Source organism: Cupressus sempervirens, chromosome 5 (genome assembly GCF_028749045.1).
Source record: "Cupressus sempervirens isolate cs-2001-9-10 chromosome 5, ASM2874904v1, whole genome shotgun sequence".
Classification (NCBI taxonomy): Eukaryota; Viridiplantae; Streptophyta; class Pinopsida; order Cupressales; family Cupressaceae; genus Cupressus; species Cupressus sempervirens.
The window spans coordinates 944,114,436-944,691,151 of NC_143122.1; the positions used below are offsets into that span (position 1 = coordinate 944,114,436).

General features: G+C 37.2%; 2 protein-coding genes across 4 annotated transcripts in view; both read left to right on the forward strand.

Annotated features, from left to right (window-relative positions):
• The first annotated feature begins 39,416 nt into the window (after positions 1-39,416).
• NOF1 (U3 small nucleolar RNA-associated protein) lies at positions 39,417-380,707 on the forward strand. Of its 2 annotated transcripts, none has more exons than XM_089833039.1 (25): positions 39,417-39,986; positions 47,987-48,116; positions 61,907-62,039; positions 65,570-65,667; positions 90,248-90,404; positions 128,029-128,173; positions 170,079-170,202; positions 185,182-185,282; positions 185,478-185,609; positions 185,711-185,791; positions 201,484-201,683; positions 212,219-212,291; positions 232,914-232,973; positions 233,166-233,204; positions 233,315-233,403; positions 233,523-233,587; positions 263,263-263,309; positions 263,413-263,472; positions 295,937-296,008; positions 329,000-329,029; positions 329,422-329,516; positions 379,497-379,602; positions 379,686-379,748; positions 379,980-380,051; positions 380,155-380,707. In XM_089833039.1, the coding sequence occupies exons 2-25, from the start codon at positions 47,993-47,995 to the stop codon at positions 380,227-380,229; spliced, it is 2,241 nt and encodes a 746-aa protein (XP_089689165.1). In that variant the 5' UTR covers positions 39,417-39,986; positions 47,987-47,992; the 3' UTR covers positions 380,230-380,707. The 2 variants fall into 2 exon arrangements, with proteins under 2 accessions (XP_089689165.1, XP_089689166.1); XM_089833040.1 differs by having other exon boundaries at positions 39,425-39,981.
• A 38,867-nt stretch (positions 380,708-419,574) lies between these two features.
• The window catches only part of FTSHI1 (FtsH extracellular protease family), a 189,419-nt gene continuing 32,277 nt past the window's right edge, over positions 419,575-576,716 (forward strand). The window contains exons 1-15 of one of the 2 annotated variants that reach the window (XM_089833041.1): positions 419,651-420,061; positions 427,879-428,818; positions 428,961-429,045; positions 502,340-502,765; positions 502,899-502,952; positions 503,094-503,159; positions 542,264-542,359; positions 542,514-542,642; positions 543,022-543,074; positions 543,824-544,019; positions 544,244-544,358; positions 571,793-572,055; positions 572,298-572,384; positions 572,520-572,632; positions 572,745-572,994. In XM_089833041.1, the coding sequence (XP_089689167.1) occupies positions 419,983-420,061; positions 427,879-428,818; positions 428,961-429,045; positions 502,340-502,765; positions 502,899-502,952; positions 503,094-503,159; positions 542,264-542,359; positions 542,514-542,642; positions 543,022-543,074; positions 543,824-544,019; positions 544,244-544,358; positions 571,793-572,055; positions 572,298-572,384; positions 572,520-572,632; positions 572,745-572,994 (2,952 nt within the window). In that variant the 5' untranslated portion in view covers positions 419,651-419,982. Of the gene's footprint in view, positions 420,062-427,878; positions 428,819-428,960; positions 429,046-502,339; positions 502,766-502,898; positions 502,953-503,093; positions 503,160-542,263; positions 542,360-542,513; positions 542,643-543,021; positions 543,075-543,823; positions 544,020-544,243; positions 544,359-571,792; positions 572,056-572,297; positions 572,385-572,519; positions 572,633-572,744; positions 572,995-576,716 lie in introns of both variants that reach the window. The other variant, XM_089833042.1, reaches the window with a different exon arrangement.

Below are 576,716 nucleotides of genomic sequence, written 5' to 3' on the forward strand. Positions count from 1 at the left end.
ATGACATTTTCATATTTAATTAATTGAAAAATTCATTAAATAAAAGAATTAAATTTGGAGATAAAAGTTTTAAGTATAAATTTAGAACGTGATAATATTTATTTAATTTAATAATAATATATCTAGAGTTCATTTTTAAATAAATGCTAAATATTATTATTAATTGAATTAATAAATATTTCATCAATTAAAGTTTCTAAAATAAATTGATAGTGGAAAAGATATTAAATTATTAAAGGTTTCTAGATCGCATGATCTAAGCATGAGTTTAAATATGAGAAATTAATTAAAAGATAAAATAATAGAAAATAATAATGTTATTTTAATTTCATAAAGTGCACATAAGATTAAAGTAATTAATTAATTTAAAATATAAGTCAAGTGGAATATTAAATAAAGTTATTTAATAATTCAACTTAATGTGCATTAAAAAGATAAAGCAAAGATTAATACAAGTTATTTTAGAGTTAACTCAGTGGAGCAAGGAGTCCTCTCGGGTGAACGCACAATTAGTGCCCCAATTTGAGGAGAAAACTCCTTATCACAACTTTGGGGTTCATTTTTGAGGGACAGCGAATTTGGGAAAGAATTTTGGGGAAGACAGGAATTTTGGAGACATCTTTTGGCAGGGAATTTCAGAAGGAGAATTCTAGGAAAGTTTTCAAAAGAAAGTTATTGAGAGGAGCAAACTCTCTCACAGTTTTTCAGAGTTTTCGAATTAGCATCAGGATCAGGTAGGGTCTTGTGATCACTGATTAAATTACACAATTTTTCTACTTCCTGTCTTCTTCGTGACTGTAGATTCTCTGTAATGAAAGTTTATACATTCCAATATTGAAAATTAATAGATGCTTGTCAATTAACCTTCTGTACACGTAGGGATTAGAAAAGAAAAATGGAGAGACCCTCGTTTCTGGATTAAGGAATTATTGTATTTATTTGGGTGGGGCCTGAAATTAAAAAGAAAATTCGTAGGGTTGGAATTATTTTCTCTATCAGATTAAAGAAAGAAACAATTTCAAAGAATAATAATAATAATAATAATTTGTTTATTTATAAATTTTATAACATAAATAAATAAATTTCAAAAAAAAAAAGAAATTAATTAATATTAGAAGAAAACTTTTAAATATTAAAAAATATATATATTTAAAAAATTATTATTATTATTATTATTATTGGGCGGGGGTATACCCCCACCCGTGCCTTTTAAAGGCAGGTCAACTGCGATAGCAGTTGTGTACTACAGTTTATTAGCTTCAGGTAGCGATTTAATAAATCGTTGTTTTATATATATGTTTTAAAAAAAACTTTTAAATATGATGCCGATTCACAGTTTGGTATTCGATTTTTTTATATTTAAATTGGAATTAGGTTTTTTTTTAAATAAGTTGTAAATTAATTTCATTGATAGAATTAAATGTTAAATTTTATTAATATTTATATAATGATTATACAAATATAATTTTTATTTAAATAAAACATTAAGTAATTTAATTAAGAATGATGTTTAATAATAATAGGAGTTATTATTATTAAAGGTTAAATAATGGTTTTTAATAAAATAGTAGTTATTTTATTTAAATCATTATTGATTATTATTTTTAAAAATAAATTAAAATTAAAATTAATTAATTAAAGATTTTTAGATCATTTTTTTTTAAAGGGAAAATTGGCTTTTAATCTGAGAGTAATCTTATATTTATAATCGGGTTAAAGCATAAGGGTAATAATGAGAAACTTCTATACTAGAAACGTACATTGAAATGTGAATTGAACGTTAACTTAAACCCTAGTGTGTTTTCTGAAAACGTATCGAACTATGATACTGAACTATTGTTTTTATGCTATCTGTATTTGGATGTTGGGAGTCACTAGATTGTTGGCCAGTTATAGGACGTTTACCAGAGGCTCGGGGGTTATATGAATGTGATGTTATGTTGATTTGGGCTCGATCTTTTAAACCCAACTGTGGTGATGTGATCAGTATGCTCTATGACATATTTGGATTTACTGTATGTTTTTGCTTTCCAGTCTCCTTGTGTGAAACTGAGGTGTATGGTTATGAGATACCTGACTTAACCATTTTCGAGTTTCGATCAGTATTGTGGTTTATTATTGGGATACTTTTTGGTTACTTGTTGGAGAACCTTTGGATATTGTGATTTATCATGGATGCCTTCAGTTGCTGATAGAGAACTGTTGTGATCATCATGATTATTATTTGATGCTTATCAGTTGCTCGTGGAGAACTGATGTGATTATTGTGGATTATATTTATGATGCTTTCAGTCGCTTGTATTGGACTGAGATGATTTTTATTTTGTGTTGTCATGAGCCTAGGGTAGGTTATCTATGTGTAGTGTCGAGAAGTGGCTTGCAATGAGGGACAGGAAACCCGAAGTGGCTCTGGGCATGACTCATTGTAAGTTGTTTTTTTTAATAAGTGAAAACGTCTCACCTAAATACTGACTTAAATGAACCTAATAAGATAACTGTATGTTCTCTCCCATGCCTTGAGTGCTAGTACAGACTAGGATGGGGTAGAGCGAACACTTGGTTACGACCTTGCATTCCGTAGTATGCCTCGTCAGTACGAGAGGATACTAGTGGCCGCAGGATCACAGGGGACCCGAGATTCCTAAGGGATTGCTCGGGCAACTTCCAACGTGACTTTTGCGATGACACTTTCCCGCTTGCATAGCAGGTTTCCTACGTGTGTCTTTGTGGTGCCTCTGGGTCTAGATGTTGATCTATGTGTTGGAACCCTTGAGTTAGTATACTTTTAGGATTTTCCAGACTTAGAGAGTACTTGTGTTTTGTGTTTTGATACCTTGTTTGGGACTTGAGACTATCTCCTTAACGCAGTGGGAGTGGACCATTTAGGTTCCACGTGGTCAGGTGGTAGTGCTTTTACTCTTACCATTGAGATCCATCTGTAGTCGCCATGGCCGGAGCTTTCTTGGTTGGCATTTACCTTCACTATGTTCTTGGATTATTATGATGGATGGTTGGATTTTATGATAGATGTTTTATCATTATGGATGTATGGATGTATCATGTATGGTGAATGGTTTCATTTATTTTTACTGTACTTTGTATCGTGGATTCATGGAGGTTGACGCATTTCTATTTTTACATATGTATATTCTTTTAAGCCTTTCATACCCTGTGACATGTACAGTGGATGATTGAGCATTCTAAATTAATTTGCCAAGAGGCATTCAGAACAAATGTATATTGTGGACATTGGACTTTATTATTATTCTTTCATGTGGATGTGGTAGTGGTCAAACATAGAATTAATTAAATTTAAATGTGACTCAACGTCTTGGGATCCTTAAGGAATGTAACTTGTTATGTATGTTTGTTGATGATTACATGTTATTGCTTCCGCTACTATGTGTTTGATGTGTATGTTATACTTTCTTTAATAAAAAAAAAATGTTTAGCAAACTTAGTAAAACTTTAGGTTAATTCTTTTGGATCCCTTGGCAGGGCATTACAATATGGTCCTATGAATAGAGGCCATGTCCAACATGGTCTGTGTTGTTTCTCGACTCTGTCATACACAAACTCAATCTGTCAAGCAATCTCCAAAAGAACAAGTCTATCACTAGGATACCTTGGGAGCTTCTTTGGATTAATAGTGGCACTAGCTACCTTAGATATGTAAACATTTTAAATTGAGTGTAATTGGCCCCAAGTGTTGTTATCTGTGCTACTACATCATCAGATAAACTTTTGGCATAATCACCCTCTATGAATCAGATGATAGCAAATATGAATGCATCATTCACGATTTTGTATTCCTTGCTTTGGCCTGAAAGCTTCTTCCTTACCAATTGGGGATAGACAATATATGGCCAAGCTTTGGATCCTGCATGTTGCCTCTTCTATACAAATTAGGATAATCTGTTGCCCTAACAGCCAATAGATAGACCAAATATGAAGTCATATAGAACTTATTTTTATCCTTCATTGCCTCCAATTGTTTGCATAGATTTTCACTCAACATGGTGGCCTAATCAAGTGTCATCCTATTGTTTTGATAGTCTCGATGAATTTTATCATGAAGACATTCAGGTGTCCAACCACTAACAGACCCATTACTCTACTCAAAAGAATGATGGAGTATCCAATATCTTCTTTCATGTATCCTCTTGTCATATCCACCTTTCCTGTTACCTTTCCTAGAGGAGTCTTCTCAATAAGATAAGAGGACTAGATGATCTCAGTAGCCTAATTTAGGTGTTCTTTGTACCACCTTTCTACTACCTCATAGGTTAATCTAATTAATTGATCTGCCTGAGGGAGATGGAATACCCTTTCAATGTTATTGGCTCAGAAGTCCAGGACAACTTCTCCAGTCACACTCTTCACCACCCTTTCCTTGGGAATAAAATGTTGTACAAGTGTCATTATGAGCTCTGAGGATTATACTGATGTTGGGTGCAAAGCTTTGTTTACCAACCCCAATCAGATTAATGTGGATACCATAGTCAATCTTTCAATGGGTTTGTTGCAAGTCCTTAGGAAATCCCCCAAACCAGTGTGTCCCAAATCTCTATCCTTAAACTGAGAGTATTCATCTTGAAACCTCAATTTTGATGGGATGCCGTGGAATTTGAACACAACAGATTTTGGTGTCATTTTCTCACCTGATGAGGATGCCATTATATCTGCACAATAGAGGAAAAAATCAATTAGTCTGAGGTAGGAGAAAAATGAAACGATAATGGAATTATATTGACTCACATATTTCAAAAAGCTAGATGCTTGAAAACACATAGAAAAAACCTATTTAAGCCTTTAAACACTCTATTAAAAAATATATGGTGCACACTAGTGCACCAGATTAGGTGCGCGAGTGTGCACCAGATTTGGAATTTTCTTCAATTTAAATTTGGTGCGCACTTGTGCACCATGCTAGGTGCACAACTACGCACCAAAATTCAAATGCTTTCTTTTCTTTTCTTTTTTAATTTTTTCTTTTTAAACATTCTTGGGTGCGCATCAGTACACCCAAGGAGGTGTGCTGATGCGCACCATCTCAGGTTTACTATTTTCTAAAGTTTGAGCACACAAGGTTTGGTGCACACTTGCACACCAAATTAGGTGTGCTAGTGTGCACCAACCCTCATGTCAATGTGTGGTGTGATGGAAAGAGACTACACCTAAGTATGTGCAAAGCTGCAGAATATTATGGAGTCAAAGTGTAGAGAGAGCATAATGCGCAAATCAACTCGAACAAGTCTCTTGGCAAGGAGGAAACAAAACAAAGTGAGGAGGAAATGAGGGGTGGAGGCTTATATAGCCTCACCCCATCTTTAGTGATGCACTAATGTGCATTTGTGCAGCTATGCAAGTGTGCATCTACGCATCACCAAAGGGTGATGTGCTTTCGCCTTGTTTATGGCACACTAGCGCACCCAGACAAGTGTGCAGGTGCGCAATTTTAAATTTTACCTTTTTAAACTTGTCCCCTCTTAATAATTTGATTTTTATTGACAGGATTTCTCCACCAAGACCTGGAATGTGAACTTAGGAGGTGGTAGGACCTTGAAATTAGGTCAAATCCCAGACTAAAAGCCCAAAATAAAGTAGGGGTCCCCATTTCAATTAGGAAATGGGTGTGCATTATGGAACCACAACAAATAGCCCTAATAAAAGGAAGAAATGACAAAGACATTTCTTCATCAACAAAAATTCTTTCAATGTGTGTCAAACACTAACTAAATTTTGAACGTTCCAAGAAAATTTTGAACGACTTCATAGTAAAAACTTCAAGATCAAAAGCCTTCAAGCTTAGTGTGTGATTCGTGTATTCATTCCCTTCAACATCTCAGGATGCTGTCTATCAAATTTTTTCGACAACTTGGAAACAATCTTCCACACCTCCCGGCTCATTCATAAAGAATCTTTCACGAAGGTTATTTATAGATCATTTGCTTGACCAGATGAGAGAATTAGTTTGAGGGCTCTTAGCGGGGTGTCACTTTTCTTTTAAATTTCCTGGAAAATCCTTTTGAATAATTGCTCCATGTAATTCATAATGTCACTATATCATGAAGCAATGTTTTGGTACAAGATTATTCATTTTGAAAGTGTATCCTTTTGCCATTTCAGATCTTTTAGAATTCTTCAACCTTAACACCTCTCCTTCTTTTTATTTATTTTTTGTTTTGTTTTCTTTTTTTTTTCTTTTCTTTTTCCTTCTGTATCCTGACTACACTTAGACAGTGTAGCCAGGATATCAATGTTATTTCTTGGATTCGATCTTTTTGTGAACATCCCTTTTGTTTCTCTTTTAGAACTTTTTAGAAACTCTCACGCTAAACAATAATCTTAACAATCCTTCAAGAAGAATCCTTCTATTTGAACCAGTAGGGTTTGGATCATCCCTTGCTATCTTCAATCTTAATTGGACAACACCTAAGACAATTGATTTTTCAAGTTCACAAAGTGTTGAGAACTTGTTGATCTAGAATCCTAAACTCAAGATTGAAAGTCCCCCTATTCCTGCAAGCAACATTTGTTGTTCAATTGGTATAAGACACACCATCATCCAAATGTTTTGACAAAGAAATACCTCTTCCCAAAATCAGAACAAAAGGAGTAGTTAGTAAGATATCTCAAGATAAAATCCCAAGTGCACCGTACCCCCTAGACTAACACAACTTTGAAAACAAACATGCAACTCAAAGCAAACACACAACTGGAAATAAAACACACTTGCAGAAATGAAATCTAACTATTTTATTTTACTTTTTTTTTTGTGTCTTCTAGGCTTCAAAATAATGTTTTAAAAATTTCCCATTTACTGGCAACAAAACTAATTCCCCCCGTAAGGAACTGAGCCTAAAAGTATTTTCTCCAAGAATTTTCACTATTTGGTAAGGGTTGATCCACAAGCATTGAAACTTGGTATGGCTGCCCAGCTTTTCTTTTGCCTTATCCCAAAGCAGAACAAGGTCAGAAATCCTGAAGGACTTTGTCGTGGACCTCTTATCAAACCATCTCTTCATGACAACTTGATGTTTAGCCATGTGCTCCAATACAACTATCTATTTCTCGTCCATCTCTAAAAGATTCATCAATTTGATTTGGACTTTATTAGCATCTTTAGTGTATCCACTCATGAATTTCAAAATAGGAATCCTAAGGTTGTCTGTAGACAAGAAAATATAGAGAAGTCCCTAAAGTGTTCTTGACCCTTACTTGATCTATCCATAAACCATATTTGAGTTGTTTATTCCAATCTCTATGATTCTCCTTCAATAATCATCTTATTATTGTGATCAAGTTTTTATTTGCAGATTCAACTACCCAATTCCCTTGTGGGTAATAATTTGAAGAGAACTTGATGATAACTTAATTTTCAAATGCCCATTGAGTCAAAAATATTGCTGCAAAAGCAGACCCGTTATCACACACAAGGGTGAATGGCATCCCAAATCTAGTAACAATGTGTTCCTTAAGAAGTCCGTTACTACCTTAACAATACAATTTCTAAAAGTTTTTGTTTTTGTCCATCTCGTACAATAATCAATGGCTATAAGAATTTAGGTGTGTTCAGTAGATGATGGTGGATTGAATGGACCAATGAAATCCAACCCCCACTTTGCAAAAGGGCATACCTCGTATATGGGTTGTAGTTGCATTGCCGAGAGTCTTTCTCTGTTAGCACTAGTTTGGCAAGCATGACAATAACGCACGTGCTCAAAAGTGTCCTTGAATGTGGTTGGCCAAAAATAACCCGATCTTAAAATCATATGAGCAGTTGCTTCTGCTAAACCATGCCCTGTACCATACCTATCATGAAATTGTTCTAAGACTTCTTTCACTTCTTCATGTCCTAAGAATTTTAAGTAGATCCCTTCATAGTTCCTTTTGTACAACTTGTTATCTTGCAACATATAGGACTAGCACTTCATTTTAAGTCCTCTATGTTATGAACTATTCACCCAACTGGGGCACCAATTCTGTAGGAGATAGTAAACAATATCTTGGTACTAGACATCTGTTACTACACCTTGACCAATGTCAACTTGAGATACTATCATTTTCTTCTAATCTTCAGTATCTGTTTCTTTCTCAAACTTCAATTTTTTTCATCGCCAATCTAGTTATCAGCTATCATTCTTTATAATCCCTGACCCCTGACTAATATCATGGGTTGGAACTCTAGATCAAATTCTTGCAATATTGTCATCCATTTACCTCATCTTTCACCAAGTTCATTTTGCATCAACAATGTCTTTATTGCTGGATCAGGAACGATAGCATATACCTTATTCCTTAGTATGTAATGGTAGAACTTCTTTACTGCTTTAACCAAGGCAAAAGATTGTTTTTCGAGGTTAGAATAATTCAACTTGACATTTCTTAAGGGGCAGCTCATAAAAGCAATAGGTCTTTCATCTTCCTTCTCCTTCTTTTGGGTTAAGATCCTTGCATATGAATGCTCTAAAGCAAAGGAATATATCTTGAAGGGAAGGTTGTATTTAGGACTTATCAATATTGGAGCCATGGAAATGGCTACCTTAATATCCTTGAATGATTTCTTTACCTCAGGAATCCATTCTACTTTAGTTCCCTTTTTGAGTAAATCATTAAGGGGACACACTATCTCAGCAAATCCGCTTATGAATTTTTGAACAAAATTTAACTTCCCAAAGAAAGACTTGAGTTCCTTCCAAATGTTGGGGGGTGATAACTTCAAAATGGCTTCAATTCTATTAGGATCAATAGAGATACCAACTTTGGAAATGACATTCCCTAGGATTTTTCTCTTAGTAGCCCCAAATGAACACTTCTTGGGATTGAAAGATATGCCATACTTACAACACTTATTGAATACCTGTCTCAGATTGACAATGTGGGTAGTTGGATCCTTTGAAAAGATAGTCAAGTCATCCATATAGATAACTATACATCTATTAATCAACCCCTTAAAAGCTTCATCCATGGCCCCTGAAATGTAGCCCCTGCATTAATCAATCCAAATGGCATTCTCCTGTAGGTGAAGGCTCCCCATTTAGTCGTAAAGGTAGTCTTTAGCCTATCTTCTTCTTCTACCATTACCTAATTATAGCCTAAATATCCATCCAAGAAAGACATCATTTTTGAACCATTCATAATTTGTAAGACTTCGTCCAATGAGGGCAATGGGTAATTATCCTTCTAAGATGTCAACTTCAAATTGTGAAAATCTATGCAAAGTCAAATCTCTCTAGTCTTCTTTCATACAAGAACTAAACTAACCACCCATGTAGAGTGACGCATAAGGAAAATAATTTTTGCATCTAGCAACTTCTTGACTTCCTCCATTATCAGAGGCTCGAGGATGGGGTTGATGGGTCTTTACCTTTGTCAGAAAGGTTTGGCATCAAGTTTTGAGTGGGATATCATGCGTAATAATCTAAGGATCATACATCTTTAGTTCTTCATAGCTCCAGGTGATGACATCCTTATATTCTATCAGCAATTTGAGCATGTCTTCCCTTTCCTGTAAACTGCATGCTTTCCCAATCCTTACCATCTTGGGATCATCTTCCGTTCCTAAATTGTATGAATCACATTCTTCGGTACCCTTTTCTTTGGTGGTTCTTTTATTAAATGTAGATTCATTATGACCAAAAGTGTACTCCAACTCAATCATCCCCTTAGAAATAGTATTAGTTTTCAAATTCAACATTCCATCTTCATCTTGAGTTGCAATATCCTCAAGTGTGTTGTCTGGGGTGTCATCTATTTCTTGTCCTTTAGAGTGGTTGTTACACATAATAAATTCAAGAATATGTTGATCATCTTGAAAAACTTAGAAGTTTTTGATATTGTCAAGGATAGACGGAGCAGCAACCAATTCAACTAAGAATCATTTTAGCTTTGTTCCTTCGACTAGCTGTAATGCACTTCCTAAAATAGCAAGGGCATCTACTACCATATTTTTCCTTCTTGGAATAAATTTTATGTTTAAAGCTTCAAAATCATCTAGTAAATCTCGTACTCTTTTTCTATAAGCAAGCAACCTCTTACCATTACAAGAATATAGTGATTTCACTTGTCGAATAACCAACTGAGAATCTCCTTTAACTATGAGAGCTATGACTCCTTTCTCGAGTGCAAAAAGAAGTCCTCGAATCAATGCCTCGTATTCTACAACATTGTTAGTACATCTAAATTGCAATCAATATGCTACATAGAAAGACTTACCTTTTGGATTGATTAACTCAATACCTACACCAGCTCCTGATTTGCATTTGGAACCATCAAAATGAAGCGTCCAAATTGGGCTTTCCTTGGGTTTTCTAATCTTATGCTTATTTGTCCTCAATTTTTCTTTTACTTGAGCTTGGAAGGATTGTCTCTTGGGTACCCACTATAATCTTTTGCGAGGTGGGCTTATTGATTTTCCATCATCATTCTTCAAAACTAGGAGCATTGTTTTTCTTGTTTGTCTTGAATTTCATCTATCAATTCTTTGACTTCATCCACTTTGAGTTTAGGATGGACAATTACCGAAGTCCATCCCTAGCCTTTTATGTACCATCTTCTTCTTTGTACTTTGATCATTCCAGGTGGAGGAGAAGACAAACCTCTATCATTTGAAGAGGTATCATTATATGATGCATTCAGATCTTTAGTTTTCTCTTCAATCTTTTCAACAACATTGGATGTGTTTGTACGACTTTGGATTTCTATAGGTTCATTTTGTGGGTCATCGACTTTCTTTACTCCCACCATAACACCTTAGCAGTTACTTCTTGACATGATGAACATTCAAATTTTGAATGGCTAACTTTATGTAATCGACAAAATCTTGGAAGGAGGAGAATATTGGGGTCAACTTCTTCCCCTAGACAATGTAAATTAGCCATCATAAGGTTTATGAATTACATTACGACATCATCTTTCAGGGTTAAAATCATGGAGTTCATATCTTGATCATCTGGTGTTTTGGTTAAAGTTGTATCAAAAACCATCACCTTGTAGGAGTCTAAATCTATTTGTAAGAAGGCTACCTCATTAGGGGCATTGTATTCTATGATCATCATTTTTAACTTTGGCTTCACATCTATTTTGATTTGATTGTTCAGACCTTTCCATGGTAACCAAAGTTAAGTGAAATCCATGGAAAACCATCCCCTTAGACACTTTGTCCATTCTCCACTGAGGAGTAATCCATACGTCTATGGGATGTCAACCACATGTATATCAATGACATTTTGAATTCGTGGGTCGACTATTAACTATATCTGCACATCCTTTAGTACGCTGATGACTTTCACCTCTATTTTGTCCAACTATATCACTATTTGGTTGGTAGGTTGAGGACTTACTCCTAACTTTTGCGCTATGGAGAATGGCATGACATTGCATGAAGCTCCTGAATCGATAAGGCAATTGTGAAGATTCTTTCTATAAATTTTGATGCTAAGCAAAAACGAGGGCACCTCTACCTTGTCTTTAAACATAGTGGGCAATACATGTGCATCATTAGCTTGTTGCAATACCATCTTTTGAGGGGTAGTATTCACATTGTGGGAGGTCTTTGTATGATCCAGAATCTTCATGAGTGCCTCTCGTTGTTGTGGACAATTTTGCAACATGTCAAACATGGACATGTTGGCCTTTGTTCATTTTGAGTCCTCTACCGCACTATACTTTTTAGTAGACCAAGCAATATTTTTCAATATTGTTGGTACATTCACCTGGTTCTGATTTTGTTCTCCTCCATATGGTGGTTTAACTGGTGTCATATTATTGCTCTCCCTTGGATTATGAGGAGTTGATTGTAATGCTGGGGGAATTCCATCTGTCAGGGGTTCTTTTCTACTTCTCAAGTTGTATGTATTTTGATTGTCATTGTGAAAAGAAAACATCTCTTCATGTAGAAGGTCAAGTTTGTGGCTAAATGGAAATGAGAATTCTTCATTGACTGGTTGCTCAACCTATGTACTTTGTGCAGAATCATAGGATTCTAATAACATAGCATTAAACTACACAGGAGGAACATTGTTTTTTACCTGCAAATTTTGAGTCATTTCTTGATTTCCATCATAGTATGAACCATCGTTGTTAGGTCCATTTTGACCATCGTTGTATTATTGTATATCTATGCACTCAACATTACTATTGTTATTGTCTACATGAATGCTTCCATTGTTCGGACAAGTATTCCACTATTGGTTATATCTTTGGAAGCCATTATTATGTAGGAGGATTGTAGTTGTTCCCTCCACTATAATTTGTTGTATTGTTGTTCCCGCTATTATTGTTCCCATTGAAGTTCCTATTATAATTTTGACCATAATTGTTGTTGTAGGGGCCAACATTGTTCCTTTAAAAATGTTATTATGTCCTTGTGACAACCTTAGATGAGTCAACTCGTTGTTCATTTGTAACATAGTCCTTTTCATCTGACCAAATTTAGAAATAAAGTTATTTTCTACTTCAGCAAGTACTATTGCCTTTTGCTTGAAGAAGGCAACATTTAGAGGTTCATACCCTAGATATGTTAGAGCAGGGTTTTGTAGAGCAGGTGCCTATTGTAATGGGACTGGATTCATAGGTATGAATTGACTAGGCATGGTGGGTACTCCAATAGGGTATGTTGGCATTGTCTTAATAGCTTGGGCTAGAATCATTAATCCTCCTCCATTACGATTGGCTTGCTTAGTAAAAGTTATTGCTTCTGTAAAGACCTTTTCCAATGTATCGATATTTTATGCAAGAAGCCTTCTCAGAAAGATAGCAATAAGAGGATCCATAGTAAGATAAATTTGAATAGACGCTTCAACTGGTATAGTATATGGTGTTTCCAACTTGTGATACGCCATACAAAAGCAATGATTGAAGCACGAAACTATCTCAGCTGGATCCCTTTTAATCAATATGAACTATTGATGTATCATTGTTGGGTTGACAAAAGTTTTAAATTGTTCTAAGAATAATTTTTTGAAGGCATCCCAATCTCCAATACATCCAGGTGGCAAATTGACGTACCAATTGTAGGCAACTTCCCCCAAAGAGTAGGAGAATAAACAAAGGACCACATCCATGTTCACAATCTATTTTCGGTTGCAAATTTCTTTAAATACTTTAATGTGGTCTTTTGTAGTTTGTGTTTCTCTGTAAATGAACCTTGGGCAAAACTTCTCAAGATTTTTGGGGAGGTCATGGAGTGCACCTCTCAAGTTTATTGGTGAGTCTACAACGTTCACAAAGAAGACCATCAGAGGATTTGGTGGACCTAAAGGTGGTTGTTAAGGTGGAACTATTGAAATATATGGTGGTCCACCAGATGGTTGGAGTGGAGGTGGAGTTGAAGAAGAAGATGAAAGTTCAAAAGGAAGTGGTTGAATTTGAGGTATTCCTTTATCACTGTGTGGTTTGTGGAAGTGAGTAAGCTCAAGAAACTCGTGTGCACTTGGTGAAGATCTTAACGTGTGCTAAAATGGGGATTCTAGATTAAAACCCTCCAGTTTGATCAACTCTAGAAAAGGTGCACCTCTAAAGAAGTACACTTTCTCATAAAAATGAAATGCACTACAAAATTTTACGCACCTACGGACCTGCGGACCTATGCAGCTAAATTTTTGAAAAAACTTAGAAAAAATTTTGAACTCATAAAAAATGTAGAATTTTGAAACTTTGGTAGATTTTTCTTCTATTCCAAGAATCAAAATATCAACCTTCCTTCTAGCACCACTCCTATTGAGTTGTCGTTATGCACGATGCTAAACGGCATAAATTCTTTTGAACTCTTCTCTTGAAAAGCTAATCCTAGGATCAACTCCAAGGTTCTGGGTGATCTCATGACCTACTAGAATCTGTTTAGTTGAAGATAAATATGATTTTTCATGAGGAGGCCTTTGCTGGTTCATTCGATTTTCGATGACATGTAGAATCTGCACACTACTTCAAAATAAACACGCAAAAAAAGAACTATGTTTTTGTATTTTTTATGTTTTCCAATGAATGCAATCTAACAATGCAACTAATATGAATTCCTAATTTAACAAGATGTTAGTAAAGCAAATAACAATACTTTAAAGCAAATAACATGAAAGTAAAATCCTAATGGACATAAGCTACGAAAATAACACATTTGTGAGTTAAGCTTTCAAAGAAATCGATAGGTAACCAATGAAAATAGGATCAGTGCTTCCTCTATTCTATTGATGCAATCGTCAATGGGAAACTTTAATAATCGTATGATATTTCACTCTTCATCAAATTGCAAGGCCACGAAAAGTGCGCTTATGCAAGACAAGGAGTTATGTAGACACAATTTAATGATTTCTTCTCGAGCTAGATACATCATCGAAATTTGTTAAAACCGTAGCAAAAATTAGAACTAAAAGATCACACAACCAAAAACAAAGCAATTAACTTTTGGTTCAATCACAATTCCATGAACATAAATTCACAAAACAATGACACATTTAGGCAAGAATCACTACACTCCAAATGTGAGCACCAAAAGCATAAGATTATTGCAAAATAATGGCGGCCCCAATTACATATTACAATAGAGTATTTATAAGAAATTGTCTCCTCAAATTGTGTTGAGAGTGAGAGATATCTTCAGGAAATAATATGCTTTTAAATTAATAAAACAAACTAATTATATACAAACTAAGAATCTAATTGGTTCTCAGTAGAACTCCATCCATTTTATATTCATTAATTGGATGCATGAGCCTTTACATGTCATAGGACAAAGAATTTATGAGAGAAAAAGAATAAGAAAGCCCTTAGTCGAAGTAGAAGTGTCTGGAAGTGTCAAAAATAGAAGTTGATCCTTCACTAGGTGTTTGTCAGAGTTAAACTGTCATTAGAAAGGGTTTTCAATGCATGGAAAGCTCTATTTTTGGAACTGGCAGTTAACTATCGACGCACCTCTGGAAAAGCACACCAGCTCACTTGTGCACTTGGGCACTTGCATACTTGCATACCTACACAACTCAAAAGGTCCAAAATCTCAAAATTTTACTAAGTTTCAAAAGTGAAATTTCGGCTTCTAGGTTTTGTCACCCTTCATACTAGAGCTATGTCTAGATATTTGCCCTTGAATTTCTCAATAATCTCAGTAATATTAGCTGCATCTGGTAGATCTAAAACATCATATTTATCTTTGACCTTTTATCTGTAGTTGTCTACTTCAATTTGGGTATCAACAAAATCCTCAAGTTTTGTATCCATCTCTAGCAAGGCTTCTTCTGTTTTGAAGGCCTACCAAATGTCATAATCATTAGAAGATTCTTCAAAAATCTTCCATAATTTCTCTACCACTACCTCTATGGGCTTTAATTTATCCCACTCTTCATCCTCAAAAATTTCCAAACATGCATCACTATAATGTTTCTCTACCTCTGAAATTCGCTCTCGGGCTTGGTCCTTGAGTCGATGGGTCTTCGTGTGTAATGTTTCCATTACTTTATTACTATCTGCTATTTTCTCAATCCAATCATCAATTAAATCTAATTCTTTTTCTGTATATACACCTCTCAAAATCCTATGCCTCTGCCATTCTATGGCTTGCAAGACCTGTAAATCTTTACTCCATGCCCGCACTTCATCCATGATGCTGAAATCCTACTTCAAAATTGCTACCATCTTGTTTATATTTGCTTGCGTAAGATGCAGTAACTTCAAATTCCCTCAGATGATTAAGACACCTTTTTCCTCAAAACTTTCCTGCCTTTGCTAACAAGCTTTCAAAAATGGATCTAGATGTACACCTCCCCTTCTCTGAGTACATCATTTAGAGTCTCCTCGAGGTGATTAGGTTCTAGGGGACCAACAACTTCGACTAAATATCCTCGTAGGATTTAATTTTGCCTATGAAGTGTTTTGAGTTCGGCCCCTTCTTCCTCTAAGCTTTTGAAGACTTCCTTTATTCCCATTGTAACCATCAATCTGGTGGTATCCAATGTAGGCTTCCCAAGTGTGACCTCTCTAATCTAATAGTCTTATGGGCCTAATTCTTCTACATTTGTATCCTAAGGAGGGATAGCCACTTGAGAAAATAAATCTTGTTTCCAAGTACTATTGATGAAAGTAAAAGCTCTTGCTTCCTCTAATGTTGACTCGGGTTTGGTTAGAACCTCAGCCAACTCAATCATACCCTCTTCATTGGCACAAAATTGTGGCTTCCTATTTCTCATCATTTCATTCCTCAACAACCTTGGAACTCTTTCTACTGAAGGCTCGCCTCTTCAAGATGAAGGAGTGTGTTCAACTACTACTTTCCCCTTGTCACTCCTCTCTGGGGTTCTTTCTTTCTATGATGGCTCCCCCTCAATGGTCTCTATTTCCTTGGCAGGCTTGCTAAGGATATTCAACCATTCATCCCTCTTTAGACACTTCATTGGTTGCCATTTGTTATGGTTCCTCCTCTTGTGAAGGCTCCTTTTGAACCTATTCTTCTTCAAAACTTGGAGGCGGAGGAGTAATAGAGCCTTCATCCACTACTGCGACTTGTACTGGGGATGAAGGAGTAAGATTAGGACCCTGTGATTCTGGTGGCATCTGCATCCAATCCTCCTGTTGGGACTCACCTGTTGAGGCATCCTTGATCTTATCCCTAACCAACTCTATTCCTACAGTCATGAAGTCAAAATCTAACATTTTGAATACATCATCACCCCATACATCCTGCTCATCCACCCATTGTTGTACTTCATCCTTCGAAGTGGTTATTTCCAAAGGTTCTTCTAGAGTTGATGGCGGTGTCACAGTGGAGCTTCTTGTCCTTTCTTGTTTTGTGGCTCTTGCTAGCCATGTTCTTCTTTGTAAGGGCATATATTCCTCTTCATCTTCCTCTTCTTCTTCTTCTTCCTCAAGAATAGGTTCTGAGACAAATGGGAAAGGAACCATCCTTCTAATCACCCTTTGCCTTTTCTTCATGGGGGTCTTGATCCTTTTCTATTTCTTAGAGGTGAAAGGGGATGCTTGTTTAGCCTTAGAAGGAGGAGAGACTTCTTGAGTTTCACCCTCTATTTGGCTAGGTACAACAGGTGGCAATAGAAGGTCTTCCTGTTGTACCCTAGTATCCTCTGGCCCTTGCACATTTTCTTGTTGCTACGAAGGCACCAGAATTTCACCCTCCTCTGGTTCAGCTCTTTGAGGAGAACTCCTCTTTCTTTTTCCCTTTCCTTTTTTCTCTAGAGAGTGATAGTATCCAACTGGTTTGTTTAGATGGTATACTATTTAGGGCCTGATGGGCGATTGAGCTAAAAAGGTAGGGATAGTGACCTTCTTCCCTCTACCTTTGGCTGGGTGGGCCTACGCATGAAAGACCGCTATCTTAGGTATTTGATCAAGTTTGAAGGGTATCCTAATCCAATCCTATATCATCTTGATAACGTGCCTCGTCTAATGATTAATATCATCATTCTCTTCACTGTCAACTTTTGCATTCATAATGGGTTGTTCCCTAATTTTATCCTTGTTGAACAAAGGGTCAAGCAGCTCCCCAAAATCTTGTTGTAGTATCTCCAATGAAATCTTTATATTCAAAGCCTATTCTGCTAAATACAAAGTCATCCTAGAATAATCCCTAATATGGACATTATAGTCATTTGTCACATTCATCCAATGACCCTCAATGGCTTCTTCATGCTAGAATTCCCTACCTGCCATACTTTGGACCTTCCCAATATTATCAAAATAGGGCCTTAGGGAATTGTACTCGTCAAGGGGATATTGGTCCCATTCCCATTCAAAAGAAGGAATATCTTACTTCCTCTTAACTTGATATGGTCCTATGACTAGGGGCCATGTCCAACACGGTGTGTGTTGTTTCCTGACTTTGTCATATGTAGACTCAATCTGTCGAGCAATCTCCAAAAGAACAAGTCTATCACTAGGGTACCTTGTGAGCTTCCTCAAATTGATAGTGGCACCAACTACCCTTAGATATGTAAATGTTCTAAACTAAATGTAATAGGCCCCGAGTGTTGTTATCTACGCTACTACATCATCAGATAATCTTTTGACATGATCATTCTCTATGAATCAGATGATAGCAAATATGAATGCATCATTCACAATTCTATATTCCTTGCTTTGGTTCGAAAGCTTCTTCCTTACCAATTGGGGATAGACAATATATGGCCAAGCATTCAAATCCTGCATGCTGCCTCTTCTATACAAACCAGAATAATTTGTCGCCCTTGCAACCAATAGATAGACCAAATATGAAGTCATATAGAACTTATTTTTTTCCTTCACTACTTCCAACTGTTCACATAGATTTTCACTCAATGTGGTGGCCCAATCAATTGGCATCCTTGTTGTTTTGATAGTCTCGATGAAGTTTATCATGAAGACATTTAGGTGTCCAACCACTGGTAGACCCATTACTCTACTTAAAAGAATGATGGAGTATCTAATGTCTTCTTTCATGTATCCTCTTGTCATATCCACCTTTCTTGTTACCTTCCCTAGAGGAGTCTTCTCAATAAGATAAGAGGACTTGATGATCTCAGTGGCCTCATTCAGGTGTTCTCTATACCACCTTTATGTTGCCTCATAGGTTAAGCTGATGAAATAATCATCCCTAGGGAGATGGAATACCCTTTCAATGTTATTGGGTCAAAGGTCTAGGACAACTTCTCCAGTCACACTCTTCACCACCCTTTCCTCGAGAACAAAATGTTGTGCAAGTGTCATTATGAGCTTCGAGGATTGTACTAATGGTGGATGTGAAGCTACGTTTACCAACCTCGATCAAATTAATGTGAATACCATAGTTGATCTTTTAGTGGGTTTGTTGCAAGTCCTTAGGAAATCCCCCAAATCAGTGTGTCCCAAATCTATATCCTTAATCTCAGAGTAGTCATCTTGAAACCTCGATTTTGATGGGATGCTCTAAAATTTGAACACAATAGGTTTTGGTGCCATTTTCTCACCTGATGAGGATGCCATTATATTTGTACAAAAGAGGAAAAATCCATTAGTTTGAAGTAGGAGAAAAATCAAATGATAATGGAATTATACTGACTCACATATTTCAAAAACTTAGATGCTTGAAAACACACAGAAAAAACCTATTTAAGCCTTTAAAAACTCTATTAAAAAATATATGGTGCACACTAGCACACCAAATTAGGTACACGAGTGCATGCCATATTTGGAATTTGCTTTAGTTTAAATTTGGTGCACACTTGCGCACCAAACTTCAAATGCTTTCTTTTCTTTTCTTTTTTAGTTTTTGCTTTTTAAACATTTTGGGATGCGCATCAGTGTACTTGAGGAGGTGCGCTGATGTGCACCATCTCAGGTTTATTATTTTCTAAAGTTTGAGCACACAAGGTTTGGTGTGCATTTGCGCACCAACCCTCATGTCGATGTGTGGTGCGACAAAAAGAGACTACACCTAAGTATGTGTGAAGCTGTGGAGTATTATGGAGTTAAAGTTTGGAGGGAGCGTAATGCACAAATCAACTCAAACAAGTCTCTTGGCGAGGAGGAAACAAAACAAAGTGAGGAGGAAATGAGGGGGTGGAGACTTATATAGCGTCAACCCACCTTTGGTGGTGCACCAATGCACATTTGCATAGCTATGCAGGTGCCAATCTACACATCACCAAAGGGTGATGTGCTTTTGCCTTGTTTATGGTGCACTGGCGCACCCACACAAGTGCGTAGGTGAGCAATTTTAAATTTTGCATTTTAAAACTTGTCCCCTCTTAATAATTTGAATTTTATTTACAAGATTTCTCCACCAGGACCTAGAATGTGAACTTAGGAGGCAGTAGGAACTCGAAATTAGCTCAAATCCTAGACTAAAAGCCCAAAATAAAGTAGGGGGTCTCCATTTCGATTAGGAAATGGGGCCTGTATTATGGAACCACAACAGGTCATACCAGGACATGCCAAGATTAGATCCTAATTTGGTTGTACATCATTTGGTAGTAGATTCAAAAGTCAAGCCAGTCAAGCAGAAACTCCAAAAATGCATCCCAAGGACACCTTGCTGGTAAAAGCAGAATTGGAAAAGATGCTGGAAGCATAGATCATCCATCCAATCAACTACTCAAAGTGAATTTCCAGCATCGTACTAGTCACAAATCCTCTGGGGATATTAGGATCTATATAGATTTCAAAGACCTTTATAAGGCTTGTCCCAAAGATGATATCCCTTTGCCAAATATCGACATGATTGTGGATCTCATAGCTAGCCACAAACTATTATCCCTCCTATACAAATTCTTTGAGTATAATCAAATATAGATAGTAGAAGAGGATCAACATAAGACAAAATTCACCAGCCCTTGGAGAACCTTTTGCTACAACATGATGCCTTTTGGGTTAAAGAATGCATGAGCAACCTATCAACAAGTTATGACGATCATCTTCCATGACCTCATCCATAAAACCCTTGAAGATTATGTAGATGACATCTTGGTCAAATATATTGATTTCATGGATCACTTATCTCACCTTCAAGAAGAGTTTGATAGGTTAGAAAAGTACCACCTCATGCTTAACTCCAAGAAATATATTTTTGGCATTACATCCGAGAAGCTCCTAGGATTTATTGTATCACAATGTGGCATTGAGATCGATCCCTAAAAGGTCAAAGCCATCATGGACATGCCTCCTCCAAAGACATTATGATAGCTTTGTTCCCTCTAGGGTAAATTGCAATTAGTAAGATGGTTCATCTCACAGCTAGCAAATAAATGCCAGCCATTCACACATCTGCTCAAGAAAGACTAGAACTTCAAATGGGACCCTATATATCAAAACAACTTTGAAAATATAAAGCAACACCTAGCCAATCCACAGATCTTAGTTTCACCAATTATAGAGTAACCATTGATATAATATATAACAACTACTCCAACAATGTTAGGTGCCCTTCTTGCACAACATGATGACAAAGGAAAAGAAAGAGCCATCAACTACATTAGTCACACTCTAGTTGGCTACAAGCTTAATTACACACCCATGGAAAAATCTTGTTTGGATGTGGTTTTTGCCACTCAAAAGCTCCACCATTACATGCTGAGTCATAATATGCAACCCATCTTTAAGATTGACCCTTTAAAATACATGTTATCATGCACAACACTCATAGACTGCCTAGCAAAGTGGGTAATGCTCCTTAATGAGTTTGACATCCAATATGTTGATAGAAAGGTAATCAAGGGACAAGCTATAGTAGATAACTTGGTTGATGCACCAATAGTTGACACTTATCCCCTGATTATGGAGTTTCCAGATGAACATCACTACATGATAGAAGAACAACCATCATGGAAGCTATACTTTGATGGATCATATACCTCCCATAGGTCAGGAGTAGGAATATTATTGGTTACCCCTCAAGATGACTACATTCCCAAAGCATTCAAGCTATAATTTTATTGCACCAATAACATATTGGAGTATGAATCTCTAATTGCAAGGCTCAAGACAACAATTGAATTGAACATAACATAGGTACAAGTCTTTGGAGACTCAGAATTAATTATCAAGAAAGTACTTGATGAATACCAAACAAAGGATGACAAGTTGCTACCCTACAAAGAATTGGTCAATCAATTAAAGCAAAATTTCACCAAGATCCAATTCACGTAAGTACCAAGGTTATAAAACACGATTGTAGATGTAATGGACACCATCATTTCACTCTTTAAAATTCCTCATCAAGCTACATAATATGAGTTCTTAGTCGAGCAGCTACATGAGCCCGCATACAAGAATGATGAATCAACACGAGTATGCATCTTGGTTGGTCTCCAATCCCCTTAGTACCACAAAATTCATGCTTATCTAAAAAATGGTATCATATCCCCTCACCTCACATGAATCCAATGCCAAAACCTCATTCGTAGAGCATCCCAATACATTATTGTAGCCAATACCCTATATCATTAAGGTTATCATGATACTCTCTCTAGGTGTTTAGACCAAAGTGAGGCTACCATGGTATTAAAAGAGGTACATTATGGACTATGTAGGGCTCACACAAGCAATATAGTCCTAGCACAACAAATACCTAGAGCAGGATACCGTTGACCTACTATTGAACATGATGCTTGTGAATTTTTCAAAAGGTGTCTACCATGTCAGCAACATGCAAATTTGATATGAGCTCTGACATAAGATCTCCAACCTATCGCACCACTAATGCCATTTTTATGTTGGGGGTTTGACCTTGTCGATATCATTACACCCCTATCTTTGGAAGGCCACAAATGGATCATCACTGCTACAAATTATTTCACCAAGTTGATTGAGGCAATCCCACTTGTCACCACCATAGGAGTTAAGGTATCTAAATTCATCCTTTGTCATAGTATATGTGGCTTTGGTATCCCTACTACCATTTTTACAAACCACAAAGGTAACTTTGAAAACCTCAATATGGAAGATTTGTGCAGCTCCCTCCACATTCATCACCATTTCTCCAACCCATACTTTCCACAAGGTAATGGTCAACCTGAGGCAACTAAAAAAACCCTACTCAAAATCCTCAAGAAAGTTGTCAATTATTCCAATTGCAATTGGCATCTGTAAATCAACCCAGCCTTATGGGCTTACCAAAACCTCATTTCACACATCCATAAGCACGAATCCATACTCCCTAGTCTATGGTGTCGAAGCAATCCTTTCTATTGAATAAAGGCTACATACAAATATTTAATGGAACATAAGTTTATGTAATGATCCTACCGAGTTGGAAAAATGGTTTACATAGATGGAGGCAAAGATTTAGAAACATTTCTTGGTAAATATGAATTTACTATGCATGATTACAAGGCAAAGAAGGCCAATGACAATGCAAAGAGGAATAGTATGAAGTAAGGACTATTGTAGATCATTGATTTTGATCTATGATACATTCTAGAAGATTCATAAACCCTAATTAGGTCAAAGATTGTAAGAGACAAAAGTAAACTATTTAAATACCTACACATAATACTTTATAGTTGTTTCTTAGACGAGACTTGTTGTCGTAGTTGTGTTGTGATGAGAAGAGTTTAACACCAAAGGAAGAGAAAAGATTTAAGAAGCATAAGGATGAATATGATTTATCAGTCACATGAGGTGATATATTTGTTATTAGAAGAGGGATCTAAACCATCAAAGTAAGTTTCATTATATAGATCAATTTATTGATATTCTCTAGTTATTGTAGTAGATTAAATCGTTTCACAAGGTAGATGTAATAGTCTTTTGAAAAATTTCTTTATAGAGTACACACTAGTACAATTTTGTAAAATCCTTGAAGAAGGTAGATCCTAATAGATATGTTTGTATTACTCTCGATAGAGTAAAGTCACCAAAAGAGACACCAAATTGTAAGCCCTAACAAGGCACCTCTTACTTCACCAGTGATGGATTTGTGGGTACCATCCCCACTGCAATTTTCCCTCTAACTGTAGTGCCTGCCCCTAGTCTACATTTTCGAGCTACATTTATGATATGATTGCCAAACTCTTTTAGGCCAATTTATGTTTGATGAGTAGTATTATTATTTTAGAGATTATCAGATGATGTTTACACTTAGTTTATTATATGATGAGATTACTTGGTACTCTATATTTCATGCATGTATGATGATTATTCAATGGTTTCAGTTATCGATGATGATTAGTTAGATGGTTTATTATTTCATGTGCTTCTTATGGATACTTACCCCATACTGCATGTGTATGGTGTGCGTGTTGTTTTATTTATGTATGGTGTTTCTGATATGGTTAAGGAAGGGAGTCGTAGTCACCTGCTAGTCGGGATCTACACGATGCACCACTTCCTGCCATTGTCTGTTTAGCTTAGAATATTGTGTTTGTACATGCGTGGATTTTATGCAGGTTGCAGGTACCGGGTATCGACTTCCCTAAATTGTCAGGATGAGCGTACCCTATCGCACTGTCTCAATGGTAAGAGAGGGGAGATAAACTCTTAAGTCCAAATCCTAAACCCTTTAGCCAATTGTCCTAATTGATAATTAGGACAAGTATCTGAGTTAAGTACCCTCTGAATGCATCAAATGATGTAATTTCGTGATTATAACCCTTTTTGTTGATTTGGTATGTATTTTTCTATGATGGGTTTTCGTATGTTGCTTTATGAGTCCTTGGTGTATTTTCTATTAATTAAGTCTAATTAAAAAAAAAGATTAATTAATGATTTAATTTAATAGAGAATTATTATGATATCTTTATATTTAATTAATTAATTAATTAAATAAAAGAATTAAAGTTGGAGATTAAAGTTCAAAGATAAATTTAGAACAGGATAATATTTATTTAATTTAATAATAATATATTTGGAGTCATTTTTAAATAAATGCTAAATATTATTGTTATTTAAATTAATTAAATATGATATCAATTAAGTTCTAAAATAAATTAAAAGTTGAAAGATATTAATTTATTAAGAATTCTAGATCGCATGATCTAAACATGAGTTTAAATATAAGAATTAAATTAAAAGATTAAATTATAAAAAATAATAATGTTATTTTAATTTCTTAAAAGTGCACATAAGATTAAAGTAATAAATTAATTCAAAATAGAAGTCAAGTGGAATTTTAAATAAAGTTATTTAATAATTCAACTTAATGTGCATGAAAATTGAATGCAAAAGAATAAGAAAAGATAATAAAAGTTAATTTGGAGTTAACTGAGTTGTGCAAAGAGTCTTCTCGGGTAAACGCACAATTAGTGCCCCGATTTGAGGAGAAATTTGCTTATCACAACTTTGGGGGTTCATTCTTGAGATATACGAAGTTGGACGGGAATTTTTGGGGGAGACAATTTTTGGAAGCGAATTTCAGAAAGCTGAAACCAAGAAAGTTTTCCAGAGGAAGGTTATTGAGAGGAGCGAATTCTTTAGATTGCATAATAGCATCAGGATCAGGTAGGGTCTTGTGTTTTCGATTATCGATTTATTACGCAATTATCCTTTCCTGTCTTCTTCATGTCTGGGGTTTGTAAATCTGAAATTCTCTGTGAAGAATACTTAAACATTACGATATTGGTATTTATCAGATGCTTGTTTATAAACTTCTGTATACATGAGATTTAAATGGGAAGTGTTGAATCTAATACCGAGATTCTAGATTAAACGTTTGGATGATTGACTATATTTTTCTATATCAAGATAGAGAAGGAAACAATCTTTCAATGCATATATTTATATATATATATATATATTAAAAGAAATTATTTTAATATATATATAGTTAAAAAATTATATATATATATATATATATATATATATTATATCCAAACAAATTCAAATTTTATTTTAAAAATATATATATATATATTGATAAACACAAATTGTACTCCATTTATAAAAAAAAAATTAAATTAAATTAAATTAATTTATATAAAGTTTGTGGGGGGGGGAGGGAATTACCCCGTGCCCACCCCCCACGGTCGGCATGGCCGACAGACCTGCGTCGCAGGTACTGCGACCGTAGGTACGACGTACCTGCTGTCGCAGGCCCTACGTCCGCAGGACTGCGACAGGCCGTCGGCTTATATAAGCCGACGGTTATATTAAATATGTTTTTTTTTTTTTTTTTTTTTTTTTTGTAAGAAAAAAAAACGTAGTTTGTTAATTCATTTTTTTCTTTTAATATATTATTTGCAAAACGATTTTATTGTTAATTAAAAATTTTAATTAATAAAATTATAATATATTTTATTTAATAAAAGTTTTATTTTTATTAATACTTAATAAATAAATATTAAATGTATTTCACATAATTGGTAAATATTAATTTATTGATAATTTTGGTTAAATATTAATAAATTAACAATTAATGGATAGATTAAAATAAGTAATTAGATCAAATGATTATTGATTAATTTAATTAAAATTAGTTTAATTAAAGTTAATTAATAATGAATATTATCTTATTAAATAGTAGATTTGGAAGATTGACTTAATGGAAGTTATTATAGAAATGGGTTAATCGTAAAGGGGATAAATATGAAAACCTTGTTACTTGAAATTCGACATTAAACTGAAACATAAACCTTACCTTAACTCAAATAATATACTTTCAGATCCAATTTCTGAGACTTTGATGTTGTCTTTGTACGTTGAATGTTTTGGGGTTGGTTTAGCGTTGACGAGTTCAGGTTGTTACCAGAGGCTCGGGGTTGTGAATGTGATGTCATGATGATTTGGTCTCGATCTTTCTTAACCTGACCATGGGAATGTGATGAAGTGCTCTATGACATGATTGTGTTACTGTTTGTTATTGCTTTCCAGTTTCCTTGTGTGAAGCTGAGGTGTATGTATTTGAGAATACCTAACTTAACCATTTTTGAGTCTCGATCAGTTATATTTGATAACCAGTTCTGAGTCTCGATCAGTTATACTTGTATTACTTTCTGGTTGCTCATTAGAGAACCATTGGATTTTGTGACTTATCATTGATGCCTTCAGTTGCTGATAGAGAACTGTCGTGATTACATGATTACTATTTGATGTTATCTGTTGCTCATGAAGAACTGATGTAATTTTGTGGTTTATCTTTTTTATGATGTTTTTCAGTTGCTCGTATAGGACTAAGATGGTTTTATTATGATTCTTTGATTTACGAGTTCATGAGCTAGGGTAGGTTATCTATGTGTAGAGTCGGGAAGTGGCTTGCAATGGGGGTCGGAGCCCTAAGAGGCTGCCTTGAGAAACCCATTGTAAGTCGTTTTTAATAAGTGAAAACATTTTACACTAAATGAGAGAAAATGAACCTAACAAGATAATTGTATGTTCTCTCCCATGCCTTGAGTGCTAGTACATACTAGGATGGGGTAGAGAGAACGCTTGGTTATGACCTTGCATTCCATAGTAGGCCTCGTCAGTACGAGAGGATACTAGTGGCCGCAGGATCAGTAGGGACCCGGGATTGCTCGGGTAACTTCTACATGACTTTTGCGATGACACTTTCCCGCTTGCATATTAGGTTTCCTACGTGTCTTGTGGTACCTTTGGGATTTAGATGTCGATCTTTTTAGGAACCCTTGAGTTAGCATACTTATAGGATTTCCTAAACTTAGAGAGTATTTTTGATTATAGGTTTTGTTATCCTATTTGGGACTTGAGACTATCTCCTCAGCGCGGTGGGAGTGGACCATTTAGGTTCCACGCGGTCGGGTGGTAGTGCTTTTACTCTTACCATTGAGATTCGTTCCGTGGTCACCGTGGCTGGAGTTTTCGTGATTGGCATTTACCTTCACTATGTTCTTGGATTATTATGATGGATGGTTAGATTTGATGATAGATGTTTTATCATTATGGATGTATGGATGTATCATGTATGGTGAATAGTTTCATATATATTTTTACTGTACTTTGTATCATGGATTTGAGGATGTTGTATCTTGATCTTTACATATGTATATTCTTTTAAGCCTTTCATAGCCTGTGACTTGTATAGTGGATGATTGAGCATTCCGAATTAATTTGCCGAGAGGCATTCGGGACAAATGTATATTATGGACATGGGACTTTCTGATTATTCTTTCATATGTATGTGATAGTTGTTAGACTTAGATTTAATTAAATTTAAACGTGACTCAACGTCTTGGGATCTTTAAGAAATGTAACTTGCAATGTATGTTTGTCGATGATTACATGTTATTGCTTCCGCTACTATGTGTTTGATGTGTATGTCATACTTTCTTATTTAAAAAAAAAATGTTTAGCAAACTTAGTGAAACTTTAGGTTAATTCTTTTGGATCCCTTGGCAGGGCGTTACACTAACCAAGGGTTTATATGTGACCAAATACTTATGTTATGTGTGATGATCTTATGGTGTATGTTTATGGTTTCATGCAAATTAGATTAGAAAAAGTTACTTTCATTTACAAGTATTGTGGTTAATGTCATATCGACTCCCCCCCCCCCCCCTTAGCATCCTACCTTTCCATAATATTCAAACAGCTGCATCATGGATACTTGCAAGTACAACATACAATATTGTTTCGTACAGAGAAGAAAAGTAGCTGACAAAAAATACATAATACAAAGATTTTTTGTGCAACAATTATGTGGATAATTTCCTTCTCATGCTACAAATCCCTACAATAGGATTGCAAAGTGTGATGTACAACTTTGATGTTTGATTGGAAAGATCATTGCACATACATAAGATGCCTAACTATACTATAAGCTACATGTTGAGTAGGAAATGCACAATTTGACGATGCTGATAGCAATCAATCTATCACTAAATGCAAATAAATGGATCTTCAATTTTTCAAGCTTTGCTCCAATTTGGAAGCATCCATCACAATGTCTTTGTCATATTTTTCTAGATAATTTACCTCTACTATTCAAGAAATAAATGTTACTATATGGGTTGCAAATTGTAACATTGTCATTGCAGTGCAAGAAATTAGGTGCACTACCACTTTATAATGTTGAGCCAACTACATTCCTTGTCATTTGTGCAGAGATAGATTTAGTGGTGATAACACGAGGTTCTCAACTTGATTCAACAACCTTCAAACAATCAACAGGCCTTACTACCCCATTGCCACTACTTTACAACATCTTGTAGATTGTGCTACTGGGCACAACACAATGAGTTGCACTCCTTGTCAACTATACATAGTCTAGTTCACTGGTAATAATAAGAGATTCTAAGGCATTGAGGCCTTCTCTTTTATAAGTTTCCCAATATTTATTTCCATATAGTGGAGACACTGATATTGATGTTCTTTGATGCACTTTGGGTATTTTGAAGTGTTGAATAACAACTAAGGTTATATGTGTTATTCTCATTAGATAGTACACAATGAATAAGCCTTTGCAATGACAATTATCTATTGACAATGTCATTCAATGAACCCTGTTGTGAAAGAATTTGTATGAGGTGATCTGGAGAATCAGACCCTGGATTTCCATTATCATTCAACAATGTTTTATTGACTCCACCCTCTATCAAATTTGAATCCAAATAAGTATCAACAATGGAAATGGAATAGTTCTTGGATAATAGTTTAGGGATTGTATTGCAAGGTGCCTCTACTATTGTTAAGGATTTGCAATCAAGGTCAACTAAAATATCAAGGTTTGATTTGAAATAAGAACTTGTGTAACTTTAAAAAAAAATCATTGTAGAGAATTTAATTGTTGAAGATGGAGTCACACTATCCATGATTACCTTTTGTACTTTCAATGTATCATTATGGAAAAATGGGTTTACTTTAATAGCTTTCATGGAAATTATTTTGTTTTTATATGCCATTGCGGGCTCCTCTGTTGTATCAAATTTTACAAGCCAATGATGACACTTAGTACTAGGGTCTCTTATTTCTGCACTAAATATACCCCATGGTCATTTTCTTACACCTTTATATCGATTTTTGTTTCAAGTTTCATTAAATAAATATAAAACAAATAGGATATAACAATTGAAAAGTTTTGAGTTACTGATAAAAAATACATATCGATAGTTTGTTGACATGTCCATGTACTACATATTGATTTATACAATACAATAAATTGTATAACTTGAAAATGAATGAATAAATATGTATTCGAAGGCTCCAATGGACTATATTATTATAGGGCCAATTGATTTGACTACAATGTGACAAGTTTTCTTATCTGTTTGTTCATGTGTTGAGCAATCTCTAAGGTTGCTGATGGGTGAATAATTTCTAACAAATGATTTTGGAACAATCTTCTATGCTGATATTGTTCCACATTTCTTGTCAAATCATATGGACTTGGTACAACAACCAAGAGTCATTTAGAAACTAGCAAATGCTCATGTACAAGAGTAGGTTGTACCACTAGTTGGGTATCATGAAGCAATTTGTGCATATCGAGGAACTCAATGTGCAACTCTTGTTGATGGCCTACTATTCTATGAGACACTTGAACAGTGTGAGGTAACATTATGTGTTTATAGTTCTTTGCAAATAGCTATTAGGAATGAATGTGATATTTTCTTTGCACATGCACTAGATGCACATGGTGCTCACTTGGGTGAATGTCTTTTCATAAGAGTGTCAAATATATAAATGCATTCATGTCTTTGTACATGCATCTAGCCCAGGGAACTAGTGTTCCATGTGAAAAAATAATCCAATTGTATAACCTCTCTCAACTAAAGCATATCTGACTATTCCAACTCCTTTCTTTGCAAGCTTCTCCTAATTTATATGACTCTTTTGTTGTCTTTTGAGGCTATATGTTGACTATTGTCCTCATAGATCTAAAGTATGATTCTTTAGCTATTGTTTATAGTACAATATTATTGGATACAATTGATTAATTGTGTGTTGTCTTTGATGTTACACAAATGTCATATCAGTTGGCAGATAGTGCTTATTGAGCTCACTTGGTTAGTGAAGATAGCTTTCCTTGTCTACCAAGCATTTACAAGTTTACTCTGAACAGATGACAGTGTCTACTGAGCTCACTTGAGCATCAAAGTAGGTAGAAAAGAGTGTTGATCGAGCTCACTTGGTTAACGAAGGGAAAGTTGGATAGAGTCAGTGTTCACCGAGTTCACTCGGTTGTCGAAGGATTTCTACAAGTTTCTAGTGTTAACTAAGCTTCTTTTGGTTAACACGGGAAATCATTCTAAAGTTAGTTTCTACCGAGTATGGTCGGCTTACGAAGGATTTTTCTTATTTTGGCATATGATGCTTAATTATTTTATGTATTGATTCCAGCCGACTATGATGATGAATATTGGTTATTGTAATTTGAATTTGGGTTGACTTGACAATCTGGAAGGTATAAATAAAAGTTCAAGATGAGATTTCTAGTGTGTGTGCAAGTGTATTGGTTGAATTGAAAAGAAAAGAAACGGAGCGAACTTGAAGGATAAGCAAGTATCCTTGTGGAGTAGAAAAGTAATATTCAATTAGGAAGAATCAAGTTTAAGTAGAAAAGAGATATGGATTCAGTAATTCAGTTGCATCACAATTAGATCATTTCATTATTACTCTTTAACCATTGTATTAGTGATCTAAAATATCTCAATAGAGTTGGTTTAATAGCTAGTTGTAAATCCTCTAACAAGGTGGCAATTCCATTGAATTGTTTTAAGACCTCTTGCAAGGCCACTCCTAACAGGGTGATTAAATCTTCTAACAGGGTCACACCTAATAGTGTGTTTTGTAACCTTTAATAGGGTTGGGTCCTAACAGGGCTTACTTTAGAAGAGTGAAAACAATAACTAGTTACATTAGTGGTTTTTCCCAAATTGGGTTTCCACGTTAAATCCTTGTGTCTCCTGTGTTCATGTTATTTCTCTTATGCTTGCAAGATTAATTAATGTTAATGTTTTAAGATCTGCTAAAAGTAATTCACACTCTGCATTGACCAAGTTACATCATTTTCTATGTGTTTACTGAGTAACAACAACAATCAATTTTCTCAGTCTAAATTTATTGTTGACATCTAAGGGGTTTGGGATTTATTTTAGTGGCAACTGATTCACCCCCCCTCTCAGTTACTTCTTCTATATTTCCAACAAATATATCCTAGTTTGATTATTGGATTGCCCTTTTTCTATTGTTGCATATATGTACAAGGTCTGAAAGCTAGCATAAAGAGAGAAATGCGCTCTATTGGGGCCATGTTATTTTGCATCTAAACAAATATGGAAAAATAACATATGATTACTAAATTCTTATATGAACAAATAATATTAAAAATACTTTATTGTCTACCTTCATAAAGCTCACTCTTTGTAAACCTAGGATACTATAATTACTATAGTGGACTTCGAGTTAGAACATTCCGATGCTAACTATATCATTACCCTACACTGAATATGCCCTTACAAAATTATTTCTTTGAGCTTTAACTTCCATAATTTTAATGAGAAATTGTAAAAGTCTATTGATCTATGAAGGTTATAGTGGAGATGATGATAACTATTAGCAACCAATAACAACCTTCAAGCCATAGATTTCCATAATAACGATTCCTACTTTTTGGCCAACTTTGACACTAAAACATATAGTTTTCAAAAAATATTCGCTTCTAGAGGCATATAAGTAAAAAATCATAAAGAATTTGAAGATGATGTGAACTAGTGATTTGTAGCATTTTATTTCTAGTTTCTAATAATATTTCTAATTTTTATTTTTTTCTAAAGTGATTGAAGTCCATTTTTCTTTCTCATTAAGAAGTGGTATATATGAAAAATCAAAATTTTTAAAGAATGATGGTTTTTTTGATCAACGTAAATTTTTTTGAAAATTTATCATAATGACAAAATTCTTTCAAGGCTAGAATGATAACATCAATACCTAGCAACTTTAGTCGGTTTCAGTCAATTTTGTTTAAAATTTTGGATTCTATTTAATGGTAAAGTGACATTGACCATAAATTAGACATAGGTTGATGTTGATCAATATAATTTCTTTTGCATAAATTAAAATGGATTTTTTCTTATTTTTATAGAAAGGTAACACACATACCTTTATACCACATATTTTTTGAAAATTATTTTCTCTCATTTTCTATTTTTCACGAAGCTTCAAACAGTGACTTGTGAAATGGCCAAACAACCTATATTTAATAAAATTATAAATAAAACATCACAATAAACACAATGTATATTAAAAGTATAGTCATCGAAAAGCTTATTCAAAGTACAACAATCTAGTATATTTAGTTTTTAAAAATGGACCTATTTAGCCCTTGTTTGAGTCCTTAGAAGGGCAAAATTTCATTGAAAATTTAAGAAGTTTGTAAAAATTTTTATTTTGGGTGCTTTGAATGAAAGGGGCTTCAAACGAAGCCCTTGTAGAGGCTTAAAATAAAGGGGGCTTCGAATGAAGCCCCCCGGGGTTACGCAGGTGGACCCATGGGGGCTTCAAATGAAACCCCCTAAGCACTTTTTGGTAGCAATAGGGGAAATAGGGGCTTTGAATGAAGCCCTAGGCCTTCATTCGAAGCCCCCCAGAAACCTCCATGCTAGGCTTCAAATGAAGCCTAGGTATTCATTGAAAGCCCCTAGTCTCAAGGCTTTGAATGAAGCCCTAGGGGACCTTCATTTGAAGGTTAGGCTTCACTCAAAGCCTCTTAAAAATGGAATTCATAGTTTCCATCTAATTTCTTCGTGATGCAAAGTGGGAACCATTATTGTGGCCTCATATTCTATTTTAAAATTTCTAAGATGAGAAAATATATACAATTGATGTTACTAGAAAAAATGGAACCAGTCCTTACTCTTTCCTTTTTGCCTTCTTTCAGTTCAGATATCAAGGATATTATTAAAGAAATCAAGCATTAGTTGGAGTTTACTTGCCAAAGGTACTTTGTTTACTTTACTTACACAATTTAATAGTTCTATAAATTACAATAAATTTTTATTGAAGTTTCACATATGAAAAATACATTAATATGCATGCTAATAATTTGTCCTAAGTTTTTGGAGCCTTAATAGGAGTGATTTCAGAATGTTATGAATTCCTTTATTGTAAGATCTATACAACAAATTATAAGTGTCAAGATGAAATGCAAGTAAGGATTAAGGGATTCTCCCATACTATCCTGCATAAATTGGTCTTTTTTTTTTTTTTTTTGAGTTGAAGAATACACTAGAGGAAGTGTGATTTTTTTAAGTTTGTACAAGAAATGATATGATGTTTAGTCTGATGGTTTTCTCGTCCTTTCTATAGTCTCCATGATTAATTAACAATTATATTAGTTCTTCCTAAAATTCATCTTAATTTTGCTTTTGTAAGTCATCATGGATTTGTTGACTTATAGAGTTATTGAGGAGGCGAGAATGCCAAATTTTTCAAGAACTTTATTTGAAACCACCTCAGGGTAGCCTTGAGAAAGAAAGTGTAGTACTCTTTGGAGATAGAGAAAGTTTGTCCAAGATAACTCAAACAATATGTTAGCAAAGATTGGTAATTTGGTATGTGAAGCAATTACTATGGAAAAGGAACCTTTCCCCTAAGAGAGGAAGAAAATGACATTATATCCAAGCAAGCTAGTGATGGGCAACCGGTTTATAGGTAAACCACACAATAATGATGTGCTTAGATTGGGAACTTCATAAAGTTTCATAATGTAGGAGTAATGAAACTAGAGAAGTCCAATTTCTGCCTCTCTGCTAATAAGATTTTTACTAGCTCACTTGGCAACTAATTTTTTAACATTTCAGAGTGCTAGAGTTGTGAAATATGGGGCAAGATATTGAAGTAATTAGATAAGAATAATATGATAAATTGGTTAAGGGAAAAAGAGGGCAAGGAGAAAAAATAGGCTTGTTCCTACAATGGGGTATCTTCAAAGAGGTCGCCTGACAGTTGTAGAAGAGGAACAAATGAGGGCTATGAAGTTGTAGCTTTAATTTACATCAATCCTGCTCAATTTGCAGTTGGAGAGGATTTTTCTACACACCCTTCCAATTTTGAGGGCAACTTGGCTAAGCTAAAGGAAATGGGTGTAGATACTGTATTCCCCTCCTATGATCTCTATGTAAGGGAATATAACAAAAAAAGTGTGCAAAAATGCCATCAATTATGCCCTAAGAACATTGTAACCCTTGTTGCATTTGAGAAGCACAATTTATGGGACCAAACTTTTTTGGATGACTTCCTGTCAGTACTAAGTATATTCTATTCAATAAATCTAAAACATTTAGAAGAGTATATACTTGTTTGATTCCTTCAATGAGAGATATGAGGAAATTTTAAAGGATTCCTTTGCACTAATAAGATTTCTAGAAAATCGTAGAAGAGAATTGATAAAAGAATGTCAACCAATCCTAATAATGCATTAAAGAGAATCCAGATAAGGCCAAATATGGCCATCTCCCTCAAAATCTAAAATTCAAATGGTTGTTTGAAACTCCCTTGCCTCAATACACTAATTAAGACAAGCAAAATCCTTTCCCATTAATATAAAACTATGGAGCACCTTTAATAATATTTACCCAATTTACTTTGGAGCTCTACAATCTAAATAAAATAGTCTACATAAATCTATTAGTTCGAAAGAAGCATCATGAAATTAAGTGTTATACCATAATTAATATCTTCAACACGAAAAATGGATCTGCAACTGAAAAAACTCTTCAACCATCCATTGCTCTTTATCATTTGACATTTAGACGTTGAAAAGTGCTCTTAATAATAAAACTTTGTGCAAACATTTTATATCTAGGGGATGAATAATAGTCAGAGAAATTCTACTAGTAGATTTTGATCTTAAGTTACTAACAAATAAGACAATAGAACCCTAAATCATGCAAGGATGTTTATTTATTAATTCTCATAGGTATTGATTTGCAAATTGGAAATAAGAAACACTGAATGAAAAGATCCCCAAGCAAGAGCCTATACGATTAACAACACTTCCCAATGACTTGAAGTGCATTATAGGAAAACCCAAAACCTAGCACACTCAGAGGGTGTAAAACAAAAACCCTTATAAAAATATCCAAACCATATGATAGTAAAAACATTATAAAATAAAAAATAATTATCTAAAACCCATATTCATTCCCTTTGTGTTTCTTACAACATCCCTCGAATTAAAGTCATGTCCATTACTTCTTAAATTCATTGCTAGTATGAACTATTTGACAAAAAGAAATGACATGCAAAAGAATGAGATTTTTTTACATGCCTGTACAATTTTAGGAAAATATGGTAGACTTGAGTAGATATGATTAAAAGATGGGAAACCTAATGCTATAAATAGACGATAGAATCTTAGAGTAATCAATGATGTTTGTCCTATGCAAAGATGTTAAATTCTATAGGACAAAAAATCAATTGACTTCTAGAATCATGAATTTCCACCACTATATGAAATATCCACATATGATAGGGGATAATGTATTCCAAGAGAGGAAGATAGTAGAGAAGGACGAAACAAATGGAAGTTGACATATTGGACAACACTTATGCCCTTTCCAATAATATGAGATAGTAGGAAGATCTTTAGAATTAGTTTTTTTATCAATGAAACACATAAAGTTTGAAAAAAAATTTGATTGAACTTTTTTGACAAAGAAGTCAAAATCCTCACATATGAATGACAATTATTTATTAAATTATAAAAATATAAAATATATCAAAACTATATAATTCCAAAAAGATGTTGATTGAAAAATTTAGCTTCCTCTAATGTAGGGAACTAATCATTACACTAAATTACGCCCCTATACTGGAGTTTGAAAACTTCATTGAACAATCAACGATTGAGAATGCTACTTCAACAATGCAAGATGATTGAAACTTTCTTAGCCCTCAATTTTGATTCATTGCTAGCTGTCCATTTTTCCTCAATGGTGTAATCCAGATCGTTCAAAAAATACCACCTTTGCCCGAGACTATCGGATGTGCATTTGAAATCATTCTCCTATTTGGGAAATTAGGGTTTCAAATTTTTATTTTTGTTGCTCAGAATCATAAATATTTTGAAGGCAATGGCATTGTAATAATATGGTTATGATTGCATTAATTATTTCTTTGACACCAGTAATAAAATCTATTTTATTTTCCATTTCTTTTTGAATTGGTCACCTTTTTCTATTAAGTAGTGAAACCTAAAATTATTTACCTCATTTCATTAATGATGAATCATGTAGTATGATCTTGAATGTGGACACAAAACGTATGTAAAAGTCAAATCTATAAGTTTTCAACATTCAATAACTTGAACTATGAAAACTTAATTTTTAAACTAAAAGTATAGTTGAACAGTCTTCACATGAGAAGAAGAATGACCAAAGTTAATAATTTTTTATTTTTATTTTCTTTTTTTTCATCTTTAGCTTTTAAATTTCAATAGTCAAAGCATATTTAATAGCTTTATTTAAATCCTAATAGCAAATTAATCAACAATAATTTTATATTATATAGATTAAAAATATTAATAACTATTATATCAAAAAGTATTCTATAATAGATACATAATATAAATTTCATATAATTATATGCATTCAAATTATTATTTCTATTTGAAATTTATAAATTGTTTACACCTTAAAAAATATATAATACAAATCATGATATTAAATTATTAAATAGAATATAAAATATGCACTTTAGTTTTATTTAAAGACAATAAAATTAAATTATTAATAAATAAAAAAGACAAATAAAATGATATCTCTATATGCATTTAATCTAAAATAACTAGATTAGATATTGCATTTTATAATAATGAAAAAACAAGAAAAATCTAAAAGCTTAAATATGTTTCATTCATTTTTTTTTAAGAAGGACCTTATTCAATGCAACCTCTTCTAAAAACTGTTTTGACAATCCTTTATTCCAAAAAGATGTTGATTGAAAATTTTATTTTCCTCTAATGTAAGGAGCTAATCATTACGCCGAATTACGCCCCTATAGTGGAGTTTGAAAACTTCATTGAACAATCAGCCGTTTCGAAAGACCATTGAAACTTTCTCGATGCTCAATTTCGATTCATTGCCAACCGTCCATTTTTCCTCAATCGTGTGATCTAGATCGTTCAAAAAGTACCACCTTTGCCTGAGGGTGTCAAATGCGCATTTGAAATCGTTCCATTCCAACTATTTAAAGATGTATTTTATTTGGGAAATTAGGGTTTTTTTTTTTTTTTTTTTTTTAAATTTTAAAAAGTTGTTGCTTAGAATCATAAATGTTTTTATTTGGCAAGAGCTGGGCATGAGTATACATACAGTATTTCTCGGGCTCTCAAATTGGATATACGAGGATACGATAGTACAGAAATGGGAAGATAGGGAAAACCAACTGTGCATGGTCCTGCATCAACATCCTATTGTGTAATTTCTTTTCCATGTTCCTTTTTATCTATTCGTATCAATTTAGTTTCTTTTAAAATTAGAAAGAGATGATCTTTTATAATTTTGATGGAAAACGATTGGTTGGTGGTCTGTTAAAAACTTTGTTTTGGAATTATGGAGTGCTTGTGATTGTGTTTTGAATATGGAATTGTTCCTCTTTAATTGGATTGGTTTGTCAGAATAAAAGTAGTTTCTAAATATGTTTCAGCTGTGTGAAGTTTTATTTTCATATAGTAGTAAGAACTTTACTCTTACTTATAGTTGGCTTCATGTAAAATGCCCTCCCTGTTTTTGTTGAAAATTAGAAAACAATTATGCTTTTCCTTAAACCCCGTGTTCTAGCGGCTCTGTGGAGGCATGTCTAATCATGTTTTCACTTAAAATTTGCTTCCACTTTAGCATTAGGATATAATTATCGTCGTTAATGGAGAACGTAGAAACCTTGTAAACAACAACCAACCACATTAAGCCTTCTACAGTTTCAACAACATTTGTAAGTTTACCTTACAAAGAATGTGGAAATACAAACCTTGTACATTGAATTTTGTGAATTGAATCTACTTCGTCATTGCCCTATTATCGCAAGCTATGATTGGATCATGAAAACTCTCTACCATCGACGCCTTTTCTTTTCTTATTTTCATGTGGTTGCTGGAGATTTTAGATAGTCACGAGAGGGAACATCAAGAGCAAACATTTTAATCATGAAGGAAACTCCGTAGTTAACCGTGTTTGAGTTGTAGTACTAGAATGACCTCGTAGGGAAGTCTTTTCATTAGAGATGGATTCATGTGTGAATCACTATACATGATACATGGCTCAATGAGGTTGACCAAAAAACTACACAGTTAATATCATAATTTGACTTGCTGTGGAAAATATCTCCTACTTATCAGTTTTCCTAGATTTGGGAAATAAAGATTAGGTAAATAGTTTTTAAACTCAATACCATGAACAATAGCAAATAAATTGGTTGAGCTATAGACGACCATGCACATAATCCTTCCCAAAACACACACAAATAACAAGACATACAAAGAACTCAATAATATATAGTCTATAGTCACTCAAGCCAAATCTAAATGTTTCAAACAAATAAAAACAAACAATGAAAAGTGTGAAAGTTGCATTTGTTTATTTATGAGTTTATTTGAGCATGTGTTGTATTATATCATTTTTTAAGCCATTGTTTTTATATATATAATTTCAAAATAATACTAATGTCATGGTTAGGGTTATGATTAGATCTAGAGTTTGAGTTATGATTTTGTTTTGGATTAGAGATTACTACTTGCGTTACAATAGGGGTTTAGAATTAAGATTGGGGTTAGTGCTGTCAATACGGTTTAAGAGTTACAATTAAAGGATTAATCATAATTAGTATTATAATTAGGATTACAATTTTGATTAAGAATAGTGTTAAAGGAAGGGTGACGATTAATTCGTGTTTACAATTTAGATTATGATATTCTATTAAAAAATAAACCTGCCTTATTTTCCTAAATATCCCTTGGTGTGACTATTGCACCTTACTAAGGTGTGCGATTGCTAGTATTTAACTATATGCTTTAAACCCTAGCACTGCAACTTAAAAAATATAAGATAAAAAGTTAAACATTGTTCTTTCATTTCGTTTTTTTAAGAGCAAAACGTGGAAATAGCGGCAACTCGTCTTGGCACAAGACACTACGCTTACCTCGTCTCCGTTTTCTCAAGGGAGTATTTCCTCGACAGTTGGCTGTATCTGCGCGTCTTGCAGGAATGTTAAAGTCCGAATCCATTTCTCCACTCTTAAATTTCCAGTGAATCTCGACCTATGCTCTATAATCTCTTCTCCATCGCAGCTACCATCACTCAAAATGATAAAGGAGGGAACACAGATTTATTAGCTGATAGGCTTGGACATTTTTTTGGAAACAAGACATTCTCACGTTGAAAATTTTCCGACTTACACTAAATAATTTCATTTAGAATGTTGAAAAATAGATAGCTGTCAAATCTTCGGAATAATTCAGAATTCAGTAGCCGTCAAAACCGAATAGCTCGAAGCAGCAACTGCAAGGAGAGTGGTTTTGGCGTGTCTCTTTTTGAGAAAAAGTTCGGCTGAGACAGAGATTTGTAAAATTTTCCTGGAAACTCCGTTCTTTTTTACATCGGTATCGTAGACAGCGTGACACAATTTGTGGAGAATCTAAAGGTTAGGTAAGTCACTTGCTAGCTGTGGACAAATTCTTTGCCCCACACCTGAAAACAACTTATTTGTTTAGTAGGCTACGAAAATCTTTGTTTCGAGTTCAAGTGTTGGATAGCTTTGTTTTGAACGTGATGACAAATGAAATAAAATGTAGCTTGATGAAATTGTAATACGTGCTTTCTGATTCTTACTCCATTTTTTGAATTTCTTAAAGAAATAGTGCCTATAAGGTTTAGGTTTTCCGTGGAAGGCTGTATTTAAACTGCGGTCACTCGATTCCTCTGTAAGGTTTTTGGTGGAGTTTGCAGTGATGCACATAGATTCCTCCACATAAGAGAAGAGTGCCTGAATCTAGTTTAATTGAATTCTTTTTCAAATTTGAATATTGTTCTGAAATAAATGAAATCTCCGGCGATCTCTTGTTGTGAGAACATTTTTCTCTCTCTTCTATCGAGCTTATTCTGGTTTTCCTATGTTTTGAGTTTTTTTTGGCTTTTCTCTTCAATGTTTTTTAAGGGTTTCAATGATATCAAAATTGTTGTCGGTTTGGGTAATTTAAGGTTATTAAATAAAATTACTTGATTGTAGAATTATCATATATGCAAAGTTCAAACCCCTCTACTTGTGCTAACACTTTGTATTTGTTTTAAGCTGGGTGTATAACTCTTATCTAGCTCATACCATTTTGAAGACATAACTTGGGTGCCATACATTCTTTTAGTGTTGGCAGTTGATTATTAATGATGTAATGACCCGTACCAATAGGCCACTAAACAAACCCTAATTTTAACACACTGCTAAAATATATAGCTGAAATAAAAGAAATAATAGTGCCAATGTATTCATTCAATGAAAATCAAATGTTTTTACAAATGATATGGCAAATTTCAGCACCAAAACATTATGACATAGCACATTACAAAGAAACCCTAACTGGCTGTATACAATTGAGAACTTGTTCCAACTACAGAGTGAAATAAAGAACCTGGATTGATCAAATGGTGGAGACTGAATGCTGTAGATGATATGGTGAAAGTGCAATTCCACTGGAAACTCTAAATCAGCAATTAAGCACAAATGAAAGGACTGAAATATCCTTCCCCCAGCTACAATAATTCAGGTGATCTCTCACACCCTCAAAATTGCGTACCAATTGAGAGTTTTCGTTCTCAATGGCCAATTGTGACTATTTGCAGAAACCCTAGGCTCCACAATGCACATAAGCAAAAATCAATAATAAATCTTGATGATAGGCAATGAGCCCTCAATGCCTATTTATTCTTTTCTTTGATAGGTCGGCCTCCCTCTTTTTAATTTTTTCTCCACTTCTTCCAGCAACCTCTAGAAGATTTTAAAATTTTTTTTTTTTTTAATAAAGTTACCTTGTAATCGATAACTTTATAATTAACTCCTCCAAAAAAAATGGGACATTACAAGTCCGCCCCTCCTAAAATTGCTTGGCCTCAAGCAATCTTAATGCTGGATGCTGCAAAATCACTTCTCCCTCCCAAGTAGCATCTTCAATAGGTAAATCTTTCCACTTAACTAGATATTCTCTGATTACTCTCCTGCGAAGCTGCTTCTCTCCACTATCCAGAATGAATTCTGGCACTAAGATCAATTTCCCCTCATCATCCAAGGGAGGTAATATTGCAGAAGGCATCACATTCTGACCCAACACCTTTTTGAGGCGTGATACATGAAACACATTGTGCACTCGACTATCTGTGGGAAGCTCCAACTCATAAGCCACCTCACCAACTCGTTTGATGATCTTGAATGGTCCATAATAGCGTGGCTTGAGTTTCTCTGTACCACTCTTCTTGAGAGTGGATTGCTTATATGGCTGCAACATGAGGTAAACCATATCATTTACCTCAAAACTATGCTCAATCCTCTTCTTGTCTGCATACTGTTTTTGCTGGTTTTGAGCTCTAGCAATGTTGTCTCTGAGAGTAGCAACTATATCCTTACTTTCCTGTAATAGTTCACCTGCACGAGGTACTTGACTGTCTCCCAACAACAAATCTAAGAAACTAGGTGCCTCATAACCGTAAAGTGCCATGAAGGGTGTCATTTGTATAGTCATATGATATGTAGTATTGTAATAATATTCACAGAGATATATCCATCTGACCCAAGCTCGCTGTTGATCTGCCACATAATTCCTCAAATACCCTTACACCCATTTGTTTACAATCTCTGTTTGACCATCAATCTGTGGGTGATAATTGGTACTAGGTGTAAGCTCAGTGCCACACAACCGAAATATCTCCTGCCAAAAGTGACTCATGAAGCGGCTGTCCCTGTCACTCACAATGCTCCGAGACAACCCGTGTAATCTAAAAATCTCCCTGAAGAAGACCTCTGCCACTTGAGTTGCTGAGTATGTAGTAGCGATAGGGAAGAAGTGAGCATATTTTGTCAGCCTATCCACCACCACATAGATACAATCACGCCCCTGGGTCCTAGGCAGGCCCATAATAAAATTCATAGAGATGCACTCCCACTTCCTGTCAAGAATAGGAAGTGGCTGTAGGAGCCCTGCTGGATAAGTGTGCTCTTATTTGTTCTGTTGGCAAACATGACACTCACGCACATACTACAAAACATCAGCCTTAAGTCCCTTCCAAGTGAATCGTTCCCGTACTAACCTGTAAGTCTTGAAATATCCAGGATGGCCTGCTGTAGGTGAATTATGGAATGCTCTAAAAATCAATTGCTTCACTTTCGATCCTGGGACTAAGTAAATCCTGTTCTTGTAAATGATCAAATCATCTATGAGAGTGTATCTGGTGTCAATTGTTGTCCCCTCCACTATAGAAGAGGCCCACTTGTCTTTGGCATATTCTGCTACAATCAAGTGTCGCCAATCCTCTGATATCTGAATCATAGAAGTGAGGTGTGGCCTACGGGATAAAGCATCTGCAACAATATTCTGTGTCCCCTTAACATATGTGATATCAAAATCATATGCCTGTAACTTACTCACCCACTTCTGCTGACAATCATTCAGGTCTCGCTGTCCCAAAAAGTGCTTCAAACTATTATGATCAGTTTTAATACAAAATTTGCTGCCCACAAGATACTGTCTGAATTTGGCCTTGGCATGCATGATGGCCAACATCTCCTTATCATATATACTGAATGATCTCTCAGCCCCTCTGAGTTTCCTACTCTCATAGGCTATAGGATGCTTGTCCTGCGTGAGTACATCACCAACTCCCTCTCCAGAAGCATCACATTGAAGCTCAAATGGCTTCGTGAAATCAGGCAATGCTAATACTGGGCATGTAGTCATTATTTCCTTGAACCGCATAAAACACTCCTGTGCCTCCCGAGTCCACACAAATGCCCCTTTCTTCAGCAAATCTGTCATGGGCGCTGCATGTCGTGAGTAGCCACTAACAAACTTGCGATAGAATCCACATAGACCAAGGAACCCTCTTAACTGTGTAAGGTTCTCTGGTGGTGGCCAATCAACAATAGCAAGGATCTTTTTAGGATCCATTCGCACTCTTTCTGCACTAATGATGTGTCCAAGATACAACAATTCTGTCATCCCCAAATCACATTTGGACTCCTTGGCATACAAGGACTCCCTCTGTAAAATGCTTAATACTGTCTCCAAGTGCTCTAAATGTTCCTGCCATGTCCTACTATAGATCAAAATATCATCAAAGAACACTAGCACAAATTTCCTCAACTGATGGTGGAAGACCTTGTTCATAGTGGACTGAAAAGTGGCAGGTGCATTAGTCAAACCAAAAGGCATGACTACAAACTCGAAATGACCGTAATGACATCTAAAAGCAGTTTTTTCAGTATCCTGCTCTTGAACTCTGATCTGGTGATAGCCTGATCTCAAATCAATTTTTGTGAAATAACAAGCCCCATGCAATTCGTCTATCAGCTCATCGATGCGTGGAATGGGATACTTGTTCTTTATAGTTCTCTTATTCAACACTTTATAATCAATACACTTTCGTAGAGTTCCATCCTTCTTTTTTACCAAAACAACAAAAGATGCAAAAGGTGACTTACTTGGTCTGATGTGTCCCATTGCTAGCAACTCGTTGATGGTCCTCTCGATCTCATCTTTGAGTCGTTTTGGGTGTCGGTATGGTGTGATCATGACAGGCTTAGCACCTTCCTCCAACTTGATAATGTGCTCAATACCTCTGTCTGGTGGCTTGCCTGGTGGAATCTTGCTGAATACCTTCCCATACTTGATTCTCAATTTTTGAATATCTGGATGATATTCAGTCTTATGTTGCTCCCCCTGGGTAGGCATCAAGGCACATATTGCTGCCCACTCTATATTATTATGCTTGGCTAATCTCTCCAACCGCCTAAATGAGATAGTCCTAACATCACCATTACGGATAGCCTTCAGCACATGAGTCCTACCATCCACCACGAATCGTATCTCCATATCCTCCAATCTTAGGGTAACCTCCTTCAAAGAATGTAGCCATTGCATCCCAAGTACTATGTCCATGCCACCCATGTTGACCACATGATAGTCTGCCTTAAACTCATAGTTGTTTAGGCGCAAAGGTAGATCTCGTACCATCCTATCACAATGAAGAGTATATCCATCAGTTACCTTAACTCTCAGTCCCTCGAACTCCTCAGTAATGAGTCCACGCCTCTCCACAAATCATGCATCAATGAAATTATGCGTGGCACCTGTATCCAACAGAGTAATAATCTTTTGTCCTGCCAAGACTCCTCGAAATCTGAAAGATCCCTCTCTTTGAATACTAGACAAACGTGCCTCTTGTAAATGTATCTCTGGAGGCTCTTTTTTCTCAGCACTATCTACTTCTTGTTCACCCTCTACCTCATCAGGATCCTCATCATGGTGCTTTGAGATGTCTGAATCTGAACCTTCATAATAAGCCCACATCACCCGGTTAGCCTTCCCCTTAGGCTTCATAGGACAATCATGACCAAACTCATAGGGACCTTTGCAAAAGAAGCATAGCTTCTTCCTACGCAAGTCATTAAGTGTTTCCTTATCCCAAGGTGCAGCTAGCTTGTCTTTTGAGTCACTAACCTTCTCTTTACCCTTGCTGAATTCCCCTTTGTTATCTCTAAATGATGAAGAACCCTTTGAACTAAACCGGTTTGCTGGAGCTGCAAGTTCCATACTGCGGGCTTTCTTCATGGCTTCCTGTAATGTAGGAGGATCAAAGGCCTTTACCCACCCCTTGAGTGGTTCAGTTAATCCCTTTGTGAATAAAATGACTAGCCTCTTTTTGAAATGTCAGGCACCATCATTGCAAGCTTTTGGAAGTCATTGATAAATTGTTCTAAGCCTCCTAACTGTCTCAACTAGGCTAACTCCTGGAAATAAACTTCAGGATTTTTTTTATCAAACCTTTCTATCAATCTATCCACAAACTTTTGATAAGTGGTTACCTGATTGTGTTGCAATGTGATCATCCCATGTGTCCACCAATCATGTGCTGCCCCATCTAAGTGTAAAGTGGCATACTTGAGTGCTTCAATTTCTGTCATAGTCTTCAGAGATAGGAAAGTATCCACCTTATGAATCCAAGCACGAGCAGTCATTTTCCCACTGCCATCAAATGTGGGTAATACCAACTTGTTGGTGACCTGTTGCAACTCATTGTGTTTATCTACTTGCTTCTTCCTGGCAGCTCTATAATTCAGGTACCTGTCAAATGTCCATCCATCCTGTACATATTCTGGTAATGAATCCTACTCATTCCTTGCTTGTCGGAGTTCATCTACAATATCTGTTACCATAGCATCAGGTGTGCGTGCTGGAGTTTCTTCTCTGAATGTAGGACGTGTGGGTCTGTCAGCTGTTCTAGTTCGTGTCCTATGTTGTGATCCTGCTATGTTCCTGTCATCCTGGTCATTATTATGATTATTCCTCCTATTTTCCCCAATCAAATGTTGCATCATAACCATCATTGCTTGTGTACTTGCCTCTATTGACTGTAGAAGCCTCTCCTGTTGCTGTAAAGTCTCATCATTTCGCACACTTCTGGATGGACTTTGAGAATGTCTCTCAGCCATATTCTTAGTTATGCTGGTTCTTTTGTAAACTAAATTAAATGGTGGTTGGGTAACCCTATCAGGCTGGCAAGAAACCGCTTTGATACCACTGTAATGACCTGTATCAATAGGCCACTAAACAAACCCTAATTTTAACACACTGCTAAAATATATAGCTGAAATAAAAGAAATAATAGTGCCAATGTATTCATTCAATAAAAATCAAATGTTTTTACAAATGATATGGCAAATTTCAGCACCAAAACATTATGACATAGCACATTACAAAGAAACCCTAACTGGCTGTATACAATTGAGAACTTGTTCCAACTACAGAGTGAAATAAAGAACTTGGATTGATCAAATGGTGGAAATTGAATGTTGTAGATGATATGGTGAAAGTGCAACTCCACTGGAAACTCTAAATCAGCAATTAAGCACAAATGAAAGGACTGAAATATCCTTCCCCCAGCTGCAATAAGTCAGGTGATCTCTCACACCCTCAAAATTGCGTACCAATTGAGAGTTTTCGTTCTCAATGGCCAATTGTGACTATTTGCAGAAACCCTAGGCTCCACAATGCACATAAGCAAAAATCAATAATAAATCTCAATGATAGGCAATGAGCCCTCAATGCCTATTTATTCTTTTCTTTGATAGGTCGGCCTCCCTCTTTTTAATTTTTTCTCCACTTCTTCCAGCAACCTCTAGAAGATTTTTATTTTTATTTATTTTTTAATAAAGTTACCTTGCAATCGATAACTTTATAATTAACTCCTCCAAAAAAAATGGGACATTACAAATGATGGTTTTTGTTGGTAGTATAGTTCATCAGTAGTAGATTGGATTTTTTTGAGGTAGCCGTATATGTTTTATTGCTGACCCATGCTTGTTAGTTGGGTGTGAGTTTTGGACATAACCCCAAATCTTGATCAGCCAAGGAGGTGGACCCTAGGAGTTTTAAGGGTGGAAATCCTTAAATACTCTTTGCAAGTTAATGACAAAAACCCTTATTCTTCACCGAGGGATGAAAACCTTTATTTTAGTAGATTTGAAAGCGCTTTTAAAGAATTTCAGTAGATGATTTATTTTCACAATCATTCAATGAACTATTAATCTGGATATTACAATAGATTCATAATATTTTTATACAATTTAACATGAATAAAATAATACTATCTTTTTGTCAACATCAATTATAAAAATATGAAATTCATTTTAAAATATTTTGAGAATATGGAAAACCTAGAAAATTTAGAAAAATGAAACTACTATTAATTTGCTATGGTCTACTCGGGGCGGACTGCAACAATGTGCAATTTTTATGTTGATTGTGACCCATGGTTGCGTGGCTTGTTCTGCAAAGCAACTTCTTTCATCTGCTGTTTCTCTTTTGTAATGCCTTGAAGAAATGTGTTGTGCTGTAGGTGCTTGTGGAATAAATTACGTGCTAAGAAACCCTGATAAAAAATGCTTTGTGATAAAATAAAATCTCCCTTTACCTAACAAATCTAGTCACGATCGTTATGAGTTCTATACATTTTTTAACTGTTTGTGGGAATTTGAGCTTCAACTATGAAATTTGGTGAACCTTGTGAAATAGATTGTGACCATCAATTTTTTTGGAATAACGTAAAGGAACATTTCAAATATTACACAAAGATTTGTTACATATTTCTCTTGGAATTATTCAATTGATTTATGGACATGTAGGGCATTTTTATACGTTATAATGGGAATTCCAAATTTTGTATATTAAATAAAGGACATATTTTATAGATTAATCATTATGATGCTTTATTCCTATAAGTAACAATGAGAAACTTCATACCGATAAAAAAAAACAATGAGAAACTTCATGAAACTTTATCTCAGGTAATGCAAATAGTTGCATTTTTTAAATTTCAAGAGACTGTTCTTACATACACAGACATTCCTTGACTCTGATTTATAATAAAATTGAACTTTTTTGCAGGTGAACATGGGAAAGCTTCAGAAAATTGAGAGGAAGGACTCAAAATCAATTATGGAGTCAAAGCACAAGCTTAAGCCCAAGAATAATGATTTCAAACACAAACAATCTGATACCAGGGCATCTTTAGTTGGTAACTCTTATAATTTTTCTTACTATGTGCTTGTTTCTTTCATGTCTGTCCTTTGGAGCTGTCTATTTGAATTTTTATCATTGTCATATTTCTCAAACTGTTATTCGTTTATCATTTATGAAGTTCAACTGCATACATTATACAGTCCTTTAAATAATGACATGCTTTCCAAAAGTCTGTTTGCCTTGGATAGTATTTGTCAACTAAGGATTAGTTTTTCAATTCTTTTGGATGTGGCATATCTTTTTTAATATACTTGTGGATCTGGAATTGTAAGTGGATTGGAGCTTTATAATTGATTGCTTACAGTCACAGCTTAGAAATTGTTAAATTATGTGACAACCATGAGTGTTGATGTCACATTCAAGTATAAATATTTTTTGGTAGTAAGTGTTTTTCATTGATGCACAAATACAACTCAGCTGAAGATTGCACTGAGATTACATTGTTTCAGTTATATTTCTTGATCCAGAACCTTGGCTAGCCTAATACCATAAGGCAAGGAAAAGATGAAGCATATGGCAAGGCAGGTGATGCTGCACCAACATACACATGGAAAGGAACTTCCGTTGTGTTGCTAGAGCACATGCCCACTGATTGAGGGTGGATTCAGTTTGCATCTGCCAAAACAAGCCTGCTAAAAAATAGAAATTAAACATAACACAAAACAAAAAGTGAGGAGGCAAAGACTTAAAGAAACCTCTAAGAACTTGCTTGACTGCTTCAGATAAAGAGTTTAGTAGCTGGAAGACCTACATTTTGATTAGCTTGATTATCAGCAATACTGTTTTTCACCCATGGAATACTTATATAGTTCTTGCCGATATAGTTTACAATTTCAAAGTAAAGTTCTTGCTGATATAGTTTATAATTTTGTAAATTTAAATATGTGCAATACTTATACGATGAGATAGTTTGATTGCAGCGACTGTCAGCTGAGAGCTTGTATTCCTTGTTTCACTGATATAGACTGTTATCTTTGCCCTGGGTATTTGGGTAACTAGAACTTTTTTGATATTTTTTTGACCTTGGGAACATGATGGACTGTGCTTGAAGGAGAGAGATGTTAAGGCAGTGGACAAAGGTGTGACCAATTTTCTTGAAGATTTGATGAATCCTAGCTTTCCATACCAAAAATTTTCTGGGGAGAAGAGATCCATCTGAAGTGATCCAGGTGACTTCTTGGGAATATGTGGAGGCTATGATGGATGCCAAATGCTTTTTGGAACGTGTTAGGAATGCTGTCTTTGAGAAAATTGTTAATACTGGCTTCCACACTTGCCTGGCGTAACTACTTCCACAATTTTTTGTGATTTGCACATGAACTTTTAAAGAAGTCTGTCTTCCTCTTCTAATCTACTTCCTAAACTACATGTAGAATAAAAGGCAAGTCTAAAACTAATGTACCTCTATTTTTAAAAGTTTTGGAGGAAAATGGTTTGAGATATGTAGGAAAATAAAAGGGGAGAGAGAGTTAGAGACAATTAGAGAGACAAGTGATAAATTAACTCTCCCTTCAATACACAATCAACCATCTATTGTAGTGACACTACTACATACAATGTTTGTTCAACTAACTTTCATAGAGCTACAAATTTGTAGAACCCTGGATGACCATGGACAAAGGCTTGTTGCTTCCAAATGCATACCAATAATGTGCTTCCACTTGAGGACCATAAGCAGACAGCTATTGCATGCACACTATCAAGGAACAAAAGGGAACACGTTTATATTCATCAAAGAGATGAGATATTTATATAGGGCATATCCAATATTTATATATACAATGTGGTAATCTAGAAATCTATGGTCGGGGATTTAACATACTAAAATTTCAGAAACTAATTAATTCTTAATTGAGGAAAACATATCACAATTCTTAACCGAATGAAAGGAGATACCGTTAATTGAGTCATTCAACTCTTTCAAATGAAATGGAAATACGGACTAACTATAACCACATATAAAATATTTTGGAACTAACATCCATCTAACTACCATATTCATATGACATTCAATTTTAACTACTATTCCGTTTGCAAAATCAATTCTGAAATATTATGATGGAAGCAATATGTATAGCAAATAAAGTACGAGCAAAACATAAAAAGGGTTACCAAAACAAAAGCAGTTGATGTCATTGAGTTGTACAAGCCTTGGCATTTGGAAGAGAGGAGAAGCATTGCCATGGGCTTAACCTCCCAACCGCGGACCCTTAGTATCCCTACACAATCTCCAACGAGAAAGGCCCTCCCTACCTTGAGAGTTCGCTTAGGACACTCTTTTCCAACCACTGAGCATCTTGGTGTTAGAGTGTCGACTAGTCAATTGTTGAGACTGTGGACACATTCCAATCATTGTGATATTGCTATCAGGATTTAACTGTGTGATTTTGAGTCAAACTCATTGACCCATGTTTCATGAGTGATGATTCAACATGAATCCATCTCTCATGATAATAAATGGAACACTTGGCACTCATTGGATCTAGGTGATGCTCACAGGGGTGAAGCACTGAGACTTCTTGGGAGGTCACCCATCCCAGTACTACTCTAGCCTGAGCGCACTTACCTATGGAGTTTCCTCCATGGATAAACTCAAAGCTTGCAACCCCATTTGCAAAACCTTCACCAAATGTTGTGCCTTATGAACCATTCATTAGAAAGCCCCTTAAGCTCATCAATTGATAAGTAGGAGATAATTTCCACAACAAGTCAAATTGTGATATTGCTATCAGGATTTAACAATGTGATTTTGAGTCAAACTCATTGATCCATGTTTCAAGAGTAGTGATTCAACATGAATCCATCTCTCATGAGAATAAATGGAACACTTAGCACTCATTGGATCTAGGTGATGCTCACAGAGGTGAAGCACCAAGACTTCTCGGGAGGTCACCCATCCTAGTACTACTCCAACTTGAGCGCGCTTAACTACGGAGTTTCCTCCATGGTTAAACCCAAAGTTTGCAACCCCATTTGCAAAGCCTTCACCAAGTGTTGTGCCTTATGAACCATTCATTAGAAAGCCCCTTAAGCTCATCAATTGATAAGTAGGAGATAATTTCCACAGCAAGTCAAATTGTGATATTGCTATCAGGATTTAACTGTGTGATTTTGAGTCAAACTCATTGACCCATGTTTCATGAGTAGTGATTCAACATGAATCCATCTCTCATGAGAATAAATGGGACATTCCAATCAGCCTATCTTACAATTGCTAGCACCTTGACCTCTGGTGATCATGGTGGCAAACATGCCATTCACTAACTACCTTGGCCAAGGATTTCAGATAGGCAACTTATGTGCCCGATCACCCAGCTCTCGACTTGACAACAAGAAAATACAAGGATTTCGATGAGCTATCTTTATATTTGATTTAGATGTTAATGCTGATCATATTCTTTCTTTCATTGCAGGAAATCTTCCCACTCTTTTCTCCCCTCAACTCGATCATAAAGGTCCTCATTACTTGTGAAATTCATAATATAAATGGTGGATTCATGAACACATATTCCTTTGCCACGCTTCATACCATAGTTTAAAAATTCGATATTGGCAATATCTCAACCGGCCCAAAATTTTTGAAAAACTCGGAATCGACAAAAAACTTGATGAAAAATTCGGCAATAAATCAACACTTTTAGCAAACATTTGAAAAATAGTCTAAAAAATGCGTACATACACACCAATTTTGTAGAATATATAATAGTTTGAGATATTCACCATATATCAATCAAAGTTTTTAGTTAAAGAATAATTCATAGCAAGTATAACTTAGTAGATTAACATAGTGCTAGAATCATATACCAAAAAAGTTTAAAACAAGTACATTATCTGAATATAAATAAGTTCAATACATATAGAAGTCGAACTCCATGAAACTACTACTTTTGAATATAAATAAGTTCAATACATATAAAAGTCAAACTCCATGAAATTACTACTTTTGAATGCATATTAAGTTCAAGTTTTAGAATCAATGAAAACTAAAAGTAGATCTACGAATAAAACTCAAAAGAGATTGTTGTTGCTAGGTGGGTGGTGTTGAAGTAGTTGCTGTGGCAATATCCTCAACAAGTGCCCTAATAGGTGCATCATGCTCGACATAAGCCTCTGATGGATGACTAAGCTCATGTTCCTCCTCACATGCTGCCACATCCGCATCCGAATCATCTGCTTCTCTTTCAAACTCAACTAACTGCTCATCTGTCAATAAAGGTTCACCCATGTCCGTATCTGCATCGTCACCATCATTAGGAGCAATCCAAATGATATGGATCAGTGTCATCCAAGTCTATTCCTTTATATGAAGCTTGCTCTTTCACCTTCGTCTCGTACAAGAGAAGGTTGTACTTCACATAAACCAAATCATTTAGGTGCTTTTGAGTCAACCTATTACATTTCTTTGTGTGTGTGTTCTGAAAGTACTCCAATTTCTCTTGCAGCCAGAAGTACTACGAGGCTGCGATAAGATTTGGATGGCAAGCTGTTGAAGATTAAGCGTTGTGGCGCCATAATCTTCCCACCACAGATCTCCAAGGATCAAAAAAACCATTTATGATTTGGTAAAACTTCCAATAAACTTCACGAGTGAAATAAATGGTATGATAAAACTAAACGAATGTTCTTTTTTACCTAATGGCAAGGTGTATCTCCTATGTTTGCAATCAAGAGAAGAAAACAATGTTTCCCCTTTCCTCTTGTAGCTCTGCAACTCATCAAGTATGAGGACTTGGAGGTCCGTATCAACAACCAATCTTCGAATACATGTGTCCAAGCCAATTAGAACCTCTGCATCCGCTTTAAAAGTGTTGGAAAAATAGTACTTGGTGTTCAAGAAGTAGGTAGCTGCATGAATGTGTTGCTGGAGTTGTCAGTTCCACCTACGATTAATGATGTTCTATATGGGTGTATATTTGGTCTCATTTGACCTATACAAGTGCTGAATGGCCTCTTTTGCCCTATCAATGGCCTCATATAGAAACCCCATGGGGTTTTTATCCCCATCCACAATTCATAGAACCTTCACCAATGGTTTTGACACCTGAACATAATAAAACATACAAAAATCAGCCAATGAAAATATTTCAAAATTAAATACTAAATCATCAATGAAGACGATGGTCAACAACACTCTCATGAAAAGAGATACATGCTTATAGCCTTGAAAATATATACCATTGACATTGCTTTTGATTTTGCTGCTATTGGTGGAATCTACCCAACTTTATGCTATCCCACCTACCCTTCCTTGCCATGCACAAGTGGTTTTGATAACCAATCATCAAAGAAAGAAATGTGAAGACCTCATACAATTAGTCTTTCTTGTTCCTATGTGGCTTCAAGTTGGAAATGCTCTTGATGCTTACCCATAGTGAGTAAATAAATCTCCTTGCTTGTTCTAGAAGTGGAATTTGCATCTTGAACATAACTTGATTCATAGGAAATGCTTGTAGTCCTACAAAAATTCTCTCACAAATAAAAACATCCAACCTTTTATTGTTTGTAAATCAAGCAAATGCTCTTTGGCTTCGTAGGGGTGGTAGGGGTTTCCCTGTTGGATCCCACTTTTGCTTTCTTGGATTTGCTTCTTTTGGTTGGTTAGTTTGTTTCTTGCTTCTTCCACTTTCTTTCTAGTTGCACTGTTTGGTGCCCCTATTATGGCCTGGTCCACTTTTTTGTTCTTGGCGGAGCCTTTGATCCCTTCTATGGTGATTTATTGGACATTAATAAATTTATACTATCTTATCTACCCATGTGTTGGTGTAATTTAGTATTCACTAATTACACTTTACTTAAGTTTGGGATAATGCAAAGATAGTAGTTTGCATTTGAGACACTTAGGAGTTTGTAATTTAGTTGCACATGGTGGAGAAGAAATTCCACTTTAGGTGGTGATAGTTGTTATCGCATCACACTTTACATTTAGTGCACTTATTGTCCTCCACATGTTTCACATACTTTATTGCACAATTGGAAGATGGTCCAGCTTTGGTGAACATGTGATTTCCCCTTGTGTGGGTGATAACTTATCGTCGCATTATGGTCCCTTATTGCCTTGCCTATATAAGCAGACACTTCTAGACTGTACACATCTATTGAGTTCTGTTGCTCATTGATTATACATTGCAGTTCAATTATTGCATATTTGTGAAAACTTAATTGTTGCAGTCACTGATTAATAATCTCCTATCATAAACGATTATTAAACTGCTGAAAACAAATTCCTAGCTAATATCGAAAAATAACACAACTGCAACTTCACTTACAAAATACAGAAAGAAATGCGCAAGACAATGAATGCAATATTTTCGGAGAAATTGTCCCTAGAAAAACCCCTAAGGGAAAACCAGTTCTACAGATGAGGAATTATATTAAACTTCAGCAAATCAAGAGATACAGAATTCCTTGCCTCTCACTGGTAGAACTCTGACAACCTCCTAATTTCTCTCGCTGATATTCCCCACTGCTATTCCCACGCTAACACCGCGCCCTTGCTAACACTGCAAGACTGTATGCTAACACTGCAAACTTACAAACTCATTTGCCAACACTGCAAATGTTTCTCCAAACTTCTTGTTCTCCAAATGCCCCTCTGACCTTCTTTTACACTACTCCTGTTGGTAAACCAACGGTCGAGATTAAAACAACTTAACAACCCTAACCAAGTCGGTTTCTAGTTGTTTCCAAAAGTGGTTAATTAATTAACAAATATTTGTCTCTAATCTAACCAATTAGTTAGCAAAACAATTACTTGTTAAATAATAACATATGGACAAACAACTGTCCAAAGCTAACTAAACTAACACTCCCTCTTAGCGAGGAAGTTGTTCTGCATGACACTTAACTTATCTCTGAAGAAGATAAATTTTGCCTTCCCCAATGCCTTAGTTAGAATGTCTACTACTTGCTCCTCTGTAGGTATGTACTGTAGTTGAACAACTCCCCATTGTACACAATCTCTGATGAAGTGATATTTGATATCTATATGTTTAGACCTATCATGAAACATTGGATTCTTAGACAACTTGATGCAACTTTGATTATCACAATGTATCACAGTAGTCTCAACCTTCTGACCAAACAAAACTACTAACAACTTCCGAAGCCATATAGCTTCACAGGTCGCCATGCTAGCTATTATGTATTCTACTTCTGTTGAACATAGAGCCACAGACTTTTGCTTCCTATTGAACCAAGAAACAACTCCTAATCCCAAGCTAAAACAACACCCTGAAGTGCTCCTTTTGTCTGTTGTACTTCCTGCCCAATTTGCATCAGTATAACCTATCAACCTAATACCTCGAATGTATATGATCACATACTTAACTGTACCACGCAAGTAATGCAGCACATGCTTAGCCACTGTCCAATGCATTCTCTTTGGTTCAACCATGAACTAACTAAGAGAGTTAACTGCAAATGCTATATCTGGCCTAGTGTTGACCAAATACATAAGCAAACCAATCAACTATTTGTATAAAGTGGGATCTACATCCTTCTCCCTGGATGTATCTACCTTCCTCCAATTTGTGATCATGGGTGTAGACATGGCTTTGCAATCCTCCATCTTGCTTCAAGATTTCAATGCAGTATTTCCCTTGACCAAGGAAAATCTCCCCATCTGTTTGCCACACTTCCATGCCTAGAAAGTAGTGCATAAGTCCCAAATCCTTCATCTCGAACTCTTCTGCAAGATTTCTCTTGCAGTCCACTATGAGCCTTAGTGAACCTAAGGAACAGGTCGTCCACATAAAGAACAAGAATGAGAATCTCACCCCCAACCACCAAGTAGTAGAGGTTAGCATCCGCTTCACTTTTCACAAAGTCCATTTTCTGCAAGTATGTATCAATGCGCTCATACCATGCTCTAGGAGCCTGCTTGAGTCCGTACAATGCTTTCTTCAATCTGCACACGTGGGTCTCTTTGCTATGTGCTACAAAGCCTTCTGGTTGTTCTATGTATACCTCCTCCTTCAACTTACCATTAAGGAATGCTGTCTTGACATCCATTTGATGGATTTTCCATCCCATCTGTGCTGCAAGTGAGATTACAGCTCGTACAAAAGTATACCTGACAACTGGAGCAAATGTCTCCTCATAGTCTATTCCCTCCTTCTGAGAGAACCCCTTTGCCACAAACCTCCCCTTGTATTTCTCGCTGCTACCATCTGCACCATACTTTATCTTATAGATCCAACGTGATCCAACTACTGCCCTATCTGTTGGTCTGGACAGTACCTACCACACATCATTTTTGCATTATTGAGGAATATTCCTCAACCATAGCATCTCGCCATACCTGATGTTCTGTAGCTTCCTGATAGCTAGAAGGCTCACTATCTACCAACTGACTAACTAATGTCACATAGTCATTGAACTTGGTTGGTTGTCTCCGTAGTCTAGTACTCTTCCTAGGAGCTCCCACAAACTCCTAAGTATCCCTTTGTGTATTTGGAACCTCATGGTTCCTGCTACCAACTGTAGAGGATGAAATGTCAACCTCTAAGTCCTCTAGATGCATTTCCTGTTGCACCTGTTGCTCCATACTCTGTGAATCTTCACTACCCGAGCATACACTCGTACTGGTAACTGTACTTGAGCTTTGCTGCCCTTGACTTGGTCTTGGAGCTTTTGTTGGCTGCTCACTTTGATCATCTGCTGGCAAATCTCTGGATCTCCTGAATGCCTTGTCCTCTATGAACTTGACATCACGTTTGACAATAATTCTTTGAGTCGCTGGAATGAAAATCCTATATGCTTTTGAGGTCTCGCTGTACCCAACAAAGTACCCCCTCTCTGCAGGCTGATCTAATTTTGTACGTGTATCTCCAGGAATATGACAATATGCCAGACTCCCGAATATCCTGAAGTGACCAACATCTGGCTTCTTCCTTGTGAAAGCCTCATCTGGTGTCGTCTTCTCTAGCACCTTGTGTAGAACTCTATTTTGAATGTAGATTGTTGTATTACACGCCTTTGCCCATAAGTAACAGGGCATGTCCTGGTCATGTAGCATAGCTCTTGCTGCCTCCGATATAGAACGGTTCTTCCTCTTAGCAACTCCATTCTGCTATGGATTGTAAGGAACAGTCCATTCTCTCTTGATTCCTTCTCTGGTACAGAACTTCAAGAAGACATTTCCTTTGTACTCGCCTCCATTGTCTGACCGAAGAACCTTTATCTTCCTTCCTGTCGAATTCTCCACAAGAGCCTTGAACTCTTGGAATCGACTGAAAACTTCATCCTTAGTCTTCAAGAAGTATATCTAGGTCTTTCTAGAGAAATCATCAATAAAAGTAATATAGTACTCATATCCTCTAAGAGATTTTGTCGACATCGGTCCACAAACATCTGAATGTACTAGATTAAGAACACCCTTAGCTCTGGTGTCACTCCTTGGAAAAGATGCTTTCACGAACTTCCCCAACACACATCCCTTACATACATCGTCATGCTCTGTGCTCACCTCTGGAACACCTGTCACCATCTCACGAAGCAATCTAAGTGCTCCATGATGAATATGGCCCATCCTTCTATGCCATAGCTCACCAAGATCTCTAGGATTACTGCTGCTCATGAGTGCCTTAGGAGTATCAAACTGCAATCTATAAAGGCGACCACTCCTAACTCCAATAGTTATAGGTGATTTCCAATCCTTGTGCTTAATCAACACATTTGTCCCTCTAAAGAGTACATTATACCCCCCATCCTGAAGGATAGATATATAAATCAAATTCATACCTAAACGTGGCACATGTAACACATCATTAAGTGGAATTATTTTTTCATTCTCCCTCTGAAATTGAACAGTCCCTTTCCCAACTGGGTTGAGTTTGGACAAGTTTCCCATAGAAATTTGGATGTTGGTGTCCTCCTCCTTGTAACTGGAGAAGTCCTCTCTAACTCCTGTCATATGAAATTACGCCCCACTATCTATATACCAAACACACTGTGAGGTTGAGCTAACCATACAAGCTATGAGTGCAAACTCATCTTCCGTTCTATTGGAGAGTTCTTCCGCACTTGTTGAAGTTGCCACCTATTTCTTACCCTTCTTCCTCTTTGGGCAATCACTAACATAGTGGCCAAACTCGTGACATCCAAAGCACTTGACCTTGAAAAGGTTCTTCTTCTTCTTCTCACTTTGTGAATTCGATCCTTTGCTAGATCCCTTCTTTGCTTTCCCTTTACCCGCTAGGGCAACGTTCTCTTGTTCCACCTCATTTTTTTGACTCTTGTTGGCCCCATGGACAAGACTTAGTCTAAACTCCTCCTGAGTGAAATCAATCCATAGTCGATATGAACTCGGTAAAGTATCTCGTCCACTGACAACTTGAACAAATACACTCCATTGTTTAGTAAACCCATTTAGGGCTATTCTCAGTAGCTCGTCATCACTAGGGCTATCTCCAATAGTTGCTAACTCATCCTTGACAAGTCTGAGCTTGGTGAGGTAACTTGTGATGTCTTCTCCCTGGTTCATCCGGGTATTCTTTAGCTTCTCTCTAAGAATCAACTTCTTGTTGGTGGTAGCATTCTGATATAGATTTAGAATGGCGTCCCACATCTTCTTCGCTGTATTTAGCTCTGCGATATGTGGAACAATATGATCCTTGACACCATCAAGGATAATCCTCCTCGCCTTGGCATCGTCGTTCTTATATGTTGCAAGTTGTGTTGCATCTGTTGGTATAGGTACATCACTGGTAGCATAATTCTTGATACCATTCTTTTCCAACAATAAAGAAATTTTGGCCTTCCAGACACCAAAATTCGAGGCAGCATCCAATCTATCTTGATCTCTCAAACCAGCTGAAGCCATCTCAAGGGATTAAAGTAATAATAAATCGAAAGAGATCAAAATTTCTTTCCTAGGGCAAAACTCTTCTACCCTTAACAATGTTCTGATACTATGTGAAAACTTAACTATTGCAGTCACTGATTATAATCTCCTATCATAAATGATTATTAAACTGCTGGAAACTAATTCACAACTAATATCAGAAAACAACATAACTGCAACTTCACTTACAAAATATGGAAAGAAATGCGCAACACAATGAACACAATATTTTTGGACAAATTCTCTCTAGAAAAATCCCTAAGGGAAAACCAGTTCTACAGATGAGGAATTATATTAAACTTCAGCAAATCAAGAGATACAAAATTCCTTGTCTCTCACTGGCAAAACTCCAACAACCTCCTAATTTCTCTCGCTGATATTCCCCACTGCTATTCTCACGCTAGCACCGCGCCCTTGCTAACACTGCAAACTTACAAACTCATTTGCTAGCATTGCAAATGTTTCTCCAAACTTCTTGTTCTTCAAATGCCCCCTTGACCTCCTTTTATACTACTCTTGTTGGTAAACCAACAGCCGAGACTGATTCTCAATCGACAGTCGAGATTAAAACAACTTAACAACCCTAACCAAGTCGGTTTCTAGTTGTTTCCAAAAGTGGTCAATTAATTAACAAATATTGTCTCTAAAGTCTAATCTAACCAATTAGTTAGCAAAACAATTACTTTCTAAATAATAGCATATGGACAAACAGTTGTCCAAAGCTAACTAAACTAACAATATTGATGATAATTCAGTTTATTCTTGTCCACTCCCTCTCTCCCTCCCCCCCGTGTGTGTGTTGCTCTCTCTCTCTCTCTCTCTCTATATATATATATATATATATATATATATATATATATATATATATATATATATATATATATATATATATATATATATATGTAATTCATTGGCCTCTAGATCTTGGTTGTATGTTGCTATTGGCAATTCTTACACCATGAATGAGATGACAACTCTTTACCATTGAATGATGCCGAAGATTCTTGGGAGAGCTTTTTTTTCCCATTATCTTGGTACTTTTCCATGCTTCCTTTCCTCTTTTCTTGGTGGTTGCTCAATCTTGCCCGGTGAAGCTTTGGGTGGAGTCTCTAGTACTTCGTATCCCAGTGCCATTCCCTTGTATTTTTCAATGAGACGATAATTGTGAGGTTTAGAGATACACAAATTCTTTGTGCGTATCTTAACGTTTTTTTCCTTTGACTTGGATAGGGTCTCCTCCTTTCATCCTTTCTATGGAAGAAAACCTGCTTAGCAGTGCTTGTCTTGCATATTATCTTGCAATGGCACTTTTCTAACAATAAGTACAAGGAAAATGATACCTACATTCTTGTGCAACATATTCTTTGTTGCATTTGGTTTTATCTTTTTTTTCATTAAATGCTAAGATCAGTTTTAAATGATATTTTTCAGGACTCAAAATCATCTCCTCAATAAACATGTGTAAATGTCAATAATGTTGGACTTTAAAGCTGTTAAACATTTAAATACATGTATATTTGAATCTTTTAACAAATAGTTGGTGTCTCGAGGTTCCGTCTTCTATATTTATGTCGCTAGGTAGCTTTCTATCTAGAACAAGTAATGCTCAATTGAATGATTATAATTGCTGCCATGTAGAGTTAGGTATCACACTTACAGAAAATAATTTTATAGTTTCCTGTGCTCCTTATTGAAGAAAGTTATCACATATTGTAGATTTTAAGCATGCTGAATAACCTATGTTGCAGGGTTTGTACCCACAGGCCTCATCCCTTGTGCAGGTGCACACCTGGTTTGGGTGGGTCTGTGGGTACATGCTGGGGCATGCAGGGTGCATGCCCAGCACTGTGGGTGTGCCAGGGAGTGCACACCTGCACACCCGCAGTACTTGGTGTGCACCCATGGGCCTCATTTAGAAAGTGGGCCCAAAACTTAATAAAAAAGCGTTTTTATTTTTATTTTATTTGCTACAGATAACACTAAGTAGAAATAGAACTTAACACAGTATTCACATACCAAAATGTTCATTCAAAGCACATTCTTCAAAAATACAGATGCTCTTTCAACTCAAGAGAATACTAAGGGGAGCCCTGCAATGCGGCAAATCGTAACATGCACGGATATCCACGACGAAGATGCGTCAATTCAACAAATGGCTGGTAACCACTTATAACAAACACGGTGATGACCATGACCAATCTCAAAGCTTAAATATCACTTGGACAGACAAACAGACATGCTTGGAAACACAACATATCACAATACTTAAGTGACTAGAGCATGCCAAGGCAATACCTAACAAAGCTCTGTTTATTCAGAATAAGAAATGTAATGCCTAAAAAAGCTGATAGATGGTAATTGATGATATATAACTGGCAACATAAGAACTGGAGGAAGCCACCTTCAATCGTTTTTGCATCAGAGGACTCTGAGTCAAAGTTAAGATTAAGAAATAAATTATTATTTTGAATTATATTTTTGAACTATTGTTTGTCATTTAATATTTATCTGTGGCACTAGGCATTGATCAATAAGTATCATACTATGAAATGATTTAGTTTTAGAATTCTGTATATTTCTCTTATTTTTTGTAGATATAATACATATACATATGCACACCCGCATACTCACACACCCAAACCCCCAATATTTTTTTCTAGGCACCCACGTATTGGGTTTGTGTCCCTACACTGATCCCCACATCTGAACCGGTAATTTAGTGAATAACTTACTATTATCTGTTATGATATCTTTAGTATTTACTGTTTGTTAAATTCTGTCACTACTGTATGTGTTTTCATTTGAAGACACTATTTAATGGAGAGCTTACTCTAGTGGTTAGACAAATTTTAGGTCCAATTGTAATTTTTATTATCTGTGAAGTGCACATTGTGATTATAATCAGCTGATCTTTCTGAAACATTTCAAATTAATATCTGCAGAGACTCTGGATGATGTAGTTGAGGGAAGTGAATCAGACCCTGAAGAAGTTCAGATGGACTCTTCTATATATGATACATTATTATCATCTCTTAAATCAAGTTCTGGATCTTTTGCCCATGTCTATAATAAGAGGTGAATGTTTATACGTATTGCATCCTTCTTGTTTTGATTCAAGGTCTTTTAATTTGATAGCTTATCTGCTTTGTAAATTAGGCATTCATTTGTCTAGCTTATATATCTTGTACTTCTACAAGGCAGTTCCAATTCACATAATGTTATTGTTTTTGGTAAACCGATGTTGCTGTAGTTGCATTAAACAAAGGAGTTGAAAGCTCCTTATGTAGATTTACAAAGACGATGTTTCTAAAAGAAACAATCATGAACTAAAGATGGAAATAGAAACTATCTAATAAACTAAAGACTAACTAAGATGACCATTAAGGGCCCGTTTGGTTGGTGGAATACAATTTAAGAATTGGCATTCAGAATGCTGTATTTGGGATTCTGGAACTTGAAATCCAGCTTATAGTTTTGGGAATTTGATTTGGCACCATTTGGTTGACCAAGAATTCATTATAGAAAACACGTTTCCTTTGTTTGGTTGCACAACTGGAATTGGAATACCAATCAAATAATCCCCTACTGTTGCTCCCATCTAAGAACTTAAAACTATTTGTCTTGCAAAAATTTGCCTCTATTATGTGGGTAACTGAACTCTAGTCTGTCGCTCCCATCCTGTCACAGATCTAAAGAATGATAGTAGAATAAATGGAAAGGGATTTAAAGTCACCATTTGTTTTAATTTCAAGCTCTATTATCATTATTGATACAGATGTATGAACAAGAAAATCAAACAATCTCCAAACTCTTCTTGAAGAAAAGCAATGACAAACTATCCTACATGTGTGTGACTGTTAGGTGAAGGAAAGAGAATGAAGCCCTGTATATGCAAACCAAAACAAAAGTCTCCACTTACAGCAACAAGAAATGATGGAGAACATATTTTCGAGGGTTTCATTACCTTTCAATAGGTAGCAAAAATTGAGCTTGCAGAAAGACCACTTCAGAGCCAAAAGAAAATTCGGCTTCAATCTCCCTAAATTGCAGGAAAAAATAAATTCTTTCAAGCCCTAAGACATGCACAGCCCAAACCGCAGGGCAAAAATCCCAAAATGCATACCTCTGCAAACTAGAAAATGAAAAGCCCTAAATGCATACGTAATAACCAGAGGCAAGAAAAATATATGAGCAAAGTAATGATCCACGAAGAGTAATAATGGAAAACGAGCGGGAAAAAATATACGTCAGTCGGACCTGAAAACAGATTTCATTCTAATCATTTTGTAATGCTCGTTTTGAGGCAAATTGGAATTAAAATGAGAATTAGACCAATTCCACCTATTTAGGTGGAATACCAAATCTAGATTTTGGGGGATAAATGGGCATACCAGATTCTTATTTTTTTCAATCCCAATTCCGATTTGGCGGACCCAAATAGTGGATTACAAATTTTTAAGAATTCCGTATACCAATTCCCTTCTAATTCCGGCAACCAAACGGGCCCTAAAGAAACATTATAATATTCTAAAACCCTCCCTTAATGGTCAATGTCTAATTGATGTTTATTAGTCACAACTTCTTCAAAACATCTTCTTATTGCTACTGAGACCCTCCCTGGATCTGCAAAATGTAAATGACCAGGAAGCCAAAATCTGCCCAAAAACGAACAAAAAAGGGTGTCTCCTTCAGTATGCTTTGCAACAAAAGACAAGAGCCTGCTACGGACTCTGCCACTGAGATAAGTCTTCCACTAACCCTCCCAGAATCAGCAAAACATCTGACCAAAAATCATCACAAATGCAACCATCTTGATGTTGGACACCAAAGCTGGTCTTCTCTAGAGACAAAGATAGACACCAAAAATAACAGCACAATCTTGAGGAGATATCATCAAACCTTCCAAACTTTGTAGGTGAGCATGATGCTCTGAAACAAATTGCAAAAAGCCATGCTTTTTAAGGAGGAAAATTGACAAAAACCCAACACAATTTTTGAGGTAAAAGATTGTTCAAAACTCAACATGATTTTTGAGGTGAAAAATCAATCAAAACCAAACTACAGAATTCAACACACAGATCAGAGAATAAAAAGCTTTGTATTTTAGGAAAAACAGTAAAACCCAACAAATTACTTTTGAGGAAAAATTACAAACCCACCTGATAATTTTTGAGGAAAAATTATAAAGCCACACATCAATCCCACACAACTTTACAAATTACAGAATCAAAATTTTGAGGGAAAAATTATAGTAACCCATTAGAAATATCTTCATGTGGCAAAACATGAGGCTTTGCATGGTAAGACAACACATGCAAGTGCTGCAAATACATGCAACAAACGTGCAAGTACATGCAACTCTCGAAAATCAGAAACTTTAGTTGCGACTGAGAGATGACGGGATCCAAACCCTCAACTAGGCTTGCAATTTCCAACACAAATCTTCGAAGATGAACCACAAAAGTTTCATTAAAAAACCTCCAATGATTTTTATTTCAAATTCTCGAAAAAACAATTTTCTGGAAAACAATTCCAGATCAAAAGGGGCTCGAATATTTCTTTAAAAAATTGCCAAATTTTATGAATTCCCATCGACTTTCTCTGATACCATGTTCTGGTAAATCGATGGTGGTATAGTTGTATTAAACAATCGTTAGCTAATAACGGAAATAGAAACTACCTAATAAACTAAAGACTAACTAAGATGACCGTTAAAGAAACATTATAATATTGTACTAGTTAGCTGGAGAAGCATATTAAACAACAACACATGCAAGTTACATGCAAGTGATGCAAGTACATGCAACAAACGAGCAAGTACATGCAACTCTAAAAAATCAGAAACTTTAGCTGCGACTGAGAAATCATGAGATCAAAACCCTCAACCAGGCTTGCGATTTCCAACACAAATCTTCGAAGATGAACCACAAAAGTCTCATAAAAAAACCTCCAATGATTTTTATTTTAAAATATCGAAAAACAATTTTCTGGAAAACTATTCTAGATCAAAAGGGGCTCGAATATTTTTTTAAAAAATTGCCTAATTTTATGAAATCTCATCAACCTGCTTTGATACCATGTTGTGGTAAATCGATGTTGGTGTAGTTGTATTAAATAATCGTTAACTAAGGACAGAAATAGAAACTACCTAATAAATTAAAGGCTAACTAAGATGACCGTTAAAGAAACATTATAATGTTCTAGTAGTTAGCTAGAGAAGCATATTAACCAACCTGTAGTTTTTAATATTGCAGTTTTTTATCTTTATTTGTTTTACAGGTTGCTTGCTCGTATAAATTAGCTGATTCTTATATGACTTGTATGACTTGGGATATTATTTTATATTTTTGGATTTCCGACATTTACTAGAAGAAACATTAACGCTCAATGTTGTATAGCAGTAATTACTTATGGCTCTGATTAGAAAATTCTTTTATCATATTTATTATTTGTTGGTTGGCTTGTATTCAATTATGAACCCTAGAAGATATTTGGAGCACTTGGGCCACAATTTTATTTGAAACATGGAATATCTCTGTAACATAATATGTTTAACCATTCAGCTTTTGGATAAGAAACATTTGATTGTATTTTGTTAAATGTAGGCAGAGAGAACAAGAAGGTGTTAGCAGTGGGGAGGAAGAAGAAAGTGAGCGAGAGGTTGGAAGTGATGATACGAGTGATTATGAAGTAGCAGATGTTGGTAAGAGGCTATCAATTTTGAGGCGTTGGTTTACCCTTTATTTTTCTTTGAATTTGTTGTATTGGGCATTTGACTATTACATTTTGATGCTGTGTTAGTGTCCTAAATTAAAAAAACCCAATATTTTAAATCTTGATACTAAAAATTAACGTCCCTTTTGATGTTTATGGTTTTTGTAGTGATTGACTAAATTCTAGTCTTTTGATTTTAAGGTGCGTGGTTTGGCAGATGGTAACATTCATAGCCTCCAGGGAAAATTCCTTATGACTAGAGAAAGTTGTCAGAATAAGCTTCAATTTACTTTCTCAAATTATTTTTATAAAAATTTGTTACTAAAAATCTTCGCAAGAACAAAAAGTACAATTGGCTATAAATAGCCCACTTAAAATGTAATTAGGTTTGGAAAGCAGACTACCCAAGAGTGTTGTATTTGAAAGATTGTAGAATAAGGTTTATAGACTTCAAGCATGATTTATACGAGACTGACCTGCTATGAGATACATCTTATTGGTGGATGAGGCTTTCTTCAAAGAAAAACCACTTAAGGAGCTTGCAGTGAACAAATCTTCTAGCTTGGAAATCAGACCTTTAGTATCATCTTGGTCTTGCTGAGAAAATTGGTCTTAGGTCTAGTGCTAGAAAACCTTATAGTTGATACTCCAATTGTGTAATTGTCCACTGTTTTTGAGAATGCATGCACATCTTATGTAATTGATGCAATACAAGGCAGGAGAGTCCTCAATGGAGATGTCCTAGCCCCCAACAAACAACCTTATAGTGGAAATACAACAAAAAAACAATGATGCAAGATCTGATACCAAATCATAACTCTTTATTCATAGATATAACTGATTACATGCAATATGCCTGGCTGTAAGGCCTTCTATAATATCCCTGTCCAAAGCTGATTGAAACTTGCTATATTTGCATTTAGAAATTTTGTCAAACGCTTGTACAGTAGAGGGATATATGACTGATTTTATTTTCAGTTTGTTTTCAGAATAAGAAAGATGACTGCTAATATCATAGGATGACTGAAAAAATGACTTCTCTTCCGCTTAGTCTACACCTAACATGAAATGCAACTCTTTTTGTTTTTTTCTTGATGCAATATATGACATCTATTCAATGCAAATTAACACTTACAGCCAATTGACATTATGTCAAACAGTTGGTATGCAAACTAACATTATATTTCAAACTTCAAAATTGATATTATGCTGATATAAAAATTCTGATATAAAATCAGGTTAAAGTGCCTTCAACAATCTAACTAGACTATCCATACAGAACCATGTAGATGTATTTTCAGTTAATGCATAAACATGAAGATAAAATGAAGGGAACCTGAGATTGGTAGGAAACTTTTAAACTGATTAGAATCTATCATGCACTGTAGTGTTATCGTTGACAACATTGTAGCAATACTATTCCCGACCACTGTAGCGATAACACTATTCACGATTCTTGTAGCAATGACATTGTCCACGATTCCTGTAGCGAAAATTTGAAGTGAATCTTCTTCATGAATTGCGGCAAAAACTCAATAAGCTTCAATGAGATGACTGAAATATCACCTCCAGCAAATGCAACAATATCAGTTGATAGTTTCACAGCCTCAAAGTTGTCAATCAAAGAGAATTGTCGTTCTCAATGACTGAAATGTCTTGTAGAAACCCTTGGTTTCACAAGTGCACAAGCGAATGTCAATATCAAATCTGGATGCCCTACAATGAGGCTCTCTCCTCTATTTATTCTATTCCTTCACCCCTTCTAGAAGAACATAAAATATTATTTTATTGCACTTTTCTAGAAGCTTCCTCTTTTCCAACAATAATTAGTTGTGCTTCTAGAAGATTCCCTTTTCCATATAATATAATATTATTTTAGTGACTTATGATTTAATATTTATTTTAGTCACTTCTTAATTAAATTAATTAAATATAAAGTCACCTTTTAATTTTTAAATTATTTAATGACTTTATAAGAAATTAATTTAATTATTTCACCTTATTTTTCCACTTAGCCTTCAAAGAATGAAAGGCTAAGAACTCCATTGAGAGGCTAAAAAGATGGGGACATTACACCTTTTGGGTTAGGGCCAAATACAAACAACAATTACAATACCAGTTTTGCAAGATCCAATTACCACACACCAATTCGAGCTAGTCTAGATCCACAACTAGAGAAGAACACCAAGAAGAATTGACACTTGTACCCTCAAGTCCACCAAGCAATTCTCTGGTTCCTAAGCCGCAACCCTAGCTATTCAAAATTTGCATCTACCCTTCATCGCCCTCTCCAAGCTAGAATGAATCATAATACCAAAGGACTTTACAAGACCCCTTCTTATACCCAACTCAGCCACAAGTCGGCCCAACTCATTACAATTTAAATTAGATCCCTTACATTAAATATAGGTTGAGCCACAAGTTGGCTGCAACACTAAATTAAATACCCATACAGAAATTAAATGCCAAAAGTCGGCTCACAGACAACTCGGCACCAACAGAAATCAAGACCAAGCTGAGTGTCAGCAAAACCAAGCCGAGCACCAGTAAATTCCCAAGCATAGCCGAGTTCCAGAGACTATGACGAGTTCTAGAGACCATGCCGAGTTCCACAGACAATGTCGAGTTGCACAGATCGTGTCGAGTTCCCAGACCATGCCGTGTTCCCAGACCATGTTGAGCACCAGTATCTGCCGAACTCCACAACTTTAAGCCAAAGTCCCTCCAAACATGCAAGATTGCAAACAAGGCTAGGATGCTCTTGCATCAGACACCCTAGGTTCAAAAAGATGTTCTCAGTAGCTGGAAGAACATCTTCTGGGATTGAAACACATAAATCCCAAATTGGTTCTTCACATACATATCCTCCAAGTCTTCAACTTTACACTCTTTCCTTTGTTCTTTTGTCTCTTCACATCCATCTTAGGTGTGCTACAGGTCTGCTTTACACATTGGTCTCCAACCTTCTCAAAATTTGCCAACTCAATCTGCCAATACTCAGGTTCCTCCTACCGAGTTATTCATTTTGTAAAGGAATCATTTTAAACCTCCTGCGACCTTTCTCAACAGTAAACACATTCTTGACACAATCATGCACAACCCTACAATCATACTGCCAAGGTCTACCAAGTAACACAACAACTCTTCATGTCTACAATCTCACACAACACTTGATCCTTATACTGCTCAATCTGAAAATTAACAAGACATTGCTCCCTCACTTCCAAAGCATGCTCACCTTGCAACCGGCCAATCCTATAAGGATAAGGATGTCTCATTCTCTTCAAACCAAGTTTCTGAACCATCTCCTTAGCCACAAGGTTATCAGTACTACTACCATCCACAATCACCTTGCAAACTTTACCACTAGACTTACAAGAAGTCCTGAACAAATTAGTCCTCTGACAAGAATCCAATGTCCTCTAACCAACGAGTACTCACCAAGCCATCAAACTCTCTCATTGCTTAGGCTTACTGTCTTGGATTGCAATGTCATCACAACAGCAGTTGTCCTACCAATCAGACATTCAAAAGATCTATGCCCTTCTTGACCATACCTAAAACAATTACCTTTGAATCCACCTCCACTTGTTCTTCTTTTCTGAGGTTCACCTTCATCACTCGGTTTAGCTTGTGCCAAGCTATCTTGCTTCTCCTTCCCTCTAGCATTACCTTGACTTTTCTTTTTCAACTTATCTTCTGCCTTTATAGCATTAGCATATCGACCTCTTGAATGTTGAATCTCTAACCATTAATGTATTGAGCTACCTTTTCCTTTGACAATTCTCTTTGACCAGACCAAATAGTCAACTTGTAGAATTCCTCGATATAATCTTTCACAAACATATGTTTCTGTTTCAGATTCTACAACCTTTTAAACAACTCAAGTTCATAATCAATAGGAATGAACTTAGCCTTCAACTTAGTCACCATCAACCTCCATCTAGTGATCTTCATTTCACCTTCCTCCTCTCTGTCTTTTTGCAGTTCTTTCCACCAAAGAGCAGCTTGTCCTTTCAATTTAGTTTATGCCAACCTCACTCTGAGTGGATCCTCAATATCCTCAAGCTCAAAGTAGTCTTCCAATTCACGAATCCAATCAGTCAGGTCTTCAGGAGTTAAAGTACTTGAGAAATTAGAACCTCCATCTTATGCTTCAGCTTTAACTGAGATTCAAGTCTAGCAAACTGACCAACTCTAGTTCCAATAGGTCTCTTCACATGATCACTTCTGTCCTCCCCACTAGATCCAACAACTTCAAAGTCTTCAACAACTTCCTCATAACTAGCTTCGATACCCATATGCCTAGGTACACCACCTAAAGCAGTTACAATTTCAGCAATCATGTCACTTTTCATCAATGCAATCTCAGATTTGAACTCAGCTTTTATCTTCTCTGAGATCCTTTCTTCCACAACATCACTAAGATCCTCAATTGCCTTAGGGTCGAATTTTCTTGGAGGCATCTTCCAAAATTTTAGCAAACCCTAAGCAACAGATCCACCAATCCAGAAGATCAATCAGTCACAAGATCAACCTTCTTTGCAAGTCTTGGTGTAAACGGCCACAACTTCGGCGATTTGTCCACACACTCAGGAGCAACCTTGGCTTTGATACCACCTTATGTAGTGCGAGGCAGGAGAATCCCCAATGGAAATGTCCTAGCCCCCAACAAACAACCTCACAGTGGAAATACAACAATGAAACAACAATGATGCAAGATCTGATACCAAATCACATCTCTTTATTCATAGATATAACTGATTACATGCAATATGCCCGACTGTAAAGCCTTCCGGGTTAGGGCCAAATACAAACAACAATTACAATACCAGTTTTGCAAGATCCCACAAGATCCAATTACCACACACCAATTCCAGCTAGTCCAAATCCACAATTGGATAAGAACACCAAGAAGAGTTCACACTTGTACCCTTAGGTCCACCAAGCAATCTTTTGGTTCCTAAGCTGCAACCCTAGCTCTTCAAAATTCACATCTACCCTTCATCCCCTTCTCCAAGCTGGAATTAATCATAATACCAAAAGACTCTACAAGACCCTTTCTTATACCCAACTAAGCCACAAGTCAACCTAGCTCATTACAAACTAAATTAAATCCCTTACATTAAATATAGGTTGAGCCACAAGTCGGTTACAACACTGAATTAAATACCCATACAAAAATTAAATGCCAAAAGTCAGCTCACAAACAATTTGGCACCAACATAAACCAAGACCAAGCTGAGTGTTAGCAAAACCAAGCCGAGCACTAGTAAATTCCCAAGCATAGCCAAGCTCTAGAGACCATGCCGAGTTCCAGAGACCATGCTGAGCAACCAAAGACCATGCCGAGTTCCCAGGCCATGCCGAGCACCAATATCTGCCGAACTCCACAACGTTGAAGCCAAAGTCCCTCCAAACATGTAGGATTGCAAACAAGCTTAGGATGCTCTTGCATCAGTAATTATTGGGACTGTTGAATCCTAGACAACTATTTGAATGTTTGATGGTATTTTTTTTGGGATATTTATATGGATTGTAAAACAAGGCCAGCTTTAACAATACCAATTAAAACATTGGCGAATAATAGAATATGTATGTAAAAATTAGTGACAATGCAGAAAAGACTATAAAACAACTAATCTAATCTAATTATGCACACCCAATGAAGGATTACAAATCAAAGTGACTTTAACCTTTACTCACCTGTGCCTCCATTGTTCTCCAAAACTTTGAGTTGTTAGTTTTGTGAGCTCCCAAACTTGAATCAGCTCCTTCCTTCAAGATGCTTCAAGGTGTTGGAGAATTATGAATTTTAAAGCAATTCTATCAACGTAGAATGCTCTACGAACTAGATGAAATGATGGATTGTGATGGATGAACTAAGAACCTAATGGAGCCATGATATGATTATGAAAATGCTATGATTTGCTTGATAATTGCTTGAATGCTAAAGGATGCTAGAATGCTAATTGCTTGAATACTAAGAGTGCTAATTAGCTTGTGTGAGGAAATGTGGGTTCCTTTTATAGACTTTTGGAGGACCCTAGCCTAGGTGGTGACATCCGATGGTAGAGGGAACCTAGAACAAGTGGACGGATGAGATTGACTCGGTTAAGGAGGTTGAGAGAAAAGACTTAGTTAGAATGTGAGAGAAACACTAGGGAAGATGTTCTTCTCACATGGACATGAAGATGTTTAATAGGAGAAGGAGAGACACATGGCGCATATATTCACTGAAACTCTTGAGAAGACCCTTCCCTAAAGGAGGACTCTTGGACAAGTGTCTCATCAGTCATCTTTGATCCTATGAGGTGGATTGACTAACTCCTATAGTATAGGAAAGATGGGGAGGACTTTGTCACCCAAAGACATGTCTCCTAAACACCAAGTCACGTGAAGACAAGTGTTCGTGTGACTCATTCTTTGAGGACACATACCTATTTCTCACCCCATAAAAATAGGACACATGGTGATGGTAAATGGAGTTAATTAATAATTTATTAAAATTAATTATTTGTGCATAGGTGATGTGTCACATGACATGGACTAGGAAACTTACTCACTTAGGTGAGTGTGTAATTAAGTATTTTTAATAAATCACTTAATATGACTATTTAATGGACTTAGGATAATGCAAATAACCTAGGTGAATTAACTTAACAAATTGAATAATTTATTAAAGCTAATAGAAGAATAATAGTAATTAAATATAAAATATTTAATTAATTGACAAAAATGAATTAACTTAATAAATTAAATGACTTATTCAGATTAATGGAAGAAAGACATTAATTAAATATTAAAATATTTAATTAATTTACTTGACAATTCTTAAGTGTATACAAAATTATATCCAATAAAATTATAGGAAAATAGATAATCAAAACAAGATAACCAACAAAGAAAATACACAATATTTGTCCTTTGTAACATGATTATTAAAATAATGTAATGTTTCTTTAATGGTTATCTTAGTTTGGGTACTCTGTAATTCTAGCTTTTGTTTACATTTGTCTTTTTTGAAACATTGTAATGTAATTGGTAACTCCATTTTTATTATTATTCAATATCCAATTACCATTACATTGTATCGGAGCAAATCAATGGGCTTTTTTAGTTTGGCAATTTTTTAATTAAAAACTTGGTCATGTAAATCCTAAGTTTTTTATTGAAATGTTTATAAATTTTTTCGGCTCAATTTTTTATTTTTGTTTTTGATAGGTAATGAGCCAATGCTTAGATTAATTATTATTATTTGTTGAGATTAATTATTATTATGTGTTAAGCTCGAGTAGACTCAAATACAAGACCTCCTAGATAAGATGCTCACAATTAACTGTTGTCCTATAGGCTCTTGCCTTTTTTGGCTCAATATTTTTAGTTTTTACAACAAAAATTGAAGGTTGTTTATTTGTTGCAAATTGCGAAGCTTGTTGTCTGAAATTTTGAAAGGTTTCTGAGTGTTTCTTCTGGTAGACTGTGTTTGTTATCTGCTGGAGCTGTTTCCAGTGCTAATGAGAGAGATTTTTTTTGGTTCGGGTTTTTTCGTGTTTTACAATCTTCATTCTGACATTTTTCTTCTGTTTGGAACCTATTTCTCCGTAATTCATTTCTGTTCGTGTGTGTTCAAACCTGCATTTGGGCAGTTTTTTTTGTCGGGAGCCCACGTTTCTCCAATGTGACCTCTTTCTTTTTGTGTTTTGTGTTGCCCTGATTTTCTTGGTGTTCATGTGTGCATTTGTGCTTAGGTTTTACATTTTTTTCCATCAAAAATCATGGGTCTGCTTTTGAATAGGTAGGGTTTTTGGAGCAATTAGTTTTTTGACGCTTTTATGAAAAAATGTGGTGTTTTAACATGGCTTTTGTGTTCCCCACCGCCACCCCCACCCACTCAAAAAAAATAAAAAAATAAAAAAATAAGGTTTTATATTTTTTTCCCTATTAAACTATTGTAAAGTTTCTTATTCTTTCCCCAAAAAATTACTATTGGATTTTCTGAATTATCTCCTAAAAAAAGTTGGTCTCAGCATCACATCAAGGCTTTGGTGATTTTCTCCGCAAAAAATGTGGTTACTTGTATTCTGTTTTGGACTGTAATACTCATTTGCAAAAGCTTTTTCCAATTTTCTGAGCCAAACTGTGTCTGTTTTTCTCAAGCCTTGGAAGGTTTAATGATTTTCTTCTTGAAATCATGATTTCAATTTTGGAAGCTGAACTTTGTGTCTCTAGCTACGGGAAGAGACAATTTTGTTTCCCAACATCAGGTTGGAAGGATTTTGGGTAGAAGTTTTGCAGCTTCAGGTATGGTATCAGCTGCCCACTCATGTGACAAATCATTTTGAAGAGAAAGGTGTAGCCTTTTATGCATATGTGACCAAATGACTTGCAGATTGTCTTCTGTCGGGTAGTTAGAACAATGACCATTAAGGGAGGGTATTAAAATTATGTAATGTTTCTTTAATGGTCATCTTAGTTTATTAATTTTGGCTTCTGCTTACATTTATTTATGTTAGAAACATCGTAATCTAATTGTCTATATAATGTAACTTTGTTTTCATTATTTAACATCCAATTACCATTATAATGATTAGTTGTAAATGCTACCATTAGTAATTGAAAAACTATTATTTGCCTTATAACAATGCTGCATATATAAATGAAGCAAAGATTGTTGTAAGAAAAGAAGAACCTCCTTAGTTATAGGTGCTTGTGGCCTTATCAAGGTGTTAGTGTGGGTTATTATTTTACCTTATGGTAGGGAATATATACATTCGTACACATTATTAGGTTTTTTAGGTTATATTAGAATATTAAAATGGTTAGGAGGTGTACACATGGCATGATCCTACAATTACAAGTGTCTTTCACACCTACTTTTGGTTAGTTAAACGTTGCACCCTCTCTTGGGCTTATTTGCCACCTCCCATAACCATTTCCTTGTCTTTACCTAAGTTGGCATAACCTTGTTTTTGACATTTACAAAGTAGGTAAAATCTTCTCAAATTTTGGTTTGATCGGAGTTATTTTTATCTCTTGGAATTATATGCCTCTATGTTTTTATATAAGCAACCCTCACCTTTCCCTATGCTAAGTTGACTAGCTCAGTTATTCATGAGTGCTAGTTCAATGTTAAGGTAGTTTTGAGCCTATTCATATTTGGATTCTCATCTTGCTTCCCTTTGGTCATTTTGAATTTTGTGGCTTCACAACTCAACCTAATATCTAAGTAGCTGATTCAGATGTGGATGCAAATGTGAGAATTGAGAGCGTGAATTTTTTTTTGTTTGATTTTGGCTGTGTTTATATGTGTGCGTGTGTGTGTGTGGATGCAAATGCGAGAATTGGGTGCATGAATTTTTTTTGTTGGATTTTGACTGCATTTATATATACACACACACACACACACACACATACACACACCAAGAAATGCAAGAAATATACAACAATAAATCAATTCATAGTATGATGCTTCACCATTGATCAAGATTCAAGATATTTCATATTTGATTGTTTAACTTCAAACTTCACAAACACAAATATACAAATTGAAATAAGTTCAATAACTAATTACTATATTACTCATGTTCAAGATTCCAATGCAATTTGACTAACAAAATCAAAACTTAGTTCATGATTCAATGTTGATCAATCAAGAAGCAAGAATCAAGATTCACTAATCAGATTTAGAATCATAGGGATTCTCAAGAAAACCCACATTCTTATCATCTCCAACTATTGGAAGTTCAAGATCATTTGAAGCAAAAATGGTTCCACTTGTGCTCAATGCACCTTGTGCTATGATGCTATCATCATCGTCCACGATCGTAGTAAGATCTTGAAACGTTGCATCCAAATTTGCACATTCAATGGCTACATCCCAAAGCTTGGCCGACCCTTCCTTGTATTCATCCTCTTTACATTACAAAAGATGCAAGTTGGTATGAATGTAAATCAAGTCAACCTTTTTTGAGCCCAACTGGTTACACTTCATTGAATGGATATAGGTACTCTAATTCTGTTCAACAACAGAAGAACTTGCAACATGGATAGTGTTCATAAAATTAAACATACAAATGAAAATCAAATTAAAGAATGTTAAACACTAAATTGTAGAATACAAGTGGTAAACTAAATTGAATAAATAGAAAGATCTTACTTGTGAGAGTGTAATGTTCCCACTATTAGGGTTAGTTTGGGACAAGTAATAGCTACAAAATAATGATTGGAATGATAACAATAACAGAATAATGAGGATATTCTAACTTTCTTTGCCGACTTGGACCTAATTTCTCGGGCAGTGTGGCTGATGATTGAGTGTCTTTTACTGCACTTTGGGCCCTTTATTTGACCGGAATGGAAGCCTACACAGCGCCAACTGTTGCACATGGTTCTTGGACTGAGTGTGAAGGCTAGATATTGCTAGTGTCCATATTGTTAGCAGCTGCAGTTGGAGTTTGTTATGAATTAAGGGCAGCGTTTGGGAATTGCAGCACTAATAACAGGTTCCTATCCATTTAGTTTATGCACAATAAGTTCCACTCGATTTGTAATCTGAGCATGGAGTTTAAATTCTGATCGGTGTAATTTATCAGCAAATTGTTATTCACCATTTCAGTATTTAGTGAACAGGGCATTTTGATTAAATAACAATTCCGCTTATTTTGGATAATCTACAAAATCCTTCTTGCAATGTAATAATTGCCTTGATCTTTTGAACACTTAAGCGTTGCATTTCAGTGATTCATAAATTTGCAATTAGTAAACATCTGAGTTTTCATTTTACTAGTATTGTTAAGATGTGAACCAACTGTGGGTCATTACAGTGGTATCAGAGCGGTTTCCTACCAGCTTGCAGGAATTGGGCTCAGTTATTATTTTGGTCGGTGCTTACTTCTGAGATTGTTAGATTAATTATTGTGATTGGTATAGTGACATGGATGAAGATAGGAGATTCATTCCAGGTAGATATTATACTCGCAGTAGATGTACTTCTCTGCTTAGGGATGGAAAATCTGAGATACAGGATATTGTAAAACAGTTGGATGATGCAGTTGTTGGCATGAGTCCTCGAAATTATGCATTCGATGGTGATGCAATGATAATGGAGTAGGAGCATGCGATGATACAGTGATATTGGTGTTGGTGGCTACTTCTGCGCCGGTTGAGCCATCTACAAAGGAGTTTAGCGATATGCATTCAGTTGTTGATGTGTGTTTTGATGATGGCGGACATGTTGATGAATATGAGTTTTCATCAACAACAGATTCAATTCAGTTTTTTGTTGCGGTAGTTAGTGTTGTTCGTGTGTCCACATATTTTGATGTGGCTACGCCTATTGTTGATACAATTGGCATGAATGGTTCGCCTGTAGATACATCTTTTTCAGCGATTATTGGTGATGATCAGGATTCCCCTCTAATATATATTATGTGGGTGGATATAGGGAAGACAAGGATGCATTGATCTTCTATGGAGTTGCCTTCTAGTGAAATTCTGACTTCTACATCATTTGCACAAGTTTTGGGTGTTAGGCTGCAGGACATGTGGTTGGTCGTGATGATGTCGGTTTGCAGTTGGTTTAGTGTCCACAGAGATGTCATGCACTTCTTCATTTGGGATCTAGGTGAAGGTTGGAATTCACTGTATTGCTGGATTCCTTGAGGACAAGCAATCTCGGGGAGAGAGGACTGTAATGTCCCCAATTTTGTCGGCATCTGAGTTTTAGGGATTAGCCTATTATTGTGATCCTCGTAGGCTAATTATTGTGGACAGAGGGTCTTCTGTGGTAGAGGGTTGGCTTGGGAGGGTCCTATCTTCTCCACATTGTAGTAAGCTACAGGGTGGCCTTCGTTTGGCTCAGATCAGGCTTTGTTTGGGCTTAGTTTTGTGTACTTACTATTTGTGGTAAGTTGGTGTTGATTGAGATGGACCCTTTCTGTTTTTGGAAAGTGCATTTGGTCACATGGAGAAATAATAGGTATGACTCTTATTTTAGACAACATATTTAAATGATGAGTATTTTGGGAGTTATTATATTTCTAGTGGCCAAATTATAATTAATTATTAAATGACCTATCATAAAGTTATAATTTAACTTTATAATTTCTATTAATTTGGGAGTTGAGTTATTATTGGAAAGTGCCATTTGTTAATTAGTTAAGCCAAGTCAAGTGAGAGAATTTAGAGGAAGCTTCTAATTAATGTTGTGTAGTGAAGCTTCTTGAGTGAAGTTACATTTTGGCAACAAAAGAGAATTTGGAGATTATAAATACAAGCTCATTTGTTGAGAAAAGCAGGCTTGATTATTTTATTTTCTTTTGTTGCCTTTGTAGCTTTTTCGAGTTCTTATATTCTGTGGCCCTTGCTGAAGTGTAAGGGTTTTGAAAGCTGGGTTGTGCTTTTAATCCACGGTTGAGGTTATTGTGGATTAAAGTTATGAAATTATTATTAATATCTCTTGCTATATATACTGTGGTTGGGAGATACTGAGTTTCCTTTTGAGTTTCTCTTGCAATTTGCTGCTGAAGTATAGCAAATTGCCATTACTTCTCTACTGTTTCAGACTGTGGCTGAGAAGTTTTGCGTTGAGTAGCTGATTGTTCATTGAAGAATTTGGAGTCTTCTTTTACTATTACTCATTGTAGCTAAGAAGAAGGGTTATTGTGAAGGGCATTGGTAATTCAATCCTTTGTTTTCCTCTACAATTATCTGAGTTTTGGAATACCTGGATAAGGGAATTTATATCCCTGTGGATTATTGTCACTGAATTTGTAATCAACCATATTGGCGTTGAGGGTTTATGGCATTTGTATGCCCAGTTTTGGGTCTGTTGTAGCATGAGGTATTCTCTGCACTTTCTTTGCCGACTTGGACCTAATTTCTGGGGTAGTGTGGCTGATGATTGAGTGTCTTTTATTGCACTTCGGGCCCTTTGTTTGACCAGAACGAAAACCTACATAGCGCCAACTGTTGCACGTGGTTCTTGGACTGAGTGTGAAGGCTGGATATTGCCAGCGTCCGTACCGTTAGCAGCTGCAGTTGGAGTTTGTTACGAACTAAGGGCTACATTTGGGAATTGCAGCACTAATAACAGGTTCCTATCCATTTAATTTATGCACAATAAGTTCCACTCGATTTGTAATCTGAGCATGGAGTTTAAATTCTGATTGGTGTAATTTAGCAGCAAATTGTTATTCACCATTTCAGCATTTAGTGAACAGGGCATTCTGATTAAATAACAGTTCCACTTATTTTTGGATAATCTACAAAATCTTTCTTGCAATGTGATAATTGCCTTGATCTTTTGAACACTTAAGCATGGCATTTGAATAATTGGTAAATTTGCAATTAGTAAACATTTGGGTTTTCATTTTACTTAGTATTGTTAAGGTGTGAACCAGTTGTGGGTCATTACATAGGGCCACATGAAAGTGAGAACAAGTGTTGCAGGAAGGAGAGGAGAGCAGACTGGCAAAGCACAGTGGCAAGGTGGACAAATATACTGGAGGCACACTCTATATCCAAGGATGGGTTGGGATGAAGGACCCGTTAGAGGTGTAGGGTGAAAAAGGTTTTGTTGCTATCGACAAAGAAAATGTAAGTGCAAGTGGGGGGTAGCTTTAGGGTGTAGGAGGGAGGGTTTGGAAGGAGTGGGGAGGGGGAGTAGGGCTGAAGGGAGTGGGAGGTCTAGAGGGTGTGTCGGAGGATAGCATGGTCAACCAAATAGATTCGGGAGATGGTGAATTGCCTGATGGAGGGAAAGAAAGGCATAGGAGAGCACGTAATCCACAACACACACTGTTACAATGAGGCCAACAAGTGAAAATCCCATAGCTAGAAAGACATGAAAGGCCATTCAAGATCACCAAGCCCAACAACTGGCACAATTAGTCGTATCTTGTAAGGGGGCCCTCCCTGTCCTCAGAGGAGCGCTGCAAACCAAAATTGTATGGATTTGACTCAAAGTTACAAACTGAATCTGTTGTTTGGTCATGAAGGGGGATTTGGTGGTCTCTGGTATGTGCATTAAAGTCCCCCATATTAATGATGTCCCCCAAGGCCAAGATTCAGGTGATGAAATCATGCAAAACTCCAAAAGGATCTCCTTTAAGATCACTGTGCATAGCATAAGATGAAGAGGTCGTAGGAAAGTAGCAAATGACAATAAAGATATCCTTGTTATGCATAGTTGTCTGGTCAATCCGGATGCACAAAAATTGGGTTGACTATCATAATATACCACTAAAGTCGAGCTCAACAAACAATCACCGACCAAGCAGGCAACCCCCCAACCTTTGACCCCACCAAACCACTTGATGTTATCCCTAAAAGTTGACAACCACTGGAAATTGGTAACACTCGAGAGAGGACGAATAGGGGCTCTCGTGTGTCCTTGTCACCAAGAGAATGTTCGCTGAATCCATGGCATCGTGAAGAAGTGTAATATACCCATTTTAGCTGGTTCCTGTAGTTGACTTGGTCAGTTCACCATTGCGACCCTCGTGAGCTAAAAGTGGGATTTGAGGGTCTCAGTTGTGGGGTTATAGGCTTTCCAACAACCTATGGTGTGTTTTGGCTCCATTTGAGGGACTTACTATTTAAAGTAAGTCAATTATTGGTTCCAATGAGCTCAGCTGAGTTAGAGGATTTGAGCAATGCTCTCAGTTTTTATTTCAGGCTTCTGGTTTGGGCTCCGAGAATTTTATGGGGAGCATCTACATATAGTAAGTCACCTCGTCAAGTTCATTTATCATCTTTCTTCATCAGTATCACTCTAGTGTAGTCAGATTTTGATTTTGATGCTTGTATAGTTGTTTTCGCAAGATAGGTGTTTTATTATTATTCATCTAAAATATGTTGAGGTTGCTATTTTTGTTGGTGTTGTATGTTGCTCACCTCGGTGTCATAGCTCATTGGGACCGGGTTGAAAAGTTTTAAATCCTGGGCGCAAGAAACAATGGCCTTGTGTGTTAGAATATTATGTTAGGGTGGAAAAGGTCATTTTGGGAGCCAAAAGCAATTAATAAATTATATTATAATGACAAACTTTATTATATTTAATGTTGTGGAGTTTATTTGGGAAACTTGTGCCATTTGGAGATTATAAATATGAGTACATTTGATGAGAAAAGCATTCGATAATTTGATTATCTTATTTTCTTCTATTGTCTTAGTGACACTTCTGAGGCTTTGATTTTGTGCCCTTGCTGAAGTATAAGGGTTTGGGATCTACAACTAAAGTATTGTAGATTCAATTATCAGAATTATTTCGAGATTGCTTGGAAATTGTGCTCGAGTATATAGTTTTTCATTTCTCCTACTGTATTAATTGTTGCTAAGGAGAAGTTTAATTTTTCTTGCCACTGGAGGTTGTACTGGAATTTGTGAAGGGATTCACCGGAATTGATATATCAAATTGTGTGCTAGTTTATTTGGAGTTGGTTGAGCGCCCATTTATATATGCTGCTGGGTGTTATTGTAACATACGAATTTTCTTAACCAAATTATACAATCTCAAATTAAACGAATTCCACAAAGTAACTAAATTCATTTCACATGACATTGATTTAATTATAACTGAAAGAAACTCTTTTAAATCAATCTTACACATTTACGAGAAACAAAAGATATATTTAAGTATTGCTAACATTTTAACTACTTCTAAATATTCGATTGAAAATAAAGTAATGGCTAATTATATCAATTGAAAAACTTATTAACATAAAGTAAATGTTTTTCTCTATCTTGAAGTGAAAATAACCATCTGTTCATTCAGGGGTTAAAAGTGAAAGAAACATACAGTATAAATGAAAGAATTCCTTTAACTCGTTGTCCAAGCCTCGACATTGGTGAGAGGAGAAACATTGACATAGGCTTAACCTCCCAATTGCAGACCATTACTTATCCCCACATATTCTAAATTAATAGAACGACCCTCCCTACCTAGGGATCGGGCTTGGAATGTTCATAAGCTCAGCCATCAGAGTAATCAGGTAGGTTGATGTCCCAACAGTTATTCTCCAAAATAATTGAAGCGTTTGGACAATCAACAAAGATCACATGTTCGACAGATCTGCCTAATCTCTACCCTGGCCAAGGATTTCAAGTTGGGTCTACAAACTCGATCTCCACCACTCGATTGACAACATTTTGCATAACTGGGACGTGCATGAGCTATTATAGTTTTAGTATTTTATTTACTTGATCTGATTCCATTCTAATTTGTGTAGACTCTCTACACCTCACCATTTTTCAGGCTATCATGCCAATGATTCCTAGGTGCTCGCAAGTTTATATTCACAAATTGATTTACACCTCTTCACCGATAATGGCATCATCGCCTAGTGAATTCCTCGGTGTCATGATATCATTTTCATTTCTGAATGCAATAAATCCTGAGTTGAGATATGCATGATTGATACACAATCTTGATTTAATAATATCAATGACATATAAATGATAGAGACCATAGTTGATAATATGTTTATCATTCCCTTGAGTTCGGTCAGTAATGTATTTTATATCAAAACAAGGGATTTATCATTCATAGAATATGCGACTGGTGTATTAACAAGGAAGATTACATTCATGGTTGACGGCTACAGAACTTGGTCTTTATGCTCTTTTTAATCCACGACAGACTTGGCAATTAGAAAGATTACATTAAAAAAAAATACAGGGAAGCAGACTCGGGAGTTTCTTACGGGACTGCCTGTGCGGATTCTTTTTGGCCGAAAGAAGTGAGCTCCGCTCCTTGCTTGGTAAACCGCAGGTGTGTGTGTGTGTGTGAAGGTTGTATGGGAATAGACGGATAATGATGGTTTCAATCGGATTTGTTATACAGTCTTTCTACTCTCAGAATTCACAACCAGTCCGAATGGCTAAGAAGGATGAAAGGTAAAAGATATCTTGAAACTCGATCGAGAGACTATAAAAAAGATTGTGTTTGGCTCTTCAGCTGCCATTGGTTACAAAGAGACTTTTCGAATGCAAAAACAATTCGAATTTTTAAAAAGGAGGAAAAGTGAGGAAAAGAATAAGTTGGAAAGTTTGATTTTATTATTTTATTATTATTGTTTATTTTAAATAAGTTCATGTGTACATATTGGTAAAGTGGCATCATTAAATTATAGCTTATAATTTATTGGTGTCACCTTATTTTTATGTACATATGTTCGAATTTAAGTATGAATAATAATAATTAAATAATGAATTCATTAACAATTTCTTCAAAAGTATGAATTATACTTTTAAATTTTTAATTGATTATTGTATTGTTCTTTTAATAGCTCATGCGTGTTCCATAATGCATCATGTTATCAAATCTAGTATCCTTACTAGAGTGGTCTTAGGTCAAACCTGTCGATTCAGATGATTGGACTATTTGACCATCCCTTTTGATGATCCCGTTTAGCAATGCTTCCCCTCTCTTCAGTCTTCTTCCTGTAATCATTCAAAACAACATCCTCGCCAAGACATCAATTCAAGGTTTATTAATTGTTAATTCAAAATCATCTAGTGATTGTTAGAGATTTCATCAACGTCAGAATAACCAACTCATTTCACATGTTCATGAAAATATCTCATTATTAGTTAATACAACATATATATTTCGACTAACTCATTTCACATGATTAGGAAGAAATAAAATGATACAACGGCTATAATTAACTAACTCACTTCACATGATCAAGAAGAAATAAAGTGATACAATAGCTATAATTAATTAACTCACTTCACATGATCAGGAAGAAATAAAATGATACAACAGCTATAATTAGCTCACTTCCCATGATCAGGAAGAAGTAAAATGATACGACGGCTATAATTAACTAACTCACTTCACATGATATTGATTTGTTAAATCAACGGCTAAGTTAAATTTAAAATTTAGGGCAAAATTTGGGATGTAGCAGTTATTTTTATCTACACTTTGGGAACAACTTTTACCATATCTGCAATTGCATTTGTTTGTTGAAGAATTCTTTTGCTGCTGATAGTCCTCATTTCAGAGGGTTTCAAGTATGTTTTACCTATAAGTTTATGGATTATAACTTCTAATTTTTCTATGTATTGATGGTTTAGATAATAGGGGATATTTTATGAACTGGGTTGTTGGTATTTTGTGAAAATACTCAGTATGTAAGTTGATATTGAAATCTGGAACTTTTAATGTATATTCTCTATGTAATATCCAAATATTTGAGTTAAAAATATTATTGCAATACCTTCTATTTTGCTGCTATATTGTTGTATCAAAAATTCCAAAACGTCAAAACCTCAAAAAGAAATCAATTCGTCAGCCTAGATTGTCTGAGAGCCAGTAGGGTTTATTACAAGAAGGCCCAACATGGATCACAAGGTACCATTGTTGATTCAACAATTGACATGTAGGGAGCAGCCCAATGGCTCCCTCACGTCCGGCCGTCTCTGTGAATGTCATTTGGCCTTGGTGGCCAACTTTGAATCTCATCCTAGAGGGCGAGAATCCCTAAGGACGGCTCTGAGATTCCTAATGACAACCCACTTTCCGTTGCGTCTAGCCTTTGCCACCAAACCCTTGGAATGTTCCAGTTTTGCAACCTGTGACTTCGTGAGGTCTTCGTCAAGGTTGATCTTTGTAGGTAGAGGAAAGAGCTTCCTCCTTGCTTAGAGAACCTGAAGGTGGTCAGCCAATGAGAGGAACCTAAGGAATAAGGTGTTGTCCTGCCCAATCTACGCTCTATAAAGTGCAATATTTGAGATGACGAGCTGATCACAAAGGAAAGAATGGCTTGGTTGAGAGGAGGACGGAGGAAGGCCCTATACTTTAAATTGAGTTCCCACTCCCGCCTAATATGTTCATCTGCCATCTTGGCATGATCCAGTTCTTCCATACTAGAAAGTGGGGCCAGGTTGGTATTGTTACAGATTGAAGCCGAAAACTTCAACTGCTGTTCTATATCAGAAATGAGAGAGCTTTTCTTGTTGTTCAGTTTGGACTGTTACTCCCTTAACTTGTTAATTGTGATGCCCCGCTCGGAGATCCTTGGAAACAAGGATAAAATAATTCAAGATAATTTTTTTTTTTTGAACAAGTATGAAAGTGCAAGACAACCATCATACGTGGATCATGTAGATCGCAACGGAAGACTAACCAAACAACCAAACACCAAAGATCTCCAAGCGTCACCACTGACCAAAACATAATCAAGAAAACAACAGAGACCAACCGTGGTCTCACACACACCGAGGACACAAATGGAGCACAACTCAACTACTAAACAACAAGTTGAAAGACAAAAGCTGATTTCACAAAATTGGCTAAGTTTGAAATCTTGAAGCCCTGAAATTTCCTAGAATCTTTATCTTAGCTTGTAGAGGTCTGGAACCTATCTCAAAAGACTCCTCACATATATTGAAATATATCTTAAGTATAAGTTGATATACGTCAACTTGTACTTAAACGATATATTTTTAACCCCATAGGAAATCTGTTTTGAACTAGGAAGGTGTAAAACATAACAGGGTTGACAAGCCTAGATAGCTCCTGTTTTTCATGTGAGGAAAACAGATTGACAGATTCTTGCGTGAGGAAGTGCAACACGCCACGCGAGAAATTGCCATCCGCACGAGGAAGTGCACCAAACGGCGTGAGAAAGTACTTGGCCCAACAACTGGTGTTGGGTTTCGCACGAGAAAGTGCCAACAGCCGCCCGAGAATCCAAAACAACAAGCCAGAAAATAATAAGGGAAGAAAGCTAGAAAATGAATTCCTCCACACCAGGGAGTACCGGATCCACATATCAAGGAAAAGTCACTTGAACGAATAATTGAAAGACGGAAGCTAAATCTAACCATCTATCAAACAGTGAAGGGGAAAATAATTGAAAACAACATCGCAATGTACAGAATTAACATCGCAATAAACTGAACAACCAAACTAAATATGCGGTTCCTCCCAACCATAATAGCATCATAAGACCATCATGGGCCCTAGCCATCCCCCGCGTGTAACATCCCAAGCAACCGATCAGATCGTCGGTACTATCATATAAGGACGTCACCACTAAAACGTGCTACAACATAAGCATAAGGAAATATAACATGTTAGAAGTAAAGCATAAAATAATCCTACAAATCCGGATAACATCATCTATCATATGCTAACTATCACAATAAGGAAATGTGTCAATAACTAACACCATCTAAACATGATATATAAACATTCCAATGAAAGCATAAATCACAAAAAAGCATACTCCGGGACCCAAAGTACCAAGTGAAAACATCCAACAATGGTCACACTGGGATATTAGATCGTCTCTGTACACTGGTCGCTAGCAGTGGTATAGGTAACTATGCCTCCCAACCACATGGAACCCGTAGGTCCACTCCCGTTGTACTGATGGAGATAATTATCCAACCACAAACACACCAAAGTAAACAACCATGGCTATCACTCATGCTAGACAATAATGATGATAGAATCCAAGATCATGCAATAACGCAAGTACAATAGGTCCTAGTCTGACAATCTATAGGTAACTATGTAGGAACTTTGGTGGAGAGTTGGTAACTAGGAATTACCCAAGCTGTAGCACATAGACAACCGTTCCCCTCGGTCCACCCTCGGGAGGCTAACGTGCTGAAATAAATAACTATTCCCCTCGGCACCACCCTCGGGAGGCTGACCATAATTTCTTATCTTATTTAATTATCTAACAATTAATTAAGTTATCACTTATTATAAAATTTTACATGTACACCACGTTGGGGACACCACACAGGTTACGAGAGAAGCCCCTCCACCGCCTTACCCTAGATACCCATGCTCATCACACGATGAGTGCTTGTAGGCATGCATATTCCCAACCCAACCCCACATGAACATAACTCCATTGAAATACAAATAGGAGGTCGGGCCTCGCAAGTCACCTGATAAACGCACGCACACATGCTCGTGTGTGGCGTGCCACCATCACGAAGATCAAACACAAGAGTTGGATGAGAACACAAGCAAAAATAACACTCAACCAAATAAAAACTTGGGAGGACGGATGTGACACACATCCAATGCACCATAAAAGCGCAACAATGGTCTGACTATCCAAACAAACGATCTAGTGACCAAACTCATGCCAAGAAAATCCGAATAAATAGGGTGGCACACAAAACGAGGTAAAAACCCCCAAAATTGGAAAATTTCGAAAATAAAACCCATTTGGTCTTTGGGCACAAAAACCTTGAAAATCCAATAATATTTGGTTTTGGACATTGTATGCAAAACGACTAGTATAATGGTGCGAAACCCCAGATCCCCATCTCAAAAATAGGGAAAATGTTCATACTCGGCCAATCAGGCAGAACCAACAAACAGAAATCGAGGGGAACACTAGTTCTTAGTCTCCTAACAAACAACTATCGAAAACACTCCCTGAAACGGAGCTGAAACAAGAAAACGGGAAAGCCCTACCTGACAACAAATGGGGCAGAAATTGAAACCCGCACAATAAAATAAAATGCTCGCTGAAACTGCCGAAAATCACGGTAAAGCAAGGTCTACCTAAGCCAAATCCAACGAGACTGACCTCACGAAGATTGCATGCTCACAGCTCCCACAACGAACAGAAACACGATCCTCCAGAAGAGGATTCTCAAAAAAGATCTCAAATTTTTATTTTTCAAAAGTGAGAAGTGAGAAAACAGATCCCTTTTTCAATACTTATTCACTTTTCGGGTGAATAATCGATTAGGGCACATAGCGAGTTAGACTAGCTAGACTCTGAATTGACCCAAACGAAAACAATTTATTCCTCGTAACGGGAATTCACCTAAGGTAAAGCTGCCAAAAATTAAATTCAATAAGATTTAAAGCCCGAAAATCCAAAATCATAGAAAATCCCTTAACAACTTACATGACAAAGCGAACCTCTAAATGCATAGACACGCTCACTGGTCTAATCACATAATGTAGATTAGTTCGGATTTAATAATCATCGAAAGGTTTTAATTTAAACAATTAAAATAAGGATACGTCCACCATACAGGGACGACATTGGTAAAATATAAATAGATGAATCACTAACTCCATAGGCCACTGCCAGGAATATAAATCTTGCACACTAAAACACACGATCAAGTGCAATTGCATATAAGAACATAGCTGAAGCAATAAATGCATTAAGTAACTAATTTAACCATTTATTCAATTATACCTAAATAATCCATTTACATCACTCACATTTGCATAAAGTATAAAGAGACAAGAATGAAGTAAATAACCATAGCATAAAATCCATCACATAACATAATCAGAGAATATGTTCAAATACCAAAAAATTAGATATCATCATAGACCTACTGTCATCTCAAAATGGCATCAACATGTAAATATGATAAACAGAACAGCATAGCAGTAAAGTATCTATGGTACTGAAATCAAAGTAAAACCTCCAACCCTCAGCTCATCTCTAAGTACATATAATAAGAGTATCAAGTATCTCTCAAATCAAAATAGACAGGGTACAGACTGCAAAACACGAGAGGTACTACATTAATACCCAACAGTTATGTTTTCTTGCTGTCTGTATGTAATCGCAAATCAACGATATCAGTAAGGGCTGTGTTCAATTTAGCAGTGATATTGAGGACTTATTGAGCATTGGAATCAAGTTGTTTTCTCATTCCTGTTAGCATGTCAGAGAAGGGATGTACTGTATCTCACAGGTAGATGTTTTCAGATTCCTACTTCGTGATCCTATTGACCATCCTTTGATAGGTGACAGGAGTGGAAGGAGGTTGTGAGACACTGGAATTGTTATCCCCATCCAGGAAACAGCTGTCAGAAAACTGCCCACTTACGATGATCCAAGAGAAGCACACTGAACCGCAGGCAACACAGAGCAATGTGATTTCGGCTGAGGAACTGTCATCTAGCAGGAATTGTCGTCTAGAACAATTGGCAAAATTATTACATTATGAATTAAAGAAACTACACTCTGCTTGTTCAAAATTTATTCTGGATGTGGCTATACCTTTTCTGGCATGTTTCCAGGGGCATGACAATTGCTAAAAGCTTGGCAGTATTACTAAATATACTATATAAATGGCTGTACTGATTTTTCTAAATATTAATCATTTATCTGTATTATTTTCTCTATTGTTTCGCCAGACTTTGTGAGTAATCTCCGAGTTTCATTACCATGCTTCAAAATTAAAGCTCTCTGCCTCTTTAATATCAAGATTTGGGTTGAGTATTACACCAACTGGCATTCCATTTGGCTTTTTACTTTTCAGGTTTTTGTTAAAGAGGAAGTGTTTTGTCGGTTGCTCTCTTGCAAAGACATGTCAAATCACTTTTTAGGCTTTGATTTTTAACTTTAGCCATTTATGTAATGAAATTGGTTTATAGTTTGCAACTTTTCCTGCCATGAAATATAGTAGTGTTGAACGATTTCTGTGGTTTCTGTAAAATGGTCCTTATTTCCTATCTGTTTTCAAATGTTGTCTAGAAATATTACTTGGACTTTTTCTTCTGGATGTTTTACGACATGGTTTTTGCCTAGGTGATATGATTACTTGTTGCTAGGTGCTATTAATTTTCTTATTTTGGGAAGCCAGTACCATTTTGGTACTTTATTAAGACATGTTAATAACTGTTATATTTTTTTTGGGTCCTCTTCAATCCTATACATTGTGGAATTCCTTAATCCTAGTTGCTATCTGCAGATGTTTTTGATATTAATATATAGAAAAAATTCTTTATTCCATTGTATTCTCGAGTGTGCCCCACGTACTAGTGGGTTTGTCATTGGATATTGGTTTGGTTTGAAGATTACAGAGCTGTCTAGTGTGAATCCAAGCCATAGTATGAGTTCTTATTCTTCTATAACTTTAAAAAATATGAGAATAAATTTCTTCTGATCCAAGCCACACTTGATATATCCTGTTTCTTTTGGGGTATTAGTCTTTTGCATGTGTCTTTTCTGATTTTTTGCAGCTTGTGTGGTTTGGAAGTTATCTCAATTTATATGCCTGTAACCTCTTCTGTATCTTTTGAGTTACTTCATTCCCATTTTCATTTCTTGTGGTTTTTTTGATCTACTTTTGTATGATTTTCCCATCCTTTCTCATGGCATTTATGATTTAATGGATGTTTTGTTGGATTTGTGGGGCGACTTCTTATCAATTTTCCATCTGTGAGCGAATGAAACAAAAGCCATGCTCTAGTAGCATTGCTACAGTCTCTTGTTTAATTATTTTTTGTAGAAGATAAATGTATGATTTCCTTTTATTATTATCAAACTGCTGCGCTATTCAAATTTAGACTTTAATTAATTTAAAAAAAAATGTGATTATGCTTTTTATTTGTGAAGCATGATTTTGTGTCTCATAGACTTTCACTTGTCAAAATGAATACTCTCTTTTTGCATATTTGGTTCAAGCTATATGGATATTTTTCTTGGCTCCCACCTATCTTTTTTTTGTGTCTCAACTCTTGAACAATAAACATGTACATTGCTATGTAAAAGTACTATCTACAGTAAATTGTCTCAACATCTTTTTTGTTGGCATCCTTGTGTCAGAAATGGAAACAGAAAAAGCTAATGAGATAGAGATTGCAGAAGGTAAAGAGGCTGAAGATGTTAATAATGTAAATAATGAATTTGGAAGTGATGAAGAAGATGACCTAGAAGACGATGAAGAGGATAAAGTAAATAATGATGCTTCTATGAATATTAGGTGGGTTATCATATTCCTTGTCAGAGCAAAAAGACAATGATCTCATATAAAATGAGGGAACAATGAACTTTCTGTTGATCTTAACACTCTTCTTGATAAGCATCTATTTTTCTAATCTTTATTTAATCAGCCTTTGCTTGGATTGTATTTTGAATATATATTTTTAATACATTGTATTGTCAAAATGTTGAATCAAGTCTTTACAGTGTTGGAGCCCAATAGATGGAGATGATTAAGAAGCTTAGCTACTGTCTTAACCATATGCCACTTTTGCAAAGATACATTAAAAGACTATTTAATTTATTCTGGCATGATAGCTTCTTTTGGGGAAGGATTTTAAGGTCAATTAACTCATAAAGTTCATCTCATGGGAAATGAGACAGATATATGCTGCTAAGTCAAGTTGTTGTTGTTGGCTGCATATAGATTTTCTATTTTTCAGTCCAAACAGTTCGTATGCTTCTGCTGGATGGAGGGTTTTCTAATACATATTCTTCTCATATGTCTCTGCCCTGTCTCTAAATAGTCTGTTCCTCACCTGTATGTTAATTGTTGTCTACTAATCTGTGTTGTAGACCATTTCCCCAAGCTTCTCTTGGATGTCAGTGATATTTTTCAGTGACTCATTTTCATGGATACCTCTTGATTATGTTTTGCTGAAGATATTTTCTATTCTGTGTAATAATATGCAATAAAATAGCATAAAATTTTCTGGTTGAATTTGTTTACATATACCATTCATTTTATTTTTCATGGCCATTTGAAAATAACAAGGAAAATGAAATGTATAAACTAATAAACAGTAACAAGCATGCCGACATTAATATTTTCTGTTCTCATTATGTAATACTGACATATTTAATGAAGTAAAACTTGATATACATGTAGCAATGCAAAGATTGAAAATTTCAGTCAATGATGATCTACAATAACACTACTTAATGCATCCCACATGGAACAGAACTGGCTAAAAACTTTATTCCTTTCACAAGACCAATCATGCCTTGGGACACCAAAATGAGATTAAGGAGACGCTAGGAATACTTGGGTATATTGGAAACAAATAGTTTAAATTCTCTCTTCTCCCGTCTGCAAACAACACCCCTATCACCCCTGTACACACCAAGACATCTCATTCAGATGATTTTGCAGCCTCCCGACGGTAGGTTTTGACTCCATGATGCCCATGTGCCTCTAGAGGAAGTGTACAACCTGCTACTTGGGTGATTATCATTAAAAATTCTAATACTTTAAAAACCGTGCGAGTGTCTTATCAATCTTGGTCTCCCACCTAGAGGAAGAACAAAGAACCTATCTAGAAGCAACAAATCTGTACTCTTGAAGGTAGAACCAATTGTGGCAAATCTTATGGTTAGAAGTGTACAGCTAACACTAGTTCAACCACAACTTATAAATGAACAACACTCATCATCAAATTGCATCAAAATCCTGAAGACCAGATCAGAAAACTTCACGAATCTTTATTAAACCAAAACTCAAGTAACCAGTGTATTCTCTGATTCAAAACCAAAAATCATTAGATGGATCTTTCGCCACTGAAACTAGTTTGTTTGTGGAGTGTTTTTGTCCCCAATAATCCTAATAAGAACAACGCCGAAGTTCATTTTAACAGCATCTCTGTGTGTTCAGAATGCTAAAATGAGAGTTAGACCCCAATATGTAGAGCTTGGAACAAAAAATAGGGCTTTTCAAATTCTTAAATATTTTATTCTTGAGAAAAATGCCCCCATATAACCTTTCACCTAGGCTACCAATTCGTCCCCCTATTAGGTGGGGATGTGGAGGCAGATACGTATGGATTCTGGACGTGTCCAAATTCCTTACGGATGCTGGTCGGAAGCCAGCCACAATACCCATAGCTTGCTTCTGGCCAGAATCCACAGGGAATCCGGACGCAACCAGAGGAATCCACAGGCCCAGCGCCCAGAAAACTAATTAAAAACTAATAATATACTGAACTTGCTATAAGCAACAACCGCATTAGTAGGGCAATTGGAGAGCTTGTTTATTAGAAGCAATTCTACCAGTCTAAATTTTGTATATGTTCCTGGTGGCTCTCAAGTTACAGTACACGCTTTACAGACTCAATCCATAATGTATGTGTACCTGGTCAGTATGCTTATCTTGAAATAGTTTTCTGCCTTACAGTTTGTATCGGTTGGAGTTTAGATTGCATTGCACAAGGCATCCAAGCATACTGATTTGTTCTATCGGTATTATTTCAAATCTTTTTTGTGTAGTGAAGACAATACAAGTACTGGTTTATAATGTAGCACTTGTATACTAGAGAGCTAATATTTAATATGAATTCTTTCGTCATTATTACAAGAACTATATGTTTATTTGGTTATAATATTGTATTACAATTACATGTATCTATGCTCTATATTCTTACATTGGATAGTTTTCATAATGTTTTGAATTGCTTTGTTCTGTAGTATTCATTATTAAGAATTTGTGAGGAACAGAAGGAGATACAGCAAAGAATCCTTACGATTCAGACTCTGATACATATTCATGAACTAAGTTTTTATTTTGTTGGAATCTTGAACATGACCTATTGGAACTTATAACTTATTTTCTAAGACTAAACTCTAATGTTGAACAAGCACATATTGATATATCATATGAATTTTGAAATATGTTGAATTTTGATAAAGGGTGAAGTATCATAGTCATACTATCAAATGATTTGTTTTGGTGTATATATATATATATAGACACACACACATACATGCTTCCTCCTGCATCCGCATCCAATTTTTTTTCCCTGTGTTCCGTATCCGCATCCGAATCGGTAACTTAGCCTTTCACAAACAACTAACATCTCCCTTAGTGTAGGCACTCTGTTGAAAAGTTGTAATTGATGCTAGAGATGTATTGTAAGATATACAAAGAATAGCCATCCAGCAATTATGATAGTAGATGTCACTGCTGCAATTAGTTAATCAAGCAGATAAATAGTTACAATGACAGCGCCGGGCATGAATAAGACAGAGAAAAAAGCCAAGAGAATAAAACAAATGAGACATACGACACAGAAGACAAAGTTGCACGTAAAATAAATTTGCAAATATAACAAAATTGCAAATAAGACAAGTTGTGAAAAGGTGCTATTGAAAACAATGTCAACATCGATTCCTAAAGGGTTCAACTTTGATAAGAGAAGTGATTTGAATGAGTATTTACAATATGATAATCATCCACACATCCTTAGAAGATATCACCCTCCTTTGTATAGTTTTTTGGGCAAAGCAAGGGCTGGTTTAGTCTCACCTCACCTTCAGTAGTTTCCAACATGGTTAGAGTTAGATTAGATTTCTTAAATGCAAATCTATATGCAATTTGTTTCGTTAGAAGTAATTGAAGAGTCTACATTGTTAAATCATTTGCATTTACAAAGTTGATATGCATTGAATGAATAATGTAGGTCCCTTTGTGATACCTCGCATATCACATCATACAACTGAGACAAGTCCACGATTAGAGAGAACCTCGGGGTTGTCTAGAAGCTTGTTTCCCTTATCCTTTTCTTTATTTGCAAATTCAATGAACATATACATGATATGGTTGAGCTCCTCCATTGTTAAACTTGGCATATTCTTGACCTTCCATTCAGCAACATCCAAGTCTGCTTACACATGGCAAAAGTATTTTCCCATTCAATTCTTTTGTTCGACAAGTAGTAATCATGGTCCTAGATGATGCAACACCTTTCAAATGTATCCTCTTGATGGGATTGGTGGCCTTGGAGTAGATGGCCTTCATCTTTCTTTTCATTGTTTTTACATTCATGTCTTTGCTTGTGCATTAAATAAACATGAACATCTCTGTCACTACCTCAAAGATTTCATCTTGGTTTTCTTGGACTGATAACATTAATTCTTGCATTCACACTTCACATACTCAAGGTTATGTTGTTTCATTAATAATGCACAATACCATCCACCAAGATCAACCACCTAGTCCACTGTCGTCACCTTCCCTTTTACCGACATCTATCTGGTGACATCTTTAAACATGAACTGGTTTGCATCTTTGAAGACCTCCTCAATCCATCCATTTGCCTCTTCAATTTTCTTCTTCACAGCCTCTAAATTATCAACTAATTCCCTTGGAAGTGTTATGGGAGGAGCAAATGCTTGATTGTTTAGTTATATTGGTTTCATCGAGTGTTGGATATATTCCTTCAATTGTTTCTTCTCTTCATTGTATTGACTTTTTTTCTCAGCTTTATTTCCATCCCTCTTTAAGGACTTGGATAACTCCATTAGCATCCTCAATCTCTTGCTTTGTAGTTGACCCCAAGTCATGTTCTACGCTGTCTTAGTCTTGTGGAAGTGTATCTTCCCTTGCCTTGTTGACTCTTGGATTGACAATCTGTACGGTATGAGGGCCTGAACAATCCCTTGTGATTTTTGAAAATTTCCTTGATGTCCTTTTGTCCTTTTTTTCCGAATCTTTTCTAAATTTTTTTTAATGTTCTCAATTGGCTGTTTCACTGTCACTTCCTTTTTTCTTAACATGTGTTGTAACCATGCAAGTGCAGTGCATTCTCCTAGTTCATCATTTCGATCCCCTTCTTGATTTTCACATCCTTGATTATCATCTTCTTCACTCTCTTCTTCTTGACTTTCTTGGGATGCCACAATCATGTCCTCATTGAAGTTCTCATTGAGGAAACCCCTCACATCAATATTGATCACATTATCATGTTCATCTAAAAGATCTTCTATCCTTTGAGGATAATCTACCTCTTGTGCTTCTTGATCCTTGAGAGACTTGCTGAAACTTGGGCTTCTTCTTCCCTTTGATTCTATTACAACTTCGAGTGATGCTTCATTGTTTGCAGCAGTTGTGATCTTTTCATGTTCGGAAGAGGTACTAACCTTTGATTGACCAACATTTGATTTATGCTTCTTTGGTGGTGGTTCTTGACTTGATATTTCTTTCCTTTTCATGCTTGTAGTTTGTGAAGCTTCAACACTGTCTTTGCCTTCTTGCTATTTTCACCCTTTCACTTATTCCCAACTTCTTATAATTGTATGAATGAGTCCTCTTGGGTTCTTCCACATCTCTCATCAAATAATAAGTCAAAGGGATTTTGCTACCTTTTACTTTCACCATCTGCCACTCAACCCAATAATTAGTGAAGATTGTCATTGGTTTCATTAAAGTTTTCAAATCAATATCACGATCTCTGAATGAATTGATGGGATCCGGCTCATGATTAGTTACTTTCTCAAAGTCACTTTTCATATGTCTTCCATCATCGCCGAGGTGATCCAAGACTTGCATGTATTTTTGTATTCTAATCTTTTCAATGGTTAACTTGGAAAACATCCTTTTCATCTCTTCAATCCAATTGACTTCTAAGCCACATGTTTATACATGTTTCCACAAGCCTTTCTAATTTGCTTGTTTGGATCAAAATTCTTCCTTGGACCATAGGATCCCAATGGACAATACTCAAATTCTTTTTTAGTTGTGTCAGCTATTTAAAGTGGTGGACAAGTCTCATGCGAATTTCCAAGATGAAGTGGAAATTTAACTCTCTTTATTTGTGGTTATGCTTTTGAAATTCGTCATTGGCGTTCAATTTTCTTGATGCTTCCATCACCATAAGTAAGTTTGTTGGATATCTCATAAGCCTTTTGGTATAGAAGGCATTCACCAACACCCTTATGGATGTGAACTTTGGAAATCAAATGTACCACAAACCATACTTCTTGATCAACTTTTTAGCCTCATTCAATAGTCTTTTGTGGGGCGTTTCTTGCAGTGTTCTCACAGTGCGCATGGGGAATGCATTCTTCAATTTCTAGAAATGCTTATTTTTGTGAGAACTTTGGATAACACTAATGCATTATGAGTTGTCCCGTTTTACTCCCGAGGGGCCATAAGCATCTCAATCTAGGATACTTGTGCATCATTGATAGCGAATATATCATATATGAGCTTATGTAACATTTCTTCATCTTTTCCAACTTACTTAATTTAAGATCGAGATTGTTGCTGATTATCGTTGCCCATTTCAACATTATCTCACCAGTAGATTTAACCATGAAGTAGAAGTTCCAAGGTTCAAAGACTGCACTTTGCGGGCTTCACATAGCTATATTCAACATGATGATGAGATCATCATAATTGTCTAGAAAATTAGGGATAGCTTCTTCAATTTGGAGTGATGCTTCCTAGGTTCAAGTTTTTAACCATTGTTGATCATGGTGGTGCAAAGCTTGGGTTTTCTATTGTAGTACTTAAAGGCTTGTTCCTTTGTTGTATAAACTTGTGGAGTGGAATATTGAATGTTTCTCTTATTGCTCGCTCCATAAGTGATATCAGCAATTTCCTTTTTGGACCACAACGATTTGTTCTTGCTTGTGGATCATAATGCTTGGTGCATTCAATTATTAACTCTATGCAGTGTGTCGTTGGAGGGGAGGCTATTACTTGAACAATTCCATTCCTTACCATTTGCCTCACCAATTTTGAAGGATTGACTCTAAACGTTCAATCTTTGACTCGTTCCATGGTAACTTGTACAAGGTTTGTGTTGCTAATCTTCTTCCACTCTAAGGTGAAATTAGTTTTTGGCATCATCTCATTCACATCCGGCCTTATTTGGGCTTTCCTATCTGTTGTGAGGTTTTAACACCATCATCCCATTACATATGGGCACGCTATTCTTTTGCTTTAGCAAGTAGGAGTCGTTGTCTTAAAAGGGTTTAGTTGGTAACACTTTCAAGTCATTATCAGAGGGTGAGTTTGAGCAATTTAGGCCTACTAGGAAGTAATATTTGTCTAGGGTTTGCGCGATGATTTTGATGTCCTTTTGAGGTATTTACTATTTTCATAGCTTAACTCTTGGTGGAGTGCTAGAGTTTTAGTTTGTGTGAAAGGTTTACATGCTTGGGAGATGGGAGAAGGATTATGAGCAAATTTCAAAAGCGGTGGTAGTCCTCTGATCAGAGGATTTCCAAGGATTTACACGGTTTCCACCATGGAAATCCTCTAACTCTAGGATTTCCACCAGCTATTCTTTCTCCTAAAATTCTCAAGATTTCGCATTGGGACAAAGGGATGTGATGTAAACTTGGTTGTGAGGGATTCTTAGTAAGGTAGCAAATTGATTGATGCAATCTTAAAATGATGAAGGGAAGGAAGAGTGATAATTTGGCTAAGGATAACCGTTGCAATTATGATCTTGGTGGAAATCCTTTGACTAGAGAGTTCCCACCCTGGAAATCCTAGATCCTTAGGATTTCCACTCTGCTCCTCATTAACTCAAAATTGATCCAAAATCATGCCAAGGCATTGCAACTAAAAAATGAATAGCACGAGGGGTGTGAGATAGCAAGTTTTTGGGAGTCTAAGTGACAAAATCATGTTTGGTGGAAATCCTCTAACAAGCATCAAAAAATAAAAAATAAAAAATGATTATAAAGACATCCAAGAAAATAATGAAGGGGTGGAAGACCAATATAATTTTGAGGAGTTGGAGCTCTAGCAATGACTATATAATTTAATTCCCTAAGTTTAAATTTTGTAAAATTACTTCTTACATTCATATGCATATTTGTGTTTGAAATACATGCTCTTTTCTAGTTCTAAGGATACAATAATAAAAAAAAATGTAAAATTGATGTAGAGGAGATGTAGGTAAGAGGGTTAAGATTACCATCTACATAGACCACTTTGACGTATGCCAAACTTCTGCAATCGAGGCAAAGAAGGTCAAAGTCCTGCTCTTGGGCTTAGAATGGACATGCTTAGATTGCCACCCTATGTTACAAGTATTGAAATCCTCTATAAGCTTTATCATTCCAAGAGAATTTTTCCTTACCTCCCCCTTTTATGGTCTGCTAGATTGGGAAACAAATCTCACTGAACTTTCTAATGAATTTTCTGTAAAATGTTGCTAGCCCATGAAAACTCCTTACTTCACCAGTAGTCCTAGTTGTATGCTAGTTTAGGATAGCCTCTACCTTGGATGGATCCATCTTCAAGTTACCTTGAGAAATCTCAAAGACTAAATAAACAAGTTCCTGCTTCATAGAATCATATTTTTTTGAGATTTATTAGTAACTTTTCATCATGAAGTTTCTTCGAAACAATATCTTGGTGTTTGAGGTGTTCTTCCTTGGTTTTGCTAAAGATCAATATTTCATCAAGATATACAACTATAAACTTGCCAATGCAGCTTTAACAGCTCATTCATAGGCCTCATAAATGTACTAAGGGTGTTTGAGCGCCCAAAAGACATCACAAGCCACTCATACAACCCTTCATTAGTTTTGAAAGTTGTCTTCCACTCATCCCCCTTTCTAATCCTAATCTGATGCTCTCCATTTTTAAGACCTATTTTTGAAAATTATCCTGCCTCTCCTAAACAGTCCATGAGATCCTCCATCCTTGGTATGAGAAACCCATATCTTATGGTGATTCTAGTAATCGCCCTAGAATCAATGCACAATTTCCATTTTCCCCTTTCTTGGGAGCTAACATTGTGGGCATTGCACAAGGGCTAATACTTTTCCAAATCAGTCCGCTGTTCAAGAATTCATGTACTTGATTTGCTATATCCTCATTTGGTTGAGGAGACATCTTGTAGGCAACCTTGTTTGGGAGGGAGACTCTTGGCATAAGGTCAATTTGGTGGCTTACACTTCTCTTAGGTGGTAAAGACCATGGTGTCCCATCAATGACTATGTCATTGTATTTGTTCAACAACTCTCGTACCTCTATAGGGATTTTGTTCTCCTTGCTATCCTCTTCAGGTCAATTTTGGGTTTTATTACCAAGGCATACCTTATACCTCCTTCCTTCATGTAGTTCAAAAATTCTTTCTGCCCAACCATTAGTACATTAGGGCCTATTTGCCCAAAAATTATAACAAAAAGAGAGACTCTTCACAGTCTAACTGAAAGTCTCATTAATTTCCCAAAACATAATTCTTTATTTTCAAATACAACTCTTCGTATATCTATGCCTCAATGCATGTTGAATGACACATGTCTATATATTTAGTATTACAATTTAATCACAAGTGTCTTGTTCCGTTGAAGGTGACCAAAATGATAATAACATCCTGATTTCTAGAGATAAAGATCTCTATTGCAGCTACAATCTTCAACAAATCTTGTCCCAAGAATTAATCTTGTTCTTCCTGTGTTTCTCTCTTTCCTCTTGTACATGATTCCAACAAGAGAGGGAAAGTCCCCTCAATCTTGCCTTTGCCAACTTTACTCTTTTGTCCTCAGGGACCTCCTTGAGTTCAAAATGATTGGTTAGGGCATCAATCCACTCCATTATTTCCTTTGCATCCATGCTTCCACTGTACAATCTGTCATTGACTTCTGGTCTACAATCAACTCTACTAGTTGGGGAGGGGTTTCTTCTTCTCCATCTTCCCTTGTTCCTCTTCTCTCTCTTTATCCTTTGCCATGGATTTATTAAATTCCCCTAAAACGTTGCTTCAAGCATTTCTTCCACCAACCTCTTGATTGTCTCTTGAGACATTTTGGGAGGCATTGTGTTAGACTCAAGCTCCCCTTGTGTCTCTTCTTCTAACATACACTTCCACGCCCAACTATTTAGCTCTAATACCAATATGATGAGGAGACCATAGGCTAGGATGTTCTTTCACCTTACATTAACCATTATAAGGTTCATCTACAAACTCTTCACCAAACCAAGCCTTGTAACCTTTTCACAAAGTCTCAACTCCGCATACTTCTTCAATTAGGGTCCACTCTCCTTATTCACTCTTCATACTCCCAATCTATAATTTAATTCTCTATAGTAGGCATTTTGAAAGTGTTTATAAAAGACAAATGTCATACCTTGATTCAACCTTAGTATTGCATGCTATAGAATGCGAATTTTCAAGGTTTTTTTCGACAATTTCCTATATGTTTTTTTTTAACTTTTGGTTTTATTTCCCTTGATTGTAAGTGCTCGATTTTGAAAATCGTAAGTTTTTTTGATTGATTTTTATTGTTTAAAATTTAAATTGATTGTTTTACTTTTTCTTTGTCTTAGGTCTTTTGCCTTTGAAAATATAATCATTTTGAGCAATTGCTGGTTTAAATACATGCTTAATTTAAAGAGAGAATGAAGAATACATAACTTGCAATTGGGGTTTTTAAATCTTGACTGCAAGTGGTATTCTTTGAAGTTTATAAAACCATGAGCTTGTAACGTTAATTGGAAAGTCCAATTTAGTCAATTGGATTCATTTTTGAACCACTTACAAGTTAATTCTATTTGCAATTGGGTCTTAAAATCCTGATTACAATTTGTCTATATAAATCTTTTGTTTTTACTACTTGCACTTGGGTTACTAAAGCCCTATTACAAGTAAAAGTGTTTGGCTTTTGACTTGCACATTACGATGAAAAGTCTAATGAGTGTTATGACCCAAAGGTCATTTCTTTTTGTTCTAAAGGTAAATGCAAGTTATTCTTACTTGCAATGTCATTGTAAAAAAAGAAAACCCAACTAAGCTTTTATAGCACAGAATGATGATAGTTATAGTTTAAATTGAAACTTGCCATTGAGCTTTTAAAGCCCGTTTACAAGTTTTCATTACTTATTCATCTTTAAAATGCTTGTCATTTGTTTTTTAAAACGTGAATCCTGACTATGAGTTGCAAGTTGACGTTTTATGAAGATCATTTGTAAAATATTTTCACTTGGAGTCAGGGTTTTAGAGCTCGACTACAAGTTATTTCTTTCACTTCAAAAATAAAAGAAAACTTGCAATGCCAAACAGGGAACCCAACCATGCCATTTAGGTTGTTTTTGATGGAAACACACAAGAAGACTTGTATTTGCATTTGCAAGACCCAACTATGCCCTAAAAGCTATGTTTTTGATAAAAATGTTTCTTGTTGAAACACTGAAGTTTGCAACACATTTTCTAAAGCCCGATATTAGGATTTTAATCCATATTTTGCCATCATGGTGATCGTTTTGTTTTCCAACTAGTGATTGTGGAGCTCAAAAGTTCACCATTTGTGAAGAAATACTTCCGGAATCACAAAACACATCAATGGTGGAAAAGTCTTAGTTTTGTTTGACTTGTGATGCCCTTAATGTCTATAAAGCATCGTTTATGAGGTTTTCATTTAAGTTTTTTCAGTGCTTTCCTTCCCAACGATATTCCTTGCTTCATTGTTGGTGTTTTACTTGCAATTTCAGATCAGGTAGGCCCCTTTTTCACTGCAAATCTTTTTACATTCTCTTCATTCATTTCATGAAATTCTTCTTCTCCATTTCCAGCGCCTAGCATTTTGATTTATTGTTTTGTTTTGGTTATCTTCTTTTTGTCTTCATGAATTTACATGGACATTCTTTTGCATATATATATGTAAGGTTTTTGCCAGCAAAAGATTGAATGTATTGTTCCAATTACACAAGTTCTTCCAAGAAGTTGCATGCAAAATCTTCCCAAAAGACAATGCATGTTTTTTCAACAGTTCATATTCTTCCACACTTACAATTGGATTTCAAAACCTCAATTTCTAGTCTATTTTTCTGAGAAAAAGTTAGGTTATTCTCTTAGTTGTAATTAGTAGTTTAAATCCCGAACCTAAGCAAAATATCTTCCCAAATGAAGTTATAATCAAATTTCAAAACCTTGATTACAAGTAAAAGTGACCTTCCATTATATGTGTGTTTGCGTGCAAAAGTTTTTCATTTTGACACCAAGTGAATATGTTCCATCCACTTGCAAAGGTCACCTCGAAATTCATCATTTCCCCAATTTTAAAAGTTGGTTTCATTCATTTTGCTCTAGTTTCCAATTCCTAAAATCCTTCTTTTCATATCCTACATATACACCCTTCTAGATGTACAAGTGTCTTATGGATTCTTTAGTGGCTCATGAAGATGTTTTTACTTGGTAGAACTTTAATAATACAACTTCATCTTTGAGAGGTTCATTTGCTATGTTAGAAGAGCCAATCTCTTTAGGCAACAAGAAAATGATGAAGTATAAAAATCTCAAATACGAAAACTCCATATTAGCTTTACATATTACTTCTTCATTTGATGAGATGAGGAATACAAAGATAGGTCATGTTGATAGGTCTGATTTTATCAAGAGGGTCAACACATTTGAAAAGACCAAGATGACCATTCTTATTCAGAGTAACATTCACTTTATCTCTACATTCCCAATGGCTGGCCTAGAGCCAAAATTTTTGTTAGCTTGTGCGAAACACGTTGACTACAAATCTAGAACCATTAGAGATGATGATGGAATTGTTAGCATTAGATTGGAAAAGGAAAAAGCTTTGAATTGGTGGAATGACAATAAAAAAGATTGCATTGATTTTATAGAGTATCTGTATATCTAGATGGCTGAGGATGTTCAAAACTGACTTTCATTAGGATTTCAATGATTTGATCACTCTTGTCAGCAGGATCACAGGCTTAAGGGAATCCAACTTGTTTGAACTTTGGATGTATAAATTCATTTCCCTTATTGTGAGATCCAAACAAAAAATCTTTTTGGGAGAGATCATCATTAACACTCTCACCTTCTACATGAATTTTTACTTGGTATTTATTGTAGCTTCTCTTAGATCCTTTTGTTGTGTTTTAACTAAGGGCGAGAAATCATTGGTTCCATTTTGTGAATACTATGAGCAACTAGCTTTAAAGCCCAACATGGTACATTGCAAGAAAGTGTAGGATGCATTCTTTGGATACCGCTTGTGCCTTTTCAATAAAACACTTTAAAAAAGAAGAGTATTCAATGCAACTTAGAATAATGCGAATGAATATAGATGTTTCTGCAATTTCCAACCTTTACCTACACTAGAGTTGGTTGCTACGAGGATGAATCCAACAAAATCCCATGATATTCCATAGACGTAATCATCTCGATGGAGCTTGCAAGACAAGTCATTGTTGTTTAGGCTTATTAATCAATTCAACATAAATATGGGCTTGGTATCTCTACGCAGAATCCACTTCAGATTGGAAAATATGCACTGATAACCACACCTAAGCAAGGTGCATGGAAACATAATTATAGGGGATTACACTTGAGAAGTTCAAATTTAGGAAACACTTTTGACTATTAGGGGATGAATGATAAGATCAAGAGAAGTTTTACACATGTGCATTGCTTCGAGGATACCTAGATTGACTTGCGACCAAAGGAGAACATAAGGAAACTAGATCACATTAGGTTGACTCTAAAGTAGAGTGTTGATTTTAATCTAACCTAGATCCCAAAAGGTTTGGAGGATGACAATGATATTCTTGATCCTAAATATCATGGGCAATAGGCTAAAAAGCTCCCTATTGCTCATCTTTTATGGTCACATAAACAAAGCATATCTATTTTTCACAGGTTCCAGTCCATTCTAGCCAATGCTTGTGCATGGCTGAACAAAAGGGGCACAAGAACTATCATGATTTACACTGGGGTCGAGTTGGGTGTAAATATTAAATCAGAGCTAAGAATAAAGAGGGCACTTCTATTACGATGATAGATAATCGTCTACTATTAGTTAATGGTAATCTATTGTAAATATTAGAGTGTTTCTAATATTTAGTTAGCTATAGTTAGCTGTAGCTTTTTTAGCTTTCTTTCAGCTAGAATAGAATGTTTCTATTCTTTACAATCGCGTTTCCCAAGGAAACATCGTTCCATTCTTTTGTATATAATGACCTCTCGGTCTCTCTTAATAACAAATACACATTTTACCAATTACTTCGTAATATGGTATCAGAGCCAATACTTATACTTTTTTTTGAAAAATTTATGATTTCTTTCAAAATTATTTGCTCAAATTTTTCAAATTTATTTTTGAGATTATCTCAATAACCCATCTAGGGTTTTCATTTTTATGAGAAATTCATAGCTAATCGCACTGAAAATCATTTTTCTATACAACCGACTAGGGTCTTTTCAAAGATAAGTCTGCACTCCAAATCACGACTTCTAAAATCGCTCATGCTATTGCTCGCATTTTTTTGCTGGCTGGGGGGCTTGGTTTAGCTACCACTGTTCAAGATCAAAGTAAGCAATACCTTGGTTTAGTGATCAAAGGAGGTTGTTTTAGTGGATAAAGATGTGGCAGTATAGGAAAGAATATAGGTTGCAGACTATGAGGATGAACATGAAGATCCTGTTCCATAAATATCTGTCGTTGAAAGCACATAATTGATTGTTGTGATTCTTGCATCAATGTACACACTTGTTGAGGCCCCTATGTCTCCTCTTACATTGATGTAGATTCATTTTCTATAGTTTGTGTTACTCTAGTGAACTCATCCAGAGTGCCTATTTCCTCATCTGTTCCACATCCGCTTTTGAGGAACAATATGATAGTTTGGTGAATGTATTTGAAGTGTACATATTCCCTAATCTACCAAATGCCTCTGTGACTCTTTTGGATACCTCGATTGCACATTTTGATTTGTTAATGGTTGATGCTTCTCAAGGCAATCAAGTGCTTGTAGGCTTGTAACCATTCAGAATGAGGCATCAACTATTCTGATAGTTGTTATACAGTTCGGAGCAATGTTTCTAGTGGTCGCTATCACTCCTACTTAGAATGCCTCTTTTAGCCTATGTCCTTGGCTTAGCATAATTACTTTGAAGAGGAAGAGGCAAGAGATCTACTGAGATGACTTTGACTTAAAGCAATTTAAGAAGACCAAACCTCCAATGAGTGAAAGGTCGAAGATAGTTTGTAAGGTGATATTTGATTGGAATAAGATAAAGTATGCTGAAATTTTAGAACCTCTTCTAGAAAAAGTGTAGGATGAGTTGCAAACCTTTGACTACCGGTTCATGAGATCGGAACTTGGTAAGCACACAGGTTGGATACCAAAAGGATACGCAAGATATAGTTGCAATACATTCTCAAAGCAATGATCAACAATGGGCTAAGAAAAATCAGCTGAAGGAGGAGAATATTTGGTTACTAAAAGTGTTGACCCATGGTAGATTCATGCGGCTAAACTGAATGAAGTCCTTGCATTGTTCAATCAAGATCTAAAGGTCTTGGAAGATGACTTGGAGGTATGGAATGCATTTCCATAGATTGATTTGGATGTTTATGTGAGCGTTTTCATTTCTTTTTCAGAAATGTTTATCGAGTATTAGGAACCAATGGTCTACAGGGGTCAAGTGATTGAAGGGTCAGTCACAGATGTAAAGCCAACCATTGGTATTTGTGGAGAGAAAGAACATGCCATAATGAGGTTTTGGGGAGCTGATATGCAGGTTAATGGATGAGAGTGACGAGTTGATTCTGGAAGATGTTGCAATATCAGAGCTCATGAAAGTGATTCACATAGAGCTTGGGGCAGATCACTTCACTCTCTGTTCCATGAACAAACACACAAGCTTTGAATTTCACTGGGTCCTCTTTAGGCAATACTTGAGGAGAGCGACAAAGCCATTTCCAAGCGTGCCGACACAATCATCAAAATGACTATAGTAGCACGATATAGAGGTGCACTAGAGCTTGGAGCGATGCAAGAATCTATATGTAGATTCAAGGCTTTCATTGATGGTCTATGAGGAATCTAGAAGTGTCTCAGACACTTAATGTAATAACCCCAGCTAGTAATAGCCTTGTCTAACTTCAATTTCTTGACTATTCAAACGTTTGACATTTTGTCAAACACCTGGCAAGCAAACATAATAACATTGAAATAAACCCAACCCAGTTCCACAGTCTATGTTGTTGGATGACCAAACATATATGTCTTCTTTCTTCTTGCGTTTAATCCTTTTTGAATTTTTGGATAATAACAGTAATAGAGATAATGCAATGCAAAAGAAATAATAAGAAATAACAATCACTCCATTCTGCTCAATTCTGTTTTTTGCACAATTCAAGCCAATTTAATTACATCTTGCTAAGCAACTTAAACACTGGAAATTAAAATTGCACAAGTTAAATCTATACACACAAATGGAACCTGGATAAGTGCAGCAAATTCCCTAACAGCTGCTACCCACTCCAACAAGGCATACTAGTTTGTGATAATTTTTTTAGCAGCCACACTAGGATTGTTTTTATGTATGATTCCCTCACAAAACTGTGCGCAACCTTCTGTGTATAGGCGTATGTCATTTAAGAACAGTGTGGGCCTACAAACAGTTACTGTAGGGCCTGAAACTTCCCACACACCCTCTCTATGTTTGATTGTAGGCCTTCAAACTTGGACGCAGGGCTTTCCTGGGACATGCAGGCCAACCTAGCACGTTTGCAGCTCACAACAGGTCAAACCATTGCCTTGTGAAGTGATGGCGACTCTCCTGCAACACAAAATCAAACTCTCAACAGGAACGTTGGAACCACTAATGCAATCACAACCTCTCTAATCAGATCAAACCTTCAACAATGAATCAAAGAAATCATCAACCACTCTAGATTTGCTACCCAATCAACTTCAAAATGCCAACCACCATAACAAAGAACTCCAACTTCTGATAAACAGTATGCCACAGTAGGGAAGTAACAATTGCAATACCTAAGCTGCAATTGCATAGATAAATCAAGGAGAACCATTCTCCAAGCAAGATTACCAAACCCTTATACCTCAACAAGGGTAAAGGAAAACAACTCATAACTTCTTCACAGGAAACAAAAGAAAAATAATTAATCGGATGTTTCCATCAACATGAGCTCATAATTATATTCCCCATTGGCACAAAGTTTCCCAAAGGCAGTTTCACTTAAGAATCTTCCTCAACACAACATCATTTTGTAATGGACCATAAAATATGATTTATTAATTTCTTTTGCTCCCAAAAACGACCTTTTCAACCATATCATAACATTATCACACGCAAGGCTACTTTTTTTGTGCCCAAGACTTAAAACTTTCCAACGCGGTTCCAACGAGCTATGACACTAAGGTAACCAAAATACAAACGCAACAAAAATAGCAACCTTGACATATTTAGATGAATAATAATAATAATTCACCCGTCTTGTGAAAATGACTAAAAAAGCATCAGAATAGAAATCTAACAACACTAGAGTGATCTCGATGAAGAAAGACCATGAATGAGCCGGACGGGGTAACCTACTATAAATGGACATTCCTCCAAGATTCTTGGAGCTCAAACTAGAAGCCCAAAATAAAAAATAAGAGCATCACTGAACTCCTCTTACTCAATTGAGCTCATCAGAACCAATAGTTGACTCACTATAAATAGTAAGCTCCTCAAAACATAGAACTCCGACTTCTCATATACAGTATACCACAGTAGGGAAGTAACAATTGCAATACCTAAGCTGCAATTGCACAGATAAATCAAGGAGAACCAATCTCCAGGCAAGATCACTAAACCCTTATACCTCAACAAGGGCAAAGGAAAACAACTCAGAACTTCTTCACAGGCAACAAAAGCAAAATAATTGATCATATGCTTTTCCATCAAAATGAGCTCATAATTATAACCCCTATTGGCACAAAGTTTTCCAAATGCAACTTCACTAAAGAAGCTTCCTCAAACCAACATTATTTTATAATGGACCATATAATATAATTTATTAATTTCTTTTTGGCTCCCAAAAACAGCCTTTTCAACCATATCATAACATTATCACACACAAGGCTATTGTTTTTGTGCCCAAGATTTAAAACTCTCCAACCTAGTTCCAACGAGCTATGGCACTAAGGTAGCCAAAGTACAATAGCAGCAAAAATAGCAACCTCGACATATTTAGATGAATACTAATAATTCACCCGTCTTGCGAAAATGATTGAAGAAGCATCAAAATCGAAATCTGACAATAGCATAGTGATCTTGATGAAGAAAGACGATGAATGAATCAGATGGGTGACTTACTATAAATAGACACTCCCTCCAAGATTTTTAGAGCTCAAACAAGAAGTCCAAAAAAAAACTCAGAGCATCATTCAACTCCTCTAACTCAATTGAGCATAGTATAACAAACTGTTGACCTAACTATAACTAGTAAATTCCTCAAAATTGAGCTAAAACTCAACATTGGTTGTTGGAAAGCCTATAACCTCCACAATTGAGACCCTCAAATCCCACTATCAGCTCACTAGGGTTGTGATGATGAGTTGATGAAGCCAATTGCAGTAGCTTGGTAAAAATGGGGACATTACACTTAACCTCTTTAAATGATTTTATATAGTTGTTATGTTGTTGATATATAGTTGTTATGTTGTTGATATCTTGTATGGAATCAAAGCACAAGTTGTAGTTGTAAGTGACCTTTCACTTTTAGTGCTACTACATGTAATTAAATTGCAACTCAAAATACATTAGGCCTAAAATGCATGTAATCGAATTGCAGTTCAAAATACATTAGGACTAAAATACACGTAATGGAATTGCAAGTCAAAATGCATTAGGACTTATAGTTTGAAAAAGTCAAAATTAGTTGTAGAATAGATTAAGATTGTTATGATTCTCCCAGCTATATTCTCCCAATTCCTCACCTATATAAAGGAGTAGGCTTGATTGTAAAGATGGTCTTTTGTTTATGCAACTAGATTATGCTCAAAATTCTTGTAATGTTAAAACTTGAGTTTCATTGTGCAAAAGTTTCCAAGTGAATAAAAATAACAAGTTTTCTCAAACTTTGTGTTTTGTGTTGAAAGACTAGTGATTTTTTTATTTTTATGTATTCTTACTTTGCATAGATAATTCAACTTTAAGTTCATCGAGTTGCACATTTTCTGTTATCATAATCTTTTGAATAATTAATTTGCTTCTTTGTAGATTTTATGCTGCAATAGAGACAAGTATCATTTAGAGTGGCTTTTCGATACTAGGAGCTGAGTGACTTTGTGCCTCGGTTTTCAGTAATCTTATAGAATGTAGAAGGTGATCTGCTAAAGACTTTGAACTTTATCGTGTACCCAAAATTGTTAGTTTATCTCTCTGAATAAGTATATAATTTTTGGGTTACTATAACTGTTCCACTAGAAAGTAAATTGGTATATTCTTGGTTGCTCTTATATCAACCAAGAGGCTTTTGATATTATCATAGCGGTAAGTCCTTTTTTGATGTTGTTTTAGCATTGTTCGAAAGATATTTGTGCATTGTTCTTGAAAAACAAGGAATCTATTTTAAGAAATGGAACTGCCCTTTCTTGCAAGTATTAGTCAAGTCCTTGTTGAAGGCACCTGTGGTAAGGAGGGAGCCTTCCTTGCTGCTGAGAGGAGAGAGTAATCTCATTTAATGTTGTCTAAAATTACAATTTTGTAAGTTGTGGTCATTATGACTTTAAATTCCCTTTTGCCAACATGACTAAAGGTTGTGACTTAAGGTGAAGTTGCAATCCTTCACCTATCACGCAAGAGTATAAGGTCTTGACTAGGAAATGATTTGGGTCATATGGCATCGATCCAAACATCCTAGGAATAAAAAGGAAAACATAGGTAACCAATCCAAGTGGGTTATGTATTGCAGTCAACAACCAATCAAAATTTGTACCGTTCCAAATCATATCATATATTTACTCAGCAAAACATCTAGGCCAATCTACAGTTCAAGGAATCAAGGAGTATGCATGTCTATATTCCAGCAGTAGGAGTACCTATTTAGCACAGAGGATAAGGATAGACTTATCATAGCTATTGGATGTTATCATAGAAGAATGACATCAAGACACGAGATAGAAAAGGTAGCAAAAGATACATTACATATAAAATACCAAACAATTAGAGCGCCCGTTCCTCACATGGAATCACAAAGCAAGAAATTGAGATAAACAGTCAGTGATAACACTTTCCTACTATGCCTAAATCATATTAGTTGAAACGCATAAGCCTTGTTCAGGTTTGACATGAGTAGCATCATTATTGGCAAATCAATCACAATTCTACACAGTTGGGAGCACACAAAAACCTGGCCTGCAATATTCTTAAGTCCTTGGGGTATATACAACCATTAGTGAATTCCCTGTTAAGGTCAACAAGAATATAACTTATATCCCCTGGTCAAGGTTTCAGATATACTTGGGTCTATATTACCAATCAATAGGAACACGGTTGATGTTTGCATACCAGGTGCAAACGTTCCCTTTTATAATAATACCTTGGTTATGTATAATTCCTTGGGTACTGATATTAAGGAGTACTCATTGGAGTTTAAGCTGGTAAAAAATTAATCACTTTATGAACTGCAATAATTTTTCACTTTATGATTTACACCTTGCTACTTCTCAAATGACAACAACTATTATTCATTCCATGCAGTTTTTTTCTACCATTTCTTTGACAGGTGCCTCCTTCCTCCACTCCTAGCTTGTACAACCATTCTTCGTTGTTGTTTTTTTGTTGCAGATTACACAGGATGAGTGTTTTGCTTGTGATTTGACTATTTTCTTGTTTGTTTTGTAAACATGTATTCTTTGCAACTCAAAATGCAATTTTTGTGTCTTCTAGTTAGAAGTTCATGTTCTCTCTATCGACGGAAATGCATTTTTAAATGTTTATGTTTTCAGTCTTTGTCTATTTTGCAATTAGGGTTAAAAAGGTGATTTGCAAACAAGTGTCTTCTTAAGAAACACAAGGGTTTAATCTGCTTTCTATTTGAAGAGAGCTCTGGAATTTTCCTGCTACTTCTATCTGCATTCTTTTGCAATTTTCAACCACTATTGTGTTGAACAGGCTGAATAATTAATTGGTGGTTGAATCGGTTAATTTCCAAACAACTATTAAAAGTTTCTCTTTTGTCAGTAAACACTTAACAGTAATTAACAATAAGTTTTAATTTGTCGATCAAGAATAGGAAACATTCACAGTAAAGATAAACATGAAAGCACATAATGGAAGCCTATAATCAGAAAAACCATAGAGAAGCTAATTCTCATGAAATTAACTCCTATTAGGTTGACAATTGATAAGGTGATGTTTACAAGAGGGTCACTGTCAGTTTGCTCATTGTGGGTGGCTCACTGCCGGTCAGGCTTATTACCTTGAAATACAATGAAATTTGAATCCACCACTACACTGTCACCGATATTCAACAACACAGTCTGCACTAACTCGCAACAAATTTGCACTTACATCACATATATCTAGCATACAAGCATCATGCGTACACCTCAACAAATGAAATCTTCCACTCTATTTAAATTGGATGTTGCCCTCAAATCTGTTGGCCTAAACAGATTTGAAATAGGTCATGCCAAGGCATTACCTCAGTGGAGGAAGGAATGAGACGTGGACCACCTCGACCAAAGAATCCTCCTTGACAAGTTCCACACTCTATGCCATCTGTGCAACCTTCAGTTTCAATGGTTATGATGAATATGTTACAAGTCAATAGCTGAGACTGAAGCATAAATAACATGCTCCACTTAGGATCGACCAAAAATATGATCCACCACATGTTGCATGCCAAATAGATCTGCTAGCGCCAAGTGGATCTATGTCCAAGACAATTAAAGGTAAAGCATATAAAGCACACCTATCAGTGAACTCATCACACATCGTTCAACATACAACTGTTACATCAGATCTATTAGAGTACATTGATCAGTACATAATGGACATGTTGTGAGGTTGGAACAATGCTGATATCAATGGCAACCATTAATGACAAAATAATGAATAAGATCAACTTGACATTCTAACAAATCTCCTCCTTTGGCAATAATGACAACACTCATCAATTACAAAGCTCAAACAACCATCTCCAAAGTTCTTCTTCTTGACAACAACAACAAAGTGCCAAACAGAACTCCCCCTTTCTAACATACTCTGCTCCTCCTATGAGGAAGCCTCCAAGCATTGATCCAGAAAGTATAGACATGCAAAACACCAGACCAAACGCATGCACCGATGCATTTAGAGATACACAAGATAGGAATTGGTTCATCAAAACTAATTCCTATATCCTTCAAAGTCTGTAATCCATAATATTTGTGTACTAAAAGAGGATGCTGTAATGTATATTGTTTCAGCAGTTGATGCCATTACGGAATCTTTCTTCTTGGTTGACCAAACAATTAACCAAGAGCGAAGAAAGTTGGCCTCTCCACTGGTACTGCTTCGGTTAACCAAACAACCTGCTCAATCTGCATCTAAGTATGCTGTCAGTGAAAAATCTGATTCTCTTGGACGCTATAACCCCGTATCTTCTGTTCCTTTCAGATGTTTGAAAATTCTCTTTACAACTATAACATGCGACTCTTTCGATTCTTGCTGAATTCTGATTGCCAAACTGGATACATAATGTTTGGTCAACTAGTGGTCAATTATTGTAAACCTCCAATCATTGACCTATACTTGCATCCGCTTTCAGCAAATCCTCCTTAATCAACTTGCATCCGATAACAATAGGAGTGTATATAGGCTTTGAACTCTCCAAACCAAACTTCTTCAATAACTCTTTCACATACTTGGATTGAGAAATGAAAACTCCTTTGCTCTTCTGAACTGCTTGCATTCCAAAAAAATAAAATCAACTCACTAATCATTGACATCTCAAACTCTTTCTGCATGTCTTCAACAAACTTCTTGCATAAGTCATCTTTGCCTCTAAAGATATTTTCATCAACATATACAACAATAATCATAATCTTATCTGAATTTATTTTTCAAATATACATTGTTGTCAGTCCATCTTTTCTTGAATCCTTGACTGATCAAATACTTATCTGGTTTTCCATACTAGGCTCTAGGTGCTTGCTTTAATCCATACGGTGCCTTTTTCATTTTGCAATCTGCATCAGTGTCTTATTCTGATCTGAATCCTTCTGGTTTCTCAATGTAAACTTCCTCCATTAGTTCTCTGTTTAGAAAAGCTGAGTTGACACCCATTTGACGGACCTTGAACTTCTTGAATGTTGCAAATCCGAAGAACATCCTAATCAACTCCATCCGAGCAACAGGTGCATATGTTTCATCAAAGTCAATTCCTGCAATTTGTGAATATCCCTTGCATACCAATCTTGCTTTATTTCTTACTTTCTTTCCATTCTTATCTAGCTTGTTTCGGTACACCCACTTTGCACCTACCACATTCTTGTCTGTCGGTCTCAGCACATGTTCCCAGGTCCAATTCTTTTCAATCTCATTAAGTTCATTATGTTAATTTAACTCTGATCACTACAAAATTCTGTTACAATTTTCGTTCTACCTCTGATAATAGGCAAAAGAAAGCTTGTTTTTGTGTTGGTCTACTCCTAGTAACAACTCCTCTGTTCTTATCGCCAATAATCTGATTTTTCGAATGATGTTTCTTTACATATGTTGGTCTCTCACTGCTTGATGAAGGTGTTTGCTTTGCCACTTCTTCTTTCTTGTCTTCTGTATCATATTCAAATGCTTTTCCAGTGCCTTTTGAAAAACTTCAAGTCTCACATTCATACTTTCCACTGTCTTGTTCAACCTTTTGTTGTAACATCGATACACCTTACTTCTGGTGGAGTAACCCAAAAATATTTCTTCATCTGCTCTGCTATCAAATTTATTGTCTTCATCTCTCCGAATGTAGCACTTCCTTCCAATGATTTTGAAATATTTTATTGCAGGTGCTCTTCCATGCCATAACTCATATGAAATCTTGCCATACAGGTACAAAACTCTATTCAGGGTTTGAACAACACTGTCCACAACTTCTCTCCAGTAGATTTCCGGTAGACTTGCTTCCTTGATCATTGTCCTTGTTGTCTTCTGAACTGTTCTGTTCATTCTCTCTACAACACCATTCTGCTGTGGTGCTCTAGCTGCAAATAATTGTATTTTTATGCCATGCTTCTCACAATAACCTTTGAAACTCATCTAATGTAAATTCTCCTCCTTTGCCTGATCTGAAGCATTTAATCTTTCCACAACGTTCATTTTCAACTCTAGCCTTGAAACTTCCGACTTTTGAAATGCTTTTGACTTTTCTGTAAGAAATGTAACCCAAGTATACCTTGAATGGTCATCAATAAACAATATGAATACCTCTCACCTTGAAAACTCCTTGTTCTAGTGGGACCACAGATGTTAGTATGCACTAGTTCTAGTAAACGAGAAGACGAATGATCTTTTGCCTCAAAAGTTTCTCTTCCCTGCTTCCCTTCTTGACATCCTTTGCATATTGTATTATCTGGTTTGCTCAGCCTTGATAAATCTCTAGCAACATGGGACTTGCTTATTCTTACCAAGCTATTAAAGTTGATGTGACACATCCTCTGGTGCTAGAGCCAACTATCATCAACCTGCCATGAAACATCCTTTTGTAGCTCCTAGCTGGTACATGTTCCTATTAGTCCTCTTGAAAACAACAATTAATGCCTAGTTCTTTTTCTGATCTCACATCCTTCATTCTTGAAAATGGCATCATAACCATTCTCACACATCTGTCCAACACTAAACATATTATGGCATAAATCCTTTACATAATAAACATTGTCAGTATTATTTTTTTATATCAAATTCAATTGATCCTTTACTGACAATATATGTTGCCTTATCATCAACAAATCTTATAAGACCACTATTATAATTGTCAAGTGAAACAAATTTTCTTTTATCTCCATTCATATGATGAGAACAATCACTATCAATTAGCCATTCATTCTTATTTCTTCACATATAAAGCAGTTTTGACATCATCAATTTTAGCACATATGTTAGAAATGACAATCTTAGATTTTTGTTGTTCAGCATAAAACAAATAGTCTTATTCTGATTCATCATCTGAAATGCTATTATCTCCATTTACATAGTAAGTGTTTTTAAAAAACCTTTTAAACTCTTGTCTATGACCTCTCTCTAGTCATTTAGTAGTCAAATGACCAATCTTACCACATCTAAAATATGTTAGGGGTAACATACCCCTGTATTTGTCAGTACCTTTCTTCAATCTTCTTGCAACGTTAGCTTGTAGTTCTTTGTCATCATCACTAGGTTCATCTTTGAACTTAGTTACCTTAAAAGCGGTCTCAGATCTTCCCTTGTCTTCACCATTCTTTCTCAATTCAAATGCTGTCAAAGTGCCTGATAATTGTTCCTTGGAAAACTTCTTTGGATTATAAACCTCCTCAATAGTCGATTGCTTGTTGCTATATGTATCAAACAGTGTCATCAAGATCTTCTTCATGAATCTTCATCGATTATGGTGCCAGCTTGGTATTTGACTTCATTCATAGCACTCTCAACTCTCGAAAAGTAACTCCTAACATCTTCATCATCTTCCATTCTTAGATTCTCATAACGTGTCATAGGATTTAGCTTCGTAGATTACTTTACCCTATTATTTCCTTCATAGATCTCTTCTAACTTTTCCCAAACTTCATAAGCAATCTTCAAGGAAATAAATTTAGCTAATTCTGACTTAGATAAAGCAATAGCGATCGCTCACATTGCTTTTATGATCTCCTCATATGTTTTGATTCCCTCTATTTAAACTTTTCTTTTGTCGGTAAACAGTTAACAATCATTAACAATAACTTTTGATCTGTCTATTAAGCTTATAAAATATTCATAGTAAACATAAACATGAAAGCACTGAAAAATCGACACAATGAACATCGGTATTTAGTGGAAACCTAGAATTGAAAAAACCATGGAGAAGCTAATTCTTATGAAATGAACACCTGTTAGTGTTGTTCAACATATTGTTATTTGTAGAACTGACAATGGGGGAGAATTTTTGTTCCTCTGCGTTGTCTTATTTTTGTGAACAACATGTCATAAAATGCCAATTAACAACACCCTGCACCCCTTAGTAAAATAGTGATTTTGAGCGAAGAAACCACACAATTGCGAGAATGGCTGTGTCCATACTTGGACAGAAGAGTGTTAAAATGCAATTTTGGGCTGAAGCAGTCAACATTGCTATCTATCGTCTCATTCACTTAGCTACAATAGCTGTCAAGAAACAAACTTCGGAAGAGGTCTTGTTAGGCCATAAGCCCATAGCGAGTCATCTAATCTTCTGTTTGATAAACATGATCCTATTACACCTCTTGCTATTGATCTTGTCTCTTCTACTCTTCGACCTAAATGGTGGGCTAAGATGGTGTGCTATCTTCATGATGGCGAGCTCGTTGAGGGTAGAATTGCTCGAAAGAATAGAAAATCTTTTGATTTTGCTCTCATGGAAAACATTTACAGTGTGTATTAGCCTCACACATTTATAAAGGTGAAAGGGATACTTGAATGGGAAGAAGCTATGAAAACTAAGCATCATAGTTTGTTGAAAAATAACACTTGGGTTCTATTAAATCTTTCTTCAAGGAAGAAACCCATTGGATGCGTGGGCCTACAAAGTCAAATGTAAAGGTGATGGAATTTTAAAAAGTACAAGCCTTGTCTTGTTGCCAAAGATTTCTCTCATTGTGAGGAATTGATAATGAGACATTTGCCCTGACAAAATGATGAGCACAGTTGGATTAGTCCTCATTATGGAAACTCAATATGGTTGGAAAGTCCATCTAATTGATCTATGGTAACATGAAGAGGTTTACATGACACGACTTCCTAGATTCAAGGATGCTGGTAAAGAATACCAAGTACTTGAACTAGTGAAAGCACTCTACGACGTGAAACATGCTCCTTGAGCATGGTACATGAAAACTAAGAAGTATCTCAGAGATCAGGGTTTCCAGAAGAGTCCTTATGACTCAAATTTGTATTTCAAGATTACTAGTAGTGATACTATCCTTTTTGTTGTATATGTTGTCGATTTAATAATCATTGATAGTTTTGCATCTTTGGTTTAGGAAATGAAATATAATTTATACCCTTTTTTGACATGACCAACCTTGGGCTTCTCCACTACTATCTAGGTGTCGAGGTTTGGCGACAGTCTCATGGTATCTTCATCTCTTAGGCTATGTATGTTAGGGCTCTACTAGACAAATTTAGAATGAAAATTGTTGGCCATATTTGGTTCTATTGAGAATGAATCCGCATTCTGATAGCTAGTAGGTATTTTGATCTATCTCATCGCCATTAGACCCAATCTTAGCTTTGTAGAGAGTTACATATCTCGCTTCATGACAACTACAAATCTTTGGGTTGCAGCAAAGGACATCCTGTGCTATGTCAAGGACATTTCGGACCAAAGATCCCACACTTGTTAGTTATATAGATTGGGGTTCACAAGTCTTTTTTGATGAAAAAGATTCCATTTTGGGCATGTCTTCATTTTGGGCACATGTGTTATCACTTCTGTTAAAGTTATAGTGTCAATAGATTGATTTTATATACATTATTGTTATTGGTAAATCATCATTTCTTATATATACATATTCATGTAATAATAATATATGTTATTATATTTATTATAGTATATAATATATATATTATACAAATTATTATTATTAAATGATGATTAAACCTTAGAGACATGTCTCTTCATAAGAGATGTCTCTTTTTCTCACATTTATATGAGATCCAAATCGGCATTTGGAATGTATCTATAACACTTTATTATAGAACTATATATATATATATATATATATATATATATAACACATATATACATTATACACAGACACACATATATTATACAAATTATTATTATTAACTGATGATTAAACCTTAGAGACATGTCTCTTCATTAGAGATGTCTCCTTCTCTCATATTTATATGAGATCCAAATCTGCATTTGGAACTATTTGTAACAATGACAACATAATTACATTTGCAGAAACGATTCATGTTACTTAACATGGTATTAGAGCCAAAACTGTAAATGTACTAAGAGGAGGTGATAATAAAGAAAGAAGTACTTTACATACGTACAAAACAACCAATGGAGAAGGATATGGACAACGTAGAAATATATTTGAAAATATCTCGCATCGATTTGAGTGGAAAACAAGAAATTATGAAATAACTCTCAGCAAGTGACGAGAAAAAATAAATCATACATCTTTATTGCACAGAGAATAGGGGATTATGATCAAACCATAGTCATTGGTTTGAGTGGTATCCTCGACGTCACATTAGGGTGACAGGAAATAAGTCAAAATTAAGATCCTTATTTAGACTCTAGACAATACCTACGAAAGCTTTGATGTGCAAACTAAACCATCTATACACATCTCGATCCTCTATGAGAATTATGTATGATGAAGGAGCAATTTAAATAGCACTATCGGGTTTGCACTAAGTAGTGAATATGATATGATCGGACAAAGCGATTGTAGAGAAAGCAGAAGAGACACAACATCCATATGAGTCATGGTCTAGATAACGTGGTGATTATGGAAGCCAGTTCAACAGAATCATGGAACCTCCTATCGAATAGAATATGCAAGGGCCAATGATACATTCCATCTATAGCACACTTATTCATTACTCTCATATAAGTCAACAAAAGAATATTACAATAATCAGAGAATAAATTAGGGAAAAAATAGTGGTGCTTTTATCAAAGTTTATTGTCATGTGCAACTCCCAAATTAGATAGAAACATATTACAACTATGTGAGAAACAACAACAATGAAAGTCAACATCCCCTCAATCAGTGTGATCAAAAGACATAACACAAGACACAAAGATGATTAAAATATGAGGTAATTTTAAGTGGTAGAATTATTATACAAAAATGGGTGGTACCTTTGTCCCCTTAATGTTGCGGACAAATGATATTTTACCGAAGACATCACTTTACTTCGTTAAAGCGACATAGACAGCAATCGACCTCAACCAATTTTAATCCAGCTCAAACATATTTATCTTAAACATGAGATGTATGCTTGATCACATGCCATGCGAGTTAAAGATGAATCCCCCACAAAAATGTAATGGTGGAATCAAACTTGACACGTTGGCAGATACAAGGTGCCTAGGGTGATGCAACATTAAGCACTGAGCCCTTGAATAAAAGTTTGTTAAAGGTTGCAAGAAATGAATATCCCTTGAATGTGGAATGAGGCATGACTTGGAATAAGGGTAATTAGACCCACACCCTAACAAAGTAAGTGCCTATAGAACAAAGTCTACGAAGGATTGGCATAAGGCATTCAATGGCTCCGGTGAAATCCACAGAACCTTAGTGATGTGGCTTACATAAACTAGCGACTTACAATAAACGTGGATGTGACATTACTAGTTTGTGTGGTAACATTGGTTTAGAAGATGGCCAGTCAGTGAAAATTCTAGTTTTGAGAGTTGTATATTGATCACGTGGCCTTATGTCAATTTAAACAAAAGTGGCGTGCAATATAAAAGGATAGTGGTGTTTGGGCATAACCCAAATATCTCAAGTAATAAGGTATGCCTTATAGGTAATGTCCATTTATATTCTTTTCATTATAATAAATATTATATGAAATATTATAATTGAAAATATACAATAAATTATATATAATTGCATTTGAAATGGCATATAATGATTTAATATAATATTTGTTAAATATAAAGAGATTTACTATGGGAGTAGAAAAGGTAAGATTGAGTATTATGTTATCTTACTTCTATTATTGAAAATATAAGATTAACATACATATAAAAGATGGAATATATACATATATGTTCAAAGTATATATTAGATATTTCTCTATATTACATTGGAATGATCTTATATTGTGTTGCAAAATTATCCTTGAGTATTATGTTAGTCTAATTCATTACATACGATAAGAGCTATGTACCTTGATCTTTTCCTCTGAGAATGTTATTGCAAGAAGGAGATCGAGATGAAGAGGGAGTATGACATTTTATTAGAGGCAACCTTAAAAGAGAGGGAGCATATAGAGGATATGATTCAGTCAACTTTTGGTCCTCTTGATGATATTAATTTAGAGGGAGTAAACCATGTGGTGATGGATTCACTAATGATATAAATTTGGAATACACAGATTGCAAGATGTGCGTAATATAGGTTTAATCAAAAGATCAAACAAGTACCTTTGCATGAACAAAGGAAATTTGAGTCGTGAGACGTTAATGAAGCTTTGAAGAATTTATTTGAACCATCTATTAGTGTCTTTTTGATGAATGGAACTCGACGTATCAGTTGTAGATTCATTCATGTGGCACAATCATACTCAATCAAGATATTGGCGTGTTGTGGACGAGTTGAGAAAATGGAAGGACATGTCCGCTACTACTGTTAAGCTAAATGAATGTTTGGACCTTCACTAGATGAAAAGGGCAAGATGGAACTTAGAAAGGAGTTGTCATATTTGATACAAAATTGTTCAACTATATAAGAATGAGTGGAAATTTTACATTGTGGGGGGAATAATAGTCAATGTTCCATTCCCACTTGAACCTTATTTACAGGGGAGATGTTCCATTCTCAAATAATCTAAAAAGCAATTTCTGAATCTTCATGTGTAGATAAGTATTCTTATCTTCTACATTTATCTACTCTTTGTAGTCTCTCTTATTTGTAATTCTATACATACTATAAGGGTTATTTTCCTTCATCTTTTCCGTTATGTTTGAGGATATTCTTATAGGAAAAGAAGGTTGGTACTTTACATATGCTAGCTAATATTATACAGACTCAATCTAATGATAGTGTAGTCAGAATAGAGTGACTATTGTGTTTAGTACTTGTTAAAGCCAGTCGGGCTGGGTAGTTAGGAGGTGAGGGAATGTGTGTGTTGGTTTCCAACCAACCGACCCTTCTATAAGTACTTAGAATATTGTCAATGTACTCATGTTTTTTGTTTTAATAAAGAAACCATTTCCTCGCCTACTAGTATTGTGGTATTAATGGTTCATTCTATGTTTTACTTATGTGTATCTCAATTGTGTTATTCTGTATGATTAGCATATCTCTATGAACTTGAGTGATATTTCCACTCTACATTTTTGGCGGTGCTGCCTAAGTTTGAACCTGGAGGTCAACAGGATGGAGTAATGAGAAGCCCCTTTCTACCACTTATACAAGTAACAATTAGTGACAGAGAAGAGGAAATAACTAGCGAAGATCGTTGACACGCGATCTAGTGACAGCCTGGGAAGTTGTGGTCGAACAGTACGTACAAAGGGAAGCTTGTGAGAGAACGGTTCTTGAAGGTATGATATGTGACGAACTTTCGGTGCCACCAATGTTGTACGATCTACTGGGATAGATTTCTGGTCTATTGGCACGCAACTGGTTATGTATCGAGGAAGAAAGAGCCAAGAAAAAAAAAAGAGACTAAACCAATTCATGCCCCTGATTCCAAACATATATCTGAGGTAGGTACCAGAAGAAGAAATCGAGGAGGAAGTCACCTTGAGGACACTACGTCTCCACAGCAGGAGGAGAGACGTCATAACTTGAAGGGAGGACAAAAAAACTCTAAACCAATTCATGCCCCTGATTCCAAACATATATTTGAGGTAGGTAACAGAAGAAGAAATCGAGGAGGAAGTCACCTTGAGGACATTACGTCTCCAACAGCAGGAGGAGAGACGTCGTAACTTGAAGGGAGGACAAGGGGATTCACTAGAATCCAAGAAGGGTTGGTTTAGCATACAATCAAAGGTATAGCCAATTTGGTCATCTTGGAGACACCAGGAAGGAAGTTAGGGCACAAAAATCTAGAGACACCTCCGTGAAGAGACCTTCGACAGGACAAAGTCCTTGAGAAGAGGATACTTCCAGTAACCAAGAATCGGAATCAAACTCATTGTCGAGAGGGAACTTCCAGTTAGGAGGAGGTATTCCATTGGGAGGGAGTGTTCCATTCCGACTGGAAGTATTCCATCGGGAGGGAGTGTTCCATTCCGACTGGAAGTATTCCATCGGGAGGGAGTGTTCCATTGGGAGGAAGAGTTCCATCAGGAGGAAGTGTTCCATCGGGAGGAGGTGTTCCGTCAGGAGGAGGTGTTCTGTAGGGAGGAAGTCTTCCATTGGGAGGAAGTGTTCCATTGGGAGGAAATGTTCCATTGGGAGGAAATGTTTTGTCGGGAGGAAGTGTTCTATTGGGAGGAGGTATTCCATCGGGAGGGAGAGTTCCATCAAGAGGAACAGTTCCGTCGGGAGGAAGTGTTCCATTGGAGGGAAAAAGCCCCACATAATGACAATAGACAAACAAAAACTGCCAAGGATCACATGAGATGGCTCGAAGGACCCCGCCCGCCACTATAAAACATGCATAACAATATGGCAAGCCAATGGAGAAAAACACTAAGGGGTATAGCCATTGACTGGTATACTGATTTGGAGGCAACAAAGAAAAACACACGGGGTAATATTTTGCACAACCTTTGAGGAGGAATTCAAACTCCTGAGGGACAATGATGAAATAGTAATGGATATTTACAATACAAGACTCTCCAAAAACCTTGATGATCAAGATGGATAAAATGAGGTTTTTGAAGCAAACATCTTTAATGATTGAGATTATGAGATTCTTCTACATTAAGAGGGAGTATGCCACTTCTTCTAAAGCAACACAGGAGCTTAGAAGATTAATACTCAGAGGGACTCTAGAAATACATGTGTGTGATTGCATGATTTTGATCGGCCTACTTCTATGTATATCATGAGGAAGTGATGACTTATCTAGAAAATCAGAAAATTGATATCAGAGATACAGTGAGTTTGACAAGAATCTTTGGGGGAAGATCTCTAATGGAGTAACTACTGGACCTAACTTCCCAGGATCATTGTTTAGAGGGAGGATTTTTGAGGTACAATCCTTTGTGAATGATATCTTCTCACAGATTTACTCCTCATAGTATTATTCTTGCTGAGTTTGGTGCTCATCCCTTAAGTCTTGCGGCTATTTTTGATCTGATTTGGTTCCTTCACTGTTTGCGTGGTTTTGTGGATTCAGTTGGCGAGCGTGCTAGATATTCCTACTTGGCATATTGTTCTTCTGTTGCTATTGCACGTTCTGATACTAGCTCTCGTGCTTGTTGCTGGTATGCACATGCTTCTTCTTTATTGAGCTCGATTGGGATTGATATTGATCATCTCCCTCCTTATCAGTTCTCTTTGAATGCCCCTGCTCATCTCCTCCCTTCTAGACAGGAGTTAAATGAGCATGTTAACTTGATATTTACAGATGGTATATTACTACTACCTGGACTAACCCTCATGGTGGCTTACGTTCGACGATGGCCTTTTATGCGGAGCACTTTCTGGAGATTAGTGATGGGATTATTGTCCGTCCTAGCTACCTTTCTCGATGATGGAGTCATGTTCTTCATATTACTCTGGGGTCTTTTAGAGTTGGTTCTCTCTGTCTTCATGCTTAGATTGATCATCATATTGATAGAGGGGAACAAATTTGTAAGCTGTGTACTTTAGTTGAGGTTGAGACAGAGATGCACTATCTTTAATGAGATCAGAGAGAGATTTCATTGTTTGTTCCGAGACTACTTTTCTCTTGCAGCCTTTTTCCTGTTATTATGACCAGTGATGTCTAGTGCTCTACCTTCAGGAGGCCACTCTACTTTGTGATCATACTTTATAGTCACAACTTCCTCATCGGCGTAGCTTTGTTCAGCCTATTACTGCTTTTTTTTGCACCTTAATCTCCATTGCGGTGTGTGAAAAGGCCGACTAGTTCTATCAGTGGTCATTCCAAATCTGTTAGATCTACCAGATCTCACAATGGTTTCTTGCGTCAATGACACTCCTCCATGAGTTCTCAGAGACATCTTAGGGCTCCTGTCCATTCACAGTCTTATCCTTCAGTGACTGATTTCTTTTTGCCAAGAAAAGATTCCTAGTCTTTTTCTTGTTCTCTCTCCTCTTCTTTTTCTTGTTGTTTTGTGTTGTTCGCTTTTCTCAGACACCGTTTTGGTGATCTTACTGTTTTTAGCTTTTTGGTTGTAAACTCTCAATCCCATAGACCTTTTTTGGTCTTTTATTGGATATTAATAATTTTATCTTATCTTATTTCATCTTATCTCTATGAGGGGAAGTTTTAAGTGAAACTCCTTGAAATGCATTCTTCTTTATAAGAGAAAATTAAGGAGAAAGCCTTTGTATGACCCTCTAATCGATTTCATGGTGGTTAGTATTTCACATACGATATGTAATGAAAGATGGCGATCTTTCATTGACATATATAAACAGAAGGTAACCATTGTAAGGTGACAATCTTATAAATGATAGACCTGTTATCATGATAGACTTCATTAAGTTGTCCCAGAGTTCTGGAAGTCGTGATAACGAACATATCAACCAGAAGGTGACGATTGTAAGGTGACAACTTTATCAATCGTTGATCTATCTTGTAACACCTAAATGTGTTGGAGCAAGTGTTATCATGGTTTTTCAGACTGGATTTTTTCGGACACCTTGATAACCAACTTAGCATGGTTCTTCGGGCCGGATTTTGCTAGACACCTTGATAATCATCTCATCATGGTTCTTTAGGCCGGATTTTGCATGAAAATCAATTGTTATGGTTCTTTGAGCCGGATCTTGCCGGAGACCATAACTTAAATTTGTCATAGACCACACTTAAAGTGGTGTTCAAATCTATTATTATAAAGACTTCAATTCTTTTTGCTAAATAGTGAGTGTTGAGAAATTTAGCCTTATAGTGAATTGAATATCATACTAGGATGATATCTCTTCATATACTTGAGAACATAATGTGTTCTACAAATCCTCCCTAGCTAAGAGGGAGTGTTAAAGTTAAGCTTCAGTCGAATTGATTTGATATACATTATTGTTATTGTTAAATCATAATTTCTTATCTATACATATTCATGTAATAATAATAATACACACACACACACACACACACACACACACATATATATGTATATTATACAAATTATTATTATTAAATATATAAATTAAATGATGATTAAACCTTTTAGAGATATGTCTCTTCATACGACATGTCTCCTCTTATGTTTATATGAGATCCAAATCTGCATTTGGAACATATCTATAACAATGGCAATATAATTACATTTGCAGAAATGATACATGCTACTTAACTTTGACCAATAACAAATAGCAAGATGCATCTCTTTTCTCAATGGAAGTTGAATATCGGGAAATAGTTAAAGAAGGTTGTGAGGCTGATTGTCTTCGAAGGATGCTTTTTGACATCCACATGTTTCAAGCATGCCCTTGACCCCCCTTCTACGACAATCAAGGGGTGCTCAATCATTCCAGAAATCCAGTCTTCCATGAGAAAACTAAGCATATTAACAGTTTTTGTCACTTCGTTTGTCAGGTTGTTGAAGATGAGTTCATGTATTTGTATTATGCCTGTACATTGGACTAAGCTGCAGATATTCTCACCAATTCCCTTCTTCCAAATAAGTTTATTAAGTTTTAGGGGCTCCTTAGTGTAGTTGGTAGATTGACAATTGGGGGAGGGCATTAGAATATATCTCCCTAAGATCTTGTTTATTTTTATTTTAATCGTCAATTTTGTAAATCTTGTAAAAATTAGAATGTTTCTAATAACAATGTCTTTTTCGTATAAAAACATCATCTTCATAAACTATAAATGAGCATTTTGCTCATTCTCTAAAGCATCCAATATTATACCAGTTACCCATGTAATAGGTCAGGCCTGATTTTGTTTGTTTGGTTTCTTTCGAAGAGAAGTCCTTATCATCCCCTGCAAACTTTCCTAACATATTTCCAATAACTCTAAAATAAGAATCGAACTAAAATTGTAGTGGAAGGTTTAGGAGCCTTACCTAGATTGGAATTGTAGAGAGGGATTCAGTAGCTAAATCAAGGCAAGGGTGCTAGGTTTTTTATACAAGTAGATTTTCCTTACAATTTCATTGGTAGTCATAAACGATGGTGCAGGGATCCCAAATGTCATCAAAGATCAGCACAGAAGATCGTCACTCTCAAGGATCTATCTGTACCTCACCTCCCAAGATTGGGTGCCAAGTAGTTGAAATCCTTTGGGGAAACCAATGTGGGCTTGGCTAGAGATCTCTGAATCTGCCAAACAAATCTTGCTTTAGAAATAGGCTTCATTTTTTGATGCCTCATGTAAAATATCCTTTACAAACTCCACCTTCAGAGGGTCACCAGCAATTTAGAGTGACTTGACATGTTAAAAGCTGTAGAAGCCCTAAATTTGCACCATGAAGCCATATTGGAGCTTGCAGCCTTTCTGTTTGATCTAGAGGACCTCAAATCTACTCTCTCCTATCTTGGGATTCCAATCATTACTCTCTTCCATATTTGTTGTAGATGGAGTTTAGCATGTGAACATTGGACAATCAAGATCTCTGCACCTAGTTCCTTTTGGTAAATTCTAGCTGCGGGCACCATTTGCAGAGATGATATAGGGGAAGACATTTATCTTGCTCAAGAGAAACTTGAGCATTATTGATATCAGGCCTCTCCAGCCTGTGCAGAGTGACAACCTTGATTTCGCCTTCCATTGATGTCTAGATGAGCCCTAGTGGTCACAGTTTCGTAGCTTTGGATTGCACTAAAACCAGCTCTTTTATTTCTCTATACATATCACTTTTAAAAGTTACATGTCAATGAATGTATACAAAACTTTAAAACTGATATAAAATTTCTTTTCTATTTCTTAATTTTTTTGCTTCAATTGTGGAGGATGTGACTCACATGTTTCTCTTTGGACTTGGATTGTTAAATTCATTATAAATAAAAAATGACTGTAAACTTTGGACCTGGACCTCAAGCTGTACCAAGTGCAGATCTGTGCCCAGGTTGAAGTTGGACCCAGTTTGGTCTCCAAATGCAGAAGGCAGTAACAGAGAAAATAAATTAAAAGCGGGGCATTGTTACTCTAGAAATAGTTCATGATTTGCAATGATTGTTATAAAACTCTTTCAATAATAAATCTAAATCATGCAAACTCCTGCTAAATGATAGAGTGAATTTATTATAAATTGTATTAATGTGCACATCTCTCTCATGGAAAGAGATAAAAAATAGATGATCTAGAAGTAGTTGAGTGTGATCTAGAAATAGCTAGTGTTAAAAATAGTGTAAGGCTAAATATTTAAGGGCATGGTAATTATGTTCATCGCATGCACGATTATGACATCTGAATATATCCTTGATTTGGCGAGAGGGCTTTGGTCTGCTGGTGAAGTTGTAAGGTCTTTAATGAGCCCACTAGGGATCAAGTCTTGCTGAGTTGAAGGCTCCGACATCTAAAAGGGATCAGACCAGGATTGTGCCCTAGGCAAATTCGACAGAACTGGTAGTCCTCAGTTCTTGGCTCTTAGCTACAGGGATTAACCTAAGGCTGATCTCCTTTTATAAAACTATATCTCTGATTTTGAGTTGCAAATTTGTATATATTTGTGATTTCAATATGTTTTATTATGTATGCATCCCAAAAGTTCCTACTGCTCTTCCACCCTCATCAATTTCCGTACCAGTATTCTGTACTTGCATCTGACTACAATTCTGATCTGATAAATTGATGAGAATGCTTATTAACAAGTAATTCGGTTATGGTCTACTTGCTAATGAATTTGCTGAGTTTCAGTGTTTGTTACATGATGCTTGTAATTGGGAAAAATAATCTAGAAGGGTTATTTTGCATTCAAAAGTATTGCCATATTTCGGTTGAAATAATAGTATTGAATCTACGTCTGTGAATTTTGGAGGTGATCCAGATGCAGATATTGGTGCTGGTGCTATTTCTGTTATTTAGTTCTTCTGTTGATTGTTGAAATCACAAGTATTCCAGTATTTTTTTCAGAGGAAATTTTTAATTGCGGATTTATGTTTTTCTTTCATTCAGTTCATTTAAATTGCATATGGAGCACATTCTGAGTGAAGCAGATGTGCAAAATCTGAAGGGAGGGAAAAGAAAGTTCAAATCAGAGCTCACCGCTTATGGAATGCCAACATGTAAATGGAAAACTACCAATGATACTTTTCCAAAGGTGATCTTTTGTCTGTTGTTTCAATTTTTTTGATGAACGATTATACAAATTATTTTCGTCTTTTTGAATATGACGAGTAAAACTATCTTGTGTCTTAGATTTGCTATTTTGCTTGACTTCAGGAACACCATTTGTGGCTGTGTGGTGTTTTCTAGCTCGTCTATCTAAGATGCACACTGCAATTGCTAATAAAAGCCACAAGTGGCAATTTAGTTGAAAATGAAACAAAGAAGTCAAACAGATTAGTTTGTGCACTAGAATCAGTGACACATAATGGTGGTAGGGATGGGTAGTGTAGTCTAGTTTAAAGAGAACAATAGTCCGTTGATGTTTTAGGAGTGGAATACATTAGAAAATTCAATTGAAAGAAGGTAACTTGATTTTTTTTTATCAAAACCTTATCTAGGGCATCTTATTGAACTGTTAAATATTTTTGCAAATTAAATTTCTCAGAATCTGGGCTTACCTTATTAAATAAGCAGCATGCAGAACCCTTTACATAATATTTTATCATTTTCATCTAATTTTGTATTTGATATCTCACTCTTTTCTACTATATAAGTTCACAGAAAATATAGGATTACCATTTTGCTAAATAATTGTTATGTTGGACACAGCTATTGTATGCATACACAATTTTTATATTGTGTTAAGTTTGCAGCTTAAGTCGTTTGTTTTCATGAATAATACTTTTGGTTTAAATTTTTTCAATGACACTCAAAATACCTATAACATAGTAGGGCACTCAGAATTTCAAGCATTTGTGTGAATGGTGCGCACTGCTATGAAGGAAGACTGAGCCAAATCCTAGTCTGGTGGTTCCCTTTTGAGGTGAAAAGCCTGATTAGGGTTATGCTCAGAAAGTTAGAAAGTTTTCTGAAGATAGTTGTCAAGTGTTTCCTTTATTGAAGAAGATTAAGCGCTGAATGTAAAGTACACGTGCCCACTTCTGTGATGGAGGATCAGGTCCAAGATTACAGTCACAAGCACTTGCCTGCATGAGCAAATAGAGGGATAGGGCTGTGAGCTCATACCCAACTGAAGGAAAGTCAAATTTGAGTTAAAAAAGTTGGATCACCGATTGAGGTGTGCATCTCTATAAGTGAATATTGAAATCCAACTTGCATTTAGAGGGATGTGCTTTTAGTCAAGGAGGCTTATCAAATTAGAGTTGTATTTCAGAAGTCAGACTTGGAAGCATTGAGATTCACAGAGCATGCTTTTTGCATGGAGAGGAGATCTTTAGTGCACATGTAGATAGAAAGATTCTATGTTAATACATAGTCACTTTTTGCAAAAGTTGATCATTTCCAAACACAAATCATAATCATCATATAAGATGCATGCCTTGATAAATGCAAGGAATCCTTATTTTGACAAAACAATTCACATGCTATCAATGGTCTAGTTTACTGAAGAAAGTTCCAATTAAAAGTCTTAAAGTTGATTTCTCAAGTGCATGCTTAGGTGAAGGATGCCTTTTAAATTTGAGCCTTTAAAGTTAGTGTCCAGGCAGAGTGAGGTTTGAATCAAAGTTAAAATGCTTGAAAGAGGGCCTCGCACATCTGAAGGTAATGCCATTTTGAAGAATTAATTTTCCGAAGGGTGTGCCATAGTGAGACAATTTAGCTTACAAAAAAACATTAGTAGAGGGAGACTTGAATGAGTGAATCATAAAACGGCAGATTATATTAATAAAATTCCAGATTAGATTGATTTTCTTGGAGGTGGCATTTTGAGTAGAGGAGATTTTTTGTAGTATTATGGGCACCAAGGGATTGATGACCGACTAATATTCAATTTGCAGCATTTGGGGCTCATTTAAGAGGGGACATCTAGGGTTTCTGAGGTCAATTTTCTGGTTTTGTAATGTTTATTGTTGTTATTTCTGTTGATGCACCAGGAGCTTGTGCTGCAGACAAAACGACCTTACATCAAACAATGAGAATTAACAAACAAAGAAGCTATTTTATCGAACGGTGACTGATAAATTGTGTGAATGAGATAATATATATTATATATTATAGAAGCCTCTAAGTAAACAATGAAATGCAGAGGAAGTCCAGAAACAACTGTAACCCAACTATGTCAGCCAGAAAAATAAATATACTAAACAGTATTCTAGTAACTATTACTAAGATATAAAAATGATAGCGGTCTAAGTAAACTTGAGTCTACATCAACAACCCCCCTTAAGTGCATCTTAGGAAGATTTTTCATGCAATATGAGATGCAAGATGGGTCTCGCCAAAAAGGCACTTTAGTAGACAACTAATTCAGATCCACATGCACTTCATTAGACAACTAATTCACTCCTTGTCCACAAAAGTACAACTAATTAGCTATGGGTGTTTAGTTATTCTCACTCCTCGAACACAAAAGTACTCTAATGCTCATGTATGATTGATAATAAAATAGGAATATTACATGTTTGTTACACATTGCTTATCTTTAGAATCATTTCTGTACCCCCTTTGTCTAATGCTTTGTGGCCTAATTCCTCCAATTATTGTTTCTTCCAAAACGAATAGCTCTTCGATACTCCATATGTTATTTTGAAACATTTTGGTTAGTTCAGTTCTGTCGTGTCCTCCCTATTTTTTGTTTGACATTGATTGTTTTAATGGATTCCCTGCTAGGGTAACAAGGTCTTCATTTGTTTTGTTGGGGTGCCTATTTATGTCTTACCATTCTCTCTTTGTATATGCTTTGGTGAAAGTTTCTGTTTCTTCTCGACTATGGCTATAGTTGATGCTTCAGCTGCGACTCTATGGTAGGTTTGGACCTATTTAAATTTCTCCATTTTCCTTGGTAATTTTACTACTACATTGTTTTGGTTGCTCTCTTATCTGAAGAGATGATCTTAACATTCCTGTAGCCGGTTCACATTTTCTTGGAATATGTTTGTTGCCTTTGCTAGGTTGTACGAGCATTTGGAATGTGTTACGTTCCCCTTTCTCCCTTCACTTCCATTCTTCATAATGCTGTAGCACTTGTTGCTTGCATTGTTCCTGATCATCTGAAGGTGATGAAATGACATGCAATGAGCTTTGGTAGTTTTTGCAATAGACAATCAACATCCTCGGTCATAGTTAAATTGTTCTAGATGGCACCCCAAGGGACCTATTTATTGAGAGCTTTTGTAACATGCTAAGTTTTCCAAACTATTTTAAGGAATTAAAATAACAAAATAACACTTCCTTTCAGAGTCACAAGAAGGACAGTTATAACAACTATAGTATCATCTATGCATGAATATTGTTTCATCTCAACTTTTATATATATATATATTTGAGAAAAGGAATAACAGATTTAACTACTCCTCATTCTACTGAAAGAGAAACTAATCTTACCTATAATAACCATCTACAATACATAATTTAAAATGCAAAAAATATTAAAAAAAAAACTCGAATTGTAATCATCTTGCATGCAGATCTTATCCTTCGGTTGTGCAAGCCTTGGCTTCTAGAAGAGAGAAGCATTGCCAAGGGCTTAACCTCCCAACTGCGGACTCTTACATATTCCCACACAATCTCTACTGAGAAATACTCTCCCTACCCTGGGAGGCTTGTGACACCACTGTTTAGTCACTGAACATCCTGGTGTTAAGAGTGTTGGTTAAACAACCAGCTAGGCTTAGGATACCTTCCATACACCTATCTGTCAACTGCTAGCAACCCTGACCTCTAGTGATCACAGTAGCAAGCATGCCGCTAACCTACCATGGCCAAGGATTTGTGTTGGCACTATGTACTCGATCATCCATCGCTCCCATCACTCGAGTGACAACAAGACTTGTACAATGGACTACCATGAGCTGACTTAGTTTGTAAAACATCTTTTATTACTTGCTTATTTGTTACTGATTATTCATTCTCTTATCTTATAGGGATAACCTGTAGTTCAATGGTTATCAATTCACACCCTTCATCTCAACCACGTTGGTCTTCCTTGATGAATTTTTGGGGTGATTACATAAACATGTATAATCACAACCATTACATTCTGCCCGATCTAGGCCTTTGGCATTACTAAAGATTCATAATTCTTGCAATTTATTCTTGACTTCATAATGATGTTGTCTCTTATCTTAGAGGTTATATGGCAGATACCTTTGTATGAGTTTGCCGCTAAACTGTTTATTGCATAGATTAATTAACAAATGCACACAGACAATGAATATGAACAAGAACAACAACCAGCAGAACTCTTCTTATTATTTGCATATGCCCACAGTACATTATACTTTTGATGATATGATATTTACAATGCTTCTCGAAGGGGTTATAAATACCTTCCGAAAAACTTTCCCGAAGGAGTTTGTCGGCCAGATACCTTATGCCCGCTACAAACTGTTTACCCGTCAGCCGATGCACAATTTCTACCGACGACATCATCCCCCCCAAAAAGAAAAGTTGTCTCCTGATGACTAGCAAAATTAGGAGACAACCCACAATCAAGAAAAAGAAATATTAGAGAGAAGGAGGTGTCGCAGAAGAGTGCTGTTGACGACGCAACTTATACTCCTGGTCAGTCTGGATGCGCAGATCTGTCTGAATCTGTGGATTAACTTCTACGAATACCAAGCTTGCGGATAGTAAACCTCTTTGTACAGTCCCACGATCTCATGTGTCAACTTCATCATTGGAGTGTTACTCGGTCCCAACTCTGGCTCAGTGGCCCAATCTGCCAACATCTCTGGTGTCTCCACTGCTGGCCACCCTCTATCCACAAAACAAGTTTGAAATCGCTTAGGACAAATCCCACGAATATACGCTCGAATCAAATGCCACTCCCTTCGCCGAGTGAGAGCCTAAATCGCCACATCATGCCCCTTCTTCAATGCAGATTTCATAGTCCTGAGGTAGTCCCTGCACCTGTCCTCATCCGACCCGTAATCCTCCTTGGCGAAGTCCTCGAATGACCATTCGGGATCACTATTGTCCTCCTCATCAGCGGGAGCCATGCCCACATCTGGTGCCGCCTCCTCTGCTGTCGGTGCAATCATGGCATGTGGCATTCCCTCCTCCTGAGACTGAGGCTCTGGTATAGGTGCTACTCCGGAATAGCTGGGGGACTGAATGGATGGGCCACGCCTGTCAGGGACGAGTCAGAATTGCTGCCTCAGAAAAACACTGGCTCTATCCATGACCTCTGGTTGTTCGGGTTGCGCTGGGTCTGTACACTCCTGTACTCCTCCGTCTGATATGTTCTCTACTGGAAGTGCCTGGGCTTCTGCTGACTGTGCTACTGTAACAACTGCTGCTGGCTGACTTATGGCAGGCACCACGAGTGTTGCTACCGGAAGTGCTTAAGGAGCTGAAGAAGTTTCTCGGTTGACGGGTGCTGTCAGGTCGGCAAAGCCGATCGCAAATCCTGTCCCTGGCCGGACAGGAGAAGGCCGTACCCCGTGTTGCCATGGTGCGGCTAGTGTGACTGCCTGGTGGGATCCTCCAGTCATCAATACCGGTCGTCGAGTCTGTCCAAATCCTGGAATGTGAGCCATGTGTAGACCTCGGGGTAACAACTCAGAAGTCATAGGAACTATAGTACGCGGAAATAGCAAGGGGGTAGCCGTGACAATCTGAACCGCTTCATTATCCTCTCCCTCCCCTTCTTCTTCCTCCACACTATCCTGCTCAGAAGATGTCTCCTGTTGGTCGCTGTCAGTATCATCTGCCATGTCCATCCGGGGCCTCTTTTGACCTGCTAAACCCTTCTGCCCAGAGATTGTGTCCAAGTGCTTCCATTGCATGATAGGAGGTTCTCCTGGAGCCAGTGGTCCAGGCTGTGCCTCTATCTCCTCCGTTGGAATCAACCGTGCTACAACATCCAGGAATAGACCAATGGCGTAATGGTGCATATAGAAGGTCTTGTGCTGGAGAGTCATGAATTCATGCATCCGTTCAGCCAGCATAGATGCCCAATCATACACTTTCCCAATCATTATGCCGTTCATCATAGACACTTGCGGAAATGTGATATCCGATGCCCTAGAGGATCGCGTGAGCCTGCTTTTAACCAAGTCCATCAGACACCGCCATGGCCCTTTCGAAATGTCGGTTTTCTTTAAACCCCTTCCCTTCGATGTCTCGGCTAATGCCGCCTGTTCTGCTTTAGTCAAATCTCCACATACTAATTTGATTAAAAATAGCTTTCCGTCCTTTGGAATTTTCTTCGGTTGAATCTTTCTGCCCTGCTGCCGTAGAATGCCAAAAACCCGTGTGAAATCTGCTGCTTTGAATGATACCACTAAGTTTCGTCCCAGATACTTAAATGTGCTCCTGCGAGAAGCTCTGCCATATGTCTCAATCATGGTACGTAGATACCCTTCATAATCTCGAATGCAAAAAATCTGCATCTGAATGGCCCATTCAACTTGCGCTCATCTGATGCTTGCTTTGACTGGATGGTCATCAGGGGTTTCTTGCCACCATTTCCGGCAATCCATTCCATTTAATCCCTCAAATTGTATAGTCTGTGGTGTGACTTCAGCTGCTGTAGGTGCTACAGTCTTACACTTTTCCTTGCTGCTGCTCGAGCCTTCATACAAATTACCTGTACTCGCCATGCTCCTGCCTTCCACAAGTTTGGACTGTGCTAATTGTTTTTTCCATTGCCGTTTACCTGCAGACTCCATTAATTATATTTATCTTTTCCTAACGGTCTCCCAAATCCGTACAGTGAAGAATTCTTCGAAGTCCGTACGGTGAATTGCAACCTTTGAAATGAGAAATCCGTACGCACAGTTTGCCTTCCCCAAATCCGTACGGTAGTAATTTCAATACCCTCCACTGATCATGGTATACCGCCTTGCTTACTGGTGAACTCCGTACCTTAACCTGGAAGATCTTGCATTCAATAATCCGTACCCTACTCTTCAGAAGGAAACCGTACACTTGAAATGCTGGAAGCCTTCAATAGGGTTGGTATTTAACAAGCTGTACAATGCCCTGCAAGTTGCATATGATAACTTGACCCTTCTGTGATGAAATCCGTACGGCTTCCAACTTGACACAATATGGATTTCAATCTTCTTGGAAGGCCGTACTTGCAATATCCCACCTGTTCTTGAAAATCCATACAATGGAAATTACAACTCTTGGCTCCAAATTCCGTACGTTAATCTTCTGAGGCTTCTTAAAAAACCGTACGGTGGTCTCAGTGTTAAAGAATGCAACTTTTAAAAACCGTACAGTGCAAGGAAAACCCCTACCACAGGAAAATCGTACAGCAACTATGGAATCCGTGCATTCTTAAAAACCCGTACTACAGCCATGAAATCCGTACATTCTTTAAAAATTGTACTACGACCTAAAATTCGTACATTCTTTAAACAAATCGTACTGCAATTGTCTGGAAAACCGTACGCCTTAAGTCAAATATGGAAACCCGTACAGTGCTGTCTCCTGTTAATATGGAACCGTACGGTGCTTTACTTTTTTTTTTTTTTTAAAAATTTTTTATTTTTATTTTAGCAAAGTCAGTTTACCCTTTTTCTGACGCAGAAGTCTTCTGCTCATGATATATCTTCAACTTCGACCCATTCACCGCCTGAGGCACTTCGTGTCCATCCAAAGTCCATAATTTGATTGCTCCATTATCCCCTACTTCCCGAATCTGATACGGCCCGACCCACTTAACCTTGAACTTGCCCGGTTTGATCTCATTCCGACCGTCGTACTTTAATACCCACTGTCTGGGCTGAAACTTGTTTAGCTTTAGGTGCTTATCATGCCATGCCTTTCGCCTATTCTGCGTTACTTCAGTTGCCCACTGTGCTAATAATCGCTTCTCTAACCTGTTCAGTTTATACAACCGCTCCCTTAAGCTTTCCATGTCGCCCAACTTGGTTTTTAGTGCTATCCGCAAGCTTGGTATCATAAATTCCGCTGGTACTACAGCCTCCTCTCCAAACATCAGTTGAAACGACATGTGTCCTGTTGTGACTTTGTACGCCGTGCGGTAAGCCCACAGAGCAGAATGTAATTTCTCCTCCCAATCCTCCCCTTCGATGGTGCAGGATTTGTATATAATTGATACCAGGATTTTGTTGGTAGCTTCGGTCTGTCCGTTTGCCCTTGGGTAATACGGACTTGACAGCGAATGGTAAATTTTGAACTCCGTGGTGAGCAGTCGGATCACATGGTTTACAAAATGTCCTCTATCGCTTGTTAATTGTAATGGAATGTCGTACCTAGTAATAATTTGCTCATAAATAAACTATACTGTACTTATCGCCGAGTTGTCTGGTAGTGCACGCGCCTCGACCCATTTAGTCAAGTACTCCGTGGCAACCTCAATGTAACGACATCTTCTGGTTCGGCTCGTCTTCAGGGGTCCTATGAAATCCAAACCCCATCGTTCAAAAAGCTCCTGAGCATGAGAAGGATTCAGAGGCATGATATCTCTTTTTAAGGGTTTTCTAGCTCGCTGACATGTATCGCATGCAACAACCCATTCCCTGGCATCATTGTATAATGTTGGCCACCATAATCCTGCTAGAAGTATTTTTCGTGCAGTTGTGTCTGGCCCCATGTCTCCTCCTGCCGGTCCTTCGTGCGCTTCCTTCAGTACTCGTGGAATTTCTTCCTTCAGGATACAACGCTGCAGGATCTGATCGGGTCCCATTTTATACAACAATCCATTAATCAGCTGGAATATTCCACTCCGTATCACCAACTTCCATTTTTCATTCGGTGGCATGGTATTTGGAAGCTGTCCTGTTGACAAGTATTCGCTGATGCTTGTATACCATTCTGGTAGTGCAGCAATCTGAAATAGCTGTGCATCAGGAAAGTCATCATTTACACCGTCTGCCGGTTCTCCTGTTCTGATACGTGGTAAATGATCCGCACTTACATGTTTCTTTCCTAGCCGGACAATAATCTTGAAAGTAAACTCTTGCAACAGGAGTAACCATCGGCTGATTCTTCCTTGAATGACTGGTTTGTTGATCATATACAACAGGGCCTGATGATCAACATAGAACACAAATGGAGTGGCCAACAAGTAATGTCGAAATTTCTGCACAGCATAGACCATCCCCAATGCTTCCCGTTTAGTTGTACTATAATTTTTTTTAGCTTTTGATAGCAAACGACTGGCGAAGTAGATCGGATGATCCGACCCGTGGCTTCCTGTCTGTGCGAGAGTTGCTCCGATCGCATAGTTTGATGCATCCACATGGACATGAAACTCCTTCCAATCTGAGTATGCCAAAATAGGTGCTATAGCCAGTCGTACCTTGAGTCCTTCGAATGCTTCATCCTGTTCCTTGTCCCATCGGAACGATTCTGTCTTGGAAGTTAATCTATCCAACGGATATGCTATCTTGGCAAAATTCTTGATAAAACATCTGTAATACCCTATATGCCCAAGGAAAGATTTTACCTCTATCACATTGGTGGATGGCTGTATCTCCAATATGACCCGCACTTTGTCCGGATCTGTCTTCAGTCCTTCCTTACAGACTATGTGTCCGAGCAACCTTCCATGTGGAACCATAAATCTGCACTTCTTCGGGTTTAGGGCCAAACGCGCACGGCGGCACCTTTCCATACACTCACCTAAGGCTGCTAGATGTTTGTCCTCCACACTGAACACTGACCAATCATCCAAAAATGCCTTGAAGTTTCCGACGGACATCTTGTCAAAGATGTGTAGTATGATCCGCTGAAATGTCGCAGGCGCATTGCACAGACCGAACGACATCCGATTATAGGCATAGACCCCATCTTCTACGACAAATGTCGTCTTCAGTTTATCCTCCTCTGTGATTGAGATTTGATTGTAGTCGGAAAAACCATCCATAAATTAGTAGATCTCATGTCCTGCCACCTCCTCGAGGATGCTATCCGTGAATGGGATCGGGAATGGATCCTTGATGGTCACTGCATTCAAGCATCGGAAATCAACACATATTCGGATTTGAATGGAGTCCTTCTTCAGGGAGATCACGATCAGGGATACCCATTCACTGGTTTGTACCTTGAAAATAATTCCGACTTCTAGCATCTGATTGATTTCTTCCGTAACCCGGGCCGCATAATTTTTGTTCATTTTGTAGGGCCTTTTCTGTACGGGTATTGCTCCTTCGATCAATGGAATGCGGTGCACACATAATTCAGGTGGTACGCCCTTCAGGTCCTTGTACGTCCATGCAAAGACATCCTTATATTCTAAAAATATCTTGAATGCTGCTATCTTTAGTACTGGGTCCCAATTGACCCCTACCAGTATGTTCCGTGGTTCTGCTTCGTCTCCCAAATTCATGGTCTGCAACGCGACTTCATTGTATTTGATGGGTTCTTCTTTAGTGAACTGATGGGTCGGGGTTACATCGAGTGACGCATCCCCTTCCGTTATTTCAGTGAACTCCTTTGGAAATGCATCGGTATTGTTTTCTTCTATTGTCAGTACGTTGCAGGTTGGAAACAATTCATAATCCTCTATCTGCCAATGGTACAGACCATTTACTGAATCCAAATCTTCATCTCCTTCCAGTCGTAAAACTCCCTCCTGATCCGGTTCCATAATTTGCCCCTTTTCATCCTCTTCTCCCTCAGAATCTGACGAGAGGGCTTCGTCCCCGACCATCTGAGTGTGTAGATCAATGACATACTTCCGGCCTTTGCTTTCGAGTGATAAAGTATTTTTCTTCCAATCGTGCTTTGCTTTTGCTTGTATTAGCCACCCCCGACCCAAAATAGCATTGTACCCCTTTCGCCTGAGAGGAATCACCACGAAGTCCAACAGGAATGGTTGTGTTCCGATTGTCACTGGTTGCGTTGTGAGGATTCCCAATGGCTTGATTCCATGTTGATGGGCCGTTAGCAGTTGGAAGGTAGGTGGCCATAATGTCGGCCGTCCCAACTTTTTCCAAGTATCCTCTGGTAGCACATTGACACCGGATCCTCCGTCGACGATCGTGTCTGTTAGCACAGTCCCGAGAATGCCCATTTCAACAACCGCCGGATAGCGTCTAGAGGAAAGAGCTAACAACATCGGATCTTCTGCACTTGTACCCCCGTGTTTGTCGTTGTCTTGCTCTACGGGTTGCTTAGCACTTGGGACTATATTTGTGAGGGCCGTACGGAGTTAAGGCATCGTGAGCAACAAATCATTTATCCTGACGGGTATCTCAGCTTGTAATATTTGCCGTACAATGTTCTGTTCTGCACAGTTTCGGACTGAGGTACTTGGCGGGTCCTTCAGGTGTGCCATTTTTGCATGTGTTGCTTTCTGGATCTCTGCCCTTGCTTCCTCCAGTCTCTTTTTTTCTTCCACTGGGTCAGGGTATACCTTCGCTTGCTTCCGAGTGATTGCCAGAACTTCTTCTTCGTCTGTCCCTACGGTAATCAAGTTTACTCCGGACTTCAAACACTTAGCATCATCATGATCTCCAGGTCCACACCATCGACATAGCAACTTCGGTGTGTTCGTCGTTGTGCACTCTCGGGCAAAGTGACCCCACAGATTGCATGTGCGGCATTGAACAATTGGCCGACCATTCGCATCGTACTGAATTCGACTCCTTCCTCCATTGTTGTTGTTGCCACCATTGTTGTTATTGCTGTTGTTGTTTGGACAACGCCGGTTGTTTCTATATCCGCCTGATGTGGCACCTTCCGTACTGGTGTTCCCGTTCCCTCCTAACGGGGATGCCTCCTGTGACAGGAACACTTGTTGCGGTGTCCTTGTTTTTAAATTGAAAGGGCATTCCTTTACCGAGTGTCCAAGGATCTGGCAGATTTCACAAAATTGATCTTTCGGGCAGGATCCCTTCGTATGGCCTTCTTTCTTACACTCCGTGCACCATAGATCATTACCCTTAGTCACCTTGTTCATGTTTTTGAATTCCTTCATCATTCGCATCATGTCCTTCTGGAGGGCGCAGACCTTCTTGTTGCTGCCCTCGTCATCGTCGCTGCTATCTTCTCCTGAAGGGTCATCATTATCTGAATCTGATGAGCTGGTCTTCTTTTTTTTTTCTTTGTCTTCTGGTCACTTTCGAGGTTCATTGCCCGATTGTATGCTTCAATGTATGTTGATGGTGTCACGATCTTCATCTTTTTTCGCAGCTTCGGGTGAAGGCCTTCAATGAACCATCTTTTCTGGAGGCCATCTGCCGGCTTATTCTCCATTTTACTGATTAAGTCCTTCAATCTCCCAGCAAAGACCCGTACTGTTTCATTCTTCTTTTGCTTGGTATTGAATATCTCGGCTACAATTTCATTATTATCACGCAAAAGTTGAAATTCCGCGATGAACTCCTTAATATTATCCCAACTATTTAATTTCTGTGGATCAGCATCAGTAAACCAATCAATCGCAACACCCTGTAGGGTAGCAGGAAATTGTCGGATCCATTCGTTTGTATCTGTTATGCCATTTGCCCTTCAGATCGTTTCACATGTTTTACAATGTCGAATGGGATCAGCTGCTTCATCACCATCAAATTTAGGCAATTTTTCCTTCGGACCTGCCATTATCACTATATGTTGGGGGTTTTGTTGTGTACCTGCGCTATTTTGCACGCCCGCGCTGTTTTGAGCTCCCGCGCTATTTTGAACACCCGCGCTATTCCGCACACCCGTGCTGTTCTGGACACCCGCGTTGTTCTGCACACCCGCACCGTTTTCTACACCCGCGTTGTTTTCGGCTTTCGTGCTGTTTTCGGCTTCCGCGCTGTTTTCAACACCCACGTTGTTTTCGACTTCCGCACTGTTTGGTGAAGAAGAGAGTTCGTCAACCGAAGTTGTTCGTTCCGAAAGTATATCTCGGACGAAGAGGTCACTCCATGCTCGTGCTCCTTTAGCACTCTGAGCCGTGCGAGTCGATCTCCTTCTGTTAGGATTCTCTTCCCGTGGCGTATGCAGGTTTAGAAACTCCTCCCTCGCTTCTTCCACCAACTCAAGCCGTTGTCGAGTCTCCTTCAACAATCCTTCGGCACTCCTGTTCCCGTCGGCAATCTTCTGGAATCTCCTTCGGCGCTCTGTCTGCTGAGCCAAAATTAAATTTTCCTGCGCAATGCATATGTCATCTTTTTCCTTCAGCTTATTCTTATCTTTGTTCAACTGATTCGGCATTTAATTCATATTCGCCTGCCTGCATACCAGGTCCATCGGCGCCAAATGTTTACCGTATAGATTAATTAACAAACGCACACAGACAATGAATACGAACAAGAACAACAACCAGCAGAACTCTTCTTATTATTCGCATATGCCCACAGTACATTATACTCTTGATGATATGATATTTACAATGCTTACCAAAGGGGTTATAAATACCTTCCGAAGAAGTTTCCTGAAGGAGTCCGTCGGCCAGATACCTTATGCTCGCTACAAACTGTTTACCTGTCGGCCGATGCACAATTTCTACCGACGACATAAACTACCATGGCCAAGGATTTGTGTTGGTACCATGTACTCAATCACCATCGCTCCCATCGCTCAACTTGATAGCAAGATTTGTACAATGGACTACCATGAGCTGACATAGTTTGTAAAACATCTTTTATTACTTGCTTATTTGTTATTGATTATTCCTTCTCTTATCTTGCAGGGATAACTTGTAGTTCAATGGTTATCAATTCACACCCTTCATCTCGACCATGCTGGTCTTCCTTGATGAATTTTCTGGGTGATTGCATAAACATATATAATGACAACCATTACATTTTGCCCAATCTAGGCCTTTGGCATTACTAAAGATTCATAATTCTTGCAATTTATTCCTGACTTCATAATGATGTTGTCCCTTATCTCAGAGGGTATATGGCGAATACCTCTATATGAGCTTGCATTTTTGGTTATTACTTCAATGTAATATAAGTCTGAAAAGAAGTTGAACATATGCAGTGTACCATCGTTTTTATCGATGTGGAGCATTTAACAATTCTTATACAAATGAAATACACATTAGATCATTTCAATGCAATGCTCTATCAATGTTTGCATTGCCTTTTAATAAAACTACTAGCCTTATTATGTCAAATTTAAAAGCATAAATTAAGTAGAAATGTTTTCATGACTTGATTGTATTGTTGCTACTTGAAATGCTCAGTTGTTTTTTAAAAATGCTTGTGAATCAAGACCAAGCTGTTAATCGTAGAGCAAATAGTGTTGCGAGTAACTCTGGATGTCTGGTGTAGAAGGTCCGGCACCGTCGTTGTCGTGCGTTTTGTCACCACAAAATGTAGGTAATAGTACAAAACTTTTTCAACTTAGTTTCACATTTCTCTGAGATAATCCATTATTTAATTGGCCACCATTGATCAACAAATTGACCCCAATTTGCAATTCTTTTAGTAAATGTTTTCGTCTAGTCCTTTTCGTTTGTCATTTCATTAAGCCCATGCTTGATTTTTGAAGCCTTCAATGTCCTTTCTTGCATTTTTGTGTGAGTTTTTAGTTGCTTTTAGTCTTTTTGTTTCGTTCAATCTCTTGTTTTTGGTTTTCCCTTCGATTCTGTATATCCGAGGGCTTAATCAGACTTAGTAGTCAAAAGATATGACCATTTAAGTGCCCAAAATGTGGACTCTCCAAGTGCAATAGTTTATTTAAAATATCAACTTTCACGTTTTGAAAAATATAACTTAAATTGACTTTATGTTATGTTTTTAAGTTACTTTATTGCTTAAATATATCACGTAAGTGACTGTAGTGCTTTTATGTTATATTTTCATGTTGAGTTACTTTTTAATTTTTCACTTAAGTGCCTTTATTAACTATATAGTTTAATTTATTTCTGAGCATTACTTTATGTTCTAGGTTAAATATTACATTTTGAATAATATTTGCACATGATGTATAAATTATATTGTGTATATATTATTTTTGACCAAATTAAGTGATATTAACTCAAAAATCAATTAAGCATATGCTTAATTGGTCATTTAAGTTGTGCAAACTCAATAACATGTCTTTTACATGTTTACATGCAAATGCATTCCTAGAGTCCGTTTTTGGATTGAAAATGCATACTTTAAATATGTAATGGACTTCCAAGAGTCCATTTACATGTAAATGTTCTTCCAACCAATGGAATTTACATGTAATGTGTCTTGGAGAATCTGAGTTTGCACTTAAAACTCATCTAATCACCCTCCAAGACACAATTTTTGCACTCCGAAGCCAAAAATGTCCAAGTATGTGATATGTAATGCCTCTTCTAGAGTGCGATTTGCACTTCGGAGGGAAAATAACATATGCAATGGCCATCTAGAGTGCGATTGATGGATTATTGTCATTGATGTCAAAGACATTCATGCGATTGATAGAAATGTTATACTTGATATCTAAGATACAAAAGTGAAAGTTCACTATCATCAATGTCAAAAGTTCACAAGGAAGATTATAAGTGGTCAAACACACACCAAAGAATTATGGTGGAGAACTAATGGTAATCCTCAGCAATGACAACATGAAATACATATTCTTTTATCATACATACATATGGAATATGTATTTCATTGAAGTTGATAAATAGATCTGAAGAAATGGTTAGTTATAATTCATCCTAGCAGATTTGAACAACTCCAACTGTAAGGAATAATGACAACAATAATACTGATGATTGTTCTAAAATATATACACGGGCTAATACAAAACAATTACAATATTCACAAGTCAACGAGTGATTGAATGCAACGATCAAGGAAGGAAGTTATTTATACATTTAGTAGCAATGTCATACACATCTACAATATGCAATCTGTTATCTCAACAGCAAGGAGGATCTACAGCCTTGAAGACTGATGTTGAAATAATCATGAATTTGAAGCAATAATATGCAATGAAATGTATATATAGAAATTTCTATTAAGGAAACCATTGAACAAATGCTACAAGGCAACCATCGGCTTTGAATTGAATTCCAGTCGGTCATAAATGAATTTATATTAAAGTACATACAATGATGACCTAGACTCTATATATGATTATCGAAATGCAATGGACGGATGTGACAGTTAAGAATGAGTTGAAAAATCAAAGGTTATTGATTCGTAAAATTGAGTTTGGAGCCTCTTGTAGGTTGGAGCCTACAATTTTTGTAAAAGATCAAAGATATATTAAAAACAAAATATTTTGCCATGGTTTTTCCCACATTGTTTTACTACATAAATCTTGTGTTATTGTGTTCAAGTGCATAATTGTCTAATTCAGTTATTGTGGCAATTGTTTGGATAAAAGTTTAAAATTGTAAAATTTGTTATTATACTGATTTGGCCCCTCCTCTTAGTATAATCATGTGCTCTTCAATTGGTATCAGAGCCGGTACCTTCTATGAAGCCTAATCGGTTGAAAGTAGATCTATATGATCATAATGGGTGAAATTTTACAAAACAAAATGCCAATGTTTGAGAGGACGAACTTGTAATGTCCCTAGTTTTAGCAGGTTCCTGTAGTTGGCTAGGTTAGTTCACCATTGTGATCCTCGTGGGCTGGTAGTAAGATTTGAGGGTCTCAGTTATGTGGTTACAGGCTTTCCAGCAACCTATGGTGTGTTTTGGCTCCATTTGAGGCACATGCTATTTATCGTAAGTCAAACTGTTGGTTCCGATGAGCTGTCGCCTTCATCAGTGCCTCGGGTTAGTTTCTAGATGATTCTGATGTTGATGTTCGTTATTTGGGTGTTGGTGCTACAGGATTTGCTTGTACATAGCAGGTATAGTATGTAGTACTACCTTTGGGATCCGGGTGCATTTTGATGTCCATTTTGCTCTGCAATTGCTTGGGAACAAGCAATCTTAGGGAGGGAGGGCGGTAATGTCCCCATTTTTAGCAGGTTCTTGCAATTGGCTAGGTCAGTTCACCATCATGACCCTCGTGGGTTGGCAGTAGTATTTGAGGGTCTCAGTTATGTGGTTATAGGCTTTCCAGTAGCCTATGGTGTGTTTTGACTCCATTTGAGGGACTTACTATTTATAGTAAGTCAAACTATTGGTTTCGATGAACTTGGTTGAGTTAGAGGAGTTGTGTGATGCTCTCAGTTTCTATTTCGGGCTTCTAGTTTGAGCTCCAAGAATTGTGTAGGGAGTGTCTATTTATAGCAAGTTACTTCTTTAGAATCATTCATCGTCTTTCATCATTAGGATCACTTTGGTGTTGGCAAATTTCGATTTTGATGCTTCTTCAGTTGTTTTCGCAAGACGGGTGAATTATTATTATTATTCATCTAGATATGTTGAGGAAGCTATTTTTGTTGGTGTGATTGGTTGGTCACCTCAGTATCATAGCTCGTTGGAACTGGGACGAAAAGTTTTATATTGTGGGAACAAGAAACAGTAGCCTTGCGTGTTAAAAGATTTAGTTATGTTGGAAAAGGTTATTTTTGGAGCCATAAGCAAATTAATAAATTATATTAATGACACTTTATTATATTTTAAAGTGGTGTAAGTGAAGTTCTTTCGGGAAGCTGGTGCCATTTGAGATATAAAATATGAGGACATTTGATGAGAAAAGCATCCGATTGAGTACTTATTGTTCTTTTGTTGTCTTTGTGACGGTTCTGAATTTCTGAAATTTCGTGCCCTTGCTGAAGTATAAGGGTTTGGAATTTATAGCTGAGGTATCGTAGATTCAATTCTGAGATTGCTTGGCGAATTGAGCTGAGGTATACGATTGGTTATTTCTCCTACCGTGTTAACTGTTGCTAAGGAGAAGTTTAATTTTTATTGCTGCTAGAGGTTGTTCTGGAATTTGCGAAGTGATTCACTGGAATTGTTATATCAAATTGTGTGCTGGTTAATTTGGAGTTGGTTGAGCGCCAATTTGTATCTGTTGCTGGGTTTTATTTCCTCTCTGCTCTTTGGGAGCAACATTTTCCAAATCTGCAGTTACATTTGTTTGTCAAAGAATTCTTTCTTGCTGCTCATCTTTATTTCAGAGGATTTCAAGGCATGTCTTACCTGTAAGTTCATGGATTGTAACTTCTAATTTTTTTGGGTATTGTCGATTTAGATAATAGGGGATATTTTATCAAATGAGTTGTTGGTATTTTGTGAAAATACTTAGTATCTAAGTTGATATTGAAATTTGGAAAATTTCAGCTGTATATTCTTGATGTAATATCTAAATATTTGAGTTGAAATTATTATTGCAAAATCGTCTAGTTTGCTGCCATATTGTTGTATCAAAATTGCAAAACCTCGAGAACAAGAAAAAGAAATCAATTCTTTAGCACAGATTGTTTGAGAGCCAGTCGGGTTATTATAGTGGTATCAGAGCTTGATTGCAAAGTGTTTGACGAAATGTCAAACAATTGAATTATAAAAGAATTTGGTGTTTGTCAAAGTTATAACCTGTTGGGGGTTATTATAGAACTATGCCTTTTGGAGTATAAAAATGGAAACTTATTTGACAGCTATTGGTTTCTATATCTGGCAATTAGTTGTACATGTTTATACACATGAAAACCCACCAACATTTACAACCGAAAAGAGAAAATATGAAAAAAACAATGGCAAAGCAAAACATGCAATTTTGTGCGATCTTGTTGAATCAATATTTTCAAAAGTTATGCACTATAGATTGGCCAAGGACATTTGGGACAAGCTGAAAAATGTTTTTGAAGGAACAAAGAATGTAAAGAAATTCAAACTTCAAACTCATTGGAAAGTATTTGAAAGTCTCAACATGAAGGAAGATGAGAATATATCCACTTTTCCTAATCGTGTAGATGATGTTGTCAATTTTATGCAAGCTCTTGGTGAGGAAGTAAAATGTAGTCTTTTAGTTGAAAAGATTTTAAGATCGCTACCTATGACGTTTAATTCTAAAATATCTGCAATTGAAGAAATAAAAGATTTAGATAAATTGACAAAAGATGAATTGCGTGGAATTCTTACTGCTTATGAAATGAGAATTGGAAGCAATGAATCAAAGAAAGAAATAACATTTAAAGCATCTAAGAAAAATAATAGCAAAAAACAAATGTCAAGTGAGAGCTTGGATATTGAATGAGACAAAGAAGAAGCTTACTTCTTGAGAAAGCAAAAGGGAAAGAATGGAAAAACAAAGGAAAGTTCTAATGCTTTAAATGCAGAAAGCTAGGCCACTATGCATCTAAATGTCCTTTTAACAATAGTGACTCCAGCGAAGATGAAAATGAAGTTTTCAAAAAGAAGAACTAGAAAAGGAACAAATTTAATAAAAGGAAACAATTTCAAAAGAAGAGTAAAAAGAGTTTTTACTCCAAAGAGGAAAGTAGCTCGTTGGATGGAGATAGTGAGGATTAGCCAAGTGATGAGGAGGATGGAATTCTCTTTATGGCTGAAGCTGATTTGAGTGATAATCATGAGGATGAAGAAGACGAATCATGTGATGAGGATGATGAGGTTGATCTTGAATAACTCCATTATGCATATAAGGAAAATAAAAAACTAAAGAAGAAAATAGCCAAATGTAAAGCTAAATTAGAAGAAAAACTAGAAGCTCTCAATGAAGAAATGAAACATGTTGAAGATAAGCTGAAATCCAAAACAGAAGAATGTGTCAAATTGGAATTAGAAATTGAAAAATTGAAAAAGGAATTGGAGGAAAGCACCATCGAACCGAAGGACAGTATTAAGTTTGGGAAAAGTTCAGAAATCTTAACTGATATCATAGACCGTCAAAACACTCTTCCAGTAAAATAGAAGTACATTTCAAAAGAAATTCAAGTAGTAACAATTCTTTCAAAGGATTCATCAAAGAAGGTGATAAAGTTGCTGAAAAACAATACATCAAAAGAAGAAGACAAGCTCAAGGATGTGCGCAAACCTCATTATACGTTTCATTGTTATTGTTATTCATGTACTCTTTTTGGGCACTAAGCAATAGAATGTAGAACAACACAATATCATATGAATGATTGGAAAATGCCATATCATAGGCAATGTTTTTTCTACACCTTCAATGGATATTGTTACTCTTGCAACAAGTTTGGTCATAAAGCACCAACTTGCAGAAGAAAAGAAAAGAACACTTCAAATTTCAGGAATAACAATTCTTTTGCTCTATTGGTTGATCTTGATATCCTATGTTCAAATTGTAATAACTTTGGACATGATGTCCATCAATGTAGAACAACTTTTCCTACAAACCCAGCAAAGAAAGAAAATCACGCTAACAAGAAGGTTTGAAAAGAAATTAAAGTCTCAATTTGTTCAAAAAGCCTTATATTTGCAGAATAAGAAAGATAGATGGTATGTTGATAGTGGGTGTTCAAGACACATGACAGGGGACAAGAGCAAATTCATTTTATTTGAACCAATTAGTGATGGATCCGTAAAATTTGGTGATAGCACAAAACGAAAAATAAATGGAAGAGGAACTCAGTCTAGATCATGGAAAATCCAAAACAAAGGATGTCCTATATGTAAAAGGATTAAAAGAAAACTTACTAAGTGTAAGTCAGCTTTGTGATCAATGTCATAATGTAATATTTCATCCTAAAGGGTGTGAAATTGAGGATGGGAAATTGATAGCTAATGCAAATAGAACAACAAATAACTTATACATTCTACAAGAGATGAAAAATGAGACTTGTTTCTTGGCTCAACAAGATGAAAATTGGCTGCGGCACAAAAGATTGGGGCATTTAAACTTTGACAACCTGGTCAAAATCAGTCGTAAAGGAATTGTAAGAGACATACCAAAATTATCAGAACCTTCAAACACCATTTGCAAACATTGTCAACTAGGAAAGCAAACAAGAAGCACATTCAAAGCTAAGAAGTACTCTACATCAAAGCCACTTGAACTTATGCATTCAGATTTATGTGGACCAACTATGACAAAAGATCTTCAAGGAGAAAGATATTTTATGTTATTCATTGATGACTACTCTAGAATGACTTGGGTAGCCTTCCTAAAAGAAAAATCAGAAGTAATTGACAAGTTCAAAGCCTTCAAAGAACTAGTTGCAAATGAAATGGATACAAAAATAAAATGTTTTAGAATGGAGAGAGGAGGAGAATTTACATCACATGAATTTGATATGTATTATGAAAAGAATGGAATAAAAAGACAACTTTCATCACCTAGAACTCCCCAACAAAATGGAGTGCTTGAGAGAAAGAACACGATAGTTCAAGAAATGTCAGGGCAATGCTTAATGAATCTAATATGGCTGATACCTTTTGGAAATAAGCAATACACACAACAATCTACATTTCGAATCGTGCAAAGAAAAGAGTAAATTATGACAAAACACCTTACGAATTATGGAAAGGAAGACCAATATCAGTCGAATATTTCAAAATCTTTGGAAGTACATGCTATATAAGAAGGGATGAAGATGACTTGGGTAAATTTGAAGCTAGAGCAGATCAAGGAATCTTTCTTGGATGTTCATCTAAAAGTAAAGCATATAAATGTTACAATAAAAGACTTCACAAGATTTTTGAAAGTGCAAATGTGAAAATTGATGAAGGATTTGAAAAGATAAAAGAAAATGCAGAATATTGAAGTACATGTCAAGAAGAAGAAGATCCAAAAGATGAAGAAATTGAACAAACACCTTTGACTACACCAGCAAAAAATCCTTTAAAGACACCAACAAAAATTACTTTAAAAACACCATCAAAATTTGTCCAAAGAAATCATCCAAAAGGCTTGATAATATGAGATCTAGAAAAGGGAGGTTTAAGAAGAACAACACAATAATGAGCATGCATACCTTTGTCTTTTATAAAAAATAGAAACAAAGAACTTCAAAGAAGCCAATGAAGACCAACAGTGGGTAAACGCTATGGAGGAAGAATTGAACCAAATTGAGAAGAACACTTGGGGAATTGTTCCAAGGCGAAAAGATAAAAATATCATAGGAACCAAATGGGTGTTTCGAAATAAAATGAATGAAAATGGAGAAGTCAGTAGGAACAAAGCAAGACTTGTCTATAAAGGTTATGCTTAAGTTGAAGGAGTGGATTTTGAAGAGACTTTTGCTCCAATTGCAAGATTGGAGGAAATCCGGATGTTCCTAGCATTTGCAAGCCATAAAGCATTCAAAGTTTACCAAATGGATGTTAAATCGGCTTTCCTAAATGGAGACTTAGAAGAGGAAGTATATGTTGAATTTCTTGAAGGATTTACAGTTTCTGAGAAAGAGAATCAAGTATGTAGATTGAGAAATGAACTTTACGGACTAAAAAAAGCTCTTAGAGCTTGGTATTCTAGATTAGATAATTATCTTCAGAATCAAGGTTTCAAAAGAGGAACGATAGATAGTAATCTATACATTAAAATTGAAAATAACAAACTCTTGATAGTAGTTGTATATGTGGATGACATAATATTTGGAGGAGGAAGTGATAAAATGTGTAAAGAGATTTCCATGAACATGCAACAAGAATTTGAAATGTCCATGCTTGGAGAATTATCTTTCTTTCTTGGATTGCAAATAGAACAAGCAAGTAAAGGAATATTCGTTTGTCAAGGTAAATATATCAAAGAAATGTTGAAGAATTTCGGAATGGAAGATTGCACTCTTGTTAGCACTCCTATGATTATTGGATGCAAGTTAGTAAAGAAGATGAATCACCAAGTGTAAATCAATCCCACTATAGATCCATAATCAGAAGTTTACTATATCTAACAGCTACAAGGCCTGATATCTTGACAGCTGTTACAGTTCTAGCCTGATTCCAAGCAATGCCAAAAGGAACTCATGTTCTAGCAATTAAAAGAATTTTTAAGTACCTAAAAGGTAGTATGGATCTTGGTTTACGGTATCTAAGAGGAATTTTTTTCCACTCACAGCCTATATAGATGCAGATTTTGGAGGCAATATTGATGGCAGGAGAAGCTTAAGCAGAGGTGCATTCTTTCTTGGTAACGATCTAGTATCATGGTTAAGCAAGAAGCAAGGATCAGTAACTTTATCTACTGCAGAAGCTGAATACGTCGCAGCAGTAGCAAGTTGTACACAAGTGCTTTGGATAAAGCAATCTTTTAAAGATGTAAAGGTTGATTTCGAGCATCCTATTCCCATCTTTTATGACAACACAAGTGCAATCAGCATATCAAAGAATCCGGTCATGCACTCCAAAATGAAGCATATTTCAATCAAATGCTGTTTTCTAAGGAACAAGCATTTGAGAAACAAGTCAAGTTGGAATACATCAACACAAAGGAGCAAATTGCGGATATATTTCCGAAGCCCCTTCCAAAGGAGATGTTTGAGTAGCTAAGGGAGAAATTGGGAGTAATATCGCTCCCATCCATTCACTTAAAGTTTCATAAGAAGCATGTACTCATGTGGAGCTACTTTCTAGCCCTGGAGAGCCTTTCCCATCGATGACGAAGGGGGAGAGATTGAAGAAAAGGAGAGCAACAAACTAAGGGGGAGCCTTGCATAATCAAGATCATATTTTTTAAAGGTTGCCATCAATGACGAAGGGGAAATTGATGGATTATTGTCATTGATGTAATAGGCATTCGTGCGATTGATAGAAATGTTATCATCGATATCAAAGATACAAAATAGGAAGTTCACTATCATCTATATCAAGAGTTCATAAGGAAGATTGTAAGTGGTCTAACTAACACCAAAGAATTATGATGGAGAACTAATGGTAATCCTCAGCAATGACAGTATGAAACACATATTCTTTTAAAATACATACATATGGAACATGTACTTCATTGAAGTTGATAAATAGATCTGAAGAAATGGTTAGCTATACTTCATCCTAGTAGATTTGAACAACTGCAACTGCAAGGAATGATGACAGCAATAATACAGATGATTGTTTCAAAATATATACACGGGCTAATATAAAACAATTACAATATTCACAAGTCAACGAGTGATTGGATGCAATGATCAAGGAGGGAAGTTATTTATACATTCAGCAACAATATGACACGCATCTAAAATTTGCAGTCTGTTATCTCACCGGAAAGGAGGATCTACAGCCACGAAGACTGGTTTTGAAATAATCATGAAAATGAAGCAATAATATGCAATGAAATGTATATACAGAAATTTCTATTCAGGAAACCATTGAACTAATGCTACAAGGCAACCATCGGTTTTGAAGTGAATTCCAGTCTGCCATCATTGAATCTATATTAAAGTACATACAGTGATGACCTAGACTCTATATATGATTATTGAAATGCAATGGACAGATGTGACAGTTAACAATGAGTTGAAAAATCAAAGGTTATAAATTTGTTTGAAAGTAGAGATAAGATGAAGGTACTGATGAATGCTAGAAGCCACGTAAAACACGGAATGTCATAAAGCAATATAGAGTAGTGTTGAAAATGACAAAACACTTCATATACCTATTTCAAGTAGCGACCAGATATACAGCCTGCAAACTTTATTTTTGCTGGACAAAAAAGGGAGAGAGATCATAATTAATGAAGAGATCATTCTCAAGCATATACTGCAGTCATCATGCAACAGACAAACCAAATTTAATCATTACGAATGTGTGAACAGACAGCTAGATAAGTATGAAGTTTGAATGAGTATCTTTGCATGGTTACAGTGCGATTAAACTTGGAAGGCTTCAGCAGTCATTAAGACAAGACAAATGATGAGATGAAAATATATACAGCGAACATATAAAGGAAGCAATGATAATAAAAGATGTCATGGTTAAATAGAATGTTAATATATATTCATGCAGTGTTTGATGTTTACAAATAAGATTGTATGCGAGATAGTTAAAGGGGGAATGATGTATGCGTTTGCTCCATGTCACAGAATATAATATCCTGATAGTGCATATTTTCAGTGGCAACTTTTGGAGCCAAGGGCAATGACATCATGTATTTGTTGAAAGAAAGTTTGACAAGAATTCATGAACAAATATCAGTGATCATATGCAGCGCGATATAATAAATAGAAAGGTTAAGTTTGAAATGATTTTGAAAACAATTTACCAACAGGTGCGATTAAATCCAGATTATAATAAAAGAAAATAAATTATATTTTGATGAAGAGATATCTTTTTAAAAGACATGACCTTTTAATAAAGAAAGGAAGTATAAAAAGGAAAGAAATCATTCTTCAAAAATAAGTCAGCAGTTTGAGCAGCTTGGATGAGAGAAGAGCAGAAAAATAAATAAAAAATATTCAGATATTATAAATCTGATATATATATATAGTCAGAATTTTTAAATGAGTGCGAGGACTGCCAAATTATATGTGTGTGTGTGTGTGTGTGTTGAAAAATATTGGCTGATTTCAAGGCAAAAGAAATCACATAGTTTCCATCATCAGTTGTAAAAGCAACAAAGACAAAGGTGGAGTTTCAGATATAACATCAAAAGTGGGAGTAAGTGCTTCTAGCGGGTTAAAGCTTGTGAATTGTGGGAGTTGTAGCTTCTAGCGAGTATGTGCTCGTAAAATCGAGGTTGGAGGCTCTTGTAGGTTGGAGCCTACAATTTTTGTAAAATATCAAAGATATATATAAAATCAAGTATTTTGACGTCGTTTTTCCGCATTGGGTTTCCACGTAAATCTTGTGTTAGTGTTAAAATGCATAATTTTCTAATTCGGTTATTGTGGCAATTGTTTGGATAAAAGTTTTTAAATTGTAAAATTTGCTATTATATTGATTCACCCCCCCTCCCTTCTTTACTATAATCATTACATGCATTTTAAACTTAATGCATTAATGCAATGTCTCCTCTAGAGTGTAATTTGCATTTCCAGCTATCATGTGAATACATTTTAAACATGTAGATGCATCCATAGACCTCGATTTTGCATTCCAACACATGCAAATGCATTTTGAGGAAACCTTTTTTAAATTCCAAAGTCAAAAACATTTCAAATACATGCATTTCTAGGGCACGTTTTTACCAAAAACGCAGAGAAATTTGGACTTTTATCCATGTTTTTGCATTCCTAAGTCTAAAACGACTTGTTATATGCATTTAAAAGCCACATTTTTGTTAAAAACGCCCAGAAATCTGCATTTTGGAGCCACAAAATCCATGTTTCCAGTCACGTTTTTACATTTGGATGCCATATAAATGCATCTCCAGCTCAAACATACCAACGAAAAGGCCATGTTTTTCATTTGGTTGCTTGTTTTGACTTTGGAGAATCACGTTTTTGCCCCATTCTTGCATAAACGACCCATGCATGAACATCAAGAGGCATATGCTTTTATTAAAAATGCTTGAAGATCATTATACATCCAAAAATGTTTTGCATTTTGAAGGTTTTTGTGACTTACATTTTGCCATTACATGCAGAAACGACCAAGTGTTTGAGCATGTCGATTTGCATTTGCAACATTGAAAGGGTCAAAGGATATTAATGCAAATACACTTGAAGGGTCCGATTTTGGAGAACAGTGTCTCATTTTAGCTTCTCTTTCTTCCATATTTGGCTCTTTGAGTTCCAAGTAAGTAGAAGATTGCAACTTTGCTTGTCCATTCTTGCTTACTTTGCTATTATATTGAATGGTTTTGTTCATCTTTGTTCATTTGTTCAAAGGCATGCCATATTTTTTGCATTTTTTCTTTAAATAAGTTGAAATCTTCCTATTACAAATGTTTGAAAATCCTCCAAAATCTAAAAACAAAATTGCATGTAGAAGAATATTTTGAGGTTTTTTAAAGTTTGAGTCAAAGCAAGAGGTATGTTTTTGTTTTGCTTGTTTGTTTACTTGCTTGTTTTGGTTTCCTTTTTTTGAGGAATGTTCAAGAATCCTACTCAAGAAAGCAAGTGCATCCACATCCTTTCACCTTTCATCTTTCCATGTCAATGCATTTTCCATCCGTTTTCCAACACATGCAATTACATCTTGCGAACCTAATTACATGTGTACCTCAAGTAATTACTACATGTAATGACCTCTAGAGAACCCAAGTTTAATAAAAGGTCACTTTTAAACACCAAAGTCACCATTTGCACACATCCATATGCATCCCAACTTGCATGCCTTGCCATACCCACAAAAAACCATCTTTGGCCACATGCAATCCACCCTCGAGAGTCCAAGTTTGGCCCTTTTTGCTCAAATACATATCTTTTTCGGTTCATTTCCAGCTATCATGTGTTCCATAAGTATCTAATCCATACTTTGAACACTCATCCCTCATGGATTCGTCATTGTAACTCAAATCCCTAAGTTTTCATGGCTCCAATCTCGTTAGAAGATGTTTTCATCTTCATGATGTGGCACACTTTTCAAGATATGTCAGAACTTCTTCAAAGAATAGAGGCATCCCGTTGAGAAGATATGCTTTAAATCAAAATAAGCAATAATTCATTTGGTCTCCATTTTCCCAATATGGTTGCTCGAGAACCTGAGTTCGTGTGGGAATGCACTAAGTACTTTGCTTCAAAAAATAGAAGAGTTAAAGGTGCTGATGGAAAGTTGTTCCGAATTTACATCTCGACACCATCAACAAGGTTTTCAAAGTGGTAGAGACTCTAGAATGTGCCAATCTATAAAGGAGAATCCACGACAACCCGTATGAGAAAAAGCTTGATCACATCAAGTTTTCAAATGACAACTAGAAATCATCAAAGAGAATGTAGTGATGTAGAATACAAGAATTCCTGATCCTACGATCATTACGAAGGACAAGGCTTTTGCTGATTTGTCATTGTAACTAAAATCCAAAATTTTTTATGGATCCGATCTCATTAGAAGATTTTTTCATCTTTATGTTGTGGTGCACTTTTCAAGACATGTCAGAACTTCTTCAAAGAATAGAGGCATCCCGTTGAGAAGATATGCTTTGAATCAAAAGAAGTAGTAATTCATTTGGTCTCCATTTTCCCAATGGTTGCTTGAGAACCCGAGTTCGTGTGGGAATGCGCTAGGCACTTTGCTTCAAAAAAAAGAAGAGTTAAAGGTGGGGATGGAAAGTTGTTCCGCGTTTACATCTCGTCTATTAGAATAATCTTTATGTTTCCTTTTAATGCTCACTCTTGTATCTTTGTAAATATTAGAATGTTTCTAATATTTAGGTGTAGTCTAGAATATAATGTTTCTATTCTATTCGACTCTCCTTTTTGTATATATAGATCATTATGATCTCTGTTTAATCAATCAAGTATTCGGCCATTTACGTTTGTAATTGTTGTGAGGTTTTCACACATCGCCCCAAAATCTTGGGGACCCCCTTTTTAATCGCCTTTAGGGCCAGTGGAGAAGGTTAGATGTATTTTTCACCCGGTTTCAACTTGATTTTCCAGAGCTATCAGTTCTATCCTTAGGCCGAATAAGTTCAAAATTGATTTCAACTTGGCAGGATAAGATTGTGAATTTTGTACTTAGACGATTTCTTTAGAAAATTTGGATTTAATTGTAAATTTGAATGATTTTCAAATAAGGAAATTTTTCGTTAGACTTAGGTTCTTGGAAAATCTTATTTTTTTTGGTGAAATAGAATTTAATTTTGTAAGATGAAGTTAAATTGCAAAATCGATTTTTACTCTAGAGGCAATTTTATTTTTTGTCATAAAATTTTAATTATTTAACAAAATCGATTTAGAGGAAAATTACAAAAATTGGCTTTAATAGATTAAATTTGCCTTGAAAGCTTTTGGTATTTAATGAAATTGGTAAATTAATATTAAGAAATGGCTTTTGGTTAGCCAAAATTCAACTTCAAGGATGTATTAATTAGCAAACCCTCATTAAATAGAAATTTTTAGCATCCCCAAGGCACCATTCAATTTCGTTTTGCAATTTGTGGTTAATTAGTAAATTAAAAGTGCAGTTTTCATTTTAGAAAATTAAAATTTTGGCAAAGTATTTAAAGTGGGCCACTAACTTAGCTTTAATTTTGTTTTTTTTTTTCTCTATAGGACCAAGTCGGCCAGCCTGGGAGGAAGGTGAAAGCTGCTATAAAGGGAGTCCCCTCCCATTTCATTTTCATCAATTCATTTGCTCCTCATGCTTGGGCGAATTTGAAACAAGGGCAGATTTCCAGACTTGGGCGAAATTGGTGGAAGGCAGTTTTTTGGCGATTTTGGGCAATTTCTCCATTGCCATTGTTGGGCGATTTGTCTAAGGGCCAGATTTTTTGCGTTTTTGGGGATTTTTGCTCCACTTTGTGGGCTGCAATTTGTGCCCTAGGTGGCAGATTTTACAGATTTTGCTCCTTCTTTGCTTGGGCGAATTTTGTGGAAGGGCAGATTTTTTTTCATGCTTAGCCGAATTTTGTGGGGGCCGAAATTTGTGGAAGACAAAATTCTGATTTTCTAGAGGGGCTGCAATTTTTATATCAGATTTGGGCAATTTTGTTGGGAGAAGAGATACATATGAAAGTTTGATTTTTGCATAGAAGGCAAGTGTTGGATAAGCTTAGAGGCTTTGTTTTCTAATTTGCAAAGGGATTTGTAATTCTTTGATGTCATATCCCGGGTTCCGAAAAGTTGCTGTAAGATTATTAGTTAAGGTGAAAGTCATCATCTAGAGTTGCAAGGAGTGCTTAAGCTGACATCCATTCTTTCGCTCTTTTCTAAGAATTGCACTACTTGGTTCTTCTTGCCTTTTGGTCCACCACTCTACCATCCCGTAATAGGGCGACGAGCATGGAGGATGATAGTGCAAGTAAGAATCCCAAGCGGGCAAACGCTAAGAAAGACAAAGAGGATATGACGCCCAAAACTTCCTTCTTCTCGAAAATGAAGAAAATAACCGATACTAATAGTGCTACAGTGGACATGATACGGATGAGGGATAGACTAAAGGAAGGACAATCCCCCTTGGCAAAGAGGATATACAAGAGCGGAATTGTACATGCAGCAGCTTTTCCTCCTACTTTGCCTTGTCCGGAATTGATTATGGAGTGTGCATCCAGATTTGATCTAGACAGTAAATCCATCATTTTTGGCGAAGGGAAGAGAGTGTTGGCCAACATTGGCGAACAAGCAATTGAAGAGACATTTAATATTCCCCGGAGCAAGGGCATGACAGTTGTAATGGTGGATCAGGCGGCCAAATCATTTCAAGGTAACCAAGAGGCCTACTTCTCACATCTAAAGCGGAATTGGATACACGACGGGAGGAAAGGAGTTAACAAATCAACAAGGCTTACAGTGGCAGATTTCAAGCCGGAATATGGCGATCCCATTGTTCTTCTCAGCCGGATCATGGGCCTAGCTCAAGCTATGCAATTCGAAAACTGGATGTACTTCTTCATTGATGAAATTGAAAAGGGAAAAGGAAAATTTGATTGGGCTAGGATCATAAGTGAAAATTTAGAGTTGCAACTTAGAACAGTTCAAAACCAAAGGCAATTCTACATGGGATCCTATCTGTTTTACTTAATTGCTAGATTGTATGAGAGTCCGGGACTTAGGGCCTTAGGAGAGATTGGTAATGGGCCGGGGCAATATTTGGTGCATGAATGCTATCCGCAGCTTCATTTGCACAATAACAAGGATTACAAGATGTTTTGCGATGCATTCGCCATGAAGACAGTAAGGGTATTACAAGGGGCGCATGCTAAGAGACTTTCATCAGAAGCAGAAGCAAGGATTAAGAAGTTTGGGAGTTGGTTCATCCAATTCCCGCAATTCACATACATTAGAGTGGCAGGAAGTACAGTTTATCCCAAGAGGCTTCCAAGATACCCGCCCGACAAGGTAGTTTTGATGGAATTGGCTAGGCAGCTTGAGCACTATGATAGAGTAATGAGGAATGAGGGGAAAACAGGCGTTTCCTTCTCAATTATAATTGGCAATGATAGTTGCCCAAATCGGGCCACCTTTGAGGCTGCGGAAAAGGAATTGGAGTGGTATCATCTAGGATGGTACAGAGCAAGGCAAGGATTCGACCCTGTTGGTCTTATCAAGGCATCTCATGGAAGCGAATTTAAGCATGTTCCCACTATAGAGGACTTTTGGGCCAATGCAAAGGATGATTTTCACGTGAGAAAGCTAGCTTTCTCGAGATTGTCGGTGAACATGATGAGAGATATCAGATGGAGAGGCCTTGATATTCTCGATCAATTGGAGGATGATCGTAGTGTGTTGAGAGAAGACTATGAGACAGTAGTTGGAACAGAGTTGAATCCAGTGGATTGGGAAGATCATCAGGATCCTTCCTTGGAGGCAGTCACAAGGACAGTAGATTTGCATACCGAGTCGTGGTATAATGCCAAGTTGAGAAAGCTACAAAGACAAAAGGTTCTCCTTACTTATAAGATGATGAAACCGAAGGAAGGTCTGGTAGAATCAATCGGACAGAAGGGTGAAGGAAGTGGCCGGCAATCGGAGACAGTTAGAAATAGCAAGAAGAGGGCTTTGGAGGTAGAGAAAAGCCAAGAACGTTCGGAACCTCTAGCCAAGAGACAACGGGCAGCGCCGTCAAGGGAGAGTATAACTAGGGCTAGAAGCCAAGAGGTCAATTCGAGTGAAAAAGGGGCCGCAGTGGAGGTGAGCTCTGATTCGGAATCAAGTGGCTACAGTGAAAGTACGGAGTACTCCCCTCTCTCGGAGAACCAGCAAGGAAATATGGCAAAAACTAGTAGAGAAGAAGATGGGCCGATTGATATTGAAGAGATAAGTCAGGCGTCTAAGGCCGTTGGTGATGCTTTGTTGGTCGAACCGAATCCGGATTTGGGGAGATGCACTGCACCACTATGGTTAAGGCAAATGCTTATGCCGAGAGGCGAGGTGGTAATGGCTCACGCAGTTGATGTCCGAGCAAAGCACACACGTTGTCCTCCTATGGAAGAAGTTAACGAAAGGCTAGCTAAATTCATTGCCTTAGCTAAAAGAACAAAAGAAAAAGGAAGAATTATATTAGAAGATCATCTTATGTAAGCCCAAGTGGCAACTTTCTCTTTCTTCTAGAATAGGACAAGTGTTTGTTTCTGATTGGCCACCATTTTGGTGCCTTCTCATTGGTTGCCACTTTTGCACTTTTTTCATTGGTCCATTGATGAGGTGGCATCTTCTCATTGGCCGATGGGGTGGCAACCCTAATTAGGGTTTTTGGATCCAATCTGGATCGTCGATCTTGTTTTGATCTCTACTGTCCATTGTATTTTGGACCTCTATATAAGGCCATTGGCTCTCATTTGTAAAGGGGAGGGGGTTGGAGAAATTGTTGCGAAAATAATACCAAAGTGCTCTCTTTTTCATTGCATGTTGACTAAGAACATTGGGTGTTATTGCATGTTTTCTACTTCCACATAGTTAAATTTTCTTTTCAAGTTGAAGCAATTTCATTTCAAGTTGTTAGAGTAAGAGTAAAATAAAATGGATAGTTGCATGGTAGCTTTGGTAGATGTTTGATAGGGGTCAACACTAGGCCACTAGCATCCTAGCGGCTGGTTGGGAGGCTTTGTGTGGTGATCTAGTTTACTTTCCTTTGAAGCGTTGCATCTATGGAGGTAGGGCCGCTGGTTAGCCTTCATTAGATTCGATCCCCGTCCATCTGCTAACCTTCCATTCTTAGGAGTAGGAGTAGTTGAGCAACCAAATTTCATGCTTAGAAGAGGTTAGTTAGAGAAGTAAACCAAAACATTGGCATTCTCACCTTCCATCGCCATTCACCCTACATTGTCATCATCGCGCCATCAACATCATCTAGCATTCACACCGAACCACCATCTCCATTTTCTCACCAAGATCCAAATTTTTCTCAAACAAGAAAACGTAAGGCCGCCTACGTGATTACCAGCAAATCACATTGATAAAACTGAGCGAGTATCCAATGGTGTAAGGAACATTGGAGTTATACTCATGTCCCATGAGAGATAACTTTTCAAGAGAGGAATTGTGTATTTGATATTCTGTATCAAGCATGCAATTACTAATATGTTATGTAGTGACACGAAACTCGCATCAACAGTAATGTGGTATCAGAGCTTCGATATAGCTAGTTCAAGCTAGGGTTTGGATGACACGAATCTGCAACTCTGGACTAAAAATCATTTTTCAGGCAGAATCGCGGCACTAGAAAAATCGAAAATCGCTGACTTTTTTGTGAAAAATTGCGGGGGTTTTTCTTTGATTTGCGGCTTGCAAATTCGATGGGTATTTATCTCTTCTCTGTGACTGGTATTTACATATGTTTGTTTGGTGACCACAGTGGTATTTACCTCTACTCTGCAATGTTTTTTTTTGTTTTGGCATCCGTTTTTGGGAGATTCGTGGCAGAGTTACATACGACTCAGCGTTTTGCTATAACCACGATTTCTTGGTCCGGCCGCGTTTTTTAGACACAAGCACGACCTCATCTACTACGTCTAGGAATTTGCAGCAACGTCAAGGCATCAAATACCTTCAATCCACCTTTTTTTCTACAACTTCGACCTTTAAAGTTGTTGATTGGTATTTTGCTCAAACTTTAGTTTTTGACCTCGAAATTTTTTTTTGATCACATATTCTTGGTGGGTTTTTTGAGATCTCAAATGGGTCTTCATTAGCTTTTTGTGGGTGCCTTGTTTTCTGTGCTTCAATTTTTGAGCCAATGGATCCGAATTTCGACAGCATATTATTCTTGGGTTTACCGAGCTCCCTTTTGGGTACTCCAATTTTTTTGGGTATTTCATTTTCTCACCTCGAAGTTTGTGCTAATTGATATATTCACATATTATGAGCATTAGGAGTCAAACTCAATTAAAAAGCAAGCCAATGTTGCCCAACACTCAAAGCAGAAAGAATCTATCTACCATGCCTTTATGGCCATCATACCTATAGATCATGTGAAATCTTCTGCTTGGTACATAGATTCCGGTCCGTCACGACATTTCACTCATAGTTTAAAAAATTGGCGATATATCGCTTGACTTGCGATATATCGCATGAAAAAAAAGCCCAGGATATAAATGCTGTAAATTTCGGCAACGGTTTTAATAAAATATCGCTGCGACAGTTTCCCCAAGTCTTGCCGATAAAGTGAAAAAATTGTCCAAAAAAAAACGTTGACCAAGTCTGAGCTTTTGCATTCTAGGGTTTCACTGAATATGATAGTGGCGATTTGTCCTCATATCATCGTGATTCGCGACTATTTCTTCATGCAGATTGGTTTGTCTTCATAGAATCGCGATTTGCGACTATTTCTTCATGCAGACTTCGGCGAATATTTCTTCATATTTATGCAAAGACTTTGTTAGGCGACGTATCATTTGTCTTCTCCCAATCCCCCGACCCAACCAATTTGCACTAGTTTTTTGATTTGTTTAGTCCAAATATGTTTTAATGTAAATGTTTCATATCCCTTATATTTTGCACTTTGTAATATATTAATATATAGTAATATAAATGTAAATGTATTTTGTATTGATGCAAATGTATTTCCATCATATATTAATACAAAATAAATTAATTATCATTAGTATTTTGATTCATCAAAGAAATTTAAATTTTATGTAGATGACAAATGTATTTACTAATTATATGTGAATAAAATACAAATAAAAAATAAACTAATTGATTTAAGATAAAATAAAATACTAAATTCTAATAATGAATTTAACTCAAAACCTTGATAAATATATGATGAAAATCTCAATTAGTATATGTTCTACAAATTTGGTGTTATATGTTTGTGGTTTCTAATAATATTTTTAGAAATTATATATTATGAAATGTTCGATAAAAGTGCCAATTTATTGCCAATTTTTTCGCCGAGTTTTTGCCGATTCTAAGTTTTCCAAAAATTTTGGGCCAGCCGAGATATTGCCGATACCGAGTTTTTAAACTATGATTTCACTCACAGGCGTGATTGGTTTGTTGAATTCACTCCCTATTCTGACTCTGTAATCTTTGGAGGTGGCGAAGAATACAATATTGTCGGCAAGGGCAATGTTCAGATTCAGTTCGGAGGAAGAAGACTCATGTTCCTCAATGTATATTATGTTCCTGGCATGAAACATAATCTTCTGTCTGTTAGTTAGATTATGAAGCACTCCCCTCAGTTGGATGTCATTTTCAGTGGAAATAAGTGTTTGATTATTGATCGTACTTCTCGCACTACGCTTGCTATCGGTCTTGAGGATCATGGTATTTATAGGCTTGTAGATTTAGGCGATTCCCTTGAGCGTGCCTTTGTCGCAAAATCATCTGCTCTCAGTAGCCTCTGGCATCAGCGATACGGTCACCTGAACATTCAATATCTAGCACAACTTGCTTGGGATAATTTAGTCCTGGTCTACCTGATATCCAGACCCAGAACCATCACATTTGCGGAGCTTGCCAAGCAGGGAAGCAACATAGGACACCATTTAAGGATGGTGAATCATGGTGGGCATCTAAAGTACTCGAGCTGATCCACGTTGATGTATGTGGTCCTATGAATACTCCTTTTGTTACTGGGAACAGCTATTTCTTACTCTTTGTGGATGATTATAGTCGCAAAATGTGGGTATATTTTCTTAAACAAAAATCATATGCTTTTCTTGTATTTCAGCAGTTTAAAGCCCTAGTAGAAAAAAAGTCTGGTTCCCCCATTCTTATTCTTAGGACCGATAATGGAGGGGAATTCTGTTCTTCTGCTTTCTCTACCTTCTGTACTACTCATGGCATTAGACGTCAATTCACCACACCTCACACCCCTCAGCAAAATGGTGTTGTGGAGCATCAAAACTGTACCATCACAGAAACGGCTAGAGCTATGCTAGAACATAGAAATGTTCCCAGAAAATATTGGGCAGAAGCAGTATCCACAGCTGTCTACCTTCTTAACCGGTTACCCACCCTTGCAGTTAACCATAAGACTCTTGAGGAAGCCTGGTCTGGTTGCAAACCTAGGATCAACCATTTGAAAGTTTTTGGTTGTCTAGAATATGTATGGATTCCTGATGCCAAACGCACTAAGTTGGATTCCAAAAGCCAGAAACTCATGTTTATAGGATACAGTCACACACATAAGGCCTAAAGACTGATTGATGTAAACACTGATTGTTTAATCTTCAGTCGTGATGTTGTGTTTGATGAGGAACTCAAACCGTTTCAGCTCTCTGCCTCCCCACCGCATTCCAAGATTCAGTCTTCAGCAATCTCTGACTTGGGTCCTTCTATTTTATATGATTCATCTGATGCTACTGATACACCACCTCAGCCACTTCCAAATAATATAGCTCCTACTCCTGTTCCTCATCTAGCTATTCCGATAGTATCTGATATTGGCTCCTCTACTCTTCGGCCAAAATGGTGGGCTCAAATGATTAGTGATCTTTGTCCTGATGAACTCATTGAGGGTAGAACCTCCAAAAATAAGAGCATTTAGCACAACATAGTTAATGTTGCGCTTATGGCCAACATCCACATTATCCCTGAGCCCCAAACATATGCAGAGGCGAAAGGAATTCCAAAATGGGAACAGGCAATGGATGCTGAGCTTCAGAGTCTTCAAAAGAATCACACTTGGGTTCTTTCAAATCTCCCTCCTGGGAAGAAACCCATTAGCTGTAAATGGGTCTATAACGTCAAGTACCATGCAGATGGTACCTTGGACAAATACAAAGCCAGACTTGTTGCTCGAGGATTCACCCAGCGCGAAGGCATTGACTATGTGGAGACCTTTGCCCCGATAGCCAAGATGAGCACTATTCGGATTCTTCTTCCCATTGCAACTCAGTATGGTTGGAAAGTTCATCAGATGGATGTCAAGAGTGCTTTTCTCAATGGTGAATTACAAGAAGAAGTCTACATGACGTAGCTCCCAGGTTTCAAGGTTGTCGGTTCAGAACCAAAAGTATGTGGACTCCAAAAGGCCATATATGGTCTTAAACAGGCCCCTCGGGCTTGGTACATAAAGATTGATCAGTACTTGGTTGCTCAGGGATTTTAGTGCAGCCCGTCAAACAGTAATCTGTATATTAAACACTTTGGTAATGATATTCTTTTTCTTGTTGTCTATGTGGATGATTTGATCATTACTGGGAGTTCAGAACGTTTGATTTCAAAAATCAAACAGGAGCTATGCAACACTTTTGATATGACCGATCTCGGATTGCTTCATTATTGTTTAGGTATTGATGTTTGGCAGACTAACAACAATATTTTTTTGTCTCAATCCAAGTATGCTAGAAATTTGCTTGACAGGTTTCGAATGTAGGATTGCAAACCTACCTCCACTCCTATGGAGACTGGTCTAAAATTGTTTGCACAATCTGATTCTCCTCCTGTAGATGAAACACTCTTCAAGCAGCTAGTAGGTAGTCTCATCTACCTTACTACTACAATACCTGATCTCAGTTTTGCAGTCAGCTACATCTCACGGTGCATGACAAACCCCAAGACTGATCATTGGATTGCAACGAAACATGTGTTACGCTATGTACATGGTACTTCAGATTATGGTCTTCTTTAGACAAGGAGTACTACTCCTCAGCTTAGTGGATTTACCGATTTTGATTGGGCCGGCTTAGTTGATGACAGGAAATCTACTTCTGGCTATGTGTTTAGTATCGGATCTGCAGCAGTTACCTAGACTAGTAAGAAGCAATAGGCATATGCACTCTCCTCTACAAAAGCATAATATAGATGAGCTGTCAAGGCAGCTTGTGAAGTAGTTTGGCTCCATTAGATGCTTGCTGATATGCATATTCCTCAAGCAGGTCCAACTTCTTTGTTTTTAGACAATCAGGGAGTACTCAAACTTGCCAAGAACCCAATGTTTCATGAATGAACCAAACACATAGAGCTTCATTGCCATTATATTCGACAATTAATAGATGGATTTATTTAGTTACTCTATGCCCCTACCTCAGAGTAACCAGCATATATTTTCACAAAACCCCTTGGTCCTGACAAGTTTGTTAAATTCAGGGGATCTATTGGTGTAGTAAATAGATTGAGCATTAAGGGGGGAGGGGTATTAGAATAATCTTTATGTTTCTTTTTAACGCTCTCTTGTATGTCTGTAAATATTAGAATGTTTCTAATATTTAGGTGAAGTCTAGAATAGAATGTTTCTATTCTGTTTGACTCTCCTTTTTGTATATATAGATCATTATGATCTCTGTTTAATCAATCAAGTATTTTGCCATTTATGTTTGTAACATCGTCACCATCAAGAAGGTTTTCAAAGCGTCAGAGACTCCACAATGTGCCAATCTACAAAGGAGAATCCACGACAATCCAAATGAGAAAAAGCTTGATCACATCAAGTTTTCAAATGACAACTAGAAAGTCATCAAAGAGAATGTAGTGATGTAGAATAAAAGAATTCTTGATCCCAAGATTATCACTAAGTAGAAGTCTTTTGCTAATAGTCTACATGATTAATTCATTCAGAATAAACTGCTTCAAAATTTTCTTCAAGTGTTTTATGCTTTTGTAGATGCAAAAGATGGATTGCATGTAATCCAATCACATGTAACTCAAATGCATGTAATTCAATGACATGTCTTTCAAACATGTAATCCAATAATTCTTCTTTCCTAGTTAGACTGGGTCAAAGTGGTTGAGTTGCTCTCACTTTTTCCTCCTTTTTCTCACTTCTTTTCCTATATAAGAAGTGCCCCCGTCATTGTAAAATCATCTTTTATTGTATGCAAGAAAGCTACGAGAATTGTGCAAGCATAACTTTGATTGTGTAGTGTTATTTTGATGAAAGGTGAATGGAAGCTTTGACAATAATTTGTGTTTGTCTTCTTTGATTCATGTTATTGTTGTATGGTTTAAATATTTGAGCATAAAGAGTTAAGAAACAATTGGAGCCAAAGCTTTGACTGGGAGTGATTGTGGTAATATATAGACTAGGAGCTTTGACTGTAGCTTATATTACCTTCTCAATTCACAAAAATAGTTAGAATTCCCTACTTCTTGTAGTCTTTGCACCCCAATAGTAGAGGTTATTCTTATAGAATAGATTAAAACATGACTTAGAGCCAAACGGGTACACTTTCAATCAACCTTTGAGTTGGTGTTGGTTTATTGGTATCACAGTTTTCAGCTATCAGATAGAAGTGTAGTTAGAGATTTAATCTTGCGCATTATTTGCTCCGCGGGTAAGTGGATTCTTTCCCTTACAAAATTTCTCAACTTCTTGCTTACCTTGAGTTGATCCAAGCAACGGTGAGAAGGATGAGCCTTCCCTTAAGGTAGGAGAGACTCTGTTTCATATACCAGTGGCTGGTCTACCTATTTTGCGATTGGATTTGAACAAACTAACGGTTGTAAAATATCCACTCCACAACAGTATATCAAAATGAATAAGTGACACCTGATTAAGGGGTAAGAACTATCCATGATTAGAAGGTAACACCAGCTAGTATGCAACTGTAAGAAATGTATAGGATTTGCAGAGAATATGTGAAGCAATGTGTAAAGAAATATACAGGCCCTATGAGATGGTAAAACTCTACCAATGATGTGTACTCAATATGAGCAATCCTTTCCTTCTCGGTTGCATGCCCGGTTACAAGCAAGAAGTGCGAAGGTGGTGAGGGGTTACAATACAAAAGCCCTCGACACGTGTATGTGGCAATATTATTAAAATGACCATTGAACATTATATTGTCCGATCAAATATTATAGCGATATGTCCGCTCAAGATAAAATAATGAAACTATGGCCAGGGAGTAAAAATAACTCAAACTAATGATTCGATATAACAATATCATGCTATATCCACCTATACTTTTGTATGTATGTATACGCATATATACATATGCGTGATAATTCAACAATGTATCAAAGGTATATGTCATATATTAAGTGGACGTATATTTACTTCTCATTCGGATTTATGCATACATACATATATGTGTATATACATATGCAAGCATATGTAGGTACTATGGTATTGTTATATTAAGACATCACAAGAAGCTTTGAGATCATCCAAATTATATGGTAACACATTTTAATTTAATGCTTAGTGATCTTTTCTTTAATAATACATATTTATTGACTAGGTCGCTCATGGTAATCCACAGTATACTCTTTCTTGCCTGGCTGTTTACCCCCTTAGCCTTGGTGGTTAGAACTCATACCTATCGAACCATAGGTGGATTTGTGTCTCTTACCCAATTCCTTTTCTGACAATGCTTCCCCCCCTTTGATGTGCTCCTGCAAATGAGAATTTTCCATGATAATAACATATTCCTCAATTTAAATCAAAGTTACAATAATAAGTTATCATTTTATAAAACATTATAAGAACAATCCAGTATTTCACTTGCCATGAATTTATAACGAGTAACCAACTTTTCAAGATAACAAATAATCATAATGATATCATAACAATTAACTAACATGTCATCTTCATATGAAATTATAACAAATAACCATATTTCAATTTCACATGATCAGATTGTTTAACTAATTTTACTAGTCAACTGACTTCACATGAAATCTCAACGGTCATAAGAACATTTTTAAATTAGGCAAAATTTGGGATGTAACAGCTTCCTTCCAAATGTGTTGTTTTTAACAAATATCACATAAGTTCACAAGGTCTTGTGTAATCTGGTCTTCCCTTTCTTCCTTGGCTTGCAGTTTTTCGTTTGTGGACTGTCCCATTACATCGCCATGATATCCATTTGTAAATTTTTTTGCGACAGCCTCAAATGTTGACTTCCTAATTCTACTTGAACAAGTATTGAGAAGTAAAGAGAATAACTTAATGGTAAAAAGTAGTCATATCCACAGCATTGTTCCAAGAAAGATATGCATTTCCATTCATTTGTAAGATTTGGAATAGATACATGTTCATACATGAGGTCCCTACAGTGTACAATGAAAATTATATAAAATAGCTCAAGCTTTTTAGAACTCCAACTACCAATGACTTTTAACTAACCATAGTTTATGGGGAACTAACCTCGTAATTTCTTAGCATACTATTTTGTTATTTATGTACTACAGAATTTTGCTCAGGTTTTGCCCATGTAAAAAGACAGGATTGAGCGTCAAAAGAGCCATATTTTGCAAACAGTATATTCAAGAGGATTGCAGGTAGATGAGTAGATATCAATTGAAGGAAAAAAATGCTCAGATTCAACGCATCAAGGAGACTGTCAGGATTTTCAGAATTCTTCAATCATCAATGCATGGAACAATTTTCAAGTGTCTTTTAATATGCTCTAATTTTAACTTAAAGTAACCCACATCACTTTTAACCCTTGTCAGTTTTGGATAGAAAAGTATATTAGGTTTTTCTATTTCCATCTAGATTGCTTTATAGGCCTTATGTAGGCACTAATTTTAGAACAATGATCTCTTGTCATGCAAGAGATTTGTATCATAAGTGTGTTTTTGTAATAATTTCTGTCCATGGATTAGTAGGAGATTGCTGGAGTTCAGCTTTAAAATTAGCAGATTGAATTTGTAAAAAACTCACATTGTAAGTAAACAGTTTATTTTTGTGCAATTGCTCTCAATACTTGTAAGTGCCACTTTTCCGATATATCTTTTTATTCATGTGACTGTTCACTGAGTCCAGTGCTTTTATGATAGGTTGTTTTGTGTTAAGTACAATCTGATGATCTTTGTAAGCTTTGCATTGAAATTTTTTTCTGAAGGAAATATGCAACTGTTATGAAATCTTTTTGTGCTTAAATTGTGGTAGTTTTAGTTTATATCTGGTGCAATTCTTTGTCAAATTGAATCTCCTTCTGCAGTAGATACTTATAAAGATATCAAATCTTTCATCCAGGGCTGAATTGCCTTAGCTTTAAATTTAATTTTGTTTGTATGGCATTGTCCAAACCCTTAGATATTAGGTTCCAAGGGAAGACTTGTCAAATAATATGAAGAGCAATTTACTGTATGGAATGTGTGAATTAATACCTTAGTAAAAGTTGTGAGGTAAGCAAATAGATTACAATCCTAGGTTGGACAGTTAGGTTAGAATCTTTGTCTTGTCTTGTCTTGGAGAGTTTGTTTCCTATCTAAAAGATTGTTCCCAGGCTTTCAAGTGCATGTAACAATTAAAAGCAGACTTTTTAAATAGGATATCATTATTGATACGTCTATTACTGCACTGAAATGTTTTCTTTTGCATTTTTTGCAGAATGATGACAAACTTGCAAGCTATGGTGTGAAGTTGAGTCTACAGTCACAGTGGCAAACCATTTATAAAAGCGCCGAGGGTTGCAATTTCACTTCTGCTATGCAAAGCCAATTTTTTTCTCTTTGTAAGCTTTGGGCCTTCTTTTAAAGTATAGTTTTTACTTATGTAATATGAACCATGGTTTTTTAGTGGAAAGTTATCCCTGAAGCTTTATGTTGTCATTTTGGAGGATTGAATGTGTTAGGGATTATTAAATTGTAGGTTGTGGATAAATTTAGACATAGTTCGCAAATTTGGACCTGCGTAGTACATGTCAAGCCCAAATTTTTTGACTCGGTGAAAATTTGGCATAAATTTGACAAACAATTGGCACTTTGGAGAGCATTATATTTAATATTTAGTAAAAACATATACCTTTTGCAAAACTCAATTACGCAATCTGTTAAATAAAAAATAAACATCTCAAAAGAGAAAATTCATGGTTTTATAACCTAAAAGAGATGTTTTACCAGCATTTTGGTCACATTGGCATTTTATTCAAGTTTTGCTTGTGTCTATAAACACATGAGCATTGCACTTGTAAAAACTTGCGGGAAAAAAATAGAGTATGCGGCAACTTGGAGAATATTGACAGAGTTTGCAAATTACATAATTTACACATTCAAGTCTATTGTTACTAATTGGTATTGTTACCAAGTTAAAATAATAGCTCACCTATCTTTCTTGAGTTGTTAGGTGATTTTTAGTAGACACATGTAGAATGGGAGTGGTGATGAAAAAATGGAATTGGTTGGAATTGCACTTAGTATTTAGTAGGACCAGAACAAATGCTGTAATTGTATAAATATTTGTTGTTTTCCAGGGATAGTTGCAAATGTAACGGAACTGCCATTATGATATATGTTTTTTAATTGTAGTAATCAAATATATTTATATGGAAAACATGTTATGAATAGACATGTCTCTTCAGGGACATGTCCATTCACAATAATAATCTTTATATATATATATATATATATATATATATATATAGTCTCTTTCTCTAATATATAAATAATAATGAAATATATGTATATATATTTATGTACATCTCATATATACACACACACACATATCTTCACTAGAATTGTAACATACCATTTTTACTAAGCTGAAAATAGAGAACACATTCTATGATTATAACCAAATATCATAATGGAATGACATAAAGTAATTGAAACATATTGCATCATATAGAAATGAAACTATTAATTGAATTTGTTATACAAGATATAATTGGAATTTAAGCAACAACTATTGTGAAAGACAACTAATTTTACTTCTATAACTAACTTCTATGATTTCATTTTGAAAGAAACAAAACAATTTAGCTATACTTGCAATTATACAATTCAAGTAACATAAAGTAAGTACAAGTGAAGGATTCAAAACTCATACATGAACTGAAATAACTGTTGACATGTTGTGCAAGCCTCGACATTTGGTGAAGAGGAGAAGCATTGACACAGGCTTAACCTTCCAACCGTGGACCTTATCATATCCCCACACAACCTCTTACGAGAAAGGTCCTCCCTACCACGGGTTAGGCTTGGGGCATCATAGTGCTGCCATTTGAGCATTTTGGTGTTATGTCGGCTAATCAGCAGACAGGGCTGACGAATTTCTACGTCACCTTCACTCTATCAGCTAGCACTCTTGACCTCTAGTGATCATTTGTGGCAAGCATGCCTCTAATCTACCGTAGCCAATGATTTAGATGGGCAAATAGACAACTCGATCACCACTGCTTGACTTGACAATTGAATATACTTTGGACAATCATAAGCTGACTTGGACCATATAGTTTTCCCTTTTTCGTTAGATATTCATGCTCTTTGGTTACTGATTTTCATTTTATTTCTTGCAAGGATACCTCTCGTCTTCACCCATTTGTACCTGACCCAGCTGGTCTCGGGTGCATCTTGGGAGCTATGCCAATATCTATGTATTCTTTATCAATTAGAACTTATAAACACAAATCTAATTCATATCTCAATTGGTATATGGATAATAGCACTGTATAAGTTAGATATATTATTTGTGAAATATAAAGAAATATTCTTATACCATCTTTTAGCATTAAGCATTGTACAAAGTAATTGATCAACAGACAAAATGGAGTCTCTTCAGGTTTGGCTTTGCGAGTCTATACTAGCACCCGACATGCAAGAATGATTTTATAAAAGGGAAGGCAGAACTGATGTTCTATTAGATTTCTTCATACTCTTGAGCCTTGGTATCGACTATAATAATTATTCAAACCATCGATACATTTAACATAATGTTTTGTCATTCCTTGTGGAATGTAATTCAAAGAATGCAACATAAGAGACCTACAAAAAAATAAGAAATTAGTCTGGTCGAATGATTTCATGATTTCAATTTTGGATTTGATGCTATGGTCTGGCAATACGACTCTAGCACGTGAATACTATCAAGCATGGTCGATGCTGCTCTCGAGGCATCTAAATGTCATTCTCCAATAACGCTGTTCTTAGGAAAAACGTGCAATGGATAAAGAGGAAGTTCAGTTTAGAGGAATCGCATGATAAAAGAAATGATTTTGAATGCTTCTCTCTTGTTGCGGGGAGAGTAAATAATGTCTCCTGCGGCTTCAGCTACAAGAAAGAATTCGATCAATGCTAATATCATTTAGAGGAAGCTTTCATAAGTTACAATTTTTATTTTATTTTTAAAAAGCCGACATGAAGGTGGCAGGGCTCATCGATATGAACCAAAATTAAGACATAAAGATTATTTTTTTTTATGATTTAAATATCAATTTTATTATATATATTGTTATCATGCTATTGTATTTTTTTTAACCTATAATTGTACATACATATACATATATCTATATGTCTACGTAATTATGAGAGTACGTATAATTCTATTATATCATTATATTCTCTCTAGGTATGCACACATATATGTAAGTGCAATTCATAAATATAACTAGAATATCATGGTGACATTATATATATATATATATATATATATATATATATATATATATATATATATATATATATATATATATATATATATATATATATATATATATATAATGTTGACCACTTCAAAATAAAAGAGAGGTAAAAGTTCTTCTCATGATATTAAATGTTTTATATTTCTCTTGTTATAAAAATTGACCAAGTGGCTCATGACTGTCCATGGTATACTCTATTGCCTAGCCATTAAATCATTCACCAAAGTTGTTAGAACACATAGTTGATGGTTTGACAATGGACTAATGCCCCGTTCCTTTAATCCCGTTTAGCAATGCTTTACTCCCTTCATTTTCTACTGCAACCAAAAATGCATATTCCACATTAATAACATGATCCTCCATTTAAATTGAAATATCAAGAAAGCACAATAATTGACAACTATCACGACGACTAACCACCACTAACATTTATCTTAAAATATAAGCATTCATTTTTAGTCGAAGTAACAATAATCAACTAACAAGTCATTTACACATGAATCAGTTCGGTTAAACATAACCTCAATTTTACAAGATCATGATATCCGAGAGTTTCTAACTAACCATTACAACGACTATAAAATTGTTTTAAAAGATCAAAAATTTGAGATGTAGCAAGAATTTATATGACAGAAGCCATGAAACATCAACACTCCCTCTTAGTTAGGGAGGACAAACACATGGTTAGGTATTATCTCAATGTAATATAAGAATATTTGTAATCAAAAGATATTCAACATTTTGATATCACATATGATATCATAAGTATTGGCCTCCAAAATATCAACATATGATATTCACCAAATATTTAAAATATTCACATGGTATGTTCACATGCATTCTTACTGATGCTTACCATATGGATAACCATGGTGTTTTTAAGGAACTTAATCTGTCATGCAAGTAATCATCTATAGTGATCTTCTTAGACATCATAAGATGTCCATCACAATAGAAGGCCATGGTCTGTTTAAGGAACTTAATCCACCCTGCAAGATATCATCTATCATGATCTGCTTAGACAACATAAGATGTCCATTATAGACGACCATGGTCTGTTTAAGGAACTTAATCCACCATGCAAGTTTACAATCTACTATGATTTGTTTCAGACATCATAAATGTCTATCATAATAGAAGGTTAAGTTATTAAAAGATCGTCGCCTTTCAATAACCTCTATATATACTAGTGATAATCACTTGGATGTCATGACTTCTTCATGATGTACATAGGGGTAGGCTCATCAAAATCAAGCAATCACACACATGGATTTTCAGACTCCCTCTGAATATCAATATTTAGAACTCATCCAAAGTTGCCTTTTCTTAAGTGTCAGACTCCCTTTGAATTTGATACCTATCTCCCCTTTCTAGCAAGAACATTCTTAGAGGAAAAGATCAAGGCAAATAGCTCTTATAGTAATAAAAATCACATATAATAACTGTTCCTAATAATAATACCATTATAATAAGAACATTAGAAATTTGATGCTATACTTAGTTCATGATGAACCAATTTTATTCCAATATTAGATGTAGCTATCATAATTTATTTTCATAAACATATTATATATCCATAGATATATTCCAGTCACATATGCCTACATATAAAAATATCTCAATATACATATTTTGTTAAAATATAAATGATTTATATGTCATTTCTTACCTTGGCTATTTAATATAATTATAATTGCGTGTTAACCATAAATAGAATGTATTATTATATAAGAAAACACATATTACTCAATGTGTGTTCATTACCATTTTAAAATAAGTGTAATACAATATATACATTACCTGACCTAAGTTTATGTATGATTGGGACCCGTTGTATGCTTAGTACTTTGTCAGTTTTTCTACCACGTAGCACGAAGTCCTCTCCCAAATTTGTGGGTATGTGTTAGACTAGAGTGGGTGAAACATGTATTGCCGATGGTATTTTCCAAATAGGAAAGCAAGATAATATGTTTTATTGTGACTTATGAAGGGTCAATAGCCATGTACCATTCTAGAGTAGTAGGGTTTTCTAAAAGTGTAGTCTATTCCTTTGTATGCTTCTTATCTTTTCATGGTACTTTACATAGGGTTCATGGCACACATTCATCATGCGATCTAGGCTGTGGTTTATGGAGTGTTTTGTTGCATGTTCTACATGACTTGGTTCTGCCGGTCACTGCGTATTTACTTATTTTAATTGATATATCCTTGCACTGTGGGTTTCCACATATGATGCCAAGTATTGACCTTATGTTAGATTGGGTGGGTCTCGATGAGTACCAAGACTATGGTTCGGTTTGTACGACCATGCTTACCTTGTCCACGCGACAACTTGTTCAATTTGGTAATCCTCTCAATGTCCTTTAATTGGTTAGTACTGGGCTTGACTTCTTCGCTGTCCTCCTTTTGTCGACCAATCTATAATATATTGTTGTTTGTGTTGATCTATCTTTATGTCGACGATATTGTAACCTTCATTTACGGCAATGAAACTACGAAGATTGTAATTTATGTGCTCGATGTACAAAATATGTTAGGGTCTATCGATTGTACACTTCTTTGATTTTTCTGTCATCCTTGCCAGTATATCATTTTGATATCTCCTTTCAAACTCTTGTCTTTATTTCTTTTGGTACATTTGTAGTTTGGCTCTAATACCATGTTGTTTTCCAAGGATAGTTGCAAATGTAACGACATTTGCATTCTGGTATGTATTTTTTAATTATAGCAATCAATTATATTTATATGGAGAACGGGTTATGAATAGACACGTCTCTTCAAATACATGTCCATTGATAATAATAATCTTTATAATTATATATACACAAATTATATGTATATATAATCTCTTTCTCTAATATATAAATAATAATGAAATATATGTGTATATATATATATTTATGTACATCTCACATATGTTTAAAACTTTAATATATATACATATCTTCACTAGAATTTATCCGACAGAAGCCACAAAACGTTAACAATATTGTACTATATTTGAAACGTAAGGCCCCTCGTGATTAACAACAACTCACATTTACCATTGAGCTTTTCCATGGTCAAGGCTTGGCACAAAAAGAGCCTTCTAGACCACTGTAGGATCTTGCAGAATCTTAGCATACATGTAATTTCGATCAAGAGAGGATAAGATATCTCGATAATATGTTCTATTGTTTGTGTGTCATAAAACGCACATCAATAGAAACTACACATCCCATTTACCGTTGAGCTTATCCATTGTCAAGACCAAACAAGAAAGGAACTTTGGAGACATCTATATGATCTTCCACAATCTTAGCATGCATGGGATTTTGATCAAGAGAGGTTAAGTTATCTCAAAATTTCATTTTATTGTTGGTGGGTCATAAAATTCACATTAGTAGTTCCGAACACTTACATCATGAATGTTTCTCAATGGATGTGATCACGATCAAATGCTATAGCTTCAACTCTTTCCTTCTCATGACTTTGGGTAATTGATAGGAATTTTGGACTTCTTCAACTAATCCTTACCCATTTGTTTCTAATTTTTTGCAAGGTGATCATTCTATACGTTTGTCACAAAAGTCATCCTAGTTTCTCGTATATGTCTCCCCATGCAACAACAATTTGGAGGCTTGATAAAAGATTCCAGCCTAATAAATTACCCTACACCGTCTTTGGTTATAGTGTAGACTTTTCACTTTTTAGGATCATAATGCTTGGAACAAATAACAACCAACTCATGGATTTTACTAAAATTAAGACATGCTACAATTTAAATTAGGACACTAGTTTCAATTTGAGAAATCCTTTTTCTAGTTTCGATACTTTTGAGCTGAAATCAACTCTTCTTAATCCATACGACCTCGCAAAACATCTTTTGGTAAGATTCAACCTAGAAATAAATGATATACAACAATAAATAAAACATGATAGAAACAATATACACCAGAGGTTAGCTTGGGAAAACCCTTCCACAATGAAGGGAAAAACACAACCACCCAACAAAAGATCACTTTATTGATAATAAAATGTTCAAGTGTATAATGTTCTTTGCTTGATGCAATATTTATAATAAATAGAGAGCCTCTTCACATTACAATTGAAGGTCTGTTGAATTTCCTAAAACACGGCTCTTCATTTTCAAATACACAACTCTTCATATTCTCACGCCTCAATGCATGTCATATGACACATGTCTTTATATTTAATGTTACAATTATTATCATAAATATTCTCTTCAGTTGAAGGTGACCATAATGATATTAACGCCCATATTTCTAGAGTAAAGATCTCTATCATAGCTACAATCTTCAACTCTCTCTCATAGTAAGAGAGATCTTTAGCTAAACAGTCACTCAAGGCTGCAACCAAAAAATGTCAATGATAAATTCTAATCACCTAAATTCTCATAAACAAACATAATTCATGGAATCACTTAGCATGAAAAACCTGAAAGTATCATAACTAGCTTTCATCATGGACTCTCTCGATGTGATGTTGTCATGGACTTTCTCAATATGACATCCAACTCCCATCACGGAATCACTCAACATGAAAATTCAGTAAGGTATACGACCAACATTTTATCATGGATTCTTTCAATGTGATACAGTCATGGATTTTCTCAACATGACTTCCAACTTCTATGAGGAGTCTCTCAATGTAATGACATCGCGGACTCTCTCTACATGATGCTCACCATGAACCTCTCATAAGTAAAAGACTTATCAGGCTGACCTTATAACTATTATTAATTTCCATGGATAAGAACACATAATCAATAAGAAAAATCACAACTGAGACTTGTTTCTAACAAGAGTCTCAAATTTTACAATATCAAAAACATGAACAATATATAAGAATGGTGGGGATTCTGTAATGGCTCCCTCTCAATCAAGAACTACTTTGATCAATGCAATAAGATCATGGTAGCATCCTCCCTTTGAAGCTGAATATCTCCCTTTCAAAATGTATCATCAAGGCTACATCCTCATCTCATGCATCCTAAAACCAAGAGAGGTATTAATAAAATATTAATCACAATAGAAATCAATTTTAAGACATACACTATGCCTAGTCATGTAATAAGATCAATATTCAAAAAGATAATACTTATCTCTAATCTCAGCAGACACACAAATATTAATTAATACATAATGTTAACTTATATTATAGAACTTGCTATAGAAAAATGTAACCATATCAATCAAATCTCTATGATCTATGAAACCATGTGGGATAACCAATTTAGCAACCACAAACTCTAGCATAAAAACAGGTCAGAGCATAAATAAGAAAACTAGTGAAACTTTCTTTTTGAAAGAACCATACTCCTTAAAATACAGATATTCCTCTTTTAAATAAAATATGGTGAAACTCAGATCCAATATAATAGGATATAAATCTCTCACCGTAAAGTAAACTCTCCCATATATCAAAAAAAATTGTCTCAGAAAGAAATATTCATTGTCGATGCCATGGTTTATCAGACTTTTGAATTGGGTGCTCAAAGCGTCTAAAATGACACATGTCTGTTTAAGTCGTATCTCAAGCCTTTGTAATTCTTTTTCAGGTTCAACTTTGTTCGGATTTTGTGCGATTTTACAAGAAACGACAACTCGGTTACATATTCATAATGGCAAAGATGTTCAATGCATTTATCATAAGGATACAAACTGATTCGACCATAATATCAAACCTTCCGATAATAAAGAATCTGCCCGCCAAGTCAAACATGGCCCTCCTCATAATTTGACATGATGATCGTCACTCATGACCAACAATATCCTATATTTGAGCCTTATGATTGATTACAAGTATCCTCTTTTGAACTCTACTTCCAATGGTGGTCTTCAAATCCAAATTGAATTTGATTCTCACAAATTTGGAAAGTAGCCGAGACTTTCTTACTCCCGAATCCTAATAATTTATTTTCCGATTAAATTTGCTGAAAGAACTTATATTTGCTGTGTTTTACATTCTCCTCTCTTATTCATGGGTGCAATCTAATAGAGGATCTCCCAACAGAACCATTTGACTTGAATGACAATAATGCCATTGAAGGAGGAGCTATAAAGTATTACAATCGATGCATGCCAGCGGCCGAGGGCTCCAATCACCGGGTCAACCTTCAGGTTGTAGAAAACATTGAGTGGAACATCAAAAGACAAACAATGCACAAGTAATGTTGGAGAAAACTGTCATGTCCCCTTTCTAGTGACATAACTTCTACCAGGGATTTGCCGAAAACATTGAGTGGAACATCAAAAGACAAACAATGCACAAGTAATGTTGGAGAAAACTGTCATGTCCCCTTTCTAGCGACATAACTTCTACTAGGGATTTGCCTATCATTGACTCTTGTAGGCAAATAATTTTGGAAGAGAGAGTCATCCTGTTGACAGATGATTACATTCTTGCTCTCAGAAAGTTATTATGCAGTAAGTGGGGCCTACTTGTTTTAATGTCGAATTGAGATTGTACTTTAACTTTATAAAGTTATTTATTTAATTTTATAAAGTTAATTAATAATAAAAAATACATTATAATAAGTTATTATAATAAGTTGTTCTAGAAGCTTCCAGCAACTTCTCAAAAAGTGAATAAATAGAGGACAAGAGGCACCCATTTGGACAAGCGGTTTTGAGGATTCTACTTCTTCTTCAGTTGGAGCAATTTGTAGTCATTCGGTCTGCAAATTCTCAATTTATCTTTGGGAACGAAAACTCCCATTGATAAGCAATTTTGAGGGTGTGGAATATCACCTGAGTTATTGCACATTGGAGGTGACGCTGCAGTCATTTCATTGGGGCAGAAATCTGGGCCTAAGGCCAACCTCAAGAATCACTACATTGGAGGCAATTAGCAGTAAAGAATTGCCCGAGTAAGAAAAAAACCAGAACTTATAGAGGAAATCTCCCATAACATTCGGAACTGTCAAGGCACCCTTAGACGTATTTTAGCTGGAGCACTTATGGGTATCGATTTACCTTGAGTATGGAGATGCATTATTCCTGGATATCGGGCCGAGAGCATTAAGGAGAATCAGAGTTTGGGGAAGCAGCCGAGATTATACGAATTTCGTGGGACCGCTCATGAACTTCCGATGCTGAAATCGTCATTAGAAGACGTGAAGAATATTTTAAACCTGCTCCAAAATTATATGTGACCCAGGGCACGATTCTTCTAATGTCAGGTGGATTTAGTCACAACCGTTCGGGCTCCAATTGAAGGTTGCGAATCATATTAAAATTCGCACACAAAATCCAGCAGCAGCGATAAACAGGGACGAGGGCAGACTGGGAGATATAACTCGGGTTTATCGGTTCTGAGCATTAACATAGAAGACCGTCGGATTAATTGAAACGATTCAGTATAAACCCATACGACAGTCCAGGATAAAATTAGCAGTATCGATATTTTATGAAGGGCAGATCGGGACAGACTCGAATTCACCAGTAAATCTCGACAGTGAGATTGCAGCCAGGGAGGGAGAAGTGCCATACCAAGGATTCATGCTTAAGCGAGGAAATCCCCAAGTTTTTTAATGTTACTTTATTATTAGCAAAGTTCAGAATTGAATATATCTAGTCACTGTTATGCATTTACCTCCAAGGATTTGTTACTACCATCGAAGTTTGTAATAGATCAGTCCCTCAATGCAAAATACAATAAGATTTTTCTGAACTTGTTAGTGCCACTGTTATTCATTACATTTGTTATAACCATTTTATTTGGTGGATGGTTTGAAAACATTACATCTGTGCTCATCTAACGGTTACACACCAAGTATTTGACGAATTGCCGCAGTTCAGTTTTGGTGTAATTCAGTAGCTTTTTAAGACAGGGTCATCTCAAAAACCGAGAGAGGATGCCACCTAGGTGCAAATTCATTTCTTACATACTGCAATGATATCTGAAACAATAAAAGGACATGCTAATTTTTATAGTTTCTAATTAACTTAAATATCTAGCTGTTGGATTCCACATGTTAATGGCCACTAATCCTTGTCATCTCCTCATTGGAAGATTCAAACCAACCATCTTCTCCCTTTGTGGCATATTTTAATGCTGACTTAAGTGGAGATGAGTCAGAGGAAGAAGAAAAGGGTCTGTCATTAAAACTAGTGCTACTTGCAGGATTTTACAGAGTAGTATCCTGATTGAAATTGACGATAAATGAAAAAGGAATCTCCATGGACGGGCATAAAAACGGCTTTCTAAAAATTCCTTAACTGCCAATTGACCACCATAAAGAAGAGTAACCATAGATTCAAGGAAGTTGGCATATTGGCATTTAAAGGACGTGAAAAATGTCCAGTGTAAAAATACAAAAGAAACAAAAGACATTGTTCTTTAAGAAACATTAGAAGAATGGTTTGATAGCAAAATAGAACATGAAATGTTTTCCATGCAGACCTTGATGCAAACAGATAGATCACTATAGCTAGCTTCTGATAGAGGATCTCAAATATGCAAGTAGCAGGCATGAAGCCCCTAGCAACACATGATGTGCGATTTCCGAATTTCACAACCTGCGCTTGAATCAAGTAACAACCATGTACACACATCTACATACCTTCAAGATTTTATTAATCTCTATTTTATCTGAAGACGTCAATCAGGCAGGGTCTGCAGATATCACCGGATAGATCAAGCCGACACAAGAGTGTGATTCCTTATGGTAAAACTGAATAAGTGACAATTAATATTTTCGAGCAGAGCCTCCACCCAATTATCCATTGAACAACGTTCATCCATTGATATCAGCATATCAAATCAGTCCCATAATACATAAAACAAATTTACTGATAAGTACCAATGCATGATAAAGATCACACATGTATATACAAAAGAAGAAATCAGAAAGCTCCTTCATATTTTCCGAAGAAGAGACACGAATAATTCTCTCACAGCTACCATAATAATCATATTTTGTCTTGAACAGTTTCCTTATTGATGTTATCAAACTAGACTCTGATGCCATGTTAAGATTCAGCCCAAAAATAAATGGTAAACAACAATAATGAAAACATAATAGAAACAATATACACCAGAAGTTACCCAGGGAAAACCCTTCCAAAATGAAGGGAAAAACCCCGCCACTCAACAAAATATCACTTTGTTGATAATAAAATGTTCAAGTGTACAATGTTCTTCGCTTGATGCAATATTTATAACAAATAGAGAGACTCTTCACATTACAACCACAGTTCTCTTGAATTTCCCAAAACATGACTCTTCATTTTCAAATACACAACTCTTCATATTTTTGTGCCTCAACGCATCTTGTATGACACATGTCTTTATATTTAATATTACAATTATTATCATTAATGTCCACTCCAGCTGAAGGTGACCATAACGATAATAACGTCCATATTTCTAGAGATAAAGATCTCTATCCCAGCCACAATCTTCAACATTTTGAGCATGGTATAATCATATGCCTATGATAAATGTGATTCCACAATGTGAAAATAGTATATTGTAGTAAATGTCACTGATTTGATTTGGATCTTTCAGTGCAACACAGAAAGGAAAAAGATGTATGGTAGGATTCCTTGTCAAATTTGAAGGGAAGCGCACCAAGAAATAATAAGTAGCCTACTAGGAACAATACTTGCAATTTACGATCTTTATAATGTTTTTGTAGGGATTTCACATTCAAATTGGATAAACCATAAATGTGTCTATTTGGGTTTGCCTATTGTAAAAAGCTAAAATTCTCTTTCAATGCAAGGGAAAGGATTTAGTGCTTATTGATTCAAGATTGCAGATATTGGGCCTTTTGGCATGTTAGTGTCATTTTGGGACCGTCACCTTGTTTTGACAATCTAGTTGCTGATTGTTTTGATCTGGTACCCTCGCCGCTTTTGACAACTTTCAGATTCAATGCTTGGCTACTTATGCAATTCGGAGAGTTTGACAACTGGCTGCTCTTTTGACATAATGAATTTTTGTGAGCCTATACATATGGCTCGCTAAAGGTTTGCCAAAATTTCACCATGCTAACATTACTCTTGCACACCCTGATTCTTGTGCTGTTTTATTTGTTAGAAATCATTCATGTAAATTCTTTGGCGATGATGAGCACATGTTGTGTTAATTTCACGATGAATGAGGAAATGACTATTGTGTTCAACACAAAATAAACCAAATCTACCTGCACCGGGTGGGAGGGAACTAAACTATAGGTTGGTGTGCGAATTGAACTAAATATAGAACTTCTTGAATGGGCAGAACATACTTGTGATAACTTGGATATTGGTTACACTAAGCTTGGAACTTACTTCATGAAGTTATTTTAAAGTTATTCTTGTTCTTGAAGTGTTAGATAACATAACCTTTGTTAGTTGACATACATAATAAGCCTCTTGTGGGATGAAATGTTTATTACAACACTGGATGTCAATTTATGGCAGAGTCACCTGTAGGAACTGGCAGCTTAGCATATTGATATTTGAGCAAATTACCAGTCCTATGAAAACATTTTTCTGTGGGGTTCTTGTTCCCTCCTAATATGTGCTAGGTTTGTGTAATGTCCCCTTTCTTCAATATTCAGAAAGATAGGACTACTACTTGTAATTCTTTACTTTGTAAAATAAATAAGATTTTAAGCAAGTAATGGAAGATACGTCTGAAATCTGATTTATTTATAAATTCATATAAGAAATAATGTTCAATTATGATGCTTACTGCAATGCAGATTTATGGTGACAGTGTCAATATGATTATTACATTATCTGCTATATACAACTCTGGCAAATATAAGTTAATTGGTCTTGCAGACAATCAATGTCTTACATGTCAATGTTGTTGTTTCTGATGAAAAAATGGTTATTTGCAAAGTCTGATGTACCTTCTACAACGATCTGGCTGCTGTCTCTGATTTGTAATTACATGCTTGCAGCAAAGGGCTGGCTGTGCCTGATGTAGCAATAAATATATGAACAAAGAGATGCTTTTTTTAGGCCTGGTGTGTCAATGGAGACACTTTCTCTGAATATAACTTTATACTCTTGCATTAAGGATGCTGAAAGACAATATGCTCTAAACAGATCTGTCCATAAAGGATAAGAAAACAATATATGAACTAATCCATTGATAATCTGGAAGTGCATTTGAATGCCTTCATATATCTTTGCAAGATACGGGATTGGGATGTATCTGTCATAACAATTTCCATTCGGTTAAGGCCTTGTTAATGATGTCTCTTTGCTGGTAACTTAATCACCATCATGCATGCTTACTATCTATTGATTTTTTTAATATACAAACCATAGTTAATTGACTTAATATTCCTTACTTCCATTCACCCGTGTTTAGGAATGCATTGGCCACAGATCTGAATACTTTCTACAGCATTTATATTATATTTAGCTTTCCTATATCGATTTAGGCTTAGTCACCTAGTATTGTGTCTTGGAAATAAGGTATCTTTCAAGTCAGCCGTGACTTTTAACGTCAATAGCATACAAGTTTTCCATTGTTGTTACTGCCATTGTTTTTCGCTGTTAGGTCAGTCTGACCATTTTAACGATGTGTCTTAATTAGTCAAGGTATTAGATTCTCTTAGCGGCCACCTCCATACATAATCAGTGTTTCTGGTATGATATTTGTTAATGATGGCATATGATGACTTCCTTTGCATTGCTGGAGATAGGCGACCATTTTATTTAGTCTATAATGTTCAAGATGCTGTTTATAAGGATATCTGTTAGCAAGTTATATATTATCTGTTGATGTGTCATGTGATTGTGTTTTTGGCTGATTCCCGTATAATGACTAGCCACCATAACACTTAAGTAATATTAGTAACATGGCTGGGTATCGCTGGTATTTCATTGAGATTGATTCTTATTGAATGGGAACATTACAGTTCATTTTCCCCTTTTTGTAGTCTTTCTAAGGTTCTCTGCCAAGGACTTTCTATTGTAAAGTGCTGTACTTTTGAATCCCATGAACCTACTTTTGGTCATTATGGATTTCAATATGATTTGTTTTTCCCTCGTAGGTATAATTTGTAAATTGATTTTCTAGAGAAGAATTGGTTTTATGTTCTGAAAGTTTATGTTTCTCTTGCAGGTAACAGTTATCAAGATATACTGCATTCAAATAAAAATGCATTTGTGACTGAAAGCCAAGATGATGATTTGAATGTGACAGATGCTTGTCTTCTGCATCTTGTATGTGTTGAAACTTTGTGACTGTATTATATTTGATTTTTTTTGCTATTTTGATCAGAGTTTTGTGTCCTTAAGTTCCTATCAATTATGATTTGGGCTCTCTCATATGATCTATATTTCATTTATCAGTTCACTGATGCTATTGTTATTTATGTGATTTATAGTTTGCATGCTGAAGTGGGTTTAATATTGTAGCTTAATCATGTATATAAAACGAGGGACGTTGTTACCAAAAATAATGCAAGATTGAGTCAGCAGTCAGATAATGAAAATAAATCGATAAATGCTGCTGAGCCTCCTCGAGATCAAGGATTTACTCGTCCAAAGGTGATGTTGCTTCCTGCTTTGTTGTAAGCTGTTTGGTTTGTTTTTTTTGAAAGCAAGAAAAGGAAGGCAAATATATTTCAGACTAACATTGTTTATTACAGGTTCTAATTCTTGTGCCACTTCGAAGCATTGCACTTAAGACTGTAAAGAGGATAATTGAGATGATACCAAACTCATGCAGAGTATGAATTCTTTGGTTCCTACCAACTGATGTTTTGCTTTTACTTTAGTGTAGATTTATTCTTTATAAATTTTTGTTCACTGTAAATCAAAACCCATTGACAGATAAGTAATATGTAGTAAAGTGAAGTATCTTAGAACTGTATTCATTTTAACTATGAGAAATACAAGTTGGGCCAGAAAATTATCTATAGTAGAAGATACTTTCCACAGTTGCGATCATAAAATTATCTAATGTTTAACACTGATAAGTATTTAATCACTCCACTTAAATTGTAGTGTGGAGAGACTTGTAATTGCACAATAATACGACATGGGCTATGGTCAATATCTTTCCTAGGACTAAGTATTTAATGAGAGGGACAGCTAGAATTGTTTCTATTGATGTATATAATATTAAATATGATTGACTTCCAATTAAAAGAGATTTTTTTTTTTTGATGAGCCCTTCTACTAGGTCAACTTAGAATGATCATAGAAGGAATATGAGATTTTCTAGAAACTAAAACTTGGTATAATTTAATTAACTTGTAAGTCATATTTTGAATTGTATTAGTAATTCTAGATAACATCCATATTCCCCATATATTGGATCCTGTGATGGACGGTAGATTTACAGCTGCTCGGGTTTGGACATGCTCTATGTGAGGTTCTCTTTCCCCAACATGAATGATTTACTCCTCCCCTTGTGCATACTCCCTATCCACTAGGTAACTAATACAATGGTTCTTATAGACTCATCCATCATTACTAATAGTATTAGTCATTAAATTAGACTTCTTGAGAAAGAATCAAATTATAATCTCATTTAAAGATAATCATATTATAAATTTATGTCTTGACTCATTTTTTACACTTATAATTATATTTCATAAAAGAATTATAAATTACTACAATATTTGAAATTAGTCCTTTCCTCTTGAGAGAGTATTGGTTTGGTAATATCCCTTCCCTTTAGAACATATATCATCTAACATGTTTGAAACTATCATTACGTCCATTATAAATTCATAATACATATTGCTACTTATAAATGAAATAACAAATGATAATGAGGCATACATTATACGATATTCTTAAACATACCCTTGTAGACTTTGGTGATGTCACAAATCACAAAATATATTCACATGGTTGTGTACTTTGTTGGTGGCATGTGGGTTAGGGAATATTTCATACGAGCGCCTTTCCCTATGCTTTAGGGTATAATATCCTTCATTGTTATTGGGTGGCATATATGTGTGCTTGACCTACTAGATCATGGTTTTAGGACATCACTTCCAGATTATGGTTTTAAGAATATGAAAACAAATGTTTGCTTAAACTGTCGTTAGCCAATAACCTTTACCTCGAGTGATTCCTCTCACTAGATATATCTTTCCGCTTTTGTATTAAGCTATGTTCCTCGAGTTTCTAGGACCGGTTTCCGAGACGACAATTTTTTTGGCAATTTTGAAAACAGGGGGGATAGGGAAAAGTTAAAATCTACATTGAAATTTGCAAATATACATGTCATTCATATGAAACTAAGCACAAAGCATGTCATTTAAACATTATAGAACCTTAACATACAACATTTGAATGATATCTAGGAAATAAAATCGTACTCAATTGTCAATATGCATATCAATATGTAAACAAAAATATTTAAATATAAGTTTAGCAGTGAACAATAGCATAAAAATCTGTCTAAATACGCCCAAAGGCTAAAGGGCTGCCATAACGTATCAACGTATCATCATCATGTTCAAGTTCAACATAGAAAACAAAACATAGAAAAATGAAGCAAATTGCTGCTCTTATTCTGCCTTTGCCACCATGGCATCAAAATCAGAGTCCTCCTAACTATCATCCTCTATAGGCAGCTTAGTCTCATCTAATGGAACCCCAACCAATCTTGGTGCTATGTCATCCTCATATATATGGTGTTCATCCTTAGGCTCAACATTGCACTGCAAAGTTGGTGTCTGCCTATACTCCGGAGTTTGACGATCCACAAGTCGAAGAGCATGATGCACTGTTACTAGCTTCTTCGCTCTTTTAGAGGTAAGTTTGTTACTCTTGATGGAGTGGATTAATTAATATGTGGACCAATGCCTCTCTATAGTCGAGGAACTAGCAACTTGTGCAAGGAAGTGAGTGACAAGTATTTTTAATTCGGATGTATCTCTTCCATGCTAATTCCACCATTCAATAGGATCTTTCTATGCCAAAACACCTCTATCCAACCTTGCTTGTGGGTTACCCAAGTTTGGGCCACGAAAGTTGTTAAAGTCAAGGAACTGTGAACGAAGAGTAGAGGCCACTTGAGCTGAATACTGTTGTGAGGTTTTCACACCATCGCCCCAAATCTTGGGGACACCTTTTGGCTAGTGGGAGAGACTTAGCTTATTTTCTTTTAACTTGATTTTCCAGAGCCACCAGTTCTATCCTTAGGCCGAACAAATTTCAAGGTTAATTCTAGCTTGACAGGATAAATTTGTAAATTTTGTACTTAGACGTTTTCTTTTGAAAATTTGGATATAATTGTGTAAATTTGGATAATTTTCAAAAAATGAAAATTTTGTTAAATCTGGTCTTTTGGAAAATCTTCAATTTTTGGTGAAGAGAGATTAATTTTATGATGATGAAATCAAATTGCAAAATCAATTTTTAGGCTCTAAGAGAAATGATTTATGTGTTAAAATGCTAAAAATTGCTTAGCTAAATCGATTAGAATTAAAATTGCAAAATTTGGCTTTAAATGGATTAAAATTGCCTTCAAAACTTTTTGCCTTTAATGAAATTGGTAATTTAATATTGAAAAATGGCTTTTGGTTAGCCAAAATCCGGTTTTAATAATGTATTAATTACTAAATCCTCATTAAATAGAAGTATTTAACACCTCTAAGGCATTATTTACTTTCTTTTGCAATTTTGGTCCAATTGGCAATTTAAAAAGTTAATTTTCATCATGGCAAAATTAATTTTGATTAAGTATTTAATTGTTGGGCCAGATTTGGAATTAATAATTTGTTTTTCTTTCCTCCTAGGTCCAAGTCGGCCAACTTGGGAAGGCTTGTGGAGTTGGATATAAGAGGAAACTCCTTCCTCTTCTTTTCTCACTTCTCATCTTCTCTTCCTTCCTTTTGGGTGATTTTTATTTGAGGGCAGATTTCTCCATTTTTTGGGCTAATTTCTTCTTGGAGCACCTCCATTGTTGGGCGATTTTCTTTGGGCAACTCTAATTAGGGTTTTGAGGATCCAATCTGGATCGTTGATTTTGTTTTGATCTCCACTATCCGTTGTATTTTTGGCCCCTATATAAGGCCATTTGCTCTCATTTGTAAAGTGTTGGAGAAATTGTTGCTAAGATAATTCCAAAATTCGCTATTTCTTTCTCATTGTTGTGACTTGCATGGTGATTAAGAGCCTTTGGCGTTATTGCATGTTTTTTACTTCCAAATAGTTAGAGTTAAATTTCTTTCCAAGTTATTAAAGTTGGTTGTATTTCAAGTTTTTTAGGCAAGAGTAAAGTAGATGGATATCTGTATGGTAGCATTAGTAGATGTTTGATAGGGATCAATACTAGACCACTAGCATCCTAGTGGTTGGTTGGGAAGCCTTGTGTTGTAAACTAGTTCATTTTCCTTTGAATCATTGCATCTGTTGAGGTGGGGCTGCTGGTTATCCTTCGTTAGATTCAATCCCCGTCCATTTGCCAACCTTCCATTCATAAGAGTAGGAGTAGAATAGTGAGTAGCTGGGTAGTCGAAGTTTAGAGAAGGAAGTTAGAGAAGTAAGCCCAATATTAGAACACACCCATTCACCCTCCACCACCATTGCTTTCCCATCAACATCATCATTGGCAGACACATCCTCCATCATCACCACCATGAACATTATCTGCCACCCGTGTATTTCACAAACTGAATCACCATCATCTCCATCATCCCACCAAAGGTCCAAATTATCTTTGAATGAACAACGTAAGGCCGCCTACATGATTACCAACAAATCACATCGATAAACTGAGCGAGTATCCACAGGTGTAAGGAACATTGGAGTTATTTTCATGTCTCATGAGCAATAACTTTTCAAGAGAGGAATTGTATGTTTGATACTTTGTATCGGATATTCAATTACTAATATGTTATGTAAGTGATACAAAACTCGCATCAACAAATGCATCATATCAATGGTTCTTGTGAAGCCATCCAATACTTTGGGATCATCACATGGGAGGCCCCTTCCACCTAACTGTGCATACCATTTGGGATTTAGAGCAAAGGCTGCCATATGAAGCAGGGTATTTTTCATGTTCCACCTCCACGTCACAATAGGCCTAGTATGCTCCTCATAAAACCGCAATGTATGATCCTTTGATGCAACAGTTCTCTTCATCTTCCCCAACATGTTGTCAATAGTCTCATATTTCTCTCCCAAACTAGGAGTGTCAGTATCAACATATCTAATGACATCTACAATGGGTGCTATGACAGAACAAATATATCTGCAAGATGCAAACAAAAATTAAAATCAAAATTAGAAATTTAAATTTTTAGATTGGTAGTGTTAGCATGGAAATCTGCAAGCAAAAGACTAAAATTAAATTTAAAAATCAACAACTTACCTCATTGTAGACCAACTCTCATCAAGGACCCTTAGCGTCACTTCTTTTCCTTTAGAGGACTTAGAACTGGACTATTGTCACTACTCTGGATTCACTACTATCAATTGAAGGGCCTCATACTCCTCAATCATCCTGTCCATGAAGATGAAATATGTATAATACCTATAGCGACAATTATAAATTAAAATATTAATAAAGTTAAACATTAATGTTTAAATACATCACATTTAAGTTTGTAACAAGTATAAATAAAAATAACTTAAAAGAAACTAAAAATAAACTATAATTCAATTGACATGCCTTATCTCGGCTAGTTGGAGGAACTCCTTCTTAGAGAAGGACCCGAATAGAGCAAGTGAAGTGTGCTAGTTGCAAATAAACATTTGCAATTTTCTAACTTCTAGCACAGCCTGTTTCACCCATTCAATCTTCCGTATGTCCTTCAATGCATTGTTCAAGGCATGAACACAACAAAGGGTCCAAAACATGTGCCTATAAGCACACTCTATCATCATACCGTTAGATTTGCACACAGGTGTAGAATCTATGATAACTTGTACAACACTAGACGACCCAACCTACACTATGGCATCTCTCAAAATGTTGAATTGGAATTATGCATCCTTCTTTCCTGAGCAATCTATGACTTTCAAAAAATAAGAGCCAGTAGGGGATGTAACAATGATATCGATGAGTGGCCGATGTGTAACATCGGTTCATCCATCCATCACAATAGAGTAGCCCATCCTAACCCATGTGCATTTCATATCCTCAAATAACAAAGAAACCTTTGAGTGCTCTTCATCTAGGATGGTGTTTCGTAGCTTATGCTCACCAAGGGGTACAAATGAGGGATTCATATTCAATATATCTTTTACAATTTGTTTAAAATAAGTGGAACAGGCCACATGATATGGCATACCGTTAGCAACAAAGAATCTACCAATGAATGCCACACACTTTTCCTTTGCCTATTCATTAAACATACTTTCCACCGAGCCCTTCTCATGTAATGTCCTAGGCTATCAATGGAGTGGTTAGCAAATTTTCAACAAGGAAATAGCTACGAATATGCCCTTGGTTGAAGTCCACACGGTTTGGAAAGCTATCTAGAGTAGCCGTACGGTGGTTGAGGATGAGCTATAGTGGCCGTACAAATCAGTCTCGAGGGGAGTATGGTAGAGAAGTGAGGGGGTAGCTGTACTTGGGATGGCCGTATGGTGGGCTGAAGCAATCTGTATGGTGAGTATGGAGAATGTGGTGTACGGTGACTGGGATCAATGACACCCGTACAGTGACTAGTCGTATGTTGGGACAAATGACCATACGGTTGGCTTTCTTATTGGGCCGTACACTATGTTTGGTGGTGTCGTACGTGGGGGCAAACTCCAGGCCATATGCTCATCTAGGATAGTTGGGAGGGTGGTCATATGGAATGATAGCCAGGAAAGTCGTACAGTAGGCTATATGATGAATGGAAGGAGGAATCAATGAAGGTACGGGGTGAAGTGGAAGATTTGGGAAAGTGTGGAAGCTGCACTAGCAAAGAGGGAGCTGTACCAAATGCTTGGATAGCACAAGTTACAAATATGAATGCATAATTCGTCCATATACAACACAAGAAGATCAGATGGGATTAGAGACTTGAATATGAATAATTTCCTTCAATATTTGCCGAAAGATACACAACTAATAAGGTGAGGGTTGAATCCCACCGAAACCGCATGGGCCGAATAGGGAAGATCTTTCACTTCCGAAATGGCGAACAATTCCAGAACTCCAACAGGAATTCACAGTACAGGAAAATATAATCCAAAGCATTCCTAAGACTTCCTACAAGCCGTGCTTAAATACCCGTCGGGAAACCATTCCGAGGGTGTACAAAGATAGTTGACGGTGACAAACTTCAAACACAAAAAAAAAGAAGGTCCGAGATAAATTAAGTCAATCGACCCATTACAACGTTTAATTTATTTTATAACGGGGACATTACATCTCACCACTACTCATCTTTCTCTTCCCTCTAGACTTAGTAGGGCTGGCACTAGTAGCAATGGCAGATGACATATACCTAGATGATTGTGATGGAATAGATGGTGATGTCATTGCGAGCCCTCAATTTGATGTCATTGTCATTGATGGTGATGTGATTTTGACCGTTTGCGATAATGCGAGGGAAGGTGATCACTTGATTTTGCTTTCATAATGGCATTTGCAAGGATATGAATTCCATCATTTTGATTGCATAGTGCTGCAATATTCAGATTGCTTCGCAGCGAGAAACAGAAACCAAGCCACGGGTAACCAAGTAACGAGGAAGGAGGCATAGAGACTAACGTGGGTAACTAGGTAATGAGGAAGGAAGCAGGTCGACAGTGAAGCAAGAAGGAAGCCGCAGGCAGGTGCGGGAAACAGGGAAGCGGCAGCAACAAACAACACAGATAATCGAACCCACAGACAGCAACAGGGCATCTGGAAAAGCAAGCCAACCAAGACCATGACCGGTAACAAAACTCTTTTATCTTATTGGCATTGAGATATCAACTGAATCTATAAGAAGGCACTAGTGAGAACGATATGGTCCTCATGGAAGGAGTAAACGGGGGAATCACAGAAACACTTGTAGGGTTTTAGGTTGATGAAAAGATACTTGAACAAGTCTCATCGATTGATTAACCAAAGATAAGGGAGGCACAGTCAGAACTAGATGGGTTCACCTTGCACAACACAGGATCTGACAGTAATAGGGTGGCAAAGAATCAAATAGTTAGTGCACCCGTAACAGTAGAACAACAAACAAGTTTGGGAGAGGCTACTAAACACAATGACATCTCCGGTAACAGAGGCATGGTCCTAACACACAAGGATAGTTTAATACAAAACAACATCATCAAGTGGAATCAAGGGAGCTTCCTCATTCTTCCAGGACCCCCAACTGGACACATGAGTTCATTCAGTCTTAGAGGAACAAATGACAATTTACCCACAAACATTTTGAGCTTCCCACAAGCCAGGAGACCACCTACAGGAGGAAACTACATCTACGTGAATGCCAAATAGTATAAAAGAATAATTAGGCAGAGAAAGATATGAAAGTTTAAAAATGCAAATAGAGGAAAGCTCGCAGCTTTACTTCTGAAACCGATACCACAAACCCGAGATAGTGCAAAGGCGATGGAACAGAGTTTGAGGCTGACCGAAATCTTTGAAACAGTTAAGTGGTTTGATGATATCAGAGATATCAAAGCTAAAGGGAAGATAGGTAATTCTCATGCAATAGACACAATGGAGGATGGGCTGCCAAATAATTACAGCCCCACGAGGACACCTATGACGTGGTACCCAGACATCTTTGTTAACGACTTGGTAGTTATTGAAGGAAAGAGTGTGGGCACTTGAAGAGAGGAGCCAAATAGAAAGTATCACAATGAAAAGAGTTACTGAAGATAACTGGAAACTAGTAGTGGAGGTCAAGTCACTTAGAGAACAAATTCAAAAATTGCAATTTAATATGGAAAAAGGAGAGTATGAATTAATATTGTTAAAGAAAGAAGTAGGGGAAAAGAGGACAGTAGCAAGTATTGCGGGAGGAGGGGTTAAGGAAGGAGACAAAAACCCGTAAATGAAAAATATACAAGATGCCATGGCCAATATGGAAATAAAAGAGAATCAACTCAGAGAACAAATAGAAGAAGTTAGATCATGGGCTAACATAGTAAAGGGGCCAACAAACACTTCTATTGACAACATAGAAAAACAAGTTCGGAGGCAGATTAGAGAGGAAAAAGAAAGAAATGAGAAAGCAGCAAATATCGTCATCAAAGGGCTACGAGACTATGAAGAACAGGAAAACACAACAGATCTAGTTAAAGACTTCTTTAAAGACCAATTAGACTGGCAAATGGTTTAGAGGAGGCAAGGACAGACATGTTAGAGTGACAATGAGGAATACGGGGGACAAAAACAACATCTTCAGCAAGAGGAAGTTTCTTAGAGGTACACACATATATCTTGATGATGACCTCACCTTGACTCAGCAGGAAGAAAGAAGGAATGGGAAAAAGTGAAAAGAACAAGAGAAAATGGCAAATTGGCGTGGCTACAAAATGGCAAAGCCCAAATCAGCAACAAAATCACACACAATAAATAGGAACTCGGGCCCACCCAAGAACATATAACTATAGTCAGCTGGAACTATAGAGGTTATCCTTGGAGAAGAGGACCTGGGTTAGGGCTGATAGCTAAAGATAATGACATCATTATGCTTACCGAGACTCATGAACATGATGGTTGTAGAGTTCGAGACTCATGAACATGATGGTTGTAGAGTTCCAGATTTTGAGGGTTATAAGAAGGTATCGTTGTGGAATGAGAAGATAGAAAATGGTAAGGGGCATGGAGGCATCACCGTTCTAATTAAAGAAACTTGGAGCATATTCGTAAACTTGGAGAAAGAAGATGTAAACAAGTAGTATATATGGATAAAAATAACAGTGAATTAGATTTCTACAATGGTGGCTGTCTGCTACTTCGCCCCAAAAGGATTGGATTGAGAAGACTTGTTCGCTGCACTCAAAAAAGATATAGCAGCCTTTAGCTCTCTAGGGGAAATAATGATAATAGGTGATTTCAATGCTAGAACAGCAAACAACCAAACTCTCAATCTTAAGGAGAGTTGCAATGAAAGCAAAGACCTAGTTTGGCTCGAAGAAGAAGGGACACAAAAATGGGAAAGATCTTTAGAGGATAGCATGGGAAAGATTAATCACTTTGGGGCTGAATTACTAGGCTTATGCTGCCTATATAACATGGTCATATGTAATGGTATGGAAAAATGGCCTAAATTAGGTGGAATCATATGCAAAAGGTACAATGGGCAAAGTTTTGTAGATTATGTCATATGTTTGCAAGACTATGTCGCAAAGATAGTTAACTTTGAGATAGAGGATTACTCCATGGAGCTAAAATCTGACCATAACCCCATCTTGATAAGGGTGGCCACTCACTTTAAAGATCAACATATTGTTCCAAAACCTTCGCTGAAGAGGAAGATGATTCTGAACGGCAAAGTTTTAATGACATAAGAAAACCATAATATTTTCCAAGACTCTCTTTTGCGGCTGTCTAGGGTCCAGGGAAAGCATCTCAAGATTGATAAACAACATTTCATGGACAAGATAATCTTGTTCTTACTATCATTAAAGCACTAGAGGAGTGTAAAAGATCTAGGGCCACAAGAGAAGCCGAGAACACTTTTCCGGCCAATCTGTGGTTTGATGAGGAGTGCAAAATGGCAAAAAGGAATTGGAAAAAGAACATGAACAGAGAAAATAGAAAGGAATATGATCAGCTGTTTAAAAAGAAGAAAGAAAAGTGTGTGAACACGAGAAGAATTGAGTTGATTAATCTTGGTAAAAGCAGCTCCAAAAAGTTTTGGAAAGAACTTTAGCAGAGAAAAACACAGATAGAGAACAACATCACAGGAACCAAATGGCTGGAATATGCCAAAACCCTCTACGAGTGTGATTTAGGAGAACATAGAACGATGGTAACAGAAACTATAGGTGAGTTATTCAGCCAAAAGGATATTATTCAAGGCATAAGGAGGTTAGTTGCTGGTAAAGTGCAAGATATAGATGGGCTACAAGCTGAATACTGAAAATGGGGTGTTGAAACCCTGACACCACACATCACTAAGATTTCAACAGTGTCATTAGAGAAGGTTTCCCGGTAAAATGGACAAGTGTGGTGATCCCACTCCACAAAAGCAGAGATATAAACAATCCTTCTAATTACTGAACCATCATGATCAATCCACTATTCGGCAAGTTATTTGGCAACATGGTAGAACAAAAAATCAGCGATTGGGTTGAAACAGAAGGTAAAAGAGCAAAAGGGCAAGCAGGCTTTAGACAAAAACATTCTACTATAGATCGCGGCATCACTCTCAGATACTTGATAGAGAAACTTTGGGACATTCAGGGGGCCGAGACTTTTTGTTGTTTTGTGGACTTTAAAAAAGCATTTGACACTGTGCCATGCAACAAACTATGGGACAGAATGGAAGAGTTAGAAGTTCCTAAAGAACTTGGGTTAGCTGTTCACATATTATATGAGCATGTCAAAGCTAAAATCAGAACGATAGAAGGGCTATCAGAGTATTTTGACAGCAACTTCGGGGTTAAGCAAGGGTGTCTGCTATCTTCAACTTTATTTGGGCTCTATATTGACAAGTTAGAAGAATGGATAAACAAGACCAATGGTGAGGGGGTATAGCTGGCCCACTTTGTGATAAGATTGCTCTTATATGCAGATGATCTCATAATACTTGCTAGAATGGCTAAAGGTTTGAAAGAACACTTGAAAGCACTAGAAAGTTTTTGTCATGAAGTGGGAATGCAAGTGAACACTAGCAAAACCAAAGTTATAATCTTCTCGTTGAAGAAGAATAGGGGCATACAAGACGAATTTCTGTTTGAAGGTAACCCTCTTGAGATTGTGGAGGAGTACAAATACTTGGGCATAGATTTTCATAACAAACTCAATTGGGATACATGCAAATCAAAAAGGATCCAAGGGGGCTGGAAGGCATTATACTCTTTACAAAACAGGTGCAGGAACGCAGAATTATGGGATTGGACAACCATGAAAACTCTTTTTCGTTTGTTGGTTACTCCGGTTATTCTATACGGATGTGAAGTGTGGGGCGGTAGTATGTTTGAATAGAAATGGTGACAGGTAGAAAGAATTCAAAAACACTTCATCACATGCAATCTTAAAGTCAAGACCACGGTACCATATGAGATTCTATTGGTGGAGGTGGGTTCCTTTCCGTTAGAAGTCATCACATTGGTTCGGATGTAAGCTATTTAAAGAAAACCCAAGGTCTAGAAACACATCGCTGGCCCAAGCTGGTTGTAGAGGAAAAACTTGTTAGGCGGAAAAGCACATGGATGAAGCAAAATGACAAATGGATGTGAAAATGGGATATCATCATCCAAACTTGCCCGGATAACATTAAAGAAATAAAGAAGTTTGTCATGGAATTTTTTTGCAATATTCTATGGACAAGACACATAGGGCAAAAAAAATCTTTTTACATTAAAGAATTTAACCCCACTTCTAGTCATGATGAAAAGGCCTATATAAGAGCACCTATTAATTGGAAAGCAAAAATGGTGATGGCACAACTCAGAACTAGTTCACATCGGCTGCAATGTGAAACTAGTAGATGACAAGTTCCAAAGGAAGAGTGGATAGATAGAACGTGTTTGTTTTGTAATATGGGAACAGTAGAGACAGAGCAACACTTTGTCAAGGAGTGCTTGGCATATAGCGACATCAGATCTGGTTATACAGAGATATTGCAGAACAAGGACTTCAACTATTTATTCGAGGAAGACCAAGTGAAGAGAACATTGGATCTGATTATCAAACTTCAAAGGAGAGACAAGTTAACCAAAATTTTGCAACTGATTAGTTCCGCTCCTACCTTGGGAGGGTGATTGCGTGGGTCCCATAGGCTACTTTAGTCTCGTGGATGTCATTAAAATCTATCATATCATATCATATCATTGCTAAATTTTGCCCCTCCATCTCAGCCTCTAAGTGCAATCGTTGGCATTTTAATCTTTATTCATCAATCAAGTTAGGACAAGCTTTGACTTCATTGTATGCAACACCTAAAAAATGTGACTTCACCCTTGTATAGCTGCCCCTAAAATCATCAAGACAAACATGACAATCCCACACCCTAGTCTCTGCTAAATTCTTTTGATCTTTTGGCCTATGTGTGACATATTGGAGAAGAGGTTTTTTGCTATTGAAAGGACCCTTTGCAAAATCCTTCATAATGGTGGAAGGGCATTTCAACAAATCAGATTTAGGATCAGCTTTTTTCCTAGTTCTACTACAAGCAACATATCCCCCAAACACATTTTCTTTCTCGTCACCACCACTACTAGTACTTCCATTGCTGCTCATTGTGCTTTGTTTTGAGATTTAAATGTGCAATGGAAATATGAACTGGAACAATGAAAAAGAATAAAAAATCAGACTTTTCAAGCTGCAAATCTATTTAAAAATTGGAGAATGGAAGTATAAAGATTTCTATACTTGCTGCACAAAATGGAAGCTCAAACCCTTGGTCAGGCTCTTGGAAGCATAAAAATCACCTCCTCTTCTTGCAAAATGAAAACCTCAGCCAGCTGCAACACACTCCAACGTCACTAGCAAAACCAAACAAATGACAAAACAACCAAAATGTGGTCTCTTTTAGCCTTTTAGGGCATTTGGAGGGTGGGGCCCACCTGGGCGACCAAGTTGGGGGCTTTATACTTTTGTTTTAATTATGACTTTTTTAAATTTATGCATGCAAAAAATGTACAGTTAGTGGACGTCCAGGCGTCCCCTTTCCATACTCAAGCCGTCCCCATTTTCTTGCCTAGGCGTTCCCAAGTTTCAGAGACGTCCCTTGCCTATTTGAACATTTTGGGGACAGCTTGGGGGTGTGCCATACATGTCCCCTTGTCCTAGGGATGTCCTTGTTTCGGAAACATAGTTTTTTTGCCGGGGACGCGTCCCTAGTGTACGTAGGTATTAAGTGCCAAAAGCATCCCATGCCTAGTTGATGTGGCTCTTGTGCCTATTTATAAGATAGCACGGTCTATGTGGAAAGGACATATCCTTCCATTTGATTGTAGTAATGTGTTTTCACCAATTAAATCCTCCATTTAATATTATTTCTTGAACAGTAGTAGTTCATTAAGTTAATCTATTTATTTAAATGATGTTTTTGATTCATATTATTGATTATTCGTTTAATGTTATATTGATTGTGAAATGATATTACATCTTTAGGTCAACATTAATTAATAATAAAAATTATTTTTAATCACATTAGATCCATATATTATAGATCAACTAGCACTATGAATCATATTAGATTAGTGATTGATTGATCAATGTATTGTCTGTAATCTATAATGTCTTTAGTTTCTTAATACATTATCATTATCTATTCAATTTAATTATGGATTAACATTATGTAGTGTTCACACATTGAATTAGGGCTCATGACAGAAATATCTTGCCTGGCCTTTTGGACAAGCTTCAACGTCCTCTTTTAACTTGTTTAGCTGTGTTTTTTGATTATTGCTAATCGTTTCTTAGTCAATTTTTTTTTTGATCCTATGTTAGCACTTTTTTTGTCTTTTGTATATACATTGACCAGTTCATAGTAGATCTAAAGTGTGGCCCTTGACCACACTGATAATTGACAGGTTTTTGTATTTTGCAATGATGTATTCTTTTTATGCCTTTTTGAGAATATATTAATTGAAGATTGCATATAACAGACAACACATAAATTGAAATTGGAATGCTTGTAATTAACGAACAAAGATTTGTCTTATTTTTTCAATAGATAATAACAATGTCTTCTCTTGCAATTATTGATATAAAACAATAGAGCTGCAGCTCATAGGAAAAACCTGGAATCGAACGCAGCTTATTAAACTTGGCCAAGTCCTTACAAAATCACCATACGCTGATAATAAACCTCAAGGCACCGAAATTAGTGGTGAAATGAATCCACAATGCTGATCAATTTGTTTTAGTGGCTGAACAGCTCGCTTGGAAGACTCACATGGGCTTGTAATTCACCTTTAGCTGCCTCAAAAACACCTGACAATTTGTCACAAGAGCTGTGATTTATTTCTGCTGGCCTCCTATACTGCCAAATTCAAGCCCAATTATGGCTCCCATGTGAAGGCATCACTGAATGAACAATATAAATGGTGTTTTCACCATTTCAGGGTGCTGAAAACATTGAAGCACTGTTGCCCTCAAATGCAAATGAATTGTAGAAACCCTAGTCTCTTTACAATTCCAAGCACAATCTCCAAGTCAAAAGCAAGCATAACATAATGAATTTGATTTCCTTGAGAGGCTTATTATAATATTTCACACTCTGCTTTTCACATTAAAAATATTTGCTTTTATTATATTTCGTTGACCTTGGTTTCTGTGAATTTAATGAGCTCATTTTTGAATCAAGTCATTAAATGTCTTTAGTTATGTAACTTGGCCCCAATCACTTCTTTATTTTATAATTGGCCTTTATAATATATTATTCATAAATTATAACATAGTCCTGAACGTAGGCTATAAAATCTTCTCCAATGAATCAATTACAAATACCGATATGCACTGCAAATGCCAGACATCTAAGTGCCCTGCCAAAAGTAACAGCTCTGCGAAATTGACTTAATAAATAGTAAGTTCCCGAAGAACTGTTGAAGCCAATGATACCAAATATCAACCCTGCAACAGAATCTGTTTAGGCGCTCTGCTAAAGATAGAAATCTACTTTTCTGAAATACACACTTATTATTTGTAGTAACTGTGCCCAATTGAATTAAACAAAGAGCAATATTGAACACTCTCGTCCTTTGGAATGGGAATCTGCCTCCGGTTCTGTAATCTGAGACCCTCTACCAAGCTGACATAGTCTATGAGGGCCACTAACAGGCTAATCCAAATCACCAACTTTGGTGAGCTAAAGAGGGGACATTAGATCTGTTCTGTTTTATTACAGTTTGGTTTTAGTTTGTTTCTTGGATTTGAATAAACTGAGTGGGATTTAATTTGCATACATATTATATTTAGCCAAAATGATCTTGATACTTTCTTAATTTATCGTTTGTTTTTAATTATAATAATAATTGAAGTTATAGGAAAGCAAACCATTCGTAAGTTAATCTAATTGTTCAGGTAGGTGAACAGTGTTATGGAATTTTCCTAAAACAAAGTGATACATTAGGAGAGTTGGTTGGTGTCTGTATATGGATGCTAAATAATTGAAAACATTTGGTGGATTGAAAATTTATAGGTAAGACATCTGTTATTTTTATTGTTTGATATGTAGAAAACTTTTAAGCTTTTGTAATGCTAATTCTAAGGGATACTGCAATATCTTTGTGTGATTTGGAATGAGCTTGAAAGTTATAATACTTAATTGTTCAAGATGATATTTGGTTACATGCATGTTTGCTAATATGGACATGTTATGATATTTTTCAGGTAAATATTGAATATAGAGATAGGTTTATTGATGAATTTGGTGCTGGGGAGGAGGATGAAAATGGAGATCTTGAGAATAGAGCAATATCTGAAGGACAGAAGCAAGGGAAAAACAAAACATCTTCAAAACCTGCTGATTTTCAAGCTCTTTTTGGAGGGAATAATGATGATCATTTTCGGTTTGGTATTAAATTAACAAAGTAATACAACTGATATCAATTTTTTGAGACACAACTTACATTGGTGCAATTTTTTTGTTAGAACTAGTAGTGATGCTTTATTCAGCAAGTAGGATATACCTGCATGAGCCATGTCTCCTTTGGTGGACTATAATGCTTATTGTTTTTGCCCGAACCAATGATGATTCGATGAGTCTCTCAACCAATATAAGTGAGATAAATATGAAACTGTTTTTGCTTCCATTAGAAATTCAACCTAATGTATGAATTTTTCTTAGTGCATCGACAATTCTTTTCTTGAAAATAAAAGGCCATAGGTTACACAATCTCAGCTATTCAACTAGACTACTAAGTACTAGGCTATTGTTGAGAAACGAGAAAATCTATAACACGACCGCGTGGGAAGCTCTAGAAATGGTATACGCGGTGCAAAAGTTCAGACACTATCTATTGGCAACACTATTCACATTTTACATGGACCATTGGGCAGTGTTGTACTTGGTGAACAAACCTATCATACAGGGGCGGGTGAGCAGATGGTTACCGGTACTCGAGGAGTTCATCTTCACAATTCTTGTACAACCTGGCCATGGACCAACTCTCTCGGATCAAGTCGAGAGAGCCGTCAAAAGGAATCAATGATGACTTCCCTAGATGTACATCTATTTCGTATTGCCATCCTTCGGGAGTGGTACAAAAGTATTGGCGAATATCTATCTTCAAATTTTCGAGGAAGATGCCACCAGAAGAGCGACAAAAACTAGTAATTAGAAGGAGAACGTTTCAATTGATGAATGGAGTCATGTATAAGATTGGCTTGGATCAAGGGCTCAGACGGTGTGTAATGGAGGAGGAAGTGCACAATGTCCTATGGGAAGCCCATGAAGGTCTAGTAGGAGGACATATGGGACCGGACACAATAACATGAAAGTTTGTCTTAGCATGACTATGGTGGCTTACGTTGTGCAACAATCCTAGAGAGTGGGTGGTTAGTTGTGATACTTGTCAGTGAGCGGGAAAACCCTTGAAATGGGATTTCATGTCTCTCAACTCCTCACAAGCATAGGAATTGTTTGAGCTTTGGGGCTTGGACTTCATGGGACCTCTAAAAGCAAGTAGGGTTCAGAGGTATTGGTATGTTGTGGTAGGAACATAGTATCTGACCAAGTGGGTAGAAGCATGGGCATTGCTAGATAACTCAATAGTAAATACAATGAAATTTATTTATGAGAAGATCATTACATGTTATTCCATCCCTATCCAGTTGACTAGTGACAAGGGAAGTAACTTCGTCAACCATGTCATGCAACTGTTCACAACCAAGCTTAAAATTTTTCATTCCTTGTCAAGTCTATACTACCCATGAGCCAATGGCTAGGCAGAGGCAACAAACAAGTTCCTGGTAAGAGTGATATATAAGTTTTGTGGGGTAGAGCAAGGCGATTGGGAAGAAAAGTTGCTGTCAACACTATGGGCATATTGCACAACTTACAAGGTGACAATTAGACAAACACCATTACAACTAATGTTCAAACAAGAAGCGGTAGTGTCGATAGAACTCCAAATAGCCATTGAAACAAGCTTTGAGATATGTAAAGCCTTTGGGAAAGATTATTCAAATTGAATAAGTTAGATGAACAAAGATTGATGGCACAATGGGCCATGGAGGGAGTCCAACAGAATTGCAAGGCATGTCACGATAAACATCTTAAATACGTTCAATTCATCCTAGGTCAACTGGTATTGAAATATAATGGCAAAAATGAGATCAAACTGAGAAGGTAAAGTGGCTCAATCCATTTTGCGTGCTGGAAGTCAGAGCCAATGAAGCGATTAAGTTGTCAATTTTGAATGGAGAAGAGAGAGTGGACCCATCTAATGGTTTGAAACTAAAGATCTACCATGAGAGGCATGAGCACTAGAGAAACACCCCTCACCGGGAAAGGCCAAATGATTTAGACTTAGGAGAAATATATATATATATATATATATATATATATATATATATATATATATATTTTAAACAAGGGAACTATTTTGAAAACAAAGATGAGGAAGTGTACAACCTTCTAAAGTGCAAATTCAAATTGGAACTTAGTCGGAAATAATATCATGATCATACGGTCTTACGGAGGGCCTTGAGGGGAAAATACATTTGGCATAACAAAAAGATGGAGGCAGAAAGGAAATGAGCGTTGGCTAAGGCACAAGGAAGATCACTGTACGACCCTTAAATGTACCATACAGTCATAAAAAGCACTCAAAGTCAAAATAAAAGCACCGTATGGTAAAGCATGAAGGCTACTATGTAGTCTTAAGGGCGTTGGAAGAGCAAGGAATGTAAACATCCTAAACGGTGAAGGAAGGTGTTAAGAAAACCTACGCCCAGATAATTCATCCACACCATATGGTGTACAAGAGGCTCTGTGCAGTCAATAAAAGGCACCATCGACAAGTGAAGACACTATATGACACAATTACATTCCAAAGCTAAAAAATCTCCATCCGGTTATGAAAAGATTGCAAGGCATAACTCACTTATCGTGCATTGAAGGAGAGTTAAATTCTACCATATATTAAGCTATGAATCAAGTTGGCACCAAGGGCATGATAAAACCGCTCAAGGCACGATAGGTGCAAAATAGCAGGCAAAACACATCACAAGGACAAGTGGCGAAGGGGTAAAGGATGATATGCAATTTACATTAGTGACAAGGTATAGCAAGTGGGAAAGTGTAGAGAAGCGCCACACATAAGGGAACTTAAGCAAGAAGGAAAATCTAAGGCCATGGAAGGTGTTAATAGGCCGTGCATAAGCTACATGTAGAAGAACATACTAACTGCTTGGAACCTCAGTAAAGGAGAGTGTCTGACTTAAGAAGAGGCGAGATAGGCACACAACGTAACACAGAGGAGAGACTACGCATGGGTTGAGCAAATTGAAAAAGGGCAAATAGGAAAGGGTTGTGGATGACACCTAAGGGAAGGGCCCAACGACGTCTTCAAGGAAAATCAACAAGAAGGCATATGCCCATAGTGTAGAAGGAGGAACAAAGGAAGTGCAAGCCATAGAGAGAATGATTGGGGCAGTTAAGTTGAAGCATAGCAACCGTACATGGTAAGAAGAAAGGCAACAGGAAGAAAGAAAGATAGAACCGTACCACACAAATAAGAGTCACATCTGTATGTTGGAGAAGAAAAGGCAAAACCCTAACCATTTTCTCTTTCCTACACAAAAGACAAAAGAAAACAATTATGCAATTGACAGGAAAATACACTTGGAGGAGAAAATTAACAGACGATTCTAGTATCAATGACGTGAATACGAATAAGAGTGCATAGGCATTACCCTCGGGATAATAACCTTCGAAGGCTTGAATGGGATAGACTTCCTCAAATAATAACCTTTGAAGGCTTGATTGGGTTAGACTATAGGAAGTGGTAGGAGACACAAATGAGTGATCCTATAAAAGAAATTTTGAGAAGCGTTTAGGTACACTGAGCCATTCAAGACTTCAAGGCACCCCTCTGTGTAATGCTCGAGACATATGACAAGCACTTGAGGATCAACACCTTTCCTTGTATGGGTTGTAATCTTATAATGTCCCCTTGTCTGGATTTGGATTGAAGGTAGAAATCTTCATCAAATTGTTAGTACAATAGAAAATGTATGAAATTTATATTAGAAATATTGAACTAATAGTATAAAGACTACCCCATCTAACCCTTCCTAATCCTTTGGAAGAAGCTCCTTTGAAATCACCTAACCCTCTAGTGAGAATTGCTTCCTGATTAGGTAATCGTCATATAAAGAGCATCTTCCTAAGGCCTCTTTTGGGATCTCTGATTAATCACCTAGTGAGATCACACCTCTACCAAGTCTCTCATCTCTGACATATGCATATTTTTGACCAGTACAGTATATATATTGCCTCTAAGAGAATCTCTACAAATCTCTCTTTGGAATTCCTATTAAGAATCCCGTCATTCATTCTAGAATGCCCTCTAATCTCAGAGCTCTCTCCAAGAGAAGCTTGACATTCAAAAATGGATGCCCTCTATCAAGTGTTTTACTTGGCCTCTATGAGAACTATAAAGTTGTCCTATTATATACCATTATGATGAATGAGTTTTCTTTATTAGCATTATGGTCATATACCTTTTAGTAATAATTTTATGTTCTTGAAATAGACCATGTTCTTTTTCTACTACCATCGTTTATCCTTGATTTTCTTTGTTTGTGATTCACTATTAATTTTCTATTATGAATATCACGTCCCTCATTATCTGGTGTTTATCTGTGAGTCTTCATTAATGTTTGGTATTTTTTGTATTTGTTTACTGGTCATTATAGTTCATTGTCATGCTCCAAAGATTGACTAGTGTTGAATTAACATCCACTTATTTGGCTTAACTCTTCCTGTACTCGTCACACATGCACTGGATTCTTCCTATTAACTTCTCATTATTCCTCTCAATCAGTTCACTTTCCAGTACTTCAATATTACTTGCTAGTATCTATGTTTACTTGTCTTTTTGCTTCTGCTTACTCTGTGTAAGAAGTGATTAAAGATGATCTGCTCTCCCTCTAGTCATCTTGATAATTTTGATGTTTGTTTCGTTTTCTTGGCTTGCGTATTACTTGTGCTTGGCTTATATATATGTTGGTCTTATCCTGGTTGTTATCTGCTGTTATTGACTTCTTGATTCTTCCTTTCTACATGTCATTAGCTCTTCTTCGACTATTTTTTTATTCTTCATTGATTCGTTCTTCATGCATTCTCCTCTTGGGTGTCCACATAGAGACTGACATTGAAGTAGATGGATTGGACAGTTTGCCATCATGCGTATACCTCACATCAATGGGCGGTCTTATTTTCAGAATTACTTTGTAATTCTTTAATATATCTCTCATTTGAATGGTGATTTGCAGATGTGTTTTTGCTGCGACTGGTAATGTACAGATGTATTTTATGATCTTAGACTGATGCCTTCTGATTGGTTGATTACCACTGCTTGTAATATATTTGCCATATATCTCATCACTATCATTTCTTGATTCTTCCCCTTACCTCCCTCGATGGCCTTGCTAATATGTATCCATCCAAAAGGTATGAGTTTAAACGTTGTGAATATTTGTTAATGTGGATGTTATTTATTATTATTTGGTTTATATATCTATTAAGATAACAACTAACTAAACTAAAGATATCTAGTTTAATCGTATTTATCTAGTTATTTCATATTAGTTATTTGTTTAGATATTAATTGATGTCTATTATAAATTTATATTGAAAGTGTAATTTGCCTTGTATTATATATCAATAATTATGTATTTTATTAAATAATTAAATTATATATATATAACATATATATTTGTTTATTTAACAATCAATTAGCTATTGCATGTATATCCTTTAATTAATAACAACTCTCAATATCAATTTTGATTTAGTATTAAATTTTCTTTATTAGAGGGGTGTAAATGTGCATATTTCATTCACAATGGCTGAGTTTACAAGGGTGCACGACATGCGTGGCAAGGGGACAAAATTTTCTTGAAGCGGAAGGAAATAACTATGAAGGGGAAAGATTTTTACATCCAGTTGATATGTGGGGATGATCTTTCATTGGCAAAGAGAGACTCTCTAAGGAACTCATCAAAGAGTAGGGGGTAAAGAAGTCCGTTGTGAGAGAAGGGCATTGAAGATGTCTTATGGATGTAATCAAGAGTAGACTCATAGGTTCTAGTTGTGCGTCAGATATCTCTTTCCCGCAGATATCACTGATAAACAACTTAATAGGTTATTGGGTGTACGATTCAACATAATTATTACGACTTTGCAACACAAATCCTTCTATATGCTGCAGTACGTGATCGAGTTACTTCTGGATGCTTTGATTAGACAGAGTCCTTAGGACATCTTGTCGAGGGAGGTCAAATTGGAATTCTCGGCACTAGACAAGCCCCCCCATCATACGATTGCAACACTTAGATACACCAGGTGGACAAAAGTTAGCTGTAGGATAGAAGCGGTCTAGGCAACAGGTAGATGTAGGATTTGATCACAGGGATATAAATAGTTGACGCCAGGACACCTCTGAGAGTGAAAGTGCCATAGAGGATGAAGATAGCACTCAAGTTGACGAGGAGAATGAGGTGGAGGTAGTTATGGAGCCTTCATCATTATTTGCATGCCCTATGTTGTCCACCCTAGTGCATTTGATACCTATTACGAACATCGCCCCCATTCTTGTTTTTGGTCAACTCAAACCACACATTGATATGACTCCATCCACAGTGGTGACTACAACGATGGTGACTGAGGGAGTTCTCGTGATTCCTAAGATTGTTCCTCACATAGACACAGTGATAGTGACTTTGAAGGCGAAGACCATTCCTAAGATAGATAGAGTGATAGTGATGCCGTAAATGGAGGTAGTGTTAGAAGACACCATGGATATAGTTGAGGCAACAATGACGATATAGGCTAGTGAGACACAAGTGGAGTAGGTGAGATTGGAGGTCGTTGGATCTGATATTGTAGTGACTGCAGATGCTGCCTTATTGGCTGAGCCTATTGGAGAAGGCTCTGTGGTTGGAAGGTTGCCCAGAGGGCCACGTCAATTAGGCCGTGTGAATTCTTACTTGGCATAGCAATTCCAGCTTTTTCTAGACAAGCATGGGCCTTCATTATAGTCACCCATGAGAGATATACCTCAACCTACGATTGGGGAGTTAGCACGAGAGAAGTCTAGGGTAGTGGCTACAACTGCACTTGATGTGGGAAGATGTCTGCTAGAAGAGCAGGATGAGAGGCTTGCAAAAGAGACTTTAGAGGCTATGGTGAAGGCCATGGAGACAACACTTAGTGCACAACAACTAGTTAAGGAGCTGTCCGAAGACACCCCTGGCAAAGACATAGAGGCATACTAGGCGGATGTGGTGAGAAGGGGCCGCGAGCTGGTGGTTTTTGTATAGACTAGGGCCTTAGATGACGTGTGTTGAGAATTTAGGGATATGTTATCATTCATGAAAGTCGGGTGGCCAATGACATTTGTCACTTGTTTCGCAGCATCTAGATGGCTTGAAACAGAGACTCAACGGATGTTAGAGGATTGGCTGTGAGGGAGCTAATAAGAGAGAGTAGACTCAAGTCACTTACGTGCAAGATAGTGCAGGTATATAGAGATGCCTACTATGCTCAAAGGTGGAGTGAGGTCGATGACTCGATAGGATTGCAATGGCGAGGGCTTGAGAGGAGTCAGAGTGGGTTTGGGAGGAGTTAGCTACTAGGCTAGAAGTAGTAGTGCGTGACATGGCTAGCCAATAGTCCGCCTGGGATAGAGAGTGACCAGAGCTTATGGCACTGTTAGAAGCCACCAGGGATTAGTTGACACAAGTACAAAAGGAGTGCATGACCAAGGAAGCCGAGTTAAGAGACATGTCCGTGATGTTGAAGGAAACAGGGGAGACTTAGATATAGGTAGAGGCGAACTTGGAAGTACGGACTAGGGAGGTGTATGCATTGAGAGCCCAGTTGAACAAATCAGAAGCAAAACCTCTAGGGATGCTTCCTCAGCCCCCTCCTTCATCCAAGTTGTTCTATTTTATGTTATGTATTGAGCATTGTCTCCATTTCTTGTTCGTCGTCCAGAGGCGATTTTCTTTTTTGGGGGGGATGATTTTGCCGGTAATATTTGTAGTGTCTTTCGAGATTAGTTAATAATTGATTGTGTTAAGAATTGTCTGTTATTGAAGGAAGTTAGAATTAACAGTTGAGTTGTGACCCTTCGGATACTATACGTACATTCTCCTGAACGGGAAATGATATCAGAAATCTTTAGAGTGTTGTAATATGGTGCATTTGAACAAATATCAATGAAATTGGCAGTAAGGTTTCCTGAAACACTTTGTCATCTTTTTTTTTGTGTTATGCTTTCATTACTTTCATAATATGCACTAAACTAGTTTACCCGTGGTGGTAAAACAGTCACAAACAAGTTGAAGGTGAAGCTTGACCTTTTAGCTCTTCTTAACTATCTTTTATTCAAAACACAGTCCTGCTTTACATAGCTGTATGAAATGTAAAATCTTGGTCCTCAGGTGAGACATCATCAAACTTATCATGTACCACACTTGTCTGTTATAGTCGATCAGTAGTAGGAGTGGTGCGAGTACTTTCTTTATAAATATTAGTGATGATGTTATGAGGAAGGTGGATAATAGTGGTGCTTCCAAACTGAAAGTTAACATTGATTTCAACCTTTGTCTCTTTGACTATTAGATTTTCCTTTGTGTGTTCAACTTGTATACATTCTCCCCTGTAAAGTAGGTTTCCCTCTGTTGTCTTGTCTGCTCAATGAATTTGTTGCAATTTCTGACTTCTTGCAATTGTTGCTTTTCTTGGGCAACAATTGCCTTAGCTTTACTCGCTCTGTCTCCACTTACTGTACATTTCTTGTGTCTTTCCCACCTCGCTGATGTTAAGGTACAGAGAATCAGATCTTAGGTGGCTTATCCTCATCAATAGGGTATATTTTGCTGCTGTCACCATTATGGGTGAAGGAAGACTCCAACCTACATTTTGGAATTACCATTGACCCACCATCTGAGAGTGCTTTCAACACAACCTTCTTACCATCAGCCACAAACTCCAACTCAATCCTCTTGAAATCTTGCACATACCTGCCAAGAGACTGTAGCCACCAGATGGCCAATACTGTATCAATCTCACCAAGTGCTACATCACAGAAGTCATTTGTCAAGGTCTAATCCCTCATCTGTACACAAAACTGATAAACCGCCTGTTGCATCTCATAGAAAATCCATCTACAACTTTCAAACTGAAACCTGGAAAATCCTATTAGCAATCCATGCTTAGTGCCCAATCCCTCATCAATGAAATTGTGCATGGCACCACTGTCCACTGCAGGCAAGATGACCTAGTCATTTGACAAACTCTCAATGCGCATCAATCTTATACATCATAATTCCCTATCATCTGAAGTAACCTCACTAATGATCTGCCTGTAATTCTGATCTGAAAAGATCACTGCACAAATCCCAATGCTCAATCCAAGGTGTATTGCTGCAGGAGAGTAAAAATGGCCTTAGCAAAGGGTATGACTGGGGTAGAGGAATGTACGGGTGGTAGATATGATTCCAGGCTTCAAAATCTACCCAAAAACTGTCATGTGACTGCTGCAAACTGAATCAATACCTGGCATTGCTTTCAATTTCCTCACTGTAAATTCTCGGTGAATTCACTCTTTAGTAAAGCTGGGTCTTTTGTCCAATATTTTGATGTAGAGATAAATTTTGTTTCCGGAAGCTTCAACCTTCTGCTCAAACCCCTTAGAGCTCAAACACAATGTCCAGATTTTTCTATTGTTCCAATATTCAAAATTCAAGGTTTCCAAATCTCTTTCATCATCTTTTTTCCTGAATAATCAGGTCATGGGTATAACTATAACTTATGAAAATCCCTGGGAAAATCAAGAGGAGGCTTTGATTCCAAGGTGATTTGTAAATGTACAAGATGTCCCAGATACAATTTATCTTTACAGAACTTTTAACAAGATTGCTTCTTATGTTACCTTCCATTGGTGTATATCAAGAAACTATAGATTGCAGAAAACAAACTGAGAGTCTGAACCGATGCTCACAAATCATATACACATGAATGGATGTTGAGCATACGCGATTCATGAAATGGCCACAATATCATATACATGTGTGCTAATGTTAAATATACCTTTCTGAAAGCCTGAAAATTAATATGAGTAAATTCTATTGAGAAAATCTTTGTGCCTTTTCACTTTAATTTTTTGGCATATACATTTGAAATACAAAAATGTGCCTGTAAATAGAGCTATACTATTGTGGCCCCTTAATAAGGGGCTTCTACATCAATGCTGCTATATCCTTCTGTACTACTATTTTTTTGTTGAAACCCTTCAAGGCCAGAATAGGTCCGAAACCAATGAAGAGGCAATGCTTTGTCTTTCTTGACACTTCAATACAGGTTTGAAGTTGTCATGCTGGAGCTCAATGAAGAGCCCGTGCTTTCTCACTTGTGAGACTTCATTTTTGGGTTGAAGTCGTCATGCTGGACCTAAGTTGGAATTTGTCTGGTTACCTTATTTGAGTCAGCTCTAGTTACGTTTTTGACAGCCTTCTAGCATTAAGTAAATTGCCTGAGAGGGGTAAAGCCAAGAGGATTGATATATTTTGTGCCATTGCTAATATTTTATTCAGCATCCTGATTTTTCCAACCAAATGGAGTTTAATGGTTCTTCTCCATTATCATTTTTTTTCATGTTTAGTCCATTTCTAGTTTTGTTTTCCTGAAGGTTAAAAGTTTAGATCATCTTGCATTATTTAGTTTGCTTACAAATTGGAGTATTTTGGAGACATTGCATAATATATTAGTGCTGTTTTTTACACAGGTTGAAGAAAGAGAATCTGGCAATGCGTTAGATGCACTTCTAGCAAAACTATCAATAAAATGAGATGAGATATATTCTTAATGTTTTTATTTGTTATTGTACAGGAAAACTGTCAAGCTTTACAGTGATTTCTATTCTTCAGACATCATTATCGCTTCTCCAATCGGATTGATTACTGTAAGCAATACTTTTACCTATGTATGATATAGCAACTGCATACAAAACTTTAGTGTTAACTAGTTAGTGTTTGTTTGTTACTTTGCTGTGGAAATTGCCTTGAAAAGGAATTACACGGTTATTAAGTTTAAAGGCATCCAATTTTTTGTTGTTTGGGGAATTAGGAAATTGTAATTACAAACTGAATTTTCCAAGTGTCTTGAATGTATTTATTCTTGCTGTATGTGCAAACTAATAGCAGATACTGATATCAAGTACGCAATTACTTTATTCGAATGGTTTTCAAATTTATCACTAAGGTGACATCTTAGTTACTGATTCAGATGTGGATCCGGAAGCAGATGCGGGATGCGAGAATTTTTTTTTTTTTTTTTCGGAGGGAGTTTGGATGCGCGCGTGTCACAGTTATACTATGTATATGAAAAGAAATGAAAGAAATATACAAAATTAAAACATTTGATAGCTTGTAACTTTGCCAATACATTTTCAAATACTCAATAAGATTATAGATTGTAAAATATGAACCATATCAATGATATGAATATCATATGTGTCTATATTCATGATTTCAGTGCAAATCAGCAAATTATCACACCTACAATATCAAAATATAGTTTTTCATCAACTAGAAAATCAAAATATGGTTCATCATGAAGAGCACACAATTATACTGAGGGGGGGGGGGGGGTGATGAATCAGTATGATAAAAACTTTTTATCCAAATAACTATAAATGCTGAAATGAACAATTATGCACATGAACAGAATGACAATGATTTACGTGGAAATCCAATGCAGGAGAAAACCACAACAAATAATTGCTTTTATTTAAACTTGTTCTTTTACATAGATTTGTAGGCTATGACCTCCTAGAGGTTCCAACCCCTATGTTTATAAGCACCGACTCACTGGAAGCTCCAACTCCCTACACTTCATAGGCTCCAAGCTACTGGAAGCACCAAGTCCCACCAAGTGCACACAAACTATTTTTCCACCTGATGATGTTGCTTTCTCATCTGATGATGGATACTTTTATTTAACAACTTATTTTCTTATCCCTGTATAAATCTTTCAACTTCAGCACACATTTCTTATACTTTATTTCCTTGAAGTCAGTCTCTTAAACTGATATATATATATATATATATATATATATATATATATATATTATATATATATATCACAAATTCTTAATATATATATTTCTTTTATTATTAAAAATATTATTTATCTTGCTTTGGATACATTCTTTCTCTCTCTGATAAATATATATAAATCAGATTATATATTCTTTATTTTATTTTTCCCTATCTATTTTTCTTTTATTGTATTTTCTGACTCCTCTTCACTGCATACCCATATGTAATCAATCTTTCATGTTCTGTATGTCTTCTGCACATCTCCTGCTTCTTACTTCCTTTCTTCACTTATCCACTTGCTTATTCATTATTAATCTCTACAATCTGCTATACTCTGCACTTTTATACTTTATATTCTTTTGTTATTTCCTACCACTCTCCTTTTTCTCACTCTCTCTTCATTCACCGCTGACTTTGTCTTCTCATATATCTGACTTCTCTTTTTCTTATATTCTTTTCTTTATACATGCTGCATATTTCACACTTCTATTTTTCCAACTTTCTTCAAACTGAATTATTTATAAATATATCTTTTATTCTGAACATTATGTCTTTCTATTCAAAAGTCATATCTTCTGAAGTAAAACATGGTTCATGATTCTTCACATGATTTATTATTTCTTAACAAAATAAGCCAACACTTTAATCACACCTTTTGGAAATAATTGATTTTACTTAGAAAATGGTTTAGCCTTTTGAAAATTGAATTTGCCATAGATCTTTTCTGAGACTGCAAACATATACCATAGTTTGTATATTAAATCTGCCTGTGCGTCAGCATCCAAATGTTCACTGAATCAATATCCAAACTTTCACTTCGATGCCTGGCTTCATCATTTTGAATATTCTGAGATTGCTGTTGTTTGGGAAAATATCATTGTTGCCAATGAATGTTCCTTTTTGAAGTCATTAAATATTTTTATCCGCCCCTGCCTTAATAATTATCGTTGTCATTTCTGAATAATCTTAATATTCCTCCTACAGGTTTCTGTGCAGATTCGCATATAATCACTTTTATCCTTAACATAGATGTCTTCCGTATTCACTTCCATAATAATTATTGCCTCCTCACAAAATATGCTGCCATCTTCTTGTTGATGGTAAAGAATGATTCTGTGATGACTTGGAAACTACTGTCATTTGTTTGTATATTTAATTATTTCAGTGGCCAATATTATTATAACTTTTTCTCTTACACATATCGCTGATGTATATTACCGATGTTATTAAATATATTGCTGCTCTTAAATCTGGTCTTTATTGCTATTTCTTCATACTGACGTCTTTATTCATATTCCTGTGGCTTCACTCATATCTTGTCTGCACATTCATGCCTTCATAGGCAACAACTTTGACTACCATATAAATTAATATAATATCGATGCTTATCTTGTATCAATAATAAGCTTATCTGATGCTAAACGGCACTATAAGTTTCTGCTGTCGGTTTTTGTTTCTTGTGGTATTCATCTCTTGTTCAGACATGGTCTTGTTTGTTTTCCAATATATCTGACACCTGTCTGACAGCCTAAACACTTCCAAACTTCTCCATTGTATTCATATATTCTTGTTAGATGATGTGGCAATATGACTTTTTATCCTTTAAAACATTATCGTGGAATTCTTCTTTGGATGAACCAGGTGAATAAGATGAAATAGAGATAAATACAAGGTTTCTTTTTCTGAAGTTTTGTTTTATACGCTTATTGTTTTTCTTTATTATTATATCTTCACCTCTGTAGTTTGCTTTTGATAATCACTGCTATAAATTGCCAGTTTATATAATTGCTTCTTTTTATACTTAATTTTTGTCTATGAAATTCATAAGCCCACAATGATCACTCATACTTTGAAACATTTTAATAAAAAAATGAATCCAATCAAATGTTGGCTTGGAAACCCGCAATGAATTTTACTTGTTTTCATATGATACAATTGCATGTTGCAAGTCCATACATGTGTTCAATATATTCATATTTCCAAATCTGTTGTTATTTCAAACTATATATTGTTGACTTGGATTATAGATGAAGTAAATACTTTACTTCATATATCTATTTCTTTCATACTTCATATTTATGATTGTTGCTTATGCCCATGATGTCCATTTAGTCTTATTACTTCATGCCTTTATTGACTTCAAATGATCCCTCTTGATTTCCTTCTTGACTTTGTGAGACATTCCAAGATACATATCATTATTCCTTTGACATTGATATATTTATAGTTTTGTTCATGCTGATGAATTCCTTTGACATCAGTGACAATATTTCCATCACATCGTTCAATGTTTATCAATCCGAATCCGTATCATATGGACTCGCAAAAAATCATCATCATTTCAGACATTTCTTGGTTCCATCTCCTCAAACTGCTGCAAGTTCAAGATCATTTGAACCCAAAACAGCTCCACTTGTGGTATATACACCATGTGTCATGATGCTATCAGCATCATCATCCATGATTGTGGTGATGGTGGAATGAGAACCATTTCCTTCTAATATGGTGATCTCACCAAATTGAAAGGTAGACCATTGGCACAGAGACATCGTGCAATGGCTTGGTAAGCAAGCTTTCTTGCCTCTCTTGTGGTATGTCTCTGTAAAGGAGATTCCACATCAACTTTAAAATTGTCAGCTGCTTGGCCCATTGAACTTTGACTACCGGTTGCGGCCATCTATAAGAAATTAAATAAAAATAAATTTTTAAAATTATAAACATAAAGCATATAAGTGCAGAAAAATGATACAAACTACTTAAATAGATTGCTAAACTTCTTTCTTTACTTTGTTTTAAAAAAAATGTTAATAAAAACTTGAACAAAAATCATGAAAGAACACAAGAATGAGATTAAATGCTTAGCTTAGTTGCTTAAAAATCGTTTGTGGAAGCTAACCCTTGCTCTAGGAATGATCCTCTTCGAAAATAATCAACTTTTCTTAAAAATGCAAATATGGAGAGCAAATGAGAAAAGAGAGGAAGTATAAACAAAATGGAGGTAGTTTTGGTCGAATGGCCTCTTTTAGGGCCGTTGTTGGGTTTGCAAGGAAACAACAAATTAAAAAATCTAGTTCCCCGTGTGTGTTTTAAGTGAAGAAATATATCAAGAAATGCATTTACCGCGTTTCTGGGTACTTGTCTTGTTTGGAAGCCCGTGGAGGCTCTCAGATGCGTTCGAAATCTGGCCGGAAGCCATTCCCAGCCAGCTGGATGCGGCAGGTGGCTTTCTACCTCATTTGGCTGGCCTGGAATGGCTTCCGGCCAGCTTCCAGGCGCATCAGCTCTTGCCTTCGCATCCACTCACTTTGGCTTCTAATTCCAGCTTCCAGGGTGCCGAATTGGCTTCTAAGGTTGACATGCACGTCCTACTGAATATTTTATAGCTTGACATAAAAATAGATTGGCTGACCAACAGTAGTCTCCACTAGAAAATGAGAGCTATTGGCCTGCCCGTAAAAACTAAAAATTACCACCTAGAGCATTTTAGTCGGGCAGTGTAATGTTCTCGAAAGTTTCGGAAATTTCCTGAACGGTTTTGAAGATGCTCCCGTGCTGTGTGGCCTTAGTGGCCCATGCTACGCGACTACTGTTTGTGCTGTGCGACCACTTTCCCAAACAGTTTCGGAGATGCTCCAATGCTATGCGGCCACTGCCTATGCTGCTCGACCTTAGTTGCCCCTGTTGCGTGGCCACTTTCCTGAACGGTTTCAGAGATGCTCCCGTGCTGCGCGGGTACTACTCGTGTTGCGCGGCCACTGCCTGTGTTGCACGACCACTTTCTCGAATGGTTTCGGAGATGCTCCTGATGGTTTCTGCTCTAATACCACTGTTATGTTCCCAAGTACAGAGGACTGCGTAACTGGCAGAGATGAAGCTTGAATAATCCGTACGCGAATGGAAAGATCAACCGTAGACGCAATGGGGTCCGTACGGTGGAGGAAAGTGGAGAAAGTACAAAGTTGTTGTCAAGAAGTCCGTATGGTGTTGGAGCAAAATGCAAGTTAGGCCGTAGTAGGAGCTGTACAATGGGGGTGTCAAGGTGACTCGTATAGTAAAAATCAAAAGGTCGTACGGTAGAGATCAGGGCCATACGGTAAAGGTGTTTTAGGCCGTACGATGGAATTAGCACATCATACGATGCAAATGAAGGGCAGTACAAAAGTTTGGAGGAGGGATAATCGTCAGTGAGTATTCGTGTTAGAAGTGATACAACCACAACAATGATTGCGATTTTGCTCATACAAAAATAACAACAAATTTAGATGAACTCCAGACAATAATAGAGACTTGAATACACATAATCCTTCAATTAATATTTGCCAAAGATGATACTCTGGTTTGCCAGATCCGAGCGAAGTAATACATGCAACAACGGAATAGGGTTAGGGTCAAATCCCATCGAAACTGCACGAGCCAAATAGGGAAGATCTTTCACTTCTGAATGGCAAGCTATCCAGAAATTTAATAGGAATTTGCAGTACATAGAAAATAATCCAAAAGCATACCCAAAGACTACCTACAAGCCATGCTTAAATACTTGTCAGGAAACTTTCCGAGGGTGTACAAAGATAGCCGACGGCGACACAAACTATGGAAACAAAATAAAAATGGGTCCGAGATATTAAATCAATCGGAACCACAAATACAAATTTTAACTTGGTCTCCATCTTAATTAATTAAAGTAACTAATTAAAGGTCCTTATATTATTTAAATTTTGGGACCAATTAATTAATTAATTAAATTTAATTATTACATTAAAATTTGGGGACATGACAGGTAGTTCAACTGTCAGATGGATTTTCTAGCCAAAACCCCTGGTCATTGGAACAACGAGGGGAAGTTTAAAAGTGGTAATAATCTTCCAGAACTGCCAAGTGCTATAGAATAAAAGGAGATTCAAGGAAAGGACATCTGTAGTTCACAAAATGACACAAAAAATCGTAACATCTACAACTTTGCTGTGTGTTTAATTAGTGACGTTGTGCTTCTCAGTGTCTTGTACTTTAATCACTAAATCATTGAAAACACGATTTGTTTACACTCTTTTTTATTCCTCTAAGTTGATGCAAATGTCCACAAGATCAAATGTAAAGTTGCCCTCGCTTTAGACAAGTACAAGAACCGCCTTGTTACCAAAGCCTATTTAGACTAAGGGAGGATAGACTACAAGGAAAAGTTTGCTTCTTTGACAAATGGGTCACATTTTGATCGCAACTCCTCACAGCAACTAAGTTTTGTTGAAAGCTTGAGATGTATGTGAAATGCCTTAGTGAATGAGGATTTTAACAAGGAGGTTTGCATGGTGAAGTATGATTTTTTTAAAGATATTTGACGACTTTTATTTTGTTTGTTGAGTTTTTAAGTGTTTGCATGTATGCAAGTTAAGCTTGACAAGACTAGCATATATCTTAGTTACCGGATTCGTGCCCTAGAGGCCGGATCCGGATTCGTGCCTGGATTCGTGCAGATCCGGGCAGGATCCTTGTTTTACACAGTGGATTCGTCCGGATTCGTGGGCCATGAATCCTGACGAATCCACTGTGTAAAACAAGGATCCTGCCCAGATCTACGTGAATCCAGACACGAATCCTCAAGGATCCAGCATGAATCCTCAAGGATCGACAGGTTCAAGTGAGTCTAAATTATTTAATATGACTTTTTTAAATATATTTTTTGGCTTTCTAGTGCTAAAATGACCTTTTTATGCATTATATATACTAATAAATGAGAGAAATAAATAAATAAATAAATAAATATATATATATATATATATATATATATCTGTTACTAGTTGGGGCTTGGGCAAGATCAGTAATATATATATATATATATTCACGAATCCTCCACGAATCCTAATCGGGAAAAAAAAAAAATCACGAATCCACGGATCCGATTCACGTGCCCGAATCGGATTCGTATCCCGAATCGGTAACTAAGGCATATATCAATCAACATCTTCAATTCTCAAGATTTATAGAAAGTCTATCTAATATAAATCTCTATGTCAATAGCGATAGTGATGACATTGTGATTTCTTTTTTCTAGGATGATGATCTTGCCATTGATCGCAACTCCTCACAGCAACTAAGTTTTGTTGAAAGCTTGAGATGTATGTGAAATGCCTTAGTGAATGAGGATTTTAACAAGGAGGTTTGCATGGTGAAGTATGATTTTTTTAAAGATATTTGACGACTTTTATTTTGTTTGTTGAGTTTTTAAGTGTTTGCATGTATGCAAGTTAAGCTTGACAAGACTAGCATATATCAATCAACATCTTCAATTCTCAAGATTTATAGAAAGTCTATCTAATATAAATCTCTATGTCAATAGCGATAGTGATGACATTGTGATTTCTTTTTTCTAGGATGATGATCTTGCCATTGCTGATAATGGAGCCACTGTATTGCACTGTCTAAAATCTAAATTAAATTTCATTTATGATGACTAACATATGCCTTCTATGCTATTGCTAAATGTTGTCTCCTATGGCATTGCTGAATGTTGAATTTTAATGATATCATTTTTTTATCTTCATTTCTCATGTTTAGCATGGGCTTTTTTTTCCTTCTTGAAAATGGTTATGTATGATTGATTGCAGTCTTGCCACTACAATGATGGTGATTGAGGTAAAGTTGTCAGCCAATGATAATTCATCATCAATTGATGAGGCATTGTACAAACAATTTGTTGGAGAATTGTCATTGATGACAAGAAAACCAAGTATACAGAAGAGTCATGTATGAAGTAAAGGTGGAAGAGTATAAAGAAGCTTTTAATCAAGCAGCAATTTTGTACAGATGATGAGTCAGTGATAACATATGATATTATGATGTGTCATAATGGTGTCACCTGTTAATCAATACAACAGCGATTTAATATTGGGCGAGTTCATATTAAAATAATACGCTATCATCGAAAGGACCTTTGACTGGAGAATACAAATCAGATGGCATGTATTTGTTGAGTTAGATATTAGTTCGCGTGCGGCTTAATGATCAGCCTCTGAACAATAAAGATTGCAGGTTGAAGACAGCGATCTGATGGTACTAACCATAGTTTAAAAAAACGGCGATATAACGCCAAAAGCGCGATATATCGCGGGTCAGATGGTCGGCCGAATAAAACGCAACATATATCGGTGACGTATTTTTTAAAATATCGCTGCGTTTTTTTCCACAAAATCTCGCGAAACATTGCGCATTTGACTGTTAAAATTCGGCGAACAGAAACTACAAACAAGTTCTAGGTTTTGTTGCCATCATTTGATTGACAAGTCCGATGTTATTATTTTTCCCTGCCGATGACAGTGACTACAAGGCAGAAGACTTCCCTGGTCGACGCCATTACTTTATGGAGATTGGGAATCGTACCCGACAATATTGCTTCCTTCAGCATTAAGGGTTTCAAATTTTAAAATATAGTTTTAATAATTTTTTTTCATTGACATTATAAATGAGGGAATTTAGATTTTTTTTAATTGTATTTGTGAAAGTTACGTTTAGTTCGTTTTTGTTTAGGAACGATTTTATAAATTATGGTAAAATTAGAAATTCTTTGTAAATTTCTTTATTATAAACTCGTTTAGTTTTTGTTAAATTATTTGCAAACTCTTATACTAAAGAGTTTTATAATAAGCTTTACAAGGGCTTTTGTTTTACCAATAGACTTCCAATATATATATATATATATATATTTGTCTAACACAAATTCATATAGTTAGCTCTTATTTGAAATATATTTACGTGAATATTAAATATATATTCATAAAATAAATATTTGTATATAAAATTAAAATATATTTATTATTTAGATTTAAAATGTAAATAATAAGTAGCTAACATTAGGACTACCAGTATTAATTTGCTAAGTTCCACTTGCTATGTATTAAGTTAAACAGTAATTAACCACATGGTGGATATCTCAAATTATTATATATTCTACAAATATATATTTTAAGAAATTTTATATTTTCAAATGTTCGATAAAAGTGCCGATATACTGCCGAATTTTTCACCGAGTTTTTGCCGATTCCGAGTTTTCCAAAAAAATTAGGTTGGCCGAGATATTGCCGATACCGAGTTTTTAAACTATGGTACTAACCAAGCCAGTGATGTGTGATTTAGATTCATATTCAAATCTGGCCAACTCCTTTTATCATAATGTTGAGATTAAATGAATTATTAGCAGCAACTGTATACACATCAATCAATAAAACAGATCTGTAGGAAGCAATTCATGACAAAAATAAAAAACTAAAAAAAACTGCATAATACACAAATAGAAAAAGCCAAAATAAGATTAAGACAAGATTTGTCTTATCCAATTCGTTTGAGAAACAAAATGTAGTGATTAATTTTTGCAAAAGGAAAGGACACAATTCTTATGACAGTTAATATATTCTTTTTGAAGTGATGGGATTACGAAAAGTGAAGTAATCTGCTTTGAAGTGATTTTTTGTCCCAAGGATGTGATTTACTAAACTCATGAAAAGACATTAAATAAACAACTGTTGTGTGGAGGAGTCAGTTCAATGTTAATTGAAAGAGAGTGATTGAGTAAAAGATAAGTCATGTCTCTTCAAAGAAATAAAGGCAAAACATTTAATGGATAAAGGTATGATAGAAAAAGTTGAGTTAAAAGAATGTGCGTAGAGTTCAGTTAAAGGATGTAACAAGTTTTCTATCTATGTATGATAGAAAATCTTTTGAGTTACAAGATTTTGGCACACATTCGTGTCCCTGACAATGGTGCAGCTCCAACATGCAGTACACCTCACATCAGCAAGATACAAATGGTATGAATTGGAAATCCTTCACATATCTTCACATTTAACCATCAATATCATAGATCTTTAATTAACCTTGGAGAACAGAAATTATGCATAGATTGAAAGAATACATGAAAGATACCATAACTTCAGTGTTTTCCCTTATGTTAATATTAAATGTCATTTACATTAATTTCTGGTCCTTAGATCTTGCGACTACAACAATAACCTCTACTCCTGCTACTAACTGCTATCTTTCTACTAACTTTACAAAAGAAAAAGGTCATGCCTTCTATAGAGAAGGCTTACATGATCAACAGTGGAAATTATCTCAATCTCAAGGCCTCAAATTTGTCTTCTAGAAGCATTTGGGTATAAAATGTAATATCCTCTACCAAGTTCCACTAGATATGTTAAGTTTATTAATGTCCAACGAAAGGCCAACAAATGGGTCTAAAGGACTACAGCAGCGTGGCAAAGGAAAAGCCAGTAGCAGGTTCACCAAATGGCGACTGGGAAAAGGAACAAAACGAAAACCAATAAAAACAACAACATAGATAGGAACCCAAACGAGGAACTTAAAAGGGATGCTGAACCACCCCACTAGCTGTCTCTGTACAGTTCTGCAAATTCTGAGTCTGAATCAGAGTTTAAAATCAGAACCCAGATTGGCTGAGAGTGAACTTCTTTAATATACTAAATATTCAGTGTGTTGACTAAAAGTATAAATTAACTTGAGTATAAATCCACTGTATTATTCTGATCTGAAAATATATATATTGCAGACTTATCAAATGCTGGAAATGAAATGCATAGAGGAGCAGACTATTGTATTTCTGTGTGTCCTCTAATTCTACATCCACAACCGATCATATACCTTGCTAAAGGGGTGTCTCCTTCAAGGAGTATAACCCTTAAAAAGACATTAATAACACCTTTTCCTAAGTCGGCGACTTCTAGTAACTTTAGTTTAGAACTTAACTAACTAATCAATAGTTTAGTCAAATACTAACAAAGGCACCTCTAAGAAGATAGCTGACACCTATAGGATAGAGAGGTATAAATAACAAATGCCATTCTTAAGATATATTATCATTTAGGAGAGGTACGGTCTGTACTGTCAAACCTGTAGGATTATTTAGGTTAGGATTTAACTCTCCCTCTTAACCTAATAATCCTATAGAGAGATTTATATCTAGCTATCATCAATACAGATGAGTAAGCAAGTATTAATACTCTATATCTGTCTGTCTCCTATGTGGTATCATGGAACACATGATACAAAGTCATATTACTTAGCCTGTAATATGACAAACCACTGCTACTAGTGATAAAACGCATGTTGTGACTCATAGAAACTGGTATTTCTAAATCACAACTAGACCCTGAATTTAAGATCTACTAGAATACAGGATAAACCTGAAGAATTTCTAGAATTCTTTCTTTATCCAATTTGTGACCCATGAACATAGCAATGCCAATATCACAAGACGATCTAAAAATTCACTTGGATCTTACAGTAAAATCTACTGTTAGGGCATTATCTAAGAGATCGTCACCTCTCATAATGCCTTTGCACAAGTATTCATTATTTCAGAGATCGTCACCTCTAAATAATGATTACACATGGTGGAGCCCATAACTGTCAATAGCCTGACAAATAAAATTTAACTTTATTAATAACTAAAGAGTACAAATGAATTACAACTCAACCATACCAAGTCTCTTTCTGAAATGTTCTATCTTTACCCTAGATAGAGGTTTGGTGAGTATATCTGTTGTCTGATCTGCAGTACAAATGTATTCCAATTTAACAGAATTCCTGTCTACCATATCTCTTACATAATGGTAAGGAATTTCAATATGCTTGGATCTATCATGGAAAACTGGATTCATTGAGAGCTTGATGGAACTCTGATTATCACAATGAATGATTGTAGGATTCATGGCTTGCCCAAATAATCCCACAAGTAACTTCCTTAGCCATACTGCTTCTCGAGAGGCCATTGCTATTGCAATGTATTCAGCTTCTTTGGAGCTTTGAGCTACTGAAGACTGCTTTCTGCATATCCATGAAATCATAGCTGATCCTAAACTGAAACAGCATCCTGAAGTGCTTTTCCTATCTTTAACACTTCCACCCAATCTGAATCGGTGAATCCATGCAAATCTAAAGCAACTCTCTCATATTTGAGTCCATAGTTAAGAGTACCTTGAAGGTATCTCATAATGTGTTTAATAGCAACTAGGTGAATCTCCTTAGGTTCACACATAAACTGACTTAATGCATGAACCGCATAGCAAATATCAGGTCTTGTATTTACTAGGTACATCAAAGACCCAATTATTTGCATGTAGAGAGTAGAATCTATTGGAGGTGATTCTGGAGCTGCTTCTCTAAGTTTATGTAAATTGGTCTCCATTGGAGAAGACATGGACATGCAGTTCCACATTTCAAATTTCTTCAAGATATTTGAAGTGTACTTCCTTTGATTCAGTATGATACTATCGACATTCTGTCGCACTTCCAATCCTAAGAAGTAATGGAGAAGACCCAAGTCTTTCATCTCGAATTCTCTGATAAGATCTTTCTTGCATTGATCTATAAGATGATCATCACTTGTGATTAATAAATCATCAACATACAATATCAAGATTACCATACCATCTTTATCTCTTTTATAATACAAGTTCGGATCAGCTTCATTCTTAGAGAATCCTAAGCTAGTGAGATATTTATCAATCCTTTCATACTAGGCCTTAGGAGCTTGTTTAAGCCCATAAAGAGCTCTCTTGAGTCTGCAAACAAAGGCATTTGGATCATGAGTTTCAAAACCTTCTGGTTGCTCTATATAGACTTCTTCTGAAATCTTTCCATTGAGAAATGCTGTCTTTACATCCATCTGATGTATCTTCCATCCCTTAGATGTGGCAATTGCTAAGACAACTCTAACGGTAGTATATCTAGCAACAGGAGCAAAAGTTTCTTCATAATCAATTCCTTCTTTCTGAGAAAAACCTCTGGCTACAAATCTGGCTTTATATTTCTCAATACTTCCATCAGGAGCATGCTTTATTTTGAATATCCATTTTGAAGACACAATGGATTTTCCTTTTGGCCTAGGAACTATTTCCCAAACATCATTTTTCATAATTGATTGATATTCTTCTATCATAGCTTCTTTCCAGGCTGGATGTTTAATAGCATCAGAAGGATTGGTTGGCTCTGTTTTGGATAGATCAATCATATTTGCTGTATAACCAGAGAATCTTTTAGGTCTTTTACTTTCTCTAACAGATCCTGAAGGGGCAGCAAAATCTTGAGCTGCTCCAACTGTTTTTATGGCCCAAAGTCGCCTTTTCTTTGAACTTTCTTCAAGGTTTATTTCATCTTCGACCTCTTCGAAGTTCTCCCTCTGAGATTCAGATTCACTTATTTTTTCAGAATTTGATAAAGGAGAGGGTTCATGGGAATTTATTGCTCTTTTAAATGCAAGATCTTCCTCAAAGATTACATCTCTACTAAGTTCAATAGTTTTCTCTCTATGTATGAAAATTCTATATGCTTTAGAAGTTTCACTATACCCTACAAAGATACCCTTTCTTCTAGATGGTTCTAATTTGGTCCTCTTTTCTTTTGGCACATGAATGTATACAGGACATCCAAAGATTTTGAGATGACTTATATTAGGTTTTATTTTAGTAAATACTTCAGGGGTCTTATCTTTAAGATAGGAGTGAGGGCTTCTGTTTTGGATGTATATAGTAGTACAAGACACTTCTGCCCAAAGATAGTATTCTAGATATTGATAAAAAATCATAGCTCTAGCAGCTTCTATAATTGTCCTGTTTTTCTTTTCAGCTACCCCGTTTTGTTCAGGGTTATAAGGAACAATATACTCCCTCTTGATCCTTGATTCTTTACAAAAAGTTTTAAACAAATCTGAGGTATATTCTCCTCCATTATCTATTCTAAGCAAGGTCATCGGGAGACGGGGAGACTTCAAGGTCTCTGGTACTGGTACTGGTACCGGTACAACAATTTTTCAAATAGGAGACGGGGGTACTTGGAGACGGCAATTTTTTTAATTTTTAATTTTTAATTGAATGTGCTGAGTTATCACCATTAGTAACTTCACCGTTAATTTTCTCGGTCAAGAAATCTAGAGTTTCCTTGTATCCCGTTATATGCTTGGAGGATCCACTATCTATCAGCCATGCCTTATTTGAGATTTCATTTGATAAGGAGGAATACAATTCATGATTCTCTGGATCATAAGTTTCTTCTTCTCTAACAACATTTGTGCAATTTGCTTGTTTCTTGGAGTTTTCTGGACTATAATAGGAGTTTTCTGGACAATTAGTTTTCTTGGGCTTGCCATTCTTCTGATTTCCTTTATTTTTCTTGAAATGCTTTTTCTTGCCTTTATAAGAATTGGCATTAAGAACGTGAAGTTCTTCATCTTCCACTTTAGTTTTTCCTCCTTTCTTTAGTTTTCTTGATTCTTCCTGAAGACAATCATTCTTAAGTCTGTTAAAATCGGAAAGCTGATCTCTAGCAATTATTCCTTGTGCAAATGTTTCCCATGATTTTGGCAGTCCATCTATGGCCATGAGTGTTAATTCGGTATCATTTATGATGGTTCCTATGCTGGACAATTCATCTCTAATACTAGCGACTCTTAGAAAGTAAGATTTTATTGATTCTCCTTTCTTTATTTGGTTGTGATTTAGTTGTCTCTTTAGTGCAAGGACCCTCATTGCATTATTTATTTCAAATGCATTCATCATATCGTAGGCAGTCTGGTGTTTTGTAAGCATAGGTACAATGTCATTTTAACTCCATCCAATATGATTTGAATGGCTTTCCTGTTTCCATTGATCCATATAGATTTGTGAGGTTCAACAGGTGGCTGTTTGGATGCTCCATCAACAAACTGTCTAACATTATTTTCTTCGAGAATCATCAAGATTCTAAATTTACATGCTTCAAAATGTTCCTTTCCATTGAATCTATCTTCAGGTCTAATTGAATATGCCATTGGAAATGGAAGACAATTACTGAATGTAAAAGGTCTGATCACTGAAAATTTGCAGAGCCCTAGATCTGATAACCTGGCTTTGATACCATGTACAGTTCTGCAAATTCTGAGTCTGAATCAGAGTTTAAAATCAGAACCCAGATTGGCTGAGAGGGAACTTCTTTAATATACTAAATATTCAGTGTGTTGACTGAAAGTATAATTTAACTTGAGTATAAATCCACTGTATTATTCTGATCTGAAAATATATATATTGCAGACTTATCAAATGCTGGAAATGAAATGCAAAGAGGAGCAGACTATTGTATTTCTGTGTGTCCTCTAATTCTACATCCACAACCAATCATATACCTTGCTAAAGGGGTGTCTCCTTCAAGGAGTATAACCCTTCAAAAGACATTAATAACACCTTTTCCTAAGTCGGTGACTTCTAGTAACTTTAGTTTAGAACTTAACTAACTAATCAATAGTTTAGTCAAATACTAACAAAGGCACCTCTAAGAAGATAGCCAGCACCAATAGGATAGATAGGTATAAATAACAAATGCCATTCTTAAGATATATTATCATTTAGGAGAGGTACGGTCTGTACTGTCAGACCTGTAGGATTATTTAGGTTAGGATTTAACGGTCTTGAATATTTGGGAAGAAGTCTAGAATCGAAGGATAGGCCTTAGGAAAGAAAGAGACCCTAAGCTGAGAATCTATGGGGGCGGTTGTGAAGGGCCACAACCATAATGAGGATGCACAGGATGCACAACTCAGAGATTTCTAGAAGAAGATTTGAGAGGCCACTTGGTTCCTTGGATTAGGGAAACCATAGTATAGAAAGCTGTGATTAGCTGATCCTGATCCTACTTCCATAGTATAGAAGACAAAATAGATTTACCTACTTCCATTACAGGACAATATTTACACAATTCTTGAGGAAAATAAGAGAAAGCAGGAGGGTAGGAAATACTTCGTAACTTTTCCACTTTACATTTGCTTTGATTTCTCTGGCTTTCCTATTCCTTTTACAATACACTTTTAAAATATTACTTCTTTGAATATTCCATTCCTTTACTGACATTCTGTGACGTTTTCTTGGTTTTGCAGAAATTCTGAATTTTGGCCCTTGAGTCTGTATGATATCCGTCGGTGATTAGGGAATGTTGGAATGTCTTTGTATTCATGCTTTTTTTGAATGATCTTGTAGCTGTCTCCCATTCATGAGCAGCTCTGATAGACTATCTCCTTTGGTTCTTCGTTTCTTCCTATGGCATCTTTAGCATTTGCATGTGAACACCTGCATAGCAACATCATACAACCAGGTTTGATCAAAGCACTCATGGCATTATTGTTATGACCAAGAATATTAATATTGAATTTCATCATTACACTAGATGCTCCTCATCAATCATCATTGTAATTGTTCGCTTCAAATTATCGCCACCCAGAAATCATGACAATGCTATGTATCAACCTCCCAGGACAGGCCATGACTTAAAATGTCAGAGGATCAGATTTCATGTCCTGGGATGGATTTGGAATTTAAGTTCTGAATCTTGGATTTGGATTAGGATTCCTGGAAATTGGAAACTTTGATTGATACTTGAATCCTGAATTTTAGGAATCCTATAGTCTGCCTGAAAACTGGAACCTGGACAACCTCTGACTTCTGTATTTGAAACCCTAAATCAGGAATTGGAATTGGAAATGAGCAGAGAATTTTGGCAACTTTCTGATTTGTGATTTAGTTTTAGGATTCTTATTCTGAGAATGCAAACTTGGAGAAGGAATTTGAAGACTGATTTTGTAATTCAAAACTTGAATTTTGGGAATTACTGTAATTTAATCTTTTTCATTCTTATTTCAACCCTCTGCTTTAGGAGTTGGAAATTCTCAGTATTAAATTATAAATCTAAGTCCTGATTTTGAAAGTAGGAATTGGAATTCCAGAATTTGAAGTCTGATCCTAGATTATAATTCTGGAAATCTCTGTTGTCTGATCTTGAAATTGAACAGGAGATGTTTTTGAAACCTGATCTTGGAGTTGTAGAATCTGCATTTTGGGATTTTGATTTAGGAACTGTTACTTTTGACATTCTGATCTGTAGGATTTAGACTTGCAATTCCTAACTTGTGGTCTTCGCATTGCAAGAGATCAGATTTTGCATTCTAATTATATTTGGAGCTTCAGAATTCCCTGATCTTGGATTTGGGATGCGGAATTGGAAACTCTGAATCTGCCGTCCTTGGAAGTGAAATGCACTTTTGGAAATCAGACTCTAGGAATGGGAATCATGAATCTGATTTTGAAGTCTGAGAACTAGGAGTTGGAAGTTAGAATTTTGGGACTTGGAAAACCACTTTAGGAAAGTAGGAAACCAGCATTATCTGGGGATGCATCCCCGGTTTAATTTCCACCATCCCAGTACCAGGGATGTTTCAGAGAGTTGGGGATGGCCAGGCGACATCTCTCCCCCCCATTCCGGAATTTTGAAAATCAGGTAAGGCCATCTTGGGTCTCTTAGAAATTCAGGGGTGTTGTCTAAAAAACTTGGGGACATATGGCAGTCACGGGGATGGCCGTCCGTGCTCAAAATTTAAGACAAGAAACTGTCAAAGAATATATTGAAAAAGGCATTTCATTTTGGCTTATTGGGGGTCGGTTTTTGGGGCCCACATCCTTACTTGCCCTTTAAGGCCAAAACCTTGGCTTATAGTTGCGTCTACCATCTCTGACAGCAGAAGATAGGGTTTGAATTTTTGAGTTGAAGGAGCAGCAGCAAGGGTCTTATGGAGTGAATTTATCATTTTAGGAAGCAAGAGCTTGGAAGAGGTTAGTTAAATCCTCATTGCATGACACAGATATTTATAATGAATTGGTGGATACAAGTCACTGAGATGTATTCAGAACTTCAAGGATGAAGGGTCTAAGATCAAAGCCAGGCTCATTTATTTTTGCCTCTTCATAATAGGTTCTTTTGTTTTTTTGATTGGTTGTTCAGTTGGTCGTGCAACTGAGTGGGTGATTTTTGATTCTCCCATCTACATGGACTTCCTCATGCCTATTTTCTTCCATATATTGTCTTCAAGATTAATTTGGCCATTACTGCCTACAATTAGTTTGTTCACATTCTTTGTGACAGTTGACTTCCCAGCCAACATTTGCCACTTTGCTTTATCTTTGCTGGCCTGCCTCATGTAATCATGATGTCCTTAGTTAGGAATAGTGTCTTGTGAAACATAGAATCCCACCTTACACTTGGTTTGGCCTTGTCCAGGTTAATGCCTTTTGCAGACTCAATTTTGTTACAGGATTTTTTTTCCTTAGAAGGATTCTGAGATACATATCATGATTTAAACTTAATCTAAACACAAAGTTATTTCAAACATTGTTCCAAAACCATAATATCATGGCTATGATTCTAAATATTTTCAATACATCTCTATTAATTAAATCACCTTTTTTGGTTATTAGCAAATCATTTCCAAAATCTTAAGCTTTTTGTGAACATTATTCTGCACAAGTGTGACCCTTAATACCTTAATCAACTAGTATTTGTTTACCATATAGGGTAAAGAAACTTAACGCATGTAGTGTAGCACAATACGATACAGAACAGATACTTTATTCATATACGCAATATCCTTATTAGAATAACTCCAATGATGATTACAACGAACATCCAAAGTCCATTTCGGATGGTATACATATACCTTCCCAAAGGGGTGACTCAAGCGTCACGCGCCCGTTCGGATACTATTCTACCCGTCGGCTACAATAGATTTTACTGACAACATCATCCCCCCCAAAAAGTAAAGTCGTCTTTGGACGGCAATTACAAAATATTCGAGATAGATTATTAAAATAGAATACATTAACTGTGACTAACTATAATAGGATAGATCTTTTTCCGTCACACCACTTTCACATTTGCCCATGCCTGCACCAAACTGTTCTCCAAAAACATAGTTGCATCTATAGCCTCTACTAACACAATACTATCTCCTTAGCCAAGCTAACCTTGATAGCCACCTGTACCGGCTTCTTTGCTTCCAACTCCTGGGTACATTGAGCCAAGTGTCACTCTACTGTCTCCAACTAGATGATCAACTCCTACCGAGCTCTTTATGCATCCACCAAGACAGCCTCACGTCCAACACCTACTCTGAGTGCCTCAAAGCGTAGCACCCTTCTCGAAAGGCCTGCTCTAGTGCTTTCTCCACCTCTAGGGCACAAACACTCTATGCCCACAACAGCTCCATATCTCATCAACTAGTCATGCTTCTCATGATTGATAACTGCATTGATTGGGGGTCTAGGGGGCATCGCCTCCTGCGAGGTCGAGGGGCAGCACCCCCATGGGGTCCTGGGGCCAAGAGCAAATTAGCGCATGTAGCACCCCTGCGGGGTTCTGAGGCCAAGACCAAATGTTTATCGTACAAGGTGAAGAAATTTAAAGCATGTAGTATAGCACGATAGAACACATAATAGATACTTTATTCATATACACAATATCCTTATTACAATAACTCCAATGATGTTTACAACGAACATCCAAAGTCCATTTCAGATGGTGTACATATACCTTCCCGAAGGCGTGACTCAAGCGTCACGCGCTCATTCGGATACTATTCTACCTGTCGGCTACAATAGATTTTACCGACAACAGTATTGATGCCATTGAGAATCATTGTAGGGTATGACAAAGTGATGACTATAATTTTTTAAAGCCTAATCAAGAATATATTAATTTTACCACAATTAGTTAATGATTTGAAAATCTTCATCTAAGTTAGTTGTTCTGATGCAAACTAAATCAAATTACTTATTCAGGCATTTGTTTTCTTGCATCATTGATTTAAAAATATGTATGGGATTTAATTATTATTGTGAGGTATCTTATCATAGACCATGGATCAGAAATTTTTCTTAGTTGTAGTCTTTATAATTAATAGCTCATTTCCTTAGGATGTAATAAACATTACATTTATGTGAGTAACAACACCTTAGTTATTGTATAATAGTTGCCTTTCAGTTCATATAGTACAGTCAAACCAAAGCTTATAATGTCCTGATTGATGTCTACTATTTTCATAGCATCTAGATGGGAAATCTGGGTCATTATTTTGGAACCATTTAGAGCTTTACTTTAATTGAGGACTTGTGACGAATTACATTATCACAGATAATAAAAGTGAATGGTTTTGATAGAAGGTTTTGTATCATATTGGTCCACTATGTTTTTTTTTAGTTGGACACATGTCTATTCTTTGGTACCTATTGAAAATAATCTGTGAGATGATTGTCAGGTGAACCCAAGGATTTTTATGTCTCATAAGAGCATGGTTTGGGCACAAGCTGGGTGTAGTATCTTGTAATAGGAATTCATGAGTATTTTGTCTATATAATTTTTTGCTTTTAGTTCATTATCAGTGAATGGTGACTTATTGATTTGGAGTTGGACAATTGACTTAACTGTGTAGTTTTTGACTCCAAACAATCAATTAAAGCAATCATATGCTCCTAGGAAACCTTAAAATCTAATCATGTACCATAAGTGGGAAGGTGACTCCAAAAACTTTAAATGTATAGGAATTCTAGATTTTGATATGTTTTACAGCTTAGGCCTTAAGGTGAGGTCTTCTTGAGGGTTAGCTCCTGAAAGTACTTCTTTCTGTACAGAGGATTGGAGAAGCAGAGACTGAGAAGAATAAAGATGTTGATTTCTTATCGTCCATAGAGGTAGAGATTGAATGCTACTTTTTATTGTATGTATTCTCTCTTGGTTCATTTCGGGAACATTTTAATGCATAAACATTATCAAATTCCATCTATGTTGCTATGTTGCTTTGTATTAACTAAACTTTCTTGTTTTTCCCTGTGTTATTGAGATTGAGCAATTTAATATTAACTCCAGTTTTTTATATTGTGCAGATTTTAGTAATTGACAATGCTGATGTCATTTTGATGCAGGTATTGTTTATGTTTTCATTTCCTTGTTTTACAGTATGGATAACAAAATATAAGCTCTTTTGTTATATAATATTTGTAATGTAAATTATACAACTCTCTTTCTTTTGCAGAATTGGTCCCATGTTGTTTCTGTTGTTGACCAATTAAATCGACTGCCAACCAAGCAGCATGGCACCAATTTCATGCGTATTAGAGAATGGTGAGTTTTTAAAGATTTTTGAACTGTTAATACTTAGTTTTAATACTTTTCTCCCATAATTTTGGACAATTTTAGGATTTCAGGATAATAATTGTCATACTTTATCATTGTTTAATTAGGTATTTGAATGGACAAGCACGCTATTATCGGCAGACAATTATACTATCAAATTTTGTAAATGCAGGTATAGATTCTGTCATCAGATTCTGAATCACTGGGAAGCTCTTTCCTTTACATAAGCAATCATTCTTATTCTGTATTTCCTTGGTGATTTTTTTGCAGCATTTTACAGGTTGTGAATATACTGAAAATCAATTACAAATGCTTCAATCTTTGTGAATGCTACATAATACAAAGCAAATGATTTTTCTTAAATCAAGCACACTAATTGTAATTGAACGAGTCCCAATATAATTGGATAACCTTGTTGTTTTTATAATCAGAGATGTTTAAGCAGAAAATTAACAAATTTAACACAATAAGACACAGAGAATTACCCTAGTAAAACCCCCCTATATGAGGCAGAAAAATTCAGCATCAATAGTAATATTTTTTCAATATGAATGACAAAAGTCTGGTAACAAGTAGTCAATACTGGAATAATGGTCTGAGTAGATGCAAGACATAAGAATATAATAAACTGCCTCTAATATATATCCATTTGTGATTGTATATTGAACTGTCTGCATGTGTGTGTGTGTATAGATATATGGTTGATGTTTGGTAGCTTCTGTCAGATAAATCTATATGTAATTATATATGAGATATAACTAATATATATATGTTTTCATCATATATATATGAAAAACTATGACTAAGTTTTTATTATATTAATTATCTAATTAATGAATAGACATGTCCCCGTATAAGAGGTCACTGCTATTTGGAAAACACACATACCAGATATTATGGCAGTTATATTATATTTGCAGTGATCCTCCATGAAACTCAACATGGTATTAGAGCCAAAGTGCAAATGTATTGGTTAAGAATTCAAATTATTTGGTGGTCTATGCATGAAGATGGTTTGCCAACATTATATTGAAAAATTATAGACATGAGGTCCTCCTTCCAAGTGGTGGAGAAAGACAGTTTGACTGAGGTAATAATCTGCAGGGCCTAAAAACCCTGAAAATCGCACCTAGTTTGTTACGAATGGGTGGCAATTTAATAATAAACAAAATATTATCTCCTGAGGTAATTAGAGTGGAGTAGCATCTTCTTTCATTCAGTTTACAATTCAGTCAGTACAATCAGGGAAATATCAATTACGAATAATATATCAAAGAAACTGTTATTCAAAATAGTGATTTGTTCAGCAAGCGATGATTGATTCATCACAACAAAAAATGATTAACACAACATATAAGTAGGAGCAGCCAGATTTATTTGACAGGGATGACAATACACAATGAATATTATAGAAGACACTTATGACAGATAGGAGATCCAACTAGGCATTTGATAACCAGAGGCAGAGAAAATCGCAAAACATAATAAGCGACCAGGTCAGAGTCGTCAGACAAATACACAAATTGAGGGAATGGAAAGAACCCAATCAAAGGCGTATATAAGGTGTAAGGTTCTAGTCAGCTGTGGATATAAAATCATGAGCCATATCTTACTCCTTTTGAACCATCTAATACCAAGTTATAGCACGTCATATTTTTTTCCATTTCAAGATAGAAGAATTGTGAAGGACAGAAGCAATGAAATGCATTTCTTCATAGGCGGTCGTTGCATTAGATTAGAATAGCAGAATCTATGACAAATATCAATTGGAAATTATGAGCCTTCATCCTAGTGTATAATTTGCGACAGAGCACTATCCTTGAGGAGATGAAGAGCATTATGAGAAGAATTTAGGACAAAGATGTCGTCGGTAGAAATTGTGTATCAGCCGACAGGTCCCTTCGGAAAGGAAATTGTGTATCAGCCAACGGGTCCCTTCGGGAAAGTTCTTGTTATGTAGCCGACGGGTAAATAGTTTGTACTGGACATAATGTATCTGGCCGACAGAAACCTTTGGGAAGGTTCCTCGGAAAGTATTTATAACCAATTCGGGAAGCATTGTAATCAGGAGATCTTATCAATCGAGCATAATGTACTGTTTGGCATATGCACATAATAATAATAAGAGTTCTGCTGTTCGTGTTCATTACCTGTGTGCGTTTCTTAATTAATCTATGCGGTAAACAAAAGAGCATGCCCTGGTTGCTGACCCAATCGAATAAGGAATGGGAATATATATCCGCAACTATGTTTTATTGAGTTTTTGGGAGGGGGACAGCGAGGGAAGGCGGGACGACAAACGGGGACGGATATATATATATATATATGAAAATTTGCAAATATACATGTCATTCATATGAAATTAGGCACAAAACATGTCATTTAAACATTACAGAACCTTAACATACAACTTTTGAATGTTATCTAGGAAATAATAACCGATTTTAGTACTCAATTGTCAATATGCATATCAATATGTGAACAAAAATCGTTAAATATAAGTTTAGCAGTGAATGATATCATAAAATTCTGAAAATCTAAATATGCCCAAAGCCTAGAGGGCTGCCATAAAGTATCAATGTATCATCATCATCATGTTCAAGTTCAACATAGAAGACAAAGCATAGAAAATTAAAGCAGACTGTTGCTGCTATTCTACCTATGCTGCCATGGCAACAAAATCAGTGTCCTCACTATCATCTTCCATAGGAAACGTAGTCTCATCTAATTGAACCCCAACCAATCCTAGTGCTATGTCATCCTCATATATATGGTCTTCATTCTCGGGCTCAACATCCCACTGCAAAGCTGGTGTCTACCTATACTTCGAAGTCTAATGATCCGCAAGTCGGAGAGCATGATGCACTGTTACTAGCTTCTTCGCTCTTTTAGAGGTAAGTTTGTTCTTCTTGATGGAGTGGATTAATTAATATGTGGACCAATTTCTCTCTGTAATTAAGGAACTAGCAACTTGTGCAAGGAAGCGAGTGTCAAGTGTTTCTAACTCAGGTGTATCTCTCCCATGACAGGTCTACCATTAAATAGGATCTCTCTGTGCCAAACCACTCTATCCAACTTTGCTAGTGGCTTACCCATGTTTTGGCCACAAAGGTTGGTGAAGTCAAGGAACTGTGAACGAAGAGTAGAGGTCTCCTAAGTTGATTACATCTTATCATGGCTCTTGTGAAGGCATCCAATGCTTCGGGATCATCACATGGGAGGCCCCTTCCACCCAACTGTGCATACCATTTGCGATTTAGAGCAAAGCTTGACATATGAAGCAAGGTATTCATCATGTTCCACCTCTGTGTCATAATAGGCCTAATATGCTTCTCATAAAACCCCAATGTAGGATCTTTTGCTGTAACAAGTCTCTTCATCTTCCCCAACATACTGTTAATAGTCTCATATATCTCTCCCAAACTAGGAGCGTCAATATCAACATATGTAATGACATCTACAATGGGTGCTATGACAGAGTAAATATATCTACAAGATGCAAACAAAAAATAAAATAAAAATTAGTATTTTAATTTTTTAAAGATTGTTAGTATGAAAATCAGCAAAGAAAAGACTAACATTAAATTTAAAAATGACAACTTACCTTATTGTGGACCACCAGCTCTCATGAAGGATCCTTTGCTTTACTGCTTTTCCTTCAGAGGACTTAGAATTGGACCATCATCTCCACTCTAGATTCACCACCATCAATTCAAGGGCCTCATACACCTCAATCATCCTCTCTATCATGTGCAATACCTATAGAGACAATTATAAATTAAAATAAAAAACATTAATGATTAAAAACATCACATGTAAGTTTGTAACAATTATAAATAAAAATAAACTTAAAAAAAACTAAAAGTAAACTATAATTAAAATTGACATACCTTGTCTCGGCTGGGTTGAGGAACTTCTTGGAGAAGGACCTAAATAGAGCAAGTGAATTGTAGTTGTTGCATACAAACATTTGCACATCTCTAGCTTCTACCACTGCCTGTTTGACCCAGTCAATTTTCACCATGTCCTTCAATGCTTTATACAAGGCATGAACACAAAAAGGGTCCAAAAGATGTGCCTAGAAGCACCCTCTATCATCAATCCTACTGATTTGCACACGGGTGCAGAATCTGTGATAAGTTGTACTACACTAGTCGACCCAACCTCCTCTATGGTATCTCTCAAAATGGTGAATTGAAATTTTGCATCCTTCTTCTTTCTTGAGCAATCTATGGCTTTCAAAAAATAAGAGTTAGCAAGGGATGTAACAATGATATTGATGAGTGACCGATGTCTAACACTGGTCCATGCATTGATCACAATAGAGTAGCCTATCCTAACCCAAGTGTGTTTCATATCCTCAAAGAACAAAGCAACCCTTGAGTATTCTTTATCTAGGATGGTGGTTCGTAGCTTATGCTCACCAGGGGGTACAAATGAAGGAGTTAGATTCAATATATCTTTCACCATTTGTTTAAAATAAATGGAACGGGCTATGTGATATGGGATACCATTAGTAACAAAGAATCTACCAATGGATGCCTTACACTTTTCCTTTGCCTGTGCATTAAACATACTTTTCACTGAGCCCTTCTTACCACTACTCATCCTTCTCTTCCCTCTAGATTCAGTAGGGCTGCCAAATACTACCAATGGCAGATGACATATGCCTAGATGATTGTGACAGAATAGATGGTGATATCACTATGACATTTTGCCCCTCCATTTCAGCCTCTAAGAGCAATCTTTGACATTCTAATCTCTGTTCATCAATCAAGTTAGGACAAGCTTTGACTCAATGACATGCAACACCTGAAATGTATATTTGTCGTTAAAATCATCAAGACACATGACAATCCCACACCCTAGTCCCTCCCGAGTCCTTTTTATCTTTTGGCCTAGGTGTGACATATTGGAGAAGAGAGTTTTTCCTATTGAAAGGAACCTTTGTGAAATTTTTCATGATAGTGGAAGGGCATTTAAATAAATCAGATTTAGGATCAACTCTTTTCCTAGTCCCACTACTAGCAAAATCACCCCCAACCACATTTGCTTCCTCATCACCACTATTATTAGCACTCCCACTGTTGCTCATTGTGCTTTGTTTTGAGATTTAAATATGCAATGAAAACATGAGTTGAAACAATAAAAAAAATCAACAAAATCAAGACTGTTCAAGTTGGAAATCTATTAAAAAAATGGACAATGTAAGCATAAAGATTTTCATATTTGGTGCACAAAATGGAAGCTCAAACCCTTGCTCAAGATCTTGGAAGCAAAAAAATCACGTCCTTTTCTTGCAAAATGAAACCTCAGCTAGCTGCAACACACCCCAACTTCACTAGTAAAACCAAACAAATGACAAAACAACTAAAATGTGGTCTCTTTGAATCTTTTAGGGCATTTGGAGGGGTGGGGCCCACTTGGGCGACCAAGTAGGAAGAATTGTTTTTGGTTGACTTTTTAAAATTGTTTGCATGAAACAAATAGGGCACGACCGATTATCCTTGGTACAGTTTGGGGACGTTTGGACGTCTCCTTTTCCTACGGAGGATCGCTAGCAGTCCCCCTTTTTTTGCCAAGGAGTCCCGGAGTATAGGAAACGTCCCCCGTGATTCTTGGCATTTTGGGGATGGCAGGGGGATGTCCCATACCCATCCCCTCGTTGCAAGGATGTCCTCGTTTGGTAAACTTGATGATTTTGCTAGGGACGTGTCCTTGGGGTACATAGATCTGCAATGAACGTGTTGCAGAAGATATAAATTGAACAAGCAAGTCACTACAAAGCTTCTTGGGATTTAACAATCCATTTGGGAATGTAGATTGTTTAACAAGGATAAATCATCCAACTACCAAGAATGAAAGTAGAGGAAATGATGGAGTTGGAAAACAAATATGAAGACTTTGAGAGAACTAAACAATATCCCTGAGAAAATAGATCTAACGATTATGTCTCATGAGTTACATGAAGGTAGTGGGTGGCATGACAATGGAAAATGTGTTGAATCGATCCTCCTGGCATTTCGGTGCTAGAAATGCAATGTATATTTATTCAATAGAATTCATACTCCTCTATTAAGCAGTTAGAAGATGAAACCAACACATAGGTAGCAACCAAAATGAATTTCATAGGACCAATAATATACTACAAATGCAAGGTACGATTCATCAATATTATTTAATTAGAATATAGATTATTATAAGATTTATAGTAGTTCAAATATAGAAGGGATATGAACGAATTGAGATTATAATATAGGTAAGGTATTCTCCACATAACTGATAAAGGAAAGCCATTAAATCAAATGTGGATTTTATCAAAGAATTACGCCTAGAACATAGTGAGCCATATACCTATAGATAAGATAAGATGAAAATATTAATGTCCAGCAAGAGACCAACTAGGGTCTAAGGGACTAGAGGATACAATAGTATAAGAAAGAATAAAACAACTGGCACACCAAACGGTGTCCGAGAAAGCGCTTAACATGAAACCAACAAAAGGGGGAACAAAAGACGAGAAGGACTAGGGATCCTTGCTCGGTGTAAAGAAGTCAAGCACTGAAGGATAAGGCTCAATACAAAAAAAGGTCCAAGCCCATCTCAGCGAAGCACTAGAAGTAGGGTGCTGTCATCCGTGAAAACTATGTCAAGATCTAACTGATTTGGTATGTCTGGAGATGGGTGTAGTTAGTTGTCGCTTCTTACCTCACCAAGGAGACAAGGATGGAAAATAAGCTATGATGAACTGATTAGAGGCCTGACTCTGAGGAAGCATGAGCTATAAAGTATGGTCTCGTAGCTGGGAGCTCTCTTGGAGATAAAGAGCTAAACATTGCTGGTCAAAATAGCTGAAGAAGGCTGAAAGGGATTTGTAGTCTCTTAAGAGGCAATATAACCTACCTCTGATCTCATAGTAGATAGGGCACTTGAAAATGAAATGGGTCTTAGTGTTAGCCTCGGATAAAGTATAGAGTCGGCAAATCCGATCTTGACGGGGTAGGTGGTGATCCTTCTGGCACCGAAGATGGTGGGAATCAAATCTGAACGACCCCAGGGAGATGCGTAGGGCGTGACTTCATCGTCGGCTCAAGTATGAGGGACATACAATAATCCCCTCCTGTATATCCAGGAAGTGCTTCGAATAAAAGGCCATTTGCGGGCGCAAACCCCTAGGAGGGTTAGTCCAGGTTATGGTGTTGTACTGTTTGTATATGTCAAGTCCGACATGCCTATTCAACTCCTACTGTGAGGGGTGGAGATGGGCAAGAGCATCTAGGGTGAACTGATACAGCGGAAGATGATCAATGTAAGTCCCAACTGAACTCAATATCAAATGAGGAGCAATAAGCGAGGTAGGAGTATCTGTGATGACCATCAACGGAGTCAGCAAAGCCTCTGAGGCAGTGGATGAACTGGATCAGATCAAAGATCAGGACGAAATGCGTGTGCCCCAAATTAGGCCAGAATAATACTGTTCAGGGTGTAGCAGTGACAATAGATAATCCGGTGAAGGAGAAGGGTTTGAACCTGCTCGATGTAGTCCCAATCAAAATCCAAAAGAGAAGGTCCCCAAATCATTGAGCCATATAAAACTGTCGGTTTGATGAAGGAGTCTAGGAGAGATAACATGGACTTGGTGTCCTGAAAGTGATGTTGGAAACATTGTCTCTCAATAAGGGCGAGGGAGCCTATACCCTTGGCCACCCGAGGTAGATGAGCAGGTCTCATGGTGAAGCGGGGGCCAGAGATGTAATGCAAATTGATGTTCTGGAGGCCATTATATGGAGTACTTGGTGAATATCATGCAACTTGATGTTCAGGAGACCATTACTCACAATACTTGGTGAATATCATGTATTTCAACATTTTGAAGGCCATTACTCAGAGAATATATGGTGAATATCATATATTATTATTCTGGAGACCAATACTCAAATGTGATATCAAAATGGTGAATAGCATATGTTGATATTCTATAGACCATTACCTTATTCTGTACATGGTGAGTATCAAGTGTTGATATTTTGGAGACCATTACTTAGAGTATTCGGTGAATATCATAAAGTCTGAAGGCCAATACTCATGATATCAAAATGGTGGATATCTTCTGATCAAAGATATGCTTAAAGTTTGTGATGCCTAATTTTACCAATGGTGTAATATCTGTCTTGTGTTTATCCTCCCTAGCTAAGAGGGAGAGTTGATGTTTGGTAGCTTCTGTCAGATAAATCTATATATAATTATATATGAGATATAATTTATATACACGTTTTCATCATATATATATAATTAAATCATTGTTATATTAAATATATAATTAATGAATACACATGTCTGTGTAAAGGGGCATATCCCTTCATCACTTATTCTCAATTTAAATAAGAGGTCGCTACCATTTGGAAAATGCATACCAGACAATATGACAATGCTATTACATCTACAGTGGTCCTAAGATATATATATATATATATATATATATATATATATATATATATATATATATATATATATATATATATATATATATATATATATGTATATATCTCGATATTAATTGATCTGCAGTATATGTGTAACTACCCGTACTATGATCTGCTAGTAGATGAGAATATGTCAGTCGGCTGTGCAATATGTACCTCTGACTACCGTCCCCCTTGCAATATTGATCCCTGTGTAGTGTTGAATCTATTGATTGTATATATTATATTTGCCTCCTTTGTATTTTACGTATAACATTCAATGAGAAGAAAGATGATGAAATATATACCCTAATTGGAGAGAATCATGCCTCATCCTAACAAATGCAACTTATCCAATCAAGGGCAATGGTTAGTAGTCCTTAATTCAATCGTGTATTCATTTAATAATTCACTACCACTGAATGGATTAGCAGTGGTTCCATAATGATATTGACAAGTCATCTCTCCTTGTCGATACACATTAATCTTAATTACTAGTGTTCACATATCTTATATCGTTTTCACCAATAATGATGATGTCACGTAAGGCCAAAGGCCAATTACATATTTGACGTAATTGTTTGCCAAGGAGACTATCACAGATACATATGTCACCAATCCCTCTTATCTTGTGAGGACTCTTTGCTCATATCCGAGTCATGGAGTAACATCCATCGTGGCTACTCCTAGAAGGTGTATCCATAATGGCTACTCACATGAATGGAAATGCAAATGAATGCAAGTGCTGATCATGGTATTACCAAATGTGATTTCGCCATCTTATCGTGATGTTCACCATAGAGGGTGAATAAACACGAGTCTCTCACATGACATCCACCATGGCTACTCCCAGAGGGTGGAAATAATAAGTGCACAAGTACCTATCATGAAATCATTGAAGAAGATGTTGACGTCTCATCATGACGTTCACCATGGCTACTTTTAGAGGGTGAATAAACACAAGTACAAAGTCATGTATTATCCCTCATGAAATTCACCATGGCTATTCCTAGTGGGTAGAACAAGGGTTTTCACCTCAAACTTTTCTCTTATAGAGAAGAATGTATTGAGGGCTTGCACCTCAAACTTCTTCCTCACAAAGAAGAATGTATTAACAAGGTCTTACACCTCAACCTTCTACCACATAGAGAAGAATGCATTATAATACATCTCTCAAAATCCTTGATGCTGAGACTCCCTCTCAGTTATGGGCACTAACATTAACCTCTCGACCTTCTTATCCAAGGTTGCCTCTGCAGGTTTGTCAGACTATCTCTAAATGTTGATACTTCCTCTTCAAAGAAGTATATGAGTCTTATAATAGAAAACCTTATGAATGAACTTTAGAGCTTGGCTCGTTGTGAGATGACCCCATGGCAAGTTCTGCAGTAGTAACAAGTTGTGTAGATCTAAATTTGCCATCTCGAGTAAAGTAACAATACTTGTCGCACCTGAAACACTGAATGTGAGGGAGATCTTCTTCTTCGGTTCAGGGACAGAATTTGATTCTCTTTCCGTTTCTCTTGCATTTTCTTATTTCTATATAAGTACATGTAGTAAGAACTTTATTCTCTACATCTTGATTGTTTTGCCCAATTCCTCTTGCTGTCAACCTGGACTCTTCTTGAATACAATCCACTCGAAATAATCAAACTTGGGCAACTTAGATCTTGCACTAATGTCTTGCATAAAAGGCTCCCATTTGACAAAGGCCATCAGGGCCAACATTATAAGATCTCTGTCTGCACCTATGTCTCAAATAGTGCTCAGCTGATCTCTCAAATCAGCAATCTTCATAAAGAAGTAGATGCCATTTTGATTTTCTTCTTTATCCACTCTTACATGGTGAAGCTGGCAAGGGTTTTGCTGGTATTGGTGATCTCATACATTCCTTTCAGAGTATCAATCATTTCTTTAGCTGACTTCCAGTTGGAGATGATCGGTACTAGGTGATTCACAAGAGTCTATCAAGATTTTCCTAGTCTTATTATCATTCTTCTTCCATTGGATATTCTTAGTATCATCTGAAGGCTTGGCCATATTACACTTCACAAATTCAAGAAGATTGTTCTCCTCTAGTGCAATGAGTACCCTGGGTTTCCAAGAGTTCAAGTTTGAGGCTCCATCAAGCCTATCTTCTACTTTGACACCATCCACGATCTTCTTTTTCACACAAGTTCTCCTTCAAAGTTATGCTCTAGATTGCTCGATTGCTCAAACAAATTTGATTAGATCTTTATCTGATACCATGTTTTTATAATCAGAGATCTTTTAGCAGAAAATTAACAAATTTGAAACAGTAAGACACCGAGAATTACCCTGGGAAAACCCTCCTCAAGGAGAGAAAAACTCAGCAACAATAGTATAATTATATTTAATATGAATGACAAAAGTCTGATAATAATTAATCAACACTAGACTAATGACCTGAGTGGATGCAAGACACAAAATATAATAAACTGCCTTTATTATATATCCGCTTGTGAGTATATATCAAACTGTCTTTATATATATATATATATATCAACATGAATCGATATGCAGTATATGTGTATCTGCCTGTAATACAATCTACTAGTAGATGAGAATGTATTAGCGGAGTGTGTAATATAACCCTTTGATTATCCATTCTCCTTGCATTATCGATCTCCTTGCTGTGTTTTATATCTGTTTGCTGATTGTATATATTATATTCGCCTCTTTGTATATTTCATATATCATTCAAGGAAGAGGATCAAATATATATCGTCATTGGAGAGGATCATGCCTCTTCCTAACAGACACTACTTATCCAACCAAAGATAATGGGATGTAGTTCTTAATCCAATTGTATCCATTTAATAACTAATTGCTACTTAATGGATTAAGATGGTTCTGTTATGCTATCGGCAAGTCATCTCTCCTTGTCGATACATATTAATCTTAATTACCACCGTTCGCAGCATTGCATATCTTTTAAATCAATAACAATGATTTCGGTTATTTATTAAACCAAATATGCAAGGCCAAAGGTCAGTTATGTATTTGATGTAATCGTCGACCAAGGAGACTCCTGCAGATACATACGTCAACAAACCAAACATAATAACTGGTTTTAAATAGGAAATTAAATAAACAGAAGAAAAATAATTGAGAATATATGGATTTATATGATAGAGCAAGACATAAAGTTTGATATGGAAGACCTGTAGTACTCTTTGTATGAGCATTTGATGGTGAATTTGAAGATATTTTGAACATCTAGCACAAAGAAGATGCTGTCTATTTGCTATATGCACAGTTAAGTGTAATATCCAAAATATCCTGATTTTGTGAGAAGTTGTTTGTATTGTTCATGTATTTCAGTTTTACATGATGCTTTTGTTGCTTTACCATAAACATGTATCTGTTACGAATGAATGAAATAAATCAGTTCATTATTGCAAGTATTTATATGTGTTGGCAGTTTTCATGAATCAACAAGTTACTATACTTTGTCAGTAGTTGTATTCAAATTGTTGGATGAAATTACTCTAAAGTAAAAGTGCAAAAAAAATAATCAATACCAAGCAAGGCAGCATTACTACAGACCAGCTGTCTTTAAAGGATTTATTGCTTTATGTAGGAACTTTTTAACCAACACAAGGTGAACACACTAGAAATTTCTCAATTCCAGCTGAGAACTGTTAGTATAGTGATAGAACTGTCAGTACTTACCTCTAGCAAATGGGAGTTACATGTATTACATGGACAAGCATTCATATGACATTTATTGCTGTCCATGTTTCACTGGAGGTTGTGCAATTGTTGTTAGCTATCATGCTGTAACAAACAACATTTCCTCTGTGCTAGCACTGAACAATAATGACTACAATTTGATGTATAAAATACACAAGGAAATAGAAATAAGTTGACAATCTAACCTCATTTGTGCAATTTCTTTTCCAAACCCCCTAATTATAATCAAATTTCCCTAGTTACTGGATTCGTGACCGGGAGGCCGGATTTAGATTCGGTTTTTTGCCGATCGAGGCAGGATCCTTGTTTTACACAGTGGATTCGCGGGTCCACGAATCCGAACGAATCCACAGTGTAAAACAAGGATCTTGACCAAATCAGCATGAATCTCATGTGAGTCCTTGAGGATCCACAGGTAGATCATGGTTTTAAGTGGGTCTAACATATATATATATATACACGAATCCTTACGAAACATGATAGGAATTTATTTTTTCCACAAATCCACTATTCCAATTTGCATGCCGAATTGGATTCGTATCTCAAATTGGTAACTATTTTTGAAATTTCTTATATATAACAGGAAATCCCAATAAATAATGGGGGTTTTGAAAGTGGAGACCCTAAGGAGTTTGAAGGGTAGCAATGATAAGCATTGAAAGGTGTTATTTATAAATTAAAAAAATTCCAACCATAAAAGGGATGCAAATTTTATGACATTTTCTACTGGTTTTTACACGTTTTATTTGGCCGGATGCCCTTTTATTGCTGCTGAAATGCTTGTCTTCTTCTCTCCTAACCTGTCTATTTTGCTGCTTAGAAGCAAAATCGACTAGTTTGAGCCAAAATACAAAGAAAAAATCTCATTTTTTGCTGTTTCAAAATGCCCATAAAACACAAGAGTCCACATCTAAAACTTGAAAGTTCAAGTCTGGGACTCTGAGAGATATAGGGTGAGACTCGGAATGTTCCTCAGAACTTGTCTGGACTCACTCTACAAGTTCATGACTAATTGACTCATCCAGTGATAGTGTTAAGTATGTAACTTGATAATCTACAGGTTTGAATGTGCAGACCGCACTTGATCTTCTCACCTTAAATATCATATGTATGGCATTAAGTTATATACTCCTCTTGTGAGCCGGTGACTTCTTAAGGAGTTGTTTAATATTCATTACTAATCTAACACATTGTGTGTGTTAGTAATTAATATAATTTATCTTGCAGATCGCCGATTTCTGGAGAGGTTATAAATGCCGTCTTAGGAAGGGACATGTCCCTTTGAGGGACGTGACCTTTAGCGATGATATTTAGGGTGGTTATTGTTGTAGGTTTGAGAACACACAATTACATTTTCAGTCTGCTCTCTCAAGCAACAATATCCAACGAATATATTGCATAGATACAACTATTTCAGATCAGAATAAAGGTTGATCATTCCTCCATACATTAGAGTTTAAGAAGTTCATTATTCCCCACAGACTGTTTACAAGTTTGATCAAAAGCACAGAATTAGTAGAATATTTACATGGTATCAAAGCTCTCGTAGTCGAACCTAGGCTCCGCAAAATTCAGTAATCAGACTTTATATATATCTAGCAACTATCTCCTATCTTCAATGGCATACACAATCAGACCCAAGGACAAGTTTGATGGGAAAGAACACTTTGATGCTTGGAAATTCAGAATCATGATGATTCTTGAAGAGAATGATGTAAAACAATTTGTTGATAAAGCATCCAAACAACCACCAATTGAACATCATAAATCCATCTGGAGCAAAAGGAAAAAGGAAGGCAATTCAAATCATATTAGATGGAGTAAAAAATGATATTGTACCCATGCTTACAAAACATCAAACTGCATTTGATATGATGAATACCTTACAAAATGCATATGAGGTCAACAATGCAACAAGATTTCTTGCACTGAAAAGGCAACTACATCACATTCAAATAAAAAAAGGAGAATCAATGAATTCTTACTTCGTAAAGGTTGCCAGCATTAGAGATGAACTGTCAAGTATAGGAACCATTATTAGTGACACATAATTAACACTAATGGCTATAGATGGATTACCAGATTTGTGGGAGACTTTTGCAAAAGGAATAAGTGCTAGAGATAATCTTATGGACTTCAATAGACTTAAGAACGATTGTCTGCAAGAGGAGTCTAGAAAACTAAAGAAAGGAGGGAAACTAAAAACAAAAGATGAAGAACTTCATGTTCTTAATACAAACTCCTACAAGGGCAAGAAGAAGCATTTCAAGAAGAAAAAGGGAAATCAAAAGAATGGAAAACCCAAGAAAGATATATCCAAAATAAAGTGTTTCAAATGTGAAAAATTTGGACACTACAGATCTAATTGTCCTAAAAATTCTAAACAAGCAGCAAAGTGAACAAATTTACTAGGGAAGAAGATACTTATGATCCTAAGAATCATGTATTGTACTCATCACTATCAAATGAAATTTCAAGTAAAGCATGGGTAATTGATAGTGGATCTTCTAGACATATAACAAAGAAGCATAAGACTCTATTTCAGAAAAAGTCAACGACAAAGTTACCATTGGAGATAATTCAATACATCCCGCCGAAGGAATTGGAAATTGTACCTTAAAACTAAAATTTGGAAGTTCTTTTCTTCTCAAAGGTGTACGCTACGTACTAGGAATTAAAAGAAATCTAATTTCAATAACAACACTTCAAGATGATGGGCATAATGTTGCATTTGTGGACGACAAAGTCATAATTTAGGCAAAGAACTCCTCAATCAAGAGAGCAAAGTTGATTGGTCAGAGAGAAGGATATTTGTATGAACTGAATTAAAAATCTAGTCGACCTATTCAAGCCTTAATTGGTGAAGTTGAAGACAAATGAAATTTGGGACAGAAGATTAGGGCATCTAAACTTCAAAACTTTATCAACTATGGAGAAGATGGTTAGTGAGATTTACCTAACCTCAATAAAGACCACTCAAGTAGATGCAAAGGGTGTGCAATGGGTAAGAACACCAAAAGTCCATTTCATGACAGCACTAGAAAAACAAATAATGTTCTGGAATTAATTCATTCAAATTTATGTGGACCTATGTCTGTTGCTTCTCTTGGAGGATTCAGGTACTATATTTTGTTCATAGATGACTTCTCTAGGAAAACAGGGATTTACTTAAAATACAAAGAATCAGAAGAAATCCTAAAGAGATTTAAAGAATTCAAAACATTAATTCAAAACTTATCAAGACATAAAATTAAAACTCTTAGAACTAATAACGGAGGGGAATACATCTCAAATTTGTTTAAAAGGTTTTGTAATGAATCAAGAATTAAGAGGGAGTACACCGTTCTTTATAATCCAGAACAAAACGGGGTAGCAGAAAGAAAGACTAAAACAATTATAGAAGCTGCTAGAGCTATGATTTTTGATCAAAATCTAGAATATTACCTTTGGGCAGAAGCCTTTTGTACTGCTGTTTATATTCAAAATAGAAGCCTACATTCTTACCTTAGAGATAAAACTCCTGAAGAAGTATTTGCTAAGGTCAAACCTAATATAAGTCATTTTAATATTTTTGGGTGCCCTGTATATATCCATGTTCCAAAAGAAAAGAGAACCAAGTTAGAACCCTCTAGGAGGAAAGGTATTTTTGTAGGGTATAACGAAACATCTAAGGCGTACAGGATTTTCATACCTGGACAAAAATTTATTGAACTTAGTGGAGATGTAATTTTTGAAGAAGATCTAGCATTCAAAAGAGCCCTAAATTTTGAAGAACCTTCTCTTTTATCTAGTTCTGAAAGAAACAATGAATCTGGGTCCTGGAGGGAGAACATAGAAGAAATTGAAGATGAACTTCAAAATCTAAATCTTGAAGAAAAGATCACTTTGGGCCATTAAAACAATCGAGGCAACTCAAAACTTTGCTGCACCTTTTGGAACAGTCGGTGAAAGTAAAAGACGTAAAAGATTCTTTAGCTATACAGGAAACATGAGTGATTTATCCAAAATAGAACCAAGCAATCCTTTTGATGCTATTAAACGTACAGCTTGGAAATAAGCTATGACAGAAGAACACCAATCTATTATGAAGAATGATGTTTGGGAAATTTCTCCAAGACCTAAAGGAAAATCTGTTGTTTCTTTCAGGTGCATATTTAAAATAAAGCATGCTGCTGACGGTAGCATTGAGAAGTATAAAGCTAGATTTGTAACCAGAGGATTTTCTCAGAAAGAAGGGATTGATTATGAAAAAACCTTTGCTCTTATTGCCATATATACCTTCATAAGAGCAGTCTTAGCAATTGCAGCATCGAAGGGATGGAAAGTAAATCAGATGGATGTAAAAACAACATTCTTAAATGGAAAGATTACAGAAGAAGTATATCTAGAGAAACTTGAAGGATTTGAAACTCATGATCCTAACACTTTTGTTTGCAGGCTCAAGAAAGCTCTCTATGGGCTTAAATAGGCTCCTAGAGCTTGATATGAAAGAATTGATAAGTATCTCACCCGCTTAGGATTCTCCAAGAATGAAGCCGATCCAAATTTATATTATAAAAGAGATAAATATGATACGGTAATTCTGATATTGTATGTTGATGATTTACTAATAACAGGTGATGATCATCTTATAGATCAAGGCAAGAAAGATTTAACTAGAGAATTCGAGATGAAAAACTTGGGGCTCCTTCATTACTTCCTAGGACTAGAAGTACGATAAAATTCTGACAATATTATACTAAATCAAGGGAAGTATACATTAGACATTTTGAAGAGATTTGCATTGTGGAATTGCAAGTCCATGTCTTCTCCAATGGAGACGAATCTACATAAACTTAAGGAAGCAGTGGCAGAATCACCTTCCATAGATTCTACTCTCTACAGACAGAGGATTGCGTCCCTTATGTACTTAGTAAATACAAGACTTGATATTTGCTATGTTGTTAATGCCTTGAGCCAATTTATGTGTTAGCCAAAGGAGATTCACCTAGTTGCAATTAAACACATTATGAGATACTTACAAGGCACTCTTAATTTTGAACTCAAATACGAGAAGGTTGGCTTAGACTTACATGGATTCACAAATTTAGATTGGGGTGGAAGTGTTAAAGACAGGAAAAGTACTTCAGGATGTTGTTTCAGTTTAGGATCAGCAATGATATCTTGGATATGCAGAAAATAGTCTTCAATAGCTCAGAGCTCCACAAAAGCCGAATATATTGCAGCCGTAATGACCACTCGAGAAGCAGTCTGGCTAAGGAAGTTACTAGTGGGATTATTTGGGCAAGCCGTGAATCCTACGATTATTCATTGTGATAATCAGAGTTCCATTAAGCTTTCAGTGAATCCAGCTTTTGATGACAGGTTTGTGATGACCCTCCTCAAATCTGCTCTCAAAAATGCTGATGAAAGTTCAAGGAATTTCATCAAACAATTCACATGCAAGGGACGTATGACTGATATAGTATTTCAGCTAGCTTTAAATGACTCTTTCTTCAATTTGCATCAATGAGAATTTTGTGCTAGAAGACTCCAAATGGACTACACAATGACCTAACATGAATGTGTTACTAATTTTGACAATATTCAGTGCATATATATGATCTAAACATGAGAAATGAACACCTACAGCCAACTGACATTTTTACAAACAATTGTTATGCAAACTAACTAGCTGATAAATAAGGATATTAAATTGCTTAAATGACATCAGCAACAATTATCTTTTTAATTGCAATGAAAAAAACAATGCTCATGAAATATGGCCAAGACTTTTGGCATTTACATGGATTACAAAATGATAATGCTGGTATAATGCACACTTACAGCTGAAACTTATAACACCTAAAAAAGAAATACTAACAAAAGAACCTGGTTGTAGATGGCTGTAATAATTTCCTTCAATGCTGCCCCTTCTGCTTTGCTTTTCCGTTTTGCTTTTTCGAACTGCTTTTTCGGATCTGCTTTTTGAACTACTTTTTCGGTTTCGCTTTTTCGGATTGCTTTTTCGTATCTGCTTTTTCGAATTGCTACCATGTTGAATCTCAAAACCATATCTTTCAATGGCGTCAAGATTTCTAGCTTGAAGGGATTTCGTCCTTCAAACTATTGAGACATAATCTACAGAAAATTTTCCAATTTCTTTGATATCTCCAAGCCCCCTTAAAAGAAGCTCTTCCATTTCTTTTATAGTGTTCTCACAAGGGCTCCATCCTTCGTTTTCTCAATGTGGGATAAAACATAACTCCCTTTATGTAACTTATGTCTCCAATGTGTTATAAAATAAAGGGGATTTTTTTAATTTAAATATTTTCCACAAACTATTGTCTATGCATTAATAAAGTTAAATATTTAAATTTAACTTTATAAAATAGCTTTGTCAATGCATAACAAATCTTATCAGTGATAAACAAGTTTTCTTGTCGATTTTAAACAATTACCATCGACATACCGTTGCCACTGGATGTCCGCCCATGCCCAAGATAACTTACTATAAATAGTAAGTATGCCCAAAGTTGCCTCAAAACCCCTCAGAAAGACCTGCAACTGAAACTATCTAGGCCAAATGGCCTCTAAGTCCCTTAATGTCTTGGTTAGCCTACGGGACCGTGGGGAAATAGGCTAACGACAACATCATGCTATGAATGCTAAAAAGCGGACATTACAGTCCACCCTTCCCAAAATTGCTTGTCCCCAAGCAATGGTCGAACAACAACCCAATCAATCCACCTGGATCCCAAATGTAGTCATGAACTATACTGCTGTCAGTCAACAAAGGCTCCTGCAACAACCTCTGAAAATTAACCAAGAGGAATCCATAATCAAATTGGCGAATACAACTCACCCAAACTCCAAAGTCAGGAACCCGTGAGAAACAAGCTCTCGAAATATCAGAACCCAAGTAGAGTAGATAACCCAAACTGCCAACATAGTAAATACCATCAACACATCCCACTAGCCTATGTGGAATGTACAATACAATTTTGCAACAACAATGAATACTCCTGCATGAAATTGCACCGAATACAGAGAATCCACACACTGCACACCTACTGCAATTATCACAACTTTGTTGATCACCGGTCACTGTCCCATAACCATAACACCCATGCACTGCTGATGGTGAATAGTCATTACATGGTAGATAGCAAAAACGAGAGCCCAGACCAAACCTGTCTGCCATCAACTCCTCAACACATGGATCAAAAGCAAACCGATGAACATATCCTACAGTATAATGCCGGTAAAAAGAACCATTCCCAGTCAAAGACTCATCTTGTAGACATGATACAACCAACTATGACTAATCGTCAGCTAAGTCAGAGGATGATATAGCCAAGAGTGCAGAATCAACAACATCACTAGTCTCTGTGCCCTCCAAGTCAAACATATCACAATGCTCAGCTGCAGCGCCCAACTCAGTTGAACCTATCTCCAGTGGAAACGAACCAAATATGCCAATACTAGTTTCGTGGACAGAGATATCCTCATGTCCACTACCTCTATCAACCTCGATCATGGACATCCTCGGATCACCAGACACCACGGTCTGTGATTGTACAAAATCTGATAAAGATTGAAGTCGTTCTAACTCCATGGTCACCTTAGCTAAATGAAATTGTGACTCCTCGAAAGCCAACTGTGTGCTCTCAAGAAACTCAGAAGTTACCTCGAGCTGCTGAGTAAGCTCACTCACCTCATCTTCCTTGACCAATAATGCGTCATGTGCTGTACTATAAGATAATCTCTGTCGGCTGCCAATTGCATATAATTCTGTTTTAGAATCCGGATAGCCTCCCATAAAGAGTGGATCTCTGTCAAGGAAAGATAACTGCTTCCTTGCTCATCACTAGTAGGAGAACCCCATCCATAAATTGCTAACAACTGACGAGCAGCATCGAAATGCTCGCAAGTGATAGAAATGTCTCGCTCGCCAACTCTCAGTTGACTAGACACATGATTGTGCCGACTAGTCGAACTCATATACTCTATCCTTGGTACACTATCCAAAGGAGTAACCTCAGAATAGCTATCATTTGTAATACTCAGATCCTGGGACTCTTCTGTAAACTCTGTCATATCTGAGAGATCATCAACCCATTCCAACAAGAATGGTCGACTGGATATATGAACAATGCCCAACACAGGTGTGTAAAAACTAATTCCAGCATCAAACAAGCTGCTGGCATGGATGAGAACTACACCTGACAAACTACCAATCAAGTCCATGATGGTACTACAGATACTACTACCAAGGAATGATAGATATCTCCGATCAAAATGATCCCAAGTACTAAGATAAGGATCCCAACATCTAATCCATGAACGAAAACTAGCTGGCAATTCAAGTAAACTTCTCACCTGAGTAATGTGAACAATACCAACTGACTTCACGCACCTGTCTACAATCTTTGAATCCGTAGTGTGAATGCTAGACATACTCATATCATCATCAACATGTGACCCGACTGTAAAAGAAAACTGAGTCCTTGGTATATGCGCTAACTCTCGATCTGAACTCACCTCAAGACAAAGCTTGTCCATGTGTCTCTCAGAATCCTGGAGAGCCAATTGAGTACACACCAAGGAATTTTGAGTATCCTCTAGCTCATGAAAGAACCGGTCAACCTCTTTCTCCTCCTTCTTCACTGCATCTAAATAGATCCTTGCAAGATTAAGGATATGATCGCGATCTGAAAGTAGGTGTATGTAACTTAACTTCATTGCCTCCATGCCTTCCTTGATCTGTTGTAAGTCGTCACAAGAAGAACCTGTTGTGACTCCTTTTTGTCTCTCTTGCAGTTGAATCATCCAAATGTGATTCTCAATCAATCCATGTATCCTGTCATGATGAGATAATGCCATGACAATATTCTTGTCCCTTGTCTTCAGCTGGCTTGCCAAACCATGTAAAGAGTTACTAGCCTCTACCTCATGTGAAGGAGCATCCAACTGTGCCTGATACTCATTTTTTGCAAAGTCCTGAATGCTCACTTTCTAATCAGCTGTACTATCCTCAAACATGACAGTATCCTCAACTGCTATAACTTCGTCTAGCCCAACTGTACTAGAATCACTATCTGTCTCAATCGCACAATCCGGTGTCCCTGTGATATCACCTTCTGGCTCAACCTGCACAATGTCTATAACCCCTTCTACCTGTGAAGATGATGCAGATAAACCATTACCTGAAGATGTGCTAATGTCTCCTTGTATCGAATCAGCATGTCTGTTAAATTCCTCATACAAGTTTCTGCCTGTCATAGGGAAGGTACGATCCTTAGGCCTGTCAAAACGTTCAATCAGTCTCTCCTTAAACTCCACATATGAGGTAATGTGTGCATGACCCATAGTGACCATACCATGATGCCACCACTCGTGTGCTAACCCATCTAGGTGAATTGTTGCATACTTAATAGCTTCTTCCTCAAGCATAGGGTTCATTTGAAAGTATGTGTCAAGCCTTTGAACCCAAGCTCTTGCTGTAGACTTCCCCGAGCCATCATAATATGGTAACTAAAGTTTCCCTACTTTCTTCCGTAGCTCATAGCTCTGGTTCCTGTCATGTCCACGTGGCATATGCTTCATCCGCACATCTATATATTCCCTAAAGGTAATTGCAGCAGTAAAATCTGGACCTCTGGCTTCCCAATCTCTCCTCAACTGGTCCTGTATATTAGTGATCTGGGGCTCTGGTACAGGCTGCTCTAGAGCTCTAGGAGGAAATGTTGGAATAATGGGCCTCGAACTCACTGTCCTAGTTTGCTGGGGTGCATGACCGAAATTGTTCCTAACTTGTTCGCCTCCATTATGTGTCCCATCCCGATTATTACCACTCTAGTTATTACCATTCTGATTATTTCCTCCACCCACATTAGCATTCAACTCCATTTGACGAGCCATCATCTGCATCATAAGCTCCAATCTCTGACTCTATTACTGTGCTCTCTGCTCTTCTGATCGTTGTCCCTGTGCTAAGGTGTCTAATAACTATAAGAATCTTTCATTTCCCTGATCTGGACTGGCATTCCCGCCTCTGCCTAATCCTGTATTCCTGTCATCTCGATCACCCATATTGATGTCTTGATCAAAGAATACCTCCTCTGTGTCTGTATGATTGGATTCTATGTCCACCTGCACGGATGAACTAGACTGTTCGCTCTGCAGGTCTGAAATCCTATTTTGTCTTGCTTTGGTATTGCGAAAATTATAAGGCCCCTGTCGCATGCTCAAACATAGATGCTTTGATTTTAGTGTTTTGACATTTCGTCAAACACTTTCCCCTCTATCTGGCTGTTTCAAATTCCCTATAAGACTTCCACAGGATGGTAGGACTTATAGCTCTGATACCACTGTGATGATCCTCCTCAAATCTGCTCTCAAAAATGCTGATGAAAGTTCAAGGAATTTCATCAAACAATTTGCATGCAAGGGACGTATGACTGATATAGTATTTCAGCTGGCTTTAAATGACTCTTTTTTCAATTTGCATCAATGAGAGTCTTGTGCTAGAAGACTCTAAATGAACTACACAATGACCTAACATGAATGTGTTACTAATTTTGACAATATTCAGTGCATATATATGATCTAAGCATGAGAAATGAACACCTACAGCCAACTGGCATTTTTACAAACAGTTGGTATGCAAACTAACTAGCTGATAAATAATGATATTAAATTGCTTAAATGACACCAGCAACAATTATCTTCTTAATTGCAATGAAAAAAAAATGCTCATGAAATATGGCCAAGACTTTTAGCATTTACATGGATTACAAAATGATAATGCTAGTATAATACACACTTACAGCTGAAACTTATAACACCTAAAAAAGCAATACTGACAAAAGAACCTGGTTGTAGATGGCTGTAATAATTTCCTTCAATGCTGCCCCTTCTGCTTTGCTTTTCCATTTTGCTTTTTCGAACTGCTTTTTTGGATCTGCTTTCTGAACTGCTTTTTCAGCCTGCTTTTTCGGTTCCGCTTTTTCGGACTGCTTTTTCGTATTTGCTTTTCCGGATTGCTACCATGTTGAATCTCAAGACCATATCTTTTAATGGCATCAAGATTTCCAACTTGAAGGGATTTCGTCCTTCAAACTATTGAGACATAATCTCCAGAAAAATTTTCCAATTTCTTTGATATCTCCAAGCCCCCTTAAAAGAAGCTCTTCCATTTCTTTTATAGCGTTCTAACAAGGGCTCCATCTTTCGTTTTCTCAATGTGGGATAAAGCATAACTCCCTTTATGTAACTTATGTCTCCAATGTGTTATAAAATAAAGGGGACTCTTTTAATTTAAATATTTTCCACAAACTATAGTCTATGCATTGATAAAGTTAAATATTTAAATTTAACTTTATAAAATAGCTTTGTCAATGCATAACAAATCTTATTAGTGATAAACAAGTCTTCTTGTCGATTTTAAACAATTACCATCGACATACCGTTGCCACTGGATGTCCACCCATGCCCAAGATGACTTACTATAAATAGTAAGTATGCCCAAAGTTGCCTCAAAACCCCTTAGAAAGACCTGCAACTGAAACTATCTAGGCCAAATGGCCTCTAAGTCCCTTAATGTCCTAATTAGCCTACGGGACCGTGGGGAAATAGGCTAACGACAACATCATGCTATGAATGCTAAAAAGGGGACATTACAAGGTCCAAGCATATTGAAATTCGTTACCATTATGCAAGAGATATGGTGTTTACCGTACAGGTAAAGAAGTCAACACATACAGACAATAATAGCAGAATAGCAAAATTTTATTTGCAATAGTAGATGAATGATGAATGATGCTTTACAATGATCCCAGACGGGATATAAATACTACTGCCGAACCTTTCCGAAGGAGTCCGTCGGCCACAATTATTCTATCCGTTACAAACTATTTACCGCCGGACCGTCGGCTACAGAATACAAAATACCACCGGAACCATCCAGTCGGCTAACATATGGTAGACTGGAATTCTATAAAATTAGAATACATTTGCATTGCATATTAGAGAACATACATTCTCACCAAAGCTCTATCTAGAGTAAAGATAGAGCACTTCAGGAGAAGATTTGGTATGGTTGAATTGTAATCCATTTGTATTCTTCAAATTATTAATAAAATAATTTTAATTGTCAGGCTATTGATTCTTATGGGCTCCACCATTTGTATTCATTATTTACGAGGTGACAATCTCTGATATAATGAACACTTGTATAAAAGACATTATGAGAGATGATGATCTCTTAGATAATGTGCTAAGCAGTAGAGTTCTATTGTAAGATCTAGATGAGTTCAAGATCATATTGTGATGTAGACATTGCTATGTCTATGAGTCACAATTTGGATAAGAGAAGAATTTTAGTATTCTCCAGGTTTATCCAGTTTTCTGGTACATCTTAAACTCAGGATCATGTTGTGATATAGAAATACCAGTACCTATGAGTCACAACTTGGATAAATGAAGAAATTAAATTACTCGTCAGATTTATCCTGTATCTTATCAGTAGTAACAGTGATTTGTCATATCACATGTTTAGTAATATGACATTGTATCATGTGTTTTATGATACCACATACTAAGAAGATTCAGACAGATATAGAGTATTAATTCTTGCTTATTCATCTTTATTGATGTTGCTAGATATGATATCTCTCTGTATGATTATCAAGTTAAGAGGGAGTGTTAAGTATGTAACTTGATAATCTACAGGTCTGAATGTCCAGACTGCACTTGATCTTCTCACCTTAAATATCATATGTATGGCATTAAGTTATATACTCGTCTTGTTAGCCAGCGACTTCTTAAGGAGTTGTTTAATAATCATTACAAATCTAACACATTGTGTTAGTAATAAATATAATTTATCTTGCAGATCACCGATTTCTAGAGAGGTTATAAATGCCGACTTAGGAAGGGACATGTCCCGTTGAGGGACATGCCCTTTAATGATGATATTTGGGGAGTTTATTGTTGTAGGTTTGAGTACACACAATTACATTTTCAGTCTGCTCTCTCAAGCGACAATATTCAGCGAATATATTGCAGAGATACAACTATTTCAGATCAGAATAAAGGTTGATCATTCCTCCATACATCAGAATTTAAGAAGTTTATCATTCACCAAGGGTTGTTTACAAGGCTGATCAAAAGCACAGAATTAGCAGAATATTTACAGATAGTACTTGGGAATTTGGTGAGTTCTCGAAAGTGCTTGCAGATGCTCAATCTATGCTAGTCTTTAGTATTATAGAGCTCAATTCCAAGAAAAGTTAGCACAAGTTGAGAGAATGTAGTTAGAAGTATATTGGTAGTTAATTCTCTATATGTGTTTTTCTTAAGTTGCCCAATTGATGAAGCAAGAGGTTGTGTTCAGTTGAAACTACTAAGTTGGTTTTCCCCAGATTGGGGCTTATAATTTGTAATGTCCCCATTTTAAGTTCTAAAGCTACCAATTATAAAATTAGCTACAATTAAACTTATTTAGAACAATTAAATACAAGCACTAAACTGTCCACCTTGTCAAGCAGCCAAGGAGAAATAATAGGTAGTGATATTAGATATTAAGTGAGGAAGAATAAATATTATAGTATATAGTGAGATGGCATCATCATTCAGCATTGTAATAATCTTTAACCCAGGCGAAGCAACAATAAAACACCAGATTGATGGAATTTTGTTAAACATTTGTCATGAAAACTCAGTCCTTCAATATGTATGCAAACTGTGAAAATATTACAACTCTACTATATGAAGTAAACGTTATGAAGCAATAAAGACAATCAGTAACCTTCCGGATTTCCACCAAATATAGTCAAACAGAGCTAAGCTCAGCATTCATACCAAAATGTCTACTTTAATAAGGAGATATTGCCTCAGTATGTACTCAGAATACAACTGATAATAACAACAACAAAGGCTAATAATGTGGAAAGAGATAGATACAGACCCGTGACCTTGCTGCCATGAGTTGAAATAATGGTCGGTTTTTCAATGTGGATGTGATACGTCTTCCTCCAGAGGCTCAGCTAGCTGCCGCTATCACTGGTATCTTTATCTTGCAATTCACCGTACTAAGCTTACTTTCAGAACCTTCCAGACGTCCTGAGATTGCCATCACCCTACTGCTGTGGTCTGGGAATGATGGAAATCACTCCTCCAATGCTGGATGAATCCCGTGTACCACTGTTATCTCTTGGCGACTGAAAGTATATTGGTGGATATCCTCAATAACCTGTGGCTCCCATAAAACCTTATACCAATCACTGATTCCACTGACATCCTTCCAACAATGCTGTTGATCTAACTGCAGGCAGGTGGAAGCAGATGCTAGGATCTCAGTCAAGTCTCTTCCAAACTGTTAACATGTCCTCCCAAACTATTGAATGATGCTCATGCAAGAAGAGGAAACACATTCACGTCCTTCACCAAATACTGTTTCTTGCGGCCAAACTAACCGTTATTCTCAACTGAAAATCAGAAAGTATATTTAACACATACTCAGCCAGGTATTTCGACTGCACATACCTCTGACTGACCCAGCTATGACCCCTACTCAACTTGCCGATTTCTGCCTGTATTGTGTGCTAAATTCAAAGAGGAAAGATTGGGGTGATGTCCAATCTACCTCGGAAAACTAAATGCGAGGGATTTCGTCCTCAGTTTTCTGACCAGTCACATTAAAGCAACCAGAAAGTTCGATATATTTAGTTCATAAGTTCTTGTGTGTAAATCCCAAGGTGAGGTCCCTTATTTATAACCTTGAAGTGAGGGAAAGACGTTGAAATAAGGGGTGTGGGATAAAACATCAATTTCGTCGTGTAGTCACTTTATAAACATAAAGTAACTTTATCCACACACTTTAATATAATAACTGGTGTACTTAAGATAAAATTTCTGATGTGACTGGTAGGCACCCTGACAGATAATGCCGTTAGTCTATCTAGATGTGGAGATAGATTAACCTGGCGTCGTAACACTAGTGCGGAGAAGGGGACATGACAAGCATATTATTAGTGTCATATCAGACACAGCTTCCTGCAATATTCAGAGCATACATATAAAGTCATATCAGGGCTGGCCTGCATATTTTGCGCATTCATAATTAGTATTGAGTTTTTCTTGATTAAACTGCATGTATTTTTTTCACCATCAATGTTTCGGATCATACTACATGAATCACATTCAGAATTGTATATCAAACAAAGCAAGCAGTACAAGGTACTGAGATTTCTTTCAATTGTTTCATGTAATTATCTACATATCAGAAACAGCAAATATAAGTTATCTTGATTGTTATGCAATCATCATTAATTATTTTTGAACCATATTGCTTATGCATTTGGAATTAATCATTGTTTAAATATTATTCTAATAGCAGACGTCGTGTTTACATTTCTTGAATTGTAAGAATTCAAGTAGTGTCTCAGAATTAGAAAAAAATGGGAGATTACATTATTCCCATCCAAAGAAAATTTTGCGTGGCAATTCTTATTGCCTTGGAACATCCCTTTTGCTTATTCTTTTGTAGGATACATATTGAGGGCATCTAGAATCCCACCGAGTTACATAAATTTACTCAGCACATACAAGATTCAACATTGTGTGATGAAAACTAATTTTCTAGTAAAACGAAATGGTTGGACCATTCATATGCTGCATTGGCTTTGCATGAATTAGCTGAATAATCAGAATACATATAGTGAAACTTCATTGTATTTAATTGTAAATCACCTTTTCTTTTGGTTGGTTCCCATTGGAAACTGTTGTCATTGATGTCAATGGCATTCGAAAACTAGAAATTAGAGGTGCATGCAAAAAAACAAAAACAAATATTAGAGTTAAAGGTCAACCCTCAAACACTCAGTGCCCTAGTTAAAGTAAATTAAAATTGCAAATAAATGTCTGTATCATAGGGCCAACCCCTCTCATTATGGCGCCTTATTTTGAAGGTTTTAAGTTTCGAAAATTAATTAAAACAAAATGGGTCGGCCAGTATGTGCTAGACACACGTTGGGGAAGAGAATAAAAAATAAATAAAATTATTTTCCTGTTACGTTGTCCAACCAGTGTGAAGGGATACAATCATTGGATGTAGAGGCGCATTACGACGTTTATAAGGAAGATCATTTGAGATTCTTTTGTACAATCATTTGTTGAATAATATTCCCATCTTAGATCTAATTCAGAGCAGATTTTAAAGCAAATTGAAGTTACATGTATGAGTAGTTTTAAGGTGAATTTTTACAGACTTTTGAGCATAAAATAATGAAGATTATTAACAGCTGTCAAGGTGGATTTTTGGAGACTTATAAGAAGAAAACATTAAAGATTAGAAACAGATTTAAAAACTCAGTTTTAGAGATGATTTGTGGAGGATATTTAAGATCATTTTCAAGAAGATCAAGTACACATCACATTATTTTTTTTTGGAGGTTGGTGCCTCATATTCAAGGAGATTGGTGTCTCCTGCTGGGTGTGTGCTCAGTTGTGGGGCCAGTGGTTTGGTGCCTATTAAGAGTGTAAGGAGTTTTAAAACTAAGCAATTTTTTCTCATCATTTTCGTCCGTAAGGTGTTGAATTTTTATTTCCATGTTCATTATTATTGTTTTTTTCTCAGTTACCCAGTTCTCCCCCTAGCCCTTTGAACTAGGTGAATTTCGAACTGGTACTTGGTTCTGATCCCAATTACCTTTTGGGTTCCACTTGGGTTTGAGCCTAGGTAGGCCGGTTCCTCCAAGCTGAACATAGGTCGAGCCGTGGTCAAAGCAAGGTAGACCCAAGGAAACCGAGTGCAAACTAGGTACAGTTCCACTGACAAACATTCTGTAATTTAGTGCAGAAAATAATTATTACAGAATTTGAATAAAAATCTTTAATATTTCAAAACAAAATTTGCCGAAGTTCAGAAATTTGTTACATCAAATTAAACTAGCACTCAAGATATCTCCTAGTGAAATTTTTATATCCAATTGCTGATAATGAGCCCTATCCACTTAATTGGAAGCTCTGTATCGTGACAAAATCATAAATCATATTTTAAACATTGAACATCTTCAATAGGTGAAGGGATTTGCAAGCTACTTATATGACATTTTTCAAGTAGGATGTTAATTACAAACTAACGGGCTCCTTTTACAATGAAAAAGTAATAAGCATTCCGCAACTTAGAAAGAAGGGATGCCATTAGTGCAACTGATCTCATTGACATTGGCACTGTTTGTGAATTGACTAATGCCTTTTTTTGATCTCAATATGTATATGTATGTATACACATGTTTTTATACTAACGAGCCCAAGCCCCATTTCAAAATTCTGCCATTCCAGCAAACCGGTTCTTCAAACCTGAACTTGAACCTGAACTCGAATTAGTAACATAGGTTTTTTTCCATTTGTAAATAGAAATCATGACAGCTTAAAACTAAAATGCAGCATTTAAAAGATATGACAATCTTAGGGCTCAGTTACTATTTTTGTTATACCACATTACAACTTGCACAATTTTTTCAACTTTGTTTACAAACAAATAACAAATTTTTAAGCTTTGTTATGAATTGTACTTTTTGTCTAAGAGCTAATAGATTGGACTTTTAAAGTATTGCATTCTTATATGACCTAAAAGTTTTCTATGTTATGACATGTGATAGTATGTTGTTTTTGATTGCAGACATAAATGCATTGTTCAATCGTTTTTGTGTTAACTATCGGGGAAAGGTACAATCTCCTAACGACACTTGTGTTATGGTTTCACCTCCTTTTGACATCTATTATACTCAAGAATCTTGACATAGTTTCTGAATAAATCATTTTTTTGCAGGTAAAGTTGTTGTCTGTTTACAATGGTGTTCTCCCAAAGGTGTTGCTTCAAGTACGCCAGGTATGAATTTAATCGTGTCTTCTATAGCACATTGAGATTTAAGTTGCAATTGCAAGAGTTGGCTTTTTTTGTTCTTAGAACTTTGTACTTAGCTTGTAAGTCAACGTTGTACAAAGAAGGCTAATTGAAAATTTATGAACTACTAGCATCTAGTAATTATTTATGCATCATGAAGTATGTATTGTAGAATATAATATAATCAGCGATATGAACATTGATGAACAAAATCTGTAGTTCACAGTTTGTGGTCTAAACTCTTAATTTATTTACTCTTTATAGTTTTTTCGGCTTTATTTAACATATTTTAATGTTTCTTTTTCTAGAGTTGTTTTTCTTGACTTAAAAAATCTTGTACTTTTGGTTAAATGGGATTTTCTTCAAAAGACTAGTTCTGTGGTTTGTTTATTTTTAATGTTAAAAAATTAGAGAAAAGAAGGTAAAAACAATAAATTAATTATTAGTAGACTAATATGGGAGAACAATTCCATAAATAAATGGAAAATACAGCTTTGGTATGAATCTTCTTTTTCTTCTTATAATCCCATGCTTGTACTTCTATGTTTGTATGATATTCATAATAGTGCCCTTGTGTTCATTAGTTGTAACGTTATAAATTATAGAAATGCTTCTAATATGTCGTATATAAGCATGGGGAGCATTATAATGATTATAGAAATCATTCTTTAGCCGTGCAATGGAAATAAATCAATATTTCTATATCCTAGGATGGATCAAGGAGTTTGAACCCAAATGTTGATGGAAAAAGGGTCAGAGTCAAATTTAGAAACATTCAAGACATAATATTATGTATTGTGGGAATTTATTGTCCTGCATAACATTATTGTCTCAAAGAAATTTGAACTCTTTCTCAAAAGCCTTTGATAAAGCCAAAAACTCGCCAAGGCGTGATTTTTTTTCCTTCAGTCTATAGTGTTTAGGGAAGGTGGGCAACTCGCAAGAGGAGCAACATCAAGCACAATAGATGGAACAATAGCTAGATTCAAACAAAGACCTTGTTGGACCATGCTATGAAGATAGGTCACAGTATTCGTTTGTTACTTAAGAGTGATACAATAACTGTTGCGAAAGCATAATTGGTAAATCACGATTAATGTCAATAGTCTCATACATGTCATCAAAATCACTACCATGAATATCATTGTTAGCATTAGGAATATCATCATCAAGAGTATTTGCTTCATCTAAATTAATTGTAATAAATTTTAAGATATGAATAACACTGTCTTGTTTATTCATTTTAATTTCTTTGTTTTTGATTTCCTCCTATCCTTAGGCATGGGTTGGTCAGAGGGAAGTGAAGTATGAGGAGATGTAGGAGGTGAAGAAATGTTTTGAAAAGCACTTTCACAAGTTCTAGCACGACGCTTTTGATGATAGCCACGAGCATGTCGATTATGTTTGGTCTTGTTAGATAGTTGAGTTGGGATCAGGTCAGTCAACATTGGGTCTTTTTCTTCTTTAGGAGGGAGAACAGAAGGATCCACACTAGGTTGAGAGATCATAGGGGAAGGATCTGTATAAGCAAGAGGAGGTGAAACATATGCATATAAGGGACAAATAGATGGGGTCGACAGAAGATGTAATGTCCCTTGATGTAACTACCTTAATTTTGCCTTTGAATGAAAAATTCCATCAACTAAGGATTGTAAGATGGATTGAATTATAATTGAATACGTTGATTTTTTTTTACTAGATAAATCTTTCTAATATGAGTAACTAATAATCTTTGTTCTTTTCATCCATTTTGTTAACACCTTATTTCCATACGAATTATATCTAATTAGTGCTCCATCTTTTTCAAAATGAATAAGCGATAACTTGTGTTCAGAACTAGATATATCATGATTTGGTTTTCTCTCTATCCAATATAATTCTTCCTTCTCCCTTATTACTGAATGGATATATAAAAGCTAATCTAGTTATGTTAATCCGATATCTATTCCTTTATCTTCACTTTAGACTTGTTCACTACTATATAGTAGGATTCCTTATTCCCTTATAAATCTATGTTGCATATGTATGTATACTGATCTTTCCATTCCAAGATGTGTAAAGCTCTCTTATTGATAACTCACAGCTGACTGGATTTGAATTGTGTGCTGATTAAGTTCATAACTGTTAACTTGGCCTTGGCCTTTAGTAATTGATTAACCATTCATTGGTGGTTGGTCTCAGATTTATTGGATGTTAAAGATTTTTCTTTGATACTAATCATTAGATATAATGTTCACCATCTGTTCTATTTGATGTTTTATCCGTTATATCATTCTTTCTTCTTCCGGTATCTCCCTCTTTCCCAAATTGCCTTCTGATGATGGGTCTATTAGGTCTCCATCTTGTATACCACAATGGATCTGGATTAGAGAGAATTGGAGTGCCTTCTTCCTTGCTATTCCTGTCTGAAGTGTCGGATGCTTGACCTTGATCGATGATAGTTTATTCCATAACATCCGCCTTGTTTCTGGTAAGCTGGATTGATCCTTCCTTTAAATGCTCTGGTGTTTTCTCTTAGATGCGATATTGAGCCACTGTTGTCTCCAACTTGGTGGAAATCTGTTATAATTCAAACTCGCATGACTAAGTACTTGGTTGAGGTATTAAATGGACTCTCGTCATTGTCTTTCACGACTAGCCATGGTCTATGACAAGGATGGATTGATCGATTCCTGGCACACATGGCTCACAGCGGCGGTTTCTATCTGCTTCCTTCAGCAACGTGTTCAGACTAGAGTGATTTCTCTTGGATGATGTAGTTTGTAACCTATGCAAACATTCTTGTTTGTTTTCTCTTCCCGCCTATTGCTTTGTCGCTGATCTCTCCTTTCCTGTTGATTATTCAATCCGCCTTGTAATAGTTGCATATATCTTTTTTGTGTTCCTCGAAAGTCTTCCTCCCGCCCCTATCTTATACCCGTTGAGTATGAGAGGTCGTGTGTGGAAGAGACGTGTTTGTTCCAGAAACACTTAATTATTTATTTGATCAATTTATTACTTATAATATTTAGTAATTTCATTTATTAATCGTATTTTCAATTAAAATGTACATATCTTCTTGTTCAAGCATTGGATATTATTATTATAATAATAACTAGATGATATATTATCATTATATATTTTATTATATTCATAATAATAATTTATATTATAATTTATTATGAATGTTTCAATTATCAATTTGGTAAACCATATTTTGCCTTGAAAATTATTTATATATTATATTATATCTTATTATTAAATTCTACTAGAGGAAAGTAGGGGACATGACAGAAGACCACGAGTAGGACCATCATTAGGTTTACTAAGTTCAAATTTCCTTTTTATCTTTAAGGCTTGGTATGTTTGGATGAGATAATCAAGACAAGGTTGAGATGATTGAGGTATAGAAGGACAAAAGAAATCAAGGTCAATTGAGTCTCAAGGCATTGAAGGATGATAAAGACTATGGTAAATGGTCATGATCTTGCCATCATGAGGAAATTTAAGACATTTGTAAATAGGAGAGGCTACAACTTGCGTGGGGGTAAGGCAAGGAAGACCATGTTTAACTTGAAATCAATTAGAAGTAGGAATGACCGTAAAGGTAGTACCCAAAGTTTTACCTCAAACTTCCATAGGAAAAGATATGGAATCCTGGGAAGGATAAAGGAAACAACTGCAAGTTTAAATGAAAACATTAGTTCATCATAGACATTGTTTTGTAAGTATTTACTAAAAAGGTTCTCTTCAATTATCACATTCTTCGCACAAATATGATCAACAAGGATATCGAAGGAAGGAATACCAACAAACCTAGTGATACTCTAAAGAGAACTTTTTCTTTCTCATCATAATTAATGTTTGTAGGAGAAGAAGGTTGTTCAATAATGTTAGTTGAATGAGATGGAAAAGGATTAGTGTAGATTTGCAAATTGATTTGTTGGTGCACCAGATTTGTTCTCTTGATTAATATCAACATCAACAAATATAGCATTAAAATCAATAAGGTCATGTACCATAATTTTCAATATCATGATCAATTTGACGATGATATCAACAAAGAGCTTGAGGATCAAAGAGTCAAGGAGGCTTGGTTGGGTGAATTGGTTTAGTAGGAGGAAGTTTATTCAAATTTGTCTTTAACTTCAACATCTCATAAGGCAAAGATTCATAAAGTGGAGCAAAATTTACGAGAAGGTTTAAAAATAGAGGACAAAGGACCTACACCTTTGGATGTTGCCACTTATGCATATGAAATGTTGGACGATTTGTTTATTTTTATAAAGTTGTCAGGTTTATGAAACTTGATGAAATTGGAGGTGGCATCACTTTTGTCAATGGAAACAATAGCCTTTGGATTGTTCCTCTCAAGTTGACTGACTTGAAGTTTATAATGATGAAGCACTAGTGGCACACAATTGTGAGAAGGAAGAAGATTTAGGAAGCAGAATCTTATCTTTAATTTCCTTTTGTAAATTAGAAACACATATGCATTGTACATCAACATCAAGCACAAGATAAAAAATTTGAGCATGCAAATGCTTAAACTTACCAATGAAGTCACTAACTTTTTCTTTAACACCTTGTTTACAATGCATCGAATTAGTCAAAGAATTTGAAGACCAATATTGTTTTGAAATTGTTGAATGATGCCATTAGCAATCTTTTGAAAAGAATCAATGGAATTAGGAGAGTGAGAACATGCTTATGGAAAGAATCAATGGAATAAAGAGGTTGAGTGTTGTTGGTAAAGTTATAAATTAGCCAACAGGTAGATTAGCATGTTGTCAGTAATTATTATGTAGCCGACAAATAGAATTAATTATATCCAAATGGGCACAATGATTGAGTCACCCCTTCGGAATGGTATATGTAAACCGTCCAGAATGGATTTTGGATCATTATTGTAATGATCATTGGAAGCACTATGTAATCTCTTTGGCATATATGCGAATAATAAAAGGAGTACTGCTGCATACATGTTGTTGTCTGTTGCCTGTATGCATTAATTTATTTACCCCATACGGTAAACGTTTGGCGTCGTCGCCCAATGGACATGGAATGAAGGCAGAGGAATGAAGACTAATGCCGACTCAGCTTAACAAGGATAGAAATAAGATAAAGGGAAAAGATGAAATACACACAGCACAAGAAATTTTAATTTTGGCACAACAGGCCAAGCGCAGACAGAGGTTTCAGCAGATTGTTGATGGCCACCGAAGCACCAAGGAATTATTGGTAGAGACTCGATAGTGGTTGAATTTGGTGGAAGAAACAAGGTAGGAATTTTTGAACTTGTATACGTCGAGGGAAGAGAATCTAGACGGAAGGGAATTAACTCGCATGACTCAGAGTGCCAAGGTAGCACGAGCATGGAGTGAACTCTTCGTCTGCGATACACTTCCGGAACAAACAACTTCGCTTGAGGAAAACCCTTTTTCACCAAGTAACGTAGTTGTTGGAAATAAGACGACTGTTTGAAACAAAGTGAGTTTGCAGAACAACGCCAATGTGCAGAACAACACGGGTGTACAGAACAACACAGGTATACAACAAGCACCTCCAACTCGAATAGTAATGGCTGAACCAAAGGAAAAATTGCCAAAGTTTGATGGTGATGGAATGGCCGATCCAATTAGACACTGTAAGACATGCGAAACAATTTGGACAGCAAATGGCGTAACCGACACAGATGAATGGGTTTTACAATTTCCAGCAACCCTTAGGGGTGTAGTAGTTGATTGGTTTGGTGACGCCGATCCCCAAAAATTAACTACATGGGCAGGAGTTAAAAAGGATTTTATCACAGAGTTTCAATTGCTGCGAGACGACAATGAGATCGTAGTAGAAATATACACCACAAAGCAAGGGAAAAATGAGACAGTCCGTATATATGCCAAAAAACTAAAAGAATTAATAAATAAAATGGAAAGTAAGCCAGCAGATGGGTTGAAAAAGTGATGGTTCATTGAAGGACTACACTTGGAGTTAAGGAAGAAAATGAAGATTGTGCCACCATCATCATACACCGAAGCATACAATCGGGTGATGGACTTAGAGAATGATCAGAAAATGAAAAAGAAGAAAAGCAGCTCATCCGACTCAGACAACTCGTCTTCAGAAGGAGATAGCAGTGTTGATGAAAAGGACAATAAGAAGGTCCGAGCCCTCCAAAGGGATTCTGTCTGAAAAACCAGTTCTGCAATATCTGTCAATTTATGGGACATTCCACAAAAGAATGCCCCTTCAATATGAAAACAAGAGGGCATCAACAAGTGCTCCTGACACAGGAGGTTTTCGTGTTAGGAGGGAGCAAAAACACCAACAATGATGGTGCCACTTCGGGTGGGTACATAAATAATAGAAGAGGGCAAAACAACAATACCAACAATAATAATGGGAGCCGCAGCTGATTTCAGTACGATGCAAACGACCACCCGATGGTTCAATGCCAAGCATGCAATTTGTGGGGCCACTTTGCACGAAACTGTACATCAACGAATACACCAAAGTTGTTATGCAAATGGTGCGGTCCTGGAGATCATGAAGATGCCAAGTGCCTGAAATCAGAAGTGAATCTGATCAACATTGGTAGGACGAAGAAGTCTTAGCAATCACTCGTAAACAAGCAAAATTGTACCCCGACCCGACGGAAGAAAAGAAGAGATTGGAAGAAGCGCGGGCGAAAATTGAGAAAGCAATGCAGCAGAGAAATCATAGTTGAAGGACACTACCGGCACCTCAACGAGGAACTGTGCAAAACAAAACATCAAACGACAGATATTACAAACAAAAATACCAATCAAGTTAAATGATCTGATCCTCACAATACCTCAACTACAAACAACACTCACAAACATAGCCCCGATTACTAAACTACTAGGAGAACATGGAAGGGAAAAGGAAAGCAGAGCAAGTGCAGCGGACCTAATGCTGCTAGATCTCACATCCAGACGACATCCAATGGTCGTAGAGATGGGTATACTAGGAACGGTCCTTTCAGACACAGTTGTGGACGGAGGTTCCGGGGTAAATGTCCTACCAGAAGATACCTGGAAGAAGTTAGGACAGCTGACGTTGTGACATTCGAATTACTAATCGTGGACCAACACGGCATTAAACCTCTTAGGATCCTGATGGCGCAACCAGTGACTATTGGAACACAGTCGTTCCTACTTGATTTTGTCGTCATCCCGTTGAAGAGGGGAGGATATGACGCCATTTTGGGCTGAGGATGACTCATACAAGCAAAGGCTAAGCATGATTGGAAGAAGAATATACTATGAATGGAAAGCAAAGGACGAAAATTCATTATTGATTTACACACAAATGGTTGGTGAAGAAGTTGTATCATCTGATTCTAAAGAAGAGGGTGAAGGAAAGCAGTGATTGGAACCCAACGAGGAAGGATTCCTATGGTTGGAAGGTGGATCGACGAACGATGCTTTGGATTTGGTGATCGGCCTTTTCCACTGGTAGATGGAGGATTACGAGCTCTTTCCGAGCTATAATATGTTAAGGGTCGACGAAGGTGAGAAAGAAGAGGGAAATGAATGTCCGAAGGAATACTGAGAAGCAAAAGAAGGAAATGCGGTTACGAAAAACATTGAAGGGAGGAACATACAGTACGAACCCAAAAAAAGGAAAGATTCCACCGTACGATATACGGACTGTGCAAAAAGAAAATGTTACGTCGAACGACGGATATAGTAGAAAGGTGCTGGCAGCAAGAAAAACACATCATACGGTCTGCATAGGAAACAAAGAAGGGCTTAATAAAAGCTTCAATAGTATGAAGTGAAGGTTTTAAAATCAAGAATACAGTTATTGACGGCAAGGAGCGGCAGCCGACAGAATTCATGGTACCAAGTTTCGAAAACAAACTGGGCGATATGGAAAACCTGAGGGAGAGATCGCGTAACTTAAATAAACTTGATGAGCGACGATTGCAGACACAATGGGCCACAAAGGTGACATAGAACAGACACAAAGTGTGGCATGATAAACACCTAAAGTTAAACAAGTTTCAACCAGGACAGATGGTGTTGAAGTATGGTGGACGGAACGAAATTAAATCGTGGAAGTTTAAAGTCAAATGGGTCAGGCCATACCAAATCCGGGAAGTAGCTGATAACAGAGCAATAAAGCTATGGACATTGAATGGGCAAGAAATTCTAGAAACAGTGAACGGTTCCAATTTAAAAATATACCATGCCAGAGTTGTTCCCCTGTCGACGAACAATAAGGAGCAATAGTTACAAAAAAGAAGAAGAAAACAAAAAAATAAAACAAAAAAAGTTGAAAAAAGAGAGTTTTAAAGTCATCGTACTATTACCATACAGCACTGTACAAAAACTCCAGCAAAGCTGAAAGCCAGCGTACGGCTGGGCAGAACAATTAAAACTTATGGCGTATGCAGACAAGGAGTGGAGATGCAAATAAAGGTCGTACGACTAGTAGCAGCAAGACAAGCATATTAAAGTCAGTCCTTATGGAAGAAAGGGAAAAAAAACATGTAAAATGAAAGGTCCGTACGGTGTACGATGAAGAAGAAATAGAGGGAAAACGGGAAAAGCATGGTGAAAAGGAGAGACAAGACTTGGCCGTACGGTGAACAAAAGAAGGTGCCAGTGAAAGAACTGTACGGTGGATCGGAAGGAAGGCAAAGCTCATATGGTGTATGGTATAAGAAGGCGAAGGAAGAAAAGTCCGTACGGTGATTTGGGAAAAATAGGAGGCAAAGCATAGACCGTACTATGTACGATAGAAAAAGAAGCAAAGCATAGACTCTATGCTAAGAGCACACAAGCCATACGGTGTACAGTAGGCGAGTTAAAGCAAAAAATTAAAACCCGTGCAACTTTGCATTTGTACGGAGAAGTCAGTAAAACTGAAGGAGAGGTAAAAGATCCGTACGGTCTAAGAATATAAAGGGAGAAGAAGGATCGTACGGTATGTGTTAGTAGAAAAGAGAACAAACCGTATGGCCATAAAGAAGAATTCAAAAGGAGAAAAAGGGAAGTGTATGACCAATGCATGAAATAAAAAAAGAGCCATTTTTGTACACCAAGCAAGTAGTCACTTTATTGGATGGCTAAGACAATCACAGAAGGAGATCATCCAGCAAGGAAATGTTGTAGCCGTACAATAGAAAGAAATAGAGGAAGAAGGAATTGTTGTAGCCGTACATAAGTATTTGTCAGAAAGAGTGTGGCATCGGAAGAAAATCACAAAAAAGGTGTGTTCCATGGATTTTTGTGTGGGTTTGAGAGTGCTAATTTGGTCTTGGCGATGGGGCCTTGCTCCTTGACCTTGCCCTATATCATGATAGGGAGCGCACTTGGGGCTCTGCCCCAGGACCCCACGGGGGCGATGCCCCCTAGATCCCCAGTCGGTGTAGTTATTAGTCATGGGAAGTGTGACCAGTTGATGAGACCTGGAGCTGCTGCAAGCATAGAGTGTCTGTTTACCAGAGGTAGAGAGAGCACTAGAGCAAGCCTTTCAAGAGGGGTGATACGCTTTAAGGCACTTGGAGTAGGTGTTGGATGTGAAGCTATCTTAGTGGATGCATAAAGAGCTCGGGAGGAGCTGATCATCCAGTTGAAGGCAATTTAGCAACACTTGGCTCAGTGTACCAAGGAGTTGGAAGCAAAGAAAGTGGCATGGGTGGATATTTTGTAATTGTCGTTCGGAGAGGACTTTTCTTTTTGGGTGGGATGATGTTGTCGATAAAGTTATAAATTAGTCGACAGGTAGATTAGCATGTTGTCGGTAATTGTTATGTAGCTGACAAATAAAATTAATTATATCCGAATGGGCGCAATGGTTAAGTCACCCCTTCAGAATGGCATATGTACACCGTCTGATATGAACTTTGGATCATTATTGTAATCATCATTGGAAGCACTATGTAATCTCTTTGACATATATGTGAATAATAAAAGGAGTACTGTTGTGTACATGTTCTTATCTGTTTTCTGTATGCATTAATCTATTTACCCCATACGGTAAACACTGAGAACATTACCATTGAAAAGCTTTGTCTCTAAAGGTCTTAGTGAGCAACTTTATTACGAGTCTATAGTCGTGAGAGAAATCACTACTCAAGGCCTTGAAAGTTTTCACACGAGTCACATAATCACCATTACTATTATATGTCTCAAGATGGGGAATTTCAATACTTTGTGGGATAATAAGCAGTGTAACACGGGGACTCGTACCCCCTCCCAAACCTTGAAGTACCTATCTCTGTGACATCCCTGCATTGGGTACTTTGAGTACCCAAGCACCCACCTCCACCATTCCGCAACCATGCTGCCACTAAGACGAGTATTGGAATTTCTATTTGAATTTTGATTTTTAAATGTTACTATTGGATAGTAATATGAATGTTCAATGGTTCTAGTTCATGTTGCAATTTTTCTATGTTCAAGTATTTTAATTTGGTATGTTCTACTAAAACATCATTTTGTAACTAGCATTTCAAGTTCTATATGTATACTATTCAACACCCCTCCCTATGTCATCCTCCCCTTGTTGTCCCCTCGCCATCCCAAAAATGAAGCCCATTTTTCCCCACATCGCAAAAACTCATCCCATTGTCGTACCATCTTGACGTACCCTAGTACTGGGATTACACTGATAATAAGATAAGAAAGATAAGATAAATTTATTAATGTCCAACAAGAGACAACCGATAGGGTCTAATGGATTGAAAGGTTACAAACAAGGCGACAACCAACAACAGGAGCACCAAACGGTGCTTGAGGAAAAGCAAACAAGAAAGCAAGGGAAGAAGAGACACCAAGGCAACGACTAGGGGTGCTTCCTTGGTTTGAAGAAGTTTAGCACCGAAGAGTACTGTCTAGGGTGAGAATGAGCCCTGGGCCATCGCTGACTATCACTGGACTGACGTGGCCAAGTAAACCTACTGAGGGGCCTCCCAGATCTAGATTGGCCAAAGATAGGACTACTGGATGGTTGCTTCACACCTCAAGCCAAAGACAAGGGTATGAAAAAGGTGGTAATAAGTTGTTCCAGCTCCTATCTTTGGGGGGATAAGCGCTGCAAGTGTACTTGCGAAGCTGGTTGGCTTGCTTGAGGTTAAGCATAAGCCATTGCTGATCCATGTATCTGAAGAAGGCTGAGAGGGACCTACAATCTAAGAACAAGTAGTAGAGTCTCCATTTGATCTCGTAGTAGGTGGGTGATCGAAAGGTGAAGTGGGTCTTAGTTTTCACCTCCGCCATGCCACATAGCTTGTCCTCTCTGTCAATATGTTGGTCAATTTGAATCTGAAGTAGATGGGAGCCAATGCTAAAGGACCCCAGAGAGATATGTAGGGTGTGGCTCCATTAATAAAGGACTAGCAATATCATGAGAATGAATCAAAGAAGACATGGTTTCTTAACCTATTATTGGTAGAATGGGTGGAAGAAAGGATAGGAGGAGAAACATTAGAAATGTATGGAAAGTTGTTTGAAGTGGAAGGAATGTTTGTAGAGGCAATAATCAAATTAGAAGCATTCTTAGAAGGGAGATTGGAATATGAAAAAGGAACATGATAGTACGAAGGCATAGATGAAGGTGGTGGAACACATTGAACAATCGTAGGAGATGCAAGAATAGGATTAAGAATCACATGTAAAATTGGAAGCGTGAATTGAAGTAGTGATGAGAGGTGGAGCTTAAGTAGAGATAGAAGGAATAGAAGTGGATAGAGGCAAAGAAGTGTCAACACTTGTAGAAGGTGGAATATATCCTAACTTTTGAGCACATTCCGTCATGGGTTTAACATTTGAATTAATAAGATTGGCAATGCTACACAAAAGGTTAAGACATTGTTCACCATTATGGAGTTTCCTTAAGCCTTCTAAAGCATATATAGCCGCTCGATTGTGATTTTCTTGTGCTATCTAATATTACGAATATTCAAACTCATGAATAAGCTTTTGTAGTTGAGTTGGAGGAATCCTTAATGCTTCATTCTCATCATGGGAATAATGGGAAGAGTTGATCTCCGTGAGAGGATTAGGATCATTAAGGATCATGTTGGTTTCATCAAGATTCCTAGGAAATGAGGATTTGGGAAAAAAAGTATCCATGAGCCTACAACTTCTAACCAAAATACTATAGGTTGGACCCAATGTGATAAAGCTCATAGACAAAGGAATGAAAGGAAAAGAAGATGTAATGCAATCGATAAATAGAAGGTATTACATGCATACAAAGCAAAGACACAAAGAAGATGTAAATAAATGATATAATAATTAACACACAAAGAGGATCTAACTACCGAATCAAGAAGTTGTAATGAAGAAATGTAAAAAGTCGGCTTCACCAAAATATATATGGAGATGAACCTACTAGTATGCAATGGAATTCTAACACCAAGATCAAAAGAGGAAGTCTAATGCATTACATTCACCAAAATATAAATGAGGAAATGGTTATCAATGATAGAGTCCCACTTCACCACAATGCATTGGAAAGATGATCCTAAAATATGACCCCCTAAAAGGCTTAAATTTGATTAGCACAACCCAAATGAGTAAAGCAACTAATGCAAGATCTAGGTCCTTTTGAGATGTTAATTCTAGCATATCTTTCGGGGGCCTTTTTGTTGAATGTATACATTTGTAGAAAGAGATATGATGAATATGCAAGAAATGTAAAGTGCATACTCATAATGAAAAACACCAAGATAACATATCTAGTGTATCAAAGTAAGTGTAATGAAAGGAGATGAAAGATTTACTCACCTTGAGGGTTAGTAGAGGAAGCTGCTTCACATTTGTGGAAACCTCATCAGACTGTACTGAAACCTGCAATGGACTGAGGTCTGGAAACTTGAGAGCTGAATGTTTCTACTGTGTAAATCTAAAAGTTGCAAGAACAAGTCGGTCATGGTTCAACCTATACCCATATAGGTCGATCTTGAGGTGAGCTATACCCTAAAGGGAAAAAACCGAGGGTTTTGGGACTGTAACTACAACTGCACCTTAAGATTTGCACTCTTGGATCAGAATCTGTACCTAGACACAAGAAAGGACGAAATTGTTGGGGTGGAGGGGCTTACCTCAGTTAAGCCTCCCATTGTAGAATTAACTTTGTAATAAAGTAAGGTATGTAAAAAAAGATAAATGTAAGTATCACCTTGCTTGTCAAACCTTTGTGGACAAATCTGGATCGCTTACAACCACAAAGATGTATACTTGCTTGAATTGTATGTTGAATTTGGTAAAATTATGGATCAGATCATAAACAGAGGTATTTTAATTATTTTCAATATAAAATATGTCTTGAAATAACATTGTTATGATCTCTTTTCAGTCTGGTATAATTCTTTTTTTCTTTGCAGAGACATACAAGAAGTTAAGAATCTAGATCTGTAAGTATATTTTGTAACAGTCATTAATAATACATGCCCATAACGTAGAGACATGCCCATACATATAATACCATCATTGCATAACAGTTATTAATTATAACCTTTGATCGGCTAATATGCCACTAAAGACAATGAAACACATATTGGGATATATATGATGTGCGATCAGAATATGTGTCATCAATAGCAATGCAATATGTTCAAACAACAATGAAATATGTTCGATCATATATAATCCACTTCTAGAACAATCTATCATAATATTTATTTGGATTGGTACTCATTCAATATGATTTGGTTGATCTCATCATTAATGATATTATCATATAATTAATATCTATTTGATTAATAAAAACACATGATTATGACATATATATATATGCTATGTCATAAGATTCAAATTTGATTTCATGTTTGTCATCTATAAAATTCGGATGAAGTTTGGCAAGGAAAAAAATTTGACACTAAGTTCGTCTTATATGTTTATTTTCAATACATAAATAATGTATCTAATAAATTACCAAAGTAATTTTACATTGCTAAATGGATTTGAAATAATTATAACAAGATTGGCTCATTTATTAAATTTGAACTATATTTAAATATATGTTAATAATTTGTTCACAATAATATTGTTAAATATTATTAACATAAAATTTATGATAGTTTAAATAATCTGAAAAAAAAAAAAAAAAACCAGAAACATAATAATACATACATACATACACAAAAATGTATATTTAAATTTTTAATAATATGCATTTAATATTAAATGTAAAATAAACCAAAAACATAATGATAATAATATGCATATGAAACGAGAATGATACGAAAAAAAACCTAAAACGGGACCTAATAGCACAAATGAAGAGTCGTGAGTAGAAAAGATGAAACTGTGCTTTTGACGATTGCAAAAACCCGAATGAAATGGAGTCGTGCAAATAATGGAGTCACTCAGCGTAAAGTAAAGGAAGACTTGTAGGACCTGGCTCAGCTTGACTTGTGCCTCCCTAAACGATCAACTCCCACATATTTGGTAGCCAAACCCATTACAATGAGTTTTGCAGTGAAGTCGAGCAATATTTTATACAATAAAATAGTCGAAAACCTTTAAATGTGTTTAGAAACTATGAATGAATGTTTATGATTTAAATAAAAAGCTAGTCTCAAAGGCCATGCAAATATAAACTCGAATTTCAACGAATTTTATAAAAATGTTTGTGTTAGCCGACTGGATGGTTCCGGCGGTGTTTCTGTAGCTGACGGTCCGGCAGTGTTCCTGTAGCCGACGGTCCAGCAGTGTTCCTGTAGCCGACGGTCCGACGGTGTTTCTGTAGCCGACGGTCCGGCGGTGTTCCTGTAGCCGACGGTCTGGCGGTGTTTCGGTATTCCGTAGCCGACGGTCCGGCGGTAAATAATTTGTAGCGGATAGAATATTTGTGGCCGACGGACTCCTTCGGGAAGGTTCGGCGGTAGTATTTATATCCCGTCTGGGATCATTGTAAATCATCATTCACTTACTATTGCGAATATTATGCTACTGTTCTGCTGTTACTTTCTGTATGCGTTCATTTACTTTACCTGTACGGTAAACATTTGGCGCCGTTGCCTTATGAATCTGGAAGGTGGGAGGAATGAAGATTAATGCCAAATCAGCTTAACAAGGATCAAAATAAGGCGAAGGGAAAAGATGGAATCCGTATTGCACAAGAGAATTTAATTCTAGCACAGCAAGCCGAACGCCGACGAAGATTTCAGAGGATCGTAGACGGAAACCGAAGTGCGGAAGAATTGTTGGAGAAGACTCGTCAACGGGTGGAATTGGTGGAAGAAGCACGGGAGGAGTTCTTGAATTTGTGTTCGCCGAGGGAAGAAAATTCAAACGGGAGAGCATCAACTCGCACGGCTCGCAGTGCCGACAGAGCAGCACGAGCGTGGAGTGACCTCTTTGTCCAGGATAGACTTCCGCGGGAAACAATTTCGGAGGATCCTCCGTCTTCACCAAGGGTTGCAGCTGTCGACACCTCCGGTGTGGGAGTGCAGACTGTCGGTGTGGGAGTGCCGACTGCCGGTGTGGGAGTTCAGCCTGCCGGTGTGGGAGTGCCGACCACTGTAGGAGTGCAGACCTCCAGGGTTATGGCAGGACCCAAAGAAAAATTACCAAAATTTGAAGGCGATGGTATAGCCGACCCCCTCCAACATTGTAAGACATGTGAGACGATCTGGCGGGCAAATGGAATCATAGATGCCGACGAATGGGCCAGGCAATTTTCGGCAACCCTACGGGGTGTCGCGATTGATTGGTTTTCGGATATGGATCCGCAGAAGCTAGATACATGGGATAACATTAAAAAGGAGTTCTTGGTGGAATTTAAACTCTTGCGGGATGATAATGAAATTGTAGCGGAAATTTTCAATACCAAGCAAGGGAAGCACGAAACTGTTCGTGTCTATGCCAGGAGATTGAAAGACTTAATAAAAAAAATGGAAAGCAAGCCAGCGGACGGATTGCAGAAAAGGTGGTTTGTGGACGGCCTACGCTCGAAACTACAGAGGAAAATGAAAATTGTGCCACCGTCATCATATGCCGATGCTTACAACAGAGCCCTCGATCTTGAAAGTGAACAAAAGACAAAGAAGAAGAAAACTAGCTCATCTGATTCTGATGACGACAAGCCTGTCGGAGATGATAGTAGCGACGATGAAGGCAGCAGCAAGAAGGTTCGTGCCCTACAGAAGGATATGGTTCGCATGATGAAGGAATTTAAAAACATGCAGAAGGAGCCAAAAGGCAGTGAGCTGTGGTGCACGGAGTGTAAGACAGACGGGCATACTAAAGGATCGTGTCCGAAGAACCAATTATGCGACATCTGTAAGATTATGGGACACTCGACAAAGGACTGCCCCTTTAACATGAAGACAAGAGGATCTCCGCAGGTGTTTCTCACACAGGAGGCTTCCCTGTCGGGTAGTAGCGGAAACGCGAATACTGCCGGTGCTACATCTGGAGGATACAGGAATAATAACAACAATGCAACCAATAACAATAATAATGGGAGCCGAAGTCGAACTGAGTATGATGCAAACAGACGGCCGCTCGTTCAATGCCGGGCATGTAATTTATGGGGTCATTTTGCGCGGGATTGTACAGCGCCAAACACACCAAAATTATTATGCAGATGGTGCGGACCCGGCGATCACGAAGATTCCAAGTGCCCAAAGGCTGGAGTAAACTTGATCACTGTTGGCACGGATGTAGAGGAGGTTCTGGCAATTACACGGAGGCAAGCGGAGGAAAAGAGAAAAGTGGGGGAAGCACAGGCGGACATTGCAAAGGCATCGTCGGCGGGGACATCTCAGTTGAAGGATATCACCGACACCTTGGCAAGGAACTTTGCAGAACAAAACATTGTACGACAGATCTTACAAACGGAGATACCGGTCAAGATAAGTGACCTCCTCACAATGCCCCAGTTACGGACGGCCATTCTGAATCATACACCGTTTCCGAAAGCAACGGAGGACATAGGAAGGGACAGTAGGGAAGCGACGGCAACAGACCCAATGCTGTTGGCACTCACCTCCGGACGGCATCCAGCGGTCGTCGAGATGGGGATTTTGGGAAATGTTTTGACAGAGACAATTGTTGACGGAGGGTCCGGCGTGAATGTCTTGCCGGAGGATACTTGGAAGAAGTTGGGAAAGCCGACGCTGTGGCCACCTGCATTTCAGTTGCTCACAGCAGACCAACATGGAATCAAACCGTTGGGAATTCTGAAAGCGCAACCGGTAACAATTGGTACGCAACCATTTTTATTGGATTTTGTGGTCATTCCATTAAAAAAAAAAGGCTATGATGCTATTCTGGGACGGGATTGGTTGGTGCAAGCAAAAGTACAACATGATTGGAAACGCAATACCCTATCAATGGAGCGCGGAGGCAAAAGATTCATAATTGACCTGCATACGCAAATGGTCGGCGAGGAGGCAGCATTGTCAGATTCTGATAGTGAAGGCGAAAGTGATGACGAAGGTCAGAGGAGAACGGAACCGGATGACGGAGGAGTATTGAGACTTGACGGAGGATCGAATGATGACGACCTGGATTCGGTGAATGGCCTTTACCATTGGCAGATAGAAGACTACGAACTCTTTCCGAGTAGCAATATGTTAACGGTCGACGAAGATGAGAAAAAGGAGAAAAAGGAATGTCTGGAGGAATGCAGGGAAGCGGAAGAAGGAAAAGCTGCCGTGGCTGAAGCTGAGGGGAAGAACATACAGTCTGAACACAGAAAAACGAAAGATCCCACTGTCCGGTACATGGTGAAGGGACCGCGCGGAAAGAAAAGGTTACACCGCAGCATAAAATTAGTGGAAGGGCACCGACAGCAAAGAAATAATCTAGTTGCGCGACGACCGCAGGCACTGTGGGCGACGGGGGTGACACAGAACAAACGTAAGCCGTACGACGGTCAGAATGAAATCAAAGTGGAAAAGTTTAAGGGCAAATGGGGTGGACCATATCAGATTTGGAAGGTCGGCGACAATGGAGCAATCAAACTGACGACCTTGGACGGACAGGAGATGGCTCAGTCAGTTAACGAACCGAAGTTAAAACCATATCGTGCAAGGAAGTTCTTGTCGTCATTGCATCCTCCCTCGTCGTCAGTACAACACTCTTTGGCGGCGGCGTCGTCCAAAGGTGCCCCAGGTACCCCTGTTATTTGAAAAAAAAAAAAAAAAATCAAAAAATTTGCCCCGCGGGGAGAGTCTGTCCGCGGGTGGAAAAAAATCCTCGAGGGCAAAGTCTGTCCACGGGTAAGAAAAAGTCCCGTGGACAGAAAACAAACAAATCCTGCGCACTTGAACCTCCGAATCAGTAGCCGCGGAGTTTAAACTTTTTTTTCTTTTCCTTTCGTTGTTGATGATTTTTATGCAGTCCGCGGGTGATTGTCCTGTCCGCGAAAGCAATCTGCGGGGTTGAAAGAAACTCTCCGCGGGTGATTGTCCTGTCCGCGGGGTTGTAAAACAAAAGCTCGCTGCGTGTTTTGTAACCTTCCTCCAGTATATTTGCCATGGATGGAACAGAATTCGCTGCCAGCTAACTTCGCAGGGAAGACATTTGAATAGCATAGGGGAAAGACTCCGACTGGCCTTCTAGTGTTTGATTATTTTCATTGCTGAAAGACTTATTGAGCTTCTCATTGCCAGAGTGTTTCAGCCAAAGATTGTTGGAGTGAGGAGAGATTGTTGAGTTTGTGTAGAAGATGGGTCTGAGGGGTTTTTCTATAAAAAATAATTGCTAACACAAAAAAAAAGAAAAAAGAAAAAAAAACAACGACAGATTCAAGTTGTTCGGAATGAGTAACAGACAATGCCGAACGGAAGGGGAAGGAGCAGTGGTTACTAGAAAGAGTGCAGAATCGGCAGATAATGACAGAAATGGTGTGTTCCGTGCATTTTTGTGTAGGTTTCGAAGCGTTGCCCCTCGACCCCGCCGGGGGCGTTGCCCCCTAGACCCCCAGTCGTGGCGGATATCAGTCGTGGGAGTCTGAACAGTTGAGAAGAGTTGAAGTCGCTGCAGGCATGGACTTTCTGTGTGCCAGATGTAGTGGGAGCAGGTGTTGGCTGTGAGGCTGTCTTGGTGGATGCGTAGAGAGCTCGGGAGGAGCTGATCATCCAGTTGGAGGCAGTGCAGCGACATTGGGCTCAGGGTACCGAGGAATTGGAAACAGAGAAAGCAGCAAAGATGGCTATCAAGGTCAGCTTAAGGAGACAGTATTGTGTTAGCAGAGGCTACAGATGTAGCGGGACGAAGTCGTCAGGAGACGACTTTTCTTTTTGGGGGGGATGGTGTTAGCCGACTGGATGGTTCCGGCAGTGTTTCTGTAGCCGACGGTTCGGCGGTGTTTCTGTAGCCGACGGTCCGGCGGTGTTCCTGTAGCCGACGGTCCGGCGGTGTTTCTGTAGCCGACGGTCCGGCGATGTTTCTATATTCTGTAGCCGACGGTCCGGCGATGTTTCGGTATTCCATAGCCGACGGTCCGGCGGTAAATAATTTGTAGCGGATAGAATATTTGTGGCCGACGGACTCCTTCGGGAAGGTTCGGCGGTAGTATTTATATCCCGTCTAGGATCATTGTAAATCATCATTCACTTACTATTGCGAATATTATGCTACTGTTCTGCTGTTACTTTCTGTATGCGTTCATTTACTTTACCTGTACGGTAAACAGTTTGATGTTCGCCCAAATTTGAATTTCATGCATGAAATCCGGCGAGCTGTGTGACATAGTATATATATATGTATGTATGTATGTATGTATGTATATCATTATATATGTATATATTTCTCATTATGTGCGTGTGTGAGTCTAATAATCATTAATTATTAATAATATACATAACAATATCATAGAGAATGGATAGACTTCAAATGTATAAGTGTAATAGATCATGTAATGATTTGGTTTTGTCAATTGGACTTATCCAATCGAAGCTATAAATTTTAACATGACATTCATTATAATAGATGTTACCTCATGATATCATCAGGAGTATGGTATGACCCTGAATACCAATCATATGATATTCACCTTATTCATATTTTTTCTGGTATGTGCACTGACATCAAGTCTCATGATGCCTAGTGAAGAAGATATTTGTTCAAGGCATATCCATGAATTTTATATCTCAAAGCATCCACCATGACATATCTCAATAATATGTGTTGTAGTTTCATGTAATAACCCCTATCAGTTATGGCTCAAACAATCATCAATTTCCACACTAATCAGTGGTTTGACATTTCGTCAATCAATTGGCGAGAAATTCAGCTATGATTTTTTAAAATCTGCAACTACTCAAATCTTAGATTATGCAAGTAAAACTATTAGTGTAGAAAGTCCATTACCAAGTCAGATTGGTTTTAGCAAATTGGTCGTGAAATGAAATAATGTAATTTAAATACTATAACTCCCACCATAAAAATATCGGAACTGTCTTGCAACTTAGCAAAATATAAATCTCACAATTGAATGCCAAATGATAACGTTTGTTGCCACCAAAACTACTGTAGGAACAAACTGAAATTCCAATGCATTAAGAAACCTGGAAGTTCTTATGCCTGAACAGATCATATACACTATGTGAATGAATTTTGTCCTTCGAATTGCTCACATGCCTATCCAAGAAAAAACTGCAATTTTTGCAGAACTAATTGTCCACACTCGAACTTGCTGAGACTGGGTAATGATGCCCGATATTGGTGTTTCCAATGGGCAGAGGTGTAGATGCCAAAGCTAGCCTCAATTGCAGACTGAAACACCCTATTGTTCTGTTCCAATACATAGCAAAAACCACACCCTGGGTGCAGAGTTGACACACCAAATGTAGCTGCCCAGATTTTTGAAGTAACATCCAGCTATGAGAAATATCAATCGCTCAAGTATGCACAGATCTGTGACGGCAGAATCAGGGACCAGACATTGTAAAAATGTAAATTAAAATGCTCACCAATCATTCAGTAGATAAATTGCAGCTACAGGCAGAAATACGGTGCAATCGATTTCTAGAATTGTCACTCACCAATTAATCTCCCAGACACAGGCAGAACAGTAAAGGAGTTGTCAATTGTGCAGATAATTGTGAAGGATAAAACACAAGTAATAAATTACCAATTCCCTTGGAGAATTATCACTCCTCAGCTACAATGAACACAGTTTGAGGTAGAGAAAAAACTCAGATGAAAAAACCCGTCACAATTCACTGTACTTCAATATTGAATTGGAATAACAATTCAGATTTCAAACCCTCCGACAATACCAAAAGCAAATGTCAATAATCAGATAATAAATCTTCAAATTCTGAAACCCCAGAAATGTAATCTCCTCCATGGTAATAATCCTCCCTGCCACAGACAATAACAGTAAGGGAGATAAAATTGAATTATTTTACCTCAGCACTGATTCGGAAGTACTTCTTAGCTTCGCTTATACCTCAGCAAGGGCAACAAAATTCAAAGCCTCAAAACAAAGCCACAAAGGCACCAAAAACAAATATATATTCAAGTGTGCTTTTCCCAATGAAATGAGCTCTCATTTATAATCCTTCATTGGCCAATGTTTCTCAAAAAAATCCACTTCAGAAATTGTGGAAGTTTCCCAAAAGAACTCAACACTAGAAACTTTCCAACACACTTTTTAAAAATAACACTTAATGTCATTATTATAATAATATAAACATTATTATAATAATGCAACTTAATAATTAATGAATAAATAAGAGCTCATGCAATTATTAACTTTATTAACTATAGGTGACAACCAACTGTTGAGGCTACCTACTGTCTTGCCAAAAATAGCAACTACCAAAAATAGACATACTAAAAATAGTAAATCCACAGCTGGGACCCCCAAAACACCCTTTCAGCTCATGAGGGTCGCTATAGTGAGCTAACTCCATCAACTGCACAAACTTGCCAAAAACGGGGACATTACATTTCACACTACTTAGTTAATATTAAATAAGAGATATGAACTATCATAATATATGCATAGATATCAACCATATTATATCTATCATGATAGTAGCTTAAGCTATTGTTAAAGACATTACTTTACAATATTAACCAAAAATAAACATCAATCAAAGATCGTCACTTTTCATAACGTTTCTATAAGATCATGCAATAACACACATGATAAAAGTGCTTATTAATATAAAACATCTTTTAAATATTTGTACAATAGATTTATTGAGACTTCAAATAAAATTTACAATTTTACCATTTATCTTAGAGAGAGGCTTGGTTAGAATACCTGTAGTTTTCCCATCAGTGCTAATGTATCTCAACTGTATAACATTATCTCCACCATATCTCTAATATAATGGTAGGGAATTTGAATGTGCTTGGATCTATTATAAAATTCTAGCTTCATAGATTTGTACAACTCTGGTTATTGTAGTGTATGATTGTGGCATCCATAGTTTGTCCAAACAAACCATCTAATAGTTTTCTCAACCAGATGGCTTCTCGAGCTCCCACGGATGTTGCAATGTACTTTGTTTCAGTAGAGCGTTGTGCAACTAAGGTTTGCTTCTTGCTAAACGAGGAGATCATGACTTATCCCAAGCTAAAACGACATCCGGAGGAACTTTTGCTATCAACAACATTTCCAACCCAATTTGAGTCTGAATATCCATGTAGAGTTAGATCTACATTATCATATTTTAGTCCATATCCAATAGCCTCTCATAGGTATCTCATAATATCTTTATCTGCAATAAGGTGTATTTTTCTAGGCTCAAACATGAACTGGCTGAGGGCATTTATTGCATAGGAAATGCTTGGTTTGGTGTTTACCAAATACATCAAGGATCCAATTATTTGTTAGTAGAGAGTGGGATCAACAATTTCTAATTTTGATGCTGCTTCTTTTAGCTTATATAGATTTGTTTCGATTGGTGTAGACATAGCTTGCAATCCATCATTCTGAATTTGTTTAAAACATTAATGGTATATTTACCTTGATTTAGAATAATGCAATTTTCTTCTTGCCATACTAATAAGCCAAGAAAATAAGTTAGGATACTCAAATCCTTCACGTTGAATTGAGAAGCAAGTTCTTAATTCCATTTGGTGATAAGACGATCTTCTCCTGTAATTAGTAAATCATTAATATAAAGATTGAGAATTAACATCTCACTATATACTACTTTGAAGTAAAGATTAGGATCTCCATCTTTTTTTGGGGAATACTAAATTGGAGAGGTAATTGTCTCTTATCTCATACCAGATTTGAGGGGCTTGTTTGAGACCACAAAGTGCCTTCTTTAATTTACAAACATGAGAGACACTATCAAGAATAATGAATCCTTTTGGTTGTTTTAAGTATACTTATTACTTCCTCTTCTACGATGCCATTGAGAAATGTGGTCTTTACATCCATCTATTGAATTTTCCACCCTTTCGATGCAGCAATAGCAATTACTACCTTGGTTGAGGTGTAATGAGCAACTAGGGCGACTGTCTCTTCATAGTCAATCCGTTCCTTTTGTGAGAATCCTCTGGCAACAAATGTTGCCTTATGTTTTTTAATACTATCATCGGCTACATGCTTGATTTTGAAGAGCCATTCAGATGATACAACCAATTTCCTTCAGGTCTAGGTATGATGTCTCAAATATTGTTCTTTAGAATAGATTGATATTCTTTGATCAGGAATAATGAATCCTTTTAGTTGTTCTAAGTATACTTCCTCTTTTATGATGCCACTGAGAAATGCGGTCTTTACATCCATCTGTTGAATTTCCCACCCTTTTGACGCAACAATAGCAATTACTATCTTGATTGAGGTGTAACGAGCAACTAGGGCGAATGTCTCTTCATAGTGAATTCCTTCCTTTTGTGAGAATCCTCTAGCAACAAATCTCGCCTTATGTTTTTAATACTTCCATCTACTGCATGCTTGATTTTGAAGAGCCGTTTGGATGATACAACTGAATTTTCTTTAGGTCTAGGTACGATGTCCTAGATATCATTCTTTAGATTAGATTGATATTCTTCGATCAGGAATAATGAATCCTTTTGGTTGTTCGAGGTAAACTTCCTCTTCTATGATTCCATCGAGAAATGCGGTCTTTACATCCATCTGTTGAATTTTCCTCCCTTTCAATGCAACAAGCAACTGGGGCGAATGTCTCTTCATAGTCAATTCCTTCGTTTTGTGAGAATCTTGTGGCAACAAATCTTGCCTTATGTTTTTTAATACTTGCATTTTGAAGAGGCTTTTGGATGATACACCCGATTTTCCTTTAGGTCTCGGTATGATGTCCCATAATCATTCTTTAAAATAGATTGATATTCTTCGATCATGCCATCCTTCCAAACTTGATGTTGCAATGCTTCCTCAACATTAGAAGGTTTAGACTTAATAAGTTTACTCATGAGAGCAACATTTGTTTGAGAAGCCTCTAGTTTTCTTGCTTTCTCTAAATGTACCCTTTGGGGTTGCGTAGTTTTGTGGTTCTTCAATTATTTCCCTTGCCCAAAGAGGCCTTTTTTGAGTAACAATAGTATCAATAGGTTCAGGAGTAGGGTTTAAAGGTTCACTATCCTCTATAGGTATCTCCCTCTCAATCGTAGGGCTAAGATCCTCTTCTATATTATGTGGAGACTCATTATCTCTTTCATTTATGTCTTTGGACCTTTTGAATGCAATATCTTCTTGCCTTTGCTGCCATGCCTAACTTATCAGAAATTATACGATAGATTGCTCAATGTTGAGGTTGAGAACCTTTGCTTGAGAACCTCAGCCTCATTATCCACTTTGTCCCCTGCCCCCACCTTCCTTGCTCCGCCCCTGTCATAATTCTCAATCCCTTGCACCACTTTCCGCTTCTCCGAGTGCAACTGCCACCTCTTCACCCTCCACCTTAGACGACTTCTCCCCCCTTAGACTGCTTTTCTGATTCCTCCCAAGCTTTGTACATTTTCGATCCTTTGGCTGCCGGAATTCGAGAGTCCACCCTCCTCTCCATCCCCCAGCACACTTCCCCCTCCCGACTCACCTCACTAGCCGAAAATCCTAAACTAGTGGTATGATAATAACTGCAAGTCTTCCCACCAATCCCTGCATACTTCCTTTGTTGCTCATTCCCCCTCCGATACTCAGTTCCATTCCTCGTATTACTGCCTTCTTCGTCACAAGAAGCAGTGATCCTTCTATGTCACGCTCGCCCATGACCTGAAAAACTTCTGGCATACCTTACTCCCGGACACCGTTCCCCAGCCTTCACCCTTGACAACACTCTCTAGTATCCCATGCCTGCACTTTTTACAATATCCCTGTCCATACATATACATATATATTTATGTGTGTGTGTATATATATATATATATATATATATATATATATATACATATATATGTATGTATGCATATATATACTTATATGTATATATTTATACATACATACATATATAAATATACATATATATACAAACATATATATATGTATATATGTATGTATATATATCTATATGTACAGAATATATACACATGCATATATATATATATATATATATATATGCAATGGCAGCAAATACTCAACAACATATAGAAGCCTCTTACCAAAGAAATTCTGATTGTTTACATGACAATGACAACTGGAAATTGAGATGCATGAATTCTATACATTTACAAAGAGAACCTGGATTGTTATGCAGAGTATGAAAGTTAGGAGAACCAACAATCTGCCTCAATAGCCACTGCAAAATTCCAGTGTGCCTCACAACAAACATTGATAATTCTCTTTAGCAGCCACAGTTGACCAAATTAGTAGATGTGTAGCATCCCAGTCTGATCGTAGCTTCCACTAATAACTGCGTAGGCTCCTTACCATGCACGGTGACCATTAAAACCAAATGCATGCCGTCATGGTTAAAAGTTAAAACGCAGGTCTGCAGACTTGGAAGCAGCCCCTGCACAACATTATATTATTACTAATTCTTATTGGGATTTAGATTGGATTTTGATTGATAAGATCTATATAGTCCATACTATTTGCTCCTTTATTTACCAGTTCATCTGCCATTTTGTTACCTTCGTGGTATGTGTTTAAATTCATATTCTTAAAAAGATTTTAGTATTTCTAAAGTAAACTCAAGGATTGAAGTTGTAGTCTTGCTTTCTTGAAGACGGTAGCCTCGCTACTTTGGATTTAAATCCCAAGCCAAGATCGCAGGTGTATAATGATGCAGAAAAAAAATTGGATCTATAGCTGATTAACTGGGTGCTTGCCCAAAATCATACTTTCTACAACAGATGTTGGGACAATGCTTTATCGGGTCAATTGCTGCTACAAACTGGTAGATACTACTTCCTTAAACACATATAAATTCGCCTTCCAAATTGCAGATATGAATCAAGCATTCAATTCAGCCCTGGTCGATTCAGATGTAACTCCTCAGTTGCAAGAAACCACTTTCCCAGAAACAGAAGTAAACAGTAGGGAAACTTAATAATTCGACTTGACACTTCTTAGCAAACAAAGAAATGCTTCCAACCACAGTAATCACAGCTTTAGGAAGATGAGTAATTCACAGAATTTAATCCACGGTACCCAGCAATGGATTAAATGCACCACTCAACTTCAAACCCTTATACCTCAACAAGGGAATTGAAAACACCAAACTCGGAAACCCTCACAAAGTCCATAAAAGAAAATAGACAATTGGATACTTTTCACACACAATAGGATCATATTTACAACACCAAATAACACTTAGCTTCTTGCTTCTTCTTCACTCCTTTCACTTAAGAAGCTTCATCTTCACAATTTTATTTTATAACATCAAATAACATAAAATGCCTTTGTAATAAAAGCACACCATTAATTAATTGATAAATATAAACCCCATCAATAAATAACTGCATCCAATGCAAATGAAGACCAACTACCAGTGCCACCAATTGGACTACCAAATATGCCAACTGCCCAAATAGACTTGCTAAAAATAGCAGTTCCACAAGTGAGACCTTCAAAACTTACCTAGCCAATTGTAGAAACCTGCTAAAAATGGGGACATTACAGTCCTCCCTCCCTAAGATTGCTTGTCCGCAAGCAATCCCACAACAAAATGAACACCACATTCCACCTAGATCCCAAGGGTCAAATTGTATAATATCTCTGTCACACACAACTGACTCTTGTAGCATCACACCCAAATAATTGATATCAATAATAGAATCATTTGGAAACTAATTGTAGCCATTGATGAAGTAAACAACACATTGAAACTCAACCCAACTCAAACACCAACTTTCTCAACACCTAAGTCCCCATCTAATTGACACTCGCACCCAACTACCTTGTGGAGATGGTAACAACCATAGATACCTTAAAAAGTGCCTCTAACTCCAACCTCTGCTAAGATTTCCTAGGTATGTAGATGCTGCAAGTGGTCTAACTAGCAGTTGCCAATCCCATTTGCAAAAGATGGTGCTAACCCATTCCATAATGGATGGTATCAAATTGGAGCCAACCCATACCGACGTGAAAGAAAATCCTCTACTAGTGGGTCAAAAGCGAAATGATTAGCACTCGTCATTGTGTAATGCTGGTAAAAAGCCCCAATCTTGTCAATCAAGAGATGACTTCGGACTACTAGTTGAGCAGAATCCTAGGCAACCCTTTCAAAAAAGCTGATCACAATCCTTGTAGGGAAGCATCATAGTCAAGATCTTTACAATCTTTCTCACCAACCTCCAAATACCATGAGAGACCTAAATAAGATTACCTTTATACGCACGGTATGGTCCCTCTTGTGAATCCACACTCACCAATAGATACTCCTTGAAAGATTTTGTACATTAAAAATTATGGGAAGCATTAGTCTGCTTCCTTGGAATCCATAATTGATCCCTCTGAAATTGTGGCATTGCCAATTGTCCAATGCTATCAGTTGTATCAGATAAAATAATAGATATGCTTCTAGTAGAAGCAAACAAATTTCCTTGAGAGCATGTCTCCACATTAAGTGATCCCCTACCTAAACTCTGAGAAGAGGGAGTAGTGTCAAGAACTGGCACACATCACTCCGAAGAGTTCACCACTGTCATGTAAACTACTCAATAACCTAGCACAATAGGAATCACTCTGTAGTCCCACACTGATACTCTCATCTCCCTATGACTACTGCACTCATATCTTGGATAGACGTATCTGCTTCATCACCTCCATCCATCATCCCCACCCGTGAAAGTAAATTCACCACCGACCACCACTATGTGTAATTGAACTGGATCTGGGGCCGATGTGGATTGAAGTTGCTCCAACTCCACGATAACTTCATCCAAACGTGACTGGGAGTCCTGGAGAGCCAACTGAGTATACTAGAGAGAGTCTACAATCACCTCAAGCTTGTGGGTGAGCTCAACAACCTTCTCTTTCCCTAACAACGTCTCATAACTGGTGCTACCCCACTCTAGAAGGTAATCCTTGTCAGCTACCAACTGAGAATTATTATGCTTCAAGATCGTGATAGCCTCTCGAAGTGGGTGAACCTTTGCCAGGGAAAGACAACTATCATCGTTCTCATCTACCATATGAGACCCCAATGAGATTCAATTAACATCATAATGCTCAAGAGTTGAGAGGATATCACTATCGCTAACCTTCAACTAACTGGTCACATGATGTCTCTGAAACTCCTGACTCCTATGTAAGCTCTTTGTCTTGCTAACTTCATTTTGATAGGAATCTGAATTTGAACAGCTCATCACAAGATCGAAATTGTCATGTGTGCTACCACTCTCGCACACATCAATAACTGACATACAACTACTCAATATCTCATCCAACACCACCTAAACAAGTGAAAGCTCTCGCTATATCGAACTCCTTGCATGTCTCTAATCCCCCCTCAACAGTAAGACCATGTAAATCTCAATCCTGGGACCCATTCAAAGGCTCCTTAAATTCATCACCAAGCATCTAGTAAGGAATACCAGACCTGCTGCAGCTCATAACATCCTCAAACGAATCATCAGAGGTATCCATAATGCCTGTATCCACATCTCCTAATAGAGCCCCCATTGCTATCACCTTGCTTTGCATAGATGACTCAATGTCATGCTGAGAATCAATAATGCTTAAGCATAAACCAACATCCACTGACTCCGTTGTAACATCCATGTCACAAGTATCATAGCAGGATAGCTCGATGTCCTCATCCGACCCATTTGAGAAGCCTGCTACCTCCACATTGTGACAATTGTTATATAAATCTGAGCTCGCCCTCTTTGGACAGTCTCCAATAACAATCCCTTCCTCAAGAGAGTCCAAACAATTAGTGGTAACAATTGCCTCATTTGCCTCTACACTATCCACAACATCAACTCTAGAATCCTCAATCTATTAATGCTCAATGCTGCTCTCCTTTGTAGGCACTGATCCATCCACTTGTCCTTGTGTAGAAACTCCATCATCATGAGTATGTATAGGATTGGTGACCGCTGTACTAAACATAAGCTCGTCCACATCATGAACACCTGCCGGGCAAAAATCAAGCCTTCTTGCTTGCATCCTCGGTGCTGATCTACTAAAAACTTTATCTCACAGCCCTATCAACAATCACTGGATCTGATAATATTTGCCTCCAACCTTTTCTGATCTAGCTTAAGTATTTCCGTACTCTCCCTGAAAACATTTGTTTTCTCGCTATTTTCCCCTCTACTCCGTCGGCTCTCGAAACTACTTGTTTTCCTATGTCTATCCATAGCTGGAAAATGCGAGAGTGCTCTTCCCTCCCAATACAACAATAGATCTGAAATAATAAGGAATTTCCTACCCCACAGGATAGTAGGAAACCGTTCTAATACCATTGTAATAATCCCAACTAGATATAGCTTAGACAATCACCAATTTTCTTTACTACTCAGTTGTTTGACATTTCATCAAACTGAGCAACCATTGTAAGGAGCCTGGCTGGCTCTACTGGCTATGCTAAAGAAATGTAAAAATGCTGACTAGCTTCTAGTTTAAACGCTGATGCACAACTTATATTTTTTGAGATTTTATGAAATTTAATAATTTTTGAATTCAAGCTTTTTAAAAGCATCAATAACTTCAAAGAATTTATAATGCCAATATGGACAATCAGACTATAACTGGAAGTTAAACCACATTGCACTTTATTCTCTTAAGCATTAATCAGATTTACAAATACTAATAAGCACCTGGATTGTAATTGGTTGGCAAGTCGTCCATCCATTACCTTGCTCTGAGAGGAATTACAACTCCTAACAATGCATACCTCACAACAATGATTTAGAATTCAGCCCCAAACACAAGTTGCAGATCCTCACCAATTTGCTACGGCCTTCTTCAGGTTGTCGACCACACCCCAAACCAAACTGCAACTCCTTGAATGATTCAGTGGTCTCCACATAATAAATCGCAGACAATTAATTGTTTCCCAGCCACCTGCAGTAGTCCTCGAATCACCAAACGCAATGAGCTGGATGAGTTGTGCGAGCCACAATTGTCTCAATACAACCCAACAATTTAGACATGTGCCCTATACCTAGCCGTAAATTATAAAATGTGAAGTGGCTTGTGTATATTGCAAACGCAGGTTGACAAATGGAAAACATACACCCTCAATTGAATGACACTCTGGTCTCTTGTAACTCCCAGGCGTTACTCTCACAATTACACTACCAGACTTTGACTCCTTGCAAAGTCAGCCCTCAAATCGATCCCTATTGATTTTCAGCAATAGCATTAATTTTCCTAAACTCACCCAAACAATAACCTTAGTACTTAATCCCACTTAGACACAGTAAGACAGTTGGAGGAATTCGAACACTTGCATACTTCAGCACCAGTTGCGATACCTTAGCTATAGAATTCACAGTAGGACATGTTGGCCAATTGTATACTTTAGCACAATTGCCAAAAACTTCTTAGATGAGACCCTTATACTTCAGCAAGGGCTTACAGGTCAAAAATGAGGAAAAAGCCACAAAGGCACAAAAAACAAATATATTTTTCAAGTATGTTTTTCCCAATGAAATGAGCTCTCATTTATAAGCTTTCGTTGGGCAAAGTTTCCTTAAAACTACACTTCAGAAATTGTGGAAGTTTCCCAAAACAACTCAACACTAGAAACTTTCCAACACGCTTTTTAAGAAATATCTCTTAAAGTCATTATTATAATAATATAAACATTATCATAATAATGCACTCAATGATTAATAAATAAATAGGAGCTTATGCAATTTATTACTTTATTAACTGCAGGTGACGACCAACTGCTGAAGCCACCCATTGCATTGCCAAAAATAGCAATTGCTGAAATAAACCTACTAAAAAATAGTAAGTCCACAGCTAAGACGTCCAAAACACCCTGTCAGCTCGTGAGGGTCGCTATGATAACTCCATCAACTACGTAGACATACCAAAAATAGACATTAAAAGAAATGCTAAGACGCATGTGTTTTGAATTCTTGTGTTTTCTGATTTTCGATATATATGCTTTGTATTTATTGGAAACACACACATACACACAGATATATATACATAACAATGACACCTGGAGTGCAGAATAGGAGTGCAAGTCTGATTACCCATCCATACTATATAACCATATATTTATATCTGGATACAAAACCAGATGCCTCATACTAGCCATAGGCCACTATTTTCAGATCAGAACAAAAAAAAAGTTATTAACTGTTATTGGCTATACCTTAGCCATACTTTAAAACAGTCCAACTATTTACTAAAACAAGAGTGTTAGAATGCACACAACAGTCTTCAGCCAGATGAGGAGTTGTCACTGTTTTCTTTATGATCACAAAGAATCCTGTTTCACACTAACACCCAAATTAGTTCCAACTTAATAGGTGAAATGCTTAGCGAGTTTGTATTTCTTTCACTCGTATAATTACTAACCCTTTCATAATAATTATAATCACTAATAGGACAGAAGAGCATAATTTGAACCAAAATTGTCATGAAACTGGGCTGACTTATGGGATAATGTAAGATATGTTTCTCTTATCAGTTTATATGTTTTGTGATTTGTTGTTATGTCAGTTCCCGAGGTTGATTCCCTTATGATTGATAAACTAAAATGCAAAGAATGTTTTGAATCTATGCAACAGTAAAAATGAGGCAAGTGGAAATACTTTTTTCATGCCATTTTATGTCCTGTCAGTATTATGCTATAACATTTTTAAAAATATGTTTCTACATCTTTGAATGATTCAATGAGTAACAAGGTTGCTGTTTACAATTACAAATTAAGTGTTCCTTTTGTTCTATGAGGATCTTGTGGGAGTAATAGTTATTTCATTGTATGGTAGATATGAAATCTTTGCCTTTAGTTATGCTACTTTACACAGTTTTTATTTATATGAAAACCATGATTCAGTTATCTTGTAACCAAACATCTAGTTTATTTGCTTTTTACAGTGCAAAATCCATGGAAGAGTGAAATGCAGAGTTTTAATCTCTAGTTGAGGTCTCGGAATTTCTTAATTGGTTATGTTTGTCTGTTATGTTGCAGGTTTATGAGCATTTTGATTCCAGTTCAGTGTTAGATGTTGATGATAGGCGATTTGAATTTTTCACTAAAAGGGTTAGTACCTGTACAATCACCATAAAATGTTTAAGTTGTGGAAACACTACATGGAAACCATATATTTAGTGTAGGTCAATATTCTTTTCATTATTAAGAGGAGAATAATGTCTCTGAGGTGCCGTGTCTTGTTGTGACAAAAGAATTATCTTTTATTGTTGGTGACTTTTAATGTCCCTGTTTGGTATCACCTATTACTTTGACCTGCTCTCAATATTTGAATAATAATCTTGTATTGTTGTTCGTCCTTTTTGGCATAGAATGAAATCTCATTTATATTTTATTGAAAAGGTCACCACTTCCACATTTTAATGTTCCCCAAATCTCTTTCTCTTCCTTGTCCCTCAAGTGAAACATCCTCCCTTTATATCTTCCAATGGGGAGGAGTTACACCTCTTCATTATCTCTCCTTTTGCAATGGTCACACCCTTTTTACAATTACCATTCTTTTGAAGAGTCACAACCTTTCATTATTTTTGCCCTTTCGAAGAGTCACAACCTTTTGTAATTACCACCCTTTTAAAGAATCACAACCCTTTATCATTCTTACCTATCGGAAGAGACAATATTTCGTCATTGCTGCCACTTTTAAACCATCACAACTTTCCAGACTACTGCCCTTTGGAAGAGAGACAACCTTTTGGAATTACTACCTCTTTTAAGCGTCCGGGCCCTTCACATCATGTTTGCCCTTCAAAAGAGTTACAACCTTCCATCATTGTTGCCCCTTTGAAAGAGTCACAACCTTTTATGAAATCCTATACTCTTTTATTCCTTTCTCATCCCCCAAATGAAGTTTTCATCTTTCTTATTATATCTCATGTTTAAGGGAGTCACAACTTTTCCTTTTATTTCTTTTGACCTGTCATTAACTTTACCAAGATTTTATATATTAATTTTTGTTTTCTTTATTTATATTTATATTTTATTTTTATCTTGTATATATATATATATATATTTTATCAGTAAACGATTGAAGCCTAGATTCATTATTGTTATGTGGTGTAATTATTTATTTTATGTGTTGATTGTATTCGAACCCAAAGCCTCTCACGTGAGAGGCTCACAAATTACCATTGTGTTGTAGGCTCTTGCCTTATATATATATATCACATTAATGATATATTATATTTTTATTTCTTTATTTGGTAGATTTATCTTTATGATTATGTATTTTAATATTATTATTTATTTGGTAGGTTTTCTTTCATTGTATATGATTAATATAGTTAATTGAATAATAAGTTACATTATAGCTTATTATCATTAATTCGTTAGTCTTTTTACTTTTATTATTTATTAAATCCTATTTTAGAAAGGGGACATTACAGTGCACCATTCCCCAAAATTGCTTGTCCTTATGAATTGCAAACCTTTGGTTTGAGTGCTCTCATACCATGTAACTCCGATATCCAATCGAACGACCCTGAAATGATAATTTCCACTTGACTTTAGAAATGCAATATACTTACAGTATAAACTTGTCAAATCTGAAGGTTGTAATATTCTATTAAAAATACTAGGAATAATTCAAACTATACAACATTTCTGGTTTAGTGTAGGGTTTCCCTTTATAAGTATTGGCTTGTTCTACTATGAGCCTTGATGAATAGTTGATAATCAAGTTCCATGATCTTAAGGAGGACCTCTTGGGGCTCTTGTTGCCTTATATGCCTATTGTAGAATGGTCCTCAAGCTATATCAATGTCTTATTTTGACTTTTTTCTTACTAAGAACTTATGGTTATCCTTTACTTGGTATATCCATCCTTACAATCCTTGGGAGACTTTATCTCTTTGCAATCCTTATGGGAGAGTCCGTGATTGGGTTCCTAGCCCTTGTGGGAGGACTTTTTGGGGTTCTTGTTATCTCATTATTAACCTAGAGCGATCCTTCAAATACGGTACCATCTCCTCATGTCTTCTCTCTCATTAAGGTCTTATGGATATCCAATAATTGACATATCCATCCTTGTAATCCTTGGGAGAGACTTTATTTCTTCCCTAGCCTTATGGATACCCTATACTTTAGTGTAATCATCCTTATAATCATTGGAAGAGATTATATCTCTTCCCAACCGTTATGGATATCCTTTAGGACGTATCCATCCTTATAAACCTTTCGAGAGACTTTATCTCTTCCTAGGCCTTATGGATACCCTTATAGGACATATCCATCCTTGTAAGTAATCCTTGGTAGAGATTTTATCACTTCTCAAGCCTTTTGGATACCCCTTTAGGACATAACTATAGTTATAATCCTTGGTAGTGACTTTTTCTCTTCCTAACCCTTAATTTGTTCTTTGAATTGCAGCACTCAATTGAATGTTCTTGATATAGTCTCATTACTCTTTAAGAATACTCCTGATCTACTCTCTTGACTCTTACGAAGAATGTCCTAATTGAATTTGCTAGGATCTTCTTTTCCATTTACACAACTTCCCTTGAAACTTTCGTAGGTCTGACCAGTTTGATAGAAGGACTTCAAATATGCCTGTGAACTCTTCCTTCGCATTAGGTTAACTATTTACCATTTTGTGTATAACCAACATTTGAACTTATGTTGATAGCAATTTCTCGATTTATTTTCATTTTCAAATTTGCTTGTTGCACTATAATATTCTAGTTTTCTTCTTGCATTTTGTTTCCTATGAATTTGAAGAATACTTGGGAAGGGATAACCCATATGCATATGTATATGCTGACAGTTTTAGAAAGCTTTCTAGTATAAGCTGTTGTAGCTGCTTGTTTTATTGTTTTCAAATTATTCTTTTGGAAAGGTCTTGTGATTCCATGTTTTAGTTACTGTCTTTTGTTTTCCAAGATACACCATATATTAAATATCTGCTCCTCTTACCCTTCTTTGAATAATATTTTCTGAAAAGTATTGGTAGCTTCATTGATATTTCTTTCTAGCTATGATAGCTATGCATTCTGAACTATCAACAAGTGTTAGTTTTTAGGAGTTTGACAACATGGCTTAGTTTCTATCACATCTTTAGCTGTCTTTATACAATTCTTTCTTCCTTGAAAACTATTCCTTATTGATTATTCTTCATAACTTATATCATGAAAAGATTATCTATATTGACCTTTCTTGGCAATTTCTTGATATTGTCTTGTATGTGTTATATTGTATCCTTATTGATCAGAAAAATTCTCGTTCCATATTTTACCCTGTAGGATGGTAGGATCATGCTTTGATATCCCTGTAATGCCCCCTATTGGGATCGCCTTCTACATTTCCTTTTTTCCTTAAAAAATGAATAATAATCTTTTTTTGTTGCTCCGTTTTGGCTTGGAATGAAATATACTTTATTGAAAAGGTCACCACCTTTCATTAGAGTCGAGTCACCACTTTTCATTGTTGCTTGTGAGAGTAATATATTATCCTCCAAATTTCCCTCGCTTCCCCGTCCCTAAAATGAAACATCCTCCCTTTATATCTTCCAATGTGGAGAAGAGTTGCACCTCTTCATCATGTCTTCCCTTTGCAATGGTGACACCCTTTTTACAATTATTATTCTTTTGAAGAGTCACAACTTTTCATGATTTGCCTTGTGCAAGAATCACAACCTTTCATAATTAGCACCTTTTAAAATAATCACAACTCTTCAACATTTTTACTCTTTGGAAGACTCACAATAGTTCATCATTGGTGCCCCTTTGGAAGCATCACAAATTTTCAGATTAGTATCCTTTGGAAGAGTCATCTTTGCGAATTATCACCTTTTAAAAGAGTCACAACTCTTCATCATGGCTGTCCTTCGGAAGAGTCACAACCTTTCATCATTGTTGCCCTTGAGTCACAACCATTTATTAATTCTCACTGAGTTATTGATTCGGGAAATGAATCCGAGTCGGTACGTGAATCAGATTCATGGATTCACGATTTTTTATTTTTCCTATTAGGATTCGTTAGTATATATATAACTTCTTTAAACACCAAAAATCTTTATATTTCAGTTGTTTGACATTTTGTCAAACACTTTGCAAGCAAGGGTCCTCTGACTGATATAACTTTTCAGATTGCTGCAGTGATTTTTGTTTGGATTTGCCTCAAAGAGAATGCTTACAAAAGACTCCAAATTGTCTAAACAATGACCTAACATAAATATGCAACTAATTTTGGCAATAGTGAATGCATATATGAGTTCTAATCATGAAAATGATCACCTACAGCCAACTGGTATTTTAACAAATAGTTGGTATGCAAGCTAACTGGCTGATAAAAAAAATGATATATTAACGCTCAAGGACAACTATTAATGACCAGCAATTGTATCTCCTTGATTGAGAATGAGTATCCAATACAATATTCATACTAAGTTAGCCAAGACTCTTGGCATTTACAAAGATATCAAAATATGATGATTGCTGGTAAAGTAATATGCACCTACAGCTGCCAATGAAAACTAATGCAACACTAAATATCTAACTTCAATACTCCCCTACAGCAATACGCTAATCACATGCATGATTAAATACAACTAAAGCCATGGATTGCTGATACCATTGTGAGGAATGTAAAAATGAATGATGTATCTATTAATGAATGATAGCTCTGATACGAAATGACAATTACAACAGCACTCTATAGTGAAAGGCAACTATGAAAATACACATCAGACCTGGCATATGAAGTCGCCTTAGAGAATAGATGTATTGCAATACCACTGAACAGAAAATAACCTCCTCAAGTGCCCAAGTCGTGCCTCTTTAGCTGTCGCCCCTGATTGTAGATGGCTATAATAATTTTCTTTGCTTTTTCGAGTTTGCTTTTTCGGATTGCTTTTTTTTTTTGGATTGCTTTTCCGGACCTTCTTTTTCGGCCTGCTTTTTTCGAACTGCTTTTTCGGCTTGCTTTTTCGAACTGCTTTTTCGGCCTGCTTTTTCGAACAGCTTTTTCAACTTGCTTTTTGTACTCAAATATTTTTTCTCAATGTAGCACAAATAGAAGACTGAAGTATCTTCCTCCCAGCTGCAATAATTCAAGCGATATTTCACACCCTCAAAATCGCGTACCAATTGAGAGTTTTCGTTCTCAATGGCCACAAATATTTTTTCTCAATGTAGCACAAATAGAAGACTGAAGTATCTTCCTCCTAGCTGCAATAATTCAAGTGATATTTCACAACCTCAAAATTGCGTACCAATTGAGAGTTTTCGTTCTCAATGGCCAGTTGTGACTATTGCAGAAACCCTAGGCTCCACAATGCACATCAACAAACATCAACATCAACAACAACAAATCTGGATGATTAGAATGAAGCCCAGGGTGCCTATTTATTCTTTTTCCTCCACTTTCTCCAGAAGCTTCTAGAACATTATTTTATTTTATCTATTAATTGACTTTATAAAATATTTTATAATTCAAGTCACTTTATTAAATTAATTAAATATAAAGTTACCTTTTAATATTTATTTATTTGATAACTTTATAAATAATTAACTTAATACCATTTATTTATTTAATTAAAATAATTAATTAGTCATCCTCATAAAATATTCATTATTTTGGACAACCTAATTAATTAAATTAATTAAATCAAATTGCCTCCAAAATGGGGACATGACAATATATATATATAGACATTATATATATTTATTCCAAGTTTGGCTTGTGGGTCCTTGGGGATTCATGACAGATTCGTGTGGATTTGTGACGGATTCATGTTGTTTATTGTAAGGATCTGCGTGGATTTGTGATGGATTCGTGCAGGATCCTTGTTTTTGACTGTGGATTCATCCGTATTTGTAGTCCGCAGATCCATACGGACCTACAGGAAAAAAAATGGATCCTGCCCAGAGCCTCTTGGGCACAAATCTAGTAACTAGGAATTCCCATGCTCTTTTATTGCTTTCTCTTCCCAAATGAAGTTTTCTTCTCCCTTTTTTATTTCTCATGTTGTAGGGAGTCAATTTTTCCTTTCATGTCTTTTGACCGTTCATTAACTTAACTAAGTCTAATTGCGTTATATTCAAATTTTATTCTTATTATATCTATTATATATTATATTATATCATTTAGCTTTTTTAATTTTGTATTTCTTAATTTATTTCTATATTTTTTCGTTTTATTATTAAAATCTTATATTTAATTTTATTGATTAATATATTTTATTTAAATATTACTATTACTACGAGACAAGATTTTTTAGAATTAAATATATATTTTAATACGTAAGTTATCGATTTAGATACGAATGTGGATGCGGGTATGAGAATCTAGTAAGTGAATGCATGAATCTTTTTTAGGAGTTTTGGATGCATTTACATTAGTGTTACAGGACTCGTCAGACTCTGTGAGTCCCAAGATGAGTTAGACTCCAGAGTTTTTTGGCCTTTGGACTTTTACTCTATCGAGTCTTGGCAAAGTTTTGCAAGACTCGCATAGTAGATGGACTCTCCTGGCTCAAAGAATCTATTGGCCAAGACTCCACCATGATCAACTGAGCAATAAAGTAAAAAATAAACATTTTAAATTTTTTTAAATGTTTTGTTTTATTTTATACTATCGTATTGCGATATCAATTTCCAAAAATTTATAACTGTGATTCCCAAGAAGGCAATCAATATGAAGTAGTAAACAATGTTTTGCATGTAGCCGGTACAAAATATAACAAATTGTCTATAAAGCAGATTCAAAGAGTTTCACTATTTTTTTTGCCAAAGAAGTAGTGCCATATCACAAAGTGTAATCATAAAGTTCTGAAACCAGGTATTAAAAATTTAAAACAACACTATCAAATTTGAAAGCATTGCAACAAATAGAGTGGTTTTCTTTTATAGAATTGGACATCTCCAAAACAATAAAAGAACAATTTTATGGTTTGTGAAAGATCAAAAAATAAATATCTGTTACCTCATTTGTCAAAGTAAAAAGATGATGAAATTTGAGCAATTATATACTTAATATTAATTCAGAAATTTATAATGATCTTTCTAATCTACTAAGAACAACAAATTTAAGTGAAGCAATTATGAAATAACTTGCATGGTCTAAGAATATGATATGAAAATTTCTGTAAGCACTTGATTATAATATGCCACTTCAGGGAGCAGTCTCCTAGTCCGCTTTATGGGAGATACCACCAGTAGTTTTCAACATGAAGACAATACTCAACATGATGATAATAATTAACCTATACCTTCTATAATTTTAGTTAACTTGTTACTTCAAAAATTTGCATTGATTCTTATATGATCAATATAAACTTTTGCATGTCTCCAAAAGCAATGTTACAAGACTTTGTGAGTCTCGAAGTGAGGCAACCTTCTAGAGGCTAGTGGCCTCTTGCCTAAGAGTTGACCGAGTCTTTGACAAGTTTCCATGAACCTGGTGAGTGTTGTTGGTTTAACATAGCCATCAGCGAAAAATAAAAAAGAAAGAAAAATTAAACATTTTTTGTTTGACTTTTATAGTATGTATGCCATATCTAAGACCTAAAAATGCCAGCCTATTACTTGCAAACACAATTAAGAGGGGAAAATGTATTGATAGATGAGTATTGGGGTTTTAGGAAATGAATCAGCAAATTGGATGGCTCTCATATATCGATTGCTGATTGTTTGGGTCACTTTTTAGCTTGGATCTAAGCATTGAGAGGAGTTAAAATAAACATTTGGAGGAGGCTTCTACAAACTTGAGTTGTTTTTTGATTTTGAGTAAATTTGAGGAGGTAATTTACATTTATTTTTTGTTTTGTAAATTTTTCAATTCATGATTCTTTTTTTTGTTTCCAGTTTGTTTACATTTGCTCTAGTGTTTAGATTTGTTCCGTTTAATGTTGATGAAAAACTTGAAAAGTAAGCAGCCCAAGTGTTTCTAAGTTTGATTTTCTATATTGTAGATGTCTATTTTATTTATTTATGATATATGGCAGCAGCAATAACATAATGTCTTAGATTGAGGGTCGTGGATTTAGGCCTAAATGTAATTGTGATATAGATCTTGTTGTAGTATCTGTTACAAATGTAAATGGCGGAATATTTTATTGATTAAACAGAGATCAAAATGATCAATATATACAAAAGGAGATTAGAATAGAATAGAAACATTCTATTCTACACTACACCTAAATATTAGAAACATTCTAATATTTACAATAAACTACAACAGTGAGCATTAAAAATTATTCTAATACCCCCCTATAATGCTCAATCTATTTACTACACCAATAGATCCCCTGAATTTAACAAACTTGTCAAGACCAAGGGGTTTTGTGAAAATATCTGCTGGTTTCTCTGAGGTAGGGACATAGAGTAACTGAATAGATCCATCTTCTACTAACTGTCGGATATAATGGCAATGAAGCTCTATGTGCTTGGTTCATTCATGAAACACTGGGTTTTTGGCAAGTTTGAGTACTGCCTGATTGTCTGCAAACAAAGAAGTTGGACCTGCTTGAGAAATATGCATATCTGCAAGCATCTGATGGAGCCAAACTGCTTCACAAGCTGCCTTGACAACTCCTCTATATTCTGCTTCTGTAGAGGAGAGTGCATGTGCCTGTTGCTTCTTACTGGTCCAGGTAATTGTTGCAGATCCGATACTGAACACATAACCAGAAGTAGATTTCCTGTCATCAACTGAGCCGGCCCAATCAGAATCGGTGAATCCACTGAGCTGAGGAGTAGTACTCCCTGTGTAAAGAAGACCATAATCTGAAGTACCCTGTACATAGTGTAACACACATTTTGCTGCAATCCAATGATCAGTCTCGGGGTTGGTCATGAACCGAGAGATGTAGCTGACTGCAAAACTGAGATCAGGTCTAGTAGTAGTAAGATAGATGAGACTACCTACTAGCTGCCTAAAGAGTGTTTCATCTACAAGAGGAGAATCAGATTGTGCGAATAATTTCAGACTAGTCTCCATAGGAGTGGTGGCAGGTTTGCAATCCTGCATTCAAAACTTGTCAAGCAAATTTTTGGCATACTTGGACTGAGACAAAAAAATACTGTTGTCAGTTTGCCAAACTTCAATACCTAAACAATAATGAAGCAATCCAAGATCAGTCATATCAAAAGTTTTGCATAGATCCTGTTTGATATCTGAAATCAAATGTTCTGAACTCATGATTAGATCATCTATGTAGACAACAAGAAAAAGAATTTCATTACCAGAGTGTTTAATATATAGATTACTATCTGACGGGTTGCGCTAAAATCCCTGAGTAACCAAGTACTGATCAATCTTTATGTACCAAGCCCTAAGAGCCTATTTAAGACCATAGATGGCCTTCTGGAGTTCACATACTTTTGGTTCTGAACCGGCAACCTTAAAACCTAGGGGCTGCGTCATGTAGACTTCTTCCTGTAATTCACCATTGAGAAAAGCACTCTTCACATCCATCTGATGAACTTTCCAACCATACTGAGCTGCAATGGCAAGAAGAATGTGAATAGTGCTCATCTTGGCTGTTGGAGCAAATGTCTCCTCATAGTCAATGCCTTCACGCTGGGTGAATCCTCGAGCAACAAGTCTGGCTTTGTATTTGTCCAGGGTACCATCTGCATGGTACTTGACCTTATAGACCCATTTACAGCTGATGGGTTTCTTCCCAAGAGGACGATCTGAAAGAACCCAGGTATGGTTCTTTTGAAGACTTTGGAGCTCAGCATCGATTGCATGTTCCCATTCTAGAATTCCTTTGGCCTCTGCATATGTTTGGGGCTCAGGGATACTATGGATGTTGGCCATAAGAGCTATATTGACTGTGTTGTGCTGAATGCTCTTATGTCTGGAGGTTCTACCCTCAATGAGTTCATCAGGACGAAGATCACTAATCGTTTTAACCCACCATTCTGGCCGAAGAGTCGAGGAGCCAATATCAAATGCTGTCAGAATAGCTGGATGAGGAGCAGGAGCAGGGGCTATATTATCAGGAGGTGGCTGAGGTGGTGTATCAGTAGCATCAGATGACTCATGTAAAATAGAAGAACCCAAGTTAGAGATTGCTGAAGACTGAATCTCAAAATGCGGTGGAGAGTCAGAGAGCGGAAATGGTCCGAGTTCCTCATCAAACACAACATCACGACTGAAGATTAAACAATCAGTATTTACATCAATCAGCCTGTAGGCCTTATGTGTGTGACTATATCCTGTAAACATAAGTTTTTGGCTTTTGGAATCCAACTTAGTGCGTTTGGCATCAGGAATCCATACATGCTAGAGAGCCAAAAACTTTCAAATGGTTGATCCTAGGTTTGCGACCAGACTAGGCTTCCTCAGAAGTTATGATTAACGGCAAGGGTGGGTGAACGGTTAAGAAGATAGACTATTGTGGATACTGCTTCTGCCCAATATTTTCTGGGAACATTTCTATGTTCTAGGATAGCCCTAGCCATTTCTGTGATGGTACGGTTTCAACGCTCTACAACACTGTTTTGCTGAGGAGTGTGAGGTGTGGTGAACTGACGTCTAATGCCATGAGTAGTACAGAAGGCAGAGAGAGCAGAAAAACAAAATTCCCCCCCATTATCGTTCCTAAGAGTACGGATGGAGGAACCAGACTCTTTTTCTACTAGAGCTTTAAATTGCTGAAATACAGGAAAAGCATCTGATTTTTGCTTAAGAAAATATACCCACATTTTGCGACTGAAATCATCCACAAAGAGTAAGAAGTACCTATTCCCGGAAATAGAAGAAGTATTCGTAGGACCACATACATCAGCGTGGACCAACTGTAGCACTCTAGATGCCAGCCATGATTCGCCCTTCTTAAATGGTGTCCTATGTTGCTTCCCTGCTTGGTAAGCTCCGCAAACGCAATGGTTCTGGGTCTGGATGTTAGGTAGGCCATGGACTAAATTATCCCGAGCAAGTTGTGCTAGATATTGCATGTTCAGATGACCATATCGCTGATGCCAGACGCTGCTGAGAGCGGATGATTCAGCGATGAAGGCATGCTCAAGAGAATCTCTTGAATCTATAAGTCTATAAATACCATGATCCTCAAGATCGATAGCAAGGGTAGTGCGAGAAGCACGATCAATAATCGAACACTTATTTCAACTGAAGATGACATCCAACTAAGGAGAGTGCTTCATAATTTGACTAACAAACAGAAGATTATGTTTCATGCCAAGAACATAACATACATTGAGAAACATGAGTTTTCTTCCTCAAGATTGAATCTGAACATTGCCTTTGCCGACAATATTGTATTCTTCACCGCCTCCAAAGATTACTGAATCAGAATAGGGAGTGAATTCAACAAACCAATCACGCCTATGAGTAAAATGTCAGGAGGCACAAGAATCGATGTACCAGGCAGAAGATTTCGCATGATTTGTAGGTATGTTGTCCATAAAGGCATGATAGATAGATTCTTTCTGCTTTGAGTGCTGGGCAGCATTGGCTTGTTATTGAATTGAGTCTAACTTCTGATGTTGCTGATACAGATGTTCATAACGTGTGAATATCTCAAATGGCACAAACTTCGAGGTGAGAAAATTAAAAACCCAAAAAAAATTGGAGAACCCAGAAAAGAGCTCGAAAAACCCAAAAATAAAATGTCGAAATCTGGATGCGTTGGCTCGAAAATCGAGGCACAAAAAAAAAAGACACCCATAAAATATTGATGAAGACCCATTTGAGATCTCGAGAAACCCACCAAGAATATGAGATCAGAAAATTTATCTGAGGTTAAAAGCTAGGGTTTCGAAGAAAACCGTAGTTGGCAGTTATGGAGGACGAATTAGCAGAGAAAATGGCCGATTTTAGTTGCAGAATGGGGGCATTTTTTTATTACTGAGACAACAAAGGTAACATATAAAAAAACAATGACTTTACCTCAAAACCGCGAGTTTTTCGACTTAAAAATCGTGTTTTAGGAGCTCGCAATTTGCAGTCGAACTGAGAAAACGGCAGATTTATATTTCAGACACTCATAGCAGAGGATGAGACGCGATTTGGAGCCAAAAACAGAGGTAGTTCCAACGTATTTCAGATGCTCAGAAGAAGAGACATGATTTGGCAGATTTGAAATAAAACACAGACGTTTTTCCACGAATTCACAAACTTTTTATTCTGAAACCCTAGTGCTGTGATGCCATGTTACAAATGTAAATGGCGGAATATTTTATTGATTAAACAGAGATCAAAACGATGAATATATACAAAAGGAGATTAGAATAAAATAGAAACATTCTATTCTACACTACACCTAAATATTAGAGACATTCTAATATTTACAATAAACTACAACAGTGAGCATTAAAGACTACTCTAATAGTATCAAGGGATAGGGCTTGGAAATATGCCATCCTTGGACAAAAATTAGTTGTTACATGTTGGCATTACATGGTAACATGTAATGGAGGAGGCATTAAGAGATTGAAATATCACCATGGACATATACTAATGCATGATGCTAAACCATGCAAAGTAGCAACACAAGATGTCATACATGATATGCAAGCTATTTTAGAGGCATCTCAAGAGAAAGAATAATTAGGAAAGAAGCAACATGAAGAAATCAGATACTTAGCCAAAGAGGGCTCTTTAAGTTATGAATCTTCAGTTACACCTACTAGTACTATTGCTTCTACGAGTGTGAGCATTGGGCCTCGGGTTTGTTAGCAAAAATCCACACTAGATTCCATCTTTGTTCCATGCACAACTCCAGGTGCACATCCATTGTTTGTGGGCATGGGTTGAAATAAGGAGAAGCATGAACAAACAAAAACGACGCTTGGAGATTTCTTTCTCTACAACCACCTTCCATTTAATGCAATAAGGTACTTATTATTGTAGTTATAAATTTGTATGTCTTACTTATTTTGCTTTCAAGACTCAAGAATATGCTTATTTTGATTTTTTAATTTGTTTAAAAACTTTATAGTAATATACTAATAAGTATACTTATTTGTTTATTTAATTTCTTTTAGGTCTCCTTATTGACAAATTGTGATAGATTTTGTTACTGTTTGTGGTTTGGGGTTCAAAGCCCCTAATAACAAGAAGCTAAAAGGTCCTATTTTGACTCAACAAGTGACTGATATAAAAGTTGAAATTGAGTAGTGTAAAGTATGGAGGATGAAGGGTTGCACTATCACGATTGAGTGTTGGACTAATAGATGAAATAGAATACTACGTTATTTTCCTTCCTCCTCATTAGGTTTTTGTACTTAGAAAGTTAGAACTTAGAAGTTAGTTGTAAATTGATTATTGTACTAAATTGATTGATCATTGTACTAAATTGCTTTGTTTTTCCTTAGGTACCATAGTGTTTTTGAAATCAATTCATGCCTCAAGGAAACCAAAAAATGCAGAGTATCTTTGTGAAGTAATGGACGAAGTGTTGAAGGAGGTGGGTGAGGAGAATGTGGTACAATAAGTCATAGATAATGCAACAAATCTGTTTCTATAGGAAAACTTCTTATGGAGAGGCACTGCCACATGTTTTGGACTCCTTGTACTGCTTATGCATTAACCTCATGTTGGAGGATTTTGGTAAGCTTCCTTGGATAAAAACATATGTAGAGCAAGGAAGGAATATTTGTAAATTCATATATAATCATACTTGGGTTCTTAACCTTATGAAGCAACACACCAAGCAAAAAGAGTTGTCTCATCCAGGATTAATTAGATTTGCAACAAATTCTCTCTTAAGTCAAAGGATTGTTTGAAAGGCATGTTTCTATGTCAGTAGTGGACATGATTGTCATATGCGAAGGCCAATGCAGGGCTGAGATGGCTGATCGGGTTTTTGATGTGAGTGGCTTTTGGCAACTGACCAAGGGGATTGCGGTGGCAATTTTTCTTTTTGTCCTCATTTCCATTTCATTTCATCATTTTTGTTGAACACTTTTTTTTTTTTGTGGTTTATTTTTAAAAACAAAACTTAAAACATAAAGCTTAATCTTTTCACCTTTCACAATGATTGCAATTCATAGAGCTTCATATTATTTTTGTATGCATTGTTGATGGAGAGAAGTCCTCAATGGGATACATTTATGAGGGCACGGTTAAGGTGAAAGAAGTCATTCAATCTTTTTATGCAGGAAATTGGGATAAATATGCTCTCATATGAGATGTTATTGATAGGTGATGGCACAATCTACTTCATAGATCTATACATGCAGTTGCCCACTTCCTTAATCCGGCATACCAATTCAGCCCATGTTTTAAGGTGAATGACGAGTTGTGGAGTAATCTCTATGATGTTATAGAGAGAATGTTACCTGATGAAATAGTTTGAACAATTATAGCCTGTGAGATAGAAATGTATAAGAGAGAACAAGGAGACCTATTTGTACGAGACTTATGCAAGAAAACCTGAACCATAACTCATGCCTGGTAAAAAATTTAAGGTTCCAAATTCTAATTTCTAACTTTGACCAATTTAGATTGATGTAGTCAAAATTATCGAATTGATTTAAAATTTTCTTGTTTGAGATGTATGGTGGGAGGTGTTTAGTACTAAGGTGCAAAAATTACAGAAGATTACAATTCGTATCTTGAGCCAGCCATCTAGTGCTTTAGGATGCAAATGCAATTGGAGTTTGTTTGAGCATATACACTCGAAGAAGCACAATAGCTTGGCAGTGAAAACGTTTTGTGATATTGTGTTTGTTCACTACAACCTTTGTATTCGTCACAAACAGTTCTTGGGCACTAATACATCTCTTATTGTATTAGAGAACGTTGATCCACTAGCAGAGTGGAACATGTAATGTCCCCTACTTAATGTGACCATCAGGGTCAATAGATTAGCCTATGACAGGAGCTTCCGTAGGCTAATGAAGTGGTTAGGGAGCTTATTTGGCAATATTTTCAGGAGTTACTAACTTTAGTATGTCAATGAGAGTCAAGTGATATGGAAATTTTAGGTGTTTGGCTTGGTAGATTTGGTTGAGCTCTTTCTGATGAGCTATCATACATGGTATTCTAAGTTCAACTCTTATGTGATTTTAATGCCAAAATTAATTTTACTTTATTATAAAGTGATAATTAAATAAAAGACTTATCAATTCAGTCACTTTATTATAAAGTTGTCTTAAAAAGGTATTTCCCATTTATCCCACATTGCTTATGCAAATGAAGTCGACTTCTTGGGGGGCTTTACACTCTCTTGGTTGCAATGAGTTGGGGCATGCTTGGATGATATTATTATTATGCTATTGGATTTTTTGGGAAATCTAATTGTTGAGCTTGGAGGACGAAACTCCTCTTTGCTAGCATTCTCTTTGTTGTTGAAAGACACAGTTAGGAGGATTATCGAGTGTTTTCATTTAAGAAACACATTGGGATTTATTGGTGGTTTTACACATGATTTAAGAGCTTTGATGTTTAGGTCATGCAACCATGAATAGTGATTTTGCTATAGTGCGCGTGAATAGTGCTTTTGCTATAGTGCCCGTGAATAGTGATTTTGCTACAGTGTGAGTGAATAGTGTTTCACTACAGTGCGCGTGAATAGTGAAATTGCTACAGTGTCATGTATAGTGTTGCTACAATGCGTGAACAATGTTGCATTGAGTTTTCTTGCCCACCCTTGCTGGTTAAAAATTGGGACACTTTCATTTCATCTATAGATCACTACTTATAGGTTCCTTCCATTGTACTGTTCATTTTAGGCATTGTAATTGTTAAATACCAGTCTGACTATTTGTTGTAGCCTATAAGGAAGTTGTATGTAAACATTTCTATTGCAAAATCAATATTTTATTAGCAAATATGGAGCTTCTAGACTTTGCATACTTATTGTTGTATGTTGAGAAGTGTTTGTCAAAATGCCATGTTGAAAATAACACTCTAACTGATAATACTTAGTAGTTTGCAAGTATCCTCAAAAAACAAAAAAAGGGGTGGTTATTACAATGGTATCAGAGCTTTAAGTCCTGCCATCCTGTGGAAGCCTTACAGGGAATTTGGAACAGCCAGATAGAGGGAAAAGTGTTTGACGAAATGTCAAAACACTAAAGTCAGAAATAAAATAGGTTAAGAATGTATGTTTGAGCATGCGACAGAGTCCATTAACTTCTGCCATACCAGAGCAAGGCAACAAAGATTCGGACTTACAGAGTGAGTAGTCTAGTTCATCTATGCAGGTGGACATAGAATCCGATCATACAGACACAAAAGAGATATTCTTTGAATAAGAAAGCAGTATGGGTGACTGAGATGACAAGAATACAGGACTAGGCGGAGGTAGGAATGCCAGACCAGATCAGGAGGAGGTAATGTTCAAACGGTTACTAGGTACGTTAGAGGAGGGGCAATGTATGCAACATTAGCAGAATAGGAGAATGGATATGATGTTGCAACTTATGGCTAGACAGAGGGGCGTAAATATTAATCCGAGTGATGCAAACAATGGTAATGGGGGCAATGATAATAATGGAGGCCAAGGCAACAACAATGGTCTTGAGAATAACATTAATGGTAATAATAATGTATATGGCAACAATGGGAATGAGGCTGATAATTTTAGACATGTTGCACACCCAACTTGGATAGCATGCTCAAGACCTCTTTTACCCACCTTTCCACCCAGAGATCTGGTTCAACCAGTAAATGAACCGCAGATTACCGAGTTATAAGATTAGTTCAAGAGGGACTGGAAGGCTAGTGGACTAGAGTTTTAGGCAGATATTTCCCTCAGATATAATATGGACTTGAGGATGAGACACATGCCTAGAGCAGGAGGAAGAAATCAAAACTTTGAGTTGAGAAAGAAAGTTGAGAAACTTTCTTTGCCTTATTATGATGCCTCAGGGAAGATGACTACACAAGCTTGGGTGCAAAAGGTAGATACATACTTCTAGCTGAATTTGATGCCTGAGGAGGAGGCTATCAAGTATGTGGCTATTCATTTGGATGACTCAGCACATGAGTGGTGGCACCATGGCATGGTAAACTTGGGGCATAATCAAATCACATCTTACAAGGAGTTCACTTAGATACGCATAAAGAGATTTGATACCAAAGATCCTGAGTCACAGTTAAAAGAATTGGCATAGCTCAAGCAGTGGGGATCAGTTGAGACATATATCAGTGAATTTCAGAGGTTAGTTGTGTTGGTTACAGACATATTAGAGAGGAGATTAGTAGTGCTATTTATGGATAGACTTTCAAATCCCTTGAGGGGTTGGGTCAAGGGGCATGACCCAACTACATTACAAGAGGCCACTAAGAAGACTCGTGACTTAACACCTTCTTTTAGGAGCAGATTTCAGCATAGGGATTCACATATGAAGATGGATAAGGAGAAGGACAAAAAATCTTTTCATAAGGATGCTCAGCCAAAAAGGGATAATAAGTTGGACAATGACATCTTAAATGAGTTGAGGAGGAAGAAGGTATGATTTCTTTGTAGAGAGCCTTGGGATTTATCTCATAATTGCCCTTTCAAGGCTAAGGCAAATCAAATGGAATATTTTTGAGCAGAGGAGTCACAGTCAGAGGGGGAGGATCAACACTCTAACTTGGATGAGAGTAGCACTCCAGAGGAGAACGACATTCCTAAGGATGATAGGTCATTGGCACGATTGACGGGGGCTCAAAAGGCAATCACATTTAGGTTCAAGGGTACTATCTACGGGCTGAAAGTGATCTCTCTTATTGACATCGGAGCTACACATAACTTCATAGATGCACAACTGGTAGCCACGAGAGGCTTACAAACTGACGAGCATGCTAGATTTAAAGTCATGGTAGCTAATAGCCACAAATTATTATGCACTTGGAAGATATCTAATCTTCACATAAGATTTGGAGATGGCTATAAGTTGGAAGATGAGTTCTATGTAGTAGACATGGGAGACTATGATATCATCCTCGACATGACATGGATGGCCTCGCTAGTTGAGTTCACACTCAACCTAGCAAATTGGAGATGAGATTCTAGCATGAGGGAAGAACTGTTGTACTTAGAGGACTTTTGGATGGGAGTTGCAGAGTAGTCTCCCTAAGGAGAATGCATAGACTTTTTAAGCATAACGACATAGAGTGGGCAGTAGAATGTTTCATTATGTCAGATCCACAGGAGCCACAAATAAAGAGTCATCCACCAGATATTCGGGAGATACTCGATAGGCCTGCCAAAGTATTTGGCAATATTCCACATGGGGTCCCTCTTGACAAGGGAATAGAGCATGTTATTGAGCTCGAGGAAGGAGCCAAACCGGTCATGATTACCCCCTATTGTCATCCTAAGAAACACAAGGATGAGATAGAGAAGGCAATTAAGGAGCTACTGGAGATGGGGCACATTAGGTCTAGCAAAAGCCCTTTTGCTTTAGCAGTAGTTCTAGTGAAGAAGGATGGCACGATGTGCATGTGCATCGATTACAGGGCACTAAATAAGAAAACAATTAAAAAGAGATATCCGATTCCTAGGATTGATGAGATGCAGAGGCGTGCTTCACCAAAATTGATCTATGATCTGGATAGCATCAGATTCAGATGAGATTAGAGGACATCAAGAAGACAACCTTCTGATGTCACTATGGCCACTTTGAGTTTATGGTAATGCCATTTGGGCTAACCAATGCTCCCGCTACATTTTAGAGTTATATGGACTAGGTATTCAGGAGGCAGTTGAGGAGATTCGTTTTGATCTTCTTTGATGGCATCTTGGTCTTCAATAAGACCTAGGAGGAGCACTTACAACATCTAGAAGAGGTCTTATCTATTCTGGACAGAGTCATTGTATGCCAAGGAATCTAAATGCGAGTTTGGCATGACCAAGCTCCTTTACCTTGGGATACCATTAGTGCAAATGGTGTTTGGGTTGATCTCGAAAAGATTAGAGGTATTGTGGATTGGCCTACTCCCACAAACCTCACACAGCTCAAGGAGTTCTTTGGTCTATGTGGCTTTTACAGGAGGTTTGTTATGGGATTCTCACAAATTGTTGCACCTTTGACGAATCTCACCAAGAAGGGGGCCTTCACATGGACAAAGGCAGCATAGAGATGTTTTGACCACTTCAAATAGGTAATGTCATCTTGTCCAGTTGTAGCTCTACCTGAGTTTGTGAAACTATTTGAGCTTCAGTGTGATGCTTCAGGAGATGGGATAGGGGCAGTATTGATGTAGGAGAGACTCCATTGCATTCGAGAGTAGGAAGCTCCAAGGAGTTGAGAGGAGCTATTCTATCTACGACAGGGAATTGTTGGCCATAATGCATGTGTTGGCCAAATTCAAATCTTATTTGGTAGGTGGGCATTGTGTGATCAAGACCAATCACAACAGAATTAAATACTTCATTTGCCAGCACAATCTTATTGGCCAGCAACAGAAATGAGTTACTAAATTGCAAGCTTATGACTTTGATATAGAGTTTGTCGAAGGTAAGAAAAACATGGTGGCTATTGCTTTATCTCAGAGACTTCGCTTACGTGCTCTGGTAGAGGTTTCAGGAGATTGGAGAGATCGGATTGCAACGGAGTATGCAGGAGATGATTGAGCTTCTAGGATAGTTGTGGGCACCATTTAAGATGGCAGGTATGCGATGTTGGATGGGTTGATCAGACTTCAGGACAAGGTTTATTTGATCCCTACATCACAGTCTCGAGAGAAGATTTTGAGGGCATTTCATGATGCACCTACAGCTGGGCATCTAGGGGTCTTCAAGACCTACAGGAAAATTCGAGAGCAGTTCTCATGGAGAGGGCTCAAGGATGATGTTCAGAGGTATGTCAGGGAGTGTGTTGTTTGTCATCAAAATAAGGGAGAGCACACGTTTCCTGCAGGTTTACTACAACCCTTACCCATTCCGGATGGGAAATGGGAAAGCATTTCTACGGACTTCATCACTGATTTACTACAAGTGCAGGGCAGAGATTGCATCTATGTGGTGGTAGACCGCTTGACGAAATTTTCTCACTTCTTTGCTATTCCATCCACTTACACAACAACACAAGTGGAAGATCTTTTCTTTAGAGAGATATTCAGGTTATATGGGCTGCCTAGATTCATAGTTAGTGATTGGGATGGTAAATTTATGAGTGTTTTTGGCAAGAACTGTTTAGGTTGTGTGGTATAGATCTTACACCCAACACTAGTTACCATCCACAGACAAATGGGTAGACAGAGATTGTGAATAAATGGGTGGAGGGATATTTGAGAAACTATGTGAGTGCTCAACAAAGAGCTTGGGTCAGATGGTTGCATATGGGAGAGTACTGTTATAATACGACGTATTAGATGTCCATCAAGATGACTCCTTTCATGGCATTGTATGGTTATGAAGCACCTAGCTTCATCGATTTAGTTTTGGGGGACAACAAAATGCCCAAAGCTAAAGACTTATTGCAGGATAGTCAAGATACTCTGAGAGTGCTCAGGGAAAACATACAGTAGGCTCAGAATCCACAGAAGTTGTATGCTGATCAGCACAGGGTAGAGCGTAGTTTTGAGGTAGGGGAAATGGTTTACTTGAGGCTACAACCATACAGACAGTCAACGCTCAAGAAGAATGGAGCCAAGAAGCTGAACCCTTGGTTTAATGGCCCCTATAGAGTGATTTGCAAAGTGGGCGATGTTGCCTATGAGATTGAGCTTCCGGAGGGCAGTCGAGTACATAATGTGTTTCATGTGTCGAGACTTAAGAAGGCCATTGGTCAATGAATAATGCCTTCTATAGATTTGCCGCCGTTGGATAAGGAGGGGAAGCTTGTGTTGGTTCCTAAAATTATTCTGGATACTTGATAGAGGACTCTTAGGAACGGGGTAGTTAAGGAATACTTGTTTAAGTGGAGAAGCCTGTCAAAGGAGGATGCTACTTGGGAAAAAGAGCAAGTATTGCAGCATCTAGAACTAAGATTGCTTGAGGGCAAACAATTTCAAGGGGGCGGACTGTAATGTCCCCTACTTAATGTGACCATCGAGGTCAATAGATTAGCCTATGACAGGAGCTTCCGCAAGCTAATGAAGTGGTTAGGGAGCTCATTTGGCAATATTTTCAGGAGTTACTAACTTTAGTAAGTCAATGGGAGTCAAGTGATACGGAAATTTTAGGTTTTCGGCTTGGTAGATTTCGTTGAGCTCTTTTCGATGAGCTATCATACATGGTATTCTGAGTTCGACTCATGCGGTTTTAATGCCGAAGTTAATTTTACTTTATTATAAAGTGATAATTAAATAAAAGACTTATCAATTAAGTCACTTTATTATAAAGTTGTTTTAAAAAGGTTTATACCATTTATCCCACATTGCTTATGCAAATGAAGTCGACTATTTGGGGGGGCTTTATATTCTCTTGGCTGGAATGAGTTGGGGCATGCTTGGATGGTATTATTATTATGCTAATGGATTTTTTGGGAAATCTAATTGTTGAGCTTGGAGGACAAAACCCCTCTTTGCTAGCATTCTATTTGCTATTGAAAGACATAGTCAGGAGGATTATCAGGTGTTTTCATTTAGGAAACATAGTGGGATTTATTGATGATTTTACACATGATATAAGAGCTTTGAAGTTTAGGTTATGCAGCCATGAATAGTGTTTTGCTATAGTGTGTGTGAACAATGTTTTTGCTACAATGCGTGTGAATAGTGGTTTTGCTATAGTGCACGTGAATAGTGCTTTTGCTACAGTGCGTGTGAACAGTGTTTTGCTACAGTGTACGTGAATAGTGAAATTGCTACAGTGCCGTGAATAGTGTTGCTACGGTGCATGAACAGTGTTGCATAGAATTTTTTTGCCCACCCTTGCCGGTTAAAAATTGGGATGCTGTCATTTCATCTATAGATCTCTACTTTCATGTTCCTTCTGTCATACTGTTCATTTTAGGCCTTGTAATTGTTAAATACAAGTTTTAATATTTGGTGCAGCCTATAAGGCCAATGTATGTAAACATTTCTATTGCAAAATCAATATTTTATTAGCAAATATGGAGCTTCTAGACTTTGCATACTTATTGTTGTATGTTGAGAAGTGTTTGTCAAAATGCCATGTTGAAAATAACACTCTATTGATAATACTTAGTAGTTTGCAAGTCTCCTCAAAAAACAAAAAAGGGGTGGTTATGACAGAACACAAATATTGATGATCTCGTCTTCAATGATGAAGACTTGAATTGAGTTGATCAAGTGGATCAAGAGGTAGAGGTAGTAGTGATGGTAGTGCAAGAGGCTAGAGTACAAGGAAACCCAATGTAGGATCCTGAGGCTGAGAGTGATGGATCCAACCTTGATGATGAGGATTAGGAGGATGTGTATGACGATGAGGAGGATGAACATGTCCCTGAGGTTCAAACTGAGATATAGGAAAAAATGATGTCTCTAGAGTCTTCCATGACCTATCTTAGGTATACTCGTAGGAGGATATAGTCTATTATGAGCCTTTATTTTGATGTGTTTTGAATTTTTGATTCCATGGATTTTATAGTCCATGATATTTGAAAATTGCAGACATTTGATAGTGACACTATATTTCTATTATGTTATTTAGTTTAACTCTAACTAATTGCCTTCTGAAACTCTCATTGAACCTTATGTGATCCATTCAAAATTGTGTATGTGTGCAAAGTAGCTTTTTTATATCTCAATTATTGTGTTTTATGTTAATTGACTAAATGATGCATGAAAAAATCACGTCCTTAAATATCTTTGAAATTCTTGGGTTGTTTTATTTACTTAGTCTGGACACAAATTTGGGTCGTGTTGGGTGGATATTTTGCAACCAACAGTTTTGGGTAAAATCTAATTGCAAAATAGGATGACCAACCACAACATGTGAGATAGAGTCTCTCCTACCTTAAAGGAAAGGCTCCCCCTTTTCACCATTGCTTGGATCAACTTAAGGTAAGCAAGAAGTTGAGAGATTTTGGAAAAGGGTGTTACCAATATTCTTTCCTCTTAACTTTTAGGAAAGAAGCCACTTACCCATGGACCAAGTAATGGGCAGGTTGAAATCTCTAACTACGCTTATATCTAAAAGCTGAAAATGGTGATACTGATAAACCAACACTAACTCAAAGGCTAGCTAAAAGTGTACCGATTTGGCTCTAAGTTCGGTCATAATTCTATATGAATAAGCTTTACTAATAGGGCATAAAGACTTCCAAAAGTAAACATATCCTAATTATTTGGTGAATCAAGAAAGAGATATAAGCTATAGATAAAGCTTCTAGTCTATATATCTCTACAATTGTTCCGAGTCAAAGCTCCGGTTCCAATTGCTTCTTATCTCATTTTATACTCAATTATCAAGAATATGATATATTATAAACCAAAGATAACATATGCAAATCACAGACCAAGCTTCCAATTAGCACAAGTTACAATTGCATTTAATTAAATTTTAGTTTCAATTGTTCCTTTGTATTCACTTTTCTATCAAAATAGTGCTACACAATCAAAGTTTTGCTGGCACAATTTCTCCCGAGCTCTCTTGCATACAATAAAAGATAATATTTACAATGAGGGGGGTACTCCTTATATAAGCAAAGGAGTTGAGAAAAAGATGGAGGAAAAAGAGGGAGCAACTCAACCAACTTTGACCTGGTCTAACTAAAAAGAGAAATTATTAGATTGCATGTCATTACACATGTAAATCGTATTACATGTAATTACACATTTGCATATACATCCTCTTCAATTACAAACATAAAAGAAGAAGAAGAAAGACAAAAGAGAAAAGAAACAATCCTAGGGATTGTTTTAAAGGGCCTTGTACCTAGCGATGCTATCCTGGATGATCATAGGATTGGGAGTTCTTGTATTTTGTGTCACTACATTCACCTTGATAACCATGGTGTTGCATCTTTTGATAGCCTTTGACTCTCTTTGATGAATTGTCCATTGTTATTTGAAAACTTGATGTGATTAAGTTTTTCCTATTGAGTTGTCATGAATTCTCCATTGTAGATTGGCACATTATAGAGTCTCTGACACTATAAAGATCTTTTCGACGATATTTGGATGTAAACTCAAAATAACTTTCTGTCAACACCTTTATTTATTTATTTTTTATGAAGCAAAGTGCTTGGTCCATTCCCATACAAACTCAGATTCTCGGACAATCATTGGGAAAGTGGAGACCAAATGAATTACCATTTCTTTGATTCAAAGCACGCCTTCTTTATGGGATGTCTTCATTCTTGATAAAAATTCTAACATATCTCGACTTTTTACAACATGAAAGTTTCAATGGAATTGAATCCATCATTGGAAGATATGAATTATGACTCCATGAGAATATTGGCAAAATGGATCTCTGAGGATCAATATATTTAGACTATTGATTAGATACTCATTGAGCATATGCAATGAATTGGATGTGATACGGAAAGTACTTGCATAGGGCTAAAATGGGACCTAAGAGATGGATGACATGTAAATACGTATGGGAAAAGGATGAGTTCTTATAAAGATGCTTTAAGGAATGAAGGATAGGTGCATGGGAATGCGTGCAAATGATAAATTTTGACTTTAAAAGTGTGATCTTCAGTCAAAAATGGGTGCTCTGGATGTCATTGCACTTAAAGTGAGTTACATGTAAAATGAACATGCATTTAGGTTCGAAAGATGGAAATGAATGTGGAGAATGAGATGCAGTGTTCCTTGGCATGTAATGGCGAATATGATATGCAATGATGTAGGTGGAATGAAATGATGCACATACATGAAGAGGTGGAAGGTTAAGTGAAGTGAAACGTGCTCAAGTTCTTGGGAAAGAACTTGAAATTTCTTCCAGAAGAAGAAAATCGAGAAAGCAAGGAAACAAACAATGAAAACAAACACATGCCTCTGGTTTTAGAGTCTAGACTTAAACATGTCACGAAGCAAGTTGCTTTTAAGTGCAATTTGGAATTTGGGAAAATTCCAAATACTTAAAAATGAATCTTTTTGTCCTATTTAAAGAGAATTTGCACTTTACATGGTATACATTTGGACAAATGTGCAATAACAAGCCATAATATGCATGGAAATAGCATCATAAGCAAGAATTGATGAGCAAACTTGAAGATGTTCACTTAGAGGTTTTGAGCCAAAATAGAAAGATTTGTAGATTTTGAAAACTAATTCTCCCTCATATCCGGATTTGCATGTAATGGACATTCAATGGTCGAATTTGACATGAGAATGCCAAAAACATAGTCTCCAAAGGCAATAGCATGCATTAAAACTTGAAAACGTCCCCTCTTGATCTAAATGTATGGGCTGAAATGCCATTTTTTGAGTTTTTTTAACAAAAAAATGTGGCTTTTCAATGCAAAAATCTAGGTCGTGTTTGCAAAACACATGGTTAAAAAATGCATGTAAATTGACGGTTTTTGACTCGTGAATGCAAAAACAACTTCCCCAAATGGTAATACATGGATTCAAATGAAAAAATGTGGCTTCAAAATGCAAAAGTTGGATAAAATCCCCAATTTTCTAGGCATTTTTAACAAAAACGTGATTCATAAAAAGCATGAAATGAAGCTTTTTTTACATCTAAAGGCAAAAACATGTTCTTCAATAGTATATATATGGATTAAAATCTGAAAACAACTTATATTTGAGCCAAAAAGTGATCAAAACTGCCCCAAATTTGGGCGTTTTTAGCAAAAATGTGTCTAAAAAATGCATGTATTTGAGTCATATTTGTCTTGAATATGCAAAATCATGACCCCCAAATGCATACATATGCATTAAAACTCAAAATGCCCATTATATGGGCAGATCTAAGCATTGTTGATGAAAGATGTGTTTTTGGAGGAGGAAAACATCAAAATTTTCACTCTTGAATCTTCAAAAACGGGTTTTGGGGATAAACATGCATGTGTTATAAGCAAAACACACTCTAGAGATGCATATTCATGTTTTAAAAACATGTCTTGAGCTTCCTTTTACCCAAACGCACCTTTTGAGTGCATTGACATGTTTTATAAATACGCATTTTGGTCAAAAACGGGTTTTCAAGATGCATATGCATGTGTTCTTAGCAAAACACACCTTTTTGATGCCTTTGCATATTTTCGCAATATGCATGTCTCACCATTTTGGTGTGATTGCATGCTTTTTATGGGGTTGCATGCATTTTCATTCAAAATCGCATATTTTGGGTACATTTGAATACTTTTGATGAAATGTGCTTGTAGACATGTGCACAACTTAAGTGATGAATTAAGCACATGTCAATTTAATTTTTGATGAAATATTACTTAAATGGGTCATAAATAACATTTACACTATCATATTTAAAATATAATGTGCAGATATCATTTTAGTAATATTAACTAGAACATTTGATTTAAAAATAAAAAATTAAATCAAACTATATAGTTAATATAGTCACTTAAGTGAAAACTCAAAAAGCAACTCAATTTAAAAATATAACATAAAGTGCACTATAATTACTTTAAGTGAAAAATTAAAATGAAAAAAGTAACTTAAAAACATAACATAAAGTTAACTTATGTGATATTTTTCAAAAAGTGAATGTCAACTTAAAACTATAACATGATATTTTTAATTCGTGCAGTTGCATCGAAAATGTCCACTTTTTGGGCACTAAATTGGTCATATCTTTTTACTGCCAACTTCGATTAAGTCCTAGGATAGATCAAATCGAAGGAAAAACTGAAAGCAATGACTTGAGCAAAACTAAAAGACTAAAGGCCAACAAACACACACTTAAAAATGAAGAAAAGGATGATGAAGGCCTAAAAAATCAAACATAGGCTCGACAAACAAAAAAACAAAAAGGACTTGATGAAAGCCTTCAGTAAAAGGATCCCCTATATCGATTGATTGATCAATACTAACCAATTAAATAATGAACTAAACTCGGAGAAATGTGAAACTAATTTGAAAAAGTTTCATATTGTTACCTACATTTTGTGGTGACAAAATGCGGGACAACAGGTCGGAACCTGATCTCGGCTTGCTGAGTCCGAGGCTTGTAACACTAGTTTTTTTGTTGATCAAATATCAGTGGTATATATATATGATATTTGAACTCTAATATTTAATATATTAATATATATTTTTATTTTTATCAGTAATTGATCTGTTATATATTTCTACTCATGAAACATGAGTCAATGAGTTTGACTCAAAAACTACATAGTTAAATCCTAATAGCAATATCACAAATCAATACAAGTTAATGTTCTATAAAAATTAGTGTATATGTATGTTTGAAAAATTTTGTGGGTTAATGTTGATTTTTTCCCTTTTCTCATCCCATTTTTGGAAATTTTGGTCTTGTATATTGCTTCTTTAATTTTTTTTGTATGTATAACACACACACACACATAGATATATGCACACATACTCGAACGCATGTAAACCCCCCAAAATAACTTCACACATCTATTTACGAGATTCATGTATCCACAACCATCCTTGCACCCTAACTAGTAAGATTATATTATACTCATTGATTTTCCTCCAATATAGTCCTCTCAAAGAGTTGTTGTAACCTCCACTTGATTTTGGACTCATCTTTAGGCAATAAAGACGCTCTTCTTTTACTCTCTCATAACTAACATGAATAAGTATGAGATACTTCTAAAAATATTTATAAGTTGCCAATTGTAAAATAAAATAAAATACTTTTTTCTAGTCACAGTAGTTGGAAACTCTTTTATCACTCCTCCAGTGTATGCGTCCCTATATCCTAAGTTGCCGGTTTGGATTCCCGTATGTTTGTGGGTTCAAAATTCTTCGAATTTTTTTTGGGTTGGGTTCGGATTCATTTTGGGTTCATCCATACAAAAACATATGTTTTTAAAAATATGTATGTGTGTGTATATATATGCAACAACAAATAAGCCGATACATCACTTTCCTCATAGTAAAGCAACATAGCAAAATACACCTTGATTGCTATGTTTCAGTTCAATAGGATATTAATTGCATCATTTAGCCATACATACAACATGATATACTTGCTTGGTTATATGCATGGAACATATTTTCATATCAAGGGGATAGTTTGAGAATGAAAGGAATTATCAAAGGATACATGCAGTTATCTGAATTTTCATTTTGTATTAATTAGAGAATTTCTAACTAGGCTAGATCAGAAGTTGAGATTCAAAATTTAAGCCTCGGATTTAAAGATATCATATCATTTTAAAAGAAATTCCTCTATAATCGTCAATTTGGATTTCCTCTATAAGGAAGTTTTCGTTTTCATTCAAAAATGCATAAAGGACATATAATCCATCTTTTTTGGTCTTTTTAGTGGTCACTTTACGGTTGGTAGGATCAAATTGACCAAATTAGGCAAAAAAAACTTAATAAAAGTCTAAAAAGTATTGAGACCAAATTCAGCCCAAGTTTGGCTTTTGGGCAGCAAATTCTTCAAAATTTGCTCCAAATTTTCTCTGAATTCTGCTTGTGTTCCTTTGACAGAATTCGTATTCTATAGGAGAATTCGGGGAGAATTCGACAAGGACTAGACATTGTATAGTATCAAAGTAGACTTTGAGGGTTGCTAGAGAGAATCTGATAACTTAGCTTGTATCCAATGCAACTTGGATGCACATCAAACTTGTACCCATGTGTGCCCAAAAGGACTTGATTTTCCAACGGTGCCAAATACTATGTGATTTAAGTTTTTAAAAAAAATCATGTAAATCTTCCCTAATTTAATTTTAAAAAACTTCATTAAGGCAATTTTTAAAAAACCAGTGTAAGGAAAACCTACACCAAATGAGAAAGACAAATGAAATGTTTTCTATTTCACTGAACAGTTTTTTGCATTGGCTTCCAATGCAACTCTACCATTTTTACATATTGTAAAGTGTTAAATTAATTTATAATTATTTATGTGTCTATATCTGTAAAAACCCGAACTGTCTTCCAACTTGGATATTGATCACAACTTGTTGTTTTTGCAACTTTAACAGTTTTATAATGTATTTGCTTAATTTTCTATGAAAACTAGAATCAACAAGTTCAAGAAATTTGAAATGATAACAGATGAAAAATGGATAGCTCCCTTAACTCTTTATTTATGCAAGTTTTTTTTGGAGAACATAAATGTAAATCATATAAAATGAACATGGCACCCGAACTGCAATTAATTGTGTCAAGCCGTGCAATGCAACAACTTCCTATAATTTCACAGTGACTCCATAATGCTCAATCCACTGCAAATGGTAGCCGTCCTTGGATTGTTCAAGGTAATGCAAAAGGTTGTGTACAATGCGGCAAGCAGGGAGCTAGATTATCCACGTGGCTTCCAAAATTCCTTGGTATGACTAAAAACTTTGACGCCAGCTCCAACTGTAATGCCTCACGACTTGCTTGACAACCGTTCCACTTCAAGCACAGGTTGTGAATGAAATCCATGCTAACACCTAACCTCTTGAGAATAATCAACTTCATTTCACACCTAGCCGCTAGCATCAATTAATATGTAAATTCCCAATATCAAGTTCGATCTCTAGTACAAGCTCCCAATAGAAACTTTCACACTTCTAGAATACACTTTCAGCTATCACAATAACCAGCTCGATCCCTCCTTAATTGCCAAACAACAACAATTAGTCAATCTCCAGGATGTTTGTCTCCTTAGCCACAGTGAACACAATAGGAGAATCCAACAAATATCAATCCACTATGCTTCCGCAGTGGAATGAAAACACTTCTCAGATACAGTGATGAATAGTATAGAAGTTGGGAAAACTTAGTTATACCTCAGCAGCTAAATTGAAAAATGAATTTCCACCCTTATACATCAGCAAGGGCATACAATTAAGAACCCAGGAAAAAATCACAAAGGCACAAAATCAAATATATATTCAAGCCGGGTTTCCCAATGAAATGAGCTCTCATTTATAAGCTTTTATTAGCCAAAGTTTCCTTAAAACTCCACTTCAAAAATTGTGGAAGTTTCCCAAAAGAACACAACTCTAGAAACTTTCCAACTTGCTTTTTGGAAATATCTCTTGAAGTCATTATTATAATAATATAAACCTTATTATAATAATGCAACTCAATGATTAATAAATAAATAAGAGCTCATGCAATTTATTACTTTATTAACTGCAGGTGACGACCAATTGCTGAAGCCACCCACTGCACTACCAAAAATAGCAACTGCAAAAAATAGACTTACTAAAAATAGTAAGTCCACAACTAAGACCCCCAAAACACCTTGTCAACTCATGACGGTCACTATGATGAGCTAACTCCATCAACTGCGTGGACCTGCCAAAATTGGGGACATTACAAGATCGCTTTTGAAGTAGTGTGTTAATATGTGTATACGTTTATTATCAATGTTGTATCTCGTTGTGTCCATAGCCCAAGTATTAAAAAATAATCATATCTGTTCTGATACCCTATAAGTACCCATGTTTATGCAAATTTGTTTTTAGCACTTCAAATCAAAACTGCTCACTTGGAATTCTTTTATAGCCATTACCTACTTCCTAGCTAAAAATAGGCAAACTGATATGAAATCAGCTATAATGAAGTGCCACATGCTCTTGGTAGTTTTTAGTGTCCTTGAGAGGAATCCAACACCCTGTTGGTTGTCATAACAAAATAATATACATATATTTAACATTTAATTGACCTATAGCAGTCTTAGAGATATAATTCATCATGGATCCAAGATAAAATGCCAGTGTCCTTCCTTGACCCATAAGAAATGTTGCAGTAGAGAACATTTCCATTAATTTATCTATAAAAAGTGGGAAATGACATTCTAGTCTTATGGCAGTGCTAGTTATTCTTATCTATGTCTTTGGGCCTTATCTTAGTGTTCACTTGATTTCTTAGTGTTTTGGGTTTTGTGACAATGTTCATAAGTTTAATTTTGCCCTTTGGGTCATGTCTTGTGACAAATTTCATTTGTTTTGTTTATCTTGTTGGACCTTATGACGACATTTGTCATGTCATTGGGAAATATGGTATTGAATCAAGGATGACTTATTATTCACCCACTTTTCTAATGTTGAGTTTTATTTTGATTTTGATAATGTTGTGAGCTTGCATGGAATGCAAATACTGCAACCATTGCCAGTGTTCCTATGGTCAGCATTCAAACTTTCCCTACTGCATGGGCGACAAGTCACAGCAACTGCTGAATAAATTAAGAAACTGCATTGAATACAGGATACACTGGGTTAATCATGTTGCTTTTGAGAATTTGGTGTTTGAAATAGTGCGAGCCAACTTGTTTTGGGTCTCATGGCCTTTTGTGTACTCATTTATATTTAAAGGGTCTTTTTTGTTGATTCGTTGCACTACAAGTTCATGCAGCAAATTTAAATTCACTTTTTTTACCTTGCCATCTCAAGTTTTTATATTCTCTTTACCCTAATCATCAACTACTGTTTTTGTTCACTTTATCTGCACAATATTTGTCTTTTAGGGTTTTGTTTGCCTTTCTTATCTGATGAACACATTTTATCGGACTTTCTTTAGACTATTATCCACCAGGAACCAATTGGACTTGTAGGATGCACAGTGAGAGGCTATAATATTCTCGGGCTTGTCATGAATCTATAATATTTTGCAATGTAAATTTCAGTAAGTAGCCATCCTATATACCTGCTTACAGCTACCAGGACATTAGTTGGTAACCAGCCATAGTGATTTTTGGGCAATGCAGTTTACATATAAGATGTATCCATGTCAATCTAACACAATAATAAGTGTATACACTCTGTGAAATTGAGGACTTATTGTGTCATGAACTGTAACAATCAGTTTCTGTCATATCACAAGTTAACAATTGTATTATGTGATTTATTTGGGTAACTGTGATCTTCACTACTTTTCACATGGAGGGGGAGATTCAAAATAATGAGCATATTGCATTCTACTTCTGAATGTTTGTTTGTAATTTTTATGCCAATTCCTCATTGATGAATCTGTACTTGGCTATCCATGAGAGAGTGACCTGCATCAATGCCTTTTTGTTCATTTTGTGCTAGACTTTGGTTGATTTACAGAGACTTTTTGGCTTTCTGACGTGACAACCTCCCAAAATTCCTTCGCTTGATGATGGTCTTCATTTTTCCTTTCCTTGTTGACGAGTTGAAGGCATTTGACAATTGCTTGTTTGTGAACAATACTTCTGGTCCTGTTGTTATTTTGATGTCTCTACCTTCTACCATTTTACTAGGACTTAATTTCTTGCTGTACTCAACTAATAAGGTTCTTAAGTAGGGATGGGAACAAAGCCTTTTTTTAACCTTGGGACAATATTGTTTATTATAAATAATGACAGTAAAATGCACTTCTGCAGTATAGAGCAACATTTGTAGTATTTGCTAACGTTGATATATCACTACTAATAATTCATGTGGGCAGTAGCTTTCTAGCAGAGCTTTTTCTTTTTGAATAGGGAGGATGAAACATCTAAAATACAAGGTTTCCCAGTAACTTTACCATCTAACATTTTGTAAAGTGGAGTTTAAAAAGAGAAGGCAAAACTGTATGTTATGATGGGTGTATCTTGAGTTGGAGACAGGTAGAAATAAAACATGTGTTGGATCTTTCTTTCTTTGTTAAAAATAGAAATAGAATAATAGTAAGGTGAGAATGATAAATGACAATTGGGTATTTATATGTGGTCTAAGGGCTACAGCTGATAGGACTTCTCATGTCTTGTTGATAGGTTGTGTTACAATACATCTTGAAGTGGTGTCTATTGATAACTAATTTTATTTTAATTAAATAAGTAAGAGACTAGTAAAGAATGAATAAGGTAAAAAATGAATATTTTGGATGACAAACAGATTTCTAAACTGGTGGGGAAAGCAGATATGGAATTCTATCAAGGAAGCCATCTTTGAGGAAAATGACTATTAAAGTAGCTGGCCTACTTATAAAAAAGAATGGTTGACTAAATGATTAACTGGAAAATTTTCCTTTTCCCTTGTTTTAGATTCTAGCATTCAAAAATGTCATGGAATTATATGAACCCTTGGTGCAAATTCTCTTGGTTGTCTAGCAGTCATGGTCTATTCTTGTATTCTATTTGTTAATATTGATCTAATATTTGTTTTGCAATAAAATGAGGAAGAAAGAGAGATAAGAAACTTTTGGTTATAATGCATTCTGGTCTTTGTGCAGATATTCCCAAAAATCAAGGATTCACTGCAGGTAGAATTATCGCATGCTTCTTTTCCCAAAAATTGCATCCTCAAATTTTAATCAAAATTTATTTTAATGCTGAAATAGAATTCTATATCCTTAAATGCTTGTAACTTTCCACTCCTTTATTTTCTAAATTGGTAGAGAATGGTTCATTTTATGTCGATGGCTTCTAACAGCCTAATTATTTTTGAAGTCAATTGAAGGAGAACACCATATGTTCTAAGTTCAATGTTCTTTTCTGACATTTTAAGTGTACTGAAAAAATTTCATGCTCCCAATTGAGTCTATGCTTTATTCATATAAATTTGCTATCAAATTCTTAGATATCTTTAAAGAATTGTGCTTGTATTTTCTGATGTGAACAAGACCCAATTAACAGTTTGATTTTAACTATGCAGGGTGGAATCATGTTATTTATAAGCTCATACTTTGACTTTGTCCGTCTTCGGAACTTCTTAAAAGAGCAAAATGCTTCTTTTTGCTTGCTTGGCGAGTAAGTACATTCATAGATAACATTTGTTTTGATTTCTTCAATGTTTGTCTTCGAAACTTCTTATATGGGAACATTATGCTTTCTGTTTGGTTGGCAAGTGAAGTACACTTAGAGATATTTTCTTTATTTATTTATTATCAGAATTTCGTTAAAAAAATGGCTGCTCTAAACTAATTCATCCTTTATTCATGTTTATTGAATGCATAGCTGAAAAAGAGGTATCGTATGTGTTAGACATATTATTATTAAATATTTGTTTTGAAAAGTATGCCTTCCTAGTAAAGAGTTGTACACAGATCACATTTTCCTGTACTAGCAAACCAAGTAAATTTGACTTTGCCTTCGACAATTTAAGGGCCCACAACTTCTAAGAACCTAATGTTTATGAATTTTATGTTTGTGAAGGTTACTAATTATCATTTTGTGACCTTGCTTCAGTATTCAATTGTTATATGTCTTTGATATGAATCAGCAGCAAAAGATGAGGTACTAACCCTTTCAAGATCACTGCTTGAGGGCGTACAAAAAGAAATATCAACAGCTTCCTAAAACATAACCGGTAAAATAGATAAACATAGGCTATAGTTCAACAGCCTATGCCCATGATAGTTGGCAGCACAGGATGGAGTATTACAAATAATAAGGAACAAACTAAAAGCCTATCCAAAATCCTACTAGTACAGCTGAAGTTGTAGCACAACCAACAAAAGTTCAAAAAACCACATTAGCTGAAAGCAAAAATACATAGAAAAGTCCTAGAGGGGTACGGGTCCAAATCCCAATTAAATCTTGTGTAAAGATTTAGTAACACAACTAGATTGTGCAGTACATGAGACCAATCATAAATGAGGAATTTGAAAAAATCCTCATAATTTCCTTCCTCTTGTTCATCATCCCCAAGAATCTTGCATTGCACCAAGCAGATAGAGCTGGCGAAGTTGTGCATAATACGAAGACTGAATTTGGAAATTCTTCCAAGTTTTCTTTCCACCTTGCCCACTCTATTCTTAAGACTTTCCACCTCACTTTGTAAGCTTTCCAAATTCAAGAAGGAAGCTGCATTAAAGCTGGATAGAATAGGGTTCTCCTTAGTTAGCGTCATGCATTACCAAGTTCAGCAGGTCCCTCCCCCACTTTATCAAAAGAACGAGTTGAGCTCTTGGTGGTAAATTTTTTCAAGCTACCATCAACATCGGTCCCCAAATGATTATCCTCCGTGTTCTTATTTTTCTTAGTCCCCATATTAGCTACCCAATTCTCCAGCTCTGTCTCTTCCTCAAAATCATTGCCCACAAATAGCTCTTTTCCTTTTTTAGCAAATTATTTTTCTAGTTTGTTGAATCTTCAAGGATGCTATGCTCCTTCACCTCATCGTTATAAGTGCTAACCTCCCAAACAAAGAATTTGGCTTTTTTTTTGGTATAATGTCCCTAATTTTAATAAAGTGAATTAAGTTAATAAACTAAATGGTCCTAGAATTCAAATAATATCATAAGCATTTATTTATTTAATTAATTTAATTTAAATAAAGCTGCCCAAAATAATAAAATAATGTCACTATGACCTATTGTAACTTTCCAAAAACTTCTTGGAGGCTTTTATAAGGCATTGGTTGACACCATAGGTAATCATTGTGGAGTTTATATTTTTGTGTATTTGCAATTCCAGTTGAAATTCAGTGTTTCTTGTTGTTTTGGAGGTAGAAGATCCTTCCTATTATGGCATTTGTAATTCAATGGGAGTTAATCTTCAACCCATTATGCCTATGGTTTAAATCTATGAAGTCTTCAATTGAACACACATTTGATGCACTCTGAGCTATATTCTTATCTCTAAAATAAAAATATCTAGTTCTTGGCCATTTAATGTTGTTGATAGTGCATACCCTATATTGATGATTCATCCTGTATCCACAATAATATAATGGACACTAGAGTTATCTATTATCGGATCCTTCATTGTGTTTTAATTGAAGTAACAACCTACATTGTCGGACGAAGTGTCTGGAAGTGTGTGGGCCAACTTTTTTGTATAGGAAAAACATACTCTATGGTTGAAAGTCTTATTGACCGTACAGGTACTTGATTGTATAAATGTGACATTGTTTGGGAGCTAAAGGGTGTCGAGTGCCAAATGGAGTCCATGATTAAGGGTTGAAGGTGTTGAAGGGATTCCCCTCAAGTAATTCCCCTAGGGTACTTCCCCTCAAGTACATTCCCCTTAGATATTTTCCTTCAAGTAGTATATTGCCCTCAGGTAGTTTCCCTTGAGTACATTCCCTCAGGTACTTTCCCTTAGGTACATTGTCATCGAATATTTTCCCTTGGGTAACTTGCCATCAAGTGACTTTAATCATTTTGTACACTTTGTGGTATCAGATCTAGTGATCCTGCGAACTTGTTGGAAAAAACATGGCACCAAGTGATGGAATGGAAGATGCACATGTGGATATGATAACCTTGTTGACGGAGTAATCTAGAATTCAACAACTCTTTAGTGAGACATTAGCAAGATGACAACAATAGATAGCAGAGATGCTTAATCACTCGAGAAAAGAATAGACAAATGAAGCTAAGGGAAGTTCTCAATAGTTCAATACAAGGCTGATTATTTCAACTTTCCCATCAAGGATCCAACATCAACCCTCTTTGGTTGAGTCCTCGAAGAAATTTAAGCATGATTCAGTTAATGGTGGATGACAGATGGACATATCTCTCAAGGATTACATAGAAATGAGGATGATGTATAGGGTATAATAATCTACAACAACGATCTAAGATTGGAGACCAACAATGTGCTACATAACATCATGTGCCCTGTGGAAGATGAAGGTATGCTCACAATTTCAATTCAGCCACAAGAAGATATATACAAGCAAGAATGAACAATGGTCCCTTCAAATGGATAAAATCCAAATCATCAAGAGAACCACAAAGGTGAAGAAGGTGCTTGCACAAATTTCTGCAAGCGAACATTTGTGAATTAACTTTATAGAAATATGGACTCTACTAGTGATCTTTCAAACGAGCAAGCACTACTATTGGTTGAAGCAAAGAACACATTCAAAACATAGATTAGAAATGTTGTGGCATCTAATGAGTCTCAATGTGGTGAACCAATACTTGTTGAAGATGACAAAGACACTTAAGGGATCATGGCAAGGCATTGTTTTTGTCAGAGTAGAGCATTGCAAGCTTATTGGAGATTCACACAACATTGGATCAAGAAATTGTAAGTAGGGTATAAGTGCAATCATCATGTGGCATGTAGATTTCGGTAGATATGGTTGCCGCCATCAATGTATGGTTTGTGATCGAGGAGCCTGTCGGACAACAAACCATTTTTTTATTGCTTGAGGGCAAGCAGTCTTTGGGTCGAGAGGTCTCTAAGTTAATTATTTAAGCAGTCCTAAAATTCAAACTATAAGAACTTATTTATTTAATTGATTAATTTGTTAAATGAGGGGGCCCAAATAAGAAAATAATGTCGGCATGTGAGCTATTGTAACTTCCAAAAAATTATTGGGGTCCTTTATATGGCATTGGTTGTCACCCTAGGTAATCATCGTGGAGATTTTTTCGAATTTGCAATGCTAGTTGGAATTCAATATTGTTTGTCATTTCGAAGGTGCAAGATCATTCTTAGTTTGGCATTCACACTTTCAATGCGGATTATTCCTCAGCTTATTGTACCTATTATTGAAAATGACGAAGTTTTCTAGTGAAGACAAATTTGATGTATTCTGAGTTATAATCTATCACCCATAAAAATATCTAGTTCTTGGCCATTCAATGCTATTGACGATACTTTATGTTAGATGATTCATCCTCTATCTACAATAATAAAATTGGCAGAGGAATTATCTACAGTTGGATCCTTATAATGTTTTAATTAAAATAGCAACATACATTATTGTCTGAAGTGTTTGCAAGTGTGTGGACCTACTTATCTGTACAAGTAAAACATAGGTAGTAGGGGAGAGTCTTAATCACTATACTGATACCTTGTTATATAGGTAATACCTAGTTGCCATACGATGAAGCCTAATTACCGTATGGGTGCTTGATTTTACAAGTGGAATATTGGTGTTGGGAGTCAAAGCATGCTGAGTGCAGTTTACGATTGAAGGTTTAAGGTGTCGAATGGAATTCCCCACAAGCACATTTCCCTTAGGTACCCCCCCCCCCCCCCACCACCAGATACTTTTTCTCAAGTGCACTATCCTCGAGTATTTACCCACGCGTACTTGTCATCAGGTACTTTCCCTTAGGAACATTGTAGTCAAATACTTTCCATCAAGTGACTTTCATTGTTTGTTGCATTTTAGTGTTGTGGGGCTGCCTTTTCTCTTGCAAGTGGACAACAAAGAGTCTTTCCTTTTGGGATGGACTTAAGGACATCATCATTAGAGTTCATAATTTCTAGGGTGCCTGGACATGATGCAATTTTTCTTTCCCTTGGGTATTAAATACCTACCTTCTTGTTTCACTTGGAATGTGAATGATGTGGATTGTGACATATAGGCGTCATAGACATTAAACAGTTTAGAAGGCTAGAGGGCCAAATAAAAATTATTGCAACTCTAAAACTAAGGCCATGGTGTAAGTAAATTAGTTTTTCTTACCCTGATTGGACATTATTCTTACAATGAAACATAGAATTCTCAAGACAATTCAACAACAAAACAGAAATGGGATGATTTCATGATTCGTTAATTTATTAAGAAGCAAAATATGGTAATAGTAGTAAATTTTAAAATAGCCTTCCAGTGTAAAGTATCTCATGATCATAAAATTGGTTTGGTCCGAAGGGGGAGGTAGCTTAACCCTATCATATTCGCCCCGCTTCTTTATTGGAACCTAGCTGTGCTTGAAGCTACTTAAACTATCATTGTCTACCATTTGGCTAGTCTTCTTTAATTTTATGCCCATGGTAGGAAGCCCAATGGCTTCGACGATGACCTATTTTCTTATTTCAAAAGAAATATCACCAACCAAAACCCATTTATTAATCCAGGAGCCAGCAAACTGGATAGAGTTCCTCATCAAACCCATTAATAGATTGAATAAAACTGACCTCGCCCTCCTTGTAAATGTGCCAAATTGTGAGGTCATTCTTGAGCTCCACTTTTTTCAGCTCGACCTTGCTGTGATTGCCCCCCATATTTGTAATAGAACATGTAGTACAATCCTCTTTGAAATGAGAACTGCAACTCTTGATACAACAAGGGAAAGTTGTTAACACCAATTGATTAAAAGACATGAAAAATGTTGCATGTCTAGTTGCGTGAAATTATTTAGCCATCCTCCCAAAAAATACTCATGTGAGCTACAGTTTCCCACAAGCAAGAGTCTTTTCATTATAACGCATGTAGGGTACCTTTCATTATGTGAGGGGTAATGCTAATGCGAATGTTGCTGGTCACATTAGTTGTATGATTTTATCTTATTATTGTAACTACTCTGAGATCAATGTAATCAATATGAATACATAGAAGTCGCTTGGGAAAACAGTAATCAATGCCTCTCCAATAAGTTACACTAGCTATCCACATCATTAGTCCTGAATTCAAATTCCAAATACTTTGATGCATTCACCATTCCTGTTCAGAATTTAACAGGTAAGGGTATTAGGGTTGTTGGTAGTGCACCAGCATCCCTCACGAGATTCATGACATGGTTAAACCTATATGTGGATTCTATAAGTCTGGTGGTTGTATCAAGCATCGACAAGTCAATCTTTTGGTGCAACAATCACCATTTGTAACAAGTGGCATCAGAGCTTGGTGATAGTTTCAAATCTCTTTTGTAAATGATGCTAGGGGCATTTTTGTTTGTGTGTCAACATCCCTTGTGTTATTTGTGGCATGGCTTAACCTCCTCCTATGGATTCTTTCAATTTAGCAATAGTAGCGTAATTGACACGTCAATCTTTTGACACAACTGCACTTGAATAGTGGTACCCAATACCTTAAAGTACAATGGAGACAATATTTCCAATGTAGTGTGTCACATGTTATCTCCCTTAGGTATTGAACACTATTCAAGAGAGTTTACATATCAGTTGGTAGGGAAACAAGGTTTTACCAACACCTCAAACCCTCTAGATTGTATCTATTCATAGAAAGAGAGTATGTAACAACACTGCCCTCCTTGTAAACATGGTTGATGGTAAAAGAATCAAATCCTTGCAAGAGCCTATTAACATCACTTCGAATGCATTCTACAGACTCGTTGGTCTTCAATCCTTTAGCAACATCAATCATGAGCTTAGAGCTCCTCTTGATTGAAAGTGCTCTAGTTGCAATGGACAGTACAATCTTGTGCCCCTAGAGGAAGCCTATTTCCTCTATTTGATTTTCAGTATGTCTAGGCAATGCACCAATAAAAGTTGTTGCTAACATCGTGGAATCATCTCTAATTTCACCTCCCACAAAAACCAGACCTTGAGATTGTTTTATCATTTTGTCAAAATTTTATTTGGACCAACTTGAACAAGGGGGTGGTGTCCGTTTTGTGCTCATCATCTTTAAGGTTTTTAGACCTGTGAAACTTCCTAAAGGAGTCTTGTAAAGCCCAATTCCTTGCAATTTGGAAACCATCGAGAGGAGGAATGTGTGGCAAGGCCACTTGGTGACACTTCAATTTTCTAACAACAACTTGTGGAAGATGCCAAAAACCACCTTCAATGGACTTTCCTTTTCATACAAGATCTTATTGTTCCTTTTCTTTTTAATTCCCCAACCTAGGTGTGGAGGGGTTAAACACCACAATTATTTGATATTTGCATTAAAGGAGGTCCCTTTCCAATTGAAGGAGAGATTTTGAAAATCACTAGTCATCACCTAATTGATTTGAAGTAATTGCAAAATTGTCTTCCACAACTCACACAAAGGGGTGATGTATGAATTGATGGGTAATCAACTTCTCATTCTACTTGTAGTGGACACAATGGTTTTCCAACTTGAACCCTCATCATATGAGATTGTCTTGAGTAAGTATTGTGGCGTGCATAACCCCCACCAAAATAAGTTAGTCTTAGGGATTGATTGGGAGTTCAAAATGTTTCTCCAAAGGTCATTCTGGTGATTACCACAAATAAGCATATTACAAGTAGATCTCATTGTAAGTTCTTTACGGACATTATATTTCCTTCCAAAACTATCTACTCTCTGGAACATCAAGATTCTCTCCTGTCCAAGTCTCCTTTGTAAATTTAATGCTAGAGACATTTATAAATCTAATTCCAGAGCCATCAACTATTGAAGGAATTGGCAGCAAAGTTGGATGTCTTTATGGGATCTAGATTGGTCTGTATAGCTCTCAAGGCAATGCCCAAAGTGTTTGAGATATTGTCATTGATGTCAAAGTAAGGAGATATCTACTTTTAGAATATGCTATAAAGAAACAAAGACAAACAATTTGTACAAGATATGTCAGATAGTTTTAAAACAGAGGAGCCACATAAGATACAATCGAATACAAGGAATGATACATAAGAAGATCGTGTGTACAGATATAGCCCAGAGTCCAAATACAAATGAATGGAAAGCATACAGACCAAAGAAACAAAAATCGGAATAGGAAAGGCCTACTCGAATTATGAATCGCCCATGAATTGGCAAGGTGAAAAAAGCCTTGAAATTCAAAGATTTTAAAATTGGTGACTTTTGGCAATTTTTTACCAACTTGCCGATTTTGCCGATCGCGTGAATCGCGGCAATTCATGTTACTCTGATAGACTCAATAAGAAGATAGTAATAAGATGAGGGAAATTATTTTCGACTTGTCAAGAGTGTGTCAGATAAATAAGTTTCGAAGACACAACAGATATATATTGGACCAGTTACAATCAAAAATATAAGAATAATAAAAAGGATATATATACAAATAAACACCAATTTGGGAAAGATGGTTAATAGATGATAAATATATATATCAGAGTTTGATACATATAAATTCATATTGATTATAACAGTTGACTCATAGTAGCAATATATATGGGGTCAACAGAACAGTGATGTCAAATGCAACTCAACATTAGACAACGATGGAGTATAGAAAATAATATGCATCGCAGTGATAAAAATGACTAGATACTTTAGAAGCATCTGAGCAGATATAAAAATATATATGCTATGAATAAAGTGGGAAAGACAACAGCTTGCCACAATGATGAATGTGGTGTCTAATCATCAACTAAAGTCAGTGATTAGTTTGTACAGGAGAATGACCAAGATTTGAACTGTAATAAAAATAATTATCAGTAGCATCTCAACTTCAAGCGACATCTACAGTAACTGCTCATGTTGGGAGTCATGCTGTATGTTATGATAGTTTTTGAAATGAAAGAATGACAGTAAAAATCAGAGATACAACGATAAGACAGAAAAAGACCACAAAGATATAAAAATGATTCAGAGGCAAACACATAGAAGCAACATCGAACAAGTATTCAATGTAAAATTTGGGCTTGCAGCAGTCATAAAATATTCAAAAGTATCATGAATGGAATAGCGGCAGGATATAATGGAATAACAGCCAACATATATCGCAGAGATATTAAAATGGGTGAGGTTAGCAATATCGATGAGTATTTTATTATATTAAGAAACAAATAGAATGCGCTGACCATTATCGAACATGGCAAAGTTAAAAATAAAAGACAATGATCTGGGAAATTAAGTAATTCTTGCAAAGAACGAGTTCCATATAGCGCATTCGCTGGTGAGAATCCAATCATATCATTGTGGAAAGAGATCATAAGTTAGCGATGAAGACTTATGGAAACTACAGTCATCAAGAAGATATGGTCATTTGCAAGGAGCCATGGGAATGGTCAAAACCAGAATTAATAAAAGGAAGTTTCTGCAGTGATAGATGTAGCGAAGAGGTTGAAAACAACTGGAGCGAATTGGATAAGTCTTAGCAGCAGCTTAATTTTTGAAAGCAGCATTGGGGAAGAGAGATTATATTGGGGAAAGAGAAGAACATCAGGAATTCAAATGAAATCATCAGAGACATCTATTGTACATCATTGGGAGGTGCCTTCCTGTGCATCTACCAAGCACGGTTATAATCAAGTTATCAAAGTGGAATTGTGGTCAAAGAAATAAAAGGTGTGATTAAGGCTAAAATGATTAAATTTTTTAATAGTTGTGATTAGATTAGAAAAAAATGTTTTAATGAATAAGTGTGATTATAAAAAGAGAGGTGTTATTCAATGTAACCTTTCACCTTGAATGATCACATTCCTTTGTCATTAAAATATGAATAATAGATGTGTCATTGGCCAAGAAGCAATAGAAAAGTGAGATGTGCAGAAGAAAAGTAAAGTGTGCCAAGGAGAAGAATTCAGAGAAATGTATAGCAAAGAAAACATCAACAAATAAGAGAGAGAAAAGAGTATGTGGCAGATAAAAGAGGTGCGAGCAGTTTTGGAAAGAAAAAATAATTAGTGGAGTGTAGCACAGGTCAGACAAAGAATACATACATTCAGATTTATTAAATCTGATATGATATAAATGTAAATATGTTAGAATAATATAAGAGAATTATTATGTAGTTGAAAGCTATATGTACAAAGGGCTATTGATTAAAATAAAGATTATAATATATAAGAATTCAGAGAAATGTATAGCAAAGAAAAATCAACAAATAAGAGAGAGAAAAGAGTATGTGGCGGATAAAAGAGGTGCGAGCAGTTTTCGAAAGAAAAAATAATTAGTGGAGTGTAGCACAGGTCAGACAAAGAATACATATGTTCAGATTTATTAAATCTGATATGATATAAATGTAAATATGTTAGAATAATATAAGAGAGTTATTATGTAGCTGAAAGCTATGTGTACAAAGGGCTATTGATTAAAATAAAGATTATAATATTGAAGAGAATAGAAGAAGAATATATACAAATATAAAGAAGGATTTATGCAGAACTAAACAGTAGATTGAAGAACAAATATTTGTGGAAAGATAATGTCCATTATCAGTTGAATAAGCAATTGTTTACCGTACAAGATAAAAGAATACTTATCGCATGTAGTATAGCAAGATATAACAACCAAAACAGATACTTTATTCATATACGCAATATGTTTCATTACAATGACTATAATGATTCTGATGCTTCCAAAGTCCATTCCGTATGGTATACATATACTTTCCTGAAGGGGTGACTCAACTGTCACGCGCCTATTCGAATACAATTCTACCGGTTATCTACAATATAGAATTTACTGACAACATCATCCCCCCCAAAAAATAAAGTCGTCTCCGGACGACAGCTTCAAAATATCCGAGACAGATTAACAAAATAGAATACACTAACTGTGACTAACTATAATGGGATAGATCTTTTTCCGTCAAACCACTTTCACATTCCTCCTATGCCTGCACCAAACTGGTCTCCAAAACACGTTGCATCTGTAACCTCTGCTAGCACAATATTGTCACCTTAGCCAAGCTGGCCTTGATAGCCACCCATGCCGCCTTCTCTGCTTCCAACGCTTCGGTACACTGAGCCAAGTGTCGCTCTACTGCCTCCAATTGAATGATTAGCTCCTCCCGAGCTCTCTATGCATCCACCAAGATAGCCTCACGTCAAACACCTACTCCGAGTGCCTCAAAGCGTAGCACCCCTCTCCAAAGGCTTCTCTAGTGCCCTCTCCACCTCTGGCATATAACCACACCATGCCTGCAGTAGCTCCAACTCTCATCAACTGGTCACACTTCCCACAGTTGATAACTGAACTGACTGGGGGTCTAGGGGGCATCGCCCCCAGCAGGGTCGAGGCGCAGCACCCTCATGGGGTCCTAGGTCAAGACCACATTAGCACTCTAAAACCCACACAAAAATCCATGAAACACACCATTTTTGTGATTTTCTTCCAATCCTATACTCTATCTACCAACCGCTTATATTTTCTACACCACCTGTTTATGTCTTTTCCTTTGGCACCATACGTTATTCATTATGAATTGTTTTGATTTGTCATCATTTTTTTATTTATGGCTCCTGCTTCTTGGAGAGTACGGCTACTTTTTCGTTCCTATGGCCATACGGATGGAATAATGTTCTCCCAGGGCTCTATGGTAACTCTCCTTCTGTAATCTTCTTGGCTGTACGGCATACGGCAAAACCAAGATGTGCTTGCTGATGGTCATATGGCTTTTCCTTCTCCAAATTCCTGCCGTACGAAATGGCTTCTTGTCTCTGTTCCTTGTTATGTTCTAAGTTGTTAATTTGCTGATGCTATATACCCATGGTTCTTCCACGCCATACAATCTTACGTTCTCCTTGTTACCATATGGTCCTCTCACTCTTATTGTTGCTTCTATACGGACCGTAAAATATGGTTTTTGCTATTGATGTTCGTATGAGTTCACCGTATTGTCTCTCTCCTTCGCCGTATGGTCACCCAACCTCTAACAATCTGGCTATGCGGCCGTACGGTGCACTTTCGGGCCTCTTACTGCATCTTCCTCAGCTGTACAGTGCCTAGCAATGTCTCTGTGTTCTTTCATACGGACCGTACGTCAATGGTTCCAACTTACTATATGGTGTTTAAATGTCTTCCTCGTTTTCTCTTCTGTACGGGCCGTGCATCACGCTTCTGTGCTCCCAATTCCATATGGCCATACGGTGGCTGTTTGTGTGTGCAATTCTTGTTTCTTCCCAAATTCGTTGTGGTTTCGCTTTTCTCTCTTTATGCTACTGTACGGTTCTCCACGGTCATACGATCCTTTAATACTCTTTTAATTTGTTAATCTCATTTTTTATTACTTTCATACTTCCAAGTTCGTACTCAGAAAATATGCTCAACTTTATATATTATCTACATTTACATATATACATTAATAATTACTACTTTTATACTTCAACACTAGTTGTCCCGATTGAAATCTGTTCAACTTGTAGTGCTTGTCATGCCATGCCTTATGCCTATTTTGTGTAACCTTCGTGGCCTATTGTGCCTGCAATCGTCGCTCATCAAGTTTATTTAAATTTTACAATCTCTCCCTCAGATTTTCCATATCTCCAAGCTTGTTCTCAATTGCAATCCTTGAACTTGGTACCATGAATTTTGTCAGCTGCCACTCCTTGCTGTCAATAATTGTATTTTTTGTTTTAGAACCTTCACTCCGTACTGCTAAAGTTTTTATTAAGCCCTTCCTCTTTGTTTCCTATGCAAATTGTACAATGTGTTTTCTTTGCTGCCAGTACCTTTCTACTAAATTCGTGGTGTAGCGTAACATTTTCTTTTTGTGCGGTCCTTTCATCGTGTACAGTACGTTGGAAACTTCTTTTTTTTGGGTTCGTACTGTATGTTCTTCCCTTAAGCTTCAGCCATAATTGCTTTTCCTTTTGCTTCTCTATATTCCTTCAGACATTCATTTTCCTTTGCTTTCTCACCTTCGTCGACTCTTAACATATTACAACTCGGAAAGAGCTCATAATCTTCCATTTGCCAGTGGAATGGGCCGTTCACCAAGTCTAGGTCATCATCATTCAACCCTCCTAATCTCAACACTCCTTTGTCCGGTTCCATTCTCTTCTTTCCTTCATCGTCACCTTCACCTTCAGAATTCGACGACGTTGCCTTCTCACCTATCATCTGTGTGTGCAGGTCAATTATGAATCTTCTCCCTCCACATTCTATGGATAGGGTATTTCGTTTCCAATCATTTTTCACTTTTGCTTGTACCAACCAACTCCATCCAAGGATAGTGCCATACCCTCTTCTTTTCAGTGGAATGGCCACAAAATCTAATAAAAATGGTTGTATTCCGATAGTTATCGGCGGTGCCATCAAGGTTCCCAACGGTTTGATTCCGTATTGATCCACTGTGAGTAACTGGAATATAGGTGGCCACAACGTAGGTTGTCCTAACTTTTTCCATATATCTTCTAGTAACACATTCACGCTTAATCTCTGTCCACAATTGTGTCTGTCAATATAGTTCCCAAAATGCCCATCTCGACTACTGTCGAATGCCCTCTCGTCGTGAGTGCCAGTAGCATTGGGTTTGCTGTCGTCCCTTCCTGTTTCCTTTGTCGCTTTCAGAAGCAGTGTCATATTCAGAATGGTCGTCCACAACTAGGGCATTGTAAGAAGGTCATTTAATTTAATAGGGACTTCTATTTGCATTACCTGCCTTATCATGTTTTGTTCAACTAAGTTCCTTTTCGAGGTATCGGCAATGTGTTTTACTTGCAACTTTCTTATTTCCATATGTTTCTCCAACTGCATTTGTGCTTGCTGCAACCTCTTCTTTTCTTCCTCTGAGCTTGCTCATGTGTAATGGCTAGTACCTTTTCATCACATGCTTTGATCCCCAATAGATTTACCCCCTGCTTTAGGCATTTTGAATCTCCGTGATCTCCCAGACCACACCATTTGCATAATAGTTGCGATGTCTCCTTCGTGGTACAGTCTCTGGCGAAGTGCCCCCAGAGGTTGCACGCACGGCACTATATCATCGGTCATCCACTTGCGTTGTATTGTATCCGACTTCAGCCTCCATTGGTATTGTTATTATTATTACCACCCCTTCGGCGTCGGTTATTGTTGCAATATCCTCGTGAAGTTGCATCGTTGTTAATGTTGTTTCCGATGGACACTTCTTGCGCTAGTAACACTTGCTGGTGTCCTTTTGACTTCATATTAAACAGGCATTCCTTTATGGAATGTCTCGCAACCTAGCAAATATCACAGAATTGTTTTCTCAAGGAGCCCTCTGTGTGGCCTTTCTCTTTACAGTCCGTACAACACAATTCTCTCTTCACCGAGTCCAGATTGTTTTTCAAATTTTTGAATTCTTTCATCATTCATAGCATATCCTTCTGTAACGCTTGAACTTTCTTGCTTGATTCTTCATCACTACTGCTATTTTCGGATGATGAATCGTTTGAATCCAACGATTTGTGCTTCTTCTTCTTACTTGTTTTCTGTTCGCTTTCTAGATCCATCGCCCTATTATACGAATCTATTTAGGATGTTGGAGACGCAATCTTCATTTTCTTCTTCAAAGCGATTGTAGCTCGTCCACAAACCATCTTTTTTTTAATCCCACTTTCCCACCAACTCTTTCAGCCGTCTTGCATAGGCACGGATTATTTTGTTCTTTCCTCACTTTGTGCTGTATATTTCTGCTACAATTTTGTTATCGTCGTGTAGCAGTCGGAACTCTGCTATAAACTCCTTTCTGACTTTTCCCATGTAGTCAATTTCTAAGGATCCGCATCTGCAAACCAATCAATTGCCACACCTCACAAGGTCACTGGAAACTGCCGGACCGAATTATCCTCGTCTGTTACACCATTTGTTGTCCATATTGTTTTACACGTCTTGCAGTGTCTGATTGGAATTGTCATTCCATTACCATTAAACTTCGGCAATTTCTCCTTTGGTCATGCCATTGCTATTTTCTTTTGATTCTGTGGTACTTATTGTGTACCCGTGCTCTTCTGCACACCCGCGCTACTTCGAACAACCGTCCTACTTCCAACAACTGCGTTACTTGGTGAGAAAAGATCTTCCTCAAGTGAAGTTGTTCAATTCTCTCCCTATATTCGTTCGTCAGGTGTATCGAGAACGAAGAGTTCACTCCACACTAGTGCTCCCTCGGCACTTTGAGCTGTACAAGTTGCTTCCCTTCCGTTCGAATGCTTTACCCTCGGCGTATACAAGTTAAGGAACTCCTCACTTATTTCTTCCACCAAATTCGATCGCTGTCGAGTCTCTTCTAGCAATTCCTTGGCACTCCTCGACCTACTAGGTGAATGCACTCCCTCCGTCTATGCCCCTTCATCCCCTCAGTGTCTATCGGCAATTTGCTAAAGCTTATGTCTGGACTCCGCCTGGTGTGCTAAAATTAAAACTTCTTGTGTTGTACATATTTCATCCTTATCTTTTATCTTGTTCCTATCCTTCTTAAGAAAATATGGCATTAATTTTCATAACATTTCTTTAGTCATCGGTAGATATTGTGTAGTCGATAGGTTGATGTCATCGATAGATATTGTGTAGCCGACGGGTACATTAGCATTGTCATGTAACCGACGGACCCCTTCGGGAAGGTTCAATGGGAAGTATAAGTACCCCATCCGAGATCATTGTAATAATCATTGTAAGCATTATCTAATCCCTTTGTCATGTGCGAATAATAAAAGGAGTATTGCTGCGTTACATGTTCTTGTCTGTTGTTTGTATGCATTAATCTATTTACCCCATACGGTAAACATGTGGCGTTGTTGCCTAATGAACCTGGAACAAAGCAAGAAATGAAGACTAATGCCAAATCAGGTTAACAAGGATAAGAATAAGATAAAGGGAAAAGATGGAATATGCACCGCACAAGAAAATTTAATTTTGGCACAACATACTGAGCGTAGACAAAGGTTTCAACAGATTGCCAACGGACACAAAAGCACCGAGGAGTTGTTGGAAGAGATTCGACAGTGGTTGGATTTGGTGGAAGAAGCAAGAGAGGAATTTCTGAACCTATACACGCCAAGGGAAGAGAATCCATATGGAAGGGAATTAACCCGCATGGCTCGGAGTGCTAAGGGAGCACGAGCGTGGAGTGAACTCTTCGTCCGTGATACACTTCTCGAATGGTCGACTACGCTTAACATTGACCCTTCACCAAAGAATGCCATTGTTGGAAAAAGCGCCAGTGTGGGAGTGCAAAGCCTTAGTGTTGTAGTACTGAACAACGCCCATACACAAAACCAAGTAATAATGGTAGGACCATTTGAGAAGTTGCCAAAGTTTGATGGTGATGGAACGGCTGATCCAATCAGACACTATAAGACATTGAAAACAATTTGGACGGCGAATGGCGTAACTGACACAGATGAATGCGTCCAACAATTCCTAGCAACTCTGAGGGGTGTAGTAGTTGATTGATTTGCTGATGCGGATCCCTAGAAATTAACTAGATGGGCGAACATTAAAAAGGAGTTTATCACCAAGTTTCAATTGCTACGCGATGACAATAAAATTGTAGCAGAAATCTACACCACAAAGCAAGGGAAAAATGAAACCGTTCGTGTCTATGGCAGAAAGTTAAAAGAATTAATAAGTAAAATGAAAAGTAAGCTGGCAGATGGGCTGAAGAAAAGATGGTTCATTGAAGGACTACGTCTGGAGTTGAGGAAGAAAATAAAAATGAAAATTGTGCCGCCATCATCATACACTGAAGCATACAATCGGGTGATGGACTTAGAGAGAACAGAAAATGAAAAAGAAGAAAAGTAGCTCATTCGACTTAGATGACGCGTCTTCGAAAGAAGATAGTAGTGATGAAGAAAAGGGCAGCAAGAAGGTCCGAGCTCTTCAGAAGGATATGATCAGAATGATGAAGGAATTCAAGAATATGCAAAAAGAGACAAAGGGAAACGAGTTGTGGTGCATAGAATGTAAGACAAAAGGTCACATGAAAGGATCCTGTTCGAAGAGTCAGTTCTGTGAGATCTGCCAAATTATGGGACATTCCTTAAAAGAATGCCCCTTCAATATGAAAACAAGAGGACCTCAACAAGTACTTCTAACATAGGAGGCTTCCACGTCAAGAGGGAGTGGAAACACCAGCAACGGGGGTGCCACGTCAAGAGGGTACAAAAATAATAGAAGAGGACAAAACAATACCAATAGCAATGGCAACAATAATAATGGGAGCCGTAGCCGAATTTAGTATGATGCAAACAGCCGCCTAATAGTTCAATGCCGAGCATGCAATTTGTGGGGCTACTTTGCCCGAAACTGTACATCGGCAAATGCACCAAAGCTGTTATGCACATGGTGCGGTCCGAGAGATCATGAAGATGCCAAGTGCCCAAAATCAGGAGTGAATTTGATCACCATCAAGACGAACGAAGAGGAGGTTCTAGCAATCACACAAGCAAAACTGTACCTTGACCCGATGGAAGAACAGAAGAGATTGGAAGAAGCGCGGGCGGAAATTGATAAAGCAACGTAGGCAGAGAAAGCACACTTGAAGGACACTACTGGTACCTCAACAAGGAACTACATGGAACAGAACATCATACGACAGATATTACAAACTGAAGTACCAATCAAAATAAACAGTCTGCTGCTGACAATGCCTCAGCTCTGATCGGCACTTACAAACCTCGCTCCAACTACTAAATTACTAGGAGAGCAAGAAAAGGAGAAGGAAAGTAGAGCAAGTGCAGAGGACCCAATACTGCTAGCCCTTACATTTGGACGGCATCCGGCGGTCGTCGAGATGGGAATTCTGGGAACTATTCTAACAGACACAATTGTGAACAGAGGGTCTAGCATGAATGTGTTACCGGAGGATACCTGGAAGAGGTTGGGACAGCCAATGTTGTGGCCACTTACATTCTAGTTGCTAACGGCAGACCAACACGACATTAATCCTCTCGGCGACTTGATGGCACAACCAATGACGATTGGAACACAACCATTCCTACTTGACTTCGTCGTCATCCCGTTGAAAAGGAGAGGATATGATGCCATTTTGGTAAGCAAATGACGAAAATTCATCATTGATTTACACATGCAAATGGTGGACGAAGAAACTTTGTTATCAGATTCTGAAGAAGAGGATGAAGGGAAGCAATGAATGGAAGCAGATCAAGAAGGAGTCCTACGGTTGGAAGGAGGGTCAACAGACAATGATTTGGACTCAGTAAACGGCCTTTTCGACTGGCAGATGGAGGACTATGAGCTATTCCAGAGCTGCAACATACTAACGATAGAGGAAGGACACAACGGAGACGAATTTCCAAAAGAATTTAGGGAAATAAAATAGGGAGACGCACCGCTGGATGAAACACCTACACATGTATTCGGTGAAGGGAAGCAGATAAAATATGATGAAGTCACGGTACAAACCATGAATTTGGGGGATAAGACAGAACCAAAAAACATATCGGTGGGGGATAACTGGGATCCAATACTAAAAGCAGCAGCATTTAAAATATTCCTAGAATACAAAGATGTATTCGCCTGGATATATAAGGATTTGAAAGGAGTTTTGTCGGAGCTGTGTGTTCACCACATCCCGGTGGTCGAAGGTGCAATGCTAGTACAGAAGCGACCTTACAGGATGAATAAGAATTACGCGGCACGGGTCACAGAAGAAATCAACCGAATGCTGGAGGCAGGTATTATCTTTAAGGTTCAAACAAGTGAATGGGTATCACCCATAGTCATATCTCTAAAGAAGGATACCACCCAAATCAGGATATGTGTCGATTTCAAATGCCTCAATGCAGTAACAATCAAGGACCCCTTTTCAGTACCGTTCACAGATAGCATATTGGAGGAGATAGTGGGAATGAGATTTATTCCTTTATGGACGGGTTTTCGGGATATAATCAAATTTGCATAGCAGAAGACGAAAAGCTAAAAACGACATTTGTGATAGAAGATGGAGTGTACACATACAACTAGATGCCATTCGGCCTGTGCAATGCGTCGGCTACATTCCAATGGATCATACTGCACATATTCGACAAAATGTCTATCGAAAACTTCAAGGTGTTCCTATATGACTAGTCTGTATTCAGCACCGAGGACAAACATTTGGCAGCATTGAGCGAATGCATGGAAAGATGTCGAAGGGCGCGACTAGCCTTAAATCCAAAGAAATGCAGATTCATGGTTCCGTAGGAAAGATTGTTAAGACATAGTCTGTAAGGAGGGATTGAAAACAAATTCAGACAATCAAAGTCATAATGGAAATGCAGCCATCCACGAATGTAACGGAGGTAAAGTCATTCCTTGGACACAGGCTATTATAGAAGATTCATCAAAAACTTTACCAAAGTATCATACCCACTGGACAGGTTAACATGCAAAGGGGAATCGTTCAAAGGGGACAAAAAACAGGATGAGTCATTTGAAGGGTTGAAGGTACGGTTGGTCACAGCAATTATATTGGTGTACCCAGATTGGAACAAGGAATTTCATGTTCACGTGGACGGATCCAACTATGCAATCAGAGCAACTTTGGCACAGACAGGTAGCCATGGGTTAGATCATCCGGTATATTTTACCAATCGACTACTGTCTAAGGCAGAGAAAAGTTACAATACAATGGAGTGGGAGGCATTAGGAATGGTCTACGCAGTGCAGAAGTTCCAACATTACTTGCTGGCGACATTGTTCTTGTTCTATGTAGACCATAAGGCTCTATTGTACCTGGTGAATAAACCTGTCATCTAAGGAAGAATCAGCTAGTGGCTACTTTTGCTATAGGAATTCACCTTCAAAATCATTGTGCGGGCCGGGAAGAAACATGTGAGCGCAAACCATCTGTCGCGAATTAAAACAGGTGAACTAGTGGATGACAGCGTGAATGACGATTTTCCTGATGCACAGTTATTTTAAATTGCAGTACTGCCAAAATGGTACACGAGTATTGGGGAGTACCTGTCAACGAGACAGCCACCGAGGGAGATGCCAGAGAATGAAAGGCGGAAATTGGTATTAAGGAGCCATATATTTCAATTGATTAATGGATAACTATACAAAATAGGGCCAGATCACATCCTGCAACGATGTGTTGGAGGAAGAAATACCAAAAGTATTGAAGGAAGCACATGAGAGACTAGGAGGAGGACATATGGGACTTGACACCACGGCAAGGAAGATATTACTGGCAGGACTGTGGTGGCCAACACTGTACAATGACCTACAGGAATGGGTCGTCGGTTGTGACAATTGCCTAAGGGCTGGGAAGTTGCTAAAGAGAGACTTTATGCCACTTAACCCCTCACACGTGCAGGAACTCTTTGAAAGATGGGGATTGGACTTTATCGGACCTCTAAAGGTGAGCAAAACTAGAAGGTGCCGATACATTGTCGTAGCAACGAAGTATCTAATCAAGTGGGTGGAGGCACGCACACTACCGAATAACTCGGCAGTAAGCACAACGAGATTTATTTATGAGCAAATTATTACTAGGTACGAGATTCCACTATAGTTGACAAGTGATAGGGGAGGACACTTCGTTAACCATGTTATCCATCTGCTTACTACTGAATTTAAGATCTATCATTCATTATTGAGCCCATACTACCCAAGAGCAAACAGACAGGCCGAGGCTACGAACAAGACCCTGGTGGCAATCATCTACAAGTCATGTGCAGTCGAAAGTGAAGACTTGGAGGAAAAACTGTCATCTGCCCTTTGGGCATACTGCACAACGTACAAGGTGACAACAAGACACACCGTTCCAGTTGATGTTCGAACAGGAGGCAGTGGTACTAGTAGAATTCATGATATCGAGTCTGAGGATCGCGCTGGAGAATAAGCTAGGCGACATAGAAAGCCTAAGGGAAAGATTGCATAATTTGAAAAAACTCGAGGAGAAGCGGCTATTGGCACAATGGGCCACGGAGGTGACACAGAACAGGTGAAAGGCATGGCATGATAAATGATAAACACCTGAAACTAAACAAGTTCCAACCAAGACAGCTCGTGTTCAAGTATGATGGACGAAATGAAATCAACAAGCGAAGTTTAAAGTCAAATGGGTCGGGCCATAGCTAATATCGGAAGTAGGTGACAACGGAGCAATAAAGTTGTGGACATTAGCCGGACAAGAAATACCAAAGGCAGTCAAAGGTTCAAAGCTAAAGATGTATCGTGTCAGAACAACCTCCTCGTAGTCGAAGAATGACGAAACTCGGAGGGAGAATTAGGTTTAAAAAAAAGGAAAAAAAATTGAAAAGAAAAAAGAGAATGTGTGCGAGTGTCCCACAGACACTACATCTTCCACGAACGGCGTGATATTCCCGTGGATGTTCACCTTATGTCAGCCTGCGATGTAAACCTTATACCTCTCACGCACGGCGTTATATCCCCGCAATTGTTAACTTTATGTCACCGCGGATGTAAGTTTCAGCGACTTGTGTGATGTTCTAAATCTCTCGTGGATGGAACAAATTGCACGTTTACGATTGTAGCATGCTGATTAAGACCAGAACATCCATGTGCAAGAGGAAGGGCCAGCTTTAGTTGCAGTGGCAGGCCAAGAGTTCAGAGACAGCTTTGCTCCTCCCATGCGGCCTAACAAGAAAATGATAGTTGTTTTCATTCGTTGGGTTCATAAGGGCACTTCAACGGACTAGTAATCCTCCAACCGAGTTAAAGGATAGTCGCAGGGAAAAGTAAGAAGCAACAGAAAAAATATATATTGAGGCATATTATCCGTGGGAAGGCAAAAGCAATAGGAGGAGAAACCCTACATTATAAAGGTATAAAGGTAAAGCAAGAAGCCGTTATGGAATTTGCAGGGAAAAGGAAGCAGTGGAAGAACTAGTTGAAGACAAATATGGAGAAGAATGCCAGAGTCTTGGCTTCCGGAATTCGAGTTGCAAGGCCATCAGCATCCAACAGTAAGGGCTGAACGCTCACACCTTAGGGTTCAGTTTGAGGGACTCAATGGTAGCGAGTGTCGGAATGGTGGCAAGAAACTTCGGACATAGAGGTAATCAAACAAATTCTGGTGCGAGCACAAGTGCATTGGGCCGTACAGCTTCCAGTATTCTCCATTCAATTGTTTGAATCGGTTTTGCGAACCATGATAGAATCATACAATAGGCACAGCAGAACTAATACATTTTTGTGCAAGAAGCATCAAATGACAGTTTCTTTCAAACCGAAGGATTTCACTAGGGTTTTTGGCATCCTTGGCCATGGAGGACGGAAAGTGGAAATCAAGAACCACAAGCTGTCACAGGAACGAAAAGAATATTGGGTGAAATTAGTAGGCCGCAATCTTACGCGAGAAGAGATGGAATCAATGGTCAAGGGTGCCAAGTGCAGAGGGCTTCAGCAAGATTTTATTCAGGAGGGGCACTAGGGATGCATCATGGATGTCATCAAAAGCAAGTTGACAGGGGCAAGTCGGGCTTCGGATATAGCTTTGCCACAGATTGTATTCATGAACGATATCATGAATGGCACAGTGTATGATTGGGCCACAGTCCTTACCGACAGGATGGAGGAGTTCATGACACTCGAGCACCGGACGTTCTTTATGCCACAACATGTCATTGGCTTGTTTCTGGAGCCAACCGTTAATCAGATACCACTTGATGATTTTGAGGTTCCACCAAAGGGAAATTTGGCGCCAGGAGAGCCTCCAATATTCTATTGGAGACATTTGGACACGGGTGGAACAACAGCTGGGCAGAAGAAGGTATTCCAAGGATTAGAGGCATAGGGAGACACGGACAATGGATAGGAGGACACTTCAGAGAGCAGCAAGGTTGAGTCCGAGGAAGAAAGTACTTCTACGGAAGTTGGCAGCAACCCAGCAATTAGTGAGTCCACATTCTTCACCCCGCCTGAGTTGCCAACTTCGGCGCACTTGACCACCACCGCTTCACTCATTCCTTCGTTTGGTCAACGTCATGTACTAGTCATTATGACTCCACTGACAGTGGCACATGGGCGATGGCTGATGTTGTCCCACGGATGACGACAAATGTTGTTTTCCCAATGGTCGTGGCGGATGTTGTTTCTCCTGTGGCCACGACCGAGGGCACGTCTTCCCAGGGTTGTTTGCCAGACCCTGTTGCACCAGCAGAGCCAACCCCAAAGATGGCTGGGTTGCCGGCGTAAGAGCCCGAACCTCAGGTTCGATTAGATGTGATTAGCTCTAATGCTGTGGTCACTATTTCTTCCTCCTTGTTGGCAGAGGCGCAACCAGCACAATCAGTATAGCCAGCACAGCAAGATTAGAGCATCGAGCCAGCACAGACAGTACAGCCAACACAACAAGATGAGAGCATCAAGCTAGAACAGACAGAGCAGCCCGAGAAGATGGAGGTGATGGACAGAGCGAGCGCATTCCTGCGGGAGCAGTTCCCACTCATCCTGCAGAAATCCGTCCATCCATTCAGTCCCCGAGGCATGGAGGGGTCTCCCCAAGACCAGTTGTCGTATCGGAGCCACAGGATGTGGCAGTTCCACAGTCCGAGGATGCGCCTAGGGAGGAGGCAACACCAGATGTGGACATGGTTACCGCAGGAGTGGTAGAGATGGGTAATGATGGGGAATGGACAATGGACAATGTGGCGAAGGAGGATTATGGGTCAGATGAGGATAGATGCAGGGACTACCTCAGAGCCATGCGGGTTGCATTGAAGAAAGGACACACCATTGCATTACAGGCTTTGACTCGTCGGAAAGAGTTGTATTTGGTCCGGGCTTATGTCCAGGGGGTTTGTCCTGAGCGGTTCCACTTGTGCTTTGAGTACAGGGGATGGCCAGTAGTTGAGACTTTCAAGATGTTGGCGGATTGGGCCACCAAGCTTGAGCTGGGGCCATGCACCACTCTAATGGAGAAGCTAGCGCATGAGATAGTGGGGTTGTATAAAGAAGTCTATTATGCTCGCAAGCGTGCAGAGGCGGATAGGGCAGCAGACAAGGTCACAGCTGAGAGGTCTCTGACAATAGAGAGGGAGGCTAGAGAAAAGTTAAATGTGGACTTGGCCAACCAGCAAGTAGCGTGGGCAGCTAAGTGTGTAACACTTTTGCGCGACAAGGAAGCGACCAAACAGGAATCGCAATTAACTAAGGCCCAGCCTATGGACATAGTGCTTCTTTTGAAGGAAGTCGTAGAGGTTAATACGCGGACTCAAAAGAATTTGCGCATTTGGACAGATCAAGTGTATGAATTGTGTCGGCAATAGCATTCTTTAGGATCACAACCTCCTCTCTAGTATATATTCTTTCTATATTGTATGTTGTTGTCTCCTATTTTGTTAGTTATGAAGTCGCTAGGAGATGACTTTTCTTTTGGGGGGGATGATGTCGTCGGTAGATATTGTGTAGCCAATAGGTAGATTAGCATTGTCATGTAGCCGACGGACCCCTTCGGGAAGGTTCGGTGGGAAGTGTAAGTACCCCATCCGAGATCACTGTAATCATCATTGTAAGAATTATGTAATCCCTTTGGCATATGCAAATAATAAAAGGAGTACTGCTGCATTACATGTTCTTGTCTGTATGCATTAATCTATTTACCCCATACGGTGAACATCCTTCGTCCCTGCTTCGACTGGGAACGACACCAAATGTTTACCATACAAGGTAAAAGAATACTTCGCATGTAGTATAGCAAGATATAAAATAGAACAGATACTTTATTTATATACACAATATGCTCATTACAATGACTATAATGATTATGATGCTTCCAAAGTCCATTCCGAACAGTATACATATACTTTCCCGAAGGGGTGACTCAGTCGTCACGCGCTCATTCGGATACAATTCTACCTATTAGCTGCAGTATAGAATTTACCGACAATAGCAACTTTGTCAGGGAGAAGTTCAAGTGTCGTGGGTTGGTACTCATAGTGATATTAAAGGGATTTGGAGCTTCCTGTAGGTCGGAGCTTGCAAAGTGTGGGAGTTGGAGCTTCCAATGAGTCAGTGCTCATAAAGAAGGGGTCAGAGCCTCTGGCCTCCAGTAGGTTGAAGCCTACAAAATATTGTAAAAGATCAATTTTATATAAAAAGCATTTATTTGTCGTGGTTTTCTTCCGTATTGGGTTTCTTCGTAAATCTTCGTGTTATTGTGGTCATGTGCATAACTATTCATTTCAACATTCCAAGTTAATAATTTCGATAAAAGTTTTTAATTGGCAAATTGTTTTTATACTGATTCACACCCCCCCCCCCCCACTATTAGTATAATCATGTGGTCTTCACAAAGAACCATTTAGCTAATCCTCAAAGGATACAAAAGATATGAAGTAAGGACATAGGTTCGTCGTCCAACTAATTATGCCCAAAAATTGGATTGTTACACTGTTATCAATCTTGCATTTTAAGCCTTGAAGGAGCATCAACCTACAATTAAGGATACTCTTCCATACTTTGGACCTTGTGGGATTCCTTGCATATTCAAAAAGCAATGAAATTTCTCCTTTTCAAGTACTTAGTAGACTTAATATCACACTATTTTGCTTTATGTCAAGCAATATTCCATCCAACCATAACAAGAAGAGCCTTGTTGAGGTGAGAGATTAATCTAACATCGAAACCTTCCATAGGTTTTGGCTGGCTAACCAAGAATCCTATTTAACCAAAACCATCCACTTCTATTCCATTCTAGACAAAAGGAAGTTTCTGCGAATTCTCTTCATTTTATTAACCCAATTATTAGATATTCTAAAAGGTTATAGCAAATAGACAAGGATCCCTTGAAAGGATTGATTGATGAATTGCAGCTTACCCTTGTTAGTCAAGAGTTTTATTTTGCATCCAACCAAGTTGCGTTCTTTCCAAAATTGTGTTCCAAAAATAGTTTGACGCCTCCTTCATTGTGAGTGGCAACTCAAGGTAAGTATTTAGGAGATTACTACATTGACATCCAAGAATATTCTTAACTGTTTTTTTGTAGGGAGTGATGAGAATATATAAAGAATTTTCTTTTAACATAATTGATACTTCACCCCAATCTCGAGGGATACTAGTCGAGGAGGCATTTTTGACATCTAGCTTTGAGGACTATTGTATTACAAAAAAATGATTGTGCCATCTATAAACTATTGTAAGACCATTAGGGGCAGGTTAGAAGCAAGGTACACACCCAAAATCTATGCCAAAATAATAAGCAAGGGGACAAAGGGTTTCCTTGGCTGATATCTCTAGAAGTGCCAAAAAAATCCTGTAGCCATCATTGACTAGGACAATGTAAAAGATAGTTGTCACGCATTCCTTGATCAAAGAAATCACCTTCTTATTAAACCCTAATCTTAAAAGGAAATTCCATTTGACTCTATCATTAGCTTTGGATATGTCCAATTTGTGAGCTACCTTAGAAGCGTGCATTTCTCCATTAGATTGAAAGACTTCATGGATAGTAATGACAACATCAAGGATTTGTCACCCATGGACGGACCTATTCTTGTTGTAGTTAATAAGATTGGCAAGAAATGGTTTGATTCTATTGACTAGGACTTTGGAAAAGATTTTATAAGCTACATTACTTAGGCTTATTGTCTGAAGTAATGGAGAGTGATTCCTGAATTTTTAGGAATCAAGGCTATAAAAGAGCAATTTAATTTTTGAAGAATTTCGCTTACTCTAAAGAAGTCTCTTATAGTTGCAATTACATCAGGCCCACTCTATCCTAGATTATTTGAAGAGAAAGGAGGGAAACCAGCCGAACCTAGGTTCCTGAAGGCACCGAAAGAAGGTAGCACTTTGTTGTTCCTTGAGCATGATCATGGCCATAAAAGCTCATTATGAATCTTAGAAATAGTTTTTGGGGGGTAGTCCAACCTCTTCACTTCTAACGCACTATCAACAATACAATAATCATCCTTGAAGGCTTTGCAGAAGAATCATGAGCCCATAATACCCAGTTGCATGTCCTCTATAACGAGTCTAACATGTTTACCTCTGAGGCCAAGGACGGTGTTTCTTTTCTATTGGTTAGAAGTTGAGCGGTGAAATGTTGAGTTTTAACCCCCTTCCTATTACCATTGAACTTTGGATCTGTGTTTCTAGAAAATTTCCTCCGTATACAAGATATTTTTCAAATTAGTCCTCAAAACCTCTTCTTTAGCATGTGTTGTTACTAAGAGGTTACCCCTAGCCATCTACTCCTAGATAGAAGTCAAACGTGCACTATTTCTTTTTTTGATAAGTAATATTCTGAGCATGTTCCATTCCTTGACTTTTCTTCTAATAATATTTTAATTTTTGAGTCACTCAAACCATGTGAATTCCTATCACGAGTGAGGCCCACCATGCTTTGACACAAGAATGGAAATCGAGTGCCCGACATGATTGCATAGAGAAAGGGACTGTGCCCTTATGTAGGTGATTTTTCCAATCCAATAAGAGTGGATTATGATCAGACATTGTTGTGGGGAGAGTAGTAGGGAAGGAATTAAATCCTATATTGTACTTGGAAGAGAAAATGAATCTATGAAGTCTCAACTAAAGGATAGAGTGATGAAGCAAAACATTGTATAAGCTCTGATAGGTATGCCATGAAGAGCACGTGATTATACTGAGAGGGAGGTGGGGAGTTGGTGGCGGGGGATGTTGAATCAGTTTTCTCTCATTGCCACTAATTTGGTAGACAGAGCGGGCAACACTCGTTGCCACTAATCTAGTAGTTGTCTCCTCCCGAGCCCTCTTTGTTGCTACCTGATCTACCTGACTCTTCTGTAGAGCATAGTATGCATCTCGATACACCTGTACTATCTCTAGCGTTAGGTTCTCCACTCAGCTCTCTACTACAGGCTCTCTAGCAGTCCACTCCTGTGTCATTTCAAGAGTCTCTGTGCTAGGCCACCTTCATGCCTTGAAGCATATTGTAAAGGCAGCCAGGCAACCAACTTGCATGAAAGATAGAACTTGCTCCAGATCTCCAGTCCACGTGTCTGTGCAAAAATCACTACTTGGCGAGTTTGAGTCACCATGTTAGCCAAGTATGCCTCAACATCCTCCCCTATAGCTGTGGATGGGCCTAACGCGAGCTGCTCCTGTGTGGCCACCACTACCTCTAACATTCTCTGAGTAGTGTTGTTCTTCCAGTGTGGACGTGGTGACTCAACTGTTGTACAACCTTTCAGACACTAACCAATCCCGTCGATTGTGTTTGGACTTAGTTGAGAACAAAAATTCCATGTCCTTTCATTATTTTTGGGAATTGGGTAATTCATTTTGATGTTATGAAGGAAAAGGGGAGATGAAAGCCTGATTGCAAGATCACAAAATGGAGAGAAAATTGAGAGAACTCGTTTCATCTTCTAAATACTTTCGCAGCCGTAGAATGCTCTCTTCATTTGGCTCAATCCCATTGCCATCCTCTCCCTCGACTTCTGTATCAAAGGCGAGTTCATGACTTACCGACTAGCTCCTCAGGTCAATTGTGTATTTTCAATCATTAGTTTCAATGGAAATGATATTTTTCTTCCAGTTGTAGTTCGCCTTTGCTGAGATTAACCATCCTCTCCCCAAGAATGCCTCGAGACCATTTGATTTGCACCGTGATGCCTCAAGAGAGGATATTGGTGCAATCTTGCCCTAGGATCGTCATCCTATAGCTTTTGAGAGTAGGAAGCTACATGGAACTAAGAGATTGTTCAACCTCTACGATAAGGAGATGTTGGCATGCTTTGGCCAAGTTCAGGCCATACTTAGTGGGCAGCAAATTTTGCATTAAGACAGATTATAACAGCTTAAAACATTTATTAGGACCGAGAGATTTAAATGAGAGGCAAAAGAAGTGGGTTAACAAGTTACAACCATATGATTTAACATCTCCTATATTATGGGGACTTTGCCCATGATTGTTAGAATGGAGGACAAAATGGGAGGATACTCTGCAAATGGTGTGGGCCCGAAAATCATGAGGATGCTAACTGCCCCAAACAGAAGAGTGTGAACATGAAGCAGGAGCATCTTGGGTTTCCTTGCAATCCTGCACATTTGCTCTTTCTGCCAGTGACTTTGGAGTTCTTAGTTGCTGCCGAGTTCCTTTGGTTTCCGAGTGAACTCTTTGGATGCCGAGTCATTCTTAGTTGTTGCCGAGTTCCTTTGGTTGCTGAGTGAATCCTTTGGTTGTCGAGCATTGGAGGATGTCGAGTTTGTAGTTGTTGCCAAGTGATTCCTTTGGATGCTGAGCTTGTGTGGATGTGGAGTGCTAGTTTTTATTTGCCAAGTTGTCTGCGTCCAGTTCCAATTTGGGCTGACTCTGCTTGCATTTAATTTCTGTTAGGTAGCTAATATTTGTAAAGAGCCAACTTGTGGCCTTTCTATGTTCTAGAATCTTTTGTAAGCCGTTTTGGCAAGTATTTAAGGAAGTCTAAGGTTCGGTTTTAGAGAGGAAGAGAGAGGGAGGAAGACGAGACAGAAGCTAGAGGTGAGATTGCGAAAAGAAGATATGCATTTGGAAGTGAGAATTTGAAGATTGTAATTTGTATTGGCCATAACCCAGAAGGCCTTACAATTGGGCATGTATGCTGATTACTTATTGAATCAATAATGATAACTTGTTCCCTTTCCTTGGTACTGTATTTGTGTTCTGTTTTCCACTGTGTTAACTCTCACAGGGTGGATTTGGATAGCTGGGTGTGCCTAAGGCCCTAGTTATTCTTATCTCCTTGCGTTAGGTGGTATTAGAGCTTGAGGTTCGTCCTTGTGTAGATTGGATCGTGTAGAACTCTGATTTGATTTGGTTGTAGGGTGGTAGATCTGCGAATTTGACCTACAACTTGCAGAGGGTTACGATTTTGCAAAAACCTAATTTGTAAAGATGGTTCATGGTAGAGGAAATAATGTTGATAATGCTATATTGGATCAGTTGAGACAAATTGCAGCTAGATTAGATGCTTTGGAGACAGCCCAGAGGAGAGGAGCACATCTTGATGATGTAAGTGATGATGAAGCAGTAGCACCAAACCATAATCTAGAACCTGAAGAAGATCAAGATGAGGAAAGATTGTTGCGAGTGTTGTCTAGGGAAAATTCAAAGCCTGTTGTAGAAGTTGTTCCTTATGATGGAAAATGGGATACCAATGTTGTGCTAGATTGGATCTCAAATATGGAGAAGTTCTTTGAGTATGAAAAACACCCCTGATAATAGAAAGGTGAAGATTGCACTTACTAGGCTGAAAGGTCATGCATCACTATGGTGGGAGCACTTGCAAATTGGTAGACAAAGGAGAGGAAAGGAGAAGATTAGAACTTGGCCAAAGATGGTGAACAAGGTAAAGAATAAATTTCTTCCTGTTGATACCAAGTTAGCTTGTGGAAAAAGATGCAAAATTTGAGGCAAAGAGACATGATTGTGAAAGAGTATACTGAGGAATTCTATAGATTGGACATCAGATCTGGACATGTGGATGATAATTTCAAGGTACATAAATAGATTAAGATCTGGAATTCAAGATGAAATAAGTTTTGTAAAGTTGGAAAGTGTGAAAGAAGCTTATCAATATGCCTTGAACGCTGAGGAGATCTTGACAAAGAAGCATGAACAAAGACAAAGAGGTAGAGGTGGTAGATTCCAGAGAGGCAGAGGTAGATCTTATAGTGAAGGTAGCAGATCTGACAATTTTGTACAGGATAAAAGCAAATCTAAATGGAAGAATGATGACAAGGGCAAGACTAAATGGAGAAGTGGTAATTCTTACTAAGGAAGAGGTAATTCTTATTCTAGAGGTGGATTTCATGGTAACTGTTTTAGATGTGGTAAAGAGGGACATAGATCTTTTGAATGTAGTTCCTCTAAAAGTGGGCAAGGTAACAAAAATGCTGTGATTCAAGGAGATGACGAGTGTTCACCAAGTGGACTTGAGGCTGGAGAAAATCTGATGGTGAGAAGAACCTTATGTAATAAGGGAAGTGATGAGGAACCTGTTTTAAGAAGTCTTCCCGAGACAAGATGTAAGATGGCTGGAAAATGTTGCAAAGTGATCATTCACAATGGAAGTTCTACAAATTTGGCATAAGAAGAGTTGGTTACAAAGTTGTAGTTACAGAGGCTGAAGCATCCTAAACCTTATCACATTTCATGGATCAAAGATGAGCATAAGATATTGGTAAGTGAGGAATGCCTTGTGAAGTTCAAGATTGGACATTACTTTGACGAAGTTTTGTGTGATATTATGCCTATGGATTATTGTCATATTTTGGTGGGTAGACCTTGACAATATGATAAATATGCTGTACATGATGGAAGATTGAATCAATATACTCTTTGGATGAATGGGAAGAAGCAAATATTGTTGCCTTTAATTGAAAGTTTAGATGAGGTCAATTGTATTGCAATAAAAGTGTGCATGGTTAATGGAAAGCAATTTGAAAAGGAAGTGAAGAAGAATCAAGTCTGTTTTGCCATAGTTCCTAGAGGACCAAGTGTTGGTAGTAATGACCGAGCAGCAGAAGCTAGTAATAACCGAGTGACAGCAGATAGTGATAGCCGAGTACCAGTAGAAATTATAGAATTGTTAAATGAGTATAAGGATATTGTTGTTGATGATATTTCTGATGGTTTATCTCTAGTAAGAAGCATAAGTCATTGTATGGATCTGATTCCTAGAGCTAGTTTGCCAAACAAAGCACCATATAGATTGACACCTACAAAGAATGAAGAACTTAACAGACAAGTGCATGAGTTGTTGCAAAAAGGTTTGATCAGAGAAAGCTTGAGTCCATGTGTTGGACCTATTGTATTAGCATCTAAAAAGAATAGAGAATGGAGAATGTGTATTGATTCCAAAGCTATTAAAAAGATAACAGTGAAATATAGGTTTTCTATGCCGAGGATGGATGACATAATGGATTGTTTGAGTGGAGCAAAGTATTTTACCAAGATTGATTTGAAGAGTGGCTATCATCAGATCAGAATTAGATAAGGTGATGAATAGAAGACTGCATTCAAGAGAAAAGATGGTTTGTATGAATGGTTGGTTATGCCTTTTGGTTTGACTAATGCACCTAGTACTTTCATGAGGTTGATGAATGAAGTTCTGAAAAGATTTTTGGGTAAGTTTGTGATTGTTTATTTGGATGATATTTTGATATTTAGTAAGACTTAAGGAAGAACATCTTGAGCATACTAGACAAGTATTGCAGAGGTTGAAAGAGGAGAAGTTGTTGATTAATCTAAAAAAGTGTTCTTCTATGCAAGAGGAGTTGTGTATTTGGGATTTGTGATTTCAGCTAATGGATTGAAGATGGATTCTGAGAAGGTTAAAGCAATTTTGGAGTGGCCTACACCTGAGAATGTGAGTGAGGTAAGATCATTTCATGGTTTGGCTAGTTTTTACAGGAAGTTTATAAGGAATTTCAGTTCTATTTGTAATGCTATGGCTTAGACAATGAGGGGAGATAAAAAGGAATTCAAGTGGACACATGGAACTAATAAGAGCTTTGAGACTTTGAAACAAAAGGTTGTTGAATTACCTGTATTGGCTTTGCTTGATTTCAACAAAGTATTTCAAGTTGAATGTAATGCAAGTGGTAATGCAATTGGAGCTGTATTAAGTCAAGAAGGTAAGCCTGTTGCTTTCTTTAGTGAGAAGTTGAATGATGTTAAAAGGAAGTATTTTGTGTATGATCAAGAATTTTATGCTATTGTTCAAGCATTGAAGAAGTGGAGACATTATTTGATTCTTAAGGAGTTTGTGATGTATACTGATCATAAAGCTTTACAATACTTGAGAAGTCAACATAAATTGAATCAGAGACATATGAAGTGGGTTGAGTAATTACAAAGTTTCACATTTGTTATTAAGCATAAGAGTGGAGTTACTAACAGAGTTGTTGATGCATTGAGTAGAAGACGTTCTCTGTTGATTGAAATGAAAGTTGAAGTTCTTGGTTTTGATGAAATGAAAGAGTTGTATGATGCTGATTCTGATTTTTCTGAGGCGTGGAGAGAGTGCAGAGCACCAAATCTGACAGACCACATAAGTAAGTATGATGAGTAATTCATTCAAGAAGGTATGTTGTTCAAAGGTATTCAGTTGTGTATTCCTAGAAGTTCTATGAGGTTGAATCTGATTAAGGAAAGGCATAGTGGTGGATTAGCTGGACATTTTGGAATTGATAAGACATTGAGTTTGTTGAAAGAGAAATATTATTGGCCACAAATGTATAAGGATGTTCAAAAATTTGTGAAGAGTTGTGGAGTTTGTCAAGTTGCAAAAGGAGGAAGTCAAAATACTGGTTTGTATACACCTATTACTGTTCCTGAGAAACCTTGGAGTGACATTAGTATGGATTTTGTTCTTGGATTACCTAAGACGATGAAGGGGTATGATTCCATATTTGTTGTAGTGGACAGATTTTCTAAGATGGGTCAGTTCATACCATTTAAGAAGACATCAGATGCTGAGCATGTTGCTAAACTTTTTTTTAAGGAGATTGTGAGATTGCATGGATTACCAAGAAGCATTATTTCTGACAGAGATAGTAAGTTTGTTGGTTATTTTTGAAAGACTTTGTGGAAGAAGATGGGTACTGAGTTGAAGTTTAGTTCTACATTACATGCACAAACAAATGGACAAATAGAGGTTGTGAATAGAAGCTTGGGTAATTTGCTGAGATGTTTAGTTGGGAATAAGCCAAGTAATTGGAAGATGGTATTGGTACAAACTAAGTTTGCATATATTAATGTTGTGAATAGGAGTACAGGTAAGACACCTTTTGAGATTGTTACTGGAATGCAGCCTAGAGGAGTGTCAAATTTGAGAGATGTTGTTGGTGAAGGCAAGAGAAGTGCTGCAGGGGAAGCATTTGCAGATTTTATGGAGTCTTTGCATAAAGAAGTGAAGTTGAGGTTCGAACAAAGTAATTAGAAGTATAAAGAGAATGCTGATAAGTCTAGAAGACATCATGATTTTGAAGTTGGTGATGAGGTGATGGTTCATTTGAAGAAAGGAAGATTCTCAGTTCGAACATACAGTAAGTTGAAGACGAAAAAGTTTGGACCTTGTAAGATCTTAAGGAAGTTTGATAGTGGTAATGCTTATGAAGTTGAGTTACATGATGACATGGATATATCTCCTATATTCAATGTTGCTGATGTATACAAGTATCATGAGTCAGATGATGAAGTTGTTGTACCTGATGGTTACCCAAAGAAACAGATTGAAGTTGAACAGATATTGAGTCAAAGAATTTGTAAGAGCACAAGAGGAAAAGATTACTATGAGTATTTGGTGAAGTGGAAGAATAGACCTATTGAAGATGCTACATGGATTTTTCAATCTAAGTTGGATTCAGCTCAGGTTGTGACACTTGCATGATTCAGGAGAATCATTTTCTCCAACCTTTGTTGTCTAATGCAGGAGCATCTTGGGTTTCCTTGCAATCCTGTACTTTTGCTCTTTCTGTCAGTGACTTCCGAGTTCTTAGTTGTTGCCGAGTGAACTCTTTGGATGCTGAGTCATTTTTAGTTGCTGCCGAGTTCCTTTGGTTGCCGAGTGAATTCTTTGAATGTCGAGTGAATCCTTTGGTTGCCAAGCATTGGAGGATGCCAAGTTCGTAGTTGCTGTGGAGTGAGTGTCTGCATCCGGTTCCAGTTTGGGCCTACTCTGCTTGTATTTAATTTATGTTAGGTAGCTAATATTTGTAAAGAGCTAACTTGTGGCCTTTCTATGTTCTAGAATCTTCTGTAAGTCGTTTTGGCAAATATTTAAGAAAGTCTAAGGTTAGGTTTTAGAGAGGAAGAGAGAGGGAGGAAGACGAGACAGAAGCTAGAGGTGAGATTGCGAAAAGAAGATATGCATTTGGAAGTGAGAATTTGAAGATTGTAATTTGTATTGGCCATAACCCAGAAGGCCTTACAGCTGGGCATATATGCTGATTACTTGTTGAATCAATAACGATAGCTTGTTCCCTTTCCTTGTTACTGTATTTGTGTTCTGTTTTCCACTGTGTTAACTCTCACAGGGTGGATTTGGAGAGCTGGGTGTGCCTTAGGCCTTGGTTATTCTTATCTCCTTGTGTCAGAACATGCTGCAGGTGGCAGAATCAAAAGAGGAAGTCTTAGCTATCACTCCGATGCAAGTACGAAAAAGGAGAGGTTAGACGAAGCTAGGAGGGAGATCCACATGATGATGGAAAAGGAAGGGAAGGTAAGTACCCCTAAAACCTCCTCCACCAAGTCCTTTTTGAAAATTAACATCATGAAATAAGTCCTCGAGACATAGTACTAGTAAACATTGGGGACTTGTTAGAGACCCTACCGCAATTAAGGGTGGCAATAGCACATGACTGAAGGAGCTAGAAATAATAGGTAAAGACATTAACTCTATATTTCTCATAGGAATAGGAAGAACTCTGGCAATGGTGGAGATGGAGATCATGGGGTGCAAATTGACCAATATTATTGTAGATGGAGGCTTGGGTGTTAATGCCCTCCCTGAAGAAACTTGGAAGGCTCTTGGGAAGCCAACCCTGTGGCCACCCTTAATGGGACAAAAAATGGTGATTAGGGCTCTGCAGTTCTTCCTTGACCTTGTAGTAACGGCCCTCAAGAAGACAAGGCATGAAGTCATGATAATCTTGGACTTCTTTAAGGACTCCCGTGCTCAAGGAGTCCATTGAAAAACACCCTTACGAGTTAAATCTGTAAGGGGAGTTGTGTGTCTGGAGAAACTTATGGTTGAAAGCACAAAGTCTACTGAATGCTCTCAACTATGTTAGGTTCTCTTGTGTAGGCCACTCTAGGATAGCACAAATCCTTTCAGGATCCATGCAAACAACCTCCATGATAATAATATGTCCCAAATAAAGTAGCTTTGTCATGCCAAGAGAACACTTGGACTCCTTAGAGTACAAGGAAGCCCTATCCAAGATATCCTGCACTGTATCATGATGAGCAGCATGGTCATCCCAAGTCTCACTATAAATTAGAATGTCGTCAAAGAATAATAACACAAATCACCAAAGCAGATTGTGGAACACTATTCATAGTAGGCTGAAAAGTGGCCAAAGCATTCATCAAGCCAAACAGAATGACTAACTCAAATGTCCATGGTAGCACTTCAACACAGTCTTTTCTATATCCTACTCTCTCATACAGATCTGATTATATTCCTATATGAAATCAATCTTAGAGAAGCGCATCGCTCCATGCAACTCATCAATGAGCTCATCAATTCGAGGGATCGGATATCGATTCTCAATAGTCCTCTTATTAAGCATCCGATAATCTATACACATCCGCAATGTATCCTCCTTCACCAAAACAACTGAAGAAGCAATTGGGGACTTACTAGGTTTGATGTTTCCCATGTCAAACAACTCCTGTTTAGCCTTCTCGGTCTTATGCTTAAGCCGCTTTGGGTGCCTCAATGATATGCTCAATCCCTTTGTCAGTTGGTTTGCTAGGAGGCAAGTCACTAAATGCTTCAGAGTGTTTAGTCCTGAAATGCTGAATATTTGGATGATATGCTAGCTTATTTGACTCCTCTAAGGTAGGCATCAACCTACACTAAATTTCCCAATCAATAGCATTCTCATGGCATACCACGTGCTGCATACATCTAAGAGAGATCTACTTAAGCTCTTTGTTCCTGATAGCCTTAAGGGTCTACGGCTGCCCATCCCTGATGAACCTCATCTCCATCTTCTTAGTGCTATTTTTATTGCCCCTTTAGGGTACGCAACCATTACATGCCAAGGACTATGCCAACCCTTCCCATATCTACCGCATAGAAATCTTCCCTAAAGGCATATGTATTCGGTTTCACTGGAAGATCTGAAATCATCTTGTTACAGCTCAAGGTGTAACCATCAGCTGCCTGGACCTGTAAGCCCTCAAAATCCTTTGTTTGAAACTTTGAATACCCATCCTAGTAATCAAATGGGCATCAATAAAATTATGGGTGGCACTTGTGTCAAACAAAGCAATTACATGATGTCCCGCTATAAGCTCGTGCATCCTTAAAGCTCCTTCCTTCCCCATACTAGAAAGGAAGGAAATCTAGAGGTTGGAATCATCCACATCATCATCATCAACAACTCTATGTGCATATGATCATAATCAGCTAGCTGCCCTATAGGATCATAACTGTCCTCATCATCCTAAAATCACTCCATCATCCTATTTTTGCCCTTAGGCTTCATCGGACAGTCATGAGTGCCATCATACGGTCCCCTACAATAGAAACATAGCTTCTTCGTTGTCAAATCATTAATAGTAGCCTGATCCAAAGGTGCTGCCATAGGCCGCTTGGAATATGATTTCTTCTCTCCTACTAGCTGTCCTATCATAAGCTGAACTAGAAGACTTTGAGGAAAACTTTTGTCTAGGTGTAATTTCTAGCCTTCTTCATAGCCTCTTGTAATGAAGGACAGTCTAGTGTTGTAAACCACTCTCTAAGTGGCTCAGCTAGGCCCTCTATAAAGAGCATGACTCTCCTCTCTGATATGTCATATACCATCATGAAAAGTCTCTAAAACTCACTGATGAATGCTTTGAAACTAGTTGTCTAGTCGTAATTGAGCCAACTGTCTAAAGTAGTCCGTAGGATCCTTTTTATCGAAGCACTCTATCAACCTGCCAACAAACTCCTCGTATGATGTGATATGATCATGATGGAGAGTTACCAAACTATGATACCACCTATCATGTGCAACTCCATTAAGGTACAAAATTGCAAACATAATGGCGTTCTCTTCACTCATAGGATGCAAAGTGAGGTAGGTGTTGAACTTGTGAACCCAAGCTCTACTAGTCACTCTACCACTCCCATCAAAATGAGCTAGTGTCATCTAACTGGCCACTCGTTGCAACTCTATTTGCCTAGGCCTTTGTCTATAAAGAGCAGACCTAGCTCTGGAATGTTCACGCTTCTGAGTCAAATATCTATCAAAATTCAAGTTCTCCAACGAGTGGGGACACTTTGTGCATGAATGCCAAAACCAAAAAAGTGGTGGGAATAAATTATGTTGATGGTGTGGACCAAGGAATCATGAGGATGTTGATTGTCCTAAGGGAAATGCGATGAACATGTTATAAGTAACAAAGTCTAAAGAAAACATAATGGCGGTGACAAGAACGCAAGCGAAGAAGGCTTAGTATCCAGATCTAGGAATTGAGAAAGAAAGACTGAAGGAGGCACATATGGCATTGGAGAAAGAACAAAATTGTCAGAAGGAAACATCAAATAGTCTGGCACAATTTGCATCCGAAAACAATATAATAAAATAGATGTTGCAAGCCGCTATTCCAGTAACAGTCCCCGACTTACTGGAAACGCTACCTCAGCTAAGGGTGGCAATTTTGGGGATAGAAGAAAACACTAGCCATGGAGGAAACAAGCCATGAGAAGAAGAGGGCAATGGAAAAATATTACCAAATGAACAACTAGTGGTGGAACCAACACTATTCATGATGGGAATAGGGAGGGCTCCCGCCATTTTGGAGATAGAAAACTTGGGACACAAACTTATAAATACCATTGTAGATGGCAGATCGGGAGTCAACATACTTCCTGAGGAGAGATGGCGAGCCCTGTGCAAACACACGTTTTGGTGTCCCACATTCCACCTGGTAGGAGCAGACCAACACAACATAAAACCACTTGGCACCCTTGCGAGTCAAAAAGTGACTGTGGGGACACGACACTTCATTATGGACTTCGTGGTCATCTCTCTGAAGAAAAAAGGGTAGGAAGTCTTACTTGGCAGAGAATGGTTAGTGCTAGCCAGAGCCAACCATAACTAGAAAAGGAACACCCTGCCAATTAAAAGTGAAGGGAAAAATATACCATTGACTTTAGGAACCAAACCGTGAGCCAGGAATTGGCATCGGATTTAGAATTGGAAGGGGATGGCTATAGTGAGAATGAAGAATTTGAGCCCAGTGAGGAGGTATTCTAAGACATGGCAGCTGCTCGGAAGACAAGACAAATTGCTAAAGGGATTGTTCCATTGGCAGATGGAGGTGAAGCATTCTAACCAAGTTCCAATATGCTTGAAGTTGCTCGGATGAATAGAAAATTTAAAAAATGTTGAAATGTACCTCGAGGAGTACAAGGAATACAAGGAAGGGACTGCCATGGTGGATGATACACAAGCCCATCCATTCCAAGAACATGAGGAGGGATTCTCAAGGAATCAAGAAAGGAGGCACAAGCTTGAAGGACAAGGCATAAAAAGGTATCATAATTGAAGAATAAGAATATTTTTGGAAAAAGTTAATAAAAGTAATAAAGAAGAGAACAATCACAAAAGACAATCAAAGATCAAGGGGCACGAAAGTTGGAATCAAGAAGACTAGAACTCACAACTCCCCTGACAAAGAGAAGATGACAGAGTTAGTACACACATGTACAACAAGAAGGAACAAGCCAGCAATACACGCACAAACAATTGGTGTACGAAGAACCCCATCCATCGATGCATCCTATACAAACAAACCACATACAGAAGGAAGGCTGAACATAAAAGCTAAGAGTTGTATGACGTACATACAAGGAAAAGGACATACGAAGGAGAGTGGAAGTGGTTGTACGACATACGATGTACGAAGGAGTAAGGGGGATAAGCATACTCTCAAGCTTGAAATATTTCCATGTCCCATGTAAATTTGGTGGTGATAACTTGCAAAAGAAATTTTGCCTCCTTGCCTCCATCTACCTTTGATGCAAACCTTGTGTATCATTGGAAAAGGTAAGCTCCTCGAGATGGACATCAATGTCATGAGAAATTCTACACGTATGGTCCTTGGTGCTTCATCTTCTGATAAGAACATGCGATTAAGTTATTGTTGCCCTGCCACTTCTACTTCCACCATATCTTGCGACAAATAAATCCATTAATTACCTCAACGTTTGGAAGATGAAGTGCCATTGAAGGGAACGGTTGAGAAGTACCAACAATCCATCATGCAAGCTTGTTGTAATTCGGAAGGTTGGTTATTAGTTTTGTATCAATCTAAGACCTAATGTTGATTTTTTGATTAAGAAGACCACTATAAGAACACCCTCATATTGGGATAAATGTGATTGTAGGTACATCTAAAACGAGATTGAACCTAGCTCTGATACCACTGATTTGAATCATTTTGTCAATTCAGAGGACAATACCAAAGGAAGAAATAATGGTATTGTAAACACATAATAAACAATACCAAGAATTCAATTTTTTCATAATATTAAATAAAATTTAATACAATTGTGGACAATCTCATAAGTGAGATGTATGCCTGCAAATCAATCAAATTTTGACAAACTTGTGGAGGAGTTGTGTGTCCGAGCTCATAAAAGTTGGGCTATCCCATGAATGAGATGTATGCCCATGAACTCTATAGGAGTTGGGCTATCTCGTGGTTGAGATGTATGCCCATGAACTCTATAAGAATTGGGCAATCCCATGGTTGAGATGCATGCCTATGAACTCCATATATAAGATCTGATATAAATTGCAATCTCAACAAACGAGATGTATGTCCATATCCTTCTCTTGTTCAATTCATCTTGAGCCTCTTTATACATCTTCATGGAAGTTGAAAGGTCACTTCATCTACATATTCATTAGAAATTGAATGGACAATTCAAAAGAATTGAATTCTTTGTAATTGAATAGAGATAATAATTAATTAAAAGAACTAATTTAATCTAATATGCCAATCAATTCTGATTAGGATGTGTGTAGTGGACTTAATGGAAGGCAAATTAACAGGGGGAAGTCGAACATCGAATATTGCTATCTCTATACTTCTGCAGGTGAAAGGGTTATACCAAGATAAGGTATACAACTAGGCACAATTATTCTTAGATAGAATAAAGGAATTTCTACTATTAAAACACAAGAAATTTATATGCCTCGTCATGCTATAGCCCTATTTCTAGAGGCTCTACGCACATAGGTTGCCTTGGAATACTACGGAAAGTTTTACCAACCAACAGAGTAGAGCCCTATAAACCTACCATATTCTACTAGTTGCATTTGGATGCCATGGTAGAGGGAAGCAAGAGCCACAGAGGAAAAGAGGAAGATAGGGCAAAATATGAGATACACAGAAAACAAAAGAAAGTGTTGAAGAAGAGGAAACGTAATCAGAGGGGCAAGAGGAGTCTAGCCAAGAGGAGGAAGAATGTCATAGTTCTAGAACATGAAGGGAAGACACTTCTAACGACATAGAAATGGTGCAAGTTGTAGAAGGACCACTACCAGAGAGTGGAAATGCAAAGTCTAGCACTGTAAGGATACATCAAAGAAAACTGCGCACAAGGCAACCCATCATTCGTAGGCATATAGAAGGACAGGAAGGGCGCACATGATCAGGTCGTACAAACAAAGGTCATATGCGTGAGCCTCGTATGGAGGAAGAGCGTACAAATGAAGGCCATATGGAGGAGTCATATAGGAGAGGGAGATGTACGAATGAGGGGGTTGATCGTACAAACCAAGGTCATAATCAAGAGGAAGATGTTGACCGAGGGGAGGAAGGGGTGGTGAGGACCAAACCAGGAAGACACGAGCTGTCAAGCAGCCTCGCCAAATTGGGGAGCCAACCAGATTAATTTTGAACCCTCTTGGATCTCAGCAATGGCTCATCTAGTTCCGGTTGATAGGATACGAAACATCAAGGTGTTGGACATGAGGACTACAAAAGGAGTAGCACAAATAGTGTTACACTCCACAAGAGGTCGAGACAGCACAACAAATTGCATTAGATGAATCATCCACGGGGTAAAAGTACGAAAAACAGTACAACCCACAATACCTTGTTCCTCCAACCTTAGGGAACCAACATAGGAGTTGTAGCACAGGAGCAACCGTAGTGATAGGAACAAGAAGATCCCAATATGATGGATAAGGAGGTAGATACCCTATTGGCAAAATTTCAGGTGGGAGTAGACAACATACCACCCCCTTTCTCAACCCTAATAGGGGAGCCAACACTACTAGAGATGGGGGAGCCTTCCCTACGGCTACAAGAGGAAAAGGAGAGTATACAAATAGAGCCCACAAGTGTGGAGGGAGAAAGCCACCAGTTAGCAAAGGGAGGAGTAAGCACACATTTTGAGGAATGCACAAAACGTGTTCTGGCAAAGCTTGCAGCTATGACATTTGGCTACTCAAGAAATTAGAAAAAGAGCTCAAGAGGCTGAAATGACTACTGTAACCTCTACTACAAAGTCCCTTCTATACTTCATGAAGGAAGTTTTCCATAATGATTTGAAATGGATTTTTGATCGAGGATGACCAGTGGAAGAAATAGAAAGACACTCCCACCAGTGGCAAACACCACACAGTGTAAGCATAGGAACTCCTCTTGACCACCTTATCGAAGATGGAGGAAACTTTTTGTTCTACCTTCCTTGAGCTAAAAAAGGTTAATTGGGAATTGGCAAAAATAGGAGACTAGATAATTCTTGGAGAGCAAATAGAAAAGTTGGAACAGAGCTTGATGAGAAAAACAGAGCCCATGCAAAACAGTTGGCACCAGTAGAAAAGTGCAAGATGGATGCATAAGGCTTGTACAGGGCACTCATACCAAACAGATGGCGACTTAATGAGATGTAAGACTACCCAAGCAGTAGTTGGCAAGCCTTCCAACTTTGATTGCTCAAGTTGCAGCGCCAACTATAGCTCCAACTCCAAGTTCAGGGACATTTTCTCATCCCTCTTCCTAAGGTTGTTCGTCATGTGGAAGCGACTTTGTTTTTTAGGGAGGGGTAAATGTAGAAGGTAATTTCATAATAAATTAATTAAGTAGTGGTTAGAAAAAGTCTTGTACCAAGATTCGCCTCGGTTGGTATTAGTAACCAATCCAAGCATTATATATAACACTCAATTGAAATTGAAAAGGGATGGTAATATGGGTGATCATTAGTATTCGTAATGTAAACTTATTTGGTACAATCAATAAAGATATATTTTACATTTTATATGTATTGTTCCATTTACTAGTATGAAGTTGTGAGAACATTGCAAACCATAATTGGCATATAAGTTCTATTCTTAGCATTAGACACTGCCATATTTGGTAGAAACAAAATCCCTTAGCAAGATTATCCAAACAAAATAATATTCAAGGATGTCCATTCACAAAATACAAATCATATTTATAATCACTCTTGTGCAATTGGGTTTCATCATTACACCTTTCACTAAAGAGGCTTCTGCTTCACAACATCACTCTATAACATATAGTGCATTAACACAATAAGTGCATTTATTATTAAGCCTTTATAACTTATGCAATGAATATGATTCTCCAATAAAATATCTCAACCCGAGTAGATGATTGAATGAACAACCATCACAATTTAACCGACATCTGCATTGCCAAAAATAGAAACTGGCCACAAATAGACTTACTAAAAATATCAAGTCAAAAACTAAGACCTTCAAATCCAACTATCAACTCATGAGGCTCAAGATGATGAGCTAACTAACCCCAGCTCTTGGAACTTGCTAAATTGGGGACATTACAAATTTATCTTCAAAATGTGACCTATGAGAAATCTTTTTAATACTTTTTTTGTGAAATTTGAAAGTGAAGTTTTATTTTGATATTCATATTTCGTTGCATATTGACATTAGTTATTGGTGGTAAATTTTGTGATTGCATATTGATATCTATATCACAACTCTTTATTCATAGATATAACTGATTACATGCAATATGCCTAGCTATAAGGCCTTCCGGGGGGCCACATACAAACAGCAATTACAAAAATATCAGTTCTGCAAGATCCAGTGAGGTCCAACTTACAAACCCACAAACCCAATCCCAGCTAGTCCAAATACACAATTGGATAAGAACACCAAGAAGAATTCACACTTGTACCCTCAAGTCCACCAAGCTATCCTTTGGTTCCTAAGCCGGAGCCCTAGCTCTTCAAAATTCACATCTATACTTCCTTCTAAAATTGAATGACCAAAATACTCCACAAGACCCCTATTTATACTTGCCAAAACAGCTTACAAAACATTCTAGAACATTACAAAATAGAAAGGCCAACCCAACAATGGTCGGGACACATCCCAAGGCAAGATTTTATCAAAAACATCATAGTCGAAATAAATCCCTCAAGTCGGCTCGCACCAAAAACACAAAAATCACATCCAAAATGATGACACTCAGCATAAACAGGAAAACTCAGCACATGAAGAGTCACTCAACACACACTATGGAACTCCGCACACACTGCATAGCGAGATGGGATAACACGCGAACCCGAGTGTTAACACGATGTGGGATAACCTAAACTCGGCTTAAATTGCAAAATTACTGGCACTCAGCAACAACTGCCAGAATGAGCAGGAAAACATGCCAACCCAAGATACTCCTGCATCAAACACCCCAGGTTCAAAAAGATGTTCTAGAAGCTGGAAGAACATCTTCTGGGATTCAACACATAAATCCCAAACTAGTTCTTCACATACATGTCCTCCAATTCTTCAACTGGTACACTTTTTCCCTTGTTTTTCTTCTTCTTCACATCCACCACAAGTGTTTCATAGGTCTGCTTTCCATGTTGATCTCCAACCTTCTCAAGTTTGGCCACTCAACTCGACTGCCAATACTCAAGTTCCTCCTACCGAGCTCTTCATTCTGCAAAGGAATCAGGGAAAACTTCCACCTTTATCAACAGTAACACATTCCTAACACAATCATGCACAGCCCTGCAATCATATTGCCAAGGTCTACCAAGTAACACATCACAACTATTTATATCCACAATATCACTAAACACTTGATCCTTATACTGCCCCAATCTGGAAATCAACAAGGCATTGCTCCCTCACTTCCAAAGCATGCTCACCTTGCAACCAGCCAATCCTGTAAGGATAAAGATGTCTCACTCTCTTCAAACCAAGTTTCTGAACCATCTCCTCAACAACAAGGTTATCAGTACTACCACCATCCATAATCACCTTGCAAATTTTGCCACCAGACTTACAACAAGTCTTAAACAAATTAGTCCTCTGACAAGAATCCAATGTCCTCTCACCAACCAGTACTAGCCAAGCCAGCAAACTTTCGCCTTGCTTAGGCTGATTGTCCTAGACTTCAACCTCATTTACAATAGTAGTTGTCCTACCAATCAGACATTCAAAAGATCAATGCCCTTCTTTGCCACATTTTAAACAATTACCTTTGAACATACCTCCACCTATCCTTTTTTGATCAACAGGTTTTGGTTCACCCTCTATACTCGGTTTAGCTTGTGCTGAGCTATCTTGCTTCTCCGTTCCTCGAGGGTTACCTTGATGTTTCCTCTTCAGCTTCTCTTTTGCTCTCAAAGCATACCGATAAGCATCCTCAACCAAAGGAATATTCAACATACCAATCTCATCCTGAATATTGAATCTTAAACCATTAACATACCGAGCTGCCTTTTCCTTTAACAATTCTCTATGCCTAGACCAAATAGTCAACTTGTAGAACTCCTTGGTATAATCCTTCACAGTCATATCCTTTTGTTTCAGATTCTGCAACTTCTTAAACAACTCAAGTTCATAGTCAGTAGGAATGAATTCAGCTTTCAACTTAGTCACAATCAATCTCCATCTAGAGATCTTTATTTCACCTTCCTCCTCTCTGTCTCTTTGCAATTCCTTCCACCAAAGAGCAGCATGTCCCTTCAGCTTAGTTTGTGCCAACCTTACTCTGAGTGGATCCTCAATATCCTCAAGCTCAAAGTAGTCTTCCAATTCACCAATCCAATCAATCAAGTCTTCAGGATTCAAAGTACCTGAAAAATTAGAACCCTCCATCTTATGCTTCAGCTTCAACTTAGGTCTAGGTCGAGCAAACTGACCAGCCCTAATTCCAATAGGTCTCTCCATATGATTAGTTTTGTCCTCACCACTCGATCAAGCAACTTCAAGGTCTTCGGCAACTTCCTCATAACTACCTTCAGTACCCACATGCCTAGGTACGCCACCTAAAGCACTCACGATTTAAAAAATCATGTCACTCTTCATCAATGCTATCTGAGATCTGAAACTAGCTTTAACCTCCTCTATCTCAGATCTGAAATCTGCTTTAACCTTCTCTGAGATTTGTTCTTCTACAGCATCACTGAGATCATCAATCGCCCTAGGGTTCAATCTTCTTGGAGGCATCTTCCAAGATTTTCACAAACCCCAAGCAATAGATCCACAAATCCAAAAGATCAATCAGCTCCACCAAATCAACCTTCTCCGACCCATGATCTTGGTGCAAACTGACAACTTCAGCGATCTGTCTACACATTCAAGAACAACCTTCGCTTTGATACCACATGAAAAAATGCAGGGTAGGAGAATCCCCAAAGAAGATGTCCTATAGCCCCCAGCAAATAACCACCCAACGGAAACACAACAGCAAGAAACAATAATGCAAGATCTAATACCAAATCACAACTTTTTATTCATAGATATAACTGATTAGATGCAATATGCCTAGCTGTAAGGCCTTCCGGGGGGCCAAATACAAACAACAATTACAAAAATATCAGTTTTGCAAGATCCAACGAGATCCAACTCACAAACCCACAAACCCAATCCCAGCTAGTCTAGATACACAACTAGATAAGAACACCAAGAAGAATTCACACTTGTACCCTCAGGTCCACCAAGCTATCCTCTGGTTCCTAAGCCGCAGCTCTAGCTCTTCAAAATTCACAACTATACTTCCTTCTAAAATTGAATGACCAAAATACTCCACAAGACCCCTATTTATACTTGCCAAAACAGCTTACAAAACATTCTAGAACATTAGAAACTAGGAGGGTAGACCCAACAATGGTCAGGACACATCCCAAGGCAAGATCTTATCAAAAACATTGCAATTGAAATAAATCCCACAAGTCAGCTCGCACCAAAAACGTAGAAATCACGTCCAAAATGATGACACTCAGCATAAACAGGAAAGTTTGGCACATGAAGAGTCACCCAGCACACACTGCAAAGCAAGATGGGATAACACACTAACCCAAGTGTTAACATGACGTGGGATAACTTGAACTCAGCTTAAACTGCAAAATTACTGGCACTCGGCAATTGTGGCAACTTGGCAATGACTGTAACTCGGCAACAACTACCAGAATGAGCAAGATAACATGCCAACCCAGGATGCTTCTGCATCAGTACATCTTCAAAGTTATTTTATGTGAGCCTTTGTTTTATGTATACGTGTTTGTGGATATGTCAAAGAGGAAGAGGGTGACGATTTTCTTGAAGAGACCAGTTTGAGTGTACAGCTATGGAGCAGTATCAAAGGAATAAAATCCTTGAGATGATGGTAGGAATACATTCGAGATTTGATAGGTTGGAGTCTATGCAACATGGAGTAGTAGTTGATGTCATAAAAAATGATGGAAAAAGTCATGGTGGTGGCATAATGAGAGAAGAAAGTGTGTCGATGATAGATGAGAAATATGAAGAAGCGATTGTAGCAGCATATACATATCTTTGAGGGCATTGAAGAGGTAAGAATTGAAGTTGTAGAAGAAATAAGGAAAGAAGAAGACATGAAAAATGTAGGAGCAAAGTTTCATAATGGAGTTGGAATAACAGCAGCAAGAGGTGTTACTGAATTTTTTCTAATCATATTGATGCTGATTTATATGCTAAATAGGTAGATTAAATTGTGGATGAAGTTGCAATGGGCTTTGAAAATCCGATATATGACAAAGAAATTGATGATGATGACAATCTCCAAACAAAACAAGAGTTTATAAATGATGAAAGGAAAGAGGTTGCAGCTGATACATCCCTCTTTGGGGGCATTAAGGTGGACGGTAACAATGTTGCAATAGTAGGGAGAGAGGAAATTTCATAGATATTTGTCAAATTTTCAAGTTTTATTAATATTGATATTGAGGCTAATTTTTGTGTGGATGAAATGACAAGATAATGTGTTAAAATGGAAGAGGTTAAGTGCATCAATAAGATGTCACATGTTTACAGCAAGATATGATATGCAAGAAGACGAGAGTATAGGAAAAATAGGTGCAAACAAGTAAGTTTGAGATTTCTATGAAAATGCTAATTTATATGTGAAAGGTGAAGATAAGATAAGATAAATCATTAATGTCCAATAAGAGACCAAAAGCAGGCCTAAGGGACTGAAAGTACAGATAGAGGTCAAAAGACAGCGGGACCACCAAATGGTGTCCGAGAAAAAGAAAACCAACAGAGCAAGAAGCAAAGAAAAAGAAACAACACCACAAAAGAGAGACCACAAAACTGCTAAACAATTAGCGGTTTGTAGTCATTGAAAAGTAGTTCAAAAACGAAGGATAACTATTCGTGTGCAGAGAAGTCCGAACCTGTCACTGAGGAGAGGAGGACCGCAGTCGCTGATGGTGCATGTGCATGTGATCTTAGCATCGTCTCACCAATCAGGTGTGAACAACATTGGACGAGCTCCTAGATCACTTGGTTCCTTTAGGTGAGGTAGCCGGCATGAAAAGGGAAGTGATAAGCTGATGATGGTACACAAATCCAGAGGGGAATAACTCCTGTAGAGTTAGATCCCAAAGACAAAAAGCCTCGTAGAGATAAGAGTGCATCATTGTTCAACATACCTAAAGGAGGACATGGATTTGCATTCTCTGAATAAACAATGGAACCTCCCCTGAATCTCATAGTAGATCGGATAGTAGAATAGAAAATGGATCTTAGTCTCGGCCACACCCATTTCACAACACTGACAAATCCGTTCATCTCTGTTGGTTTGGTGATTTGTCTGCATACAGGGCCAGTGAGAGCCAACTATGAAAGAACCTAACTGGATACGTAAGGTATGGGGCTTTTGCCGGGAACAGTAGAAAGGTCAAACAATAATGCCATCCTAAATGTCAATATAGACAAGAAGATTGACTAGAGTGGGACGACAAGCCTTTGTGGGGATCGTATTGATGTTAAATTTCATAAGGAAGAAAGAGAAAGGAATAGAAGATAGGAGGAGAGGTGATTTTCCATATCAGATAAAGATAAAGAACAAGTGGATGATATAGAGAGGTGGTTGAAGAGGTAGCGCAATAGTCTCAAATGTTCAAAGAGTTTTTAACTCATGGAAAATCTCACTTCCCTGTATGTATTATGCCAGGGCATCCAAGCTCATTAGCAATCTGAATTCAACTGGATTTGTTTTCTTTTATAGTTTTGTTTGCAGGGTCTTGAAGGTTAGGCTTTTGTGTGCTCTTTTCTCACATCCGTAAATTGAGGCAAAACTTTAGCTTCAAAAGTTGTGGTTTTAATTTCTCAAGGAAAAGATTTCTTTATTGTTCCTTCATTAAGATGGAGGGGCTACATCCCAATGCCCCAAGAATTCAACAACAAATTAAATGTTTCATGGGCTCCATTTTCAAACATTAGTGCTTCTATTTTTGGGAATTGTTCTTTCCCAACTGCCTGGAAGTTACAGGAATCGAGTGCAGGTGAAATTTGCAACTTTTGGAGTTAAAAAGTGTAGCTTCTGGAATATAGGGAGTTATAAAATTGAACTTAGAGAAGAGTTTTACTTCTGAATTTCTGACTTGTGTGCAAGGAGAACTCCTAAGGTTCCTATTAGTGGACATTGGATAATTTATGATGATGGTACAGAGGAAAAGAGGTGGTCAATGCCTGGTTGCAAGAGCAAGATGTAGATAAAATGGTGAGGAGATAAAGTTGCAGATGTTTTTATGGGCATTTCCAATATCTAAACAGAGATTTCTATGAGTTTTTGGGAAAAAATTACTTAAATGGTCATTGGTTTGAAGAAAATTCTGAAATTGTTTTCCTCTAAATGAGTAATGGGTCATTCATTGTGCAAATTTTCGAGGAAAATACTCTTTTGTTTACAGTTTTTTTTATATCCAAAAAGTGGTCTGTGAGAAGCTTTTTCAGCATATTTTTAATGAGATTGTGAAAATGGAAATGTTTTATTTTGATAACCCCTTAGGATGCATACGAGTATGTTTAATTGTGAAGAAATGGGTGGTTCTGTTTTTGGCCATTTTAGAATTCTTGATTTTTAAACTGCGTCACTTGGGAAGGCTATGCATGGTGTCCAGTTCATGTTATGTTTGGGATGTCATTCAAACATAAAGAATCTCGCTTAAAAGATCATCGTTTTTAGATTGTGATGAAGCCATTTTTAATTCGCTAGCATTCGCTGATAATAAAGGATATATCATGAGAGTTTTATTGAATGTCCATTGTATTTTTTTCTGCCTGCTTATGTTTTTCATTGTATTTTTCTAAGAAAAGATTGCCTTTATAACTTGATGTTTTCAATCAGAGCTCATGTACTGGCTTGTTTCAAGTAAAAAGGAAACATAATTTAGAGTGAACTTTGTTGTCATTCCATTCTTACATTTCTGTGACTGACATCAATCTTCACTTGTATATCTTTCACTTGAACTCCAAATTCTTTGTTGTACGCCTTTTTTTGGCAAGGTTTAGAGGAGTCTTCAGTTCAACGTTTTTGGGAGAAAGGTCTTTTTTGTTGATATCATGTTTTATCTGCCTTGCTATTTCTTCAGATACACAAAACAAAGTGACATTTCACGTGGACGAACTTGGTTTTTCCATCAGGAGCGCAAGATTATGCTATATACAGAGCGTGCCCATTTCTATCATAGATATAAGGTGTGTTATTAAAGCAAATATTTGCACTTTTTTCTTTATTGCACCGTACTTTGTTTATTGGAATTAGTGTGCTTATGATGCAGATCCGGGGTATACGGGATTTGATCTACTATTCTCTTCCTGAGAGGAATGACTTTTATGCAGAGGTAATATTTTGCAGGTTCTGTGATTTATTTCTATATAACGTGGTATTTGGCTCTTTATCATTTCAACAGAAAATAGTCTTAACCTAATTATATTCTATAAAAGTGTTTATGCTTATATGCCTAGCGTAACTTGATATTTTGAATCGCCATTTTAATGTGTTATGCAGATCTTAGTTTTTTTTTATCTGTAACATGGTCTTATTGCTTTTTGTTTTGCTCCTTTTTTTGCAGATTACCAATATGTTTGAAGGGGTCGATAATCCTACATGTACTGTTCTAGTTTCAAGATTTGATAGTTTGAAAGTAAGAAATTAAGTGCCCTATACTGCTTGTGTTAGATTGCTATTCCTGTTAGATTCTTTTGCTTCCTTACTGGAATGATGCCATGGTCCCAATTTGATTGCAGCTTGAGAGGATTGTTGGAACATCTTCTGCACAAAAAATGTTAAATTCTAAGAAGCAAACGTTCATATTCTGCTAGAGAGAAATCTTGATGCAACTCAATCAAAGCAGTGCAGTCATGGATATACCTATCAAGTCCCTTTTAAATTACTATTGACATTGTTTTGCGGCCAGAAAAGCCTTTATTACATTTATTTTGCAGATGAAAAGTTCACATCTGCTCCTATTCCGGTCTGTAAGACCCGCCTTCAGAAGTGTATTGATAGGGTCTCGTTTAGAATCAATTTACTCATTTAATTTTAAGTTCTATGACAAGTTAAACTGCTCACGTGATCTCGACAGTTATTGTTGCTGCTGTATACTGCCTGTGGCTGTCTAGATAAGCGCTCACTTCGGTGTCACAAGCGATTTTGCAAATCCCAACAAATATAGAAAATCTTGTGATCGATGTAAAGCTTTCTTGTTATATTCGTTAATATTTCTACTGCATTCCAACTCCACACAGCTGTTGTAACAGTTTAAAAATTTAATGAGTACCTTCCTGAACACATTTTTCAGATAGTTCACTACAATGTTGTGTACAATGTTTCTCTCTATTCAACTTGAGTTGCTTGGCTCCCTTGTTGTAATTGTACATTGTTTTTCTTTTAGTAATTTAGCCGATAGTTCATGACTTTGTTCTTGCAAAAATAAATTTTTAGATTGGAAATTTGTATGCCCTTGACGGATTTTATTGTCAATTCCCTTTTAAGTATGTTTTTTTGTCAAATCTTTTTTTATAGCTTTAGTAGCTATTATGGATTGCTTCAAACTTGTTTACAGAAGCAAAAAAAATAAATTACACATTGATGGTGAAAATAATATCATAATATTTTTAATTTATTTTTTAATTAGCTCTGATCTTCTTCTTTTTTTAAGCTTTAGTAGTTGTTATGGGTTACAACTTATCAAAGAAGTAAAATACTACACTCTTATCTCCACTTTTAACTAATCTTTTTTTTTCCTATTTATTAAGCTTTTGATTTTTAAAATTGATTTAAGTTTTAGTTTCTAAAATATAATAATTTATTTTTAAATTACTTTAGTTTGTAATAATTATTATTTTAATTTATTTTTTGCTCCACTTTATGTGTTTTTTATTATGTTATTTTCCTATTTTTTTTTATATGAATGTTGTTTTAGATGATCATTGATCATTTCTTAGTATATGATAAACTAAATTAAAAAGTAATTTTTATTTAGTCTATTTTAAAATATATTTTTTGCTCAAATTAGAAATTAATTTTAATTTAATTTATGCACATTAAATTATTAGTAAACACCTACAACTCATCATTGCAGGCTCAAAACTTGCAACTACTAGTATATGTATTTTTCTACACGTGTATATGTTTATGTATATACACATATGGTTAAGAACGAATGGATTCTAACAATTACCGGGTTTTGTATAGTATTTAATGTCACTTATATATTTAACATGATCAATAGAAAAAGAAAAATGTTAGTTAAACAACATTTTAAATTTTGTACAAGAAGATTAAAAATATGCTTTGTAAGTAATATTCCTCACTTTACTACCACTTGGGCTGATTAGATAAAGAGCCTACATTGTATAGGGTTAAATGCACATTTTATATATGACTTGACTGATAGACCAAAAGGAATGGGGAGTGCAAACGTAATCATAAAAATCACAAAAATAACACCAATTGTCACAAACATAGCAATTTTGACAAATTAATTTTAATTTAATTTATTCACATTAAACTATAGTTTAAGAAATATTAGAAAACACCTATTAACAAATTGTTGCAAGCACAAAACTTGCAACTGCCAATATATGCATCTCTCTCTCTCTCTCTCTCTCTCTCTCTCTCTCTCTCTCTCTCTCTCTCTCTCTCTCTACACACACACACACATGCATACATACATGTGTGTGTGAAAACACATATCTATCTGTGAGCGCATGCGTTGCATTTATATATGCACTCGTAGCATATCTTTGGTTGAGTACGAATGGATGTTGACAATTATCAAGTTTAGTATAGTATTTAATGCTACTTACAATTAACTTGACTATAGATGGAGAAAAAAATTGGTTAAAATTTTGTACAAGAAGATTAAAAGTATGCTTTGTAAGTAATATTCTTCACTTCACTATTATTGGGGCTAATTAGATTAAGAGCTTAAGTTGTATTCTCCCTAATAATTATTGGGTTTAGTATAGTATCTAATGTACAATTTATATTTGACTTGACCATTAGACCAAAATGAATGGGTAGTGCAAATACAACCATAAAAACTAAAGGAAAAAAAAAAAGCACTAATTTTCACAAACAGGAATTTGACCATAATGCATTAAGGTTGGGTGCACGAGTGACACAAGCCACTTTTAATACTTTATTGATTGGAATGAGTTAGTAAATGTTGATAACAAATGGGAAAAATTGCTAATAATAATATAGATTTTAATGTTTTATTTTTATTTATTTTTTCTGCAAAGTATTTACATTGTTGTACGGGATCAATTTATATTAATTATAAATTTAAAGTTAAGAATAAAATAAAATAATTCCTTTTTTTTGTACCACAACAATTAATATTAGCAATTTTTTAGGAGAGCACATCGTGGAGGGCAATATTCTGGTACTTGTCAAATCAACTTTCACAATTAAAAATTTTAGAGTCAAATTGTAGATAAGGTATTGTTGAGTTGTCGTTTTGAACGATGCTTAACAATATGAATCCTTTCGAACTCTTCTCTTGAAAAGCTAATCTAGGATCAAATCCAAGGTTTCGAGCGATCTTGCGACCTACTAGAATCTGCTCAATCGATGATAAAATATGTATGTTCACGATGAGGCCTTTGCTAGTTCCAACTAATTTCGAATAAGATGGTTGATCTATTGTTTGAAAAGTAACCACAAAAGAGATATTTTTGGTATTTTTTGTTTTATAATGAATGCAATTTATCAATACAACTATGTGAATTCTTATTTTAACCAAGTGTTAGCAAAGCAAATAACAAAGATAAGGTAATGAAAGATTAACGAAAATAACTTGAAAGGGAAATTTCAAATGGACATAACACACGATAACAACATGTTGAAAAAATTGGGTAAGAAACCAATGAAAATAGGAGCAACGCTTCTTCAATTCCACTAATGCAATCATCGTTGGGAACTCAATAATAACCAAATGATGTTTCACTTCTCATCAAATTGCAAGGCGATATAAAGTTGACTCATGTGAGACAAGAAGCTATGCAGGAAAAATAGGTGATCTTTTCTCCAACTTGATACGTCAACGAAATTTGTTAACATGAGACAAACACGAGAATTAAAAGATCACATAATCAAATCAACACAATAAAACCATTGGCTCCATTATTATTCTAACATGCATTCACAAGAATAACACACTTCAATAAGAACAACTACACTCAGAATGAAAGCACCAATAACATATATTATTGCATCAAAATAACAACCTCAAGTATATACGACATTGATGTATTTATAAGAAATCTCCTCATTTTTTTTTAGAGTGAGAGCTCTTAAAATGCAAACACATGCTAAAAATTAATAAAACAAATCTAATTATATACAAACTGACTCTCTAAATGGTGCTAAGTAGGTCTCCACCTTTGTTTATATCAATTAATGTGTGCATGAACCTTTACATGACTTAAAAAGAAAAGAAAGAAGTAGATAAGAAGAAGGAAGCTGCAAGAGGATCTGAGAGTCACTGGAAGCTTGACCTTCTCTTGGTGTTTCTAGGAGTTGAACTGCTATCAAAATGTGTTTTCAGTCCATGGAATGTTCTAAATTAAGAACTGATAGTTAACTAGTAGCGCACTGTTACTTCTTCAAAATTGCCAGCGCACCTATGTGAATAACACAAAGTTTCTGCAAAGTTTGTACCTTTATATCATACTTTAATTTTGTCCTTGATTGCTGCAAATGATCTTCTTAATAATGTGAAGTAATTAGTTGTCGTTAATTTTAATTCTGATCTGAATGTTTTATATCTTTGCAATAAATATGAATTACTATTATTGCTTGAGGGAGCAAACTTGTAGTTATTGTGTGTCCTCAAACTACAATAATTCCTACCCTATATATCAAGACCAAAGGGTGTGTCCCTCAAAGGGACATGACCCTACCTAGGTCAGTTTATACATCTTTCTAGAGTCAAACCTTATATATATATATATATATATATATATATATATATATATATATATATATATATATATATATATATATATATATTCCCTCTTTACATGATAATCATATTGAGAGATAACATATCTAGCATCATTAATTACGATGAATAAGCAAAGATTGATACTCTATATCTATTTGAATCTTCTTTAGCAAATTACTGAGTTATGTAACTATTTTGTGATATGACACATCACTTATACTAGTGATATCAGTATTGTATGTAATACAATACACAGGATAAATCTGAAGGATGATTAGATTCTTTATTTATCCAAGTTGTGACTCATAGGTACTAGTAATCCTATATCACAACTTAATCTTGAGTTAAGATATACCAGAGAACAGGATAAAATCTGAAGAATAAAGTCTTCCTTTATCCAAGTTGTGATTAATAGGCATAGAGATGCTTATTAGTCACAAATGATCTTGAATTCACCTAGATCTAACAGTAGTTCTATATTGTTCAATACATAATCTGAGGGATTGTCATCTCTCATAATGTCCTTTTACAAACATTCATTATCTCAGAGATCGTCACCTCTTAAATAATGAATACAGATGGTGGAGCCCATAACTGTAATGTCCCCTTTTTTAGCATTCATAGCATGATGTTTTCGTTAGCCTATTTCCCCACGATCCCATAGGCTAACCAGACATTAAAGGGACTTAGAGGCCATTTGGCCTAGATAGTTTCAGTTGCAGGTCTTTCTGAGGGGTTTTGAGGCAACTTTGGGCATACTTACTATTTATAGTAAGTCATCTTGGGCATGGGCGGACATCCAGTGGCAACGATATGTCGATGGTAATTGTTTAAAATCGACAAGAAGACTTGTTTATCACTGATAAGATTTGTTATGCATTGATAAAGCTATTTTATAAAGTTAAATTTAAATATTTAACTTTATTAATGCATAGACTATAGTTGTGGAAAATATTTAAATTAAAAGAGTCCCCTTTATTTTATAACACATTGGAGACATAAGTTACATAAAGGGAGTTATGTTTTATCCCACATTGAGAAAAATGAAGGATGGAGCTCTTGTGAGAACACTATAAAAGAAATGAAAGAACTTCTTTTAAGCATGGTTGGAAATATCAAAGAAATTGGAGAATTTTCTGGAGGTTATGTCTCAATAGTTTGAAGGACGAAATCCCTTCAAGCTGAAAATATTGACACCATTGAAAGATATGGTCTTGAGATTCAACAAGGTAGCAATCCGAAAAAGCAGTTCAAAAAAGCGGAACCAAAAAAGCAGGCGGAAAAAGCGGAATCGAAAAAGCAAGCAGAAAAAGCAGAACTGAAAAAGCAGGTGGAAAAAGTGGAATCGAAAAAGCAAGCGAAAAAAGCGGAACCGAAAAAGCAAGCCGAAAAAGCAGTTCGAAAAAGTAAAGCAGAAGGGGCAGCATTGAAGGAAAATTATTATAGCCATCTACAACCAGGTTCCCTTGTTAGTATTGTTTTTTTTAGGGTATTATAAGTTTCAGCTGTAAGTGTGCATTATACCAGCATTGTCATTTTGGTAATCCATGTAAATGCCAAAGTCTTGGCCATATTTCATGAGCATTGTATTAGAAATTTGATTGCAATCAAAAAGATAATAGTTGCTGGTGTCATTTAAGCAATTCAATCTCATTATTTATCAGCTAAATAGTTTGCATACCAACTATTTGCAAAAATTCCAGTTGGCTGTAGGTGTTCTTTTCTCATGCTTAGATCATAATATATGCACTGAATATTGTCAAAATTAGGAGCACACTCATGTTAGGTCATTGTGTAGTTTATTGTAATCTTCTATCACTAGATTCTCATTGATGCAAATTGGAAAAAAGTCATTTAAAGCAAGCTGAAATACTATATCAGTCATATGTCTCTTGCATGTGAATTGTTTGACAAAATTCTTTGAGCCTTCAATCAGCATCTTTGAGAGCAGATTTGAGGAGGGTTATTACAGTGGTATCAAAGCTTGCTTGCAAAGTGTTTGATGAAATGTCAAACAACTGAAATATAAAGATTTTTGGTGTTTGAAGAAGTTATAACTTGTCGGGGGTATTACAATGGTATCAGAGCGATTTTCTACCATCCTGTGGAGGTCTTATTGGGAATTTGGATTAGCCAGATAGAGAGAAAAATGTTTGACAAAATGAATGCCAGTCTAGATCAGCGAAAGGAAAGATTCTTACAGTTATTAGACACCTTAGCATAGGGACAGCGATCAGCAGAGCAGAGAGCACAGGAACAGAGTCAGAGATTGGAGCTTATGATGCAGATGATGGCTCGTCAAATGGGGTTGAATGCTAACGTAGGTGGAGGAAATAATCAGAATGGTAACAATCAAAATGGGAATAATCAGGATGGGACACATAATGGAGGTGAACAAGTTGGGAACAATTTCGGTCATGCACCCCAGCAAGCTAGGACAGTGAGTTCGAGGCCCATGATTCCCACATTTCCTCCTAGAGCTCTAGAGCAGCCCGTACCAAAGCCCCAAATCACTGATATACAAGACCAGCTGAGGAGAGATTGGGAAGCCGGAGGTCCAGATTTTACAACTGCAATTACCTTTAGGGAGTATATAGATGTGCAAATGAAGCATATGCCTCGTGGACATGACAAGAACCAGAGCTATGAGCTACGGAAGAAAGTAGGGAAACTTCACTTACCATATTATGATGGCTCGGGGAAGTCTACAGCAAGAGCTTGGGTTCAAAGGCTTGACACATACTTTCAAATGAACCCTATGCCTGAGGAAGAAGCTATTAAGTATGCAGCAATTCACCTGGATGGGTTAGCACACGAGTGGTGGCATCATGGTATGGTCACTATGGGTCATGCACACATTACCTCATATGTGGAGTTTAAGGAGAGACTGATTGAACATTTTGATAGGCCTAAGGATCTTACCTTCCCTATGACAGGCAAAAACTTGTATGAGGAGTTTAATAGACATGCTGATTTGATACAAGGAGACATTAGCATATCTTTAGGTAATGGTTTATCTGCATCATCTTCACAGGTAGAAGGGGTTACAGACGTTGTGCAAGTTGAGCCAGAAGGTGATATCATAGGCACACCGGATTGTGCGATTGACACAGATAGTGATTCCAGTACAGTTGGGTTGGATGAAATTACAGCATGTTGAGGATACTATCATGTTTGAGGATAATACAGTTGATCAGAAAGTGAGCATTCAAGACTTTGCAGAAAGTGAATATCAGGCACAGTTGGATGCTTCTTCACATGAGATAGAAGCTAGTAGCTCTTTACTTGGTTTGGCACGCTAGCTGAAGACAAGGGACAAGAATATTGTCACGGCTTTGTCTCATCATGATAGGATACATGGATTGATTGAGAATCACATTTGGATGATTCAACTGCAGGAGAGACAGAAAGGAGTCACAACATGTTCTTCTTGTGACGACTTACAACAAATCAAGGAAGGCATGGTGGCAATAAAGTTGGCTCTCCAAGATTCTGAGAGACATGTGGACGAGCATTGTCTTGAGGTGAGTTCAGTTCGGGAGTTAGCGCATATACCAGGGACTCAGTTTTATTTTACAGTCGGGTTACATGTTGATGATGATGTGAGTATGTCTAGCATTCACACTCCAGATTCAGAGATTGTAGAAAGGTGCGTGAAGTCAGTTGGTATTGTTCACATTACTCAGGTGAGAAGTTTTCTTGAATTGCCAGTTGGTTTTCGTTCATGGATTAGATGTTGGGATCCTTATCTTAGTACCTTGGATCGTTTTGACCGGAGATATCTATCATTCCTTGGTAGTAGTATCTGTTGCACCATCATGGACTTGATTAGTAGTTTTCCAGGTGTAGTTCTCATCCATGCCAGCAACTTGTTTGATGTTGGATTTAGTTTTTACACACCTGTGTTGGGCATTGTTCATATATCCATTTGACCATTCTTGTTGGAATGGGTTAATGATCTCTCAAATATGATAGAGTTTATAGAAGAGTCCCAGGATCTGAGTATTACAGATGATAGCTATTCTAAGGTTACTCCTTTGGACAGTGTACCAGGGATAGAGTATAAAAGTGCGACCAATCGGCACAATCATGTGTCTAGTCAACTGAGAGTTGGCGAGCGAGACATTTCTATCGCTTGCAAGCATTTCGATGCTGCTCAGCAGTTGTTAACAGTTTATGGATGGGGTTCTCCTACTAGTGATGAGAAGGGAGGCAATTATCTTTCCTTAACAGAGATCCACTCTTTATGGGAGGCTATCCGAATTTTGAAACAGAATTATATGCAGTTGGCAGCCGACAGAGATTATCTTATGGAGTGGGGCAGTACAACATATGATGCATTATTGGTCAAGGAAGATGAGGTGAGTAAGCTTACTCAGCAGTTTGAGGTGACTTCTGAGTTTCTTGAGAGTACGCAATTGGCTTTCGAGGAGTCATAGTTTCATTTGGCTAAGGTGACCATGGAGTTAGAGTGACTTCAGTCTTTACCAGATTCTGTACAATCAGGGACCATGGTGTCTGGTGATCCGCAGATGTCCATGGTCGATGTTGATAGAGGTAGTGGAGATGAAGATATATCTGTCCACGACACTAGTATTGGCATATTTGGTCCATTTCCACTGGAGGCAGGTTCAACTGAGTTGGGCGCTGTAGCTGAGCATTGTGATATGTTTGACTTGGAGGGCACAGAGACTAGTGATGTTGTTGTTGATTCTGCACTCTTGGCTATATCATCCTCTGACTTAGCTGATGATCAGTCACAATTGGTTGTATCACGTCTGCAAGATGAGTCTTTGATTGGGATTGATTCTTTTTACCGGCATTATACTGTAGGATATGTTCATCGATTTGCTTTTGATCCATGTGTTGAGGAGTTGATGGCAGACAGGTTTGGTCTGGGCTCTCATTTTTGCTATCTACCGTGTAATGACTATTCACCATCAGCAGTGCATGGGTGTTATGGTTATGAGACAGTGACCGGTGATCTGCAGAGTTGTGATAATTGCAGTAGGTGCGCAATGTGTGGATTCTCTGTATTTGGTGCAGTTTCATGCGGGAGTATTCATCGTTGTTGCAGAATTGTATTGTACATTCCACATAGGCTAGTGGGATGTGTTGATGGTATTTACTATGTTGGCAGTTTGGGTTATCTACTCTACTTGGGTTCTGATATTTTGAGAGCTTGTTTGTCATGGGTTCCTGACTTTGGAGTTTGGGTGAGTTGTATCCGCCAATTTGATTATGGATTCCTCTTGGTTAATTTTCAAAGGTTGTTGCAGGAGCCTATGTTGACTGACAGCAGTATAGTTCATGACTACATTTGGGATCCAGGTGGATTGATTGGATTGTTGTTCGACCATTGCTTGGGGACAAGCAATTTTGGGAAGGGCGAACTGTAATGTCCCCTTTTTTTAGCATTCATAGCATGATGTTGTCATTAGCCTATTTCCCCACGGTCCCATAGGCTAACCAGGACATTAAAGGGACTTAGAGGCCATTTGGCCTAGATAGTTTCAGTTGCAAGTCTTTCTGAGGGGTTTTGAGGCAACTTTGGGCATACTTACTATTTATAGTAAGTCATCTTGGGCATGGGCGGACATCCAGTGGCAACGATATGTTGATGGTAATTGTTTAAAATAGACAAGAAGACTTGTTTATCACTGATAAGATTTGTTATGCATTGATAAAGCTATTTTATAAAGTTAAATTTAAATATTTAACTTTATTAATGCATAGACTATGGTTGTGGGAAATATTTAAATTAAAAGAGTCCCCTTTATTTTATAACACATTGGGGACATAAGTTACATAAAAGGAGTTATGTTTTATCCCACATTGAGAAAAATGAAGGATGGAGCTCTTGTGAGAACATTATAAAAAAAATGGAAGAGCTTCTTTTAAGCATGGTTGGAAATATCAAAGAAATTGGAGAATTTTCTGGAGGTTATGTCTCAATAGTTTGAAGGACAAAATTCCTTCAAGCTGAAAATCTTGACGCCATTGAAAGATATGGTCTTGAGATTCAACAGGGTAGCAATCCGAAAAAGCAGAAACGAAAAAGCAGTCCGAAAAAGTGGAATCGAAAAAGCAAGCGGAAAAAGCAAAATCAAAAAAGCAAGCGGAAAAAGCGAAACTGAAAAAGTAGGCAGAAAAAGCGAAATTGAAAAAGCAGGCCGAAAAAGTGGTTCGAAAAAGTAAAGCAGAAGGGGCAGCATTGAAGGAAAATTATTACAGCCATCTACAACCAGGTTCCCTTGTTAGTATTGTTTTTTTTAGGGTATTATAAGTTTCAGCTATAAGTGTGCATTATACTAGCATTGTCATTTTGGTAATCCATGTAATTGCCAAAGTCTTGGCCATATTTAATGAGCATTGTATTAGAAATTTGATTGCAATCAAAAAGATAATAGTTGCTGGTGTCATTTAAGAAATTCAATCTCATTATTTGTCAGCTAGATAGTTTGCATACCAACTGTTTGCAAAAATGCCAGTTGGCTGTAGGTGTTCTTTTCTCATGCTTAGATCATAATATATGCACTGAATATTGTCAAAATTAGGAGCACACTCAGGTTAGGTCATTGTGTAGTTCATTGTAATCTTCTATCACTAGATTCTCATTGATGCAAATTGGAAAAAAGTCATTTAAAGCAAGCTGAAATACTATATCAGTCATATGTCTCTTGCATGTGAATTGTTTGACAAAATTCTTTGAGCCTTCAACCAGCATCTTTGAGAGCAGATTTGAGGAGGGTTATTACGGTGGTATGAGAGCTTGCTTGCAAAGTGTTTGACGAAATGTCAAACAACTGAAATATAAATATTTTTGGTGTTTGAAGAAGTTATAACCTGTTGGGGGTATTACAATAACAATCAATAGCCTGACAAATAAAATTATTTTATTAATAATTTAAAGAATAGAAATGAATTACGATTTGACCATACCAAGTCTTCTCCTGAAGTGATCTATCTTCACTCTAGATAGAGGTTGGTGAATATGCTTGTTGTCTAATCTGCAGTGCAAATATATTCTAATTTTACAGTATTCCTATCTATTTTATCTCTTACATAATGGTAAGGAATTTCAATATGCTTGGACCTGTCAAGAAAAATTGGATTCACCAAAAGCTTGATGGAACTCTAATTATCACAATGAATAATTGTAAGAATCATAGGTTGCCCAAATAATCCCACAAGTAACATCCTTAGACAAATTGCTTCTCGAGAGGCCATCGCTATTGTAATGTATTTGACTTCTGTGGAGCTCTGAGCTACTGAAGACTATTTTTTGCATATCCAAAATATCATTTTTTATCCTAAACTGAAACGACATCCTAAAGTACTTTTTCTATTTTTAACACTTCCACCCCAATCTAAGTTGGTGAATCCATGCAAATCTAAATAAACTTTCTCATATTTGAGTCCAAAATTAAGAGTGCCTTGTTAAGTATCTCATAACATGCTTAACTGTAACTAGGTGAATCTCCTTTGGCCCACACATAAGCTGGCTAAGGCATTAACAACATAGCAAATATTAGATCTTGTATTTACTAAGTGCATAAAGCACCGAATCATTTGTTTATAGATGGTGGAATCTATGGAAGGTGATTCTGGTGATGCTTCTTTAAGTTTATGTAGATTAGTCTCCATTGGAGAAGACAGTCTTGCAATTCCACATTTCATATTTTTTCAAAATATCTAATGTATACTTCCCTTGATTAAGTATGATACTATTAGAATTCTGTCATACTTCTAGTCCTAGGAAGTAATGAAGGAGTCCCAAGTCTTTCATCTCAAATTCTCTAATTAGATCTTTCTTGCATTGATCTATAAGATGATCATCACCTATTATTAGTAAATCATCAACATACAGTATCAAAATTACCATATCATCTTTATCTCTTTTATAATATAAATTTGGATTGGCTTCATTCTTGAAAAATCTTAAGCCGGTGAGATACTTATCAATTCTTTCATACCAAGCCCTTGGAGCCTATTTAAGCCCATAGAGAGCTTTCTTGAGCCTGCAAACAAAAATGTTAGGATCATGAGTTTCAAATCCTTTAGGTTTCTCCAAATATAATTCTTCTATAATCTCTCCATTTATGAATATTGTTTTTACATCTATCTGATGTACTTTCCATCCCTCTGATGCTCCAATTGCTAGGACTACTCTTACAGAAGTATATTTGGCAATAGGAGAAAAAGTTTCTTCATAATCAATCCCTTCTTTCTGTGAGAAACATCTAGCTACAAATCTAGCTTTATATTTCTCAATGCTACCATCGATATCATAGTTTATTTTAAATATCCACTTGGAAGAAACAACGGATTTTCCTTTAGGTCTTGGAACAATTTCCTAAACATCATTCTTCATAATAGATTGGTATTCTTTTGTCAGAGCTTATTTCCAGGCTCTATGTTTAATAACATCTGAAGGATTGCTTGGTTTTGTTTTGGACAAATCGTTCATGTTTACTATATAACTAGAAAATATTTTAGGTCTTTTGCTTTCTCTGACTGTTCCAAAAGGTGCAACAAAGTCTTGTGCTTCCTCCACTGTTTTAATGGCCCAAAGTGGTCTTTTCTTTGAATTTTAAGTTTCTCCAAGATTTAGATTTTGAATTTCATCTTCAATTTCTTCTATGTTCTCCCTCTGAGACTCAGACTCGCTATTTCTTTCAGAACTAGGTAAAGGAGAAGGTTCTTTAGAACTTAGGGCTCTTTTGAAAGCTAAATCTTCTTCAAAAATTACATCCCTACTAAGTTCAAGACTTTTCTATCCAAGTATGAAAATCCTATTTGCCTTAGATGTTTCACTGTACCCTACAAAAATACCTTTCGTCCTAGAGGGTTCTGACTTGATCCTCTTTTCTTTTGGAACATAGATATATATGAGGCACCCAAAAATCCTAAGGTGACTTATATTGGGTTTAACCTTGGTAAAGACTTCTTATGGAGTTCTATCTCTGATGTAAGAGTGAGGTTTTCAAATTTGAATATAGATAGTAGTACAGGAGGCTTTTGCCCAAAGATAATATTTTAGATTTTGATCAAATAGCATAGCTATAGCGGCTTCTATAATTGTTCTATTCTTTCTTTCTGCTACCCTATTTTGTTATGGATTATAAGGAACGGTGTACTCCCTCTTAATTCATGTTTCTTTAGAAAATATTTTAAACAAATCTCAGATGTATTCTCCTCCATTATCAGCTCTATGATTTTTCCTGATAAGTTTTTAGTTAATGTTTTAAATTCTTTAAATCTCTTTAGGATTTTTTCTAATTCTTTGCACTTTAAGAAGTAAATCCATGTTTTCCTAGAGAAGTCATCTATGAACAAAATATAGTACCAGAATCCTCCAAGAGAAGGAACCGACATAGGTCCACATAAATCTAAATGAATTAACTCCAAAACATTATTTGTTTTTCTAGTGCTATCATGAAATGGACTTTTGGTGTTCTGACCCAGTGCACACCCTTTGCATATGCTTGAGTGGTCTTTATTTAGTTTAGGTAGACCAATAACCATTTTCTCCATAACTAATAAGGTTTTAAAATTTAGATTCCCTAATCTTCTATGTCATATTTCATTTATGTCTACAGCTTCATGAATTAAGGGTTGGATAGGTCGACTAGATTTTGCATTCAATTCATAAAAAAAAAAAAAAAATTAACCCATCAACTTCTCTTTCTTGATTGAGGAGTTCTTTGCTTAGGTTATTACTTAACTGTCCATGAATGCAACATTATGCCCATCATCTTCAAGTGTTGTAATTGAGATTAGATTTCTTTTTATTCCTGGTACGTAGAGTACTCCTTTGAGAAGAAGAGAATTTCTTGATTTTAGTTTCAAAATGCAGTTTCCAAATCCTTTGACGGAATGTGCTAAATTATCACCAATGGTAACTTTTCCATAACCTTTTCTGATATAGAGTTTAGTGCTTCTTTGTATCTTGTTATATGTCTAGAAGACCCACTACCAATTACCCATGCTTTACTTGAGATTTCATTTAATTGTGATGAATGCAATACACAATTCTCAAGATCATAGGTATCTTCTTCCCTAGTAACACTTGTATAGTTTCCTTGTTGTTTAGAATTCTCAAGATAATTAGATCTGTTGTGTCCAAAATTTTCACATATGAAACACTTAATCTTGGATAGATCTTTCTTGGGTTTTCCATTCTTTTCATTTCCCTTTTTCTTCTTGCCCTTATAGGAGTTTGTATTAAGAACATGAAGTTATTAATCTTCTGTTTTCAATTTCTCCCCTTTCTTTAATTTTCTAGATTCTTCTTAAAGACAATCCCCCTTAAGTCTATTGAAGTTAGGAAGTTTATCTCTGGCACTTATTCCTTGTGCAAAAGTTTCCCACAGTTCTAGTAATCCATCTATAACCCTTAGTGTTAATTCTGGGTAACTAATAATGGTTCCTATACTTGACAGTTAATCTCTAATGCCAACAACCCTTAGGAAGTAAGAATTCATTGATTCTCCTTTCTTTATTTGTATGTGATTTAGTTTCCTTTTCAATGCGAGAGCTCTAGTTGCATTGTTGACCTGATATACACTTTTTTTGGAGGAAAAAATTCCTCCAAAATCGTGAAAGTCAGTTTTTTTGCCCAAAAACTTTCGATAGAATGCAATCATCTAGTTTCAATAGAAACTATAAAAGTTTCGATCGAAACTACTTTTGATGGTAGTTTCGATCGAAACTAACTATGCAAAAAAATTTATCCTAAATAGTTTCTATTGAAATTATTTTTTACATGAAAACTCAGCCTTATTAGTTTCGATAGAAACTAACTAAAAATAGTTTCTATCGAAAGTATTAAAAAAGTTTCGATAGAAAGTTAGTTTCTATCGAAACTAGTAAAGTAGATGGCTTTTACAAAGCCTATAACATTCTTAGTTGTTTTCATGGCTTCCAGGCTCAATTTCTAGGTTCAGATGGAGCACTAAAGACATGTCATTTTCCATGACTCAAGTACTTAGAATGAGCTTTCTAATGAATATGGATTTGATACATTTTGAATTTTTTCAGTATACATTTTTTTACATTAATTGAACAGAGGTTCATTATAAAAAATAAACCTATATATTGAACGCTCATGGAAAAATAGTAAATAAGAGAATAAAAATTCTGAAAAATAACTACGGTCTTTGTATTTGAGTCCTCTTTCAATCAAAAAAAATTATGAAATTGGATAAATATATAATAAGTTACATGTGTCAAAAGCCATGTATGTCCAAATTAGTGTTCGATCAACTTTAAACTCTGATAAAATATGAAATACTAATGATAAAGACATCAAATCACCTTTGCGATTTTGGTATGGATGTTAAAAAACTAAATTTGAAAGAATTATATTGATATCTATTGTAGAAAAAAAGTTGTGTGTCAAAAACAATGTCGCTTTTTAAAAATCAGGTTTTTGATAACATAGCAATTTTCTTGAGAGAAAAATTAATCCAATCAAATCAATTCAAAAAAAATATTTAAAAATATATTTAGAATCTACATAGAAAATCCTAAAGGACTCTATTTTACTTCATCTTCAAATTCCTTACCGTTAAATGGCAATTCGCATCTGAATGTGAAAGTTTTCTTGAAAATTCATAGTTCAGTGTCAGTTTAGGCAAAAAAGTGTAACCCATTATTGTGGGTCCACCTCATATCAAATGTTGTTTGACGTTTTGTAAGCATGGGTACGATATCATTTTTAACTCCATCTAATATGATTTGAATGGGTTTCCTATTTCCTTTGCTCCAAATAGATTTATGAGGTTCAACTAGAGGTTGTTTGGATGCTTTATCAACAAATTGTTTTACATTATTTTCTTCAAGAATCATTATGATTATGAATTTGTAGGCACCAAAGTGTTCTTTCCCATCAAACCTGTCCTCGAGTCTGATTGTGTATGTCATTGAGATAGGAGACTGATGCTAGATATATAAAAGTTTGATTACTAAATTTTGTAGAGCCTAGGTTCGACTACCAGAGCTCTGATACCATGTAAAGTTTCTACAAATTTTGTACCTATATATCAAACTTTAATTCTGTCCTTGATTGCTAAAAATGACTTTCTTAATAATGTGAAGTATCAAGGAGTTGTCAATTTTAATTATGATCTGAATGTTATATATCTTTGCAATAAATACGAACTAGTATTATTACTTGAGGGAGCATACTTGCAATTATTGTGTGTCCTCAAATTGCAATAATTCCTACCCTATATATCAAGACCAAAGGGCATGTCCCTCAAAAGGACATGACCCTACCTAGGTCATTTTATACATCTCTCATGAAAATTGGTGCCTAAAGGAAGTGACTCAAAGTTAACTAACATAACTATTAGTTATGATTAGTTTACAATATAATCTCTGCCCCAAAGATTGTCGCCCATTCTAAAGTCAAACCTGATGCATGTATATACCATCTATGATCTAATAGGGGAAGATAAAGGTGTGGTCTGCACTTTCTCAGACTATTATAATATTATCAATGTTAATATTTAACATAACACACCTTTACACCTTGGTGGTAGGTTCCACAAAATCCAAAATTTTCCCAAGTGTCAAAATTGAATTTCTAGCATCTGGGTTTTTTATTTCCTTATTCCAAAGTGATGTTTGAATGTTTTCTTTTGAATTTCTCAATGATCTCGATTACTTGGGAAGCTTTTGGAAAATCCAATGATGCATATTTATCTTAACTATTTTCCAATAATTATCAACCTCCATACGAGTTTCCACAAAATCCTCAAGTTTAGTGTCCAGCTCCAACGATACCTCTTTAGTCTTAAATGCTTGCCTGATATCTTCATCAGATGAAGCATCCTCGAAAGTTCTTCGAAATTGTTGGACTACTGATTGCACTGAACTGATCTTGGCCTTAGACTCATCTTAAAAAATGTAAAGGCAGGCAACATTGTAATAATTCTTTGCTTCCAAACTATGCTCTTGAGTCAGGTCTCTTAACCTCTAAATATCCTCGTGTAGTCCTTCCACGACCTTACTGCTGGTAGCTATCTTCTCTATCTAATCCTCAAGCTTATCAAGATCTTCCATTGTGTATACCTCCATAAATGTATGATACCTTTGACCTTTTATTGACGTGAAAATATTTAGGTCTTTTTCTTATGTATGTACCTCATCCATCAACCCGAAATCTTGGTTCACTATTGATACCAATTTATCTGCACTTGACTGAATGTAGTGTAAAAGGTTCAAATTGCCCTATATTATCTCTACACCCTTTTCCTCAAAATTGTCACGCCATTGCTGACATGCCCCCAAAAATGAATCCATATGTACCATCCCCTTCTCCTTTCTCTCCAGTGTCACAACAAGAGTGATCTCTGGATGATCCAAAGCTATTGGGCCTAGTATTCCATGTAGATAGCCTCTCATAAGCTCATTTTGTCTCTACAACATCAACAATTCAAACTCACTTCTATCCATATGCTTAAACAATTCTTTTGCGCCTATAGTAATCAGTACTTTAACAATATCTACCATGGCCTTCCTAATAGGACCTCCTTGATTTGATAATCATTAGGAGTCAAATCCCCAATTGTAGCATGTGGAGGAGGGATGTTTATGTGTGCAAGCAAGTCCTAATCTTGGTTCTTCATAATGAAGATCAGTGATTGTGCATCACCCATAAGTGGCTTAGGCTTCTTGATGGCTTTTACTAGCTCATTCATTCCCTCCTCAGTAGTTAAATTCAACTACCTCTTCTATTGAACCATGTCCTCTCTCTTCAGCCAAGCAGGTATGGTGCCCATTGGAGACATATATTTGACTGAAGAGGGGATTTGCACTACAGGTCCCTTTCCCTTATCAGTTGTCTCTAGAGTCTTTTCTTGTTGAGAAAGATCACTAGTTTGTGTCTTTGTATTTGATTGGGCTAAGGTCCCAACCTTGGTATCATGAGGAGTTTTTTGAGGTTCCTCATGTATTTGCCCCTCCTCTAATACTTAACCTACTTGTATTTGCTAGGGTTCTTCTTCCTCCACTACCTACTCTTCTGAGTTTGTTATGGAAGTGGTGTTGCCAAGCTTTTGTCCAAGAACGAAAAATCGTGAGATGGTAGTGGTGGTAGGTCTAGAGGTCCTTGAGGCAGAGGTGGTAATAGGTTCCAGTACTCTCCTAGGGATTGACTCGTAGGAGTATCCAATATTTCCCCCCCCCCACCATCTCAGTGCCTATCAGCATGAAGTCAAAATCTAAGAGGTCAAAGACATTTGTCTCTTGACACTCCATGTCTACAATCCACAGTTGTTGCTCATCCTCTGAAGTAGTAATATGAATAGGTTCTTTTGGAATAGATGACGGTGTTACAGTGGAGCTTCTTCTTCTTTCCTCTAACTCAAGGGGACATATTGAATTTACTCCCCTTCCACTTCTTCCACTTCAGCTTTAGGAATGGTTTCTAGTACCTATGGAGAGAAGCATTTTTTTCTTCAATTTTCTCCTATGTGACCCTCCTACAATGGGCTCAACCTTGGCCTTCTTAGGAACTGAGGGGGAGGCTTCTTCCCCTTGACCTTCCAGTGACTCCCTTTTTTCTTGCTCTTCTTTCTCTGGCTCTTGAACCTATCCTAGTGGAGGCACTTTCTCAGTCTCTTGGACTTGAGCTACTTGCTCATCTTGAGGCTCTGCTTGTTCAAGATTCTGCTATGGTTGTTGAGGAAATTGGGCCTGAGCTATTTGTTTTCTACCCTTTTCCCCTCTCTTTCTTTTCACTCTTCTATCCACTTCAAAATACTCAATTTCCTGCTCATTTTGATGAACTATTTTTGGCCTCACTGATGATTGAACTGGAAAAGTTTGTACTATGACCTTCACACCTTTGCCTTTGATAGGTCGTGTTGTGGCTTGTAGAGGAACAACCTATGGAACTAGATCAAGTTTGAAAGGCTTCTTGATCCATTCCCTCATTAGTTGGACTATATGGTGGGCTCTATTGTTGATGTCCACATTCTCATTCATGATTGGCCTGTCGTAGATTTTGTCCTGATTGTACATGGGATCCAAGACATCTTCAATGTCTTTCTCGATAGCCTTGAGAAGGATCTTCATTTTCAATGCCTTTTTTTCCAGATATAGAGTTATTCTACAATAATCCCTTATTCGAACATCATAGTCATCTATTGCATTCATCTAGTGGTCCTCCAGTGCATCCTCATGTACAAAATGCTTCCCTACCAGATGCTACACCATCCTAATATTATCAAAGTATGGGCAAGGGGAGTTGTACTCTTCTAAGGGATACTAATCTCATTCTAAATTAAAGGTCATGATGTCCTATTTCTTCTTGACCTTAAAACCACTATGGTGATTGGGCACACCCATGTCTTCTTGTGTTGTTTCCTCACTCTATCATATGTAGATGTGAGTTGCCTAACAATGTCCAAAAAAATAAGCCTTTCTGAAGGATACCTTGGGAGCTTCATTTAATTCACTTGTGTGCCAACTATCCTTAGGTATGAATGTAGTAGGCATTGATCTTTGTGATTCAGGCTGCTACCTTTACTTACATCCATTTGGCATAATCACCTGCTATGAATCAGATGATTGAAAATATAAAGTTGTCATTCACTATCCTATACTCCTTGCTCTAATCTAAAAGCTTCTTCTTCACTAGTTGAGGATATAGCACATAAGGTCAAGCATTAGCATCTTGCATGCTACCTCTTTTGTAAATTCCTAGGTAGTCAGTTGTTTTGGCCATCAATAAATACACCAAAAATGATGTAATGTAGAATTTGGGGTCAGCCTTAACAACTATCATCTATTCATCGAGGTTATCACTCAGCATTGTGGCCCAATCAATTGGCATCTTGGCCATTCGGATGGTTTCTATGAAATGGACCATCCAAATATTGAGATGTCCAACTGCTAGTAGACACATGACCGCTCAAAAGCATGATGGTGTATCTCATGTCATCCTTCATGTATCCCTCGGTCATGTCTACCTTGTCGATTCTATGGCCCACTAGTGTTCTATTAATAAAAAATGATGATTGGATTATCTATTTGGCTTCCTTCTCATGATCTTAATACCATCTTTTGCTCCCTCATAAGATATGTGTACATACTAATCGACTCTGGGCAAGTGTAAGGCTTTCTCAATGTTTCAAGGTCAGAGGTCTAGGACTATCTTGACTGTGACACTCTTGAGAACCTTCTTTTCAGTGACATAGTTTTTAGCAAGAGCCATAATGAGTTCTAAAGATTGCACAAAAGTAGGATGTGACACTGCACTAACAACCCTGATCAGATGAGTGTTGACACCATCGTGATTCTTTCTCTTGGCTTATTGCAGATGGTGAGGAAGGTGCTCCAGTCAATGTGGCCCAATTCAATGTCTTTGATTTCTGCATGCCCATCCTAAAAGCATGATTTCCTTGGAGTACATTGTATTTGAACACTACAGGTTTGGGAGAAATATTTTTTGTGAGTGAAGATGATGAAGATGTCATTTTATTTGCAAAAGAGAGGAAGATATTAGTCCATAAAACTAAAATTATGACACAAAACAAACCCTAACACATCAAAAACTTGCAAAATTTCCCCAAAAATAATGAAAAACCAATTAATTACCTCCCAAATCCCTAAAACGCAGAAAAGTGCACCTAGTGCACCCTTAGAGGTGCATAAATTGGGCTTAATGACCCCCAGTTTGTCATTTAAGTGCATTGCAAGTGCAAGGGGGATTCAATTAAGTCCATGATTTTGTGCACAAAGGGTGTGCATATGCACAACTTTATTGGTGTGCACGTGCACACCCTAATATACACTTGAGTGTTAGTTAGAGCACAAAATGGTGTGTAGATGTGCACCTTGGATAGATGTGCATCTATGTACCATTTACCTTAGGTTATTTTTCATCTTTTAGGTTTCAAAAGGAAAGGTGCACACATGTGCACCTTGAATAGGTATGCATATGCGCACCTTTCAATATTTAGGTGTTTCTACAGGTTTTCTTAGATTAGGTGTTAGATGTGAATAAAGGTGTGTACATGTGCACCTTGAAGATATGCGCATGTGCGCACCTTTGTTGTGTAGTATAACCTTTTCTATGTGTTGGTTTTGTGTTTGTGATTGCAAGAGAGAGCTTAGTATATGATGTGTGGAGGTGCAAAGATTAAGAGCACATGAGAAAAATGAATGGAACTGTGGGGGATTTAGGGTTTATATAGACCTTAGGCCTAGGGTGCGCACCCTTTGGAGGTGCACACATGCACAAGATGTGCAAGTGTGCATGTGAGCATCTCCAAAGGGAAATGAGTGCACACCTACGCATTTAGTGCACTTGCACACCATGGATAGGTGTGCGTGTGTTAAGTGTGCTAGTGCACATTCATGCACCTAACACTTGGAATTTTGACTTTTTCTCCTACTTTGACACCCTAAACTTTTCCAGTTAGAGACAGAGGCTTGACCTAGGCTCTTGGGGGAGTCCCAACATGACCCAGGCCCCAGACTAGGGGTTTGGGAGACATTTATTTTTTACTAGGGATTCCCCATTTCTAGGAGAAATGGGGCAAGCATTATGAAACCACAACAGGTACTAGGTGCCCTTGTCAAGGTCATGGTCGGTGTGTTGTTTAGGTTAGGAAAAGGGTCATTATTAGAGGAATGCTAGTGAATGAAATTTGCCTTTATTTCATTAGCTTGTTATGATATGTTTAAAATACTAGTAATAACTCTAGAATGAGAATGTTAAAGCTAAATATGCCATGGTTTATGAATTTTACCAATTGAAAATATATAATATTAGATATGATTTTACAGGCTAGTCATACATCAACATTGCATTTTAGTTTTCTTCAAGTATGAAAAGGAACAATGTTAATCTTAAAAATATCCATCATATATATGTCTCATGTTTAATTATTTTATTAAAAAATTCAATGAAACAAAGTTTTCGTCACTTATAAGAAGCCAAAATGCTAAACAACTAGCAAAACTACTGTAGAAAACCCTACACAAGAAAAGTTACTATGAAAGCAAAACAAGATAGTTGGAAAACATATGATTAGAAATCAAAAAAATCAATAGTCATGTTCCCTTAGCTTGCTTCTGTTCGAACCAAAATCACAAAGCCATCATTTTAGGATGAAATTTAGTAGATCCCTTCTATTCTCTAGTTTCATTACCTTGCAAGTCTTTATGGAGGCGAAAAATGGTTTGATAACATGTAATGTCTCCATTTGGGATTGCCTTTTCTTATGTTTTCTCTAAAAGTTTGAATAATAATCTTTTATTGACACTCCCTTTGTCTTGGGATGAAATCTCCTTTATTGAAAATATTGCCACCTTTCATTAGAATTGAGTCACCACTTTTCATTGTTGTCTTTGAGAGTAATATGCTATTCCCCAAATTTTCTCATGACCTTGTCCCTCAAATGAAGTATTTGTCAAAGTAATAAAGCATTATTTTATTAATTAAATTGCATTAATTTAATTATCAAGTCACTTATTATCTCTACTTTACTTAAGCTAAACTTTAGGCATATAATAATTAATTCTTTTATTAATTATTATCATGCAACCTAGGTTTTACCCTTTTAGGGTTTTCATATCCTTTTATAAGGATTGATTTATTTATAATTTATTCATTTACTTTTGATTATAGAAACTTCTCTTTTTTCTCATCAAGAATGTCTCATCTATGGATCTGAGAATTCTAGCCTCCACAGCTTTTGTTTCTCTTTTTGTGATAGGTGTTTGCATGAAGGTGATTATTGAGAGTTGTGGGGTTGATCTTTCATCAACTTCAACAAAAGCTCTCTTTATATCTTCCAAGGTAAGGAAGAGTTCAACTTTTTCATCATGTCTACACTCTGCAATGGTCATAACCTTTTCACATTTGCTACTCTTTTGAAAAGTCACAAAACTTAATCATTGTTTCCCTTTGGATGAGTTACAACCTTTCATAATTATTTCTCAAAAAAGACAACATTTCATCATTGCTACACCTTTTGAAGAATCAAAACCTTCCAAATTTACCATCTTTTGGAATAGTTACAACCCTTTATTTATTCACATTCTCTTCTATTCCTTTCTCTCCTTGCATTTGAGGGACTTATAACTTTTACTTTTCATGCATGTTTCACCCTTCATTAACTAAGTTTAAATCATATAATTATTTTTTTATTTTTTTATTTTTTTCTTGTACACTTTAATGATAGCATTATTTTCAAATTATATATAATATTATTGTATGGGTGATATAGATAATTTATATTGTTATATTAAAACTAGATTATAACATATGATTGTTTTTAATAAGTGGACAATTGAAGGAACTTAGAGGGGGAAGGTTTTGTAACCTAATGTCCATAGAGCCCTTATTAATTCCCCTCGTACCTGCATTTAATGGCCTCAAATTCTTGAGGGGTTGAGAAAGAAAATCGACTCAACATTTAATTATGGTTGTATTTAATCACCATAATACCAAGCCTTTTGCAAAATCAAGCATCAACCAAACCATCTCTCTTAGCTTGCTTCTCATAATAGCGTCGTCGCTCGTCATGGAGAGCAGAAAGAAGGTGCAGGCAACTAGGCTAAGGGAGGAGGAACAATTGCGTTCAAATGCATCTAACCTACCAAATTCATTAGAAACAACTCAGACTCGACCCTCCAACCTACTAGAAATGGAGATGGAGGTAAGGATAGTTCTTCATCTTGCCTCGTTATTAAACTAAAAAACCAAATGAAAGTGGAGTTAGATAATGAAACGAATAGATTAAAGAACATTGCTATATTCTTTGTTGCAATGGACCCTCTTAATTTGCCTTCAAGGAATTTCCTAAATAATTGGTTTCAAAGAGTCTAGGATCATAAGTTAGGACACCACTTCTCTTTTTGTCAAATGTTGTAGAGGGGATTGTTTATTGTGATATTCTACAATCCTGAATCCCAAAATACTCTTGTAGATAAACAATTCAAGAAATTAGGTAATGTAGAATGGGCATTGCCATGGTCTCTCGAGTTAGTCAATGATGATGTTATGACCCTTGCCAGCCCTAGATGGATAAAAATTAGCAATCTTCCCCCCTATATTTGAAATTTCAATTTGTAATTACTCAAGGCTTTTGGTATGGTCCTTAAGTTTAATCGTTCTAATGACCTAATCCCCAATGTCGATATCAAAATTTTGATGTCCATCTTCCTTGGCATCAATGCCCTAGAAAAAACTTGCCTTAATGATGAAATTTCACCCTTTTGGTGCCCAATTCCCTACATGGGAGGACTTGATTCCTATTATTTGTGCAAAAGGGAAGGACACAAAAGGAAGGCCTGCCCTCTTCTTACTAGAAAAAAAATTCTTGAACCATCCTTCTCTGGTTCCCCCTAGTAGGCCACCTAAGCTCAGGTATGTTTCCACCCATGCCCCGAAAAATTCCACCCAAATCTCCCTAGATCCTCAAGCATCTCAATGGTTGAAAGATACTAATAAAATTAGAGCCTCTTTGAATGAGTTGAAAGATCAGCTTGTTAAACCTTCAACAAACTCCAAATTACCAAAAATATAGACCTCCTTAAATGATCTTCCAAATTTGTCAAAAGTCCAAACTATAGACTTTGGGCTTTGATCCAAAGCCTTCCTCTGCCATCTCTCAACCATTGAATGTTCAACAGTCAGCCTTGCACTCTATAAATGATAGGACAAAATTTTTTGTTAAGGACTCATCCTCCCTTGTTGTGAAGTTTATCTTTGTTCCAACCTGGAGTAGAGAAGAGGTTGTCTCTCCTATTCCAATTAACCCTAGTGTTGATTCAAGCCCAGAGAATCCAGAGAGTTCAACTTGTGAAGTTTGTATTATTCAAAAGATGGATTGCTTGAGGGGGGAGGAAAGGCTTCTTGATTATTCCCTCATCGGTATCTCGATCGCTTCTAAAACCCCAATTCTTGGTAAGAACAAGGATGTTGTCTCTAAACTTGATGGTGATGTGACATGCTCCACTCAGCCTCCTCAAGGGGATAATTTCTTGTCAGAGGAGTTGTAGCCTATTGTCACTCTAGAGGTTGGATTTGGGAAATGTTCCAAAACATAGGATAATGGGGAAGATGACACATGTTTTCTATGCAGAAAAAAGTAAAGATAAGAGAAAACCAAGGAAAAATGATCCTCACATCTTGGATAATGGAGAAGTCATTCGGAGTAAAAGGGGGATGCCCCCTCATTTGAGTGGAAATGATAAGGCCTTCAAGATGGCTAAAACTAAAATGCTAGAATGTTTCAAGGGGTTTCTAACCTCAATGGATATTGACAAGTAATGACTCTTATGGGTAAATTGAAACTAGCATCTTGGAATTTCAGAGGTTTAGAATCTTCTGACAAGATTTATATGGTCAAGAGATTCCTAAAGTAGGCGGAAACTACTGATATCATCTTACTTCAAGAAGTCAATGGCATAGGCTTTGCCCTTGAAATTGCTCTAAAATGCATATGGAAAGATGTTCTTTCTTTCTCAACCAAGCATCCAAAGGGGAAGGGGGGTACTACCACACTGATAGGTCCTAAATGGAGGAAGAAAATCAGCAATTGGTGGAACTCACCCTATAATAGTCTCATGGGTTTCTCTTAAGACTGGTAATTTCAAGTTTGGCATCTACTTAATTTATGCCTCTAATGAACACTTAGATAGAATCCAATTATGGCAATGGTTGACTTCTCTACCCAACATCCCATGGATTTTGGTTGGTAATTTTAATATGGTGGAAAGACCTCAAGACAAGTCAGGTGGCCTAAAATTTGAATGGAAAGGAAATGAACAGTTCTTCTGGTCTATGTTGTTAAGAAAACTCAATCTCATAGACCCCCTTACAGTTACTCTAGACTTGATAGAATCTACTTCGTCAAAAACTTATTTAGTTGACCAAGCCCCTTGACAATAATGTTGTCCACATCCTACCATATTCTCTTTCTGATCATCACCTTATTTTGGTTGAAATCTTCAAACTTGGTTGCCCCCAATTGAATTTCAAAGGCCCCAAGGCCTTTGTAGTCAATATATCATTGCTGGAAGACCAAGATATACTTGCAGCAATCAAGATTGTACAGTGTTACAACTCAACCATCTGCAAGAATGACAATCCTATTAGGAGATGGAATAAAAATATTAACACTTCATGGAAAATTTTCAAAACTATTGGAAAAAAGAGCTAATGATAGTAGAGGCTTAGAACTATCCCTGGTTAACTCTCTTCAATCAATTGAGGCCTCTCTTTAGAATCAACCCTCCAATCCTCAAGTTGTTGAGACTGTATCCAAAACTAAGATTGACCTAAGGAAACTTCAAACCAATAAGACTCAGGATGCCAGAGTTAGATCCAGAGTTAATTAGCTAAAGATGTGAGACAAAGGTTCTAAGTTCTTTTTTGAAGTATTGAAATTCAAGGAAGCCAAGGAAAAAATTGAATATGTTTGTGAGAATTGTTCCACTTACATAGATTTAGAGAATATCCTTAGTTCCTTTAGCCGATACTATAAACTCTTGTTGTCCTAAAAAGATGTTGGGGATGATGTGGAAAAGGCTAGGAATAAGATTCAAACCATTATCCTTAAGAAGTTGTCAAAACTATATACGTCCCTGCTGGAAATCCCTATCTCTCTTGTTGAGATCCAAGATGCCATCTCCACTTTGAGCAAAGAGAAAGCTCTAGGACCATTTGGACTCCTAGTAGAATTCTTCAAGATAAATACATAATGGATTAGCCCCATCCTGCAAGAACTATACCTATTTTCTATAAAGAAAAGATCTACGAGGCATGTAGAATATCAATGCAAGTCTCATTAAGTTAATCTATAAGGGAGGTGATAAAAATCTAATTAAAAATTGGAGACCAATTACACTCCTGAATGTGTCATACAAAATCCTATCTTTCTAGGATAGTTCTTATTCTCCCTAAGATTATTAGTCAGACAAAAACATGGTTTTTTAAAGGTAGATATATCTTGGAGAATCTTCTAACTTGTTGGGATACCATGGACTGGGCCATGTATTTAGGACAAGATATTGGGATGTTACTAATAGATTATGAAAAGGAATATGACAAAGTGGAATAGGGTTTTATTTTTATGATGTTGAGAGCCCTTGGATTTCCATAAGCTTTTATACACATGGTTGGTATTCTTTTGAATGACACCAATGCTTCTATAGAGGTTAATAGTGTTAGAACAAATTGCTTTGAAATTGCAAGATCTATTAGGTAAAGGATTCCCCCTAGCCCCAACACTATTTGTGATAACTGCAAAATCCTTACAGTATCTACTTAGAGATAACTCTCTGTCTGCTAAGGTTGTAGGTCCCTCTCTACCAAATGGGGACGAGATTTATAATATCTAGTTTGTTGCTGACACTTGAAGAGTCCAATATGGATCACCTAATAACTAAATTGGACTTGTTTTGTATAGCCTAAGGAAGAAAAATATCTATATCTAAATCCATCCTACTAGGGTGGAACTCAAACCATCCTTCTTAGTGCAACAAATATGGTATTGGTTGGGGTGGAACAAATCATGTTATAAAATCTCTAGGTATTCCATTTTCCATTAACCTTAATATTAATGATATGTGGAAAGTCAGAGATAAAATAAGTAATAAACTCAACAAATGGAATTCATTCTATTTATCTATGGCTAGAAGAATTTAGGTTTGTCAGAAAATCATCTTTTCTTACTCAACATCCTTCTCCTCAGCTTGGCTCTTCAATGTTAGTCAATTTGAATTTTCACAAAAGATCATTCAAGACTCCCTTTAGTATGATGAGAAGGGAATATGTAAGTCTCATGTTGTTAGGTGGGATTGGCGTACAAAGAAAGGAACTAGGTGGGCTTGGATCAAAGGACTTGAGAACACATGGCATATCCTTAGTAGTGAAATGGATTGCTAAAGCAACATAAGGAGATGAACCTTGGAAAATCCTTATCAAGCATAATCAAAGTAGAGGACACTCGTGTGGAGCTAAATTTTGGAGTAATTTGGATGCATTGGACCTCTTTTCTTTGGAATGCAAAACAATGGTGGGGGCTCCAATGTGTTCAATTCACTCTAGAAGAGTTGGGAAAAGTTGAGACCTCTTTTTGGTACTATTTAGAGATCACAAACTAGGAACATTTGGTGTGGCAATAGTTCCATTTGGTGGAACCTAATAACAAACTCAAGCCTCTAGCCCTAGTGTAAGGATGCTCAACTAAGAAATGTGCTAAAGTTGGTATAAAGAGTTTTGATGATATTCTTAATAATGGGAGTCTATTGGACTGGCTCAAGTTAAAAATTAGAGATTCATTGCAAGAATCCCAAACTAGAACCTTTTGTGTGATTAAGAGCACTCTTGAATCTTCAAGAATCAAACCAAAATATTGATCCCCAGATTCTTGTTCTTTTCAAATGAGATGGATAGACTCTTCCCCTTGTACTTGGTCAAGACCAAATATATTTACTCCATCCTTTCTTCCAATACTATCATCCTTGACCACTTGATTACTTGCTAGACCCTTTCCCTTACCCACGCCAAGTGGCAAAAAATCCTTATCCATCTTTGGGCTTGACCTGTTGAACCAACAATTATTTTCTTTCTTTAGAGGATGTTGTTGCATAAGTTTCCATTCAAAAATCCAAGAGGGGACACCAATATTTGTTTTGTCTACTTGAAAACTAAATCTATGATCCATGTTTTCTTCCAATTGCTCCTTTTCTCAGGATATTTTGATTTATTTGGAATTGTTTTGGATACAATGGCTTCCTCGATAAAATTATTTATGGCAAAATTTGTTTTAGCAACATAAGTCATAATGTGTTCTAGACTATCCTTTCTTCATTTATACTTTGATCTCTTTGGAAGCTTAGGAATAATAACATTTTTTAGGGTAAAGATAGAATCCTTACCAACTCTCTGAGGAGACTCATATTTGCTAACATTTTTGTACATATAACTACTATATTCAAGCTTAAAGAGGACTACTTAATGACAATTCGTGCAAGAAGGTAAAGGGTTGCTAACTAAGAAAGACCTTCATTATGGATTACCACCATGAAAAAGAAAGGAAAGGAGCAACCTCGTAGATGATTTTAATGTTCCTCTATTGCAACTAATCCTAAAGATTAGAGTGGAGGGTACTTACATTCATTAGAGAGAGAATATCCATTGATGACTTTCATGCCCTCCCCTTTGTGGCTCACTACCTCGACGACCAGTGATGAAGAGTAGGAGGAATGATCTCCAAAATGAAGATTCAATACTTATGTTTTATGTTTGTAGATTTGTACTAGATACTTGGACTTTTTGCAACAACCTAATTTTTTGATCCTTATCTATTGTTGGGTAGTATAATTTGGGTTGTTGGTTTCTTTCATACTAAGTGACATTTCAATCCTTAAAAAACTCTTTTTTTCCCTTATATGTGTTAAGGAAAATGAGATCAGAGGTAGAACTTTATTCTATAAATTATATTCAGCTGATGATAAGTTTGACTTCTCTAAATATGACATTTATCACAACAGGGTTATATTCAAATTGTTCAAGATGATTCCTAACATCTTACTTGCATTTAAATCTTTCAAGGAATAATATTCATGCTTCTTAGTTTAATTGCATGTAAATACATGTTAGCATATCACTAGAAATAGCATGTGTTGATTGATGTTTTTCCAAATGATCATGCCACTTTGTATATATAGAGATTGGATGGTTTTGTCTCATGTAGAGACATGACTCTATGTGCTCATATGACAAATGGATCAAGAACTCATAAAACACACAAGTAGTACCATGATTTCTAGCTCATCTCGGGATAATAGCAAAAGTCAGTCATGATACTTTTGTTATCATATTAACCAACACATTCTGGGACAACAATTTAGCGAAGTCTATGATAACACGTCAATCTATTTTTAAGGTCATCATCTTACAATAGAGACCTAACATCTTATAAAATGAAAGATCATCATCTTTCTGTGTTTTCTCTTAAATTCAAGAGGTACTATTGTGCACATGTGTTTATTTGTGGAAAGATGATGATATATTTCAGGAAGGAACTGAGATTTTTAGTCTTAGGAGTTACAATAACAATACAATTTTACCATACCAAGTTTTCCTCTAAAGTAAACCACTTTATATTCCAACTTGATGACAACCTTATCTACCATATCCATGATATAGTGAACATGTATCTCTATATGTTTGGATTTGTTGTGGAAGACTGGATTCACTGAGAGTTTGATGCAACTTTGATTATCACAATAGGTGGCTATGTGTTTTAGTGGCTTTCCAAATAGCCCAACCAATAACTTCCTTAACCATACTTCTTCTTAGGCTGTCATGGATGAAACTACTTCAGTGGAACTTAGAGTAGTAGAGGACTACTTTTTGGTAAATCAGGATATCATTACATAACCAAGACTAAATCAACACCCTATAGTTCTCTTTCGATCAGTAGAACATCCAATCAAATCAAAATTTGAATATCCTTGAAGGTGTAACTCAACTTTTTCATATTTTAGACCAAGTCCAAAAGTGTTGTGCAAGTACCTCAAAATGTGTCTTGCTTCCATGAGGTGAATCTTCTTAGGTTTGCACACAAATTGACTTAGTGCATTTGTGGCATTAAAAATATCAAGTTGAGTTCTTACTAAGTACATTAATTATCCAATTATCTATCTATAATATGTAGGATTAATGGTCTAAGACTCATGTGCCTTGGTTTTGAGTTTATGGATATTTGTCTCCATAGGTGTGGATAGCGGTTTGTAGTCCATCATGCCAAATATTTTCAATATATTAGTGGTATAACTCCCTTGGTTAGAAAAATGTATTCTTCCTTTTGTCTTACTTCTAATCCCAAGAAGTAGTGTACAAGACCTAAAATTTCATTTCAAATTTAGATATGAGGTCTTTCTTGCAATTTAAAAATAAGATGGTCTTCGCCTGTTATCAAAAGATCATCAACATAGAGAACTAGTATTAACATATCTACCTATGGTTTCTTGATGTGTATGTTTGGATCTAATTCTTTTCTTGAGTACCCAAATTTGACAAGGTAGCTATCTATTCTCTCATACCGTGCCTTGGGAGCTTGTTTAATACCATAGAGATTTCTTCAATTTGCATACACATGACTCTTTGTTATGGATAACAAACCCTTCTAGTTGTTCTAGGTATACTTCTTCATTAATGACTCCATTTAGGAATTTTGTCTTTATATCCATCTAATGTACCTTCCAAACTTTGGATGAACTATTTCATGCCCCTTAGAATAAATAGTAGGCACCCCCTTTCAGATTATTGTTACGGGCCTATAGTTTCTCACACCTTTAGAACAGGAGGGCTATCTAGTTGCTTGGGCTTTCAAAATGCATTTTAAAGTCTATCTTATATATATTTATTTAAAAATAGACCCCTAAGGTCTATATCTATGAGAGAGGTGGTAGTTGGAGATATAATATTGTACATCAGACATGATATGACACCTCAAAAGGGCCACTTCTCAAAAGTGACGAAAATGGAAGTGTGAAACCTATTTTTCCATCTTGGGAGATTCCACATAAGGAGTGGGAGACAACAAGAGCTAGTGGGTTGTTTACCCACTCTCCATTCATGGAGATAGTTAGGAGTTGGGGAAGACATGAAGATATGGTGAAATGAAGAAAAAAGGATAGAGTTCTTGCATTTTTGAAGATGGAGATTAAGGGAGGCTTAGAGGAAGATAAGTTATTATTTCCTTTACTCTTGCAGTAGATATTTCTTTGTTAATGTGATAAAAATGTATTTGTAAAGAAAATATTATAGAATGATAAAGATAGAAACTCATGAAATAACATTCCTAATCTTTTAGGGTAAAATGAGTTCCTCTTGCTTAGGGGTATGGCTAGGATCCGTGGGATCTCATGATGTCATTATGGTCAGGAGGAAAAGAGCAAGGTTATAGTTATTTTGATTATCCACTTGTATATTTGTTTGAGATATTAAAGAAAAATACAATAGTAAAATCTGATAGGAAAGAAAAAAAAATGTGCAAATATTTTATACCTTGTTCTTTTATTTAAGTTGTTATAACAATATTATTGGGTCTATATCCAAGATATTGAAAAACATAAGGGTATTATATCTTGTATTTTTTGTTTTAAGCTATATAAGATGCACTTAATATGTAAAGGAAATCATGTATTCTCACTTTAAATCAAAAAGTATTTGGATATTTAATTTATTTAGAGGTTCCTGAGTTTTCTCATGCAATGAAAGAGTAAGAAATTATTGTTTTACATATGCATACTTCAATTACCAACATGAAGATAGCTTACATAAAGGGGGTTCTAGTATTATTATTTTGAAACACTTAATATTTACATCTCTATCTTTTTTTATTAAAATATAAATAAATAAAGATATAATAATAATAATAATAGATTTAGTGTGTGCTTTGGCTGGAAAGCTTAGGCATGACATCTACTTTTGGTAACTACTCTCAACATCTTCATTTTTTCTTATTCAAAGGCCTTATTGGGATCAATTTTGCTTCATTGTAGTCATGGACACCCCTATTAATCTTACCTACCCTAATAAGCTCAAGGGCTTTGATGCTCCCATGACTATCAATAAAATTAGGCAATTTCTCCCTGTTAGAAACAAGGTTGTTTGGAGGGCAATGCTCTGGGTCATTAGTGTCCAATATATCAATTGTCCCAACAAATTTTGATTTAAGACTAATATTGTGGCTATGTCCATAGCCCTTGCCAAACATAAATACGAAGATCAGAGTCTTATAGCCAGTATGTGTAGGAATTTGTTTGATGAAGAGCTTCTAGGTAGAATGGACATGGTCATGTTGAATATTAGGAATGATTTCACCATCCCCCTAGCTACTAATTATGGTGTTCTCTACATACGAGGGGAAGCGGTCCCTACTTACCCTATGATTTTTTATAGAGGACCTAATTGACATTTGGGAAGATAGGCTTATTTATAAAAGGAATATTTGATTCCTTATGTTCTTCTATGCTCTTCTGAACCCCATTGAGGATGATTGGTTGGAGGCATACTTCATAAGTAAGGTGTCTTACATGAAGGTCACTCCATGCAACCATAGAGGACCTCAGAGATGCCTTTTTATGAATAGGATGGTTATGCTCTAATAAACACTTTTTTGAATTTGTCTGACTTTATTGCTTTCAATTCTTTCATATGTATAGTTATGAGTTTGGACTTTAATATTTTTATGCTTAAATGTTTAATAGTTAAACTAGAAGGGAGACACTTTATCAACTACTTTCATTTTTCTTGAATTTACTGATAAAATAGTAATAGAAACATGAATTCTAGCACAATGTTGGCATCTCTCTAGTTTTTTTGCATATTTTGCATGATTTAGTTTTCCTTTCTTGTTGCTTCTGTGTAATGATTATAATGGTAAATTGAAGGCTTTCTATGTGGAAAGTTGTAGGTGGGGACCTTAAACAAATACTTTAACAATTGGGTCTCTCTTTATCGTTCTTTATTTTTGTCAAGAAACTAGAGGCCTTAAGTTAGAATTTGAATATACTATCTTATGCCTTATTATTTTAGTCTCTTAATTTTTTGGACCATGTGGGCTTTATTTCTATTAATATGATTCTTTATATCTTTAATTTGAGGAAATATTTTTTGGCATCATAAGTTCTCCAGGTGTAAGGCTCTCATTCAGGAGCTTTGAGGTGATAATGATGGTAAATTTTTATTTGAAAACTACACAAATTTTCCTCTAAATATAGGGTTAATTTTTAGATTGGTGGCATCCTTGTTTATTGTAATGCTCACAAAACTTTGTCGTTATTATTGGGATGACATTTCTTCAGTAATTTGTAGAGGTTCTAAGTCTAGAGAGGTTGATATTTAGGAATGTTAACTTGAGTAGATGTGTTTAAATAGAAAATGGGAAACATTTATCTTATATATTTTTTAGTACTAAATGATTTTGAGAGTTGAGGAATGTTGGATACTTTGTGGTTTCCTAGTGTTGTTCTTGTTAGGTTTGTTATCAGCCCCTATAGGTCTGATACTTAGAGTTCAGCCTCCCAGTCTTCAATATAAGCATTAGATTGTAGAATTAATCTTTAATGAGATGCTAAGATGATTCTTTTATATAATATTCAAAGTTCCTTTTAAAACTTTTCAAAAGTTGTAATGCACAGTACATAGGGATCAAATTTGTAAAGCTCAATTTTTCAAAGCTTCATTTTGTAAACTTCAATGTATAATTTATATTTACAATATAAAAGAAGGAATGCCTTCTTCAAGACCCTATATAGGGCTTATGTACTTAAACATGACTTTGGTCCCAGGCTACGTTGGGGGTTTTCTTACCCCGTTCTTTTTCCATGGGTGCCTTCATTTGAACAAGGATACTTGTAAATAATTTTAATATTAATACAATACAAATGCACTTGCCTTTAATTGACCAAAAATATATATCTAAGATTCCATACTAATGTTGAAGATGTTTTTTATTTACTCTAGTTGACACATTGGCTTAAAGATTTGCTTCAATCCCAAAGAAAAACCTTCATGAAGCATGCTTCATCTAGAGAAATTTCTCCCAAGAGAAGGGTGTCATAAAAAAAATCATGAGTGACCGATTGATTGCACCCCTCAGGCTATTTTCACCCATTTCCAAGATCTATCATTTTTGTTCTCGATGATCAACCTCCTTAAAACTTAAGCCATAATGGAAAAAATGGGTTGTCTCTCCTAAGGCCTCTAAAGGTAGTGAAAGATCCTTGTGGGCTATAATTTAATAAAATGGAGAAGCCAGGGGTAAAAATACAACTTTTAATTTGTATAAGACCCTCATAGTGAATGTTGAACTTTTTACACTCTTACAAGAAACAAAGTGATACACTCAGTCATAGGCCTTAGAAATATCCAAATTCACAAAATTGTTTGAATCTTACTTGATCTAATAATATGGATAGCCTCATGCACAATAATGATACCTTAAAAAATTGATTTATTTAGAATGAATCCACTTTTTGATCTTCTAAAATAATTTATCCCAACAACATTTTTTAATCTATTAATAACCACTTTTTAATGGTTAATGGGTGGAAAGCGAGATCAATTAATTATTATTATTTGTTAAGCTCGAGTAGATTTGAACCCAAAACTTCTCAATTGAGAGGCTTGCAATTTACCATTGTGTTGTAGGATATTGCCTCTATTAATAGCCACTTTAGAAATAATCTTTTTATCATATTGCATATAGAGATCATATAGAAAGCTTCATACATTTGAAGAACCTCCCTCCTTGGAATCAAAACAATAAAAGTGTTGTTAAATATTTTATAACGTAGTAATTTTTTCTTGATTGTTCAAACATGACATGAAGGTTCTCTTTCAAGACGTCCTAAAACTTCTAGAAAAATACTACTTGAAAGTCATCCAACCTTGGAACTTTACTCCCCTACATGGATAATAGGGTATTTTTAACTTCTTTCACTGACACTAATTCTTGAAGCATCTTATTTTAGGAATCGATAACTAGAGAGGATAATTTTAAGATTGCTCTCATATTGGTTTGCAACACCATGATCTTCCTTTGATAGGAATGAAGAGAAAAAAGTAATTGCCTATACATTAATTTTTGAAATATTCTAAGTCCATAGCCCATGCCATTTCTTAAAAGAACTAATTTTGTTAATGAATCTCTTAGTCTTGATTGAATTATGGAATTATTTGGTATTTTTGTCTCCTTCATTAGCCTAATTTTGAAAAGACTTCTTTCTAGAAAAATCACCCTTCTTTAGAAATAATCTCTTAATATTGGGCATGAAGTGTTTTCTCCAAAAGGAAATCCACTTCCTCCATTCCATCTTTGATCACGTTTGTATTATGGGCTTCCGATTTTTTTTTGAAACACATATTTTTAAAATGAACTCTATTCCATTCCATGAGTTATTCTATTAAAAAATTTAGGTTCTTAAAGAAAACATAAGCACTCATACCCTCTGAATTTAGAGCATTATTCCACCAACCAAACACCAACTTGTGGAAGTTTGCCTCTTAAAGCCACAAATTTTATAACGTAGAAGGAAACCTTAGAGAAATTGCATCACATTGAAATATCAAAGAAATCAGGAAATGATAAAACCTCAAGAAAGGAATAATATAAACACCAAAGGAAGCTTTGCCCAATTACTCGGAATGAAAAATCTATTTAAACTATACTAGACAAACCCTTTCTTTGATTCATCCGTGTAGAAGATTCAAATCTCACCTTGATTTACCATAAGCCATTGGTGATCACAAACTACTAAAAACCTTTTGAAGGGGCCCAAGGGTGCACTTCCTCTCCTTTTATCCGCTAGTTCAAGAGTAGCATTAAAATAATTATCTCTAATAAATATGCCTTGATCCTTCTTTTGGATGAACTATGGAATCCTATCCCACACTCCTTTTTTTTTCTTTATGTCAGTTGGTCCATATGCATTAAACAAAAAGTATTTCACATTGAAGGGGTTGAAACCTCACATTAACTGTTTGCTAAAATATTTCTTGAGTTATCAAATCCATAATAATAGTACTAGGATTTTATAGAATCCCCAAAACACTTGATACTCCTTTCACATTAACAAAACAATTGTTCCAATGCTTCCATATCCTAAGAAATTGTTGACTATCCTCTTTATTCAACTTTTTTTCTTGCATAATTAAGATTTTTGGGGATAATTTATTAAGACGTCTCTTGATCAAATTCCTTTCGTCAAAGGGATTACAACCCCTAACATTATACAAAACCACTCTTCTTGTTGTCTAGGAATTCATATTTCCTTCCCAAACCCTAGTTTTCTTTGACGTTTGGCATTATTAGTGATTTCCACGAATTCTAAAATAGTTTTACAAACTCTAGTTCTCTTCTCACCTATAATCCCTTTGCTACCATCCAATCCAACGGTGTCTTCATCATCAAATGAATCTAACTCAATTACCTCCCTTGAATCACCATTTGCTTCATTTTTGTCTTCCTTAATAGATACTTTGAAGGGAAAAACATGAGTTCATTTAAAGTGTGGTGGCATTTACAATATTATTTGAATGAGGCCCCTTGCCCATAGATTTGTAGATTCTTCAAACTTATGTGTCGATGTTGTCTCCTTTAGGCATGGGTAGGGTGAGATTTGGTGAATGAATTCCTCTATTAACAATTCTCATGCAATAATAACTTTCTTGTTCCTTACTTTAATATCCAAGTTTTGTTCATGAATACACCCTGTTCCAAATTCTAGAGCTAGAAAATTCAAATATATTCACAAAGTTGTGTACTAATGATTATCTCCCAACTTACTACTTTCAACTAGGTTACAAAGACATGGGTTAACTTGCAGAGATGTTCCTAAGATTGGGTTTTACTATTGGGATGTTGAGAGGAAGCTCAAAACCCTTCAAACTCGAGCCTATTACCCCACCCCTTTTCTTGAGAAACACTACCAATATCAACTTTGATCATTGAGGTCAAAGGTTGAATGAGAGAGAGAGCCAAGAAATTGGTGTTCTTTGTCTCTTTTGATATATTAGTAGGTTTCTTGGCAGGTCACACACTCTTCAAACCCTTACCTTTCTTATCCTTTATACAATCCTCTAAGTGGCCTATTTCCTTACAATGCTTGCAATGCTCCTCCTCCCACCAAATAACTTTGTTTGTTTAGATCTTTATTCCGTGGGATAGTGAAGGATAAAATTTTTAGGCTATACAAATCGTTGCATACATGTCAAGTCATTTTTTCTTTATCACTTCATCAACCTTTAAAAACTTCCCAAAATCATCACCAATTATTTTGAGGGTTTTCACTTTTGAGTATTCATGGGGAAGATTGTACAAACAATCTTATATTAGAACTTCCTCCATATTTGCTCGTAAATGATTAAAATCTAGGGTCCAATCCCTAATAGAGAACCGTATACCCCTGATAATGGAAGATCCATTATTGATTGCAAATTCAATTATGAAGTCGAGAAAATGCATGCCACTCTCTACTCCACTCCATGAACAAGGTCTTTACCTTAAACATTTGCACTGACTCTCACTAATTTTTGATAGGCAATGGAGGCTCTTTGGGTTGCTTTGGTGTGTTAGGAGTTGCTTTTGGTTGTCATAACTTCTTTAAGATCCATTTAAATCCTTCACTATTCCATGTGGAAAGTTTTGCATACCCCCGTTTGTTTCACTCTATACCAAGCCAACTCATATGATTTGGGTGTTCACCTTTAGGCTCCTAAACATTTCTTCTTGGGCAATCCTCCCATACCTTGTTAGGAGGTCATCATATTGAATTATTTCTAAACTACTCTCAATGCCTATCATGCCACTTGAAACTCCTTCGTTTGCTACAATCGCTATGTAACCTTAGATCCCCTCCTCTCCTCATCATTATTCTATTATACAAACGTTATTTATCAAACACTTATTTTTTCGTTGTATAATTATAAAAAAGATTTATTTAAATATCAACTCCAATTCCACCATAATCTAAAATATTGATAAATTAATATCTAAATTAGACGACCCACCTTATTTGTCACATCAATTCTTGACATTCAACTATTTAAAATTAACTTAAAAATTGAAGATATATTTTAATTATTAGGAAAACATATTGTTTATACATTTTTAATCATATTTTCCATAATATTTAATGATCTTTTCCAAAATTTACCCCAACTTTTTGTTTGCTTTTGAAAATTCTCTTCTTACGAGCCAACCACAATCAAATTTAACCACACTTGTAAGTGCGGTGACAAAGAGTACTTAGGAGTCGACATTAGAGGAAAGACGAGAATCTTGATTGCTCAACTAAGGTTCGATTCACATCACTTGAGGTGCGCAACCGATAGATGGAAGATCCCTAAAGAAAGGTGGGAGGAGAGAATTTGTAGGTTTTGTAACAAGGGCGTAATGGAGACATAATGACACTATATCAAAGAGTGTACGACATACGAAGACATTTGGGTCCAATTCATGGACACAATACAAGTGAACAATATAAAAGAACTTTTTGAGGGACCAAGACTTTACAAGGTGGCTGCTTTGCTATGCAACTCTACAAAAGAAGGGACAGCCTAGAGAAATCACAACAAAATATTTAGTGAATCCCCTTTTGATCTCATAGACATTTGATCGTGTGGATGTTAGTAAAGCTCATTTCATTTCAATTTCAGCCTAGCGACCGAACTTACCCAACAAGGCATTTTCCCTAATGTTTAATCATTTTAAAAATCTTTTGGAGCTAGAATTACTACTCTTTTTCCTTGCATTTAAACAAGAAATAGGTAAGGACTGCTGCGAATGGCTAAGGTTCTAAGCTTTCCAGCGGCAGAAGTATGGATGGAAAACGGAAGAATGTAGAGGAAACACAAACATTCAACGGGAAAAAATTGAATTAGAACAGCCGAAGTCTGAGTAAACCACGATTCATCTATCCAAGCCTTTTATTATTGAATTCCGTGGGCTTACTTCGGCTGCGTGTGCGTATTTAGTTTTTCTGTTTAATATTGCTACGGACGGTTGCACTCGTAAGTGAAAAGCATGACAACACATTGTTTCAGGCTGTAGTATTGGGGATTTTGAAAATGTTGGTTGCTGGTTCAATTCATTCTATGGAGTTGCGGTACATGCCTTCAACTAGCGTTCCACAACCTAACATAAAAGGTAAGCCTGGACAAATGTCTATATACTACTGCTTTCTGTCTTTTTGATTCTCTTGTTTTCTTTATAATTTATAGTTTTTAAATTCCTGTTTTGACGATATAGTTTACATTTTAAAGAAATTCCGTTGGGCAGTTTTGCACCAGAATTGTCGTTAACCTTCTTTACCCGTAGAAACATGCGGCCTGCATCTAAGAATTGCACTTATAGAGCATGACTACACATTTTAAGGCATGCAAGGCCAATATTTTCTTATTCACTACATAAATCTCAATTTGATGCAGCAATTATCTAGCCTTTTGGTTATACGTGTGTCCTTAAAAGGGACGGATTTTGATTTTAGGGTCTATTTTAAATGGTAGTGAGCCAGATCATGCGCCTGGAGTAGTTTCCTTAGCTGTGCCTTTGTCCGTTATGGGCTTCTTGTGTCCTGACTTATGAATTACCTTCTTCAATCTAAGAGTTTCTTATACTCTCTTTCTAATTGGGGCGTTATGGATGCATTTTTAACTTGTTCAGAGCTGTCACATATGCCTTGATGTGTTTTATCGTGGACTTTACCTTAACTTACAATTTGTAAACACCTTAGTTACTATCGTTTGGTTTACTATTTTCCTACAAGATCATACTTTCTCGGTGCCACTTCGTTGTGGAATCTGTGATTGCAGGGGCTGCAAGTACGCTATTTTGGAATAGATGATGTCATATAACAACACATATAGCAGTCCACCAAGGGAAGAAAAATTGTTGAATGGCAATATGATTTGTAGTCTCCTAGGCTGTATGGAGAATTTATTACGTAACGTTTGGACATTATTCAGAAGATAGAATTACATTCAAAAGAGAGAAGCAAAATGACGTGGCTGCCATTTTGCGCAAAATATCATATTGGCAACAAATTATCCTAGTGAGAGTGTTATCTATGCTTTGCTGCTGTGCAATACTCGCTAAAATAATATCCTACCTTGCTGCATGCACATGTTCATTAAGTTCCTCGAATTTATGTATTTATACTTGAATTTGATGTCTCTTCATGCACCAAGGGCACTCAAAGGTGCCGGAGACAAAGAGCATCATCTGTTTCTCTGAATGTGGAAGAGCATCATTAATTGGTTGCGAGCAAGCCTTTAAGTTGTGATGATTTCGTTTCTCTTTTAATGTATATATTTATTATTTATAAATTCATTTGGATCATATCTTATCAATTTGGAGGCTTTTGTTTTTTCTAAAGTTTAATTTTTCAGAAGGCGCAAGAGAGATCTTTTGCAGTCTCCTTAAAATACTAATTTCTCTTTGGTTGGTCTATGCCTTTTGAGACCAACCTAGCAGTTCTCTATCGTCTTCTTGCGCTTGTCATTTTCATCTTCTGTACAATGTGCTCTTCCAACTCCTTTTGTACACCCAAGGAAAACTTTTTAGTTTTAATGTTCCATGGAGTTCGGGATGAGTTTCAGGGATGGGAACTGATGGTCTGAGTTTGGGGATGGTGAGGGGTTGGCGGTGCTGGGCGTGTGTTGCACAAACACACAGTACTTGAAAAATTTACTAGAAAAAGATATGTAAGGAATAAGTATGAGAATTGTAATTGAAACTTTGCCACACTATGTAAAGTTTACACTAATAAACATTACAAACATTGAACATTAACAATGGCGGGTAAAGTTTTGGAGCTTTGGAATCGAATTAAAAATAAGTATAAGAATTGCAAATGAAACTTTGACATGCTCAGTGAATTTTAAACCAATAAATATAAAAAACATGGAAATGATTGCATTAACAATAATAATGGTGGGTGGAGTTTGGGTCAAGGGGAAGTGCCTCTTGTGGGGGTTTGGGAAGAGCTTCCAGTGGGTTGCCCTTTGCAATCGTTCGGTGGCAAAGTGTCATAGGCTTCTTGAATATTGAACCTGGGCACTACAAATTAATAAGAGCTGACCTCTCTTCTTATTGTCATCAAATAGATATTTAATGCTGGCTGACCTGTACTTTTTGGAGCCCCAACATTAAACTTTAAGCTACCTCTATATAAATAAATTTACAAGGGTTGATCCATGGTTTATAATGGTGGTCGACCTTCAATGTTTAGTTCAAATCTTAAATTAAATAAATCTTCATTTCTTTAAGGGGGATGACCCCTTCTGGAGTCCCCGAGTCTACAATCAAAGGATGCATTCAAAGGTAGAGAATAATGAAGATTCATCTCATTTGTCCGGCATTATATCCCTTTCAGAAACGTCACCTACCTTGGTGAAGATTTTAGAAGAGTTTGTGAAGATTGATAAGAAAGGGGAATTTGCAAAAAAGGGAAAGATGGTCTGATCAGAAAAAAAAGAAAATTTTGATATAACAAACGAAGTCATGCAGTGCTTAAGATTTTAGAGGCAGCAATTAATTTGACGAAAGGTGATTTCCCTCTCAAGAGCTAACAATATTCAAAGAGACACCTCTCCTCTGTAAAGACCTGATAATGTTAAAAGAAAAGAAGGAAGGGAATGTTAGATATACAAAAGCAGGTCAAAGGCAGAGTTAGAGCAGAATAGAACAGCTAGTATGAAGTGGTATCTTTCCTTTAACATCAAAGAAAGCAATTGAATTAGCATTGGTGCTCATAAAGAGCAGATCAATGTACAATATATCAGTGGTCTGGCCTTAGATCAGATCAGATTTTACTATTTATGCAGTAACATTCCTGTAACTTTGTGGTATATGCTTGATATGCATGCAATAACATATGATATCTAGTCTATTGCTGCAATCAATAATGCCAAGGTTAGTAGAAGTGCAAGAGTGAGGTAGGAACCTCCTCAGTAGGCCATCCCATGCTGAATTAATGTAGGGAAATGAGGGTCACTAGCTTATGTATGCAAAGTAGGAATTTAGGCCTATCTTCCCTTTGGATTACACTTAGACTACGAAGCCACCAAGACATTACAATGATTGACTAACACATTTCTCGAGAGAGTCAATTCAATATCATACTCTTAGTGCTTCTATTCCTTTGTTGCTTTAAGTGATTTAGTAAGTCAGGTGATTGAAATCTAGATCCAAGCGAATGATATTGACTAATCTAGAAAGTGCAAACTTCAGAGCACATGCAAATTTGGAAGGAGAATTACATGGTGCACCTTGATGCAAGTAAAGATGAACTAGGACAAGGCAAAGTCCAAATTAGTCTAGGTGAGTTTCCCAAGGCAATAACCAATCTCCAATATGGGTCTGGCCACAAGGTAAATAGGTAATGGACTCTCTCTCTAATCTACCTAACACCTAAAACCCCTTGTTCCTACTCCCACATCCAAAACTCCACCTAACTCCAATTTGACTCCTCACCTTCCTTCAACCTTCACAAGCACCCCCTAGGATCTTTCCACAACTACGGCTAACATACAACCAAGGAGCTATCTAATGGCATGAGACATATTTTCCAACATGCTTCTAACTGTTCCCAATGATTTAAGCCTAAATTCCAATACCCTTAACATGAAATTGTCAACAAGGCCTAAACAAACCTAACACACTTAGGCCTCCAATTTCCAGTTTTTGGCGAAGAGCTCTAATTTTCTCCAAAACACCTTCCAAACCAATTTGATATCTGGATACCCATTTGGCATCTTTATAAGATTGTAAGGTTTCAAGTTCTCAAGTTGAGTGTAAGACACAAAGCCCCAAATTGCTCAATAAATGAAGGTTTATGGCCAAGATAGCTAGGGTTTCCACGAATTCAATGATACAATTGCAATCCAATCGAACTAATTCTACGAGCACTTGGAGAACACTTCATTCTCACCTCCTAATAGCAGTGGAGTCACTCTACACTTCATTTGACTATCACTGCTATGTGCTGTTACACTTTCCTGGTTAGTCACTTAGTATGCCTAACCACAACATCACTGAGTTTTGCAAGGGCCTGATGAGTGGCAAGTAAAATAAAAAGAAAATCTTATAATACACATGCCTACCCCTCTTTCTGCAAAAGATCTCAATTTTTCAATTGGGGGAATCAAAAAGGAATAGGCCATACTAATTGAAACCCTAGCCACAGGTCAGAACAGGGCTAGTGAACAAAAACAATTTATGTAAACCCACAAATCCAACTACTTCAATCAATCAATGTAAGCAAAGTGAATGTAATAACATCTACCTTGTCTTCAATGCATTAACAGATACCAACATTCAAAGAAATTGCAAGTTGCAAATGAATTTGTGCTTACCAAATACTAGTCATGCCATTTAAAAAAATCTATGCATCACTTCATTAACCCTTGCAAAAGTCTTACATCTTCCTTAAATCATCGTGGAGATGACTTTCCAACTCACCATGTGCATCTACACAACCAAAATCTATCATGACTTCAACTTCTGCAAAAATGTAAAAGTTGCATTTTGGAACTTTTTTTGCAAAATTGCACTTCTATGACAACTTACAACCAAAACAACATATGACCTCAACCAACATGCAGAATTGGCCACAAAACATGCCAACAATCACTTTATTACATCACATGCCCAAAATTCAACTTTGACTGCCCGTTGACTCTTGTTGACCAAGAAGCAAACAATGCAATATTGAAGCAAAAAAATGCCCAATGGTCACAACTTATTATGAAATGACTTTCAAATGCACAAAACACCTAAAGAGATTCATCTAAAGACCAATCACCAAAATTAGGGGGAAATGAGCAAGCCAAGACATGATGCTCCTGCATCACACTTGTAACAAAATCTGAGCCAAAATAGGATGATCTATGTTGTCGTGGGGGTTCTTGACCTGCCAGGTAAATTTATATGGAACAAGGACTAAATATGGGATCCCAAAAGCATGGATGTACCTCCTTGAATTTCGGCTAATTCTAGGACTGCTGTCCTGGACATGTTTGCTTGAGGTGACCCTGCCCAAGGTTTTGAGGCTGAATTTGCAGATCTGGGTTTGTGACTGTGAGTTGAGTTGATTCCTTCTTGGAGCATCTTTCACAACATTAAATCCAAGTTGCACAAAAGAGGAGAAAAATGGTGCTTGGGTTTGCTTTAGTTAAACCTTGGTTTGGGACTCAACCCTACAATGGTGATGAATAGGAGTAGAAATCTGAGTTGAAATGCTCAAATGTAAATGTTTGGATTGAAATATACCTCTGGATTCAATTAATGATTTAATGCTCCTTAGGAAAACTCTTCCATGTGTTGATACAAGAACTTGATAAAACACCATGAAATCATAAACAAAGCAATAATTGGAAACACCTTTATGTAATTTGCTGGTCATGATGTCTTGTGAAGATGAGAGTGAGATGTTACAAGATGAGATGAGATGCTGAAATGAATTGAGGATGCCTTATACATGGATCTCATATTGAAATCACCTTTTGACCGACTTAGAAAAACAATAAATTGTCATCAGGGATAGTTTTGGCTAGGGTAAGAAGACCACTTTATTACATTCCTAAAATTTTGGGAAAAGGCGTGAGACTAGGGCACCCCAGAATACGTAGTCCAGACAAGGCTGCTTTGATCAACATAGTCTACATTGAAATCTCCCAAATTTTTATGGGTGCAAGAAATATGGTGTAGAAGCTGAAAAATCACCAGTTTGAAGAAATATGATGTTCAAATAGTGGAAATGTGTCTAGAAATTTTAAATGATGTACGAATAAAATGAATTAAGATAAAGGGCACACCTATAATCAAGAGCCTAAATTATAAAGTGTTAATATAATTAAAGTGGAAGAGGACTTATAATATTAATTTAAGAAAGGTCCTAATCCATAGAGGGAAGAGAAATATTAAAATGAGTTATAGGAGAGTGTGAACTTGGACACCCTAATCAAAGGTGTACAATTTACGATGGTGCAATTGGATATCCAATGTGCTTGCCACTTGGGGCCAAGGGGGTATAAAGTCCACTCTTGGGCTTAGGTAGGATGATTTCTAGAGACCTTTTTGCGATTTCCCTCCTTGATATGTGTCATTATTAAACCTAAGAGGAATAATTGGATATGCATTCACACATATACACTATTTTTAAATATGATTGCAAGGCCTAAATCAAGATTTATCTTGCATAAGAATTTTTAATTAGTAAAGTTATAACTCTACTTAGATTACATTTCTTTATTATGAAAATTGTGTTTTAGGGCAAGATTTAGGACAATCCCAAAAAGGGGAGATTACACAAATCCCCAAGTAGGGTTAAGGGGTAGCACAATTATGTCCTCAAAAACCTTAGAAACCTTCATCATGAATGTTATTTTCTCAAAACTTCACCTTTTTTTTAGGGTTGGAATTCCTAACTAGGAGTTATGGGAGACTCCTAGGCATCCTCGAGATGGTTAGGGGGCTGTTGGAGTCTTTGGATCATCTCGCCATTCTTGCCATAGCTAAAGTCATTGTGGTGGGGTTACATTTTTGCCAAGTCCTTGCGTCCTAGAAATGTCCTTATCTTGGGAATACATGGATTTTCTTTTACCTTTTGGGTTGGTGTGGGTTGGGGGGGATGCATCCTCGTGGTTCGCGGTTTGCTTTTTATATGTATTTATTTTCATTATGGCCTCATGAGTTCAGAGTGTTTTTCCCTTCATTTTTTGCATCAGGTGATGCTTATATAGATGAGTTAATGAGATTCATAGAAAGTTAGAAACATACTTGTGTATCTAGACAATTTGATGATGTGTAATCAAGATAGTTATTTGGTCAGAGTACGATGCGACTTCTTTTCGAGAGTTCAGTTACAATTTGATAAGTCCCTCATATTATTCTAGATCAACTAAATTTTCATTGTAGATATGGAGGAAAAGTTAGAATGGGTACACCTATGCCAAGAAAGCCCAATGTTAACATTGAATTTTAAAGTTATGTTTATGATACGCTATTTATTTAAATGATGCTCAAGAAAGAAAATAAGTACTAGCATACATATCTTTAGAAGAATATAGAGGTAAAGTACACTAAAAGATATCATTTTTGTTCATCATTCCACTTAAACAATTACTAGGATGCCTATCTTTAGAGTAATATCTGTAAAGAGTGTCGGAAGATATCATACTTGTTCATATTCTACTTAAAAAGATATTATAATATTATTATATTGTAATTAATAATAAATAATTAGTATATTTATAGTATTGTATTTAATGTTATATAAATATGACTATGTCATTATGCTCTATTATATTCTTGTTATTGTGATTTTTATATTTCTATATTTTCATCATACTCTTTACAAAAGCAAAAAGCTGGTAGTACCAAATTGTTATTAGTATATAGTATATTATTATATTTCTATTAAACTTTTAAAAGTAAAACATTTATTAAGAAAACATAATTATCATATTATCATTTCATTATATTTTTATTTTATATTATTCTTATCCTCATCATTGAGAGAGTAGTGGATTTTGTATAGGGGCACTTTTAACCCCCCATTATTAATGATATTATTTTTCATCTTTTATTATAATATTATTTCATTATATTATATATGTAAGACAACGTAAATACATATTTCTGTTTATATACATTTATTAGGAATATTAATGTACTAATCATGTAATAAAAAATATATTAAATGAAAAAAAAAATTTGAAAATGAATTTTTTATTTTTCATGCATTTAAGTGTCACAAATATGTCAAATTAAATGTTTCTAGTGTTTATTGACAGGCATTTTTACGTCCATATTTGAGTGTAATATGCACTTGGTGTAATCATGATTTTATTTATTTTGCTTGCAAAAGATTGCAAGTCTGATTGTCTTTTCTTACAGCTTAAGTTATATATCAATATATTGTTGTTCAGGGTACTTATTAACAGTGAGCATTGTTTAAGCAGGCTTCTATTTTCATGGGAGGCGAGGCTACACGGGCAGCCTACAGTTCAAGCATGGACTGTTAATTAGAAAGGACATTGGTAACTTGTACAACTGCAGTTTCTCTGTTAGAAGAGAAGGCTTTGTCAAAATGTACACTCAAATCCCAAAGAAAATAAGCCCTTTATGGACAGTATCTTCATCTTTGCCACCAAGGGGCAAGTCAAATATTAGATCAAGTAATAAGTCAGAAGATTATATTAGCAGACTTTTAAGAGAAAGGCCAAGTCAGGCTGAACCATTGTTTCTAAAAGGGAGCAAGGTATACACACAAAGCGAAAGAGAGCAAATTAAAACTTGGTTTGTAAAGCGATTTAGTACAGCACTAAATGAACTCAAGCAATTTAGTACAGAACTAAATGAACTTAAGCTATTTAGTACAGCATTAAATGAACTTAAGCGATTTGGTACAGCATTAAATGAACTTAAGCGATTTGGTACAGCATTAAATGAACTTAAGCAGTTTAGTACAGCATTAAATGAACTTAAGCAGTTTAGTACAGCACTAAATGAACTTTTCAGTAAGTTAGCCTCAAAAGATATCAAAGAGACACAACATATAGAAGAGGAACAGAGAGAATTTGAATTTGAAGAAGACACTGATAAAGAGGCTCCATCGAGACCTGTGTACCTTAAAGATCTCCTGAGGCAGTACAAAGGTCGACTGTATGTCCCAGAAGAGGCATTTGATTTTCAAACATCTGAAATAGAAGAGTTCAACAGGAACTTGAAGAAGTTACCAGAAATGCACTTAGATGAATTCTATAAATTGATGAAGGAAAATCAAATTGAGATGTTGACATCAAGGGCTTGTTCAAATATAGAAAGAAAATATGCATATCATGACTTCATTGTTGATTTGAAAGAGATTCCTGCAGATTTGAAGTTGAAGAGAAAGAAGTGGTAATTTGAAGATAATAAGGCCTAGTTATTTGAAATTTCCATTTAACTGTAATTTAATTATTTCCTTTGTGCATTAAATCTTAGTGACTTGGGTAAGTTAAATTTACCATGGGAGCTGATCCTGATTTATTTCTTTGTTTAGGGCCATGCGTTTGTCAAACTTGGAAGGAGAAGCTGTTCTAAACCAGTACTCTGGGCCTCAGCGTGAGGTTGCAAGGATATTAACTGTATGAGTTTCTTTTTAGTATGGTTTTCATTCTTTCTTTTTTAATTTACGGTTGGGCCAGTTTCTTTTAGTATGCTCCTTCAATGCCTTTATTTAATATTATAGCAAGAGGGCAATGAAACCTTTATATGTATGTTACGATTTTACCCTTTACACAGATAATTCTTCTGAAAGTTATGATTTTAATAATGGTAGTAAAAAATTAGTTCTCTACAAGTTGAATACAAATTTTTATAATTTTTATGCAGAAGTTTGGATTTGACATAGACACTATTATATACATATCAATTTCTTGTGCAAACATCAATGATTTGCATGTATTCTCAAATTTTAATCCTTTAAAATTCTGTGCATTTTAAATGTTGACCCAAGGAAATTGTCGTCGTTTGATTTTGCATTGTGTAGCCGACTTGGTTATGACATTGGAGATTTTGTATTTTGTAGCCGATGTAGTCGGTAAATAGTTGCGGACCCACCCCGTGGAATGCTGCTCCACGGACAGGATGTCCCGTGGGCAGCAATTGCTGTTCCACGGACAGGATGTCCCGTGGGCAGCAATTGCTGTGGACCCGCGGATAAACTCCGCCGCGGGCTGCCTTAGCTTTGCTTTTCCGCGGGCTGCCTTAGCCTTGCTTTTCCAGCAAATGTTTATTTTGTTTTCCGCGGGCAGGTGCACACTCCTGGTTCCGCTTCTTTTTTTCCATAGATGGTCCAGCTGCCACAACTCTTTTCCCCTTCCGTGGGCGCACATCTTTATCCCTGCGGCCTAAATGGCCTGGTGTCTCAGCAGGAAAGGATAAGCCCTCGCGGGTGATGTCTCCTGTAATGGACACCCCTGGATGTCCCATAAAACTAAACCAATTTGCTGAAATGAATTTTGTCAAACAGTTTGCATGCAACCTCTTAAAACCCCTTATAACTCTGGAAATCAAACGTTTATTTGTTTGTTGTGTTTCATGCATGGAATGGGTATCATACAACATAAACAAGAAAGAAACTACAACAATATGCAAAGTGGAAATGAACTGCTGCTAATAAAATGTTATTTTCAGAATTCATAAAACCAAATACATGGCAGATTTATCAACTCACTAATTACTTCAGCAATATTGTCATAATACTCCAGCCCATGCTTACGAATTTGCTGCTACAATACTTTGTCCTCCAATCAGTCCACTACCTTCATAATACCATTCCCTCCAAGCGGCATAAGCGTCGGACAAGTAGTGAAGAAGATATGAGCAAAATATCAAATCTGCCTGTAGCCGGAAATGCAACTAAACTGCCTGATACTAAAGCCAATAAGAAAGAATTCCAAAGGCCAAACCCGAAGGGAATGACGTCTAGAATGTTACAAGAGAGGATAGACGTCCTCAAATGCCAAGAACAAAGCTGCAACTCACACACCAATTTCTTCTCATATTCAACCTGTCTAATGAAGCCACATATGCTTCCTTTTATTCTATTCCCATGGGTCCGCTCAACTCATATGGGCAATGTGGGATAAAAGATGTGTAATATAAAACATATATTAAAATACCCCTTATGTCTCCCTTGGGTACACATCACCATAAAATAAATATTAAAGTAACACTTTAATATTTTACAATTAAATTAGACGTTACTTTAATAAAACTTCAGGCATTAAAATGTATTAGCAATCGGATTTCGAATAATGCGAGTGATAGCTCATCGGAAAGCTCTCACCGAGGAGTATCGAATCCAATCACCAAAATTGACCTGCACTGTGTCCTGCCGACTTACTAAAAATAGTAAGTATGCCTGAAACTGAGTAAATCAACTTCGTTTTGGCCCAAACTGGAAATGACTAGGCCAAAACACTCCAAGATCCCATTAAACCCTTCGTTAGCCCTCGGGACCATGTAGAACAAGGCTAACGCACACACACTTGGTCAATTGCTAAAATGGGGACATTACAGTCCGCCTCCCTTGAAATTGCTTATCCTCAAGCAATCTCAGTCCAGCCTGCTGAATAACCTGCTCACTCTCCCATGTAGAATCTTCCTCCGGCAGGTCTTTCCATCTGACCAAATACTCCTTCACTATCCTGTTTCTAAGCTTCCTCTCTCTGGTATCTAGAATAGCCTCAGGTACTAACACAAGCTTCCCCTCCTCATCCAAAGGGGGTAAATCTGCAGAAGGCACTACACTCTGACCAATGGCTTTCTTAGGCCTAGACACATGAAACACATTGTGCACTCGATTGCCCTCTGGAAGCTCAAGCTCATAGGCGACTTTGCCCACTTTGCGAATCACCCTGTATGGACCATAAAATCTAGGTTTCAACTTTTCAGCTCCGCTCTTCTTGAGCGATGACTGTCTATATGGTTGTAGCCTCAAGTAAACCATATCCCCTACCTCGAAACTGCGCTCTATTCGGTGCTGATCAGCATACAATTTCTGTTGATTCTGGGCCTGTTGTATATTCTCTTTGAGCACTTTCAGGATGTCTTGACTATCCTGCAATAAGTTTTTGGCTTTGGGCACTCTACTGTCCCCCAAAACTAAATCTATGAAGCTAGGTGCTTCATAACCATAGAGTGCCATGAAAGGAGTCATCTTGATGGACATATGATAAGTGGTGTTATAACAATACTCTCCCATATGCAACCATCTGATCCAAGCCTTTTGTCGTGTAGTTACATAGTTCCTCAAATATCCTTCTGCCCATTTATTCACAATCTCTGTTTGCCCATCTGTTTGCGGATGATAACTAGTGCTAGGTGTAAGATCTGTACCACACAACCTAAACAACTCTTGCCAAAAAACACTCATAAACTTACTATCCCAGTCGCTGACAATGAATCTGGGCAACCCATGTAACCTGAATATCTCTTTGAAGAAAAGATTTGCCCCCTGTGCTGCTGTGTAAGTGGACGGAATAGCAATGAAGTGAGCAAACTTCGTCAAGCGGTCCACCACCACATAGATGCAATCCCTTCCCTGCACTCGTGGTAAACCAGTGATGAAGTCCATCGAAATACTTTCCCATTTCCTACCAGGAATGGGCAAGGGCTGTAATAAACCTGCAGGAAATGTGTGTTCTCCCTTATTCTGTTGACAAACCACACACTCCCTGACATACCTCTGAACATCATCCTTGAGCCCTTTCCATGAAAACCACTCTCGGATCTGCCTGTAGGTCTTGAAGACCCTCGGATGTCCAGCTGTGGGTGCATCATGAAATGCCTTCAGTATCGCCTCTCTCAAATGTGATGACGAAATCAAATAAACCCTGTCCTGAACTCTGATCAATCCATCTATCACCTCATAGCGATCATCCTGTATGGTACCTGAAATCAATCCAGAAGCCCAAGCATCTCCGACATACTCTGCTATAATCCGATCTCTCCAATCTCCTGAAATCTCTGCCAGAGCACATAAGTGAGGTCTTCGAGATAAGGCATCAGCCACCACATTTTTCTTACCTTTGACAAACTCTATGTCAAAGTCATAAGCCTGCAATTTAGTCACCCATTTTTGTTGCCGGTCATTAAGATCACGCTGGCTCATGAAGTATTTAATATTGTTGTGATCAGTCTTGATCACAAAACATCCACCTACCAAATATGATCGAAATTTGGCCAATGCATGCATTATGGCCAACATCTCCCGGTCATAGACAGAATAACTTTTCTCAACTCCTCGGAGCTTTCTACTCTCGAATGCAATGGGATGCTTCTCCTGCATCAATACTGCTCCAATCCCATCACCTGATGCATCACAATGAAGCTCAAAAGGCTTCGTGAAATCCGGTAGAGCTAGAACTGGACATGAAGACATTACCTGCTTGAAATGCTCAAAACACCTCTGTGCTGCCCCTGTCCACACGAAGGCTCCTTTCCTGGTAAGATCTGTCAAGGGTGTAGCAATCTGTGAGAATCCCTTAACAAACCTCCTATAAAAACCACATAAACCAAAGAATCCCTTAAGCTGTGTAAGGTTTGTGGGAGTAGGCCATTCTACAATAGCTCGAAATAGCTCTAATCTTTTCGGGATCAACCCGAACGCCATCTGCACTAATGATATGCCCCAGGTAAAGGAGCTCAGTCATGCCAAACTCACATTTAGATTCCTTGGCATACAATGACTCTCTCTCCAGAATAGATAACACCTCCTCTAGATGATGTAAGTGCTCCTCCCAGGTCTTACTGAAGACCAAGATGTCATCAAAGAAGATCAAGACAAATCTCCTCAGCTGCTTCCTGAATACCTGGTTCATACAACTTTGAAATGTAGCAGGTGCATTGGTTAGACCAAATGGCATAACCATGAACTCAAAGTGGCCATAGTGACATCGGAAGGCTGTTTTCTCAATGTCCTTTGCTCTCATCCTGATCTGATGGTATCCGGATCGCAAATCAATTTTGGTGAAGAAGCATGCCCCATGCAACTCATCAATCAGCTCATCAATCCTAGGAATGGGATACCTGTTTTTAATTGTTTTCTTATTCAGTGCCCTGTAATCGATGCACATGCGCATCGTCCCATCCTTCTTCTTTACCAATACTACTGCTGAAGCAAAAGGGCTCTTACTGGGCCTGATATGCCCCATCTCCAACAAATCCTTAATCGCCTTCTCTATCTCATCCTTGTGTTTCTTAGGATGACGATAGGGAGTAATCATAACTGGTTTGGCTCCCTCCTCGAGCTCAATAACATGTTCCATCCCTCTGTCAGGAGGAACCCCATGAGGAATATCGCTAAATACTTTAGCGTGTCTATCAAGTATCTTCTAGACATCTAGTGGATGACTCTTTTCTTGTGGCTCTGGTGAAGTTGGCATAATGTGGCACTCTGCCGCCCACTCTATGTCATCATGACGAAAAAGTCTCTGCATTCTCCTCAAGGACACTACTCTGCAACCTCCATCTGAAAGCCCTCTAAGTACCACAGTTCTGCCCTCATGCTGGAATCTCATCTCCAATTTCGCTAGATTGAGTGTGAACTCAACTAGTGAAGCCATCCATGTCATGCCGAGGATGACATCATAATCTCCCATGTCCACAACATAGAACTCATCCTCCAACTCGTAGCCATCTCCAAACCTGATGCGAAGATTAGATATCTTCCGAGTGCATAATAACTTATCACCGTTAGCCACCATGACTCTAAACCCATCATGCTCCTCTGTCTGTAACCCTCTCCTGGCTACCAACTGTGCATCTATGAAGTTATGTGTAGCCCCAGTGTCAATAAGAGATATCACTTTCTGCCCCTGGATAGTACCCCTGACCTTAAATGTGATTGCCTTTTGGGCCCCTGTCAAGCGTGCCAACGATCTGTCATCCTTAGGAATGTTGCTCTCCTCTATAGTGTTACCCTCATCTGAATCGGAGTGCTGATCCTCCCCTTCTGACTTTGACTCTTCTGCTGAAAAATACTCCATTTGATTTGCCTTAGCCTTGAGAGAACATTTATGAGATAAGTCCCAAGGCTCTCTACAATGGAAGCACAGCTTCTTCTTTCGAAGTTCATTCAAGGTTTCATTGTCTAGTCCTTTTGATCCTTCTTTGGGTTTGCTATACTCTTTCTGAAATGATTTTTTGTCTTTGTCCTTGCGGTAGGAAGAATCTGTTGAAGGGTTTTTTCCTTTATATACCGAAGGGGCTAAATCTCGTGCCTTTTTAGTTGCTTCAGCTAACGTGAGTGGATCATGTCCCTTCACCCAACCTTGTAATGGATCAGCAAGAGCATCACAAAATAACACCACCAATCTCCTAGGAGAGATATCAGTAACAAGTACAGACAAGCGCTGAAACTCGGCAATGTAAGCATCCACAGAACCTGACTGTTTTAACTGTGCTAGCTCCTTGAAATGTAACTCGAGATCCTTAGTGTCAAATCTCCCAATCAATGTTTCGGTGAATTCCTCATAGGATGTAATCTGATTATGCCCCAAAGTCACCATGCCATGATGCCACCATTCATGTGCAACGCCATCCAAGTGCATAGCCGCATACTTGATAGCCTCCTCCTCAGGCATAGGATTTAGCTGCAAGTATGTATCTACCTTTTGCACCCAAGCTCGTGCAGTCATCTTCCCTGAAGCATCATAGTAAGGTAAAGAGAGTTTTCCAACTTTCTTCCTCAGCTCAAAGTTTTGATTCCTCCCTCCTGCTTTAGGCATGTGTCTCATCCTCAAGTCCATATAATCTCTAAGAGAAATATCCGCCTGAAACTCTGGTCCACTAGCCTCCCAGTCCCTCCTGAACTGATCTTGTAACTCGGTAATCTGCGGTTCGTTTACTGGATGAACCGGATCTCTGGGTGGAAAAGTGGGTAGAAAAGGTCTCGAGCTCGCAGTCCGTGCTGGGCGTGCAACGTGTCTAAAGTTATCAGCCTCATTCCCATTGTTGCCGTGTCCATTATTACCATTAATGTTATTCTCAGGACCATTGTTGTTGCCTTGGCCTTCATGGTTATTGTTTCCCCCGTTGTTATTGTTTCCCTCGTTGTTATTGTTTCTGTTGTTGGCATCACCTGGATTAATATTGACACCCATCTGTCTAGCCATGAGCTGCAACATCATGTCCATTCGCCTATTCTGCTCCTGCTGCATACGTTGCCCCTGCTCTAATGTATCCAGTAACTGTCGGAACAGTACCTCCCCCTGATCTGGACCAGCATTTCTGCCTCCGCCTAATCCTATATTCCTGTCATCTCGATCACCCATATTATTGTCCTGATCACAGAATATCTCCTCTGTGTCTGTATGGTTGAATTCAATGTCCCCCTACACGGATGTACTAGACTGTTTGCTCTGCAAGTCTGAAATCCTATTTTGTCTTGCTCTGGTATCGCGGAAATTATAAGACCCCTGTCGCATGCTCAAACATAAATGCTTAGCCTGTGTTTTTTACTTACTTTTTCCCTCTATCCGGCTGTTCCAAATTCCCTATAAGACCTCCACAGGATGGCAGGACTTATAGCTCTGATACCACTGTAATGGACACCCCTGGATGTCCCATAAAACTAAACCAATTTGCTGAAATGAATTTTGTCAAACAGTTTGCATGCAACCTCTTAAAACCCCTTATAACTCTGGAAATCGAACGTTTATTTGTTTGTTGTGTTTCATGCATGGAATTGGTATCATACAACATAAACAAGAAAGAAACTACAACAATATGCAAAGTGGAAATGAACTGCTGCTAATAAAATGTTATTTTCAGAATTCATAAAATCAAATACATGGCAGATTTATCAACTCACTAATTACTTCAGCAATATTGTCATAATACTCCAGCCCATGCTTACGAACTTGCTGCTACAATACTTTGTCCTCCAATCAGTCCACTACCTTCATAATACCATTCCCTCCAAGCGGCATAAGCGTCGGACAAGTAGTAAAGAAGATATGAGCAAAATATCAAATCTGCCTGTAGCCGGAAATGCAACTAAACTGCCTGATACTAAAGCCAATAAGAAAGAATTCCAAAGGCCAAACCCCAAGGGAATGACGTCTAGAATGTTACAAGAGAGGATAGACGTCCTCAAATGCCAAGAACAAAGCTGCAACTCACACACCAATTTCTTCTCATATTCAACCTGTCTAATGAAGCCACAGATGCTTCCTTTTATTCTATTCCCACGGGTCCGCTCAACTCATATGGGCAATGTGGGATAAAAGATGTGTAATATAAAACATATATTAAAATACCCCTTATGTCTCCCTTGGGTACACATCACCATAAAATAAATATTAAAGTAATATTTTACAATTAAATTAGACGTTACTTTAATAAAACTTCAGGCATTAAAATGTATTAGCAATCGGATTTCGAATAATGCGAGTGATAGCTCATCGGAAAGCTCTCACCGAGGAGTATCGAATCCAATCACCAAAATTGACCTGCACTGTGTCCTGCCGACTTACTAAAAATAGTAAGTATGCCTGAAACTGAGTAAATCAACTTCGTTTTGGCCCAAACTGGAAATGACTAGGCCAAAACACTCCAAGATCCCATTAAACCCTTCGTTAGCCCTCGGGACCATGTAGAACAAGGCTAACGCACACACACTTGGTCAATTGCTAAAATGGGGACATTACATCTCCGCGCGGCCTCAACTTGAACTCCTTGGATTGTCTTCCGGCGGACTGCTCTCATTTGCTCTTCCGTGGCTAAACTCTTCCGTTTATTGACCTTGCTCTTTCGCTGCGGTGCTTCATTTTCCCTCGGTGGTACTTTATCCTCCCGTGGCGGTAATTTCCTCCCCCCACAGGTTTCCTTCTTTCCTGTCCTTAGCGACTTCCTGGCTCTTGTGGATTACATTATGGTTGCAATTGCCTTGAGACATGTTTTTCTAGGGATGTCTTTGTTCCTGTAGCATGAAGCTTGTCTGGAGGTTGCCGTAAAGAGCATTTTGCATCACCATTTCCATATAGTTTGAATTCTATTTGCATCTGAATGCTTAGATACACCATTTTCACTAGCGAATTTGAACACATTGGGATCCGAAGTGTTCGTGGTCTTAATATTTTCATTATTTCCTTTTTGCTTTGGCGAGAGACAACGTTTTATTAGCAGAGCAGAACTACCTTCGGTGCCTATAATTCCAAGAACCAGTGTCCCAGATTTAGCAGCTTGCATTTGGTAGCAAAGATCTTTTTTTTTGTGGATGGTTGAATATTCACAAATTATCTGTGAAAGAAAAAGGAAGAATAAAGCGGAGATATTTTCGAGATTCCGGACAAAACCTTGTAACGGAAGGACGATCCATAACGGAAGGACGATCCATATCTTATAAAGCAAAGGAAGAGCCGTTGTTGCATGAAATCGGCAGGGAAACGAAAGTGGAAGAACCAATTGAAGACAAGTATGGAAAAGAATGTAAGGGTTTTAGCGTCGGGAATCCGAGTTGTAGGGCCATCCACTTCCAGCAGCAAGAAATAGAAAGTCAGGGAGGAACTCACTCATCTCACCGTCCAGTTTGAGGGTCTCAATGGCAACGAATGCCGAAAATGGTGGCAGGGAACTCCGGACGCCAACCTCGTTAAGCAAATTTTGGTACGGGCACAGGTGCATTGGGCCATCCAGCTTCCAATTTTTTCTATCTAATTATTCGAATCAGTTTTGAGGACCATGATAGAAGCATATAATCGGCACAACAGAACGAACACATTTTTGTATAAAAAGCATTGGATGACAGTTTCTTTTAAGCCTAGGGATTTCACGAGGGTTTTTGGCATTCCTGGTCTTGGAGGTAAGAAGGTAGAAATCAAGAATCACAAGCTCTCTCAAGAACGGAAGGAACGCTGGATTCAATTAGTGGGCCGCAATCTTACACCCGACGAGATGGAGTCAGTTATCAAGGGGTCAAAATGTAGAGGACTTCGGGGGGATCTCATTCGGGAAGGCCATTGGAGGAGTATTATGGACGTTATCAAGAGCAAGCTGACAGGGGCAACTCGGGCTTCAAATATAGCATTGCTGCAGATAGTATTCATGAATGGCATTATGAACGGCACAGTGTATGATTGGGCTACAGTTCTGGCTGACAGGATGGAGGAGTTCATGACACTCCAACACCGCACATTCTTTATGCCACATCATGCGATTGGCCTATTTCTGGAAGCAACCATTAATTAGATACCCATGGATGATTTTGAGGCGCCACCTTGGGGGAAGTTGGCATAGGGAGAGCCTCCGATATTTTATTGGAGACATCTGGACACGGGTGGGACAACAGTGGGACAAAAGAAGGTATTTTGGGGATTACAAGCAGCTCACGGGGACACTGACAGCGAACGGGAGGAGACTTCAGAGAGCAGTAGGGTGGGTATGAGGAAGAGAGTACTTCCGTGGAGGTTGGCAGCGAACTAGCAGATAATGAGCCCACATTTTTCACCCTGCCATAGTTGTCAACTTTGGCGCACTTGTCTGCTCCCACGCCACACATTCCTCCTTTTGGTCAGCATCATGCATCGGTCGTGATGACCCCATCGGCGGTAGCAGATGTCCCACGGGCAGTGGCAGAGAGTGTCCCACCGACGATAGATGTTGTTGCATCGACGACCACTCAAGGTGTTACTTTCTCCACGGCCATAGTAGATGTTCCAGTTGCACTAGTGGAGCCAGTATTGCAGAGGGTAGAGTTGCTAGCGCTAGAGCCTGAGTCCCAAGTTCGCTTGGATGTGATTGATTGTGATGCAGTCGTCACCGTTTCGTCTTCCTTCTTAGTAGCTGTTGAGCCAGTACAGAGAGTCCAGTCAGCACAACAGGAGGAGAGTATGGAGCCTGCATAGTCAGAGCAACTGGAGGTGATGGATAGAGCCAATGCTTTCTTGAGACAGCAGTTTCGACTCATCCCTGTCGAGGTTGGTCCGTCCATCCAATCCCTTGGGCACCTAGGAGTATCAGCTATAGTACCAGAGCCTCAGGAGGTGGGGGTGCCACAGGTCAAGGTTGCGCCGAAAGCAGAGGAGGCCGCATCGGATGTGGGCATGGTCCTTGCAGATGAGGAAGAGAATACTGATGCCGAGTGGACGATGGAGGGTTTTGCAAAGGAGGATTATGGGTCGGATGAGGATAGGTGCAGAGACTACCTCAGGGCTATGAAGGTTGCGCTCAAGAAGGGACACGATGTGGCATTGCAGGCTATGACTCGGTGGAGGGAGTGGCATTTGGTTCGAGCTTACATCAGGGGGATTTGTCTGTAGCGGTTCCGTTCATGTTTTGAGGAGAGAGGTTGGCTAGTAGTTGAGACACTGAAGATGTTGGCAGATTGGGCCAGTGAGCCAGAGTTGGGGTTGCGCAACACTCCGCTGGAGAAGTTGGCGCATGAGATTGTGAGACTGTATAAGGAGGTTTATTATGCTCACAGGTGTGCGGAGGTGGACAGGATTGTAGCTGAGAGATCTCTGGTGGTTGAGAGGGAGGCTAGAGAGAAGTTAGCAGCGGATTTGGCCAGTCAGCAGGTAGCATGGGCAGTTTTGTTAAGGGATAAGGAAGTGGCTGTGCGGGATAAGGATGCAGTAGAGTAGGAGTTGCAGTTAGCCAGGACGCAGGCTATGGATGCGGCGCTTCTTTTGAAGGAGGCCGTCGAGGTTAATTCACAGATTCAAAAGGATTTGCGAATCCGGACAGATTAGGTGTATGAGTTGCGTCACTAGCAGCACTCTTCAGGGGCACCATCTTCTCTCTAGTATTTTTTTGTTTTGTTGTATGCGGGTTGTCTCCTATTTTGTTAGTCGTCAGGAGACGACTTTTCTTTTTGGGGGGGGATGATGTCATCGGTAGATTTTGCATTGTGTAGCCGACTTGGTTATGACATCGGAGATTTTGTATTTTATAGCCGACGTTGTCGGTAAATAGTTTGTAGCCGACATATTGTATGTAGCCGACGGACCCCTTCGGGAAGGTTTGGCGGAAAGTATTTATACCCCGTCTGGGAACATTGTAAAGCACCTTATGCTCTGTATGTATCTCTTGGCATATGCGAATAAAGGAGTACAACTGTTGCTGTTCTTGTTCATTGTCTGTGTGCATTAATCATTTAATCTATGCGGTAAATAGAACTAACATCGTGATAATATTGAATGAGCTACTTCTAGTTGATTGACAATGCTGCAGTTAACCCCATTTAGTAGCTGATTCAACATCACAAAATTATTTGAAAACAAAAGGGCAATATGGATTGTTATGACACTATAATTTTTCTCTTAAACCAAAAGCTCAAACTGTTGGTGAGTGCACCACTGTAAATTGCAGAACTAGAGGGACTCTGAAAGCCTAAAGGTAGGGATTGAGTGTTTTGCAATTGAACAGTTTAACTTTCTGAGCTAAGAGGTTTGACAAATTGGATATGTTTGACCATGAGGTTGGTAACTGCCATGGGCAAGAAACAAATCCCTCTCTAGTAGAGTACAGTTTTGCCTCTACACCAATAGCTTGAACTGTTTAGTGAGTGTGCCAATGTTGTGGTTAGAGAGACAAGGGTATGCCAAAGACAGGTTGGGTGTTAACCACTCAACATGGGTTACAATCATTGGACTGATGGTCTCTTTCAGCTGATTGCTGACAATGAAATTAGACAGTGACAAATGCATATGGACTGAACATATTACTGAAAATTAGACAGTACTCTACTATCAGATTAATAGATCACACACAAAGATGGAATAACAGTCACTGTTCATAACACAATACTCTGTGATCATTGGACAATGCACCTGTGGTTATTGAGATATCAATCAAGAAATAAAATTGATGAATTTTGATTGAAACAATGTGAATGGCACATCCTGAATTCTCCCTAAATTTGGAAAAATGGTGAAAATAAGTAATCAATGTTATAGAGTGCAAAATGATAAATTCATGGGAAAACTTCATTAGCTCAAAGGGCCAAATGCAATAGTGGAATATAACTACATTTGCTAATATGTTTTCAAAATAACCATTGCTTGAGCAAGCGATGGAATATCACAACAACATACTAAGGAACATGGCTTGACAAGTGAAATATCTTTCTAGAAAGTGTCTTTGCTGCAAGAGATCAGCCTTCTTTGGTGGCAATGATCATGGGAGACTTGGGTAAACTAAGCAAACTTATTGCTTGATGCGCTTTTAACATAGGATTCAAATGATCTTTGGACAATATCACTTCTGAACTTCCATCTGGCCCAAGATTCACCTTAAGGGTAGATATCTTTTGGAACTTCATATCCACTGTAGCCCTTAAATGATGGCTGGCTTATTATCCAACTTTACTTCTCCTAGCATGTCTGTGACAAATCAGGTGGGAATGTTGAGGCCGAGGGTACAAAAGGTTCAACCTTAAATCTTTTTGCTTCATGTTATTTCTTTCTACTTGTTCTTCACTAATATCCATTACTTTCAAAAAATGGAATTGGAATGGAACACTTTGTGGTGTTGTGGCATCCAAAACACACCACTAATTTTCACTCATTGGGAACACTTATTTTTAGTGTGGTTGTCTTTGTCTTGCACTTTCAAATTTTGATCTTGCTGTCTTCTTAACATCTTTTGGTTGCATTTAAGTTTTCCTTATTATGTTTTTTCTAATAGTTCAAGAGTTTTCATGTTTATGATGACAATGTTTGTTTGATATTTTGTAATGGCCCCATTCTAAGGAAAATTTGTTTTAAGCAACTAGCCAAGTTTTGAGTTTCTCTGTACGCAACTTGGTGTGTTGGGGAGTTTCTCTATTCTTTTGTTTATTTTTGTATTTCAAATCCTAGAAGATTCTCTTAGTCTATAAAAGAGATCTTCAAAGCATAAGTGAGTCGTATAAAAAAGTTAGAGAATATAGAAGAAGAAGAACAATATTTTAGTCATTTTTATGGGACTTGAACTTGCCTTTGACTCAGAAAGTCAGAATTGGCCTGGGATTGGGACTCGACAAGGACTCGAAAAATTGAAAACCCATTAAATTCAAAGATTTTTAAGGATTTTAAGATTTTTTCATGCATCTTTTAGTCAATTAACATCAAATACACAATAATCGAGATAAATAGAAGCCTACTTAATACACATACACAATTTTGCATAGATCACATAAGTATAAAAGCGAATTTCTGAAGGAAAAAAACGGAATAACACAATATAAAGTAATCAACATAGTGTCATTGCAGTGTCAAATGTCTACAATATTCATGGATTACGAAATCCATGGTATCAAAAGTTAAAAACATATATCAAAATAACAACTAGAGTGTAGAAGACTAAGGTTCACAGTAGCCTATGTCCTCCTACGAGTACGCCTAAGATAAGTCATGGAAGGTTGTAGACCCATCCTCTCTCCCTTAATCTGAGGTTGAATCTTATCCTCGTCCTCATCCTCATCCTCACCCTCACCCACATAATCCTCATCATCAAACTCAAATCCATCACTCCTAGCCTTAGGGTCCTGCACTTTGTCTCCTCATGCTCTAGCCTCCTCGTTTGCCATCGCTACTGCCTTGGCCTCTCGATCCACCTAATCAACCCACTCCACGTCTTCATCGATGAAGACAGGATCAACAATCTTTGTGTTCCACTCTGCATGTGGGTCAACAGTGTCTAATACAATTGGTGATGTATCGGTTTTATGGCGAAGGCGAAGGTTGTAGTGAACAAAAACAAGATCATGCAATTTTTGCACTACCAATCTATTGTGCTTCTTCGAGTGTATATGCTTGAATAAATTCCAATTACATTTGCATCTTGATGCACTAGATGGCTGGCTCAAGATGCGAATTGCAATCCTCTGTAAATTTGGTACCTTAGTGCCAAACATCTCCCACCATGCATCAATTAGAAATTAGGATGTAGAATCATAGATTTTTACCAAGTATCAATTCTATCCTGTTTTCTTGCACAACTCCCGTGCAAATAAATCCCCTTGAGCTTTCTTAAGCAACTCAATCTCACAGACTACAATTGTTCCAACTTCCAACTCTTGAATTAGGTTCCATTCTCTCTACAACATTGTAGAGGCCACTCCACACCTCATCATCAACCTTTAAATGTGGGCCAAATTGGTATGTTGGATTAAGGAAGTAAGTTGATGCATGTATAGGTTTGTGAAGTAGATTGTGCCAACGTTTATCAATGACATTCCATATAGGTCCATACTTATTTTGATTCTTTGCAAAAAAAGAGCAAATGACCTCCTTCACCCTATGCATGCCCTCATAAATATAGCCCATTGAGGGCTTCTCTCCATCAACAATTCATAGGAGAACAGCAAGTGGCTTTATGAACTGCATTCATTATGAAAGTTGAAAGAGAAAAGCCAAAGCAGAAAGTTTGAGAAGACAATTTGATCAAATGAGGATGAGAGAGGATGAAAACATTGCAAAGTATGTTGAAAGAGTTAAAGCATGTGTTAGTGCAATCAAAGCATCTGGAGGAGAGATCAATGAGGAGACAGTTATAAGTAAAGTTCTTATAACTCTACTTCCCATTTATGCAATTAGAGTCTCTGCAATTCAAGAAAGAAGATGTGAAGCAAATCATAAAATAAATTTAGAGGCCATAGTTGGAAGATTGACTACATTTGAGCTAGACAACTATGATAATTATGTTCCAGCTGCCAAGAACATTGAATCAGCATTTGAAGCCAAGCTTTCACTCAAAGAAAAAGGCAAAAAGTTAAAGTATCCTCAATTAGATAGTGATGAAGAATCAGAACAGAGTTCAGATAGTGATTTTGAAGTGGTTGAAGCTCTGCTAGCAAGAGAATATTCAAGAGGCAAAGGAAAATACAAAGGTAAGGTTCCTCTAATCTATTTTTCTTGTGAAGAAATTGAACATATTGTTACTAGGTGCCCAAATAAGTAGAACAAGGATGAGAAAAAGGGTCACAAATGCAATGGCAAGAAAGACTTCAAATCATTCAAAGATAAAGGTAAGAAAACATGTTTCATGGCAAAAGATTCTAATGATTCTGATGATGAAGAAGAAGATGAAATTGTTTACATTGCTGTAAAGGATGAATCTAATAATGATGAAGAAATGACATTCATTTCTCATGTGATCATAAATGACACATGAATTATAGATAGTGGTTGTTCTCATCACATGACTGGTGATAAAACTAAGTTTGAACACTTTGAAGACTATGATGGTGCCAGTGTAAGATTTGGTAATAATGAACCTTGTATAAGAGGAAAAGGAAGAATCTCACTGACCAAGGAATTTGTATGTGATAATGCATATTGGGTAGAAGGACTAAAGCATAATCTGCTGAGTGTGGCACAACTACTCAATAATGGATTCAAAGTGGAATTTATGCATGGAAAAGCAAGACTGTTGGATGGCAAAGGTAAGCTGATTGGATCAGACACTCAAACAAAAGCTAATTTGTTTTATCTTGAACTTGGTGAATGTTCATATTTTATTGCTCAAATTGAAGAGAGTTGGTTATGGCATAGGAGGTTATGTCATGTAAACTTTGACAACTTGATAAAAGTTAGTAAATTCAAGATAGTAAGAGGCATTCCTAACATAAAGAAACTTGAGGTTGGTCTATGCAAGAATTGTCAAATTGGTAAAATGGGAAAGATTAGCTTTAAAAGCAAGAACTATCAGTCTGAAGAAGCTCTAGAAATTGTGCATACTGATTTGTATGGACCTATTGGCATTGAAAGTTATACTGGTGAGAATTTTTTCATTCTTTTTGTTGATGATTATTCAAAAATAATGACTGTCATGTACCTAAGAGAGAAATTAGAAGCATTTGAAAAGTTCAAATGGTATTTGGCCAAAGTAGAAAAGGAAATAGGCAAAAGATTGAAATGCTTAAGGTCTGACAGAGGTGGTGAATTCATTTCACATGAGTTAATAACTTTTGCATTGAAAGGGGAATCAAAAGACAAGTTTTAGCACTTGGAACTCCTGAACAAAATGGAATAGCAAAAAGAAGGAACAGATCTATCATGGATTGTGCAAAAACTTTAATGATTGAGAAAAACATTGCTATCCAATATTGGAAGGAAGCTATTAGCACTGCAGTTCATACCTTGAACCGAGTACAGTTGAAAAAGGATTCATTTAAGACCCCGTATGAGTTATGGTATGGCTACAAACCCAATGTAAGTTACCTAAAAGTATTTGGAAGCAAATGTTACATTTTGAAAGAATCTAGAAAAGGAAAATTTGATGTAAAAGGTGATGAAGGAATATTTTTGGAATACTTTTGCAAAAGCAAAGCATATAGATGTTTGAATTTATCTACTCACAAAGTCATAGAAAGTGCACATGTGAAAGTTGATGAGTTTGCAGAAAGAACTGAAGAAGAAAACAAAAGGGAACCTGAAGATTACAGAAGATTTGTTTACATTGAACTTGATACAATGCCAAATACACTTGTCAATCAGGAATCTTCAATTCCAGAGTCTTCATTAACCGAGTTACAGGAAGTTCAAACCGCGCTAACTCCGTAGCGCGCTAACACCTACGGAGTTGCAAGAACCCGAGTTTCAAATAGAAGCTACCGAGTCAGCGTCTACCGAGCCCGAGCAACTAGAATTAGAACCAGAAGTTGAAGCACAATAGGTTAACAATGCAAGTCATTTAAAAGGCAAGGAGCCCGTGTTAGCCAAGTATGTCAGGAAGCATCATGCACCAGATCAGATCATTGGAGATAAATCAGAAGGAACAATGACAAGAATGGGTATTCAGAAACAAGTTAAATGAAGATGGTAAGGTATCAAGGAACAAAGCTAGACTGGTATGCAAAGGATACTCTCAAGAAGGAGGTGTAGACTATGGAGAAACTTTTGCTCCTGTTGCAAGATTGGAAGGTGTCAGAACCTTACTTGCATATGCTGTATTCAAAGGATTCAAAGTTTATCAGATGGATGTCAAGACAACATTTCTCAATGGCATACTGGATGAAGAGGTTTACATTGAACAGCCTGAAGGTTTTGTTGATCCAAACAAGAAGGGCACGGTCTGCAAATTGCACAAAGCATTATATGGTCTAAAACAAGCCCCTAGAGCATGGTATGAAAGATTGCATAACTATCTTATTCAGATTGATTTTCAAAGAACTAATGATAACAGTAGTTTGTACATAAAGAAAGGACCAGATAATAAGATTGTTTTAGCAGAGATATTTGTAGATGATACTTTGTTCACAGGAAATGATGATCTTTGCAAAGAATTTTCAGAACAAATGAACAAAGAATTTGAAATGTCAATGTTTGGTGAAATCGAATTCTTTGTTGGTCTTCAAATTCAACAGAGTAAGAATGGCATTTACATCACTCAATCTGAATACATCAAGGAGATACTGAAAAAGTTTGGTGTGGAAGACTGCAAACCAGTTGGGACTCCTATGTGTACTGGATTGAAACTTGCCAAAGATAATGAATCAAAGGAAGTGGATCAGACATTGTATAGATCTATGATTGGAAAGTTGCAGTATATAGTGCATACAAGACCAGACATTGCCCTTGCAGTAGGAATTGTAGCAAGATTTTCAGCAAAATCAAAAGAAAATCACATGATGGCAATCAAAAGGATTATGAGATACTTAAAAGAAACTGAAGATTATGGATTATGGTATAAACTTGGAGGAAATTTGGATTTAAAAGTGTTCACTGATGTAGATTGGGCAGGGAATGTTGATGACAGAAAGAGCACAAGTGGAGGAGCTTTCTTTCTTAGAAAGAGGTTGGTTTCTTGGACAAGTAAAAAGTAGAACTGTACATCCTAGTGCACAACAGAGGCTGAATATGTTGCAGTAGCAGTAAACAGCTCAAACATTGTGTGGTTCAAACAATTATTGGAAGGTATGAAGCAAGAAATCAAAGAACTTATTGTTATGTTTTGTGACAACACAAGTGCAATAAACATATTCAAGAATCCAGTGATGCATTCAAAGACCAAGCATATTGCTATAAAGTATCACTTTGTTAGAGAATTGGTACAAGAAAAGGAAATCAGATTGGAATATGTCCATACAAAGGAACAAATTGCTGACATATTCACAAAGCCTTTACCTAAGGATGCATTCTTGTATCTAAGAGGTAAGTTAGGGGTCACTCCCCTATCTGAAGCTCACTAAAATACAGTTTTAGTGATGCATCAACAGAAACAGAATTGAAGATCTATCAGTTGATGCAGCAAAGTAATGAAGACATTGCATATGAATCAGTACATCAGGTACAATGCTATTCAATTGATTTATGTTGTCTTTGGCATGTGCTGTCAAAGAGGGAGAGGATACTGTCATATCTTTCTGAAATTTGCAAAATAATAAGAGCTTGTGTAAGGAGAGATAGTTTGTGAAAGAGGAGATATTATTATGAAAGAGGGAGTTTGCTGTGTTTGAAGAAGAAAGTGAAGTATTTTGTTAGTAAAGACTTGTTTTCAAATTTCATTCTGCTATGACATGTTGTGTTGCCATCAATGCCAAAGAGAGAGATTGTTGGATACAATTGTTCAATTGTGTGTTGTCTTTGATGTCACACAAATGTCATATCAGTCATCAGACAGAGTCTATCGAGCTTAGTTGGTTAGCAAGGCAAAAGACAGAGTCTACCGAGCTCAGTTGGTCAGTAAGGCAAAGGACAGAGTCTACCGAATTCAGTTGGTTAGCAAGGTAAAGGACAGAGTCTACCGAGCTCAGAAGGTTAGGAAAGAAAATTTGCAGTGTCTACCGAGTAGACAGTTGTTACTGAGCTTTCAAGAAATTTAGTTGTTACCGAGCTCACTCGGTCATCAAAGGGAAATATGGAAGAAATAGTTCTTACCGAGCTCGCATGGACAGTGAAGGAGTTTAGTTCTTACCGAGTAAGCTTGGTAGCCAAAGGATTTTGCAGATGTTGCAATGTTAACTGAGTCAAGACAGTTAACTCAGGAAATTTCTGGAAACAGTATTTACCGAGCAGGGTCGGCCAATGAAGGATTTCATTGATTTAAGAAATGACGTTTATTTGTCTAAAGTAATATTTGTAGCAGACTGATGTATGGTTTATTGGTAAATGTAACATGTGAATGAGCCGACTTGATAATCTGAATGGTATAAATAAGAGGTCAAGTTGCGAATTCTAAGTCTGGTAGTGTAATTGATGTGATATGAGGATTGATTATATTGGATGCGAATTTGAAGGATGATCAGAGATCATTGAGGAGCAACAAAGCCATGTTTGATCAAGAAGGATCTAATGATGCAGAACAGAGACCTGTAATCAACAAATCCAGTTGCATCTTGTTCAAGTTAATTCATTGTTGCTTTCTAACAATTGTAGCAATGATTTCAAATCTCTTAACAAAGTTGGTTTAACAACCATTTTGTAAATCCTCTAACAAAGTGACAATTCAGTTGAATTGTTCTAAAGACCTCTAGCAAGGCCACTCCTAACAGGGTGATTAAATTCTCTAACAGGGTCACACCTAACAGTGTGTATTGTAAGCTTTAATAGGGTTGTCTCCTAACAGGGCTCACTTCAGAAGAGTGAAAAATTGGTAGCTAGTTACTTGGTGGTTTTTCTCATATTGGGTTTCTACGTTAAATTTGGTGTCTCTTGTGTTCATTTTATTTAACCTTTGCATGCATATTAATAATTATGAATGCTAGATGATTAGTCACTAGTTAATCTACCGAGTTATAACAATCTTATAGTGTTTACCGAGTATCAGCAGTAAATAGGTATTTAAGACATCTAAGGGATCTGTTGATTTGTTTTTGTGGTAACTGATTCACCCCCCCTCTCAGTTACTCCATCCAACACATGTAGCCCTATTTCCACTTCCACAGGGCTCACCCTGAGGCATGATGTCAATGTGGGTGCTACTGCAATATGAATATATTATAAATAGAAAAAAGTTAGCATCAAATCAGATTTTTTAACTTTAGGGCCTTCTTACTTATCAAGTTTGTCATTGAGATAAATTAGAATAAATCTAAATAGTAGATACTAGAAGTAGAGAGTAAAACAAATGTAAACAAAATAGAAAGTAAAAAATATGAATGTAAAACAATTTACAAAACAACACAAAGAAATGCAACTTGTTGCTTACCTTTTCAAATTTGTACAAACAATGGAAATGCAAGTAAGTTTGTAGAAGCCTCCTCCAAATGCTTCCTTAAGCTCTTCTCAATGCTTAAGTGCAAGCTACAAAGTTGCACAAACCATCAGGATTGAATATGGGAGAGCCAACCGGTTTGCTAATTTCTCTCTCAAAACCCCAATACTCTTCTCTAACTCTTTCCTCTCTATCACAAGCATTAGCAAAGGGTGGAATGACTTTTTTAGGTCAAATGGTGTTATATAAAACAAGAAAAACAACTTAACCTTGTATTTTATTTTATCTTTTTCTCTTTTTTGCTTCTGCTGCCAATGAGAGTCCTGAGCTCAGGACTCGGCGAGTTTGGTGAATCTCTGGACTTACTGAGTCCACGTGGACTTTGTCGAGTCCGAGTCTAGAGGCCATTTGCCTCAGAAATGTGGACTTTGGCTTGGACTTGCAGAGTCTCGTAACTATGATTTGAGTGTAGTTCAATTTTAGATTAATAAATGATAGTTATTTAATAACGCACATAGCATTTGCAGGGTTTGCACGCTTCTTCAAAAGAATAAAAGTGCACCGTATCCATAAACATTAGATTGAGCAAATTCATCTCAGAAAATAAAACATCTCATTAAGATCTAAGAAAATGTTTTCTTTTGTTTGTGGATCTTGCATTCCCATTTTGTCATGGGAACACATAGACATTTGAGATTTTCTGGTAGCTTTCTTTCTCTAGTTGACTTGAGTATGCTCGGTTGCATTGTCTGTAGTTGTAGAATCCTCAATTAAAATTTCTTAACTATGTGGAGACACCATCTCTGGTGATGGTTCTGAGGCATGTTTATTTGCAATTGTTGCTTCTTTTGCCAGTTCACCACAGGGGTCCATATTAATAGACAAATCAGATTTGCCAAGGCTTTGGCCCCAACAACAACTTTTGTAGTAAGAAGAATGTGTTAGTGGCCAATGTTAGTTTCATTCCGCTAAGTGACCTGTTTTCATGGATCAATAGTGTCTATAGAAGGATAAAGTTTTGAAAAATCCTTTACCTTATGCCCTTTACCATACCAACATTGGCACCTAACAGCAATCCCTTCATATTTGACTGTTTGGTTCGAGATCTAGGAATCAACTTTGATTGTGATCTCAGCTTGTTAGGGTTTTTGAGGGATCCCTTTCCATTAAAATCCACACAAATGTGAATGAAGAATGAAGACTGTAGGAGGAATTGTCTCTTAAAGATGTCAGTCCAAAGATAAATAATCAAATGGATTGAAGAGTAAAGACACTTAGATACCAAAAATCTAATGTAGATGTAGTAGCCGCATCCAGTCCAGAAAAGTAGATAATGTTTTTGATAAGGTTTTAAATTTGAAGACCTTTAGCTCAACGGCCGATGCAAAATTTGACCTACATTAGGGGTTGCAAGAGTTTTAATATTGTTTCATCAGCTCTGCCAGATTCAGCCGAAAGTTTTAGAAGTGACAAATCAATAAGTTGTTTTCAATGCTCACTTGGGATCAAAGATGGAAACCTACCTTCTGCTGATTTATTCTGATAACCAGTTGAGAGTGAATTAACATCCATTGTGCAACTGCAGACCATTAAAGCCAAATCTGCCTTAAGCACATTAAGGTTCTCAGGCTATGAGCAGTAAACATGTTGCTTCTATCCAAACCTTCCTGTGCTATTTGATTGGCTTTCTTCTGAACCCTTCCATGCCTAGTTCATGTACCTATAAGGGCAACCTTGCAAGAGAAAAACAGGATTGGAGAGATTTAGGAGGATGAAACTTTGGATGTTGTGCTGTTTTTCAGTGTCGTCAAACTGAGACATCCATTGCATTGTTGAAAGAGAGTGTGGAGGATGACGAATTAGGGTTTTAGAGGATCTGCAGACTTTTGGAGCGGTATGTTGGAAGAGGAACATAAATTATAGTTTTTAAATTATTTGTTGTATTTTCTTTGCTGTGTTTTTGTAGGATTATTGTGCTCAAGTTTGCTGATTTGATTGAAATATTGGTTTGTATTTAGCATTATTTTTCTGAGTGCAGAATCTAGTTACAATGGTCTGAATTTTAACAGATGGAATTGAGTTCTCCCATAGAGGACTTGGAGAGTTTTGGAGTGACACATTGGAAGACAAACATAAATGATAGTTCTAAATTACTTCTTGTATTTTCGTTGCTGTGTGTTTGTAGGTTATTGCCGTTAGTCTGCTGATTCAATTGAAATTTCAGTTTCTGGTGAGGATTATTTTTCTGAGTGCAGATTCTAGTTACAATAATCAGAATTTTAACAGATAGAATTGAGTTCACCCTTTGAAGGTAGGTGAATCCCTTGATTTTGCATTCTTATGTCCTTGAAACAAAAATGTATGAGAGCTTACCCTTGTGTCCTTTTTAGCGGATGACTTTTGAGTATAAGGGAGTTTGCCTGTGGTATTTGTTGGCAAATTGCTTCCTGATCTTAAAAAAAGAAACATAAAATATTATATAGAAGCATTTTCAGGTTCTTTATCTAAGTTACTGGATTTGGTTTGGTTCTTGGTCCAGGATTGTCTATTTGGTTCATGGTTCTGGCAAAATGGTTTTGCATTTGTGTTTGTTATACTCATAGATACTCATACTTGGATAGCTGTTCCTCAGTCCTAGTTGCAGATTCTGATCTGGCCTTTCATGCCTGTTGTTGGTATGCACAGGCTACTTTCTTGCTGAGCTCGATAGGGATTGATATTGACCACCTCCCTCCCTTCTAGTTCTCGCTCACCTCCTCCCCTCACTGCAGGAGCTGAACGAACATGTTAGACAATACAACACCATGACGTGGAGTAACCTTGCTGGGGGGTTACGTCTGAAGATGGCCTTTTATGCTGATCACTTCCTTGATATTTAGGACAGTACTATTGTGCGCCCTAGCTACTTGTCTTAGTGTTGGTGCCATGCCTTACTCATCTCTTTTGGAGTTGGCTCCCACTGGCTTTGGATTCAGACAGATCACCACATTTATAGAGAGGACCGGATTTGTCATCTTCGTACCTTAGTCATGGTCGAGACAGAGATCCATTTCATTTTCCACTGCCCCGCCTACTATGAGATTAGAGGGAGATTCTACTGCTTATTCATAGCAGTTCCCTCACGACATTTTTCAGCTACACAAATTAGAGATGCCTTACACTTTTCTCAGAGAGATTGTGTAGTTCCATGACCACACTCTTCAACTCTTATTCCCCCTGAGGGAGGCCCCGGTTCAACTTGTCACCACTTTCTTCTCTCCATTGTCTCCAGTGCGGGGGACGAAGCGACTATCGTGCACCTTCGCCACTAGTTACTCCAGATTTGTGAGGCCTCGCAGTGGTTTTATTTGTCAGTGATGCTCCTCCTACAACTCTTGATGGCGGCCAAGGGCCCTCACTCACCCTAGGCCATCCCCTTGGATGCTTGATTTCTTTCAATTGAGAAAGGTGTAGGTATAGGATTGATTACTGAAGGGGGGTGGGGGCAAATCAGTAATCAATAACTTTTCTTTCTTTTTCAAGAACTTTCTAAACTGTTTACCATAAGATCTAGTTTTGCCTATAACACTCTTTCAGCTAAGTGCATTAATAATCACATAGAACAAGAAAAACACTCGCACAATAGAAACACCAAATGTTAATCTTGTAGAAACCCGATTTGGGTGAAAACCATGGTGTGAACGGTGCTCACAAATGTTGCACCCTTCTAAAATACGCTCTGTTAGGAGCTTGCCCGATTAAGGGTTACAAACCACTGTCAAGTGTACCTTGTTAAAGAATTTTCCTCTAGATCTGTTAGGATCTTTACTCTTTGAGGAGTAACCTTGCTAAAGGATTTCAACACTCTAATCTAACAATGCTACCTTGTTAGAGGTTTTATAATAGACCGATTAAGACCACCCTTTCAAGGGATTTCAGCTGTTACAATGGTAAGAAAGTAATAGAAAGAAATGATCTGTAACTTGCATTGCCTTGCTATATTGGATCCCTTAAAGCTCTTCAATACAATAACATACCATAACCATTCTCTTTGCAACGATTATAACCCACTTACTGCTTCTACTCTCCTATAACTCTGTCTTTGCTCTTCTTCTTTTTTCTAGCTGCTTCCTTCAGTCACGATACCCTCTTCTCGACTCTCTCTTTTCCCTTAAGTATATCACAAAAACTAAAACTAGATCCAACAATCAGAATAAAATCCTTTCATCCTTGTACAAACTTCTCGAATAGTCTTCCTCTTTTTAACCTAATGCTGACTTGACTTTTCTTGCGTCTTGAATAATAGATTCACTTCACTGATAAGTCTTCTTCTCCGATAGTCCGATAACATATTTCATCACTAATACTGCTTTCATTGTTTATTCCAACTATTATCTGATAAGTCTGCTTTTAACTATTTCTTCTTGGTTTCTCGGTGCCCTTACTAATATACTTGCTAAAGATATGGTAACAAGCTAAAATAATATTCCAAACATTTTGACATCAATGAAAAATAGTATAACTGATGAGCATGCAATGTCTAAGTTTTTTTCTTCATGAGCAACTTGTAGATAAGTGATGCCAACAATCTCCCCCTTTGGCATTGGTGGCAAACCATAGCAAGCAATGACATCCTGTGCCAAAAACTGATCTCCCCCATACAATATGATCTTCTATCTTTTGTATTTCTCACTCCTTCATTTGATCTGTCACTTTCTCTTTTTACAGTTTGATCTTTCACTTTCTCCCCCTCTCTTTTGTTCTATTACTTTTGTCTTCATATCTTCTCCCCCTTTGATAGCAATGCCAAAGTCGCCAAACTTTACAAACTCGCTTCATATCCTGATTTATCTTGCTCTTGTATTTGCCTGTTAGACTACTCCCTTGAGCAACCCCCGCCTACATCAATCCATGCAAAAGATATGTTACGCACCTTTTGAACTGATGCATTTTGCATCTTCCTAGTTGATTTTTGATAGGGGTAGTTGCTTCTCAAATACTCAAAGCTTTCCCTTGGTAGTGGTTTTGTAAGTATATCAACAACATGTTCATTGGTGGAAGTATACTACTTCTTTATCTTGTACTTGCTCTATCAGAAAATGATATTTGATTGCTATGTGTTTGGTTTTTTAGTGCATTACTAGATCCTTGGATATATTGATAGCACTGGTATTGTCGCAATGTATAACAATTGGTTCTTCAAACGTTTCTTGTCTTCTAGTATCTACTTTATCCATGCAACTTGTTAACAATTGATTGCAGTTGCCACATATTCAGCTTCTGCAGTTGATTGTGAAATGCAATTCTGCTTCTTACTTGTCCATGAAACTAACCTTTCACCTAAAAAAATGTTCCTTCGCTTGTGCTCTTCCTGTCATAAATATTGCCTGCATAGTCTGCATCTATATAGACTTTAAGATCAAAGTCTCCTCGCTTTGCATACCATAGGTTGTAAACTTGAGTACCTTTCAGATATCAGAATATCCTTTTAACTGTTGTCAAATGTGACTCCTTTAGTTGTGATGAGAACCTTGCAACAATTCCTATGACTTGAGCTATGTTAGCATACTGTAGCTTCCCAATCATTGCTCTGTATAGTGTTTCATTCACTTCCTTGGATTCATCTACTTTTGATAGCTTACAACTGGTAAACATTGGTGCACTGAAAGGTTTAGACTCTTCCATCCCAAATGTTTTCAATAACTCTTTTATGTATTTTGATTGAGTGATATAGATCCCATTCTTCATCTGTTGTATTTGAAGTCCAATGAATAATTTATTTCTCCAATCATAGACATCTCAAACTCATTCTTCATTTGCTCCGCAAATGACTTAATGCTTCATCTCCTCCAAAGTTTATATTATCCATAAAAATTTCAGCAATTAAGACTTTACTTCTGCTTTGAAAAAATAAAATACAGATTACAATTGTCACTTGTACTTACAAATCTATTTTGATCAAATCAGAATGTAACCTTTCATACCATGCTCTCAGTGCTTGTTTCAGTCCATATAGTACCTTATGAAATCTGCATACCAAATTCACTGTTTTGTTCAGTGATGAATCCTTCATGTTGTTCAATGTATACTTCCATTCAGAAATGCTGATCTCACATCCATTGGATAAACTTGAAATCCTTTATAGGCTACATATGATAGTAGTATTCGTACCCCTTCTAATCTAGCAACTGGTGCAAATGTCTCTCCATAACGTAATCCTTCCTCTTGTGCATAACCTTTGTAGACTAATGTTTCCTTAATTCTTATTACTTCTCCACTTTCATTTAGTTTGTTTCTAAAAACCCATTTTGTACCTATAATATTTTTGTCCTTAGGCTTGGGAACTAGTGACCAAGTATTATTCTTCTCAATTTGTTCCAGTTCTTCCTTCGTAGCTTGTTTCCAGTCTTCCTCCTTTAATGCATCTTTTACCATTTTAGGCTCTATTTCTGATATTAAGCATGTTGTGTTCCTTGCTCTTTGTTGACTTCTTGTTAATGTTTAAGGGGAAAAGGGAAGCACTTTAATAGGACTGCAGATCTCCCTATTTTTTGGGCTACTAAGCCATTAAAATATGTATGAAAAGGAAAGAGGGGAATTTCCAAATATGATTCCACCTATGATCCAAATTAGATTGGCTAGAACCCAAAGGAAGAAGAGTACCAATACTAAATTCAAATTATAAAGGGGAATGCAATATAAGGAAATGTACTCTTTGGTGCTTGATAGGATGATGTGAATGTGAAATTTAACTAATTGCTTAAATAATTTAAATCTAGATGCTTTGTGTACTTAATTAGCTTAGTTAAGATATAGATCTTAAGTAAAGATATGAAAGGAAATAAAATATGAAAGACTCACCTTGAAATGAGTGGAGGATGTATTTAAGCTCCAAAAGTTGTGAATTTGAACCATTTTTTGAATATTCGTTTGCAAATCTGGGAATGAAACAATGAAAGGAACAAAATGCAAAAATCTCCCTAGAAAAGGACATTTAAGGTCTAGGTTCACTAGGAAGGGTGCACTACGACCAAGTTGACATAGTCCAACAGCTTGCAACCAAGTTCTCCAGAAAGTTCCCGACGAGTAGGTTCCAGATCTGTAAGCTCCGACTGGTATCTTGCAGATAAACACAAAAAAAAGGGGTTTTGTGGTTGGGGTTTGATGAGGGCTTGCTTTTGTCAAGCCCTAGGTTAAGGAATTAACAACAATTGAGAAATGTAAATGTAAATGATTGAAATATAAGATATATGTTAGGATTCACCTTGCTTGACACTCTTGTCAATAAGGATTTTGTATGTAAATGTATTGTAGATCTTGAACTAGGAATTTAGGGTATCTCCACACTTTGCAACGGATCTACCATAATCCCATCATGGTGCCATGGATATAAATGTGCATCAATGAAGAAGATGATGAATGCTTCAATATAGATCTCCTCCCTTGATGGCTGATGATAAACTAGATCTTGAAGAGGAAATGTTTACAAAGGATCCTTCAATGCTAGATAGAAATCTCCTTGCTTGAATGCTTGAAAATCTTGAACACTTGAACTCCTTGAATGCAAAAGGCAGAAATTTTGATATGAGAATAAGAGCTTGGATTACTTAAGTGTATGAATGAATGAGATATGAAATGGAAGCCAACACAGATATGGTTGGGAAAATTAGGGCCAAGGGCACACCTAATGGTCCAAACACCCCACAGAGTAAACACAACAACAACAAATAACAAAGAACACCAAGGAGAGAAGAAACAAGAATATCTTTATTGATTCATCAAATTATCAACAAACATGCCCAACTGTAAGGCCTTCTGGGTTATGGTCAATACAAGATGATTACGACTTCAAGATCCACAATCTCTGCAAATTCTATCTCTAGACTTGCTCCTCTATGATCATTCGCATCTCCTTCCAAATTCTCTTAGCGATACTTAACCTAAGCCTAAACACCTTTACTTATACTTGCCAAAATGACTTACAAAAGATTCTAGACCATTACATAATAGAAGGTCGACCTCAAAATGGTCTGCACACATCCCAAGACAAAATCTTTATATTAAATTCACGACTCAAATTAAATACATAAGTTGGCTCATACTAGGAACCAATCACAAACAAAATCGGTCAAAGAAGGAACTGAGTATCAACAAACATTAAGTTCACTTGGCACATGAAGGAACACTTGGCCACCATAGTATTCGGTCAATATTGAACAACTCGGCCAACATTGAACTTGGCGACAATTGCGGCTCGACAACCACTAGAACTTGGCACTAATAAGTAGAATGGACAAAGATGAGCAGGATAGCAAAGCAACCCAAGATGCTCCTGTGTCAGACAATCGGGGTTGAAAAAAATGATTCTCCCGAATCATTGAGAGGTCACAGTTGAGCTGAATCCAACTCAGATTGAGAAATCCATGTAGCATCTTCCACTGGTCTATTCTTCCACTTTAGCAAATATTCATAATAATCTTTTTCTCTTGTGCTCTTGCCAACTCTTTGATCCAATATTTGTTGAACCTCTTTCATGCTTATTAGGATAATCATTTGGTACAACTTCATCATCTGACTTATGATACTCATACAAATCAACAATATTGAATATAAGATATATATCCATGCTATTAGGTAACTCAACTTCATAAGCATTACCATTGTCAAACTTCATCAAGATTCTACAAGGACCAAACTTCTTCATCGTCAATTTACTGTATGTTCCAGTAGGAAATGTACTCTTCTTCAAATGAACCATCACCTTATTATCAACTTCAAAAACATGATGTGTTTTAAACTTCTCTTCCTTCTCCTTATACTTTTGAGTACTTTGTTCCAACCTCAACTTCACTTCCTCATATAAAGATTCCCTAAAATCAGCAAATACTTCTCCTTCAACACTTCTCTTTTCTTCACCAACAACATCCCTCAAATCTGATATACCTCTAGGCTGCATTCCAATAACAATCTCAAAAAGGTGTTTTCCTAGTACTATTCACATAATTATTAAATGAAAACTAAGCTTGTGCCAAGACCATATCCCAATTACTTGATTTATCTCCAACTAAACATCTCAACAAATTACCCAAGCTTCTATTCACAACCTCTGTCTGTCCATCTGTCTATGGATGGAATGTAGAACTAAACTTCAACTCAGTGTCCATCTTCTTCCACAAAGTCTTGCAAAAGTAACCAACAAATTTTCTCTCTGTCAGAGATAATACTTTTTGGTAATCCATATAATCTCATAATCTCTTTGAAGAAAAGCTCTGCAACATGCATTGCATCTAATGCTTTTTTACATGATATGAAATGTGCCATCTTATAAAATCTATCCACAATAACAAATATGGAATCATACCCCCTTGCTGTCTTAGGTAATCCAAGAACAAAATCCATACAAATGTCACTTTAAGGTTGCTCAGGAACAAAAATAGACGTATATAATCCAGTATTTTGACTTACTCCTTTTGAAACTTGACAAATTTCACGACTCCTTACCAACTTCTGAACATCCTTATACATCTGTGGACAATAATACTTATCCTTAAGCAAACATAGTGTTTTATCAATACCATAGTGTCCAACCAATCCACCGCAATGCTTTTCCTTAGTCATTAACTCTCATAGAGCTTCTTGGTATACACAACTGAATTCCTTTGAACAACATAGCTTCTTAAATGAAATACTTATCATACTTACTCGGTTGATCTAATAAATTTGGTGCTCTGCACTCTCTCCATGCCTTAGAAAAATCAGGGTTAGTGTCATACAACTCTATCTCATTAAAACCAAGAACTTCAACCTTCATCTCGATCAACAAAGAACGTCTTTTGCTCAATACATCCGCAACTCAGTTAGTGACTCCACTTTTATGCTTTATCACAAATGTCAAACTTTGCAAGTAGTCAACCCACTTCATATGTCTCTAATTCAACTAATTTTAACTTCCCAAATACTGTCAAGCTTTACGATCAGTATACAACATAAATTCATTAGGAATCAAATAATGTCTCCACTTCTTCAAGGCTTGAACAATAACATAGAACTTTTTGTTGGTGTAATTAAATATCCACTAATTACACTTACTTAAGCTTACTTGGGACAATGCATTGCATAGTAGTTGCTCATTAAGACACCTAGGATTTGGCACCTCAATTAAGTAAATGGTGTAAGAGAATTCCACTCTAGGTGGTCATAGTTGTCATCTCAATCCACCTTTAATGCACTTATCACATTATGATCCTCATCATTACCCATGCTTCATTGCATAATGGAGGATGATCCACCTTTGGTGGACATGTGATTCCACCTTGTGTAGGTGATAGCTTATCTTCTCCTTATCTTTATCTCTTATCGCTTTTCCTATATAAGGAGGCCTATTATAGATTCCCTAGCTTTGTAGATTCCCAGCTCATAGCAGTACACTCTTATTGGCTGTCGCTGCTGCCAGTACTATTAGACACACCTCCGTCATTTTGCCAAGTGGAATAGGGAAGGCCATATTATGCTTCTCCTTTTGAATATGATGAAACTCTGACAATTGTCTCACCATCTCGAGTGACTCCAGCTTATTCATAGGATACTTTGGAAGTTTGTAAGGCTGGTAGGTGACTCCTTGAATGCTTGTGTTGGTGATGGTTGGGAATTGAATGGACTAGGATCCTAATCTCTTCACCAATGTCATTCCATCATTGGATAACCTCTTATGTGATCCCCCTTGCAATAGACAAGTGATATACTGTCATATACATGACAAATGTGTCATTTACCCTCTTGTAGTGTCCCTTCTCTTGAAATTGAAGTTGGGGATGACAATCATATACCTTGTGTTGCCCCTTCTTGTTCGCTACTTCACCATGTAGAAGGTTTTACTCTTATGCAAGTTCCTTACTTGGATGTCCAGGTTGTTTCTTATCACCTTTGCTCAATTGATCATCACTATTTCTGTTGAGATGACCTGTATGCATTGGAATAAATGATTCTCAAACAATGCGCCTTGAGGGGTTCCCAAAACTCTGTTTAGGACAAAGATCATATCGCAATATGTTTCTTAGGCAACATAGAGTGATGCCTTCTTGATTTAGTGATTCATCCTTCGTTTATGATGTCCATTAAGCACGTGGTCTCTTTTTAAACATGGATTCAACTTCCTCTTTTGTTCTCCATTACATACTTGTATGATAGGAGATTCCAAATGTTTCCCCATACTAGTTCCTTATTGAGAAATGCAAGCATTGCTCTTTTCGAAGTGTTGACTGTCCTTGATTAGGGATTATAGTTCCTTGCACACTCTAACATGATTTCATTTCACTGGATAGCTGGTGGGTGGCCTACTACATAATAAATTTCACTTTTCATGATGTTAACCATTGGTGAAGGTAACTGATCTTGGGTTCCAAACATTCTCCTGTTTATCCTCTTTATGTTTAGGTACTCAAAATTCATATCACCAACCTATTGTGAGGTTTTCACACCATCACCCCAAAATTTTGGGGACCCCCTTTTTTTTCGATTGCCTTAGCAATTTTCGGTCCAGAGGTTTCAAATTTGAAGATTTCACGTCTTGGACACCTTCAGGGCCAGTGGGGAGAGGGTTAGATTTATTTTCACCCGGTTTCAACTTGATTTTCCAGAGCCACCAATTTCATCTTTAGGCCAAACAAATTTTAAAAGAGCAACACTTGGCAGGATAAAATTGTAAATTTTGTACTTAGACATTTTCTTTTGAAAATTTGGATATAATTGTATAAAATTGGATAATTTTCAAAAAAATGAAAATTTTGTTAAATCTGGTCTTTTGGAAAATCTTGATTATTTTTGGTGAAAAGGATTAATTTTTCTGATGGTGAAATAAAATTGCAAAATCGATTTTAGGCTCTAGAGAAATAATTTTATTTGTGTTAAAAAGTTAAAATTGCCTAGCTAAATTGATTTGGAGAGAAATTGCAAAAAAAATGGTTTTAATAGATTAAAGTTGCCTTGAAAACTTTTTGCCTTTAATGAAATTGGTAATTTAATATTGAAAAAATGGCTTTTGGTTAGCCAAAATCCAAATTTAATGACGTATTAATTACTAAAACCCCCATTAAATGGAAAATTTTAACACACTCAAGGCACTATTTAATTTCTTTTTGCAATTTAGAACTAATTGGCAATTTAGAAAGTTAATTTTCATCATGGAAAAATTAATTTTGGTTAAGTATTTAATTGTGGGCCATAATTTTGCATTAATTATTTGTTTTTCTTTCTCCTAGGGTCCAAGAAGAAAGTTGGGTATAAGAGGAGGCCTCTCTCCCATTTCTTCCTCACTTCTCACTTCTCCTTCTCAAGGTGTTGATGATTTTGCAAGCGCAGATCTGCACTCTTCTTGCTTGGCGAAATTTGTGGAAGGTGAAATTTGTGGAGGGCGAAATTTGTGGGAGCCGAAATTTGTGGAAGATAAAATTCTGATTTTTTCAAGAGGCTGCGATTTTTGCCCTAGGTTGGGTAATTTTATTTGGAGGTGAATTGCATGATAAATTTCTAATTTGCAAGGGATTTGAAGTTCTTAAGGTCAAGTCCTAATTCCAAAAAGTCGTTGTAAGATTATTGGTTAAGGTGAATTTTCATCATCTATAGTTGCAAGGGGCCCTTAAGCTGACATCCTTCTTTCGTTCTAGTCTAAGGATTGCTCCTCTTGGTTCTTCTTGCCTTCTGGTCCACCAATCTACCATCCCGTAATAGGGTGACGAGCATGGAGGATGTTAGTGCAAGTGAAAATCCCAAGCGGACAAGACTAAGAAAGACAAAGAGGATATGATGCCCAATACACCCTTCTTCTCAAAAAATGAGGCAAATAACCAATACCAATGGCGGTACCATAAAAGGATATACAAAAGGCAGTTGCACATCACAACCCAAGCGTAGAGACTTCCATTTCAACCATGATGAGCAACGTTGAGGTGGCACTTGATTTTGAGGATATCAAAGAAGAGGATGTCAATGAAACAGATTTTGGATCGAGGTTGGATGAGTTGGAGAAGGTTGCTATCAAGAAGAAGCATTTGGGCACCCTTTTCTCTCTCAATGCTTTTATTGGATTTGAGAAAGAATATGAGAAGAATCACGGAAGTATACTACAAGCAGCATGTGGCGTGGCGAAGTCAACGGAACTCAGGGCGAAGCACACACCTTGTCCTCCTATGGAAGAAGTTAACGAAAGGCTACCTAAGTTCATTGCTTTAGCTAAGAAGATGAAAGAAAAGGGAAGATTTATATTAGAAGATCATTTGATGTAAGCCCAAATGGCAATTTCCCTTTCTTTTAGAATAGGACAATTGTCTATTTCTGATTGGCCACCATTTTGGTGCCTTCTCATTGGTTGCCACTTTTTGCACTTTTTTCATTGGTCCATTGATGAGGTGGTAGCTTCTCATTGGCCGATGGGGTGGCAACCCTAATTAGGGTTTTGAGGATCCAATCTGGATCGTTGATCTTGTTTTGATCTCCACTGTCCGTTGTATTTCTGGACCCTATAAAAGGCCATTTGCTCTCATTTGTAAGGGGGTTGGAGAAATTGTTGCGAAGATAATACCAAAATTGCTCTTTTTTTCATTGTTGCGATTTGCATGTTGATTAAGAACATTAGGTTTTATTGCATGTTTTCTGCTCCCACTTAGTTAGATTTCCTTTCAAGTTGTTAAAGTTGGTTTCATTTCAAGTTGCTAAGTAGGAGTGAAGTAGATGGATAGTTGTATGGTAGCATTGATAGATGTTTGATAGGGATCAATACTAGACCACTAGCATCCTAGCGGCTGGTTGGGAAGCCTTGTGTGGTAAACTAGTTTATTATTCCTTCGAATCATTGCATCTGTGGAAGTGAGGCCGCTGGTCAGCTCTCATTAGGTTCGATCTCCGTCCATTTGCTAACCTTCCATTCATAGGAGTAGGAGTAGAATAGTAAGTAGTTGGGTAGTCGAAGCTTAGAGAAGCAAGTTAGAGGAGTAAGTTAAGTATCAGAGCACATCCATTCACCTTCCACAACCATCGCTTTCCCATTAACATCATCATTGGCAGACACATCCTTCATCACCACCACCAACATTATCTGCCACCCGCACACTTCACAAACCGAGCCACCATCACCATCATTCCACCAAAGCCCAAGTCATCCTTGAATGAATAGCGTAAGGCCGCCTACGTGATTACCAATAAATCACATCGATAAAATTGAGTGAGTATCCACTAGAGTAAGGAACATTGGAGTTATTTTCATATCCCATGAGCAATAACTTTTCAAGAGAGGAGTTGCATGTTTGATATCCTATATCGAATATTCAAATCCTAATATGTTATGTAAGTGATACAAAACTCGCATCAACACAACCTTCTTCCACTTAGAAGACACTCGTGGTCGTAACCCCCCGGGTCATCCTAGTTGCAACTCCTTTTGCATCAATCATATCCTGGATGAAGCTTGAATTCCTACTATAAGTTAAATTTGAGAAAACAATTTTCAGACTTTATTATCTCTTATTTTGTTAGTAATTGTAGACTTTTAGAACTCTGAAGACAGCTACAATTTCCTTACCTGGGTGCTTAAGCCCCTCTTGAGATTTTCCAACTTTAGACTAGGGAATCAATATAGTTTATTTTCCTATGCAGACTTGGATGGGCTGCCGTTGAATTTTTCTCTTAGTCTCCACACTACGGCCCTTGTGGAGAGAATTATTAGACTTTTGGTTGGAAGCATGAAATCTGCAGATTGTTGGACTTCTCATTTGTTTCTGTTTTCTGTTTTCGAATTTGCTATATCATTAAGTGGAGATTTGATCAGATTTGAGTATCCAACACTGTCCAAACTCCTTGAAGCACTTTCTATTTTTGGCTATTTTCAGATTTCTTTTCATACTGAGACGATTGCCGCCCTTGTGGCATGATTCTAATTAGACCCTGATCTAGACATTCTTGCTATATCACATTTCAAGTATATGATCCTCCTTGACAAGTTTGTCCTTCATCCTTATTTAATACTTCCTTGAATTGCTAGTTTCTTTGATTTGATAGTTTTTTCCTTGTCTTGCCTTCTATCTCTCACCCTCCAATGATTTTCCTGATTTTCTTTAGGAAGTCCTCCTCAATGCTTTCTCTACTAGTGGCCTAGGTCTGATATCTCCATCCTTTTGACTGATTTTTGATCGATCATCCTTGAATTTTTCTCTTTGACCTTAAGCATTGATTGACCCTTTGCATTATGCTTAATTATGTTGTTTGATGGCAATTTAAAGTGTTTTTACCTTGGAAATGCATTTCCACAACCAATGTGGGATACAACTTCTTTTGCCTCTTAAAACCTAGGAACTTGTGCAAGTTCATTTCCTTAATTTCCTTTGAATTTTGTCACTTAATGCTATGGTAGAAAATCGACCACCACAAGGATAATCTAGGTTATAATTATTTTCCACATATTGCCTTCAGACTTTCAATCAAGTGAGTCTCTTGGGTTAACATACTCTCAGCCACATAGTCTCTCAAGCTAACATACTCTTAGCCACATAGTCTCTCGGGGTAACATACCTTCAGTCACGTGAGTCTCTCGGGGTTTGGAACATTACAATTGATCTTTAGAAGGACAAAGTGGAGATTCCATATCCATAGGGTCTTTCCACCTCAACGCTTTCCAAAATTTTTCTAAGTATCTAGCTAGTGGGAAATTGCCCCTCTAGGGACTTTTGCATTTTGAACTTGTTTCCCATGCTCTAGAGTTGAAATTCAATCTCCATAGGGACTAATGGCCTCTTCAACTTGGTTTTTACTTGTTCTTGCTTCCTAGAAGTGGAAAATCGACCTTGTATGAAGTTTTGGTCCAAACTTTGTGGCAATTCGATCCTCATAGGCACTTTGCACTTCACTTGCAATATTGCATCACTTTAGTTCCAACTTATGAGTAAAATAGGGCATTAATACATTTTGAAGTCCTCATAACTTGCCAAAGCACTGCGACACTTAGAAATGTTTTCTTAGAACTTGATAATTCTTTGCATTTTATCCTAATGGCTTTAAACCAAAGTAACGAGAATCGGAATCAGATCGGAATTGACAAGGACGAGTCGAATTATGAATCGGCCATGAATCATTTATGAATCGACAAATTAAAAAAACCCTTTAAATTTAGAGATTTTAACGAGTTATAACTTTGCTGTATTTTCTGGGTAGATTGTGTTACAAAATCCTTCAGCTCTCTCATCCTGATGATGGATCACAGAGTGTGATCCGAAATGTTGATGCAAAAATTGTAGCACAATCTGCCTAGAAAATACAACAAAGATTTCTAATGGATTGTGGAAAACTAATATCTACAATTTAAAACTTATTTCATGCACCCTTTATTGAAAATAACTTAAACACACTATAACATCATTAAATATAAGTTAACATACATAAACATGGAACATAAATGATAAATCCATCACATACGTAACTAGGTTACACGTAAAATTTAAATTGGAGGATGTAGCTGAAGTAAATGGAAATCATATGATCATAATGATTCAAATCATAGAATGTATGTAAGATGAAGATCCATAAGACATTAAATCATAAATGTATGTAAGAATCTAAGATGAAGATCCATAATCAATATTCGTAAACAAAATGAAAAAACAAGGCTCCAGCTCAAGCCTCATCATCATCCTCAAGCTCGGTCACAGCCTCAGCCTCAGCTTCTAAGTATCTAGTCTGCCTACTAGAAAGGTGTCTAGGGTAGGTCCTAGAGGACTATTGAGCCATAGCCCCCGCATGTACGATTGGCTCACAAACATCACTGCGGCCTGTGTTTGTGTGTGGGCGTGTGCGTCTATCAGTGCCTAAATGTGCTCTAGATGCCTCCTTTGCCATGGCCACATCCTCAGCCTTTCTATCCACCTGGTCAACCCACTCATAGTCTTCCTCAGTGAAGACTCAATCAACAGCCTCAGTGGGTCACTTTGATTCTGGGTCAATCTCCTCCAGAATGATCGAAGAGGAGTCAACGCCCAAAATTTGTCTGATCCTAAGACGAAGGTTGTAATGAACAAAGACAAGATCATTCAATCTTTTTATAGTCAACCTATTTCTCCTTTTCGAGTGGATGTGCTCGAACATGGACCAATTGCGTTTATATCCAGAAGCACTGCTTGGTTGACTCAAAATACAGATGACAATTTTTTGAAGTTTTGGGGTTGTGGGCCCAAACATTTGCCACCATCTATCTGAAATAAGAGAAAACTTAAACAATTAATCTCATTTGCAACATTAAAATTACATAATCAACAATTAAAATGCATCACTTATAAGTCATAAACTTTAGATTCGTGAATATAGTATTTAATTTTTACCTGGCTATATAGTTGTTTGAGCATCTATGGCCATCCTGGTAGAGAAAAGCGGCCTTTCTTTATTATTGAACTTGTCGAGCTTAATGGTTGCAACTGCACTATCCTCGTCTCTATTCAACCTCTGGATCACTGTATGTAAGCCGGTGAGAACCTCCTCATCCGCCTTGAAGTCAGGATGGAAACGAAATGCCAGATTCAAAAAGTAAGTTGCTGCATGGATGGGTCGGTGGAGCTGATTCAGCCATCTCCTATCAGTGATATCCCAAATAGGGGCATACTTCTTCTGCACTCCTGCATATTGGGCTCTAATGATCTCCTTGGCCCTATCCATGCCCTCATATATGTAGCCCATAGAGGGCATCTCCCTATCAGCAGTTCGTAAGAGAGATACAAGGGGTTCAGTGACTTGCATATAATGTAAAAAAAAACATTTGAGTCAAACTTAAATATAAAATAATATAACTAAAAGTAAAACTAAATCATTAAACAATTAAATATTAAATACTAAATAGTAAAATACTAAATGTTGAATTGCAATAAATTTATCTTAAGGATTTCTTTAGTAGGTTTCCACGAACCATCATCATCATCATCAAAGATGCAATTCACCACATCTACCCTTGCATTGGTCATAGCATAGGAAGATGTAATCCACTCCCGCCCAACAAACATATTCCTCAAATTGTCCCTTGATGTCAGCAAGGACTGCAGTGTGATAAAATTCGAGGCAAACCTCCTGATGTTTGGGCGAGCTAACTCCCCGCCTCATTTGTAGTCCCTGATTGTGCTAAGGACAAATGAGTAATTGTAGATAAACTTGCATATATTTTTTGCCCTTTCTACACATGATTTGACCCACTCAAGCTTGCCAATTTCCTCCAACATGAGGTTAAGGCAATGTGTCACACAAGAACACCAAAATATGGTGGGGTGCCTCTCCATGAAAAGTTTACCTGCAACAATTTTAAATTAATTAGAAATTCAAACATGTTATAGGTATAGCAGCAATGTGGTATTTGAATTTATAAATACCGCCATAATTTGTTTCTTTACAAAACATACATTTCGTTTGAAATTTGTTTCTTCCAAGAAACTCGTCGGTATATTTCCAACATTCATCTTTTTTACCCATTGCGAAAAATGAAAGCAAAAGGCTGCTGCAATAAGAAAATTCAAGTAAAATCTCAAAGTTTGAAACTAATAAACAAAAGCTACAAAACAACAAACCTTAGTTTGCAATTTAGTAAAATTAAAAAACACTCAAGATTTGCAAATGAAAACTACAAATAATTAACAAAAAATGCATAATACACACACATGCAAAAAAAAAAATCAATACTTACCTCTTACAAATGAGTTGAAGAGTGTTGCTATTGACTCCTTAATGCTCCCAATGCAATCTTATCGCCTCCCCAGATGGACTTTTGATCTCTTTGGTGCTCTTCCTTCTTGCTGGTTAGAACCTGTGGCTTTTCTTTTCTCTTCTTGTCTCTCACTTTTCCTCTCTTCTACTCATGCTTAACAATTAGAAGATATTTTAGGGTTAAAACAAAGAGGAAAGGCCAATAAGAAAACAAAAAACACGTGTTTTAATTAAAAAATAAGTCCACTTCATGCCTTGCTGCGTGGCTGATTCATGGAGCTGATTCAGGCTATTTTTTCCATCAATCGCATGAATCGACGATTCAGGTCATTCATGAAAAAAATTTAGCTGATTCGATTCACGACTCATAAAAAATTGCCTAGGTTGAATCGAATCGCCAAACTGGCGACTTAGGTGGTTTCATGGCGATTCTTGGAACTCTGCTTTAAACACTTAAGACCTGTACATGACTACAACCTTAGTGACTTGAAAATATGACAACTCAATCCTTTAAGCTCAAAACTAACAGTTCTACTGCCAAAACCCTAGAAATAATACAATTGACAAGCAAAAGGAGGGGGTCCCCAATTTCAAGGCATGTAAAAGTCACAACAAACGATGGCGATAAAGGGAGCGTATTTTAATAAGTTCCTATTGCTGTCTTCAGTTCATGAGTGTTTCTTTTAGTAACACCATCATGTAATCTATTATAAAGAGAGGCTTTGGTTGTCGTTGTAAATCTCGATCAATAATTTCAGACAAGGGAATCAAGTGCCCAGCTTAGGGGAGAGTCAGGGGACAATGGTGAGGGTATGGCACAAATACATATAGTCATTAGAAATTAGTTATGAAATAATGTGTAAGGAATACATACAAGAATTGAATATAAAGTTTTGGCATAGTATGTAAATAATTAAACATCAAAACATGACAATGATTGTTTTGAACATTAACTAGTGTTCCACTACTTATTAGGGACTAGGGGACAACAATTGGGGTGGGGGACGGAGGGGGGGTTGTGGGAGGCATGGTGATATACATATGTAGTTATGAAAAGATTTAGTTTCCTCTTTCTTATTTTCTGTTTTATAGCAGATTAGAGATATTTATTTGATGATCATGTGACTATGTTGATTCACAATAACTATGGGTACTGTCTTAAAAAGTGTACACTTCCTTTGTAAGACCTTTTAACCCTCCATTGTGGTGATCTCCTAGAACATGGATGCATTTATGCTTGAATTATGCTATTTCCTTGAGTCTTTGTTTGTTTTTGACTGTGCTTTTTCCATCCCCAAGATCCCATAGAGCATTTTACCTTGGGATTCTAGGCCCATTTCAGGGTTTTCAATTTTAATTCCCGCCTAGTGCAGTCTGCCCTTCCAATTTTGATTTCGAAATCACTATAAAGGGAGATCTTCTACTTCATTTGGGCATCCATTATTCATATACACGAAGACCACCCATGCTATCAACTTGAGAATAAGATTAATACCTTCATTTAAGTCATCATTTGCAAGCAAGCTTTCAAGGTGCATTCAAGGAGTTCAAGTCTAGCAAGAAAGGATTAATTGAAGGCTCTCATTTTCATGTTGTCATTCAAGCATTTCCTTCTCAAGATTAGCTTCTATCTTAAGTGGAGATAGTAGAGTTGGCCATCAAGGAAGGAGACTTATCAGAGCCATCCTGATTGGAAATTCTATTATTCAAAATTAAATCTAAAATCTCAGATTTATAAAATTTAATTTTATCCTCAAAATTCAAAATGGTTAATCATGTAAGATTAGAGGATAGACTTGAGGAAGCATCAAACTTTTCATCATGGAAAATTCGAGTCATGATAATACTAAGGGAAATGGAATTAGAAGAGTACATAGAATCAAACAAATTCATTCCTGAAAATGATCTAGATAAAACGTTATGGAAAAGACACAACAACAAGGCTATGAAAATTATTATAGACTCTGTAAAGGATCATATTCTCCCGTCTATATCCAGTCTTAAAATTGCATTTGAGATGTTCTCTACTATCAAGAACACTTTTGAAATCAATAATACTAGTGGACTGCTAACTTTAAAGCAAGATCTTCTATACATTAAGATGAATAAGGGGGAGCCAATTATGTCCTACTTTCTAAGAATCTCTGAATTAAAAGATCAACTTGTAGCAATTGAAAATCAAGTTGATGACAAAGAACTTAGCATGATAGCTTTAAGGGGACTTGCTCTATCTTGGGAAACCTTTATTCGAGGTCTAAGCTCCTGACCCAAGCTTCCTAAATTTGAATTACTCAAAAATGAGTGTAGACAAGAAGAATCAAGATTAGTTTCAAGAGGATTAAGCATAAATCAAGAGGGAGACATTCAAGCTCTTCATGCAAATTCAAACAAGAAAGGAAAATTCTAACGTAATAAGAAGGAATTTAACAAACCATATAAGAAACGAGATTGGTCTAAAGTAAAATTCTTCAAATGTGACAAAATTGGTTAGTCTCAACTTTTGCCTTGAACGAAAAATAATTCAAGCAGCCCTAGCAGAAGTCAAAGAAGAGAAAGAAGAAAAATTTGCATTTTATCTAGCTCTTTCAAGTGAATTAAACTCGAACAAAAACACTTGGATTATAGAGAGTGGAGCATGTCGGCACATAATAGGTTTTAGAGACAAATTTGAAAGCTTCTCTGAATACTCCTCAGAAGAAGTAACCATTGGAGATAATTCTACTCATCCGATCAAAGGTATTGGCTCTTGCTCAATTCACTTAAATTCAAGTATTACTCTCCAACTTAAAAGTGTTTTATACGTACTTGGTATAAAAAGGAATTTGGTCTCTATCTTTGGTCTTGCTGATCAAGGATTCAGAGCCACCTTTCAAGAGGACAGAGTTCTATCTTTGCCAAAAAAACTCTAATATCAAGAAAGCTATATCTATTGGATTTAAAGACAGAAGTCTATATAAACTTTATAATCAACAAAATTTAGCCCTAAGTCATGAAACTTTATATTCTACCGAAATTTGGCATAGGAGACTAGGCAACCTTCATTTTCATGCATTGTCATCAATAGGGAAGATTGTAAAAGGATTACCTAATTTCAAAACTGATCACTTAGGCATTTGCAAAGGATGTGCCCTAGGCAAAAACACTAAGCAGTCCTTTCCTAAAAGTGTTCACAAATCAAAATCTGTACTTCAGCTTATTCACACTAACCTATGTGGTCCTATGTCTGTACTTTCCACCTATGTGGTCCTGTGTCTGTACCTTCCTTAAATGGGTGCGTCTATTATGTAATTTTTGTCGATGATTATATTAGAAGAACTTGGATCTACTTCCTCAAACAAAAGGAATCAATTGAAGTTTTATCAAATTTCAAGGAATTCAAAGCTCTAGTTGAAAACCAGTCAAGACAAAAAATAAAAATACTAAGATCAGACAATGGAGGTGAATACATCTCTAAAATTTTCAAAGATATTTGCATTATTGTTGGGATTAAGAGGGAGTTTTCTGTACCATACAATCCTCAACAAAATGGAGTTGCAGAGCCTAAACATAGATCAATTGTTGAATCAACTAGAGCAATGATCCACGACCAAAATCTTCATACTTCTTTTTGGGCCGAAGCATCTAACACTGCAATTACATTCAAAATAGATGTCCCCACTCAGTATTAGAAAACACTACTCTTGAAGAAGTATTTTCAGGTATCAAACCAGATCTAAGTCACCTAAGAATATTTGGGTGTCTTGTTTATATTCATATTCCTAAAGGGAAAAGAACAAAAGTAGAGCCATTTGGAAAGAAGAGAATAGTCATTGGATACAATGAAACAACCAAAGGCTATGGGATCTATTTTCATGGTCGAAGAACAATTGAGATCAATAGAGATGTTAAATTTGAAGAAGATATTGCCTTTAATCTTTCTAAGAACAGTGATGAATCATATACAGAACTTATCACTGAAATAGATGAAGATCACCTAACAAAAATGTGGGGGAGAATGATACTGAACCTTCTTCACCTACTATTTCAAATCCTGAGGATACTGAAAATGTTAACAATAAAAAGAGGCCACTTTGGGCTAGGAAAATGTTAGAAGAGAATCATGTTGAATCTGATGAAGTAATCAGAGAAAGTAAGAGAACAAGAAGTCAGTCATGTTATGTGGCATTATTAACTGAACTTATCAAAACAGAACCTTCAAATGTTGAAGAAGCCTTATCAAGCAAACTTCAGAAAGAAGCAATGATTGAAGAATATAATTCTATACTAAAAAATGATGTATGGGATGTTGTACCTAGACCTACAATAAAATCAGTTGGTTCTTCTAAGTGACTTTTCAAAATCAAGCATGCACCTGACGACAACATTAAAAAATACAAAACCAGATTTGTAGCACGCAGTTTCTCATAGAAAGAAGGCATCGATTATGAAGGAACATTTGCCCAAGTTGCTAGATACACATCAGTTAGGACTATCTTGGCAATCGCAACATCCAACAGATGGAAAGTTCATCAAATGGATGTTAAAATAACATTCTTAAACGGTGAAATTGAAGAAGTTTATATTGAGCAACGAGAAGGGTTCTTCACTCATGACAGAAAATCTCACATGTCTAAGTTAAAGAAATCACTATGTGGTCTTAAACAGGCTCCCAGAGCATGGTATGAAAGAATATACAACTATTTAAAAAAGTTAGGGTATTCTAAGAATGAAGCCGATTCTAACTTATACTTCAAAATAGATGGTGATGCCATGATTATTCTTGTGTTATATGTTGATGATTTGTTGATAATAGGTGAATAACATCTTATAAGAAAGTGTAAACAAGAACTAATAGCAGAGTTTGATATGAAAGATCTAGGTCTTCTCCACTACTTCCTAGGACTAGAAGTTTGGCAAAAGGGGAACTGCATTTTCCTAAATCAGGGAAAATACACTATTTGATATTTTCAGAAAATTTGGAATGATGAATTGTAAACCAGCTACTACTCTTATCGAAGTCAACCTACATAAGCTAAAGGATGATATGATTAAATTTGAACCTACAGATCCTACTCACTATAGGCAAATTATTGGATCCTTAATGTATTTGGTGAATACTCATCCTGATATATGTTATGCTACTAACACCTTAAGCTAGTTCATGGGTGCACCAAAGAAGATATATCTAATGGTAGCTAAATATATCTAAAGATATCTAAGAGGCACTATTGGCATGGGAATTAGATATGATCAAGTAGAAATCAATATTTATGGATATTCAGATTCTGATTGGGCAGGCAACCCTATTGAACGTAAAAGTACTTTTGAATGTTGCTTCAATCTTGGATTTGGGATGACATCTTGGTTCAGCAGAAAATAATCCTTAGTTGCATTAAGCTCTACTGAAGTAGAATATATAGCCTCTTCCTTGGGAACCAGAGAAGTTGTGTGGTTATGAAAGTTACTTATTGATTTGTTTAAAAGACTTTCGGAGCCCATTGCGATTCATTGCGATAATCAGAGTTGTATCAAGCTTTCAGCTAATCCAGTTTTTCACAATCGGTCTAAGCATATCGAAATTCCTTATCATTACATTAGAGATATGGTGGACCGAGGTGTTATCAAATTGGAGTACATCAGTACTAATGAGAAAACAACAGATGTTTTTACCAAGCCTCTTGCTAAAGTGAAGTTGGAATACTTCAGAGGAAAACTTGGTATGATTAAATTGTAATGTTGAATATTGAATTTAAATTTCAATTTACGTGTGTTAATGCTTCAATGGTTGTTTAATTGCATCAGATTTGTAATGAATGGTGATGATCTTTCATGGACATATATATTTAGAAGTTAATCTTTGTAAAGAAACGATCTTGCAAATGATAGGCCTAATATCATGATAGTTTTGTTCCAGATACGCCAGAAGTCATTGATAATGAAAGCATTATGATTATTCTAGATATTGTTTCGGACAATTAGAAATCATAATATATGTTATGATAGTGTTCATAGCATGGTGATTTTAATTATTTGACAAGCCACTATTTCAGAGTGTTAAAGTCAGATAATGTGTTATGTACAGATATTCTATATTCTGGTATCTATTAAAGAGTTTATTACTTCTCCCTTGCTAAGAGGGAGTGTTGATGTATAGCATCAGTCAAAGTAATATTAAGCACTTGAGTTCATGTTTTATAAAAACTCTGTTTTACTGGTATATATATATATATAATTGTTATAAAATGAATCCATCTTTATCGGACTCTTGTCCTTGCAAAGGTTATTGTTATCGGGGGCCTTGTAATTCTTTGATCTGCTGCCGATTACAAGGAATACAAATCACATTTGTTATGATACTAACTAGTGGTTAGTTATGCCCACGTAGGGGCATGACCCTATGTGGACTTTGACCACGTAGAGTCATGTCTCTATAGGGACATGACTCTCCACTCTTATATATGAATGGCGTTGAGTGATCATTGGGATATAATATTAATGCACGGCATATGCAATCCCAGTGATCGTTCTTTCTGCAGGTCAATAAAGGCAAAGTATATTAGTCCCTCATTGTTATTCAAGATCGAAGATCATATCTCCCAGATTGTCATTCAAGAACCAAAAGTCTGCAACATTGGATCAAGGCTGTTGGACTATTATATCTGTAAGTAATTTGAATTGAACATTCTACAATTATAGTTTATATCTCTATCAAAGATCCTGCAATTAACAAATTAGGAGGTTAACATACTAGTCATAATAAGTTGCAGAGATTGAGAATTGTTGTCTATAAAAAACTATCAAGCAATCTCAAGAACCAATAGCTGCAAAGCCATCACAGGAAAATAGGTGCAAACTGATAATGACGAAGAAAACCATTGTTTGTTAGGTTACATGCAAAGACCAGCTAATAGAGTTCAATAGCGGCTATCTGTTGATGTCAGTTTTGTACCTCTACATAACATATAACGATTGAATATTTGATATGGAATATCAAACACTCAATCCCTCTCTTGAAAAGTAAATACTCATGAAGACATGAGAAAAACTTCCAATGTTCCTTACACCTGTGGATACTAACTCAGTTATATTAATGTGATTTGCTGGTTAATCACGTAGGCTGCCTTACGTTGTTCATTCAAGGATTATTAAACTTTCGTTGTGATGGTGATGATGTCTGGCTTTGCAAAGTATATGAGCGCCAAATAATGTTGATGGTGATGGAGGGTGCGTGTTCAAATGACTTATGCCTTCCTAACTTTCTTCTTCAAAACTCCAACTACTAAGCTACTTGCTGCTTTACTCCTACTCCCATGAATAGAAAGATTAGTAAATGGATGGGGATCGAATCTAATGAAAGCTTACCAGCGGCTCTACTTCCATAAATGCAATGATTGAAGGGAAAAAGACTAGATTATCACGCAAGGCTTCCTAACAAGCTGTTAGGATGCTAGTGGCCTAGTTTATAGATCCCTATTAAACATCCACTAATATCACCATACAACTATCCATCTACTCTTACTCTTAACAATTTTCTTGAAGTAAAATCTACTTTAACGACTTAATGAAATTTAACATTAACTATTGGAAGTAGAAACCATGCAATAAAAGTGTTCTTAATCACCATGCAAGTCACAATAATGATAAAGAGAAGCAATTTTGGTATCATCTTAAGCAACAATTTTCTTCAACCCTTTACAAATGAGAGCAAATGGCCTTATATAGGGGCCAAAATTACAACCAACGGTAGAGATTAAGAGGCCAAATCAATGATCCATATTAGATCCTAGAAACCCTAATTAGGGTTGCCACCCCATCGGCCATTGAGAAGACACGACCTCATCAATGGACCAATGAAAAGAAGGGAAAAGTGGCAACCAATGAGAAGGCACTAAAATGGTAGCCAATCAGAATCAAACACCTATCCTACCTAAGAAGAAGGAGAATTTTCCACTTGGGCTTACATCAAATGATCTTCTAATATAATTATACCCTTTTCTTTCATCCTTTTAGCCAAGGCAATGAACTTGGCTAGCTTGTCGTTGACTTCTTTCATGGGAGGGCAAGGCGTGTGCTTCATCTTGAGCTCAGCTGAATTCATCATTTTGCTCGCTGCTTGCAGTTTTTTCTCATGATCCTTCTCATACTCTCGCATATCCAATAAAGGCATTGAGAGAGGCAAGGGTGCCCAAATGCTTTTTCTTGATGACAACCTTCCCCAACTCATTCAATCTTGATCCAAACTCTGTCTCATTGACGTTCTTTTCTTTGATATCTTCAAAATAAAGTGCAGCCCCAACATCGCTCATCATGGTGAAATGGAAGTGTCAATGCTTGGGCTGTGTTGCGCAATCTCATTCTGTATCTCTTCAAGTATCTTCAATCTGATGGTCAAGGCAACAAACCAAGACTCCACCGTACTCATGCCTCCTTCATCCACCAACTTGGTTTTCTCCAAATATCTCTTCGGTAGCTCGATAAATGCCTGTTGCTTGGGAATGGCTAAGTCCTTGACTGGAAGGAAATCCTTCCACTCCCCCTCAAATGTTCTAAATTTGTCCCTAGTAGCACCAATGACCTGAATGTCGAGATAAAAGAAGGCAAGAAATTTCGCCCATCATGAATTATACCACTGGATCCAATCCTTGATTTCGTGCAGCTGAGCCAATATCACTTCTATGTTGCTCTCGCTGTCTTGAGGAAGGGTTGCCTGGTGCAACTGTTGAATAGGCTGACAATCTCTCCAATACTTGTTTTTGGCCTCCAACTTTACAATCCTCTCGTTTTCCTTCCTCAACCTTTCTATAATTGAAACCATGCCTTCCTTGATCTCCTCACACTCAATGTCATTTGTGATCCTTCCCAAGTTATGCTCTACTATGTCATATTCCTGAGCTACAATCTCATCCACTGCCTTGCTAACCTTTGGTATAGCAATCTGAACTTTTCGGTGACCCTCATCATCGCTCCTGATTACCTTTGCCACTGTTTGTGCAATTTGTCTCTGTTTTTTGCTATCTTCCTTTTCCACTAACCCTTGAATATCTTCAACTGTTCGGACAGTCACTACCTCGCCTTTTGGCATAAGCATTTGCCTTAAACATAGCGGTGCAGTGCATCTCCCCAAATCTGGATTCAATTTGACTAGCAAAACATCACCAATGGCTTGGAGCGCCTGACTTATTTCCTCAATATCAAGTGGCCTATCCTCTTCTTCACCAGTGACTGTCATAGCATCTCCATGTTGGTTCTCCGAGAGAGGAGAGTACTCGGTACTATTATTGTAACTGCCTGATTCTGAATCAGAACTCACCTCTACCACGACCCCTTGTCCACTTGTATTATCCCCTTGGCTTCTAGCGTCAATTATGCTCTCATTTGATGGTGCTGCATTCCGTCTCGTTGTTGGAGGTTCTTGATGTTCTTTACTTTTCTCAATCTCCAAACTTTGCTTCTTGCTCTTAACTACTCTTTACTGCTGGCTATTGCTTTCACCTTTTTGTCTGACTGACTCCACTGGACCTTCCTTCTTCGGTTTCATCTTCTCATAAGTAAGGCGTACCTTCCGACTTTGTAATTTCCTTGGCTTCTCATTGTATCATGACTTAGTGTGTAGATCAATTGTCCTTGTAACTGCCTGTAAGGAAGGGTCTTGATGATCATCCCAATCCACTAGACCCAACTTTGTTCCATCCACTGTAGAATAATCTTCCCTTAGCACATTTTCATCATCTTCTAGTTGATCGGGAATATTAAGGCCTTTCCATCTGATTGCCCTCATCATGCCCACTGACAATCTTGAGAAAGCTAGCTTCCTCACATGAAAGTCATCTTGTGCATTGGCCCAAAAATCTTCTATAGTAGGAATATGTTTGAATGTGTTTTCATGAGATGCCTTGATAAGACCATTAGGATCGAAACCCTGTCTTGTTCTATACCTTGCTAGATGATACCATTCTAATTCTTTTTCCGTAGTCGCAAAGGCGATAGGGTTGGGGCAAGTATCATTACCTATTCCAAATGAGAAGGTAATCCTTGTCTCACCTTTAAGTTTCATCATCTTGTCATAATGCTCAAGCTACCTAGCCAACTCCATCAAAACTATCTTGTCGGGTTGGTACTTTGGAAGTCTGTTGAGACAAACTGTATTTCCTGCTACTCTAATGTATGTAAATTGTGGAAACTGGATGAACCAAGTCCCATATTTCTTAACTTTTACTTCTGCTTCCATTGAGAGCCTTCTAACTAAGTGTCCCTTGTAATATCCTTACCGTCTTCATGGTAAAGGCATCATAAAATATCTTATAATCTTTGTGTGTCGTGCAAATGAAGTTGTGGATAGCACTCATGCAACAAACAGTGCCCCGGCCCATTGCCAATCACTCCTAAGGCTTTAAGTCCAGGATTTTCATATAGTGTCGCAATCAGATAGAAAAGATAGGACCGCATATAGAATTGCTTTTGATTTTGCACTGTCCTAATTTACAACTCTAAATTTTCAGTTATGATTCTAGCCTAATCAAAATTTCTCTTTCCATTTTCCAATTTCATCAATAAAGTAGTACATCTAGTTCTCCAATTGCATAACTTGAGCCATGCCCATGATTTGGCTGAGAAGCAGAATAAGATTGCCGTACTCTAATTTGAAATCTGACCTGGTGAACTTTGATGACTTGGTGACTCCCTTCTTGCCTTTGTGTAACCAATTTTGCTTTAGATGAATGAAGTAGGCCTCTTGGCTATCCTGAAATAACTTAACCACCTGATCCATCATTACCACTGTCATGCTTTTATGCTGGGGAATATTGAATACTTCTTCGACCGCTTGTCCGTTGATGTTAGCCAACACTCTCTTTACTTAATAAAAAATGATGGACTTGGTCACAATATCAAACCGGGATGCACATTCCACTATCAATTTTGGACAAGGCAAGGTAGGAGGGAAAGCGGTCGCGTGTACAATTATGCTCTTGTAGATCTTCCCCATGGGGGATTGTCCTTCCTTCAATCTATCCTTCAACTGTACGTTGTTCACCGTGTTGGTATTGGTATCACTTATTCACCTCACTTTCGAGAAGGTGGTGGTCTTAGGCATCATGTCTTCTTTGTCATTTTTGGTATTCATTCCCTTTGGGTTCTTGCTTGCACTAAAATCCATCGTCCTAAACACTCATTTCTGCCCCTTCGTTCTAAATGATATGGACTACACTTATCAGTCTCCAACCTTCTTTCTATCGATGGAATCTAGTTTATTTCTGCATTTCCAAATCCTATCTCTACACTTGTCAATCTCCAACCTTCTTTCCCAGGGATGAGACTACCACTTATTTCTGCCTCTTCATTACCTTAGGATGGACTACACTTATATCTCCCAACCTCAATCCTAGGGTGGTCTAGCTTATTTTTGCCTCTCTAAATGTCCTATCATGAAATCTACACTTATATATCCCAACTTCAGCCTATCAATGGAATGATGAAGTGGTGGATGATGAGTGTAAGAAGAACATAAGGGAAACGAACCAAGCAAGAACAAGGAATATAATCCGCTTTTAAAACCAATCTGCACCTCTAAAAATGAATAGAATTTTACCTTAAATCTGCCTCTACCAATAATCGGGCCCCCTTCAAGTTCGGGTCAGATCTTAGAAATTTCAATCCTCCTTGCAAATAATGATGCCCTAGCAAAAATCAGAATTTTGACTTCCTTGAAATTGTCGACACTTGCCAAAAATCGGACCTTAAATCACATAGTCCTTTCACCAAATAAAATTGCCCAATTCTGGAAGGCGTAATCACTGCCAAAGATGGAGAAATTAGACTTTAAAAAAAATTGCCCAAGCTGGAAAAAATTAGATCTACTCCAAAAATCGCCCTAGGGCAGAAATTCGCCCAAGCAAGAAGGAGAAAAATGCCACCAAGAAATGGAGAATCTGCCCCAAAAATCACCCAAGCTGGAAAGTTGACTCCCTTTGAAGAAAATCGCACATCCAAGGAGGAGGAGGAAAAAGGAATGAGGAAATAAGAGGGGGGGAAGCCCCTCTTATACCAAACTTTTTGCCTCTCCAAGTGGGCCGACTTCCCAGGAGGGAAAACAAAATTAAATTAGTCCCTTAATTAATGACCCATATTTAAAGGCAACATTAAAATTACTTAGCTCATATAGTGAAATTAGCCCATTTAATTGTCAGTTTTGATCGAAAATTGCAAAATAGAAACAAGGTAAGGCTAGGAGATGTCAAGTTTTTAATTTAATAATGTTTTGACAATTAAAATATCATTAAAATCAAATCTAGTGAGCTAAAATCAATTTTCAATTCCAAATTACCAATTTCCTTCAACATTTCTAAAATCTTCTAGGCAAAATTTCAACTAAGTTAATGAGATTTTGCAATTTAATCCAACTTCAATTTTGCAATGCAATTTCAATTTTTTTTAACAACATAAATCCCTTTCTTGGCAATCAAAATTCAAACTCCAATTCCAATTTCACTATAAAAAATTTCTGTTTTTACCAAAAACTTTAAGTTTCTCCAAAATGACTAAATCTAATAAATTCATTTTGAAAATGCTCAAGTTTATACAAATATTTCAAAATTTCAAAAATCCATTTAAGTCCAAAAATTTGCAATTTTATCTTGCTAGGTATTTGTTTTAAACATCGAAAAAATGTTTTTTTTTTTTTCAATTCTGTTTGGCCTAAGAATAAAATTACATGTTCCAGAAAATCAAGGTTCGCACCAGGTGAAAAATAAACCAAATCAAATCCCTCCTGGCCCTAAGGCATCCAAGGTGTAAAATTTTCAAATTGAAAACCTTTGGACCACTCCAAAAAATTTGCTAAGGCAATTGAAATTTTTTAAAAAAAAATCTGCGAAAATTGCCAAGGCTTGTCCCAAAAAAGCGGTTCCCAAAGTTTTGGGGCGATTGTGTGAAAACCTCACAACACTATCCGGATTCTTTTATTTGTTGTAAGTATTCTATATGTTTGAGGTTACTAGTATGCGATGGATTATTTGGTTTTGAATTTACAAATTTGCTCAAGTCCAGCACAAGAAAATATTTTGATGAATAGAGTTGGTCCAGAATTAAAGTTTTATCAATATTTCTTTTTATGATACTGTGTAATCGTTGTGGGTTTGTGAGATTGCATTGTAGAATTCTAACTTCTCTCTACTAAGAATAAGAAGGAAACTTGGAGGGGGAAATTTAAATAGTAAATCCAAAATACCAGTGTTGTCGGTAAATTATAAAACAGCCGATGGGTAGATTAGTATGTAGTCGGTAATTGTTATGTAGTCGATGGGCCCTTTCGGGAAGGTTCTTCGGTAAGGTATATGTACACCATCTGAGATCATTGTGGTAATCATCACTGGAAGCACTATGTAATCTCTTCGACATATATGCGAATAGTAAAAGGAGTACTGTTGTTACATGTTCTTGTCTATTGTTTGTATGCATTAATCTATTTACCCCATACGGTAAACATTTGGCGCCGCTGCCCCATGGACTTGGAACAAAGGCAACGGAATGAAGACTAATGCCGAATCAACTTAACAAGGATAGAAATAAAATAAAGGGAAAAGATGGAATAATCACCGCACAAGAAATTTTAATTTTGGCACAAGCAGCCAAGCGCAAACGGAGGTTTCAACAGATTGCCGATGGACACCAAAGCATCGAGAAATTGTTGGAAGAGATTCGGCAATGGTTGAATTTGGTGGAAGAAACAAGGGAGGAATTTCTGAACCTGAATACGCCGAGGGAAGAAAATCCAGACAGAAGAGAATCAATTCATATGGCTCGGAGTGTCGAGGGAACACGAGCATGGAGTGAACTCTTCGTCCATAATACACTTCCGAAAGGACTTGAAGAAAACCCTTTTTCACCAAGTAATGCGGTTGTTGGAAATAAGACGACTGTCCGAAACAACGCGGGTGTGCAGAACAACGCGGGTGTGCAAAACAACGCGGGTGTTCAGAACAATGTGGGTGTTCAGAACAACGCAGGTGTGCAGAATAGCGTGGGAGTGCAAAACAACACGGGTACACAACAAGTACCTCCAACTCGAATAGTAATGGCTGGACCAAAGGAAAAATTGCCAAAGTTTGATAGTGATGGAACGACCGATCTAATCAGACACTGTAAGTGTAATAACCCCAATAGGTTATAACTTCTTCAAACACCAAAGATCTTTATACTTTAGTTGTTTGACATTTCGTCAAACACTTTGCAAGCAAGCTCTGATACCACTGTAATAACCCTCCTCAAATCTGCTCTCAAAAATGCTGATCAAAGCTCAAGGAATTTCATCAAACAATTCACATGCAAGGGACGTATGACTGATATAGTATTTCAGCTAGCTTTAAATGACTCTTTTTAAATTTGCATCAATGATAATCTTGTGTTAGAAGACTCCAAATGGACTACACAATGGCCCACCATGAGTGTGCTACTAATTTTGACAATATTTAGTGCATATATATGATCTAAGCATGAGAAATGAACACCTACAACCAACTGACATTTTTACAAACAGTTGGTATGCAAACTAACTAGCTGATAAATAATGATATTGTATTGCTTAAATGACACCAACAACTAATATCATATTAATTTGCAATGAAATTTTTAATACAATGCTCGTGAAATATGGCCAAGAGTTTTGGCATTTACATGGATTTCAAAATGATAATGTATGTGTAATGCACACTTACAGCTGAAACTTATAACACCCTAAAAAACAATATTAACAAAGGAACCTGGTTGTAGATGGCTGTAATAATTTCCTTCAATGCTGCCCCTTCTGCTTTGCTTTTTCCGATTTGCTTTTTCGACTGCTTTTTCGGATCCGCTTTTTAAACTGCTTTTACGGATTGCTTTATCCGCCTGCTTTTTCGGTTCCGCTTTTTCGGGCTGCTTTTTTTGTATCTGCTTTTTTCAGACTGCTACCATGTTGAATCTCAAGACCATATCTTTCAATGGCGTCAAGATTTCCAGCTTGAAGGGATTTCGTCCTTCAAACTACTGAGACATAATCTCCAGAAAAAATTCCCAATTTCTTTGATATTTCCAAGCATACTAAAAGAAGCTCTTCCCTCTCTTTTATAGTGTTCTCACAAGAGCTCAATCTTTCGTTTTCTCAATGTGGGATAAAACATCACTCCTTTTATGTAACTTATGTCTCCAATGTGTTATAAAATAAAGGGGACTCTTTTAGTTTAAATATTTCCCACAAACTATAGTTTATGCATTAATAAAGTTAAATATATAAATTTAACTTTATAAAATAGCTTTATCAATGCATACCAAATCTTATCAATGATAAACAAGTCTTCTTGCCGATTTTAAACAATTACCATCGACATACCGTTGCCACTGGATGTCCGACCATATCCAAGATGACTTACTATAAATAGTAAGTATGCCCAAAGTTGCCTCAAAACAACATACAACATGCCAACTGTAATAATAGAACCTTCTGGATACATCTTGATATATGTCGGCCTGACGACACACATCCCAATACACTGACAAAACCCTCTCGATGCACCGTCGGAAACCTCCCGATACATCGTCGGGAACATCTTGAAACACCTTCGGGAACCTCCCGATACACCGTCAGGAACATCTTGAACCATTATTTCCTGACGACATCATCCCCCCCAAAAAGAAAAGTCATCTCCCGACGACGAGACCACAAAAAAAAACCCACACTATATACATTATTCATAAAACAAAAACAACATGGAGGTATACATCATCAACTCGAACGCTGAGTCTCGGACTGTGACGACCGGCTGCGTTGAAGCTGGTACACCTGTTCTGTCCGTATTTGCAAATCAGCTCTGATCTGTGAGTTCTCTTCCAACATTTCTTTTAGCATCAACGCAACCTCTTGACACTCAACTTCCTTCTGATCGTGAGCCTGTTGCGCTGAGTCCTTCTCCTGACGTGTTGTTGCCAACTGTTGCTCGGTTGCTGCTAGTTTCTGCTCCACTGTGGTTAACTGCTGTTCTGCTTGCTGTTTCCCTCGCGTACTTTCCTCGAGCTGTGCTAACAGCGCTGTCCGTTCCACTTCCCATGCCAGGTGTTGGGTGGTAAGTTGGTCGGCCATCTCCTCCCGAGCCTTTTCTGCCGTCTCCTGAGCCTTCCACCCAACTTTTGCCTTCCTTCGCTCGGTCAGCACCATTTCCGCTATGGACTTGCTTTGCTCTGCAATGACAGCCAGGCGAGAATGAATATCCATGTCCTCCGTCTCTGTTGGTAGAGAATCTGACGTGTGTACTTCCGTGGCCACCTTCTTGGCTGCCGCTGCACTCTGATCCTCCCCTTCAGGTGATGCCGGTATCTCGACTATCTCATTGTTGGACCAATGGGCCTCCAAGGGTGTGAGCTCTCTCATGGGAGACTGAATGGAATGACCTCTGGCGACAGGGGCAAGTAGTCGGCGCCTTAGGTACTCACTCGCCCGCCTTGCTACACTTGTTGCTGGAGCCTGGGGTGCCGCTTCAGGGATACTGGAGTACCTCGTCGAACCTGCTCCTGCCGAACCTCTCCCACTGACTCCTTCCTCTGTCACAGGCTTCACAGGAAGTGGCTGAGGTAAACTCTCTAGTATAGGTATGGGAGCCGGTTCTTGAACTGCTGGCTGCGAACTCGTGGCTACAGGTACTGCTGTCCGTTGGCGCACTGCTCGCTGCACAGGTGCAACTACTGTTCGTGACGCAGGATGTAGAGTAACCGGGGTCATTATCACTGGACGCCAAAACTGACCAAACCCTGGGATGTGAACATCTGCCATGGTGTGAATGTGGGGCGCTGAAATTATCGGAGCTGAAGTGATAGTCACAAGTGCAGCTGGTTGCGGAAAGCGAAGTGGGACTGTTGAGACAATGCTACCTTCCTCATCTTCTTCCTCCTCTTCCTGCTCAACCTCCATACCTTCAGAGTCATCATCCTCATAGCCAGATGTGTCCTGACGGCCACTATCGATGTTACCTGATTCCTCCATCTCCTGTCGTGTCCTCGTCTGGCCCCCGCTCTTCTGACCTAGAGGTGTATCCAAATGCTTCCATTGCATTACCAGAGGCTCGCCAGGTACAACCGGAGTGGGCTTAACTTCTAGCTGCTCATGGGGTATCGTCCTGGCCGTGGCGTCCAAAAAGAGTCCGATGGCGTAATGCGGCATATAGAACGTTTTGTGTTGTAAGGTCATGAACTCCTCCATGCGCGTAGCTAACAATGAAGCCCGGTCATAGACCTTACCGTTCATGATTCCATTCATCATACTGACCAAGGGGAAGGAAATGTCAGATGCCCTGCTGGATCCTATAAACCTGCTTTTAACCACATCCATCAAACACTTCCAATGTCCTTCACGAATCTCAGACTTCCGCAGCCCTCTTTTCTTTGACGCGTCCATGAGAGTATCGATGTGCTTCTGTACTTTGTCGTTACACACCATCCGTATGAGCTGCAACTTGGTCTCCTTGATCATTTGTTTGGGTCTACCATCAATCTTGGTTTCACCTTGTGTCGCCCCTGGTATACCAAAGACTCTCGTAAAATCAATTGGCCGAAAGGATACCACTATGTCATACCCCAAATATGGAATTGAGCATTTTCGAGAATGCCTGTCATAAGCCTCAATCATCGGCCGTAAAATGCCCTCAAAGTCTCTAATACAAAAAAGTCGCATCTGAATAGCCCACTCGACCTGTGCTTTCCTGATGCTTGCTTTAACCAGGTGAGTATCTAGATGTTCTTCCTACCATTTCCGACAGTCTCCTCCATTCAGCCCTTCAAACGCTACAGTTTTTGGTGTTGTATGGACATCTGGCTGAGTCTGTACTTTTGCCCTATGCTTGCCTGTCTCCTTTCCCTGTGGCCGTTCTTGCTAGGGTCCTGCCTGCACCTCTTGATTCATGACTGAATCCTATTCCAAGTGTTTACTCCAAGCTCTCTTACCGGCTGATTGCATACTATGCCCTTTATATGTTTCCTGTGCCTGTCGTACAGCCGTACGGATTCCTAAATTTCTCACATATTTCCTACTGTAAGTGCCTTCCGATGAAACCCTTGAAAGTACGGCTTCCAAATACTCACTGACGGCTTTCAACAGGGCGTTGAGACACTTGAAGAACCCCCTAATGATTTTGCTATAGGCAAGGCAAGAACATGTGCAAAATGCGGCCTGTCAAGTATCGGAATGGAGTAGAGCTGATGATAGTCTGCAATTGCGTTGTTTACTCATTCACCACGTCAAGGGCTTTGATGAAGCCATTCAAACTATTTGTGACATTGAGCCCTCTACACCAATGAGTCGAGTTTTGGCAGCGAGTGCAAATTCCGTAGAGCAACAGCCTGATCTTTATAATAACTCAACCCTCCATTTTTAGGTTCTTTGGAAGGAGCTAGAGCATTCGCAGTAGAGGACCAGAAAAGAAAATGGGTTACAAGAGGATGAAAGCGGGGAAGAAGGTGATCTATGAGAAGAAGATATGCGAGATGCTGCAAGTGCTAGTGTGCCTTGCTGTCAATGTGAGTTTCAACCGGTTGCAGTTCATTCGGCATGGCCTCCGCTTGGACTCCATCGTGCTCACGGCAAGAACACTATGATGAAGGGAACTCATGTAAGGAGGTTCCTGCCAGTTTGCTACTTCACCCCACGTCCTCTATCTCTTAATCCGCAAGCACTGTGCTGAGAATAGCTGATTCGAAAATGGCCTTCGTGTTCAACTTTCACTGACTACATGCTCTTAAATAACGAAAATAGGACCGTACGGTGACATGGACAACACCGTACAGTGATACTGACATGAGATAGCTTGCCGTACGGACTGTACTGTACTCCACAACAAATGGCCTTTTTTCACGTTTAATGCTCTTGTACAAATAACACCGTACGGTGACATGGAATAGCCGGCCGTATGGTACCATGAAATAGCCTGCTGTACGGATCGTACGGTGACCACCGTACGGCTCTCTCTTTTTTTTTTTTTGAACAGCAGAGTCAGTTTTCTTGACTACCGTCAGCATCGTCGGTCTGCAACGACAACGGGGACACCCGACGGTCATTTTCTCACACAAAATTCTTCTGATCATGGTATACCTTGAGCTTTGAGCCATTCACCGCCTGGGGCACTTCCTGTCCATCCAAAGTCCATAGTTTTATTGCTCCATTGTCTCCTACTTCCCGAATCTGATACGGTCCGACCCACTTAACTTTGAACTTGCTCGGCTTGATCTTATTTTGGCCATCGTACTTCAACACCCACTGTCCGGGCTGAAACCTACTCAATTTCAAGTGCTTATCGTGCCACGCCTTCCGCCTATTCTGGGTTACTTCAGTGGCCCACTGTGCTAACAATCGCTTTTCCTCCAACGTATTTAGTTTTTACAGCCGCTCCCTTAAACTTTCCATGTCGCCCAACTTATTTTCTAGCGCTATCCGCAGGCTTGGTATCATGAATTCTGCTGGTACTACAGCCTCTTGCCCGAACATCAATTGAAACGGCGTGTGTCTTGTTGTAACTTTATACGCTGTACGGTAAGCCCACAGAGCAGAAGGTAATTTTTCCTCCCAATCCTCTCCTTCGACTGCACAGGATTTATATATAATTGATACCAGGATTTTGTTGGTAGCTTCGGCCTGTCCGTTAGCTCTTGGGTAGTACGGACTTGATAGCGAATGATAAATTTTGAACTCTGTGGTAAGTAGTCGGATCACATGATTTACAAAATGTCCGCCTCTATCACTTGTTAATTGTAACGGAATGTCGTATCTAGTAATTATTTGCTCATAAATAAACTGTGCTGTACTTATCGTTGAGTTGTCTGGTAGTGCACGCGCCTCCACCCATTTAGTCAAGTACTCCGTGGCGACCACAATGTAACGACACCTTCTGGTTCTGCTCATCTTCAGGGGTCCTATGAAATCCAACCCCCATCATTCAAAAAGCTGCTGGGCGTGAGAGGGATTCAGAGGCATGAAGTCTCTCTTCAAGGGTTTCCTCGCGCGCTGACATGTATCGCATGCAACAACCCATTCTCTCGCGTCATTGTATACCGTTGGCCACCACAATCCTGCTAGAAGTATCTTTCGTGCAGTTGTGTCCGGGCCCATATGTCCTCCGGCCGGTCCTTCATGCGCTTCCTTCAGTACTCGTGGAATTTCTTCCTCCAAGACAACGCCTGAGGATCTAATCGGGTCCTATTTTATACAACAGTCCATTAATCAACTGAAATGTTCTACTCCGTATCACTAACTTCCGTCTTTCATTTGATGGCATGGTATTTGGAAACTGTCTTGTGGACAAGTATTCGTCGATGCTTGTATACCACTTCGGTAGTGCGACAATCTGGAACAACTATGCATCAGGAAAGTCATCATTCACACCATCTGCCGGTTCTCCTGTTTTGATACGTGATAAATGATCGACCCTTACATGCTTCTTTCCTGGTCGTACGATGATTTTGAAGGTAAACTCCTGCAAGAGGAGTAACCATCGGCTGAACCTTCCTTGAATGACTGGTTTATTGATCATATACAACAAGGTCTGATGATCGACATAGAACACAAACGGAGTAGCCAGCAAGTAATGACGAAAATTTTGTACAACATAGACCATCCCCAATGCTTCCCGTTCGGTCGTACTATAATTTTGTTCTGCTTTTGATAGTAACCGACTGGCAAAGTAGATCAGATGATCCAACCCGTGGCCACCAGTTTGTGCGAGAGTTGCTCCGATCGCATAGTTAGATGCATCAACATGCACATGAAACTCCTTATTCCAATTCGGGTAGGCTAGGATGGGTGCAGTAGCCAACTTTACTTTGAGCCCTTCAAATGCTTCATCTTGATCTTTTTCCCATCGGAATGATTCTCCCTTGCTCGTCAACCTGTCCAGTGGATATGCTATCCTGGCAAAATTTTTGATGAAGCGTCTATAATAGCCTATATGTCCAAGGAAAGATTTTACCTCCGTTACATTGGTGGATGGCTGCATCTCCAATATGACTCGCACTTTGTTCGGGTCTGTCTTTAGTCCCTCCTTACAGACTGTGTCCGAGCAACTTGCCCTGGGGAACCATAAATCTGCACTTCTTCGGATTTAGGGCTAGGCGCGCACGTCGGCACCTTTCCATACACTCGCCCAATGCTGCTAGATGTTTGTCCTTTGCACTGAACACCGACCAATCATCCAAAAATGCCTTGAAGTTTCCGACGGACATCTTATCAAAAATATGTAGTATGATTCGTTGAAATGTCGTAGGTGCATTGCATAGACCGAACGACATTCAATTATAGGCATATACCCCATCTTCTACGACAAATGTCGTCTTCAGCTTATCCTCCTCTACGATGGAAATTTGATTGTAGCCGGAAAACCCATCCATAAATGAGTAGATCTCGTGTCCCGCTACCTCTTCCAGGATGCTGTCTGTGAATGGAATCGGAAACGGATCCTTTATGGTGACGACATTTAGGCATCGGAAATCAACACATATTCGGATCTGAGTGGAGTCCTTTTTCGGTGAAATCACTATCGGAGATACCCATTCACTGGTCTGTACTTCGAAAATAATGCTGGCCTCCAACATTCGATTGATTTCCTCCGTAACCCGTGCCGCATAATTTTTGTTGATTCTGTAGGGTCGCTTTCTTACAGGTATTGCTCCTTTGATCAACTGAATGCGGTGCACGCACAACTCCGGCGGTACTCCTTTCAGGTCCTTGTATGTCCATGCAAACACATCCTTATACTCTAAAAATATTTTGAATGCTGCTGCCTTTAGTACTGGGTCCCAATTGTCTCCTACCAGTATGTTTCGTGGTTCGGCTTCATCGCCCAAATTCATGGTCTGTAATGCAACTTCGTTGTATTTGATGGGTTCCCCTTCAAAGAACTTATGTGCCGGGGTGACATCGAGTGACGCATCGCCTTCCTTCAGTTCAGTAAACTCCTTTGGGAATTCATCATTATTGTATCCTTCTATTGTCAATACGTTGCAGCTCGGAAACAATTCATAATCTTCAATCTGCCAATGGTAGAGACCATTTACCGAATCCAATTCATCATCTCCTTCCAGTCGTAGAATTCCCTCTTGATCTGGTTCCATGCTTTGCTGCTTTTCATCTTCTTCCCTTTCGGAGTCTGACGATAGGGCTTCTTCCCCGACCATCTGAGTGTGCAGATCGATAACATACTTCCGGCCTTTGCTTTCGAGCGATAAAGTATTTTTCTTCCAATCGTGCTTTGCCTTGGCTTGTATCAGCCACCCCCGACCTAGAATAGCATCATACCCTTTTCGTCTTAGAAGAATCACCACGAAGTCCAACAGGAATGGTTGTGTTCCAACTGTCACTGGTTGTGCTGTGAGTATTCCCAATGGCTTGATTCCATGTTGATCAGCTGTTAACAACTAGAAGGTAGGTGGCCACAATGTCGGCTGCCCCAACTTCCTCCAGGCATCCTCTGGCAGCACATTGACACCAGACCCTCCGTCCACGATTGTGTCCGTTAACATAGTTCCGAGAATGCCCATTTCGACAATCGCCAAATAGCATCTAGATGAAAGAGCTAATAGCATTGGGTCTATTGTACTTGTGTTTCCCTGTTTCTCCTTTTCTTGCTCTACCGGTTGCTTAGCAATCGGGGCTGTATTAGTGAGTGCCGTATGGAGTTGAGGCATAATAAGCAACAAATCATTGATCCTAACGGGTACCTCGGCTTGCAAGATTTGCCTTACAATGTTTTGTTCTGCACAGTTCCGAACAGAGGTGCCAGGTGTGTCCTTCAGGTGTGTCGGTTCTCTCTGTGTTGCTTTCTGGATTTCTGCACGAGCTTCCTCCAGTCTCTTCCTTTCCTCCGTCGGGTCAGTGTAGAGCTTCGCCTGCTTCCGTGTGATAGCTAGAACCTCTTCCTTGTCTGTCTCGACGACAATCAAGTTTACTCTAGACTTCGGACACTTAGTATCATCATGATCGCCAGGTCCGCACCATCGGCATAGCAACTTCGGTGTGTTCGCCGTTGTACATTCTCGGGTGAAGTGACCCCATAGATTGCATGCGTGGCATTGAACTATTGGTCGGCCATTCGCATCATACTGGGTTCGACTTCTTCCACCATTATTGTTGCTACCACTATTGTTGTTGTTGTTTTGACCACGCCGATTATTTCTGTATCCTCCCGATGTGGCACCTTCCGTACTGATGTTCCCGTTCCCTCCTGACGGGGTTGCTTCCTGTGTCAGGAACACTTGTTGCGGTGTTCTTGTTTTCAAATTGAACCGGCATTCCTTTACCGGGTGTTCTATAATCTGGCAGATCTCGCAATAGTGCTCTTTTGGGCAAGATCCCTTCGTATGGCCTTCCTTTTTGCACTCCGTGCACCATAGTTCATTGCCCTTAGTTTCCTTGTTCATGTTCTTGAATTCCTTCATCATCTGAATCATGTCTTTCCGAAGGGCACGAACCTTCTTGCTGCTATCCTCATCATCACTGCTATCTTCTCCTGAAGAGGCGTCGTCATCTGAATCGGATGAACTAGTCTTCTTCTTCTTGGTCTTCTGCTCACTTTCCAAGTTCATTGCCCGGTTATATGCTTCAATGTATGTCAATGGTGGCACAATCTTCATCTTCTTTCGCAGTTTTGGGTGAAGGCCTTCAATGAACCATCGTTTCTGTAACCCATCAGCTGGCTTATTCTCGATCTTATTGATCAAATCCTTCAATTTCCTTGCGAAGATTCGTATTGTTTCATTCTTCCCCTGCTTAGTATTGAATATCTCCGCTACAATTTCATTATCATCGCGCAGGAGTTGAAATTCGGCGATGAACTCCTTCTTAATGTTATCCCAACTATTTAACTTTTGTGGATCAGTATCAGTAAACCAATCAATCGCAACACCCCGTAGGGTTGCCGGAAATTGCCTCATCTATTCATTTGTATCCATTATGCCATTAGCTCTCCAAATCGTTTCACAAGTTTTACAATGTCTGATGGGATCAGCTGCTCCATCACCATCAAATTTAGGTAACTTCTCCTTTTGTCCTGCCATCTTGATGCTCACGCTTGGTATTCCGATGCTGACACTTGGTATCCCGACGCTCACACTTGGTATCCCGACAGCTGTGTTTGGTGAAGAAGGGTCTCCGTTAAGTGAATCTGTTCCTTCTGGAAGTGGATCCTGGACGAAGAGTTCACTCCACGCTCTTGCTCCTTCGGCACTCCGAGCCGTGAGAGTCGAGACTCTTCCGTCTGGACTTTCTTCCCTCGGCGAACACCAATTCAAAAACTCCTCCCTTGCCTCTTCGACCAATTCCACCCGCTGTCGCGTCTCCTCCAACAATGCTTCCGCGCTTCTGCGTCCGTCGGCAGCAATCTTCTGGAATCTCTTTCTTCGTTCGGCTTGCTGCGCCAAAATCAGATCGCCACGTGCTGTGCGTATTTCGTCCTTGTCCTTTAGTTTGTTCTTATTCTTGTTTAGCTGATTCGGCATTACTCTTCATTCTCCTGCCTTTCCAGGTCCATCGGGCAACGACGCCAAATGTTTACGGCATAGATTAGTTAAGAACTGCATACAAATAGTGCACACGAACTCGAACACTTCTTTTATTATTCGCATATGCCAAGATATTACATGAGGTATTGATGATTACAATGATCCCGAAGGGAAATATAAATACTGTCCGAGGAACCTTCTCGAAGGTATCCGTCGGCCGCATACAACATGCCAACTGTAATAATAGAACCTTCTGGATACATCTCGATATATGTCGGCCTGACGGCACACATCCCGATACACTGACAGAACCCTCTCGATGCATCGTTGGAAACCTCCCGATACATCGTTGGGAACATCCTGAAACACCGTCGGGAACCTCCTGATACACCGTCAGGAACATCTTGAACCATTATTTCCTGACGACACCTGCAACTGAAACTATCTAGGCCAAATGGCCTCTAAGCCTCTTTAATGTCCTAGTTAGCCTACGGGAACGTGGGGAAATAGGCTAACGACAACATCATGCTATGAATGCTAAAAAGGGGATATTACAGTAAGACGTGAAACAATTTGGATGGTGAATGACTTAACCGACACAAATGAATGGGTCCGACAATTTGTAGCAACACTAAGGGGTGTAGCAGTTGATTGGTTTGCTGACGCTGATCCCCAAAAATTAACTACATGGGCGGGAGTTAAAAAGGAGTTTATCGCCAAATTTCAATTGTTGCGAGACGACAATGAGATCGTAGCAGAAATCTACACCACAAAGCAAGCTAAAAATGAAACAGTCCGTGTATATGCTAGAAAACTAAAATAATTAATAAACGAAATGGAAAGTAAGCTGACAGATGGGCTGAAAAAGCGATGTTTCGTTGAAGGACTACACTTGGAGTTAAGGAAGAAAATGAAGATTGTGCCGCCATCATGATACATCGAAGCGTACAATTAGGCAATGAACTTAGAAAGTGAACAGAAAACGAAAAAGAAGAAGAAAAGTAGCTCATCCGACTCAAATGACGCGTTTTCGGAAGAAGATAGCAGTGGTGACGAAAAGGGCAGCAACAAGGTTTGAGCTCTCCAGAAAGATATGATCAGAATGATGTAAGAATTTAAGAATATGCGGAAAGAGACGAAGGGAAATGAGCTATGGTGTATGGAATGTAAGATAGAAAGTCACACGAAGGGATCCTTTCTGAAAAACTAGTTTTGTGATATTTGTCAAATTATGAGACATTCCACAAAGAAATGCCCCTTCAATATGAAAACAAGAGGGCATCAACAAGTGCTCCTGACACAGGAGGCTTCCGCATCAGGAGGGAGCAAACACAAGTAATGATGGTGCCACTTCGGGTGGGTACAAAAATAATAGAAGAGGGCAAAACAACAATACCAGCAACAATATCAAGAACAATATCAACAACAATATCAACAATAATAATGGGGGCCACAACCGAATTTAGTGCGATGCGAACTTTCGCCCAATGGTTCAATGCCGAGCATACAATTTGTGGGGCCACTTTGCACGAAACTGTACATCAGCGAATACACCAAAGTTGTTATGCCGATGGTGCCATTCTGGAGATCATGAAGATGCCAAGGGCTCGAAATTAGGAGTGAATCTGATCAGCATTGGCATGGACGAAAAAGAAGTCTTAGCAATCGCCCCTAAACAAGAAAAGTTGTACCCCGACCTGATGGAAGAAAAGAAGAGATTGGAAGAAGTGCGGGCAGAAATTGAGAAAGCAACGCAGACAGAGAAATCACAGTTGAAGGACACTACCGGTACCTCAACAAGGAATTGCGCAGAACAAAACATCGTACGACATATATTACAACTTGAAGTACTAGTCAGAATAAACGGTTTGCTGCTCACAATGTCTCAACTTCGATCAACATTCACAAACATTGCTCCAATTGCCAAACCATCGGGAGAACATGGAAGGGAAAAGGAAAGTGGAGTAAGTACATCAGACCCAATGCTGCTAGCCCTCACATTAAGACAAAATTTGACAGTCGTAGAGATGGGCATATTAGAAACGGTTCTTTTAGACACAATTGTGGACAGAGGTTGAGGGGTGAACGTCCTACCAGAAGAAACCTGGAAGAAGTTGGGACAATCGATGTTGTGGCCACCTACATTCCAATTACTAACGGCAGACCAACATGGCATTAAACCTCTCAGTTTCTTGATGGCACAACCAGTGACTATTGGAACACAACTGTTTTTACATGATTTCGTTGTCATCTTGCTAAAGAGGAGAGGATATGACGCTATTCTGGGCGGAAGGTGGCTCATACAAGCAAAGGTTAAGCATGATTGGAAGAATAATACACTATCACTGGAAAGCAAAGGATGAAAATTCATTATTGACTTACACACGCAAATGGTGGGCAAAGAAGCCCTATCATTTGATTTCGACGAAGAGGATGAAGGAAAGCAGTGAACCGAACCACATCAGGAGGGAGTCCTATGGTTGGAAGGTGGATCGACGGACGATGATTTGGATTCGGTGAATGGATTATTTCACTAGCAAATGGAGAATTATGAGCTATTTCAGAGCTGCAACATACTAACAATAGAGAAAGGGAACAACGGGGACGGATTTCCAAAAGAATTCAGAAAAATAAAAGAAGGGGACGCACTGCTGGATGAAACACTTGCACATGTATTTGATGAGGGGAAGTCGATAAAATATGATGAAACCACAGTACAAACTATGAATTTGGGAGATGAGGCCGAACCAAAAAACATACTGGTGGGGGATAACTGAAATCTAGTACTAAAAGCAAGGGCATTCAAAATATTTTTGGAATACAAAGATGTATTTGCTTGGCCGTATAAGGATTTGAAAGGAGTTCCGCCAGAGCTGTGTGTTCACTGCATTCCGCTGGTTAAATGTGCAGTGCTTGTATAGAAGCAACCTTACAGGATGAATAAAAGTTATGCAGCATGTGTTACAAAAGAAATTAACCGAATGCTGGAGGCCGGTATTATTTTCAAGCTTCAAATAAGTGAATGTGTGTCACCCATAGTCATATCCCTGAAGGACACCACCCAAATCAGGATATGTGTTGACTTCAGATGTCTCAATGTAGTAACAATCAAGGACCCCTTCCCAATACCCTTTACAGACATCATATTGGAGGAAGTAGCTAGACATGAGATTTATTCATTTATGAACGGGTTCTCAGGATATAATCAAATTTGCATAGCAGAAGAGGACAAACTTAAAACGACATTTGTGGTAGAAGGCGGGGTGTATGCATACAACTGAATGTTGTTCAGCGTGTGCAATGCGCCGACTACGTTCCAAAGAATCATATTGCACATATTCGACAAAATGTCTGTTGAAAATTTCAAAACATTCCTGGATGACTGGTCCGTATTCAGCACCAAAGACAAACATCTGGCGGCGTCGGGCGAATGCATGGAAAGATGTCGAAGAGCGCGACTAGCCTTAAATCCAAAGAAATGCAGATTCATGGTTCTGGAGGGAAAATTATTGGGACATATAGTCTGTAAGGAGGGATTTAAAACAGATTTAGACAAAGTTAGAGTGATGATGGAAATGCAACCATCTACAAATGTAACGGAGTTAAAGTCACTCCTGGGACACATAGGATATTTTAGAAGATTCATCATGAATTTTGCCAAAATATCATACCTGTTGGACAAATTGACATGCAAAGGGGAACCGTTCAAATGGGAGAAAGAATAGGATGAGTCATTTGAAGGGTTGAAGGTACAATTGGCCACATCACCTATATTGGCGTACCCAGATTGGAATAAGGAATTTCATGTTCATGTGGACGCATCTAATTATGCAATAGGAGTAACTTTGGCGTAGACAGGTAACCATGGATTAGATCACTTGATATATTTTGCTGGCCGTCTACTATCAAAAGCAAAACAGAACTACAGTACAACAGAACGAGAAGCCCTAGGAATGGTCTATGCAGTGCAGAAGTTTCGACATTACTTGCTGGCGACACCGTTGGTGTTTTATGTAGACCATCAGGCTCTGTTGTACCTAGTGAATAAACCTATCATTCAAGGCAGAATCAGCCAGTGGCTACTTTGTTGCAAGAATTGACCTTCAAGATCATTGTACGGCTCGGGAAGAATCATGTCAGCGCAGACTATTTGTCGCGAATTAAAATAGGTGAACCAAATGATGGAGTGAATGATGATTTCCCTGATGCACAATTATTTCAAATTGTAGTACTGCCAAAATGGTACACGAGTATTGGGGAGTACCTTTCCACGGGATAGCCACCGAAGGAGATGCCACAAAATGAAAGGCGAAAATTAGTAATTAGGAGCCGTACATTTCAATTGATTAATGGATTACTGTACAAAATAGGGCTTGATCACATTTTGCGATGGTGTGTGTTAGAGGAGGAAATATTGGGGGTGTTGAAGGAAGCACATGAGGGTTCAGCAGGAGGACATATGGGACTTGATACCACAACACAAAAAATATTCTTGGGAAGACTGTGGTGGCCAACAGTGTACAATGACGCACGCGAATGGGTCGTCGGGTGTGACACTTGCCAAAGGGCTAGAAAGCCGCTAATGAGAGACTTTATGCCGCTTAACCCCTCACATGCACAAGAATTATTTGAACGATGGGGATTGGATTTCGTGGGACCCCTTAGAGTAAGCCGAATGCGCTGATGCCGATATATAGTCATAGCTATGGAATACTTAACGAAGTGGGTGGAAGCACGGGCTCTATTGGATAACTCAGCGGTCAGTACAACAAAATTCATATATGAACAAATAATCACTTGGTATGGGATTCCACTTAAGATAATGAGTGATCATGGAGGGCATTTTGTCAATCACGTCATTAAATTGTTAACGACAGAACTCAAGATATATCATTCCTTATCAAGCCCGTACTACCCACGAGAAAATGAATAGGCTAAGGCTATGAACAAGATCCTGGTAGCAATCATCTACAAGTCATGTGCAGTCGAAGGTGAATACTGGGAGGAAAAACTACCCTCTGCCCTCTGGGCATACCGCACAACATACAGGGTGACAACGAGACACATTGTTCCAGTTGATGTTTGGATAGGAGGCAGTGGTACCAGCAGAATTTATGATACTGAGTCTGAGGATCGCGCTGGAGAATAAGTTGGGTGACATGGAAAGCCTGAGGGAAAGGTTGCATAATTTGAACAAACTCGAGGAGAAGTGGCTATTGGCACAATGGGCCACAGAGGTGACGCAGAATAGGTGCAAAGCGTGGCATGATAAACACCTGAAACTGAACAAGTTCCAACGAGGATAGGTAGTGTTGAAGTATGACGGACGGAACAAAATCAAACTGGGGAAGTTTAAAGTCAAATGGGTCCGACCATATCGTGATAACGGAGCAATAAAGCTATAGACATTGGACGGGCACAAAAATTCAAAAACGGTGAACGGTTCCAAGTTGAAAATATATCATGCGCGACCTGTTCCATCGTCAGCAAATATCAAGGTGCAATAAAATTTGAAAAAAAACAAATAATAATAAAAAATTGTAGATCACCGTATGACGTTTTAAGTAAGTTTCATGATCGTGCGGCAAAATATAATTGGCACTGTACGATGTTCTTTTTAATGCCACTGTACAACGATTTAAGGAAGCCACCGTACGGTCGGGCAGAACAATTAAAACTTGTGGTGTATGGAGACAAGGAGTGGAGATGCAAATAAAGGCAGTACGGCTAGTAGTGGCAAGGCAACCATATTAAAGTCAGTCCTTATGGAAGAAAGGGAAAAGAAATGGGTAAAAAGCAAGGCCCGTACGATGTATGGTGAAGAAGAAACAGAGGGAAAACAAGAAAAGCAGGGTGAAAAGGAGAGACAAGACTTGGTCGTATGGTGAACAGAAGAAGGTGCCAGTGAAAGAACCGTACGGTGGATTGGAAGGAAGGCAAAGCTCATTTGGTGTACGGTACCAGAAGGTGAAGGAACAAAAGTTTGTATGGTGATTTGGGAAAGATAGGAGGCAAAGCATAGACCGTACTACATATGGTGGAAAAAGAAGCAAAGCACAGACTCCGTATGCTAAGAGCACAAAAGCCGTACGGCGTACGGTAGGCAAGTTAAAGCAAAAAAATAAAACCCATACAACGCTGCATTTCTACGGAGAAGTTAGTACGGCCAAAGAAGGAGAGGTAGATGATCTGTACGGTCTAAGAATATAAAGGGAGAAGGAGGACCGTACGGTATGGGTTAGTAGAAAAGAGAACAAACTGTACGGCCATAAAGAAGAAATCAAAAGGAAAAAAGGGGAAGCGTACGACCAAGGCATGAAATAAAGAAAGAGCCATTTTCGTACACCAAATAGTGAGCCACTTTACTAGACGGCTAAGACAATCACAGGAGGAGATATCATTCAGCACGGAAATTTGTAGCCGTACAGTAGAAAGAAATAGAGGAAGGAGCCAAAAAAGAGAAAAGACGACGACAAATAAAAAATGTTCAGAATGAATAACGCATGATGCCCAAGGGAAGGGAAAGACATAAATAGGTAGTAAAACATAAGTAGTTGCCAGAAAGAGTGTGGGATCGGAAGAAAATCACAAAAAAGGTGTGTTCCATGGAGTTTTGTGTGTGTTTGAGAGTGCCCTAGGACCCCGTAGGGGCGCTGCCCCTCGACCCCGTCGGGGGCGATGCCTCCTAGACCCCCAGCCGGTGTAGTTATCAGTTGTGGGAAGTGTTATCAGTTGATTAGACCTGGAGCTACTGCAGGCATAGAATGTCTGTGTACTAGAGGTAGAGAGAGCACCGGAGCAAGCTTTTCGAGAGGGGTGATACGTTTTGAGGCACTCGGTGTAGGTGTTGGACGTGAGGCTGTCTTAGTGGATGCATATAGAGCTCGAGAGGAGCTGATCGTCTAGTTGAAGGTAGTACAACGACACATGGCTTAGTGTACCCAGGAGTTTGAAGCAGAGAAAGCGGCATGGGTGGATATTTTGTAATTGTTTTCTGGAGACCACTTTTCTTTTTGGGGGGGATGAGATGTTGTTAGTAAAATTATAAAACAGCCGACGGGTAGATTAGCATGTAGTCGGTAATTGTTATGTAGCCGATGGGCCCCTTCGGGAAGGTATATGTACACCATCCGAGATCATTGTGGTAATCATCATTGGAAGCACTATGTAATCTCTTCGGCATATATGTGAATAATAAATGGAGTACTGCTGTTACATGTTCTTGTCTATTGTTTGTATGCATTAATCTATTTACCCCATATGGTAAACAACCAGTTTGCAGCAGTTAATATCAGTTTGGTATAGGACCTCTAGTCTAAACCTTACCCTATATATTACATCTTCATTCATCTACCTTGCACAAGCATTCAAGAACATAATGCATCCATGGTTCTAGGATTTGACACTTGTATAACTGTAGCATTTGTGGAGACATCCTAACTTATCATTCTACACCATTCATCTAAGTTGGGCCCTTAGGAAGGTTATGCATGAAGATCCCTCTTTCGCCTTCCTAATGTAAATTAAGGGGTTTAATAGACATCACCTTCCCATTATTCACATCATCCTCTTAATGTTTGTGTTACATTATGTAATTTGGAACCTAGATTGTAATAGAAACTCGAGAGAAAGGAGATAGTTTCTCTTCATTGTTCTTATTTGCATGTGGACTAATTTTACATGAGATCTGTTTGAGATTTAAGTAAAATCCGGTTTTTTGATTTGCATATGTGGTTTTTGTGGAGTTTCTGTTTGCTCAGAAATTTGAAAAAGCTACACCTTCCAGATGTTTGGGGATATGAGACATTAAGAAGTGCTTCAGACACTCAAAGGACTCTTAGGCATTTATGAGACATCCTAGAGACTCCTGGCCATCTTTGATATGTCCAAATGTCCCAGTGGTGGTGGTGGGATAGCAGGTGGATGACCTGTCCCCTTCTCAAAAATGTGGGGCTCAGTTTGGGTGGGGGGCATTCCATGTTTCACTGACATCAACAATGGTGGGTAGAGTATTGGAATTTTGGGAGAAATCACAAATAAGTATAGGAATTGCAAGTGAAGCTTTGACATACTAAGTGCAGTTCAAACTAATAAATATAAAAAACATGGCTGTGATTGCATTAACTATAACAATGGTAGGCAAAGGCTTGGCATCAAGGGTCAGTGCACCTTGCAGGGGGGGAGTGGGTTAGGGGACAGAACCTCCAACAGGGTCATTTTCACAAGCTTATCATTTTGTGGGGGGTAGAGCCTCCAATGGGGTAATTTTGACAATTTCATTAATTTTTTTTGTTTTCACTGGGAGTTGCTGATTGGGCTCCGCGAGAAAGTTTTGGGCACCCTGGATTGTTAAAGGATCCTGGGAGCTATCTTGACATCCTAGTAGTGTCCCGACAGAGATGGCAGTGTGACACAGGGATGATTAGCCCAAGTCTCTGTCTCCGAAGCGTCCATGTCTGAGAAACATGTGGATTTTGGGGTGAGGGGACACGTATTTGTAGTTCATTGCAATACATTATAGGTAAATGCAATGTTATATTAATAATAAATATATATCAGAAATCTGTTGATGTAAGTGTCCCATTATAATATTTAACTATATTCTTAATATACATATAATAAGAATATAATATAATTATACTTATAATATAAATATAAATATAATATTTTAAAGACTTGCTAGACCGTGTTCTAGGCTTGGAATGTTTTTGCTATGAGTAATCATAAGTGCTGCTTTTGTTTTTCTGGCCGATGAAAGTGATATGTGGGAAATGAGATCCCATCCCTATAGATGCACACTGAGATCTCAAATCACCACAGCATATCATTGGAACATGAATAAGGTCCAGCTAGTCCTAATAGGAGAGCTCAATATCTTGATTGATGTTCCTTTGTTGCAAAGGTTTTAAGATTATGAATTGTATGTTTGAGATCTAGGCCATCTAATAAGAAATTGACGACTTTCAACACTAACAGTGAAATACAGAACATAAATTAACAGGTCTGATTACAAAATACATAAATAATACTGAATTAAACTGGTATTGGAACAAAATGGGTCAATGGACACATTTGCATGATAAATGATTTATTTGGCATTGTCTAAGTTCAATGAAGACAAGATACCGTGAATCTTCCAAAACCATAGAATGCAATTGACAATGAAATAAAATTAATCATTTCAGTCTCTGTATACTATGCGTTGGGTACTATTCCATGCTTATTCCGTTTTGCATGGAGAAACATTCTTGCAAGAACTATATGGGTCCAACTGGCTTTGGAGGGGGAGCTGGTTGGCTCAAATTTCTATTTTTTTTGGTAATTTTGATACTTCACCTCATTGAATGCGGCACGGGTTACCATACACACTCTGATGGTTATCTTTGTCATTCTTCTAAACTGGTCCTATGGGATACCATACACATACTTATGGTTATATTTATCATTCTTCCGTTGGTGTATGATCAAAGTGAACAATGAAGAAATTTAGGATCTGAATGTATTTGTTGTCATATGGATCAACAATAGTCATGTATGTTATTTTCTGGACTCTTAAATTTATTTAGTACCTTAATTTCATTTTCTTATTGTTTTGTTTATGTTTTGCAGCCTTATGTAGTGCCTCCCCCTGCAATGCCTCATCCTGTGGCACTCTCTATCTCAAGCAGACTGCTGATTGAACTGACTACGTTAACAAGTGTGATAACTGCTTTTGCCTTTTCAGTGGGAGGCATTTTACCAGCAATTGTTTTTGAAGTCGGGTACCTTGTGGTTAAATTTACTCTAATGCCTGTACTACCTGGATTTCGTGTACTATTTTTTGTTGCCAACATTCTATTGAGCTATTTTCTAGAACCCTTGTACTCCATATTGTTCTGGGGATTCCAGCTTTTGTTTGCTGTAATCAGTTTCCTATTTTCGAGAGAATTTTTATCGATGGTGCAGACAGCAGGAGTTATAATATTTGTTGTTGCAGCTATGACTGTTATTATAAGATATACTATTATTAGGAGGCCAAGAGACATGAAGAACTGGGTAAGCTTTTCCAATTTTTGTTTCTAAATATATCTGGATGCTTATGTGGCATGCTATTTTTAATCATCTCTGGTTGAGAATCTTTTATCAATACATAAACAAGATACTACTGTTCACCATTCCCTTCCTGCAGGATATATGGACAGCTCTTGAGTTTGCACAATCGAAACCTCAAGCCCGGGTAGAGGTAAGTTATAATTCCTCATAATATTTGTGAAATTACGACGAGGAATCTCTGCTTTCAATTTCTTGTGATTCTCTTTTAAAAAATGCAATGAGTTTGGAGTTACGTCATTTAGTTATAAATATATAACATTTACTTTTCCAGGGAACAACTGGAGTTATGTTTAAAGATGTTGCAGGGATTGATAACGCTGTTGCAGAGTTGGAAGAAGTAAGTTTTTAATGTTGTTTTGCAAAACTTTAGTGTTCACAATGATAAAACAATGAAGCACAGGCAAATATTAAATGCTTATCATTTTCTATGGTTTCTATAAATATTCATGCATTGAATAATGTTCTGGCTTTCTGTCTGAGATATTTAGCCTCATCAGTAAGAATCGGTGTTGTTCCAGAGATTTCTTATGGAAATGGTTCCAAAGAGTCTTGGAATGGGGTGATGGGGTAAGTTTGGGGGTAGTTTAATGGACAGGGGGACCAAGGGCCTAGTTTTGGGGATGGAGTGGGTTAACAGTGCAAAGACATAATACCTGACATTTTGATATAAAAAGGAATGGCAATTCAAACTTCAAAACACCAGTAACTTAAAACATTGCATTGAACAATGAAAACATTGCAAAGGGTAGTGGTACATGTTTGTATCAGATATATCATATTCAAAATGTCAAATTAGAACAGGTCAATGGCTTAATATCTCTAATAATCTTCAAAGTCCATGCCATGCTCCTCATCACTTGAATTGTTGGGCTCCTTGAGGTCAAGCACCTCCAAAACAATATCAGCCAACCCTGTTTGTGCCACTTTTTCACCAATATGTTTCGGCTTCCTCGCTCTATGTTCCATTGGGCTGCTGGATTCTCCTTGTATGTATGCGTGTTGAGGTCACTCAAAATGTATCAGATATATCATATTCAAAATGTCAAATTAGAACAGGTCAATGGCTTAATATCTCTAATAATCTTCGAAGTCCATGCCATGCTCCTCATCACTTGAATTGTTGGGCTCCTTGAGGTCAAGCACCTCCAAAACAATATCAGCCAACCCTGTTTGTGCCACTTTTTCACCAACATGTTTCGGGTTCCTAGCTCTATGTTCCATTGGGCTGCTGGATTCTCCTTGTATGTATGCGTGTTGAGGTCACTGAACACTGTTATGTGTATCTCTGAATTATTTTGGTAAACGTTTTGCAAGTTTGAAAGCTAACAACAATGTTTTGCTGATTGGTTGGTTTCAAATTTCGTCCATGATTTCATGAATATAATAAGGTACAGCATATAGAGTTAATTAGAAATGAAATCAAACACTCTACGTAAATCAGAAATGAAATTAAACTGATTATGTGCAGTCCCGGAAGTGTGATCACTGATAATTATCATCAGTCCATTTCAAGAAGCTTTCACGAAATTGCATGTCATGTCCCCTTTTTGCTTAACTTGAGAAAGAGGTACAATTACCTTGCAAGCTCGGTTGCAAGTGACCAATTTCCTTTAAGTCTTAACACTGTAACTGATAGTCAAAGATAACCCTTATGAGTGCTTATGTATAAAAGTAATAACTATATCACTGCTATCCCTAATACGGCAATTGGAAATATGCAAGATGATTAAGTCTATTTATATTGATAATTATCAAGGTTATCTTTATGATATGTACTATCTGCCAATGATATAATATGGATTGGATATTGAATCACTGCCGTATGCAAAGATAAGATATTACAAGCTGCACACACACCCACCCACCCACACACACACACATATTAACTACTGATAAGACGTGGATGCAAGAATTGGGTCCTTGGATGTGAATTTTTTTTGGAGGATGCAGATGCATTTATATTTATATATATTTTTAAAATATATAAATGTCTATATAATGTAAATGCAAAGAAATGCACAAAATATACAAAATTAAATCATTTGATAGTATTATACTTAACCAATACCATTGATCAATATCACAAACCCTTGGATTATGACATTGTCTTAAAACATGTAGCTTCGGTTAAGACAATATCTCTGATCATATGAGAATATATTCATGTATATATATATCAATATGATTTGCATATTGATATGTATATATAACAAATGTAATCTGCATTAATCATGATGATCACTGTATATAGAACCGACTGTGCATATATATATTTTGTTTATATCTGAGATTGGATCTCAATAATGATCACATTCTATTCTGATCATTATCGATTTGCATTGGGCTTTGTTAAGTCTTTGAAACAATTAGTTTTGCTATAATTAAACATCGGGTGTGATCAAACCACTGATTGGGTATATTGGTGAATGGTCATGTGGAGACATGCCCATTCACCCATATACCCGATCACCCTTGTATATATGTTGTTACCGCCCGATATTGCAAGCATCGAAATCAATTAATGCGAGAAGATCGGAGGTAATACAAATATCGAAGTTTGAAGAAACTTTTATCAATATCTTTGCATTGTCATTATACATATTGTGGAGCATATCAGGTCCTTTATGAGCAGAGATTGAACCTGAAAATAAAACCATACATTTATCAGTACTGTCATAGAAATCTGTATTGAAGTTTACACATTGGAAAAATGGTGGAACGTGAGTGACGCCTTGGTAAGGATTTCATTCAAAATGGAGGTTGGAATTACAGGGGTTGTACGGAGCGTTGGTGGCCTTTCAACAAACAGTATGCCCAAGAGAAGGGGTGGGGATCCTCAAACTCTCACAGAAAGCTGATCCCCAGAAATGGTTAGCATTATAGGTGAGGAGTGAAACTCTCTTCGCCTGTTAAGGAAACTACTTAAAACAAGGTTAATTTTCATGATGGCTGATAGTGCAACCTTTGGGAGTATTTAAACATCCGTCTGGAAAAACCCTTCAACTTCAAGTTGCTGGAGCAAAACTTTTGGCATCCAAAAGCCCCTTGCCTGGCTAGATGACCTTTTGAACAAATCCCGCCAATCATTCACTCAATGGTTGTCAAAGTTTTGATAGTTAACAACAAATGGAATGTTTCTATAAACGATCTGCAAGAGAAAGGTTTGTTTATGAAATGGAGCAACCCATAGCCAACCTTAAAAAAAATTAGACAATGGTGTGATGTTCAAAGGGGGGAAGGGGAAGAGTGATCAAAACTCTACGCAATGGTTTTTATTTGGTGGTGTGTGATGATAGGAAAGAAAAGGAGTGGATTCTAGGGAATGGACCCTACATGCTGGATGGTGAAAGATTCTACATGAAGCATTGGATGCCAAACTTCAACCCAAAAACAGAAACTATTGATGAGTTTCCCATCTGGGTAAGACTATATAACCCGCTCCATGGACACTGCAATGAAAATACATTGCCAGTCATTGGCAATAAACTTGGAACTTTTGTGAGGATGGATCATGTGGTAGTGACAAAAGACTTCAGTATGTATGCAAGAAAGTGTATGTTATGGCAGGCTGCACACCCTCTTCCATAAATGATAGCACTTGTGATGGGGGATGGAATCTGGAGATAGCAGGTGGAAGTTGAAGAATCTTTGCATTCATGTCAATACTGCAATGGGGCTGTACACTGTTTAGAGGAATGAACAACAATGACAAAAGGTAAAGGTCTCCAAAGTAAACTTCAACAGATTATTGCTGAAAAAGGAGAGATCTGGCATGAGGATCTTGAGTTCCTATAGATATTGACAGGACCGATTGACCTCTATCAAGAGAGCTTGGTGGAGGCCCAGTTTAAATATCTGGACAATTTGCAACTATCTTTAAATTGTCAGCCTTCCCAGAATGTGACCATTAGAATTAGGGTTTTTTCAAAATACACAGGGACCTCTATTCCTTGGACCCCTCCCTCCTTGTTCAACCCACCAAAGTCTGCTTTGGTTTCCTCCTCACCCTCTAGCCCTCTTACCCATGACCTTATGACATCTAACTCCTCTCTAAAATGTTCAAAATCTCTTGATTCTCCTCTGAAGGATACTCTATCCCTCTTTGAGAATGCTATTCCTTAGGCACTCTTCCCTCACCTCTTTGGCTCTAGCTAAGATCTTTTTCAATTTCAGGTCAGAAATTCTGCAAGGGTTGCTATATCCCCTAAGATCAGCTCTATTGACCTATTGGCTCAAGCTCTCAGTGGATCACAAAATGACGTGTTTGACTATTATTTTCAAAGACATTCTTGTGTTACTAGAACTCAACCTAGAAGGAATTTGCTAAGGTTATGGAAAAGGATGAAAGCAACATTTACGAGATTGAGTACACCACAAATGAATAATGGAGTGGTGTGAAGCTTTTGAACCTAGATGTGTTGATGAAAGTCTTTGGTAAAAGAGCTATTGCTCAATCCTCTGTAAAGAAAGGGAAATGCAAGGGGGAGAGAAATAGAAGTGTGACAGAATGTAAGTCACAACCCAGTTGTAACTAGTTTGTTGTGCATTAGATCAAAGCAAATAAAGATTGGGAAAAGGGTATCCGTCCTTTTCCTAGGGGCAATGAAGGTCCTTTTGTGGAATGTTAGGGGTTGTAGTGCCTCGGAAAAAGATCGATTGATCAAGAGATGTTTTGATCAAACATGCTGAGAGATTGTTTTGTTACAAGAGTTGAAGTTAAATGGTCAAGAGCGTTTGGGATTTTCTAGGCACTTTCGAAATTGGCAGTGTTCTCTTGTTGAAGCTTAGGAAGCTTTCGGGGGACTTGGTATGCTATGGAACCCTAGGGTTATAAACATTAATGTAATGGCCTCAGATAAATCATGGCAATGGGTTTGGGTTTTTTCTAAGTAGTTAAATGGTGGTTTCGATTTGATTAATGCCTATGAACCAACATCTGTAGCGGGCCTTCTAGATCTTCGGTTCAATTTATTTGACATTTAATAGTGGAAAGACACACGTTTTGTTTAGGTGGGAGACTTTATTTCTATCTTAAGACTAGTTGACAAAAAGGTGGATTGGGCTGGGAAATTGCCAAATAGAGAAACTTTAGTAACTTTGGATTAAGTAATGGCTTGTCTGAGTTGGCATTCTATTTAGGGGAATTCACCTGAACAAACAAAAGATAGGGCATCTCCAACATTGCAAAAAAAGTGGATAGATTCTTAATAGAGAGTAATTGGGCTACAATATCGTGGGATTTAAGTGCCTACATTCTTGCGATAACTGGGTCGGGTCATTTCCTAATTTACTTGTGCATTATGGAAGGTCTAACTCTAGAGTTGACGCCCTTTCAAATTTGACAAGATGTGGATGCATATTGAAGGCTTCAGTGATCTGATCAAAAGTTGGACAACGACACTACAATGGGAAGGTAACAAAGTTTTTATCTTCTTTAAATCATTACAAGTTTTTGAAGAGCAATTGTAAAGGTGGAATATAGTGGTTCTCAAAAGCATCTTTGGAAAAAAATTGAGAATTGAACATGAATTGAAAGTCTTAAATGAAAAGATGATTCTGGAAGGGATGGGTAACTGAGATTTTGAAGAAAAGGGATTAAATGCAGAACATTTAGAGACTTTACAAAAGCATGAAATCTTTTGGAAACAAAAATGTAGAGGAAGTTGGTTGCAAGAGGGAGATAGAAACACAAAACTCTTCCATAACTCAGTTAAAGCCAGAAGTTCTGTGAATTGTATTTAATCTATTAAAGACTCTACCAACACCTCTCACAGAGAAAGAGGGTATTCAACGTGAAGGAGTGTGATTTCTACTAAAGGTTTTGGGCAAGAGTTGACCCAAGTTAATGACTTTGAGACTGTTCCGGATGACATTCCCTCTTGTGTTAGTGAAGCACAAAACATGATGCTTCTAAGTGCCATGTCACTGATAAAAATTTAAAAAAGCTCTTTTTGGTATGAGAGGGAACAAGGTTCCAGGCCTTGATGTTTTTTCGTCTGGCTTCTTCTAGAAATAATTGGACATCTTTGCTTAAGACATCTGGGAGGTTGTAGAGGAATTTAAAATGGGTGGTTTCATTCTTAAAGGTTTGAACAACACCTTCATCACTTTGATCTTAAAGAAGAAAAACATGCTAACCTTTGAGGATTATAGACCAATTGCTCTATGTCCTCCTCCCATATTGATAAATTGCTTTGGCTCATTAGGGTTATAGATAAATTGCTTTGTGTCATTATTAATACATTGATGTCAATCTTGCATTCTATTATCTCTTTGGGACAAAGTGCCTTTGCACCAAACAAATCCATTTATGAAGGTGTTATTGTGGCATATGAGGTGGTGCGTGCGTACTGTTCGATAGGCACATACAGATAGAATTCTCGTTAAATTGGACATTAAAAGGGCTTATAATGAGGTTATTAGATATTCTGAGGTAGATGGGGTTTGACAACAATTAGATTGGTTGGACTTAGCCTTGCATAAGCACCCCTCAATTCTCAGTTTTGATCAATGATAGCCACTGGGGTTTCTTAGAAGGCACAAAAGGCATTCGACAAGGTGAGCCAACCTCTCCATTCTTATTTATAATAATGGTAGAAGCCTTGGGCAAACTGATTTCTTGAAAAAAAAAATTGGTTACTGAAAAGGCGTCAAGGTAGCCCTAGATGTGGAAAACATCCTACTTCTCCAATTTGCAGATGACACCTTATTGTTTAGAGTCTCCTCACTTAGAGAGGCAAAGAATGATATGTCAAACTCTTGATAATTCCAGTCGAGATTTAGGACAATAGAACAATTGGCATAAATCCGCTATCTTTTTCTTCTACATTCCTGCAACAAAAGAGAGAGAGAAATTATAGGATCTGTAGAATAAGAGCTAGATCATAACCTTGCAAATACTTAGGAATCCCACTCTTTGGTGGATTGAGCAAATCTAATCTATGGCAGAGTCAACTAGGTGGTTGTTATGAAATATAGTTACACTGGCCTAGGGGATGTGGGCATGTGGGGACAAAGGGGCCTCAATTTGGGGATGGTGGGGGGGGGACGATGACGGGGGGACATGGGGTATATAGTATATACTATACTTAAAATGCTAATTATAGAAAGGTGTATACCAATATAAGACATAATTATGAAGTACAAGTTCATCAAGACCACTAATGCTTGTTTAATTTTACATTGCATTGAACATTGAACAATGATTCATGAACAATAAAAGAGATCTAAGTTCTAATTTCTATCAAATAAATCAAATAATCAAGCAAATTCAAAAGTCATAGATATCTATTATCAATTTAGCAAAAGTATGAGTATCATTATCTTATCAATCATTCAATGACATCATAAACTTAGTTACATCACCTAGCATCAACCATGATATGATCATCATTACAATGTTCAATGTTTCAAACTTCAAATATCCAAGTCTCAAGTACATACTACAGAATCAAAAGACAAAATGTCAAGTACTAAAGGCCCAAGGGCCACCAAAATGCAGTAGAGGCTGCCTAGAGGCCTTTAATCATCCATGTCAACCTGAGGCTCATGTTCAAAAAACTCATCCTTCGAACTCTCAGCCTCTTCAAAGATAAGATCCACGAGAGGAATACGAACCAACCCTACATCAAAAGCATCTACATCCTCATCAACTTGTGAGGGCTCCTCCGGCTCTACATCCCATCGTGTTGCAGGGCTCTCCTTGTACACATGTGTCTTGCAATCTTTGAGATGCAAGACACAATGTACAACCACTAGCTTCTCTGCTTTCTCAGAGATAAGTCTGTTCCTCTTAAGAGAGTGGATGAAGCTATAAGTAGATTAATTCCTCTCGGAAGCTGAAGAACTAGATAACTAAGATAGCAATCATATGACTAGCATGAGAATAAGAAAGTTGAAATTGAATTTGAAATTGATGACTAAAAGTAAAAGTGAAATTGAAAGTGAAAAGTAAAGGTTCTAAAGTTGAACAAGAAACTTGAGACATGCCTAGTGTTGTAGTTGTTGATTTGGGTCCATGACAATTCCACCACAAAATAGGATCCTCTTGTGTTGTTGTTTTTATGTTGGCCTTTGCTTTAGCTGGATAGCCCCTAAGAGTAGCAAATGTGGCCCACTCAGTGCAAACCTTCCCTGCTGTCTCAATGTCATACATCCTAGCAATGCACTTGAAGAATCCTGGATCCTTCACCTGAGATTAAAATTTTAAAATCAATAAAAAAATAAAGTTAAATATTCATCTTCTAACTTTCAAGTGCAAGTGTACTAAATTAATAATAGATTACCTCATCATCATTCACTGGTGTAATTCTCCCAAGCCTAAGCATGTACCACTTCGGATTCAATCCATAAGCAACCAGGTGTAAGGGAGTGTTGAGGCTGTCCCATCTATGCTAAATAATAGGCCAAATGTGCTTAGTGTAAAATGCTAAATTGGGATCTCTCTCTCTCATAACTGCCCTCATCTGGCCAAGTATAGCATCAATGTATGCATACACCTCTTCAAGAGTAGCTGTATCCCCATCTGTATATTTGATGACCTGGAAAACTGTAGTGATGAAAGAGAATGTATTTTGCATCACTCCAAAATACATCGCTCTTCACTATGTCCTTCACCCTCATCCCTTGCACCATCTTTGGACCCATCCCACCTATTCCACTCATTTGTCATAACCATGAGTTGCAATGGTTCCTACAATTCAATCATTCTCTCCAAAAGATTGAAGTAGGATGCATCTCAACTGGTTTCAGGAACTCCTTCCTTGCGAAACTCTTGAAAAGGGTATGTGATGTGTGGTGATCGCAAATAAACATCTGCACATCTCTACCATCGTTCACTACTCCCATAATTAAGAGAGTCTTCCCCATGTCCTTTAGTGCATTGATCATGGCATGCACACAACATAGAGTCAACCAAATATGCATGTAAGCTGTCTCAACAAGTCTCCCTGTAGCTTGACACACAGGTGCTGCATCTGTCACTTTGTAGACCACATTTTTTGACTCAACCTCCTCAATAGCATCTTGAAGTATAATAAGCTGAAAATCAACATCCTTTCGATGTTCTGAACAGTCAATGGCCCTAAGAAAAAATGGCCCCTTTGTGTATGTAATGATGATATTGATGAGGGGATGTTTCCTAATGTTCGTCCACTCATCCATGATGATATTGCAACCATACTCGCAAACAAGCCTCAAGTTCTCCTTCTCTAAAGCAATCTTGGCATACTCTTTATCCAAGATTGTAGTCCACAATTTGTGCTCACCTGGTGGCACAAATGACGGTCCTCCCCTTGCTATTGGCTGCATCATCTCCTTATAATAAGGAGACCGTGTCACATGAAGAGGTATGCCATTGGAAAAAAGAAATCTACCAATGTCTACCAATGGCTTCTTCTATCTCCTCTCTCAGGTGGGCATTAAATAAATCGGCAATGGGGTTACTTTCAGATTGCACCTTTCTTTTCCCCTTGTTGGTATGTGCTTCAGGCATAACACTAGATATAGAAGGAGGACTTGAGTCTTCCCCTCCAAATGATATAGGTCTCGATTGTGGTGTACCCTTAGGACTAGGAGTAGAAAAACATGGCTGCCCCTGCTCATGAGCCTGTTGAAGACTCTGAACCTATTGCCTACTAGTCAAGGTGGTAGGCACCTCAACTACCAAGTCATTTGGAACACCCCAAAGCTTGGTGAACTCAATTTTGTAATGCAAATTCTTCGTTTCCGTCAATAACTTACATGGAACCTCACTGTTACCTGTCCAAAAGAGGAAGTGTATATTCACTCTAGTGATGCTCCCAAACCATTATATCTTTCAAATGCTACATTTCCATTTCGTTGTACCACCACATGTAGTTGTTCATGCAGTTATCCTTGGTGCAAACTGTCTTTGAGGAGATTTAGGATCATAACTACCCCTAGGCCACTTTGCCAAAAGAGTGGAGGGGCAATCTGTAGCTGGTGGATTGGGTGGCCAATTATTTGTTGATTCTGAATCTGTTTCTTCAATCTCTTCATCATGCTCAACCTCAAGGTTATACTTTTCTTGGCTGCTATGAGAATGGGCCTTTAAATCCATATCATCATCACTTTGATTTGGCCTACTTGACTCATGACCTTGGAGCTCATTTTCACATTGCATTTCACAAAATGAAAAAAAATATAAAATAAATACATGCTTTCAGCCTATGCTCTTCTTCAAAATCACAAATTTTAAAATTAAAATTTAAGCAGAAAAAATTTGAAAATGAAACAAGAAACATCTGCTAAAATCTAGAAATGAAATTCAACTAAGAACTAAAAGCTATAAACTAGAAACAAAAAACAATGCTCTTGACTTGAAAAATCAGAAAATAAAATTAAAAGCCCACGAAAAATCCTACCTTTTTCTTCACAAATCTCTTGAACAAGCTGAAAAATCTTGCTTCTTGTCTTCTTCTTGATCCTCTTATTCCTCTTTGCCTTCCACACACTCTCTTTACTAAAATAATCACCCTTCCAAAAGCTCTTCACTCTTCTTCTTGCTGCTGTTGTAAAATTTAGAAAACCATGAAACAAATAGAAATGAGAGAACATAGAAATTTAGTGGGATTTCAACCTCTAAATGGGGCCCACATACCATAGGGTTAGCAAACAATAAAAAAAAAATAACAAATCCTCTAAATATTATTTTTATTGCATTTTTTAATGCCCCAAAACAGGGGACGACCGACCTTCCCCAGTCGGGTCGAGGGACGCATTATGCCCCGGCGCTGGTGAATTAGTGGTGCCGCTTGGGATGTAGGATCACCGTCATCCCGTCTTGGGTGCATCCCCGTCTTGGTTGCAATAGGGAGAAATACGGGGGATGCCTCCTTGTGTTACTATGTTATGAACAAATTGATGGTTGGAAGAGTAGATGGCTCCCTTCAGCTTGAAGAATCCTTACGCTAAAGTCTGTTATCTCTGCTATTTTGGTTTACCCAATGATGTGCGTAAAGTTACCAAAGAAAGTACTTAAGCAAATTGAGGATTGTTTTTTCAGATTAGAGCCAGTGATCATGATAAACTCCTTTTGGTTTGGGACATGGTTTGCACTAGCAAGTGTGAGGGTGGTGTGGAACCAAGAATTGGCACATTCTCAATGAGGCTTAGTGTGCAAAGATGGTACTTGGAACAAGTTTGGGTATAGTTGGATTTGAGGGATGATGACTGAATTCTCACTGTCGGAAATCCACCTAAGGGTTAAGCACAATATATTCTTTTTATCTCATGTAGACATGTCACAAACCACCTCAAGTGGAAAATTGGGAATGCTGAAAGAGTAAACTTCTAGGACTCTTGGAATGGATATTATGCTGATTTCGGGGACAAAGATGAGTTAATAAAAAAATTGGTGCAAAGTGCATTAGGGTAATCAAGTCAAGGATTACACTGAAATTGTTGAGGATGCTTCGAAAGAAAAAGAGTCTGCAAAAATGTAGAGAACTCAGATTTACTTGTAGCATACTATTAGTGAACAGTTTTTCCTTCTTAAAATAAAGTATGAGAAATAAATAACGAGGAAAACTTCCACAATTATTGAGTTCCTTTGATTGAACTGTTTTTGTTTTGAGGCACAACTCCCTCCTTAAAAGATGAACAATAACTTATTTTATTTGAAAAGAATTGAACAAATAAGATCTTTTAACTAGAAAGAACTAAGGCTTTTAAAAATTCTTTTCCATCTCTTATGTAAAAGAATTGCAAAGATAATGTTGTCTCAATAATAAGCCCAAAGACTTGATTGGACAAATCGTAAAAAGCACAATGAAACCTAGGTGATTGATTCCACTGAATAAGACAAATTAGGAACCATTTACAGAATACAACACATCATTATTAATCACAATCAAAAAAACATTCCTTATGAAATGAATTTAGATTACCAAAACCATATGATCTTGAATGACCAACAATGTATAGCAAGCATCAAAAGATTCTTGTTACTATTTCATTATCCACGTAAATGGCATTATCAAAAATGGTTCAGTCTGAACCTGCTTTAGCAACTTAAGTTCCTATAGCAAAATCACCATAGTATCGATACCAAAATTTTTTTTGAGTCTTATGCCATGCCAGGCTTCTAAAACAGTTATGAAACTAAGTCCAGTTAGAGTTGACAAAATCAACTTAGAACTGTAAAACAACTAACTTTAAGAAACTTAAAAGATTAAATGGCCGAAGCCTTAGTCCTAGGCTAAGTAACTCTAATGTTGACTGGATTTCCCGACTGTCCTTGTCCAGAAGTCGCATTGCCACCTGCATTTTTCCAATCAATATAGGCAACCTCAAAATCCACGATTTGCTTCTGCTATGGAATTCCCAGCTGTTCTGTCCTCAGCTGCCAAATGGTGATGACCCTGTGAGCGTGCTCTAGCTTCTTGATCTGTATCATAAAACGCTCGTCACTGATTATGATCATTGAATCAGTTTGGGCAACGACAATGAAACTCGTAGCAAAGACTTCTTTGGCGTCTTTGAGAGCTCGTAGCTGTCTTGGCATGTTGCTTCTATCTCCTTCAAGTCCTTACTGGACTGATCTTTGTTCCCTAAGATTTCAACATTGATACACTTTACATCATTGTGTACAATTTCTTTCAGACAATTTATGTCTTTGACCAGCTCTGAACACTCTTCTGGACATTGTTCAATGACCATGTTTCTCTATTCTAGGTTGGTTCTGGAGACATAAGAAATCTACATCGCTCCCTGAGTTTTGCTTTTCAACAAGAAACTTATTTGCTCCATATTCTTGAACTTCTGCGATGTGAGCCACAACGTCTTCCCATTTCTCTTTTTCCTCAGCCTATGCACTTAACTTTACTTCCAAATTGGCCGTCATCTGTTCAGTCTTCACTTTCGTTTTGGCCAAGCGAGCCATGTAGCTATCTTCCTGGGAAACTACCAACTCAAGCCATTCATCAAAAGCTTTAGAGACCGACCTATCTCTTTTGACGTGATCGATGAATTGCTGATTAGCTGGGGAAGTGACATCGATCATAGAAATAGCTTGGGGTTGGCATTCAGATTTCGCATTTTGTAGGCTATGGATGTACTTTGCTAGCGTGCGAATGGACTGTTTCAGCTGCTCCTCTTTCCAGTCCTTACAGATACAGCTGGTAACCTTGGCGTGTCCTGCATCTAAGATTTTCATGTCTACACCTTTGGAGGCTGGCTCGAGAACTCTTTTCTCTACAGTGTAGTCTTGAGATGTGATGTCATCTAGAGTTTTGTCTTCAGATGACTTGAACACATCAGCAGCCTAATCCCTTGTTTGTTCCTAAACCTTGAGTATAGTTTCTATCTTCGGCTTTTTGATTTTGGTAGTCTTTCCCAAACATTTCCCAACCATATCCTTGACCGAAATGCTTACGGGTACCAAGCTCCTTTTCTTGTTCACTGGTACATCGAACCAATTCAGTGTAGAGGAGGTGCCCTTAAGTGGAGGAGTTTGTAAAGCTGGGGAGGCGTAATTGGTAATCATTGAACTTGAGGCATTAACATCACTTGCTGCTAGTTGATCACCTTGATCCATGACTTCTAGTATTCTTCCCACAGAAGGTTTTGTCACAACTTCGACCTCAATTGGGTCTATATTGGTCTGTTTCACAAAAACCCTTTGAGCTTTCTCCTTTTTGGTGCGAGAGCAAGTCTATCTTGCTGGCCTTGCGCGTTGAACTAAACCTTGAACCTCGGGTGCAACTTCAACTTCAAGGTTTAGAATACCTGTAGAGAAAAAGGTGACACCCTTATCACTATCATGAATAGGCAGAAGTGGACTAGAGCTGACAAAGGCTTCTTGTGAGGCTTGCTCTGCATTTTTTTTTTAGATTGCTTTTTATCTTTTAACCAATTTTTAGTTCTCATAATGACTGGGTCGGTGCTAGCATGTAAGTCATCTTCCTCAAGAGAATCTCGATCTATTTCTGGCAGAGGGAAGGCTTCAATCTGAGCTATATAAAAAGGATCAACTACATCTTCATCTTTGTCTTTTCTTATACCTTTTATATTCCTCTGAAGTTTAAATTCCTTTATATGTTTCAAGGTGATTCTAGACCACCACCTCTCCCTGACCCAATAATTGTCATTACAGTTAGCCCAAAAATCTTCTAAATGAGGGACATGTGAGAACTCTGGTCATAACTCAAATAGAGTTTGAGCAAAACCTTTGTCATCAAAATCAAGGCGAATAGTATAGGTCTCTAGGTTCATCAAATTCAGTTCATATTTGAGATCAAAGGCATCTTGTATAGTTTTGCACTTAGTGACTAAGGATATGTCTATCATCTTCAAACACCTGGAAGTTCTTGACATTATTTGGTACTGATGGGATTGATGCCAATTCAACTCTAAATTTCTTCAAGCCATCCAACTTAATTGGTGCTAGTGAGCTTGCAGCCTGTGGAAGGGCATTAGCCACCTAATTGTTTCCTTTGTAGCTAAACTTGATATTGAAGGCATCAAAGTCCTCTATGAAATCCCAAACTCAGTTTCTATATCTTTTCAATCTCTTGTCATGGCAAGCAAACTTCTGCTTTACCTGCTCAGTTACTAAATACGAATCTCCAAGTATATGAAGTACCTTGGCATCTTTCTTGATAGCGCACAACAAGCCTAAAATCAAAGCTTCGTATTCTGCCATATTGTTGGTGGATGGGAATTGCAATCTATGTGCTTCCAGATATGTTGCCCTTGTCAGGCTTACTAACTCAAATCCGGTTCCAACCCATTGCTTAGTTTTGGAACCATCGAACCTTAGAGTCCATACTCCATCACTTTCTTGATGATCCTTTTGGGAACCCTTGGACTTGTTTGATTCATCATTTTTCTTCATTTCTATGTTAGGTGGTGTAGTTTGGTTCTTTGTTTTGCCCATCATGCTACTTTTTGCTTCATCAACTTGTAAAATTTCGACCTTCTGTTTGCCGTGTTGATCATCTTGTTTTAATGCCCTTGGGATTCTCTTGTCTACTTGTTCTAAGGCAACTGTGCACAAGGTGCAAGACAATTCCGAATGGAAGGTGTTGTGGATTTTGCACCAATTGGGCAATAATTAGTCTCTTACTAGTGTTTGGTTACCCAATTCTACTCCTTGTTGTACAACCTTAATCACAAAGTTCTTAAAATTCTTGAACATGCCTTCACCATCGTTGGATGAAGTATCAGGATCCTTCACCATCGTTGGATGAAGTATCAGGATTTGACTCAATCAGGGTCTCAGTGGAATCCATCCGTTTACTTATGATATTTAAAGTCAGCACCTTTGTCTTCTTAGGTCTATAGGTGCTCATACCTGTTTCCGCAAACAATATTTTATTTGATTCCCCATATTCAGTAACTATCAATCTCAACCTTGGGGTGCTAACAATTCTGATTTGGTTGGCAAGTCCTCTCCACAGGAGCTACATGTGAGAAAAGTCAGTTGCCATGTATCCATTCAACCTTGCTAGGGTGATAGGAGATTGCAATCCGAGCATCCAAGAAGCTATCATCAAAGGGAACATGACAGCTTGGCACTTACAGAATCACATAGATCAAATTAATGTAGAATTGGCTTCTTTGGAAGACCTCAAATTAACACATGTTTGAAGACAAGGGAATAAAGAATTCAACACCTTGCCCAAGTGGGCATTGAGCTTAAATATGTATGAAGTTCTACTCAAGGATTTCCAATATGTAAAGATTGAGGAATGAAATCCCAAACAATTATTCTTCTCCTTAATTTGGTCAGCATCATCCTTTCCCATAAATGCAACATGTAGGGGACCATGCTGAAGTAATGGGAGTCTTGTGTGATGTGTGTCAGAATTGACAAGTAATTATTGTTGATCAGATTGACAATTATGGTGATTGTTTGGTGTGTGTTCCCTTAGCCTTAAAACTGGGCAGCAAACAACATTGTTAATCTTAATTGGTGTTTGGGAAGATTTGTTAGTGAAGGGATGGAATCAACTTTTACCCTCACTTGCACCAAACAAAAAAATCCCTTCCATGGATGCAGCAAGCAATCCAAAATTGACAAAATGTTTAATTTCGTAGATCACAGATTAATTAAGGGTATCAATGTTTTGCTAGGTGCGATGTTTTATCAGGTTAGAAATCACCACAAGACAAACACAAACATCTATTCCATGATAATGGTGTGGGCTGTTCAAGTAGGTGAGGACAAGGCTATTATTAGTTTTATGATGTAGAAACTGGTTCCCCGAGAGCAATTGGGAGGAATGAAGGAGATTTTGGCCACCTCAGTCATAGGAATTGGGATAACCTCGGTGATAAACATATTGGTTATGAAAAGATTCCTAGGACCAAGTACAGACCTCTTCTGTGGCAGTTTCAAGAAAAATTTAGGAACAAATAGTTTTGTAAAGCTAGAAAAGGGTGGTATACTTTGAAACTAACAGCGATGATTAAATTTCTTGATAAGGACATTGGAGCAATGAAAGCTAGGTCAGGCTGGATGGATGGGGATGAAGCTAAGCTTCAAGAAAATATGCATGTGTGCAAGGTGGCAGGCAGAGCGGAGGATGACTTCTCTCAAGCTAGGATTAATGCTTTGCCATGTGAAAGGATCCAAGGCATGGTGGCACAAGGTCTCCGTTAAGTTTTAATTATTTCAACTACATTCAAGTTTTTTTTCAGTTGACACTTTCCTTATAAAATCCCCTCTGGTCTGCTGGTGTGGGATTGATGATCTCAAGGACTTGGGAAGATGAACAGGATAAGGAGTTGGAGCAAGCATTGAGACACATGGTTGAGTACATAAGTGCTCTACAATACCCTAGCCGCCACTCTCAGAAGCTCCTCAAGTATTTGACCTACTATCTCTTGCAAGCCTGAGGTGTTAGATTAAGTCCAAAGGAATAACATGATTGCTGATGCATTTCATGAGTGGTTGGATGTGATTGAGAGACTAGGGACTGATTCTATCACTAGTTTGACAAAAATCCATGATGAAGCAACACCTCTGGTAAAGGATTTGGAAAATGAAGCCACTTCTTAGGGTAGGAGAGAATCAAATGGGCGCAAGTCGTCTTACAAATGAGCAAGGTACAAAGGTACGGGGTCATGAAACTCCTTGCAAAAAAACTTTTGGCAAATCTTGACGACAACATATTATATGTCACCAAGAAGAACATTGAATGGTGTAATTCGATAGTCAAGCAAGGGTATGAGGGATCGAGAAAGTTACTTAAGGAGTTGGCATAACTTACTAATATTGTGTAGAAGGACGTTAAATGTATTAACATTTAGTTCCTTAAGGAAGATGGTCAAACATTTGAAGACACAGGGAAGATGATTATGTTGGAACAAAAGCTCTTGATTTTTCACAATTGGTTTGGATTGAGACGATGTTGACATTGTGCTTGGATCATCTCGAGGTTCATGAAGATAAAGTCACTTAGGTGAAGAAAGGTGAGGAGGTGTGGAAATAGAGGGTAGTTTACACTGGGTTGCCACATCACTAGCTTATCCTCAACTTCTCGAGCTCTCACTTGGAATGGACTAAGGCATGTGGCACCACGTCATCTCAGAGCCAGTTAGCTGCTGACCTCGCTGGACCTCAGCCTTGATTGTGCTGAAGAAATATTGCTCATGTACTACATTTTCATTTTGCTGTTTGTTTCTTTTAGTTTTTATAGTTAGTTATAAAACCGTTAAACTTGAACTCGGTGATCTAATCATCTTTACCATGGGTTTTAAGATGATAAGCTTGGTGGCTATATATTTGTTTTATGCATACTTTATTAAGGTCACAATATTAGTGGTAGAAGATAGACTTAGTAGTTAAATTTTGCATATATTTTTTTCGGAAAGAAAAGTTTTTGTCTTTGAATGGAAATACAAATATATGTTGTTATTATTGAATTTGTGTATCGATGAATGATAAATGAATCCTTGTTGGGAATGAATACTTGTGTGTCTTTCTCTGAGTGACTTTATCTATGGATTTCTTTGCTTGATCATATGTGTACGTAGTTCAAATCATTAACAAAGATAATTTCATTAATTGTGTTTGAATTAGTATAAGGTTTGTGAGCATTATTTTTTGATGGAAATCTCAACAACCTTCATGTTGGGTTTGTGGATGAATGTTATAGATATGAGAGGATTCCGTAGGCTTTATCCTTGAGATAGCCAACGACCATGATGACCTTTGGGACCACGACCTTTGCGACCACTGCGACATTTGCATCCACGACATCCACGATCAATCATGGACATTGATTCCACGGGCTTTTGTGTGTTGCGGGTTTGCTTAGAAGGGATTTTCGCAACTGGCGGGTGTTGTTATTTTGTTTTGCAACTGCTCTTTACTTTCCAAGTGTTGTTATTCTGCGTTTTTATACTGGTTCGACAGCGTGAGGGTGCTTGTTTCTCTACTTTCTCCTTGATGCAGAGATAAATTCAACAGAAGCAATATCAAAAAGGAACCAGCACCAACAAGAAATATATATTGAAATTTCTTCTTAATTAATTCTTCAAATGAATAGTAAATACATTTGCTCTCTTACAGATTTCTTCCCGTAATTTCATATTCCAAAGACTTGCCCTTAAACCTAAACCTAAACCTAAAACTCAATTTTTATACTTGCTAAGATGGTCTACGGAAAATTCTAGATTATTACAAAATAGGAAAAACAGTCTATAGAATACTCTAGATTGATATAGAATGTAGAAGAATGACCCCACAATGCTCTGAACAAATTCCATGAAAAGATCTTATCCTAATGACAAAATCAGAATGAATTTCTCGAGTCGGCACATGCATAAAACTTGACCTAAATACTTTATGTGGGTGCTCCTGCACCATACTTCTGAGGAAAATTGATCTCAAGCCCACTTGAGATGAACTCTTGTAGAGTGGTAACTTGTTTCTTGATATCTTGTTCGGTCATCCACACAGCATCTACATCCGAATAACCTTTGAGTTTTACCAAATATTGCTTGGACTCCTTTCCTCTTCTTTGCTTAATGACTTTGGTGTCAAGTATCCTTTCTAGTTGTGGTGTCTGCTTAAATGGTAGATGTTGAATGTCTTCTGTATCAGCAATCTGTCTTGTATCAATTTCTTTAGTCGGTGCTTTGAATGGTGTGAGGTCTGCTATGTTGAATATGGGAGAAATGCCAATCTCAGGTGGCAATTGAATCTCATAAGCATTTGGTCCAAACTTCTTTAATATTTGACAAGGACCTAGTTTTCTCAACGTAAGTTTGGTAGATTTACCTTTTGGTAGCCTCTCCTTCTTGAGGTTTGCCCATACTAAATCTCCCACTTCAAATTCTAAGTGTCTCCGTTTCTAATCTGCATGCTTCTTATACTTGTCAGAGGTTTGTTGGAGTTGTGCTTTGACTTCATCATGGATTTCTTTTATGGTAGTAGCAAATTCTTCTCCTTAGGCACTAACTTGTTGCTGTGGACTCATATCTCTTAACTCAAAAATCCCTCTAGGATGAATTCCATATACCACTTGAAATGGTGACTTTCCTGTACTTCTATTGGTGGAGTCATTATATGCAAATTCAACTTGGGGTAGGATTACATCCCATTTTGCTGCATGTTGTCTTGTGAGTGTTCTTAACAAATTGCCCAAAGTTCTATTAACTACCTCTGTTTGGCCATCAGTTTGAGGGTGGAAGGCTGATGAGAATGATAAATTGGTTCCAAGTTTCCTCCATAAAGTTCTCCAAAAGTGTCCTACAAACTTCACATCCCTGGCTGAAACTATGTTGAGAGGTAGCCCGTGAATCCTTATGACTGCCTTGAAAAAGAGATCTGCTATATGAGAAGCATCATTGGTTGACTTACATGGTAAGAAGTGAGCCATTTTGCTGAACCTATCTACTACAACAAATACACTATCATGCCCCTTTGTGTTCATGGTAGCCCCATTACAAAATCCATTGTTATGCTTTCCCAGGGTCTAGATGGTATTGGCAAAGTTTGATAAAGCGTTGCATTTGTTGTCCTTCCTTTGGCCCTTTGACAAATCATACATGTTTCCACAAAGTTTTTAACATCAGTCTGAAGTTTAGGCCAATAGTAGTACCTTTTAACCAATTCTAAGGTTTTATCCAAACCAAAATGTCCACCCATTGTTCCACTGTGCTTCTCTTTGATAATGTTTGTTCTCATAGAGCACTTGGGTACACATAGTTGTCCTCTTTGAAAAGAAGTCCGTCTTGTATCAAAAAATCAGGAAAACCACCATGGTACCTTTCACCAAACTCCATACATACCTTGTAGATGTCGCCAAAATCTGGATCTGCTACATACATGTCCTTGAGTGCTTCAATTGCCACACTTTCTAGCTGTATCTGGGAGACAGTCAAATTCCTTCTACTAAGAGCATTAGTAACCTTGTTTGATATGCCCTTCTTATGCTTGATGGTGAAGGTATATGCCCGTAAATACTCCATCCATTTCATGTGCCTATGACTTAATTTGTCTTGGCTATTCAGAAAACTAAGTGCTTGGTTATCAGTATACACAACAAACTCCTTTGGCAACAAGTAGTGTCTCCACCTTTTGAGAGCTTGAACCAATGCATACATTTTTGGGTCATAGGAAGAATATTTCTGCTTGGCTTCATTGAGTTTTTCACTTGAGAAAGCCACTAGTTTTCCTTCTTGACTAAGAACTGCTCCTATAGCAACCTTGCTAGCATCACATTCTACTTGGAAAACTTTGTTAAAATCAGGTAAAGAAAGAGTTGGCTGCTCACTAACTTTTTCTTAAGCAATTCAAAAGCTTCATTTGCTGATTGACTCCATGCAAACTTACACTTCCTTCCTCCTTTAATAGTTTCTAACATAGGAGCACATATATGACTGAAATTTCTTATGAATTTCCTACAAAATGTAGCAAGATCATGAAAGCTTCTAACATCTCCAACTGTTCTTGGGGGTGGCCAGGAGAGTATAGCACTTACCTTATCTTTATCCATCTTCAAGCTACCTTGGGAGATCACAAAACCTAGATATGTCAGCTCCTCTTGCGTAAACAAACACTTTTCCAAATTTATTACTAATTTCTCCTCATGAAGTCTTCTCAAAACCATGTCAATGTGCTCTAGGTGTTCTTGCTTCGTCTTGCTGAAAATTAATATGTCATCTAAATATACTATGACAAACTTGCCATTGAAGTCTTTGAGTATTTCATTCATAAGTGACATGAAGGTACTAGGAGCATTAGAGAGTCCAAATGGCATTACCTTCCATTCATATAATCCATCATTGGTTTTGAATGCTGTCTTCCACTCATCTCCAGCTCTTATCTTTATTTGATGGTACCCACTTTTTAAGTGAATCTTGGAGAAATACTTTGCACCTCCCAAACAATCAAGAAAATCGTGAATTCTTGGCATTGGAAACCTATATCTGGTTGTAATCTTATTAATGGCTCTAGAATCAATGCACAACCTCCAAGTTCCTTCCTTCTTGGGTGCCAAAACAGCAGGTACAACACATGGGCTTAAGCTTTTCGTAATGAAGCCAAAATCAAGTAACTCCTTTACTTGTCTAGCAATCTCTTCATTTTGTTGTGGTGTCATCTTGTATGCAGCCTTATTGGGTAAAGTAGCTCCAGGAATGAAATCAATACAATGACTAATGTCTTGTATAGGTGGTAAAGACTTTGGCATACCGTTTGAAATCAAACCTTCATATTTATCCAAAAGTTCTTTCACTTCATTAGGAATTGCCTTCTTTGTTTCAGCCTCCTTTCTGTCATTTCCAACGAGTTCTTGTGGTTGTGGGTTAGGCATCAAAAGAAAACAAGGCTTAGGTTCATCCTTCATGTCCCGTAAGAATTCCTTTTTATCAACCATCATAATTTTGGCTTCCCTCTCTTTATTTTCTTCCACTTCCTCATGATCAGCAAATGGAATTAATCTAATCACCTTTCCATCCTTCTTGATGGTGTATATATTGAGTTTTCCATCATGTTGTGCCTGCAAATCATACTGCCAGGGCCTACCGAATAATAGGTGGCATGCATCCATGTCAACTATATCACACAAAATTCTGTCCTTATACTTTCCAATCTGAAAATCAACCCATGCTTGCTCATTTACAAGAGTTTGTTGACCCTTTGTTAGCCATGAAACCTTATAAGGAAAAGGATGAGGTATTCTTCTAAGTTTTAACTTCTCAACCAACTCAAGAGAAACTAAATTCTCAGTAGATCTTGAATCAATAATGACTTTACATACCTTACCTCCAGATTTGCAATCAGTCCTAAAGATAGTTTTCCTTTGTGGTGGTTCTATGGTAGTAGGCACTTTCAAAAGTGTTCTTCTCATCATTAAACTTTCTCCTTTTTCAGGTACACTATCTGAGTCAGCCATCTCCTTCTCTTGGTATTCATCATCTTGTACCAAATGTGTTCTTCTTTCACCTTGTGAACTTGAACTAGCTCTATCTAGACACCTAGATGCATAATGTCCCTCTTTATTGCAATTGAAACAAACAATTGGACTCGCCCTTCTGCCACCAAATCCACCTCTTGAATTGCCTCTTCTACCTCTGAAGATACCTCTAAAATTTCCTTCGCTTTGACTGGTTTCTTGCTTTATCTCCTTATGATCTTCCTGGTTTTGTCCTCTTCCTTGGAAATTTTCTCTTCCCGTTTGATTTCTTCCTCTTCTTCTGCTATTTTGTTCTTGCCTTCTTTTCAATTTGGCTTCCACCTTTAATGCTAGTTGATAACATTTCTGTACTGTATTCGGACATAATAAATTAAGTTCTTCTTGAATGTTCAACCTCAATCCATTGAGATATCTAGCAACTTTTACACTTTCACATTCACTCTGCTTTGCCCTTAGGCTTAGTTTTTGGAATTCTTCAGTATAGGCAGTGACATCTAGCTCCTTTTGTCTTAAACTTTGTCTCCTTCGATGAAGTTGGATTTCATAATCCTTAGGTAAATATGTTTCTCTCACCTTGGCACACATCTTTTCACATGAAGTTATCATGTTCTTACCTTCTTTGACGCTTTCTCCTTGAATGAAATTCCACCAAGTGAGGGCTGGTCCCTTCAACTTTGACTTGGCAATTTTTACCTTATCCTTCTCTGCTATATTTTCACATTCAAAATGGTTGTTCAAGGCTTTCTATCCAATCCACAACAGCATTAGCATCCATCTTTCCGAAGAAGATGGGTAGGTCACCTTTGGCATCCTTCTTACCAACTCTTTCAAGGGCTTCTATAAAGTATCTCTGGTCTGTAGGTAAGTTAACCACCTCCTGCTCAGGGGTATCCTCTTCTTCCCCTTCTTCCTCTTGCTCTGAGGAAACCTTTGCTTTCTTTTCCATCCAGCCCTTCATCTTCTCAAATTCATCTAATAACCACTTATTGATTCTCTCCTGTTCTTGCATCTTCTTTGCTAGTTCAGCATTGGTGACCATGTTTGATGTTTTAGCTTCTGACTCCGATCTAGACATAAAATCTAATTGCCTCAGTAGCTTTCCCCAAGCTCTGATACCAAAAATGATGTAGAGATAAATTCAACGGAAGCAATATCAAAAAGGAACCAGCACCAGCAAGAAATATATATTGAAATTTCTTCTTAATTAATTCTTCAAATGAATAGTAAATACATTTGCTCTCTTACAGATTTCTTCTCGTAATTTCATATTCTAAAGACTTGCCCTTAAACCTAAACGTAAACCTAAAACTCTATTTATACTTGCTAAGACGGTCTACGGAAAATTCTAGATTATTACAAAATAGGAAAAACAGTCTATAGAATACTCTAGATTGATATAGAATGTGGAAGAATGACCCCACAATGATCTGAACAAATTTCAAAAAAAGATCTTATCCTAATGACAAAATCGGAATAAATTTCTCGAGTCGGCACGTGCATAAAACTTGACCTAAATACTTTGTGGGTGCTCGTACACCACTCCTTTGTTGGCTGTGTGCCCTAACTGTGTGTGGGTTTCTTTGTTTTGACCCTTGGTGCTGTCTGCTTGCCGGGACGGATTTGGTTGTTTTGACATCTGTATCTAGGGTTGTTTGGAGTGCGTGTTTGTGTGGCCATTGACAGCTGGGGTTTTTGTCACATATGCTATGGTGAACACATTCTCTGCTACCGTGTTCTATTTCTTGGATTGCAATCTGCAAGGTTTGAAGGCTTCCATTCTTGATTGGTCTTCTGCTCTTCTGACTATGGCAAATAGTGGCGAAGGCCAAGAACTCCTCACATGCCAAAGGCTGTGTGACAAAATCTTGAAAGTGGAAATGGACAATTTGCAGCTGAGGGAGCAGGCTGTTTCCTTAACGGACACCATTTCTGAACTTAAGAGTGCCACAACCTCTAATTCGACTTTGCTACAAAGTTTCTTAGATACTTTCACCATTGAAACAACAGGCCTGCAAACCAGTATCCATTCCATTATCGCACAACTGGAGGAATTTGATGTGATCAGGGAACACCAATCCATCATTCCAGCTAAGCAGTCTTCTCTTGTCTCGAAAATAGAACAAAAAGTTAAGTCATGGGCCTCCCTTTGTAGTAACACAGACACTGCACCTCTTGCTAGTATTGATAAAATGGTGCAAGGTAAGATCGACGATGAGAGGGTGAGATGGGTTCGGGAGCTTAACCTACAAGTTCGTGGACTCCCTCCCACTCTTGATCCTATTGCAGCTGAATGCACTTTCCTTTGCGATCATTTTGGTCTTACTGATATCATGTTGGATAGATGCTTGGTTGGACATGGTGACATCCTATTTATCAGAATTTTTTTCACTTGCAGATAGGCTCTGGGCTCTCCGAGCTAAGAGGAAGCTTTTTTCTCTACCTTCCAAGGTTTTCTTAGATGAAGATCTCACGAAGGCTCAGGTTACAGAGCTGAAACACGCTCGTGGGATACTTGCAGATGCGAGGAAAGCCAGTAAATGGGCAGTTATCAGGAATCTGAAAGTAGTTATAAGAGATTCCCCTCCTAGTGGGTGGGAAGAGATAGAGATTGTTGGGTAGATATTTTGCAAATGACAATCTGTATAAATTTCGTTGCAAAATACAATTAGCAACCAAAGTATGTGAGACAGAGTCTCTCCTACCTTAAGGGGAAGGCTACCCCTTCTCACTGTTTGTTGGATCAACTCAAAGTAAGCAAGAAATTTAGAGATACTTTTAAAAGATATTACCAATATTCTTTCCTCTTGTATCACGAAAGAATCTTTCCTCTTGTTTTAAGGAAATAATCAACTTACTCATGGAGCGGGTAACGGGCAAGATGAATCTCTTTACTACACTTCTATATTAAAATTGAAAATAGTGATATCGATTAACCCATGCCAACTCATAGGCTAATTGAAAGTGTTCTGGCTTAGATCTATGTCTATTTTTCTACACTATGAAAGTAAATCACTACTATTGGGGCACACAAACTTCTAGAAGTAGACGACTTCTAAATTATAAGCCTATAAGCTATTCTAGTTCATAGACATGAAAATAAATTAACTCAAATAATATGCATGAACACGAGACAACAATACAAACTTCAGTCACAACTTCTAATTTGTATTACAACAATTGTTTCCAGTCACAGGTTCAAAACAAATTGCTTCTGATACTCACTTTGCTCCAAATACATACAAGATTAACATGAACTAAAGATAGCAACACAAATCGCAGTCACAACTTCCAATTTGAGCTACCACATTTGCTTCTAGACACAACTTCGAAACAAATTGTTCTAAAATATTCCCAATGGATATTGACCCGATTTTTATCTTAAGATAATTCTCAGAATATAAACATATGAAGATGCATTATAAACCAACAACATGGACTAGTAGATCCTCATAAAATACCTTAAAATATGTTATTGAATTATACAACAGCATACAATAACTATTATTTTAAAGTCCAATCTTAAACACAATTTTACAGTCAAATTGGAATACTAAGAAGGGAACCTTGAAGCACATGCGAGACACCTGCTGTAATGTCTCCACAGACAATGGGTTTGCATCCATTGTCTATTGGCACTAGGGTTTACGTACTCACGCTAGGTGAAAGCTGAAGCTTCCAAAATAACTCTCTTAAGAGAGACTGAAATCTGAATCATAAACCAAGCATGATCCAAATGAATGAGTCTCTCTCCTTTTAATCCTCAAAGCTGTAACTCTTCGACAGCCTTCTTGTCTTTTCGTCTTCTCCCTCCTTGTCACTTTTAGCTCACTTTATACTATTAGATTGAACTTTTATAAATTTAATTTCACTCTCATAGTCTATTTTAATATTATATGAATATGTCTTCAAATTTCCTAATGTCCCAAAAAGAGGACATTACAAATCTCCCCTCCTCGAGATTGCTTGTCCTCAAGCAATCAATACCAAGATCCCATATGAACCTGTAGTTAGCTCTGTGGCCCAATTTGAAAACAAATCCGGCCACATTGCGAAGCAAGGTGTCAAAATGCAACCCATCCATTAACCAAATCTTTGAATCCCATGTTAATCTATGAAGTATTGCTGCATCTGTAGGCCGTACAACTTTGATCATCATTGCATCCAGTCTCAACATGTGTAGAACTACAACAAAATCCTCAAAGTGCCATAGATACATATGGTCAACACCTGGATCCCAAACCATCCCATGTGCATGTTCAACCAGAACAACCTGACGTGTGCTACCATCATTTACAAGATCCCCAATCCGACTGAGAATCTCACTCCAATTGAGATCACAAGCACCACTGTGGTCAAATAATTGTGGAACTTAACTGTGTGCCGACCACCTCCTAGAAACATTACGAACCATGGGAATGTTCCTCCTAAATCCCACTTACAAAAGGGCCAACCACCTTCCCAACTATTTGTACTATATTGCTGCCTTGTACCCATAGTGGGTGGAGTACTCCAGCTACTCAGCTGCCATAATGTTGCCCCTCTCACTATATGCACTCTAGCTATACTGCTTGCCACATCTCTATCCTAGGCTGATTTTTAATCAACGTTATGTCTATGTCAAGGCAACAACCTCTTGGTTGTAACAATTGTCAATCTGGAACTCCTGACCAAAATCAATGAGTGTGCCATCATCGGACTCGAATAGCGGGTTCTCCATTATCCAATCAGCATCTACTTCAAATAAAGGGTTGTCTACAAGCTGAATGTGATCTTAAGTTTTGGTACTTGGTCTTTTGGAATGGGACAACTATCCAAGTCATAAGTCTACTGAATGCTATCAAGTTCATTAATTACTTCTTGGAAAAACTCCTGCCTCTCTTTACTCATGCTCTCGAGAATGATTTGTGACCCTAACCTGATTTTTTGCTTTTTGAAAAGCAATTATCGAATCATCCAATGCCTTATGAGAATACTTAAGCTCCCTGTTGAGCTCCATAATCTCATTCTTTCTTTTACTCAACTGATCAACATATATTCCAACAACCTTAAGAATATAATCCCTGTGGGAAAGCAAACATAAATAATTTGATTTCATAGATTCAAGGGCTGTTTTGAGTACTTGCAAATCAACAACAAGCCAATCTCCTTCCACTCCCTTTTGAGCCTTTCTATAGAGATCGTCAACCATCCTGTAAGTGCTGTCATAACGTACCAAAGATGCCACAATGATGTCTATACTAACCTTCAGCTGATTCTTTAAGGCATGCATCTCATTATTGTCATATTGAAGCAGCTCATCGTCTTGCAATGTCATCTTGGATTGTTCCTCTAAATTTATATCATGTGTATTGTGGAGGGCAGCTCCAGCCGAATTAGTGAGTTTGGAAGTAGGTATGTACCTTTGAAAGCATTCCACACTAAACCGAAGGATGTTGAGTATGTGTTGTCGCAAAGGGTCTTCTTCTTAATGAAACCTTTGATGTTTAAGAACTCATAGGGGGTTGACCTGCAATATTGCTCTAGTGAAACTACTCCACAAAGTCTCACAAAAGCTCAGTTGTAGTGATGTCCCATTTGCAAAATGAATGAACACTTGCAAAATGGATGAACACGACGCCAGGAAAACTTGTTTCAAAGGACCAATTCTAAGAATATTTTATTTGAATAATATAGTGGAGGACTCGATGAATGACATATATTTCCTTCTGCATATAGTCTCAAACTCACTTGTAGCAGATTATCACTTCATCAAAGGGATTCAATTGATTAAAATTAAAATAGCCTATGACTGTATTGTCCCCAAAAATATTTTCATGCCAAACCAAAGAGTCGGCCCTTAAGCCAATTTAATTGCCTTACAATAGTGATAGTTTTGGCTTAATAAATATATAAACCTTCGGCAAAATGAGCCATAATCTTAATTTATGCCAACTCCCATACTTGTTGCCAATACAAGGATGAATTAATTTCTTCAAACTTCCCATACAGCAAACCAATAAATGTAGTGCTAAATATTAAATCGAGCACTCCCATATAACGAGCCACAATCTGATAACGTAAAGGTGAGTTAGAAATAAATTTCTTTGTAACGGTAGTGAATTATTATTGCATCCAAAACCCACGACAGTTTGCATTCCACTTCAAAGAATATTCTTCTGAAAGAGTAACGACAAAAAGGGATTTTGAGTGGGTGCCATTATGTTCAAGATATTCCTTACAAGTGCAATCAAATTATGCTAGGCTGTTTACTTTCAAATGTTTGACGGTTCCTACTATACTTCACGACACACCAAATTCTTTGCTCACGGCATGCTAAAATGAAGAGACGCTCAAAGAAATGAAACACCTATATCTGTTGAAACTACTATCTGATGAAGTGTTCTTTGCCCATAAACATCATCAGACACTTCGAATGAACCTTTGCAATTTTTACTTTCGCTTCACTAAACACCCACAAACGTATTCTCATTCACGGGAACCTTGTCTTAGCTTCAAATATGACTGTGTAAATCTGGAATCCATAATCTTTTGGCATATGTTCATGGAAACCAATCGTGCATCCTTTATTATTAATGGTTGTATAAATAGATTTGGCTTGATTCATATCAATTCAGATTTGTCCACAAGTCGACTTCCTATTCTTGATCGAGACTCACAAGTGAGAGCTCAGCTCGTCACAAATTATCAAGATTCGTTGGGCATTATAGTCTTAAAAAAAAATCAATTATATTTCCTCTGTTGACACATGCTTTGTTGTTTGCTGAAAAATGAACTCAAAGAAGTTTATTTATTTTTCTCCTCACATTTGTCTCCTCAAGCTACAAAATTCTCTACCTCTAGTTTGGCGATCATTTATTACTAAGAACCGATGATTATATCGGATGCTTCTTACGCTAAGTTATTTCTCTTGGCAATCGAAATAAATTAAATCTTTCCAATGTATCAACAAACATGTGTAACTATAGTCTTCAGAAATGTTTTCCCTTATCTTTGCTTAACAAATATTAATCTGGATCGGTTATTAATCATCAGATGGAACTATCAAACACTTTCCTTCCACAAATGATAAGCTTCAATTAAATGACAAACTCCGAATGCCAAGTTGGCCCACCAGTTATATGCATTCAGTTTTGAATAAGATATCTACTTCTCCATCCAGATTGAAAACTTTTTCAGAATTGTAACCACACAGGCTGGCAGGATGAACGACTTTGATACTACTGAAATATCCCCAATGGATATTGATCCAATTTTTATTCCAAGATAATTCTCAAAAAATAAACATATGAAGATGCATTATAAACCAACAATATAGACCAGTAGATCCTCATAAAATACGTTAAAATATGTTATTGTATTATACAATAGCAAAAAAAAGACTTATTCAAAAGTCCAATTTTAAACACAGTTTTATAGTCAGATTGGAATACTAAGAAAGGAACCTATAAGCACATGCGAGACACCTATTGCGACTTCTCTACGGACAATGGGTTTGCGTCCACTGTTTACCGGCACGAAGGTTTATGTCCTCACGCTAGGTGAAAGCTGAAGCTTCCCAAATAAGTCTCTTAAGAGGGACTGAAATCTGAATCATAAACCAAGCATGATCTGAATGAATGAGTCTCTCTCCTTTTAATCCTCAAAACTGTGACTCTTCGACTCCCTTCTAGTCTTTTCATCTTATCCCTCATCTTTTTTAGCCCACTTTATAATATAAGATTGACCTTCTATAAATTTAATTCACACTCTAATAGTCAATTTTTATATTATATGAATATGTCTTTAAATTTTCTAAGGTCCCAAAAAGGAGACATTACATGCTCTTTATATTCACTTTTCTTTCAAACTTGTACAACAAATCTTAGTTATGTTTGCACAAAAATGGCAGAGCTCTCTTGCATATAAAAAAGACGATTCTTTACAATGAGGGTTACAGATTTATATAGGTGGAGTGAGAGAAAAGAGGACAAAAAGGTGGGAGAATCCAAACCACCTTGACTAAATCAAACCAGAAAGAAGACTTATTCAATTACATTGTTGAAGGTATGTGTAATTCGATTACATGCAATCCAATTACACGCAACATGTCTTTTGAGCAAAATGATGAAGTTGTCAGGACTCGGGAGTTCTTGTAATCTGAGCCATTGCATCCTTTGATAAATGTGGTGTTGCATCCTTTGGTAACCTCCTGATTCTCATGTTGATCAGTAAGTTGTCATTTCAAAACTTGATGTAATCAAGCTTTTTCTCATTCCTTAGTAGTTATGAATTCTCTTTAGTAGATCTACACATTTGGGATTTATCGACACCTAGAAAACCTTCTCAATGTTGTCCACATGCAAACTTAGAAAAACTTTCCCATCAACATCTTTAAGTCATTTATAAAAAATGTTTTGAAACAAATTGCTTGGCGCATTCCCAAACGAATTTAGTTAGCCATTGGGAAAGTAGAGATTAAATGAATTATTGCTTCTTTTGATTCAAAACATCTTCTTGACAAGACGTCTCTATTCTTTGAAGAAATTTTGACAATCACACTTGATGAGTTTGTTGCAACATGAAAATTCCAATGGGATTGAATCCATGAGGGTTTCAAGATTTGGACAATGATGGCAGATCCATGGAGGATAAGTGTTTTTAGTATGATTTAGATACCTTTTGAACACTTATGTAGGCTTGAAATGGTACATAGCTTAAATTTTGGGCAAAAATGACCAAAACTCGGTTTTTCTATTTAGATTGGATATGGGCAAGATGTGGCTCTCTGGCTAAGAATGAAAGTAGATGTAGTTTGAAAGGATGTGGTTAGGAAACATCATGTTTAAAAATGAGAGTTTTCCCCAAAATAGGGATTTAGAAATGCATTTACATGTGGTGAAATCTTATCATTTTAAACTTGTGTAAATGCGTAATTGAGGCTTAAAAGTCCAATTACATATTTGGGAAAAGTTGGAGATGGAATGAATATGAGGGCTGGAAACGTGAATGGATAGTTGCATTCTTTGGGAGAACTTTTATCATTTTCTCCACAAACAAACCAAAAAAAAAACACACAAACACACAAAGTATGTAGAAAACAAAGAAAAGAAAAGAAAAAGATATCTCTTGCTTTGACCTAAATTGATAACTTTCAGCACTTCAATCTTGTGAGTAATTTCATTTTTGGGAGGAATAACCTTTTTGCATTACAAAGAATGAGAGCTTTGAATTTATTTATCAACTTAGAGTATAAATCTAGGGCTGCAAATGAACAAATGGAAAACAAAGAGCAAAAGAATGCATCAAATGTGCAACAAGATCAAGAAATGCATACAAAACCAAAGATTTACACTTAATTGGAGAGCAAAGAGAATCTCCAAATCGAGTTTTCCAAATGCCTTTACACATAGCATTCGAAAGCTTTCAAAATCCTTTCGTTTTGCCCTAAAATTGGACTTTCCAGCTCTATTATAGATTTAAATGATGTGAAAATTAGTCCCTCAAGTGCAGATCGTACTTTTCGTTCCCCATTAAATTTTGCATTTTACATTTCTCATGCAAATCAGACTTTTTCCAGCCCATTTGCATATTTAATAATGTGCAAGTAACAAGCTTCTAGTGCAGATCACACTTTTCCAAATGACTTGCATATTTGCAAATGTTGAGTAAATGGCAATAGAAAGACAAATCCGGCTTTTCCAGCCCTCTTACACATTACATATTGCAATTGAATGCCCAATCACACATTTGAAACTCATTTATACGTTGCCTTGTTGCATAAAACCCCAAGCATAGAGCTGGTTGCACTTTTTGGGGAGGATTAGATATTGCATTTTACATGCAAATGAGCAAATCAGGGTTTGCACAATGAAATGCATTTTAAAAATACATGTAGAACCACTCAGCCAAGTTGTTTTGATAGAAAACAAGTAGTTTTTGCTAGCCAATTGTGATTTTTGAAGGTAAATAGTAAATATGCATTGTATATTAGAAAAATGTCATGTGTAATATGTAGTTGACTCAAAAAAGTGCGATTTGCCTCTTGGAGTGACGAAAAGCAAGCAAAATCAGACTTTTTGGATGCAACTACACGTGTAAATGACTTACATATATTTGTTTCTATTTTGCACATGCTTATATGATTCACTTAAGTGAATCTCATTTTTTGGGATCCATTACATATTTACACAACATTTTTATGTGTCATGTAAATGGGTTAAAAAAGTGAGTTTTTAACTTCAGTGATTTAAATTATAGCAAGAAAGTGCAACATAACATCAAATTAGATTGAAACTGCACTTTATAACTTGATTGACTTAAGTTATAACTTAAAAGATCAAAAAGTGTAACTATATAACTTAAAAACATACTATAAAGTGATTTAAAGTTGTATATTTTAAAAAGTGCAACATAACATCAAAATATAAAGTCTAATATTTTAAATATGCAATCAGGATTTCTAAAACCCGATCACACATGCACTTAAACCTTAATAACTTTTGATTAGCAACTCCACTTAAGTCCCAAGATAGCTCGAAACAAGGGTGTGATTGAAAGAAAGAGATTGTAGGAAACAAAGAAACAAAAGCAATCCAAATAAACACGCTAAAATTCATAAAAAGTACTTTGAAGGCCTAAAAAATCAAGTACATGTTACCAAACTTAAAAACAAAGAAGACTTGGTGAGAACCTTCAGTAAAATGTTTTGCTGTATGAATTGGGGAAGATTAGCTGATCAATTTTTGCTAATCGTATAATGAGTTACCGCAAAGAAATTGGAAACTTAATTGGATAAGTTCTGTAGTGTTGCCTCCATTTTGTGATGACAAAGTGAAGGACATTAGGGATGATAAGTTCCTCAATATTTTTTGGAAGGATTTGTTTATATCGGTAGGGACCGAGTCGATTCCTAGTGCTAGCTACCATCCTCATAGAGATGGTCAGAGAAAGATAGTGAACAAATTGGTAGAAGTTTATCTCCGTAATTATGTTGTAGGTCAGCAGAGAGTGTGGGTCAAGTGGGTGTATCTTGGGGAGTATTGTTATAATTACATATTACATGACTATTGACATGTCACCTTTTTGGGCTCTCTGTGGTTATGAGCCTTTGTCTTTCATTGATTTGGCCTTTGATGACTGCAGGGCTCCCCGAGCCAAGGGTTAGTTATAGGATAACTAGGATATCCTTAGGGCTCTTAGAGATAATATCCAACATGTAGAGAACCAACAAAAGATGTGTCTTGATATCCATAGGGTTTGATTGGATTTTTGCGGTTGGAGATATGGTTTTCTATGCCTTCAACCATACATGCTGAGTTTGTTGCAGATGAAAGGTGAGGGAGAACTTAAACCTTGCTTTTATGACCCATAATTGTGGGAGAAATGGCATATGAGCTTGATTTTCCACTTGAGAGCTGGATTCATAATGTCTTTCATGTTTCATGCCTTAAGAACTAAGTTGCTGGTTCGGATTTTGGTTCGGATGTGGGTTCGACATTCCGGTTTGAAATTCAATCAAAATTTTTTGGGGTAGGGTTTGGGTTTGTCCGTACATGAATTTTATATTTTTATATTCTTTTACATATATGTAAAATTATGCTGAAGCAAATAAGTTTGTACACCACTATATGAAGTGTGGGTGTGTTTTAGGGTTGGGTCGGTTGGATAATAAATCAGATTATACTTAACCAAAAAATTGCCTTTTCAAAATAATAAAAACATTAAAAAGTCAGAGTTTCTTGGTTGCACGCCCAAATTCACTCCAAATTTGCTCCAAATTCCTCTTGGGTTCTTCTATCAACTACAAAATTTGCTCGACATTCGCTCAAATTTGTCCAAGGTCTGAAAAATAGAATCCGTAGGGAATTCATTAGATAAATGAGGAATTTGACAAGAATCGGAACCAACTTCGAATTAGCTATGAGTCAAATGTCGAATTTGCATGCTGAGGGGCGAATTTGGTAACTTAGCTCAAGAAGGCTATTGGACAACTTTTGTGACTATGTGGATGACTTCCTTTGGATGAGGAGGGAAGTTGATTTTGAAACCTGCAGAGGTGTTGGAAGTGAGAGGGAAGCAATTGAGAAATGGGGCGATAAGGGAATATTTGGTGCATTGGAGGAACTTACCACTTGGGGATGCAACATGAGAAGGTGAAGATATCCTACAACATCCAACTTTGTGATTGCTTGAGGGCAAGCAATCTTGGGAAGGAAGGATTGTAATGTCTCTTTCTATTTTGTAATCTCTTGAGGGGCTTGGTTAGCCTATTTTACTGTCCCAATAGGCTAATAAGTTAATTTAAAAGGATTTATTCCAGTCAGAACTTTATTTGTGGTGAAAAAGAGAAAAAATTAATATTCTTTAATGGTTTATAAATCTAACGTCACTTTATATTATAAAATTAATATAAGTTTATAAAGTTGCTTTACAACTTAAAGTGACTTTTATCCCACATTGCTAGAAGTACAAGTGATCATGGACTTGAGAAGATATAAAAGTGAGGTTAGCCTTTCATTTGAATTATGTAATGAGATTATTTCATTGAAGTTATTTCTCTTGTTGCTGAGTTACAATGACTGGATTATTCGAAGGAAAGAAATTTGAAAACCTTGCAACCGAGATGGTTTGGACGAAAGTCCACTCCTTCAAAGATTGGTAGATTCATATGGAGTTCACATATGGACTAAATGGTAGAAGTTTTGTTACAAATAAGAATCTATAAATCAGATTGAAGATGGTGTGAACAGTGCCATGGATGGTGTCTCTGTAGTGCTGTGAACAGTGCATGAACAGTGTTGACAACATGTATATAGGATTTATTTGAGCTGATTTGGGTTTGTTTCTTTACTCCAGCCATCCAAACCATTCATAATTTCAAAACCTTTTCCTAGAGCACATATTATTTCGCTAGTTGGTGATTTTGCATGATTGCAGTGATTAGGTTTTTCAAAATCTAGAACATCATGAAGTCTGCTTTCGAAATATAATGGTTACGAATCTGCAATTACACGGATGTCTGAAGTAATCTAGTTTTTAAACTCTGAATCTAAGGAGGTCCTCTGTATGTTTGACGAAATGTCACAATAAAATGGAAAGGTTATCGAAGTAGTTTTCCATGCCAACTGATTGATATTATGCACTTGCAATCTGAAACATATCAGTCATATGCTAGACAAAATGATGAACTGAAGTCTGAAATTAGTTTCATTTTAAGTGTTTGCTAAAATGTTGATGTATTGAGCTGTGCTAATTTGATGAAGTTAAAACTTAAAAGTGTAATTGCTACATGTTTTTTTCATGCTTTCTTAATAGTTTTATATTTCTACTGAATAGAAATGTTTTATGAAATTCCAATGCAAAGTGTTTGTGTTGGATAATGTATTTTGTCAGAAGGAAAAATCATAAATATCAGAGTAGACTCTACATACCAACTGTTTGAGGGAATGTTTATGAAACAAATACTAAAAATTGAGGACATAATAGCTAGGGTTCTTACAACAATTGACATTGGTTAAGATGTGTTTGAATCACATTAAAAATCACGATTTACTAGGCAAAATGGCAAGTGTTTAAACAAATAAAAATGGCGCTTTCCCCTCCCTGTGAACCGTCGGCCTTGGGAACCCCATAACTGTAGGAAAAAATAATTTACAGATGCATTTCTACCTTATTACCTCCATCTGCAAACTTTGGAGTTGCTTAATTGATCATTAAGAGCAAGCAAGTGTTGTCATTGGTATGTTGATGCATTTCTGCATCTGTTTCCCAGCCGTCAGTATTTGTTTGTCTTTTCTCTGAATTTTTATCTTATTTTATTTGTCTTTTCAAAAGTTAGTTTAAAAGTTCTACATTGATGCAATAATAAACTCTAACCTACGAATAATTATCTTATCTATGTAAAATCTTTGTTTTTTAAATTATTTTATTCTTAAGTTTTTATAGATTTAACAATAAAATAAGTTTTACATAAATAAAATAATTGGTACAAGATTTCTGTACTCTATTTTATTTATGTAAAAGTTATTATATTTTAATTTATTTAGAATTTCTATGGTCTCATCTTTATTAATTTAAAAGTTATTATATTTAAATTTATTTTAGTTATAATTATTTTATTACTTAAAAAATCAAAAACTTATATTCCTTTTTCCCCGAAGGAAGGGATAAATGCCTTAGATCTGGAGCTATAAACCAGTGAGGTGACAAATTTTAAATATTCACCAATACCAGCCCAATAGGGTTTGTAACTTTGAATTTAGATGGCAAGAACAGCAACAGCACAAGTAAATTATCACACCATGCCACTATTGGCAACTAAATAAATAAGTTAAATGTATAAACTTTCTGTACTAATGCTTTTATTAATGACAAAAGCTATTTTATTTTATAATTTTAAAAGTTGAAAAAGCTTCTCTAGATGGGTGTGGGAATTAGAGGGCTTTATAAGCAAGTTTTTAGGTTTGGTTGAACTTGTTCATCTTGTGGCTTTGTGAGGACAAAAACCCTCGCAAGGAGCACCTCTACAGTGGTGAAAGACAAAATTTGGAATATTACTTGGTGATTTCATTGAGGAATCATATTTGGACTTCATTATTGGTTGATATCTTTATTTCGATTCTCAAGGAACTCAGGAGAGATTGTGTATAGCAGATTGGATATATATTTTTTGAGGCTTGCCGTACCATCCCTTGCTGGCCATAGATGTGTTGGAAGGGATGTGGGGGGTTCTACAATGGAGCAATTGGTAGTTTGGATTGTTCATTTGCAGATTTGTGGCGATTAAAGGTTTCATCCCTTGCTGGTCGTAGATGTGTTGGAAGGGATGTGAGGGGTTCTACAGTGGAGCGATTGGTTTTTTGGAGTGTTCATTTGCAGATTTATGGCTATTAAACATACCATCCCTTGCTGGGTGTAGATGAGTTGGAAGGCATGTGGGGGTTCTGCAATGGAGCAGTTGTTGTTTTGGAGTGTGCATTTGCAGTTTTGTGGTGACTAAACCTTTCCAAATCATTTCTTAATCAGACCATCCGCTTTGGTGGTATTTTAATTGTGGGGCCTAGGGTTATTGTAGGCCAACTGCCTAGATTTTCTGTCATTTCTCAATACTGTATGTCAGCATAGTGGTATGTTGGAAATTTGATTTTATTATGAGCTTATCATCTGTATATCTTTTTTATGCTATATTTTACTTTAAGTTATTTTGAAATTTTCTGGTTGTGGGTACTTTGAAAATATTGTATTTGCAATTTATTTCAGTTATTTCATTGCTGCAATAAATATCTATTGTTATACCACTTCTAAGTCTGATTCTTTTTGTATAAAACAGTTCAATCAGAAAAAACAATAGAATTTTTTTTAAAGAAAAACAAGGGTGTATGCTACATATAAAGTTCTTCACTTCTCATCAAAGGACCATTTAGAATTCCCAAATCCATCAATTTGCATCGATCATACAGAATCAAAATATTCATTCTATGATGGACTTTTGGAGTCATGATAGAATTGGGTGATTCACCAAATATATAAGCCAACAGAGTGTTGATATGATCCGGTACCTGATAGAGTTGTGAAGATAGTTTGCAATGGAAAAATGTTTGCTATGGCAATTAGGTGTAGAGATTCAGAATTTCAAAGCAAGAATGCAACATTTGCAAAGTTGCATGAAAAGCCCACATTTCCAGCATGCAAAGCTGATGGGGTTTCTAACTGCAAATGGAAGAGGGAATTTAGTTGCAGAAAACTGTGAGAAGTCTGCAGTACAGGGAAGGAGGTGGAAGTGCCAAGGTTGCATGAAGTGTCTACTTATGCAATGAAAAGACTAGAAGGTGGGGTTTTTGCAGCAAAGAATCATAACAGAAATGCAAAAAATGGTCAACAAGTCAAAAAGTTGGATGAAGAACAAAATCCATGCAGTTTCAGAGGATCAAAATAATTTTGCACAAACTGATAAACTGCATGAAAAGTTTGATTATCTGCGCAGGCAAAACATCAACTTCTATCTTAAAATTTTTATACTTTTTAAAAGAGAAGATTCACTGGAACCACCTGGATATCCAGATACTTAATTTTAGATTTTTTGACAGGAATTGCCTCAAACAAATGCAAATTTGTCTCAAATCCTCAAAACGTGAAATCTGAATACCTAAAATTAGCGCAAAAATACAACTAAGACATGATACCCTTCACCAACCTAGAAGCTTTTATAGGGCCCATTGAAAAAATCTGAGAGCTCAGGAATGGCCCATACAAAGAAAGTGTGAGTTTGAAGATTGAAAATGCATTTCAGTGCAAAACCTCTTGCAATAACTCACAAAACCAGCAAGATCAAGAAAATAGGGGATCCTTGTTTTCTTTAGAGAAAACAGGGCATTGTGTTGGGAAAGTAGTCTGATCGTTGGCTGATTGCCCTTGGTCTTTATATATAAGGGCTTTACATGAATATCAAGAAATATATACTATTGATAGTCTATCTAGCATGCATTGTTGTTTATATTCACTTGTGCATGTAGTATTTTTATCAGCTAGAGGAGTAAGCAGTTTTTGCTTACTGGATTATTTATTGGCGCTTAACTGGCTACTTATTGCTCATTATGTGCTAGTTATGCATGTAATATTGCAGTCAGTTGCTTTGATCATTATTTCATTGTTTTGACTAATATTTTATTTGTGTAGAATAATAGCATACTTGTGAAGTCTCAGATTGCGCATCCAAAGCTGTAATAGACTCCCTGAATACTAAGCAGATGCACTTGCACATTGTATATAATTGCTACAGCAATAAATTATATATATATATATATATAAAATTGCATTTTGCAACTTATTTCATATTATCTGGATTTGGACAGGTTTTTTGTTAATTTGAAATTTCACACATTTTCTTCCTACTTCAAGTGTCTTATTTATGTTCTTTACTGATGCTGAAGTTAAGTTATTTTGATATTTAACACCATTCCATCAAATAAACTTTTCAGATAGGCTTTTGCTTTAATTTATTTCTTAATCATGCCTTAATTACTGTATTATTGGTTTCTCATTTAGATTTTATTGCTGTTATTTTAATCAGCTAGTGAATTATTTGAAGAATCCAGAATTATTCAATAAAATGGGTACAAAACCTCCCCATGGTGTGCTCTTGGAAGGTCCTCCTGGCTGTGGCAAGGTATAGGTGTGCCTTTCTTCATCTTACTAGTGACTTATATATAGCTAAAGATAATAAGCTATATTATTTTTCAAAAGTTTCATCTATATACTGGAAGATTTTTTTCTATATCCCAAGCTGTTTAAGCCGACTAATGACATTTTGTGCTTCAAAGACTTTGTTGGCAAAGGCAATTGCGGGAGAAGCAGGTGTACCTTTCTATGAAATGGCAGGATCTGAGTTCACAGAAATTCTTGTGGGTGTTGGTGCGGCTCGTGTTCGTGACCTTTTTAAAAGGGCAAAGGTGAACTTTTTTCTTACCTTTTACCTGGATTACCTAGGTAGTGTTGTTTTGGGTTTCAAGTGTTCTTTCCATTCCAAGTGTATGCAGATTGTCATAGTTTGGTTTATTACCAAACTTCAGTACTAGGTTAAAACTCAGGGATACTTTCAAATAATTTGAACATAAATGTAAAGAAATCTCCTTGTAAGATTTTACAAAGTAGGATCTCATACAGTAAGTTTATGTCTGGTTTGGCAGTGACTTAGAAAGCAATCTTAACCTTTGTCTGTTGTTATTGTGATTATGGTTTTCCTGCCATAGCTTTTGTGGTTGACATATATCATTATTACTTTTATCTTGTTTATTGATGTTGTGAAACTGATTGTTTCTTTTGCCGCAGGTCAACAAACCATCTGTAGTTTTTGTTGATGAAATTGATGCTTTAGGAGCTTCGTAAGTACCGAGTCTTTAATTTGTATTTGGATTTGATCATTTGCATTCTGGGGAAAACTTGATCTAATTCACTTTACTCAAACTTTAATATAATTTGACTTGAGAGAATTAATACAGTGTTTGCAAGATTGACATTGTGCCCCATTTGTTTTTAACCTCGTTGCCTATTTTCCAAAGATGATTAATTTTTGGGTTTTGTGTTGAGTTGGGATCAGTTTTCAATATCTCAAACCTTTGTTTTATTTCTATTATACAAGTTTGCATATTTCTGCAAGCTTGAAATTATTGAAGGATTTCCTTTCAATCAATTTCATTTTGACATCATCCCATAGCTTATATCTCTCTGAGGTAATATGCATATTTTGAATTTTCTTGGGAATGAGTCAGGGAAGGTTGAAATAATCCTGATCAAGTGCACCTTATATAATTGGCCAAAACGGTTATTAGATGAGATTTTTTTTTTAGGTGAGATTTTTTGATTTCTGTTTATCAGGAAATTAAACAATAAATTTATGTTATAGCATATAGCATATTTTCATGATCACTCTGATTTTTGGCAGATTGTCACATCCCCTATTCCCTGAAGCATTTTCATGTATTCATTATATATAATTAGTCATTTAATTTTGTTGTCACTCTTTACGAATTAAACTACCAACAGTTCATATTATTATTCAATGAGATTTTATCAAGAGCAGTTTTATAAGAAACTGTTTTAATGATTATGGGTGTTATCCATGTGTAATCAGACGCCAGGGACATGATGAGGACCAAGCAAAAGAGCATTACGATGCAAGTGTAATGGAAAGAGATACAACACTGAACCAACTTTTAATAGAGCTTGACGGATTTGATACAGGAAAGGGTGTCATATTTATGGCTGCAACTAATCGGAAGGATCTCCTAGATCCTGCACTTCTGCGACCTGGTCGCTTTGATCGCAAGGTCATTCCTTTGTGTTGTGTTTGTATTCTCCTTTCTTTCATTGGCAACAAGTAAGGGCTGAGCATTTAATTGCAGTCGTATTAAATATTTCATTTTATTTTCTTTACAAATTAACCTCATCCTTGTATTATTCTTTCTATATCATTCACTTTGTAAAGTGGGTGAAGTGCAGTATGTGCAAAGCTGCAATTCAATACTAATGGGTTTCTATTTTTCTTTTACAGATTAGAGTTCTTCCTCCTGGGCCAAAGGGTCGCTTAGACATTCTTAAAGTCCATTCTAGAAAAGTGAAGTTGTCTCCTTCTGTTGATCTTTCTGTTTATGCTGAAATCTTGCAAGGTACCTTTGGGAACCTAATCTGAATCTAGAATCTTTAATTTTAAGGATGACAAATGTTAGATAGACATGAGCTGTAATTCATCTATATAGCTAAGCTAGATTCTAAGTAGTCTAACATTGTTTGCTATCAGTTCGATGTATTTGTAGGTTATTTTTTCTGTAAGGAGAATATGTCAACACCCTAAAGTTTTGAATAATTCCAAGAAAGCTTATCTTGTGAGTTATACAATTACAAGATTTGTCATAGACTAGAACTTGTGACTGACCTCATTCATCTGGTCATTGATCATTAAGTATTACAGAGGAAAGAAAGGAAGAAAATGGGTGGCAGGGAGGTAAGGTGGGGGTTAAAGGAGATAACTGAGACTTTGGCCTTGACAATGCATACTAACCATTAGAAAAGCATTAGTGTAGAAGTCGTGTGTTGTAGAAACTCTTAACATTAAACGTTAATAGTCAATGTAACAAGAAGAGAAAAATTTAGAATGATCAAACATCGAACCTTATAAGTGCATGTGCAAAAACTATATAATGCATTAAGGAGTCTACGGAGATAAAAACTTTGATGGGATCTTGAGGGATTGTGTTTGGCCAAGGCAGTTTTGTTTTCTGAGCTTAATTGCACTATTATTCTGATGTATACTTAGTGACCAATTAAAAAAAAAAAAAAACTTTGGTGGCCCACGTAATTAATTCAAGGAAAGGAACATTACTCAGCTGGCATTAGAGTAGGTGTCGAGATGTGCATAGAAACTTGGAAGTAAAGTATATTGTTTTACCTTGTGTGTTACTGGAAGATGGAGAGTCGGGGTGTTTGAAGGGGTGTACGCGAAGGCATAAAAAGATGAGACAATGGAATGCAAAGAACTTATTTGGTTATGCTACAGGAAGAAACAGCAACAGGGATTTATTGTAGAAGGAACAAAGTTCGGCCTGAGGGACAATTATCCTTACTGGCTGACAGTCTTGACACCACTGAAAGCGTTGGTCTTAAGACTAAGTTCAGAGTTAAAGTGATACTGGCATGGGTGAAAGCTGGAGTGACTCTCGGAAATAGTGACAGCTTGGCTCTCACATTTGCAACGTAGGGAAAGTGTAACAACAGTCATTACTGTCATTAGTTGCCAGGCAAGGGAATTTTGGAGAGTAATTCTAAATCATCTTTTATATGGTCATCCACTCTGTGGGAAGGAATATTTCAGACTTTGAAAGGAAGTGAAGTCACAGGTTGTGTGGATTAAGCTAACTACCTGGCCAACAGGGATTGTAACGTAGGAATCCTACAAGCTCAACAAAGGCAACATCATCAGGAGTAATATTAACCAAATTCTGAAGACTGAGTTTATTGCACCTTTGAACTGTTGAACCAACTAGCTGCTTGAGAGTTAATGCATGCCTTGGACATCTCATGTCACTAAAGTGAGACCCATAACAGGTCATTGATATTTTTACTGGTGAACATTAGCAATATCTCTGAAGAATGTAAAAAAATTGCCTATCATGAATGAAAGAAATCTGTAGTTTTTGTTTTCTTATCTCTCTATATTATAAACTGCATATCTTATCAGTCCAATTACAAAACATCCTCTGCGCTTATTGAAACAAACAGACTCACAGAGAAAGAGTCAAACAAATAGAATTCCCATATTAAGTCAAACTGCAGGGACAAATTTAGCAAAGTAGTTTCGGTCTGAAAACATTTAGCACAGCAGGGTGAGCTATTACAGTGGTATTAGAATAGTGTATCCTGCCATCCTTGTGGGTAATTAATGCTAACGACTAGGCAATGTTATTACAGATTGGAGTGTACAACCTTTGGCACACCACTATAATCTGAGAAGGGTTACAGCATGAATAAACACAGGCCAAGAAGAGGGATATTGGGAGTAACAGTTAATTGCAGCTAAACAGGTTGTTGACAATATGGGCGACAAGAATGCTAGGGATCCAGGAGAAGAGAGATTTCTGCAGTCATTGGATACGAAGCACAGGGAGAACGATTAGCAGAACGATGGGCACAAGAACAAAGATTTCTGCAGTTATTGGATACGAAGCACAGGGTCAACGATTAGAAGAATGACGAGCACAAAAACAAAATCAGAAAATGGGTATCTTGATACAAATGATGGCTAGGCAGATGGGTATCAATTTGAAAGTAGCTTTCCTTTTGTGTCCGTACGGCGACCTTCCAAGATTTGCCTCTTATGATGCCGTATGGTCGTATTTCCATGCCTTACTTCGCTGGATGTGTATGGTGACTATATCTTATTTCCTCCGTTTTGGTTATTCATGTGGCCGTACAATGCTTTTAGAGGCCGTACAATCTCTGACTTCTTTCATTCAATTTTTTTAAAAGTTGTGCCTGTTTACCGTATGGGGTAAATAGTTTAATACATATAGACAATAGACAAGAACATGTAACACAACAGTACTCCTTTTATTATTTGCATATATGCCAAAGAGATTACATAGTGCTTCCAATGATGATTACAACAATGATCCAAAGTCCATTTCGGACAGTGTACATATACCATTCCAAAGGGGTGACTCAACCATCACGTGTCCTTTCAGATGCTAATCTACCCGTCAGCTATTTTATAACTTTACCGACAACATGCTAATCTACCCATCGGCTATTTTATAACTTTACCGACAACATGCTAATCTACCTCTTGGCTATTTTATAACTTTATTGACTACAATCACTACACCATGCCTCCAAAAAAGTAAAGTCATTTCGGACGACAATGGAACAAAACTCAAAATTGAAAATTGCACAACTAATTACATCAATATACAGATACTAGGTAGGGGGATGGGTTCCTGGCATGGTAGGTGTCCATGCTCTCAGTTCACTTAGCTCAGCCTGTAGCTTGTAGACTTGCTCCTTTCGAACTTTCAATTCGGCTTCCGCTTCCATTTGAAGCTCCAGAGCTGACTGCATCATTCTAGCGATCTCTTCCAATTCCTTTTCTTTCTAATCTGCTAGCTTCTCTTTCTCTACTGCCAATTGCTGTAATTGACTTTGTTTTTCTAGCAAGGCTGCCCTCTTGGATTCCTAGGCCGCCCTTTCCTTAGCTACCTTGGCAACTAACTCCTCCCGGGCCCTCTCAACTGCTGCCTGATCTGTTTGGCTCTTCCGAAGGGTGTAATATGCCTCCGTGTATATCTGCACAATCTCCTAAGTCCATGTCTCTATCCAGCTCTCCAAGCCCGGACACCTCTTGGTGGCCTAATAGTGACGCATTTGTGTAGTTTCCACACTTGGCCAACCCCTATCCTCAAAGAAAATTGTAAAGGCAGCCAGGCATCTTGATCTCATAAAAGATACCACTCCCTCCAGCTCCTTCACCACTGAGTCTACAGCCTGCGCCTCCATAGATGCCACCACCTGACGAGCCCGAGTCGCTAGGACGGCTATATCAGCAAAGAATGTTTCGACTGCTTCTGACGCCACTAGGTGTTCTTGTTGTACCCCCACAGCCTTTTCTACTACTTTTTTCATATGCTCCACAACGCTATGTGACGGTCCCACATCCTGTATTGGCTTCGCTTCTTGTGCCTTGTTGATGCGAGTTTTGTATACTTATATAACATATTAGTAATTGAACATCTGATATGAAGTATCAAACATACAATTCCTCTCTTGAAAAGTTATTGCTCATGGGATATGAGAATAACTCCAATGTTCCTTACTCTCATGGATACTCACTCAGTTTTATCAATGTGATTCGCTGGTAATCACATTGGCAGCCTTACGCAAATTATTGAGGATGACTTGGACTTTGGTGGGATGATGAAGATGGTGGTTCGGTTTGTGAAATATGCGAGTGGCAGATAATGTTGATGGTGGCGATGATGGAGGGTATGTGCCTGCCAATGATGATGTTGGTGGGAAAGCGATGGTGGTGGAGGGTGAATGGGTGTGTTCTGATCCTTGACTTACTTCTCTAAATTTTGACTACCCAACTACTCACTATTCTACTCCTACTCTTATGAATGGAAGGTTGGCAAATGGACGGGGATCGAATCTAATGAAGGCTATCCAGCGGCCCCACCTCCACAGATGCAGCGATTCAAAGGAAAATGAACTAGTTTACCACACAAGGCTTCCCAACCAGCCGCTAGGATGCTAGTGGTCTATTATTGATCCTGATCAAACATCTACTAATGCTACCATACATCTATCCATCTACTTTATTCTTGCTTGAACAACTTGAAATGCAACCAACTTCAACAACTTGAAGAGAAATCTAACTATGTGGAAGTAGAAAACATGCAATAACACCCAATGTTCTTAATCACCATGCAAGTCACAACAATGAAAAAGAGAGCGATTTTGGTATTATTTTAGCAACAATTTCTCCAACAATTTACAAATGAGAGCAAATGGCCTTTTATAGGGGCCAAAAATACAACGGACGGTGGAGATCAAAACAAGATCAATGATCCAGATTGGATCCTAAAAACCCTAGCTAGGGTTGCCACCCCATTGGCCAATGAGAAGCCACCACCTCGTCAATGGACCAATGAAAAATGTGTAAAAAGTGGCAATGAATGAGAAGGCACCAAAATGGTGGCCAATCAGAAATAGACACTTGTCTTATTCTAGAAGAAAGAGAAATTGCCACTTGGGCTTACGTCAAATGATCCTCTAATATAAATCTTCCCTTTTCTTTCATTTTCTTAGGTAAGGCAATGAACTTAGCTAGCCTTTCATTAACTTCTTCCATAGGAGGACAAGGTGTGCGCTTCGCCTTGAGTTCCGCTGACTTCGCCACGCTGCTTGCTGCTTGAAGTATCTTTTCATGATCCTTCTTATATTCTTTCACAAATCCAATAAAAGCATTGAGAGAGAAAGGGTGCCCAAATGCTTCTTCTTGATAGCAACCTTTCCTAACTCAGCCAACCTCAATCCAAAATTTGTCTCATTGATATTCTCTTCTTTGATATCCTCAAAATCAAGTGCATCCTAGTCTCACTCATCATGGTTGAAATGGAAGTGTCGACGCTTGGGCTATGCAATGCAATCTCATTATGGATTTCTTCAAGTTATCTAAATTTAGTAGTCAATGCAACAAACCAAGATTCAACTGTACCCAATCCTCTCTTGTTAACCAACTTGGCCCTCTCCAAATATGCTTCTGGTAGCCCAATGAACACTTGTAGCCTAAGAATAGCAAAATCTTTGATAGGAAGGAAACCTTTCCACTCCTCTTCGAATAATTTGAACTTGTCTCTAACAGTCACTAATAACTGGAATGTCGAGATGAAGGAGGGCAAGAAATTTTGCCCATCTTGGATTATATCATGGATCCAATCCCTGACTTAATGTAGTTGAGCTAATATCTCTTCTGAATTGCTCCCGCTGTCTTGAGGAAGGGTTGCTTGGTGCAGCTTTTGGATGGGTTGGCAATCTCTACAATATTTGTTCTCGGCCTCCAACTTTACTATTCTTTCATTTGCCTTCCTCAACCTTTCTCTGATTGATGCTATACCTTCCTGGACCTCCTCACATTCCATATCATTTGTGTTTATTCCCAAGTTATGTTCCACTATTTCATATTCCTGGGCCGCAATCTTAGCCATTGCCTTGTTGACTGTTGGAATAGCAATCTGAACCTTTCGGTGACCATCACTGCCACTCCTTATTACCTTTGCCACCGTTTTTGCCATTTGTTTTTGGTTCTTGCTATCACCTTTTTCCATTAATCCTTGGATGTCCTCAACTGTATGAGCAGTTACCACCTCGCCTCTTGGCATGATCATTTGCCTTAACCATAGTGATGCGATGCATCTCCCCAAATCTAGATTTGGTTCGACTAACAAAGCATCACCAACGGCCTCGGGTGCCTGACTTATCTCTTAAATATCAATTGGTCCATCCTCTTCTCCACTAGTAACTGCCATATCATTTCCTTGTTGGTTCTCTGATAGAGGAGAGTACTCAGTACTCTCACTGTAACCACTTGATTCTAAATTAGAGCTCACCTCTATCGCGGCCCCTTTATCACTTGAATTAACCTCTTGGCTTCTCACCTCAAATATACTTTCTCTTGATGGCACTGTATGCTGTCTCTTGGTTGGAGGTTCCTGATGTTCTTTGCTTTTTTCAACCTCCGAAGCTTTCTTCTTGCCGTTTCTAACCATTTATTATTGCCGTCTACTTCATTCCTCTGTTCGATTGATTCTGTTTGTCTCTCTTTTGGCCTCATCATCTCATAGGTAAGGGGAATCCTTTGTCTTTGTAGCTTCCTTAGTCTTTCATTATACCACGACTTAGTATGTAAATCTACTGCCCTTGTGATTGCCTCCAAGGAAGGATCTTGATGGTCCTCCCAATTCACTGGATTTAATTCTGTTCCTGCTAATCTGTCATAATCTTCTCTCTGCACATTTCCATCATCCTCTAGTTGATCTGGAATATCAAGGCCTCTCCATTTGATAGCTCTCATCATGTTCATCGACAGCCTCGAGAAAGCTAGCTTTCTCACATGAAAGTCATCCTTGGCGTTGGCCTAAAAATCCTCTATGGTGGGAACATGTTAAAATTTGTTTTCGTGAGATGCCTTGATAAGACCATTAGGATCAAATCCTTGCCTTGCTCTGTACCATCCTAGATGAGACCATTCCAATTCCTTCTCCGCAGCTGCAAAGGAGGCTCGATTGGGGCAACTATCATTGCCAATTATGATTGAGAAGGTAACGCTATTTTTCCTTCATTTCTCATTATTCTATCATAGTGTTCAAGTTTCCTAGCCAATTCCATTAAAACTACCTTGTAGGCTGGGTACCTTGGAAGTCTCTTGGGACAAACTATACTTCCTGCCACTCTAATGTATGTAAATTATGGAAATTGGATGAACCAACTCCCATACTTCCTAATTGTTGCTTCTGCTTTCGGTGAAAGTCTCTTAACAGGTGTCCCTTGTAATATCCTTACTGTCTTCACGGCGAAGGCATCACAAAATATCTTGTAATCCTTGTTGTTATGCAAATGGAGCTGCGGATAGCATTCATGCACCAAATATTGCCTCGGCCCATTACCAACTTCTCCTAAGGCCTTAAGTCTTGGACTCTTGTACAATCTAGCAATTAGGTAGAACATATAGGAGCCCATGTAGAATTGCTTTTGGTTTTGGACGGTTCTGAGTTGCAATTCTAAGTTCTCGCTTATGATCCTAGCCCAATCAAATCTTCTTTTCCCTTTTTCAATCTCATCAATGAAGAAGTACATCCAGTTTTCAAATTGCATACCGTAAGCTAGGCCCATCATCCGGCTGAGAAGAACAACGAGATCACCATATTCTTGTTTGAAATTTGCCATTGTGAACCTCGATGATCTGTTAACACCTTTCTTTCCCACGTGAATCCAATTCTGCTTTAGATGCGTGAAATAGGCTTCTTGGACCATCTTGAAATGATTTGGTTGCTTGATCCATCATCACAACCGTCATGCCTTTGTACTGGGGAATGTTGAATGTTTCTTTGATTGCTTGTTCGCCGATGTTGGCCAACACTCTCTTCCCTTCATCAAAAATGATGGATTTACTGTTTAGGTCAAATTTGGATGCACATTCCATAATCAATTCCAGACACGGCAATGTAGGAGGAAAAGCTGCCGCATGTACAATTCCACTTTTGTATATCCTCTTTGCTAAGGGGGATTATCCTTCCTTTAGTCTATCTTTCATTCGTATCATGTCCACTGTACCGATATTGGTGTTGGTTGTTCGCTTTATTTTCGAGAAGAAGGGTGTTTTGGGCATCATATCCTCTTTGTCTGTCTTATTGTTTGTCCGCTTGAGATTCTTACTTGCACTAACATCCTCCATACTCATCGCCTTATTACGGGATGGTAGAGTGGTGGACCAGAAGGCAAGTAGAACCAAGGGAAGCAATTCTTAGACTAGAACGAAAGAAGGATGTCAGCTTAAGGACCCCTTTCAACTCTAAATGATTAAAATTCACCTTAATCAATAATCGTATAGTGACTTTTCAGAATTAGGACTAGACCTCAAGAACTTCAAATCCACTTGCAAATCAAAATTTTCCATGTAATTCATCTCCAAACAAAATTAATCAACCTAGGGCAAAATTACAGCTCCTTTCAAAAATCAGAATTTGCTTAAAATTGCCAACACCATGAACAAATCTGCCTTCTCACCAAAATTGCCCAAGACAAGGGCCAAATTTGCTGTCAAGAAAAAATCGCCAATGGAAGGGAAATCTGCCCCCAAGATCAAAATCGCCTAAAATGGAGAAAATTTTGCACTTGTAAGGAAAATCGCTCAACATCGAAAGCTGCTCCAAGAAGAAAATTTGCCAAACAATGGAGAAATCTGCCTTGAAACAAATTCGCCAAACACCAAATCTGCATTTCACTAAAAAACTCGCCCAAGCATGGAGAAGAATGAATGAGGAATAAGGGAGAAAGGAGGAAGGATCTCTTCTTACACCCAATTCCACATGTCTTCCCAGCTGGCCGACTTGGACACGGAGGGGAGAAAAAACAAAAATTAAATCAAAGTTATGGCCCACAATTAAATACTTAGCTAAAATTTAATTTTGCCAAAACAAAAATTGCCTTTTAAAATTGCCAATTAGTTGAAAATTGCAAAAGGAAATTAAATGGTGCCTTGGAGATGTTAAATATTTCCATTTAATGAGGATTTAGTAATTAATATTTAATGAGGATTTAGTAATTAATACGTCATTAAAATTGGATTTTGGCTAACCAAAGGCCATTTCTCAATATTAAATTACCAATTTCATTAAACTCAAAGTTTTCAAGGCAATTATAATCAATTAAAGCCAATTTTTTTGCAATTTCTATCCAAATCGATTTTGTTATCCTATTTAGAATTTTTTGACAAAAAAAAAAAATTGCCTCTAGAGTCAAAAATCGATTTTGCAATTTAGCCTCATTTCTACAAAATTAAAATTTTCACCAAAGAAAAATTTAAGATTTCCCAAAACTCAAGTCTAACAAAATTTCTCTTTTGAAAGATTATTCAAATTTACATAGTTATATTTGGATTTTCAAATGAAAACATCTAAGTACAAATTTACAACTTTATCCTGCCAAATATTGCTCTTTAAAATTTGTTCAGCCCAAGGATGAAATTGGCTGCTTTGGAAAATCAAGCGAAAATGGGTGAAAATAACCTAAGTCTCTCCCACTGGCTCAAGGTTCTTGAAAATTTGAAAAAATTGTTGGACAATCCAAAAATTTTCCAAGGTGACTATAAAAAAGGGGGTCCCCAATTTTTTTTTGGGGCGATGGTGTGAAAACCTCACAACATGCCTGCAGAGTGTTTTCCTCTGGAATTTCGTCCCGCGTAAGTGTCTGCATGTGGGCCACTCGAGGTATTGGAGTACGGTGAAACCGTGTACTTAAGTAGGTACTTAGCCTCAGAGTTCGACTCTCCCTATCTCGCTCAGGTGATGCTAAGAGTGCTGAATCCACCGTAACTATTGCATTTTGAACAGACTACCTCCAAGTGCACACCAGGCGTAGTCTGGCTCTCTGCTATCTCTGGTATTGGTAATTTTGGTACCTCCATGGTAGTCTCCTCCGGCACACTCACTGTTGTAGGTGCCAAGGTTTCTACTACTAGTTGTGCTTCGGTAAGAGCTGGCATACTCTCTCGGCTGACGGGTTCTGCCACCTGTGCAAATCCCACGACAAACCCAACTGCTGGTTTGATCAGTCGGACTGGGGGAGGTCTTACCCCATGCTGTTAGGGTGCAGCTATTGTAATCGCCTGTTGTGGTGCTGCAGTCATCACTATCGGCTGTCGTGTTTGTCCAAACCCTGGTATATGTGTCATGTGCACACCTGCTGGGACTAGGCAGGAAGTGGCGGATAGTGCAGGGCGCGAAAATAGCAAGGGGTGGCTATGACAATCTCAACCTCTTCATCATCGTCCTCCCCTTCCTCCTCTCTCGTGCTATTCTCTTGGGAAGATGTCTCCTGCAGTCCGTTGTTTGTATCACCTCTTGTATCTAGTTGGGGTCTCTTCTGCCCTGCAGTGCCCTTTTGTCCACTAGCTGCGTCTAAATGTTTCCATTGCATGATAGGAGGTTCCCTAGGGGCTAATGGTCTAGGTCTCACCTCTAACCTATCTTCTGGAATCATTCGCGCTGTAGCATCAAGAAAGAGGCCTATGGTATAATGCGGCATATAAAATGTCTTATGCTGGAGTGTCATAAATTCATGCATGTGTTTAGCCAGCACAGATGCCCAATCATACACGTTCCCGTTCATTATGCCGTTCATCATAGATACTTGTGGAGAGGAGATATTAGATGCCCTACTTGATCCAGCAAGTCTGCTGTTCACTAAATCCATCAGGCATCGCCACAGTCCCTCTTGGATGTCTGTTTTCTTTAGTCCCCTACCTTTTGATGTTTCAGCCAATACTTCCTGTTCTGCTTCAGCCATGTCTCCGCATACCAACCTGATCAAAAACATTTTTACCTCTTTGGTAATCTTCTTGGGCTGTACCTTTTTTCCTTGCGACTTTGGTATGCCAAACACGCGTGAAATCTGTTGCTTTGAATGAGACTACCAGGTCTCTTCCTAGGTATGGGAATGAGCTTTTCTGAGAGGCCCTGCCATAAGTCTCAATCATGGTGCGCAGGAAACCCTCGTTGTCCCGGATGCAAAAAATAGGCATCCGAATCGCCCATTCCACTTGTGCCCTTCTAATGCTGGCTTTTATTGGATGACCGTCAGGAGTTTCCTGCCAGCACTTCCTACATTCCATACAGCTTAGTCCTTCAAATGCTATATTCTGTGGTGTGATTTCAGCAGTTGCAGGTGAATGTGCCTGTGCCTTGCGCTTCTGCTTGTTGCTGCTACTGGTGCCTTCACTCCGGTTGCTTGTGGGTGACATTTTCATCCTCTTACCAGCTGTAGATACTCCTATATCTTTCTTCCACTTTCTTTTGCCTGCAGACTCCATTAATAAGAGTGGTACATATGTCACAATTTTTTTTTATAAACCCTTCTCTTTTTTGACCACACGAAAGATGTCTGCAAAACCCCCAACCAGAATCGACCGTTGCTTGTGCATGTTCATACGGCGGCAATGTAGATGTGATATGGAAAATTAAATTATAAACTTCCCCTTTCTTCTACATCGTACGGTACTTGAAGCAGTCCAAAATTGTATCTCTTCTTTACGCTGTACTGTACCACCTACCCGTACTGCGGTAATGTCCTTTATCTCTTGCTCTACATGATCGTATGGTGGCAATGCATTTTATTTCTTGAATTTTGCGAACCGTATGGTGAAGAAGGCATGTGTTAAGGAGGTGTACAGTTTCTAAGATGCTTGCATCATGAGTACTAGATCCAGTTGTGGCGTAAGATATGCTTAAACCTTGATTACCACGTTACTTTGAAACTCTCTTCCTTGCCTTGTGCCCATTAAAATAACAATAGTTGTTGTTGCCAAGAGTTGCTGTACAGTGTATGGTGTTTTCTCGACACTTTGATAGACCTTCGTACGTTAACTCCTTGCTTGATGTTCGTACGTGAGCGCCGAATGGTGTCTCTGTTTGTGCCGTACGGTGGGAGCCTCTACCAAGACTTCATATGGTGTTCTTTGTTGACACCTCTTCCTCTTATGTTTGCCATATGGTTTCTAGGCCTGATGCAACGTTGTACGGTTATAGGGGGATCGTAGGGAGAATGCCGAAGACACCATATGGTTTTTACAGAAGGGTCTCTTGCCTTACGGTGACTTGCAAGTTGCTAGAGATACTTGCTGGGGGTGCCATACGGTTATCGTATAGTGATTTTATAACACTCTTTTTTTTGTACTACTGCTTCTCATTGTTTGTTGATTGGGGCGGCTCTGGTATGGTATATTTTTAACTTGGAACCATTCATCGTTTCTAGAATTTCCTGCCTGTCCATTTTCCATAGCTTTATTGCTCTGTTATCACCTAGTTCCCAGATTTGGTATGACTCGACCCATTTGACTTTAAACTTCCTCGGTTTGATTTCGTTCTGTCCGCCGTACTTCAACACCAATTGTCTTGGTTGGAACTTGTTCAGTTTTAGGTGCTTATTATGCCACAATTTGCACCTGTTTTGCGTCACCACCGTGGCCTATTGTGCTAATAGCCGCTTCTCCTCGAGTTTGTTCAGATTATGCAACCTTTCCCTTAGGCTTTCCATGTTGCCTAACTTATTCTCCAGCGATCCTCGGACTCGGTATCATAAATTCTACTGGTACCACCACTTCTTGTCCAAACATCAATTGGAATAGTGTGTGTACTGTTGTCACCTTGTATGTTGTGCGGTATGTCCAGAGGGCAGACGACAATTTTTCCTCCCAGTCTTCGCCTTCAACTGCACAAGGACTTGTAAATGATTGCTACCAAGATCTTGTTTGTAACCTCGGCCTGCCCGTTTGCTCTTGGGTAGTATGAGCTTGATAGAGTGATATATTTTGACTTCCGTGGTTAACAGTTTAATGATGTGATTGACAAAATGCCCTCCACAATCACTTGTTAAGTGGAATCCCATACCGAGTGATTATTTGTTCATATATGAATTTTGTTGTACTAATTGCTGAGTTATCTGGTAGGGCCCATGCTTCTACCCACTTCGTAAAGCACTCCGTGGCTACGACTATGTATTGACATCTATGCATTCGGCTTACTTTCAAGGGTCCCACGAAATCCAATCCCCATCGTTCAAATAATTCTTGTGCGTGTGAGGGGTTAAGCGGCATGAAGTCTCTCTTTAGCAGCTTTCCCGCCCTTTGGCAAGTGTCACACCCGACGACCCATTCCCATGCGTCGTTGTACACTGTTGGCCACCATAGTCCTGCCGGCAATATGTTCCCCGCTGTGGTATCAAGTCCCATATGTCCTGTTGGACCCTTATGTGCTTCCTTCAACACTCTGTATTTCCTCTAACACACATCGTCGCAGGATGTGATCAGGCCCCATTTTGTATAGGTAATCCATTAATCAATTGAAATGTACGGCTCCTTATTATTAATTTCCGCCTTTCATTTTTTGGCATCTCCTTCGGTGGCTGTCCTGTGGAAAGGTACTCCTCAATACTCGTGTACCATTTTGGCAGTACTGCAACTTGAAATAACTATGCATCAGGAAAATCATCATTCACTTTGTCTGCCGGTTCATTTGTTTTAATTCGCGACAGATGGTCTGCGCTGACATGATTCTTCCCGGGCCGTACAATGATCTTGAAGGTGAATTCCTGCAACAAAAGTAGCCACCAGCTAATTCTTCCTTGGATGATATGTTTATTTACTAGATACAATAGAGCTTGATGTTCTGCATAAAACACGAACGGTGTCGCTAGCAAGTAATGTCAGAACTTCTGCACTGCATAGACCATTCCTAAGGCTTCCCGTTCTGTTGTACTGTAATTTTGTTTTGCTTTTGAGAGTAGTCGGATTGCAAAATACATTGGGTGATCTAACCCGTGGTTACCTGTGTGCGCCAAAGTTGATCCTATTACATAATTGGATGCATTGACGCGAACATGAAATTCCTTGTTCCAATCTGGGTATGGCAATATAGGTGTTGTGGCCAATCATACCTTTAACCCTTCAAATGACTCATCCTGTTCTTTCTCCCATTTGAACGGTTCCCCTTTGCATGTCAATATGTCGAGCGGGTATGATACTTTTGCAAAGTTCTTGATGAATCTTCTATAATATCCTATGTCCCAGGAATGACTTCACCTCCGTTACATTTGTAGATGGTTGCATTTCTATTATTACTTTGATTTTGTCTGGATTTGTTTTCAATCCCTCCTTACAGACTATATCTCCCAGTAATTTTTCCTATGGAACCATGAATCTGCATTTCTTTGGATTTAAGGCGAGTCGTGCCCTTCAACATATTTCCATGCACTCGCCCAACGCCGCTAGATGTTTGTCTTTGGTGCTAAATACAGACCAGTCATCCAAGAAAGCTTTGAAATTTTCGACAGACATTTTGTCGAATATGTGCAATATAATTCTTTGGAACGTAGCCGACACATTGCACAAGCTGAATGGCATTCGGTTGTATGCGTATACCTTGCCTTCTACCACAAATGTCGTCTTAAGTTTGTCCTCTTCTATTAAGCAAATTTGATTATATCACGAGAACCCTTCCATAAATGAATAAATCTCATGTGCTACCTCCTCCAATATATTGTCTATGAATGGTATCAGGAAGGGGTCCTTGATTGTTACTACATTGAGACATCTGAAGTTGACACATATTTCAATTTGGGTGGTATCTTTCTTTAGGCATATTACTATGGGTGACACCCATTCACTTGTGTGAACCATAAAAATAACCCCGGCCTCCAACATTCGGTTAATTTCTTCTGTAATCTGTGCTGTGTAATTTTTATTCATCCTGTAAGGTCACTTCCGTATAGGCACTGCACCTTCGACCAACAGAATGCAGTGAACACAGCTCCGACGGTACTCCTTTCAAATCCTTGTATGTCCAAGAAAATACATCTTTGTATTCTAGAAATATTTTAAATGTCGCTGCTTTTAGTACTAGATTCCAGTTATCCCCCACCAGTATGTTTTTTGGTTTGGCCTTATCTCCTAAATTCATGGTTTGTATTGTGGCTTCGTCATATTTTATCAGCTTTCCCTCACCGAATACATGTGCAGGTGTTTCATCCAACGGTGCATCCCCTTCTTTTATTTCCCTAAATTCTTTTGGAAATCCCTCTTCGTTGTGCCCTTCCTCTATCGTTAGTATGTTGCAGGTCTGGAATAGTTCATAATCCTCCATTTGCCAATGAAACAATCCGTTCACCGAATCCAAATCATCGTCCATTGATCCACCTTCCAACCGCAGAACTCCTTCCTCATTCGGTTCTATTCGTTGCTTACCTTCATCCTCTTTGTCAGAATTAGATGATAGAGCTTCTTTGCCCACAATGTGTGTGTAAATCAATAATGAACTTTCGTCCTTTGCTTTCCATTGATAGTGTATTCTTCTTCCAGTCATGCTTAACCTTTACTTGTACGAGCCATCTTCGGCCTAGAATGGCGTCATATCCTCTCCTCTTCAGTGGGATGACGACGAAATCGAGTAGGAATGGCTGTGTTCCAATAGTCACTGATTGTGCCATCAGGACCCTGAGAGGTTTAATGCCATGTTGGTCCGCCGTTAGTAATTGGAACGTAGGTGGCCACAACGTTGGCTGTCCCAACTTCTTCTAGGTATCTTTTGGTAGGACGTTTACCCCTGAACCTTCGTCCACAATTGTGTTTGAAAGCACTGTTCCTAATATACCCATCTCTACGACTGCCGGATGTCATTCGGATGTGAGGGCGAGCAGCATTGAATCTGCTGTGGTTTCTGTACTTTCCTTCTCCCTTCCATGTTCTCTTGTGGTAGTTTTGTAGTTGGAGCGATGTTTGTGAGTGCCGATTGACGTTGAGGCATTATGAGGAGCAGATTGGTTATTTTGACTGGTACTTCAGTTTGTAATATCTGCCTTATGATGTTTTGTTCTGTGCAGTTCCTCGTTGAGGTACCGGTAGTGTCCTTCAATTGTGATTTCTCTGCTTGCATTGCTTTCTCAATTTCCGTCCTCGCTTCTTCCAATCTCTTCTTTTATTCCGTCGGGTCGGGGTATAGTTTTGCTTGCTTATGGGTGATTGCCAAGACTCCTTCGTTTGTGCCGATGCTAATCAAATTCACTCCTGATTTCGGGCACTTGGCATCTTCATGATCTCCAGGACCGCATCATCTGCATAACAACTTTGGTGCATTTGTTGATGTATAGTTCCGTACAAAGTGGCTCCACAAATTGCATGCTCGACATTGAACCATCGGGCGGCCATTTGTATCGTACTGAATTCAGCTGCGGCTTCCATTATTATTGTTGGTATTGTTGTTTTGCCCTCTTTTATTATTTCTGTACCCACCCGAAGTGGCGCCATCATTGCTAGTGTTTCCCCTCCCTCCCAACGTGGAAGTCTCTTGTGTCAGGAGCACTTGTTGATGCCCTGTTGTTTTCATATTGAAGGGGCATTCTTTTGTGGAATGTCCCATAATTTGATAAATATCACAGAATTGGTTTTTTGAACAGGTTGGCTTCATGTGACCTTCTGTCTTGCATTCCATGCACCATAGCTCGTTTCCCTTTGTCTCTTTTTGCATATTCTTAAATTCCTTCATTATTCTGATCATATCCTTCTGGAGAGCTCGGACCTTCTTACTGTCCTTTTCGTTACCACTGCTATCGTCTTTTGAAGTCGAGTCATCTAAGTCGAATGAGCTACTTTTCTTCTTTTTCATTTTTTGTTCACTCTCTATGTCCATCGCCCAATTGTATGCTTTGGTGTATGATGATGGCGGCACAATCTTCATTTTCTTCCTTAACTCCGGGCGTAGTCCTTCAATGAACCATCTCTTTTTTAGCCCATTTGCCATCTTACTTTCCATTTTATTTATTAAATCTTTTAGTTTTCTGGCATAGACATAGACTTTTATTTTTCTCTTGCTTTGTGGTGTATATTTTTGCTACAATCTCATTGTCATCTCGCAGCAATTGAAACTCGGTGATAAACTCCTTTTTAACTCCCGCCCATGTAGTTAATTTTTGAGAATCGACGTCGGCAAACCAATCAATTGCTACACCCGTCAGGGTTGCTGGGAATTGTTGGACCCACTCCTCTGTGTCAGTTACACCATTCGCTATCCAAATTGTTTCGCATGTCTTATAGTGTCTGATTGGATCAATCGTTCCGTCACCATCAAACTTTGACAATTTTTCCTTTGGTCCAGCCATTACTATTCGAGTTGGAGGTACTTGTTGTGTACCCGCGTTGTTTTGCACACTTGCGTTATTCTGCACACCCATGCTATTTTGCTCGGCTGCGTTGTTCTGCACACTTGTGCTGTTTTGGATAGTCGTCTTATTTCCAACAGTCGTGTTACTTGGTGAAAAAGGGTCTTCCTTAAGCGAAGTTGTCTATTCCGGAAGTGAATTGCGGACAAAGAGTTCACTCCACGCTCGTGCTCCCTTGATACTCCGAGCCGTGCGAGTTAATTCCCTTCCATCTGAATTCTCTTCCTTCGGCGTATATAGGTTAAGAAAATCTTCCCTTGTTGCTTCCACCAAATCCAACTGCTGTCGAGTCTCTTCCAACAATTCCTTGGTGCTTCGATGTTCGTCGGCAATTTGTTGAAACCTCCGTCTACGTTCGGCTTGTTGTCCCAAAATTAAATTCCCTTGTGCGGTGCGTATTTCATCTTTTTCCTTTAGCTTATTCTTATTTTTGTTCAGCTGATTCGACATTAGTCTTCATTCCTTTGCGTTTGTTCTAGGTCCATTGGGCAACTGCGCTAAATGTTTACTGTATGGGGTAAATAGTTTAATTCATATAGACAATAGACAAGAACATGTAACACAACAATACTCCTTTTATTATTCGCATATATGCTGAAGAGATTACATAGTGCTTCCAATGATGATTACAACCACCATGATCCAAAGTCCATTTCGGACGGTGTGCTTATACCATTTCGAAGGGGTGACTCAACCGTCATGCGTCCTTTCGGATGCTAATCTATCCGTTGTCTATTTTATAACTTTACCGACAACATGCTAATCTACCCGTCGGCTATTTTATAACTTTACCGATAACATGCTAATCTACCCATCAACTATTTTATAACTTTACCAACTACAGTGCCTAAATCTAAATTACTCGACCTTATTTGGTCTTTGTGCCTCTGATGGTATATCTTCAGCTTTTAACGATTAACTAGGCCCACGATCTGACGTCCATCAAGAGACCATAATTTAATTGCTTTGTCATCGCCAACTTCCCTTTGTATGGTCTCAACCATTTCACTTTGAACTTACCAGGGTTAATTTCGTTGTGGCCATGGTATTTGACAACCAACTGTCCTAGTTGAAACCTCGTTCGCTTCAAATGTTTATCGTGCCATGCTTTACAACGAGTTTGTGCCACTTCTTTTCTCCATTGCGCCATTGGTCTTCACTCATCCATCTTGTCCAATCTATATAACCTTTTGCGAAGGTTTTCCATATCACCAAGTCTATTCTCAATTGCTATTCGAAGGTGCAACAGACTAGTTAGAAGGCAGATATTTCTCACCGTACAGTCTAGTTTGAAGGCTTAAACGGAAGTGAGTGTAGGTGATGGTGGTAGGATACGTCGGATGTTGTCATCATCAAACAGATATTAGTGTGTGCGCAAGTGCATTGGGCTATTCAACTGCCAGTATTCTCCATACGACTATTTGAGTCGGTATTGAGAACTATGATCAAATCATATAATAGACATAGCAGGACGAACACTTTCGAATACAAAAAGCATCCCATCACCATTTCGTACAAAGCTTGTGACTTTACCAGAGCACTTGGTATTCCCAGCCGAGGAGGCTGCAAGGTGGTAACCACGAATCACAAGCTTCCATAGGATTGAAAGGAGTACTGGGTGAAGTTGGTGGGTTGAAACCTTATTGTGGAGGAATTTAATTCTATCATAAAGGGTACTATGAGTCGAGGATTGAGACGCGACTTCATTGGGGAAGGGCATTGGTGGTGTATCATGGATGTGATAAAGAGCCAATTGATAGGAGTGAGTAGGGCTTCAGATATCACCTTGCCACAAATTGTTTTCATGAATGGCATCATGAACGAGATGGTATATGATTGGGTGTCTGTCCTCGCCGATCGCATGGAGGAATTTATGACTTTGCAATATTGCACATTTTACATGCCCCACCATGCCATTGGGCTGTTTTTAGAAGCTGCACTTCAGCAAATCCTGACTGAGGTATTCGAGGTCCCGCCAAGAGTCAAATTGGCGTAGGGAGAACCTCTAGTATTCTAGTGGCGACACTTGGACACCGAGGGCACAATAGTTGGCCAGAGGAGAGTGATACAGGGGTTGAGCACGGGTGACACTGATAGTGGCCACAAAGATACTATCGAGAGCAACAACTCTCAAGCCGAGGACGAGATAGAGGTGACCTAGACCGTGTCTCTACCTAAGTCATTGTTTGCGCCGCCTCTATTACTCGAGACAACACATTTGATACTCACCACTGCCACTCCTTCCATTCCACCATTCGGCCAAAGGAGGCCACAGATTGATATTGTTGTCTTGCATTTTGTGGTGACAAAATGCAGGTAACAGTACGAAACTTTTTCAAACTAGTTTCGCATTTCTCTGAGTTGAATTTGTTATTCAATTGGTTAACATTAATCAACCAATCGATTCCAATTGATATAATGAATCTTTTTATTGAAGGCTTTCGTCAAGTCTTTTTTCGTTTTTTTGTTTGTCAAGCCTATCCTTGATTTTTGAAGCCTTCAATGTCCTAATTTCCATTTTTGAGTGTCTTTGTTGGCTTTTGGTCTTTTAATTTTGCCCAAGTCATTGCTTTCCATTTTCCCTTCGATTCAATATATCTTAGGGCTTAATTGGAGCTGGCAATCAACATATTGACCATTTTTGTGCCCAAAAAGTGAACTCTCCAGGTGCAATTGCATGAATTAAAAATATCATGTTATATTTTTAAGTTGATATTCACTTTTTGAAAAATATAACATAAATTCACTTTATGTTATGTTTTTAAGTGACTTTATCATTTTGATTTTTCACTTGAAGTAACTATAGTGCACTTTATGTTATATTTTTGAGTTGGTTACTTTTTATTTTTTCACTTAAGTGACTATATTAACTATATAGTTTGATTCATTTTTTGATTTTTAAACCAAATGCTCTAGCAAATATTACTTTTAAAATAATATTTGCACATTATATATTTAATATGATAGTGTAAATGTTATTTATTGCCCATTGATGTAATATTTCATCATAAATTAAATTGTCATCTGCTTATTTAAATCACTTAAGTTTTGCATCTCATTCTTTAGACCCATTTTCATATTTTTAAAATATGCAAATGCATCTAGAGAGTGAGCTTTTGAATTAAAAGCATGTAAATGCCTTTTATTCAAAATTGCAATGGCCTTCCAAGAATGAGCTAAGCATATTGCATATTTTCAAAACATGCATATGCACTCCAAGAGTGTTTAACATGGGCAACCACATAAAGCATATTTTAAAATATTTACATGCATCTTGAGAACTTGCTTTTTCTCAAGATGCATGTTTTCAAAATATGTAAATGCACTCCATGAGTGCATTTGGGCTTGGAGAAGTCAAATACATTTTTTTAAAAACATGTAATAGCACTCCAAGAGTGTGTTTGAACTTTTAACACATGTTATTGCCTCTTGAGAACCCGTTTTTGATTCTTAGGGCAAAAATGCCCATGTCTATGGCCTCCAAGACCACACTTTTGATGGTTTTGCTTGGATTCTTTTATGAAATAACTTGAAATCTCTTCCTCAAGAGGCGTTTTTGCATCCTTGTGCATTTTCATGCATTTTCATGTGAAATACCTTTCATTTCAACCTCATTTGGAGCCACCTTTTGGACAAAAATGCCCATATTTGGGCCATTAGAATCCACGTTTTTGCAAAAGGAAGGGTCGTTTTGGAGTTTTGATCATTGTATATGACATTGGGGGTCATGTTTGTGCATTCTAAGATGAAAATTGCTCCATGCAATGCCCACATGAAACCACATTTTTGACAAAAATAGGTTATTTTCATGCATTTTGCCAAAAACGATTTGTGCTTTAGTGTTTGTTGACCATGTTTTTGGGCAGCTACATGGAAAATCCCTCATCTCTTGCTCATTAATCATTCATCATTGCAAAGTTGAAGAAGTTCAAGTTTGTTTGAAGAGGAGTTTTTGTACTCCTTCATTTTTGGCACACAATCATGAAGTGAGTGGATATTTTCCTTCTTGCTAATTATTTAATGCTCATCTTGCTGTTTTTATGCATGTTTTAGCTTGATGCTTCACACTTGCTGATATAGATGCCATGAAAAGTGCATTTTCCCTTTAAAAATGATGAAAAGTTTCATTTCCATGTTTTTGGTTTTTTCCCAAATTCCAAATTCGAGTTTGCATATTGAAGTAGCTTGATTGTTGAAATGTTTGAGTCTTATGCCAAATGTACATTTTTCTTTTGTATCTGTTTTTGTGTTTTGATTGTTTGCGTTTCGGTTTTTCTTTATTTTGGAAGAAATTGCAAGTTCTTTCCCAAGAACTTGAGTATGTTTCATTTCACTCCACCTTTCACCATTTGATGCAAGTGCATCATTTCATTCCACCTCCATCATTACATATCATAACGCTTCACATCTCACTCTTTACATGTGATTACATGTATTTCCATCCATCATCTGCACGTACATATAATCTCACTCTCCGCACCCAATCGCATGTCATAATTACATGAAAATTCCTTTACATGTAATTGCATCTTGAGAACCCGACTTTGACTATAACTTACTTTTAAAGAGTAAAAAAGTCATGTGCACGCATTCCCATGTACTTTCCATATCACATCCAATTCATTGCATATGTTCCATGAGTATCTAATCAATACTTTGAATATACTGTTCCTTAGAGATCCATTTTGCCAATATTCTCATGGAGTTGGAATCCATATCTTCCAATGATGGATTCAATTCTATTGACACTTTCATGTTGCAGCAAGTCAAGATATGCCAAAATTTCTATAAAGAATGAATACATCCAGTAAAGAAGGCGTGCTTCAAATCAAAGAAGTGGTAATTCATTTGGTCTCCATTTTCCCAATGGTTGTCTGAGAACCTGAGTTCGTGATGGAATGCACCAAGCACTTAACTTAAAAAAAGAAAAGAAAAAACAGTTAAAGGTGCTGATGGAAAGTTATTCTGAGTTTAAGTCTGGTCACCATCGAGAAAGTTTTCAAAGTGTCAGAGACTCCATAATGTGCCAATTTAGAAAGGAGAATTCATGACACCTTGAACAAGAAAAAGGCTTGATCACATCAAGATTTCAAATGACAACGGGCAATTCATCAAAGAGAGTCAGAGGCTATCAAAAGACATAACACCATAATTATCAAGGTGAATGCAGTGACACAAAATATAGGGACTTCCGATCCTATGATTATCTGGGATAACATCGCCAAGTACAAGGCCCTTTAGAACAATCCCTAGGGTTGTTTCCTTCTTTTCCATCTTCTTTATTCTTCTTTCATGTTTGTAGTTGTAGAGGATGTATTGCAGGAAATTGTATAATTACATGCAATACGATTTGCATGTGTAATGACATCTAATCAAATAATTTCTCTTGTTATTTAGAGTGGGCCAAAGTTGGTTGAGTTGTTCCCACTTTTTCCTCCATCTTTTTCTCAACTCCTTTGTGTATATAAGGAGTGGCCCTCATTGTAATAATCATCTTTGTTGTATGCAAGAAAGCTCTACTGAACTTGTGCAAGCATAACTTTGATTGTGTAGTACGAGTTTGGGAGCAAAGTGAATAAAAGGAGCAATTGGATTCAAAGCAATTGTGATAGATCAAATGAGAAGCTTTGATTGTAATCTGTGCCTATTGTCTTTGATTTATGTTATTATTGTGTGTTCAATAGTAGAACATAGTGATTTAAGAAGCAATTAGAGCCGAAGCTTTGACTAGGAGCGGTTGTGACAATACATAGACTTTGAGCTTAGACTGTAGCTTGTATTACCATCTCAAATTCACAAAACATAGTTAGGATTCCCTACTTCTGGAAGTCTTTGTGCCCCAATGGTAGAGGTTATTCTTATAGGATAGGTTAAAACAAGACTTAGAGCCAAACTAATACGCTTTCAGCTAGCTGTTGAGTTAGTGTTGGTTTACCGGTATTACCATTTACAAATTTAGATAGAAGTGTAGTTTGAGGTTTCATCTTGCCCATTACTTGCTCCGTGGGTAAGTGGATTCTTTCTTGAAAGCTAAGGGGAACAAATATTAGTAACACCCTTACAGATCTCTCAACTTCTTGCTTACCTTGAGTTGATCCAAGGAACGGTGAGAAGGGGGAGCCTTCCCTTTAAGGTAGGAGAGACTCTGTCTCACACGCTGTGGCTGGTCATTCTATTTCGTGATTGAATTTTACCCAAAACTATTAGTTGCAAAATATGCACCCAACAAATATGACACCTACTCCAGCATTGACCACAGAGATTGAGCAGGTGAGGGGGACGAAGACAGTTGAAGTGCCTTCTGAGGTCGCTGAGAGTTAGATAGCTGATGTTGGCCTTGACCAGATGAGCCTAGATGTAGCAGAAGGTGCGATGGAAGTACACCAGGTAGAGGCCAATGAGAGTGACCTTCTTGAGCCTTAGGTCAGACTATAGGTCATTGGCACCAAGTTAGTTGTGACCATTGCTTCTTCCCTATTGGCAGAGCTAGTGAGCGTGGCGTAGTCGGCCCAACCAAAGATGGCAGATGTCCAGGTGATGGACCGAGCCAATATGTTCTTTAGACAGCAGTTTCGACTCACTCTAGCTGATGTCGGTCCCTCCATTAAGTCCCTACAGTGGGAAGAGGATTTGAGCAAAGCACTAGTAGTAGCATCACAGGAGGAGACCCCACTATTTGAGGATGCGCCCGACGAGGAGATTGCACTAGAAGTGGAAGTTGCTACCATAGGAGGCATGGGGATTGATTTAGTTCAGTAGATTGGGCAGGAGGAGGATGAGGAGAGCTTTTCCTATGGGTCGGATGAGGAGAGATCTAGGGCATACACCAGAGCTCTGAAGAATGTGCTAGAAAGAGGTCGGGTGATTGGACAACATGCCTTGACTAGGACACGAGAATTGCAATTGATCCGGGCCTACATGAGGTGAACATGCCTTGAGCGGCTTACTCTTGCTTTGAGGCAAGAGGATGACCAATGGTAGAGATGCTAGAAATGTTGGCAGATTGGGCTACAAAACTTGAGTTGGGACTAGGCACCAACACCGTGGAGAGGCTCGCACATGAGATAGTAGAGGCGTGTAGAGGTAGACAAAGTGGTGGCAGAGAGGTCGAGGTGAAAGCTTGGGAGGCACTAGCTATTGATTTGGCTAGCCAATAGGCAACTTGGGCGGTAGAGCAAGCAACGCTCTTATGGGGTAAGGAGCTAGCAGAGGGGGGCTAGAAGAGGCTAAAGCAGCTTGTATGCAGAGTGAAGCTTAGGCCATGGAGGCAACACTTTTGTTGGAGGAGGCCGTAGAGGTCAACACGAGGACTCAAAAGGATTTGTGCATCTACACGGATCAGGTCTACAAGTTGTGCGAGTTGCTGAACACTCTAGGGATGCAACCTCTCCCTTAGTCCATGTTTTCTTGATATATTTGTATAGTTGTCTCCTATTTTGTCAGTTTTGATTCGCTAAGAGATGACTTTTCTTTTGGGGGTGATGATGTGTTGGGAAAATGGGTAGTTAGACGGTTGGTCCATCCAAGGAAGTTATATGGATGCGACGGTTCGCTTCGCATCCCCTCAAACACTATATGTATGCACTTCTCTTTTGGAATGAGACACTTGTATGGAGAAACTAGTACATAGCAAATGAGTTGAGTACGATGCTGTTATATTATCTTCTCTCCATTGTTGAGTACTTTACTTATGTGTGCAAGTAATCTCTATTAACCCTAGAGGGCAAACAACAGTAAGATGAATTTCCAGAAAAATGTTACAGAAATCTCCACATATATTTCCAATATATTTGGAAAGATTACAATATATAATAGTCTCTCGAAAATTCGAGAACATTTTCGGCCTTTAGGCCTCATCAGCTGGAAAGAATTTCCGAGTAGAAAGACAATGGATGACAAATTTTCTGTCCAAGACAAAGTAAAAGATCATTTAAATTTTTTTTTGTGAATAATATGACAGGTTCTCTGTAGGTTAGCGGTTATCTGTTTGGATCCTCGGGTTCACCCAACCTTATCTTGTATGAACCCAACTCTCCATTCCAGCACCATTCTGGGATGGCCTGTGGAATTCGTCTTAATGTTTGTAGTAAATTGGTCTTAAACTGTTCTTAATGTTGTAGTTCATTTATGCGAAACTTGACAAAGATACTTAACTCAATTTAATTCATGGACCTATACACAAAGATTGAATAATTAGTAAATAAAAGCTGGATAGTTTTTGCCACACAAGTTATGCCCACAGCATCCTCGATTGTTGTTCAATGTCATTATTTATACCTTTTTAGAGACATTTGTTTTGGAATCAAGTAATTATAACACAATCTCTTTAAAAAGCTGTGTTTAAAAAAAAAATCCCTAATCATATCCATTTTAAAAGAGGAAATAAATAAGCTTTAAATCTGCTGTCTCCTCCATATGGGTTAGTAAGATTAAAGAGTACGTATGATGCACTATGAATTTCCTTTAAAAGTGGCTAAGTAAAGCAGTTAAACACATATTATTATTAACACTTAGCCATCACTTGTATGTTTGGATGCCATTTTATGTGGCAATTTTCATCACTGCCAAAGGGGATGCCTGATTTTCGTAGCTTTAGATCAGCTGGGTGTGCCTCCTGTCTGATTGGCCACTTAAAGTGTTATTTTCTACGGGCTAGATTACTATAACAATCTTATTTATTTCAATTTTCAGCATCCTTCATTTTATGAACATAATTTCATAGCGCCTTCATTCTGTTTTAAATTGTAACAGGGATTTTCCTTTTGGCATTGCCATCTCAAAATGGTCTCTAGATTAATGATTGTTCTGGCATCGTGGATTGAACAGTTTGTTTTTGTTACACATCTGACATCCATTAGCCATTCAGAGACTTATTTTGGGATCAAATAATTATAAAATAATTGTTTGAAAACCGCATCTTAAAGCTACCATAATCCTTCCATTTGGAAAGAGGAAATAAATAACTCAAAATGGTCTAAAATAGGCTTTTCTCTGCCTAAATCTGCTTTCTCTTCTATTCAGGCTGGCAAGATCAAACAATACAGATGGTTCACAATAATTTTGCTTTGAACCAAGTCACTGACCAATCAAAGCAGTTAGCACTTATCACTTAACATTGATCCATTAGTCTTTATGTTAGGAGGCCATTTATTTGGCAACTGCCATCACTCGTAAATGGGATCCCTGATTGTCATGTCTCTAGATTGGCTGGGAGTGCTTTTATGTCTGATTTTCCAGTTAAGTGTTACTTTTGACTTGGCTAGATCACTATAGAGTGTTGTGGTCATTTAACATTTATTTTTTTTAGAGGGGATTTCATAGTGCTTTCATCTTGTTTTAAGTTGTAACACAGAGTTACATTGTGGCATTGCAATCTCAAAATTGTGCCTAGATTTAGGACTTATCATTTACCCCTATTTAGGCTGGCCATATTTTTTAAAGTCACGACAATTCTTTGTCGCATTTTCACTGTTACCCTGTGACGAATAAAGTACCCTATGACGAATAAAATGCACCACTTGTTTGCTTTCCACTGCATGCTCTGCCCATTTTTTCCACCTATTGGCTGCTTCATGTTTAAGTTTTCTCTTGGGTTCAGCACCTATGAATGACACTTCTCTTCAATATAATACAGAGCAGAGTTCATAAGATGTTTACAATCAGAATTTTTTTGATTTTTTGGAACCCCTTAAAAGGTAGAAATTTTTATGTTTCAGGCAGTTCCCTCATGATGCAGTTTGTTTAGTAATTTGCCTCCTTGTCTTTGTTTTCTTGTGGTATAAATTTACTAATTGTGTGCCAAAAATTACTTAAATTTTGACCTCTTCTTGTAGGTGTAGACAGTTTGGGCTTCTGACCTCTTTTTCACTTCTGGTGACTTTTGCCTTCCTTGGCTAGTGAAACCACAGTCTACTTGTTAAAAACTTGAATCATCTTTATTTGTCATTCCTTGTCCATGAGCAATCGACAAACATTGTTTATTTGAAAAGACCATGGTGAAAACCATTCTGAGTCTCTTTATGAGGAGAAAAATAATGGACTCATACTTAATGCAACTCAGAGGATTTACTAACAATTATTGCACCAAAAGAGTTCTAAACACCGTTCCATAGTGGTACATACTACAGACAGACAATAATACCAACAGAAGGATTTCTGGTTAAATTTTCTGCAGAAAATGTATGTCTGCTCTTTTGTCTAGTGAATCTGAGACTATTTAATTGCACTATAAAAAAGATAATTCAAATCGCCACATATTTTGTGATAGTATCTTGTAATATAACAACCATTGGGACTCTGCTAGAGCAAGGTGTGCTTGTCTGTTGTCCATTTTTATTTTATGAAAACTAATCACACCTTTCACAATTAATCAATAATGTATAAAGTTTCTTTGTTTAGATTGATCTTGAACCTGTTGAGTTGACTCTTTAAAAATTTACATGTTCCTGTTATTTTGATATTTAATATATATAGTTGATCCATTCTATTTTTTTGTTTATTCAATTTTCAGGTTCCCGCATTGCATACCAAAATTATAAATTATGCTGAAAATTTCTTCTTGAATCAGGATGGACGGGTGCAAGATTGGCACAGCTTCTTCAGGAAGCTGCAATGATGTCAATTAGGCATGGTCATGATTCAATTATTCAATACGACATGGACATGGCAGTTGACAGGCTTACTTGGGGGCCAGAACGAAAGGTCAAAATGGCATATCCATTACGAAGGGCAGCAGCTGAAGTTGGATTAGCATTTACATCACATTTGTTGAGGCAGTTTGAGAATGCCAATGTTGAATATTGTATTCGAATATCCATGGTTCCCCGTGATGTATGTTTTCTTTGTGTGAGAAATTAATCAAGATTAGCTTCATTTTCTACCAAGCTCATGCTTTGTTAAATGTTTGCATCACCTGAATCTCAGAAAGGATATCGAGCTCTGTTGATCGTTTTCTGAAATTGATTGTGGTTTCCTGTACATTTAGCTCTTCTGTAGGAGTGAAAGTACTGAATGTTTAATGTTAATACCTAAATGAGTCTTATTGGTGTTTCATTATCTTTTGTTGCATGCAGTCTCTTTCACGAACAATTTTTACCAGGTTTGACGATGATGAGCTTTATGTTTATGAGAGACGACCAAAACTTCTGCATCGACTTCAGGTTTGACTTCCTCTTATCGTCTTGCCATCTTAAAGAAATTGCGTGCATACAAGTTAAATGGGCACTCAAACGAATTCCTATTATATTGGTATAGCTGTATAGAGATTTCTGAGGTGTTTACAATACTTCACCCAGGTACTGCTTGGTGGTAGGGCAGCTGAAGAGGTGATGTGTGGACGGGATACATCAACACTGTCATTAGAATATCTTCCAGATGCATCTTGGCTTGCTCGCAAAATCATTTCTGTGTAAGAGCTTATTGATATTGAAGGGAACTTGACCTGATGATTACTATTTCTGTTTTTGTTTGTTGGACAACATGACATTAAAAGATAAATTGAACCTCTTATCTTCATGCAGATGGAACTTGGAGACAACTATGACTATTCATGCAGAAGGGACTCCTTGGACGCGCACTTCAGGCATTACTGGTCCACAAACTGAGTTTGAAGGTTCACTATATTCAGATTATTACTTTCACGAAGAATCACTTAACTATAATCTGGATGATGACATCAACTACAGGGCTATAAAGTTGCTAAATGACATGTACAAACGCACAGTCACATTGATAAAACGTCATCATGCAGCTTTAGTCAAAGCTATTTATGTAAGTTCCCTATCTCTTGACATGCGGGCATGCATGATAAGTAGATTGATAAAGAGAAGCTAGGGTTTGATGTTTCTGAGTTGACCCTTCTGCACTGTGTGCATAAGGTATGTCTATGATTACAGTTTGTGCATAGTCTATGTGAGGGTTATGGCATTTTATGTCAATTGCCACAAACATATGTAAGTGTTTTTTTTGCATCCAGGATCAGTTTTTGAGCAAGATACAACTGTAAGTCTAACTCATATAAATCTGAAAACTTCTCTGTATTCTGAAACAAAACTTGTCAGCAATCTTAGAATGAGTTTCAAGGGACAAAGTCAAAACACTGCTACAATTTTGAATGTAAACAATATCAAACTACCTACACTGTTATATCTGATTATCAGGTTTTCAAAACTAGTTACATTTCCTTTTCATCAGTAGGTGTCATGTCCCCATATTTATAAGATTTTATAATAAACAAATTAATAATAGAAAAAAATAATTTTTATAAAGAAATTATAATATGATATATTGTTATATATTATTAACATAATAAGGAAAATAAAATCATAGAATTTGATTAATATAATTCATCTATTAATTAGTAAATAAATAAATTAAATTATATAATATAATAAATCAATTTTAATTTATATTATATATTGATATATATAAATTAAAATATTTATCAATAAATTAACATAATAAAATAGTAATGAACTATTGTTGTAGAGACTATAGTAATGAACTATTTTATAATAGTAATAAAATAGTTTTGAGGAGCGTGGATGGCCAAGTGTAGAGATTGCGGAGATGCGCTAGGATTGGGTCACTACGAGAGGGATAGGTATGGAGAGCCGTATAGAGGCTCTCACTAAGGAGATAGTTCGGCTACATAGGGAGGCTTATTATACCCTTCGAAGGAGCTAGTCAGACTAGGCAGTCACAAAGAGGGCTCGGGAGGAGTCAGTTGTCAAGGTAGCAACAATCAGAGCGAAACTAGATGCAGAAAGGGCAGCTTGGGAATCTGAGTGGGCAGCACTCTTTGCCCGATAGAGTCAGCTATAACAAGTGGCAGCAGAGAAAGAATAGGGGGCAAAAGGGAAGGAGAAAGAGCTTGAAGAGATTGTTGGAATGATGCAGTCAACTTTGGAGCTTTAGATGGAGGCTAAAGCAGAATTGAAAGCATGGAAGGAGCAAGTGTATAAGCTATGAGTAGAGCCAAACGAGCTTAGGGCACAGACGACTACTACACTAGGGACACATCCCTCTTTGTAGTGTCTAGATATTGATGTAATTAATTGTTTTTGGTTGTAATTTGAGTTTTGTTGTAAGGGTTGTCTCTATTTTGTCATCAAGAGATGACTTAATTTTTTGGGGGGATGATGTTGTTGGTAAATTCTATATTGTAGCTAACGGGTAGAATTGTATCAGAAAGGGCGCGTGACAGTTGAGTCACGCTTTCGAGAAAGTATATGTACACCGTCTGGAAGGGACTTTGGGACATCATTGTAATCATATTGTAAGCATTGGAGTGCATATTGCATATATGAATAAAGTATCTGTTTTGTGTTGAGTTGTCAGGTTTGGACCCAAGAGCTTGGGTCCGTGTTCGGATTCATCCGGGTCCGAATTTGAGCCCGGGTTCGCAGCGGGTCTAGGCAGGGTCCGTGTTTGGGCCTGTGGGTTTTGTGGGCGGACCCACAGGCCCAAACACGGACCCTGCTCGGACTCGCCATGAACCCGGGTGAATTTGGAAGGATCCGCGGCATATGGGGCCATAAAGTGGTCATAAAACATTTTAAAATGAGTTTTTTAATTGTTTTTTTTCCAAACCGTGAAGGAAGGCATATTAGATACTTTTCATTCATCTAATCCCTCATTTGCTTTCTCATTTTGCTCTCTCATTTTGGTGTGGCAATTTTGCAAGTTTGAAGAGAAGGTTGTAGGGAGTGTTTGTGGAGTCTTAAATCCTTCAAATAATCAGTGCTAAGTGTTCCAGGTATGTATTTGATGCTTCCTTTTGCTTCTTTAATAGTTTTATTATTGTTCTAATTTTTTATCAAGTTTTGTATAAGTTTTGAATTTTTTTAAATTTTTTTTTTAATAAATTGCAAGAATCGTAGAATGAATAGTTAGGGTTCAATGGGTGGGGTGGGATCCCAAAGATTTAAAATTGATAAAAACTCTGCTTTGTGGAAGTATACATGAAGAATTGAGCAATGTGTTGGAGGGGGAGGGTATATATGGAAATGCAATTTTTGCCAAAACCAATATAGAAGCTCATATTACTGGGTTAAACATCATTTGATAGGCCCACCAGGTCAAGGGATTAGCATGTGTGAGGGGCCCCTAGAGGGAGGTAAAAAGGGGTTGTTGGCTTTTCAAATAGTAGGCATGTTAAAAGAACAACAAGAGGCTGATAGGATAGTGCCAAAGGTGGAAAAAGATAAATCAAAGCAAAATCCACCAACACCACCCTCTCAAACAACCACTAGATCACATCCCTTCCTACCTACCCCATCTGTGAATGAAGATGAAATAGAGACACCCCCATCCTACAAGAGAGGCCCATTAGATAAGGCATTTGAAAATGAAAAGAGAGAAATTGTTGACATAAAGATTGGGCGTTGCCTCATTACGAATGGTGTTTCATTCAATCTAGTGAGATCACCTTATTGGAGAGAGATGGTGCAAGTAATAAATGAAGCACCTCATGGTTACTGAGCCCTTGGATATGAAAAGTTGAGAACCAACATATTGCATAATGAGAGAAAGAATGTAGAAAACCTCCTCAAACCAATAAGAGATTCTTGGATCCAAACGGGGTTGAGCATTGTCTCTGATGGATGGAAAGATTGCAAAAACCATCAATTAATAAATGTGATTGTTGTCTGCCCCAAGGGGGCAATGTTTTTGAGGGCGGTTGATTGTGAAGGGTAGGTAAAGGATGCAAATTTATTGCCTAACTTCTCATTGAATCCATAGAGTCCGTGGGAGTTGACAATGTTGTCCAAGTAATAACGGACAATGCTAAAGTTTGTAAGGCTCCAGATGCTTTGATAAAAGCATAATATGAGCATATCTTTTGGACACCATGCACTGTCCACTCCTTGAACTTGGTGATGAAAGCAATTGGCACCCAAATTGAATGGGTGAAAAAAGTGTATGAGGAGGGTGAATAGATCCAAATGTTTGTGAGAAACCACCATATGTCACAAGCAATTTTCAGAACTTTCTCCCCCTTGGAATTATTGAAGGTAAATTTTAAACTTTATTTAGCTTCATTTATCATTTTAATTTTTGTCATACTTTACATAATTGAATACGTATTTTTAAATTTTTGTGTTTACATATTTGATATTTGAAATTTGTTATTATATTAACTTACAATTTGAATTAACATGGTAATAGGTTGCCGAAACAAGGTTTTCTTCACACACAATCATCCTAAGATGAGTTGTGAGGGTGAAAGGAACATTGTGTCAAATGGTTATTAGCAACAAATGGGGTGGATCTTGCAAGATCGCATTTAGGGAAATACCAAAAATATCCAAATGGAAAGATTTGCAAGATTGCATGTAGGAGGGGGAGTTATTAAAAATCATGCGAAACTCTTTTATCATAATAGCGTGGACGAACAACACGTTTTATGGGCTGTTTTGAATACTAACATTAATACTGGTATTTTCGAAAACATTTTAGAGTTTCGCAATCTGAAGAAGGTCGAGGTCTGT

Excerpts from the sequence above, each read along its gene's own strand:
- NOF1 (XM_089833039.1), top strand. The coding sequence starts at position 47,993 with ATGGGAAAGCTTCAGAAAATTGAGAGGAAGGACTCAAAATCAATTATG. Across the intron at positions 263,473-295,936 it reads TGTTGCTTCAAGTACGCCAG|GTTTATGAGCATTTTGATTC; the intron begins GTATGAATTTAA and ends GTTATGTTGCAG. Across the intron at positions 329,517-379,496 it reads TCTTTTTGCTTGCTTGGCGA|ATACACAAAACAAAGTGACA; the intron begins GTAAGTACATTC and ends CTATTTCTTCAG.